This window comes from Homo sapiens, chromosome 4, assembly GCF_000001405.40.
Source record: "Homo sapiens chromosome 4, GRCh38.p14 Primary Assembly".
Taxonomy (NCBI): Eukaryota; Metazoa; Chordata; class Mammalia; order Primates; family Hominidae; genus Homo; species Homo sapiens.
The window spans coordinates 178,924,151-179,500,866 of NC_000004.12; the positions used below are offsets into that span (position 1 = coordinate 178,924,151).

The window sequence follows — 576,716 nt, forward strand, 5'->3', positions numbered from 1 at the left end:
ATGCCCCAGGCCACCTTAAGCTGGGAGCAAGATGGCAACAAAAGTAGCCAACTGTAGAGGCAGCAATGCCATAGGAGTTGAAATTTCTTCTGTTAGATGGAGCCGTGGCTCTCAGAGTGGGGTCAAACCCATTGATTCTTTTTCTTCCTTTGTTTTTGTCTTCAAAAATTACAGGACAATCAGAGAACTGATGGTTTTAGCCAGGCTGGCCAACATGGTGAAACCCCGTCTCTACTAAGAATACAAAAATTAGCTGGGGATGGTGGTAGACGCCTATAATCCCAGCTACTTGAGAGGCTGAGGCAGGAGAATTGCTTGAACCTGGGAGGTGAAGGTTGCAGTGAGCTGACATCATGCCATTGCACTCCAGCCTGGGCAACAGAGCAAGACTCTGTCTCAAAAAAAGAAAAAAAAAAAAAGCAGTGGTGGTTTTAGCATATTTAACTTTTTCATTAGCCTCCAGCCAACTAGACAGTGCTAGGAGGCAGCAGAGAGAAGAGCTTGGGAAAGCGAGGCTGTTTATGAATTCTTAGGCTCAACACAAGCTGCCCATGTGTGACTATGTCAATAATTAGAATACAATAGACACTGAAAACTGTGGTAGCAGATAGACCTCCACACAGAGGTAAGGCTGACCACTGGGTAGCATGCATGGTGGAAGAGAGATAACAGCACAGCCTAAAAACTGAATTGCCGTTGGAATCACAGCCACAGAATAGAACCATGACAATCTCCACTTGCATGGGAAAAGATAATGGATACCCACAAATAGACAGAGATGTTGGCAATACCTTACACAAACTTTAATTTTTTACAAAAATGTTTGACCAAGCAATCCTGAAAACAAATGTCAAAATAGAAAAAGTAATTAAAATAGGTATAAAGAGGAAAAAAATTTAGAACTGAAAAAATACAACTAAATTAAAAAATAACTCATTAAATAAACTCAGTAACAGAAAGTAGGAGGAATGAGTCAGTCAAATTGAAGAGAAGTCAACAGAAAGTATTCAATTTAACAACAGAGACAAAACATATTGAATAAAAATGAGCTATGGAACCATAGCAAATGCTGTGAAATTTGTGTCTCAGAGTCCCAGAAGGAGAGGAAAACAATGTAGGACTGAAAAAAAGTTAAGTATGAGGAAATATTTCTAAGTTTGGCAAAAGGCATAATCTCACATACTCCAGAAGCTGAAGGGGCCCAAAACTGTACATGCAGACACATCACAATCAAACTGGCGAAAATTTAACAATAAGACAGTTTTAAAGACAGCCAAAGGAAAATGACATATTCGCTGTAGGATTCCAATTATTTGAATTTCTGTGGACTCATCATTTAAAAGTATGTAGGCCAGAAGGAATTAGCATAGTATTTTAAAGTACTCAAAGAAAAACAAAATAGAACTCTCAACCCATAACTCTATATCCAGCACAAAATATTTTTCAGGAGTAAAGGTAATTTAAACATTCTCTGCTGGAAGAAAACTCAGAGAATCTTTAGTGAGCAGACTTGTTTTAAAGAATTATTACCCAGCAATCCCATTACTGGGTATATACACAAATGATTATAAATCATTCTTCTATAAAGACACATGCACACATATGTTTATTGCAGCACTATTGCAAAGACTTGGAATCAACCCAAATGCCCATCATTGATAGACTGGATAAAGAAAATATGGCACATATACACCAAGGAATACAATACAGCCTTAAAAAAGAATGAGTTCATGTCCTTTGCAGGGACATGGATGAAGCTGGAAACCATCATTCTCAGCAAACTAACACAGGAACAGAAAACCAAACACCACATGTTCTCACTAATAAGTGGGAGCTGAACAATGAGAACACATGGACACAGGGAGGGGAACGTCACACACTGGGCCTGTCGTGGGTGAGGTCAAGGGGATGGAAAGCATTAGGACAAATGCCTAATGCATGTGGGGCTTAAAGCCTAGATGATGGGTTGATAGGTGCAGCAAACCACCATGGCACGTGTAAACCTATATAACAAACCACCACATTCAGCACATGTATCCCAGAACTTAAAGTAAAATTTAAAAAAAATAAAAATTTTAAAAAATTAACAGAAGTTCTTCATACAGAATAGACATGATACCAGCAGGAAACTTGAATATTAAGAATAAAGAAAGAGAAAAAAATATGCATACAGTGGACTTTTGAATAAGACAGAGGCTAAAGAAACTGACCCCACACAAAGTTAAAAATCTGCTTATGATTTTTGACTATACCAAAACATAACTACTGAGTAACCTACTATTGACTGGAAGTTTTACCAATAACATAAAGAGTTGATTAACTATTTTTGTGTTAAATGTATCATATACTGTATTCTTACAATAAAGTAAGCTAGAAAAAAGAAAATGTTATTAAGAAAATCACAGGGAAGATGAAACATTTACTATTCATTAAGTGGAAGTGGATCATCAAAAGGTCTTCATCCTCACAGTCTTCACACTGACTAGGCAGAGGAGGAGGAAGAGGAGGGGTTGGTCTCGTTGACTCAGGGGTGGCAGAAGTGGAATAGGTGGAGAAGGTGGAAGGGGAGGCAGGAGAGGCAGGCACACTTGGTGTAACTTTACAAAAATACATTGCAATTTCTGTCTGATTTTTTTGCCTTTTCATTTATCTAAATACGTTTCTATGGAGTACTAAATTTTTTACCGTTTGCTTTAATTTTGGTGCCCATATCATAGAAGAATCCATATTGTAAAATAAATCAAAAGCAGTCTTGAAAATCAAAAGCCTTCTGCCAGATTGTCTAATGTCAACTTGTTTTCTGGCCCTGGTTCCTCTATGTCTTCTTCAACTTCTGGCACTGTTTTGGAAGTACTTGTCTCCATCAAGTCATCTTTTGTTAATTCCTCTGCTGTGGTGTCTAATAGCTTTCAAATTTCTCCATGATTCATATCTTGAAACTTATAACCCAGTCGTTTTTTGCCACATTTACAATCTCTTTCATTATTTCCTCAATTGACTCTGTCATAAATCCTGTGAATTCACGCACAATATCTGGACACAGCTTTCTCCAGCAGGAATTTATTGTTTGGGGCTTCATGTCTTTCGTAGACTTTCTATAACAATGATGACATCTTCAGTGTTGCAATCCTTCCAGATTTTCATAATATTCTCTCTATTAGGATTCTCTTCCATATGATTGACAAGCCTTCACTGTAAAGTATCATGTGTAATGAACCTTAAAGTTCTATATTACCTTCTGATCTAGAGGCTGAATTAGAAACATTGTGTTTGAGGTCAAGTAGACCACTTTGTTGACTTTGGTGTTGAACTCATGGGGTTCTAGGTGGCCAGGGGCATTGTCCAATATCAAAAGAGCTTCAGAAGGCAGTCCTTTACTGGCAGGGTACATTCTGACTTCAGGAACAAAGCATCGGTGGAACCAATCCAGAAAACGTGTTCTGGTTGTTGAGGACTTCTTGTTGTACAACCAAAAGACTGGCAGCTGGTATTTAACTTTTTCTTTCAGCGCTCAGAAATTTGCAGCTTTATAGATAAGGGTAGTCCTAATCATAATCCTCACTGCATTTGAACAAAGCAGTAGAGTTAGCGTATCCCGTTCTGCCTTAAATCCTGGTGCTCACTTCTCTTCCTTACTAATACATACCCTTTGTAGAATTTTTTTTTCCCCCATAATAGGTCACTTACGTCTGCATTAATAACCTATGCAGGCAGATATTCATTCTTCTCAGAGATTTTCTTAATGGCATCTGAGAATTCTGTGCCTCTTGGTTGGCAGAAACTTTTCTTGAAAAGTTTTCTTGAAAAAAATTTTAAGCCAAACCTCTTTCCAAAATTATCAAACTATCCTTTGCTGACATTAAATACTCCAGCTTTAGATCTGTCACTGAAAATTCTAACCAGTGCAGTCAGGTAATAAAAATGAATTGCAGATTGCAAAACAAAAAATAAAACAGACTCTATTTATACATCATGCCTGTATATGTAGAAAACCCAAAAGAATCTACAGAATACCTCCAGAACTAATAAGTGAGTTTTGCAAGACTGGAAGATACACAGTCAACACATGGGCAAAACAAACCATCAGAATAATTCCAAGTACAGTAATAATTCAAGAATAAATGGTTTCAGATAATCTTATTTATTTATTTATTTGTTTATTTTTAGAGACAGGGTCTTGCTCTGTCACCCAGGCTGGAGTGCAGTAGCACAATCGAAGCCCACTACAGCTCCTGGGCTCAAGTGATCCTCAGCACCCCCAAGTAGCTGGAACTACAAGTGTGTGGCACTATGCTGGGCTAATATTTTAATTTTTATTTTGTAGAGATGGGGGTCTTAATATTTTGCCCATGCTGGTCTCAAAGTCATGGGCTCCAGGGATCCATCCACCTTGGTGTTCCAAAGTGCTGAGATTATAGGTGTGAGCCACCACACCTGGCCTATAATCTTATTTAGTATGTCTTGAGACATCTGAAAATTTTCTAAAATTAAACTATACAAGACACATTAAAAAACATACCCGAATCTCCAAATAAATTTATATAGCTTATTTATCAGTTATGAAAATATTTCCTTCTCAGTTTTCTTGGTGATAATCCTACAATATAGACAAGATTTAGCACCAGCTCACTTTTTAGATATATATAATTTCTTTTGCTAGAAATTAGGAAATCATTTTCTTTTATTTACCTCCTGTTTTATTCTTTTACTGAAATCTTTGTCCTTCCTTTATTCTAAAACTATTGGTTATTTTAATGCGTATGCTGAGAGGAGAGATTGATTGTTTTCCCATATTTTCACAAATGGGAATATCAAGAATAGCCTGAAAAATTCCACATTTGAGAAATGTTTCTATGGCCAATATGAAAATTCTCTAAAACTTAGGAAAACTCATATCTTTACCCATTTAACATTTTAAAGAGATAAAGCAAAACAGTAGAAAGTCATGACAGGCAATCTGATCAAAATTCGAAAATTTTTACTTTTATCTTTTTTTGTTTGGGTAGATGACTATGCTATGCAGAATTTTCCTCTATTTTTAAGTTATCAAAATTAATTTAATAATATATTTTACTCTCTTCTTGTTGTTTTTTCTAGCCATTTTTTTTTGTTCAAAAATATGTTTCCATTAAGAATTGCTATTGAAATTTTAAACTTTTATTTACTACTACTTGAAATGGCGTCTGGATCCAATAGATATTTGGGAAAAAATGCTATTTTTTCCAACATTTTCATAAAGTGTTACTCCATTTCATGACATTTGCTTTTTATATATGTACTAATTCTCACTCTTCTTAAAAGTAAAACATCTATACTTACCTCCTAGCTACATGTGAACATTGATTTAGTGTTTTGTAGATAATATATAACCAGTGGTAGATAAGGTTGTATGATGACTAATGATATAGCTATAACATTATCTTGTTTTCACTGCCAAAAAATTTTTACTTCACACACTCAGGGACAGATATCCAATGCTTCCTTGTTGTTTCTTATGTAATCTTGAGAGTTAAAAATATTGATAGTTAAAAATATTGACAGCATTGTTGCATTTAGTCATCTTCACTGCTTTTCAGAAGTAAGTTTCATGTAAACTGATCAGTAGGTTGAGACCCTAGTGATATGTTTCAAAGCAGCATATAAAACATGATGCTACACTGTTATTTTTTAAAATACCTTTTCCAGAGACTTGTCATAGTTGCACTGCTTTTTTCTAAAGAGGATGTTACAATTTCAGTGTGCATGTCTATGAAATAAATGTTTTTAAATATAAACATTAAGTATTGTAGTTATGCAGTATTTCTAAGGCAATTCCAAAACTAAAACATACTGTCAATATAACATTTGTCAATCAGCATTTTTACCTTTAGGAAGTAATTCTTTTTTAGAACACTGTAAATATATTTGGACTTCAGACATTCATAAGAAAAGAAGAAAGTGTTTGGTAGATCATAACATAGTTTGTTTTCTTACTGTAAAGCCTTTTTCTGTTTATGGAGGCTCAAACAGCAGTTGAGAAAATAACTGACTCTGCTGTCTATTAGATTAATTTCAAGTAGTCAATATCGCTTTTCATTTGTAGTCTTCATTTTTACTCCAGTTTAGGTTATGTGGGGTTTAGTTTATTTTTGTTTTTTATTCTTCCTAGCTTTATTATGGTATAATTGACAAGTAAAAATTATATCTATTTAGTACGTAAAATGTGATGTTTGGATATGTGTACACATTGTGAAATAATTAAATCAAGATAATTAACATATACATCCCCTCACATCTTTACAAATTTTTGGAGGTGAGAACATTGAACATCTACTCTGTTAACAATTTTCATGTATACAATACATTATTAGCTATTGTCTTTATGCTGTACAATAGATACCCAGAGTTTATTCATCTTGTCTCGCTTGTCTCACTTGTTCGTCTTTGACTAACATTTCACCATTTTCCCCCATCCAGTCTTAGTATTTAGAATTCCACGGGACTGAGATATTTCTGAACTCAGTTTCCCAAGTTGATTTTGTGGCAGAAACCTGGTTAGAGAAAAAACATCAACACTTTGAGAGTCACTAAAGTTGCATAAAACATAATAAGAAAAATATTTTGTATAGTAATGCTAAAACAAAACAAAACAAAAGCTAATTTACTAATAACTTTTGCTTATGTTTTTATTTCTCCTAAAAAAATGCTGACTAGAGCAGTCTTGTTCGCTACAAATCTTAATTCTAACTTTTAAGAAGCATAATTACACCCACATACATACACACACAGATACACCCACACACACACACACACACATAAGCAAATTTAAATATGAACTTTATTTAAATATGAACTTTCTAAACCTCTTTTACCGCATCTGTAAAGGAATTAATTTCTATCTCCCTGTGTCCCAGAGTTGTTTGAGAATCAGATGAGATAACTAATACGCAAACTATAAATCCAAGTACTAAATTCTGACCTTTTTTCTCTCTTGCCCAAATTCCCATCTAAGGGGCTTGGGGAGTCATGCCCTAAAAATCAGAAAATCTCATCAGATGGTTCTGTCTAACCTTATATAAAGTGGCTTACTTTCCAGGCTGACTCTGGCATCACATCACATGACAGATAAAGAAGGAAATCAAAATATTTAGCCCCAAAATATGTTTCTTTGCCATATTTTGAAGTGGCCCTGAAAAGCCATTTTTATTTTTATTGGGAGAAGATTTGCATTTGTAAAGAATCTCTTAACATAACTAGGTCTTTTCTCTTCCAGATCCTCGCAGTCCTGAAGAGACTGACTGATAGTCTAACACCTGAAAAAGTGAGAATAGAAAACATTTGCCATCTATTATTTCTAAGGGTGGCCACCTATGATATTTCATCTACATAATAAGAACTTTGATCTTCAAGACCCCTTATCTTAACCCAGAAATTCCTTTCTATTGATTGAAGTTTTAAATAATAACTTGTTCAACCAATTGCCAATAAGAAAATCTTTGAATCCACTGATGATCTCTAAGCCTCCTCAACCCACCCTGACTTCGAGTTGTCCCACCTTCCCAGACCAAACCAATGTATACCTCCCATGTATTGATTGATGTCTTAGGTTTCCCTAAAACATATACAACCAAACTGCCACCCAACCACCTTGCGCACATGTTCTCAGAGACTCTGCCTCATGCCATGGTCACTTATGTTTGGCTCAGAATAAATCTCTTCAAATATTTTACAGATTTTGCTCTTTTCATCAACAAAACACAAGTCAAATGCAAAATAGACTATAATCATTTAGAAAGAAGTATAGACATTGTCTCTCAAATGGTGGGAGGGCTTATTATTAATTTTCATATGTTAAATTGCTTTATAATTTTGTTGATAGCTATCTTACAGTCTTCCAAATAGAAGCACAAACTTCGGTACTAGTAAGTGATAAGTACATTTGATACATTCAGGTGTAATTAAAAGTCATCAAGAGTCTATTTTGGACCAATAAATTTGCTGATTTATATTGGGTAGGCACCCACAAATACAGTACATGATGTTTTCAGTAAGAAGAGGCTATAGAATACAACACAAAATGGTGCCATTTAGAAATGCACCAATGAAATTTGTGAGATGGTTTGCACTGGACCATTTTATAATAAATCAGTGATTCATGAAATATAAACTCAATAAAGATAGATGCCAACTTTCATAACTATTTAAGAAACAGCCTAAAGATTACATTAAAATGCCTTCCAAAATCACACTCTACAACTCAGATAAAATGTAAATAAGCAGTTTTTGCAGTATTGAGATGAAAAAACAAATCCATTCCGTGAAATAGTTTTTTAAATACAAGTTACTAAAAATGGTAGTGTAACCATGATTTAAATTATAATAATGTTTAAAATTATTTCCCTTTGAAGATTTTAAAGATTATATCTGAAGCACATTTCCTCTTTCTTTCAGTACTACTCTTCTATAAGTATAAAGAGAAAGCTTTAGATTGCTACATTTGTATAATCTATGTACCTTTAAAAAATCAAAGTTATTATGAAAAGATAGTGTCTAAACTTAAGCAGCATCTGTCAAATGGGATTTTATAAAGGATTGAGAATTTAAGAAATACATATTTCTAGACTGGTCATCAGAAATGATTTCATGCTTCTACTGCCACCTTTAATACATAATCACAAAAATGTCAGTGATAAAGTCATAATCCCTGCTCAATAAGTCAAGCCATGGAACCTCAGGCTAAGTGAAATTTAAGTCCTTTAAAACTTTGATTTTACCACCCTTGCTCATAACTGCTTGGAGGGTTTCTGCTATTTTTCTTATTAGTAAATATTTTTATCTGTAAGTTATTTTCTATGTGATGCATGGCCTATTGCATACTCTCTATTCCTAAGTATATGATATGAATTTCATTATTCTTTAATTCTTAAGACGGCATTGAAGATTGGGGCTGTAATTAACATGCACACACACACACACACACAAAAGAAATGGAAGGAGACATATAACAAAAATGTGTGAGTTATTCTGCTTAAGAATATCAACTTCTGCTACTACAGCAATGTTTCAGAACTTCATTTAATTAACAGAGAGGTCAAAAGGCATATTGAAGGCAGACTATTTAAAACCAGATAGATCTGTATTTAAATTCTAGCTTTGTAAGTAGCTAAAACCAAAAAGAAATTCAGGAAATTTAATTAATTTATCTCAACTTCAGATTTCTCATCTGTAGTATCAAAATATGTATATTTTCCTACCTGTTATCTATGATTTTGGAATGTGACACATGACACAAGCTGATAATATTAGTGACAATATGTCTACTTGTTCTTCCATTTCATTAGACATATTAGTAATAAAACATTGGTGTTAGTGGGAATGAAATCCTCAAACATTTATTTTTAACCGATTTTGTCTGAGTTTCACTGCTTTCATTTCAACATGCAACCCTGCTAAGGTGAACCACGACCTCCATGTCATTTAATGCAATGGGTCATCACGCTGTTGGAGCTACCATAGCATCCAATATTGTGGCCTCTTTCAAAATATTTTTTTTGTTTTTGAGATGGAGTTTTGCTCTTGTCGCCCAAGCTGGAATGCAGTGGTATGATCTCGGCTCACTGCAACCCTCCTGGGTTCAAACGATTCTCGTGCCTCAGCCTCCCGAGTAGCTAGGACTACAGGCACACTAAACCACACCTGGCTAATTTTATATTTTTTGTAGACACAGGGTTTCACCATGTTGGCCAGGCTGGTCTCAAACTCCTGACCTCAAGTGATCCACCTGCCTCAGCCTCCCAAAGTGCGGGAATTACAGGCATGAGCCACCGCGCCCAGCCTGCCTCTTTCAAAATATTATTTCTGTGTTTCTGTGGTTTTCATGGTACAATATCTTTACTTTCTATGTTGTTTACAAATTCCTTTTATATCATTTTATACCCACTCTTAAATATCCCATAGATGCCTCAGAGTAAATAAAAAATCAAACTCATTAGCTTTTTAATCAAATGTGATTCTCTTGCAGATTACTTTTTGTGAATTCACCACTGTCCCTAGGCCTCATTCTTAAATCCTCCATTCTCGTCACTCTATTTTTCTACTCAATCACCAATTTTGTCTTTCGTATCTCCTGAATATTTATTAAAATCTTCCACTTCATTTCTATCACTCCCACTTAGTCCAAGTACTTTTTTTCTGTTGTTAACTGGTGCAGTAATACTTTAGCTGAATTGCCTCCATTCTCTCTGATTTTCTTCCACTCTTCACAGGCAGCCAGAATAATCTATTCGTTAAAAATCATAAAGATTCTTCCTGCCTCTTTTGAAAAACATTTAATAGCTTCCTGTTTTTCTTAACGTAGTCATAAAATTTTTTATCAAGGCCTATAAGGCAATATGCACTCTTCACTCCACTACTACACTAGAACTTTTGGGTTTTGTTCTTATATCACATTATGCTACCTGCACTTTGTAAGTTCATTTCACACTCACCTTCTCACTTCTGTACAAGACATGTTTCTACCATCATAGAGTTCTACTACAGGTTAATCCTTTCTCCTTCTCATTTCCCTTCTCCTTCTTCCCCTTCTATCCTTCCCTGAATCTCCATGATTTGGCGAAATTTGCTAATTGCATTATCTGATAGCACCATATACTTATCTTTTGTGGAATTTATTGCAGTTGAAATTTCTACTTTTATTTGCTTTTATCTAGAATTTATCTAGGATATTTATTATTTTATAAGTTTCCCAAAGGCTGGTATATCTGTCTTCACTTGTCAGTTTTTTAAAAGTGCCTAAGAACATGCCTGAGACATTTAGATATTCAATTAATTTGTAACAAATAAGTGAATAAATTAATCAATGAAATATTATGACATGAAAGAAGGAGCAAATCCTGGATGCTATGATGGGAAATTCAATATAGTATAATGGTGTATAACCAACAGTAGAATTCTACTTTACAATTTATTTACATCAGTCCAGGAAATTCTGCAAACCCACCCAGCACAACTACAAAGAGCATACGTGGGCTTGTTACATATGTCATACATTTGTAGACCTTAACAGAGTATAGGCAATTTGTAAAAAATATGAGCTTCCTGTGCTGGAGCAAAGATGACACAGAACTAGCCCAATGAAAGAAGGAAGGCATTGTTCGTAAAACCTATGAGAAGATCCTGTTAAGTTCCTAGAGAGAAACAATTACCAAAAGGCATTTGTGAGAAATGAAGACAGTTATTATTTATTTTATTTTGTGAAGAGATGCTTAATGAAACTCTGGAAAAGCTATAAATAGATTCAAAGTGATGTTACAAATGCGATATACATATACCCCATGTATGTGTTACCTTTCCAAAAGCAGCCATTATTTCCTATCACCATACAACACAGAACTGATTGACAGTGTGGAGCAAACCATATATATGTAATGGTTATAACTCATTTGTTAGAGATCTACATGACCATAAATTCCCCATTTTTGTTCATTTTTATTATTTATCATTTATCAAATTCTATTATATCCCGTTAATGTCATAGAAACTCATTTACACAACAGGATTTTGACGTAGTCAACACTAGCATCCAATACATTAACCAATATTTTTACCATAAAGGAACTGATATCAAAATTAATTCAATTTATTTTTTCTTTAAATTTAGCTAGTAATAACTTATTCATATTCATAATAACTTCTTCAGAGTTTATAAACCTAAAATTTCTATCCTTAACATCTTTTCAGAGCAGAAATCAAGTAGATATTGAAGAATAAAATGCAATTATATTTGCAGTTTCTTATGTAATTCAGGTTAATATTATCCTAAATTATACTTTTATGAGACAAGTAATTGTACCTTGAACTATAAAAATGAAGAATATGTAGTGATAAAAGTGATAATCCATGTTGAATACTTTGTAATATCCAAGTCCTGTTTATCTTTCAGCTCACTTGAGCATATTCTAGCATATTTCCATTAAATGTCCATACAAAATTCTTGTTCTACTTTTGTCTCTCTTTCAGTCAACATTTTGTATAACTGACTAATTTCTCCCATATATGTAAAGAGGAGATTTTATTTACATATAGTTTTGGTTAAGTATTCTTTTTTATTTATATATATATATTTTTTTGAGACAGTCTTGCTCTGTTGCCCAGGCTGGAGTGCAATGGCATGATCTCAGCTCACTGCAACCTCTGCCTCCTGGGTTCAAGTGATTCTCCTGACTCAGCCTCCCGAGTAGTTGAGATTACAGGCATCCGCCACCACGCCTGGCTAATTTTTGTATTTTTAGTAGAGACAAGGTTTCACCATGTTGGTCAGGCTGGTCTCGAACTCCTGACCTCATGATCTGCCCACCTTGGCCTCCCAAAGTGCTGGGATTACAGGCGTCAGCCACCATGCCCGGCCTGGTTAAGCGTTTTTATGTAGGTCATCCTGTTATCATTGTCACCATCAATAAGAAGAAAACAAAGGTGTTCAATCTGTGATTTTATGAACTATTGCTCCTACTACATTTTAAAAATGTCATTGAATTCTCAGTCTCTTAACCTGTATATTTCCTCAGAATTTCTCAGTGTTCTTCTGGCTTTTCTTTCCTTCCCTACTCAAGCTTCATCCAGCTCTATTTTTGTCAGTAAGTCAACTACTGTAGCTCATTATTGGACCTTCTCATGTGTTTTGTCAAATCTCATCCTGAGTCAATCCAATCATTTGATTCTATGCTTGTATAACAACATTAACCAAAGTTATTTAAGATACAAAAAAAATCACAGGGCCGAATGTGGTGGCTCATGCCTGTAATCCTAGCACTTTGGGAGGCCAAGGAGGGCAGATCACCTGAGGTCGGGAGTTCGAGACCAGCCTGACCAATGTGGAGAAACCCTGACTCTACTAAAAATACAAATTAGCTGGGTGTGGTGGTGGATGCCTGTAATCCCAGCTACTCAGGAGGCTGAGGCAGGAGAATCGCTTGCACCCAGGAGGCGGAGGTTGCGGTAAGCCAAGATTGAGCCATTGCACTCTAGCCTGGGCAACAAAGTGAGACTCCATTTAAAAAAAAAAAAAATCACAGCAGCAGCACACGTTTTATGCCATGGCACACACTGATCTTCAAAATCAACTGTACTCTAAAAGCAAATTGCAAACCAATTCTTTGCATCACCTCCTTTTTCCAAGAGTGACTCATAGGGTTCCAAGAGTGACTCATTGTCACTACCACACTCCTCTCAAAAGATACTGATAGTTTCAGCTTCTCTGAGCTATTCACAGCCAGTCCCTACACATCTAATCTCATCCATTCTTACAATTAAAAATAGATTTAGAAATTCATTAATTCTATCCACTATTTTTTACTATTTTTGAAAAATATGTATTTATCCTATTTTATATTAACAATTCATTAAAGAAGTGTCTATATTTGATCTAGCCACTCTGCAGTTTTTGTTTTCTCATTTTGAAATGGACCTGCCCCGTAGATAACCCATCCAATCTGCAGTGGGTGCTGTAGTGCGCTGCCCCCATTTCCCTTCTGAAACCAAAGAGCCCATTATTCCTGCTTCCAGGATTATTGCCTGCTGCCTCCTCGCAGCTAACCACCTTTTTGGGAAATAGCTTTCTGACTATTCAAAGGAACTGCCTCTCCCAATATTAAGCCCCTTTGCTGGAAGCAGCCTATGTCTACTTGAATAGTTGATGCATCTATTTGTCCTTCTGACCTCCTTGCCTCATTTTGAGACAAGAGTGAAGATCCATGCCAGCTCTAGCACTCCTTGTGGTTTTAACTGAGACCTTTGTTGTTATGTTAAGTGACTCTGACCATGTACTGGGAGTGAATATGAGGTTGTTGTGTAAACTGTTTCACAAATTGCCACCCAGATCTCCTCTTTCCACACTCCACTGACAATGAAAGAGGTGATCATTTCCCAGCTTCTAGAAGTGTTGCTTGCTCATAGCAGGAAACCGAGTCCCTCTCCAGGATGGCCTCCAGCTGAACATTATGCCTTCTCTCTGGCATCATCAGTCCACCTCCAACTGGATAGGTACAAAGGCCAAATCCTCCCATTCAGAAAATGCTGAAGGGTCATCTTATCTCTAAAGCTTTAATAGGCTCTGAAATTTTATTCTCCTTGATTTGCTTTCTTCACGACTTCACATAATCCACAACTTTCTAAGACATCTCTCCATCTCAGAGCCTATTTTTTGGAAAAACCAGCTAATAAAAACCCATATTCAGTCAGCCGCTACTCACCTACTAAAGTCTTTCTTGTTCAGTGGCTCTGCATTGATACTGTAGTTGACAATCACACTCTTTAACACGGCTTACAAGGCTGTAAACTATATGAACTCCAAGTAAATCTCCACAGTGCCCATAGTGCACTCCATTCTCTGGCCATACTAAAATGCCTACATTTCTTTGAGCATAACACTAAAAGACCTGATCTGCTGGGGGTGGTGGCTCTTGCCTATAATCCCAGCACTTTGGAAGGCCGAGTTGAGGGGGTCATGAGGCCAAGAGATCAAGACCATCCTGGTGATCAAGGTGATCCTGTAATCCCAGCACTTTGGAAGGCCGAGTTGAGGGGATCATGAGGCCAAGAGATCAAGACCATCCTGGTGATCAAGGATGATCAAGGATGTTCACCAGGATCAAGACCACCAAGATCAAGACCAACATGGAGAAACCTCATCTCTACTAAAATACAAAAATTAGCTGGGCATGGTGGCGCATGCCTGTAGTCCCAGCTACTCGGGAGGCTAAGGCAGGAAAATCTCTTGAACCTGGAAGGAGGTGGTTGCAGTGAGCTGAGATCGCACCACTGCACTCCAACCTGGTGACAGAGCGGGACTCTGTCTCAAAGAAACCCAAAAAAGACCTGATTAGTTACTCTTCTGATATTCTCCCTTAGCACTCTCTGCAGTTCAAATCATAGACCTCCTCACACTCTATTCAAGTTATGAATTTTTGTTTAATCTCTCTCACTGGGTGCATGGTGTACATCAAATGTCATTCACTGTTGTCAATACTACGTTATTAACACACTGCTTTAAATATCAAAGAAGATCAACAAATATTAATTGAATGAATTTTATAGGGATGAATAATTAAGGTATGCATATGTATATTTATAACTGGTGGATTTTCTTCCATGTTAATTTATGTCAGAAGCACATACAAAGCAGGTATCATGTCTTGTCATTGTGCTAAGACTTGGGATTACAAAGATAAATAAATTTTTTTTATGCCTCAAGTAGGTTTTAATTTAAGGTGTAACAGTGTATTAATGCTTTGGATTCTGTTCAATGCATTAAGTAATATAAAGATGCAGGCATGCACATGGTAAATAGTAGTAATTGAGAGACAAGTGGCATGAAAATTATTTAGAAGAGTAATTCTATGTCAGCATGGACGTTATGGTACTAGGAAGGAAAAAAGCCTAGTTTAAAGGCTCATTGCTGTAATCCAGACCAGAAAAGACAATAGTTGCAATAAAGCAATAATTATGGAGATGAAGAGAATTGGGTGGATAAGACAGAAAAAAAAATATCCACATAGATCAGAGAGGTAATACTTGGAAAGTGAATGGGCACATGTTGTAAAGAAAGATGGGGAGCAAAGTTGAGTTACAGTCCTCAGCTTTAGAAAAGTAACTGTAATTTGTGCTATTACTTCCCACAAGGAAGATTTTTTAGAAGAAATAGGTCTTTGAGTGAAGTATGAATTCTGTTTTAAGTTAATTTTGAGGTGCCTACATGTTATTCAATTGATGATAAATTATAGCTAGATTTCATATTGCCCTCCATTCATGAAGCACTTATTGATCTGTTGTATGGTAGTCACTATTCTAGAAAATGGGAAAAAGCGATAAATCTGCACACTTCCTGCTTTCAAAATATATTCAGTGGAGACAGAAACATAAAAACACTAACATTACACATTGGGTTAAATGAACTGTTAGAGATATATTTTACAATAAAAGATCTCTGTGCCAAGTCGGCCTGCACATGGGGAAGAAGGAAGTAAAAGTCCAGGAAGATGGTAAAGAAGAATTAGCATCCAAACAGAAACCTGAGGGATGAATGATAGGCAAAATAATAATGTCTAAAGCAACTTGAATCGATGTTAAAGAAACTATTTCTCAATAAATATTATTTGATCATTTCTAAGATTAGGCATTTCCAAGATAGAGAAAAATATATATATATTTATTATTTGAAAATATAACTTTTGGGGTAAAAATAATATTTTTAATACAGAGTTTACATAAAATACTTTTTGAATTCACTGAATTATTACATCTAAGAAGAGTAAACTATAAATAATTCAAGAAATAATATGGAGTATTCATATTGTATCTAGATAAGAATAGATTTTTTCATTATATAACTAATTCACCAAACCACAGAAAAAGGACAATGAACATATTTGACTATTTAAAAAATAAAAATAAACTTCTGCACATAAAATAATAAGTAAATAAAGGTAATAATATTATAGTCTATATTTTAAGCTTCATAATGTGAAAATATTCATGACAAAATATCAAGTGTCCTATCATATTTTACATGTGTGCTCCAAGAAAAGACAATCTAAAAATTAATAAATAAAAGATGAATCATAGGCATACAAAATATTCAGCCTCACTAACATTTATTAGAATAAAAATACATTTATGGAGAAACTTATAAAGAGTCTGCTACATTTTAGTTATTTGGGTAAATATTCAAATGTCAATAGCAAACAAGATCAACATTCTCTGTTTAGATATTATTCCAATCTATTGGGAAACCAACAAAAAAGTAAATAGACGTAAAGAACCTGTATAGCACAGATCCATATATTGATACAATTATACTTAGCCCCACTGTGATATCATTATACTTAGACTCACTGTTTGTTCATGCTAGAAGATATTTTCTACCAACACTGTGATATTTCTCTAAAGATATTATGGGGAATAACTAAAGGATCATAGAAATGGCAAATCTTGAAATTTACATTGTATAAGAAAGTGAACCAGAAGGAGAAGAGAAAGGAAATTGAACCATCAGGAATGGGTTTACTATACTGGTTTGGATGTTTTGGTGACTAGTGCTTAGGTTGAAATTAAGAAATAGAATTGGAGGTGTGAAAACAGAAGGTTTTATTCAGAGTGTAAAAATATTAGAATTGAAAATATTTCTTATGTAGTAGTTCTCTGCAATGTGATAGTACCTTGTTTGGCCACAGGTCTGAAAGAAACACAAAGTCAGATGGAAATGAAGGTGGTGAAAAATAATTTATTTTATTTTAATTAAATGTGAACAAAAACAACAAATATTCCTTGTTAAATATATCTTATCTTAGCTTAGCTGATTTAAAATCTTTCTTCTCAAGCTGTTTCTAAATTTAACTTTATCCAGAGTTAAATCGGAAGATCCGATTCTTGTTTTTTTCTCTTCTTTTAGTAAGTTTAATAGATACGTTACTTTGAAAAATAAGTTGTAAAACAAATTACAAACTGTAGATTAGAAAACTAAAAAAAATTTAAGTGAAAATAGAATCCATTCGCTAGTTGAGCAGTCATGCCTCATTAACTAAATCTAAATTGTATTCTTGCATTTATCGACTATGAAGTGATCTTATCTCTACAAAAGATAATACTTCTATTTAATTGATTGTAGGAAAAGAAGGAAAAGTGATAGCATTTTAAAAAAGACATTACCTTGTCTAAAACTATTGCTTTGCTACTTTAATTATAATTAAAGAATGACTTATTTAAGGGTCTTAAAGTCTTTTTTAAAGTAGGAAATATATAATTTTTTAAAATGAAAATTCTTCCTTTACAGTGGTTTAAAAGTTGTCCTCACAAAATAACTTCATTAAGTATTTTAAAATTTGAATTGCACCAGAAATTATTTTTACGAAAATGTTTGAATAAATAAACACATTTTTTTTCAAGGGCATGGTTATCAGATGAAGGAAACTGTAAGCAGGGGTACACAACCCCCTGGCCACGGACTGGTACCGGTTGGTGGCCTGTGAGGAACCTGGCCACACAGCAGGAGGTGAGCTTCAGGCAAGCTAGCATTACGGCCTGGGCTCTGTCTCCTGTCAGATCAGCTGGGGCATTAGATTTTCCTAGAAGCGCAAACCCTACTGTGAACTGCACGTGCCAGGGTCCTAGGTTGCACATTCCTTATAAGAATCGAATGTCTGATAATCTGAGGTGAAACAGTTTCATCCCAAAATGATCACCCCTTCCTCCATCCATAGAAAAATTATCTTCCACAAAACCGGTCCCTGGTGCCAAAAAGGTTGCGGACTGCTGCTGTGAAGGACCTCTAGTTGTTTTCATATAATTGAAAGTAATATAATTAAAATGCTATTAATTTTTTTAAAATAAATGTTCTTATTGTTTATAACAAAAATATCCTTGAATGGCAGTACTTCTAAATTCAGCAAGCATCATATTCAATTTGAAATTTCATTGTGTAATATTTTAAAAATAGAAACATATATGTGAGAAAGGATGGATAGGAAAGCAATATAATGCAAGAAGTACCCCTAATCCAACTGTCCAACTTAGAATTGTGCAAAAACCATTTATTTTCAAAAAATGAGTTTAAAAAATATACAAGACATATTTTTGTGTTATTCCCCAATTTTTATCCTCTTGTTTTCCTTCACCTAATGTACACACACTGTTGGATTTGTTGACACATATTTGTTTTATTTTACATTATTAACAAAGTTCTTACCCGTATATGTATTACTTGATTTATTTGTTTGGGAGAATTACAAATGTGGTTGCATGTTCCACGCATTTTTCTTTGACTTTCTTTTGTTAAAATTGACATTACTTTTTGTTGTCTTATTTTATTTTATTGAGACTACGAGTTTTGAAATCTATTCTGGTCATTTAAGTTGTTTCAGAAAGATATTTTAAAGAACAATACTGCAAAAAAAACCTTTTTTTTTGATAAATGTTCCCTGGAGATAATATGACAGAATTTCACCAGGATATTTACAGTAATTATTGTATATTTCATGTAGTATTTTACAAATATAGGACCTTTATGAAATAATGCAAATTGCTTTCCAAAGTGGTTATACCAAATCCCCATTTCTTTCAGCATTAACTAAGAGTTATAATGGCTTCTCATCATCAATAGAACTTGTTTTTTCCAGATTACTAATTTTTGCTAGTCTGGTGTACAGTAAAAGGAGTAATTCAGTGTTAGTTTTATATTTGCCTAATTATTAACTATATTGAGCACCTGTTATATGTTTCTTGCCATTTGCATTTCTCATCAATTTTGTATTTATATATTATATACAATGAGATATATTACCCATTGTAGTTATTTTATATTACATATTATATATTACATCAATTGTGTGTATAAATATATACACATTATAATATACTATGTTAACCTTGATAATCTTGCTGAGGCAGTACTTATAAAGTTTCTCCACCATAAAGTTAATCTTTTCCCTCCTTCCCATACTGGACTCTTTGGAAAGAGAACACTGTATGCAGCCCATGCCTAAGAAAGGGGAAGTTATTTTCTATCTCCTTGAGGATGAAGGATATATATATATATGGATATATATATATATATATATGGATATATATATATATGGATATATATATATATGGATATATATGGATATATATATATATGGATATATATATATACACTCACACAATAATGGATGTACTTACATCCATTATTTGAAGTTTTTCTGCATGGGACATTAGTTACCCATCCATACTTAATTATTTTTCCTCCTTTTATATCAGTATAGACTCATATATATTTCTTTATTATTAGAATATTATCCACTACTATTTCATTTCTTTGCTTGCTTAATCTGTTCCAGCTCAGGTCATTGGGGGGCCTTTGATTGATTCCTGTGTTCTTTTGACATACCTCTTTATTGTACATGGTGTGTGTCTCTTAATGTGTTACTTATCATATAAAATATCTTATTCAAAACACCTTCTTCAGCTTTTCCACTTAAACTTTTTAAAAAAAAATGTAAAATTACATTGTAATTTCAAAGATTATCTTTTCGAGTGCTACAAATATTGAGATTGGAATTGCATTGAAATCTGAAGATCAATTTGGGGAGATTTGACATGTATATTATAATGTACCAATTATCTATAAATACATGTGTTTATTTAGGACTTTGTGTTGTCTTACAATAAAATTTTATATCTTCACAAATGGCACATTCATTTTTTTGCTAGTTGCATTCCTAGGTGGCTAATATTTTTATAGAAATTACAAGCACTTTATATTTTAAATCTTATTTTATGTCTGTTGCTGATGTATGTCAAGGAACACTGGTAAAGGAGATTAACTGCAGGCACAATGGTGTTAGGAGCTCTGTTGACTGCTCCGTAGTGAAACTGGCAAAAATTATAAATAAATAAATATAAACAGCTATTTAAAGTCTCTAGAAATCATGCTAAGAGAAAACAGCGAATGAAGAAACATATATAAGACAAAGAAAATGACTGAGGCAAGTCTCAATCAATTTAGAGGTTTATTCTGCCAAAGTTGAGGACACGTCCAGGAAAAAGGAACAACAAATCACAGGAACATTTGTGATTCATCCTTTCTCCAAAGAGGATTTTAGGACTTCAACACTGAAAGGGAAAAGAGTGGGAAATAGGGAAAGAGGAAAGTAAAGAAAGAAGGACAAAAAAGGCAAAGAGTTCCATTCTTTTGGGACTTTGATGAGTGCTTAGTGAATTCACAGCTTCCATGTGAAAGGAGGGCAGTACAACAGTCAATTATGCATTTGTCTCACACTCAGTGAATCTAAATTTTTATATAAGATGAAGTATACACAGAGTAGAGGAAGCAGTCAAATAGGCATCTGTCTTAGGTGAGTGGAGGATTGACATCTAGTCCCATCTTTGTCCTGTACCTGGAAAAATAAGCTGTTAATTTACAGTCAGGGTGAAAGTCAACAGAACTCTGTTTTGTGGTAAAAATCTTAGGGCCCACAAGGAATTTCCTTTTTAGCAGGTTGTGAGGGAGGCTATCTGGGGAGATACGTGGCCTTTTTATTTTTGTATCTATCTATTTAGGAACAAAATAGAAGGCAGTTTTTTTATATTTCTGTTCCCAAGCTTAACTTTTCCCATTGGCCTAGTGAGTTTGGGGTCCTGAGATTTTTTATATTCCTTTTACACATCTAATCAAGGAAATCTATAAAGATTCAGTAAAAAGTAGAGTCTGTGGTATTTGACCCGAGTCTTCTCCCTGTCTCCTGTCTCCTAGCTCATTGATTTGCATACTCTACTTAACAGAGCTGCAGTCAGGAATACAGGGCTTCCTTTCCCACCAGAAATCAGTTAGAGGGATTTCTTCTCCGAGGACCAAAACATCAGAATTTCTCATCCTGCCACACCTACTTTTTGCTGGGGCTAAGTTCTGGGCAAGCATAGTTGACAGGTAGGGGAGGTCTCTTACGCCACCTCGTTCTACTAGTGGATCAGAGGTTTCACCTTGAGTACAGTCAGCTAAGAAAACTGGGCCCTCATCACCCTTTCCCTGGCTCAAAGGCAGTGATTCCACATCAAGAGAGGCAAACTGAGAGGTCCTCAGGATGTTGCCCCACTCTCCACCCAGTGCTTAGCTTCTAGAGCAGGAGTTTCTCTCTGTCCTCAAAGAAAACCTTGATATTGTGCACAGCCACACGTCCAGAGTGCTTGTTCAGAGATTTTTGTCTGGGGAGAGAAGCAGATCATAAAGCACATACCTCCTAATCTCTTTCCAAAAGTCTGAATTCATTTGAAGCAGAGGGTAGAGAAACTCAAGCCTAAGGGTTGTCTGAAGAACAGTGGAAGTTGTAGTGAGGGAGAGTTGAGAGCAGGTTCAAGATACAAGCTAATCTGTAAGTAATATACTCTGCAGGACAGAACTGGGGAACAAGGCTGCTCCGATAACCCCTACTGGGGTCAAAACAAGTATCTAACACTGACCTTGGAAACCATTTTCAAAAGAATTCTAATTTGACTGGATTGGTTGTAGAAGAATGTATGCTCTAAGGCATTGTTGAAAACACTTGTTGAATTAATGGGCAATTAGTAGAGTGTGACAGCTTTGTATAGTCAAGGAAAGAGAGGAAGAGAATTAACCCAAACAATTGCCATCCCAGGATGACTGTAGGCAGATGCAAAGCTGCACCTCCCTTAGATTTAATATCACGAGTTTTAACCTGTGGAAGAAAAGGTCAAGTTTATGCAAATAATCTAGCCCATCACAGAACAAATAAAAAAGTGAAAACATTCAAAGATCCTGGGGGGGTGGGGGCAAAATAAATAATACCCAGACATTCTACAATATACTGTTTAAAATGTCCAGTTTTCAACAAAAAATTCTGATAAAAAACAAGAAAATATAACCCCAAAACTAAGAAAAAAGGCAACAGAAATTGTCTTTGAGGTTGACCACGTATCAGATATATCAGAAAAATTATTCAAGAGAATCATTATAAACATGTTCACAGAACCAAAGGAAACCATTATTAAGGAAGTAAGGCAAGGTATAATGACACTCTTGTATCAAATACAGATTGTTAATAAGTAGACAAATTATAAAAGAAGAACCTGATGAAAATCCTGGATTTAAAAAATATAGTAGACCAGGTGCTCAGGCCTATAATCCCAGCACTTTGAGAGGCTGAGACAGGTGTATTGCTTGAGCCCAGGAGTTCAAGACCAGCCTCAGCAACACAGCGAGATCCTATTTCTACAAAAACTGACAAAATTACCAGGTGAGGAGGTACATGCCTGTAGTCCCAGATACTTTGGAGGCTGAGGTGGAAAGATCTCTTGAGCCCAAGAGGTCAAGGCTGCAGTGAGCTGTGATTGTATTACTGCACTCTAGCCTGTGTGACAGAGCAAGACTCTGACTCAAAAAAAAAAAAAAAAAATTCGATAACTAAAAAGTTTAAACTTCATTAGATGGCCTCAAGAATATATTTACACTGGCAGGAGAAAGTCTATGCAGACTTGAAGACTGACCAACAGAGATTTGTAAGCCAAAAAGCAGAAAGAAAAAGGAATAAAGAAAAATAATGTGAGCCTTGGAGAAATGAGGGTCACTATTAAGCACACTAATGCATACATGCATAACGAAAACAACAAAATGAGAGAAGAAAGTCAAAGGAGTGGAAAAGATATTCAAATAAATAATGTGTGAAAACTTCCCTCATTTATCGACAAACAAATTGCACATCCAGTGTGGGCACCAAGGCCTTTGTCCCTGTAAAGCTTCGCTGAGAAATCACTGACATGAGGCAGAGAAACTAGCAGGAGAAAAAGCACATCGATTTGTTTAACGTGTTTACACAGGAGCCTTACGAATGAAGAAGCAACTTCTCGATGAGTTATATAAACTTACATACAATCTTGAGGTTATAGAAAGATTGAAGCCTTGGATCCTGGTAAGACAAGTCATGGAAGCTGGAGAAAAGGAATTCTACTGTGGAACAATAAATGATCACTAGGAACAATTATTAGACTGGGAAACAGAAGTTAATTGTAAATTGCTCTCTGGAATTTAAACGAAGCTTGGAAACAATCAATCTCTTGAAGAAAGACTTGAACAGTTGTGGTTACATTCTTGGTCTTCTTTCCTATAACAGATAATAAGATTACAGGGAATGGAAGGAAAATTGTTCTCTTTGGTGGGTTAGTACTATTTTTATGTACACAAAGGAAAAATTTCTTCTGGTGCTTGTTGTTGTCCAAGGATTTTTAATTCAAAATATTTACTATATAAATGAGCCATATTTTGGGGTGTAATATTTTGATTTCCTTCACTAGGAAGCCGAACAAACCCCAGGCAGGAGAAACACAAAGAGATTTACAAATAAACACATCATAGTAATAGTGCTGAATATCAAAGACATGGACAATTATGAAAGGAGCAAGACAAAAATGATGCATTGCTTAGAGAAGAAGCTCACTAAGATTAACTGTTGTGTCCTGAGTGTAAACATTAAAGGACAGAAGGCAGTGGGGTAATATATTCTAAGTGCTCTAAGGAAAAAACAGCCAACAATTCTAAGTCCAGCGAATCTTTAAAAAATGGAGGTAAAAAAGACTTTCCTACATAAACGTAAAAGGAAATAATTTTCTGTTAGTATATTTGCCAAAGAATACTAAAAGTTTTTCTGGCTGAAAGCAAGTGATTCCACTGGTAATAAAAATTCACAGGAAAAAACAAAGTGCAACAATTCATCTAGCTGTAATCCCAGCACTTTGGGAGGCCGAGGCGGGTGGATCATGAGGTCAGGAGATCGAGACCATCCTGGCTAACAAGGTGAAACCCCGTCTCTACTAAAAATACAAAAAATTAGCCGGGGGCGGTGGCGGGCGCCTGTAGTCCCAGCTACTCGGGAGGCTGAGGCAGGAGAATGGCGTGAACCCGGGAAGCGGAGCTTGCAGTGAGCCGAGATTGCGCCACTGCAGTACGCAGTCCGGCCTGGGCGACAGAGCGAGACTCCGTCTCAAAAAACAAAAACAAAACAAAAAAAAAACAATTCATCTAGCTATGTTATTATACAAGAGAGTTTACAGGCATGCTTTTTCCTCTTTTCGTCCCTTTACAGATTTATAAAAAGCAAATATATTATATATATATTTATTTATATAATATATATAAAAAGCAAATATATAATAAAATATATGTATTAAATAATATGTATATAATGTATTGTTGATACTATAACATATAGAAAAGTTACATGTGTAATATATTTAGCAATAATAACACAGAGAAGATAGATGAGGAAATGCTATATTAGGCAAAGGAAATGGCTGCATGTGGTAAAATAATATAACAACCTATTACTGGAATTGTAACATTAATAGATGTAATATGTATAAAATGATGCAACACAATAGGGGAAAATGAATAAAGCTCTATAGGAGTAACATCTCTATATATCACTGGATCTAGGTTAGTATACATCCAAAGTTGATTCTGATCAGTTACAATATATGTTGTAAATTCTAGAGGAATGACCAAAACAAAACAAAAAAATTAACACAAAAATGTTTAATGACAAAATCACTGAAGAAATTAAAATGCTATATCAAAAACTATTCACTGCGAAAAAAGCAGAAGAGGAATATAGAAACAAAAAATACGTGAGACATATAGAAACAGAATTAAAATTTTTTAGTTAATATAGTTGAAGATGTTGTCAACTATGTCAATAGTAACATAAAATGTGAATGGGTTAAGCAATCTTATCATGAGGCAGAGATTGTCAGCCTAGATTTAAAAATATGATATAATTATATATTCTTTACATGGAATACAATTTGGATTCAAAAATACAAATAGATTGAAAATCAAGGGACGGAAACGTATATATCATGCAAATAGTAAACACAAGAAAGCTAGAGTGACTATAGTAATATTAGACAAAATAGACCTTAAAAAACGTTACCAGAGACAATGAGAGAAGATAGATATTTTATAATAATAAAAAGGTCAATTCATCAAGAATGTATACTTATAGTCACCTGTACATCTAATAACCTAGCACTAAAATACATTACACAAAACTTACAGAAAATAAAGGAGAAATAGAAAATTCAATAGTAATACTAGAAACCTGCAATACTAAACATTTAATAATGGATACAACCACTAGACAGGAGATTAAAAAATAGAAGACTTCAAAAATTACATAGAACTAACAAATATCTAAAGTACTCTCAATCCAACAACAACAGAATATACATTCATTTCAGGTGCTCATGGAACTTTCTCTAGGATATCTTCTAGGCTGTAAGACAAACTTCAACACATTTAAAAGGATAGAGATAAATGTATACTTTCTGACCATATGGAATGACATTAGAATCAGTAGCAGGAAAAATTTAGGGAACTCACAACTATTTAAAATTAAATAACATACTACTTAATAACCAATTGGTCAAATAAAAAAATCAAAGGGAAATTAGAAAATACTTTGAAATTAATGAAAATGTAGACATAACATTTTAAAACTTTTGAATGAAGCTACAACAGTAGTTAGAGAAAAAAATTATAGCTCCAAAATATCTATATTAAGAAAAAGAAATACCTCAAATGAATAACTTAAACTTCTACCTTACAATTCTGGAAAAAGAAGAGCAAACTTAACTTACAGTGAGCTGAAAAAATAATAAAGATTAGAACAGAAACTAATGAAGAAAATAGAAAAACAATAGGGAAAATTAATAAAACTGAAAGCTGATTCATTGGAGAAGCTAACAAAATTGAAAAACCTTTAGATAGTCGGATCAAAGGAGAAAAATAAATGAAGATTCAATTTTTGGAATCTTAAAGGAAAGAGAGGACATTTACTACTGATCTTATTGAATAAAAAAGATAAAGGAATATTATAAACAACTATACACAGACAAATTAGATAACTTAGATGAAATTGGCAAACTCTTAGAAAGATACAAACTAGTAAAACCAACTAAGAAGAGCTACAGAATCTGAGTAAATCTGTAAGTGAAAAGATTAACAAGGTAACAAAAAACCTACCCATAAAATAAGCCCAGGTACAAATGGCTTTACTGTTTAATTCTATCAAATATTTAAAGAATTAATGCCAATTATTCACAAACTATTCCAAAAACTGAAAAAGGAAGAGACACTTTCCAACTTAAGAAGCCAGTATTACTCTGATATTCAAACTTATGAGGCCAGTATTACTGTGATACCCAAACTTAGGAGGCCAGTATTACTGTGATACCCAAACTTATGAAGCCAGTATTACCCTGCTATGAAAACTAGACAAAGACATCATAAAGAAGTAAAACCTCGAAACAGTATCTGTTATGAGTGTGGACGCAAAAATCTTCAACAAAATACTAGCAAATCAAACTCAGCAACATATAGAGAGATTCATATGCCATGGTCAATGAGATATGAAAAGAATTCTAGGCTGGCTTATTCAAACATCAATCAATGTAGTACACTATATCAACAGAATAAAAAACAAAAATTTCATAATAATCTCAACAGTTTCAGAAAAAGCATTTGACAAAACTCAATGCATTTTTATTATAAAAAGCACACAGCAACCTATGAATAGAGGAGAACATTTTCAACCTAACAAAGATCACTTATGAAAAACCTATGGCTAACATTATACTTAGTGATGAACACCTGGATGCCTACTCACTAAGACTGGGAACACAAAAAGGATGTCACTAACACCGATCCCATTTAACATTATGCTAGAGGGTCTATCCAGAGGAATTAGACAAGAGAAAGAATAATAAAAGTCACCTATAATAGAGAGGAAGGAGTAATTCTATCTCTATTCACAGTTTATACAATCTTGTTGATCCTAAGGATTCCACTAAAAAACTATTGGAACAAATAAGTGAGTTCAGCAAAGTTGTAGAATAAAAAATTAATATAAAACATCAATTGTATTTCTATATACTTTCAACTCAACTGAAAAAAGTCTTAAAGAAAACAAAATTGTTAGGAATAAATTTAATTAAAAATGCAAAATTTATTCTCTGAAAACTATAAAACATTGCTGAAAAAACCTAAGTATTTAGGAAAAATTTCCATGTTAATGTATCAGATACTTAATGCTGTTAACAAGGCAATATTCCTCAAACTGATCTATAGATTCAACAAAATCCCCCTCAAATCCCAGATGACTTTTGTACAGAAAACTACAAGCTGATTTTAAAATTTATATACAACTGCAAGGGAACTAACATAACCAAAATTATCTTAAAAAGAAGAGCAAAATAGAAGACTCACTCTTCCTGATTTCAAAACTTACTACAGTGCTGTGGTGCTCACGACATTTTGGTACCGGCACAAAGATAGACATATAAATCAATAAAATAGAGTTGACGGTGCAGAAATAAACCCACACATTTATCATCAACATACTTAGTAAGAGCGGCAAGACCATTCAACAGGGGAATAAAAAAGAATAGTCTTCTTCAACAAATGGTGCTGGGACCATTAGAAATCCACAGGCGAAAGAATGCGTTTAGATCCTTACTTTGAACTCTATCACACTGCATTCTGCCTGTTACTTAAGGTTTTCATTTTTTTATTCTTTTTTTAAAATGTTATGACTGCTTTTATTATTGACTTTTTTTAAAAAAAAGTATGATATGTATGTAAAAAATGTGTTTCCTGTAATTGCTGAATGTAGGAATCCTTATATTAATATTTCCATCAAACACATCTTGTCAATTACGCTCTTTGAATCTATGTGGTATTTGTCACTGTTTTCGTGTATGTGCTCACGTGTATGACCAATGGATTAATTATGTGTGAAAGTCATTTTCAAATATCTCACTATATTGATGTATTTCTTAATGTCTCCATGTATTTCTGTCAATTTATATATGCTGAACATATATTGTTAAGTGCATAAAAGAACGGCTACCCAAACTTTCATTTGATTGGCATTTGCTTGATATATTTTGTTTATACTTTAACCCATTTATGCCCGAGGTTGCAATTTTTTGAATTTTTGCCATCAGACCTTGGCGATGACTTTAAGCAGTAGGATATAAATAACTCCTACATACTTAGCGTTCCATTAATGGAACACTAGCCTCACCCCTTTTTATCTATTTTGAGTTATTTTTCTGTGAAGAGCATATAGCTGATTGTCTTTGAACTGTCAGTGTTAACCTAGTAAATTTAGAAGTCTGTCTATATTCCTTTATTTTATTAGTATTATATTTAAACTTTTTTGCATACTCTAATTGTTTACTTTTCTTTTGTCATGTATTTCTCATAGTTCTTTTCTCTTTGCACACTTTCTTTTAAATTGAGTCGGTTTTCTCTTTTTATTCTTTTATATTCACTGCCTTAAAACTATGTATTCTGTTTTCATTCTATAGTTCTTACATTTTTTATATCACTGTGCCTCCTTCCAGTCAGGGATTCAGGGCCTGAAACAGAAACCATTCAAAGTATATTAAGGAGAGAAGATATTTAGTAGAAGAACTTGGTGCTTATAAAATTATTGGAAGAATATTCTTTAGAGTCTGCCACTCGAACTATTGTTAAAATCATTCATGCCATAGTGTGGTTTCTCTCCAAGTATCAGGAAGGCATTGCAGAACACTGTCACCACCAGAGCCACCACCACCATCACTGCAACAACCACCACCACGCCACCACCCCCATCACCACCACCACCATTACCATGACCACCATTACCACCACCACCAACAGCACCACTGCCACCACCACTGCCACCACCACCACCCCCATCACCACCAACACCACCACCGTCACCACCACTGCCACCACCACCACCACCATCACCACCACCGCCATCACCACCATCACTACCACTACCACCACCATCACCATCACCACCATCACCACCACCACCACTACCACCACCACCATCACCATCACCACCATCACCACTACCACCACCACCATCACCACCATCACTACCACCACCACCATCACCGTCACCACCGCCACCACCACCCCATCACCGCCACCGCCACCACCACTGCCACCACCACCATCACCATCACCACCATCACCACCACCACCATCACTGCCACCGCCACCACCGCCAACACCATCACCATCACCACCACCACCGCCACCATCACCACTGCCACAACCATCACCACCACCACCGTGCCGCCACCACACCACCACCATCACCACCACCACAACCACCATTGCCACTATCACCGCCACTGCCACCACCACTACCGCTGCCACCACCTTCACCGTGCCGCCACCGCCACCACCACCATCGCCACCATCACCACCACCACTACAACCATCACCACCACCACCATCACCGCCGCTGCCACCGCCACCACCACCACCACCATCGCCACCATCCTCACCACCGCTACCACCACTGCCATTGCCACCAACACAATCACTGCCACCACCACCACCATTGCCACCATCGCCACCATCACCACCACTGCTGCCACCATTGCTACCACCACCACCATTGCCACCATCACCACCATCACCCACACCACCATCACCACCACCACCGTCACCACCACCACCGCCGTCGCCACCACCACCACCACAAGCACCACTACAATTGTCTCCACGCATAAATATATGTATGTATATGGAATAGTAAATCTAACCACTTGCCAGCAAATATAGAAAAAAAAGCAGCAGGAATTTGGCATTTCTGTCATCCCATGCTCTAGTTTGGGCATGTTAGTGATAAAACCCAATTTGTATCAATATCTCTATTTGCAAAGAATACATCCATTTTTAGATTTTTAGCCTTTATCCAATGGGCTATTCACTAGAAACAAATTGGAAAGGAGGTAGAGTGCAAAATAATCATGTCCATTGTAGCCCTCAGTATCCACATCATCCTGTAACTCAATCTAAAAACAAGTACAGCAACATCATCCTTAACAGGTTGTAAATCTTGCTCACACAAAAGAAAACATGCTCACTCTTTTTCCAAAAAGCGAGGCTAAAGCCTCATCAGTTGCTCTGCTTGTCCTATTCTACCTCTGTCACATTACATTCTAAACTTCAAATACTGATGGGCTGTCTGTCTCATGGGGACTCGGTATTCCATGATCAGGGGTTAACTTTCTGCCCGTAACCAATAACATGCCAAAAGTAGATTCTCAATTTTCTGCCTTTGCCAAAGAGATCAGAGTTTTATTTGCACATTGCTTGTTTCATTAAGATTCTCCTGAAGAAGAAACTGCCATTTTTCCATCAGTGTGATAATTGCTTTTGGTTTACTAATTCTAGGGGATTGGCTGTTCTCGGGATTTAACTTAGCTCTTTCTACAGCATTATCTCTCACTCCATAGGTCACATAACTAAAAGAAGAATGTTTCCTGTGTCTGTATGTGTTGATGCCAACAGTTAATTCAAAATGGAAAAATAATCACAGTATGCATTTAGGGACACTCTGAGCTCATGAGAATGGATTCAAGTCAAAATTCCTGTTTATCATCTGAGTCCCCCATTATGATAGTAAACCAGAAAGTCATTTTAATTCTGTAGTAATTATTACTATTTCAGAGCCAGTATTCAGTAATCCCCCAAAGTCTCGGTATTTCTCTTTCCTCACTGCATGGGTACATGGTTAAATTGTTTTCAGTCCCTTTGGGAAAGACTAGCAGCTGTATATAAAGCCCATAAATGTGGCCGTTCACAGATTCACAGCTTCCCCCTCATTGAGGAAGGAGTGGGGGTGTGAACTAGTTCCACTAAGGGAATGGGGTATAGGCTAAAACTCTCCAGTCTAAAATTTTAAATATTATGTTTAAAAATTAAATTTAAATCTTAAATTTCCTTAAGTCAAATATCCTTTTATGTCAGACAATTTAAAATTTGTGGTTTAATAGCAAGGATAAATTTATGTTGGCTTCTACAGATTCAAACTTTGAAACTCTACATTAAAATTAACACCACCATATAATTTTGGCCTTCCTGCCTATTACTATTAAACAAGTCTGTTCAATTATCTATCATTTAATTACTGCCACTTGTGACTCCAATATCCAGTCATCCTTGTTAATATTAGGAAACCCATTTATATAGCTGTTTCTTCACTTTTATTCTTGGCTTCAGAGAAAAGCCACTAATTACTTCACCTTTCAAGAATGTGGATATTACCTTAACCAATCAGTCCCCAATGGCTTGTTGAATGTTGTGTACTCTGAACCATGACTAACAATACAAATACAAATATAGGTCATGTGTGTTAAATATATTTTAATTTTTTATATGTCTAAGCCCTGCATTTTTTTCTCTGCATTCTATATAGGTAGCCTAGTATCTCAAGTTCATTTAGAGATAACCACCATTATATCCACATTTTATTCAACCAGTTTCTTAAACAGATAAAATACTTCTTTCCTTTTGGATGAGAATTCAGAATTTCTGGTAATTGATATTGATTATTTGATCCTGATATAAAAGTATTGCCTCTTCTTTATACCAGCACACTTACAATTTATTTTCACATATATTTCCAATAGTTTGCTCTATAAATGAAAAAACTTTTGCCTCTTTTGTTTTGTAACCTTCCCCTTTCCAATTCAAAAATTGTAATTGCCTCCGTGGATCATGCTGTGGTCTGATTATGAATATAGAAGGTATAAAGGGTGATATGGTTTGGCTGTGCCCCCACCCGAATCTCATCTTGAATTGTAGTTCCCATAACCCCCACATGTCATGGAAGGGATCTTCTGGAAGGTAATTAGATTATGGGGGCATTTCTCCCAGGCTGTTCTTGTGAAAATGAATTCTCATGAGATCTGATGGCTTCATAAGGGGCCTTTCCTGACTTTGCTCTGCACTTCTTCATCCTGCCGCCATTTGAAGAAGTATGTGTTTGCTTCCCCTTCTGCCATGACTGTAAGTTTCCTGAGGTCTCCCTAGTCCTGTGCAAATGTAAGTTAATTAAACCTCTTTCTTTTATAAATTACCCAGTCTCGGGTACGTACTAAGAGCAGTGCAAGAACAGACTAATGCAAAGGGCAATGCGAATTATTGTGTGTATGGAGGCAAAAAGCAAAATTAATGGGGAGGAAGGACAATAATTGTTTTTTTAGTACTACAATACCAAAGATTGGGGAAGAAGTCAAAGAAATTATATCTTTTTTATTTTTGAATATTAAGATAAAAATCATACAGCCGAATTCACTCTTTGTTTTTTGTTTGTTTGTTTGTTTTAGACGAAGTTTCACTCTTCTTGCCCAGGATGGAGTGCAGTGGCAGGATCTCGGCTCAATGTGACCTCTGCCTCCTAGATTCAAGCAATTCCCTGACTCAGCCTCCCAAGTAGCTGGGATTACAGGCATCCGCCATCATGCCCAGCTAATTTTTCATATTTTTAGTAGATAGGATTTCATCATGTTGGCCAGGCTGGTCTCGAACTCCTGACCTCAGGTGATCCACCGACCTCGGCCTCCCAAAGTGTTGGAATTACAGGTGTGAGCCACCGCACCCAGCCAGAATTCACTTTTTTTGACATAGAATTCTGTGACTCTTGACAAACATATACATTATGTAAACACCACCAAAATAAAGATATTTAGGCTGGGTGTGGTGGCTCATGCCTGTAATCCCAGCACTTTGGGATGCCGAGGTGGGTGGATCACCTGAGGTCAGGAGTTCGAGACTAGCCTGGCCAACATGGTGAAACCTTGTCTCTACTGAAAATACAAAAATTAGACAGGCGTGTTGGTGGGCGCCTGTAATCCCAGCTACTTGGGAGGTTGAGGCAGGGGAATCACTTGAACCCAGGAGAAGGAGGTTGCAGTGAGCTGAGATGGCGCCATTGCATTCCAGCCTGGGTGACAACACAACAACAACAACAACAACAACAACAAAAGATATTTAATATTTCCATTATATAATTCCCTCATGCCTGTTTAGAATCTTCTTGTTCCCTACAACCAGCCCCTGATAACAACTGATATAATTTTTGTTTCTATTGTTTTTCCTTTTCCAAAATATTATATGAATGAAATTATATGATATGTAGTCTTTGAGTCTGGCTTTCATTTAGCATGATGCATTTGTGATGCATTGCAATAATTCATATTATTGTATGTGTCTTTAGTTTGTTCTTCATTGCCAAGGACTTGTCCAGTGCATAATTATTCCACAGTTTGTTTATACAGTCCACAGATGAATGAAGGGCATTGGAATTGTTTTCAGTTTTTTTTTTTTTTTAATTGAGACTTAGTTTCGCTCTGTCGCTCAGGCTGGAGTGCAGTGGTGTAATCTCGGATCACTGCAACCTCCACCTCCCAGGTTTAAGTGATTCTCCTGCCTCAGCCTCCTGAGTAGCTGGGATTACAGGCACCCATCACTGTGCTTGGCTAATTTTTGTATTTTTAGTAGAGACAGGGTTTCACCATCTTGGCCAGGCTGGTCTCAAACTCCTGACCTCATGATCCACCTGCCTCGGCCTCGCAAAGTGCTGGGATTACAGGCGTGAGCCACCACACCAGGCCTGTTTTCAGTTTTGGGTAATCAGAAATAAAGTCTTTGTAAACATTCATGTACAAATTTTGTGTGAACCCAGGTTTTCATTTTTCTCAGATCAATACACAGGAGTGAGATTTTTGTGTAGTGTGGTAACTGTATATATGTCATATTTTATGAGAATTTGACAACTGATCAGTACAATAGCTACATCAATATAGCCACCACACCCAGCTAATTTTTTGTATTTTTAGTAGAGATGGGGTTTCACCATGTTGCCCAGGCTGGTCTCGAACTCCTGGCCTCAGGTGATCCACCCTCCTCGGCCTCCCAAAGTGCTGGGATTACAGGCATGAGCCACCACACCCGGCCAGAATTCACTCTTTTTGATATGTGTATTTCTAACAGAAATGTATGAGAGCACCAGTTGCTCTACATATTTGCCAGCAATTGATATTAACATTTTCTGGCCAATTCTAATAAGAATACAACAGTATCTCATGTGGTTTTAATTTGGATTTTCTTACTGACTTATGATGTTCAGCATCTTCCATTCATTTAAATTATTTACCATTTGCAATCTTCTTTGATAAAGTACTCAAAATATTTTGCCCATTTTTAATTGATTTGATTTTGTATTGTTGAGCTTTTAGTGTCCTTTATATTTTATGAATATAAGTCCCTTGTTACACACATGGTTTGCAAATATTTATCTCCGACTGTGTGTTGTCTTTCTATTCTGAATAATCCAGAAACCCTTAATCTACTGAGTACCAACTGTAAGAATCTATAACTACCCTACGTACAAAAAGCTAGAACTAGGCATTGGTATGAATAGAAGCTGATGAGAGAATTGAAAAGCAAAAGTGAAAGAGAATTGAGGTGGGAAGAATAATATGGAAAGAAACAAAAGAGGCACTTTTTTTTTTCACTTAAATGACCATCTGATATCAATTCTGTATGTATCCAAAGCAAATAAATGAGAAAAATGGAGACATTTGAACCATCTTCTGCAATCCATGTCTGTTTATGAGTGACTTACCATAATAATTGTCATTTTGTCGACAAACTGCCACTACATCTCTTTTAGATGCTATGATTAACATTGAGGCATTATAATTTAGACAGCTATTCTAATGGTTGTACAGTGCTGTGGCATTGGCTGACTCAAAGCAAACATTAGAGAGAAAGTGATCCAAGACACATAAAAATGTACAGAATAATTAAAAGTAGCAAGTATAAACTAACGAAAATATAAGAAATAATCTCAACAAAAACAGAGTCACATAGAGACAAATCTGGTTGCAACATTTGATATGCAGGAAATATGTGTAAGGCTTGGGAATATTTCGACCAGAAAGCTAGCACAAAGTTCTACTCTTTAAAATTACCAGATTTTTTTTTTTCTTTTTGAGACAAAGTCTCACTGTGTCACCCAGACTGGAGGGCAGTAGTACGATCAAGTGATTCTCCTGCCTCAGCCTCCCGAATAGCTGGGATAACAGTTGCCTGTCACCATGCCCAGCTAATTTTTGTATTTTCAGTAAAGACAGGGTTTCACCATGTTGGCCAGGCTGGTCTTGAACTCCTGACCTCAGGTGATCCACCCACCTCGGCCTCTCAAATTGCAGAGATTACAGGCGTGAGCCACAGTGCCCGGCCCAGATCTTTCTTTCTCTTTCTTCCTTCCTTTCTTTCTCTTTCTTTCTTTCTTTCTTTCTTTCTTTCTTTCTTTCTTTCTTTCTTTCTTTCTTTCTTTCTTTTTCTTTCTTTCCTTCCTTCCTTCCTTCCTTCTCTCTCTCTCTCTCTCTCTCTCTCTCTCTCTCTCTTTCCTTCTTTCTTTCTTTTTGAGTCAGAGTCTCACACTGTTGCCCAGGCTGGAGTGTAATGGCTTAATCTTGGCTCACTGCAACCTCTGCCTCCCGGGCTCAATTGATTCTCCTGCTTCAGCCCCCTGGCTAATTTTTTTAGTTTTTAGTAGAGACAGGGTTTCACTATATTGGCCAGGCTGGTCTCAAAGTTCTGACCTCGTGACCCACCTGCCTCAGCTTCCCAAAACGCTGGGATTACAGGCATGAGCTACTGCACCCAGCCCAGAATTTCTTATAGAAATTGTCTATGCAAGATATTGGTTCTAGAAATAATGATGACTTCTCTCTATTATTCAAACTTAACCACTAGTGATATTTGCATATTAGTCAAAAAGTTATTTTCTTTAATTAGAGCTCCCTTTTTGTTGTTTTATGTTCACTGAGTTTTGCACAGAAATAAATTTGTCTTCGATATTTAAAAAAAGAGGTAGTGAAATCAACTTGCATTAAATATTGAGCTCCACTGTGATGATTATGGCCACTTGCCACTTCAGAATTCACAAGTGCAGTGGCTGTGTGACTCAACGTCTGGCCATTGACACGTGCATAGATTTTTTTTTTAGTGAGAGTTTTGTTTTGTAGAAAGTGTTTTCTTTTGTTGTTGTTGTTGTTTTTTTATAAATGGGGAAAGAGTAGATAGCATTGCGCCCTTTTCTTTGTCATCCTGTCTTTCAAATAAATGCATTTTTTTAGAGCAGAAGCAGTTGTCTGTGAACAAAAAGTAACAAGCATGGGGAATAAAGCCATTACACTTTGAGAGAATACTGTGAGAGATAAAGGCTGGCATCTTTGATCTGTTGAATTGATGCAGGTTACATTTACTTCTAGACTTTGTGTTATGTGAGAAAAATAATACATGTGTTTTAAGCCACTGCAAGTTGGATTTTTTTGTTACTTGAATGAGAACACGGTTATAGCTGAACCGAAGTTGGCTTAGTAGGCCGGCATATGTAAATGTTTACTTATGTTTAAATGTTTAAAATAAAAGCCAAGTGTGAATTTGCCTGTTTGAATCAATATTCACTTTCTCTCAATAAGCAATAAACATGTATATGTTTGGCTGGGCATGGTGGCTCACGCCTATAATCCCAGTGCTTTGGGAGGCCGAGGTGGGCAGATCACAGGTCAGGAGATGGAGAACATCCTGGCCAAGATGATGAAAACCCACCTCTACTAAAAATACAAAAAAAAAAAAAAAAAAAAAAATTAGCTGGGTGTGGTGGCACACTCCTGCAGTCCTAGCTACTCAGGAGGCTGAGGCAGGGGAATCTCTTGAACCTGGGAGGCGGAGATTGCAGTGAGCCGAGATCACACCACTGCACTCCAGCCTGGCTACAGAGCGAGACCCTGTCTCAAAAAAAAAAAAAAAAAAAAGTACATGTTCAGTATTCCTATCTTTTATTATGGATACCCAGATACTAACACAGGATGCATCTATATGTAAGTTTCAAGAACTCTTCTGCAACATCTTTGGTGTTGTTTGGAGTTGCATTACTGCTTTGTATGTCAGTTATATATTTGTTACAGAGTTATCTATTTTCCTGTTTAATTTAGAAAAAAACATATAATAGAAAGAGGAAAATTTTAAAAAATAATAAAACTATATTTTTCATAAGATAAAAAACTTTATAGATTTTTGATACATGAATAAAAGACACACTGTGGAAAAATGTTTACATATGTCATTGACAGAGCATCATTTTAATAGAATGAGGCATTTGGGGATTGATATGGGTTGAATGTGTCCCCTAAAAGGATATGCTGAGGTCCTAAACCCCAGAACCCGTATAATGTGACCTTATTTGGAAAAGGGTGATTGCAGATATAATTAGTTAAGATGAAGTCACATTGGAGTACGGTGTACCCTCAATCCAATGTGACTGGTACCCTTATAAGAAGAGGAGAGGAGATACAGAGGTGAGAATGCCATGTGAAGACAAAGAGACACATAAAGGGAAGAAAGCCATGTGAATATAGGAGCACAGATTAAAGTTAAGCTGTTATAAGCCAAGAAATATCTGGGGCTATCGGAAGATGAACAAGGCAAAGAAGGATTTAACTCTAGAAGCACTGGAGGAAACATGGCACTGCCAACACCTTAATTTCAGACTCATAGACCCCAGAAGAACTTTCTATTGTTTTAAATTATCCCTTTGTACTATTTTGTTATAGCAGCTCTGGGAAACTAATCACAGAGACCTTGGGAGGGAGGGAGAATATTTTGCCTGTGAAAGGGATGCTAATCACTGGGAGTCCAGGGAGCTGACTTTGGTGAGCTGAGACTTTGAGATGACGCAATTACCTTCACCTCCTAATAGTCACACCTTTGTATCGTTCTCACCACTTGAATGGGACCTGAATATAGTGACTTGCCTCTAACAAATAAAATACTATGGGAGGTCACTTCTGAGGTTAGATTATAGAAGACTCCAGCTTCCATCTTGGGTTTTTATCTCTCTTATTCTTTTGCTCTCTCTTGGATTTCTCAGCCCAGGAGAAACCAGCTGACATACTGAGAGACAACCCTGTGGAAAGACATGACATGGGACTAAGGCTGCCAATGATCATTTACATGAATTTGGTATAGAACCTGCCCCTGACTCAAGCCCTCAGATGAGTCCACAGCCCTGAGAAACACTTGACTGCAAACTTTTGAAAAACCTTAACCCAGAGGTGCACAGGTAATCCACATCTAAGTTCTGGACCCACATTAATGCAGAGATAACAAATGGCTGTTGTCTTATACTACTAAATTTGGGGCTAATTTGTTACCTAGCAATAGATAACTAACACAGTCAATAACTAGAAACTAAGCTAAAAGATGATTTCTTTAATATAACAAAGGTACAGTTGGTGTATTTGGCTTCTCTTCCCCCATTGGTGAGAGAGGGATACCTGCCCTAAGATCATGGGGATGGCTGAACCTGTGCTCCTCAACACAGGAGAAATGTGATCAGCAGCAGTTTCTTAGGATATACACATACAGCCAAGGAGAGGAAGACATTACATGCCATGCAGGGTCACACAGAGATTGTTTTGGAAACAGAGTGGACAAGAAGCGGCAGGAGAAGGCAGATTTTGTAATGCTAAGAGGATGGGGTGCCCCCTGGTTCCTGCAGGAGGATGTGCTTGGCTTGTTTGAATAATTCCACAGTCTGAAAGAGAACTACATCCTGCCACTCAGGGATAGGAGGAGTGTTACCTGGTCCCCCTTGATAAAGAGGGTTGTTTGGCTAGGGAGACCTTATCCACAGGGCTAGAACGGTGAGGAGAACTTGTCAAGCCATTCATTTGAGTCTACTTGGTTTTACCAAACGTCAAGGCAACACACCATTCAGGGCTTACACCATAAGGTTCAGCTACATAATTTTCAGAGCCTACAGCAAAAGGAAAGTCTGGAGTTCCTTGTATAAAAAAACAGGAAAACAATGCCATTAAAGCACAGATTATCCTTTTCTCTGCAGCCTCTTTCTTGATTTATTGTAAGTTTTCTTGTTTGCTATTTAATGTTGTTTTAAGTAAAGAAAAATTTATACTTTAAATTATTAGAACACATTTTGCTGTTCATCTTTATATCATACAATGACAGTTTTAAGTGGAAATATGAGAGCATTTAACTTGTGTGCAGAGTAAGCAATGTTAAGCAATTTGTTTCTTGGGGCTTATCCAGGAAGATGCCTCTAGCAGGCCAGAAACAGAAAAATCACAGACCAGACTCAAAAAGGGTTGAAGAAGGAAGAAAGGCTCCTTCCAGGCAAGAAGCTGGCTGAAAGAGCACTCCAGGCATGGAGGTAATCTTGGAGTGCGGACCTTCCCAAGTACATGGGGCTACCACCCTGTCGTGTGGAATGTTCATTCCTGCCAGCCGCCAAACTCGCATTCCACACTCCAGCCTGGAAGGGGTCTGGGGAATTTGAGACAGAAACTTTCTCACAAGCTCACTGCCCCAACCCATGGCAGATAGATGACTCTCAAGATCTTTAAATCTTTGTGCTGGGTCATACTAGTTATCTGCATGGGGGTGGGAGAGAGGCTTATGCTCATAGAGATGCCACCTGTGGATGAATGCTCACCAGACACCCAATGATATTTGGGTGATGGGCCACCATTCCTTGCACTGAGATGCTATGAGCTGCAGGTACCCAACCCCACTGGACAGCAAGCAAGAAAAAGGGCTAGCAGGACCGCTGCACCAGGCAACAAGAGATGGGCTGCCGAGATCCCATGCTACAGTGACAACAGGAAAAGTGACTTTGGGTAAATAGGGGCTGCACACACCCAGCTCATCCACCATTATCCTACCAGAATTCATTGACAAAATACAAATTTAAATGTCAAGATGACCAGGGCAGAACATTAAACCCTAAGCAGAGGGCCCTGTAAAACTGCCCTGGCAGCTTACCATAAAGTTGGCCCTGACTAAATGTCAATGATGAAGGGTCCAATTAATAGCATTGCACAGCACACTGGAAGGCCCGTGAAAAAAATCTGTTAGCCAATTGAGCAAGGTGAGAGCTTCAGGAAAATCAAATAAGAAAGAAGAAGGTACAGTTAGGTAATAGGCTAAATATTAGTTCTGTAATATTTTTTGACCTTGGAAATTCTGGACTTTACCTATTGAACCAGCAAGGGTCACCAAAGGCCATTTCCACTAGTAGGGAAAATGCTGTCTACTTACCATGAAAATCTACATTGGTTGTTTGGTATGAGTCACAACCAGCTGGCTAGAGATCATTGCAACTGTATATGTGTCAGAAGGTCTTTTTGACTGATGGGAGAGTAGGATTCTGATTGCATAATACTATCTCATGGTAAATTTTTATAATTTTTTAAAATAATTTTCTTTCTTTTTTATTTTTTTCTTTTTTATTTGTTTATTTCATTTATTTATTTTTTTGCATGATTGCAACTCACTGCAGCCTCAACCTCTGGGGCTCAAGTGATCCTCCCACCTCAGCTTCCCAAGTAGCTTGGACTATATAGCTGCACACCAACACACCTAGTTCGTTTTTTTATTTTTTGTAAAGACAGGGTCTGACTATGTTGCTTAGGTTGGTCTTGAACTCCCAGGTTCATGCAATCCTCCCACCTGGGCCTCCCAGTGTGCTGGGATTACAGACATGAGCCACCATGTGCCTGACTTGCAGTAAATTTCAGTAATTTAGCCCTTGTTACAAATCTAAGTAACAGTGTGAGTGCAGGCCTCCAGAACACCTCAGTGTGTGTAAGGGTGCAAATTATATGGTGACATATGGTAGCAAAATTCTAATTCCAACGGCACCAGTTTCCAGATCTTAGTTTTTATAGCACCCTCTATCTCCAATATGACACTAAGACCCACTTTTCCCAAAACACCAGCGAAGCCTTGTCATGAAACGTGATAGGAGCACAATCTGTGCTGTTACACTTACCTCGATTCAGATGTCCATTCCCAGAGATCTCATGTTTCGGTAACCACTTTGTCTCTTGTGAGCTGAAGCAAATAACTATGGGCACTACGTGGTTTTATTTTTAATTTATTTATCTGGGACAGGGTCTTGCTCTGTTGCCCAGACTAGAGCGCAGTGGCACAATCTTGACTCACTGCAGCCTCAAACTCCTTGGCTCAAGTGATCTTCCCGAGAAGCTGAGTCTGCAAGTGCTCACCACCATGCCTGGCTAATTTTTGTATTTTTTTAGAGGCAGGGATTTGGTATGTTGCCCAGGCTGGTCTCAAACTCTTGGACTCAAGTGATCCACCTGCCCCAGCCCCTCAAAGTGCTGGGATTACAGGTGTGAGCCACGGTGCCCGGCCCACTAAATGGTTTTACATTGGTCTGGGTACTTTGGTTATCTTAGCATTGTTAATTTTCAGGAACCAATTTATTTGATATAGAGTATAGAGAGTTGGGATTCATTTAACCAGTGACTTGTTGCCATGGACTGAATATTAGCATCCCTCCAACACTTGCATGTTGAAGCCCTAATCTCCGTTGTGTTGGTATGTGGAGGTGGGGCCTTTGGAAAGTTATTAGCTTATGAGGATGGAGGCTTCATGTAGTGCCCTTATAAGAAGAGAAATGAGAGACACAATCTCTCTTTCTGCCCTATGAGGATACATCGAGAAGGCAGCCATCTGCAAACCAGGAAAAGACTTTCCTAAACAACAGTATTAGCTAGCAATTAATCTTTGATTTCCTAGCCTACAGATAATGAGAAACAAATTTCTATTGTTTAAGACACCAAGTATTTTTGTTATATCAGTCCAAACTGGCTAAGGCACTAGTACATTCCACAGGTAGTTATTGAGTGTATGCTATGCTTAAGGTACTGGTCTAAGGAAATGGGGGTACGACAGTGAACAAAACGAAGCCCCTGCTAGAGTCAGTAAGATTGTTTTCTACAGGTAAACAGATAACAAATTTAAACAGATAAATAAATAAATGTCATGTTAGATGATGGAAGTATTCTGAAAAGAAATAAAGCAAAATTAATCAGGACTGGGCTTGTCAGCAACTGCTTATCCTTACTTTTCTAATGGTGTTCAGGGAATGCCTCACTAATTGGGTGGTTCTTGAGTGATTATCAAGAAGTAGCAAGAGAGCAGTTTGCAGGTGGTGGGGAATGTGCTCTCCAATAGAAAACATTCAAGGGGAAAAGTCTTGAGAGAGGAACAGGACTGAATGTGTGAATAATGGCGAGGAAGCCATATAATAGGTGTAATGCAAGGAAGAAAGGGGAGAGAGTGGAAGGAGATGAAATCAGAGAGGAACGAAGGGTCAGATCATGAAGGGTTTTGTTATAAGGACTTTGATTAGGAGTAATATAGCAAGACATTGTAGAGTTGGGAGCAAAGGAGTGACAATATATGATTCATACTTTTTAAAGGATGATTCAGGCTTTTCTGTTTAGAATACACTATAGAATAGTAAATGCAAAAATAAATAAATAAATAATACAAGAAAAATGCACATTCACCTCTTGCCTGAATGAATGTCTTAGTCTCTGAACTGAAAGTCTACACTAGGAGGCTAGTAGTGGAGGTGTTGAGAATTGATCAAATGCTGGACATATATTAAAAGGAGTATAAACAATATTTATAAAGAAATCAATGCCAGGTGTGAGTAAGAAGGAGGAGAAAAGGGTGATTACAAGGTGTTTGAGTTGAAATATTAGAGAATGGAGTTGTCATTTAAGAAGAGAGAAGAACAAGTTTGTGGTGGGCAAAATTGAAAGTTCGGCTCTGGTTATGAAGTTTGAAATACCTCTTTGTCTTGTAGGATGAGATCCAGAACCCAACTGGACATGAGTCAGCTTCCTTAGAGAGGAAGTATGGGCTGGAGATACACATTTTGGAATCATTGATCTAGAAATAAAACTAGAAGAGATTAACTAAGGACTTGATGTGAATAGAAAAGAGAAGCTGCCTAAGGATTTTGCTCCAGAACGCTGCAACATCCTAGGGTCAGGGTGATAAGGGGAGATCATCAGAGAGGTCTGAACAGAAGCAGCCTTAGTAGAAGTATATGCTAGAAATAAACAATAAAAATGTTTCCAGAAATGCAGAATATTCAACTCGTTCAACTACTGATCCTATAATGAAGAATGAGAACTAAGCACTGGTCTTGGCATCAACATAGGTAACAAAGGCTATTTGCGTACAATATTGGACAGAAAAACCTGAATAAAGTTGTTTCTACGGGAAAAGGGAATTTCTTTGGGATTTGGAGATCTGGAGTCTAACATTTTTTGATATGTTTTACTGCACTGGTGAGAGGAGAAATGGGTAAGCACCTAAAGGCAAATTTTGAGGTTTAGTAGACTGAGAGAGCCCCTCAAAGATGTACACATAATAATCTGCAGAATCTAGAATTATGTTACTTCATGTGGCAACAAGACTCTGCAGCTATGATCAAGCTAAGGTACTCAAGATGTGAAGAGAATCCAAGATTATGTGGGTGGACCCAATGTAATCACAGGGTCCTTGTAAGAGGAAAGCAGGAGGGTGAGACTCAGAGAGGATGTGATGATGAAAACAGAGATGAGACAGAAAAAGAGAAAAAGACGGAGGGAAAGAGGGAAAGAGAGAGATAAACAAAGACAAAGAGAGGCAGAGACAGACAGATTTGAAGATGCTATATTGCTGGCTTTGAAGGTAGAGAACAGGGTCATAAGATAGTGACTGCGGGGAGCTCTGGGAGCCAGAAAAGGTAAGAAAATAGACTCTGCTAGAGACTCCAGAAGAAATGCAACACTGCCAATACTTGAATTTAGTCCAGTGAGATTAACTTTAGGCTTCTGATGTTCAGGAATGTAGATAATGTATAGAAAATACATTTGTATTGTTTTAAATCAATAAATTTGTGACAATTTGTTACTGCAGCAATATGAAACTAATGCAGAGTTCAAAGAAATTTCAAAGCTTTATATGAAATATAAATCTTTCATATTTTTAAAGAAGTTGCATATTTAGTTACATATGTACCACTGAATACTGAATAGTTTAAAGGAAATATTTGTGTAACTTCAAACCATATAGAAGACTCCCAGTAATTTAAAGCTCCTCATATACTCCTTACCAATCAAAATCCCATTAAACTCTTAGAGGTAGCTACAAGTGAAATTTACAATATGGTTGACCTATGAACAATGTTGGGGTTAGGGGAACCACTCCCCATACAGCCAAAAATCAAAGTGTAACTTTTTTTTTTTTTTTTTTTTTTTTTAGAGTCCTGCTCTGTAGCCCAGGCTGGAGTGCAGGGGCACAATCTCGGCTCACTGCAACCTCCACCTCCCACGCTCAAGTGATTCTCCTGTCTCAGCCTCTTGAGTAGCAGGAATTAAAGGCACTTGCCAACATGCCTGGCTAATTTTTATATGTTTAGTAGAAATGGAGTTTCACCATATTGGCCAGACTGGTCTCAAACTCCTGGCTTCAAGTGATCCACCGCCTCAGCTTCCCAAAATTCTGGGGTAACAGGTGTGAGTCACCGCATCTGGCCCCCAAGTGTAACTTTTGACTCCCCCAAAAGGTAACTACTAATAGCCTACTGCTGACTAGAAGCTTTGCAGATAACATAAACAGTGGATTAACACATGCTTTGTATGTTATATGTATTACTTACTGTATTCTTATAATAAAGTCAGCTAGATAAAATAAAACATTACCAAAAAATCCAAAAAAAAGATGATCTATTTGCTATTAATTTAGTGGCAGTGGATCATCATTAAGGTCTTCATCTTCATCATCTTCACATCGGGTAGGCCTAGGGGAAGGAGGAAATGTCGTTGTTGGTGTTGCTGTTTCAGGGGTGGCAGAGGTAGAAGAAAATCTGTTTTTAAGTGGACTCATGAAGTTCAAACCCATGCTCCAGTGTCAACTGAAATTGTTTCAATGTTTTCTACTACAGTTTTGCCATCTAAAAATGCATCCTCTAAAATATAGTTTTGATTGGTTTGTTTGAATGTTACATAAATGGAGACATCAGGATACATATTTTGTGTCTGGTTTATTGCACTAACATAAATTGTAAAATCTACTTATGTTCTTGCATATAAAAATCAAATTTTCATTGATATATGAAACTCCATTGTCTAAATATGCCAGAATTAAATGCTGATAAATGTTTAGTTATTTCCTTGGTTTTGCAGTTATAGACAATGTTGTTATACATCTATTAGTTAAATACCAAGAAACACAATCTATAAGCCATAGGCTACACGGAAGTTTAACTTTATTAGAAAATAAAATACACAAATGCCTTCACAATACAGTATCATCAGCAGGATATTAAAACTTCCTTTGGTCTACATTTTTGCCATCACTTGGAATTATCAAACACATTGATTTGTGTCTATCTGGTAGGTACATAGTCTTTGTTGCTTTTTGAAACTTTATTACTAATAAAGTAAGAACCACCAATGTTTATATTTTTTCTTGACCATTTCAAATTTTCTATTGATTTGCCTTTTTCTTATTGACATAAAGGAGATCTTTAGGTTTTCTAGTTAGAAACAAGGTATTTTTTTTCCTCCTTTTCAATGGCATTTCTTAACCACTGGAGATTTTGAACTTCAAAGACATAACTAGTGTAAAAGAATAAAACTCCAGAGTTAATATACTCCAGGTATATTGGGACATTTTGTGAGGACATATGGATTCTGTTCTGAAAAATTAGGTAGTATCTGGTAACATGGGCTTGAAATTTGGAGTGTTTTAGGGGAAAGAGAGCAATGATCCGTAAGTTACCATGAGGAGCAAAGAATACAACCTCATCTTCCTACCAACTGATTTGAGAGACTTGGAGAGAAATTGCCACAACCTGTGGTACCAGCAGTTCAGAAGCAACATCTTTTGAGAAGAGCCAGGTTACAGTTAGGGCAAAAAAATAAAAGGAATAATAAAAAAAGAGATGAGATATGTGTTCCAGAAAGGGGAGTGGAAAGGTTTTCATGTTTGGAGAGAGGTGGAAGTTTGTGCAGTGTTGTGTGAAAATAGGATTCCGTTAAGGTGTGAGACATTGCAATTTGAGAGAAAACCTGGTTACTTAGGACATTTTGTGGTGATTAACATAAACATGCAAAAAAAGCATGGAGAGATTAATCCTGGTCTCCTGAAATTATTCATTGAGACTTTGAATATTCCAGGGGCAAATGCCTGCTGTGACTTCCCTCTTTTCCTGCTAAGAGCAGGCTGCAAGCCAGGATGGAATTTGTTATCAGGAGAACAAGATCTCAAGCCCTCCTTCTTCATTCCTTTTGGGCTTGAATAAGGGGGTTACAAAGCTACATTTTAAGAGGAACACATTTATGTAAAAATTGTTCATGGGAAAAAATCCTAGTTTTATAGAGTAGTATTTTCTATAAGTGGCCAATCTAAGGTGGAAAAGAAATTGAAAGCACTCTGAGACAAAATTTTGTTTACAAGATAGAGACAGTCAGGGCACCAGTCCAGAGAAATACTGCCTCAGGTTTAGATCATTTTGGTGGTGCAACAGTCCCAGATATCTTTCAGCCAATAACCCCGTGTCATTGTAAATCAAGCTAGTCTAGATGATTACTCTTCTGTTGATTTTTGGCAAGTGAAATAATGAACCACGGGCATGAATCAAGGAATGCTTTCTTTTCTCAGTGTTAATAAAATGTGTAGTAGTGTGTTTTGCTTTATTTCATTGCATATTTGGGGTCTGATATAGAAAAAATATAAGACAATGATATTTATCATATTTTTAAATAATTTTAAAAGGCTTTCTTGTGTATAAATAGAAATGCTGATAGAAATATTTTTTAAAATAGGGTCCAGTGGCTCATGCCTGTAATCCCAGCACTTTGGGAGGCCAAGGCGGGCAGATCACTTGAAGGCAGGAGTTTGAGACCAGCCTGGCCAACATGGTGAAATCCTGACTCCACTAAAACTACAAAAATTAGCTGGGTGTGGTGGGGTACGCCTGTAATCTCAGCTACTCTAGAGGCTGAGGTGGGAGAATTGCTTGAACCCTGGAGGTGGAGGTCGCAGTGAGCTGAGATCGCACCACAGCACTCCAGCCTGGGTGACAGAGTGAGACTCCGTCTCAAAAAAATAAAATAAAATAAAATAGAATAAAACCACTAAGAACATGCATTTAGCAAATCTCATGGAGACAGTACCACCAAGGTTCTCTGACTTTCAGCAAAGGAGAAAAATTCCAATATTATATTGATGCTCCATATCATTTAGGGCAAAGGCAAAGGCAGTATAAGTCAGGTGACTTTCTTTAACCAGTTAGAAAATGCAGGCTGCAGAGGAATGGTCCATGGTCTTGGAGAACCACATGGAGAAAAATTATTTCCAACACAGCTGCTGAAGTGAAAAGTGCAAAATCTCACCTTATTCTGACAACTTTCTTTCTCTTTTTCTTTTTGTAAGTATGTTCATATGCTTGTCTTTCTTGATTACACACACACACATGTACTCACCACCATTTCTGTCATCATTTGGATAACGGATGCTTTATATGTTTAGGTACTAAGTTATGTGAACATAGAGAGGTATGAATGTCTAAGGACTTTTAATGAAGTAAACCTGTAAAATTTTAAGCATAAGTATTCTTGTTTTTCAAAAAAATTGCTTTCATTTATCACTATTTTTAAAGTTTGCATAAAGTTTAAGAGTTTTCTTGTAGGTTGCAGTCTGTTAGTGAATATGAATTCTTAATAAGAACCTATGGTATGCAAAATCAATGGTGAGTTACTGAGACAGCTAATAGAGAAAAATTGGCCACAAGATCTGAACTCTTAGAATCTACTCCAATTCATGCTTTCTCTTAGGAATCAAAGAGAATATTGGCTATAAACCTTAATTTTATGAAAATAGAAAATAAAACTGTAAAACAACCCTCCTATAATTAAGATTATGATCAAGCATAAGTCCGAAGGAAGTTGAATTCTAACTATTCCCCCATGATGGCCATAGAACTCTGTCTTTTAAGAAACCAGAAGCATCAACATTACCTACTCAAAATGTGTTTCGAAGAAACAACAGCATAAGCATTTGGGAGTTTGCTGGAAAGGAAGTCATGGGTTCCAACTCAGACCTACTGAGTCAGATTTGAATTTTAATAAGATCCCCATGTGATTTGTTTTCACATTAAAGTTTGAGAAAAGCTGTCATTGAGGATACAGAAGAATGCTCGAGTAACATTGGAGGAAATGAATGAAATATTTGAATGATATTTTCAAAAAGTATTCAGAGTTCCTTGAATTTTTAATGAAAATAGGCAGTTGCTTTTATTCTGTCAAGATCACATCCCTGAGAGGCTACAATCCCATTGACCTCATAGTACAAAATAATTTACAAAACTGTCTAAGGAAAATGTGTCTCAGTTTGTTCTTGAAACCATTCAGCCATATGCATGTTAATCAAATTGCCTTCCTCCTTATGGATAGAAAATGACAATCAGGATTAATTGTCACCTCCTCAGAATAAACAGTAAAACAATTTCACCTCCTCAGAATAAACAGTAAAACAATTTCTTGCAAGTCTGACACTTGGAAGAAGACTATATTTTCCAGGTCCTCAAAATCTTATTTTGTAGTTATAACTCACCATACTGTATTCAAATGAACAGCAAGATTTAAAACAATTCTTTAAATACTTAATGTATAACACGAGAAGACTCAAGATCCAGATAAAATGTACAGAGCTGCTATGGAGTTGAAGATTTGAAAATAATTTATTTTCATGGTCATATGTAAAAAAATATATATATCCCTATATGACAGATAATTTTTATTTTATTTAGATTATGATCTATTAGATAGAAAGAGCACTGAATTATATGTTCCCCTGATGTGGGGAATAGTGAGTATCTATTTTTAACTGTCCATTTTACTAAATAGATAATGGATATGCAACATAAATATGAATACAGTAAACATGGCCCTCTTTATGATTTCAATGGTCTATCTTTAATTATTGTCTATTTCATAGCTTCCTTATTTATCAATGCAAATCTGTAGTTTGTGAGAATTCCTGTGATGCCAGTGTGACAACTACCTAACATTTTATTATGCCTTCCATAATATATTGTAATACTTCACTCAATATCTCGGCCTAATTTTAAAAGGAATGTACCTAGAAGTTGTCACTTTTTTAAAGATGACATGAGGTTTTATAGTTTTGAAAAAATTTCAGCCTAATAGAGCTTTGTCATGTAGAGAAAAAAAATAGTTACTGTCAAACTTAGGTGGCAGTATAAACCAAGGTTGATCCTGGTAAGCTCATGGCAAGGAAGACTATTGTCTCAATAGTTAATAAAGACAGAGAAAATAGTTGCTCGTTTTATTTAAAATGGCAACAAAAACAATAATAGCAACAACAACAACAAAACTAGCAGTATGTGCAACAATTGTATGGATATCTAATATGTAACCTTTTCTGACACCTTTGCTTCACATTCCCTTAAATAAGGACCTATGTCATCAGTCAACGCAACATTCTTAACATTATATCCTAGGGCTTATATCTGATTATAATTGCCAATTATATCTGACAATTGGTAAGATCTACAAATTGACGTCTCATTTATATCCAAACTATTTTAAATGCAAGTATTTGAAGAAATTGTATAGGTAAGAAAAGAACTTATAGTTGGAGTTTTAACACACATTGTTTGATCAAATGCCCAAAAATCCAATCAGAATTGGCACATTGCCTTACAATCAATAAAACAGTGAATTAGAGTTATGTAATAGATATGATTATATTTTTTCTAGTATCTAAGTTTAGTAAGTTTATTATGGACCTTTCTTTACTGATGTTTAAGCTTACCTTGTTGAAAGATGAAAAACATAGTTGTTTTTTTCTTTAAATATGTAGAATGCAACGTCCTTACAGATTAACTAAGCTTCAGTTTATAAACTCATTTTCATTTCATTGAGCCCCTTTAAAAAGTTAAAATACCATGAAAAGTTAATTTTAAAGATGTTTGTAGGTGGCAGTAGTTTTAAAAACATCACTTCTTAACAGTTTTCTCCAAAAGAATTTTTCTAAACCGTGTTTTCATTTTGGAAGAAAAGATCAATTATGAAATATGTGCTTATATTTGGAAAAGGTAAAGCTTACAGATGGAAAGAAAGTTAATATACATTAAATAATTTATTTTTATTAACTTATGTGAGCTAATCCATATATATGTTTTTTTGTGTATCTACTTAGTTAATTTTGTAATCTAGCTAAAGACTAGCTTGTTTTCTAAAACTCTTGTCTAAATAAAGAGCAAATAATCAGAGACACTTGTCTGATAGCATGTGATTTTTCTTCACACCCAGCATGCACCTACATGGCCTGGAAGCAAGGGTTTTGACAGAGTAAATGGAGTAGTGTCTTTCTGAAAAGAAGAAAAATCAATGAATCCGTATTCAGCAGAAGCACCCTGTTGGTCTCAATTGTCCAATGCTGAGCTATCAGTTTCCCTCATTGAACACAGTGCCTGGTACATTTACTTTTTTAAAGTGCACTCTCTGGATAACAAAAAAAGAAAGATAACAAGCATCAATACTGTAGGAAGTCCCCTGTACAAGCTTTCTGATAAACAAAAGTTAAGAAAAAAATAGATCGAGCTTTTCCTTAGTGTGGTGTTTAGAATGAGTTCAGAATAATATTCTCAATACTGTAACTCTCTCTGCAACATCTGTGTAAATTTCCTGAACAGATCTTTAAATATATTGTTTCCTTTACTTTCTTTATTTCTGGCACTTATAGTTATCATAAAATCTGGATATAGTCTTCAACAGTTTTCATCTTTATTCATATACAGGGTGTTGTAATACATGATATAAGCAAGGCTGTATAATATTAAAATAATTTGTATCACAGTTAAGAGAGAAAATATATATCAAGGAGGAAATTCTTTGGAGAAATTTCTAAAGCTAAATAGCAATATATATATATATATATATATATCAATTTTGATACAGGTTTGCTACAATATCGCTATTCAAAAAATAAATATTTATGTACCCACTATTACAAGATAATGCATAAAGAAGGTATCTCTAACTACCTCTGTACCTCCACTTAAAATCCCCGGCTATTCTATCTTGTCACTATTCTGTTGGGACCATGCACGATAAACTTGCTCTACCCAGCTGTATTTGCAATGCCTCTTATCTCTTGCCAAGCATGGCTCTGATTTCTGTATACCTTTTTATTTGGACAAGACATTAAAGGTTCTTATCATTTCCATTTCAAAGTGATCTTAGAAAAGTAGAAACACTGAATTCAGCTCTTAACAAGACGATGCCCTTTCTAATATTGTCCTTGAAATAACATCTGTAACTTGCCTTCAATATTTTCTTCTCCCAATTCTGCTGTGGTGTTTTCACCTGCTAGATCATACAAAACATAACTAACATTTTAAAATGGAACCTATAAAACTAATGAAAGAATTGTTTTAACGTTGCCTACAGGTTTACATAAATGCTATACAAAACATACCATTGCAATTTGCTAATGTTACTGAAGGAAAACAAGATCAGCAAAGTTGCTGTACAGTCATACATCTTGCTTCATCTGATTTTTTTTATTATTTCAGTAAGATATATGTCACAATTTTGCATTATTTTACTTTTTAATACAAAATTCACAGATATGAATGCATAGAGACTCTATTAGATTATACGTATTGGTAGATTATTATTATATTTAATTGTTTTCAATATTAGATAACATTACATGCTAAAAAATCATGACTTTTTACTTGATAAAAAGTAAGGTTTGGGTAATGAGCATAAGATAACATTATTAAAATTTAAAATTATTAAATTTTAGCAATTTTGTTACAACCCAGAGAAATGCTAATCTTACATTTTTGAATAAATAAATTAAGTCTGGATTCTTCCTTTGATTTTTCACTGGGTTAATAATACATCATGAAGTTTGGGAACCCATTCCTCATTTCCTCATTCAAATTATGAATCTTTGAAGCAGAATTATTAAGAAACACCTATGTACATCTATGTACATTATTAAGAAACATCTATGTACATTTTACTATGTAAAATATGTACAATAATGTACATATTTTAAACTTAAAACATATTTTTAACTTAAAATAAAAAAACATAAAATAAAAATAAATAAAATAAAAATAAAACTTAAAACATATTTTTAACTTAAAACAAATTTTAAGTTAAATTTGTTAACTTAAAAATAAGTCAACAAATAAAAGACAGCAATATGTATGTTAGAGAAAGCAGCTACAGCAAAGCTTCTTGTTATCAGATGCCTGTGCTCCTTTTCTTACTTAGATGACATTGGCTGTGACATCTCACCATGTGTGCAAAAACAGTTCCCAGCCTTCCCTGCAGTGGACATAAAAAGATTTGAAGGGAGGTGTTATCATTAGCACATAATGGAAGTGTCACTGTTTGAAGATAATTATGTCACCAGCTTGGGAGATGAGCAAAAAAAAAAAAAAAAAATAGACAAAAACCCTAGAAATTTAACAAAATCAAAAATCAACGTACAAAATAATTCCTTTTAAACAGCAACAGGCAATTAGTAAAAGTAACTAAAATTGAGATATTCTTAGCAATAACAGCAACTCAAAAGAGGAACTAAACAACCGGAAGACTGGACAAAGTGGCTGCAGTAAAAATTCTTGTCAGTCATGCTTAATGTGATTGATGTGATATGATAGAAACCAACACTCCATAAATTAATCTAAAAAATAAATTGATTATTAATAAAGAGCCAGAAACTTTCGTGAATGATTTGCTAAACATTATAACATTATATGGACTACTAAAAATCTTTACTATAGGTTAACTTTAAAGAAAAAGAGAGAGCATCTTTCCTTAGAAGTTAATGAGACATTTTAATGTGATAGTAATAAAAATGATGTGGCATTTTTACAATAATAAATAAATATACCACTGTAGCAAAATGGCAATCTCAGAGACAGACTCAATATGCATGAAATTAGGCAACATGAATAAGGGGGGAAAAGATGAGATCGTTTAGTAGAAGATAGAAAAAACAGGCAAACCATATGAAAAAAATAAAAATGCTTCCCTAACAAACAAAATTTACAGAAAGCAAATTTTAAAAACATAGTGAACACATGAAGAGATACCCTACATCATTTGTAATCACAAGCACTAAAAGTAAAACAATGATTTTTGTTATTATTCTCCTCTTAGTGTTCCAAAAATTCGTGGTGTCAAGTGTTGGCCTCAACATAAGGATTGCTGCTTAGTGTGTAGATCGGTCATTCTAAAAAGCAATCTCGGCTGGGCACAGTGGCTCACGTCTGTAATCCCAGAACTTTGGGAAGCCAAAGCGGGCAGATCGTTTGAGGCCAGGAGTTCAAGACCAGCCTGGGCAACATGGTGAAACCCTGTCTCTACTAAAAATACAAAAATTAGCCAGGCGTGGTAGCACATGCCTGTAATCCCAGCTACTAGGGAGGCTGAGGCAGGAGAATCACTTGAACCTGGGAGGCGGAGGTTGCAGTGAGCTGAGATTGCATCACTGCACTCCACCCTGGATGACAGAGTGAGACTCCATCTGAAAAGTAAATAAATAAGCCAATCTCTCACAGTTTTAAAAATTAATTACAAACATTTTGTGATAATAATTTTCTACTATGCTTTGCTATGGTAACAAACTTCCCCAAATTTCTTGTGGCTCACAATAAGAAAAGATTATATCTTGCTCCTACTACATGCCAGTTGCTGGTTGGCTGCAGCTGTGCTCAACTCTCTATCCCATGTCTTCAAGTGTCTTCATTCTGGGCCGTGGACTGAAGTGGGATGCCAGATCTGGAATATGTCTTTTCATGGCAGAAAGAAGAAAGCAAGAGAGCTGTCAGGCACACTCAATGGCTCTTAGGGCTTCAACTTTGAATGAAAATAGTCATTTTGCTCACCTTTTATAGATCAGAAAATCAGGTAGATACACTTCCCACTGGAAAGTCCTGCTAGTCATACAGCAGGGGGCAGAGAAAGATGGGAGTAAATTATAATAAACAATATTATAATCTGTCACACATACACTATAAATCAACCACTCTTTTCCTGGGTATACCCAAAAATGTCAAGTAATATACTAAAGTGACATGTACAGTACAAGATGTTCACGCAGCCTTCTTCATGGGTACCAGAGAGCTGGAAGCAAACCTCATGTTTGTTCCTAGAGGACTCAAAAATAGTGGTGAATTTTCATGATGGAGTATTATAACAGCAATTAGAAACAATGAATTAATGTGCAAATAATTATCTGAGCTGATTCTAAAAACACAATTATCTGAATTTATTTTTAAAAAGCAGTGTGAGATATACGATGAATTAAAATTTCTTTTTGCACACAAAACAGAACATTTTATCAAATAAAGTGATTAAGTAAAGAAAGGATTGCCTGTATTAACAGTGATAATTCCATAAATTGATGAATATGGTGAACTCAACTATATATCACAAAGGTATCAGTAATTGAAATTATCTCAAAAATTATTCCATATCTGACCCAATGAGATTAAATTAAAAGACAGTAGCCAAAATAACCAGAAAATTCATATATTTAGATATTTAAAATATAATCTACATCTTAACATGGATATAATAGATATGGTAAAACTACAAAGAAAATCCAGGAAATATTGGGCACCAAATTCTAGATAATGCTATTTGGAAGGAGAAGGAAAAAAGAGGAGTGAAAATTCCTTGTTTCTTATGTAGCTGTTTGTGCATACTGTTTATTTCATTAATTATTGAATACAAATAATTTATCTGGGAAGAATATAAAAATAAAGTGTCATGTAAAAAGTTTAAAAGTATACATTTTTGTTTGTCTTTTTTTTGTTGTTTTTATGTTTTTTGAGACTGAATTTTGCTCTTGTTGCCCAGGCTGGAGTCCAATGGCACGATCTCGGCTCACTACAACCTCTGCCTCCCAGGTTTAAGCGATTCTCCTCCCTTAGCCTCCTGAGTAGCTGGGATTACAGGCGTGCACAACCACGCTTGGCTGATTTTTGTATTTTTAGTAGAGACGGAGTTTCACCAAATTGGTAATGAGGATCTGATTTAAGATAATGAGGACTGATTGATAAGTATAGTTAAAGACTTAGAAAGAGGAAAAAAGCAGGAAAAAGAATGTTTCAGGAATTGGCAACACTAATTAACCTATTAGTCTCTGGCCACTGAAACTTTCAGGGCAAACACATTACAGCTTTCTGAGCCCAAAAGAGAGGGAAAATCTTTCATTCACATCAGAGTTTCTAGGAGAGGTCAGTAACTGCTATCAAACTCCCACACCAAGAAACCCTACAAGGCTACATTTCTGCTCTAAGATTACTGGGGATATTTCTAAAGCTTGAGATGTAGAAATAATTAGGCACAAAATAGCTGTAAAACTCCCAGACATTCAGTACCCAAACCAAGTTGGGATGTTTCTCTTTTTCCAAATATCTTGAGGGCTATATTGTGTCTGCTCACGTATTGAGTTAGGGTCTTACACGTGGCTTCTGACACTAACCTTGTTCAAATTACCCTTGCAGCTTAGACTACATTTGACCCTGCTGCAGCTCAATTATGTTTCCTGCTTCCATTTGTGTGTGTGTGTGTGTGTGTGTGTGTGATAGTACAGCTTGTGGATGATCTATGTAAAATATACATATACACTGGGGAGGATATATGGATATATATTAGGAAGGAACAGAATTAAGTTACACTTACTAATTATTTATTGTGCAAAGAAATTTAGGCCTGAAGTAGATACCGACCATAACCTAATGTAACCTTCAATTTACAGGTGAAGCAAAATAACCTGTGTTAGTTACGATCATACACTTAATAAACAGCAAATCCAGAATCCCTCCAATGTTTTGACAATCCAGTGATCTTTCCTCCATAGTAGAGGGTTTCACTCAAAATTCTCCATGGTATTAAATGCTTCAGGACTTGTCTAAAGGGACAAACAAAGCAGCCCTCTAGCCCCACCTACCAGGATTGATTTGGGGAGATTTACTTACATTTGTTCTATTAAGTTGTAAGAAATCATAAAATTTTTTGTGAAATGGGAAAAAACATTGTTGTACTTAATATTTGTCTCCTTGTACTTGCACAAAATTAAGGCATGAACTTTGCATTTATTTTACATACTGTTATTTTAAAAACATCTATTTTTACTATTTTAAAAATCTATTTAACCCTTAGTATGTGAGTAGCACTGTAAAATTCTGGAGCTACAATGATAATCTAGACATGGTTTGGGATCTCTATTTCCTTCCAGAAGAAACAGTGAGAAATAAACAATTAAGAATGATTTTTAAGTTGATATGATATGTACATAGGAAGGCCACTTCACCTGGCTGATGTATTTAAGGACTGATATAATACGGAAATAAAATGGATGAATAAAAGACAGAAACAAAGTAATTAGAAACATGTTCCAAGTAGAAGAAAAAAATTGTAATATGTTTCATGTCAGAGCGGAGCATATTATAGAACTTAAAATTAAATCTGAAAGGATTTGGGAGACTGTAGGATCAGATTGTGGAGTAAACAGTGTGGCATAGACAGCTGGAATATGGGCTTTGTCATGAGATTGATGGGGTTTGAGTCCTGGCTCCACAAAGAGTACAACCTTGAAAGTGTACTTTAAACCATCTATGTGTCCACTTGTTCTTCTGTAAAATCATGTTAGCAATAGTACCTGCCTCATAAAGTGTGACAGTGCTAAAGCATGCACCATGCTGAGCATGAGCTAATTCAAAGAAATAAAGAACTGGTTTAAGAAAGCTGGCTGTGTACGCAGATGAGTTTACATTTGTATCATGGATTTGTCAATTAATAACAGCATGACCTCAGCTAAGACACTGAACTGTATGCCTCCTCAATGGCTTTACCTGTAAAATGGACGATAGAATAGTACATTCTTTATCGTTGTCTTATGCGAATTAATGACTTTGTATGCTAAAAATATTCATAACATTGTCTCCACATAGTAACTGGGCCAGGGTAGGCAAAAAGGCAGGATCAAGAGGTAGGATTAAAAATAACATGGTCAGGGAAGACCATGCTGAGACCGTAACATTTGAAGAGACCTGAGGGAAAACAAACCGTGTGGATATTTAGAAGATGAAATAAAAAATTGCATGCCTATATATTTCTGCTTATATAGACAGGTATTTCATGATTTTTTAAAAAAATTTCTTTCTTTTACTTGACACGTTTTCTAATTTGTTTTCTGCCTTTTATTCATCCATCTTATTTCTGTATTATATCATTTCTTAAATACTTCAAATATATAGGCATGTGAGGGGGTGGGGGGGTTACCTGGCATATTTGAGAAAGGGCAAGGAAGACAAGAGCAGAGTGAGATGAATTATAGTAGGTAATATATTCTGAGATATGACAGAGTGCATGGAGAGGTGGTACAGATCACGTTTGAAATTAAAGTCACGGTAAAGACTTTAAGTTATTGTTCTGAGTAAAGGTATCAGGGTATTGGAGAGTTTTATGCTGAAAGAGTAGTGATCATAATCACTGGCTGCTTGGTTGGGAACAGATTAATAAGTGGGAGGTGCCAAGGGGATCCGTGAGGAATCATTGCAATAACCCCAGGAACAGGAGATGGGCACTGAGAACAAGGCAGTGGCAGAGGAATAGAAGGAAGTGGTCAGATGTAGGATATGTTTTGAAGACAAAGCTGATAACACTGTTCCATAAGTGGGATCTTGTCAAATGAGAAACAAGACATTATAATATTAAGTAACAGGTGTGATGGATTGTAAAAATGGCCACAGTGGAATATGGCAGAACTGATATTGTACAAGCCCCAAGCCTATGCTTGAAAATGTCTTTCAGATATCTCTCTTGCTGCTGCTGGGATACCTGAAGCACTGCCTTGGGGAGAAACTGGGTCAGCCTGCTCCGTGAAAAGAATCACATGGCACAGTAGCTCTCAAGCCCCTGACAGACAGCCAGTCTCCCAATGCAAAGTGTTTTGCTGACCAGCAGCTGTCCAGAGACTGGCAAGAGAGTTGTTCAATGTAGCTCAGCCTCATTTACCAACCCATAGAATTTGGAACTAAATGAATGGATGTTTTATTAAACCACAAAGTTTCGAGGTGGTTTGACATGCTGCGATATATAATTGTTACAATGGATGATCTATACACTTTTTGCTGAATTTGGACCAGAATATCACTGTCTCCCAAAGATTGTGATATGTAGTAAAATTGCCTATTATTTGTAAATTTAAAAATGTTTACCCTGAATCCCTAAAGACCAGGGCAATGTGGGGTGGCATCTCAAGAACACTAAAGCATGCCCTTGCTGGTTAAACGTTTATGTGTTGTTTATTGTAGGATCTAATTATAAGTAATTCTCAATATAAGTTTCTAAAACTACATATTCTGAGTCAGTTCCTTTCTCACTTGCCTAGAAGGCTTTCCCATCCTTATCTTCTTTCTTCATAAATTTCCAACATCTCCCAATTTTCAGACTCAGTTGGTGACTTCCTTTTAATTTCACTAAGGGAGAAGAGGGGAAGATTCCAAAGGGAGCTTCCTCTGTAACCAACCAACCTGTCTACCCAACATCCTGAATCTTTCCTCATAAACCATCGTTTGCCTTCCTTCCTGTTACTTTAAATGAACTAATCTAATTTGTAAAATCTAAGTCAGATCAGCCAACCTATTTCTACACAGGATCTTACCTAACGCTCACCTTTTCAAGCACAATCTTCCATTGTGCCTTTCCATTTCATCTGCATTGATTTTCCTCTCTTCAATGAATCTTTCTCCCTCTTTCATCCCCAGTTTTTTAAATCTACATTCTCAAATTAAAATAGTAAGCCAATCTACTTTAGAATGAGTATTCATAAGTATATTTTCTAAAGGGAAGATTAACTTCTATAACTATGTAAACAGATGTCAAATTATTTTACCATTTATATATAATTTAATGTGGACAGTTATTCTCTTATATTGACTTACTATCACAATACATACAGTTTAGAGAAACTATTTGCATTTTCACTACAAAATGTTTAATTATTCAGTGTAATTACTTATAACATTTTAAAAATAAAATTATTGGTGACATTTTTGTCCTTCATATTTTGTTTAGATTTTACTTATTAAATTATTTTCTCTCTTGTCCTTCAAAAACACTTTACATTATTTGCAAATGCATCTAATTAGAACACAGGGAATTATGTTATGCATTTGGCAGCAGAGGTATAATGGATGCCAGCTGCAAGATCTTGAACTTCCAAATCTGGAATTTAAAATTTCTGAAATAACAACTCCCAATTTATTGCTGGCAATGCAGAAATACTGTTTATTTTCCATCTTGTCTGTAATAAACACAGTACTACTGCAGATACTACACTCAAAATTTTAGGGAAATACTTTTACAGAATGCACTGGAAATTTTGTAGCTTAGATTCTCATAAAAATATTTTTATTAAACATTTCCTTTGGTTCTTGCATCATCTCTTTATTAAGTTGTTTAACGTTTGGAACACATTAGGAAAATATTTTCCAGATATGAAAGAAAGATGACCTTCCTTGCCCTAATTCCCTGGTGGGATTTTCTCGTGCACTGGAGAATGATGATGTGGTTGCTTGAAACGGTATTTCAGCTGTGCTCAGGAGGCAGGAAAATATCAGTCTGGACACATGTAGCAAGTAGTGTGCATGTAGAGCATCGCAGAAATTGGATGTGTCCTGGAGAAGTCTATGAATGATCAGTGGTTCAGGGATGTGATTATTGTTGGCTTTGCTAGGACAATTCTGAATTAAAATAGGATTTTTTTCTATTTCCATTGGAGTGAAATTCATCTGGGTAGACCATATACTCTAACAATTGGTTATAAAAAAGAAAAATATATATTTCTTGTATACAAGAGGCTCAAGAACATTATTCCTTAGGTAGTAACATCATGCCCGAATTGCAAAAATTAGTAAGGCTGACTGGTAGTGGAGAGATATGCTCCAGGTAAAACTGGAAATTTACATATACTTTTTATGTCTATTTTCTGAGAGGTCTTGTGGAAGTGTGGATTTTTTGAAGACCATGGAAAATAATTAAAACAGCTACTGTAGGTAGTATAACTTGGATACAAGAGACCAATATATGGAATTCAAATTAATAACAAAATCCTAGTTAAAATTTAATGGCAGGGATTTAAAATACAATCACTCAGCATTTTTCATGACCTTATATAAAAGGCTCAGCCCTAGAGGAGAAATAGAATAATCAAAGAATTGTGGAATTGAATTTGACAAAAGTTTACAAGAGAAGAGGATCAAGGAGCCAAATGCACATATTATAAGTATACGAATATGGGATCCAACCATGAGGAAGAAATGGCTGAGGAAGTTAAGTGAAATTTTAACTGTAGTAACGGGGGAGAAATACAATGTATTTCAAAGAACTGGAGTTTATAATGGAGATAAGTAGAATACAGCAGAAAGAGAAAATGGGAGACATTTTAAGAAAACAAGCATTCGTGGTCAAAAGAAGAATAGCAGATTTTGAAATATTCAATGCAGACCAATGTTTAATAGTGGTGAAACACAGAAGGGGGTTCTATTTGTAGATAATTAAACTGGAACAGATTAGATGGAGTGGATGTATGTCATGAATTTAAGAAGCTATAAAATAGGGAAGAGGAGACTACAGAATAAATAGATGTCAATAATTTTCAAAAAGGGAGGATACCATTGAAGATGGGGCATCAACTATCCCTAACAACAAAGGCAATCAAAAGATACTACTTGTGTCACACTACTTGTTTCTTTGAAGTCTCTGACCTGGAGCAACAGTATAATGTCCCTTTCCTATAGTAGTGAAGGATATAGTAGTTTCAGGGAAAAACAGTTTTCCATAATATTTACTCAAGGAAGAAGACCATGTATTCAAGCACACATTGAAAGTTTGAGTGGAGCATTTTATAATAGCTAGGGGGTTCCAATAAAAGAGTACAGTGGGTTAAGCCAGTGACTACTAAGTTTAAGAGCTTACAGTCCTGCACCTACTGTAGCTTCTATGTGGGATGGAAAACATCAATCATTGTTGTTGATTGTTATGTAAAACTCTCTTTTATTTTAATATTGATGTCAATATTTCAACTGCTGTAAAATTATAAACTTTTATACTTGGATAAGTCCACCAGGAGCGAGTATTTCGCTCTCAGATACAGGCATGCTTCTCACCGTGCAGAGCTGCATTTCGCCTGGGCTGGCTGCATGGAAACCCGCCCTTCCTCCCACCCCACCTCTCTAGAGCCTGGGCTGTGTTGCTTTATATATATATATATATATATATATATATTTTTTTTTAAATTATACTTTAGGTTCTAGGGTACATGTGCACAACATGCAGGTTTATTACATACGTATACATGTGCCATGTTGGTGTGCTGCACCCATTAACTCGTCATTTACATTAGGTATATCTCCTAATGCTATCCCTCCCCCCTCCTCCCACCTGACAACATGCCCCGGTGTGTGATGTTCCCCTTCCTGTGTCCAGGTGTTCTCATTGTTCATTTCCCACCTATGAGTGAGAACATGCGGTGTTTGGTTTTTTGTCCTTGTGATAGTTTGCTGAGAATGATGGTTTCCAGCTTCATCCATGTCCCTACAAAGGACATGAACTCATCATTTTTTATGGCTGCACTCCATGGTGTATACGTGCCACATTTTCTTAATCCAGTCTATCATTGATGGACATTTGGGTTCGTTCCAAGTCTTTGCTACTGTGAGTAGTGCCACAATAAACATACGTGTGCATGTGCCTTTATAGCAGCATGATTTACATTCCTTTGGGTATATACCCGGTAATGGGATGGCTGGGTCAAATGGTATTTCTAGTTCTAGATCCCTGAGGAGTCACCACATTGTCTTCCACAATGGTTGAACTAGTTTACAGTCCCACCAACAGTGTAAAAGTGTTCCTAGTTCTCCATATCCTCTCCAGCACCTGTTGTTTCCTGACTTTTTAAAGATCGCCATTCTAACTGGTGTGAGATGGTATCTCATTGTGGTTTTGATTTGCATTTCTCTGATGGCCAGTGATGATGAGCATTTTTTCACGTGTCTGTTGGCTGCACAAATGTCTTCTTTTGAGAAGTGTCTGTTCATATCCTTCACCCAATTTTTGATGGAGTTGTTTGTTTTTATCTTGTAAATTTGTTTGAGTTCTTCGTAGATTCTGGATATTAGCCCTTTGTCAGATGAGTAGATTGCAAAAATTTTCTCCCATTCTGTAGGTTGCCTATTCACTCTAATGGTAGTTTCTTTTGCTGTGCAGAAGCTCTTTGGTTTAATTAGATCCCATTTGTCAATTTTGGCTTTTGTTGCCATTGCTTTTGTTGTTTTAGACATGAAGTCCTTGCCCATGCCTATGTCCTGAATGGTATTGCCTAGGTTTTCTTCTAGGGTTTTTATGGTTTTAGGTCTAACATTTAAGTCTTTAATCCATCTTGAATTAATTTTTGTATAAGGTGTAAGGAAGGGATCCAGTTTCAGCTTTCTACATAGGGCTAGCCAGTTTTCCCAGCACCATTTATTAAATAGGGAATCCTTTCCCCATTTCTTCTTTTTGTCAGGTTTGTCAAAGATCAGATGGTTGTAGATGTGTGGTATTATTTCTGAGGGCTCTGTTCTGTTCCATTGATCTGTATCTCTGTTTTGGTACCAGTACCATGCTGTTTTGTAGTAGAGTTTGAAGTCAGGTAGCATGATACCTCCAGCTTTGTTCTTTTGGCTCAGGATTGACTTGGCAACGTGGGCTCTTTTTTGGTTCCATATGAACTTTAAAGTAGTTTTTTCCAATTCTGTGAAGAAAGTCATTGGTAACTTGATGGAGATGGCATTGAATCTATAAATTCCCTTGGGCAGTATGGCCATTTTCATGGTATTGATTCTTCCTATCAATGAGCATGGAATGTTCTTCCATTTGTTTGTGTCCTCTTTTATTTCCTTGAGCAGTGGTTTGTAGTTCTCCTTGTAGAGAACCTTCACATCCCTTGTAAGGTGGATTCCTAGGTATTTTATTCTCTTTGAAGCAATTGTGAATGGGAGCTCACTCATGATTTGGCTCTCGGTTTGTCTGTTATTGTTGTATAGGAATGCTTGTGATTTTTGTACATTGATTTTGTATCCTGAGACTTTGCTGAAGTTGCTTATCAGCTTAAGGAGATTTTGGGCTGAGACAATGGGGTTTTCTAGATATATAATCATGTCATCTGCAAACAGGGACAATTTGACTTCCTCTTTTCCTAATTGAATACCCTTTATTTCCTTCTCCTGCCTGATTGCCCTGGCCAGAACTTCCACCAACACTATGTTGAATAGGAGTGGTGAGAGAGGGCATCCCTGTCTTGTGCCAGTTTTCAAAGGGAATGCTTCCAGTTTTTGCCCATTCAGTTTGATATTGGCTGTGTGTTTGTCATAAGTAGCTCTTATTATTTTGAGATACGTCCCATCAATGCCTAATTTATTGAGAGTTTTTAGCATGAAGGGCTGTTGAATTTTGTCAAAGGCCTTCTCTGCATCTATTGAGATAATCATGTGGTTTTTGTCTTTGGTTCAGTTTATATGCTGGATTACATTTATTGATTTGCATATGTTGAATCAGCTTTGCATCCCAGGGATGAAGCCCACTTGATCATGGTGGATAAGCTTTTTGATGTGCTGCTGGATTTGGTTTGCCAGTATTTTATTGAGGACTTTTGCGTTGATGTTCATCAGGGATATTGGTCTAAAATGTTGTTGTGTCTCTGCCAGCCTTTGGTATCAGGATGATGCTGGCCTCATAAAGTGAGTTAGGGAGGATTCCCTCTTTTTCTATGGATTGGAATAGTTTCAGAAGGAATGGTACCAGCTCTTCCTGGTACCTCTGGTAGAATTCGGCTGTGAATCGGTCTTGTCCTGGACTTTTTTTGGTTGGTAAGCTATTCATTACTGCCTCAATTTCAGAGCCTGTGATTGGTCTATTCAGAGATTCCACTTCTTCCTGGTTTTGTCTTGGGAGGGTGTATGTGTCCAGGAATTTATCCATTTCTTCTAGATTTTCTAGTTTATTTGCGTAGAGGTGTTTATAGTATTCTCTGATGCTAATTTGTATTTCTGTGGGATCGGTGGTGATATCCCCTTTATCATTTTTTATTGCATCTATTTGATTCTTCTCTCTTTTCTTCTTTATTAGTCTTGCTAGCGGTCTATCAATTTTGTTGATCTTTTCAAAAAACCAGCTCCTGGATTCATTAATTTTTTGAAGGGTTTTTTGTGTCTCTATTGCCTTCAGTTCTGCTCTGTTCTTAGTTATTTCTTGCCTTCTGCTAGCTTTTGAATGTGTTTGCTCTTGCTTCTCTAGTTCTTTTAATTGTGATACTAGGGTGTCAATTTTAGATCTTTCCTTCTTTCTGTTGTGGGCATTTAGTGCTATAAATTTCCCTCTACACACTGCTTTAAATGTGTCCCAGATATTCTGGTATGTTGTGTCTTTGTTCTCATTGGTTTCAAAGAATATCTTTATTTCTGCCTTCATTTCGTTATGTACCCAGTGGTCACTCAGGAGCAGGTTTTTCAGTTTCCATGTAGTTGAGCAGTTTTGAGTGAGTTTCTTAATCCTGAGTTCTAGTTTGATTGCACTGTGGTCTGAGAGACAGTTTGTTACAATTTCTGTTCTTTTACATTTGCTGAGGAGTGCTTTACTTCCAAATATGTGGTCAATTTGGGAACAGGTGTGGTGTGGTGCTGAGAAGAATGTGTATTCTGTTGATTTGTGGTGGAGAGTTCTGTAGATATCTATTAGGTCCGCTTGGTGCAGAGCTGAGTTCAATTACTGGATATCCTTGTTAACTTTCTGTCTCGTTGATCTGTCTAATGTTGATAGTGGGGTGTTATAGTCTCCCATTATTATTGTGTGGGAGTCTAAGTCTCTTTGCAGGTCTCTAAGAACTTGCTTTATGAATCTGGGTGCTCCTGTATTGGGTGCATATATATTTAGGATAGTTAGCTCTTCTTGTTGAATTGATCCCTTTACCATTATGTAATGGTCTTCTTTGTCTCTTTTAATCTTTGTTGGTTTAAAGTCTGTTTTATCCAAGACTAGGACTGCAACTCCTGCCTTTTTTTTGTTTTCCGTTTGCTTGGTAGGTCTTCCTCCATCCCTTTATTTTGAGCCTATGTGTGAAAAAGAATAAAAAGAAATGAACAAAGTCTCCAAGAAATATGGGACTGTGTGAAAAGACCAAATCTATGTCTGACTGGTGTACCTGAAAGTGAAAAGAAGAATGGAACCAAGTTGGAAAACACTCTGCAGGATATTATCCAGGAGAACTTCCCCAACCTAGCAAGGCAGGCCAACATTCAGATTCAGGAAATACAGAGAATGCCACAAAGATACTCCTCGAGAAGAGCAACTCCAAGACACATAATTGTCAGATTCACCAAAGTTGAAATGAAGGAAAAAATGTTAAGGGCAGCCAGAGAGAAAGGTCGGGTTACCCACAAAGGGAAGCCCACCAGACTAACAGCAGATCTCTTGGCAGAAACTCTACAAGCCAGAAGAGAGTGGGGGCCAATATTCAACATTCTTAGAGACAAGAATTTTCAACCCAGAATTTCATATCCAGCCAAACTAAGCTTCATAAATGAAGGAGAAATAAAATCCTTTACAGACAAGCAAATGCTGAGAGATTTTGTCACCACCAGGCCTGTCCTACAAGAGCTCCTGAAGGAAGCACTAAACATGGAAAGGAACAACCGGTACCAGCTACTGCAAAAACATGCCAAATTGTAAAGACCATTGATGCTAGGAAGAAACTGCATCAACTAAAGAGCAAAATAACCAGCTAACATCATAACGACAGGATCAAATTCACACATAACAATATTAACCTTAAATGTAAATGAGCTAAATGCTCCAATTAAAAGACACAGACTGGCAAATTGGATAAAGAATCAAGACCCATCGGTATGCTGTATTCTGTTTTGCTTTTGAGTCTCAGATCCCAGGTCAGCCCGCATCTCGGCTCTGTGTCATTTCCTTTGTGTTTATGTGGCATTTTGTCTGTGTTGCTGTGTAGAGTAAATAAACTGTTTATATAAAGAAAAAAGAAAGAATTGTCACATGAACAAGGTCACAGCCTTAATTTAACTGCAATAAGTGCCAGAAAAATCTGTGTGAGACCACTCCAGTGAAAGAAGAAGTGACCGAAGAAAGGACAATGTAGATAGAGTCCAACTAGAAATTGTAGCGGTGAATTAAAGGGAAGTGTCACATCTTTGAAACGAATGAAAAGCTATATCTCTGAGGAAGACGATCTAGGCTTGAATGAGCCAAGAGAAGAGCTCACAAGTCCATGAGAAACACTTTAATAGATATCAGCATATAGGATCCCATTACAAAAATGATCTAGCCAACTCCAAAACAGCATAAGAACCTTTGTAAATTCAGAGAAACCTTTCTCCAAGCATCATGATGTCACTAAGTCACCTATTTCACCCACACGTCTATAAGCCCTCTTTGGTTGGAAAATGGAGAGGAGGAAGAATTCCAAAGGATTGAATATTTATAAAACTAAGCTGCTAAAAATGAACTAGAATTAATTACTATTAAATGGTCGATATAAATACATTGGCCACATGCAACAACTTGGCTGGTGACAACTGCACGTCTTATTATTTGTTCAAAATTATTCTCTTCCCACCCTGACAGTATTTTATGGTAAGAGGAGTATTGCAATCTGCCACATTGACTTTGCCTTGGCCATGGGTCTTGTTTTGTTCAACGGATATTGAACAGAACTGACATATGTCATGTCTAAGCAGAAGGTTTAAATATGCTCATATGGTTTCCTGGGACCTCTTCCTTTCTCTCCACCATGAGAACATAATGTTTCAAATAAAAGCCAGTCCTTCATCCTGCATTCTGGAAAGACAAGATATATGAAGCAAAGTCCAGCTGAGTCAGACAATCCAGATGGAGAAAAAAGTCATAACTGAATTTCAGCCTTCCTGTGACATGAGGAAGAAATAAATGCTTATTGCTAAATGCACAGAGAGACTGTTTTTGTTTATTTTCATAGCAGCATAAAAGCTGACTTATTAATTGGTTTATAAAAATATTATATGAATTATGGTTATGATTATGCAAATTACCTTTTTCAATAGAGGATCAACTCTGACAGCTAGTATCATTGGATTCTGTTATTCAAAGTGTCTCTCTCTTCTTGACAGTCATTAATCTTTGAGACATATACACTTGGATGGAGGATAGTTCCACATCTTTTCTTTTCCATTAGTCTTTTTCAGTACTTTCTGTTGCAGAAATTATCTACATTGTCATCAGCTTTCAGATATATTTGTTATACCGTTTTCACATAGCTCTATATTTTCTGTCTTTACCAGTTTGCCCAAATATGAGTGTGCCTAGCATATTCTTTTTACATAAAATAAGTCATCAGAAACCTTGAGTCTTTAGGGTATTAACATTGCCATTTGCTGGTGGCAAAATTTTTTATGGAAAATAATTTATAACATTTAAATTTTATTAACTCCAATTAATGGCAGAAAATGAGAAAAGTAAACAAAATAACTGAGTGCCTACAGGTGAAGTGGTTCTCTGCTGATAACTATTGAAATATTGGCATTAAATTTTCACCCTAAAATGGGATAATAGTCAATGTGATCTATTTAAAAACTATATAGGATCATGACTTCATAATTAAATTAAATATAATTCTATTGCATTCAAATTTGTAAATTGACTTATTCAGCCAATTCCTCATTATTTGCTGCTACAGTCATTTGAGTTAATTAGGTAAAAAGTCAACGAGATGCTACCATTGATTTAATAAAATCTTTGAAGACATTTTTTATTGCTAGATTGCTATGGCAGAATATTTACCTCAGAAAAATTCCTTCATGTGACTCTGTGAACGAGGTATACCACGTATGTCTCTTAATGTTTATAATACTGGGAGAGAACATAAATAACTGAATTATTTCTTCAACTACTAGACATCAACCACTGGATTTGGATCCACTGCACTCTAAAGGAGGCCATTTTGCCATCAGACCTTAACATTCTCTTAGGTACCTAATACACCAACATTGACAGAGATATTAGCAATACAGGACTTGTATAGCAAGTTTAACATTGTTTAAAAGATAATGTCATATTTATAAATTGAGCTTAAACTCTTGCTAAACAATCTTAGGCATCCTTAAATTCATCAGAGTGGTTAAAAATAACATCAAGATAACAACAATATTCTATAGCGAACCTATAAATGCCCAACTTCTAATTTTCATGGGAAGTTTTACTCTTCGGATAATGCTACTTGGGCTTCTAAATACTGAAACACAGAAAACTCTGCATAATGAAGGGATAAATATCACAGCAGTGAAACAAATGAGGTCTTGATTTCTCCTTTTATTGCAATGCCCTGAATTTTGTTTATATATAAAAAATAAAAATGGCTCTCTAATTTTTCCCCTTTAAAAAACGTTATGTGGAAACACTTAAGTACAAACTTTTTTTCATGACTACATTTTAATGTGACATCGGCCTACCTCTTCCACACAACAGAGTGTTCATTAAAGTCTGCAAGATGCTGCAGCAAAGGTCTTCTGTCAAGGTTTCTGTGCATTTCCCCTTTGGTTTCACATTTTTAATTGGTTTAACCAAAAAGAACATAATCTCTACCTCGTAACAGGAAGATATCCAAGTTTCATATTAGTTTTCTTATCTCTAGTGGCTATCTCCAGCAATACAGAATACTAACAAACAAAAATCTAAGGACCTCAGTGACTAGCAAAAAGAGAAAGAAAATCATTTTTGGAAAGTTTTACTACCAGACCACATGGTTCCACGCAATTTTCTCTGGTGTGGTCTCAAACATATTGTTAAGAAGACTTCCAATGAGTTGAGGATTTTTTTTGTTAAGGCACTATATTGTCAAGCTGTTAGAGTAATGCAGCTGGGTCTAAAATTTTTGGCTTTTTAGTCAAAGCTGAACAGTGTCCATAGATTTTTCTGAGCCACTTCCAACATACAGTAGCAGCTGCTGTGTTTATGTGCAATACCACTGTGCAAGCGGCAATTAAACTACAAAATTCTAGATACGTAGTTGGGAAGCAGCAGGCAGTCAGCACACAACTGGCACTGAGCTAAAACAGAAAAGATTCTTACTTTTGAAATGTAAGTCAAGCTAACAAACCCACGTTGCTGTGTACAGAAAATGGTGAGTAACAACAAATGCTACTTGATAAAAGAGGACAAGAATCTTCTGCGTAAAATATAAATTTTGTTTTCATATTTTCCACATGTGGCTTCAAAAAATAATTACAAGCAACATGACTTCTTTTGATATGTTATAAAATAATTAATATTTAAGATACACTTCTTATAATAAGGTATTACTTGAGTGTATATCCTCCATGTGCAAAATCCTAATAGTCATTTTATTAGGGAAAATGATTTTTAAATAATTACAGATTTTCCTTTTGACGTTGGGGGCATATGAATAAGGATGCCAAAATATCTCAGATGAAAAAAAGGCAATTATTGTCACAGGAATTTCACTTTCTGCGTACTTCCTATCCTGCAAGTTTTAGATACAGTGTAAAAACTGCCTGAAAAACTAAATTTAGTGGACATCACATTTCAGCATCTGTCATTAACCCCAAATGGGATATTTTCTCTGTGATTGACTGCTTTCTGGGATATTAACTGGAACAACGTCAGGTGAGCCTGGTTACCCTTCATTAATGTAGTGTCCAAAGTTATAATTTTCCATATATGTTTAAATAAATCTTTTCGTGCTTTAAGGAGAGTATGCCATCTTGCCATATTTGGGAAAAATAATTTACTTTTATAATTTATTGGCTTATTAAAGGATATAAAATAAACTGTTGATTTAATTCATACTTATTCCATCGTCTAATGAAAGAAACCTTAAATACAAATATCAGAGATGTTGTGTTTGTGTATTAATGTAACACAAAACAAACAAAAACCACTTGGTCTCTTTCCGATATTTCAAACACTCCTGGAATTTCAGTTATTATTTCTATCTGTATCTCTTTTCACTTCAGACACTCCATAATATCATTGAATTGCCCTGTTTCTAGCATCAACACTAACAGGGAGGTAAAATATAGGATATCTACCTGAAAAGATTCCAAAAGAGCTGAAATTTGATCCTATCTAAATAACTCATTAATTGTAAAACCTTGAGTGGTCATTTAAGCCTGATTAAATTTGGCAATTTTTAAATAATTAAACCTATGACGCTCTAAAGAGTGTGTAAGACAATTTCTCAAAGTGGGGTACAATTACCCTATGGGGCATTGTGGATGTGGCTGGAGCAATACCAGATCAATTGCAAGGCACTCCTCATCGTTAGAGGCCACGCCTTCCTGTTTACTGCTGTCTTCCATTCCCCCACTTCATGTCTGCCATGGAGTAGGTACTCAATACATGTTTGATAAATAGAGATTGAAGCATTTCAAATTTGGAGAGTGCCAATTTAACAAAATGTTATGTAGTTGCAAAAGATTTTTTTTTTTTATAAAATGGCATTGACATATTATTTAGTAAATTGCAATATATGAATATTTATTTTTTGAGACAGAGTCTAACCCTGCTGCCGATGCTGGAGTGCAATGGCTATCTCAGCTCACTGCAACCTCCGCCTCCCGGGTTCAAATGATTCTCCTGCCTCAGCTTCCCGAATAGCTGGGATTACAGGCACCCACCACCACATTCAGCTAATTTTTGTATTTTTAGTAGAGATGGGGTTTCACCACGTTGGCCAAGCTGGTGTCGAACTCCTGACCTCGTGATCCACCCAAATCGGCCTCCCAGAGTGCTGGGATTACAGGTGTGAGCCACCGCACCCGGCCAAATTATTTTATTTTATTTTGTTTATTTTTCATTTATAGTGATTCCAATTGTCATGCCTCGTAAGACATTTAAGAAATGGAAGTTTACACTTGGGATGGGGATTGCTAATTTGGCCCTCAAAATACATTTATCTGTTCTTTTATATTAATCCTTTTAAGTGAGCTGCCCGTTTAGCAACCAAGTGTTTCAATCTTCATGTTATGGAAGGCTGTTTGTGTTGACCAATATGCAGAGCTCCTCTTTTTCGTGGGACACACGTAAACTACATTCACTGAGCCCCCTTACATCCCAGTGCCACCATGTAATGTGTCTGGGACATTGGAATTGACATATACCAATTTCCAGCCTAACCTTGGAAATGGCCCATGAAAATGTCCTCCCACTCCTGCTCATTGCTCAATTAGATACCAGGAATTCATGTAAGACCCCAAGACTCTAAGTGGAAGTAGAAACACTATACAGAGCATCTGTGTCTCTGAATGATTACATGGAGGAGAACCTTTCAGAAGACCTATATAAATGAGAACACATGCCTTTGTTTGAGCAGGGAATAAAACTTCACTCTATTAAACTAACTGGGATATTGAGATTTCTTTATTCCTGCAAAGAAGCTTAGCCTACCCTAAATAAAGCAAATTTGTACCCAGAAATGGGGAGCTGGGATATCAAATTATTATGTGTCATTGGCTTAATGTTAAGGTGTGGAAGATAAGGAATTTTATATTGAAACTTGCAAAGATATAGGTTATGTGTCAGGAAAACTTTTGATAAAATCATCAACTTTGACAGCATAAAAGGGCTAGGTATATGCCATTGTGCTGGAAGCCATAAGCCAAGAAGTTGGAAAATAATGCCACAGTTGTAGGTGTTGGCTAGAATTCACTATTTTTGGAAAAATATGATGAGAAAGATGAGTTTGGAAAATAATTGAATGATTTATAAGTAGGAAAATACATAGATTATAAAGCTTCCATAAATTCTTGAACTTTCAGAGTTAGAATATCATATTGTTCTTACACTTCAAATAGTTGAAATGAAAAATTTAAGTCTTTGAGGCTGGGCACAGCGGCTCACGCCTGTAATCCCAGCACTTCAGGAAGCTGAGGTGGGAAGATCGCTTGAGGCCAGGAATTTGAGACTTGCTTGGGCAACATAGTGAGACACCGTCACTACAAAAAATACAAAAATCAGCTGGGCATGGTGATGTGTGCCTGTAGTTGAAACTACCTGGAAGGGATACCTTGAGCCCAGGAGGTCGAGGCTGCAGTGAGCTATGATAGCACCACCACACACTCTAGCCTGCGTAAAGGAGTGAGAACCAGACTCCAAAAATAGTCTTGGATAGCACAGGACTAGTAACATTTCTCATTGAACAATGTAATCAAGACATACGGTGGTATGATCTGGAGAAAGTGGCACTGGAACAAGAAAGAAATGAAATAAAACATATTTGAAAGTTATGTCTAAGAAAGAAATGTTGGATTGGTTAGTAGCATTGAAAGGATTAGAAGAGACTGTTTTGAGAGGACTGCATTGCCTAAGAAATGAGGAGCCCACGCTAAAATAAAAATGTCTCTTAGGTCAGGCGCGGTGGCTCATGCCTGTAATCCTAGCACTTTGGGAAGCTGAGGTGGGTGGACTGCTTGTGGCCAGGAGTTTGAGACCAGCCTAGCCAACGTGGCGAAACCGTGTCTCTACTAAAAATACAAAAATTAGCCAGGCATGGTGGTGGTGGTACGTGCCTGTAGTCCCAGCTACTTGGGAGGCTGAGACAGGAGAGTCCCTTGAACGCAGGAGAAGGAGGCTGCAGTGAGCAGTGATCATGCCACTGCACTCTAGCCTGGGGGACAAGAGTGAGACGCCATCTCAAAGAAAAAAATGTCTTTCGATTATGACACTCAGAGTCATCAGGCTCCAGCCTTACAAAGGCAGGAGTGGGCTGTGAAAATGAAGAGGCTGCTGACACCCAAGGTGTGAAGCAGCCCCTCACTACTGCTGAGGAGGGATGGATATGCTGGTTTTCTCGCAGGCTTCTGCTGATACCACCCTACTGGGCACCTTATTGCCGATACTATGGAGTCAGCAGTTGCCTTGTTATCTCTAGCTAGAGATGAAAGCCCTGAGCCTCCTTTCCACATGCCTCCTCTGATACGACCCACTTATAATGATAAGCTTCACTATATTCTTGATACCTAGGAAACAGTTCAATGGGAATATTTTCTACTATAATATAAATTTGTCAATTTCTTCCTGTCATTCTGTCAAATAATACGCAATGAGGTGTATTTCAATTTAACATTATATTATTTTTCCTGGTAATTTTTTTTTATCATAATGAAGGTAGTGACCTTCATGAGATACTACCCACTTGGAGTAGGTGGCACCTTGTTCCTGCCGGGTGGAGCGTGGACGTCCAGGTCCTCCGTGTAGTCTCCGACACTGTGGAAAATGATTTCTAGTTGCCCTGGCAGGGCTGAATGTCCCAGTTCCCTATTCAGCCTACCCTGAGACCACCTTAGTGGTGGATGGTGGTATTTGGGTCACCTCATTACAACTTGGGAAGTGTGGAAGTCCAGGATCCCCAGGCAGCCTTTGTGGGTGTGGAAGAGGGGTAAGGGTTGAGGTCACATTTTGTTTTCTGTGTTTTCTGTGGCTAGAGTTGGGCAGTATTGACTGTACATTTTCTGCATGGCTATGCTTCCATTTTCTGGTCAGCTGGCTAGAGACAGCAAGCTTTATCGGAGCCTAAATTGGCATTTCTGGGTCGTCAGCTTCTCCTGCACACAGTCTGGGGCACAGGAGGCAAAATGAAAGCTCAGAGCACTCACCAGCACATCATCTTTGGCTGCCGAGGTCCCTGGCTGGTCTGCCATCTTCCCTCCACTTTTAGAGTCCTCTTAAACACTATAACATATTAAGTATTTTTAGTTGAACTTAAGTAAAGATATAGGGAAAAGTACATCTATCTCATCTTTCTAGAAATAGAAGTTCTATAATTTTAAAAGTATTATCATATATAGTGTTATTAATATCAAAATGTTTGAGGTCAGAAAAATTGTAATATGAGTAAGTTATTTTACAACTGAGACATGTCAACATGACAATCTAGAATTGTCAAGTCGATTGTTAGAAGAAGGTTCTCAAGGCTGGGGATTTATTGCATCCTACATTGCTTCAAGCTTAACATAGAATTTTCCAACCCATGAAGCTTCACTATATTCTTGATACCTAGGAAACAGTTCAATTGGAATATTTTCTACTATAATATAAATTTGTCAATTTCTTCTTGTCATTCTGTCAAATAATATGCAATGAGGTGTATTTCAATTTAACATTATATTCTTTTTCCTGGTAGTTTTTTTTTAAATCATAATGAGGTAATGACCTTCATTAGCCTTATTTTTTTTATTTAACATTCTTCAATCTTCTGTGTTAATACAGCAGCATTAACTCTGTTTCTTAACTTTTAAATTTCAATCTTTTTGTGTTCTTGTAAGTGGTGTATAGCTGGATTTGGAGAAAAAAATCTAAAGGTATTATCTTCTTTGTAACTGGTGAGCTGCTATCATTTTGGATATTTTTTTATTTGTTACTTCCATCCACTTTTCCCACTGTCCTTAACCCTGCTTTTTCTCTTTTTTTTCCATCTTACCTTCCTTGTAATTGATTGGGGTTAGCATCCTCCTTTTTACTGCCTTTATTTTGAACAACTGATACCATATTTCTATTTCATAGTGATTCACTTTAAATTGCTGTTATTTAAATTTAACTTTTATTATTATTATTATTTTTCGAGATGGAATCTCCCTCTTGTTGCCTAGGCTGGAGTGCCATGGCATGATCTTGGCTCACTGCAACCTCCACCTCCCAGGTTCAAGCAATTCTCCTGCCTCAGCCTCCTAAGTAGCTGGGATTACAGGTGCCCACCACCACGCCCAGCTAATTTGTGTGTGTGTGTGTGTGTGTGTGTGTGTGTGTGTGTGTGTGTGTAATTTTAGTTAAGAAGGGGTTTCACCATGTTGGCCAGGCTGGTCTCAAACTCCTGACCTCAGGTGATCCGTCTGCCTCAGTCTTCCAAAGTGCTGGGATTACAGGAGTGAGCCACTGCACCCAGGCTAAATTTAACTTTTAAAAGCAAATATCACCATTATGCTTGTTGAAAATAATTGGGGATCTTAGACTCCTTCAATTCAGACTACCAACTTCTGTGGTACATGCTGCATATTTCAGCATTATAATTCTACCCATTGCATATTCATCATATTAGTCATTTTCTTATTGTTACTTCTGCCTCCCCATGTCAATTTTTCCTCTTGAATCTTTCATTTAGGATCCATGTTTTTTCCCAAATACTTCATCACTATTTTCCAGTTTTATAGTATTAGAAATAATTTCCCTTAGTCTTTTTCGAAAGTGACTTTATTTCATGAACTGTTGTTGAGTCATGGTTTCATTGCACAAAATTATACTATTTTTTTCTACTGTCAGCAATTTGAAAATGTTAGAATAGTTTGTACCATACATAAATTTAAGCATACTCAATATTATGTGGCACATTACACTACCTCACTGTATTTCTGTGTGTTTTTGAGAATGTTGTAATTTAAAAGAAGTTCACTCCACAGCCACCTAATTCCTCTGACTTGAGTTATATTCAAGTGTCTCAAAATGTGACACAGACATTATCTTGCTACTTGCCATGCCCTTACCATTGACATTGAAGAGTGGTACAAATGCAGTCACTCATCCATCTCCTTGCTCTAATTCATCCTAGGTCAACTGAAAAAGTGTTTGATGACAACTTGCAGCATAGAGACAGAGAAGACACACGGGCATATGCTTTGGACTACAAAATCCCTAAAGTGTCCTTCCAAATGTTAAATGAGGATTCTATAAAAGAAGCAACAATGTTGATTATTTAATTATAGTATTGAAAGAAGTGCTATAGTGAGTCAACTTGGCTCACAATACAAGACACTTGAAGACTAGAGCATGCTCTTGGGTTCTTAATAAACTGTGATCTGTTTGTACCTCCAGGTGAACATGGTTGTTTTGACCTTATTGAAGTTTACACCTTTACCTGTTAGTGTCCTTTATCTTCTAACATCTATTGTTGCCTTTGAAAAATCTGTTGGGAATTTTCTAAGTCTGATCATTCGTAAGGTAACTTTTCTTTTTAGGTTATGGGTTGTTTTTCTTATCCCTTATCTTTTTCTTTCTTCTCTGCCTTTTACTGGTATATATCTAGAAATATATTTTAAAATACTTTTCCAGACTTCATAAGTTTTTATAATATGAGATTATATGTTTCATCAACTCTGAAATATCCTCAGTCATTCTTTTCTTTGAATACTGTCTTCCTAATTCTCTTTATTGTATCCTTCTGGAATTCTTTTCCAAAGATTCTCTGGACATTCTCATTTCTTCTCCATGTCTCTCCAATTTTCTTATATTTTCTTTATTTCTCGATCTTTCCTTCTAAGCAAAGCTTGTGAAAATTAATGCTATTCTCTTTCATGGGCTCTTACCCTGGGATGTCAGTTATATAGAAAAAAAAAGCAATATTCAAGAACGAGAATCTATTCTTGGTCTTTGGAGATCAAGTCAGTGTTAATTTAAATATGAGTTTATTGGCCCTATTTTCCTTCAGATTTAGAGGGATCTGTGATTCTTTTCAATGCTGCAGCAATGTGTAACTTTCCTAGCCGGAAAACAGTGCACTTTTCCCTGAAAATGATAACTCAACTCTCCATAATGTCTCTTTCTAGTATCAAAATTACATGGTATATAAGTTCCACAGAAGGGTAAATATGTAAGTAATAGCATACAATCTTAATGATTTTAATCTTATTGAAACACTTATACAAGTTAAAATTTTAGTTTTGCTCTTGCTTGTAATTTTGTGGCAAATTTTCTCCATTTTTTTCTAGATTTGAATGGAATTTAAAAATATCCCTAAACTGTTACTTTATGATTAAGAATATGATCATTGAGGGCAAACAAGAAGAGATGATTTTACACTATTGTCATGAGGCAATTTTTCAAAAGACAATTTTTAATGAATCAGCAATTGCTGTTTTGATACTATAAAAGATGCAATGTTTAAGATATAACTCGCTTTTCAGGAAGTTCATGAGGACCTTCAATTAATACAGTAAGAACAAACTAATAAGACATAAGATGTTTAGGAAAAGAAATATGCCTCTTGAGTTCTCATCAGATATACTTTTAACAGAGTTACAAAAAAAGAAAACCTTAAATTCCTTCATGTGCATAATGAAACACTAACGATGTTATCCTTGAGAAGATATTTTTTCTGTGGAATGTATCCATATGGCCTTCAAATTCTTGAACACCCTACAATGACATTCTAATCGAAGAACAACAGAAGAGAGGTCAAAGAAAATAAAGCTTTAAATAGTCCAAGAAATTTCCCACATTTTAACCTTCATCTGTAGCCTCCATTTTTTTACCCCTTCTCTCAGTTTCCCCATACAAGTTTATCTGAGGGTTTTTCCCCACTGCTTCCCACCTTTTTCCTCTTCTGCTTTATCCTGTTTAAGCTACAATGTCTAATGTCTACAGTTCTGGGTACATATTGTGAGACATATATATGTTGATTTTTCTTTCACAGTGCAAAGTATCTAAATAGAAGAAGCTATTTTTGCAGGAATGATATGGCCTTTTGCTTTCTGTTCCCTGGTCAACTCAAAGTAAAGATAGAGAGCTCCATTAAATCTCTTTTTAATCGTGTAAGTGCCCTGATGCAATTGTCTCACAATACAAAACCATTATGTTAGACATAAATTAAGGCATACACAAGACATTACAATGGTATTTAAAGTGAAATATTTATGAAGTGATTTAAATACTAATGACACAGCATTCCTAAAGGAGTCCTAAAGGATAAGAACATTCCACACCAGCATTTTAGTCCCTCAGTCTGTTGCATGTTGCATATATTGTTTCTCATTACTCAAGTTTGTAGAAATGTAACCAGGAGATAGAAGAGAAAAAGAGCTTGTGGGGAATGAAGAATTATATTTGAAGGACATGCCCTCTCTTTTTACCCTTGAATATTAATACCAAGTCCGACTTTACATGGTTTACATAAGAAGCTCCTTAGCTCCTTGTGCAGTAATTCCAACTATCCCAGACACAGTCTTCACCTTTATATTGGAAAGAATGTTTCCTGCTCTAGATGACTGTAAACAAACCAGCTTAATCCTGCCGTTCTTCAAATCCAACTTATTTGCAGCTCTCTATCCTGCCGTTCTTAGGACGCTGGTAATCAAGTTCCTCATTATTGAGTTCTAGTCGTCACATGCAGAAACTACAATGTCCAGAAAAGACAAACACATTCCTTTCTGTATGTACCTGTTTTATCAATGAGAAAATCTTTCCCAGATGCCCTCCAGCAGACCTCACCTGATTCCCATTGGCTAGGTTTAGGTCACATGTGCATGTGATCTTATCCAGTAATGATCCAACTCCTAGTGGGACGGTTTTCCTGTGCACATGGATCAGTAGATGGCAATTAATCACACAAAACCAGGACTATTGCCAATAAAAAGAAGAGGGCTGGGGAGGCTTCTAATCAGAAACCTGACTATACCTGCCATAACCCCCGAGCATTTTTCTAAAATTAAGTAAAATAATCCAAAAGAGAAAATAGAAATTCATAAAACTTAATTAATACTATTTCCACCATTGGTCACTGTATAGTCTCCTAAGGCATTACTGTTCATTTATTCTTTATTTACTCACAGCTCTAACATGTGGTAAATTGATGTCTTAAAACTTTTAACATTTGAAACAGCAATATGAAGATGAGATGAAACAGACTAAAGCAAACATCTTACTGTACCAAATAAAATTGGATCAAATTTACAAGCCCAGATTAAAATGTTAACAAAGAAATAATATAACAAAAGGGTCATTTTGCACAGGACAGGGATGAATGTTGCTTTGTACTGCAATAGCTCTTTAGCTATCACTGCATAAAAATCAAATGTAATGTTCGATGCTCTAGATAATACTTCTAAAATATATAGAGATATATATTTCAGTCAGTTTTGAACATTGTTTTGAACATTGTGATAAAGAAGGGAGAGCAAATTTCAAGACTAAATATTACAAGAAGATATAATTTAATGTTTAAATTTGAAGGAAAAAACTACATTTTATTGGATAACTCCTCACTGCTTGGTTGATGATCTCATTTAAAATATGTGTATTGTGACTAAAATATAAAGCAGACAAAATCTACCACTGGGACTACTTTAAGAGTATGTGAGTAGACATACTTCATTAATGAATGCTACTACACTTAGTAATTAAAAAATGAAAACAAAAAAGATGTAATATTTTGATGTGATTCTCTTTAAATATTTTCATGTATGCTATTATGCTTAGTAAATCAAAATGAAAATGAAAAGAAAAAATGTAATATTTTGATGTGATTCTTTTTAAATTGGTTGTTTTAGCTTTCATTTAAATGAAATGTTTTCGATACTGAAAAACAAAGATTTTCTCTAAGCAATATAATTAAATTCATAAGATAAATAATTTCAATAATTATCTCTTAAAATATCAACATCTCATATTTCAGAGCTCTCGCATTTTAGAGATTGAATATTGTAAATGTAACTATGCAAATCGACTTAAGTATTAAAAACAGTATCAAAAATAGTAAGATCTTCAAGGTATGATAGGTTACGTTCTCTGGATAACAAAATTATTGTTTTAAATGACTGACTAGAAAAAGGGTTAATATTTGCATTACATAAACAGAAGATGCCATTAAATCATTTTCATATTATTATTTGAATGAAGTCAGAGTATATATAAATTGAAACTCCCTGAAAGAAGGCTGTGTTGGGACACTGAGAATGTGGCCCAACCAAAACTTATGTGAAGAAAGTGATTGAATGCTCCTGTAGAACTATTCAAGTAGTTAATATCCTACATCAGTACATCTGAAGAATATTTTTGTCTATCTAACTTCACTGATCATTGGCAGAACTTAAAACAGTTACTCTGTTAATGTTAAAAAGATAAAAGATCTGAAGTCAATTTTGAGCTAAATAATTCATTGGTGTGGCTGAGTTACTCATGATTTTTGATTCTTTAGTTTTGTTTTTGTTTTTTCTTTTCTCTCTTGACAGCAAAAGGAGTGGGTTGAGCTAACTGGTCTCTCTTCTGCTTTGTCTTACACTGTATTTGAATGTTTTAGTTATTTTGTTAGAGCTCAAACATTCAAAGACAGTGTAAGAAAAACAGAAGGTCTAAACATTAGTCATGTTATACATAGATATTTATGCAATATCTACATGTATTTAGAACTGAATAAGGCTTGTAAGTTTTTATTCCATATCACTTATTTATTGGGATTCATTATGAATATCTGATAAATTAGTTAATAACTAGTTAAGAAAAGAATAAAAGAATTTTAAAATCTAGTCTATCAACTGTGAAGAAGAAAAAGAAAAATATACGGCTGATCTATATCCTTTTGAAGTTAGTATGCAGGAAAAAACTTTAAACTCCAAAATATCCTTACCAGGAGAAATCTATTAAGTCACAATATATTGTATGTATGTCAATCTCTCTATACATTATCGGTCTAAGCAATGCCTTGTAACTTGTTGGAATTATGCATATATGTTTTCAAATATACCATTTCTTCTGCCATTCAAAATGAGACTTTAATGTAGTTAGTAATTCTTCTCCCCATACAGAGAAATACTATTAGGCTGAAATCATGTAAATGCCTTATCCAATGTTAAGTTGCTCCCTCCTTCTATAGTATTTCGAATTAGGAAGTGATAGTATTTGTGCAATTTATGATTAAATCCAATCATTGAATACAAGCCATATACCTCAAGGCAAAGAACAGAGAAAAAATAAGTTATAAATTGTTTTCCATTTGACCTGCAGAATTATAAGGTAATGAAAGAGCAAACTCATTAAGAGATCACTTTATATAAGAGACAGGACTGTGCACTTTACATTAATAATCTAATTCTTATAACAGAATCTAGGAAATAGGCATCATCATTTTCCGCATTTTACAGATAAGATATCTAAGATTCAGAGAGGCTGTGATATTAACTTCCTTAGGGTTATATAGTAAGTCAGGTAGATTTTACCTTTTCAAGAAAGTTCATTGTTTACTCTAACTTTAGATTTAGAAAATTGCAATTTATAATCGGATAGGCCACACAAGTGCATTTTTAAGGGTCTAGAACCCTTACCATATTTCTGAAGGAAATCCATGATGTATATGTAGATATAAATATAGATATGGATATAGATATACTGAGAGTGAGGGAGAAAGGTGGGAGAGAAAGAAGAAGGGAGGAAGAAGGAGCAGGGAGAGAAAGGAGAGAGAGAAATGAGAAAGGCAGAGAAGTAACAGGAAGAAAAGAGAAGGGAAGGCAAGGGGAGGAGAGGAAGGGAGAGAAAGAAAACGGGAAAGGAGAGGAAGGGGAAAAGACAGAAAAAAAAGGAGGGGATGAAAGCAGATGACTAATATGGAATTTTCACGTGCAAAAAGGAAGAAAAAGTCACATGGTGAAGAAAACATAGAGTAGATTTGGAACAGGAAAATTGTAACTCAGTGTCAGGGAAGCCCAGAAAGTACAGCTATTTCTGAAATGAAGACATCTAGACCTTTACATGGTTACATTTGTTTCTTAATTTGTTTCAGTCTAGAGCATTTCTTTTCAGTTTCTTTAATTCTTTTGCATATTTTCAGCATTAAATATTTCCTAACACTTTTCAGCATTAAATATTTCCTAACATTTTGCCTCTATTTTCCCCTGCTACTCTTCTGTTTTGAAAACTTTCAAAGCGCCCTTATAGACTGACAGAATAAACTCCAAATGACTTAGCTTGCATTTGAAGACCTTCAAAATCTGCCTCAAACTATTTTTTAGTTAGATCCCAGGACTGTTTATCACTAGGACCGAATAAATAGAACATTTTTATATATTTCCAAAAACATAGCACATTTTGAAAATTTCAAAAATTATTTATATTTTAAAAATATTCTTAGTTTCATAAATTTTTATTTTAAAAAATACACTTATCACAATGAGAAAATGTTATCTCCGGAAGTAGTGTGTCATATTTTCAGTAAATAGACAGATTTAATTAATCCAGATAAAGGAGAGATAAGGGTACAGCTCCTTTGTAATTTTAGATTCACCACAGAATAGCTCAAAGGTTTATGCTCAATGAATAATGAACTTTGTATTTTGCCTCTTTTGAGATCTCAATACTGGTAGGAAACTATATTCTATGGATCCATTTCTTATGTTTTAAATTCGTATGCACATGATCTTATTTTATCATGGGTTGTTGGCAAAATAAAAGAAATCTACGGCTCTTCATACTCTTCCTGCAAAAATGCTCTTGAAACAGCTGCAGAATACCAATAATTATCTTGGTCAGTTCCAGTGTAGCAAAGTCAGGCAGCTAGCATTTATCTCCTTGGCTAACAAGTAGCCTGCATAATGAAATGTAAAATAGAGTTGCTCTCTCTTACACCCAAGACTGGCTCATCCTCTTTGCCTGGATAAAAAGGAACTTTCAAGTACAAACAGCTGAGGGTTTGTCACAGCTGTAGAACAACAACTCTGGTGGATACTAAACCACGCTCCAACCACAGATTTTCATTTAAATATAGCTGCAAAAATTGACATCTGACGATATGGACAAAAGATTTCAAATAATCTATATTAAACCCTATTGAAATCCATCTGTTACCAGGTGTTATAATGAAAATATTTCTGTAAAATTTCTTAGATAATATGATAATATAATACTTTTTGAAAAATACTTCTTTTCTATAAACATGTTGATGTCAAATAAAATATTCTGAAGTTTTGCTCTTCAGAAGAACTCTTGTCCATGCTAAAACAAGCTGATAAAATATCAGCACAAATTATATTTCTGTGAGGCAGTATAAGCAATTGAAGGGAATCAGGTATTGACTGGCTGCAGAAAGCACAGACACAATTATCTTAGGGAAACCGTACATTGATACAGAGTCCCGAAAAGAATGCAGGCATGGAATGGAGTGAGGGGGATAAAAATATAATAGTTCCTTTTCAGTGGCTTTGGGTAAAAGTTACATAGCATTGTTGAAGAAACCCTTGGCTTTTCTACATTCTGTGGAATACAGTACCCTGCACTTGGGGACAAAGGAAGGAAAAAAAAGCATAGATTTTGTCCTTATGGGATTTACAACTGTATTAAAGAAGCCAAGTTTTTCATTTAAGAATATATTTATCTATATTAAAGAATAAAATAGATAGTAAATGAAAATCAGCTACCATATAACAGGAATTATATATTTTAATTTTATACATATATAATTAGTGAGGAATAACAGATTGTCAAACTGATTCCTTAAAGGAGGCAAACCTTGAACCTAATTATGAACATGAGTAGGCCCTGTTCCTCTGATTGTATCTGCTATGCCTTTCCCCCTTGCTCTCCAGGTTCCAGCCTCATTTGTTCTTGACTCTGTGTGCCATGGGTAACCCAGGAGCTGAGACAAAGGCCCTTGAAGTAATCAGACTTCTCAGGAGAGAGCACTGCTCAGCTATGGCTGGTATCTTTAAAAGGATTTAAAAGGATTTTTAAAAGCTGGCTCTAGGAGTGCAGAAGAAAGCTGGAGTGTTGAAACTTACCTATTGTTGCTCACATCACCCCTCCAATTATCTCTATTGAGAATCAGAAAATCAAAACTCAGATAGGTTAAGCAGCTTGCCCAGGGCCCTAGACTAAGTTCCAAACACCAGCCGTCGAGTTCCCTGGTTTACACTCAATCATGCTAGGCTAGATGTGTGGTTTTTCTAAACACATGCCATATAAGCTTTCTTGTATTGTCACATCTCAGATAGTTATTGATATCTGTGATATTAGATGTTATCTTGGGAATAGAGAGAGGATGAGTGCTATAATTGTCCCTAATACATTTCACCACTACATTTTAGCATTTCTCACAAGACAGTTGTTAGTAACCGTCGGACTTTGGAATAAAGTGCTACCTGAATCAAGAGTTAGTGCAATGCTGAAGGCTTTGACTTAAGACTGTCAGGTCAGAAAGGTATTTTTTGTCAAATTATTATAATAGTGCTCCAAACTTAAAAAGAAGCTAATTTACTTCCAATGAGAAGCTGAAGCCATATTTGTTACAACTGTTAATTGCTTTTTTAACCCTTTAGTAAATCATTAGTATGGATTTAGGCTATTCACAAATCAGGAACTAAATTGCAATTCAGGGAGTTACTGCCAGAAATGTGTCTCAGTTATAAAAATAAATACAATTTTCATTACAGGAAAAAACATGTTTATAATTCTACATTTAAAAAATAAGAGAAGTGAATAAGGTGACCTTAATTTAAATGCTATAAATAATACCAACATGGACTGACATGACATCCCATAATACCTTTATGCAATTTTTTCTTATATTATTAATGTTTTTTGTGTGTATATGTATGGTGTAGATAAGGATAATTTTAGTCTCAACTTTGAAAAGCATTGAAAATGAGATTTATTGACCATACTTTATGTTATGTCTACATTCACAAAAGGTGAAAATTACTTCATAAAATCTAATCTCTACTTATTCTCTCTTGATCCCTATTTATCTCTGTTATGGTAGGATGCTTTCACATTGGATGATTATAAATACTTAATAGCAGCTTTTAGGCAAGTTATTTTGAATTTGTAGCATACATTTTGTAAAATACCTGAGCATTAAGCCAATAAAGCATGCTTCACTTCTAATAAATAATTAACCGATGTTATAGGTAAACTTAGTAATCAACTATTTAAATTATTAATAAATAGTAGATTAATGGATTTACACATTAATACAGTCATCCCACTCTATTACTTACTCCTTCCAATGTTATATGTATTTGTCTCAGCCCATTAAATGCTTGTAAATGAAGAATACATATATATATAATTCCATGTTTTGTACATCAAATTACTTATTAAATATATGTGTAATATATTTAAATTATTGTTTAAGAAACTTTCAACCTATATTTTATAAATGTTTTCTTTTTTTCAATACTTTGCACATTAAAGATTCAATAACGTGTGGGTTAGGGAAACCCTATAATAATAAAGAGAATACAATGAATTTATATAGCATTTTTTATAAGATGCTCACAGTACTTTCAGTATATTATCTCATTTGTCCTCACTGACTTTTATTAAAAAATTGTGGGGGTGACATCTCATTTATTCTCGCAACATGTTTATTGAAAAGCTTTTGTATTTCTCCTGTAAACTAGTAAGTTTTGTTACCCTTGAAAACCAATTTTTGTCAATATTGTTGGATAGATTGACCAGTTTTCAATCAATATTTTTACATAAATATACATACCATGTCAGAAACAGGAAGCAATTAAAAAGTAACTGTTTTGACGCTATGTCTTTCTGTTCTTAAAATTTTTCTTCTCTTTCATTTAGCATCTTCACTCTTTCTCTAAATAGTTGCCAACATAATCTGAAATACAGTGTACTTCTCTATCAGCCCGAATATATTCTTTAACCTACCCCATTTTCCTCTTTTCATCTTTCAAAGCCCTTCCTCCAGAAGATAAATATCTTTTGGTAAGGAGTCTATTCCTGTACGGTATTCTCCTCAGCCCTCTACAAAAGCTTACATCATCTGTTCTTGTTTTGCTGTACATCTTTCTATTCTGATTAATTTCCTTGGTAATGAACTTGAACATTTCTATCAATTTCAGATGCAGAAAAGAAGCCTAAAAATCAGTTATTTCTTTGCCAGTTTTTTAAAAAATAATTTTTAAAAACATTACATTTATCCCCCATGGAACATTTACCTCTACTCATATCCAGGTTTTTGTATCTATTTATCTCTCTCCTGACTTTATTAGTAATTATTTCCAATAATTGAAATTATTTATTATGTACTTTGGATAAATAAATGTGTCCTGAACTCGTAAATTCTTTGAGGAGATAAATTCTCTTCAAAAATGTTTAATTCTTATTCTTGCAAATATTCTCAATATACAAGGTTTTTGTTTTGTTTTATTTTGTTTTGTTTTTGAAAAAGTTTCTCGCTGTCGGCCAGGCTGGAGTGCAATGGCACCATCTCGGCTCACTGCAACCTCCACCTCCCAGGTTCAAGCGATTCTCCGGCCTCAGCCTTCTGAGTAGGTGGGATTACAGCCACTCACCACTACACCCAGCTAATTTTTTGTATTTTTAGTAGGGGTTTCACCATGTTGACCTAGACCAGTCTTGAACTCCTGACCTCAAGTGATCCACCCGCTTTGGCCTCCCAAAGTGCTGGGATTACAGGTGTGAGCCACCTCGCCCAGCTTCAATATACAGTTTTTGATATAAGACTCAGTGTGCCCATTTTAAGCTGCCGGAGTTTCACTGAGGGTGTTCTGACTTAAAGCATTTTGCCAACAGTTTTATTCTTGTTATATCGCTGTCCTAGATTCTAGAGCTCAATTATTACATATTTTCTCTTATAGTCTTTTGTATCTTACATTCTCACATCATATTTCCAAAGGTAGAGTATATGCAGTCAGCTCGAACCACAGCTTCTGCCCCTTTCATTCACCTATTTACCTCTTGCTCTCCATTAAGTCTCAATTTAGCTATCATTTCTTCTACAAAACCCACTCTGGCACTTTCAATGGACTCTGTATTTTCTGGGTCACAACCTTTCTCATGCTGAACTCAAATAAGTAGTGACAGATTTAATCCTAGCATCTAGAATTGTACCTGGCTCACTGTAAGTGCCAGGATATATTTACCGATTGAATAAACGAACGTGCTAAATTCCTTTCAGATGACATATTAAGAAAAGCACTTTGCTCAAGGAGTTTGCAAATTTCTGCTAGTTTTACTACATGTTCAGCATGAAAATGTTAATTTCTGAAAATACAGAGCTGTTTTACTTATCTGTGTATTCCCTGCAGCGTCTATTATGGTATTTTACACACAGTTGATTTTAAAATATTCAATATGTATAAATATATAAACATATGTTTAATTTACCTATAAATATATTTAATAATGTTTAATTTACATATAAATATATAAGCTTATACTTGATTTTAAAATGTTAAATGGAGAAGTGCCAATATCATATGGAAACTTATTACATTAGCTAAGAGTACAAACTCTTGTTTCTGTATGTGTGTGAGAAGCATGTTTTTGTTTTCCCCAGATCTAGTTTTGATATGTTATTTTATTTTTGTTTATGATCTAAACTTTAGACTGATTCTCACGTATCCCTCATGAAGTTTTGAGAAAACCAGTTTATCAATTTGCAGTGAAAAATGCAATCTAGCACAGAATAATTAAATTAGCACAATCTCTTCAGCTTATTTCTGTAAAGAGATTTCAATAAAAGCCACACTATAATCAAAACATACCTTGATAGTATGAATACGAATAGGAATAAGAAGTCAAAAGCAAAAAACTGCTTATTTTCAGTACCAACACGCAGTGTTGTATTCATCTTTCCAGCAAGGATGCTGGCACTGGACCTGAAGTTACCGCGGCAGAATTCAGAGCTCTTTGAAATTAGCTTGAAGAGCGCTATGCTGCTATATCTAACATATTCAACTCATCAAAGTAATCTACAAGCAGATTTTAAGTATTCAGACTCAAAATACAAAAGAAGAAGGCGCCTGTTTGTGTTCCTGACTTGCCTACATGGTAGTATAGAGTTTGTAGATTTAAGAATGTTAGAGTATAAAAGAATATTCAAATTGCTTCAAACAAAGGGTTTCCTCAAGGGGAGTCACATAAAGAATTTAATGGAGAAAAACTTTTAAGTTGAAATAAAATTGGCAGCAATTATTTTTATCAAAGAGAATGCAGGCTGACATCAGCGTCAATTTCTTTACACAGGAAGACCTCTGCGCACACAGTCATTTGGGTGAACCAAACAGGAAGAGAGAAAAATAATGCAAATCAGAGTGAAAGAACAGAGATAAGTAAATCATCTCACCAACAAAGTGAAACGCCATTACTCTATAAAACTTAACTGGTGACAAACACCCGTCTTTGGCAAACAAGTAGAGTTTGAATTCAAATATGAACTTTGAGAATTTGCAGATAAAATCGGTAGCGTGAAAGGAAAATAAATCTCGGGACCCCAAACTCAGTAAGTCAAAGGGAAAAGTTAGGCTGGGAACTGGGTCACACAAACCTACCTCCCCTTTTGGTTCCTAAATAAGAGGGCTGCAAGATGAAAAGCAACATGCTTCCCCTGTGTTTTGTCCCCAAGGAAATTCCTAGTGAGCTCCAAAATCTTTACCCTAAGCTGTTTCTGTTAAAAGTTCACCGTGGCAGTGTAGATTGATAACTTATCTTTACAGGTGCAGTTACCCCCCTACCCACCAGATACAAATGCACATCTGATTGCTCCCCTGCCCCATTTTGTCTATGTTGTCTTATGTAAAAATGCAGATTCCCTGAATATTTCCTCTGCCCCATATGTCTATGTCATCTTACGTAAAAAATACAGATTCAATCATAAACAAAAGGTATCTAGAGCCATGGAGGAAAAGGCAGGAGCCCCCATACAGAATTTCTCCATGATTTTTTTTTCAGGAAGAGAAGCCTTAAAATGCTGGGGAAGGGCAAGAATCACTGTCTTCCTGGAAACACTCTCAAAACCAAAGCCAAAGAGAATATTGAGGACAGCCAGAAAAAAAAAGACACACTATATGAATATAAAACAATTCCTTTTTTTGTCAGAAGTCAGGTGAGCCAGAAAATAACTTAAAATGAACTCACAGCTTTAAAGTGAAGAAAGAAAGAAAGAAAGAAAGAAAGAAAGAAAGAAAGAAAGAAAGAAAGAAAGAAAGAAAAGAAAGAAAGAAAAAGGAAGGAAGGGAGGAAGGAAGGAAGCAAGGGAGGGAGGGAGGGAAAGAAAGAAGAAAGAAAAAGAAAGAAAGAGAAAGAAAGAAACAAAGAAAGAAAGAAAGGAAGAAAGAAAAAGGAAGAAAGAAAGAAAAGAGAAAGAAAGAGAAAGGGAAAGGAAAGGAAAGGAAGAAAAAGAAAGAAGAGGAAGAAGGGAACGAAGGAGGGAAGGAAGGAAGGAAGCGAGGGAGGAAGGAAGGGAGGGAGGATGGAAGGAACATAAACCAAGAACTCTATGCCACAGGGAAATAATTTTCAAAAATGAAAAAGAATCAAAGATTGTCCAGACAAAATGGCATAACTGTCATCAGACATGATACTTCAAGAAATGTTAAAACTTCTCTGGCCAAGGAAATATAATCCAAACAGACACATAAACATACACAAATAAATAAAGAGACCCAGAAGTAAATAAATGAAGATAGAGTAAACTTACTCTTTTGTCGTTGTTGCAGTAAAGTGTAATTGTCTATAAAAAATACTTGTAATACCTTGTATCGTGTTTCAATAGCACATGTAAAGTAAAATGTGTGACAAGAATAGCCTAAGAATAGGAGAGAGAATCTGGGACTCTCTTATTATAAAGTCTTTACATGTGAAACAGTATAATGTTCCTTAAAAGTAGTCACTAATTAATAGTAAATGATGTAAAATCTAGGGTAACTATAGTAAAAATTTTAAAGAGGTATAAATAATAAGCCAATAGATGAAAAAAATGAATTATAAAAAATCCTTAAACCAAAAGAAGGCAAGTGGAAGCCGAAAAACAAAGGAGCTAGGAGAGCAAAACAATTCTGAAAAAGAAGAACAAGGAGAATTCAAACAATCTAACTTTCAAATTTACTATAAAGCTACAATAATCAAGAAAATGCAGTATTAGCAAAAAAAAAAAAAAATGGATATATATGGATTAATGAAACAAAATAGTCCTAAAATAGAGTCATGAAGATCTGGTCAACTGATTTTTTTAATTTGTATTTCAAATGAACTTTGAAATAATTTTAAATTTATAAAAGAGTTGCAAAAAGAGTACAGAGTTCTTGTATACCTCTTACCCAGGTTCCCCTAGGGTTAAAAATGTACATTGCCATGGTACATTTATCAAAATAAAGACATTTATATTAGTACAATAATGTAAACTCAACAGTTTGTTTACTGTTATCTTTTTTCTTATTTTTAAATAATAGTCCATTTTTTAGAGCAGTTTTAGGTTCGAACAAAATTGAGCAGAAGGTACAGAAATCTCCTACAAGACCCTCACCACATGCAAAGCCTCCCCCATTGACAGCATCCCACCAGGGTGGTGCATTTGCTGTGGTTGATGAACTCTGTAGACACATCATTACACGGATCCACTTTCATTTAATATCCCAGAATCCAAACCAGGATGCCGTGTTGCATTTAGTCACGTCTCTGCAGTCTCCTACAATGTATGACAGTTTCTTAGTCTTCTTTTATTTTTCATGAACTTAAGAATTTTAAAGGGTATCCCAGGTATTATTTAGACTTCTTGGGGGTTTTTCTGATATTTCTCATAACTTGAGTTATGAATTTGGGGGGAGAATCACAAAGAGAAGTACCCTTCTCATTGCCTTATATTATGAGGGACACGATATCAACATGTCATTACTGATGTTGTTAAACTCCATCTCTTAATGTCTGCCAGTTTTCAACCCTGTGAAGTTCCTTTCTCTATTCTATTTATTGGAATTGAGTGTTTTATGATTTTAAGATTATTTTGATGGCAGGACACAATATGATAACACTCATAGATGAAAAGGCAGAACCTTTTGTTACAGCTAAAAAGGAGAGAACCTGGCTGGGCATGGTGGCTCACACCTGTAATCCCAGCACTTTGGGAGGCCAAGCCGGGCTGATCACCTGAGGTCAGGAGTTTGAGACCACTGTGGCCAACATGGTGAAACCCTATCTCTACTAAAAATACAAAAAAAAAAAAAAAAATGCCAGGTGGTGCATGCCTGTGATCCTAGCTACTTGGGAGGCTGAGGCAGGACAATCACTTGAACTTGGGGAGTGGAGGCTGCGGTGAGCCGAGATTGTGCCATTGCACTCCAGTCTGGACGACAGAGTGAAACTCAGTCTGAAAAAAAAAAAAAAAAAAGGAAGAAAGAAGGAAAGAAGAAGAAAGGAGAGAATCTTTCCAGGCAGGTCATTCAGGGGGTTACACCCTCAGGGACAAGGTATTAGCAAGCTGTCACTGTAGGGGCAGCTTATATATGGCAAGCAGGATGAGGTTAGCCAGATTTTGCCTGCTTCTTGTGGATTGGCCAATTTGAATAATTTTCCAGGTGTCAAGGCTGAAGATAGGGACTGCTTCTGGTTGTCTGGGACCTGGTACCAGGATGACTGGGGAGGGTGCAGAGTGCCCTGAAGAATGAGAACTGGATAAGGGAAGTGGTTGGAATGTAGACTCAAGAAGAATGAGCCAGCCTCTAAACGAGGCCTGGAAGATGGATCAGACAGTGTTGAAAAATAAACCAAAAAAACCCAGCCAACCAAGTAACCAACCAGATTATCTTGGAAGGATTGGTTCTTTCTGGAAGCTTTGAGGGAGTAACTATAGCATACCTCATTCTTTCTGGGGGTTGTCAGCAAACCTTGGTCTTCCTTGACATCACTCCAGCCTCTCTCTCCATCTTCACATGGCCTTGTGTATTTTTTGTGTGTATCTGAAACCTCTCCTCTTCTTATAAGGACACCAGTCATTGGATTGAGAACCTACTCTAAAAACAGAAGGATTTGGTTTCAAGGCCTTAACTACTCGTAATAACATCTGCAGAAACCCGTTTTCCAAAAAAAGGTAATATTCTGAAGTTCAGAGTAGACACGAATTCTGGGGGGACAATTATTAATCCTTTTCCTGTTTAGAAAAATCAAGTACAGCTCACTGCCAGTGCTCAGTTAATTTTACATAAACATGCTCTTTGAGGCTGAAGCAAATCTGACTAATTTTCAATGTGAAAAAGAATATAAACACTGTTCCTGGTCTTCGTCTAAACAGAACTAATATCAGAATCATCTGAATCATCAGAATTGTCTATTTTGGAAAAATTAAATTCATCAAATGAATCTTTGGCCAACAACTGTTCAAGAATGATGCTAACATCACATGTAGGTGTAGGAATGCTACATTTTCTAGGATTTGACATTTTCAGCGATCGAGAAGTACTGTATTTTGTAAAAGGAAAACCACTACTAAAAACAGCATGCTATAAGTAGAATGATGTCATTTGTTTCCAAAGTTGACATATTAGAATGACGCAAAAATAATAATAAAAGTGAAATAGTTCGTGGCAACATTGTCTCAGGGTAACTGCTGCAGCTGCAAGCACCACTGGCGAGTATCCTCGGGGCAAATGGGAAAAGGGTTAAACACACTACACTTGTTCTATGAATTACTAAGAGGAGAGTATTAAATCTCTAACAATAATTGTGGGTTTTCCTACTTCTTTCAAATCTGCTGGTTTTTGCCTCCTGTATTTTGAGTTTCTAAGTTCATATTTGATATGTCTTCTTGGAGAATTGACTCTTTTTTGTTATGTTACGGCCCCACTTTATCCCTGATAATAATCTTTGTTCTGCCATCTGGTTTGTCTAAAATGATTATGTCTGTCTCAGATTTGTTTTCTTTGTGTTTCCATGGTAGAAATTACTTTATCTTTTTACTTTTAACCCAACTATATATTTAAAGTATGTTTCTTGTAGACAAATAAGTATGTTTGTTTAAAAACCTGTATGTGAACATTTGTATTAGCTTGATTCATAATAGCTTCAAACTAGTAATCACCCAACTGTCTTTCAACTGCTCAACAGATAAACTGTTATCACCATGCAAGGAAATACTACTCAGCAATACAAATAGAAACAACCAATACTCTCAATAATGCAGATATATCTTAGATTTTTTTGCTAGCTGAAAAATGACAGATCAAAAAGGCTATATACGCAAGATTCCATTTATGTAACGTATTTTAAAAGACCCTAAGTACGGACAGAGAACAGATCAGTGGATTCCAGGTGCTCGGCTAGGGCTTAGACAACAAGAGGCAGCTGGAGGGAATTTGAGGAAATGATTCTGATACAGACAGGAGGCCGGGAAATACTGGGTCGAAGAGGGCGGTCCCCGGTAAGGGCCTCAAGCCTAGACCTGTCGCGCAAAGTGACAATATTCACCAAAGCCAGCCTGGCCTGCCCCACCCACCATCCTGTACCCATAAAAACCCGAGGCTCCACTGGCAGAAGAGAGGCAGAGAAGGAGAAAAGAGAAGCAGCAGCCAGACGTTGGTGAGAAGCAGCTTGACTTCAGAGGGATGGCTTGACTATGGGACCTCAGATTAGAGTTCAGCCGGGCATGGCTGAATTCCAGGAGAAAACTACCCTCCCACTCCACCCCTTTTCCAGCTCCCATCCCGCTGAAAGACACTTTCATTGGCAATAAAATCCCCCGTGGTGTTCACTGTCTTGAATTCATTCGCGTGACCTGATTCTTCCTGGACTCTGAACAAGAGCTCAGGATGCAGAGGGCTGTCACATTGAGCTGTTAAACGCTTAAGCTGTCTGTGGACAGCAAAGCTAAAAGAGCACACTGTAACACATGCCCTCTGGGGCTCCAGGGGTCCCGGGTACCCCTCAGACCTTGCGGCAGGGCTGCACAGAGCTCTACTCCACCTGGAGCTCAGAAGCACTCATCCTGGCCCCTGCATCCGCTCACTTGAGTGCTCCCCTTCCCGCAAGCGGTTGAGAGCTGCAGGCTGAGTAAATGAACCACCGCCATCAGACAACAGGGAAAATTTCCTGTTTCAATTCCGTACCAAGACTGTGATGGTGGAAAGATGACTTTATGTATTTGTAACTGCATCGAACCATAGACCACATGGGATGAATTTTGTTGCAAGTAAATTAAGAAATACATTTAAAAAATATTTAAGAGGGAAGAATAGCTCAGCCTTAATCACATAGGGGCAGTTAGAGAACTGGATATGTGCAACAGCGAAAATTGTTTGATTCACTTTCCTAGGAATTTTAACTTCAGAACCTCACTGGAAATCATCTATCGTGCTTTGTGTGCTATTTATGCTCAAGGAAACTCATATTATATTTTATCTAGGTTTCATAAACTTTTCATTTCCTCAATTTGTTCTATATTTTAAAATGGTAGAATCTAGCACATAGCAGATTCTTATTACATATTTACTAAGGAAATAAAAGTTACCTGTAGATTGATTTTTTGGACTGACTCAGTATATACCACCTGAGTATCACGCTAAAGATGGTCTTCCAGGACGGGAGTGGTGGCTCATGTCTGTAATCCCAGCACTTTGGGAGGCCGAGGTGGGAGGATCATGAGGTCAAGAGATTGAGACCATCCTGGCCAACATGGTGAAACCCCAACTCTACTAAAAATACAAAAATTAGCTGGTCGTGGTGGTGGGCACCTATAATCCCAGCTACATGGGAGGCTGAGGTAGGAGAACCACTTGAACCTGGGAGGCGGAGGTTGCAGTGAGCCGAGATTATGCCATTGCACTCCAGCCTGGGCGGCAATAGCGAAACTCTGTCTCAAAAAAAAAAAAAAAAAAAAAAAAATTGGTCTTCCTATAAGGGTCAGAATGCAATAACAGCTTGTACAGGTTTTCTTTACCAGGTTAGTATCTGTTTAGGTGAGTTACATAGTTATACTCACCGGACAGACAAGTTGAAACTTATTTTGATCAATCTTTCCAATAAAACAATCATTGTGTAGTTTAAAGTCAATAACTTTAGAAAGTGGCTTATTCTTACAAAGGCTTTTTTTTTTTTTTTTAAAGGTAGTGGCTCATATAGCATGGACTTCATTTCTCCTCTCTCTTTGTATTATATTAACATGTGTACTCTTATGTGCAACTGTTAAATCCAGTTTAGTGTAAAGCTGACTCCTTACATATTTTAAATTCAGCCTAAAATTTTCTCAGTACATAGAGAACTATAACCTCAATGGGATTGTAAGCAGACTATAACCTACTCGTGGGCCAATCATCAAGTTTTAGCCAATCAAAGGGAACCAACTTTTCAAACCATGTTAAAATAAGGCAAACGCTGAGCTCTAATCAATCTTCTGCTTCTGTACCTCACTTCCATTTTATGTACATCATTTTCCTTTTTCTGTCCATAAATCTTCTTCCACCACATGGCTGCACTGGAGTCTCTGAGCCTATCATGGCTCAGGAGGCTGCCCAATTCATAAATTGTTCTTTGCTCAATTAAGCTCTGTTAAATTTAATTTGGCTAAAGCTTCTATTTTAACACAACTATTTCTCTGTATTGATTTATCTGTAATCATACATGTCATGAATGAACACATAATTTTATGAAACACTTTTTGTGCTGTATTATGCCATCTAGATTCTGATAGTTTATTTTCATCTGCACAAATAACCACATACTCTTTTACACATAGCTTCAACTCATATCCTTGCCTCTCATGTTCCTTTATCTTGAATGAATTTCAGTTGGAGAAATGAAAGCTCTGAAATCTTTACTCTTTCATTTAATTTGACTTTTTAATATTTAGAACTTAAGGATCTTTTCACTTTCTTTTGATTCACCTTTCACAATGAGTTGGCATTAGTTTTAGGATTTGAACAAACCAGTTGCTTTTTGAAATTTTTTGGTTAAACACTATTTGTAATGGCAATTGTTTTGATTAGATTCCTCTACTACGCGTGTACGGCACCATTAGAATATTACCTACATTTCGTATCAACAAGAAGAAAATGACCTCCATGTCAACCAGTAACTATTTTGATTACCCTTCCCTGCCTTGAGGAATTGATGTTTATGGAACTTTCTGGCATTCTTTTATAGCTACCAAAGTTTTGTCTTTCATGGTGCAGTGCCTCTAAACCTAATTATACAATCAACTATCTGTTTTAAAATGTCTTATGTATATTAATAATGGCTATTTTTTCCCTTCCAACATTTTCTTTCCTTCTTGTTTTAATATTTATTAATCTTAAAATATTGAGGCTTTTTCTTATATATGTTTTGGCCCTAATCAATGTCCATTTAATTGACATTGAGTTTCATTTATATTTTCTTTTTCTGCTTGCTTATTGGATTCTTTCTCTTTTTTCCTTTCATTACCTTTCTCCAAGCTTCCTGCTTCTTTTCAGCTTTGCTTTTTCCTCTTCCTCTAGGCTTCTTTTTGAGATGCTAGTCCCCCTATGACTGTCTCCCTTCTTTTCATCCATGAACCCTGACTTTACAATCTGCCAATCAGCCATAGCCAGAGTGCTTGCTCTGAACCAGGTTTGGACACTATTGCTTATTTCACTGAAGAATGATCTTGCTGATTTTCATTAGACTTTTTTATACATTTCTTCCCACACTTTGTTTTCTCATTTTCTCATTTTTCACCAATTTGAACTATATCTTCCTTTGTCCCACTTCCATTTTTTTGTATATTCTTCTTATTTACACTAAGTTGCTTGTTTCTTTTGTGTCCAGATGCCTATAGTTCATCTTCTCCAAGAAAGATTCGAAGCAAGTTTTCCTTTCTATTTCGTGTTACGTCTTCCTTCTCTTGTCCTTTTGTTCTGTCATGCTTAGACTAGGCAGTGAGCTGGAGGGAAGGAACTGACTAGTTTGCATAACTAGAAGTATTCTGGATATTCTATAAAAAAATAAGCCAATGAAAAGTTGTAGGTTTTGACTAAAGGTGTGAATTGGAGAAGAAGAATGTGGACGATATACCAAATAAGGAAATTGTAAATTCAAGGAAAAGAAGAGACAGATGTCGAAAATGGTAGATAAGTTTTATTAACTAGAGTGAAGGTCATAGTAGCAGTATAATGAGGAGTTAGTGAAAGTCTAAAATAATTGCAATTCATGATCTGGAGTGTTAATTTGACACAAGTAGCAGTTGTGGATGAGTAATAGGAACACTTGCCCATATGAAATAGGTTCTGCTTTTCTGTACTTAACAGTGATTGTCATGAAGCCTAATCTGAAAAATAAAAAAATGGAAAGAAAAAGCAAAGTACATTGAAAATATCCTGTGGATGACTCATTAACACTATTGATTTCCTTCTACTAGCCACACCCTAATTAATTTCTCCACACAGTTTCAGCACTTATTCTCATGGTTGAATTGTCTTATCCATAACAGAGGACACAATTTGGCCATTTTAAAATTAAAATTGTATAATAAAATCCCTAATGCACTACTTCACCAATGTCATTCCTAATAACTTTTGTATTCCATTCACTGGGCTATTTGGGAGAGTAATCCATCTTCTTATAATGGTTTCCATTCTGCATTTTTAACTGTTATACGCATGACAAGCTCTTTAGTAAAATGCACCATTGTCCTTCATATTTAAAGATTTTATTTCAAAAGCTAATATTATATTTGTATGTAAGACTGATAAAACTAACAGCTTTATGTTTTGAGAAATATTTTAAGGAAAGTTTAAAATTATAATAATATCTATCTATTATTTTTCATTCTTTGTGTGATATAAGCAGACTTAATTTTAATGTGGCTAAGATGGCAACAACATTTGCCTTTAATAATTATTTTGTGTTATCAATAGCTTTCTTATATACATTCTTAAATTCTATGAAAATTGTTTCGATTATGGACATTATTTACATCAAATGAAGTATCATGTATCTAGACATGGAGGTATAAATAGTGAGATCAACTAATAAGGATGAAATCTCTTATTTAAACAAAAAAAGAGGCAGAATTTTAAAATAAAACTCCACTTAAAATACCAAAAATCTGTGTCACAGCTCTCATCTTTTGAAACATATTACTTCCAAATCAAAGGTGTCCTAAGCTATGGTGCTTTCTTCTCTGCTGTCTTTTCAAAGGTCAAAGTAAACTTAATATTTCACTTCAATACATACAGCATCCACACTCTTCAGCTGCATGTTTAGGCTTCCTCTATGTTCAACAAGAGGGGTGGCATCATAGGCAGAAGCTTGGTTGTTCCTCAGCTTACACCAACAGGACTTCTAAAATTCCATACTCAGGAGCGAGAGCCGCTGATGTTTCAAAGTAAGAACTGAACAGCTGGGAAAGAATAATGCACCTTGCCTGAACTCTGTTTTAAATTCCAGTCTAATATTTGGGTAATTTTTGTCCTTGCAAATAATTTGCTTTCTTGCTAACATTCATATTGTGTTGCTGGAATTAAATTGTTAATCTACAATAGTTAATTAGTTTTACTGTTAAGGAATTTTAGCCTTTATTTTTATGATACAGTTATTCCCACAAAACAAAAATTTCTCTTGTTTATTGTAATTTTATATATTCCATAATAAGTTGCATATATTTGTAGAGAATACAATAGATATGCTATATATAATATGTTTTACATATTGTATATACCATATGTAATGATGTATTATACATTATATATACAATAATTTTATGCTATAGACAAATATGTGTGTACATTTACATATAAAGAGAATTACTAATTGTAAGCATAAAGTTATTACAAATTAATCAAGTTTTCCTAACCCAATGATAAAGTACTTTGAGAACAAACAAAAAATCATAAATGTATGCCTTCACAAACATGCCACATTTCAAATAATTTTTATCTAGGATTATAGTTTAAGGGATTGATAAACTTGGAGTCAAAATATACTGCTTTGTCTTCCAGCTCAAATCTTGTCCAGTTGTATGACCTTGGGAATATGACGGAACTGCACATATCTGGTTATTGACTTATATAATAGGCCTTTCTAGGAAAATCTTGTGAAGGTCAAACAAAGCTCTGATACGTGTATTTCAAAGGACATTTAACCATTGAACGAGTGTAAGGTGTTTTAATTTTTCTGGTTTGCACATCTTATATTTTAGACTACTTTCCATTTTCTATGTATACTCTAGACTCTCCCATAGGGGTTCCTTTATTGAAATTAGTGTAACCTAATACACAACCCTATATTTGAGTTTATAACTAAAGTGGAAAAAACTCCTAAAAGCCCCTAGACTCCTTCTAAAGATGTGAGATGATGGAACACAGATGTAACTCTCACTCTGAAGGTGCAGCCTGTGGGCAGTGTCCTGTTAGGCTTCTCATCTTGGGTGGGCCTCTGGCTGGGCTTTGACTTTTTGTACCTTTCAAACAGAAAGACATCAAAATCGGTGTAACTTTATTTTAATTAATGAATGCCTTTGGAGTTTTATTGCAGTTTACCTTCCTCAGTTCTGACTTAGTTGCTTTACTCAAGCTCTCGTTTCTTTTTCCCAACTTCTACCTTTGTTCTGCTCTTTCTCCTGTTTTTTCATAGTTTCATTCTTTCTTAATATTTATTAGGTGCATCTATGAGTTAATTCTCATGTCGATGGTAAATTTTACTACAACTTTCACTGTGGCCAGTGTTTGGCATTTAAGTTATTTTATTTGCTTACATCCAGTTAACAATGTGGTTTTCTTAAGTCCTCTTTTGAATCTACATCATAAAGTCATGCTTTTCACTTCTTCTCTTCTCCGTTTGATCTTACTGGCACTTTCCTAATTCACACTGGCAATAATTCAAGAATGAAAAAGTTTTACCCACCTTTAGGCTTTCCCTACTTCAGCATACTCTCTGGTTTCGTGTTAAGTTTTTGTTTTTGTTTTTTTTTTTTAATAGAAAGCAGATCTGATTGTTTGATTCAAATATAGATAAACCCATAATACATAGAGTAAAAAAGAAACAATAACAAAAAAGAAGTATCTCATCCTGTAATCAAAGCCATCTATCTCATACTGTGGTCATTTTCACATTTTTCTAACCCACCAGCCATAGGATCTGGGTTTGAATCTCACATGTATAATTCACTAGATGTATAAAGTTGTTAAAAATACTTGATCTCTCAATTCTGTCTCTGTAAAATGAGAATAATAACATAACCTACTTTACACAGTTGCATAAGAACTAAATTAATCAGTATTACTATATATGAGGTGTTAAGAATGTTTAGCACTGAGCAAGTATTCAATTGATTATTTACTACTAACAATAAAGTCAACATCATCATTGTTATTCTATCTTCCTATATGCTCCAGCTTAAAAAAAAATAGATTATCTCCAGAACTTCACCTGAAACATCCTGTACTGTGACTCTGCCCATGGTATTGTTACTAGGTATCATTTTCATTAATGTCTGCTTAACCCTGTTCTGGCCATTACTAAATGAGTACTTCCTTTCAGAAAAATTTCTCAATTTCTTGGATCAGAAATAATCTCTATCCCCTATGTTCTCATTTATAATGACAGTCATTCATTTGCTTTGTTTTGAAGTTATTATGTGTTTGTTTCTCTGAGTAGCATTTAAATTATTTCTTTGGAAAATATGTCAGATTGATCTTTTTAGTTCCCAGTCTTTAGTAAAGTGCTTTGAGGGAAGTAGGTGCTCCAAAAATGCTTGCCAATTTAAATTTAAAAATATAAATAGGATATAACAATTATAATCTTCAAACAAGGTTCAGACTTTCTAATTTACTATGTATTAATAGTATAAAATGGTACTATGTGTGTCTGCAACCTAAATAATCCTCCTGAAAGTAATGAGACTTTTTTCCTATATACAGTTACAGAATTTCAATTTGCTCTATCTTCCATTTTAGCTGATTATGAAACAAATTTGCATGTCAGATGCCAGTTTCATACTCCAATGACTCTCCCTTTAGATTGCCTTTTATATTTTATGCAACTTTCATTCATGTGAACACCACATTAATAGAATGTAGCACTAAAGTGTGGTAATAAGTTTTTGTTCAACATCCAAACTAGTGAGGAAATGATGAACTTATTTCATAACCAGCTAAAATGTAACCAAAAGTAGGTTTCCTAATTGAGCAACATTAGGGAAACTTATTGGAAAAAGAAACAGCATTTTCACAAAGAAGTGTTAGTATGACCACATCTATGGGCAATTCCCTGTCCTTACATATTTAAGTGGGCTCATACAATTAATTTTTGCCAATGAAAAACATTAATTAACATCTTTGCTATTTTTGATCACAGAAATAAGCTGCAAATATGTATTTTTGAATTTATTTTGTCTAAACAGTTATGAAATAGTAAGTTAGATTATGCAAGCAGCCTGAATTAGAGAGCATCATGTCATACAGGAGAATAACTCAGCCTTCATCTATTATCATCTATCAATCAATCAATCTATTTAATCACCTTTCATCTATTCATATCATTATATATAACTCAAATTATTAAACTATGAAATATGTACATGCAGAGAAATAATTTTATTGTGTTAAACACTACAATTTCAGGGTTTATTCATCACTGCCTCAGCCCAGTCTATAACTAATAATACTTACTAAATAAAGAACAAAATCATTTAGTTAATAGGCATTTATTTTCACAAACAAACAACATTGCAAATAAATTCTTCCCTTTGTTAGAGTCATTTTTACTTGGTTGGTTAATAAAATTTATTTTTAAAATAATTTATCAATTTTATTTGTATTTAAGTCCTTTTCTTTATGTTGGATTTCATTTCATTTAGTGAAACCACCCTTCCCCATGTGGGTCACACAGGGCTAGGTCTATAGTATAAAACTAAAGGAATTTCTAAGAGAGGAAATACCCGATAGAATTTGCTAAACTTGTTTTTGGAGCATCTCCTCGGGTTAGGGATTTTATTTTCCAAAATAAAGTTCATTTTAAAAAATAGATCAATAACTTCTAAAACAATAGATTCTTAGTTAACCCTGATGCCAGCTCAAATCTTTTTCCACCAGCATTTCACCTGACATTGCTTTGCATCTACCAGGAGGTAGAAATCAGCACCTTACCTCTTTGAGTTCAATTTACCTTAAAATTGTTCTGAAATAAAGAGCATAGTAAGCAATATGTACTTTACTAAAAACTTGATAAGACTGAAGAAGAGAATGTTTATTTCAGATGTCACCTTGTAAAACTTTTCTTTCCTTATGAATCTTCTTCATCCATGCTATAATGGATGTACTAAAATTAGTACATCCTCACTTTTTCTCACACAGCCTTTGGGTCTTTAAACTTTTCTTACTTTTTTGCTCGGTCCAAAATGAATAAACACATCCCTTATCTTGTGCAGAGAAGCTCAACAAATTTCTCTGAAACCTGGATTCCAATGGTACATGCTGAGTCTGTACCAAATACTCAACAAATTGCTTCTCTTCCTAAATAGCTGTGGTTTCTTCTCTCAGGAATGTTGCTGAACAGGAGGTTCACAGTCTCCTTTCACTTAGATGGCCTGAACTTAGACTAGTTTATCGTACCCTTTCATGTCCCTAAAATGTCAGTGTAACTGTTGCCTCCTCTTTTGAGATTTCTTTGAACCCTTATATCGTCCTCAGTCATATTAAGTTTCAGTGTGCATCCCGCTAGGTAGTACTTATCCCACAGAGTAGCAAAAATTATTCCACTCCATTGGAAACTGTAGGACACTGAGTCATGTCAAGGAGTTTTTCATCCTACCAGATCATAGAAAATGAAAGACAGAAAAACAAAAACCTAAAAAGCAGCTATAGTCAAATAAGATGAAAATCAAGCATTGAGTATTGAATTTAGCAACATGGAAGGCATTCGTGATCTGAAAATCAGTAGTTTGGGTGGTGATGCGGGGGTAAAATTCTCAATGAATTTGATTTTATAAAGAATGAGAGACGAGAAGAGAAATGTCTATCATCATTAAAACCTTTTAGGAGTTTCCTTGCAAATTGAAATTAAAAATGAGTCATTTCATGACAGGAATAGTGGCATTCACTAAGGGCTATTTTTTTTTTATTTTAAAAGACAGGATCTCACTCTGTTGCCCAGGCTGGAGTGCAGTGGCATGATCATAGTGCACTGTAGACTCTACCTCCTTGGCTCAAATGATCCTCCCACCTCAGTCTCCTGAGCAACTTGGACTACAGGCATGTGCTACCATGCCTGAGTAATTTTTTAGAACATGTTTTGTAGTGATTGGGTTCTCCATATGTGGCCCAGGCTGGTCTCAAACTCCTGGCCTCAAGTGATCCTCGGCCTCCCAAAGTGATGAAATTATAGGCATAAGCCACCATGTCTAGCCCTAAGGCTATTTTAATATTTCATATAGTAAAAACAAAATGGATGACAAAGAAGAAAGAGTGGAAATTTGCTGGAGGAATGTCCTTGAGTAGACAGTAGTGCAAGAGCAGAATTGGCTTGAGTTAAAAGCATGCACAGCTTATTCATTCAAGATAACAGGACAGATGGGCATGTGGTTTTAGAGAATGGAAATCTGAACTAGACTAGACAGTTCTAGTTCTCTCTCTTTTTTTTTCTTATTGTGTTTAGTGAAACAAAAACAACCGAAAATGTGGGCGTAAGACATCTAGGGGAGTAAGACACTGTAATTTCTGGGTAACATCACAAATTCACTTGAGTATGCCAATCGAGTGGGTAGTGAAATTAGTCAGTGTGGTTGTTTTCCTCCTGCCACACTCAGATGTAAGAGTGCAGGCATGACATAGCTGAAGAGCTGATTTAACTAAAGCTGTGGCCCTCTCAAGAAAGTACAGCAAAGCGAGAGAAGACATCATTGGCCTGAAGAAAGTGAGAGGTGGTAGTAATAATGCACTGTAAGCCCAGTATATTCAAAAGATGTTTGAGTTGAGATACTTCAGTGATGTAAATACTTAGATGGATTTTGGGAAGTGAGTAGCGTGCACATAAATTGGTGTTATAGAGAGACTTATGCAAATGCCATTATTAGCTATTTGTAATCTCTTTATATAGGGCAAGCATTGTTAAACATTTTGATTTAGTGGTATTCATTCTGTTTCAGTAATTTTCTTCACAGCATTTCAATCCTCCTCCTCCCCAAAAAAGACAAAACAAATTCTAAAAATCTCTAAGAGTTCCCTTTAGTAAGTAGTTATGTCCCAATAAGAAATATTTATGCTCTAATAACTTAGTTGCCTTTTGAAAAAATAAAACATATACATTAATAATACACATACATTGTTTCATTCTTGACTAATCACAGTTGGTGACTAATGCAGTGTGGGTGCCTGTAGGGCACTGCAGAGCTCCTTAGGTTTTGGAATCATATTTGACACTGATATCTCATTGCCTATCCCACATTAATTTCAAACAGCACTCAATTTATGTCACAGAAATCACTGAAGACCCAGCTTTGCAGAGATAAGACATGACCAACAGGAACGCAGTGTGAGCTAATGTTGAGACAGTAAACTATCTGGAGCGAGTAGTCAGCTCTGTGTCTGACAGATTGGAGTTTGCTGAGATTCTGCAGGGTGTGTGAGTGTAGGGATTATAGGTATAAGATATGACCATGTGAATAAATGGCTATGGTGAAATGGAGGTCAAGCTCACTGGAAAGAGAAGAGAGCAAGAAACTGTGCAGCCAGGGTGTGCGGAAGATTACTTAAATGTATTTTAAAATCACTAAGATAAGGCAGAAATAGAGTCTAAGAGTATAACATTGCGCTAGAAAATAAAACCACAAGAAATAAGGAAAGTAACTTAATTACAACGACAACTAAGTGTAGTGGGGGATGTAGTATGATGACACAGGAATAGAAGTGGGGAAATTTTAGAGAAAAGCACAGGGAGAAAGGACAAATAGTGGAAATGGGGAACAAATAAAATTTATATTTCTCATTCCAAGCCCAAATGTATGAAGTTTATAGGAAAACAAACGAAAATGAGCCATCACTTGAGTGGGCTGTAGGAAAAGTGGTGTCTTCAGAGGAAGGCCAATTTCCCAATAGAGCAAAATGTTGAGAGCAGTATTCACAGAAGACATTGAGATTTGGAAGACTTTGCATTCTAAGAGAACGTTGAGAGGGCTTAAGCACTTTTGAAAGAGGAGAGGAAGGGGACAGACAGGAATGTGCAGAGCTGATAAGGATTAGAATCTGGGAGGTATGGCTGACTTGATTCTAGAAATGTGTATTGTAACTGACATGAACAGGAATTAATGTTCTTGGTAGATTCAAGGCAGACAGTTATTGTACAGCTGTAGGTGAAAGGAGAGATAGAAGGGTGAGTATCTGTGTCTCTCTTGACTCTCGTGTATAAAAACAAGTAGGTTCTTATTTCAGTTATACTGATTGCCCTGATGATGAGGGTAAATGGCTCAGTGGAGACAAACATTTACAACCAGAATGAGAGTTGATTCATCTTCTCTGTTGAAAGACAGGTTAGCTTCCACTGAGTTCATGGGCTTCCTTCTTGATGACTGTTGATAGGATTGAGCACATCTGGGAAATCAGTATGTTATTCTAATATTGATATCTCTTTTTTTTTTACCCTTAATAAAGACAAAGCAAAGATTAAGTGAAATGTGGTCTTATTCACCTGCCTAGATCCGCTTCTGGTCATCTCTGATTTGGGTAAACTCCTAAGAGATGTGGTCTTAGCTTGGGGATGGTTTACTCTTGTTTCCATTTGTGGAGTCATGAATTAACTGTTAGTGTGCTGACTCTCTCTGGTCTCCATGGATGGAGGATAAATGAATTGGATAATTAACAAATAATTACTACTATAATATTTAGAATTAAAATAAATAGAATTATTTATTTAGAATAATTATTTAGATTTAAAATAAATAGAAGATAAAATCTATTCATTTTTCCAAGATGGCTGAATAGGAACAGCTCCAGTCTACAGCTCCCAGCATGAGTGACACAGAAGATGGATGATTTCAGCATTTCCAACTGAAGTACCAGGTTCATCTCACTGGGGCTTGTCAGACAGTGGGTGCAGAACAGTGGGTACAGCGCACTGAGTGTGAGCCGAAGCAGAGTGAGGCATTGCCTCACCCGGGAAGTGCAAAGGGTCAGGGAATTTCCTTTCCTAGACAAGCAAAGCTGTGACAGACAGCACCTGGAAAATCGGGTCACTCCCACACTAATACTGCGCTTTTACAATGGTCTTAGCAAACAGCACACGAGGAGATTATATCCCACGCCAGCCACGCCTGGCTCAGAGGGTCCCATGCCCACAGAGCCTCACTCATTGCTAGCACAGCAGTCAGATAGAACTGCAAGGCCGCGGCAAGGCTGGGGGAGGGGTGCCCGCCATTGCTGAGGCTTGAGTAGGTAAACAAAGTGGCCCGGAAGCTCAAACTGGGTGGAACCCACCACAGCTCAAGGAGGCCTGCCTGCCTCTGTAGACTCCACCTCTGGGAGCAGGGCATAGCCAAACAAAAGGCATCAGAAGCCTCTGCAGACTTAAATGTCCCTGTCTGACAGCTTTGAAGACAGTAGTGTTTCTCCCAGCAAGGAGTTGGAGATCTGAGAACGGACAGACTGCCTCCTCAAGTGGGTCCCTGACCCCCGAGTAGCCTAACTGGGAGACACCCCCCAGTAGGGGCAGACTGACACCTCACACGGACGGGTAGCCCTCTGAGATGAAACTTACAGAGGAATGATCAGGCAGCAACATTGCTGTTCAGCAATATTCGCTGTTCTGCAACCTCTGCTGCTGATACCCAGGCAAACAGGGTCTGGAGTGGACTTCCGGCAAACTCCAACAGACCTGCAGCTGTGGGTCCTGACTGTTAGAAGGAAAACTAACAAACAGAAAGGACATCCACATAAAAACCCCATCTGTACATCACCACCATCAAAGACCAAAGGTAGATAAAACCGCAAAGATGGGGAGAAACCAGAGAAGAAAAACTGAAAATTCTAAAAATCAGAGTGCCTCTCCCCCTCCAAAGGAATGCAGCTCCTCACCAACAACAGAACAAAGCTGGATGGAGAATGACTTTGATGAGTTGAAAGAAGAAGGCTTCAGATGACCAAACTTCTCCAAGCTAAAGGAGGAAGTTCAACCTATCGCAAGAAGTTAAAAACCTTGAAAAAAGATTAGACAAATGGCTAAATAGCATAACCAACGTAGAGAAGTCCTTAAATGACCCCAATGGAGCTGAAAACCATAGCACAACAACTACATGACGAATGCACAAGCTTCCGTAGCTAATTTGATCAACTGGAAGAAAGGGTATCAGTGATTGAAGAGCAAATGAATGAAATGAAGAGAGAAGAGAAGTTTAGAGAAAAATGAATAAAAAGAAATGAACAAAGCCTCCAAGAAATATGGGACTATGTGAAAAGACCAAATCTACATCTGATTGGTGTACCTGATAGAGGGGGAGAATGGAACCAAGTTGGAAAACACTCTGCAGGATATTATCCAGGAGAACTTCCCCAACCTAGCAAGGCAGGCCAACATTCAAATTCAGGAAATACAGAGAACACCACAGATATACTCCTCAAGAAGAGCAACTCCAAGACACATAATTGTCAGAATCACCAAAGTCGAAATGAAGGAAAAAATGTTAAGGGCAGCCAGAGAGAAATGTTGGGTTACCCACAAAGGGAAGCCCATCAGACTAACAGCAGATCTCTCCGCAGAAACTCTACAAGCCAGAAGAGAGTGGGGGCCAATATTCAACATTCTTAAAGAAAAGAATTTTCAACCCAGAATTTCATATCCAGCCAAACTAAGCTTCATAAGTGAAGGAGAAATAAAATACTTTACAGACAAGCAAATGCTGAGAGATTTTGTCACCACCAGACTTGCCCTACAAGAGCCCCTGCAGGAAGCACTGAACATGGAAAGGAACAACAAGTACCAGCCACTGCAAAAACATGCCAAATTGTAAAGACCATCAATGCTAGGAAGAAACTGCATCATCTAACGAGCAAAATAACCAGCTAACATCATAAAGACAGTATCAAATTCACACATAACAATATTAACCTTAAATGTAAATGGGCTAAATGCTCCAATTAAAAGACACAGGCTGGCAAATTGGATAAAGAGTCAAGACCCATCAGTGTGCTGTATTCAGGAAACCCATCTCACTTGCAGAGACACACATAGGCTCAAAATAAAGGGATGGAGGAAGATCTACCAAGCAAACGGAAAACAAAAAAAAGCAGGGGTTGCAATCCTAGTCTCAGATAAAACAGACTTTAAACCAACAAAGATCAAAAGAGACAAAGAAGGCCATTACATAATGGTAAAGGGATCAATTCAAAAGAAGAGATGACTATCCTAAATATGCATGCACCCAATACAGGAGCACCTAGATTCATAAAGCAAGTCCTTAGAGACCTATAAAGAGACTTAGACTCCCACACAATAATAATGGGAAACTTTAACACCCCACTGTCAACATTAGACAGATCAACGAGACAGAAAGTTAACAACGATATCCAGGAATTGAACTTAGCTCTGCACCAAGCGGACCTAATAGACATCTACAGAACTCTCCATCCCAAATCAATAGAATATACATTCTTCTCAGCACCACACTGCATCTATTCCAAAATTGACCACATAGTTGGAAGTAAAGCACTCCTCAGCAAATGTAGAAGAACAGAAATTATAACAAACTGTCTCTCAGACCACAGTGCAATCAAACTAGAACTCAGGATTAAGAAACTCACTCAAAACCTGAACAACCTGCTCCTGAATGACTACTGGGTACATAACGAAATGAAGGCAGAAATAAAGATGTTCTTTGAAACCAATGAGAACAAAGACACAACATATCAGAATCTCTGGGACACATTCAAAGCCGTGTGTAGAGGGAAATTTATAGCACTAAATGCCCACAACAGAAAGAAGGAAAGATCTAAAATTCACAGCCTAACATCACAATTAAAAGAACTAGGGAAGCGAGAGCATACACATTCAAAAGCTAGCAGAAGGCAAGAAATAACTAAGATCAGAGCAGAAATGAAGGAGATAGAGACACAAAAAACCCTTCAAAAAATCAATGAATCCAGGAGCTGGTTTTTTGAAAAGATCAACAAAGTTGATAGACCGCTAGCAAGACTAATAAAGAAGAAAAGAGAGAAGAATCAAATAGATGCAATAAAAAATGATAAAAGGGATGTCAGCACTGATCCCGCAGTAATACAAACTACCATCAGAGAATACTATAAACATCTCTATGCAAATAAACTAGAAAATCTAGAAGAAATGGATAAATTCCTGGACACATACACCCTCCCAAGACTAAACAAGGAAGAAGTAGAATCTCTGAATAGACCAATAACAGGCTCTGAAATTGAGGCAATAATTAATAGCTTACCAATCAAAAAAAGTCCAGGACCAGACGGATTCACAGCTGATTTCTACCAGAGGTACAAGCAAGAGCTGGTACCATTCCTTCTAAAACTATTCCAATCCATAGAAAAAGAGGGAATCCTCCCTGGCTCAGTTTATGAGGCCAGCATCATCCTGATACCAAAGCCTGGCAGAGACACAACCAAAAAAGAGAATTTTAGACCAATATCCCTGACCAACATTGATGCAAAAATCCTCAATAAAATACTGGCAAACCGAATCCAGCAGCACATCAAAAAGCTAATCCCCCACGATCAAGTGGGCTTCATCCCTAGGATGCAAAGCTGGTTCAACATATGAAAATCAATAAATGTAATCCAGCATATAAACAGAACCAAAGACAAAAACCACATGATTTTCTCAATACAAGCAGAAGAGGCCTTTGAAAAAATTCAACAGCACTTCATGCTAAAAACTCAATAAATTAGGTATTGATGAGACATATCTCAAAATAATATGAGCTATTTATGACAAACCCACAGCTAATATCATACTGAATGGACAAAAACTGGCAGCATTCCCTTTGAAAACTGGCAGAAGACAGGGATATCCTTTTTCACCACTCCTATTCAACGTAGTGTTGGAAGTTCTGGCCAGGGCAATCAGGCAGGAGAAAGAAATAAAGGGTATCAATTAGGAAAAGAGGAAGTCAAATTGTCCCTGTTTGCAGATGACATGATTATATATCTAGAAAACCCCATCATCTCAGCCCAAAATCTCCTTAAGCTGATAAGCAACTTCAGCAAAGTCTCAGGTTACAAAATCAATGTGCAAAAATCACAAGCATTCTTATACATCAATAACAGACAAAAAGAGAGCCAAATCATGAGTGAACTCCCATTCACAATTGCTTCAAAGAGAATAAAATACCTAGGAATCCAACTTACAAGGCATGTGAAGGAGCACTTCAAGGAGAACTACAAGCCACTGGTCAACAAAATAAAAGAGGATACAAACAAATGGAAGAACATGCCATGCTCATGGGTAGGAAGAATCAATATCGTGAAAATGACCATACTGCCCAAGGTAATTTATAGATTCAATGCCATCCCCATCAAGCTACCAATGACTTTCATCACAGAAGTGGAAAAAACTACTTTAAAGTTCATATGGAACGAAAAAAAGAGCCCACATTGCCAAGTCAATCCTAAGCCAAAAGAACAAAGCTGGAGGCATCATGCTACCTGATTTCAAACTCTACTACATGGCTACAGTAACCAAAACAGCATGGTACTGGTACCAAAACAGAGATATAGACGAATGGAACAGAACAGAGCCCTCAGAAATAATACCACACATCTACAACTATCTGATCTTTGACATACCTGACAAAAACCAGAAATGGGGAAAGGATTCCCTATTTAACAATCGTGCTGGGAAAACTGGGTAGCCATATGTAGAAAGCTGAAACTGGATCCCTTCCTTACACCTTATACAAAAATTAACTCAACATGGATTAAAGACTTAAATGTTAGACCTAAAACCATAAAAATCTTAGAAGAAAACCTAGATTATACCATTCAGGACATAGGCATGGGCAAGGACTTCATGTCTAAAACACCAAAAGCAATGGCAACAAAAGCCAAAATTGACAAACGTATCTAATTAAACTAAAGAGCTTCTGCACAGCAAAAGATACTACCATCAGAGTGAACAGGCAACCTACGGAATGGGAGAAAATGTTTGCAATCTGCTCATCTGACAAAGGGCTAATATCCAGAATCTATGAAGAACTCAAACAAATTTACAAGAAAAAAACAAACAACCCCATCAAAAAGTGGGTGAAGGATATGAACAGACACTTCTCAAAAGAAGACATTTGTGCAGCCAACAGACACATGAAAAAATGCTCACCATCACTGGCCATCAGAGAAATGAAAATCAAAACCACAATGAGATACCATCTCAGACCAGTTAGAATGGTGATCATTAAAAAGTCAGGAAACAACAGGTGCTGGAGAGGATGTGGAGAAATAGGAACAGTTTTGCACTGTTGGTGGGACTGTAAACTAGTTCAACCATTGTGGAAGACAGTGTGCCGATTCCTCAGGTATCTAGAACTAGAAATACCATTTGACCCAGCCATTACTGGGTTTATACCCAAGGGATTATAAGTGATGCTGCTATAAAGATACATGCACACGTATGTTTATTGTGGCAATATTCACAACAGCAAAAACTTGGAACCAACCCAAATGTCCATCAATGATAGACTGGATTAAGAAAATGTGGGCCGGGCGCGGTGGCTCACGCCTGTAGTCCCAGCACTTTGGGAGGCCGAGGCGGGTGGATCATGAGGTCAGGAGATCGAGACCATCCTGGCTAACAAGGTGAAACCCCGTCTCTACTAAAAATACAAAAAATTAGTGGGGCGTGGTGGCGGGCGCCTGTAGTCCCAGCTACTGGGGAGGCTGAGGCAGGAGAATGGCGTGAACCTGGGAAGCGGAGCTTGCAGTGAGCCGAGATTGCGCCACTGCAGTCCGCAGTCCGGCCTGGGCGACAGAGCGAGACTCCGTCTCAAAAAAAAAAAAAAAAAAAAAAGAAAATGTGGCACATATACACCATGGAATACTATGCAGCCATAAAAAATAATGAGTTCATGTCCTTTGTAGGGACATGGATGAAGCTGGAAACCATCATTCTCAGCAAACTATCGCAAGGACAAAAAACCAAACACTGCATGTTCTCACTCCTAGGTGGGAATTGAACAATGAGTACACTTGGACACAGGAAGGGGAACATCACACACTGGGGCCTGTTTTGGGGTGGGGGGAGGTGGGAGGGACGCATTAGGAGATATACCTAATGCTAAATGACGAGTTAATTGGTGCAGCACACCAACATGGCACATGTATACATATGTAACTAACCTGCACGTTGTGTACATGTACCCTAGAACTTAAAGTATAACAAAAAATATATATATATTATAAAATCTATTCATTTTTCTGTTTTTCTGGTCGACAGAGCAAATACAATCTTTTTTCAAAAAAAGTCTTGAAATTCATACTCAGGATAAGAAAAAATTATATTCTCTGCACATTTTTCAAAAACTGCCACTAAAAGAAATTTTATACCTATTGTTTTTATTCCAAAATGTGTACTGCAGAAATGAAATATGTCAGGAGTATTACTGTTAATGCTGGGCAAATAAAATAAGAGTGGCAGTGATATTCATAACAGACATATAGAAGTGTTGTGAAAAATTTTACTGCCAGCTGAGATGAGCAAAATATAAGCATAAGGTGTAACTCACTATTCCTTATTGAGAAGATGAGAGATATGGGTTTAAGGGATTCCAGCTCAGTTTAATTCAAAAGTTCAGGATCACTTTGCATTAAATTCAGGATCCTGCTATGAAAGGTATACTGGGGCTTCCTTAACTATCACTATTTTAACTTTATTTTTACCTTTTCCAAACTTTCGTTTTTCTCACTTTCTGTTGCTTTCTTGTTCTTCTAATTTCTATCAATATTCTTTGCATGTGCATCATTTTATTTGTATCTTATTCATTACTCATATAGAACTTTTTAAATATCTCATTATCATTGTTTTTTTTTTTTTTTTTTTTTTTTTTTTTTTTTTTTTTTTAGAGAGAGAGAGAGATTCTTCCTCTGTCTCCCAGGCTGGTTCACTGCAACCTCCTCCTCCTGGGTTCAAGAGATTCTCCTGCCTCAGCCTCTCGAGTAGCTGGGATTATAGGCAGTCGCCACCACGCCCAGCTATTTTTGTATTTTTTAGTACAGACAGGGTTTCGCCATGTTTCCCAGGCTGTTTTCGAACTCCTGACCTCAGGTTATCCACCTGCCCTGGCCTCCCAAAGTGCTGGGATTACAGGTGTGAGCCACCACACCCGGCCTATCATTTTTATCAATTATATTTCCAATGTAAAGTTGGTAAATACATGATAATGGTGTGTATTTAACTTATGCTTGCCCAGCTCTGATCTTTTGGTTGGTTAGGAACTAAATTGATCTTTAAAGATTATGACCTACAGACTTGTGAACTTCCATAAAACTGGGAATTAAGACAAATAGGTCTGTCTAATAATATAACTAAAATAAAAATACTTGAGAAATAGTATAAAAGTACTTCCACTTTTTTCTCATAATTCACTGAGATTATTTTCTCATCATATTTTTCATACATTAAGAGAAACAATAAAGAATGATAGCCCAGAAAGATGATATGTAACTAGAATATAATAAACAGAAACCTAAGAAAGTTAAATTTTAAGTAAACTTTCATTCTAAGTTTAATATATTTAGTAACCATAAAAAGCAAGTAACAGCAAATGTAATAATATATATTGTTTGCACATCTATGTGTATATACATATACACATATAATACACTAGATATAATGGCAATGTAAATACCTTCAAAAAATATCATCTTGTCTAGTCAAATAATTTCAGAATTATTTATGAAGCCATTAATCACAACAATTTGTATGAAGCCATTAAACACAACAATTATCTAAAATACTTATATTTTAGTTGGTTCTAATATTGATAAAGTTTTAACAGCTTTAAATGGAAGCTTTGTCAAAATGAAAAATAATATTTTAGTGTTCCAAAATTAAGCACTTACAAATAGACTCAGACAGGATACTGGACATCCATTGATAAAATAAGATGTACGTGTTATACACTATCATATAATAAACTAGAGTTGTACTCTACACTGCTTTCATGTGGAATCCCTGGGTTTATAATTCCATATCTGTATATTTGTTCAGAATTGTAATGTTTACTATATACATTATGTGCCCTCGACAATGTCTTCGAAAAATGAATAAAGAAGGAAAGATTAACAGTAACACAGAATGAAACCAATCCAAGCAGCGACTACTGTTACTGCAGTAACAGAAACAGGTTCTGTGTTGCTTAGCACTGTGTCAGTTTTGTAATCCATTGGGATGTGATTTATGAAAGAGTCTCACAGATGAGGCAAATATACAGATTATATTGCAGTATCATAATTAAGCAGTTTTTCAAAGAGCAAACACTTCATATGCATAACAATCTTACCTTATCTGCTCTTGCAGGTTTGTCGTTTTTTGTATTTATGATTATGCTTTCAAAAATACATGCAAATTTATTGTTGAAATTACAGTATTTGGCTATTCTTTCTAATACCTATCACAGCAATTATTGTATGTGACACCTGGAAGCAAAATGTCATTCACACTATTCTATCTAATTGGAATATCATCCATTATTGATTTTGTATTCCATTTAGATGTAGCTATAGTTGACTTGAAATCTAGGAGATATAATGGAATTTATTACTATCAAAAGAGTACAACAACTTAGAAAAAAATCTCAGACAAATAAAAAGAACAGAGTCTGCTGCCTCCCCAGTGATGATCGCTGTGATTGTGTTACAGCATGAACTGGATAATAAGAATTAATCCATGACAATGTTTGCTCCAAAAAACAGATGAAGACTCACCTACTAGTGATTCTCTTCCAATTTGGGTATTCAAACTAATACATGTTAAAATATCTAGAAAATATGATCATGAATTACTTGTATAAGCTCACTACTATCTTTGCATAAATAACACAAAATATGTAATTGTTAGTGGTATATTTTTATGCTAAGTAACTTCAATATAATTCAAGCCCAAAGCGGATTGATTAGACAGACCTAAGCTAACAAAAATATGATAATTTGAAAATAAATTTTACTGTGAAACTTACATTTTATACTCAGATTAAATGTTATCTTTAAAGTGGAAAATGTTCTAAAACTGATTTTCCTTAGTTAATCACTTAAGATTCTTTAGTTTTGCTTTTATTTTTGACCCACAAAATGATATTTAAGTGAGAAAGAAAACTACTCATTTAAAAAATTGTCTTCCGACTGTTACAACCATTGCAAAAGAAATAATGTTTACAATTTCAAATATGTCTATACTTTTAAAATCTGTATTCATATTTATACATCTGGAAAAATAAGCTACCTTCACAGAAAACATTAATTATATGATATTTTTGGTATTTTCTACAGGATTGAGACTCTATGAAGACTCTCCTACAGTTTTTGCCAACTCAGAGAATTAAAAGTGGTTCAGCCATCACACAGCACTTGGAGAAAATTTCCATTTCATTAAAAGGAAACTTCCACGATGAAATAAAAATTTTCAATGGTGTTCATATTGAGAAATACTGCCACACTAATGTCAAATACGTTAATGTTTTCAAGTAGTCACAATGCAGTTATAATTAGCAAGAATGAATACATTCAGCTCTGGAGTCGGGCAAACCCAGAATGGCATTCAACCTCTGCCACAACCCTACTGTCATTTTGAGCAAATAATTTAACTCTGAGCTCAGCTTCATTTCATGTAAAATAGACACAGAATGGCTTTCAGTCACAATAACTGTTTGGAAAGATAAAAGCAATAATACCTATGAAGTACTTAGAATAATGTCTGATATAAAGTAAGAGGTCAATATCTTTATGTGTATTGCAGTTGTCATAATCATCTTAATTGTAGTCATCATCATCTCCATTCTCATCATCACACTGCTGGGTAAGTCTCCAGCCGTTGGCTCACAACTTGCACTAATGCAATGAGATATTGCTAAAACTGTATAATGACATACTGAAAAACTCTACCAATACTCTCTAATTTACAGATTGCTTCAGTGAGTTGTGTACATGTAGTTATAAGAAACGGATAATGCAGCCACAATGGTCTACCAACATAAAGCCTCATTTTTATCATTCAGGTTGACTTCTAATGAATCCCAGGCTGTTGTCACTACTCTGGGTCCCTTTGTCTGCTTGTTTTCTCCTTTAGTGTGTAGTTGTTTTCCTCATGATTGCAATGTGGCTGTAGCCCTTCCCAGCCTCAATCTGTGTCACAGATAGAAAGAATAGGGAAGACCAAAGGTACAGAGACACAAAGAGGAAAATCCTGTAAGCCAACCCATCCTGTCTCTGTCATCAGCTTGGCTGAGAGCATCGCCAGGGATTTCTGCTTACAACTTAACAGAGCAAGGTCATGTGACCAATCCAGCTATAATGAAGTCTTAGAAGCTGACAATAGAGCTTTCAGCCTCTGCAAAGGAATGCCTTTTGACAGGTAATCTAATGTCTGTAGCCACAGAAGAGAGCAAGAGAATAAGAGTAGTGCCATATAAAATAGAAATCTTTCAGTCCATGGGTCTTAATATCTGTACAGAATTATTTCAGCTTCTAAAAGTATTTTTCTGAACTGAAAGTGAACCACCTACTTTGAATGGGCAGGTAGTAAGAACAGACTGAGGCAGGGATAGAGATTTTTGCTTTCAGAAAAAAATGTGAAACAACAAAATATTTAACATTAATCGGAGTTCTACATGCTGCAGCTTGAAAATGTAAGTAGTCAAATAAGTAAGCTAGTTATCTGGAGACAGGGCTTTGCTATGGCCTAACTTTTGCTGAAATGGTTCATTTACCCCAATGTAGAGATGAAACGAAGGCCTCTTTCCAACATCCCTAGTTAAACAGAACATCTAGAATTTTCTGAAGTTCTAGGAGTTCTGGAGTCAGCCCTACCAAGCATACCATACTTTAGAGGGGAAAAAAGAGATAAAGATAATAGTATTTGAGACTGGTGATGGATCAGACATTTCTATGAACACAAATGAAATGGTCCATGTAAAAATTCCCACAACTGGAATAGTAAGTAAAACTACATGCAACTCCTAGATAGCATATTCATCCATTAGAGTGATGATATTGTAGGTTTGGTTAACAGGAAGCAGTTAAGAAGACTTACAAAAATACATCCTACTCCTCAGGGGAATCTGACCTCATTCCCCTCACAAGTTTGGGAGAGAGAATTTTGATGATTTAATTTCCATTACTAGTAGTACTAATTTCCATTACTAGTTCCATTTTGAACACTTAAAAATTGATAATGAGGTATTAAAGGAAGGCAGATAAGACTGGGGTAAAACAAGAGTAGGTGTGAGTGAATTTCTAGGAAAAGTTTGCTCAATGTAAAGAAAGACCTACATGAATATATAATCTGTGATCTCTGTTTCCTCTGGACACATTTGTTTCTGGATATGATATATAATAAAGCTGCGTACCCCTTGTTACCAAGAAGGAAACTAGGTTGACGTAAAATCCTGTCTACCAAATGTGGTTAAGAGAAAAGAAAGTAAATTTTTATGATGCCATTAAGCCCCAAATCTGGTCAATCATGAGGGTTCACTGTCACTGAATTTCCCTTCATATAGGACACACTTCTTTACTATTTAAGCTACCTAAGGTTTCATTTGTTTGTTTTTGTTATTTGCCTCCAAAGATACATAAACTAATGCAACATGTTTGTGAAATATAAAGGAATATGATGAACAATAAAGACGAAACAGGTATTAAGTCAGAATTTAGGATTATTTTACAGGTTAAATTTTTAATAACTAAGTTCCTTTTCTAAAATATTAATGAGGGAAGGTATAAACCACGGTTGTCTAGAACACTAGTTATTTATTTTATAGTTAATTTTTTGAGATAATTATAGACTCACATGAAATTATAACATATAAAACGGAAATCCTATATGCCCTTAACCCAGCTTCTCCTAATGGTTAACATCCAGCAAAACTACAGTATTATACTCACAACCATGATATTCATATTGATACAGTACATTATTATTAAGATTTCCTCAGTTTTACCTGTACTCATTTGTGTTGTGTGTGTATGGATTTCAATTTTATCTCATGTGTAGGTTCACATAGCCACTACCACAGTCAAGATACAGAACAGTTTCATCACGACAAGACTCTCCTGTTGCCTTTTTAATATCCACCTGTCTTCCCTCCACCACACCCTAATTGCTGGCAACTATTAATTAATTTTGGCTTTTCAAAATGTCCTGTACATGAAATCAACCTGTATGTAACCTTTGGAGATTGTTTCTTTCTTTCAGATTTACCCAAGTTGTGGGATGTGTCGCTGTGTTTCTGTTTGTTTTAATTGCTGTGTAGTTATTCTCTAAGATGGATGTACCATCTATAAGATGGTTTGTTTATCACTTATCCTCTACCTATTAAATGACATCTGGATTGTTTCCAGGGTAGACTGTTATGATTAAAGCTACGATGTGTATTTTTGTTTAGGGTTTAGTATAATTTTTATTTCTATGAGACAAATGGCAATAGTACTCCTTTATTATTCTTTTAATGGCCACAAGATATGAATGAAATTCCCCTTTTTCATTCTTGATATTGATGATTTGTGTCTCCTCTATTTTTATGTTTGTCTAGACTCCTAGAGGTTTGTCAATTTTATTGACTTTTTAAAAATAACAAGGTATTTGTTTTATTTTCTTTATTGTTATTTTTAAAATTTCATTGATTCCTGCTGTAGTGTTTACTTTTTTTCCTTCTGCATGGATTTTGTTTTTTGCATTTTTTTCTTTAGGATTTTAAGGGAGAGCATAAATTACTAATTTGAACCTTTTCCTCATTTCTATTGTAAGCATTTAATGCTATGAACCCAATACTGCCATAAATACATTACACATGTTTTAAAATGTGGTCGTTTTAATTTAATTCATATACATACACACACATATAATTTGCTTTTATGCCTTCTCTTAGACCCATGGGTTATTCACAAGTGTATTATTTTGATTTCCTCATATTCATATATTTTACTGTAGTCTTTCTGTTACTTCACGGTCAGAGAATATTATCTGTGTGATTCCAGTTTTTAAAAATTTTCTGAAGTTTCTTTTATGTCCCAGGCTGCAGTCTATACTGATGAATAGTCCATGGATAGTTGTAAAAACAAAACCTTCATTCTTCTGTTGAGAGGAACGCTCTATATATGTCAATTAGATCCTGTTGGTTGATTGTGTTGTTCATATATTCTAAATATTTGCAGATTTTTCTGCCTAGTAGTTTTATCGGTTGCTGAGAGGAGACTGTTGAAGTCTCAAACTATAATTGAGAATTTTTCTATTTCTCCTTTCAGGTCTATCAGTGTTTGTTTCATATATTGGAGTTTTGCTGTTACATATGTACATATCTCAATATTTATGTCTTCCTGATGGGTTCATCCTTGAATCTTTATGTAATGTTCCCCTTTTTCTCCAGTAATTTTTTCTTTTACTATCTTCTACTTAATTAAAGATGTAACAACTCCTGCGTTTTTAACTAATATTTGCATTCACATTTTAAGTTTAAATCTTTCAACCTGTATTTCATTGAACTGGAATTTGATGTGTTTCTTTTTTTTTTTTTTTTTTTTGAAACGGAGTCTCGCTGTCGCCCAGGCTGGAGTGTAGTGGCGCTATCTCTGCTCACTGCAGGCTCCGCCCCCTGGGGTTCACGCCATTCTCCTATTCTCCTGCCTCAGCCTCCCGAGTAGCTGGGACTACAGGCGCCCGCCACCTCGCCCGGCTAATTTTTTGTATTTTTAGTAGAGACGGGGTTTCACTGTGTTAGCCAGGATGGTCTTGATCTCCTGACCTTGTGATCCGCCCGCCTCGGCCTCCCAAAGTGCTGGGATTACAGGCGTGAGCCACCGTGCTCGGCTGATGTGTTTCTTATAAATGGCACGTAGCTGGGTTAGGTTTTTTAATTTCCTTTTTTTTTTTTTTTTTTAGACGGATTCTGGCTCTGTCGCCCAGGCTGGAGTGCAGTGGCACAATCTCGGCTCACTGCAACCTCTGCTTCTCGGGTTCACGCCATTCTCCTGCCTCAGCCTCCCAAGTAGCTGGGACTACAGGAGCCCGCCACCATGCCCGGCTAATTTTTGTATTTTTAGTAGAGATGAAGTTTCACCATGCTAACTGGGCTGGTCTTGAACTCCTGACCTCAGGTGATCTGCCTGCTTCAGCCTCCCAAAATGCTGGGATTACAGGCGTGAGCCACCGTGCCTGGCCCAGTCCCTGTCTTTTGATTGGTACATTTAGAGTTCTGATATTTAAGGTAATTATTGTGATGTTAGAGCTCTGCCATTTTAGTTACTCTTTTGTTTTCTCTCGTTGTGCTTTGTTATTTTTATTTTCTTCCTGTGGGTATTATTTTGAGTTTCATATAGATTTACTTATCATGTTTTTGAATGTGTCTTTTCGTAATTTTTAAAATAAAAATTTGAAAGTTCCAAACCACCTTTCTGAGATCATGCTTACTAATATAGGAAAATATAATTCAGCAACCTCAAGAAATCAAGAATCCAATTTTCAAAATGTTACTCACTCTATCTTGAGGTCATAGGTTGTTCCTGAGCCTAACCCTCACTATTCAAAGATAATGTACACAGGTGACTGTGGGCACATATAGTTTCACAACTCCTGCAAATTCTTCTCTAGACTACTCACTAAACTTAGTAAAAGGGCAAGATATTACCCTTTTAGATATGTAATGGTAACAATTTGTCATTTTTCTTCCATTGGTCAATTTTAATTCGCATTAATGAAACAATATGATGTACCTGTTGCTTCTGTCAATAGGGCATAATATTTATTAAAAATCAAGAGAGCTTTTGTAGCTACCTATACATGTAAAGATTGCTTATTTTTTCACACTGCATTAATCTTATGACTGATAGTAGATTGATGCCCACCTCATACCCTATGTGAAAATACATAATTGTCCCCAATATTAATTCTTCCCTTCTTCCTTAGCACATAGTAGAATTTCCAAATGCTTGCTGAGCAAAAAGTAAAGCCTACATTTTTAGGATCCCTTGAATCTAGTTCTGACAATGTGACTAAATTCTGGCCAATGGGATGCAAACAGAAGCAGCATATGTACCTTTCAGAAAGGTATTCTTAAAGAAAACACCGTATTCTTCTACTGCACTTCTGTCTTTCCAACTGGCTAGGTTGCTGGTTGGAGTCAGAGTTGGCGTGGCCATTTTGGATAATGTCTAATCCACTTGATGCAAAGTGTAGACAGAAACATAAAGGGTTCCTGGATCTGAGAATTGAGGTTCTGAAATTATGCTGCTTATATATATATATATATATATATAGTGCTTATGTAAGAGAGAAATAAATTATATTATTTCAACTTAAATTTGTTGTGCATTTTATATCACTAGTAGCTGAACATACTAATAATACAGTTCTCAATGCTAATTCCATTGTGAATGCCATTTTCACATTGGAACTTATTCAGATAAATCATCTACAGTAATTGTTACTGCAGCAACAACTTAATCTTTTTTTCGTTTGTTTGTTTTTTTTTTTTTTTTTTTTTTTTTGAGACGGAGTCTCGCTCTGTCGCCCAGGCTGGAGTGCAGTGGCGCCATCTTGCAATTTCGGCTCACGGCAAGCTCCGCCTCCTGGCTTCAAGCGCTTCTCCTGCCTCAGACTCCCGAGTAGCTGGGACTACAGGCGCTCGCCACTACTCCCGGCTAATTTTGTTTTTGTATTTTCAGTAGAGACGGGGTTTCACGTGTTAGCCAGGATGGTCTTGATCTCCTGACCTCGTGATCCACCCGCCTCGGCCTCCCAAAGTGCTGGGATTACAGGCGTGAGCCACCAAGCTCGGACAATTTAATCTTTGAAAATTGATATTATCATGTTACTTTCTTGTTTAACACACTTGACTAGCTTGCAAAATTCTATTACTGTTGAAGCCAAATCCTTCATACGACCAGCTTCCTCATCTCTACAAGTTTAGTACATTTTTTTCTTCCTCTTATATTTCAAACAGGACAGCCTTATTTTTTTATGAATTATGTTATATTACATCTTACACATATCCTTTGGTCATAATTTTGTTCCTCCCAAATTTCAAAATCTTGTTTTAATATATATCTTATTAAGTTTTTATCCTTCGTTCTCAGAGAAAGTATTTCTTCCTTTGAAAAATCTCCTGGACTCCTTGATTTATGTCAGATCCTTTCACTTGACACCTTCATTAAAATATGTGTCTTTACCTCTGTACTACAAAATTTTTCAATTCATGTTTGTGGCCCCTGTTAGACTATTAATTCCATGAGTGCATTAAGTTACATGTTTCTTTTTGATTTTTCTGTAATGCTGGCATCTGGCAGTAAAGCACAGCACTTAGCACATAGCAAATGCTCAGTAAAGGCTTTTAAATAAGTGGATTTTTAAAAATTATCAACACTTCTCTTTGAAAATGGTGACTTTAGCACTTGACTCACTGACTTTCTCTATACAACATGTCACGAAACTTAAGATCTCTGTGGCAACTTATTCTCTCTGCTCCTCAAACTATTATCCAAAATTTTTTCCCATTCTACTTCAGTCATATAATATCTTTATATCATGGACATTGATACCACCAAAATGTCAGCCACTAAACACTCTTTAAACATAACCTTCTGGCTGGGCCCGGTGGCTCATGCCTGGAATTCCAGCACTTCGGGAGGCCGAGGTGGGCAAATCACGAGGTCAGTAGATCGAGACAATCCTGGCCAACATGGTGAAACATCATCTCTACTAAAATACAAAAAATTAGCTGGGCATGGTGGTACGCACATGTAATCCCAGCTACTTGGGAGGCTGAGGCAGGAGAATCACTTGAACCTGGGAGGCGGAGGTTGCAGTGAGCCAAGAACATGCCACTGCACTCCAGCCTGGGCGACAGAGCAAGACTCCGTCAAAAAAAAAAAAAAACAACTGCTTATATTTCTTCTTCAATTATTTCTACTGCCCTGTACTTGACATCAATGGTACTACAATCTGATGACTATGTTTTGACTCTCTACTACTCCAACATTACACTAAAGATTATTTCTAAAATACCTCAGAATGTATCTCAGGAAAAAATTAATCTAACTGCCTGTGCCCTCTGTGAGTGCTGCCAGCCGTCTGATTGGAAATGGGGACACCACTCCTCACACGGGGCCTTGACATTGCCCAGACATTGTCCATTCCTAAGGAAATTATTTTTTGATTCTCTGCCTAGTAAAGATTCACCCCAAATCCACATAAATGATTTAGAATGTTTTCCACTGAAATGCTAGAATTATATGTGAGTTAGAGATAATAAGCAAGTAGGAAATAGGAACAATTCAAGGTTGGTTAGTTCAGTTGCTCAGCAACGTCTTCAAGGAACTGGGCCCTTTCTATGCTGCCATCCCCACCTCTTGGTATTACCTTCCCTCATGGTCATGAGATGGCCATAGCAGTACTAACGCTGTGTGAACACAGGACGATATCCAGAGAAGAGAGGTGTTTTCCTCCAGCAACTGTCTGCATTATCAAAGAAAACCTTTCCCAGAAGCTGACCAAGAGGCTCTCTCTCGGGTTCCAGAGGGCATAATTAGGCACCATGTGCATCCTCTTACTAATCACTAGCAAGGAGACTGCGACCAAAGGAATCTGTCACATCAGCACTCCCCAACATTTTTGGCACCGGGGACCAATTTTGTGGAAGACAATTTTTCCAGGGATGGTGGGTGGCGGGATGATTTGTGGTTGAAACTGTTCAGGCAGCCTAGATCCCCTGAATGCGCAGTTCATGATAGGGTTTGTGCTCCTGTGAGAATCTGCTGCTGCTTATGATCTGACGGCAGGCCACGCACAGGCAGTAATGCTTGCCCATCACTCACCTCCTGCTGTGTGGCCGGGTTCCTAACAGGCCACAGACTGGTACCAGCCTGTGACCCGGGGGTCGAGGACCTCTGTGTTAGATACAAGATTATTTATTTTGGCATAAAGTGGTTAAAACCTTTCTGTAAATAAATATAGTGGTGAATATCTCCACAAAATTAAATCTTTGTTAGCAACAAATGAAAAGACATGGCTTTTGATAGTCAACCAATAGCAGGAAAGTAGTGTTACAGAAGTCAAGGAAGCAACAGTTTGAAGAGAGATAACTTAATTACAGTGATTCTGATTCAGTGAGATATAGAAATAAAAAACACACTAGTAATTTGAAGGTCATTTCTAACTCTTGCCAAATAATTTTTGTCTAGTGACAGGAGTACACAGACTTGGAAGGAAATACTTACAATATCTCAAAAACGACCCACCTTGTCAATGGTATTTCCTAAGGTTGACCCTCCTTAACTCTAAGATCCTCTGCTTTAAGTCTTAGAAGAAGGAAAATAAATAGAAAATGGAAATTGGGATGTACAAGGAGTTAAAATGACAGTGATTAAAATGATAGGTAGATTAAAGGTGGGCTGTTTCATTCACTATTCTAGTTGGAGTTCAGGAAAATAATATAAAATTAATCCTTTGAAGGTAAACCTTAGAAATAATCATTGTTTCTGCTTTGGATGGGAATGCAACTTATATGGCATCCTGTGGAATTTATTGATGCCTCTCATTTATCCTAAAAGACAGATTCTTCTTTTACAAGACAACAGATGAATTCCCTTGAGGTTATTCCTCACTTTCTGTGTGGTGATATACAGAGAATAGGTGAAGAGCTGATGACTGGGTAGGAGTTATTTCTAGGAAAGGTCTAGTGTTGATCACTGTATTAGAAAAAGAGTAATTTAAGAAATGTTGTAAATATTCGTAATATCACATTAGCACATACAATAATTGTCAGCTCCATAACCAGGCATGCTGTTATCTCTCTTTCTAGGATAGCTAATACATCCTAAAATGCTCTGATACGCTGCGGGGTTACTAACACTGTCTTTAATGCAGCATTTTTCTTTGAAGGACTGAAACCAAGTGGTCTCTCCAGGGCATCATAAATCTTAGTTTTCATTTAGAATATAGAAACCATAAAGAAAATAAAACAATATTTAAGCCTCAGAGAAGGCCAATTTCCAATACGAAATGGGATTGTTATGAGAGTAAAGGAATGAGCAGAGGAGAATAGGAACACTGCAATGTACACGAGGCTGCCAGAAACAAAATAAAGGAGGCACGGGAGCCCTGGGGACTCTACATGATAGAGCAGTGACCAGAAAACTGAAATGGTCCACATGGACTATTCATTTTTTCAGCCATCTGTACTAAAGACTGTAGAATATCAAGATTTCAATGATATTGCTAAAGACAGATGCTCATATGATTTTAAATTATACATTTGAAACTTTGTGTGAATTAAGAAGTCATCATTTGAGGTAAATATGCAATAGAAATAATATGATTTGACAAAGCTTTGAGGTAAAATGATTTCATGGAATTAAGTCACAATACATTATAATTTTCTAATTATATACAACATCTTTAAACTTTTGAAGCCATTAAAGCATAGCAGGAATTTAATGAGAGATCTAATTTTGTGTACATCTATCGCATGATTCATTTCTTAAAAGTTCTTGTGAGTCAAAATGTGGGCAGGGAACTTTCAGACTGTTTATCTCCCAATAATATGTTATTGTTCTATTTTTATATATTCCTTGGGATTTGCAAAAATAACAAAGGTAAATTTTCTTACAAAAATCGAAGAGCATCTTCATTAATTAAAAGGAGGAAACTTTTCTGTAAATCTTTATTAGAAGAGTTGGCTAGCCCAAATATATCAGCATATTTTATTGTGTGTTATTTATAGTTAAAATAAAAATAATATTAAGTAATAATTGACTTAATCACCAAAATAACAGGTAATCAGAATTAACATTTAACAAGCACATGTGATAAGTGAGACGCTCTTCTAAATGTTTTAGATGTTATCACCCATTTTATCTTCATGATAACTGTATGAAGTGCTGACAATGTTTTCAAGGAATTTTGTAAATCTGTTAACTAGAACACAGTTTATATCACTGAGTACATTAAGGAGCTGGAGCTTGACACTAAGTAGTCTGACTTCAAAATCTGCTTGTAAATTTTTTTCACTCACGGAACAGCAAGTTGTTAATATTTTTATCTAAAATAATTTTGCAGATAATGCTGTCATAGTGTATTGAAATGTTGTAAAAGTATTAATATGATACAATTTAAGGATTTTCCAGGAAAACATAATCTCTTTCATTCTTCTTATTGTGTTTGTTCCCAATCCATTAATAAATGACTAAATCCCTTTGCTTAAAATCATACAGTAAAATAAAAATGCTCATGGATAGGAAAATATTTCATGTTGCAATTAACCACCTCTTCTCTTGTATAGAGTTTCTGAGATGTGGGCAAAAAAGAGCCCTGGTATCAAAATTACCAAATGTACAAATTATTTAAACATTTCTAAACATATTCCATTTCTTCTAGTGGAGATCAAAACTGGTTACTAAAGAAGTTTTCAGGTAATTTGTGTGTACAGTAAAGAGTTAAACATTGACTCTCATAATAATTAATTATATATTCCTAAAAGTAAGATGTGAGTGAGCTTAAATATATTGGATAGCTTAAACTGTTGAGCTGTAATACCACTAAAGATGGAAGACTGAAAATACAAAGAAACGGTCGTAGATTCTTGTAAACATTAAAATGCTACCGAGAGAGGCCACTGACTGAGGATGATTTCAAATCATTATTTATTTGTCAGAAGTAAATGTTTATAAAATATCACAAAAGATTACCAACTATTTAACGTATTGAAAAATGTTGACTATTTGTTTTTAGATTATCCTTTACAAAAAAATAAACTATATTAAAATATTTGGAAATTAATATTAATTGACTGTGACAAACCAAATGTCACTAAAACATATTGTAATATGACATTTTTGTTGCTTTTTCAGAATGATGGTATCTGTTGCTTTAAATATCTACATAATTGACTACCATTTTAAGGTCTTTGAAATATACAATTTCCTATTATAAATTATTTTTGAAAAGGGAATTGCTTTGCATTTTGAGAATTTTCAAAAGCAAAACCAAGACCTATGCATATGTCAATTGCCTAACATTAAAATATTAAAATAAAAAATTACAAAATACTTTTGTTTACAAAAGTATACAACTGTGTGGGAAGGAGGTAAAGAGAAGTTAAAGAAAGACAACAGATTTTAAAATTCCTATCTTACTCAAATGCTCAAATTCGAGCTGGAATACAACCCATGCAATCTGCAGGGTGTCAGTAAGAAACAGAGCAGCAGATGAGTAGGAATTGACATCTGTGGCTTGGGAAAAAAATTGGCAAGGAGAGCAAAACAAGTAGTTAAAGAGCTCTAAATGGCCATAAAAATATAGTCTTCTGAAAAACACAGGACAGCTTAAATTCTTATTTTTATTATCTTCCCCTATAAAGTAATACATGTTTAGGAGGATAGCCATAAATAAGAAACAAAATAGTCATTCTAAAAAGAAATAAGCATGTTGTGGAGGGTGGAAATACAAGGGAGTATTTTGCTATATGGAGTAGATTACTGATAATATTTAATGTACATCAGCTATATTTTGCAAAGTACATTTCAGGTTCCATGACTGATGTTGTTACAAAGCTTGTAGAATTGTATTGTTCAGAAACTTTCTAAGGTTTATATAATTTTTCCCTTCAGAAAACAAAAGCTGGGAAAAGAATGATGCATACTGTTTTCTATTTTCTATGAGTTACAATAACAAATGAATTATCAAGATGAACTAGAGAGTAAAGATATTAAGTCAATACAGGGCCCATGATTCTAATACAATTTTCTATCTTTAATTAAAATAAAATAGACAATGCACAAATCCATTATCAAAAATCAAAAGTCATATTATTATATTAAATACATTTTCACCAAATGCTTGAGAACACATGCATTTGATGGTAAAGACATAAACAAAAAATACTAATTAATAAAACAAAACACTTTCTGTTGTGGTATTAAATTAGACTTTTCATTATTTATGATTTATAGGGACAATTTATAAACATAGCTAACCCCATGATAAAACCACCCATAATAACAGACATTTAGATATAATATGTATTTTTAATTGGATCCCATTTTTATAAATAAGATAATAAAGTTATATTTTTCCTCTTGCATGTGGGGTGGGAGAAATGGAAGGAAATTATTAAAGAGTACTATTGTGTTCTCAGTCCGGTATATGGTCAGTTGTGCACATAATAAATTTTATCAGCTTTGATTTTGTGTTTTTTCTGATGGTAGAGAAAGGCAGGCTAAAAAATTTGCTTTTTGTTATTCTTGCTATAACCTGACTACACGTCTTACTTGTTAATAATTTTGAGCTCATTTATGGTGTTTTGATTGAATATTATGATATTACATATAAAAAAAGCAAACTAAAACATCACAAAATCATACTCAATTCTTCAAATTTCCATAATAAGAACATCTTAATAAGACAAATTGCAACTATCAGAGTACCACAGTTGAAATACCAATATTTCTAAAATATTGTGTTCACAAAACATTTTGCATGCGTAATAGATGTTAAATTTTAGATATATTTGAAATATGGATCTAAACCATTTTAACATATTTACTATTTTTTCATAATAAATGCAATCCATGGCTACAAAGTGAAGTAAAACATTGTAGAAGTCTTCTTTTCTAGCCCATTCTCTACTAAGTCCCTTAGTAACAGTCTGTGCAATGACCTATGCTGATTTATCTGTAATCCCCGCTACAGAAAATGTTTATTAGTTCAGTTAATTTATCATTTGGCTACCTTCTGCATTCTCTAAGATGCAGCTAGAGATCATTTGTGGACCCAGAAAACCTTGGCTGCCCTAATTTGTACTGAGCCACCCAAATGGTTATTACAGCAGTAGGATAACACTTTCACCATGGCCTTTGGCTGTATTTGTATGGCCATTTTAATTCTTCGCAGTTTGCTTCCCAGTGACTCATATTCTTCTCCTCAGTTATTTCTTATTGACATCCAAGTAAAATACTCTTGAAGCAATGGATTGGTTTTTGTAGATTAATGCAAAGTTGTTTCAAGAAACCTGAATTACAGGCTGATTCTTGATATATATAAGGGTTTTGGATTCTACTAAACATCCTACCTAAATACGTTTTACAAATAATAAAGAGGAGGCTAAATATATTTTAAAAATAAGGAGTCCTGGCCGGGCATGGTGGCTCATGCCTATAATCCCAGCATTTTGGGAGGCTGAGGCGGGCGGATCACAAGGTCAAGAGATTGAGACCATCCTGGCCAACATGATGAAACCTCATCCCTACTAAAAATAAAAAAAAATTAGCCAGGCATGGTGGCGCACACCTGTAGTCCCAGCTTCTCGGGAGGCTGAGGCAGAAGAATGACTTGAACCCGGGAGGCGGAAGTTGCACTGAGCCAAGATCATGCCACTGCACTCTAGCCTGGTGACAGAGCAAGACTCCGTCTCAAAAATAAATAAATAAATAAATAATAGTAATAAGGAGTGCTATGTGTGGTATATAGTTGACTATCAACAAATATTTCTTGACTGACTGCATGAACTAATGAATAAATTGACCTCTCTTATTTTAATGGTAATTATTACTGCTGATATCCAAGTTTGAATTGAACTTGTTTCATCCAGTTTTAATTCATATTTTTAATAATCTGATATAACTTGCCTCAAAGCATGTATTTTACCTATTGGGGCTATAGTTTCTGCTTGGTGAGAGGCTCTACAGTATTTCAGGCATTTAGCAAATATTTATTGAGTGCCTACTATGTGACAGTGCGCAAAATCAAGTTATTTGATAGCGGACCTTGAAAAGCTATATGCTTACCTATAGTGCTGACTGGATCTAATACTGATTCTTGACAAAATAAGGATGAGTCAGCTAACTAATAACTTATACTGAGTTGTTTAAAGTTTTAGCCTTCTCTAATGACCTTGTTTGTTGTTGGCTTTTACCTGCTGTAATCTGCTAGACAGGCCTGACTCCCTGACTTGAAAGACATAAAAGACCCCATTGAAAACTTTTGTGGGAGTTCTACAAACAAGATTTCTCATATATATTATATTATCCTACTCCAGACAAAGCATACACTTTAGGATGCCGTTTCTGTAAGTCTCTCAAAGCCCTAATACTTGCTTGTGTTTTCTTTCTCCTGCAGTAACATATTGTTTTCCTTTAATAAAGTCTTATATGGAAATTCTTGGTAGTGTTTTATCAGTGTTTTTAATTAACTAAACTGCATAAAATTTGTAGCCAATTATGGAATGAGTTGATGGAAATTCAATATTCTACAAAGGCAGATATTGCACTCTTTTGGAACAAACAGTGTTCTCTTTCTACCTCATTCTACCCTCTCTGAAGACAATCTTGGTCTTCTCCCACACGTTTATGTACCAAGGATATGTTATTTTCAATGGAGGTAATAAAATAAACCTAGTTTTATTTTCTCTATATTTTGTCACAAGAGTTTCACTCTTGTATAATTAATGGTTTTATAAGAACTTTTAGAAAGTTGAAAATTTTTCCAGCATAGCAAGATAACATGTGAAAAAGAACTTAGAATAGACCAGTAAAGATGGCTCTGACCTTATGTAAATCATACTATAGCATCTTTTGCCTAAAAAAAGAGGTATAATGGTTTCATGTAGGAAGGCACCAGTTTTATGAACAAAACTGGAAAAAATTTAGTGCTAGAATATGGGTACTTAAAGTATTATTTGATGACTGTATTTGGAGATCACAACTGATAGCTGGGAAATTTGTATTTATCTAAAAAAAATAGGACTTTGAGGACCCCAAATCTTCTTTGACTTATTGCAAATTATACTTTCCATAATAAATAAACTGTTCAAATTAAAGAACACAGTTCATAATTTTTAAAATATTATTTTAATTTATATTGAGTAACAGAGGTGTATATTTTAAAAAGCAGTAGTGATGAAGGTTGAAAAAATGGAGAATTCCTTTGGTATAAATGTTTCATTCTAAATAAAAATGGTTATATATATATTTTTGGAATAATCAATTTTAAATATTATTAACTAATTCATTTTTTTGCTAGAAAAAGGTTTAAAATCTTCACTGGGTCCTTTCTGCTACCAATCCAATAAATGTATGGATTTTTAACATTAAATTAGCAGTCAGTAGTTATTCTCATTACGATAATATTCAGTGATGAGTCAAAATATATGATTATTATGATTTATTTTATAAAACTAAACAGGGGGAGGCTGTTATAACATGAAGGCTTGCTCTCTCATGTACCTGTTGGTGGATACAGGCTGTAGTCTGAGACCTCAGCTAGGTCTACTAGTTGGAACGGCTACATAGGACCTCTTCATGTAGGTACATGTCTTCCTCAAAGCATGATGGCTGCATTCCAGAGAAAGCATCCCAAAAATAACAAAGGAGAAGTTCATAACTTTTTTATACTTGGATTTAGAAGACAAATAGTTTTACTCTTGGCATGTGCTACTGAGAGAAGCAGACACAATAATTTAGTGAAGTTCAAGAGGAATGGACTCTTCCAGTCAACAGTAACAGTATCAACATCACATTACAAGCACAACATGTGAGAATGAATATACTCTAATGACCCTATTCAGAAAGAGAAATTAACTGTATATTGCTATGACTACCCTGTGTTAAACTCCTTGACTCTGTATTTTTCTATTCCTTGGTTATATATAAATATATAATTTCCAAGCAATTTCTATGGTTTGAATGTTTTTGTCCCCTGCAAAATTCATGTTGACACTTAATTGCCAATGCAACAGCATTGAGAGATGTGGCATTTTGAAGTGATTGAACCATGAGGGCACTTCCATCATGAATGGGATTAGGTCACCTAATCAGAGGACTTGACAGAGGGAGATTGTCCCTTTTTGCCATTTTACCTTCTGCCATGTGAGAACAGTGTTCCTCTACCTTCATTCTGGATGAAAGTGCCATCTTGGAAGTAGAGATTGGATCCTCATTAGAAAACAAACCTGCTGGCAAGTTGATCCTGAACTTCCCAGCCTCTAAAAATGGTGAGAAATAAATTTTTCTTTATGAATTACCCAGACTGTGGTATTGTGCTATAGCAGCACAAACAAAGACAGCAATGAAGAAACAATCTTAACCACATGTCCAAGACAATAAATGTAAAAGATCTATATTAAAATATGTCATCAATGAATTTCAGGACTATTTAAACATCAGAAAAAGCTGATCATCAAAGTTCCTGTCTAAGGATGGAGGGACAGCAGGAAGGTCACAATCAAATACAAAATAGATGAATGGCCTGAAGTTTTTAATAGAATGGATCAAGGTTTCCAAAATTTTGATGTATAATGGCATCCAACAAACAATTTGGTGTCTAAAAAAATCATTCACATGTGAGAACAGAAAAAAATGCTAATATTGAAGTGTGTTCTGGTTTTAAGTGCTCTATTTTTAAGAGCGATCTCACATTGTAAGTATGCACAGTCATTGCTGAAGATACTTAATTTCTTTAAAAAATGATAAATATCCATTTGCATAGGGTTAGAGGAAGCATACGCACTCCAAAAGTAGGGTGGAATATATGTGATGATTCTCCAATAGTCAAATATATTGATTTTACTTTTATTTCATTTTCTTTTTGGCCTCATCTTTCTGTTGCTCAAAGTTTTTCTTAAATTCTCAAGTTAGAGTTAAGTTATCCAGAATATAAACTTCTCATTAGATAATTTTTTTCTCTCTTTCTGTGCATTTGTGTGTGTGTGCATGTGTGTGTGTGTGTGTGTGTGTGTGTTTGTAGAATTTTTCATGGATCTCAGAATTATAAATACAGCTGTCCATTCAGCATCTCAATTTAGATTTCTGATAGTCATCTATGAGTTTGTAGTAGAAAAAAGTAAAGTTTTTCTCTTGCACTTTTTCATGTCTCAGTTAATGATATTTCTTCTACTCATCAGTTGCAACACAGAACCTTAGAGTCATCTTTGTTCTCTTCCAATAGACCCCATATACAATACATTATCAGTACTGTGGATTCGTTCTCATAAATAGATTCAGAATGTAACTATTAACCAATATGTGCACTGTTACCATCCATCAATGCTAGCTCTCAACTGAATACCTGCAATAGTCTTTTAAATGATGTCCTATGATATGGTTTGGATGTGTCCCACCCAAACCTCAGCTTGAATTGTATCTCCCAGAATTCCCACGTGTTGTGGGAGGGACGCAGCGGGAGGTAATTGAATCATGGGGGTCAGTCTTTCCCGGGCAATTCTCATGATAGTGAATAAGCCTCATGAGATCTGTGGGTTTATCAGGGGTTTCCGCGTTTAGTTCCTCCTCATTTTTCTCTTGCCGCTACCATGTAAAAAGTGCCTTTTGCCTCGCATCATGATTCTGAGGCCTCCCCAGCCATGTGGAACTGTAAGTCCAATTAAACCTCTTTTTGTTTCCACTTTCACATATGTCTTTATCAGCAGCGTGAAAACAAACTAATACATCCTATTTCCACAATTATCAGCACCACTTCCTTCGTCCCAGGAAATCTTTCCTTAATATAAAACTAGAGTGAATAGTTTAGAAGTAATGAAGATCATGCCTTTAATCTAAAATTTCTAATGGATTTTTGTTTCAATAAAATAAAATGAATATTTCTGCCATGACTTATATACTTTTCAAAAGCCAAAAGCTGCTTTTCTTACGTTACTTTTTGGACTCCATTTTCTGTCATTCTTGCATTTTTACCTGATTCAATTACCTAACCCTTTTGCCCTTCTCCAATTAGGCTAAGTACAGTTTTACCTCAGAATCTTTAAACATAATTTTGTCTGAAAATTTTTTCCATTAAACAATCATTGCATACATCCTGGCTAACTGTCCCAGTATTAGGAAAGCCTTCCTTAATTCTCCAGCACACTCTGTCCCCAATGCACTATTTCTTAAAATCTTTTCAGTGTTTTTAAAAATTATCTGACACACTATATATTTATTTTATCATTCATTTATTATATATTTCCACTACAAGAATGTAAGTTACTGAAGTGTAAGACTTTACCTGGTTCAGCTATTGTTCCATTTCCAAAGCTTAGAGTAGTCCCTAGTAAAGAATAGCTGTTTAATAGCTATTTGAAAAATAAATAACTCACTAAAAATGTAATGTGATAAAAATATAAAATAAAATTTGTTAGATTTTCAGTATCCTAACTCTTGATTATGTAATTCTGGCTAACAAAAAACTGAGAAAGTGTTTGAATTTTAGATATTTGTGAATGAGTTTGATGTGCCATATTCAATCAAAGTTTTAAAAGCATCAAAGTCAGGAATCTCTTGTTTCTTGGCTCTATAAGTGCACTCATCCCAGGATCACTCTTTTTGGCTCAAATTACAAAATTTTAGTAAATCTTTTGTGAGAAATATTGTAAGCCCCAGGAAAATTCATTCTCCCTACTTCATGTTTTCTCTTTATAACTTTTGAGTGATTTATTTCATGATTTGGTAATAAAGGTAAAATAAAATTTGCTTCAATTTTGAATATTTGTAAAATGAAGATTTTATTAAAATAATTTGTGAATAATTTTATTGATTCAATAGAACATTTTTTGATTCAATCAATAACATTGATTGATTCAAGAGCCCCAAGGAAATCTTTTCTTTGAGGTTTTGATGGTGTTCAACTGTAAGTCCTCAGGACTTGGTGCTTTCATTGGGATAATAATTTTTTAACAATATCTTTTAATATTTTCTATTTTAATTAATAAATTTACTATGACAAATTTTATTCTCTCTGTCTGTGTGTCTCTGGTTATGTTCCCTAATGTTTGTATTAAGACATCTTTATTTTAAAAGACTAGATCTTTAAACTTGATATCAACATACCCAAATATAGGCTATAATAACTACAATTACTTTAATCCAAAATTTCATATTAAAATAGAAAAACTGCTACTATGCATCTGCATGCAGATTCCAGTGAAAATATTAACATTGTAGGTGAATCTAGATAAGAAGTTGTAGATTGCACAGCAGGCATAAACAGCCAGTTTCCTGATAGCATCTTATTTTCAGCACTAATTTTTTAAATGGATTGAGAATTTTCACTATATTTTTCCTGGAATAGTTAAGGGAAAATGACTTTAATAACAGTGAACATTCCTGTGAAAAAAATAAGTAAGACTAAATAAGAGACCTAGAAAATTTCATGTATTATAGAATATATGTAGATGATAACATACATTGAAAAATGCAAAACTATAAAATATATAATCTAATAATCCACATACCCTAAATAAATAGAAAGACAGTCGAGAACTCCTTCCTTCCTTGCATGGAGGGAAGAGTGTGAAGTGAGCACCCAACTTTGCTGTGAACCCCAGCACCAGGCCACCCCAGTGAAACTCAAGCAGACCAACCCTTACTGCCCCAAGTTCTGGTATCTATGGACTGAACCTCCAGGCCTACCCCGATATCAGGCCAGCCCCACAGCGTCAGGCTCCAGGACAGAATCTGATTATCCAGCTTTTAGTTCTGTCCCAATGTGAAGCCAGCCCTCACAGTTCAGCTTTCATGTCAGCCTCACAGTCTCAGGATTCAGGCCCATTCTGGCACCAGGTTGGTCCCCACAGCCCCAGACTCTAGGCTTTCCCCACTAAACTCAGACTCCAGAACTTTACCTGTACACCCCGGCTTTAGACTTTCCCCCATATCTCAAACTCCAGGTCCATCCTGGTACCAGTCCAGCCCCTATCAACCCATGTTTCTGGCTGCTCCTATAGACATAGGCTCCAGGCCTGCCTCCATGGACCCAATACACAGGTATACCTCAGTAGATAAGAGTGCCAGACTAGACACCTGAGGATCCATGCAGCTGAGAAGATCCTAGCTGCAGTATCACTATGGTGGACCCAAGCTTCAGACCTATAACTGTGGATCCAGGGCCCAGGATCTATGCTGGGCCCTTTGGACCCAGGCACCAGAATCACCCCACCTTCTCACCCAGGTACCAAGCCTGCCCAGTGATTTGGGCAGCAGGCCCATCTGAGGATCCCACTAGACAACCTGCCCAGAATCTCTGGACCAGCTGATTGGTGAAGGGCTTTCCCTACCATAGCCAGTCTGTAAAGACTGTAATAGGTGCCTAATTCTTCAAATGCATAGACACCAATGCATGGTGATGAGGACCAGGAATAATCAGGTAATGTAACACTGCCAAGGGAATAAAATAAACAATCAGAAGCTGAACCGAAAAGAAATGGATATTTATAATCTTTCTGTCAATGAATTCAAAATAATCATCTTAAAGAAGCTCAGTGTGCTACAAGAGAACACAAATAGACCACTAAACAAAATCAGGAAAACAATATGTGAACAAAATTAGAAATTCAACAAGAAAAAAATCATAAAGGAGAATCAAACAGAAATATTTGAGCAAAATGGCACAATGACTGAACTGAAAAATTTCATAGAAATCTTCAACAGCAGGTTTAGTCAATCAGAAGAGAGAATCGGTGAGTTCAGAAACAGATCATTTGAGATTACCTAGTAAGAGGGACAAAAATAACAACTAAAAGAAATGAAATCAAATGAAGGAGGCCTATAGGAAGTATGGGGCACCATCAAGTGACCAAACATATGCATTATGAGAGTCAAAAAATAATCAGAAAAATAAAATAACAGGAAGCTTATTTAAAATGATGGGAAACTTCACAAATCTGGAGAGAAAAATGAATATCAGATCCAGAAAGTCAAAATAACCCTAAATAAGTTAATATAAATAGATCTTTATTGAGATTATAATCTGATATATATCATATATAATATATATCGTATATAATATATAATATCAGATATATACTGATATTATAATCAAATTCTTAAAAGCCAAGGAAAAAGAGAGACTTTTGAAAGCAACAAGAAAAAACAACTCATCACGTACAAAGGAATCTTTATGACACTGTTAGCTGACCTTTCAGCAGAAACATTGAAGGCTGGGAGAGTATGGAATGATCTATTCAAAATGCTGAAGGAAAAAAAACTGCCTGCCAAGAACAGAATGTCAAGCAAGGATGTCCTTCAGAAATGAAAATAATATACTTTCCTCAACAAACAACAGCTGAGGGCAGGAGTTAATTACCACTAGATTTGCCTTAAAAGAAATGCTAAAGAAAGTTCTTTAAGTGGAAATGAAAAAATACTAGTTGCTAACATGAAAACACGTAAATACATAAAACTCACTGTAAAGATAAAAATACGTTTAAACTCAGAATACTCTAGTACTATAAAAATGGTTCTTAGATCACTTTTAACTCTAACATAAAACTTAAAAGATGAAAATACTAAGAATAACTATAGCTATAATAATTTAATAGATGCACGAGAAGAATTTATATTGAGATAACAACATTAAATGTTGGGAGAGAAGTTAAAATGTAAATCTTTTATATACGGTCAAAATTAACTTATCCTCAGCTTAAAATAAAGTATTATAACTATAATATGTTTTTTCTAAGCCTCATGGTAACAACAACAACAAAAAAAAACCTATAGTAGGTACGCTAAAGGCAAGGAGAAATAAATCAAATCTTACCACTACAAAAACTCATCAAATCAAAAAAGAGAGAAGAAAGAAAGAAAAAAGAAAATACAAAATAATCAGAAACTAACAAAATGGCAATAATAAGTCCCTATCTCTTCATCAGTTCTTCAAATATATTAGATTAAATTATTCAACCAAAAGACATACAGTGAATGAATTGATTTTTAAAGATTCATCTATAATCTACCTATAAGTCGCTCACTTTAGATTCAAGAACAGACATAAGCAGAAAGTGAAGGGATTAAAAAATTTCATGAAAATGAAAGGAGGTGTGGCTATATTTATATCAGACAAAATACACTTCACGTCAAAATTATCACAAGACGCAAAGATGGTCATTATATAATAAAGGAGTCAATCCTCAAGAAGATGTAACAATTGTAAGTATACGTGCACCCAATGTTAGAGCACTTAAACGTATAATGCAAATATTGACAGAACTGAGGGAAGAAACAACCAGTACTACAATAATAGAAAGAGACTTCAGTACCAAACTTTCAATACACAGGTAATCCAGACAGAATACTAATAATGAAACAATGGATATAAGCAATACTATAGATGAAATGGACCTAACAGGTACATACAAAACATTTTATCCAAGAATACTAGAATATGCCTTCTTTCCCAATACGCAGGGAACATCCTCTAGGATAGACAATATGTTAGGCAACAAAACAAATCTTAACAAATTCAAGAAGATTGCAATTATAACAAGTATTTTTTTTCTGACCATGATGGTATAAAACTAGGAATTAATAACAAGAGGAAAATTGGAAAATTCACAAATATGTGTAAATTAAACAAACACTCCTGAACTATCAAAAGGTTAAAGAAGAAATCAAAAAAAGTAAAAGAATTTACAGTGATAAACTCAAATATTAAGAAGAAAGATCTTCAATAAACAACCTAACATTACACCAGAAGAAATTAGGAAAAGAATCACAAACTGAGACCAAATTCAGAAGAAGGAAGGGAATTATAAATGTCAGAGCAGAAATAAAATTAAGAAGAGTCTCAAAAATTAATAGAAATTATCCACAAAACAGTTTTTTTAAAATAAAATTGACAAACCTTTAGGTAGACCAACTAAGAAAAGAAGAGAAGACAAAAATCATCAATGAAAGAGGAGATGTTACAGCTGCCAGCAAAGAAACAAAAAGGGTATAAAAGAGCACTATGAATAATTATATTTCAACAAATAGAATAATTTAGAAGAAATGAACAAATGTCTGAAGACATACAACATATCAAGATTACCATGAAGAAATAGAAAATATGAACAAATTAAAGAGATGAGTACACTTCTAAATACATTTTATGAGGCCAGCACTACCCTTATGCCAAAGCCAGACAAAGACACTACAAGCAAATGAAATTACAGGCCAATATCTTTAGTAAACTTATATGCAAAACATTAACAACAGAAATTAAACAAGACACAAACAGATAAAGGTATATCCCATGTTCATGGATTGGAAGGCTACATAATGTTAAACTGCCTGTACTACCCAATTTTATATACAAATTTGATGCAATCTATATCAAAACACCAATGACATTTTTCACATAAATAGAAAAAACGTCTAAAATTAATTGGAACAACAAAAGATCCAAATAGCCAAAGAAATATTGAACAAAAGAACAAAGCTAGAGGCATCACATTACCTGATTTCAAAATATACTGCAAAGCCGTAGTAATCAAAACATCATAATACTGGCATAAAAACAGTTATATAGACCAATGGCAGGGAAACTAACAGATACCAAAACTAAATTCACATATTTACAGTAAATCAAATTTTGACAAAGGTGCTGGAAACATTATGGGAACAGGACAATCTATTTTATACATGATGTTGGAGAAAACTGGGTATTCACATGCAAAAGAATATAATTGGGCCCATATCACATGTCATATACAAAAATCAGTTTGAAATGAATTAAAGACATATACGTAAGACTGAGCTATAAAACTGCTAGAAAGAACCATGAAAGAAGTTTCTTGACATTGGTATGGGTAATAATTTTTTTATTATTACCCAAAAAGCACAACAACGAAGGTGACACCAAACATAAGATGGCATCAAACTAGGAAGCTTTGCATTACAAAGGAAACAATAAACAAAGAGATAACTTACAGAATGGGAGACAGTATTTGTGAACCATACATTTGATAAAGAGTCAATATCTAAAATATATAATAAACTCAATTCAATAGCAAAATAATGATAATAATCCAATTAGAAAGGGGCAAAAGACCTAAACAGGCAGTTCTTAAGAAAAGACTTCAAATGGCCAATGGATATGTGAAAATATATGCAACATCATTAATCAAAAGGGAAATGCAAAATCAAACCACAATGAACCATTAAAAATCAAACCTCATGACTATTAAAATGGCTGTTATCAAAAAAGTAAACAATAACTGCTGCTGAGGATGTGGATATAAGGAAATCCTAGTATGCACTTAGTAGAAATTTAAATTGGAGCCATCATTTTGGAAAACAATATAGTGGCTCCTCAAATTTTTACAATATAGAAAGATAATTTGGCAATCCTATTTCTGGGTGTATAATCAAAGGTAAAAAATAAAATGAATGTAGTACCATTCAGACTTAAAAAAAAATCCTGTCATCTGCAAAAATATGAATAAATATGCAATATGGCATGCTAAGTGAAATAAGCCAATCACAGAAAGACAAACAGCACGATCTCACAGGTGGTCTCTAAAATAGTCACTCATAGAAGCAGAAAGTAGAATGGCGGTTGACAGGAGCTGTGGTGGTAAGGTCCAGGGGAATGAGGAGATGTTGCTCAAAGGGTGCAAAGTTTCAGTTAAACAAGATAAATACGTTCTGAAGATCTACTGTAGAGCATGGTGACTACAGTTAATAATGTACTGTATTCTTGAAAAATGCCAACAAATATCTTAAATGTTCACAAACAAATGAAAAGTATTTCAAGTAACAGATGGTAGTAGCTTGATTTAATTATTCACATGTATACATATAACAAAACACTGTAAATATATTTAATTTTGAAATGTTAATTTAAAAATGCATATAAGTAAATATAAGAAAACAAAGTAAAAAATGTGAAATAATTGGAGAGGTAAAAACAAACTGCAAGTGTTTACAAAAGCGAGATGATATATGAAAAACATCTGAAAAGTAATCTCCAGATAAATATTACAATCATTCAGATTTTTTTGATATAGCTGCTATATATGAAAATTATGTAAAAATAGATATTTTATTTATGCAGATAATCTACTAATTAGAAAATGAACTTTTAAAAACTACCAGTTATAATTACATCAAAATATATGACATCTTTAAAGCACATGCAACCAGATATGGGAAAGATAATCACGAAACATTTTAAAAGCTATTAGAAGTTATTAAAGAATGATGAAAATATAGTTTTTAATTAATTGTGCCATTATCTGTGTAAAAAAATGTAAAATCAGGAAAGCTTTTGTACATAAAAGCAATTACAAGAAAGATACAGAGACATGGGAACCCTAATTCATTGCTAATTGAGATATCAATTGGTAAATTCAGTTTAGAAAACCTTTGACATCATCTAATAACATTTAAAATAACACATGTCCTATTATGCCACAATTTTTATTTCTGCTGTTTATAAAACTTCCCCTATGAACACCATAATGTACATACTAGAATGTTCATAAGCTGTAGATTATTATTGCCAAAACTAGAACTAACTTCAATATCCCTCACAAATATTATAGCTGATGAAATAAGTGCATATTCAATTAGACTTTATACTGCAATAAAAGGCAAATGGTAGCAGTGTGCAGGAACATGGATGCATCTTAAACTGTAATGCTGCAGGAAATAAGCTAGCCAAAATGAACTTGAAAAGTATGATTACATTAATATAAATTCAAAAGATGCAAAACGAAATTATAGTTTAGAGATGAAAACTTAGGTGATAAAATCTATGAAGAAAATCAGAACAGAAGAAAATCAGAACAAAAGGGAATCAGTCAGGAAAGTATTTATCTGAAGGCAGTGGGCAGGCCTTATAATTAAAAAAATAATAATTTAGAGATCTACCGGCTTCTAATTTCTGATCACAGGAATTAGAATATTGTTTACACAATTGCTCACTTTATTTCTACATTGCACTTAAATACTTTATATACATGTTATTCTGTATGTTACATTTAATTATTGAAAAAACATTAGTACTGAGTACATAGAAATGTAAATGATAAAATAATGGAGATCTTTGAATGTGGGAAATGGGAAACTGCAGACAACTTTTGACAAACAAGCTATTAAAACTAAGTACAGAATCTGGTCATAATTAACTGTGAGGGCAATGACTAGTTGGTGCTAGGATACAGATTTAGCAAGAGAGATAAAGGTGGAATAATCTTGGATATGTATGAGGAAAACAAGGAGCTTTAAAGAAGACAAGAACACAGATTTCAAAAAGAAAGAGATACTTAATAACAGTTAAAATATTGTATTTCAGTATTTTGAAATACAAGAGAAAGGTAGAATACTGAGGATTGGGAAGAAGAAAACACTCATATTGTTGATCAGTAGATGAATTCATTATGTTTTGTCCTTTGATATATGGTACGTTGTAACTGGTTCTTGCTCCAACTAGAGTCAAAGGGTTTAAGGAGTGTGTTGTATAAAACAGACACACAGGGGGCCGGGCACGGTGGCTCATGCCTGCAATGCCAGAACTTTGGGAGGCCGAGGCAGGCGGATCACCTGAGGTCGGGAGTTTGAGACCAGCCTGACCAACATGGAGAAACCCCGTCTCTACTAAAAATACAAAATTAGCCGAGCGTGGTCGCACATGCCTGTAATTTCAGCTATTTGGGAGGCTGAGGCAGGAGAATCGCTTGAACCCTGGAGGCAGAGGTTGCGGTGAGCCAAGATTGTGCCATTGTACTCCAGCCTGGGGAAAAAGAGTGAAACTCCCGTCTCTAAATAAATAAATAAATAACAGACACACAAGGAAAGCAATTTTTCTCAGGACAATGGAAGTTTATCTGAAGTGTTGTGTTCTCCCATCTCTAGAAGCACTGACGATATTTATTCTCTTACTGCAAGACCTGCCCAGTCCAAGCCCCCAAACCGACTTTGGATTGAGATAGGAGACTCTTAGTCTACTCCATTTACCTTTCAGCAGAACTTGGCATTATGTCACTGTTGTCATTTTAGCCAGATCCAGGAAACACCAGGAATTGATATTGTCTGAATCCAAACAGTTTGAAGAGGCCCCTCCAGAGCTAAGATCCAGAGCTCCAGGAGGATTTTCAAAGCCTGCTGCAGGTATCTCTGGAACTGGGAGGAAAGGTCTCTAAGGAGAGAAAACTTCCAAGAAGTTACTAGTAGCCTGCACCCCTGAAGAGGCATGATTGAGCAGTTGTAGAAGTATAAAAAGAAGGTGGCATTGGTGGAAGCAATATATAATAATTACAGGTATATTCTATTAAAGAAGAAAGAAAAATAGGAAAAGTTCTATGTAATTATTCACTTTTTTTTTTGACCACGTGCCAGTTAAAGTCCAGGCACTTTTGGAAGGCATCTGCAAGCTTGTTTCCTGAATCCATATTGCTATTTCTTAGAATTTAGGTGAGAATACACTTCTATCATGTAAATTCAGAGATTTGGAGATTTCTCTCTTAAAATACCTATTGCTACTCTAACATAGAATTCTGAAATCTATTGATATTTCAATATAGGAACCTGAATTATTTTTCCTATAAGGGCCAAATAGTAAATATTTTAGGTTTTGTGGGCAATATTGTGTCTGTGTCCACTACTCAACACTGCCATTGTAATACGACTAACTACAGACAATATATAAGTGAATAAGTGTGACTTGTTCCCAAAAATGTTAATTACAAAGTAGATGTTGGGCCATATTTGGCCCACAGGCTATATTTTGCTCACCCTTTCTCGAATGCAATAGACAATCCTAGTGCCTTAGCTGTATTTCATCTCCCTCATTCAGAATAAGTGCTGTTAAGATTTAAAGAAAGAAGGGTAGATGTTTTCATATGGAATGAAGGTAAAGGAAGTTACCAATATTAAATCAATCAAGTTAAATGTGTAGATCCAGAAGAAAGGACAAAATATGGATGGCAGGTATACAGAAAAGAGGAAGAGTAGGTTTAATTGATGAAGCAGGACCTGGAAGGGGTTACGAAGCCAACATATGTAAAAACTGTAACTTTGGAAAAGAATGAGACATTTCTTGCTGGAAACAGAGAAATGGTATGAAAGGTGGCTAAATAAATGAAAGTCTTACATACGATGAAAAAGATATCATCAGTGAAGAGTGGAAGCACAAGCAGATCTCACTGGATACCCAAAGATAGTACTGTAGTTAGAAGGAAAGAATTTTAAGACATTTTACAAAATTTTATAATATTTAAATTTTAAATTGAGATAAAATTCATATAACATCAATTTAACCATTAACCTTTTTAAAGTGTACAATTCAGTGGTATTAAGTCCATTTACAATGTTGTGCAACCATCTCCCCTATTTAGTTCTAAGGTGTTTACATCATTCTAAAAGAAATCCCATACTCATTAGGCAATCAATCCCATCCCCCTTCTCCAAGCCCCAATAACCACTAGTCTGCTTTCAGTCTCCATGTATTTATCTATTCTAGAAGCTGCATATGAATGGAATTATATAATACATGATTGTTGTATCTGGCTTTTTTCACTTAGATAATGCTTTTGAGGTTCCCCTAGTTACAGCATATATAACTACTTTATTCATTTTTAATGACTGAATAATATTTGTATGAATCCATTCTATTTCATTTATTTATTATCTTCTGATGAACACTTGTTATGTTTCCACCTTTTGGCTACTGTGAATACTGCTGCAATGAACATTCATGCACAAGTATTTGTTTGCATGGTCGTTTTTAATTCTTTTGAGAATATACCTAAGAGTGAAATCACTGGCTCATATAATAATTTTATGTTCAGCTTTTTGAGACACCAACAAACTACTTTCCATAGCAGCTGTATTTTGCATTTTCACCAGCAATGTTTGAGGATTCCAATTTCAGCACATTTTCATCAACTGCAGAAAAGAAGAAAATATTTGCGAATCAAAGATCTCATAAAAATCTACTATCCAGAATATATAAGAACTCTTAAAACTTGACAACCAAAGACAAAGAACCAAATTTTTTAAACGGGAATAAAATCTTGGATAGCTGTTTCTCCAAAGAGATGTACAAATGGCTAAAAGTTGCTCAACATCATTAGTCACTGGGGAAATACAAATCAAAATCTCAGTAAGATACCACTTCACACACACTAATATGGCAACAATAATAATGACAACAATAAAAAGAGAATATAATGTATTTTTTAAATGATCCACCGTAGAGTCAATGGAAGGACAGAACATTCATTTTGCTGCTTAAGTTCTGAAAAAATCTGAGATGGTTTAAATGCTGAAGTTAAGATTGAAGGAATGGGAGTATTTTATACAAATATTGGATATAGATATTGCAATAATTAGGCTGTTGGGGATGACTATGGGTGTTAGAATTTAAAATCTTTGAATCAAAGAATAGTTCAGGGTGATGTGATCAAAGTGTTATTTGCCCATGTAAGTGAGTGAAACCTAATATACATAAAATTCATTGAAATTTGGGAATTAAAAATGATAATTTTAACATCCCCTATCATAGAAGAGCTAATCGCCTTCCATGATCACGCCCTTATAATCATTTTTCTAATCAGCTTCCTGGTTCTATATGTTCTCTTTCTAACACTTACAACAAAACTGGCTAACACTAGCATCACAGACGCCCAAGAAATGGAAACTGTTAGAAGAAAAATAAAAAATCAATAGGAAATCAGTAGTCATTGACATATATGGCAATACACATCTAATTACAAAGAAAATGAACAAGATATTGATGTAATCCTGGGCATAAATAGAGGTAATGAAAATAGAAAGTCATGCTAAAGTGCCATTACATCTCATGAAGTAATTTAATCGGTAGTGTCAGATCAATAATTTGCAAATGAAAGTGAATTAATAACATGCTGATCCATAACACCATGTTTATGAATTAGGGGAGTGGGAAGCACACTGTCCATGACTGAAAGAGAAGCTATCACCAGAGAAGAACACAGGATCAAAGAAATAATCGCAAATGTTCAAGACCAAAAATTTTGTTCAGTATGAGAATGCAGACTTCCTAGGGCAAAATAGAAAGGGTAGAAGAGTGACTACCAAGAATTGATTGGTTAGACAGGAGAATCAACAAATAAATTCTGAGGTTTTTGGTTTTGTTAAAAGATAGACAGAAGTAAATGTGCTGCAAAAGGTGTTTTCAGACATCATTTAAAAATGTAGGTAAAATTAAGTTGGATTTTCTAGCACCATTGTAACAGGTGATGTCTCTGTACTTCCTGCAGTGTGACACTTCCAATACCTCAAATTCCTTTTACACCTGTTACTTTGTGTTACTTTTACAACTTCCTAGTGATATAGGCAGTTTAGTGTTTTAGCCTCATGTTATCTAATATATAACATAAAGTAAACTCAAAGTGGCAAAGTAATTTGAAACCTAGGAATCAAAACTGAATGCCCCAATTTGGACTTCATATTTTCTACATCAACAATATTTTCTCAGGTATTAATTTTGCTGGAAATTATGAAATATGTTTTCTGCAAAGTTTATTTGATTTCATTGCAGTAATCCTCTATGAATAGGTCTTACCTAAAAGTTTATAAAGCTTATTTGAGTTAATAATACAAACTTAATTGGAATTGATAGCTTATACAAATGGAAATCTCTGTGGTTGAAAAAATAAATAATTTATCTCCTGAAATACAAACGCTTATGTATTGATTTCGAAATAAAATGAAACAAAAACCCAAGGACAGAAGGGCAGTAGATGTTTTCCTCTAGGAAAAAAATGCAGCTGATTTTACATTGTGGGTCCCATGAAAAAGATTGTGTCACAGTTAGTGACATATCAGTACAAGTAACATCCTAGAATCACAGGACTGTTATGAAATGCCAAGTATGGTAACTGGCTAAAATGAGAAAAACCCTTTTTATTCAGATGTGTGTTTCACAAGTATTATTTTACTTTGAGCATGATCTTTATTGAATAACATTTAGTGTTTTACAGTTTTCTAACAGGAACAGGAACAGGACATCACAAAAATTTGTTTGCATTTTGGTAATCACATATAACCAGAACTAGAGTACCACTGAATCAAACACATTTGCAACTGAGAAAAATGGCTTTTAATTGAAGTGAATCAGAGTGAATCAGAAATACTAACGAAACAGGAAAAAATAGAAATCTAAATAGATATTTGCATTAAAATATCTTAATTATTACTGAAATTTGTGCAGAGATAATACTGTATTTGCTTTAAAACAGTATGAAAAAATATGGCTTTGCGAGTCATTTGGTTTGTGATATAATGAACCAAATTGCTTGCTGAAAATTTGGATAAATTCCAGCGCAACAGCCACTATTCAAATTGATAGTGACAGCTCATTCTGAGGGAAAAATGTTATTTTCAAATGATTGATATGAACTCAAAAGGGTGTGAAGAACTATAGTGTACTTTGTACATAGGAGTTGTGACAGGTTGGCACATGTCTAATTCTGATTTAAAACAAGCCAAGGCCCTGCAGTTTCCAATGCCATTAAGCTTATATACCACATGAAATTATTTGATTCACTGGAATATTCCACAAAGCAAAATGTGCCAAAATTTCAAAATTAAAAGTCTGATTTTTATATTAGACTGGCATGTCATCTACTGAAATAAATTCGAAAAATTTCTTCCAGTAATAGGAGGAAAATATTCATACATATTAATCAAACTTAATTAACACTTAATAAATGCTGCTCTCTAATTGTGAAATTTAAAAGTGTACCAGGTGAAAGAAAATAGAGCCCCTGCCATAAAAGGAAGGCATTAAAACTTGACATTGATAAAATGAGGTCATTACTCTTTGGATGAAAAATAGGGCTAAATGCAGATTAATGGCAAAATTCTTCAATTCCGCTCTTTTAGATTTTACTGATTTGGCATGTATACATTTTAATTTCTTAATTGTATTCCCAAAAAGACCAATTAGTGTTTTTCTGATACACAAGCAATCAAAGGATAATATCTGTAGAAAAATTTGGGTTTTTTTTTTTTAATTCTATTTTTTCAAGGATTCCATTGTCACAAAGCAAAATCACCTTACTGAAACCCATGCTAGAAGTGACTTTTCTCATAGTTGTGACTTCCTAAAAAGCTTAAGGTTGTTGTGTATTTAGCAAGATGTTTTAAGCATTGTCGGTCCCTTTTTCCTAATTTATATGTGGTATTTATCATGGACTGCTGTTTTAGTTCAGGCTAGCCTGCTATAGTATAACCCCACAGACTGAGTGGCTTACAAAAAAACAGAAGTTTATTTCTCACAGTTCTGGAGGCTGGAAAGTGTAAGGTCACGGCTCAGGCAGATTCGGTGTAAGGTCACGGCTCAGGCAGATTGGGTCTGGTGAGGACCCAATTCCTCACAGATGGCCTTCTTCTCACTCTGTTCTCACATGGACGAAGGGGCACAGGATCTCTCTGGGGTCTCTGTAATCAGGGCAATAATGTCATTTATTAGAACTCCACCTTCAGGACCTAATCACCTCTCAGAGGCCCCACCTCTTAAAAACCTTGAGGGTTAGGATTTCAACATATAAATTTTGAGGACATATAAACATTCAGTCCATTGCAACTGCTATAAACAATGTTGGCCAGAAATCAAAAGGGAACATAGATCAAGGAAATAGCTATGTATGTATGCTTTTGCATATTATTCTCTTATGTTTCAATGAAAGGGACAGGAATCAAATGCAAAGTGTTCAGAGTCTAACTGAGAAGGTCAAGCTATAAGTAGCTTTAGGTAAGGCTTGAGAAAAGCAGTCAGAAATATTTTCAGGAATATACCTGTCTGTATTTTGGCTCCATGCTCTTATGGGCAGACTCCGTTCTCTTGAAGGATGTTTCTATATGGTGGAACAAATAAACACCAGAAGGTTTAGGCTAAAATGTATCTTTACTCTTAACAATCTTTAAAAGAAAATGTCATCTTTCTGTGTCCTTTCAATTCAGTAAAACAAATCTGACTGTCCCAGTTTGTGTCATATGCCCTTTTCTCAACCAAAAACCATGCCCACAGGGCTGGCAGATACTGGTTGACCTGGCTCATAATTCTACCGCTGTGTTTCTTATGCTGAAGGCCTCACTTGACCACATCAAGTGAGGGAGGAACTATCCCCAAAATAAACATAGATTCTGTTACTAGAATTAAAAAAAAGTGATGTTAGACATTTTGAAAGAAACCATGAAATAGACAAATTATTTCCCTGATGAATCTCTTTAATATTATTGTCTTCAATACTGTGAAATTCCCATTTTAAAAATTTTACATTTATGTTTATACAAATATCATCATCTCCAAATGTTGCCAGGTGGCAAGTTGCTTATCATGTAACTTAAGAAGGAAAAGCCTATTGTGGTACAAAAACAGATACACAGACCAATGGAAGAGAAGAGAGCCCAGACACAAGCCTGCACACCTACAACTGTCTGATTTTCAACAAACTGACAAAAACAAGCAATGGGAAAAGGACACTCTATTCAACAAATAGCGCTGGGATAACTGGCTAGCCATATGAAGAAGATTGAAACTGGATCCTTTCCTTACACCAGATACAAAAATTAACTCAAGATGGAAGAAAGACTTAAATGTAAAATCCACAATTATAAAAACACTGGAAGACAACCTAGGCAATACCATTCTGGACTTAGGAATAGCAAAGATTTCATGACAAAGACACAAAAAGCAACTGCAGCAAAAGCAAAAATTGAGAAACGGGATTTAATTAAAGAGTTTCTGCCCTCTTTGTGCAGAAACAAACAGAATGTTCAAAAGAACTTAAACAAAGTTACAAGAAAAAACAAATTACCCCATTAAAAAGTGAACAAAGAACATGAACAGACATTTTACAAAGGAAGACATACATGCCACCAACAAGCATATATAAAAAGCTCAACATCACTGATTATTAGAGAAATGCAAATCAAAACCACAATCAGATACCATCTCACAGCAGTTAGAATGACTATTACTAAAAAGTCAAAAAATAACAGATGCCGGTGAGGTTGTGGAGAAAAAAGAACGGTTATACACTGTTGGTGGGATTATAAATTAGTTTAACCATTATGAGAAACAGTGTGGCGATTACTTCAAAGACCTAACCTAAAACAGAAACACCATTTGACTCAGAATTCCCATTACTGGGTACATCCCCAAAGGAATGTAAATCATTCTATCATAAAGAAATGCAGGCATACGTTCATTGCAGCACCATTTACAATAGCAAAGACATGGAATCAACCTAAATGCTTATCAAAGGAAAACTGGAAAAAGAAAATGTGGTACATATACACCATGGAATACTATGCAGCCATAAAAAACAACAAGTTCATGTCCTTTGCAGGAACATGGATGGAGCTGGAGGTCGTTATCCTTAACAAACTAATGCAGGAACAGAAAACCAAATACTGCATCTTCTCACTTATAAGTGGGAGCTAAACGATGAGAACTTATGGACAAATAAAAGAAAAAAAAAGACACTGAGGCCTCCCACTGGAGGGTGGGAGGAGGGAGAGGATTAGAAAAAGGGGGGGGGGTACTAGGCTTAATATCTGGCTGTCAAAATAGTCTGTACAACAGAACCCCATGACACAAGTTTAACTACGTAACAAAAATGCATATGTACCCATGAACTTAAAATAAAAGTTAAACTAAAAAAAGAAATTCACTCATTAAACAAGAGGTGAGTTTTTCACTAAAAGTAAAATCATATTTATGCCTTAGTATACCCGAGCAGGTGTGCTTGGTTGTGTTTTACTTTTTGAAATATACAGCAGAACTTTCATTTGTCAAAGTGCAGGGTTGTTTACTTTAACTGGGAGTATTAGAACTGGGAAATTGAGAGGAACAGCTTCGATGGAGTTCTTCATTAAGAAAAATGATAAATTGCTAAAACTTAAAAGGTGTTTCAAATGGATCAAATCTGTAAGGATAAATGTCTAGAGTTGACAGATTTAGTTTAAAACCAAATGATTTAAGATGCATAAATTCATTATTTTTATTTTTTATCTGTGTACATTATTCTACTTTGTGGATTGCTTGAAGTCATTCATTTCAAAATGTGCCTGGAACAATCACATAAGTCACATAGTCTAAAAAGGCCATCAAATTACCCATTCTTCCACATATATACACATAACACTGAATTTTCTCATCACCGCATAATTCTAATTACAATAAACATCAACCCTAGTTTATGCTTGCAAGCTCAGTGGTCAGGAGTAATTATCACTTTAAATCCAATAATCTTTTTTTCCTTTTTCTTTTTTTATTTTTGGTGTTCACTAAGAAACCTTAATCAATATAATCTGAGGTCTTAGGTACATAAAAGAAGCCAAGGAATATGGCACAGAGAAAAAACCAGCAGAGCATGTAAAGGCTGAGCCAGAAATAGAAATACTCAACTTGAACTTTAAAAAGCAAACTTGATAGATGGTGAGTTATATTTGCTCTACGAAGGCTTAAGCTGTGTAACCAGTACAAATGCACCAGCAAGTTAAAATTCCATTGACCTTGGCAATGTCAGAAGGGAAATATATTCATGGAGATCAGCTCTACTGAAATTAATCTCATGTGTTGATAAAATCAAAGTGATGCTTCCTTCTCAAAATGACATATTTGGCTTCTTTTACCTACTGCATGCTTGGGGCAGAAAAACTAGTCACTGTGGCATTGTGGTCTTTAAAAAAAAATCTAATTTACTATTTGTCACAGTAAGTCAATCATGGGGTATCAGTGCTGTGAGGCGGTTTAGAAATCTATGTTCCTTTCAGTCTCTCGTTCAGAGTCTACAAAAGTCACCTTTAAGAATTTAGTGACCTTTTACACTGAATTTTGAAAAAAAAATTCATTCTTTTAAACATGTATAGATATGAAACTTCAATTTCTACTCTAAGATTGACCAATATCTTTATTAGTATTTTAATGTTGTTTATTAAGATTTAAGAGCATGATTCTGGACAGTCAAAAGAGATGCAAAAACATACATTCTAGGTGTATATGTTTAAAGTTTTCATTTTAGGACAGTTGTAGATTGAGAGAGAATTTGTGATGATAGTACAGAGAATTTCCATATAACCTACACTAAGATTCTTGTATTATTGACATATTACATTAATATGGTGTATTCACTACAACTAATGAACTGATGGGATACATTATTTGTAACTAAAGTCTATGTCTTATTCAGAATGTCTTCATGTTTACTTGCTGTACTTTTTCTGTCAAAGTTCCCGTTCAGCAAACCACATTACGTTTAGTGGTCGTGTAGCTTAAGCTTCCCTTGACAGTGACAGATTCTCAGACTTTTCATGATTTTCATTTCTTTCAAAGTGTGAAAAGTACTGGTCAGCTTTTTTCTAGAATGCCACTCAATTGGATTTTTCTGATACATTGGGTTATGCGTGTTTGGGAGGAAGATCATATTGGTGAACTGCCATTCTCACAATGTATGAAAAGATGTTCCCTTTCTTGAGTAATAAGAAAAATGGAAGTAAAAATCACAATTGCTATATTGAATATCTACCAAAATGTAAAATTGAGAGACAGACAATATAGTTAAGGTGAATGTGGAGTAACTAGATGGAGCACACATACCTTGCTGTTAAGAGGATAATTTGGTGCAACCAATTTGAAAAATTATTTGACAGAATCTGTTAAAGTTCAAAGTTGCAATATGACGGCTACATAAGTACTTAATGGAAATATATACATATTTTCCCCAAAAGAAATATAAAAATAGGCCGGGTGCAGTGGCTCACGCCTGTAATCCCAACACATTGGGAGGCCAAGGAGGGAGGATCACCTGAGGTCAGGAGTTCGAGATCAGCCTGGTCAACATGGTCAACATGGTGAATCTAATAAAAATTATTAGATTCTATAATTTTTATTATAGAATCTCTATAATAAAATACAAAATTTTATTATGTTTTATTATTTATGCCTGTCTCTAATAAAAATACAAAATTAGCTTGGCGTGGTGGTGCACACCTGCAATCCCAGCTACTCGGGAGGCTGAGACAGGAAAATCACTTGAATCTGGGAGGCAGAGGTTGCAGTAAGCCTGCAAGTTTCTTGTATCAATTCGAACCCCGAGAGTGCGCCAACAAACAACACGAGGCAATGTGGAGCAACACGCTGTTTTCATGAGCGCCTGGGTGCAGGCGCGCTGGGGTCTAAAAGGGCATCAGCCCCAAGTGAGGACGGGACATGGGTTTCATAGTCCACTGTAAACAGGAAGTGTCCCAGTCTGACGTGACTGCTACGTAGTACCCGGACAGCCTCCCTCTGGATCTTCAGGGGGTATGTATCTTCCTGCTTCTGCTATCCAGCTCTTCCTGCTTCTGCTATCTTGCTGACTCACTCTGCTGGCACAAGTGGTCTTGCGCCTTGGGACTGGTCCTGAGGAGGGGGCAGTTATCCATTCCCTTAAGCTTTCAGGCCCCGGGGAGAATCTTTCAGAGCCGAGATCGCGTCCAGCACTCCAGCCTGAATGACAGAATGAGACCGTCTCAAAACAAAAAGACATATAAATATAATGCAGAACAATAGCATTCCAAACAGTATAAACATGAAACTACCCAAATAGTATTCTACATAAGAATGAATGGTATATTGTTTGGAATGCCTAGCTGCTCATTTGCACTAATCATATTTTAAGTACTAAGTACCCGTATGTGAATAATGGCTACTGTTATATTACAGCATCAATATAGCAGGTCAGATATAGAAGTACTCCAATTCTGCAGAAAGTTCCATTGTGAACATTGAGAATGAATTATTTGAAACTATATATAAGATAATATGGATGAAACTGAAAATCACCATGTTGAATAAGAGAAGTAGAAATAAGAGTATATGCTGTATAAGTTTATTTATATAAAATCCAGAACCTGGTAAAATGTGTCTATGGTGCTAGAAGTCAGTCGGATTCTCCTTAGAGGGTTTAGTGTCCTAAAAAGGCAAAGCAGTTAACTGTGGTCCTGTTTATGTTTTCTTTTTAAAAATCTAAATGCTAGTTACATGGAAACATTCAGTTGGTGAAAATTCATTGAAGACAACACCTATGATTTGTGTGCCTCTCTGCATGGTTTATGATACTTCAATATCACGTTTACAAATAGAAAAAAATATGTCACACTAGCAAGGATTACTACTTATGCCTCAAAGCAGTTGGATATGGAAGTATTTCAGCATGCACAACAAAAAGACAAACAATAACAGCAACAACTAAATCAGAGCTCTGAGTCAGTGATTCACAGTAGTTGCTCAATAATCAGCAATCCACAGCACTTGAGATGGTATACATTTTAATTTTATGGAGAGAGGTTGCCAGTGCCTTCCACATCAGGTTCCATTCACATACCTGCTTCCATCATTCCTCTCTGCTGTGGTCCTGTAACGTAGTATCCTGTATGTGTTAGAGTCAGTCATTATGCTTTTCAGACTTTATTCACAGCTTTTATTCCTGCCTGCCATAAGAAAAGCATTCAAATCATGCAAATATATCTTTAATAAGGTTACAAATACTCTTCTAAATAGTAAGTATTTCAAATTCAGAAATTTCATTCATCTTTTATTATAAATATACTGTGCCGATAAGTATGCATAGTTAAGTATTTAGTAAGTATTACTAAATATATCACCATTGATGGTCTTAGGATATGCCAATTTTTATTATATCTGTTTTAGTTAAACTTCCTTTGGCCCTGACTCTGAAACTTAAATACCCTAAAATGTATCCTCTGATTTGCTTTGCTTTGTTTCCTTATTTGCAATACACATGTAAATACCAGTCTTTATTTATACAAATTAAAAAACTCATTCATTACCATGATCGAAAATAGATATCAAAGATATTGATTAAGTAGACATTAAAGCCAAAGGAAGAGGATGTAAGAAATAAGATTAAGTCAGATATAAGAAAAGTACAAAAAGGCATTTTGAAATTCTAGAATAATTGTTATAGGGAAGCAATACAGATATTTTACTATAAAGTTTTCATCTCTCAATTTGTGAAGCATAAGCAAGTCCATGATTCAAAGCAACTGTAGGAAACTAAAACAAACAAGTAAACAAAAACATGTGTTAAGATTTACTAAACAACCATAGAGAACCTACAGGCTGGACATGTATTCCATGGCTGGCTGGCCACAGAAATATTCATTTACACGTATAAGTAATAAATACACATAAGAGTTTTGACAAATGATCCGGGAGGGAGAGCTACATCAGTGCAATGAACCCCAAACCCCCACTTATTAACTCCAATAAAAGAAGGTTAAAAATGCAAGGTTACATATTTTTAAACAACTATTAGGTAAACTCTAAGAATAATAATGACAATGACTATCTAGAATGACATGATATTTTCTAGTACATGGGGCCTAAGTGAACTCTGCATTTAATGTATAGTCAGCTAAGAGTCCAAAACATATTTTGGTGATATCTTTAGGTAAAGAAATGAAATTTATAATTATCAATTCAGATTATATTCTCTTAAAAGTTAGATACTGTAATCTTCTTTTAGTGACTCCAATAAGACTGCTAGATCATCCTAAGATATTTTTTCTTCTACAGCAATACATTTATAACAGAATTCTTAATAGAATAAATATCCTTGGCATCTGTGGAGAATTAACTAGTTTGATAACATGAGTTTAATAGTTACTGGTTGGTAAACTTAGGCATGTTTCTTCACCACTGAATGTGTTAGTTTTCTCATCTATAAAATGGGGAGAATAATAAGCAGCTCTTTAAAAGTTTATATTGTACAATTAAATAGATATTTGTAATGAAAAGAGAATTAACCAACACCCTAATGTGTAGGGTTCCTGTTTCTTTTGTAGCTAGATTAACACAATCTGCATTTAATATTACAACTATGGTGAATACTAATGATTGAAATTCTAGCAGTTAAGCTCCAGAATCTAAACTTTGCAAATAAGCTCTTCTTCTGAGAGTTTAATATGTTATCTTTAATAAGTATGGATTTATTCTATATACATCAAGTATCTTACTGTAAAAAATACGATTATTAATATAGTATTTATACTGACTGTAATCTCTAAGTTGCTTTTGTGAATATAGTCGTGCTATCAGTCTGTTTATTATCATTTGTTTCACATAAAATTATAAAGCATGAAATAAATTCCAGTTGTTTGGCTTCTCAATATAAGTTATTTCTCAGTAGACGCTATTAACAAACAGAAGACTAAACACCATATTTTAAATTACATTTCAGAATACTCACTGGAGGTAAAGTAATTTCTGTTGCTTGCCAAATGTAAATTTACAATTCATGCAGTGAGTTGATAGAACTAGAGCTAGTTTCGTGAATGTCAAACTGTCAGTGGAACAGTTTTAAAATTTACAGCCTATAAAAGAACTCACAGACCTATTAACAAATTGAGTGCAGTTATTTCAGACAGAATCCTAACCAGTTCAATGAATTTCTGTCTAACTCAGTGGAATGATGGCTTTCATTTTAGTGCTTTTGTTATTCTTTTTAGTTCATGTCACGAAAGTGTTTTTTTTTTTTGACATTACAAACTATTTGTGTAAAGAGTAATATTAAAGATTTGAGTTGAGTATACTGATGTATTTGCCATCACATTCCATTTCTGGTAAGACTGTTAGTTAATCGAAATGAATGAAAAAAAATTTTCTCAATGTAGCCCATTCAGAAAAGATGGATATTATAATAATTTCAATATTTATTTCACGTCTTGTCCCAGCTAAAACAGAATCCAAATCCTGATGTTTAGTTTCCTCGAAATCATATAAATATCTACATTAGTTTTAATATAATGGAAGGAATGCAAACTTTCTTTTTGCAAATAAATAAGTGTTCGTAAGTCTACCTGCTGCCAAGGACTAAAAAGAAGAGTGGTTCTAGTTTTCCCTTGAGTTTACCTTTAATATTATAACTGGGGAATCATAAATATCTCACTCAAATAGATTAATAGGTGTGTAAGCATTCAGTGCAAATATAAAACTTTAAGTTTTCCCAAGTTCTACAAAACAGAAAGTATAGGAATGTCACAAAGATTTATCAGACAGCTTGAGTTCATCCTCACTTATTTCTTTGATTAAGAAAGAAATCATGGCCGGGTGCGGTGGCTCACGCCTATAATCACAGCACTTTGGGAAGCCAAGGCGGGCAGATCACGAGGTCAAGAGATTGAGACCATCCTGCCCAACATGGTGAAACTCCGTCTCTACTAAAAATACAAAAATTAGCTGGGCGTGGTGGTGCACACTTGTAGTCCCAGCTACTCGGGAAGCTGAGGCAGGAGAATCGCTTGAAGCCAGTAGGCAGAGGTTGCAGTGAGCTGAGATCGTGCCACTGCACTCCAGTCTGGCAAAAGAGTGAGACACCATCTAAAAAAAAAAAAAAAAAAAAAGATAAAAAGAAATCATGAGAACCTACTACTTCCTACTACTTATAACGTGACATTTCAGTCATTTAGTGTTTCAAAGATTAATGAAATATTAATCTTCCTCAGACAGCTTAGAAGCACAAGAGGATGGTAGATAGGTAAGTCACTGACCAGCACATTCAAATCTCTATTTTTGAGTTTCTGAAGAGAATATTTGTTTTAAGACATTTCCTCTTTGATGTGCTAGTGAAAATGAATTCAACTCAAAAACTGAGCTCATCATTTCCTCTTTTTGATCCCTGACTCAAACCCACTTCACCCCTGCTTTCTCTAACTTTAAACATGGCACCAGTGCTCACCCAATTATAAATATATATATTTAAGGATGAGTCCAGCTCTTCACTTTTTCCCTCAGTAACCTTGGCCAACCATTTACTGAATACTATCAATTTCACTCTCAAGTATTTTTCAAATTTCTTTTCACCTATGGATTCCTGCCATTAACAATTTACTTTCAGCAGATCTTCATCTTGAATCTCCAGGATTACTACAAATATTTCATAAGTAATCTCTCTGCTCAATGTATCTTCCACCTTTACATGAATTTTTCATACTGCTAAGAGAGCGATCAAGCAAAAACACATATCAAATCATAGAAAAAAACATTTTAGTAGACAATCCATGACCTAATTCTTTCTATTTCTCAAGTCCAATCTTTCATCATCCTTTTATTTGCACTTCAAACTTATGTGATTCTAAAACCTCTTGTTTCTCCCAAACCTCTAGAATATATAATGATACAGTGACATTGGACATCCTGGTTACTTTGTATAATGTTCCCCCTAGTTAGTGGCATCTAATGAATGTTCATTCAATAATATTATTCAAGTGGTTTGTGTGTGTGTGTGCGTGTGTGTGTGTGCGCGTATAAAATTTACCTCGATCTTTCCATAGAGATAATTTATATCTCTTTAGTATAGTTTTTTCTATCTTATACACACTTTACATTGTTTATGTGTGGTCTCAAATTTACTGATACTATATTCAGATATAAAGTTAACTCATTTTATTCCTTCCTTGTTTTATTTCCTTTTAAGTCATTCTTCTCCATTAAAAATCCTCACTGTGATGAGAGAGATGGGGATTTGTTAAAATCCAGAAAAGTCATTCTAATTTAATAATTTTTATATACCCATAAGTAATGCAGTTTCTATTAGATAAAATGTTCTTTTAAAAGAGAATTTTCCATACGTACTTTATTGCTGATCTCCAAGATATGAAGTGGATTCACAGCGGACTCATGTGAATTATTTGACCTTATGGGGGTCAAGTAAAAGTGATATCCTCAGTAGCCTCTGATTAGAAATCACTCGTCCAGATTTTGTTCTTAGTTGATACCTGCTTATATCACCCCATGCTGTCATTGGTGGCTTATCTCATGCCAATGCCCAAACTTTTTTTATATTAGTCTTATTTTTGTATTAATTGTGCATATTTATGGCATCTCCTGGAATGTGACAGCTCTACATCAGCTCTTGTTACTGCAGATGCCCTCGGGTCTATCTACATAGTCTTCACCTGCCATTTTTTGGTCTGCTGTGATTCCCATATAACCATGAACCAGGAAGTTCACTTTGTACCTTTGGCCAACAGAGATCCCATATTAAGACTCCCATATTATATTATGGGGGACTGTATTATCCACTCCTATATTAACGCTATTCATATACAATAAAAACAGAGAAAAACTTTGAATATTTAAAGTGAGGACTTCCTTCTGTATAGCCACACTCAATAAGGTCATACTGTGGTTTCAACAATGAGGTGCTGTGAGATGGAGAGTACTAAACAATAAGAAAGATGGGATCTTTCTTCCTTACGCATTTTTCTTAAATATTCCAATATTATCTCACACCTCAAATATTACCCAGCCCTCCAATATTATTCCACTCTTGCATCGACAGAGGGGTATTCTGGCCATAGGTTTTATTATATGCAATGTTATTTATCACTTTTTATTTTTACAATGTTATATGTGACAGAAAGGAAAATTTCTTTCACAGCCTTTCTTGCTTAATTGAGACCTCCACTACGTAAACACTAAAATGACCAAGAAGACCAATCAGGCGCTAATGCAATTAATAAACTGTGCTTCCTTTTAAAAAATGCTTAGATTGCAAGTCCATAATCCCGTGGCTAACAATTACATTCAATCAATAAATTGCTAATTCTACAGGATGAACACACCTTCATTGAAGCTCGGAAGCTTCAATGGCATCAGTTGGATGCCCCAGGGCAACAACATTTACATGCCATAAAATATCTGAAAATGATTTAACACCATCACTAGTCAACAAAATCAAACATTTGCCTGAACATGTGACCAAATTTTTTTCTGATATGATATACATATACATACATACACACACACATACATATAAAACAAACACACACACACACATATATATATAACATTCATATATATTAAAAGGTCTTTTTTTATATAATCTGTTATAGGATGTTCTTTCAATTTATTTATTTTGAACAACAAAATACCGTTCAGAGAAGACATGAATAGAATTAAAACTCTTGATGAGAATATAACCTTATTATTTGTCATTAGATACCACCAGAAATGCATGCAATACATAAGATACACTTTTAAAATATCACTTTATTTATGTTGTATTTAAGCCCTTATTCCAAATAGAAATATATTTTAAATATTCATGCTTTTGCACTAGATATTTAATATCTTAAAATTTCCCACCAAATTCTGATTTTGAAAATATTTAAACTGGGAAAAGATAAATGAAGATTGAAATGGGCTTTTATATACACATCACCCAAATATTTACCATTTGCTGACAAGTTTTCATATTGTAGACATCATGACACTTAATGTCTCATTAGACATTAATGTTTATTTTGTCTCATTTAATCTGGAAAGTTAGCCACACTTTATTTTTTATAATGACCCTATTGCTTTTTTTTAAGAATGCACACCAATGATTTCACAGAATAAGCCACATTTTAATTTTTATATTTTATTTATGAAACTATTTAGAATATTTTTACTAAGAATATATAGAGATTATGGTGTGTTTTCTTTATTGCATCAGATCAGAGTCATATAATGTCATTTGTTTAAAAAGTTTTTATTTTGTCTTCATTTTTTCCCCAAGTTCTTATTGTGTAAGAATACACATAACATAAAATTTACTGTCTTTACCATTATTAAATATACAGTTCAGTGGTATTAAGTATCTTAATATTGTGCAACTATCACCATGATTAATCTCCATAACTCTTTCCATCTTGCAAAACTGAAACTCTCTGCACATTAAATAATAATTCCTCATTAACCCATTACCCCATTACCCCAGTGCCTAGGCCCTGGCAACCACAGTTCTACCTTATGTCTTTATAATGTTGACTACACTAAATACTTCATATGAGTGAAATCATCCAGTATATATCTTTTCTGTGACTTGCTTATTTCACTTAGCATAATGTACTCAAGTTTCATTAATGTGGTAGCATATGTCAGAATTTCTTTCGTTTTTAAGCCTAAATGATATACCATTGTATGTATATTCCATTTTTCAATTCAATCATTCATTAGAGTTTTCTCCACATTTTAGTAACTGTGAATGATGCTATGAACATGGTATACAAATGTCACTATGAAATATTACTTTCAAATATTTTCAGTATATAACCAGGAGAGGAATTGTTGGATTATATGGCTAGTATGTTTTAATTTTTTTGAGGAACTGTCATACTGCTTTCTGCAGTGGCTGTACCATTTTACATTCTCAATGTACACAAAACTTCTAATTTCTCCACATACTTACCAACACTTGTTGTTTTCCATTTTTTGATAGTAGTCCATAGTGTAATATGGACTATGGTGTTAATTTAGTGTTGAACTTCATTCTTTTGCATGTATGACAGTTTTCCCAGAACTTGGCACTCTTGTTAAAAATAATTTGACTACATATGTGAAGGTTTATTTCTGGAATCTCTGTTCTATTTTATTAGTCTATGTGCCTGTATTTATGAAAGCACCATGCTGTTTTGATTACCATAGCTTTGTAGCAAATTTTGAGTCAGGAAGTTGTGTCCTCCAGGTCTGTTCTCCTTTTTCAGTAAAGTTTTGCTATTTGTGGTTCCTTGAGGCTTTAACTTCCCTGATGGTGTTCTTTGAAGCACAAAAGGTTCTAATTTTGATGAAGTTCAATTTGTCAATATTTTCTTATTTACTTATTTATTGTCCTTCTGCTGTTACAGCTAAGAAACCACTGCCTAATTCCAGGTCATAAAAGTTTATCTCTGTTTTCTCATAAGATTTATATAGTTTTAACACTCAGATTTAGGTCTTTGAATCATATTGAGTTAATTTTTTATAGATTGTGAAGCAGAGGTTCAAATTTGTTCTTTTGATAATGAATTATTAAGCTGCCCTAGCACCATTTGTTGGAAAGACAATTATTTTCCCATTAAATCATTTGACACTCATGTCAAAAATAAATTGATCATAGATGTTGAATTTATATTCCACTTTATCTATCTATCTATCTATCTATCTATCTATCTATCTATCTATCTATCTATCTACATATGCCATCACCACACTCTTTTGATAATTGTTGCTTTGTGGTGAGTTTTAAAATTGGGAACTATGAGACCTTTAAGTTTGTTCTTTTTTTTCAGTATTGTTTTGTCTATTCTGGGTCCTTTGAATTTTCATATACATTTTAGAATACATATGTTCTTTTTTGCAAAAAGAAAAATCAGTTGAAAATTTCTAATGGTCACATTGAATTTGTAGAGCAATTTGAGGGTATTGCCATCTTAACAACATTGAAACATACATTTCAAGAACAAGAAGTATCTTTCTATTTATTTAGGTCCTCTTTAATTTTTTTCTGAGACTATATTATCATATTTGGTGAACAAATCTTGCACTTCTTTGGTTAAACTATTTCCTAGTATTGATTGTTTTTGATGCTATTGTAATGAAATTAAATTTCATTTAAATAATTTTAATTTTCAGTGAAGTTTTATTTTCATTGCTTATGTATAGAAATACAACTGATTTTTATATTGATTTTTTATCTTGAAGTTTTGCTCAACTTATTAGTTCAAATGCCTTTTAAAAATTCTTTAGAGATTTTTACATCTAAAAGCATATCAGCTGAGAATAGGTGTGCTTTCTTCCTTTCCAATCTGGACGTTTTTCTCCCTTTGCTTTTTTCTGTTAAACCTTTTTGCAAATTAAAATTTCTATTTTGAGGTAATTTAAGATTTACATACATGTGGAAGAATAATGGAGATCTTGTGGATTCTTATTTATTTATTTATTTATTTATTTTGAGACGGAGTCTCGCTCTGTCGCCCGGCTGGAGTGCTGTGGCGCGATCTTGGCTCACTTCAAGCTCCACCTCCCGGGTTCAAGCCATTCTCCTTCCTCAGCCTCCCGAGAAGCTGGGAAAACAGGCTCCCGCCACCACGCAGGGCTAATTTTTTGTATTTTTAGTAGAGATGGGGTTTCACCGTGTTAGCCAGGATGATCTCTATCTCCTGACCTCGTGATCCGCCTGCCTCGGCCTCCCAAAGTGCTGGGATTACAGGCGTGAGCCACCACGCCCAGCAGATCTTGTGGATTCATTACTGAGTTCCCTCCAATGGCAATGTCTTGCAAAACTATAGTATGATATCATAGCCATGATATTGATATTGGTGATGTCAACACACAGAATATGGTTCTCACCATGAGAATCCCTCATTTTGCCCTTTTATAGACCTGCCCACTGCCTTCCCAAACCTATACCCTTCATAGCCCTTAGTAATCAATAATCTGTCTTTGATTTGTATAATTCGTTGATTCAAAAATATTATGTGAGTGGAATCATACAGTTTGTTTTCTTTTGCAATTGGCTTTTTTTCTCTCAGCATACATCTCTGGATTTTAATCCACATGGTTGCATGTATCAGTAGTTCATTTTTTCTTTTCAATGGTAGAGTTGTAAACCTTGCTGGAGGTGTACCGCAGTTTGTTTAACCATTCATTCATGGAAAGACATCTAAGCTCTTTCCAGCTTTTGGCTATTACAAATAAAAATTGGGTGAATATTCACGCATAGGATTTTGTGTCAACATATGTTGTCCTTTCTCTAGTATAAATGATGAGTAGTCCATTTGCTGGATCATAGTATAGTTGCACGTTTAATTTTTTAAGAAACTGCTAAGTATTTTGCATAATGGGTTTACCATTTTACATTCCTACCACCGATATATTAGTTATACAATTGCTCCACATCCTTGTGGGCATTTACTGGTATCGCTGTTTTTGTTTTCTTATTTTAGTTATTTTGATAGATGTGTACAATCTCTCCTTATGTTTTCACTTATTTATTTATTTATTTGTTTATTTATTTTGAGGCAGGGTTTCACTCTGTCACCCAGGCTGGAGTGCAGTGGTGCAATCACAGATCACTGCAGCCTCAACCGCCCAGGCTCAAGTGATCCTCCCACTTCAGCCTCCCAAGTAGTTGAGACTAGGTACAGGCCACCATGCTCAGCTAATTTTTGTATTTTTGTATTTTTTTTAGGTAGACAAGGTTTTGCCATGTTGTCTAGGTTTGTCTCCAACTCCTGAGCTCAAGCAATCTGTCCGACTCTGCCTCCCAAAGTGCTGCGATTACCGATGTTACTCCTTGTGCTTTTAATATCAAATTTCCTAAAGGCTAGTGATGTTGAACTTCTTTTTGCATACTTATTTGCCTTCTGTATAACTTATTTGATAAAATGTCTTTTCAGGTCTTTTACCCATTTAAGAAACACTGAATTATTTATTTTTTCACTGTTGAGTTTTTTGAGTTCTAAATGTATTCTAAATACTAGTTTATTAATTAATATATTGCTTAAAAATATTTTCTTCTGCCTTTAACTTGAATTTTTATTCTCTTTACATGGTGTGGAGTAGAAAGTTTCAATTTTGATGAGGTTCAATTTATCAATTCTTCTTTTTATGGGTTATAAAAATGCTTTTGGTATCAAGTCAAGGAATTCTTTGCCTAGCTCTAGATCCTGAAAATTTTCTCATTTTTTTGAAAAGAAAATTATAGCTCCTCGTTTTGCATTTAAATCAAAGACCATTTTGAGTTAACTTTATATAAAATATTAAGCATAAGCTAAGCTTATTTTTTCTCTCTTTTTGGCCTATGGGTGACCAATTTCTCCAGCACCATTTATTGCAAAGGCTAGCTTTCTTCCATTAAATTGCATCTGATTGTGTATAAAATCAGTTGTGACATATATATATATCTCCATCTGTTTCTGGTTTCTCTATTCTACTTGATAAATCTATGTATCTATCTCTATGTCAACACCACAGTCCTGATCACTGTTATTATACAGTTAGTCCTGAAACTGAGTAGAGATGTCCCTTCACCCCATTTTTCCCTTCCAAAATTGTTTTAGCAATTCTACTTCCTTTGCCTTTACAGAAAAAGTTTAGAATTATATTGCTTATATCTACTAAAAATCTTGCTGAGATTTTGATAGGAATTGTGATCAACTTCTTTTCAATTTGGAGAAAATTGGCAAATTTACCACATTGAATCTTCCATACCATGAATTAAGATATGTTTCTTCAGTTATTTAAATCTGCTTTGATTAATCTTATAATTTTAAAATATTTTACTATATCAATCTTGTACATGTTTTGAGAGACTTACACCTCAGATTTCATTGTTTTCAGTAATTGTAAATAGTACCGTACTTTCTATTTTTGTGAACATGTGTTCCTGGCAAATATATAGAAAAAGAATTGATTTCGTATGTTTATACTACTTCTTTGACCTTGCTGAACCCACTGTTATTTATAGAAGTTTATTTGTAGACTCCTAATGATTTTATACATAGATCATTAGGTCATCAGCAAAAATAAATCAATTTCATTTTTCCTTTGTGATCTGAATGTTTTTATTTTCTTTTGTAGCCTTATTGTACCGGCTAGAAACCTCAGTACGATGTGGCATAATAGTGGTAAGAGTGAATATCCTTTTCTCATTACAAATTTTAGAGAGAAAGCACTTAGCAGTTTACCATTAAGTATAATATTAGCTAAGTAGAAGATACTTATGACTTGAGATAATGGCCTTTGCTGTTTTCCTCAGAGTTTTTACATGTAATGATTGTTGAACTTTGTCAAATAATTTGTTGGCATTCATTGACATAATCATATGGCTTTTCTTCTTTAACATCTTAATATGGTGTATCATTTTGAATGATTTCCAATATCAAATCAGCTTTGCATCTCTGGAATCAACTTATTTGGACATGGTGTGTAATTATTTTTTAAGTTAGTAAATTCTGTTTGCTAATATTTTGTTACAAACTTTGCACTTTATATTCATGACAGATATTAGCTTTCTTCCTTTTCCCCCTTTTCTATCTCTTTCTAGTTTTGATATCTAGGTAATTCTAGATTCATTAAAAAAACTGGGAAATGTTTTCTCCTCTTTGATTTCTTGGAAGAGATCATGAGGAATTGGTTTTTCCTTGAACAATCAGCAGAATTATTTAGGAAAATCATTTGGGTTTAGAGGGCTTTTCATTGTTGTTTTTAACCACGAAGTCAATTTTCTTAATAATTAATAGGACTATTCAGTTTCCTTTATACTGGATGAAGTGTAGGAATTTGTACTTTTCTAGGGATTGGCCCATTTTGTGTAACTTGTCAAATTTTGTATGCAGAGCCTTTTGTAGTATTGTTTTATTATCATTTTAGTGTCTGTGTAGTCTGTTGTGATTTTCCTCCTTCATTATTGCTATTAGTAACTTGTGTCTTTCCCTCTTTGTCAGTCTTGAAAGAAATTTGCAAAATACATTGATCTTTGCAAAGAACCAGCCATTTTTTATTGATTTTCTCCATCATTTTTTCTATTTTCAATTTCATTTCTTCCTGTTCTTATCTTTATTACTTCCATCATTCTGCTTGTCTTGGGTTTATTTTGCTCCTGTTTTTCAAGGTTTTTTAGATGTGTGACAAAATGAATATTTGTTCTACCCTGACCAAATTCGTATGTTGAATCCCTAACTTCTAGTGTGTGTGATTGTATTTGGAGATGGGACTTTTAAAAATGTAATTAAAGTTGAATGATATCATAAGGGTGGGGTCCCGATCTGACAGAACTAGTATTCTTATAAGAAGAGAGACAAATGAGCTCGTTCTCTCTCTACACACATGCACCAAAGAAGGCCATGTTAGGTCATAGTGGCAGAGCTCCTATCTGCAAACCAAGAAGAGAGCCATTACCAGATTCTAAATTGCTGAAAACTTGGCCTTGAACTTCTAGCGCCTAAAATTGTGAAAAAATACATTTCTGTTGTTTAAGTCAACCAGTCTATGATATTTTGTTATGGCAGCCAAAGCAGACTAATAAAACCTGTCTACAGTGTTGTTGAGTGTGTCTTTGTATGACATGTTTCTTTTTTTAGTGGTTGCTCTATCTTATTGCAGTCTACTGGCATCAACTTTTTACCAGTTCGTAAGTAGTTTAGAAGCCTTGTTTCCCTTTATGCCCCTTTACCCTTTAACATGTATCATATAATTATCATAATTATTTTCTATACCTACGTTGAGAACCACATAGGACAGTGTTATAACTTTGCTTCAACTTTCAAACATAATTCTCTCAAGACAAGAAAAGTCTATTGTATTTACCTATATTTTTGTGAAATGTGATTTTTTCTCATGTTTCAATATACTTTATTATTATTTTTATCTGTTTAGAGAACTTTCTGTAGTCATTATTTTTAGGTAAATCTCCTGTAATTGAATTTTATTCTTTATTCTTTTTTTTTTTTTTTTTTTTTGAGACGGAGTCTCCTCTGTCGCCCAGGCTGGAGTGCAGTGGCTCGATTTCGGCTCACTGCAAGCTCCTCCTCCTGGGTTCACGCCATTCTCCTGCCTCAGCCTCCCGAGTAGCTGGGACTACAGGTGTCCGCCACCACGCCTGACCAATTATTTTTGTATTTTTAGTAGAGACGGGGTTTCACCGTGTTAGCCAGGATGGTCTCGATTAACTGACCTCGTGATCCACCCACCTTGGTCTCTCAAAGTGCTGGGATTACAGGTGTGAGCCACAGCGCCCGGTCTTGTTCTTTATTCTTTATCTGAGAATGTCTTTCTCCTCCACTTTGAGGGATATTTTCTCTCAATATAAAATTCTGGCGTGACAGTGCTTTTTATCTGTGTGTGTGTGTTTGTATGTGTATGTGTGTGTGCATGTGCACATGTGCTTTCTTTCAATACATGAAAAATATTGAGACACTTCTTTCTGGCTTCCTTGGTCTCTGATGAAACATCCATTGTCATTCGAACTGTTTTTCCCCTACAGATAATATGTCATTTTACTCTTTCCCTTCTTTCAATATTTTTTCTTAGTGTTTAGTTTTCAGAAGTTTGATTATCATGTGCTTTGGTGTAAATGTCTTTGACTTCATCCTGTTTGCAGCTTGTTAAACTTTCTGAATTTCTAGACATCTTTTTCCACAAATTTGGGAGACTTTCTGTCATCTATTTTTTTGAATAATGTTTTCAGCCTTGTTCATTTTTTTTTCTTCCTGAAAATCCAGGGACAAAAATTTTAGTTTTATTGTTTAATACTATAGCTTTTGATGCCCTGTTAATCTGTGTGTATTTTCCCTGTAGCTATCGTTGTTCCTCTTGTCTCATTTTATCTCTTTTGTTCTGTTTGGATAATTTTAATATTCCTATTTTCAAATTAACTCTTTCTTTTCCTCCATTCAGCAGTTCTGTCTATCAACTGTGTACTTTATTTTGCTTATTGTAATTTTCTGTTCTACAATTTCATGTTCCTCTTTTTCTTCTATTTCTTTTTTGAGACTCCATATTTGCTGAATCTTTCTACTTTTTCAGTGTTTAAACATGTTTGTAATTGCTCACTGTAGCACTTTTATAATAAATGTTTTAAAATTTTTACAAAAAATTTTAACATCTGTGCTATCTTGGTGGGAATTTATTGATTTTGTTTTTCGTTAGTTTGAGTTTTCCTGGTTCTCGGTATGATAAGTAATTTTATAGAAACTTGAGCATTTTGAACATGACTCTATGTTTTAGCCCTTCTGTTTTATTCTCCTGACTCCTGATGATCCATTATTACTGCCCTATCAGGGCCCCTCACTTGGCATGTATTGACACCCACAAAACATCTCATAAATGCTGAGTAATGGTGGGTGTTCTGGCTCTCTTCTAAGCCTCCTGTGATATATCTGGTTGGGATTATCTTAGTACTCTTCCTTATTTTTAATCCACAGACTGAATGGAAGTGTGAGTGATCAATACTACTGGGCTGTGGTGAAAGTCCTGATACTCTACAATGTTTCCTCTGACACCATCCAAAAGAGGAAGACATGAGAAGGGAACCTGAGAACACTGCTTAGGTAGCAATCTGTATTCCTCGCTGTGGTCACTGCTTTTCCAGAGGGGTATGGGTTTGCCTGGCTATTGCCTGGTAGGGATGTAAGGTCTGGACTTATAACTATATTTCTTTGATACCACCTTAGTAAGAGTTCTGGGGTGTCTAATTTTGGCCTGAAGAGCATGAAATCTTAAATTTCCTACTAGGTCTGTTGTGGTATGGGTACAAATAGGGGGACTTATATTTTTTCTGAAATATTTGTCTGTATAGTGCAATTATTGTCTAAAGGTTTTGTCTGTACCCTTTGGTATTTCCAGTTGTCAGTTTCTTTGGCTCTAAATTCATGATATAGAAAGAAAAACAAACAAAAAGAAAAACAAGGATCTCACTATCCTGTAGTTCCTTGGGTCCAGAGGTCTCTATTTAGTCCTGTTTTTTCTCTGCCTTTCAGAGTCTTCTTATAATTTTCATATGTATTGCCTAAGGTTTTTATTTGTACTTAGCAGAAAGAGTAGGGAAAATACAACTACTGCAACTTTCTAGAAGTCTTATAAAATCTTTTTAAGCATAAAAACCGTAAAGTCATATATACTTGTGTGTCCATTAATCTATATTATCTGTATTTTGTACATGTATAGAGAGGTTTCTAACAATATTTGAAAAATTTAACTATATCTGCTGTTTTAAGTACCAACTCGTTATTTCATCCACTCAAAGTTAAACTTTTAATCATGTATGTGTTATTCTGTTCTCTGTCATCTGCAAATTTGGTATTTTCCATAGATTGATTAAAATTATTGATAAAATGTTGATAAAACAGAAGATAGGACTCCAGATAAAGCTATGACATACTGTATTTTATCAATTACTTATTTATATGTACATCCAGCAACTGCTTTTTCAATGTTTTTTCATGACCAGTGATTGTATTAATTAATGGCCATAAAAATCTAAAAAGCAAACAAAAACACAAAAACAAAAATACAAACAAACAAAAAATGAAAACCACCTTCTATTCCCCGAAGTTTATACATCTGGTAAGTGAAGTAGAGAGATGCTCATGCATGCACACTCATATTCACAAACACATTTTAGAAAATCCAGAGTCTATAAAATAAATTATATATATTATATATATGATTATATATAATGTATAATATATACATATATCATATATAAATATGATATATATATATATATAGTGGTGGCATATGTGTAAAAGGTACTAAGTATTCCTAAGGCAGAGAAGATGGCAGTACACACATTTTACTGACTGATAAACAGATACTAGGCCTTGTGGTAACAGGATAAACTTCTAAGTGTAAATGTATAAAAGAAGCTTCTGATTTCTGAGAACTTTAATACTAGTGATACTATTAGGAAAACTGTTAGTCTCAGCTGGATGAGAAGGTATAATGAATATTACTAGTGTGATTTTTTACTAGGATTGAAAGCTGACTTATACAGGTGGGTGTTATTGTCATTCCATTTACGTTTAGTGAGATGAAATAGCATTTTACATGATTGCCCAGTTAAGAATTTGTTGAACTGGATTCAAACCCAGGGCTGTCTCACTCCAAAGTACAAGTTTTTGATTACTATATTATATTGTCTTCTCAATATATAACAGGTATTTATGGGTCAACATAATGTGATATACATGCACAGATCTCTTTTGTTTGGGAGGAGTTAGTGTGTTGGTGTCTGGGCATATCAAAAAGAGGGGATAGATTGCATATATTTTCATCAATATTTCCTCAATATTGTTCCTCCAAACTGAGATTTTGATAAATATTTAGAGATTAAAATAAATGCAAAATTATACTCCCTGACAATACTCTGCTTGAAAATTATTAAAAGGCACTCATCAGACACATGTTGAGCTGACAAGGTATTAATACCCTTCCATGAAAGCTGAACAGCGTAAAAGGCATCTGAATTGTAGAACATTCAACCTATATTCAGACATAAGCCTTGGGAGGGGCCTCAGGCAGAGCAGCCAAAATTAACTTCAGATAATGGTTTTCAATTCACTTTACTGCACAGTTGACTTGAGAATTAAGCTCACAATGTTCTGTTTCACATATTATGGCTGAATTTGTTTTACCTTGAGCATTTCTGAATGCAGGTATAAATTGATGCCTGCCTAAACCAATGTAAAGATCTTAGTAAATCCCATAGATAAATTCAAGGGAAAAAAAGTTACTACGAGTGTCAAATGCCAGAAAAAAATTTAAATAAAATCAGGATTGAAGAGTGCTGAATGAACTTGGTGGTAGAATCATCAAAAGCATTATTCAGTAAACTTTCAGTGAAGAGTTAGATACAAGAGTAAGACTGGAATGGGTAAATAAGTGAATGCAAGGTAAACATATGGACTGAGACATATTGCCATAACTCTACAGCTCTTTTTCTTTTCATAGTCAAACTTTTTAAAGCTTTTAAAGTCTTTTTAAGTTGATAAAAAATGTAAAGACGTTTATGTGCTCAAAGAAAGGTGAAGATGCACAGTAGTGAGGCTAGAAGGTTCAGGCACATCTTTTACTAAAACAATGGTGACAGTCAAACTCCACAGCACAGAAACATTAATTTGCTTTGCATAGGAAAAAGTTTATTTCTTTGGAGAAGAAGTCAGGTGGATACATAATTCTCAACTTCAGGCATCCCACTTTCCCATTGTCATGCTCTTGTGTAATCTCTTCCTTTCAAGGGAAAGTTTAACCAAGTGAATATCTGATAATGTATAAAATATGCAACACAGAGGATATGTCAATTATATCAGCATTCTATTGCTCTCTCTCTGCTTCTGAGAGAAGTAAGTTGCCTTGATGTAGCTACCCCATGGAGAAGTTCATGTGACAATCAACTGTTATCTCAGATCAAAAGTCAGCAAAGACCTGAGTCCTCTAACATTCAGGAAGGAGCCTGGAAGCAGGTCCTTTCCCAGTCAAACTTCGTGATGACTGCCGCCACAGCTGACAACTCAATGGCATCCTTATAACAGACCTTGAGCTAGAGTCTCCCTGTCAAGCTGCACCAGATTTCTGATCCACAGTGAGAGAGGTGGAGATAAAGTATACAGGTTGTTAGAAATGTCACATATTTTAGTTGACTATGTCTGAATTTCATTGTAATAGTTTATCATAAAGATAAAAAACATTTTATAAAATATAAACTGGGGAAGATATTTTCAGACTGTACTCCTCTAAGGCCTTTTGAGTGGTTCCGGGGAGCAAGTGAATCAGCACCATGGAGAGCTCCATGAACATGCAGCTGTAACATTCACTTAGTGTCACTATTTATGTCTCCTTGTTTTTAGCTCTGTTATAAAATGTCCATCTTATTGATACATATTCTCCACCCTTTTCACTAAAGTCTTTAACGTATTTTTAATAGTTAAAATAAATTTTCTGTCTGATAGTTCCAGTAGCTAGGGCATAATTGAGTCTGGTTTTGTTGATTACTTTCTTTATTGAGAGTGCTTGCTGTCCTTGTTTCTTTGTGTGTGTGTGGTTTTTTTTAATGATTTTGGATTGAAAGCTGGTATCTCATGTTAGCCAACAGAGACTAAATTAAATAATATCAATGCCTGCACATGGACACATTTCTTTTGCTTCTAGGCCTTCAGTGTGGGATGTTGATACAAAATTTACATGGAGTAGAGAGGGTCCTTATTCCTCTTGGATCCAATACTTTGAAGGGTTATGTAATACTGCATCTCTGGGTCTTCTTTACCCACATACAGAAACTAACTGAGAATGAAATCACAAGAGGAAAGTAGCACCAAAGAGAAGAGGCTGAAAAAGACACCTCTTTATATTTTGAACAAGAAAACCTTTTAACCTGTAAGAAAATAACTTTTGCTGGCTTCTCAGAAAATTGAGGTAAAAGAACAACTCACTAGTCTGAAGCCTAAGGAAAGACACACAATTCTAAAGAGGTTCAGGTCTTAAGCACTTGAAACTTGCAGTGGATGTCATTTGATGTACAAACTCTTAAGAAGAACTACAGTAATATTTTCAATAAATTATTAAAATGCGTGTAGGCCATTGTGGGGATACATAAACATTGGAGGCTACAGACCCAAGAGCCATTAGCACTTATAGGCTCTTCTTCATGAATCCAATTGAATGCTTATGAGAAGGACTGAAGTCAGGATGAGAGACCAGAGAAAGAATTCTTTGTGCAAATTTGGAAAAGAAGAGCTCTATGCTCCTCCCCCTTTCATATTATGTGGGAAAGTGACACCACCTCAGAATGATCCTTGATCATTTCCTCCCTATGAGAAAAGACATGAAGACATTGGGACAAGAGGAGTAAACCCTGTTGCGTTTGGAGCACAGGTAAAGATCCATTGCAGCTAGGGGAAGGGAAGAGAAGGCATCTTACTCTACACCTGAGTGATGGGTAGGAACAGTACACAGATATGCCCTATAACTAGCATGGAGACAGCATCACTGAGAAGATACCTAAGTCTGATGCTAAACCAAGACAACTGAAAATTACCCCACCCTCCCCATCCAAAAGCTGGCATGCACTGAGTAACAAACAACAGCAATCCATTGTTGGGGAGGCTCAAGAGCACGAGAGACACATTTTCTGAGGCACAAGCACAGATAAAACACCTAAAACTGAGGGTGGAGCAAAATTCAGTAAAACCATGAGAAGAATTAACTCCCACATTAAGAACAAGATAATTATGGAGGAATCTGAAGCCCATGGTATGTGAGCATAGCCATAACAACAACACAACCAACCCAGATAACTCCTAAATAGGTTGACTCAACATCCCACAACAAAGGCTTAGAAGAAAAAGAAATGTGCCTATTGGCAGACATTGATATGATTTAACACAGTCTCTGTTGGCTTACGTGAGATATCTAGCTTTTAATCCTAAGTCATTAAAAAAAACCACAAAGAAACAAGAATAGTAAGCACTCTCAATAAAGAAAGTAACCAACGAAACCAGACAAATATGCCCTAGTTGTTGGAACTATCAGAGAGAAAATGTTTTACAACTATGAAAAATACATTAAGAACTCTAGTGAAAAAGGTGAAGAATATGCACAAATAAGATGGGAATTTTTTTAAAGAGATGAAAACAAGGAGACAGAAATGGTAGCACTAAGGGAATGCTGTCTCTGCTTTGTCACGGAGCTCTCCATGGTGCTGATGCACTTGCTCCACTAGAACCACAAAAAAGGCCTTTGAGAAGTATAGTCTGAAAATATCTTCCCCCATTTATATTTGATCAAGGGTCATTTTTTATCTTTATAATAAAATGTTACTATAAAATTTAAACATAGTCAACTAAAATATGAGACATTTCTAACAAGCTGTCTGCTTTATCTACACCTCTGACTGCATATAGTGAACTTTGGGCAGTGGAGCTTTTATTGAGTTTCCCTCAATTAACACATGTCTCAGAGTGAATATATTTTTTAAGCTGCCTATAAAATTTTCTGTCCTTTTAGTTTTGGTACTAAAGTCTGAGAGGGTTTTGGAAAACAAAGCAGAATTGTGAAAGTTTTACTGAGATTTGATACAAAATTTATATGGAGTAGAGAGGGTCCTCATTCTTCTGGGATCACTAGTTAGATGGGTTGTGTAATGCTGCATCTCTGAGCCTTCTTTATCCACACATGGGAAGTAACCGAGAGTGAGATCCCCAGAGTAAACTAGCACCAAGTAGAAGAAGAGGTTAAAAAGGAGAACCCTTTATATTTTGTTGCAAGTCTTTATTTTTTGGCTCACCAGAAACCTGCTAAAAGCCTGGATTAGAATATAGTTTTTAAGTAATCATGAAACTTCAAATAAGATTACAGAAAATGTAGGGAATATTTTAAAATCTTGAGAAATTTTTAGCCAAACAGAAAATCCAGAATCCATAGAACAGGAAGACTAACACATTTTACTAATTAAAAATATATTAATTTAAAAATACAACAGAAAACAATGAAGAAAAATACAATATGGGTAAAAGTATGGACCACAAATGCAACAAGTATTTCATTTTCAAAATAAGTAAAATTCCTAACAGATCACTAATAATGAAAAAGACAACCCTAAAACTGGTAAAATAAACAAAAATGTATTTCATTAAAAATATAAAACAATTAGCAAGTGAAAATGTATTGTGAAATTTACTACCTCAGTAATATAGAAAGTGAAAACTAAAATTAATAATTTTTCCTTGTAGTGCAAATTGGCCAACATAAAATGTATAGCATTTATTATGCACATACTTTAATCCCAAATTCTCTTTTTGGCATTTATTTTTAATAATTTTTACACATTTACACAAAACATACATGACCAAGAAATTTATGAAATGTTTATAATAGAAGATATCAGGAACATTTAAATATTTTTTAATTGGTGAACATTAAATTAAATATATTGTTTTTATATTAAGAATTCTATGCAAGAGTTGAAAGAATTAAGCATACTTGCATGAACTATTCTGCAAAGTTTCAAGTTTCCAACTTAAATGAAAAACAAGATGCAAAACAACACATTGTTCTCTATGATTTTGTGTTAAACACACATCTAAGAAACCTTATATTTCTACATATACATATATTGCAGGGCAATGAAAAAGTGCAAGGAATATAAACACTCTATTGATCATAGGAGCTACACCTAGAGTAAAAATTTAAGATTTGTATTCAGCCTTTAATTTTTTTCACGGTGCATAATGTGCTTTTGTAACTACATAAATGTACTAATCTGTATTCATACTGCAATAAAGAACTGCTCGAGACCAGGTAATTTAGAAAGAAAATAGGTTTAGTTGACTCACAGTTCAGCATGGCTGGGGAGGCCTCAGGAAACTTACAATCATGGTGGAAGGCAAAAGGGAAGCAAGGCACCTTCCTCACAAGGCAGCAGGAGGGAGAAGTCCTGAGCAAAGATGGAAGAGCCCCTCATTAAACCATCAGATCTCATGTGAACTCACTCACTATTATGAGAACAGCATGTGGAAAGCACCCCATGATTCAATTACCGACATCTGATCTCTCCCTTGACATGTGAGGATTACAATTTAAGATGAGATTTGGGAGGGGACAGAAAGCCTAATCATATCAATAAAGATATTTTATTATTTATTAAAAAGGAAGCCAAGTTTTGTCACACCCAAACCTCTTGGAAAATAGTAAGTTTACTTTTGAATAGGTTTTTATGTTATTTTCCTTGAAAATGCTTGAAGAATCACAAATGGTTTGTTCACAAAGCAACTTTATAATAGTCACAATGTAAATTCATTAACGAAAGCAAATAAATAAAAGAATGGGAGAAGGAAAGGGAGGAAGGGAAGCATGAAGAATGTAGTAAATAGATGTCTCCTGAAATAAAAAATTTTCTCAATTTCTACTTCAGGTATTTTACTTGCAAATGGGTGCCCTTGGACAATTTATCTAAATTCTTCACTTATTAGAAAACTTCCCTATATTATGGGAATGTTATAAATATTTAAATATGGTTGATGTAAAATTACCAATGTAAAATTACAAAATTATAGTAGATACATGTAACCATTAATAACAAGATGCATCAAAAACTTATTTTTCTATTCTATAATTGTCTTTTTTTTTTTGAGACAGGGTCTCAGTCTGTCACCCAGGCTAGAGTGCAGTGGTGCAATCATAGCTCACTGCACTCTAGCAGCTCACATAGCTCACATAGCCTCAAACTCCTGGGCTCAAGTGATCCCCCCACCTCAGCTTCCCAAGTAGCTGGGACCAGAGGCATGCACCACCACGTCTTGCTAATTTTTTTTTTTTTTTATTTGAGACAGGTTTTTCCTGTGTTGCCCAGGCTCCTGAGCTCAAATGATCCTCCTATCTCTTTCTCCCAATAAACTCCCAAGTTGATATTATTTCTGCAATTATTTTAAAAGATCAAAAATAAAGAGGAAAAGTTAATTTTCCCCTTTCAGTCTCACTCATCTATAATTTTTTGAAAGATAATTGTCATTTACACCTTTCTTATGAATATAATATAAGGGCCAAAGGAAAACTTCCTCGTTGCCCTCTGAAGGGTCACTGAACCACTGACAAAAGGCAGATTAATAATAGAACATGCATAGAAATACATTAAGATGCATGGCAGAGACTCACAGAGTGATTACCCGAAGCACCCGTGAAGTTCAGAAGCTTATAGACCATCTTCTGGTTACATGATCAGTGGTGGCTCAGAGCATGGCCCAAAACAGGTTATGGCAATAAGTTGGGTTATGGGAGGGAGAGAAGAGCAGTCCTGACTAGCCAAGGTGGTCTTGTTAAGCAGATGAAGGCTCGCAGGCAGAAGCCCTCTGAGAGAATAAGATGGGAAATGTTTCTTCCAGACTTTAAATATGTCAGATTTTCAGTTAATATTTCCTAGGTCAGATAAAGGTGGGCCTCAGAGAAAACCTGACGGCATCAATGCAGATTTCCCCTGCAGATGCAAATCTCATCCTGCAAGACAGCTTTTTGGCTATCTTTTTATTCCAAGCCCTTGTAAGTAGTCACCTTGAACTATGCCAGGAAAATATATTTTGGGGTGAAATAATTTGGCTTCCTTCAACAGGCTACCTTGTATGTTTTTTAAACTAATAGTTGAGCCTCCAAAATAACACTTTTAAGGCCTTCAGAATTACAAGACAACAATAACAAAAAAACTTTTTTTTTTTTTGGCCTAACCCTGTATAATAAATATTTCTATATTCCCAGTGTCATTTTTTTTTTCTTTTTTGAGTCAGTGTATCACTCTGACACCGAGGCTGGAGTGCAGTGATGCAATCATGGCTTATTGCAGCCTCAATCTCCTGACCTCAAGCAATCCTCCCTTTTTGGCCTCTCAAAGTACTGGGATTACAGTGATCCTCCAAGTTTGTTTCAAATATTTGACTACAGATTTTTTAATCTTACATGATAAGTAGACAATTTAGTGATTTACAAAAAGAGACTAGAAAAAAAGGAGCTGTAGACTGAATTGCCAACTATTTCAAAAATATAATCTTTGAAGACCTAAGCCAGTGATTCTCAAACTGTAGTTAAGTAATCAACTACTTAAAATGCATATATCCCTGAACCCTCAAGGACCACTTAACAATGTGTATATCCCTTAACTCACCTCATGGATTTGAATTCAGTAGATCTTGATTATTTTTAGGAATATGTATTCTTACATATAACCGAAAGAAATTTGAGCTGATCACTCTCAGTTTGCACTTTAAAACATTGCATTAAATTCCCCCTCCCTCCCTCCATTTTTAGCCCCATGAAGTAAGCTTCACCTCATGAGTCAATGGAGTCATTATATCTTCATAAGTTTGTAAGTCAGTCATTCACCGACTTATGTTTTGAGAAGATGGAGACCCATGATATACAACTTAACTGTGGCAGTTACATAAAAATTCAACATATACATGTATAAAGAATTATAACACATAGCAATTATTTACTCAAGCAAGATGCAGAGACATTTGTTTTGATAGATGAGCTTTCTCAGTAGCTTTTTCTACTTGGCAAGCCAGGTGTATTTTTAGTAGAGCCAAAGCACCTGGTTTAGCAGAACATCCATTATTAATCTGATAGTAGAATGTATAATTTACTGCCCATAATGCTAATTATAATAGCTCCTTACATAAGCAAAGCTGAAGGACTGCCACTTAAATTGTTGACAGTAGCTAGTAGATTACAGACTTAAAAAAATTCCACAGAAACATAAAAATATCTGGTAAACACAAAAATGAAATTAGAATGGGGTTATATAATTTAAATTTTTAATTTAGAGGACTCTCTTTAAAGGCAAATAATATATGCATTATTTTATGAAGATGCATAATAAATATGCCACATTCAGAGAATGGTTTAATCAAATATTTTTATGCTAATAGAAAATTAAAGGATAAAGCCCTACATACTGTCAAATTATGCCCCCAGTTGACAGGCAAGATGGACTCCCTGTGGCTCAAAAGTAAGAGCAGAGCCAAGAGGCCATGGCGGGCCGAGGAATGGTCAAGTTCTGTGTGTCCTACAAAGTGTTGTAAAACTTGTTTTTCTGCCACCAAGTCAAATAACCATTTCTGGAAACAACTGCAGCTGGAAATTTCCCTAGTGATCACCAGCAGACCACCTGGTGCCAACTGACAGACCACCTGGAACCAGCCAACTAAGAAAGAGACTGGCGATTTGGGGCTTAATGGTCGTCCAGTCACAACTCTGTCCCTCACTCCCCTGAATCCCCTCCCTTGCCTTCCGGTTTTTGCTTTAATCATCTCTCACTCTCCATCCTGCTCCTTGGAGTACACTCACTTTTGTAAAACAGAGGCTATGTCTCCCTAATCTGCAGCTTTTTTTTTAATAGAAAATAGAGGTCTCCCTTTATGCTCTGCAGATCACATGGTCTGTTGTTAACAAAACCAAAGATTACCTTGTGTAGAACAGAGTATACATTTTACCTATTATAGAATAAAATTTTGAACAATATTGAGTTATAAGTGTATAATATCAGTACATTGGGATATTCGTGACATAGAACAATATTGAATGAAAGTACTAAGAAAACAAGAAAGAAATAAAAAGCTTCAGTGGTGATATAAGACATGTTGATACAGAATGAGGGCATAGTGTGTATTAAAGTAATGTCACAGAGGCCTTGCGTAGAAAAAAAGGTCTGCTTCTGTATACAAAATGGGATTAAGATGCATGGCAGATATATTTTACTTCATAGTTCTGCTTAGTGTCACACATAGAGATACATGCCCTTATGTTAACTCAAACACTCACCGAAATGGTAACATGAAAAATCATAGTTAAAGCATTTTCAACAAAAAATTAAAGTGTTTGGTCTAATTCATCTCAAAGGATTTATTCAGCTTTAAAAGGTTTAACATTCCCTATAATATTAACGGCAAATTAATCAATTTTGGCTTTGTAAACACAATACAAAATTATTTGAATATATGTTTTATTGATATAATGGCCAAGTTTTTAAAATTTATCTTAATACCATATTAAACTCCATGAAGTGAAAGATATTCAATTGATTGTTTCTGAAATATTGACTCACTTGAGTATTCTAAATCAACTATATTTCATAATACACCTTCATATTAAACAATACGTTCTCAAAGGAAATGCATTTATTAGAAGCAAACTGTTGAAATATAATATAGATGGTATAAATTATCATCCAAAGTTAACAATAATTGTGTCAAGGCTAAACTGATATGTACATTTGATCTTCTGACAAATAAAAAGATCTTGCCAAAAATATTATCACTGAAGTATGATATACCATTTTTAAGACATACTAATTTAACTTTAATAAGTCTATCAGAAAAACGGGTACAGATATTATCACAACTGCTAACATCACAAAAAAGAGAAAATCAGAAACGATATGCCATCTGATGGAGGAACATAATATGCTTTGTGAATAACTGCCAATCCAAATGTTAAGCCTGAATCTGATAAAAACTTTCAGATTCAACTACCCATTTACAGAAATTCAGATATCAGAGAAATGTGCTAACCAATAGTATGAAGATTTAATCAACAAAATCCAGAATATAAAAGAATTTGCTTTGTCAACAAATAAATTGCAAGATAAAAAGCAAGAGATGGAAAAACTTGCCGATGAGATACTGTGTGTGCATGTTCCTGTTTATGTGTATGTTTGTGTGCACATGTGTGTGCAACAACCAATTACAATAGATTTTATTTATGTGGATTTTAACTCAAACAAACAGATGAAAATAATGGAACCTTCCATAGAACTAGAAATGTATGAACAATAACTACATATTTAATGATATATGTTAGTTTTTAATGTGAATGTGATAATGGCATTGTAGATTTTTTAAGAAATCTATTTTTGTAAGATAGGAATTCTATTCATATCACTTAGAAATACATATCAAAATTTTTACAGAAAAACTATATATTTTCTGGAAGTACGTAAGGTTTAGATAATACATCTTTAGACATGAATTGATGCTTACCAATGCATAGGATAATTACGCAGCAATTATATTTGTTTTCTTTTGCATGTGTTTGAATTTTCCACAATAAAAAGTTAAAGTTATTTTAAAGCATGTATTTATAAACAAATCATCATGGAGAACTTTTTGAATGTTTTATAATTTTACAAAGTAGTTTCATTGTTTTTATTATTCAAAGTAGATTAACTTGTGTTGTTACTTTTCATAGGTAAAACTTTTTATTCTTTCACATGTGTAATTAAATATTTCCACTGGTTAGAGTGACTGAAGTTGTTACAAATGATTGCATTTTATTATCTACTAACTACTTTCACTATTAGCATTACTATTCTGATTAAAGGATTTATACATATTAACATGATAAAGAGATAAGATAAATGTGGATTCTGTAAGAATAATTTATTTCTTCAGTCTTCTTATCTCAAATTTCCATATCCAAAATTATGAGTTTTTTGTTCTCACAAAATAAAATGCATTACATATTTGAAGTGACAGCAGTGTCAACTTATCAATTCCAATGGTGTTCATAATAAGAAAGGAGTATATCAGTGAAACATCTATTTGAAGATATAAGGAAAGTGAATTCCAGGCAGATAAGAGAGTAAATATAAAAGTTAAAATCCTGAGTTCAAAACAAGATTAAACTGCTTAATGAAGTGAAATAAATTCAGTTGTTCTGAAACGGAGTAAGCTGAGGGAAGAGTGGGTTGAAATAAGTTTTGTTTGAGCAAGCCAGAAATTATAATTCATGGTAAGGAATAACCAAATGGTGAGAGCTTGTTGAGGAATAGAGAGACATGATCTGGCTGCTGGTGAGAAACGAACTTCAGAAAGTGAAGTTTAGGAAGTCTTCAGGAAGTGAAGTGAATGTTTGAGGAAAGTGAAACAAGGCAAACCGCAGTCAATCAATATAAAGATCCTTGAAATTGTCCAGGAAAAGACTGTATTGGCATAGGGAGGAAAAATGATCAGATATGTACTTAGAAAATATAGTAGAAATGCTTTGAGATTAGAGGAAAGGGAAGAGGAGACAGCTACAGGTTTTCTTCTCACCGCCTCTCACCCAAGCAGTTGTAAGAATAGTTTTGCCATTTATCAAGATGGAGAAGCAGGGAGGAGACCAGATGTAGGGTCTAAGTTGTTTGTTTTTTTCCTTTTCTTTTTTTCTCCCTCTTTTTCTTCCTTTCTTTTTTCTATTCTTTCTCTTTTTATTTTAAATGAATTTTGAAATCTGTATTTTATATTCAGTTGAAGATGTTAAGTACACAGTTGTGCATATGAGTCTGAAAAGCTCATGAGAAAGAATGTTCTAGAGCTATACATTTGATACCATTATAAAGCTGAATTTTTAAAGCTGTCAAACTAGATAGAGTTATTGATGCAGTGTACATAGGACAGAAAAGAAGGTCAAAAAGTAATTCATGGAACAACTTGCCATTTAAATGTTGAGAAGACAGTGAAAATTTTGAAAAATGAGTGTATATTTTCATGTCACCACTTTACCATGAGATTAAGTATTAATTAGTTTTTGCACTGTAAAGTTGGCTAAAATGCATTACGTTTGAGAAGAATGCATTAATGAACTATTTTTATACATGCTGTCATTCCTGAGAAGAACCTTTTAGAGTAAACCTTTTTGAATGTTTAGGAGCCCTACTATTTCTGACTGTGATGCTTTAGTTACCTCTTAAAATACAATATGTAAAGAAACTTACACAGCATATACATTGATAGCTTTCAGACAGTAGGTATCTGGCAATGCTGGATAGTGATACCTAAAAGACAGAAAGTAAAGAATATAAGACGGATTAATGTCTCCACTTACTCTCTGGAGAGAGTGTCTAGGACACAGCCAATAGAGTTGGCAGGTTGAAGGCAGAGGGGCAGAGAAAAAAAACTGAAGAAATAATAACATAATTTTTCTAAATGTTATGAAAATTATAAGCCCCTAGAACTAAGAATCTCAACAAACTCCAAGCACAAGAAACATGAAGAAAATTAATAAAAGTATATCATCATGAAATTGTTCAAAGGGGAAAAAAGACATGTTATGGATAGAAGAATAAATATAAGGATGACAACAGGTAAAACAAAATACAATAGAGCAGCATTTCGTTGAATTTAAGAAATTGCCAACAATCTTTCAAAAACAAAAGTGAAAATAAAGATTATCCCAGACACAGAGAAACCACAAGTATTTATCATCAATAGGTCTACACTAAAAATATGTTAGGAAAAGTCTTTCCGGAAGAATAAAATGATATGAGATTGAAATCTGTATGTCTAAAAGGAAGTAAAGTACATTTGAAATGTTGTATAAGTGAATAAATATAATTTTTCTATAATTTTAAATTTATTTAAAACATAACACCAATATGTTGTGGTGCTTATACCATATGTAAAAACAAATGTATAAAAATAATAACACAATGTCTAGAAAAGTAGGTGTAAAAATTTTTATTTTAAAGGTTTTTTAAGATTTAAGCATTACAACAGTATCTGAAGGTATGCTGTGATAAGTAAAGGCCGATACTAGAAAATCTAAAGCAATTTCTCTCTCATATTTCTCTCTCTCCCCCACTTCTCTTTCTCTCTCTCTCTCTCATGCATGCACCACACACACACACACACACGAGAGAGAGAGAAAGATATATCTAATAAGCCAACAGAGCAGATAATACAGAATCATTTTAAAAGGCAGAAAAAAAGTAAAAAGAAGAAAAAACTAAGAAAAAATGGATAAGAAGAAAATACAGCAACATGGTAGACACAAACTCTAAATTATCAATAATCAAATTAACAGCAAACAGGATAAGCATTCCAATTAAAAACCAAAACTAGTTAATGGAATGGCTATATTGATATAAAACGCTGGAGATTCCAGAGGAAAAAGGAATCGCAAATTGCGCGAAGAGTTATTTAGTAATGACAAGTGAGTAATTCATCAGAGATAACAATTATAAATGTCTATGAACCTAAAAACAGAACTTCAGTTACATGAAGAAAACACTGATAGAACTGAAAAGAGAAAGAGAAAAAACCACAAGTAAATTATTTTTCAAAAAACTGACAGTTCTAAGCAGAGCAATAACAAGAAAACGAAATAAATACAAAATGAAATAAAACATATATGGGTTGGAAAATAAGAAATAAAGGTTCCTTGTTGCAGATAATACGATTGTCTAGTCAGAAAACTCCAAGGACATAGAAACAACGAGAACCAATCAGGGAGTTTATCAGGGTTTTGTAGGACACAAAGTCAAAATACAAATCAATCTTACTTTGTATACTAGCAATAAACAGTTAGAAATTAAATAAGAAACCACTTAGAAATTAAATAAGAAACCACTAAATAATACCACTTAGAACGCCACAAATAAATAAGTTGATGTTACTTCAACAAAATATTTACATAACTTATATGCCAAAAATTTTTTAATTATGCTGATAAAAAATCATAGACCTAAACCATTGAAGACAAATATCGTGTCTGTGGAACAGAAGACAACGTAATAAAGATGTCAATTTTCCTCCAATGCAATTTGTATCAAATTCAGGTTGATATTGGTAAATATTTATATTGTATTTCTAAAATATATAAGAAAATACACAAAAAAAATAGCCAGGCGCGGTGGCTCACGCCTGTGATCCCAGCACTTTGGAAGGCTGAGGTGGGCAGATCACCTGAGGTCAGGAGTTCAAGACTAGCCTGGCCAATATGGTGAAACCCCACCTCTACTAAAAATACCAAAATTATCCAGAAGTAGTGACACATGCCTGTATTCTCAGCTACTCGGGAGGCTGAGGCAGGAGAATCACTTGAACCCGGGAGGCGGAAGTTGCAGTGAGCCAAGATCGCGCTATTGCACTCCAGCCTGGGCGACAGAGGGAGACTCCATCTCAAAAAAAAAAAAAAAGTTGAATTATTAAAATCATGTAAAAAATAAGAGAAGGTTGGGGGATTCATGCAGCCCAATTATAACTCATTATATAGCTACAGTAACCAAAACTGTATGGAAGGATAGACATATAACTCAGAGAACACGATCCAGATACAGACTCACAAAAATATGCCCAAATGATTCTTATAAAGGTGCAAAAGCAATTTAATGGAGAAAGAGGAGTCTTTTCAACCAATGGCATTGACAATATGAAATTTTTTTTAAAAAAAGAACCATAACTTAAACCTCACACTTTATTTAAAAAAAATTTACTCCAAATAGATCTAAATGTAAACCATAAGCTATACAACATAAGATAAAAGTTTTGTGAATTTGGGCTAGAAAAAATGTTCCTAGACATGACCCCGAAGGCACAATCTATAACAGACAATATCAAACTGCAAGTAAGGACATGAAAAGATGTTCAATATTATTAGCCGTTAGGACATGGAAATTAAAATCAAGATGAGATACCATCACTGCTATGTTTTGAATGTGTCCCCCAAAGTTCATGTGTTGGAAATTTAACACCCAATGCAACAATATTGAGAGGAGAGGCCTTTAACAGGTGATTAGGTTATGAGGGCTCTGCTTTCATTAATGGAGTAAGGGTGTTCTCACTGGAGTTGATTAGTTTTCTTGAGAGTGAATTTGTTATAAAAGCAACTCTGGCTCCTCCTGCACGTGCTCACTCCCTTGCCCTTTTGTCTACTGCCTTCTGCCATGGGATGATGCAGCGAGGAGGCCCGCACCAGGTGTGGGCCCTTTGATCTTGGGCTTCCCAGCCTCTAAAACCAAAAAAACATAAATCTCTGTTCTTTCTAAATTACCCTGTAGCAGGATTTCTGGTATAGAAGGACACAACAGGTTAAGACAATCTTAGGTATCTTAAAATTACTAAAATAAAAAAAAAAATATATTGACAACACTGGTGGTGAGGCTGGGGAACAACTGGGGGTTTTATAAATTGATTGTGAAAATATAAAAGGGGATAGTCACTTTATTAGTTTTCTATTGTTACTGTTTACCACAAACTTAGCAGTTTAAAACAAAACAGTCCATTTTCTCCATTTCCTTGTGTCAGGAGTCTGGTAGTAGATGCAGCCTGCCTGACTGCTGTTACCAATGACCAGAGTTGGGGCAAACTTCACAGGTTAATAGCACAGTCCTTCATAAGATTGTTCTCACTTCAGACAACAGTTTCTCTTTTGGAAATTCCAAGACTACCCTCACTTTTGTCCAGTTGGCTACAATTTCTGAGATTGTTACTACACTACCCCCCTTCAGGTTCAATAATTTTGTAGAGGGACTCATAGAACTCAGGAATATCCTATAAATATGATTACTCTTTTATAATAGCAAAAGGATGCAAATCAGAACTGACCAAATGGAAAGACACTTGGGGTGGGGTCTGGGAGGGTTTCTTTCTTTCTTCTTTTTTTTTTTTTCTTTTTTTGCTATACATAGATTCAAGTTTATTAATTTTAAATTCTTAAAATTAAATTTTTGATTGATTTATTTTTTAATTTTTATTTTAAGTTCTGGAGTACAAGTACAGGTTAGTTACATAGGTAAGCTGTGTCATTGGAGTTTGTTGTACAGATTATTTCATCACCCAAGTATTAAGCCTAGTACCATCAGTTGCTTTTCTTAATCCTCTCTGAGAGGGTTTCAAATGTGAAACTTTCATTATCCTCTCCCATGTAATCAGGGTGCATTACCCTCCAGGCATACTGATGTGTTACCATAATCAGATTACAGCCAATCAGGGAAGCTCGCCCAGTGCTGGTGTCCAGAATTTTAAGTATGACTTCATTACCTATGCATGATTGAGTCATTGGCCATATGACTCAGTCTTCAGCCCTTCTCCCATCCCAAGCAGTCAGGCTCAAAGCCCCAACCCTCTTATCACATGGTTGTTCTTTCTAGCTTGACCAGATCCCATCCTGAGTCATCTCCTTAACACAAACTAATCTAGGAGCCCACCATGAGTCACCTTGTCAGTATAAACTTTCAAGTGTGAGCCGAAGGGTCACCATGAATAACGAAGACCCTTCTATCACTTGGCAAAACCCAAAGATTTAGAGGCTACCTACCTCTCAGAATCTGATAATAAAAGCCAGACAAATACTGTTTATTGTACAAGTCCTCTTCTCAGAGTCTCACATGGTTAAAATTAAGGTGTTGGGTAGCTGTGTCTTCATTGGGTGGCTGGATTAATAGAGCTTATTTTAAGAAGACTCAGGTTGTTGGAAGAACTCATTTCTTTGTGGTTATGTAATTGAGGTCCTAATTTTCTTGCTAGTTATTGGCTAAAGGCCACTCTCAGCATCTAGTGGTTACTCTTGGGTCCTTTCCACATGACCCATGCCATTTAATATGCTCCGTCAAGTCCAGAAAGAAAGTCTATGTGTATTTGAGTCTGTTTTAATGGGCTCAAGGGACTACGTAAGGTTCACTTATGGTAACCTCCCTTTTGATTCATTCATAGTCAACTGACTAGGAACATTAATTACATCTTAAAAGTTTCTTTGGCCGTATCACAGGAGTGGTTTTTATATTCACAAATTCTACTGGCATTCAAGGAGAAGATTTTATAGGGGGCAGGTACACTAGTGGGTGGGAATCATGGAATCCATCTTAGAATTCTGCCTATTATTTCCACTCTGGTAAACAAATTGTCAGTTTTTTATAAAATTAGATACAGCAAGTGCACTCCTGAACATTTATCCTGGAGGAATTAAAACTTATGTTCATAGAAAATCCTGTACATGATTGTTTATACCAGCTTTGTTTGTAGTAACTGGAAAGAAAACTCGAAACAACCAAAATGTTAATCTTTAATTAACTTACCAAAGAGAAAAAAATCCATAGAGACTAGGGATAGCAAAGAAGGGTTTCTAAAAGAGTAAACTTCACAAGAAAAGACTCTTAAATGAAACAGGACAGTGGAGAGAGAGGTGCTGTGGTTAATAGGAATTCAAAAAAGATCAATGGGGTCAACTTCCGAAAACAATGATTATATAGTGTAGCATGAAATGAAAGGCAGGGATATAGGCGAAATTATGGAATGTCATAGAGACCACATTAAATAATTAGGAGAAATCTATGAGGTTAATTATGTATAAGGTCTGTGTTAGTCTGAACTTGCCTCACTTTAAAGACATACTTGAGCCTGGGTAATTTATAAAGAAAAGAGGTTTAATTAGCTCATGGCTCTGCAGGCTGTACGAGAAGCAGGCACTAGCATCTGCTTCTGGTGAGGGCCTTAGGAAGCTTACAATCATGGTGGAAGGTAAAGGAAGAGCAGACATGTCACATGGGGAGTGTGGGAGCAAGAGTGAGGAGGACACTGCTCTAAACAAAGAGTTCTTGAGTGAGCTCAGAGTGAAAGCTCACTCATTATGTGAGGATATTACCATGCCATTCATCATGAGGGATCCACCCCCATTACCCAAACACTTCCCACCAGGCTGCAACCTCCAACACTGGGGATCATATGTCAACATGAGATTTGAGGGGACAAATATCCAAACCATATCAAGGTTCCAGAAAGAAAAGAGTAAACAAGTTTAAATTACTAGCTTTGGTTAATAACTTAGTGAAAATACACCTTCTTTCAACACCACAAAACCCATACTTGACATATAATGAGACAAATAACAGTATAATTTTACAAAATGAAAGTTCAAGTTCTTGCAACACATACTTGTATTTATTTAATAAAGTCTATCAAAAGTATCTACAAAGTAAACAAAGTGCCCTAAGATCAAATGTAGCTAATTATTTGTAGTTACTATGTAGTAACTAAATGTAGTAACTAAGCTATTATTTATTCATTATTATCTAATTTGCTCCCAGTTGAATTTTCAACATCACTTGGTAACTTAAACCTTGGCACTTCTAGTAATCTTGAAATATCTCAGAGTTAATGAGTCATGCATATGTGTGTCATGTGCATTACAATAAAATAAATACCCCCACAGATCGTTACAATTTATAAAGAAAATGAGAAGGAAGAAGGACAGGAACGAAGAGAGGAAGGTAAAGAAGGATATTAAAGTGAGCAAGACTTGAAACAGGAACCTGCTAACAAGAGTGCCAGGTGGGTTTTTCAGGCTTAACATTGTTAGAACATTATATATGAATGACTTTATTTCATCAATTATGCACATACCATACATGGACACACTCTCACATTTCCAAAATTAGAACCCATTTTGCAATCACACTTAGCTAGGGCAGTGCCATGAGGATGTCATTTCCTTTACATGTACTAGCTTAGTTTGAAATTTTTCTGTTGATGGTAATAGCATGCAGAAAATCAGATATTACGAAATGAATGTCAGTAGCCTGAAGAATTTCTAGAGAAAATGATGGAATACTCTTTCAGAAATGATGCATTGCCACAGCTCTTCGAAGCACAGGGAAAAATAACGTATGGAAAAACACAGATATAGACAGGCCAGAATCAATATCTGATTCCGAATCTGCAGGGTGTGACTATGGAGACCGTTAGGCATAACTTAACTAATATTTTTCTCTTGTACTTTTTAAAATAAGCACAGAGTCACATATGATCATACTTTTAAGTTTAAAAACCTTTTTCAAAAAGTATGAACATAAAAGTTATAAAACATGTTGTGTAGTCATTGAGTTGTCAATGTTTCTGAATTGTTTTTGTGGCACATTGGATTCATATGGTGCACATTATATTTTATGGCATTTCTGGTTGAATGAAAATAGCATTGAGCATGTCTTTACCATTTGCAGTCTCTGAAAGGAGCAAAATGGAAAACTATCACATACTGAATGTCTAAATCTTTGTTAGATATCAAGCTATTAAGTAAAACATCTTCTATCCTCCCATTAATAAATATGTCTTCATTTTTATCTAGAAGGCTTGCTGCCCATCCCACTTTTCTTTCCATCTGCAGGAACCTCCAGCACGGTGAAGGAATTTCCATGCATGCACTCTAGCCCACTTACTCAAACTCTGCCTGCTGTGTAGACCCTACACAACTATGAACAGCTCCCCTTTTAATGGCCCTCTAAAATAGTGTTGGGTCTGCAGGGATGATCTGACTTCTAGAGGACTGACTGGCAAAGAACCTGGCACAGGCCCTGGATCAACTGTCAGGCTTATTTTGGGCAGAGAGTATCTGGAGTATGTCTCCAATGGGGAGAGTGGTTGCACCCTGGATTGGACACTCTTCAGCAGCTAGAATGAGCCCCTCAAATATGCTAGGCCCCTGTCAGAAACTCTCAGCTCTCCTTGCTAGTGTCAAAGGGTGGTGCTGTAAGTTATAATGCTTTAAAACCAAATTGGCTCCTAAGAAATATGTCATTAGATTATCAAGTTGTTGATAAAATACTGGTGGTAACATTTATTAAGCTCGGAACATAAACTTATGAATCTTATTTTTACAGCTTTTTCCTTCCTTCCATTTATTGTGTAGGCAGTCTCTTCTTGCCATCATATTTTAAGTAACAAATTGGAATACACTATTTATTGACTCAGATGTTCTCAGTGAGTGCTACAGCTATTCCCACAAAAGCACGTTTTCCAGAGAATCTATGTTAATTCTTTATACACCTCAGATATTTAGATAGTCCAGCAAAATAACCACATCAAACGATCCCATGACTGATGGATGAATTTAAATTATAAGATTGCTTTCATAACTACTGAATTCTTCTATCTGGATATGAAAATAGATATTTTCTATAAATCAGAGTTAGTATACATTTCTTAGCCAAATGGCTTTCCATTTGTTCTGTGTCATCTACAAATAACATGTTATCAAAAATCTCACTCTACTGAAATGAAAGTTTTATGTCTTTAGAGAGAATTTTTTAAAAAATATCAGTCAAAGTACAAACTCCATGTTAAAATAAAATGTTGTTGAACAACAAATATTTCTTATTATAATAGTAATTTGAATGCCTTTTATTTTCTTCATTGTGTGCGTTCTAAGAAAAGATAACACTCAGCTGCACATAGATGGCTCTTTCATTTTATCAAGCTTAGAGATTCCATCTTCTAAAATGCCTCCCTAGTTCCATTACTTTAATTAAAATGTTTTGATATGTTGCTGTACCTTGGACAGTGCTCTTTACTTGCCTTAAATCCTTACATTGATATCTTGGTGTTTTCTCTAATGAGTCACCTTCAATGTTAAATTGAAGTAATGAAGAAAAATAGAATGAATTAGAGATCAAGGAAAATGCTTCAGAAGGTGAGTTCACTCAGGAGATCTTGTCATTAACATTACTTTTATTGAGTTGAAGGAAAAATAATTTAATACTGGAATACACAAATAGCTTGTTTGTGATGCTATATTTCTATGTCCCACAGTGCTAATTGGCTGCCCATTGAGCCAAAGAAAGTGCCATAAGAAGATCTAATATGTCTACTAATATTCCACTAACAGCATTTTAAAGCCAGTATGTATTTATGTACTCATACTGCTTAGCAGTAACTGTAGTTATGTGATAGAAGATCGGTGAGAGAAAAAATGGGCAAAGCGGGGGTCAATATAATGATCTGATTTTCACATGGTCTTACTCTCTGGTCACCAACTAGGCAACTTTAAATAATATCACTTTTATATTGCCAGGGTATTATTTAGTGCAGTTAAGAGCAACTTAATTACAACACTGAGTCCACCCCAGGAATGGGAATGTGTTTAATGTCAAAGCCCCATTAGAAGTTCACACTATTTTCTATTCCTTAGTTCTCATAGAGTAAAGCCCTAAATTTAATGTAACCCCATTTAGCTGAAAGAGTTAAGAAAGCATCATGCTGCCCTGAAAATCACCATTTAGGAACAAAATGAAGAAAGAATTGAGTTTCACATGGAAACACCTATTGTAGAAATGATAAACAGATCAAAGGACTGTTATGATTTAATCACGAATCTTCCATCCTAGTTTATTTTCACAGAAGAGGTTTTATACATCTGGCTGATAAAATTTCCATATATAAGGCATAGGTTTTTCAGGAAGACATGAGAATGTTGAAACAACTACCAGGGAAAGTGTGTGAAACAGAGTCTGTAATTAATATGTCTACAACCAAATGGCTGAGCAACAAGCAAGAGACTCTCAGAGTTAATGGTGGAGAAATCAGTCAATAATTATTTCTAGTTTGACTCCAGGCCAATACACAGAAATAGTTTTACTAAAAAAAAAAAAAAAATGTAATGGGAGCATTACATGTAAAAGGAGCACTTGAGCAAGCTCCAGGAAAATAAAAACTTTGCTGCTAGATGTGAAATTACTGATGCAGACAGAGAGAAACTCTTTAATGTTACTCTCTTTTCATGATAAATAGTTCGAAATGCAGGCAGAGTAGCTTGCAGAACAATGGAACGAAGCATCTCCTTGTGTGCTTGCAAGCAACTAAAGAAATGAGTTATGTGAAACTAATGTAAAGATACAATCCACAATACTTGAGAAGGTTTTGGCACATGTAGAATCATTAAACAAACCACTGTGGGCTGGCTTCCCAGGGACCAAAAACCAGCTTTCAGGAAGTCTGACAAGGCTTTATAACTTATCTAGTGGCCAAAGCAGAGAACATACAAAAAAGTGAGACAGATTTAATACAGATTTGCTTTAGTAAAACTAATTCAGCAACACATGCAGAAAGCCAGCAGAAAGTAGGCACTGGAGATTTTTTCATTTGAAAAATAAAAATCTTACAAATTAAACCAAAAGGGTGAGTCATGATGTGGTCCCTTTGTTATTGAGAGAAGGGGGGAAAATTAAAAAAATGCTTTAAAATGTTCATTTATGCATGGAAAATATTTTCTTTCAGTGTGCCTAGTGCTGTGTCAATCACTTACCTTTTATAGTTTAATTCTCACAGTACTTTAATAAGCCACATTATTTTATTGTCTGTCTTATAGGAAACCTGAGGTTTAGAGAGTCTGTCTTCATGAGAAAAACATGTCAAACTAGACTCCAGTGGTTTTCATCTCCACCTACTCTCACAGCTGCTCCTAACAAAATTGTTCTTGGCTATTCAATGTCATATTCCTGGTCTCCACTTTTTGTTAAGTACTTTTTATCACACCATTTCGTTCAAGCCCTTCCTTCAACCACTAGTGCTTATCAGCCCTATTGTTATACCCAGGACCATTTTCTCCTAATTTCTCCAAACCACTTATTGCTTGACTTCTTTCCAGACAATAAAGTTCATCATTCCAGCCATATTCTCGATTACTGATAAAATTCCCTTTCTCCCAGGATAATTTTTCCCTCATACCCATATCTTGCATGAATCCTACAGTCATCAATCCCTTTTCTTTTATCTGGGATGCTAAACACTATTCTGACAAATCGCACAGCTCTGCCAAAGGGTGTAACTGGGAGGATTCAGTAATCTTTTGACAATTTCCTAGTTTCCAAGTCAGCTTTGTGAAATGTTTGATGGCTTCATTTTTCATGTCTCTCATAGTTCCTCAAGTTACCAGAGATACTCAGCTGTCTACAATCTTTAACTGTATCTAAAATAACTTTTCTTATTTCTCTGTTACTTCAGGGGAAGTGGTGTTTTGTTTTGCTTTGTTTTTATTTATAAATCTAAGGCTAATCTTATTTTTTTGCTGGCTTGGGCCACACTGAAGTCTATTTTATTTCAAAGATGAGATGCATTCAATAGTCCCAGCCTCAATTATACGGTGTATATAAACATATGCAATTCTGCAAGAAAAGAGACATGATGTTACATAATTCATGTCATTGAAAATTTGTAATGTGTGTCTAGACATAATAAAACACTGTATAAGTTTATTTAATGAATACATAAATAGAAACAGTAATTTAAAAGAAGCATTTCAGAAAGAAGAAAAGAGTCACAGTCCAAGTTCATGCACTCTTATACTGTTTGATATAAATGGAAATACTTTGTATTGATTGAATTAAGGAGTATCAATTATAACTATCACACCTTTTCTAAAACACACCAAAGGCGAACATACTCATGTTTCCAAATTATAAAACCCATGATCCTTTTTAATTTTTGGAAAGTAACAATATTATCATATGTTGCACTAAATTTTTTCTTACTTTTTTTTCTTTTCTTTCTGTTTTTTGTTTTTTGTTTTTTTTTTTTGAGACAAAGTCTCACTCTGTCACCCAGGCTGGAGTGCAGTGGCATGATTTTGGCTCACTGAAACCTCTGCCTCCTGGGTTGGAGCAATTCTCCTGCCTCAGCCTCCCGAGTAGCTGGGATTCCATGCCTGGCTGATTTTTGTATTTTCAGTAAGATGGGGTTTAGCCATGTTGGCCAGGCTGGTCTTTAACTCCTAACCTCAGGTCATCCACCCACCCCGGCCTCCCAGAGTGCTGGAATTACAGGCGTGAGCCACCACGTCCGGCCCTAAATTTTTTATACAAATTATTAAGTCATCAGAATTGGCTGACATATTTTAAATATTCAGTTTAGAAGGGGGTAAGTCTTATCACTATCAAATTAAATCAGCATTTTCTGGCCCTCAGTGATATAAAAAAAAGTTAAATTGTACTATTCAAAACTTACTGAAAAAAAACAGATTTTTAAAAGTTCTGATTTACTGTTCCATAAAATCAATTATAATTAATTCTCGGATTTGCATGTGATTTAAAATTGAGTAAACTTCAACAATTTTTCATACAGTGATTTGAAATATTTGACATAATATTAAATGCTTTTAAACCATGCACAATTATATTTTTCTTAGCAAGAGTTAATATGAATATGTTTAATATGTAGCTTATTTGAGTTTTGACATACTCTACTTGATAAGTGCAGAGTATAGCTATTAACTTGGCAAAGACTTTAAAAGAGTTTACTTAATAAATATAGATTCTATCTTTGCTTCATTTCAGTAATATTTTATTATCAAATGTTAGATATGAATTTATGAGTTTGCTTTTGAATTATAATTTAAAAATAAAAAATGGAAAATTTCAGTATATATTTCCAGTGAATGATTAAATAACAGCATATTATAATGAAAAGAAATTAAAAAATAGGAAAACTGAAAAACAAGAAAGGTATAGCAAACATTTGATCTTATGTTATACGATAATAATTAGGCCAGTGACTATTATCACTTAAATAAGATGTATACAGAAGTTGGATGAGAATAATATAGCAATGACAGATAAATTGTCTCAATCTCTTTAAGCAACCTCAACTCTACAAAGTAATTTTAGACTTATATTGTTTAATTTAATATATATTTCATTGAAGTATTAATTATTGATTTATTAGTTTCTTTTTAAAAATGCATCTTCTAGCATCACTGCTACTTTAAATAGATTTGAAACAGATTTCTAATCAAATTTACTCAGGTAACCTTTAATAGTTTAAACAGGTTAATTTTTAATGTCATTTATATTTAAAAGGTGCTGAAAATATTATAGCATTAAATATTTAATAACATTGTTACAAAATTTTAAGTAAGTCAAGCCCAAACCCTAGAATCATAGAGATCACTACTGCTGGCTCTCGAAACATCAAACAAGTCCATTGAGATTTTTACATTTTTTTCATAATTTAATAATGTGGTTTAAGTTGTTGCTAGCTTTGCAAAAATATAGTGTAATAGCACAGATGTGACTGTTAATTAAAAAGTCTCTTGTGGGAGCAAATGGGTTTCTGGGTGATGTTTTGAGCAAGATTATGTCATTTAGAAAAAATTCTGAGTACACAAAATCCTGAACTGTATGTTCCTAAGAGACTACTGCTTAAAAAAAAAAAAAATCCCAACCACCCTGCAGAGTGAAGAGAAGTAAAGGTAATTTGCAGATCAGCCAGTGTTTTTATATTTCCTGTAAATGAGCCATCTCGCTGCCAATGTAAAGATTTGTGTTTAGTTTTTGTACAACATATCATTCTTAAGGGCACTTTCTTCATTTTCCAGTTTTTGACAACGTAGTGTTGTAATATTTAAAATGTTTTGTTAATCATGTAGGTGCATTTGCACCTTCATATTAATTTTCAACTCAGTGATATTTAAAATGGCTGAAATTTGCCAAAATAAGATTTCATACATAATTGATTGCATTTTACATTAGTTTAAATGTAAAAAAATTAGTTAAGAAAAAGTTAACATGCTGTTCTAAATCATTACAAAATATGTAGATTTAAATATAATAAATTCAACTACTGTTTGGTATTAAGGTATTTTATGCATCATGTGTCATAAATTATTTTCCTAAGAGTATCAAATTTTCCAGATATGTTATTTAAATAATATTCACTATTATTTAAAGTAGATAGTGAATATTATTTAAATAACCTACATTAAAGAAAATATATCAATATAAGCACAAGAAAATAGATGATTGTTGATATTAAGTAATTTAATGTTATATGCTAGAGCATCATGGATGTTGTATTATAATTTCCCTGTTAAGATACACCTTTCCAGCACATAAAAGTTTCCTAAGGAATAAATCAAGCAATTTACCAAACCACTTGACTCTCATAAGTGTATATACTAATGGTGACTCCATTCTCTTAGACATATACAAACTCATTCACATACACATATGTGTGTATACCTGCACAACATAGACATAAGTATACAAAAACTCAAATATGTGGAGTGTGTATGCTTGCACATATGGGTGTGAGTATATTTAAGTACACTTTTGCCAGAATAAAGAAGAAATTTGAGGAGCAGTATAAATTTATAAACTTTCATTATCAACATTCACTTAATTAAGTACACTTCATTAATGAGATTTTTTTAATTCCTCTCTCCTAGAATTTCTTTCCCCAAATTTCAGTAAATATGCCATTAACACTAGCATTTAGTATTTTTCCGTTTCTTATTTTTTTCGTTTATGTCCTTAAGGTTTCCTATGTCCATGAAAGTACAAGCCATATTTTGAAATAAACAACCTTTCTCTCCCAAACAATGTTAGTTTCACTTTGCCTTAAATATTCTGAATTTTTATTAGTAAATATAATACTTAACATTCATTAAAATGTTTGAATAGAGACTTATGTGGCTTTCTTTAATTTTGGAAAATCTAAGCTTAATATCATCTATCCCCATCATATTACAGAAATCCTCTTAGGTACATATTTAAATAGGACCACTAAGAGAAGTCTAAAGAAAACCCATGTTAAGAAGCAGAGAGTTATGCTCTGCCTCCAGAATAAGGCATATCTACATAAGCTATTTGGAAGTCTTTTGCATGAGTGATTTGTATTTATCTCCCCTGTGTATTTATTCATCAGATATTGTACTTACATCAATATGGACTAATGGATATTTATTTTGTACTTTATGTTATCATCCAATACTACTACTTTTAAAAATGTTGTTGCACTGCTTAATGAATTTCTTCCAAAGAGTTCAGTATACAAACAGGTAAACTTAGTAACTGTATAGTGGAGAAATCCAACAAACAGTACTATTGCCAGGTAATCAAGGTCCACATCAACAGTGATAAGTCATGCTCATAACATGTGCCCTTGATACGTGATGAAAGTGATACTTTACCTCTGTGGCCTTCCTTCCATCTCCCATAACCCCAGTTTAATCATGAGAAAACATCAAATCCCAATAGGGAGATATTCTACAAAATACCTGACCAGTAATTCTCAAAGCTGGTAAAGTCATTAAAGGCAAGGATAGTCTGAGAAACTGTCACAGTCAACAGGTGTCTAGAGATGTGTAACTAAATGTAATCCATTAGGGGAACCTGCAATGGGAAAATTAAGAAAAATGAAAGAGCTCTAAATTGGTAATAATGTGTCAATATTGGTTCATTAATCATAGCAAACATATCCTATAACATATAAGGTGCTAACCGTAGAGAAAACTAGGTCTGGATTGTATGGGGCTAGTACTATCTGTAAATTCCTTTTATAATTCTACAACTGTTCTAACAAATAAAGTTTATTTTTTAAAAAGGCATACAGATATTAAGAAACAACTGTATACTACCTAATATTTATTTCCACCTCATTACTCAAACATGAAAACAGAAGAAGACTGAAATGAATATGTGCATTTGGGCAAGACACGCATACTGTGGTAAGTCAAGATTTGGGTTTGTTCTGCCTCCTGAATAAATTCATGTTGGGCTGAAAAACTCTGATGCAATTAGGAATCAGTCACAGTTTAATTCTCAAACTTTGTTTTGGAGCTAGGAAGTTAATGAAGTGGCTTCCAGAGTTGATAGAAAATAGCTAGACAATTGGAAGACCCAGTATTTTTTGACCTAAAGAATCTCCAAGCACATCAACCCAGATCGAGACTTCTTGAGGGATAAAAAGGAAGGCATTGAGAACACATTATTTTCATCCTTAGTCCAAACTAACTGAATTTTATCTTTTTCAAAGTCAAGTAAGATTGCTGGTGTCCTAAGTGTCTGAATGCTTTAATTCTGCTAAGCAGCAATCCTGTTGGGATATTAAGTTCATCTCTGTTCATATTTAATTATGAAATATTCATGAAGAATGAAGAAACTCTTGCTAGTCAGGAATTGATAAACCATGAACTTGATATCTCAAATTTGCGTAACATATAGTTCAGAATCTCAATTTTCTTTTTTCTTCTTTTTCTTTCTTCTTTCTTTCTTATTTTTTCCTTTAGCTCAATACATTTACTAGAAATAAAAGTGTAGAGAAAGTTTAGCTGCTCGGCTATAATGGATCAATATAAATATCTTTAAAATTTTCAATATACACTTAGATTTTATATTTATTTAAATTATTCTAATAATCTATTGTTTTAATAATTTAAAGTAATAAAATATTTCTTTTTGACACCCTGTGTGGCAAATACCTCAAGGTATAAGTGTAAAGAAATTTTTGAATATTTAATTATTTTTGTGGCCTCCAGCTCATTTTCTTTCATTTTTGTGTCTCTTGTTCATTGTTTATGTTTGTTTATAGTCACTGTGGATTCATCTGGATTCATCATATGTTATAAAGAGAGATATAATCAGTCATTGTAACTAGATGACTTTATTCACATATTCTTTTGAGAAACCAGTAAAATATAAAAAGACAAAAATGGAATATATTTTTGGAAGCATATTTTTTAGTTTAGAGTGCTTTAATAACTTTAGTTTCTACATATACATTGAAAGTAATCCTCCAGTAATACCAGCTATACGACTGTGAAAGGAAGGGTGAATGGCTTATCTATGCAATTTTGTTTAAAATGAATAAGATCTCAGGACTAACATATATGTACGACGCTTTGGCTATTTGTAAAATGACTGGTTATAAAATATAAGAGGAACCAGTTGTTGAAGATGGTGAGTTTATATCTATATGCAGTTTGAGAATAGTTGTGTATGAATCATCTCTTTGATAGTCAAAAGTAGACATATAACAGGAAATTTGTATAAAATATAGTGTTTAAGGTTTGGAGATAATATTTTCAATAGTTATGAATATTCAGGGGGTTTGAAATGATGAGAAAGAATAAGATTATCTGTGAAATAAATGTATAAAAAATATTAATAGCCCAAAGGAATGACTAATCATAAAGGATGCGTATTATTTTTCTACTGCTGTGTAATGAATTGCCACAGACTGAGTGACTTAAAACAATATTTGCTTATTAGCTCACAGTTCAATCTCTCAGAAGAAGAGCATGATGTGGCTGGATTTTCTGCTCAGGAAATTGAGTTCTTTGAAGTTGTAGGATGGGAGTCCCCATTTCTTCAGTGACCATTAACTGGTCCTCTTCTGTAAACCACCTACATTCTACCCTAAATAGTCCGATCCATCTTCAAGCCAGTGACAGTGCATTAAATGCTCTGCTTGCTTCAAATCTTTCCCTCTGTTAAAGCCAGAGAAAAAAGTCTGCTTTTGAAAGGGCTCTTGTGATTAGGTTCGACAGATATTCTCTTTACCGTAAGGTCAACGGTGCCACATTACATGACATAATTTTAAGAGCGATATCTCCTCATATTCACAGGTTTAGGGTGGTGGTACCAGAAAGGGATCCTGATCCAGACCTCAAGAGAGGGTTCTTGAATCTTGTGAAAAAAAAATTCTGGGTGGCCGGGCGCGGTGGCTCACGCCTGTAATCCCAGCACTTTGGGAGGCCGAGGCGGGCGGATCACGAGGTCAGGAGATCGAGACCATCCCGGCTAAAACGGTGAAACCCCGTCTCTACTAAAAATACAAAAAATTAGCCGGGCGTAGTGGCGGGCGCCTGTAGTTCCAGCTACTTGGGAGGCTGAGGCAGGAGAATGGCATGAACCCGGGAGGCGGAGCTTGCAGTGAGCCGAGATCGCACCGCTGCACTCCAGCCTGGGCGACAGACAGAGCGAGACTCCGCCTCAAAAAAAAAAAAAAAAAAAAAAAAAAAAAAAAAATTCTGGGTAAGCCCATAAAGGGAAAGCAAGTTTATTAGAGAAGTACTGAAACAAAAGAATGGCTACTCCATAGACAGAGAAGTGGTATGGGCTGCTTGATTGAGTTTACCTACAGGTATTTCTTGCTAAACGAAGAGTGGATTATTCTTGAATTTTACAGGAAAGGGGTGGAGATTCTGGAAGTTACCCTATATAGTCTAAAAGGGGCAACACCCTTTTAGACTATATAGGGTAACTTCTGAACATTGTCATGGCATTTGTAAACTGTCATAGCACTAGCAGGAGTGTCTTTTAGCATGCTAATGCATTATAATTAGCAATAATGGGCAGTGAGGACAATCAGAGGTCACTTTCATTGCCATCTTGGTTTCGGTGGACTTCTTTCCTGCATCCTGTTTTATTAGCAGGGTCTTTTTTACCTGTATCTTGTGCCAACCCCCTATCTCATCCTGGGAGTAAGAATACCTAACCTCTTGGGAATGCAGTCCAGCATTTCACAGCCTTATTTTACCCAGCCCCTATTCAAGATGGAGTCACTCTGGTTCAAATGCCTCTGACAATGGCACAGCTTTGGGAGGCCATCTTGGAATTCTGCTTATCATGGGGTGCAGGAGTCCTAAGATACTGAGACAAGGGAGATATAGAGGTGCAAGGAGGAAACGAGAACAAATACGTATGATAAAACAATTGGCGATCAATATAGGAACTTAATAAATGCTCATTTGTTTTGAACAAATAGCTTTAGAGAGAAGCTTCAGATAAATAATAGAGTTGAAAATGTAAAGACAGTAGACTGAAGTATGAATTGGGATAGCACAGCCGATTACTCTTTCAAGAAACTTAAAAGAGATGAGAAGGAAACCAGGCAGAAACTAAGAAGGTCAAGGATGAGAGGGACGCATATGTTTTTGTTTTGAGGAGATCCAGAGGAGAGGAAGAGCTAAAGAATGCCAGGAAAAAAAGCAAGTAAATTAGAAATTCCATCTACAAAGTTTTAAAAATTAACAAACCACATGTGCTGAGGGTTCACAAAAGCCAACATAGATTTTTTTTTCTTTTTTTTTTTTTTTACACAAAGCAAGTCCTTGCTTGTTTAACAATACAAAAGGAAGTAGCTCTGGCATTTTCTGAGTGTGTTAACATCTCTCTTGGTATGTGTCTTGCAGTTCCTCAAAGTATGTCTTAATTGCATTCTGAGTGTATTTTCCAAAACAAAATGATCTGAAAAGGTGATCAAATATTTGAAATTACAGCACTCCAAAAATAACTAGATACATGTTTGGCATACTTGATTAAGTGAGAAATTTCTTTGAGTTTAGTATTTAAACTGTCAAATTTAGAGGAATTAATAGTTTCGCTTTTAATATGTTGCATATTTTCTGACATCTTAGCAGCTGAATTTATACAAATCTCTAATTGTTAACTGTGTTTTTAACCAAATAACTACATGTTCCATTTATTTGTAATTGATTGGCAAAAGACTCAGAAAATCAGCTGAATACACGATAACAGACTATTTAATATAAAGTGTACACTTTAGCATTGGAATTGATTATTCATCTATAAAATACTTTAAGACAAAGAATCTATAAATAGTATATTTGGTATTGTGTCCTGAAAGAAGTACTAGATTTCTCCAAGAGTTGTTATTTCTATTACATACATACATTTTTAAATACCTTTGTGAATGACTATTGTATATAGCAGAAATAAAACCGAGTGTAGTGTAATATAATCAGTCACACCGAGGGCAGTAGTTTCAAATTAATGTTTTTCTCCCCCAAAATTATGGCTGTATCATAAAATTGTATAATTTTAAATACAGGTAATTTTTTTAAAAAGCAAGTTATTTAAAGTATTTTAAACAAATTGAGGAAAGTCTCATAATTTATTGTCAGTCTATTGAATAATTAGCAATTTCAGATAATTATACTTCTAGAAAAAATAGAAAGTAAAACCATAATAGGAAAATATTGGTAACTCCAAAAAAAAAAGTATCACTAGTCCCATGACGTAATTAGGAGTGAGACCTTTGGCAAGAATAACAATAAACAGCACTTAATCAAATATCTGTGTGTCTAGATGGCATCTTGTTTAACAGCTTTAACAAGGCACAGAGCATGTCCATGCCTTACGAGCACTCCCCTTCCCCCAGGTGGCCTACAAATTGGAGAATGGCTTATTTTATTTGACCATCTTGGTCACTACTCATGTCCTCATTGATGAAGTCTTTTGGCCTCCCTGCTTTGTTTGGTTTGAAAGATTCTTGCTGAGTTTGAGAGCTCAGGTACCCAGGATCCAGCCTCTGAAAGTACCACATAGAGATGTCATCTTGACCGTGTGCCCACTCCCTGGAAAGCAGACAATGATCAGGATATGGATTCTTTTTGGAAACCACACATGTCTATCCTTTCTCTTTTTATTTATAGGGGCTATTATTTTTTACTACCCTTATTTTTTACTACTAAACTTAGGAAACTTTCACTTATGCATGCAGCATTGATTACATATTTTTATCTGTTTCCTCCTCAACTCTCACTAATATAACAGTAAAAAAAATCAAAATAAAAAATAAAACTATATTTCAACAAGGGGAGAAAGAATGGAAAACTTACAGCTGCTGATAAGAAATGTCAACACATTTTGAGACAAGGAAAATGGTGAGTGATTGGCAACTGACAGAGCAGAGAGAAAAAGATAATCCTCAAGGTCATGGAGTCAGTAACAAGCTAGCTAATTTAACCCCCTGAAAACCAGAAGGCTTAGGGCTTTGGGAGCAACAGTTATTTCTGAAGGCTGAAATATGGGGGAATAATACTGGAAACAGTATGACTGAGGTAACCAGATTTCTTCACTAAGCCTTTGTTGCCAGGCAAATGTGTCCATCCCACTCCAGCCACATAGAGAAAGTTTACTCTCTAAATCAGCAAGCTCCAGACTCTAAGAACTAAATGCTGCAGAGGACAGATGAGGAACTAAGAATTAATGCAGATCTGCATAATGAATAGTAGCACCTGTGTCCTCTCTTTCTCAACATATTTTCCAGGATTCTTTTTGAGGAGTGGAGAGACCAATGGTAGGCTTACAGCTAATGACATTTCAGGATGTCCTCAATGGAATAACAGGCTCTCACACTAATGGCAAAACCCTTTACTCAATAAGTGAAACTCATCCACAAATTTTCTCCAATTATTCCTTTAGTGTTTCACTTTTAGTTATATGTAGTCAAATATGTGTCCAAAGCAACAGCAAAAAATGACCCACAAAAAAACGTTTTAAAAAATCAAGTAAATCAGGCAACATAAAAAAGAAAAAAAATTTTTGAAAAAAAAATGTGATCTTATACAAAATAGGTAATTAGAACATAAAAAGAATCCTATTATTTTATTTTGACATATGAGCTATGAAGAAATTGATATGTTGGCACAGCTGCTAACAGGAAGGAATCTTCCACTTCCCTTTCTCCTCTTCCTGCTGATTGGCATGCTGGATCCGCCATCACAAATAATAAAATGGAAGCCACGTGTTGAAAATGGCAGAGAAATTAGACAGGTTAAACTGGATCCCTAATACTGTGGAGTTACCATGTCAGCTCCCAACTGCCAATATAAAATCACCTAGCTTTCTAAGAGAGAAATATTCCTATGTGACTTAAGCTACTGTTATTCAGAGTCCTTCTACAGCAACCAAATCTGATGTTACACAGTTGGTGTCTTCTTTATAAGCACACAGAGACTACAAAGGAAAAAACTGGGAAAATGACGCAAATGGATATTGAGAGCAAGTAGTAGTAAATTCACAAGGCTAATAGCAAAATATGTGCAGCTAAGGAATAAATTGGGCTAAAAAAGGACATACATTGTAGCTTAGAATGTCATATCTAACCAAAATATCGATTAATTTTGAGACTATAAACAAGACCATTTAAGCAAGTTCTAAAAATGTGTACGTTTTTTCGTTGTTCCTCATGAAGCCACTGGAGAGTATATTTAATAAAAACGATAAAGTTTAACCATGAAAGGAAAAAATATTAATACTGGAATTGGGAAGCAAGTACTTAACACAGGAAAAAGCAACAAGACTTCCCAGGAATACAATCAAAAGAAGTTCCATGACAATATCTGTGTAGCAGGTCTAGAACAGAGTACATTGAAATTGGAAGGTTAAGACAGAGTGTTTCAGAAAGAAAGAACACAAGTGGAATTGATAGTTCACCTGATAAAAGTATTTAAACATGTTGAGAAGAGTTTCATAGTTCTCTCAGAAAGTCTGGGTTAATCAATCAGTGATAGGCAGAAAGAAAAGACACACAGATGAAATAATCATTGATGCCAAGAAAAGCAAGATGCTGTCAAAATCAGTAAACATAATCATCATAGGTCATAGGGGTCTGTTCTCAATGCTATTTATAGTCATAAAAATGTAACCGCTGATTATTGAGCCGGAAATTGAGATCTGAGAGTACTGAGATAAGTGTCTCACAAGGAAACTGACAAAGAGGGCATTGAATAGAACGGTTACGTTCTTATCTTTCTTAGTAGGCAGCTAATTGTTTTCTAAAATGAAAAGGTCTCTAAATGGTAATATGCATTATACCAGTATTTAGAAATATGGAGAAATATGCCAGAAGAAACAGTGGAATGGGTGATATGAATTTGTCTTTGGGGAGTAGAAATCAGAGGTGTGGAGGAGATGAGACAAAAATTGCTATTCTTAATTGTACATCTTGTAGCACTACTATTTTTATAAACAAAGCTTATGTATTTAAGAAAAGTAAAATTGAAAAAGACTTGTCTTCTTACAGTTCTTTATTTCAGTCCTATTAATGTTCCCAAGGCAAAGAAATGCAGACTCTCATCTTGCTTGGAAGTGAAAGAGTATTTCTGTCAAGACATTTTTAGTTTTATCAGTTATAATGTTGTCCCAGCACCTCAGTTTGTATCAATGTCAGTTGGATAGAACAAAGAAAGAAGCTCTATTTTCTGCTTTCCTGAGCACTGACCACCTCATCACTAGCTATACATCAGTATTTCAGTAAGCAGAGCGTATTGAAGTGAGGCAGGATCTTACATTTCCTAACCCAATATATTCATTAGACTTAATCTATTGTTAATTGCTTAACTGACATCCAAATAATAGATACCCTTTTTTTTGTTTTTGTTTTTTTTTTTGAGATGGAGTCTCGCTCCGCGCCCGGGCTGGATTGCAGTGCTGCGATCTCGGCTAGCTGGGACTACAGGTGCCCGCCACCACGCCTGGCTAATTTTTTTTTTGTATTTTTAGTAGAGACGGGTTTCACCATGTTAGCCAGGATGGTCTTGATCTCCTGCCCTCGTGATCCACCCGTCTCAGCCTCCCAAACTGCTGGGATTACAGGCATGAGCCATCACGCCCAGCCAATAGACACACATTTAGTACTAATTATCTTAAAGGTATCAGACTACCTTTGATGGAAATGACAAGAATATGTATTTATATTTTTCTGTTGTCAAATAATTTAATAGCATTGAATCATAATCAATAGCTCTATGGGGTTAAGCAAAGCATGCACAAAAGTTTCTATAACTTTTAATTAACATTTTTATTGTGCAATGTGATTAAGAAACAAAATTTTCACTTTTCAAGCCTTTCATTGCTAGTTTCTTTCTTCCCTTTTGTCTTTCCTTCCTTTCTTTTTCTCTTCTCTTTTTAAACCTCTTCTTTTTGGCCTTTCCAGAAATACTCCATAATAACTATATTGCTTTCAAACAATAGCCAGAGCAAACCTCATCAATTTAAGAATGGAGAGTGCATCACATAATGAGTTTATGTCTGTATCTCTCTTACCAAATGGATATAAAGTGACATCTCAGGGGTCTGTTAATGAGATTGTCTCATGTAAGGGAATCTGGTAATGGGATGCTACCAAATCTGATTATTTAGAGATAATGTTAACAAAATTAAATTAATTAATGTTCAATTTGCCCTTCACAAGCAAAAAAATTTAAAAGAGTTAATCAGAAAGATCATGGGATACTGGTGATTAAATATATTTTAAGATCAAAGTCTAGAATTTGCAAATTGGGAAGTTGACAGAAGAAAAGTAGCTGTGCATTTGAAAAAGGCATTTGAAAGAAAACTGTTTTCAAGCCTAACAAGAACTGATTCCCCTTGATCATCTGAGGCTACATTAGGCGGGTCATTCTTACTTCCAGAATTACACATACAATTCTATTTTCTGAAGTGCTCTTCTATTTATAAATTGTTTCTCCTTCAAAACTACTAAAAAGTCACACATTATATGTAGCATTCTTAACATGAGTTTCAGTTCCCACAATTGAATTGAAGCCATCAATTCCCATATATAACTATACACTTACAGATGTAATTGCATTTGTTTACCACAATAGCTGTGCTATTGGTAATGAAAATGCACACTCACAAGGATCAAGTAACCTTTCTGGGAGAAATATTTTGGGTAGAAATACCTTAGATAATTAGTCACACTGTACAGAAATGAGTTGAGGTATAAAGTTAAGAAAATACATTACTGTGGGTCTTTACTAAAGAACTGATTGTTGTACATACATCAAAACGAAAATGTCTTAAAAATAATGATCTTAATTGCTTCCAATGTAACACTTCTTATATGTAATATAATATGTATTATTATATTGCATATGTAATATAATATGTATTATATTGCATATGTAATATAATACGTATTATTATATTGCATATGTAATATAATACGTATTATTATATTGCCAGTGTGCATAATACACAGATTGAAGAAAGGTCACAGAAACTCATTTCTGAGAAGCAGGCAGTCATCCACTCATGGGTAGTGTGACGGTTAATACTGACTGTCATCTTGATTGGGTTGAAGGATACAAAGTATTGTTCCTAGGCGTGTCTGTGAGGGTGTTGCCAAACGAGATTAACATTTGAGTCAGTGGACTGGGAAAGGCTGACCCACCCTCAATCTGGGTGGGCACCATCTAATCAGCTGGCAGTGTGGCCAGAATCAAAAGCAGGCAGAAGAACGTGAAAAGACTAGACTGGCTTGGCCTCCCCGTCTGTATCCTTCTCCCACGCTGGATGCCCTTGAACATCGGATTCCAAGTTCTTCAGCTTTGGGACTTGGACTGGCTTCCTTGCTCCTCAGCTTGCAGACAGCTTATTGTGGGACCTTGCGATCATGTGAGTTAATACTTACTAAACCCTGTTAGTTCTATCCCTCTAGAGAACCCTGACTAATACAGATGGACTGGTGGGCCTTGTAAATCATTTTATTTTAATCATGTTCAGTGAAAAGTTTTCAGAAGAGAGCGATTTAATTTAGCTTCATTTTTTTAACAAAGATACCTTGTTGAAAACAAAATGGATTCTACTGAATAAAATGTAAGCAGAAGCACAGTAATGAACTATCTTATCCAGTTAAGAGATTAAGAAGAATAGTATGAATGGAGAATCTTAAAAACACTTAGTTAAATTTCAACCTATGTCATTGCAGTTTGTAATATTCAGCTATTCATTCAACAAGTAATCATTAAAGACCTTCTATATGCCCACTGCTATGTTAAAATTAGGATATATAATGATGAATAAGACATGGTCACTAACTTTATTAAAGGCTGAAAATAACATGAATACATAATTTGAAACTGGAATAGTGCTACAACTTTATTGAATAGAGTTTTTGAAAGGGAAAACAGAATTTATTTAAATTTAATTATGCCCATCTAAGAGAATATTTAACCTAAGTGGTGATTACCATAGCAAAGAATAGGGGTAATTCTGTATAGGGGCATGAATAAAGGGTGTAAAGTGGGGATGGGTTTGACTGAATGCATGACATGTGTTAGAAAAAATTGCTTTTATCAAGGGTAAAGTGTAAAGACATAAAATTACAAAAAGTAACAATAAATAACAATTTCAATGTATGCACAATACCTTGACAATTTTTATTTAACTTAATGTACAAAATATTACCCACAGACTATGCCTATAGAATATGCTTCTGGCTAGGACCGTTTCAGAATTCATGGAGAAAACATTTTAAAAATACATCATTAGCAAACGCATCTTTCCTTTTTCTCCTCAGAATGATCATTATAGCCCAGCTCAAATAAATTTTGACATTTTTCAAAATTCATTATATTTCACATTAGTGTAATATGGCATTAAATATGTTATTACAAATGTTAGGTGAATCCGTTGCAAAGAGGGTAGCTCACAGTCCACTCTCCAATGACATTCTACCTGGGCATAGTCAGAAATTGGCTAAAGGTATAAAAGACCAACTCACTGAACAAATAAAGTCAGCAAAGTCTTTTTTATTGCAACTTGAAAAATGCAGATATTGTTAACATCTTTTTTATATAGTTACTATTTGAACATAATGGTGATATGAAATATTAAATCTTTCTGTTTTTCATAGCCATTGCCAACAAACACACTAGTTGTGAGCAATATAAAACTATGAGGGATAAGCTCTGAGGTGGACTTATTTTTCGTAGAATATATTTTAATGGCAAAAGTGCACCAAATTAAGGTTATCACACCGAAATATACATCAACAATTATTTTATATGTTGAGAGCGAGTTGGTATGAAAAAGAAGTCACACAAACTAAGCAGTGTATTTAGTGATTAGCATTTAGTGATATGTATTGTAATCATGGTATATAAAGACACATGTATTAAAATCAAATTACACTTTATTAAGTAATAATATAAAAATAAAAGAATTATCTTAAAACAATTGTAAACAAATGGAATTTCATGCCAAAATATTATGTTTTCAAGTGCAAAACTTCAGTTGGGAAAATTTGAACTATAGAAGAAACTCTCAGTGTTTCTGTAAGACAATGGTTCAGTTTGGTCCCAACTTTTTAAAGATATGAGTTGGACAAACTTGCTTATATGTCTCATATATTTGGTATTTTAATGATTTTAATTTCTGCACACAAGGAAGAAACACAACATTGTAACTGGCTGTTTTAAATAACAGATAAGATCAAAGGGCACAAAGGAAAGTCAGAAGTTTGGAAAAAAAGTGTTTCTAAGAATTGTTATGACATGTTTCATAGTTAACAACAACTATCAGTGAAGTAGGTCATGATCTCACTATTGTACACCGTTGAAAGTTATCACCAATCTCCTTATGAATTTAATACAATGTTTTGTATTTTATTTTTTCTCAAAGTAGATACAACCATAGGAGATTCATGGATTTGAATCTGTTTTTTTATTTGTTTGTTTCATTTTTTATCAAAAAGCTTATTGAAATTTAACAGCTTTAAACTGTACAATTTTAGGCAAATTAATTTCAAAAATAGAACATAACTTCCTTATTTAGATAAAAATTGTAAATGTATATGCTGAACTTGCTTTATAATCCTCTCCCCCATTCTTGTCAAAATGCATCTCTGAGACTGACTAATTTACCATAAGTATTTTTTAAACAAATAATAGAAGGGTTTAAATACACATTATGTCCTGTGGGTGATGAGGTTATAATCTACTTTAGATGTGATAAATTAATAGGGAAATAGCTTGGACATTCGTCACATTAAACATTTTAAAAATTCATGTATCTGATTAAAATAGACCTGAAGATTTTTGATACAGGGAATTGCTACTTCATTCATAAATTTCTGTTTAATTATAATGTATGATGACACAAAGTTACAAGTACAAGAGTGGTTGTCTTATCTGCAAAATGGTCACTTTCAATGATCAACAAGTACATGTTTTTGTATTTTTTGATGCTATAATTGTCTTGCATATTTTATTGAAATAAACATTTCCTTGTTAAATTTAATACTTAAAAATTGTGATTTATTTTTGTATGTCTTAAAATTTCATTTTTATAGAGTTTCAATTTTTGTTGGGTTTTTCAAAAGTATTGGTCTATGACAATTTGTAGGAGAAATGGTCCTATACCACATATGGTATTAGAAGCATTAGTATAATTTACATTCCTACAACTCGTTCTTCTTGTGGCCTATCATTCTCCACACACTTCTTTTTAAAGCTCTTATTAATTAATTTCTTCTTTTTCTCAGATATAAAGCGTTTTAGTTGCAAGAAATTATCTACAACAGTTTCTGCATTATTTTATATGCCTCAGACATAGTAGTTTAAAAATCAATGAGTAAATAATTATGGTAATTCAACACACTTATACAGTTTTAATTCTTTACAGGTACAATATTCCTATATTTAACTAGGCAATAATAAAATTTTCTAATACTTGACATCATGAAACTGAATTGACAGGAACGTCACTGGAACATAATCGTTCAAATGCCTATGCAAAGTTATTCTACAAAATGCCAATGGTTTCTATCTGGCTATGATCTGGCTATTCCAATGTTGGGTGACTGTTATATTCTTCTTAAAGCTCTGCTATATTACATTATTTCATTCTATAAGGTATAGACAACATTTTAGAAATATTACTGAAGTTCAAATACAGCTTCCAAGTATTATGATAGCTGTGTCCACTTACACTTGATACCTTTTGGTTTGTTTGTTTTTTGAGATGGAGTTTCGCTCTTGTTGGCCAGGCTGGAGTGCAATGGCACGACCTCAGTTCACTGAAACCTCCGCCTCCCTGGTTGAAGCGATTCTCCTGCCTCAGCCTCCCGAGTAGCTGGGATTAGAGGCATGCACCACCACACCCAGCTAATTTTTGTATTTTTAGTAGTGATGGGATTTCTCCATTTTGGTCAGTCTGGTCTCGAACTCTTGTCCTTGGGTGATCCACCCACCTTGGCCTCCCAAAGTGCTGGGATTACAGGTGTAGCCACCGCGCCCGGCCACTTGATACCTTTTTATGTTGCACGTGTTTCATTTCATTCAATATTATTTAAGACTGTAGGAAATTACACATATAGGTTCGCCAAATGGCTTGTGCTTGTACCCCAATTAAATCAAAGACAAAATTATACTTTTGATGCAATGCTCATTTAATGAATGTTTACTGAGCACCTATGTTAGGAATGTTATAGGCATTATGTGTATAGGAAAATGAATAAAACAGACAGAAATCTCTGCCCATATAAGGCTTATTTTCTAGGTGGGAGAATGAGCCCAACATTCATACTAACTCCTTTCAGGATGATCAGAAAGAAGATAATATGTGCAGGTGGAAGTAACATATTTATATAATCACAGTGCTATATAATTTCATTACCTTTCCATTATTAACTTTCTCAGCCTCTTTTATTATACAAATATAGTAAACATCCTCTGAAGGATGTATTTCCTCTCATTACAATGGTTACTATGCTTTTTAGTCAAAATTATCTACAGTTGATTTCTCAAAATAGCAAACATTATATTGAGCTTACTTAGCATTCCATCTATTATACTATGGAGAGTTTAACAGAGAATATATATACACACACACACACATATTTGTACACATATATATATATCCATGTATACACACACATACACACATTGTCCACATAAGACAGAAGACTACCTTTCAGCTATTTGTGAAATAGGTTTATTAGAAACTTAGTAAAGTATTCTGTGGTGTAATATAGTCCAACTAGTTTAAATTATTCATTTCATATCCTAGTGCTTTTTTCCCACATGTGCTACTTTATTGTTTTAAACTAGTTGATTTATAAAAATGTCATCTGAATAGTGCAAATTAATGATTCCAGCAAAACACATTTGCGATACCTTAGGTATGTGACAGGCAATTAAAAAAAGTTGTATTGATTTGTCTAAAATGTTAAATGACATAATAGCCATACAGTAAAGTATTGAATAATTTAAGTAAATCAATGTTTTCTGTTTTCTGAATTTTCTAGGTGTACAAACTATCTTGGGTGCTAAGGTAAATCAATATAATAAAATAAAAATGAAGCGGTTTATAATGATGAATGTATGGGTTGATAATAACCAGAGGTAGAATCTCATTTAGCCATTGTAACAAACAACTTCCAGGCATTTTTGTGCACTATTCCCATCAGAAAACATGGTATTATAGAGTCAATTGATTTTAGCACTTAAACAGCTTTTCATTTGCAAGACACCTAGCCTCAGTATAAACTAAACCTTTCCCAGAGTGTCATTAGTTATGGCTTGATTTAGAATGATAATACATATTTACTACCATTAGAGCCATTTTGTGTGTTTTATGTGGTTTGTAAATAATGCTATATTTTATGAGGAAATGAGAGGTGTTCATTTGTTATGCTCGTATATAGTTGCAAGATTTAGAATTTAGCATTTTGTGCTTCTTCTGATCTCTTTTTACTCGCATTTCCAATAGCAAAATTCTTAAGTAAATAATCCACTTGGAAATTGTATTTTTCATTCAATATAGCTATGTCTTTATGCATTTTTTGGTTTCATCATTTTGTTTAGAAAATAAAAGTATGGTAAAAATGAGCATGCAGGGACAACTTTTTCCTATATAATGTCTTTTGTGGTTTACAACAATTTCAAGATCTAATAAAATCTATGGATCTTTCCCACAGGAAAAAAAAATACAGATGTAGACATGAACACAATGTTGTATATAATTTAAGAGAATTCAGATGTACCCTGGATTCTCTTCACATTCATACACAAAGAATAAAAATTAAAACAATGGAAACAGCCACAATTAGCAGCTCTGAAAACTTCAAATGCTTCAGTGTTATAACTACACTTAAAATGATGAAAGTAGATAGATTAATACACAAAAATACGTAACTCATAATACTTTTGCATTTTCTACAAATTCAGAAGAAGATCCCATAATAAAAGAGGCCAAAGACACTAGAACATTATAAAGAAAAGAGCGGTGGAGAAAAAAGGAGTCACTCCTGGAGAAGAGACCTAAAGTAGTCAAAGGACTAACACCCAGATTTCAGAAAAGGAAAAATATAAAATATTATTGAGTGTTGGTAGTAAATCTTGGTGCCTCAGGCATGGACCCCGTAGGATTGACCCATGGTGGCTCAGCCATGGATCCAGGATTGGATCCCAGATCGCTACTTAATATTGTAACCTTGGTAAAATTACATCATCTCTCTTTGAGAGTATCCTCATCTGTACATTGGGGACAATAATAGGATTTATTTTATATGTCTGATGTGGACATGAAATGGTTCCATCTATATAAAGAGCTTAGCAGAATGCCTTGCACACACTAAGCAGGAAGATGGGTACAAAACTTCCTACCTGCTCTCATTTTTGTAGCAGCCTGCTTTACTGTGAGAGTTGCTCTGAACTAAAATGTGGCAAATCTTGGGACTGAGGAGGAGACATGAGATGTTTGTTTGGAGGAACAGCCAGGCTAATTAGGCTCCCTGCTCTTCACTTACTCATACCAAACAGTAGACAACACTATCTTCTTGAGAAAGGGGCAGAAGGGGTAGGCCTTTTGGACAGAAAGCAGGGAAGAATCCTGCATAGAGACATTGGGATACCCAAAAAGTTTCCATTTCTGAAGCATAAGCATGCCTGTCCTCTCCCGCATCATCACCGCAGGCAGAGCATGGTAAGCATATATTGTACTTGTAAAACAGGCCATGGACAATCTTAGATTCAAAACATGAGGATCAAACAAGAATCAATTAAATTTTCAGAAAAGATAACCTCATAAATGTGAGAGATCAACTCAACAAACAGAAAATAAAAAATAACAAAATGTACACCAACATATAAAGCAACAGATAAAAGAATCAACACAAATATAAATTATAACTTCAGAGTAATATGGGAGGCAGCATTTCCATGAAGTAGCATACAAAGATTTTCAAAATTAAAATTTTTGTTGTGAAGAAAATAGAAAGCTAATAATGAGCTGAAGAGCAGAATGAGAACAGGAGGAGAGAGAAACCTGAGGAACAGGTAAATGAAATAAGACAGCTCTCTCAGGGGAAAGGGCCAATATTTACAGAAAGAGAAACTGTGAAAAAATATATAATGGGTATAAAAGAAGATGTATAACTTTGGCAGGGAGAAGTGGCTCACGCCTGTAATCCCAGCACTTTGGGAGGCCGAGGCAGGCAGATCACGAGGTCAGGAGTTCAAGACCAGCCTGACCAATATGGTGAAACCACACCTCTACTAAAAATACAAAAAGTTAGCCAGGTGTGGGGGCACAGACCTGTAATCCCAGCTAGTGGGGAGGCTGAGGCAGGAGAATCTCTTGAACCTGGGAGGTGGAGGTTGCAGTGAGCTGAAATCATGCCACTGCACTCTAGCCTGGGTGACACAGCAAGATTCCATCCGCCCCCCCCCCAAAAAAAAAAAAAAAAAAAAAGAGGTATAACTTCTAGATGGTATGAAATAGAAGGCAGGGGTGAGAACATTAAAAAGTAGGAAAGTATTACATTTGTAAAACAGAGGGAGAAAGTTAACATGTTGTCTAAACAGAACTAGTAGTATAATTATAGTGTTTTAAAATAAAGCATGTAAACAAAAGAATAAAGCAGAAATTAATGTAATTTAAATCTACTCTGACTTTATCCCTCAACTCCAGACTCATGAAATCAACTTCCCATTTAGCATCTCCATTACTTGTCTAAAACATATCTCAATTACCGTACGTTGAAACAGAACTCTTGACTTTCTCCCCAAATGGACAAGACTTCTCCATTGGCCTTCTCATCTCAGTAAGTGGAAATTACCAGTTGGCAAGAACAGAGGATTTTAAGTTATCTCTGACTCTTATTCTGTTCTTCAAATGTATAAACATTCCAACAACAAATCTATTTTGCTCTCATTTCAAAATATATGCAAAATCCTCTGAATTCTCAACACCTCCACCACTTGTAACTTTTTCTAAGCTTCCAGTTTTGCTTTCCTGCATATTTATTTGACTAATCTTTCTACACAAAATCCAATTTAGCCTTTCACAACCTAAATTAGATAAAATCACTCCTCTGCTCAAAACTCTGCAAAGACTCTTCATCTTATTCTAAATGGAATCCAACTCTTTCCAGGGTCTCCTAGTTTCTCTATGATTTAGCCTTTGGCTACCTTTCAGACCTAATCTCAGTTATCTCCATTCTACCTGGACTTTTTGTTGTTTCTTAAGGATATCAAAGGCTTTTTGCATTTGTTTTAGAGTCTTTGCATTTGCTTTTCTCTCTGTTCAAAATTCACTTTGCTGAGGTCTTGGTTTCTTCTCACGGGAGTTGTTAGTGATCCCCAGACATCCATCACCCCTCTATTCCAACATCCACACCCTTGCCACCATTGTGTCACAAATATGCTGGAATAGATTTCATCACACCCTCTCATGCTGTGTAAATGGTCATCACAAAACACCTCTTGTTCTACCAGCTATCTCCCATACTCTACTCAACAAAATAATCCAAATCTTTCTTATCCTCATCACTTTGTCATCCTTCCTAAAATCTTTCTATCATGCCTTTTGAAAATCCACTTTATGGTCTATATTTTCTATGAACAGTCCATTAATCTGCTTATTCCAATGAACCTTGCCTCCGCTGGAGAGGTCAATGTTTTTGCCAACTCTCCCTGACAAAAGATTTGTAAACACCAGGTTTGGATGCAGGACACCTGTCTCTCCTGCTCTTTATATATCCTTGAGACCATTTTCTCTCCCATGTCCCTAAAACTGCCCAACTTTAAAATGTTTATCATCACTTCATATTACCATTTATGAAGCTTTATTGCTGTCACTTCTCAATACCTGGACCATTTACCCTTATTTCCGGATGACTTCAGTTTCTAGTTCACTGACATTTTCTTTACAAGAAACCCTGTCTTAATTCTTCATGATTCTAGTATACACATAGATCATCCAGCACACTAACTTCTCAAATCCTTGAGTCCTCTCCTTTGATGCTCTTATTCTTTTCTCCACCTAGGAAATTTACTGGTTTTGTCATTACAAACAACTGCAAAATTTTTGTAATTTCAGTTTCATTCATCCCATTTTCTGACCACTACTTAACTAGGATTTGAAGGCTCTAACAGTTCTTCTACCCCAAAGGGGCTTCAAGTCTTACTACATTTTCACTGCCTGTAGCTCATTTGATGTTCTCTTTTTCTGAACCAGCTTAAATACCATGATCAATGAAAATAATTCTCTTTTATACAATTCCTTGACTCCTCTGTATTTTTCTCACTGTTTAAACTCACATGGCAAAAACATCATTTTTGGTTAAATCCAACTTCCTACCTCTGTTTCTGCAGCCACGCATCAGATTGACCTCACTTAATGATACAAAAGAAGAGTGACCTAGTGGGCTGTCTGACAATCACACTTCCCTACATCATTAATCTCTCACTCTCCTTGATGACTGATCTATTTCTCTCCTCAAACCTCCAGCTCTCTCCTCTCCCTAATTACAGCGGATACCTTTGATTTATCTTTGCTAATGTATTGGAAACATTGGGAATGATGTTCTGCAGATTCCCACTATCACGTGTACCCAACCATCAACATCTGCACACCACACCCTGCCTTTCCCACTGATAACTTCATTGACTGACAGTTATTATGCCAAGCCAATCCCTCCACTTACTTTCTAGACTCCATCCTCTTTCTATTTAAGTATATTGTTTAGCAATTTTCCACTCTCTCTTGCTGATTTTACAATTTCTGCTGCTGTCTCCCCAGCAGCAAACAAATATATGACTTCTCTTTACATCCTAAGCAACAAAATGAAATAAACAAAAACAACAAAAACCTGCTTGCTTCTATATCTCCAAACAGCTACCATCCAGGTTATTTTCTCTCTTTTGCAAAATACCTCCTCTCGTCATTTTTCTTAAATCCATTCAAATTTGACTATGATCCCTACAAATCTACTAAATATTGTATTCAGATACAAAGTTAACCAATAATAATATTTCACAACATCTCCTTTTCAAAACAAATTTCTTAACAGCTTATTATGAAATAAGTCAGTTGAAAGTCTGAAGGAGTAATAGATGCAAGGAAGAAGTGTTGTCATTGGAATAATCTACTTCATTCAAGATCTAACAGTATCTAATTTTAGAAGAGGAAATATATTATTATTAAATATTTGAAAGATAGCAACAAATTAAAATGAAAAATAAGTCATTTTATTGATAACAAAGCTATTTTTATGTTTATTATATATGAAAAGCAACTTAAATTTATGTTATTAAAGTTTCTGCTTCTCTAAATAGTTTGGTAGCTGGATATATACCTGGTAAATATTCTCATTCATGAAACTCTGATCATTAATTACATTGGTTAATGTTTTTGAGGCTTTAAATAAGTGTGAATTGAGAACATATTGCCAAAGTTGATTTCTCCCTCACAATCCCATCAAAATTACATTAAATATGCACCAAAAATACAACATTTCTAATAACATTGGTTATAGAAATACAGATACATTGACAGAGACCAGGAAGACAGAAAATATCTTTGGCAACTAATTAAATGGTTGCCAAATAAACCATCCTCCTCCAACCATTACACATTTTCCATTTAGAATGATTGTTATAGTTGCATAAAGGGATTAAATCTTTAAGTTGAAAAGCACACAGTTCCCTGACCTAGACACATAGAACTATGTTTTCAATATTTCAGTGAAAAATAGATAAATCCAAAGGTTTATGTTATGAAAAAATAGGCTATCCACAATGAAATAAGAATTAAAAAACCATCACACTTGTCACAAAAAAACACAGATTTCTAAACTTAATGTTGACTGATAAATATTTTTAAAAACTGCTTCAATTATTATCCTTTCCTGTGGTCCAAGAGAGATTTTGAAGGAAAAAATACAAAAACTAGTACATAGAATATAAGACTGTTTATGTTTAATCTGTACATCTAGCTGGGCTCTATGTATGGGTTATTTGCAGAAGAAATTGCCAAAAAGCAAGCAGATTGGAAACCCATTTCATGTTTCACTGAAAATATATTGTTAGACTTCATGTTAGTCTACAGAAGCCTGAGACTGTTCTACTCCAATGTGCACTAACAAACATTTAGCTGCAAATGATCTGTAAATTTCAAAATGATTACAGAGGATAAAAGAAAGAAAGGACCACTTAGAGCGCAAAACCAACATCATCCGACAGCAGACAAAGAATTCCTCCCAGAGAGCAAAACGGGGCTGAAAAATAGGTTTACCAGAAAATTTACCTCCTTGCCTTAACCAAAAGTCTTAATAATTCTGACCTAGCAAAATATGATAATAGCTATAAGCCAGCGTACTTCATTCATTTTGATGGTGGCAGTGTTTGTCTTTTTTTCTTCTTCATATGGTATGTTATATTGTAATTACCTATTTCAACCAAACTGTTTTATTTTGGTGTTTACTGAGTGTTGGGGTGAGCAGAGTGTGCAAATAACCTGCCTTTGTTCTTATTTTTTTTTTTTAAGTTTAGTTAATATGTAGCCAGATCCCAAGGAAGACAACACAGCAGCCAGAAATCCAGAGGTGAATGACATAATGGGATAGAATTTCATGGCTGCTAGCCGGGCTCAGTGGCTCATGCCTGTTATCATAGCACGTTGGGCAGCCGAGGCAAGTGGGTCACCTGAGGGCAGGAGTTTGAGACCAGCTTGACCAACATGGTGAAACCCCATCTCTACTAAAGAGAGAAAAAAAAAAACAGCCAGGCGTGATGATGCATGCCTGTAATCCCAGCCACCTGGGAGGCTGAGGCAGGAGAATCATCACTTGAACCCGGGAGGCGGAGGTTGCAGTGAGCCGAGATCACGCCATTGCACTCCAGCCTGGGCAACAAGAGTGAAACTCCATCTCAATAAATAAATAAGTAAAATAACTTCATGGCTGCTATATGAAAATACAAAGACAAGCAGGCATATTTTTGGCTTTTCAAGAGAGTGAATTGTGGCAGTAGGAGGTAAATGTCCTCTACTATCTCTTCTTACAATGAACAATGGTCATGCTGTTAAAGATAAGATCCCACAACCTCTCTTACAGCTATGTGTGGCTCTCTGACTAGATTAGGTTCTAACCAATGCAATGTAAACTTGAGAGCTATCTGGGTTATTTCCTTCACAGAAAGAGAACCCTTCCTTATACCACTGCCTTTCCTATTTCTTCCTCCCTTTTGCCAAAATAGTGATATGATGGAGAAAATTGGAGTTGACATATTGGACCATGAGAATAAAACCATGTGTTGAAGATGACAGAAATATGACACAGAAGCCCAACAATTATGGAACTGATTTGCAGCAAGGACCACCTTGAACTTATTTGAGGAATAAACTATCTTTTTATTAATGTCTCTATTATTTGTAGTCATCCTCACTCAGCCAACTCCATTATCTATTCTAGGCAACTGAAAACAAGATTCCAAAAAGAAGGAGGTTCTATGAAGAATGTTGTATTAGCAAGGTTAATTTAATTAAATTTAAAGATTTGGAAGTTGGAAGATAAAGATATCTCTTTGGTCAACAAAAATGTAGTTTTCAATCAGTAAAATTCATGTTGTGGGAAATTGAAATACTTTTATGTGACATATCTATGTACAAAAACATTAACTAGAGACTCCAGAAAATCCACAATACTTTAAAAGTAGTTATGGTGTGATCATAAAGCAATCTAATAGGTGGTATAGTTTTGAGCAACTGATAGAGAGTAAAAAAGAATGCATTTAACCTGATAGTCTTAAACATTCTTCAAGCTCTTTAAAAGCAAAGGTTTTCATTCCTTACTTAAGAGTCCATCATGGTACTTAAATATGTCAGTAATAGTATTTACACAGCCATAATACTGATTTGTAAATATACTTGAGTGGCATCATAACACATAATAATTTAAAAATGCAGTCCCTGATGACAGATTTCCTTCATTTATTATGTGTTAACCGTTCAGAGTTTTCTAAAATCTTTCTATATATTAGTGTTTCCATGTACAAAACTGGGTTTTAAAAATAGAACCTCTTTCAACATTAACAGATCAAAGAAAATATTAATACCGTATGATCATCTCAATAGATACAGAAAAATAATGAGAAAATTCAATATGCTTTCATGATAAAAATTGTCAACAAATTAGGTGTAGAAAACGTGTACAATAAAGGCCACATATGAAAAAACCCACAGCTTTAATCATACTTAATAGTAAAATACTTAAAGCTTTTCCTCTGAGATCAGGAATAAGAAAAAGATGGTCATTCTCACTACTTTATTAAACATAGTCCTACAATTGCTAACCAGAGAATTTGGTCAGGAGAAAGAAGAAGATGGTATTCAAGTTGGAAATGAAAAAGCTAAATTGTCCATATTTGCAAATGATATGATTTTATCTATAGAAAACCTTAAAGACTCTACCAACAATCTTCTGGAATGAATAAATTCAGTAAATTTTCAGGATACAAAATTAACATACAAAAATCAGTAGTGTTTCTATACATTAACAATAAACTCTCCAAAAAGGAAATCAAGAAAACAATCCCATTCACAATAGCTGCAAAAAACACTTAAGAATAAATTTAAGAAAGGACGAGAAAAACCTTCTCACTGAAAACTATAAGACATTGCTGAAAGAAACTGAAGAAGATACAAATAAGTGGAAAGACATCTCCTGTCATAGCCTGGAAGAATCAAATTGTTAAAATGCCCATTCTACCCAAAGTGATCTACAGATTTAATACAATCCCTATCAAAATTCCATTTTCGTATAAATAGAAACAAATTCTAAAATTCAGATAGAACCACAAAGGATCTTGAATAGCCAAAGCAATTTTGAGCAAGAAGAACAAAACTGGAAGCATTACACTACCTGACTTCAAAATATACTACATACTATAGTAACCAAAACAGCATAACACCGCCATAAAAAAAAAACAGACACATAGACTAGTGGAACAAAAGAGAAAGCCCAGAAATAAATTTATGCATTTACAGTCAATTGGTTTTTGACAAAGTTGTCACACTAGGTGTGGACAATCTCATCAATAGATTGCGGTGGGAAAACTGGATATCCACATGCAGAAGTATGGAATGATAACTTTATCTTATACCATGCAAAAACAACTCAAAATGGACTAAAGCCTTAAATTTAAGAACCGAAACTGCAAAACCACTCGATAAAAAAATAGGGGAAAGGCTCCATAACATTTGTCTGAGCCATGATTTTTTTGGATATGACCCAAAAGCACAGACAAGAAAAGCAAAAAGACACAAATAGGATTGCATCTAACTAAAAAGTTTTTGCACAGCAAAGGGAATGATCAACTAAGTGAAGAGACAACTGATGGAATGAGAGAAATTATTTGTGAATCACATATCTGATAAGGGATCAATATCCAGAATACACAAAGAACTCAAACTACTGAATTATAAGAAAACAAATAATTCTATTTAAAAATGGCAAAAAACTTGAATAGACATTTCTCAAGAGGACAAATGCCCAACAATATATATTTACATATATATACACACACATATTTAGTATGTATATACACAGTATATATACATACATATGTATGTATTATATATACATCATATACATGATGTATGTATTCATGTGTATATATGATGTATATATGAATGTATATATACACACATATATAGTATATATAAATGCCCAACAGATAAATATAAATATACTGTATATATACTATCTATAAATAAATATATATGCTATATATAAATATATATGCCCAATAGATAAATATAAAAATGTCTATCATTAATCATAAAGGAAATGAAAATTAAGCCCACAGTGAGACATTACATCATATATTTTAGAATGACTATTGTAAAAATAAAAAAATATAACAAGTTTTGGTGAGAATATGGAGATAAGGAAATCCTTGCACATTGCTGGTGGGAATACAAATCAGTACAGCCTTCATAGAAAACAGCATGGAAGTTCATCCAAACATTAAAAATAGAACTACATGTGATCTGGCAATCTCACTACTGGGCATATACTGAAAGGAAATGAAATCACTATGTCAATAAGATATCTGCACTCCTGAGTTGCTATAAATATTATTCACAATAGCCAAGATCTCCATCAATCCATGAACAGAAAAAGAAAATGTGGTAATTATAAGCAATGGAATGCTATGCACCCTCAAAAAAAAGAAGAAATCCTGTAATTTGTGACAACATGATTAAACCTGAAAGACATTATACTAAGTGAAGACAGGAGAAATAATAAAAGTTCAAGAGACTCAGTGTACAACATAGTGACTAAATCAAGTGAATTAACATATGTATTACCTCACATACTTATCATTGTTTTGTGGTGAGAACACTTAAAATCGACTCTCTTAGCAATTTTCAAGAACACAATGCATTTTTTAATTCATAGTCACCATGGTGTACACTGGGTCTCTTGAACTTATTTCTCCTGTCTAACTGAAATTTTGTATCCTTTGAACATCTCTCCAACCTCAAGTTTACCTCCAACCTTTGGTAACCACTATTCCACTCTCTGCTTCTACGAGTCAACGTTTTAAGGTTCCACTTATAAGCGACATGCAGTATTTATCTTACTGTGCTTGGCATGCTTCACTTAGCACAATGTCTTCCAGGTTTATCCATCCTGTCACAAATTACAGAGAGTAGATTTTAACTGTTCTCACCACAAAACAATTATAAGTATGTGAGGTAATACATATGCTAATTCACTTGACTTAGCCATTTCGCAGTGTGTACATATTTCAAAACATCATGTTGTACCCAATAAATATACAAAATTTGTATTTGCCAATTAAAAAAATTAATTAATTAGAAAATAAAATAGAATCTCATTTACAAAACACATTTCTAAAAATACAACCTTACTTATAGGATTGTCGTAATCATAAACCAAGATTATTTATCTCATATACTTAGTACCTAGCACAGTGACTGGCACAAAATAAACACCTGATAATTATTTGCTACAATGGAATAGTGTTCAATGTGTTCCAATACATAGCATAGATCTTTAAACAAAATGTCTTTAGATTATTATAGATATAGTACATATTACCAATGTTATAAGCCTTGACTTTGGCAAAGAAAAATAAATCAGAGAGTGGCAGAAAGTACAGCTATGTTACTTATATTTAAAAGTGAGAAAGCAATATATATCATCAATTAATATATCAATTTTATATATATCAATTAATAAATCTATCGAAATGTGATGGATCCAACAATAGATTTATATTCTATTTTAAACTGTAAAAGTAATTGATAGAGAAACTATGAGTTATATAATTAACAAAATTTTGAAGAGGAAGTGGAAGATGAAAGAGATAGAAGTTAACAGGGTTTGTAATTTAGGTCCGTCAACTGTCTCCTATTACTAGTAACATTGCGTGCATCTTTATTATGCATCATACACAGTTCTGAACACTTTATGCATATTAACTCAATGAATCCTCACAACAAACTTATAAGGTAAATACTATTATTATTCTATTTTTAAATTAAGCACAGAAAATTGAAGTATTTTTCTCAAGACCCAAGTCGGTCTTAGGAGTCTGAATCCCTATATTTATTGCCCCTAAGAATAGAGAAGAAGCATACATAATCTAAAATTTTATCTTGCATTTTAATTGTATTCATTAGAGTTATTGAGGTAATAATCAAATTAAATAAAACCAGATATTTTAAGAATGGAGACTTATGGAGAGTAGGTTATAATTTGGAGATTATAAAGGGAGAATTTTACAATCTATAAAATTTGTTTTCTTATTAAATGTTTTCTTTTTACCATGTGAGTGTATTACTTGTATTGAAACAAAACAATATTGAAGCTCTGTGGACACTTTTTCATTGTGGAAGTCACAAAAGTTAGTTTGTTATTTTTATAATTATTGTATTGCCAGTCATATTTATAATAATTTCTGTTAACTGTTATTTTTATAATTATTGTTTTGCCAGTCATATTCGTAATAATTTCTGAGTCTTTTGTTCTAACTTTTATATCTACAACAAATATTTAAACATGATAAATTTTAATTTAATTTTAAAATTATGAATATTAACTTATAATCAAGTTATAATTGTAAATACATTACAAATTTGATGATTATAATATATTCTTTGCTTTTTAGTAAATCTACATTTAATTTGTTAATGGATTTTTTTTTTTAATCAGAGCTGGGTAAAAGTTAGTGAAAGACTTCTCACTGTAGGCTGATCTCCCCAGAAAGATACTGGTCTCTAATGAAGCTCCCTGAAAATGGCCAAGGTCAAGATTAATAACAGTGCTTCAATCCCAAACATGAGTTGGTCACGTAAGTGGGCAAGGTGTTGTTCTCCCCATGAGGAATGTTGAAACGGCAAATCATGCAACCAACTCACTGCAGCAAACGTACAGATGCAGATGTCATACTTGCACCCCAGGCCCTGATCATAGCGGAAGAGGAAATGGCATTACTTCAACCTTGAACCCTGTGTTGGTAAATCAGTGATAGAGCCAAGCCTCCACCAGATCATATTGTGCTGGTCACAGCTCCTGGTATCACAGCGGAAGGGCCTGGGATTCCTGAAACATGTTGCTTAAAGACCTCATAGACAACTCTTTGAGGCACACATAGCGGTGGCCAACTGGGAACCGGCGCACTCACCTACAACTTTTCAGTCTGTGAGATTTTCAAATACATACTCCTCGGGTAGGTCTAGTGTATGTGCTGTCCAGTGACTTGCTCTTGAGTGTAATGATATACTCATACATGAACAAAGTATTTATAACTAGAAAACCTAATTATAAAGGAAATAAAAAGTATATGTGAATCTATTTATACTTGGAATCAAGCGAGAGTAAAGGTAGCTCTGTCAGCCCAGCTGTATAAGGGCACCAGCCCATAGACCTAGAAAAGAAACTGGGAATGTGTCACTCTGGAACCAGAATGGACTCAGATATTAAAATAGAAGAAAAAGATGTAATCATTCATGATTTATAACCTAAATTAGTCACTGAGGTGAATATATACATTGCATATTGATAATAAGTATGGCAATGATACAAATTTTATTTTAGATAAAATTGTATTTTGTTAATAGTACCTCCCCCTGGTAAGGTTGACGGTTTTAAATATTTTCTTTTTTTTTTTTTTCTTTTCTTTTCTTGAGACGGAGGCTTGCACTGTCACCCGCGCTCGGCAGGAGTGCAGTGGCACAATCTTGACTCACTGAAACTTCCACCTCCCGAGTTCATGCAATTCTCCTGCCTCAACTTCCCGCATAGCTGTGATTACAAGTGCCCACCGCCACTCCTGGCTAAACTTTTTTTTTTTTTTGTATTTTTCATAGAGACGGGGTTTCACTATGTTGGCCAGGCTGGTTTCAAACTCCTGACCTTGTGATCCACCCTCTTCGGCCTCCTAAAGTGCTACAATTACAGGCGTGAGCCACTGTGCCTAGCCTACAGTTTTAAACCTTTACATATTTTTCTAAGCTGTATCTTTCTATGTTTTGGTTTGAAGTGGAACGTCTTTCTTTAAAAATAGAGGTGTAGCATCTGCTTAATTCATCTAAATACTATTCAGACAGCATTAGCCATCAATAAAGTTAATTTTTGAGACAAAATAATTTATCATTCTTTTGTTCACCTTGTTTTTGTTCTGTACATATGACGATATATCGATCAATATCATTACCCTTTCATGGAAATTTTAATAAAGTTTAGACAAATGAGCAGCTTCAAAAACATTTTAATCCCCCATTTATTCCCTTTAAGGCTGTGTCTAATTTTGTAACTGGCATTTGACAAGGCAATGAGTCTTCTTTCCAGCCTGCTGTTACAATATTACTTTTGCATGAAATTCCCATTGGAATGATATGCCAAGAAATATGTTTCTAAATTCCTTTTTCTATGATGAAAAAATTACACAGTTTCAAAATATTTAGCTACAGTGAAGATGAGAAATTAATTTTTAAAGAATCTACATTATTTTAAAAATCAGAATATTTTTATAATGTTTTGATGCAAGATGCTTACAAGTCTTGGCCATCATTGTAGTTCTTCATATTTCTCATGCAAACTCACATGATAAACTATAAGGTGTGTGTGTGTGTTTGTGTGTGTGTGTGTGTGTGTTTCTGTTTTGCTTCTTAGACATGCTCTTGGAAAACAGAAAATGTGGTTCTTCATGACTGATTGATAACAGTCATCTCTTGCGTGTAGTGTGGCAGTGACATTCTTATGACAGGGAATGAAGCTATACAGGCAGGTGGAAAAAATAGGACTTTCAAATGATAATCAAAGCTATGTCAATAAGAAATGTTTTTAAAACACAGGCTAGCTTGGGAGTAGAAAACTAATGAGTAAACTTTTTTTTTAAGAGAGAGAAAAGAAGGTATTTTTCTGGAAAGAAAGGGCATTAGTTTTTTTCCATTCTACTTCTGTGTGGTGTATAGTTAATTTGTGTGCTATCTGTTGGTTTCAGAAATCTTATCAGACCTGACAGAGGTAACAAAGAAGCCTGTAGGTTTAAAAAAAAATGCAAAAAGTTGAGCCATTAAAATCAGTGCTCCGCCAGGCATGGTGGCTCAAGCCCGTAATCCCAACACTTCCGGAGGCTGAGGCAGGCGAATCACTTGAGGTCAGGAGTTCGAGACCATCCTGGTCAACAGGATGAAACCCTTTCTCTACTAAAAATATGAAAATTAGCTGGGTGTGGTGGTGCATGCCTGTAATCCCAGCTACTCGAGAGGCTGAGGAGAGAAAATCGCTTGAGTGCAGGGGTGCGGAGGTTGCAGTGAGCTGAGATTGCACCACCGCACTCCAGCCTGGGCGATAGAGCGATAGAGTGAGACTCTATCTGAAAAAAAAAAAAAAAAAAAAAAAAAAGCAGTGCTCTTCATAGTGGTCCATGGATCACCGGAATAATTCATACTTTACTAGATCCTCCACTAGAAATGCAAAATCTTGGTCTCAATGCAGATCTACAGAATCAAGATGTATTTAGTTTGGGATCCATCAAATATGCATTTTTGGTGACTTTTGTGCATTTTCTCTTTTTTGTGTTATTTTATGATCAGTGCCACCTCTTCTTATCTGAGGGGGACTTCTTAGTTTCATAAGTTACTGAGTTAATAATATTACATAATGTGATGCTAATATAATCTTTCAATATAATTCTATGGCTGAAATGATTGAAGATATGGTGCTGCATAGAGAAAGAAAATGCTGGTTCAAAGGAAGAAGAATATAATGACAGCGACGAGAGCTTATTGTAGGTTCCAGGCACTGCCCTAATAACTTTATCTGTATTAATACTTAAAATGGTCAAAATCGACTCCCCATTTTTCAGATGAAGAAACTGAGGCACGACAAGATCAAGAAACTTGCTCAAGGTCATAACAATCAGGTGGTGGGGCTGTACTTTAAGGCAATCTGTCTGCAGACTCTGCCATCTTAATCACCATGCCATGGTATGTGAGAATAAGTAAGTACGGCACCATGTTAAGGGTCTGGGATGTAGTCTACATGCTGTGTTTTGCTACAAACCCCTCTGAGACTATTGCACATGCTGGGGACCCTCTCTCCAGAAACCTGCACAGATGCAAGGACTGGCCTAAGTTTGCCTATAATTTTAAGTAGCTCAGACCCCTTAGAGCTTGAACCAAGCTCATAGATCACAGATTATAAAATGGGTGTCCGTGGGAACAGAGCGCTTATTTTGGCATAGGCTTTGTAATTCATGAAAGTTTTCTCGTTTTAAAAATTTCTGTCTGAATTTCAGATTTGGGTCTGTATTTACCTAATTATTCCATATTGACATAATGACATATATTGGGAAATTTAGAAATGTCCTAGAATCGTCTCTCTACAGAATAGAAAAAATCAATTAAAAGTAAACAGAGGCAAGGGGATAGAACAATGAAGTAATCCTAGACTATCGTGAACTCACCTCCCTCTACGTTCTGTTGCCTCATTATCTCTCACCTTTCACTGTCTCTCGGTTGCATGCTGCTGTCTCAGCTTAGTTCTTGATTTCTTCCTGCCCAGATACCTTTTATCAGCTCTCCTTTCAGTTAGCAATAAACCCACCCACTCATCCTCCTCCAGCTGCCTGCTGTGCTTAGTAAAATGATGGAAGCACATTCCCTGCTTCGTATCTTAGGAGGGGACTACGTTACAGTTCAGGGCAGTGGAAACAGTTGTGTCCACTATATCCAGAATGCCTTGAGGTCAAGTTTCAGCTCTGCTCCTTCGTAACTGTGGGGCCTTGGACAGGTTCCTTAGGGTCTCTAGACATAGCTCTCCTGTGCTTTAAAATGCATATTACTACAATACTTTCCATTTACAGTTGTTGAGAGAATCAACTAATGTTTTTAAGTGCTCAAAATGGTACCTGCGGCCTACAAAGCGTGTGATTATGTTAGCTCCTCTGTAGAGCACGCCTGGTCTCTACCTACGTGGCCCACATGGCAAGCAATACAAGTGCTGCTCTTCACACAAGTAGGGTGGGAGAGAGTTGGGAAGCACAATGCTTACACAAACAATCTGCAAGAAACATGCCATTAGCTTATCTACTTCCACTTAAGGGACAATTTAGAAAGATATGCGTATCCTGGTAGTTGGAACCGAACTCAGTCTTGTTGCAAGAACAGTTTGAATTCAGCACTTTGAATATCAGGTACAATTTAATAAAATAAAAGTAGCAACTTCCTAAAAAATGATGACTTTCATCCCCATGACAGGGCCTATTCCAGGCAAGAAATTGCAGTGATGGAAGGCAGGCAAGATACTTTTTCTGCTTTTTGTTTTTTTTGTATTTTTCTCCTCTTCTCCGTAAGATATTACTTTGGAAGCTTTCACTGAGGCACTGAGATACAACAGGAAAAAATTTAAAAGCCTGTACAAAGATGCAAATTTCCAAAGGACATTTCTGAACAGAAAACTTCATGACTCTTAAAAACATCTCTTCATTGAGTTCAAAGATTTAGTTGTTTTTAAATTTTATTCCCAAAAGGGAGATAATATTTGGTGTTACAAATCAAATTTATTTGACTTGGTAATGTATTTAAGGGAAGAACTTAGCAATTAATAGATCTAAAATAGCATATTTTAAAGTTTCTATTTATTTATTTTACAGATTCTGGAAATAGCTCACACACACATCTTACCTATTCTTGTTAGTTTGGGCCACATCTGTTTCTGCTTTCAGGTACATTCTAATACAGGTTGAATATCCTTTATCCAAAATGTTTGGGACCACAAGTGTTTCAGATTTGCAATTTTTTTCAGATTATAAAATATTTGCATTCCTCTACAGGCATTTTGCAGGCCTCTTTAACATTTTCAACAATATGTTTACACCACATATCAGAGAATGAGCAAGAAACACAGTGAGTATTGCCCATAGGTCTTGACCCTATGTGGGACATCTTGGAGAAACTGTCAGTGGCACATCTGGCCTGCACACGTGCCACTTTATTATCCTTCATGGGTGCTTTGGTGGGAGAATCTGGACATGCACCAAAAAGATATATTGTAGCTGACAGGGTCTAGGGGGATATTTTTTCCTTTGGGGACTCAGAATAGACTGTGTTGTGTATTTGTGTTTTGACTGTGTTTTTAGGTCAGGTATGGAATTTTCCCCTGACAGTGTTATAGCTCAGAAAATTTCAAATTTTGGAGCGTTTCAAATACCAGGTGTTTGAATTAAAGATGCTCAGCCCATAGTGTGAATGTTTTCAGTGGGGCTTCTCTTGTAGAGGGATACATTCTGAGACTCATGTTTAGACTTTCAAGGGTGTCATTGATTACAAGAGCTCGGAAGTCTGTGTTAGTTTGAAGCTATTTGGTCCTGACTATTTTTAAAATGCAGTATATTTACTAAGATTGTTTCTTCAAATATCTGTTGAAATCAAAGTAAAAAAATAACAATAAGGTGTTACTTGGCTTTTCTCTATTTGTTGCATGTACCTCTCATAGGTCTGGCTCAATGGTATGATTAGTAAGGGCAGAATCTGAGTAATCTTGGATTTTTCTGATTATGGATTCAGGATCAGAAGAGGAAACAATGATATGTCATGTCATTATCTTCCTAATGCCAGTTAATGCCATTTCAACATCATAGTTTATAAAATGTTTACCTGAACTTATTTATTTCCAGGATATTCAGTATGCATATTATTATAATAGCTTACATCTAATTCCAAGCATCATTTCAAGTTTTAATCTTTGTAATTATCACCCATTTTTAAGGAAAAAACCTAGATACTATCTAAAAAAGAACAATCTCTTTATTGAACTATTAATATTAAAATGGGATACCCCAGTTACATTAATTACCTACATTTAATTTTTATTTTAAATTTAAGTTTAAATTTAAATATTGTTTTAATTTCATTGTTATTTGCTTATTTTTTTCTCTAATTGGAAAAATGAGTAGACTTCCATATACACATATAAAGCAAAGCCCAATAAGCAAAATATCATATTTAGTTGATATTTATATGCATAATTTTACATTTACCACGAATAAAGAAAAATCTTGCCAATTATGTTTTTATGTTAACCATTGTAAGACTCAAGCTAATTTCACAGTTGTTAAAAATGTGAAAGCATATGCAGTTGATAAATTAAGAGACTACTGCCTGTTATAAGCAGGGACAATTATGAACAAATTTTAGTCTCCAGATCGCTTTCATAAAATGTCTTAATCTAAACCTAGAGTCTCTAAAGTAAGTAAAATACAATTTAACACTTTGAAAATAAACACACATACATGTTATTAAATCCTATTAAATTATTTGATAAATGAAGTGTTCATAAATAAGGATACTCAAATTTTAAATATGACATAATATTTTATAAATTATTGAACTTCCATTATTTAGTTTAGCAAATGTTGCAAACTAGGTAATGTTACAGAAAGTCACTATCATAAATTAAGTCAAAATGTAACTGAGTTTAAATCAACCATGCTCTCTTAAGACCTCTAAACCAATCATATTTAGGCTGAATGTCGAAAGAACTGCAAATGTCTCCTCAGCTTTTATAATTCAGGGAGATATGTCTGGGCTTACATCCTAACAATTCCTTTCCTTCTTCCCGTGGGAATGAGACATTTAAGAACATTTAGAGTAAGGAGTCATCATTTATTTTAAATTATCCCCTTCCATTAATCACAGTAATTTCTTCTTTTATCTCCTATACTTGTTCCCAATACATCCTATGTAGCAACAACTTAGAGTTATATAAAACATCTAGACCATGGTAAGTAACATTAGTAAGGACTTCTAAGTTTAATAATTAATTTTGTTCCTTCAAGTAATAAGAAAATGTTGAAAATTTGGTCCTTCCTCAGGACATGCTTGAAAAACAAAGCAATACTAGACTCCTACATATCAATTAAAAATGTCAAATACCACAATAAAATACTAGAAGATAAACAAACAAGTGAAACTGTATTGTAATGCCATTTAAGAAAATTGTTGCTAGAGATAGATCAAGTAAGAAAACACACAAACAGCCCACCCACAAAAGCTTACATTTTTGTGAATGGCAAGAGAAGAAAACAGAAAATCAACGAACAAGTAAATATACAATATGTCAAGTGAAAGATCCCACGTGGAAAGGTAAAGCAGTTTAAGAAGACAGCAAGAACAGCGACAGTGAGTCGTCACATAAAATGAGCAGGTGAGGCCTGTCTGATGCAGAGACAAATGAGCAAATATTTGAAGGAACTAAAATAGTAGGATCTATCTATCTATCTATCTATCTATCTATCTATCTATCTATCTATCTATCATCTTTTATATATATAAAATAATATGTATAAAATAACATATTATATATAATTTATACATAAAATAACATATATGGGATATATATATGGGATAAAAATGTTTTTGAAAAAGGAAGTACTTTGCAGACAGAAAAATAGCAGGTGCAAGTCCCTAATGTAAGAATGTGGTTGTTACAAGGGAGAAGTGGCAAAGCCAGTTTGTGTGCAGCAGCAAGAGGAGGGAGTGGGAATGGGTCAGTGATGGGGAGTGGAAGGGCGAGAGGATACTATGGAGCCCTGGAGGTTATATTCAGGATATTGGATTTGACTTGGAGTCATGTAAGATGCCTTGAAATATTTTTGGTGGATGAGTGCAAAGTCTGATGAAATGTTAAAGAATGATTTTGGTTGTTCTGAAAACAATCTAAAAATTAACCCTTTAAACCCTTTAAACTAATGCAAAATTATACAACGAGAGGAGTTTTTTGTCCATCAACGTGGCAGAATAATTTAAAATATTGAAAGCATGTGATTGTTAAAAAGAGTGAAGAAGACAAACATATTGGCATGGGAATACATTAAATATATTTTGAGTACAAAATCAACACAAAAATATGTAAATTATTTTATATGCCTTTAAACATACAGAACATTGTCGGTAAGGCTACCCACTACAGTGGACCATCACAACATCTTGAAAAAAGAGTAGGAATGAAGACTGGGTTTAGAATTGTTCTTCTGAAACATATTGCCTGAATAGCAATTAAGAATTTTAACACCATGAATTTTGTATATCACCCAGGATTTATTATGAGGAATTTTTAAATAAATTATAATGTATGAGTAAAACAAAAAAGTTATATTTTAATTTTTTAGGTTCATATTATATAAAGTTTCTATAATAGTATAAATATATTGACTATATAATTGGAAAATATATTCAAAATAAAGTATTATTTAGATGACATGTATATATATCAGACTCCAAATAAAAATTTACCATTTTTAAGAATGACAATAATAGGAAAATATGAAAAGTTTACCTTGTAGTATCCCCCTCTCCCCCACCCTTCCTTACATACATGTGAACACTTCCACACCTCCAACAGCAGTACAAATGCATCGTCCTTTTGAATGGGATGTGAATACCGACACTGCAGAAAGTATCATTAAGTCAAAGAAGGTTTATCTTACTTTCTGAATTAACTAATTTTTTTGTCCTACATATAAAACATTATTTTATGTATATTAATATATTCATTAAAATTTTAACAAAAATATTTATAATTATTATAATAACACTTGAATCTATCTCAGTTCATATCAACAAGATAAACAATAGTTTGTTTTTTGTTTTGCTTTGTTTGTGACGGAGTCTCTCTCTGTCTCCCAGGCTGGAGTGCAGTGGCGTGATCTCAGCTCACTGCAACCTCCACCTCCTGGGTTCAAGCCATTCTCCTGCCTCAGCCTCCTTAGTAGCTAGGATTACAGATGCATGTCACCATGCCCGGCTAATTTTTGTATTTCTAGTAGAGATGGGTTTTACCATGTTGGTCAGGCTGGTCTTGAACTCCTGACCTCATGATGCACCCGCCTCGGCCTCCCAAAGTGCTGGGATTACAGGCGTGAGCCACCGTACCCGGCCAACAATAATATTTTTAAAGTCCTTTTTCATGTGTTCTTTCCTCTGCCTGAAATGTTCTCCCCCAAGATTATCTGCATGACTTGCTTCTTATTCTTTCAAATTTCTGCTCAAATGTAACCTCCTCAGATTACAATTCTATCTGAAATGGTACCATTCTTCACATTCTATCCCTTCTGTGTTTATTTATTCTTCGTAGCATTTACCACCAAAAAGTCTATCTGTTTATTTGTTGCCTTATAGTCTTACCCTCTCACATTGGAAAGAAGCTCCGTTATTTCCAGGGATTTATCTTACTTACTCTTATATCTACAGTTTTAAAAGGCAGGCTGACATGTAGTAGGTATTCAATAAATGTATTAGGACTGATTGAAAGAATGAATGAATTTTTAAAGATTTTCACCAAGATAACTGGTTGCTTTTTGTTTGTTTATTTGTTTCTTTATCTTTGATATCTTTATTTAAGAAAGTGGATAACCCTTATACTTCACTTCCTATAAAACAGAGAATTTATAACTCAGAGTTGAGTCTATTAGTTGCTAATTAAACAGAAATACGATGTCAAGAACTTATAAATTTGAACATTTCAACTTGAGAAAGAATGAGGATAGAATTCTTAATAAATAATTGGTTGGATTCTCAGGCCAGGTCTTTCCTTGATACGTCCCATGTCTAGTAGTAGCTATTGGCTTGTATCTCCCTGTTTTTAAATCTAAAAGAAAAAGGAATGTTCTATCTTATTATTACTAAAAAATCTGAAATTATTGCTTGCAAGGCCTCATTTGTCTGTATAAATCAATAACTCAAGGGAAGGGGATACGCTACTGTAAAAGGACCTAGATCATGCGCACACTGCTAGTGAGAATAAACTCCATCCAAGACATAGACATGGAGTTAGAGTTGGGTGATAAATCAAGATTCGGTTATCATAACAAGGGGAATATGGATGGTCAACTGAAGAAACAAAAAGAAGTATAACAATTTTCCACAATACTTAAGAAAATCATTGGCTACAATAAATGCATAAAACTGTTGGCAATGTATCTCCTTCCATTACCAATCAGTCTTGCTATGAAATCTTGATATATTATTGCTAGTAATAAAAGTTTTGATATATTGGTTCTGAAGTGATAAGCCTAGGCAATTTCAAATACTGAATACATTTATATGAGAAGATACTTGAGCAAGGCTATTTGAATTAATAGATATGGCCATTACTCATATGAACATTATCATAAAGATTATTTTTTAAAATCACCAATCTCATTACAAAACTTATTTTACACGTTAATCCCTTGTTAAGAGCTGTGCACTTCAGTGTGCAAAGCTAGTTTTGTATTGCTGACGATTAAGTCCAGAGAATATTAAAAGGATGAATACCCAGTGGTGACTTTTACGGATTTTGCAACGCTAAATAAAAATTAGCAGGTCTTGCTCCTTTGCAATGAGTAAAATATGTGTTATTAGGTATTCAAAGTAAAAGTTATTTATTTGCTAAAATGCACGGTTTTTTTCTACTTAACATTGTACTAAAAGTTCTAGCCAGGACAATTCAGCAAGAAAAAGAAATAAAAGACTTCTGAATTGGAAAGGAGGAAGTAAAAATATCTTTATTTAAAAATGACATGATCTGTATACGGAAAATCATAAAGAATACACATATGCATACACACACATAACTATTAGCACTAATAATCAATTTCAGCAATGTTGCAGAATAAAAGATCAATCTACAAAATTCACTTGTCTTTCTGAACAATAGCAATAAATAATTCCAAGATCAAAGTCAGAGAATAATTTCATTCACAATAGCATCAAAAAGAATAAAACATTCAGGAATAATTTTAACAAAAATTTGAAGAGGAAGTCTGAAAATCACAAATATCATTGAAAAAATTAAAGAAAATAGAGAGATATCCCCACATTCGTATCTCAAAAAATTTATAGTAGAAATATATCCCCACATTCACACTCCTGCATTTAATGTAAGGCTTGATATTATTCAGCTGTAAATATTCTTCATATTGATCTACACATTCAATGAAATCCCTATAAATTCCAGCCTTTTTTTTTTTGCAGAAATTGACAAGCTGATTGTAAAATTCATATGAAAATTTAAGGAACTCAAAATAGCATTAAAAAAAATCTTGAAGTACAAAAACAAACTTTGAGGAATCACACTTCTTGGTTTCAAAACTTACTAGAAAGCTACAATATTCAAGATGATATGATACTGATTTAAGGCTAGAAAGGTAGATTAAAGAAATAGAATTGAGACTCCAGAATCAGTCTTTACATTATGGTTAACAATTTTTGAAAAGGACGCCAATCTAATTCAGTGGCAAAAGAATAGACTATGCAAAAAATAATGGTAGGAAAACTAGATAGTCACATGCAAAAGAAGTTGGAACCTTAAATAATTTACCAAAATTTATTTAAAATGGATCAGATATCTAAATGTAAGCATTAAAACTACAAAATTTTTAGAAGAAAACATAGGAGTAAACCTTCATAACCTTGAATTAGGAAATGGTTCTTAGCCACAACACTGAAAGCACAAACAATAAAAGAAATAATAGGTAAATTGGATTTCATCAGAATCCAATATCTATGGATTTCAAAGGATACCATTAACAAGGACAGCCCACAGAATGAAAGAAAATACTTGAAAATCATATATCTGATAAATGACTTGTATTCAGAATATATAAAGAACACTTACAACAATAAAAAGACAAATGACCATAACTCAATTAAAATAAACAAATAATTTGAATAGACATTTCACCAAACACACACAAACACACACACACACACACACACGATCAATTAGAACACAGAAAGATGTATGGTGTAATTAGTCATTAGGGAGATACAAATCAAAATCACAATGAGGTTTTACTTCATAAGCATTAAGATAGCTAAAATCAAAAAGAAAAATTCACATACATTTGAAAGAGTAAGGAGAAATTACATGCAGCCATTTTGCAAAATAGTTTGTCATTTTCCCAAAATATCAAAAATAAAGTTGTACTATTTATTACCCAGCAATTTCACTCCTAAGTATTTATATCTAAGAGAATTTGCAATTTTCTAATTAAAATGCTGAACATCTTTTATATGACTGTTTTTTAATTTGTAGGTCTTTTTAAGGGTGGTGTTGATTCAGAACTCTTGTTTTTTGTTTTTAATTTGGCTATTCACTTCCTTCTTGTTAAGTTTTAAGAATTTTTAGTTTATTTTGGATCCAAATTCTTTACCAGATATGTCTTTTGCAAATATTTTCTCCAAGTTCATGGCTTTTTTTTTTTTTTTTTTTTTTTGAGACGGAGTCTCGCTCTGTCGCCCAGGCTGGACTGCAGTGGCGCGATCTCGGCTCACTGCAAGCTCCGCCTCCCGGGTTCACGCCATTCTCCTGGCTCAGCCTCCCGAGTAGCTGGGATTACAGGCGCCCGCCACCTCGTCTGGCTAATTTTTTTGTATTTTTAGTAGAGACGGGGTTTCACAGTGTTAGCCAGGCTGGTCTCGATCTCCTGACCTCGTGATCCGCCCGCCTCGGCCGCCCAAAGTGCTGGGATTACAGGCGTGAGCCACCATGCCCGGCCGTCCATGGCTTGTTTTTTATCCTCCTGCTAGTGTTTTTTTACAAGGCCATGTTTTTAAAATTTTAGTAAAGTCCAATATTGTAATTTTTGCCCATGAATTATGCTATTTTTATATTTGAAAACTCACCTGCAAAGCCAAGGCCAGGTAGATTTTCTTCTCTGTTTATTTCATGATGTTTTATATTTTTTCATTTTAGGATGTATTTTAAACTGATTTTTGTGTAAGTTCGATTTCATTGGTGCATTTTCTCTCTCTCTCTCTCTCTATATATATATCCAATTATTCCAGTACTGTGTGTTAAAAATCCTTCTATTTCTCTATTGAATTGCCCTTGCTCTTTTGTGAAAGACCAGTTGACTACATTTATGTTGGTCTGTTTCAATTTCTGTATTCTCTTCAATGATCTTTTTCTTTTCCAGTATCACACTGTCTTGATAACTGTAGCCTTATAGTAATTCTTGAAATTGGCTACCTTAAATCTTCCAAATTAGCTCTTTTTTAGTATTGTGCTGGCTACACTAGGTCTTTCTACCTTGAGATTGAGTCGAATCTACGTATCAAGTTAAGAGAATTGGCATCTTAATAATATGGAGTCTTTCAATATATGGATATGAACTCTCTATTTATAGAAATCTCTGCTTCTTTTTTAAATCAGAGTTTTAAGTTTTCACATATAGCTCTTGTATATATTTTGCTAGACTTATTATACCTAAGTGTTTCATTTGGGGGTATTAATATAAATGGTATTTCTTATTTTAAATACCAATTGTCAATTGCTGACAGAAAGCAATGGGCATTTGTATGTTTTACCTTGTGTTCTACAACCTTGTTATACTTGTTTATGAGTTCCATGAGTTACCCTGTTAATTCTTAGGGCTTTTGTAAAGTAGATAAATCTCATCTTTGAAAGGAAACATATTAATATCTTCCTTCTCAATTGGTATGCCATTTATTTCAGTGGGTGGGGTGGGGTGCTCAGAATGTCCAGTATATTGTTGAGTAGACGTAGTGAGAGAAATCATCCTCCTTTTTTCCTAATCTATACTGGGAAAGTGTTCATTGTCTAACCATAAAAATGAAGTTAGTTCATTTTTGTAGATTTTTAAGAATCAAGTTGAAGAACTTTTTTTATTTTCCTTTAACTAAGAAATTTTAACATACATGGGCATTAGATGTTGTCAATTTCTTTTGCATCAATTACTATAATCATATGACCTTTTTTTAATCCTTGATGTGAATTACATTGATTGATTTTAATATATTGAAACATTTCTGTATACCTAGAATAAATCCCTCTTGGCCATGGTGTATACTTATTTTTATACATTGTTGGATTTGATTTCTAATATTTCCTTGAGTATTTTTGCTTTCATGTTCACGAGAGATATTAGCCTGTAGTTTTCCTTTCTTGTGAAGTCTTCATCTGTTTTGATGTTAGGATAACACTGGACTAACAGAATACGTTATAGAGTATTTTCTCTGCTCCTAGTTACTGGGAGTGATTTCTTAAAATTAAGCTCATTTTCTCCTTAAATGGTTGGTTGAATTCAGCTGTGTTTCTCTAATAGCTACATGACTATTCAGGTTGTCTATGTCTCCTTGTCAAAGTTCTGGTTGTTTGCGTATTTTAAGAAATTAGTTCATTTCTTCTATCAGATTTGTGGACATAAAAATATTGTTCATTATATTTCTATTTTATCCTACTCAATGCTCATACTATATGTAGTGATGATCCCCCTTTTACTTGTGATCTTGGTAATTTATATATATATATTTTTTCTTATTTAGCCTACATAGAGGATTGTCAATATCCTTAGATTAAAAAAAAAAACAAGTATTGTTTTTGTTAATTTTCTCTATTGTCTTGTTTTTTGTCTCATTAATTTCTGCTAATTGTGAATTATTTCTTTTCTTTTGCTTGCTTTAAGCTTAAATTAGACTTCTTTCTTTGTTTACCAAACTGGAAGCTTCAGTTACTAATTTTTGAGCTTTTCTATTTTCTAACATAGGCATTTAATGTGATACATTTCCTTTTAAGCACTGCTTTTTGTTGCATGCAATATTTTTATGGGTTAGATTTTTATTTAGTTCAAAAATATTTAAACATTTTTCTTAGTACTTCTTTGACTTTTGTTTTACTGAGAAGTGTATCTTTAAAATATCTGAAGATTTTCCAGGTATCTTTCAGTTTTTGATTTTAACTTTGAGTGCTTTGTATTCTAAGAATGTTTATTGTTCGATTTCTCATACTTTAATTTTTTTACATGTAGTTCATGGCACTGAATGTTGTCTGTCCTGGTAAATGTTTCTTGTAAACTTGAGAAGAATAGGTATTCTTTTGTTTATGGATTAAGTATTTCTAGAATACTTAATTAGATCAAGTTGATTGATAATGTTGCTCAGGACAATTACTTCTTTCCAGATTTTCTGGCTTTTTGATTTGTAAATTACAAGCTGTTGTTGAAGTCTCTATGTTCTGTATTGAATTTGTCTCTTTCTCCTGCTACTGTTGTCAGTGTTTACCCCTGGTTGTTTGATGATTTTTTGTTAGAACCGTATCTGTTTGTGTTAGGTATTCTTAAAGAATAGACTCCTTTACTCTTTATCACTGATAATTTCCCTTCTGATGTCTGCTTTTTCTGAAATTAATATAGTTACTGTTACTTTCTTTTGATTAGTGCTATCATATCTTTATCAAACACTTTATTTTTCATTGTACCAGAATATTTATATTTAAAGTGGGTTTTGTAGATAACATATAGCTGTGTGATGTGGAATGTTTTTGTATCATTCTGACAATTTTTCTGTAATTGATGAATTACAATCTTTCACATTTAAAATGATTATTGATATATTTAGATTAATGTTAATCATTTTTGTAATTGTTTCTATTCATTGTTCTGAATTTCTTTTTTCTTTTTTTTAGACAGAGTTTCACTCTTGCTGGCCAGGCTAGAGTGCAATGGCGCGATCTCGGCTCACTGCAACCTCTGCCTCACAGGTACAAGCAGTTCTCCTGCCTCAGCCTCCCGAGTAGCTGGGATTACAGGGATGCACCACCACACCCAGCTAATTTTGTATTTTTGTAGAGATGGGGTTTTTCCATGTTGGTCAGGCTGGTCTCAAACTCTGGACCTCAGGTGATCCGCCTGCCTCAGCCTCCCAAAGTGCTGGTGAGTCACTGTGCCAGTTACGACTTCCTTTTCTATCTTCTTTTTTTAATTGAGCATTTTATAATTCCATCTTATCTCCCCTCTAAGTGTTTCCATTATATCTCCTTCAAAAAAGTTGTCACTGTTTGCCTAGAGTTTATCCATACAATCTACATTTTTTAAGTAAAATTTTTCCCATCTATTGAGCGTATACTCTGTGACACTTATTGGATGATTATGTGCGACATCTCTAAGTTGAGCAATGGGCTTTCACTAACATGCCAACTTTCCAGGATTCCAAGGAAACATCCTTGTATAAAAAAAAAATTGTTTCTTAGAGAAGCTCAGCGATATGCCCAAGACCTACAGTTCTCAAGTTGTAGAACTGCAATTCTAACCCACTGAGCTCTTTTCACCACTCAGGATTATAGTAGTTTGGAATTGCTCTGTATCACATACTTATCATTACTAAAATATATGTTTGATGCTATAAATGTCCACTTAATTTCAAAATCTGAAATCCGTATTGCTGAGCTCTCTTCTCAGAGAACAGCAGTGCACAGTGATTAGCACAATGAACTCCAAAGCTGGGGAGTCTCTTTTCCAATCTCAGCTCTGCCACTTAAAGCTGGGGAGTCTCTTTTCCAATCTCAGCTCTGCCACTTACTTTGGGTATAGCCTGGGGTAGTGTCTTAAATTTTCTTTGGTTCTGTTTCTTTATCTCTAGGATGGCGCAGATAATAGTAACACTTATATTAAGGGGCCTCTGTGAGCCTGCATGATGCCCTTAGGACAACTCCTGGTGAACAGTTAAGCACTCAGAAAATGAGACCATTTAGCAATTCTCAGGGGATTGAGCATTCTCTGTATTTGAGCATTCTCCTGGGCCTTGGTTTATCTCAATATATTCTCATGTTTTTTATTTATACATTGAACAAAGGCTTACTCAGACCTTCCAGGTGGTTGCTGCAGTGCATTCATTGGTGATATGCACACCAATAAACACATAACATAGCGCACGGAAGAACGGCATGACCAACATTTGCTCAGCTCTTTACAGTTTACAAGGACATGTAGTATTTACAGTGCTAACTGTCACATGCTATTTTAGACTCACATACGTAAGCTTGAAATGCTTCAGTGGCCAAATCCAAGTTGAGAATGTTGGAAATAGTGTAACAAGAGGCAAACCAAATGGGTTGTTTGCCTCCTTTCTTTTCCTAATGTTTTTATTGATGTAAAATACACATAGCATAAAATTTTCCATCTTAACCATTTTTAAGTAAAGAATGTAGTGGTATTAAATACATTCATAATATACAGCCATCACTGCAATCCCTCTCCATAACTTTTTTCATGTTATAAACTGAAACTCTCTACCCATTAAACAATAATTCCTCATTATCCCCTTCTCCAAGTCATTGGCAACCACTGTTCTGCCTTCTGTCTCTATGATTTTGACTACCTCATACAAGTGGATTCAGACAGTATTTGTCTTTTTCTGACTGACTTATTTCATATAACAATGTCTTCAAGGTTTATCCTTCTTATAGCTTATATCAAAACTTCCTACTGCTTGAGGACTAAGCTCAGATTTTTTTATCTTACCAAATTCCTGCCTAAGGGGTTTAGGGAGTCATGCCCTACAAACCATAAATTCTCATCAGATGGGTTTTATTTGACCCTATATATTGTGACTTACTTTTCAGTCTGACACTGGCATAACATTATGAGACAAGGGAAAAATATTTTACCCCAAAATATATTTCCTTGCCATACTTTGAAATTGCTCTGCAAAGTCTCTTGTGGGAAAAATTCACATTCTATAGAAAATCCGCTTCCCCTTTTGTTTTCCTTCCTTTCTTTCCAAATCCAGGAGATAATCAAGTAAGAGCCAGGCACCCTTTTAAGTCTGAGTAAGAAACAATTTAAAAACTGCTCTCTCTGAAGTCAGCTGAGAGCTTCCTCTGCACGATAAAACTTGGTCTCCACAATCCTTTATCTTTAACCTGAACATTCCTTTCTATCCCTATGGATCCCATGTCTTTAGACAAACTCAACCAATCGTCAACCAGAAAATGTTTAAATTTACCTATAGCCTGGAACCCCCACCCCTGCCCCCCTGTAGCTTTGAATTGTCCCACCTTTCTGAACCAAATCAATGTATTTCTTAAATCTATTTGATTGACATCTCATGCCTCCCTAAAATATATAAAGCCAAATTGCACCCCAACCACCTTGGACACATGTTCTCAGGACCTACTAAGGGCTGTGTCATGGGCCATGGTCCTTCATATTTGACTCAGAATAAATCTCTTAAAATATTTTACCAAGTTTCACTCTTTTTGTCAACAGCTTTAAGGCTGAAAAATATTCTGTTGTTTGTATGTTTCATGCGCGTCCGTGTAAAGAGACCACCAAACAGGCTTTGTGTGAGCAACATGGCTGTTTATTTCACCTGGGTGCAGGTAGGCTGAGTCCGAAAACAGAGTCAGCAAAGGGAGATAAGGGTGGGGCCGTTTTATAGGATTTGGGTAGGTAAAGGAAAATTACAGTCAAAGGGGGTTTGTTCTCTGGAGGGCAGGAGTGGAGGTTGCAAGGTGCTCAGTGGGGGTGATTTTTGAGCCAGGATGAGCCAGGAAAAGGACTTTCACAAGGTAATGTCATCACTTAAGGCAAGGACCGGCCATTTACACTTCTTTTGTGGTGGAATGTCATCAGTTAAGGTGGGGCAGGGCATATTCACTTCTTTTGTGATTCTTCAGTTACTTCAGGCCATCTGGGCATATATGTGCAAGTCACAGGGGATGCGATGGCTTGGCTTGGGCTCAGAGGCCTGACATTCCTGCCTTCTTATATTAATAAGAAAAACAAAACAAAATAGTGTTGAAGTGTTGGGGCGGCGAAAATTTTTGGGGGGTGGTATCGAGAGAGAGAATGGTCGATGTTTCTCAGGGCTGCTTCAAGCGGGATTAGGGGCGGCGTGGGACCCTAGAGTGGGAGAGATTAAGCTGAAGGGAGGTCTTGCGGTAAGGGGTGATATTGTGGGGATGTTAGAAGAAACATTTGTTGTATAGAATGATTGGTGATGGCCTGGATACGGTTTTGTATGAATTGAAAAACTAAATGGAATAACAGAAGGAGAAAAACAGGTATAAAAGGTCTAAGAATTGGGACCACTTAGGATATCTGATTAGAGAGTGCTTAAGGAGATTCGGCATAGTCCTGCCAGCAAAGATCAAAGAGAGGCTGGGACGAGGGGTGCAGGGGAATAGTGGAAAAAGGCATCTTTAAGATCAAGCACGGAATAGTGAGTTGTGGAGGAGGGTATTGAGGACAAAAGAGTGTACGGGTTGGGCACCACAGGGTGGATAGGCAAAACAATTTGGTTGATAAGGCGCAGATCCTGAACTAACTTGTAAGGCTTGTCTGGTTTTAAGACAGGTGAAATGGGGGAATTGTAAGGAGAGTTTATAGGCTTTAAAAGGCAATTTTGTAGCAGGCGAGTGATAACAGGCTTTAATCTTTTTAAAGCGTGCTGCTGGATGGGATATTGGCGTTGAGTGGGGTAAGGGTGATTAGGTTTTAATGAGATGGTAAGGGGTGCATGATCGGTCGCCAAGGAGGGAGTAGAGGTATCTTATACTTGTGGGTTAAGGTGGGGGGATACAAGAGGAGGATGCAAAGGAGGCTTTGGATTGGGAAGAAGGGTGGCAATGAGATATAGCTGTAGTCCAGGAATAGTCAGGGAAGCAGATGATTTAAAGTGTCTCAGCCTAATAAGGGAACTGGGCAGCTGGGGATAACTAAAAGGAGTGCTTAAAAGAGTACTGTCTAAGTTGGCACCAGAGTTGGGGAGTTTTAAGAGGTTTAGAAGCCTGGCCGTCAATACCCACAACAGTTATGGAGGCAAGGGAAACGGGCCCTTGAAAAGAAGGTAATGTGGAGTGGGTAGCCTCCGTATTGATTAAGAAGGGGATGGGCTTACCTTCCACTGTGAGAGTTACCTGAAGCTTGGCGTCCGTGATGGTCTAGGGGGCTTCCGAGGCGATCAGGCAGCATCAGTCTTCAGCCACTAAGCCAAGAAGATCTGGGAAGGAGTCAGTCAGAGAGCCTCGGGCCAGAGTTCCAGGGGCTCTGGCAGTGGCTGTCAGGTGAGCTGAACAGTCCGATTTCCAGTGGGGTCCCGCACAGATGGGACACGGCTTAGGAGGAATCCTGGGCTGCAGGCATTCCTTGGCCTGGTGGTCAGATTTCTGGCACTTGTAGCAAGCTCCTGGGGGAGGAGGTTCTGAAGGAACACCTGGCCTCTGCGGTTCAGGCGTTTGGAAGTTCTTGTATGCTAGAGATGTGGCTAGGGTTTGTCTCACAGTGGAGGCGAGGAATTGCAACTTTTTTTTTTATTATTGTACACCTTGAAGGAGAGGTTAATTAAGTCCTGTTGTGGGGTTTGAAGGCCAGATTCTAATTTTTGGAGTTTTATTTAATGTCCGGGGCAGATTGGGTAATAAAATGTATATTGAGAATAAGACGGCCTTTTGACATTTTACCGTCTAGGGCTGTAAAGCATCTCAGGGTTGCTGCCGAACGAGCCATGAACTGGGCTGGGTTTTTATATTTGATAAAAAAGAGCCTAAATGCTTCTGATTTGGGATAAAGAAAAAGGAGCATTAACCTTGACTATGCCTTTGGCTCCAGCCACCTTTTTAAGAGTAAATTGTGGGCAGGTGGGGGAGGGCTAGTCAGAGAATGAAACTGTAAGCCGGACCAGGTGTGAGGAGGGGAGGCGATAAAAAGATTACAGGGTGGAGGAGCAGAGGCTGAGGAAGAATTGGGACCTAGCTTGGCCTGGCAAGGAGGGGAGAGGTCAGATGGGTCTGTAGAAAAGGAAGATTAGAAAGACTCAGCTACGCTTGGGGTTGGGACTGAGGGGACAGGTGGGAGGGAAAGAAGGAAGATTTGGGACGAGTTGCACTGGGCACAGAGACTAGGAAGGGACTGATGTGTAAAAGAATGCCTGGACATCAGGCACCTCAGACCATTTGTCAATTTTAGGACAAGAATTATTTAGATCTTGTAGGATGGAAAAATTGAAAGTGCCATTTTCCGGCTATTTGGAACTACTGTCGAGTTTGTATTGGGGTCAAGCGGCATTGCAGAAGAAAATAAGATGCTTAGATTTTAGGTCAGATGAGAGTTGAAGAGGTTTTAAGTTCTTAAGAATATAGGCTAAGGGAGAAGAAGGAGGAATGGAAGGTGGAAGCTTGCCCATAGTAAAGGAGGCAAGCCCAGAGAAAAGAGCAGAGACACGGAGAAGGGGTGGGGGGTTCTTGCCCTCCAGAAAAGCAGAGAAAGGGTTGGGGCATGGAAATAAGGAATTGGGGCACAGAGATAAGAGGGTGGGGCACAGAAATAAGGGATTGGGTGTTCTTGCCCCCTAGAAAAGCGGGACTTGCCGCTAAGGGTGAAGGAGAAGGGGTTGAGGGGTACTTGCCCCTCCCCCAGAAAAGCAGAGAAGGGGTAGAGACAAGGAGAGAAGGGGTTGGGGTACTTGCCCCTTCCTCAGAAAAGCGGGACTTGCCACTAAGGGTGAAGGACCAAGGCAGGTGTCCCTGCTTGGTCTGACACCTTTGAAATGTGTGTGAATAATCAGAGAGGTGTCCCTGCAAGGATTAAATACCAAGGGAAGGCTGCCTTCCCAGTCCGTGACCGCCGCCGGAGTTTTGGGTCCACGGATAAAACGTGTCTCCTTTGTCTCTACCAGAAAATGAAAGGAATTGAAATTAAGAGAAGGGAGTGATTGAAGTGTGGCGCCAAGATTGAAAGGAGAAAGAGGTTGAAGGATAGTGAGGGAAGCTGGAGAAGAGAGTAAAAAGAGGCCGCTTACCGGATTTGAAATTGGTGAGATGTTTCTTGGGCTGGTCGGTCTGAGGACCTGAGGTCGTAGGTGGATCTTTCTCACAGAGCAAAGAGCAGGAGGACAGGGGATTGATCTCCTAAGGGAGGTCCCCCGATCTGAGTCACGACACCAAATTTCATGCGCGTCCCTGTGAAGAGACCACCAAACAGGCTTTGTGTGAGCAACAAGGCTGTTTATTTCACCTGGGTGCAGGCGGGCTGAGTCCAAAGAGAGTCAGCAAAGGGAGATAGGGGTGGGGCCGTTTTATAGGATTTGGGTAGGTAAAGGAAAATTACAGTCAAAGGGGGTTTGTTCTTTGGCGGGCAGGAGTGGGGGTCGCAAGGTACTCAGTGGGGGAGCTTTTTGAGCCAGGATGAGCCAGGAAAAGGACTTTCACAAGGTAATGTCATCACTTAAGGCAAGGACCGGCCATTTACACTTCTTTTGTGGTGGAATATCATCAGTTAAGGTGGGGCAGGGCATATTCACTTCTTTTGTGATTCTTCAGTTACTTTGGGCCATCTGGGCGTATACATGCAAGTCACAGGGGATGCGATGGCTTGGCTTGGGCTCAGAGGCCTGACAGTATGCACCATATTTTGTTTATCCATTCATTTACCAACTGATATTTGGCTTGCTCCTACATTTTAGCTATGGTGAATAATGCTTCTATCAAACATGGTTGTACGAATATATCTTAAATACCTTCTGTTCAATTATTTTAGATATATACCGAGAAGCAGTATTGCTGGAACATATGGTAACGAAATTTTTAAATGCTTACTTTTTGAGGAACTGCCATACTGTTTTCCACAGTGGCATAACCACTTGACATTCTCTCTGCTACAGGAAAGAGGTCCTGATCCAGACACCAAGTGAAGGTTCTTGGACCTGGCTTAAGAAAGAATTCAGGGTGAGTCCATAAAGTGAAAGCAAGTTTAGTAAAGGAAGGCCGGGCGCTGTGGCTCATGCCTGTAATCCTAGCACTTTGAGAGGCCAAGGAGGGTGGTTCATGAGGTCAGGAGATCGAGACCATCCTGGCTAACAGGGTGAAACGCCATCTCTACTAAAAATACAAAAAATTAGCCGTGCGTGGTGGCGGGCGCCTGTAGTCCCAGCTGCTCGGGAGGCTGAGGCAAGAGAATAGTGTGAACCCAGGAGGCGGGGCTTGCAGTGAGCCAAGATCGCGCCACTGCACTCCAGCCTGGGCAACAGGGCAAGGCTCTGTCTCAAAACAAAACCACAAAAACAAACAAACAATAAAAAAAGAAAAAAGAAAAAAAAGAATAAAAGAATGGCTCTTCCATAGACAGAGCAGCCCCGGGGGCTGCTGGTTGCCATTTTTATGGTTATTTCTTGATGATATGCTAAACAAGGGTTGGATTATTCATGCCTTCTCTTTTTAGACCATAAAGCAACTTCCTATCATTTCAATGGCGTTTGTAAACTGTGTGGATGACCAGAGATCACTCTTGTCACCATCTTGATTTTGGTGGGTTTTAGCCAGCTTCTTTGCTGCAACCTGTTTTATCAGCAAGATCTTTATGACCTGTATCTTGTGCCAACCTCCTATCTCATCCTGTGACTTAGATGCCTTAACCCTCTGGGAATGCAGCCCAGTAGATCACAGTCTTATTCAAGATAGAGTTGCTCTGGTTCACACACCTCTGACATCAACAACAGAGTATAAGGGTTCCAATTTTTCCACATCTTTGCCACCACTTGTTATTTTCTGTTTCTGTTTGTTTGTTTGTTTTGTGAGACTGGGTCTCTCTCTGTCACCCTGTCTGGAGTGCAATGGCATGATCTCGGCTCTCTGCAAACTTTGCCTCATGGGTTCAAGGAATTCTCCTGCCTCAGCCTCCTGAGTAGGTGGGATTACAAGTGCCCACCACCACGTTCAGCTAATTTTTGTATTTTTAGTAGAGATAGGGTTTCACCCTGTTGACCAGGCTGGTCTTGAACTCCTGACTTCAGGTGATCAGCCTGCTTTGGCCTCCCAAAGTGCTGGGTATTTTTTTTTTTTAAATAGTAGCCATCCTAATGGGTGCAAAGTGGCATCTCATTATAATTTTGATTTGCATTTCCCTAATGATTAGTGAGTTTGAGCTTTTCATGTGCTTATTGGCGATTTGAATATCTCCTTTGGAGATGTGTTTATGCAAGTCCTTCACCAGTTTTTGAATTGGGTTTGCTTTTTGTTTTTGTTGAGATTTATGAATTCTCTACATATTGTGGATATTAATCACTTATTAGACACAAAACTTGAAAATGTTTTCTCCCGCTCTGTGGGTTGCTTTTTTACTTTGATGATACAGGTTTTTAATGCACATTTTAAAAAAAACTTAATGACATACCATTTGTCTACTTTTTTTGTTGTCTATGCCTTTGTTGTCACATGTAAAAAAAAAAAAAAAAAAAAAAAAAAAAAAAAAAAACTTGGCCAAATCAGTTGTCCTGAAGAGTTGCTCTATTTTCTCCTAAGTGATTTCTAGTGTTAGGTTTTAGATTTAAGTCTTTAATCCATTGTACATTAATTTTTGTTTACAGTATTAAGTGAGAATCCAACTTCATTCTTTTGCATATGAACATCCTGTTTCCTAACAGCATGTGTTTAAAAGACTGTCCTTTCCCAAAAGAATTGTACTGACACACTTGTCAAAAATGATTTGACCATATATGTGAGGGTTTATGTCTGTAATCTCTATTTTATTAAATTGATCTATATATTTCTCTTTATGCCAGTGCCACATGGTTTGTTAATATTGCTTTGTAGTAAGTTTGTGGCAAGTATGAGTCCTCCACTTTTATTTTCTTTTTCAAGATTATTTGGTATTTTGGGATCCCTTTAGATTCCATATAAATTTTACGACTTTAAAAAAATATTTTCAAAAAGCGTTATTGGGATTTTGATAGGGATCGCATTAAATCTGTAGATTGCTTTGCATAGTATTGGCATCTTAACAGTTGTATCTCTTCTGATCCATGAGCATTGAATGTGTTTTCATATATTTATCTCTTATTCAATTTCTTCCATAAATGTTTTCTAGTTTTCATTGAAGAAGTCTTTCACTTCGTTGGTTAATTTTTGAGTATTTTATTCTTTGATGCTATTGTATATAAATCTATTTTCATAATTTATTTTTCAAGTTACTCATTGTTAGTGTATAGATATGTCAATTATTGTTGTGTTAACTTTGTATCCTGCTCTGCTGAATTCATTTATTAGTTCAAACGGTTTTTGTGTGAAATCTTTAGGAATTTCTAAATATAAGATTATATCATCTGCAAACAAACTTAATTTTATTTTTTCCAATTTAGATGCCTTTTATTTTTTTTCCTTGCTGAGTTGCCCTGACTAGAACTTCCAATACTATCTTGAATGTCAGTGGCAAAATCAGGAATTCATGAGTATAGAGGAAAAGCTTTCAGTCTTGCACCATTTAGTATGATGTTTGCTATGAGTTTTTCACGTGCAGCATTTATTACATTGAGGTAGTTTCCATTTATTCCTAGCTTGTTGAGTGCTTTTGTCATGAAGTGGTGTTAAATTTTGTCAAATGCTTTTTCTGCATCGATTGAGATAATTATGTGGGTTTTTCCATCATTCTAGTAATGTAGTGTATTGCATTGATGAATTTGTATGCTGAAACATCTTTGCATTACAGAAATAAACCCCACTTGGTCATAGTGTAAAATCCTTTAATATGCTGGTGAATTCAGTTTGCTAGTATTTTGTTAAGGACTTTTTTTTTTTTTTTTTGCATCACTGTTTGTAAGGAATATTGGTCTGTGGCTTTCTTTCTTGCTGTGTCTTTGTCTGCCTTCAATATCAAGATAATGCAGACCTCATCAAATCAGTTTGGATGTCTTCCTTCTTCAAGTTTGAGAATTATTGATGCTAGTTTTTTAAATGTTTGGCAGAATTACTCTGTAAAGCCATCATGTCCAGGGCTTTTCTTTGTGATGAGGTTTTGAATACCGACTCATTTTTTTCTTCTTTTTATAGATTTATTGGGGCTTTCTATTCATCTTAATAGGTTTTGTGTTTCTAGAAATTTGTCCTCTTCATCCAGGTTATTCAATTTGTTGGTATAAGTTATTCATAGCATATTATCATAATTCTTTTTATTTCTGTATGATAGATAGTAATATTCCAATTTTCATTTCTAATTTTAGTAATTTCACTCATCTCACTCTGTGTCTCTTTTTTAAAAAAATGTAATTAATTAATTAATTAATTTTAGTCCATCTGGCTAAATGTTCGCCCAATAGTTGCTATTTTCAAGGAACCAACTGTGGTTTCAGTGATATTCTCAATTTTTTTTAATTTTCTATTTTGCTTTGTCAGCTGTAATATATATTATTTCCTTTCTTCCAAGAGCCTTGGGATTAGATTGTTCTTTTTCTAGTCTCTTAAGTTGTAAAGCTAAATTGTTAATTTGACGTCTTTGTTGTTTTTTAATGTAACCATTTACATCTCCATTTTTTTCCCTTAACACTGTCTTTGCAGCAGCCTTTAAATTTTGATATAATGTGTTTTTTGTTTTCATTCATCTCTAAGTATTTTTTAATTTCCCTTGTTATTTCTTCTTTGATAGTTTAAGAATATGTTGTGTGATTTCTGTTAATACAAATTGGTGAATTCTCCAGTTTTACTTTGACTAATGATTTTTAACATAGTTTTGAGGTCAAAGATGAAGCCGTGTATGTTACCTCTCTTTTAAAATGTGTTGAGACTTAATATGTGGCTCTCCATATGGTTTGTCCTGGAAAATGTCTCATGAGCATTCAGGAAAGCGAAACGTGTATGTTCAGTCTGTGTCCTTCAGATCTTGACAGTTCATTGTGTTAAGTCCTCTATTTTCTTACTTCTCTCTGGTTGTTCTATCTATTATCGACAGTGGGGTATCAAGTTGCCAACTACTGCTGTAGAACTGTCTATTTCTTCCTTTAGTTCTATCATTTTTCATTTTGTATATTTAGATGCTCTCTCATTAAGTGCCTAAGGTTTTATTATTGTTGTTACTTGTTGTATTGAACCCTTTATTAACATATAATATACTTCTTTGTCTTTTGTAACCATTTTTTGCTTTTGACAAAGTCAGTGTGTTTTATTTGATATTGGTATAGTTACCCTGCTCTCTTTTGGTTAGTAATAATATAACACACTGAAACCTCCACCTCCTGGGCTCAAAAAATTCTCATGCCTCAGCTATCCAAGTAGCTGGCATTACAGGTGTGCGCCACCACCCCAAGTTAATGTAATGTAATACCTTTTTCTATCCTTTTGCATTGAATCATTGTGTCTTTAGATCTAAAGTGAGTCTTATAGACAGCATATAGTTGCATCATATTATGTTATCCATTCTGCTAGTCTCACTTTGTCACCCAGGCTGGACAGGTGTGTAGTGGCACAATCTCAGCTCATTGCAATCTCTGCCCCGCAGGTTCAAGAAATTCTTTTGCCTCAGCTTCCCGAGTAGCTGGGATTATAGTCATGCACCACTACACCTGGTTAATTTTTGCATTTTTAGTAGAGACGGGGTTTCACCATGTTGGCCAGGCTGGTTTCAAACTCCTGACCTCAAGTGATAAACCTGCCTCGGCCTCCCAAAGTGCTGGGATTACAGGTGTGAGCCACTGCACCCAAACTCTTTCTCATTTCCTTTTCCTGAATATACTGTATAACTATTTTATTTGTGCTTACGATTTACAAATTTGTGAATATATTTAACATTCTAGAGTTATCACTCTATCTCAAATGTATACAAGCTTAACTTCAATGACATACAACAACTTTGGTCTTTTGTCTGGTCTGCTCTGTCCCCCACCTTTTCAGTTGTTGATGTCACCCAAAACATAAACTAAGAATAGTTTTAAATGCATAAGTCACTTAAATTATGTAGAAAACAAAATATGGAGTTAAAATTTATAATCCTACTAGAATTTAAAGTACTTATTTTTTTAAAGTATTCATTTTTTTTTTAAATCTTTTATTTTGAGACAGAGTCTCACTATGTTGCCCAGGCTGGAGTGAAGTGGCATGATATCGGCTCACTGCAACCTCTGCCTCCTAGGTCAAGCAATTATCGTGCCATGGCCTCCTAAGTAGCTGGGATTACAGGCACCCGCCACCACGCCCAGCTAATTTTTGCATTTTTAGTAGAAATGGGGTTTTGCCATGTTGCCCAGGCTCGTCACTAACCCCCTTCTCAAGTGACCTGCCTGCCCCAGCCTCCCAAAATGCTGGGATTATGGGTGTGAGCCACTGCACCCATCTGTATCAGTCTTTTAAATCATGTAGAAAACAAGAAGTGATGTTACAAACTATTGTTAAAATAATGTTGCTTTTATATTTGCCCATGTATTTACCTCTATTGAAATTTTTTACTTCTTTTTATGGCTTCTAGTCACTTTCTAGTGTCCTTTAATTTTATCCTGCAGGACTCTCTTAAGCATTCCTCTCGGGGAAGGCCTGGTAGTAACAAATGGCCTCAGCTTTTGCTTATCTGGAAATGTCTTAATATCTTTTTTACCTATGAAGGGCACAGTTTTTCATTCATACATCATAATTGTACATTTTTTATGGGATACATGTGATATTTTGATACATGCATTCAAAGTATTGTGATAAAACCTGGGTATTTAGGATATCTATCATCTCAAACATTTATTATTTCTTTGTGTTTACAGCATTCCAAATCTTCTCTTCCAGCTATTTTAAAATACACAAGAAATTATTGTTAACTTTTGTCACCCTACTGTGCTGTTGAACACTTTTCTAACTGTATTTTTGGACCCATTAAACAATTCTCTTTATTACTCCTCCTTCCTATTCTTTGCAACTGCTGGTAACCATCATTATACTCTCTACCTTCGTGAGATAATTTTTTTTTAATTCCCACATATGAATGAGAACATGCGATATTCATCTTTCAATGCCTGGCTTATTTCATTTACATAATGCCCACCAGTTCTATGTTGCTACAAATAACAGCATTTCTGTCTTTTCTACGGCTGAATAATATTTCATTTTATATATATAAAAAAAAAATTTCTTTATTCATTCAACTGTTGATGAACACAAGCGGCTTCCACATCTTGGCTATTATAAATAGTGCTGTAATAAACATGGAAGTACAGATGTCTCTCTAATATACTGATTTCCTTTCTTTTGGATATATACCCAGCAGTTAGACTGTTGAATTTTATGGTGATTAATTTTTTTTAATTTTTGAGGAAGCTTCATGCTATTTTCCATTGTGGTGTACTAATTTACAATCCCACCAATGACATATGAGCATTCTTTTTTCTCTTCATTCTTGCCAACATTTCTTATTTTCTGTTGTTTTGATAATAGCTATTCTAACTGGGATTACATGATATGTCATTAAGGTTTTGATTTGCATGTCCCTAATGATTAGTAATGTTGAATATTGTTTAATATATCTTTTGTCCATTTGCATGTCTTCTTTTGTAAAATGTATTTTCAGGTAATTTGTGCATTTTAAAGTTTTTTTAAATTTTTATTTATTTATTTAATTTTTTGCTGTTGAGTTGTTTGAGTTCCTTGTATATTCTGGTTATGAAGCCTTTGTCAGATAGATAATTTGCAAACTTTTTGTCCCACTCTGTAGATTGTCTCTTCATCCTGTTGATTGCTTCCTTTGTTGTGTAGAAACTTTTTAGCTTGAAGTAATCCCATTTGCCTATTTTTGCTATTGTTGCTTATGCTTTTCAGGTGTTATAAAAAATATTTGCCCATACTAATGTTTTGAAATGTTTCCCCAAAGTTTCCCTCTAGTAGTTTCCCATTTGCAAGACTTACACTTAGGTCTTTAATCCATTTTCTATTTGGTTTTTGTATATAGCAAGAACTAGGAGTCTAGTTTCTTTTGCATATGCTAGCACTATTTATTGAAGAGACTGTTCTTTCCCCAATATATGTTCTGGGAACCTTTGTCACAAATGAGTTGGCAGTAAGTGTGTGTATTTATTTCTGAATTAACTGTTCTGTTCCATTGGTCTGTATGTCTACTTTTATGCCAATAACATGCTGTTTTAGTTACTATAGCTTTGTAGTATACTTTGAAGTCTGATAAGCTGATGCCTCTAACTTTGTTCTTCCTCAGGATTGATTTGGCCATTTGATGACTTTTGTAATTCCATACAAATTTTAGAGTTACTTATTTTATTTATGTGAAAAATGCCATTGGCATTTTAATAGGGTCTTCACTCAATCTGTAAATCACTTTGGGTTGTGTGGACATTTCAACAATATTAATTCTTTCACTCCATGAGCATAAGATATTTTTCTATTTTTTAATTTCCCTTTTAATTTCTTTCATCAGTGCTTAATAGTTTTTCTTGCACAGATCTTTCACTTCTTTTATTAATTTTTTTCTTAGGTATTTTATTATTTTCAATAGCTATTGTAAACGAGATTGCTTTCTTGATTTATTTTTCAGATTCTTTACTGTTGGTGTATAGAAATGTGATTGATGTTTGTATTTCTTTACTATCTGCAACTTTACTAAATTCGTTTATCAGTCTTTAGGTTTTTCTAAATGTAGGATCATGTTGCCTGTGAACAAGGCTAATATGACTTCTTTCTTTCCAATTTTGATGTTCTTTTTCTTCCCCCTAGCCCAAGTGCTCTGGCTAGAACATCCAATAATATGTTGAATAAAAGTAGTGAAAGTGGGCATCCTTGTCTTCTTTCAGATCCCAGCAGAAAGGCTTTCAATTTTTCCCTGTCTAGTATGATGTTAGCTGTGGGTTTGTCATATGTGGTTTTATTGTTTTAAGGTATGTTCCTACTATACTTAGTATACTGGGAGTTTTTATCATAAATAGATATTGAATTTTATTAAATGTACATGATTGTGTTCATGTTATCCATCACATTTATTGGTTTTGGGTATGTTGAACTATTCTTCCATCATTGGAATGAATCCCACTTTATCCTGATGAATAAACTTTTAATGTATTGGTGCATTCTGTTTGTTAATATTTTATTGATAATTTTTGCTTTTATGTTCATCAGTGATATTGGGTTGTTTTTCTGTTGTGTTCTTGTCTGGTTTTGGTATCATGGCAAATCTGGCCTCATAGAATGAGTTTAGAAATATTCTCTCCCCTGAAATTTTCTGAAATAGTTTCAGTATAATTAACACCAGATATTCTCTAAATATTTGGTAGAGTTTAGCAGTCACCTCTGGTCTTTTTATATAAGACTTTTTATTACTGCTTCAATGTTGTTACTCTTTATTAGTCCGCTCAGATTTTCTGTTTCCTCATGATTCAATCTTGATAGGTCATATGTGTTCAGGAATTTATTTTTTCTAGGCTTTCAAATTTGTTGGCATATAGTCGTTCATAATAGACTCTAATAGTCCTTTGCATTTCTATAGTATCAGTTGTAATGTCTCTTTTTTCTTATTTAGTTCCAGCTAAAGGTTTGTTTATTTTGTTTATTTTTTTTCAAATACCAACTTTTTGATTTGATGGGGTTTTTTTTTTTATTTTTTAGCCTCAATTTTATTTATTTCTTCTATAATATTTGTTTCTTTCAGTCTTATTCATTTTGAGTTTAGTTGGTTTTTGCTGTTCTGGTTCCTTTGGGTGTATCATTAGGTTGTTTATGTGAAGTCTTTCTACTTTTTTGATGTGCGTATTTATTTCTATAAACTTTCCTTTTAGAACTGCTTTTGCTGTATCCTATATGTTTGGATACGCTGTGTTTCGATTTTTATTTTTCTCAACAAGTTTCTAATTTCTTCATTGACCTAATTATTGTTCAGTAACATATTATTTAATTTAATTTCTATGGATTTGTACCGTTTCCAATGTTCCTTCTGTTACTGGTTTCCAGTTTTATTTTGTTGTGGTCAGAAAAGATGTTTGATATTATTTTAATTTAAAAAAATTGTTAAGACTTATCTTGTGACCTAACATATGGTTTATTCTGGAAAATGTCCTATGTGCTATTGAGAAAAACATGTATTCTGTAGTTGTTGGATGGAATATTTATAAAAGTCTATTAGGTCCATTTGATCTACAGAGAAGTTTAACTCCAATGTTTCTTCATTGATTTGCTGTCTGAATTATCTGTCTATGACTGACAGTGGGATGTTGAGTTTTATACTCTTGCTATATTGACCCCTTTATTATTCTATTATGCCCTTCTTTTACTTTTAACTGTTCTTCACTTAAAGTCTATTTTGTCTGATATAAATATAGCTGGTTCTACTCTTTTTTCCCTCCTTTCATATTCAGTCTGTGCATGTCTTTAGAGGTGAAGTGAGTACTTTAGGCAGCGTATAGATGGGTCTTGTCTTTTTATCTATTCAATCACTCTATGTCTTTTAATAGGATAATTTAATTCATTTACATTCAAGGTTATTATGGGTAGATTAAGTGTTACTACTGCCATTTTCCTCCCTGTTTTCTGGTTGCTTTATAATTCTTTCTTTCTTCCTTTCTTATTGTCTTCCTTTGTGATTAAGTGATTTTTTTTCTAGTGGTACTTTTTGATTCTGTGCTATTTATTTTAGGTCTATCTATTGTAGGTTTCTGTTTTGTGGTTACCATGAAGTTTACAAAAAAAACCTTACAGTTATAACACATTATATTAAACTGATAACTTCTTAACTTTTATGGCAAAGAAAAGTTACATAAAGTCTACCTTAATTTTCTGTAGTCTGAATATTGTTTGTCTAGGTATAGTTATTTGTTTGTGTGTTTGTGTTTTAATTGTAGTTGTTTCTTAGCTTTCTGTAACTGTGATTTGGTCTGTTATTACCTTTGAATTGTTCTCTGACATTGTTACTTCAAATATTTCTTCCTTTTCATTTCCTCTTTCTTATTTTTCTGGCATCCTAACTAGGTGCATGTTATGTCTTTTGGAAATTTTTTACAGGTCTTGGATGATCTCTTCTGCATTTTTTTACCTCTGCGTTTTAAAATGAGAAGTTTTTATTGATTTATCTTAAGCTCGGTGATGCTTTCCTCAGCAGTGTCACATGTACTTGTGAGTCCATCCAGTCATTCTTCACTATTATTATAATGTTTTTCATTTCCAATATTTATTTGTGATTCTTTTTTAGAACTTTCATCTCTCTTCTTATATTACCTATCTGTTCTTACATGTTGCCTACTTTAATCACTAGAGTCCTTAACATATCATCACAGTTATTGCAAATTCCCTACTTGGTAATTTCAACATTGGTGTCATATCTGAGTCTGGTTCTGATGCTTGCTTTGCATCTTCATACTTTTTTGCCCTTGATTTTCTGTATTTATTGTAATTTTTTGTTGAAAGTTGAACATGTGGTATTGGATAAGAGTAACCGAAAAAAAATCCTCTACTGTGAGAAATTGCATGTATTTGAATAGGAGCCTGAATTTTTTTAATGATTACCATAGCTACAGATGCCTGATACTTCAAATCCCTACAGTGTCCTTGTTTAATCTCCCCTCTTGACTTTGGGTTTCTCTATGGACATCTTCTCAGACAGAGTATACATCTTGCAGGTCCTTTGCCTACAATCCAATATCATTACAGTGAAACTCTATTGGTGTTGTGGTAGAGTATGGAATGAAGGAGGAACATTCTATAATCTTATGATTAAGTCTCATTTAGTGAGTTTGTGTCTTTGGCCTCTGAACTTTGCAGCTGTTCTTCTTATGTTGTTTTGCTTCCCTCCCAGTTAGGTAAGACAAGAAGCCTGTAGAGGCCTGGAGTGGGAAAAATGCTTTTTATGCAGCTGTGTAAGGCTCTGGTAAAGAACTGGAGAGGAGGCTTTTGTTAATGGAGAAGGCTCTGGGCATATTCCAGAAGAATCGCTCCCCCCACACCCACCCACTTGTCAAAGCCATGAGAAGATCTTTCTTAGATCCTCACAAGAAGTAACTGGTGGGGCTCCTGGAAGTAAAACCCATGCTAGTTGGTAGTTGAGCATGAGATTATTCGTTCTCATGCTAGATCACACTCAACCACCAGCAGTTAACCAAATTACTAGGTAAGTGTTCCTACTAGAATGGCTGTAGCAGCTACTACCTTCAGGCAGCAGACCTTGCATGTAACTATCTGGATTTTCCTTTCCAGGTTTACTGGGAATGTACATATGTGCTTTTTGAGTGTTATTTTCTGAGTGTTATGATTAACTTCCCTTTTTGAGTTAGTGACAAGAACATATTCTTTGATAGTTTATTTTTTCCTTTGTAATGACAAACACATAAGGAAAACTTGATGCTTAACTAGGGATTATCTGAAATAAGTGCACTTTGCTTTGAGTAACACTAATTAATTAATGTTTTATACTAATGTTAAACATTAAATATGTTTTTATACGAATCATGTAATTAAGATTAAAATCCCAATGAGTATATTAAACAATTATGTTGGAAAAATTTGAACTTCTTTCTCTAGGATAGCAGAGTGCAGTAATTTTAATAAATCATATGCTTGTGTGTTTATATGCTCATGTATACACAGCCCTACATAGTACAAATGTAAATTTGTCTTCAAACTAAAATCTCTATTTACCACACTTTAGGGAAATATTTTTATCAAATTTAATTATTTAATTTTTTAGATCTTTACTCTGGAAAAGACATATAAAAGAAACACTGAGAAGTAGCCTCATTTTCTTTTTAGTAACTACCTGATTAATTTTATAAATTTATGAAAATTAGCATTAGTACACATTTTAGTAACAGGAAATAAGTATACTATTTGACTCAAATAGGATTTGCAGGTAAAAATACAGACTTATTAATGAAAACCTGTTCTTATCTAATTTTAAGTAATCTGTTGGTTGGATAAATTTGATTTTCAGAAACCTTGACCTTGTTGATAATGGGTAGTGAGCAGATTTTAGATCATGTAGTTAGTTTTGCATGTATTACACACCCATCTGCTTCTCCATCTGGCAGCAGACACAGAAGTGTTATGTACATTCTTCTCACCAACACCCCAATTGTTAGCTTCCTGCTGATAGCCCCAGTATAAGCTTCATTGGGTAATTATTTCAGGCAGAAAACAACCAACCCACATGTTCAAGAATAATTACTAGTTCAATTAACTAACCAAAAACAGGTGATATTTTAGTGTCCAGGAGTAGAAACAATTTCAATTTCTGCAGCACTTCAATAAAAATATTTAGATAGCAGATGTGCTTTTTAGTACCTTGAGAGTATGAAAAAATAACAATAAACATGACGTATATACCAACATAAGTTGACAGTAAATTATGAATCATTTTTTAAAACTTATTATTCCACATTAGCCATTTAACTTTAAAATAATATAAACACACAAAAAATCTACCAACATGATATGCTATCCAACACATTTTTAAAGTCTGTATTTGAAAACCTTTTTGTAGCACTGACAGACATGATCAATATCAATGTTGTATATAATCATATTTGTATATGATTGTATTATAAAATTGTATGCTATTTACTTTATTGTCTGAATTTCAATATAAGAAATCTATAAACATCATGCATATTTATTAGCATATTTTAATACGATTTTAAAAGACACGCTCTAATATACATACATGAGTATTCATTTATAATATATTTTATACACCAGCATTATTCTCAGTTTTAATTGAAAATATACATTTTTGAATATAATACTGATAGTGTTGCTAATTTTTTCATTTAAAAACTGTATGATCTTTTTAACCTGTATAATCTTTTCAGGAACTCAAATAATAGGTCTAATATAATTTGTTTTAAATGTAAGATTTAATTGAAAATTTAAAGAAACAATTCTACTAAATAGAAAATATGATATAATGAAGCACAAAATGTTGAGTCTTGGGAGTGCGAGGCGGGCGGATGGCCTGAGGGCAGGAGTTCAAATACAAAATTTAGCTGGGAGAGATGGCAGGCACCTGTAATCCCAGCTACTGGGGAGGCTGAGACAGGAGAATCACTTGAACTGGGGAGGCAGAGGTTGCAGTGAGCTGAGATCGTGCCATTGCACTCCAGCCTGTGCGACAAGAGCAAGACTTCGTCTCAAAAAAAAAAAGTTGAGTCATATTTATGTCTCCAGGAAATATAGTCAAATACACACACAGACACACATAGACACAGACACACATACACACACACACACACACACACAGAGGCAACTAATGAATATGCACATCTTCAATTGTCCCTATTGGTAACTATATAAAAATATTTAATATAATTAATTTTACTTAATTTATCTTATATTGTGAAACCATAATACACAAAGAAACTGGTCACTGCTGTGATATTGAAGTAAGGTTTTATCATAGCATCAATATAGGAAGAGGTGAAGACCAATAAAGTCCATAGTTAACAATGTATCGGACCAGTATATTGAATTTTACATTCTCTTCAATATGTGCTCCTAACAAATTAAGAAAAAAGTTATAAGTAAAATTAGAAAACCACTTAGCCCCAACAAATTATTGCAGTAATTTTATCATAATTTTTATTTGATGAATGTAATCTATACTTATTATAGAAAATATAGAAAACACCTCAAAATATATAGAGAAAATATCACTATCTCAAAATATAATCTATCTTCTATCTTTTATATTATTATCAGTTCTTTGTTTTAATATTTTAACCTAATCTCATTTCATTTAACTTTACTTTTGAATATTTTGGCATGCTAATGAATCTCATTTATAACAAGATTTTCAAGAAATATTTATAAACCCATAAATGTAATTATTTCATTTTATCCCATAATTATTTTTGAATGTCTTTGTTTTAAATATTTAAATTCAATCTAAAATCTTACTGATATATATAATACTAAATATATGCATAGTTTAAAGCTTTCTGAATATCTCTAATCATTCCTTTGTAGCAATAAGTGTAATTTTATCAGTTCAAATAGCTTCCAATATTTTGTATCACTTTTGTTACGTTCTGCCCAACATCCTTCTAGAAATACTATGACAACCAACAAAATCTCCAGCACTCTATCAATATGACCTTTTCATCAAATATTCTGCAAGTATATATCATGTTATATTTTTGATCAATTTAATTTTTTTGTTTCTAAAAATAAGGAAGTAGAACTAGATAAATAAATTAATGGCTTATTATGGGATATGCAATTTAAAACCAATAAAATTCCTGAAGTAGGAATGGAGAAAGAGGCAATCTCTAGCACTATTCCATCCAAGTGGTTTTGCATCCACCACACAGGAATAATAGAGAATCTATAATATGGACTGAAAGGAAGATGCTACTTCTCCTATAGAAGAAAGATAATTTGTATAATCTCATTAGTAACTGGAAGTTGAAATAAATTTCCCTGCCTAGCAGTAGGTCTGAAAAGAGGATTTGTTGACTGCACAACTAGACAAAGTATATAACCAAATTTAATCTTCAATACATCTGCTGGTTTTCACATGATAACTGATGTTGCCGTTTATAATTCAAAAATAAAATGGGAAAATGGGACCTCACATGCCATAAATGAAACAGCACATAATTTTTGAGACTCAAGTAAATCATATTATTGAAAATAACTTACTGCAGAAATCAGAAGAAAGTTTAGAAAAGGTTCACATTTCCAATAATAGAAGATCTCCGTAAAACTGGAGCTTGTGGCCAGGCAGTGTGGCTCATGTCTGTAATCCCAGCACTTTGGAAGGCCGAGGTGGGTGGATCAGCTGAGGTTAGGAGTTTGAGGCCAGCCTGGCCAACATGGTGAAACCCCATCTCTACTAAAAATACGAAAATTAGCTGGGCGTTGTGGCGAATGACTGTAATCCCAGCTGCTTGGAAGGTTGAGGCAGGAGAATTGTTTGAACTCAGGAGGCAGAGGTTGCAGTGAGCCAAGATCACACCAATGCCCTCCAGCCTGGATGACAAGAGCAAAACTCCATCTCAAAACAAACAAAGAAACAAAAACAAAAAACAAACAAACAAAAAAACTGGAGCTTGTGATTTTAAGATATGCAACTGAAATGGAGATCATTACAAGCCGACGAAATAAATTGTCACATGCTGTCAGTTTTCAGTATTCGGGTATCTAAAACAAAAGAGGTTTAAATTATGCTTGGAGAATACAGCAGTCCAAAAGTAGGAAATCATGTTTGTATAATAGAAGATACTATGGTATTCTCAGAATATGGATAATTAATAAACACAGAGATAAAACAATAAATGATTGCAATTATTAAGATTGAGGAAGGGAGTAGAAAGTAAACATGGAGATAATTGGTTTCTGTGAAATAGACCCTCAAATAGATGAAACAGATGGGCGTTGACACAGACAATGAGAAATAAAATGTCATAACATTCATCTGAACTAAATAACAATTCTTGTATAGTGCTTGAGTTTACCAAATTTTTTTGGCGTGCAATTTCATCGGCTCAAATAGCCTCTAACATTCTGTATCGCTTTTGTTCAAACATTCTGCCAAACATCTTTCCAGAAATACTGTGACAACCAAAAAATTATCCAGCACTATCAACATGCCCTTTTCATCAAATATTCTAAGTATTTATTTATTCTAACATTTTCATCTAATATTCTAAGTAATATTGAAATATTTTAAGTAAATAAAACTAGAAATCCTCACAAAAAATAGTTTAAGCGATGCATGGTGGCTCACACCTGTAAACTCAGCAATTTTGGAGGCTGAGGTGAGCAGACTGCTTGAGCCCAGGAGTTCGAGACCAGCCTGGGCAATATGGTGAAACCCTGTCTATACAAAAAATACAAAAATTAGTGAAATATGGTGCTGCATGCCTGCAATTCTAACTACTCAGGAGGCTGAGGTAGTAGGCTCACTTGAGCTTGGGAGGTGGAGGTTGTAGTGAGCCGAGATTGTGCTGCTGCATTCCAGCCTCAATGACTGAGTGACACATTGTCTCTAAAAGAATAAATAAACAAAAATAAAGTTTTAAAAATTATTAAAAATTATGTTGTTATTTAATATGTTTACTGAAATACTAAATACTACAATACTAAAGCTTTACATGGATAAGACTGTTCAAATATAAGTTTTGAATTATAAAATTTTATACCCAGCAAAATTAACTTTTTTTGTGAAGACAAATGGAAGATATGAGATCTAAAGTATTTCAAGTATTCCTACTATTGAATGAAGGCTTCCTAAGCATTTTGAAATCTTTATCAAAGAAATTCTTGGAAATATTAAAACCAATTGATGATTATGCTTAAATTATATGTAAAATTTAATGTATGAGAATTATTAGAAAATATAATATAATACAACATAATACATTTTAAAATTTCTTAATAATTTATTGACAAAGACTGAGAATTGAGTAGAGAAAGTGGATAGAGAAAAGAAAAATATTTTCATATTCCCTTGTCTCAAGTGGTTGGTTTTAGGGTGATATGGATTAAAAATACAGCATTCTACTGAATTATAAAAATTAATAACCCCATAAAAATGGAAGAAATGGAAAATAGATATGATAATAATATTAGTAATAATATAAAGATGACAAAAGCAAAACTACATGTCCTATAGCAATAATCATGAATGGGCTATACATCCTAAATTTAAAAGAGTTACAAGCAATTTTAAATACTATAGGGTTGTAATAAAACATTAAAAGTCCAAGGCAGGCAGATCACCTGAGGTTGGGAGTTCGAGACCAGCCTAACCAACATGGAGAAACCCCGTCTCTACTAAAAACACAAAATTAGCCGGGCGTGGTGGCAGATGCCTGTAATCCCAGCTACTCGGGAGGCTGAGGCAGGAGAATCACTTGAACCTGGGTGGCGGAGGTTGCAGTGAGCCAAGATTGTGCCATTGCACTCCAGCCTGGGCAACAAGAGTGAAACTCCATCCCCCCCAAACAAACAAACAAACAAAAACAAACAAGAAACATTAAAAAGCATCATATAGAATTATAAAAGAATAACTAAGTATACATCATTAATACATAAAGGAAGTAGGTTTATCATATTAATATAAAAGTGTGAGGTGCTATGATACAAAATAATAGTAAATATTTAAAGCTTTTTTTAGTAATAATGTATTGCAAAACACAAGTGTCATGAAATCACTTTGCAGTTATGCATGCTTTTTTGAAGAACCTAAATAACAACTTCACAGATTGACCAGCATCAAAGCATATAACCAGTATGTCATCTTGGAGTTTGATTTGTTGCCTCAATGACATCAGAAATAACTTTGTAGTTTTGATAAGTTTTTCTTTCTATTTCTGACATTTATTGCATCAACAAAGCACCCAAATTTAAGACCCAGAACACTAAGTGAGTTTTGTTGTTGTTGTTATTTTTTTTTTCCTCTCTGTAAAATTCAGCTACTCCTGGGACATGATATAAATACTCTCATTGGAAGGTACACGTCCCAATTTTTGCAGGTATTGAAAGTATCAGTTGACCAATGAGAACTCAGGCAAGCCAAAAGGCAAAAAAAAAACCCAATTTTTAAAAAAATTTTGAAATTTCTTTTAAATATCTTTTTTTATTAGAGACACAGTCTCACTCTGTCACCCAGGCCACAGTGCAGTGGTGTGATCATAACTCACTACAGCCTCAAACTCCTGAGCTCACGCAATTCTCCCAACTCAGCCTCTGTAGTTGATGGAACTATGGGTGGGCACCACCACACCTGGCTAATTTATTAACATTTTTGTAGAGACAGGGCCTCAATTTTTTGCCCCGGCTGGTCTCAAATTCCTGGCTTCAAGTGATCCTCCCACCTCGACCTCCGAAAGTGCTGGAATTACAGGTGTGAGCCACTGTGCCTGGGCAGAAAGATTCTTGATTTACATTGAAGGGGCCTGATTAAAATATTATCAATATTCCAACTATTCAATTAGAATGGCTGTGCCTCTTTTTTTTTTTTTTTTTTTTTTGAGACGGAGTCTCGCTCTGTCGCCCAGGCTGGACTGCAGACTGCAGTGGCGCAATCTCGGCTCACTGCAAGCTCTGCTTCCCGGGTTCACGCCATTCTCCTGCCTCAGCCTCCCGAGTAGCTGGGACTACAGGCGCCCGCCACCGTGCCTGGCTAATATGGCTGTGCCTCTTGCTTCACCTTAATTACAGATATCTATCTGATTAGACTATGATAACCACATGCCTGTGTATACAGTGCTTGTACGTGTGTGATTTTGAACACGAATATATTGAACAACAGAATTCAATTCTAACAGCACCTTTTTTCTTAATCTTTTTTGTTATATACTTTCTTTACCTGACACAGGCAAAAATCTATTTTAAAGTGAAAAATTAGGTAAGTTTATAATGATGAAGTATACAGTGAATAATGAAGGTATAACTGTCACAAATCTCTGTATTCTAAGTAACAGTTTTGGAAAATATATGATATCCAACATGTGAACAAATTATAGAAAACATAATAAGCTAAATAGGAACAATTATTTTCTGACTACATCCAAATAAATAGGCAAAGTAAACACACAGAGGCATGCCACTGAACCTGATTGAATTTATGGTTATTTATTTATGGGTAATTAAAGTTAATTTTAGAGTTGTAGATTTAGCTAGGGTTGGGAACAAATCCCAGTTCTATGACCTGCTCATGGCGAGACATTGATCGCGTGACTTTGTCTTTCTGAGCCTCAGTTTTCTTATTTATAAAATGGAGATCATATTTATCTTCAAGAATTGCTCTGAGCATGAATTGCATATATAAAAATCATGACACTTTATAAAGTGACATAATATTATAGTATGTGCAATAGACCGAATGTCTGCATTCCCTCAAAATTTGTATGTTCAAATCCTAATACTCTAGGTGTTGGTTTTGGGTTGTAGAGCCTTTGGAAGGTGATTAGGTTATGAGGGTGGAGTGCTCATGAATGAAATTCATCCCCTTATAATAGAGATTCAAGAGAGATCTCCTGACCTTTCTGTCATGTGAGGCTGCAATGAGAAGATGGCCATCTATGAGGAAGTGATTGCTCACCAAACACCAAATCTGCTGACACCTTGATCTTGGACTTCCCAGTCACCAGACTATGAGAAATAGATTTTTGTAATTTATAAGCTACCCAATTTATGGTGTAGCAGTCTGAATGGACTAAGACAGTGTGATATCTATGTGTGCCTATTTTAAAGTGTGCTTAGATACCTTGGTAAATAGTAAAATACAAATTTATTAAAAATTATGAATAAAAACATGTAATTTTTATTTAGTATATGCAAAATAATTCAAACAAATTGAACACATTCAAAAATTTATTGTTCAGTGCCTAGTAAACATGTATTAGGCATCAAATTTGAACTACTCTTACATTTCACATGGCTGAAAAGCCACGAATCATCTTTGCATCACCATTTAGCCGAGTTCATCCACAGGGAGGGCTGGCTGAGAGTTTCATGTTCCTCTTTGATTGGTGAAAGGTGAAACCCTTTTGTTCACCCAGTAAACCCTGTTGGAGGCAGATAAGGGAAAATAAAATTTCAGCTGTCATTTCCAGGCTCCCATAGAAGACAAAGTTGACTCTGCAAGTTGTTTTCAATTCAGTGATAAGGCTATAAGTCTTTGAGTCTGCGTGTGTGTGTGTGTGTGTGTGTGTAAAGAACATAGTGATGGGTTATAAATTGCCACACACTGAAGGGTTTTCCCGCAGCTTTAGAAAGTCTTTATGAGTACCATTTTGCAGGAAAATGAGGTTTCCCTCTCACATACATAGTGCAGGCTAGAAGTTATTAATTTTATGGATATATTCAAAGGAACTGGGGAGGGCTTTTTCTTGAAATACCAGCTTACCTTGGAATAGTAGTTCCCCCGGACCCCCAGAATATCATATCATTGACATCTTTATGAGGATGAGTCAAGAACTTCACAGTCCTGAGGAAATGAAGGTATGAGCCATGACTGCCATCTCCAGCATCAACAGGATGTCTTACAAAAATGCTGGGATAAATTGGCATATGCTGCTTGACACAGGGCTCTATTTGTAGCTTGGGTTGTATATCGAGCACTTGTAAGATTGTAGAAATTATTGTGATTGTTCCTTTATGACTGCGGTTTTGACTACATATTCATGTATAATCCAGTTGTCAAAGAATATTTTTTAAAGCAGCTTTATTGAAATGTAGTTCACAGGACACATAATTTACACATTTAAGATACAGAATTTAATGGTTTTTAGTATATTCACAGATACAGACATTTCCCAACTTTCAATGAACTTACAACTTTTCAACTTCACTATGGTGTGAAAGCGATATGTATTCAGTGGAAACCATACTTTACATAGCCATACAACCGTTCTTTGTTTTATTCTCACTACAGCACTCAATAAATTATATGAAATATTCAACACTTCATTATAAAATAGGATTTGTGTTAGATAACTTTGCCCAACTTTAGGCTAATGTAAGTTTTCTGAGCACATTTAAAGTAGGAGAGGCTAAGTTATAATATTCTGGTAGTTTAGGCATACTAAATGCATTTTTGACATGCAGTATTTTAAACATATGATGAGTTTATTAAAGCATAACCTCATTGCAAGTTGAAGAGTATGTATATTTGCAAGCAATTTTAGAACATTTTTATCACTACAAAAAGAAACTTGGTACACATTAGCTATCACCACTCTGTGATCCTTCTCTTCCCTTCAACCCTAGGCAACCACTCACCTACTTTTTGTTTCTATGGGCTTCCTTGTTTTGGACATTTTATATTAATGGAATTATCTGTGTAGTCACATGTGACTGACTTCTTTCACTTAGCATGATGTTTTCAGGGTTCACCCTGTTACAGTATACATCCAACACTTCATTCCCATTACATGGTTCAGGCTGGTCTGCAACTCTTGGCCTCAAGTGATTCTTGGACCTTATCCTCCCTCATTTCATTTTATAATTGGATAATGTTACTTTATATGTATATACCACATTTTGTTTATTCATTCATCAGTTGATGGGCATTTGAATTGTTTACACCTTTTAACTATTATGAATAATGTTGCTGCAAATGATTTTGTGCAAGTTTCTTTGTAAGTGTAGTTTTCATTTCTCCAAGTGTATATACCTAGGAGTGGGATTGCTGGGCCATATGGAAAATCTTTATGTAATCACATAAGGAACCGTCAGATTAGTTTTCAAAGAGGCTATACCATTTTACGTTTCCACCAGCACTATATGAGGGTTCTGATTTCTCCACTTCCTTCACAGCATTTATTATCTGATTTTTTAATTCTAGCTTTCGTAGTGGGTATAAGGTGGTATTTCATTATAGTTTTGACTTAATTTACCTGATAACGAATTAAATTTAGTATCTTTTCATTTGCCTGTTGGATATTTGTAATCTTACTGAAAGAAATGTTAGTTAACATCATCTACCCATTTAAAAAAATTGAGTTATTTGTATCTATGTTATTGAGTTGTAAGTTGTCTTTATATATTCTGGAAACAAGCCTTTTATCAGATATGTAACTTGTAGATATTTTATCCCATTACATAGGTTGTCTTTTCACTTTCTTGATGGTGTCCTTTGAAACATAAAAGTTTTTAATATTGATGAAGTCTAGTTTATCTCTTTGTTGTTGTTGTTGCTAATGCTTGTTGTGTTGTATCTAATAATCACTTACCAAGTATAAGGTCAAAAAATTGACCCTTATAGTTTCTTCTAAGCATTGTGTAGTTTTCACTCCTACATTTAAATTTATTTTGAGTTAATTTTTTATATAGTGTGAGATAAGGGTTTACCTTTATTCTTTTGCATGTGATGATCCAGATGTCCCAGGACAGTTTGTTAAAATTATCATTCTTTCACCATTACACAGTTTTGGTAAAGTTCTAGAAAATCAATAACTGTAGATCTATGGGTTTATTTTTGGACTCTTAATTTTATCTCATGGCTTATACATTTATCATTTTGCTAATATCACACTATCTTGATTATTGTTGCTTTGTAGTGAGTTTCAAAATTGGGAAATATGAGTCCGCCTACTTTACTTTTCTTTTTCAAGATGTTTTTGGCTATTCTGGGTTCCATTTAATATTTAATTTTATATAAATTTTAGATTAATCTTACCAACTCTACAAGTAGTCTGAAAATCTGATATGGACTGCATAGAATCTGTAGGGAAATTTGGTAACTATTTCCATCTTAACAATGTTAAATCTTATAGAACATGAAGATGTAATTTTTAAAAATTCTTTATTTAATTTATTTCAACATTGTTTTGTAGTTTTCAGAGTACATTTTACAGTAATTTTATTAAATTTATTCAAGTATTTTATTATTTTTGGTGCAACTGTAAATGAAATTGTTTTTTAATTTCATTTTTAAATTGCTTTTGAAAGTATATATAAATGCAATTAATTTTACATATTTATCGTGTGTCCTGCAAACTTGCTGAATTTGTTTATTAGTTCCAATAATTTTACTCAGTTCTTTAGATTTTTCTATATGTAGGATCATGTCATCTGGGAATAGAGATAGTCTTTCTAGTTTCTTTCCAATATCAATGCTTTTAGTTTATTTTTCTGGCTTAATTGCTCTCAGTAGTACTTCTAGTTCAACACTGAATAGAAATGGTGAGAACAGATATCCCTCTTTTAATCCTTATCTTAGGGAAAAAGCATACAGTTCCTCACCATTATTTGTAAATTAGCTGTGTGTTTTTCATAAATGCCCTTTATCAACTAGAGAAAGATTCCTTCTATTCCTGGTTTTTGGAGTGTTTTTTATCAAAACATTAAATTTTGATAAAAATTGTTGTTGAATTTTTTCAAATTTTTTGCAGCTATTGAAATAATCATTTGTTTTTTATTTTATTGTTATGATATATGACATTAACATATTTTCAGATTTTAATCAACCTTGCATTTCTGAGATAAATCTCACTTGGTCATAGAAGAAGTTATTTTTATCTTTATTTTTCTTATTTTTTATTTTTTATTTTATTTTTTTTTTTTGAGACGGAGTCTCGCTCTGTCGCCCAGGCTGGAGTGCAGTAGCGCGATCTCGGCTCACTGCAAGCTCCGCCTCCCAGGTTCACGCCATTCTCCTGCCTCAGCCTCCCGAGTAGCTGGGACTACAGGCGCCCGCTACCACGCCCGGCTAATTTTTTGTATTTTTAGTAGAGACGGGGTTTCACCGTGTTAGCCAGGATGGTCTCGATCTCCTGACCTCGTGATCCGCCCGCCTCGGCCTCCCAGAGTGCTGGGATTACAGGCGTGAGCCACCGCGCCCGGCCTATTTTTCTTATTTTTTTGAGGTGGAATCTCACTTTGTCATCCAAACTGGAGTGCAGTGGCGAGATCTTGGCTCACTGCAACCTCTGCCTCCTGGGTTCAAGCAATTCTCCTGCCTCAGTCTCCCTAGTAGCTGGGATTGCAGGCATGTGCCACCACATCCAGCTAATTTTTGTATTTTTAGAAGAGATGGGGTCTCACCATGTTGGCCAGACTAGTCTCGAACTCCTGACCTGAAGTGATCTGCCCGCCTCAGTCTGCCAAATGTTGGGATTACAGACATGAGCCACCACACCTGACCAGAATAAATTATTTTTGTATTGCTGGATTTGTCTGGCTGATACTTCATTGAGGACTTTTGCATCCATGTTCACAATAGATATTGATCTATTATTTCTTGTGATTTTAACAGTAGGTTCCCATTTAAATGTCTAAGTGAAAAACAAAAAATGTTTTCTCATTTAGTTCTACTCTTAAAATTGTCACTTATTGCTTCTTTAAAAAGTAGTTTAATAAATGGTAAAAAAAAAAAAAAAAAAAAAACAGGGTAAATACTGAAAGTGTTAATTTGCTTTATGGAGAAAGGATATTGTATATGTAAGAGGTGTGGGCATTACTACTAGTTTTGTTTATTAATACATGTTTTAACTTTCATTAATCCCCCAGTTTCTCTCCCATATTTTAAATTCATACAATTATATTCTGAAATAATTCAGATAAAGATAATTCACATTAGATTTTGCCCCAGAATGAAATCACTTCTTCAACTTCCTTGACATTTGCATAGCATTCCAACATAAAAAATAAATATTAACAAATAAATATTAAAACTTCTCTATTATTTTATATGGAATTCCATAGAAAATATTAAGCAACATATAGGTATTATTAAAAATAAATTAGAAACAAAATTTCTGAAGTATTGTTAGAAAAAATTGTTGAATCAGATATTGGCTTTGCTTAATTTTTAAATTCATTGGTATACTTCTATTATTCTCATACTTTCATAATTTCTATTCAGTCCAAGGAATGGCAGAAAACAACTGAAATAATAATGAGGAAAACATCTCAACTGTATGACAATGAATAGATGTTGTGCAAGACATTTTATAATTCAGGTAAAGTAGTGCTCATAAAGAAACTTAAAGCATTAAGTGCACATATTAGAAAAAGAAACAATGGCTGATACCAAATGACCTAAACATCTGGGGAAAAGTACAAAATAAACCTAAAGAAATAGAAGAGAGCAAATAATAATGATGAAATAAAACTTAGGTACATAGAAAGAAATATACCATCAAAATATCACCAAAGGTAATGCTGTGTCATTTAAAAGATTACATTTATAAAAGAAGCAGGATTCATACAGCAGGATTAACCAAGAAAGAAATGAAAGAGAGAAAACACAAGCTTCCAATATCGAGGTTAAAAAAAGGGAATATTACTTTAAGTTCCGCAGACATTTCAAAAATATAAAAGCAACTTTAGGAAAATAAGCTTAAGATTAAATGGTGTGAGTTGTTTAAAAAACACAATTTAAAAAACTATCTTTATGTATTGGTAGGCACGATAATCCAAATAAAGAAGATGTAGACATGTAGACAAATTATGCATTATGCTGAGTATCTAAGTTTGTTAGCACAGAGGACACCACGTTGCTTTATAATGAACATTCTGCCATGTTACGTATTATTTCTTAGAAGGACCTGGCATAGTTGCTGATGCAAACAACACTACATCATGTTCTACACAAAGGTTGGTGAAGCAGTTCCCACAATCCACACCCGTCCTCCTCCAACATTTGGCATAAACCCAATCAGGAGAGTCTTTGCTCCAAAAAACACAATCTTCAACTGGAAAATAATAGAAAGTATAAAGAATGTGTTCTATTTTAAAAAAATATTTATTTATTTTAAACTTATTTATTTTATTTATTTTAAATTTATTTATTATTAATAAAATAAATCAATATATATTCTTATATTAAATAAAGAATTTCTATTCCCAGATTGCTTATTCAGTTAATTATTTAATATTTAGGGAAGACGTTATACCAATCTTATAAAAACTTTCCCAGAGAATAGAAAAAGAGGAAACACTGAAAATCTTATAATAAGCAAATGTAATTTAGCTCTTAAAATCTGACGGGAATATGTTCAGGCTAGAGTATCTTGTGAAAAAGATGCAAAAATACTAAATAATAGCAATCCACATCCAGTGATGTATTACAATAACATGACCTAGGTATAAAAGGAGGGTTTGCTATCATTGATTTAATTCATTACATTACATTAAAAAAGGAGAAAAAATATAGTATGAATCTTTCAATAGAGTCAGGAAAAGCAAACAATGCAATTGAGTACTTACCTTGAAAAATTCCTTAGCAAACAATAATGTAAGAAAACTGAAAAAAAAACCGAAGAAAGATTACTGTGGCTGAGATATTCCCTAGTTATCACATAGCCATGTGCTTGGTCTCACGTATTCCCCAGCCTCCTGTGGTTTGGTTGAGTGAGCGATTCGATGACTTCTGGCCAGAAGCCTGTGAGCAAAGCATTTATCAGCTGGAACATGATCCTTCAGTTGTCTTTCTTTCACAGAAGCAAACACAGAAGTTTTGCAGTAAGATGCAAAAACCACAAGATGGGAAAGGACCACAGTGAACTTTGGTATTCAGCCTGTTAGATTTTCATAAATGTTTATTACTGTAGAATAGAATAACATAAAATTACTTGCGTTTCTTCAGTCATTCTAATTTTAATAAGTGTTAAATTTTGTTTGCTTAAGTTAAAATGTTACATATTTGTACAAAACTTGAATCATTAGTTAGCATACATGAAGTAAAATGACATAATTATTAAAAATATATGCTAAAAAAAAGGAAGCAACAACCAGGCATTCGCCTCTAAATGACATTTCTCTGCATCAGCTATAGAATCATTTGTCACAAAGTGATCTTTGAGGATCCATGGAGAGAGCACAGAACAGCCTGTGAGTCCTGACCCCTTGCTATGTACGACGCAATTAAAACATTGCTAGCATGATACAATTGACACTTGCTTTCCAGTCATAATATTCAGGAAAACTTCTCCATCTATAGTAAATTCTCAAAACCAATACAGAAAATATTTAGAAAATATATAATGCAATTTAATGTAAAATTTTGTAAAAAAGCAAAAAAATTACCCTGTTGCTAAAAATAGAAAAGCCAGAGTGATGAGAAATGTAAGAAAAAAAGATGAAGTGAATAATGAATAAATTAACAGCAGAAGGGAATAAACTAAGAAGTAGGTAAAATAAAAGAAAAAGCAACCCTCAAACATGTTCTAATATGTTGTTGTTATTAAGAAAACAAGGTTCAAAAATTCCATATTTATTGATGTAAGAGATAGTTTTGAAAAATGTAAACTTCTGAATGCAAATGATTTGTGATTAGATGAAGAAACATTACACACATACACTTTTAAAAAGAAAAAAACTATTAATATCAGTAACAAGAAAGATTAACAAATGCTTGTGATTTGTCATGTATCATGGTTAATTTTTCTATGTCATTAATTCATAAAATAGACCCGGTAACCCAATTAGATGTATACTGTTACGGCATTTATTGACAAATAAATAGTTTCCGGGACTCGCTAAGAATTATTAAACTCACATATAGTAAATGAGAACTCCGGGGTTGAATTTTAGTCTTGTCTGACTCCAAGACCTTCACTCTTAAATGCCACACTAAAATGCCTCCAATTATAAAGCAACATACTCATCAATATGACTTTTTAAAGGAAGATTTCAGACTTTAGGAAGCAGATACGGAGAGATATAAATCTATTGTCTGAATCTTTTGCAATAATGAGTCCTTATGCTCTAATTGTAAATGATCCTGATGAGAAAATAAGTTATTCAAAAGGGAGATGTACAGTACATACCCTTGACCAACTCAGCATTTTAGGTCCCTTGAGAAGAGCAAGAAAGGCAAAAATATCAGAGCACAATAAAAGATAAACAGAACATAGCATGCCTATATTAATAATACTGTGAAAGAAGGACAGAGACCCAAAGAAAGTCAGAGATTTTAAATATGTCAAAAATAATTTTTTAAATATCCATGAAAACTCTGCTTGGGATATAACTTACACTATGCAGAGAAATGAGCAACCAACACTTACTTTGCTTTCCATCTTTAATAAAACTGATTTGTGAAGAAGAAAGATTGGAACAAACATGCGTAGGATACAGATGAAGACTAAAATAAACAAAGAGATCAGGAGAAAACAGCCAGATACTCTAAATGAGTTTAAATTCCCTCATTAAATGAGTATCACAGGATAATCAGTGACTTGTAAATGCCATTAATGAGCTCTACCAGGTAATGTTGATGAATACTGTAGAACAGACCTAGCTCCAGAATATTATACATAAGCAAATATAGCTTGTCTTTCTAGAAAAATAGAAGTTAAAGTAAAATATAGATTTGGATGCTTGCCACATATGCTGGGTAAGAATCTAAGATGTCATGATTTCAAATATATTATAAAATGTATATGTTTATAGGCCATCATTGAAGTTTTTTTTATATGTTAACTAGCTAACTTAACTGCACAGGAAGGTATTCAGTTAACTTGAATAATTCCCTCTTAATTTATTTTTCTCTTGTCATGTTACCCACTAACTGTCACACCTAAGTTTTTAGGAACCAATTATCCTTTATAAACACATTACCATACACAATCAATCTCTTTCAGAACCTATAATCCAAACACTTGATTTGGTGAAACCTAGCTCTTCCCAAGAATTTTGCTACCTCTGCAACCTTCTTAAATGAAACCTTCACACATTCTATCATGTCCCATATACCACCAACAGTTGCTTTTCCCTAAATCTCCATTGCCAGGATCAAAAGATTAGTCATCAGTTTACATAGTCTATTAACTAAAAACTCACCACACACTTGTGAATCTGATACCTTTTTCACTCCATCCCAATTTCAGCTTTGAAACCGAGGGATTTCAACATTCACATCACTGCCCCTTAGCCTTATGATTTCCTGACCTGATAAATTCTAGTAGCTTTGGTATCACTTTCATTTCAGCCATGTACACCACTGGCCACACCACACACACTGTCAAAATCCAGCACTGAAAATATCTAATACACATACACCAAATATAATACACCATTTTCTCACTATAACATCCTGTCCTTCTACGTATCTTATGTCCTTACTGACATGATTTATTCTTCCTAATCTCATGCTAATTTACTCATAATTTACTCATAAATTAGCATAAGATTAGGAAAATATGGATCTTATATTTTCTTTTTTATTCACTATGTTCTGAGGTGCATCATTTTAATGACGCTCTTGCATGGATGGAGTTAAAATGAGAATTTAATGTATTTGGTAATATGCCTATATATTGAGGGTGCCTGATTAATGCCTGGCCAGTATTTTCCTTCTTGAAGGGTTCTACAAGTGGAAAATAAATAATATATTTTAATAATTATATGAATGCTAAGTTCACCAATGAGATAGTGGTAATAAAGCCGTGAAGAGAAATCCATTTAATACTTAAGACATAAATGACACTTCCTTCTTTCCCCACATAGAAATGCTAGCATCTTACCACTTTCTACTCTATTCAAGAATCTAATACAGTAACCAGGAATTTTCAAGCATGATTAAGCAAAGACGGGGAGAGAAATAGGATTTAACTTGTTTTAAGAAGTCAGATACTAGGCCAGGCACAGTGGCTCATGCCTATAGTCCCAGGACTGGGAGGCTGAGAAGTGTATATCACCTGAGGTCAGGAGTTTGAGACCAGCCTGGCTAACATGGTGAGACCCCATCTCTAAGAAAAATACAAAAAATTAGCTAGGCGTGGTGGTGCATGCCTGTAATCCCAGCTACTCCTGAGCCTGAGGCAGGAGAATCGCTTGAACTCGGGAGGTAGATGTTGCAGTCAGCCTAGATCACACCACTGCACTCCTGCCTGGGTGACAGTGCAAGACTCCATCTGAAAAAACAAAACAAAAAACCAACAGGAAAAAAAGAAAACTAACAAACGAAAACAAGTCAGATACTAGGTCAATTTTCTCAAAAACTTAATAGAAAAGGAAAGAAAAAAAAAGAGTATACCATGGGCTTATGTCTTTTAAAACCACAATCTCCCCTACAAGCAAATCAGTGTGTTTGATTATGGCAAATCAGATTAGCTATTTCTCTTGTCTTGGGTATTGGATGAGACAGCCAGGAAATGGGTGGCCAGAAAGACAAGTAAGGGAAGCTTTCTGGAAATTAATCTTTTCTTTCCTTATTCCGTATATTGAAAACACTCTCAATTATTTTTTTACATTATTTTTTCAACCTATCTTGTATACAAACACAGATAGCTACATGGATAGCTATAACCAAGAACCTTTCCAAGCCCTCACCAAGCTACTGGGATACTTGGAATTAACTTGGACTTGACAGATGTCAATAAACCCAGTGCCTTTTCTAAAATGCTGGAGGCTAGTGTTTTTAGTATTGACAATAGAATCAGTTTTTAGAAACATAATATGTTATATATTACCCTATAGTAGCCTGTTTATCCATGATAATGAAGAACCCGAAGAACATAGAAATTTTCAACAACGTTTATTTCTCACTTACATGAAAACGGTAGCTCAGCTATGAGTCAGCGGGGACGGTGGGGGTCGGGGGGGTAACCCTGCAGCTCTTTTCATTGCAGGAGAAAACAGCCCCTGTCTAGTCCCTAAGCAAGATAACCGTTCTGTTGCCAAAAATGGAATACAAGAGAAAAAAAAAAAAGACCCATCTGATCTTGTATTTGGATTTAAGACTTATTTTCAGAGATGGAATGTATTTTACCTGCTCACATCTCATTAGACAGACAAATCACATGACCAGGCCCTGCCTCAATGGGTCAGGGAAGTATACTGCTTCGAGAGAGTAGAATATTTGTAAGTGATTTTACAAGATACTACATTAGTATATAATGAAATCTTTCCTTTAGGGAAGGGCAGCGCTTTGTAAACAAACACTGTAGTCCCTCCTTGTCCCTGGGGAATACCTTCCAAGATCATTAATGGATGTTTGAGACCATGGATGGTATCCAACTCTATATATGTTTTGTTCTATGCATATATCATACGGGTAACGCTTAATTTATAAATTAGGCATAGCGCTCTTGGACTTTCAGGACATTATTAAGTAAAGTGAGGGTTATTTGAACACAAACACTGTCATATCATGATAATGGATTTGAACCAAGATTGCAATTAGCCAGGTGTGGTGGGAATCACCTGTAGTCCCAGCTACTTGGAAGGCTGAGGCAGGAGGATCGCTTGAGGCCAGACATTTAAGGCTGCAGTGAGCTATAATGGTTCCACTGCACTCCAGCCTGGGCAATAGAGCAAGACCTTGTTTCTAAAAAAAGTAAAAAATAAAAAGACTTCTACTAAGTGACTAAGGGGATGATAGCATCCACTATAGTGTCCAGGGAGGATTCACCTCCTGGGCTGAATAGATGGAGAATGTGCAAGATTTCACCATACTACACAGAATGGCATACAGTTTGAAACTTATGAATTGTCTATTTCTAGAATTTTTCATTTAACATTTTTGGACCATGGTGGACTGAGGTAACTGAAACAATGGAAAATGAAACTGGGATGGGGGAACTACAGGACTTTAATATCACTGGAGTACAATATTAATGTTCGACTTAAGAAGCATAAAGAAAGATGACTGATAGCCTTAGGACAAATAAGCCCAGGTCTTGCTTCCAAAAGTGTTTGTGTCAAATATTTGAATTGAAAGTGATGATTAAATTTTTGGTATACTATGAATTTTAGATTTCAGAATTTCAACTGAGGAATTGTGAAACATTTTAACATGCTTATGACACACAAACTTATACGGGCATATGTCTATATTTTAATATTCAGACTTTGTATAGCCTTATATTCAAGGTGTCTTTTTTTGGAAGCGACTTATGTTTCCTGTTTAATGCTCAGTCTGCTTGTCATTGTCTTGTAATTGAAAATTTTACTCCATGATAGGTAATATAATTAATGATAACCTTTAGTTCAATCTACTGTCTTACTATCTCCTCCCTGTATGACCCACTTGTTATAGTGTCTTTCTCTTTGTTCTTGTTTTCCAACAGATGTGCCTTATTAGGGGTTGGAGTATTATCCTGCTTGTTATTTGTAGCACATTTTGACTTCATGCATTAAGTCTTTCACCAGTGTTGAAAATTCTCAGCCATTATTAACTCTTGAAATATGGCTTCTTCTCCATTTTTTCTTTTCTCTTCTGGAATCACAGACCCTATTATCATGCCAGATATGTTTTGTATGTATGCGCCTGCAACCCTTTTTTTTTTTTTTAATTCTTCCTTCTATGTTTCTGTATTTCTATCTGGGCAACTTATTCTGACATGTCTTCCATATCACTAATTCTTTTTTACCAGTAACGTATATCAAAATCCTATATCTTGATGGAATTCTTTCTCCAAGTAAATTGAGTTACTCAATTTTTGCCTAATATTTATTTTTGATTAGTTATAACATCTATGACTGCTGCATTGGATCCAATAATTCATTTTCACCCCAATTCATTGATTCCTACCTTCCCCTGGGGCCTAGTTCTTTCATTAAAGGAGATTTCTGCCTCTAGTTCTACCACCTACTCACTACTTGCATACGAATTTGGGATATCACCTATCATGTCATCCTCAAGTGGTGGCAGAGGGCCGCTAACTCCACCACTACCTCCTCAACAAAAATCCCACATTCTGGTGAATGAACACTTGTGGACACTTGTGCCAGGCCTCTGATGGAGTGAGACCACCAATGCAGGCCCTGTGCAGCACAGCAATATCCAGAAGTTGAGTTCTGAGGGCAGCATATTGCCTAAGTCAAAATGTAACTTCAGCGATTTATTTCATAAAGCTTTGGGGCAGAATAAACTAATGCATATAAAAGCAGGAGAAAAGTGTCTAGATGACAGGAAATTCTCAATAAATGCTACTTGTTAGAACTACTCCTTAACAATGCTACTTACTGGACAAGATATTTTGCAAGATCACATATGAGTTCAATGCTCAAAACTGAAAGTAAACTTAAGAAATATTGAGTGCTGTGCTATTGTGCTATGTGAGTATTATATATATCAAAAACCATGTATAATAAATGAGAATATTTTGGAACCAGGTAGACTTGAGTTAGCACTAATTAACTACATGAACTTGCATGAATTAACTTTTGTAATTGCTTTCTTTTTGAAACATGGTATACTACTGCCATCTTAGTAAATACAATCTTAATGAGATTACATTAAGTATTACATATAAACATATAATACAGGGCTGGTTTATACTAGGTACTCAATAAATGGATTTCCTTGTCTAGGGTGATACTAGTTCTTCAACTTTCTTCTTGCAAACAGTAAATTGCCAAAATATTTAAGAATTCCAACATCCCTGTTAATATAAATATATGTGAAAGATGATAGATGGAGAGATAAACAGAGTGATTCTAAATCTGATGGAGTAGGGATCTTTAAAGACCACAACCATTGACGTCAAATTCATGTTTGGTCTTTTGCCTGCCATAGCTACTCCATCTTCTCTCAAATGTGTCCTTGATGATCACTGACCTAAAAAGCACACTCATTTTAGTGTTTTGTTTGCTTAAGAGCTGATTTAAATATTACTTGGTTTTATTATTAAAATCTAAAAACCTTTAGTAGAGATATTTTAATTGGCAGATTTTTCAGCATTATTTTCAAAGCTCATTGTGTTGTATATCAGTCTCTAAAATAAATCTGTTTTAACATATGGGCTCCTCAAGTCTCTTATTCGGAGCAGCTGAAAACACTCATGTTAAGGGACACCTGTGTCTGTTCTTATGCAGGTAGTTAGAGAAATAGATAATAGTGAAACATATGTTAAATCATATGACATATGGTAGTAACACTGAATTAGCCTGCCTAAAACTGTGATCTCTGATCTTCTATGACTTTTTTTTGTGAAGCCTTACAGCTAGTTTACGTAGAGGTTCCTCTTTTTTGTATTCACTTTTCTCATATTTTCTATAATGATATAAAAAGAATGTGTTTTTTGGGGTAGAAATTTTACTGCATTGTGGCACTTTTAAGTTTTTTAAGGTTATGATACTTAAAATTATTATAAAAACTATGTGTATATATATATATACACATATACTTAAGAAAAATAAGGAAACTTCTTTTTAATCACATTCAATATTCATAGACATAATTCTTCACTTTAATTATATATCTAAACAAAATACCAAATATAGCTGTCACCACTGGCTTTGATCAAAATAACTAGTTAGATGACAGGACAGCTACTGGAATTATCATTAGGGAAAATAAATATTCAATTTACCTTTAATTTTGTTTTGAGTTTGCCTTCAAATCAGCACGTTTTCTAATTTCTCCAATGTAAATTGCATTATAAAACCTGGTTTTACTTTATTATTTTTATGGAATTAATATTACCCTATCTTTATTATCATATATATTTAAAAGGTATATCAGATTAATCAGAAATGTTGAAAAGGTCAGATGATTTAAGAGGGGTGTGTGCGTGTGTGTGTGTGTGTGTGTGTAGTATAGATATGTAGATGAAGTATAAAGACTAAAATTCAAAGCAAGAGACTTAATGAGGAAAATTATTTAATAACTCAATTGTGCCAGAGCACAGCAGTTATTTTATAAATTATTCATCATTATTAAAGTAGTTGATAATTAAAAATGTGGTCAAGACATATCTCCCTACCCAGACTGGGGAAAATCACCATAAAAATCAGTGAAAAGATATATGCTTTATTGAAAAATCCCTTACATTGGAAAGATAAATACAAAATAAATGTAGCTAGCAATTGTGTTCTGGTTACTTCCCTACTTCACACACACACACACACACACACACACACACACATAAGTATCATATATAAATATCAGAAGTACAAAAACATATATTTAAAAACCAAGATTCATTTAAAAATTTATTTTATGATGGAACATTATACATTAATACTGGTATTTTTAGAAAATAATGCTATTAACACTAAAAAATTCTGTGAATGGAGGAGGTAGAGGCAGGATGAGTATTTCGTAGCATTTTTGATGTGATAATGCACGTTTTATAATGTTCTGACGTGTTTATCAACTATTTGAGCCATCGTAAGGGAGAAGGTTGTTCTATTAACTCCCAGAAGTGATCAGAGTCTGTTTTGGTTAATATTCCAGGGTCAGTTTCCCACATTCAGTTGAAGGACTACACTGCACTATGTCTGTTTACCCCCCATGCTAGCTAGATGATTTTATTTGGATGAGAAGCTGAAATACCTAGTATATATACTTGCTACAAAAAAATCTGGGCCTATGTTTTTTACAAAAATATAGTTATTATTTAGACATATTGGAAGTTGCATATTTATATAGCAGAGTAGAATTTGAATCAGTCAAGGTAAGATTTTAAAGTGAGTGGATTTTTATATTATGGATTGTTGCACTGCAAAACATTGCATGACTGATCCATTGACATATTCTGATGTAATAGGTGAAAATAACATGTTCATCAAATTACCATGGTAACACTTCAAAGACAGAGAGAGCTGCTCCTTCTTATCAATAGGAATATACTCAGAATGAAGTGAGTTTACAAAGCTCAGCTTCTGGAAACTATCTTCCTTCTTTGCCATGGGGCAAAAGGACATTTTCTACCCACATGCTTCTGAAGTCATGGAATTCTGTCAGTTATTCACTATGTGTAGAAAAGATAACACCTATATGTTTCAGAATTGTAGAAAATAAATAGTTTCCTTAAAGCAAACATTGTAAATATTATGGACTAAGATTTTTTTCATATGGACCTAGAAAATATACCTGTGAAGATATCTTAGAATTCTGAAAGATACAAGAACCTAACTGTTCCTTTTTAAGGAAAAATATTCAAGGTCTTAATTGAGCTTCTTTATTTGATAGTCAAGAAAAACAAAATAAAATGACCTAAAATTGACTAACATTATGAGATTATAATACTCTAAATTTTAACTGAGAGTGAAAAGAAAACAAACAAACAATAGAATAAGCTATGTGGAAGGAAATGTTCCCTCATCATAAATTAAATTTTTTCCAGGACTTAAGGTATCTCTCATCTACAAATAATTCACTTATGGGTACAGCACTCATTGATCAGCCATCACAGAGCTATCTTCCAGCCTGAAGATACACTAACATAAGATTTTAAAATGTTAGCAGGTATTCTGACTTTAGTGAAGTGTATTTTCTTAAGAAAGAGAAAAAAGGAAGGTTTTATTTGGTAGGTATTATAAATCATTATATAAACTTAGAATTGTGCAGGCTTCTTCTTGTACATTAGCAAAGTTAAAGCATCATTATGCTTTCTTTATATGTGCCTACTGTATTCTTCCTGTTTTTAAGCGAAGGTATTAGTTAATTTTTAATTTATTGAACCATTTTCTTATATGAGCCAGTATGATCCTCAGTGGGGGGCTAAATCAAAGAGCTTATTGCTTAGGAGATTATCATGAACAGTCAAGACAGTTTTAGCCTCAAGTACATTTTTGCAGGTCATTGCTTCCTATCTAAGGCAATCTCTCTGAAGTTCAATTCTGGACAGCAAAAATATAGAGAGATGAAAGTATCTCTCATCCATTTATAATCAGGCCTTAATTGATCTCAGCAGATTTCCTAATTGCAGAAGTTACCTCAGGTAGGTCACGTATTTCCTCATCTGTGGAATCTTGCTGCCATAATCAGCACTTTAGGTGTTACATGGAGGCTTCAGAAATCCCCTTTTCTAGATATAATAAAGGGAAGAATTATTATAGCTTGTCCCTAAAATAATGTCTTTGGCTTCAGGTGCAAAGCCACAAAGGAAAATACTATGAATTTTAAGAAATGAATGAAATAATTTTGTGAACAGAATGAAAACAATATTTTAACAATTAAATAGTATTTACATTTCTGTACACACTTAAAACTTGTTTATGATTTTTTTGGAGTGAGTGCTTTATATTATTCATATATTTATGTATGAATATATATATTTATATTATATTATATATTTATATATGAATATGTATAGTATATTTATATTATATTATTCAGTAGAATAGATTTACCATGAATCTAAATATGTTTTAGGTGCTTTAACTAGACCAGTAAGAGATCGGATGAAATCAATGCAAAAAATATTATTGTGATGAAAGTTTCTCTTTGTATGTTATTTATATTTTTCTCTATCAAATAGTTATTTTTTCTCTGACTGTTATTGTAGGTTCAAGGGATGCATGTGCAGATTTGTTACAAGGGTAAATTGCATGTTGCAGCAGTTTGGTGTACAGATTTTTTTGTCACCCAGGTAGTAAGCATAATATCAGAAAGGTAGTTTTTCAATCCTTACCCTCCTCCCATCATCCACCCTCAGGTAGGATGTGATGTCTATTGTTCTCTTCTTTGTCCTTGTGTACTAAATGTTTAGTTCCCATGTATAAGTGAGGACATGAGGTGTTTGGTTTTCTGTTCCGACATTAATTGGCTTAGGATAATAACCTCCAGCTAGATGCATGTTGCTGCAAAGGATATGATTTTGTTCATTATTATGGCTGCATAGTATTCCATGGTGTATACGTGCCATATTTTCTTTATCTAGTCCACCATTGATGAGCATCTGGGTTGATTCCATGTCTTTGCTACCGTGAACAATGCTGTGATGAACATACCTGTGCGTGTGTCTTCAGGGTAGAACAATTTATATTCTATCGGGTAGATAGCTAGTAATGGAATTGCTGGGGCAAGTGGTAGTTCTATTTCAAGATACTTGAGACATCTCCAGATTGCCTTCCACAGTGACTGAACTAATTTACATTCCCAGAAGCAGTGTATAAGGGTTCCCCTTTTTCCTCAACCTCACCGTCAAGGAGTTAGCTTATGATAGTTACATTACATCAAAAATAAAATGAAATCTGATTCATTCATCCTAGTTAGACTATTTAATAATTATTATGATTGCTATTGAACTGTAGCTAATTTTTTTCAGCATTTATCAAATACCTGAAAAGAATCTCACCCTTCCACATTTTTTTCTAATGTAGTTGTATACTTTTAATTGTTTCTAAGTTAAAGAACTATTATGTATTTGAAGGTTTTGACATTTTATCTATTTGCTTGCAAATTATATTTATATTCTAATTGCTTTAGAAGAACATATCTAGTCCAAAATAAAATTGGACTTTATTTCTCCATATTTCAGTAATTTTCATGATTGTTAAATGCAAGCATTTCAGATTAAGTTTTATAGAATCTGTAGAAGCCCTAATAACTGGGTGAAAATTTTGTTATGAAAATATATAAGCATATTCTATTTCAGGTACACCACTGGTCATATACTGACTTATCCTGAAACTTATGTTTAATTATAGAAAATAATTAGCTACTGCAGTTATATAATGATTTCTCTGGATGATGAGTAAGCATTACAGTCCAGCTTATCAACATGTAGGCCTACACTTTTCATCTTGTAATTCAATATGTAAAATGTCAATAACTAATATCATTCATCCATTCAAAAAACTGAAAGTGATCATGTCCTTAATGCAAAATCTCATCTCGTTTCTCGGTCCTGGTCCAAGCCAAGAATCTCTAAATGAATTTCCTAAGTTGATGTCTAACTCAGCGGAAGCTCCTTAAGACTCAGAAATCCATAGCTAAATCACAACCCAAGCACATTTGGATTCAGGATAAATATGGTAATAAAGTACATTTGAAAAAGTTAAGTAAGTAGAAACAGGCTAGAATGGTCATTTTTTAGCAAACATCAGTGACATCTTTTGTGAAAGGAAGAATGAGCAAAGACTCTGAGTTCTGCAGGTGGAGTGATTTATTTTGAGACCACCTAAGTAGCATTTCTTAATTCTTCTTTCTTGGAGGCCTTTTCTGTGTCCATTGTTCTCTATGGTTTGTCCAGACAGACATTAGTGAGCCTTCTTCTGCTGGAGAATATACTGCTATAGAAGATAACTTCATTTTAGTATTAGTGTGGACGCCTGAAGATTTTCATTTGTGACTGAGAAAATAAAAGTCTCTGTTTTCTAAGCTTAAGGTTTATTCAACAATAAAACTCTCTTTAAAAAGTTTTAGTAATTCTTTGTATGAATAGTTTTGCAATTGTATGGGCTACTGACCAATGCCAGAGAGACGACAACCAGCAAGAGGGGTGGGGAAGTTCTGTCATTTAAGCAACACATCAGCGACCCGATCATTTCCCTAGCTCTCAGTTCAATGGCTTCCATTTTGGAGTCTCACTCGGGGTCAATTCAAAGCATTCACTGGAGAGGTGAAGACACATGTAATCTTTCACTCATTTTTGGAGGCATGCAAATAATCGTTCTTTAATGAACACAGCAGAAAGAGTTCTCTAATCCTAACCTTGTACCACTTTCCCCCTAAATCCTGATTCTTTCAAATCTTCCAGATTAACACAGCACTCTTTCGCTTTGGGTTTTATGCGGAAATAGCTCCTTCATAAAGCCTGTATTTTCTTTCATTGAACGTTCAAATGGAATAGTTTTCAAAACATTCTTTCTTACAAGACATTACTGTAGACTGCAAAAAATAACAAAGTTACTTGCATATGTTGAGATATTTCTACCAAGTCTCCTAATGAGCCAGCTATTTAAATATATAATCTAATTTCAAGACGTAAAAGTTAAGCTGCTAGTTTGCTACCACACAAGAAGTATTGTAACCTTCCCAGTTAAGGATGGAGAGATTCACTCTGCCCCATACTCAAACTTTACCTCAGTCAACTCCACATTTCGGGTTCTTGTATTAGGAACAAAATTTTAAGGAACACGTCCTTATTAGTAATATTTTAATGTGAATTAATAAAATTGTGAATCAAACAGATTTAAACAAAAAGGGAACGAACACGTTTACTTAGAATGAGAAGGCCAAGGCAGGGGATAACTGTAGGCAAAATGGAACAAAATCTAAACACATTGTTCTCTTTTTGTCTCATAGCTATGATTTTTTTTTGGATTTGGCTTCATGGTCCAATAGTTCCCCTTAAATCCCAAGACTGGCTTTCAGATTAATGCATTCATTATTATATTTAGAAAAATAGAACATCTTAATTAGGCAAATCCTGTACCCACATCCCTAGAGACAGAAGGAAAATAAATAAACATCACCCAAATCATTATCGATGGCAAATAGGGGAAGTGTGTTGGGTTTGGATGATTAATGCACAGCACCCATTTTTTCCCTCTTTTAAATGTATTTCCTCCTGCAGAGGTTGTAAACCTAAATTCCATATTTTACAAACTCTCTTATTAAGTTTTTGGAAGCAAATAATATGTTGCCAATTATATATATTTGAAGGAAGCTTGAAAGAAGGAAGTCACACAGAGGTGATCTCCCTGCTGCTTTAAAAAACATTTTTCTCCTTCTGAGAATCCAAAGCAGGGGCACATAAATTGCAAGAGCATTGAACACAGTGTTTCATTGTCTACTCATTAGCTGTCAAAAAGCAGGCAGTATGCTCGGTGCTGTGCAGGCTTCCTGATAGGTGTGATATTACTACAGCTAGTCCAAATGCTTGTCACCTGACTTCAGTATGTCCAAACTCTTCCACAAATTTGTATTTCTATTTAAATACATTTTATTTTCCCAAATAATTTGAGATTTATGAAAAGATTGCAAGGAGAGTTTCCATATGCCTCCCCACATACACCCAATTATTTCTATCATTAACATCTTTAATTTGTATGGTACAAGTGTTACAATATATTGATCAATATCAGTGCCTTATTATTAACTAAAGTCCATTCTTCTTTTAGATTATCTTAGTTCTGACAGGACGCAGTGGCTCACGCCTGAAATCCCAGCTCTTTAGGAGGCCGAGGCAGGTGGATCTTTTTTATTTTCAGATTGTTTGCTGTTGACATATAGAAATGCTTCTGATTTTTGTAAGTTGATTGTGTATCCTGCAACTTTACAAGAATAATTTGACTTTTTCCTTTCCAATTTGGATGCCCTTTATATCTTTCTCTTGTCTGATCTTCTTCCAAATAAAGCTGTTCTGAGCTGCCTAGAGATGGGAATGGGTTGAAACAAGCACCCCTGTGGCCACCAACACTGGGACTGTGCTGGGTCAAACCTGAAGCCAACATAGCACTGGGTCTCACCCAAGGCCTGCTGTAACCACTGCCTGACCACCACCTGTGTTTGCTCAAAGTCCTGGAGCTCTATGATCAGCAGGTAATACAGCCAGCTAGGCTTCTGCTCTTTCTTTCAGTTTGATGAGCTCCCCCAGGCCCTGGCTGGATCCAAAGGTGCAGTCCAGGAGACAAGGACTTGATTAAAAAACCTTAGAAATCTTTCTGATGATCTATTGTGGTCTATGGCTGAGCGGGGTCCTCTGCCTGGTTAGGTGCTTTGAGAAGGAAGATCAAAGACTTAAAGTCCCATTTTCATTGCATCGTATCAAGAGTACATATAATCAACAGACTTATCACTGCCAACGTCGGCCTTGGTCATTTGGCTGAGATAGTGCTTGTTAGGTTTCTCCGTGGACCATACTCCATTCCTTCCAAACTGTATGTACCCTTTGGAAGAAAGTCCCTATGCATATCTAATACATAAGGAGTGAAGAGTCATGTTCCGCCTCATTAAGGGTGTTTTATATCTACATAAATTTTTTGAAATGCTTTTACATGGGAGATTTTTCTCTTTTCTCTTTTTAAATTATTTATTAATTTCTTTATATCAATATGAGTTTATATATTTTGTTCCATACTTTGGGTTATAATCCCAAAACTACTCATTAATTTTGTTGCTCAAATTGTCCAACTTTGGCCTTTCAAAGCTCTTTCTTTTGGCCCTTGTGCCCTTGCACGTACCCCACTAATGCGTATTTTTGGTTGTATTTTGCAATTTTTACTTCTGGTCACTTCCTTATTTTCTGATCTTACGCATGCTCCAGGCTTATTTGCACATTTTCTGCCAAATTCTATAACCAGTTATTTCTCTGTGGAGTCCTTTAGGATCCTCTTATCAGAGAATGGGTTTAGAAACCATATCTGAGCAGTAGGTGTGCTTACTGCTACTGGGGTGTTGATGCTTCTAGATCATATTTGCTAAAAGATAAAAGATTTATATGTGTGTATGTGAACTCTTGCATATATCGTTATTTATAAACATTTCCATCTGTAACCATCTGTATCTATATTAAGCTAAACATGAGTTCAAACTGACGTCTCCAACTCTATTACTACATGGATGGTTCTAGTAAACTCCAAAGTGGTAAAAGACACATGTTTGTGTTGAACTACCGAATATGATTTGGACTAGTGCTCTAACCCTCATGTTCTGATCCACAGAGGCTTGGACAATTTGATGAGCATCCTCAAAAGCAATAATACTTGTAAAATAGAAATAAAGAAAATACAGTTTTTTAAAAACCACTCTAGGTCTGAAGAAGAGAAACTTACTGTCAGTCTATTTTACAGAGAGCTAGAGAGTTACTTCTGTACCCAGTTAAACTAGAAAATGTACTACCCAGGACACATCAATAGCGTATACAGGCAAATTATGGAGGTCCATAGATGCTACACATGTAAAATTACTACACATATTCCTCCTGGATTTCAGTAACTGGATCTGAAGCAATGTAGAAGGGTAACTAGGTGCTGAGGAATAATAAGATGAGATTTCAGAGATTACTGGACATCATCTTAGAGCTAATATTAATCAGAGGGACCCAAAACATGACTGTGTTTCAATGGTGAGAATATGACATTATGGGTTAAGCAATAAGTTTTGTTCTGAACTAATTCTGTATCCTGGAGCTTGTAAAAAGAATACACCCTGTGGATATTTCCCCAGTTTTTGGATATATATTAACATGAGACATATGTGGCAACTGAAAGAATCCTATATTTGTTCTCTTAATGTTGGAGCGGGATTTTGTATTATATCAATATCCAAGAGTAAATGTCTGTGAATGAAACTCTTACCAAAATACCATAAACAACAGTGGACTCCTGAAAGAATTGTGGAGGGAAAACCATAAAACTATTGAAAAATTCAGGGGTGGCAATTTCTATCATATTCCTTCTTGTTTACACAACTGACTGTGCTCTAGAAAAATCATTTAGGGCCTAACAGATGATAGAGCATCAAACAATCTTAATAAAATTATGTAAAATTGTGACTTCAAATGCAATAGGGTTTTCAGATGCTAGATCAAATTAATACAAATCCTAGATTGTTATATGCAGCAATTATTTTGGAGGGAAGAGAGAGAGAGAAAGAGAGAGAACAATAAAAATGGTTTAAACAGCTTTCACTTTGCAAGGAAAGCAAGACAGCAGGACAGTTTTGGTGCCTTATTTCTAAGCTATATCAACTCCTGAAATAATTTCTTCTGTTGGAGTCCTACCTCTTATTAGACTACTTCATAGATTCTAGCATGGTGATAAATTTTGCAAACAGCAATAGGATGTTACAGACAGGAAACAAAATAGATTTCAGATTCTTGTTAAGACAGGTATATTCTAGAGTGTGGGAGATACATCTTACAAAATTTCAGATCATGCAAAGGTGGTGAAATTTGGGGGGTTCAAGTGGTCTGTATGATTTCTCTTTCAAATTGAACATCAAAATGATGCCCTTTTCCCATTCTATCACTAAGGGAGAAGTAAGATCTCAACATGTTCCACTCCAGAAAGTGCAAAGCCACGCTTCAGAAGCAAAATCTTGTTGGATTTTAGTGAACATATCCTGCATATGATTATTTTCTTCAAACCCACTACCAAGTGAAAAATACATCTGCTGGTGTTTTTGTTGGGCTCAAAAAGAGAGAATTTATCTGGCATTTTTGTCTTGCAGCTCTGATATCTTGACCTTATTTCCTAACAGATGCACTAGAAAGAGAATTTGTGCTGCAAATGTGTTAAACTCCTTGAAGTAATCAGAACATTGGTCCCTAGTGATTTAGAGCAAAGCCATATCCTCTGTCTCAGTCAGTTCGAATTGCTATAAGAAACATATTAATACCATAGACAGGGTGGCTTAAACAACAGACAGTTATTTCACACAACTCTGAAGGCTGAGAAGTCCAAGGTTAAAGTGCCAACTAATTTGATTTCTAATGAGGGCTCTCTTCCTGATTTGCAGAGGGATATTGTTTTTCTATATCTGCATATAGCACAAAAAGAAAGGAGTAGCAAACTCTCTTATGTTTCTTATTATAAAGGCACTAATCCCATTATGAAGGCAGAGCCCTCACCACCTTCTTCACTGACAAAGGCCCCATCTCCAGGGGCATGTCAATAGTGATTATCTTCATAATTGATTCTTTAGATTACAGCAAATTCAGATGAGATTATGACTTAAAGAGAAGAATAAATGTAACTCCAAGATTAATAAGGTGACTTATTGGGGTTCTTCCTTTGAGGATAGGTTTTATAAGTGAAAAGCATATTCACATTGGGGATTAGGATTTCAACCTATGAATTTTATGGGGAGAGACATTCAGTCTGTAACACTCTTAGGCAAATAAGTATGTTTTTTCATCAAGAAACATTTTTCTTACATTTTCTTCTTTCTTACTAGACCCTGGGAGGTTGAGACACTAAGTGATTATGACCACATTGACTTGCTGACCATTGAGACACAAAGCCATAAAAGTGTTGTTCACAGAAGCACCGCATGATGAAGTAGAAGTGGTACCTATGACCCGCAGTGTGAGATATCCCTGAAGGAGTAAGTTACGTAGTCACGTGGCTCACACATTCAATGTATCTTCCCCTGACACACTCACTTGTCTCTATAAGCCCCATAAGCCTACACAATAACTTCATGGGGAACTCCTCAGGAAACCTGATTTATAAGTGGTTTCAAGCAATATACAAGTACCAGAGGAAATAGGATGACCAACGTTACAGCCCCACATAGGAAAGATTCTGTATGAAAGAAAAATCTTCGCAATGTCAAAATATCTTGTAGTTCACTTTATCTGAAAATAAAACCTTCAGAAATATGGAAGAACATTCATCTGCTGGCCATAATTAACAGTTTGACTAGATGGCCAAAAATTTTGAAAGGATAGAGTTAGAAGCATGATGACAAGAAGCATTGATAAGCCATGTGTGGAAAGACTTTTCAACATAGACCAGAATCTCAGAATATTTGTTACACAGAAATTCTTACAAAATAGCGCCGGCTATAGAGACCTCATACGGTGAATAGAAATGATCCATTCTCTGGATGTCATTCCTCCTTCAGTCACCCTGCTTCTTGTCAACATATCTATAAAATAAGTAGTTGCTATGACAGGGATGAAAGTTGGACATGGTGCAAAAATTTGGACTTTTCAATCCAAAGCTTATGTAGTCTGTCTTACTGCTAAGCACAGTCCTACATAACAGAACTGGAGGTGAACCCCACCATAGCACTATCTTTTAGGAATATTAGTAAATGATCTAGTGCTAGTTTGCTTACATTAAACCACTTTCATTATGTCAGGACGAGCAACTTGTCCTCATTAAAACAGTCACTTATTCTGCATGTAGGTTTGCCCATCATGCTGATATGCTTTTGCCAGAAGAACAATCTGAGAACTAATAAAAGTCCATATGCACCTCTACAGTGTCCCACACAACATTGTTTCTGAGCATGGATTTTGTGTTACAGTAAAAGAACTGAGGCAGTGGCAAACTGAGGCCGTGTTTCCTTATAACCCATCGATCTGAAATAATTAGAATAATTATTACAATGGAATAAAGTACTGAAGATACAATTACAGTACAATAGAATAAAGTAATGAAGATACAATTATGGAATAAACTACAGCACAATGGAATAAAGTACTGAAGATACAATTATGACTCCTGTTGGAGGACGCTACCTTGCAGTCTTTGGGTCTTGTTTCACAGAAGGCAGAATATACCCAGAGTTATGTATACAATTCAGAGTTCTGTGTTTTCGTGGCTCCATTTGGCTGGTAACCAAAGTTTGAAAGTGTAAGTGCCACATCTCTCTATTACAGCCAATTACATTCTCATAAATATTATTGTCTTTCATTCCTGATGGCTTTGGATTTTTTTAGTTTGCATTCCTAGTATCCAAGGAATAAATGCTTTGCATCAGGAGATTAATAATGGGTCAGTTGAGGTGGAAGTTAAAATGTCACTTTACTATTTTGCATATTTTATGCCAGTGAGGTAACACTCCAAGTTATAGCTACTTTATAGTTACTGACCTTTATTATCAAGGCAAGTGGGATTACTACTACAAAATGGAAACATGGAGGAGTAAAATAGACCAAAAGGAAATTCTATTGCTATGGACAGAGTTGTGTGCCTTAAATTTGTTGAAACCCTGATCCCCTATGTGACTCTGTTTCGAGAGGGGGCCATTAAGAAGGGAACTAGGGTTAAATGAGGTCATAAGGTCTAATCCTATAGAACTTGTTTCCTTATAAGAAGAGGAGAAACCAGAGATCTCTCTCTCTCTTTCTCTAAATGTGAACAGAGAAACGACCATGTTAGGACACAGCAAGATGACTACAAGCCAGGAAAAGAGGCCTCCTTAGAAACCGTCCTGATGGAGCTTGATCTTGGACATCTAGTTTTTAAAACGGTGAAAAAAATTAATTTCTGTTGTTTAAGACACTCAGTCTGTGGAATTTTTCTAAGGCAGCCCTACCAGACTGATACACCAATGTGGGAAAGTTTACAATGCTTTAGAGCAAGTAGAAATGAAAGTTTGGGTAACCCCATCCAGTATAGCTTATTAGACAATTCAAGTACCGGCTAAGAGCAAAATAAAAATGTAATAAATGGTGTAGAAGGCCTGGTGTGGTGGCTCATGCCTGTAATCCCAGCGCTTTGGGAGGCAGACGTGGGCAGATCACGAGGTCAGCAGATCGAGACCAGCCTGGCCAACATGGTAAAACCCATCTCTACTAAAATAACAACAACAACAAAAAAAAATTAGCTGGGCGTGGTGGGGCAGGCCTGCAGTCCCAGCTACTCAGGAGGCTGAGGCAGGAGAATCACTTGAACCCAGGAGGCGGAGGTTGCAATGAGCTGAGATTGCACCACTGAACTCCAGCCTGGTGATGGTGAGACTCCGTCTAAAAAAATAAAAATAAATAAACAAACAAAATAATAAAATAAAAAATAAATTTAAAAAAAATGTTGGAGAAAGAAACCCATTACTGCTAACCATAGTCTGGTGTCTAGTTAAAGAAAAAGATATCATGGCTATCCATATATTAGTTCCAGCTCTGTGATGCATGCATTCGTTTTTTCTTTTCATTCTCCCTTATATTTTATAAAAGGCATGTCAATAGTGATTATCTTCATAATCGATTCCTTAGATTACAGCAAATTCAGATGAGATTGTGACTTAAAGAGAAGAATAAATGTAACTCCAAAATTAATAAGGTGACTTATTGGGTTTCTTCCTTTGAGGATAGGTTTTATAAGTTAAAAGCATATTATTCTTTTGGGGAGGGCTTACATGAGGTATAGGAATATTTCATTTTGTTCTCATTTTATTTCCATTTTTTTTTAAATGTAGGTGAATGAATGTATGTGTAGATGATGAATTAGCAAAAGAAGAGTTCTAAAGGATGAGGGAAATGCATTTAGGAAAAGTTAGCCTTCATTCCATACCCTTAATTGGTGAACTTTTGTGTTAAGAAGAGACAGAAATGCCAACAGTTACATTTCTAGACTCTCCTTCAGCTGGCTTTCCAAATGCAAGTCAGCTTCTGCCACTTGTATATACTAGAGTGAGACTCCTAGGAGGAATATGAAGTGGAATATCACTTTTCGGATTATTTTATTTCTATTCTTAAAGAAAAGACATAAAATCCTGAATGGCAAAAGCCAGCTATGGTGGTAGTTTTATTAAGCATTCATTGTTTAGCCACTAGCTTTGTTTGAGTTGAGGGGATTTGTGATTATATGGTATTCTGATCCCTGGATCAGAGTGAGAGTGTATCAGCTTGGACAAGGTTGTATTACTGGAATCCTCCTGACTCCAACTCCTCTAGTGCTTCCAGTGATTTTATAAGCAGTTATTTTCTACTATTAAACATACTTCTGCTTAAAATATTATTGATTGTTTCATTTTCCTGCACAGAACTCTAAATGACACAAATCTTCCCCCACAGAAAAATTGAATTGTCATAACCCCCTGCCCCCTGAAAAATAAATAGATATGGGCAAAAAGTACAATTCAAATCAGAAATAAAATATTTTTATTATTGTAGTACTTAAATGACTCACATTTAAATTTGTCAGCACCTTCTCTGAGCAGGTGAAAGAGAAAGTCTCTTAAGAATGCCTTCTATATATTCTGGAAAAAAAAAATACCTGGGGTAACTAGGAGGCAGTCACTTGTTGAGTAAATGGTGTGACAAGAGAGTTTATGCCTTATGAAGAAATGTGGTTCTTTACATTGCTTGGAATAATAGTCTTTTCCTGGGGGATAAGTGGATAATTCACATATAGAACAAGAGGTCTCCTGGAAGGAAAAGAGAGTATACTCTGACCCTTCCATTGGAAGTTTAACTGCATTAGGCTGTACCAGGAGTAAAACATCCCAGCTCAAGAGAAAGGATGCTAATTCGTTTTGAAACAGAATTCAAATTGAGAGTTGAGGAAGGCCCACTGGTGACCTCGACCCAAGACATGCACCTCCATGGTCCATGATAGGGGCAGGGCTGTCTCTAGCTGGAGAAGAATGCTAGTTATCCTGTGAGTCTAGAAAGTTGATTTTTGATCCATTTTAAATTTTAGTATTAAAACAGATGTGCTGCTCTTTGCTCTCCAGTTAGAAGTAAGCAGGTCTTGTGAAGTCATAGTATCTTCAAGATGCTTTAGAGCCCAGTTATGTATGATTAGGGAATGATTTCAGCACTGAGACTAACATTGATAAAAGTGATATCAACATGTGTAATACAGTCTTAACTTTTTCTATGACTCTTGGGACTCATTCAATCCTGGCTAGAAGGTAGGATAGATGAATAAATGGAGGCAAGAGTTAATAACTAGCTTGTCTGAGGTTGTAGATAAGTAGGGAGAAAATTAGGCAGAGCAACCAGGTTTCCTGATTACCATCTCTGTGATCTCTCTACTGTCCCATTTAGTTAAGAGGTAAGAATCTTTTGTCTGACAGCTCTGACAATCCTTATGTTGCCTTGTATTCACTGTGTGACCTGGGGAAAAAATGTTTAGTTTCCCTAAACCTCAAAGTCTTCCCAAATTAAATGAATAAATGAAGCTAACTACCTATTTTTCCTTTAATAGAATCTATTAGTTTCTTACCAGGATAGTCTCTTTGTCATCTCGATACATATCTCAAGCAACTTACTTCAAGCAAGACTTCCTCCTGAAAATCTTCCCCTTCCTTACATTACCCTGTATTTGTCTGTTCTTGCACTGCTGTAAGGAAATACCTGAGACTGGGCTTTTATAAAGAAAGGTTTAGTTGGCTCATGGTTCTGCAGGCTGTAAAGGAAGCATAGTGGCTTCTGCTTCTGGGGAGGCCTCAGAAAACTTACAATCATGGTGGAAGGCAAATCATGGGAACCAGGCACATTTTACACGGCTAGAGAAGAAACAAGGGGGGCAGGAGGTGCCGCACACTTCAAAACAACCAGACGTGAGAACAGTACCAAGGGGACACTGCTAAATCATGATCCAATCACCTCCCACCAGGCCCCACCTCCAACATTGGGGATAAAATTCAACAAGAGATTTGGGCGGGGACACAGATTCAAATCATATCACACCCCCAATAGCGTAACTTTCTGTTCGTTTATTATTTCATTCAAAACCTATAAGACATCTACTATGTGTCATATGCATTAATAGGTGTGAGAGATACATTACAAAGCATAATCATATACTCATCCAGCTCTCATAGAAACTATAATCTGGTCGGGGAAATAAGTTAAAATGTATGCCAGTGTTATTCAAAGCACTGGTAGTAGCTCTTAGAAGACAGTTTGGTAATTTCAGAATACCAGCTTAGCCTTGTTAGGAATTGCCTCAGCACAAGAGAGACTTCTTACTCAAAGGTTACAACCTTTCTGCACTGTATCATATTGATGAAGGCACAGTCATTGTGGCCCAAAGTATGATAACCTTTAAGGGTCATTTTAGCTCCAGAGTTCCATGTAGGGTTGGTCTGGGCTCTGACAGATCTCATATCACAGCTCCACTTCTCCCTTCTCCAGAACTACTGATCCCTAATAAATTAGGGTATTTCCTAATAAATGTCCTGCATGCTACATTCTGTCTCTTTCAGGTCTGTTTCCCAGAGACTCTGAATTATGAGGGTTGGTAACAGGTGCAGCCTGAGATTAGACAATAATGTGGGTGTTGGAGTTGGATCCCTTATTACACAACTGGCAATGTAAGAGAACATAGGTAACTCTTCTTCCAGGTAACTATCTAATTGTTAAAAATCTCACTGGTGTTGAACTGGAATGGTATATAAAAGGGAATGAACAAGCTGATGGAGAAATCAGAACTATAAAAATGATGGTATTTGGTTGATTTTGCTAATTTCTATTGAAGATCTAGGAAACTATAAATAAAGGCTGAAAATATAGAAAATTCAAAGCTACATGTAAAAAACAGAAGGTCGCCTTAGTAGCATACAAGGAAAGTCTCATCTGCACTGAGAGGATTAAAAAACTGAGCACTTGTCCAGGATCTACCTTCAGCGAAATCTATATCTAAAAAAGGCTATACTCAGTAATGCAGGTGTGTTTTTGCTGTTTTTGTGGGGTTTTTTTTCATTTTTTTGTTTGTTTGTTTTGCTACAGGAATTGCTCCCAGAAACATAAAGAAAATTATGGCCGATGTTAAGTGTGGTTGACCTGATGGAATTGACAAAGCAGACAGTGCGGGAGGGAATTGACTCAAGGAAGGGGTCATGTTGGAGCAAATGAACTAAGTAAAGCTGAGTACCTACCAAGTGGTGAATCTAATTCAAGGGGAAGTTGTGCAGTTTAGAACAGTTACCAAGCCCATAGACAATACCCTGGTGATAGGGCCACCAGCATCATTGAAATGTTTTCTGGTGCCTCTCATCTGTGAACCAGGACTGATGGTAAAATTTTGCTGTAGTGCTTGGCTCTTTGATACCAATGGGACAGTATTATCTTGAGAAAACAGGGACTATGTGGCAATGCTTGACTGCCAAGAGCCAGGTGTTTTCAATTATTGTAATGACCAGTAAGGTTAGAGTAGCAGCTACAGTGTCCTAACCCATAGATAATACAGCACAGCTTTATTAGTGTAAAAATATATCATCAGATAGCAAAGGTGGTTCTCAGCTTGCACCATGAGAAGAATAAAAGACAGGCTATTAAAGAATTAAAGGCAGTCATCAATTATATTACTTTCCAAGAGCTGCCACAATTTTCCACCAACTGAGTGGCTTAAAACGACAGAAATTTATTCTCTCCTAGTTTCAGAGGCCAGAAGTTCAAAAAAACTAAGGTTCTGAGAGCGAATCTGTTCCAGGCCTCTCTCCTGGCTTCCACTTTTACAGGCAATCCTTTGCATTCCTTGGCTTGTAGACACATTCATCTCTGCCTCCATCTTCAGGTGACTTCTTCTCTGTGTGTATTTACATAGTCTTATCTTCTTAAAAAGACATCAGTCATTGGATTTAGGCCCACCCTAATTAATTATGACCTCATCTTAACTAAAAACTTCTTCAAAGACTGTTTTCTAAGGATACATTCTGAGGTTTTAGATGGGCATTAACTGTGGAGCAAGCACTACTCAACTTAGTACACCAATAACACATTAAACCCCTTGCTGCTTTCAGAACTAAGCCAGTTCTCAGTCCAGAGTCTATTGTTTGAAGAGGAGGTCATTTTTCACAAAGTAAGCCCTGAAAGACCAATGGTAAGTGTACATGTTAGTAACTCTCTCCATCCTCTCCACAATGGATGTATAGCATATATTCAGATAACTGTACACTGTGTTAAGGGGAATTCCCAAACATTTTCAAGAATGACATGAATAGGGTCTGGGGAGACACTGATATGTGAGAACTGAAAAGCTACCATGAGCCCTCGAGGGTGTTATGGGGATCAGGTAATTAATGCTGGCTAAGGTCTGACTCTCAATGGGTCCACTAGATCTGGAGAGTCATGCAGGAATATTTTCTTGGTCCTCAGATGTATAATTGGAATAGACATATTCGGTAGTTGGTTTAACCTCACATGGACTCCTTGACCTCCAGGTTAGGGCATATAATAGTGCAGATGGCTAAGTGGAAGCATCTGAAACCACACCTCTGCGACGGTTTAAATGTTCCTGCCAAAACTCATGTTAAAATTTAATTTCCAATATAATGGAATTGGGGGCAGTGTCTATAAGAGGTGATTAGGTCAGGGGCCAAGCTCTCATGAATGATTCAAGGCCATTGTCATGGGAATGGGCTCCTGACAAATGATGAGTTTGGCCTGATTTTTTCTCTCTCTCTCTCTCTCATACCTGTACTCACACATATGCTTCCTTGCCATGTGATGTCTTCCCCATGGGATGACTCTCACCCAGTGTTGGCATGAGGCTCTTGGACTTCCCAGTCTCCAGAGCCACCAGCCAAAAAAATTTATGTGTATTATAAATTACCCCATCTGTGATGCTCTGTTATAGTAGCAGAAAACTGATTAGAACAACTTTCCTCTACCAGACAAGGGCCTAAATAAAATTTAAAAAAATTCTGGGAATGGGGACAGAATTAGTGTCACACTTAAAGTTCTATAGGTTGCAAGGAATGTAGCCCCTGTCAGATCTCTATTTAATTCCTTGCATGGCACCTGTAGAAATGAGATAGTTTCTCAAGAATGAAAGTAGACTACTGCAGCTGCTGTGTCAGATGTGATATCTTTGCAAGGGCTCATTACCTCAGACTCAGGTACATGGTAAATGATTATAGCTTCGGATGATGTGTGTGTGTGTGTGTGTGTGTGTGTGTGTGTGTGCACGCACTTAATTCTTGCCAAGATATGGAATCAAGAATGGTTCACAATCACCAAGCGGGGATGTTCTTGGCCAGGGCTATGTGAACTCTCATGTTCTCTGTCATAAGAAGTCCAAAGAGAAATGGACCATCTGGGTATTATACATACCACATTCATGCATTATGGCAGAGATATTATGCTAATTGCACCAGATGATCAAGAAGCATTTATTCTATTAAATGAATTGCTAGGAATGTGCATTCCAGAGGGTAAATGATAAGCTTCAAGAAATTTCAGAGGCCTCTCATATTAAGAAATATTCGACAACTCAGTGATATTTTTCTCAAGGACCTGAAAAGCCACTCCTTTAAAATACAGTCTCCAGGAAGGTTAGGCCTCTGTCTCCCAGTCTGTATGAAAGAATAGAATCCTAACTTTTATAATTGCCAGCTAGCAGACACAGCTGGCCCAATCACATTTACACTGACAAATGCGCCATAATTTTTCACTTGAGTCTCCTCGTTCTCTCTTCCTACTTTCCCATTCTCCCTCTAAAACACCCAGTCACCTCTGTTCAAATCAGAATGGAGCTCTTTCCCCTACTGTCAGTAGTTACTTTCCAGTGTCTTATTTTTATTTTTATTTATTTATGTATTTTGAGATGGTGTCTTGCTCTGTCACCCAGGCTAGTGCAGTGGCATGATCTCAGCTCAGTGCAACCTCTGCCTCCCAGGTTCAAGACATTCCCCTGCCTCAGCCTTCCGAATAGCTGGGAGTACGGGCACCCACCACCATGCCCGGCTAATTCTTGTATTTTTAGTAGAAACAGGGTTTCACTATGTTGGCCAGGCTGCTCTTGAACTCCTGAACTTAAGTGATCCTCCCGCCTCGGCCTCCCAAAGTGCTGGGTTTACAGGTGTGAGCCACCACGTCTGGACATTTGCAGTGCTTTAAATAATGTTGGATTTGTTTATCTTTAACATGAGCTAGATTCTGCCAGATCCACCAGTCTGTAAAGTAGAGTGAAACCAGACCAGTGTTTTATAAATGTAAGAATTATGTGAAGAATCAAGCACAAGCATGACCAGAGACACTAGCAAGCTGCATGAGCAGGTAGCTTCTACCCTCATAGCCGCCTCCATAGTTGAGCCAGTGTTTCTCTCACAGCCTGCACCTGTGGTCATCTATGGGTGATCCCTACAACCAGCTGACAGAAGAGGAGCTTGGTCTATGGATGTGTCATTTCAGTACATGGCTTTAAGCAGAAAATGGACTGCAGCTGCATTACAGACTAACACTAGGATGGTGAGGGAAAATCTTCCCAATAGTTAGAGATGCGTGCCAAGAACCTGATCATCCATGTTGTGTAGACAGAAAAGCTGCATTACATTTGGATATTTATAGCCTCCTCTGTAGTTGCTAATGAGCAGGCTTTCTTCTCAGGGGCCTCCTGGAAGGAAGAAGATCAGAAGATTGGGAACAAGGCAGTTTGGGTCTAGAGACACAACTATAAATGGAATGGGAGTGGGTAACTAGCATAAAAAAACTTTGTATCATCTTTGAGTGTCCACTGAATAACAGTCATTATGTAAGAGGCAATAAACAACAAATTCAATAAAATGAATCAGCTTGCTGATATCAGTCAGCCTTTATCTTTGGCTGCCCAGTGCTGTGCTGGCACCATGATACATAAACAAAGCATCCATGATAGCAGACATAGAAACTATGCATGTATCTTGTAGTATGTGCTTGCATTTTCAGATTGAATTTTCAGCCTATTAGCAGCAGAGACCAAGGCTGAGCCCTGATTTTGTTTAATTCCTCTAAGAGACCATTCAGTCACCTGGCGACCAGTTGACCACACTGCATTCCTTCCACCCTAGAAGGATCAGTAATTAATTCTGATAGGAGTAAATACATATTTGGAGTAAAGATTTTCTTTCCTGCCTTGAAGACCTAGCCAGCACAATTATCTGATGGTTTTTCCAAGTATTTAATAAACTGGCAAAAGTTACCACCTAACATTGCATCAGGCCAGAGGAATACCTTGCTGCAAAGAATGTGTGGGAATGGGCCATGATCTAGAAGTGGCCAGACTGATAGAATTTTGGAAACACCTGGTAATGGCGCAGCTAAACTATGAACTTGGAAGAGATATTTTATGAGGATGTGTGAAATAACAAATGATTCAATATGTACTTAGAATCGATAAATTTCAAACGGTTTATTTTCTCCAGTAGGAAGATGACTCAAGTTCAGGAAACAAGAGGGAACACAGCAATAGCCCTGTTAACCGTCACTCTCAATCATCCACTGGAACTCTTTCGCTTTAACCATCTCCACAACTCTGGGTTTTGCATGATTAGATGTCTAGGTCCCCAAGGACCTAGATACTTCCCACGGGGAACATATTAGGAGTCTTAATTAACTATAAACTATGACTGCCTCCTTGCACTTGCGGTAAATGATCTGGAGTCAAGAAAATGAGTCATCATCTCTATGCAGATAGGACTGCTGTTGCACACTTAAAGAAGAGACGAATGTAGGGCACTCAAATTGTCTACTGGGGCAGCTCCTGGTACTCTCTCGTTCAGCTTTGACCACAAATGGATATGTGTACTGCCCAGGCCTAAAAAGGGCACAATAAGCAGAGTATCAGATGTCTGAGGATCCGAGTCACATCATCAACTAAGCCACCAGATTGGTTGAGCTACCAGCTAAAGCTAGAAGACTCTGTCATGAGTAATCAATGAGATAAATATCAGCTGTGATCTCAAAATAAGCTGAATGGCTACAGATTGCCCCACTTACTTTCTTTTTAAAAGGTTTCTCCAAGGCAAAGAGGCCCACCAGAAACCTGGAGGGCTTGCTCCCTAAGAAGTAGATTCAAACAATGCTAAAGGTGAACTCTGACGACAAATTATGAGCCTCACAGCTCCCCAACCAGGAGCACTTACTTTCCGACTCCTGGAAGTGCTGTTGACAACCCTTCAGGGATTGCCTCAACTGCAGAGAAGGAACATTTCCAAAATCACCCTCTTCCTGAGACAACCTGCAACTAATGACTCATCAAGGCAAGGGTATAAAATAACAGCCATTTAAGCCATGTAATGGGCTATTTCGGCTGCAGGGCTTCCCGTGGATTTGGTCAGAGTTGTAGTCAGCACTGCATCGTAATTCCACTTCTTCTCTGCTCAAATACTCTCCCTCATCCTTTCTTTCCACAGGTGTTCTACCAAGGACACTCTCTAATAAATGTCCCAATGAGCTCCTCCTCCTCAAAGCCTGCTTATAGAGAACCCCACCTGTAACACACGCCATAGTCAAACTATGGACGCTGTTTGTTTTTGTCTTCTCTCCTTACCCAGATCAAATTTACTCTGTAAAACTTCCTGCAATGTGACTTCCACATCTGCCACATTAAAAACTCCTGTCAGGAGAATTACCCATGACTCATTTATGAGTAATACCCAGGACATTTCAGACCTTATTGATACTTTCTAAAAGTGTCTACAACAGTTGACTCCTTCCTCTTTTTTTTTTACTTGAGACGGAGTCTCGCTCTGTTGCCCAGGCTGGAGTGCAGTGGCGCAATCTCGGATCATTGCAATCTCCATCTCCCAGGTTCAAGATGATTCTCCTGCCTCAGCCTCCTGAGTAGCTGAGATTACAGGCATGTTCCACCATACCCAGCTGATTTTTGTATTCTTAGTAGAGACGGGGTTTCACCATGTTGGCCAGGCTGGTCTCAAACTCCTGACCTCAGGTGACCCACCCCCAACTTGACCTCCCAAAGTGCTGGGATTAAAGGCGTTAGCCACCATGCCCCACCCCTTCCTCTGTTTTAAAATGCACTAATAGCAATCATAACAGCCCATTGCCTTGGTTTTCCTTCTTTGATTTTTCTCTCTCAGTATTGTTTTCTTAGGAAGACTTCTTGTGTTCTTCTTGTCTTATAAGTCTTAGAATACATTTGCCATGATTTTCTTCTCAATTACACTTTCGCTCTGAAGGATCTATTCATTTCTATGTACTCAAGTACATAGAAGTCTATAGCTCCTTTCTTAAACAGCTAGCTGTCTGTGTCTGCACTTGGGTATTTCAAAAGCATGTTAACTCATCATGAGCACATCTTCTTCTCCACCCATACACACTGCTGCTTTATTTCCGGTCTTTACCAATCACATAGAAGACATTTCTTTGCCCACAGGTTTTCAGGTCAGAAAAATGGGGTGGACACTGTCTTTCCCTCTCTGTTATTGCAACCATGCCCATTCATTTAGTCACCAGTGCTGTCCTTCACACCTCTTAAATATATCTTATTGAGAATAAAACATTCTGTCCTTTCCCATTTTTTCTTTCTCATTTAACAACCATCCCTCACTAACTGGTCTCTTTGCTAATGAGCATTCATTATCTTCCTCATAAGAGTCCACAAATGGCCACCAGGTTGGTTCTTCTAAGACACAAAGGAGGAAATACCACACCTATGCTTAAAGCTGGACAATGACTTTCTATTATGATGACATAAACATCTCCTGACTGGCTCAGGAGATGTTCAAAGTCTAGCCCCTACCTTCTTGTCTAGCTTCTTATGCCACTCTCTATTTACATTTCCTGCCTCAGCCACGCTGAAAGATTTTTGGTTTTAGTTCTTTGAATATTACATTTTATCTCATCACTAGGCCCTGCCAAATGCAGTGTGTTCTGCCAGAAACTCTAAATCCATTCCTGTCCTATCTGACTTCTATTCATTCACACATTCAGTATTCCTGTGGTTCTCTCTGCTTCCAAGAAGCTTTTACTAACCAAATGCAGGTTTTCTTGATGAGGCAGGTTTTCCTGATGAGTGCTCCCATCATTATCCATGATCATAACAATCATAGCATTCTTCACACTTCCTTGAGAATTATTCTTCATCTTTCTTCTCTGTTTGGTGAAGAGGGCCATGTCTAACTGGATATTCATAGTATACACTATACCTACCAAACTCTTTTTGTTGGGTGAATGAATTAATTATATCTGTGTTATTCCATTTCTCATGTTGGTACTTTTACCCCTCAATTAAAGTTCCCCTAGCTTCTCTATAACATGTCTTCTTCCTTTAAATTAGAAATTTAAAGACCACAGTGAAAGCTGAAAAATACTAGGATTTATTTTCCTGGCAAGAAACAAATAACTCCAGGAGAACATAAGTTTTGATAATAGAAGTTTTAATACTTGGGTCAAGTAAGGAGGACCTGGAGTATTCTCCAAAGCAGTGCCTGCCTCCTCGAAGGAAAGTGACAGGAAGGTTTTATGGGGTGATGGAGGGGGGAAAGGGTGCATCATCGCATGTAGAGGAGGGGTCCCAGTGGCAAAACCCTAGTGGGTCCTTATGCCAGCACACAGGTCACATGTTATGATAATGAAGCTATAGCTCCTCCTAAGGTGGAGACTTTAGCATGGTCCTGAGGAAAGTTCACTGAGGTTCATCTATAAATTGTTGGGAGTCTGAAAGAGCTGGTTTAAAACAACAAGGAGACTGCATTCCACCCAGGGTTTTGGTGAGTACAGGCTGTAGGCCAGGAGGCTATAAAACAGGAGGATTGCTCAGGTGGATTAAATTTCTATAATACCTGGAGCCTCTCTCCATCTGCTTACAATAAAATCTTTAAAACAGCAGTTGTTCATCCTTTGTGACATTATCTTTCCAATAGTACATACTCAGTATTTAAGGTTATTTAAAGCAATGCCCAAAAAACTTAAAGGACTAACACTCCAGGGTTATGACTTCTCATATCAGGACCACAGTTGTAAACCTAGGCATGTGCTAATTAAATATGGGAACCTAAAAGTACTTTATAAGGAAATTATTAATTTCTTCTCCACATATTTTTATTTAGTAGATTCAGATTCAATCTATTATTTCTGACACTCCGAGAGAGAGAGAGAGAGAGAGAGAGAGAGAGAGAGAGAGAGAGAGTGTGTGTGTGTGTGTGTGTGTGTGTGTGAATTTCCCTGTGTGTGTGAATTTCCCTTGCAAATATGAATGCCTCAAACTTCAGACATAAAGTAAATGTTAGGGGAATTAGGATGTTCATCTTTATAAAATAAGACAAGGCCCTAGAGTTACAGTGACTTTGAATTTTACTCTTTTGTAAGAAAATGCCCTGTATCTTAGTGTTTCCATAGAGAACTACAGATGCTACTGCCTGACAACAAGCCTAGCTCAGTGGTGGCCACAAGTGTCTCTGTAAGTCACCCCTCCCAACTGACCTAGTTTATCACATCTTCTGAGAAGATAAGCTATTCTTAGGGCACCCAGGTGCATGGATTGAGCAGACTTTGAAGAGGCTTTTCTGTCACAGGTTAACTTGTGATTAATATTAAATATTGGGTTATTTCATCAAATTTGCTTCATAGAGATTTCTAAAAGGTCTGCTAGGAGTTCTTTTTTTATCCACTTATATCTAGGTCATGCAACCTTATGAATACAAAATTTCATAATATAAACTGAAAAGTGTAATTTACTGTTCTATATTAAGAATTTTTAACATGATTATTGACAAGAAAACATTTTATGACTTGACTGGGACAGTTAGAAGTAGATTGGGACAAAGTGTACTCATGATACTAAAATAAAGTGAATTTGGGTCGGGTGCGGTGGCTCACGCCTGTAATCCCAGCACTTTGGGAGGCAGAGGCGGGCAGATCATGAGGTCAGGAGACCGAGACCATCCTGGCTAACACAGTGAAACCCCGCCTCTACTGAAAATACAAAAAAAAATTAGCCGGGCGTGGTAGCGGGCGCCTGTAATCCCAGCTACTCTGGAGGCTGAGGCAGGAGAATGGCGTGAACCCGGGAGGCGGAGCTTGCAGTGAGCCGAGATCGCACCACTGCACTCTAGCCTGGGCGACAGAGCGAAACTCCGTCTCAAATAAATAAATAAATAAATAAATAAATAAATAAATAAATAAAGTGAATTTGATCAACTCTTCTTTAACAAAGTGCAAGAGGCTCTAAAGCTGGCCAGAGAGAATTTGGCAAAGCTATTTAGAAGACTTGATGTTACTGTGAATTATTAGGAAATCTGTACTTAGTGGGCTGCACAGGTGATTGTGTGTGTGTGTGTGTGTGTGTTTGACTTATATCTGACATTGAATGGGGCTCTCTATTGGGTGGCACAGTACCCCATGGGCAATTGCCTATGTGTACAACCCATAGGGCAAAAAATAATTAAAAGTCCTAAAATTGCCTTCATTGAGCAATGTCACTTCTCTTTTCTCCCTGTATTTTCTATTGCTAAACTTCTATTATAAAACAAACCAAGAAGAAAAGAAGCATCATTCCCCTGCTTGGGCCCCAGTTTTCTGATCCTGAGAGTTAAAATGGTTAATTGTTAGGCCATATTTCTGGCCATCTTTCTCTTATTAAAGAAGATACCAAGGCATAAAAAAAGTGTCAGAAAAGAATTTTCAAAAGCACTATTAGAGAGGAAACATTCTTTGGTTTTGCCCTACTTCTCCTTCACGTCTTCCCTTTTTGGTCTTAAACTTAAGTTTGAATTTTGATAATGAAGATTGTTAATACATAGGAAAGAGAACACATTACTCTCATAAATTGTATATAATGAGGGACTGAAAACTCAGATTGATGAGATGCCTACCTTGTAGCAGGCATTCGAGTTTATTGTTTCGTGTGAAAATATTTCATTAACTTCCCACAAAACCTTGCAATGAAGACAGGATTATGCTCATCTTACAAATGAGCTAAAAAAGATTCTAAGAATTTGAAAGACTTGCCCAAGGTCTCTCATCTCCTAAGTGGCAAATCATAGATTAACAGCAGGACTGTCTGATTGCATTGCATGTAATTTTAATTTTTTCATGCAATGTTTTCCTCCTTCTCTCTTGAATATATCAATAGAAAGTACTCAGAAATAAAATGTTTTGCATTTGTGCAATAACGGTAACTAAAAAGATACTTTCACAAAATAAGCTCACAGAAATAATGGCAGGTGGTCCTTCACTATTGACTTTAGTGATGAGGAAATGGAGAGCAGAAAAGCAACTTTCTCCAGGTCTCAAAGAAGGTAGGGTCTGCAGTTGACTCCCTGTCATTCCCTTTCATTCCAAATCCAGCTATTTTTTTTCTACACCATGCTGCTTTCAAGCTTGTATTTAAATGTGTTTTTAATGAAGAAATATTCAGTTTTTCTTTGGCATCAAATATCATCTTATATGTGTTAGACTTATCCCAAACTGGAATGTGAACATTTCGGGTAGGAGAGAATTGCAGAGGAGGGCATATTTATTTATACATTAACAGATTTTGAAATGCATTGTCACTTCTGGACAGCAGGTATTTTAGTTGCATCTGGAATGTATTCTTGTGTTACTCATGTTTCTAACTTGTCTAAAGCATGCCTTGCCCACTCATAGATGTTGTCAGACAATTCAGATTAGCTATGGTGCCAATGACTTTTCAAAAGAAAATTATAGTTTAAAATTATATACCTTAAAAAATAGACCTTTAAAAAATTGTTAGGTTTAATGGGCTGTTTTAATTATTTTAATCTTGCACTTCAGGATGGAAATCTTCTCCACTGCCAAGTTAAATCTTCGGAAGAAAATGAAAGATAATTATCATTTTATATTACATGAAAATTAATGATATCATCAACACTTACAAGTTCTTTCACAAGAAGTTAACCCCTTGCAGTGCTTTAATTTGAAGTAAAAGTCTATTTTAAGCATTTGCCTGTGAGTATATCGTTAGAATTAAAATGGGGTTTTTCTTTATGTTAAATGTTTTTACATGGCATCCCAAAGGAAAATAAATAATATTAATTAATATACAAGATTCATGAACTAAGAGGGTTTTACCCCTACCTCAATTCAAGTTTCCCACCTTAAATAGAATAAATTAAATTTTAATATTTAGGTGAATAAATAAAAGACATACACAGGATGAATGCATTTCCTCAACCAAATATCAAGACTAGGTTCAAGTGTACTATGAAGACTCTGGAAGTCTAATACGTTTATGATGGTTATTTTTGCTTACTCTCTTTGCATGCCTGCTATGCAGCAGACACTGTCATGTGTTTTCATTAATTTTCTCTAATTTTTCATCAATTTGGGGACTACTATATCTACTTATATGTGAGCAATAGACTTATGTATAGAGTCTAACTATGTGGAGGCCAAAATGTAGCAAATGTCTTGACTGGGATGACAGCACAACAAAATGTGATCGGAGATTCATTTCTGGATCTGTTTGGCTCAGATATTGATCTTTATCCTCTAGATCGTGATTCCAGGACAAATCATGAAATTTGTCAAAATTAAACTTTATTCCCCACATTGTAGCATTTTTCACCTTTTTAATTACCTTTCTTTGTGATCCTTTCAGGCAGAATCTAATTCAAGAAAGAAATGTGCCAGTAATCTTAAAGAACCTAATGTGTTTACTTTTCCAGTAACATTTCCTAAAAAAAAAAAAAAAACAAAAAACAACAAAAACTTAATAACCAAAAAAGAACTGTGAGAAGAATAGCAAATGGCTAATACATTGTATGGTTAATACATATAATACATTGCGTGGTTAATACATATAATATGGTTAATACATATAATACATTGTATGGTTAATACATATATTCCTAAAGTATAATTAAAGAAAGTTATTTAGGGGATTTGGTTTCCCAGCATTTAACTCTACCTATTTATCATGTTCATTCTTGAAAGAGCAATTCTTCTCTTTCCATCAAATGCTGCCTATGCATACATTCTTCAGTACTGAAATTTGCTTTTTGAGCTAGTTGGTGTTTGAGGACACCAATACTCAAGAGTCTCTAGTCCATTTAATTCCAGAAGGCTGTGCCTCTTCCCCCAGCCACAGCTGCACTTCTAACACAGGATTTGAACTGGAGTCCCCACAGATATTGAATAGCAGGGCAGCAGTAGCTGGTAAGATTCTCAAACTTTAGAGAAGATTTAAAAATGTTGCTTAATGTTTAACTTTACTTGTAATATCACGTTTTGTTTTTCCCCCATTGTGATGGGCTTTGGTTTTTAACTTGTCCTGATGCACCTTGGCAGAGTTTACTTTGGGAGAATGCTCTTCTCGTCCTCTCTTCCCTAAGCTCATGATCCCTGATTTCACTCACACATCCTGACTCCTATGCTTAACTAAATCTTCTTCATGTTTGAAAGCAATTGTACATGGATTAATATATCTCTAAAAGACAGAAAAGTAGCAGAAACATTCTAATATTTAACTTCTCTGCAACATTCGATACTATTGTCCGTAATACTTCCCACTCTTAAACTTGAACTTCTGAACTCACTTCCTGAAACTTGTAATAGGCAGAATAATGACCTCCCAAAGACATCCTATTCCCCAGAACCCGTGAAGATACTAACTTTTCAATCTACCAAAATTATTGGATGTCTATGCACAAGCATAAAAGATTACCCCAATAGCATTTCTGCCTGCGTTCAGGGGATCCCATCTATGGGAAATTCTCATAAACATATTGAACTTAGTTTGTCCTAAATAAATTTTTTTATCTCTTACAAAGACCATACTTCTGCTCCCAAATGACTTATTTCTTGGGTTCCCTAAATTGTTTGGTCGTGTTATAATCTACCTAATCCAAAAAGGCAGACATCTCCTGAATGTTAATATGCCTCTCTTGCAGAAAATTCAGTCATTTCTAGCACTCAAATACAGCAACTCTTCAACACTTTCACTTAATTACTGCCCTACTTCAAAGTCTCATTATTTCTATGCTAAACCACTGAAAATAGTATATCTTGATATTATAAGAGGAATAAAGTCATTCACTTTTAAAAATAGAATGCCTACAATATGCTAAAGACAAGGAGGTATGTGTTTTGTGTGTATGGCAACTGGGATAGAATTTTTTTGTGGAGTCTCTGTATTCTCCAAGGAGAAAAAATATAGATTGATGGTGGAGAACCTCACAAGGGCTTAAGTTCAGATTTCAAGATATCTGGTTGATTATAATTGGTAAATTTAAATAATCAGACCCACGTTGACATTTGCAGAATCATCAATAATTTTTCTTATTAGTATTTCTTATTTGTTTTTATTTTCACAGTATCACTTTGAGACTTGTAAGAATTCATCCAAACTCATCCAATGCTTAAGTATGGAACTATGGCTCTCATTTCAGTGTTCCATTTCATTTCCACAATATTACTTGTAGACTTCTATAAACACTCATCCAATGCTTGAGTATGGAACTATGGCTCTAATTGCAGTGTTCCATTCTATATTTAAGCAAAGCTATGCAAAATGTCACATTGAACTTTGAAAAATTAAAATGTTAATAATTTTTATGAATAATTGCCTAATTTGCACAATCTTTGGTTTAATTTGAATACTGTACTGATTATACAAGCCTTTGAATAATTCATATGTAGACCTTCTCCATTATCCTGACAATCAGAGTTCTACACTGGTTCCAAAAACCTGCCTTATGACAATATTTTCTAGTATGATTGGGGATAAAGTATGATATTAATTATTTTTGAGGAAGAAAAGTAAGTGAAGAAGAGTACCTGCAGAAAATTAATTCACAAATTTCTGTTTCAGGTGAGCTTTTTAAAAACATACATAAAGATATCTTTGACATTTTATTTTTTACTGATTTTTCTGTCTAGTTACCTTATGAGCACTGTAAATGTATATGTAAATTTCTTTGTCTAACAGATAATCAAGATTAAAAACCTGACAACACAGTTGACTATAATCATAGTCTTTATTCTCTGATAGGAGAGGTCTTACATGCTACTTGGGTTTTTGCAAATTGGATATATTGTAAAGCTTTGTTTGTAAAATTCTCAATGTCAGGCCAATAAATGCACATATAGTTCAAAAAACCCAGCTGTCTGCTCTCCAAAAATACCCTCAAGCTTATTGTTAGAAGTATTCAGCTTTACCTTTAATCTTCCCATCACCTGGACACAATCCTTTTAGCATAGCGAGACATCCTTGCGCCAGTATAGTATAGATCTCCATCCTAGAGAAGTATGATCCACATGAAAATGTAACTCAGTTCCACATTGTACTGAAATATTTTACTGATATCAGATTATCTGGGGTGAAATCACTCTCTGCCCCTCAGTTACTCTGAGATCTTGAACAAGTTACTTAACCTCTCTAAACTTTAGTTTTGTCATACATAACAGTTGGGGAATGACGGCAATAATAATACCTGTTGTATACGTTTTGTTTAAGTGAGAAATTTATAAAATAAACTATATTAAGATTTAGCATACTACACAGCAGGAGTAAAAGCCAAATAAATGTGGTTTATTGTTTCCTTTATTAATGTTTCACACACATTCCTTTTATCTCATAATTTTTATCTTTTGGATTATGTCTCATCTATTTTGCAGATGGAAAATGGTCTGAGGAATGGCAGCCATTTCTTCTTTAGTAGTTCTGGATTCTGACAGACCATGAAATTCACCAGTAGATACCCTAAACATTTAAACTCTCAGCCTCTTTATTCAACTCTCCCCTTCTCCCCCACTCCCTCCAATTCTGATTCAATATGTTCTGGGAGACAGATAAGAAATCTGTATTTTTTTAAGTCCTCCCAGTAGATTTTCATAATCAGCCTCATTGAGAACCTCCTGCTCTTAATCATGAGTATTCAACCTAGGCTTCAGGGAAACCATAAGCATCCTAAATGCATTTGTAAAGCCTTGTGTGGCTGGCATTTGGTCATTTTCCTGGAAAAATTGTTTGTCAAATTTTAGCTATCAAAATGTGAAACAATATTCTAAATTCACCTATCTCTACACCTGGAGAGTAAGACAAAGAGAGAGCCACAAACTTGTAATGTATGGATTTGATGTCCTGTATAAATTGTGTCTACCACAAGGTGATTTTCTTTACATCTGTATCAAAAGATAGTATAATGAATAACACCATAAAATTGACCTCCTTAATAAGTTAAAGGTGTTTTATAGAAGTATGTCACTATAATAATTTTTGGCCTTAGGACCAGGAATACATGATTTTCTTTTAAATGTTAGTTATATTTTCCATACAGGCATGGTGAAACATTTTTTTTTCCTTTGGCAAAATCCACAACTAGCAAATAAATATGTTGGAAAGAGTTTACCTAGTCCTAACCTCATTTGTCTTTCTTATTGACTTCATCATCTATTCACTGTCTATTTTATTTTATCTTACAGTAATAAATCTTAAAGCTTCTCTTAAATAAGATGTGGTGTAAATATGTTAATATGTAATACACTTAGGTTTTTTTTAATGTTATACATCTGATGAGTGTAAACATTCTTAATGAAATAATTATTCTAAGTGAATTACTTATCAATGACAAAGATTATAATCAATAGAAGTAATTGATTTTAATTTTGTAAAATAGAAACATAATTTTATAGTAGGAGTGAATTTAAAGGTTGATATAAACTTGTTTTTCTTTCTATTTTATTACACCCTTACAAATACATGCTTTATTATTCAATATAGGTCCTGAAAATACTATAAATAAGTTAATTAAAATGGCAAATACTATAGGTATATATATTATTTAAAGTGCACTATGTTAACATTTTAGATAGACAACTGATAACACTAAGTTTTCAATATTTTCAATATTTGAGACTTGTAAGAATTCATCCAAAATCATCCAATGCTTAAGCATGGAACTATGGCTCTGATTTCAGTGTTCCATTTCATTTCCACAATATTACTTGTAGACTTCTATAAACACTCATCCAATGCTTGAGTATGGAACTATGGCTCTAATTGCAGTGTTCCATGCTATGTTTAAGCAAAGCTATGCAAAATGTCACATCCAACTCTGAAAAATTAAAATGTTAATAATTTTTATGAATAATTGCCTAATATACACATTCTTGGGTTTAATTTGAATACTGTACTGATTATACAAGCCTTTGAATAATTCATATGTAGACCATTTGTTTTTCTCATTTCAAAGTTTTCCTGATGGATCCCTATAACAAGAGAAAAATTGTTCTATTGGGGCCCCAGGTCCAAGAACAAAGGACAAATTTAAATTAATAGTAAATGATGGTTGGGTGCAATGTCTCATGCCTGTAATCCCAGCACATTGGGAGGCTAAGGAGAAAGGCTTTCTTGAGCCCAACGTCTGAGGCTGCATTGAGCTGAGATGGTGCCAATGTATTCTGCCTTGGCAAAAGAGCAAGACCTTGTCTCTAAAATAATAATAATAAAGAATGGTCATGTCATTTTTATAGAAACCTAGAATCATGTCATTTTTATAGAAACCCAGAACCTAGCTGAAAAATTGACCTTTTTTGCCCATATATATCTGTTACTATATAGTAGACAGGATTATTTCACCAGTGGAGAAAGTGTGATGTTGGCTAATTAGGATGGTATCTTTACTTGGGAAAGAATAGAACGAAAGAGAGGATAGCGGATTAATTCCTGAATCAAGAGATAGTGACAGGTCCGGTTATAAACACTCATAACATTGACTGACCCATGCCGAAAGGTATATTGGTCTTTGTGATAGCTAACTCTGTGTTTCAACTTGAGTGAGCTAAGGGATGCCCAGATAGCTGGTAAACAAATTATTTTTGGATGTGCCTGTGAAGGTGTTTCCAGAAGAGAATAGTATTTGAATCGGTAGACTGAGTAAAGATGATCTACCTTTGCCAATGTGGCTGGAATCATCCAAGCCACTGAGGGATGGAATAGAAAAAAGAGGTAAAGAAAGGACACATTCTCTCTCTCCTTGGGCTGGGACGTTCATTTTTTCCCTGCCCTTGGACATGAGAGCTCCTGGTTCTCTGGCCTTTGAATCCCATGGCACAGTTCTCAGGCTTTTGGCCTCAAATGGAATTATACCCCTGGCTCTTTCCCGAGTCTCCAGAAGTTAGTATATCATGGGACTTCGCCTTCATAATTGCATGAGCAAATTCTCATAATAAATCTCCTCTTATGTACAGTTGGTCTTCTGTACATATGAGTTCCATATTTATGAACCCAACCAACCATAGATCAAAACTATTCAGAAAAAAATGTAAGAATGAAATCGTAAAATATAATACAAATTTTTAAAATATGGTATGGCATCTATTTACCTACCACTTAGATTGTATTGGGTATTATTAGTAATCTAAAGATCATTCAAAGTATATAGCAGGATTTACATAGGTCATATGAAAATACAACACCGTTTTATATAAGAGACTTGAGCATCCACAAATTTTGGTATCCATGGGGGGGTGTCCTGGTACCAATCCCTGTGGATACTAAGATATGACTGTATGTCTATTGTGAACCCAACAGTATCTGAGACAGATTTCAATCAATTTAGAAAGCTTATTTTGCCAAGGTTAAGGATGTGTCGGTGACACAGCTTCAGAGGTCCTGACATGTGCCCAAGGTGGTCGGGGCACAGCTTGGTTTTATGCATTTTAGGGAGACATGAGGCATCAATCAATAGATGTAAGATGTACATTAGTTAGGACAAGAAAGGCAGGATAACTTGAAGCAGGGAAGGGGGCTTCCAGGTTACAGGTAGATAAGAGGGAATTGGTTGCACTCTTTTGAGTCTCTGATTAGCCTTTCAGTGAATACACAATTTACATAGAGGAGGGCAGAGGAATAGTCACTTATGCCTTAGTCTGGCTTAGTGAAGCAATAGGGCAGAGGAAGCCGTCAGATATGCATTTGTCTCAGATGAGCAGAGGGATGATTTTGAGTTCTGTCTGTCCTTTGCCTACGAGCAATTTCCTTGTGCGCAAACTGTGAGGAAGGTATGTAGCTTTTTTTTTTCTTTTTTTGTCTTTGTATAATAGCTATCTTATTTAGGAATAAAATGGAGGCAGGCACTTCCCAGCTTGACTTTTCCCTTTGATTTAGTGATTTGGGGGTCCCGAGATTTATTTTCCTTTCAGACTATATATATATCCTATTGGTCTGTTTCTCAGGCAAACCCTGACCAATACAGTATTGAAATATTAAAAACGAAAGCTCACAGTATCTCTCGCCCATCTGGCTTTAGCCTTATAAACTGCACATCCACCAATCTTGTCTTGCACTGAATCCTGTATGGACATTGACTCAATAAACATCTACTGAATCTACCGAGGATGTTGTATTTGTAAGTTATTTTGTTAGGCTCTCTTCTGTTTTGGCACAAATAAGCCAATGTCAATGAGAGAAATAAAGACAGGTAGAGACAAAGAAGAAGATACAAAAACAGAGAAAAAAAGGCACAAAGGCACAAAGCCAGCTGAGACATAGATAGAGAAATAGAAAGATCAGTAAGGAATTAAGAGGCATAAAAGAAGGTAGAAAAGAATGTGAGAAAATTAAAGAGGAAAAGAAAAAAGTTCATACAGTACCTGTTTTACATATGAACTACCACCACCAACAAAAAACTAATAGAATTTAACTGGTAGTCAAGCTCTGATTACAAACATATTTTTTGGGAAAAGAATAGTAGAGTACTGGTGGCATGATTATAATCACACAAATGCCATTATTTCATATGCATCTATTGCTGAGAGCAAGTCTCTTCTTCATTTTATTTGAAAATTTGGTTTATAATATGCAGTGATCCATCATCTGTAAGAGAAATGTGCGGAAAGATAAATTGTACAGTGGTCTGACAAATCTTATTAAAGTAACATATAGAAGAGGAAAAATTAACAGCTATTCCATTATAAATGTCAAATCCACAGTGCCACTTTCTTCGTAACTATTGTATTTCCATTCCTTTCTCATTAATTCTTAGTCCTTATGAAATAGTTTTCATTGGTTGATCAGTCATGTATATCCATAAACTTCTAATCAAATATGTCACTATTGCCTTTAATTTATAAACATTATTGCAAAAAGTCAGTGAAAATTTTGTTTCTTTCTGAAAAAAGTGGACAAGTGTATACCTAAAATTAATCATACTGGTCTTTTAAAGTATTGAAACATTTTCCTTTTTTTTTTTTCAAATTTGGTCCACCTAATTAAGTACATTGTCAAAAGAACAGAAAAAAAATCACTATATTAATATTTTCAGAAAGTTTACAACAAAATAACTTACTTTATATTGTCTAAATTTTTTAGCGAGAAGATTGATATTTAGATGATAGTCTGATTAGCCTGTTGGTGGATGATGTTTATTGATATGGTTTTGCTAGGTCCCCACCCAAATCTCATCTTGAATTGTAGCTCCCATAATCCCCACATGAGGGACCCAGTAGGAGTTAATTGAATCATGAGAGGGGAGGTTTCCTACGCTGTTCTTATGATAGTGAATAAGTCTCACGAGATCTGTTGGTTTGATAGAGGGTAGTTTCCCTGCATTCACACACTTTCTTGACTGCCACCATGTAAGATGTGCCTTTGCTCCTCCTTCACCTTCCACCATGATTGTGAGGCCTCCCCAGCCATGTGAAACTATGAGTCCGTTAAACCTCTTTTTCTTTATAAATTACCCAGTCCTGGGTATTTCTTCGTAGCAGTGTGAACATGGGCTAATATACATTAGTACTGTAACTTTTTTACACAGCACTTTTTTTCACTCTCCTTTCTTTTGGATCTGTTGGTGAATAACCTGTTTTCATCCATGTGAGGATATGACAGAGGCAGAAACTGTCAGTCAGGATTTTTTCTAAATAGAGTGGATTGAAAATAGTCACAAATACTTTGCTACTCTGCCCACTGAGAAGTGGAATTTAATTTCCATTCTCTTGACTCCAGGCTGGCCTTAGTGACTTGCTTGACCAATAAAATACAATAGAGGTGATGCTTTGCCAATCTGGGGCCTAGGCTTCAGGAGAAATGACAGTTTCCCCATTGTTTACCTGGAACCATGAGTGACCATGTAAGAAAGCCAACTAGCCTGAATAGTATGTTAAGAATAATATGTTAAGACATTGTAATGGAAGGAGGAGCCCCCACCACATAGATATTCCACATGGAAGCACCCAAATGCCAGTCCTATTCTAACATTAAGCCTCCTAGCCATCTTCACAAAAACAGCAGATATGTGCATGAACTCATCTTGCATTCTCCAGTCGAGGGGACCAGTCAGCTGAACACTACCAAATAACCTGTGTTAACACAACTTTCTATAACTTTCTTGTTAATAGAAAATTCTTGCCTAAATGTATGACCTAGAAAATTGTAAGATATAATAAATTCCATATTGTTTTAAGCTACAATATTTTGGGGTATGGTTATATTAGGTTTGATAAATGAATAATAAAAGCAAGATATTGTCTTTCTGCTGGAGTTGTGAAATGGAGATTACCTGAACATACAGAAAGCAAGCTGGCTAGAGGCATGCCCACTCATTAATTAAGTGAAACCCAATAAATTCATTTGGGTTTTAATACTTACAAAATCAGATAGCTTGACTTTTAGTATTTGTAAACTTAAATAACATGATTGGCAAATCATCTTTATAATAAGTTAAAACCCCAACTTTGCTAATATTAGTAATAGTTCTCTAGTAGCTGTAACTTCCAATATCCATAGTCTACAAACACATGATACAAAATAACACATTTAGGGACATTTTGATGTCAATAATGATGTGGAAAATTCCATAGAATTTGCACATCCCTTCATTAGATATGAGGTAACTCTTACTAGTTCAGCCTTTATATTATTTTACTATCCTGGGTGAGGGCATTTCTTCCTTCATTTTTTGCTTCCATTACAATGTCTTAATATACAATTCTTGCTCATTTTCTCTTTTCCAGATATGAAACTGCAGTGATTATTTCCCTATAATTTCTCTATTTCTCTCCTATATAAACTTATACCTCCAATCACTAACAATTTTTCTATCTCCACTTACCCATTTTCAACTACTTTCTTCTATTTTTAATAATTCTTATAACTTGCAACACAAATTGCCTAAAAAAAAAGATGTTTTAACTTAATTTCTTTTTCTGGCCTCTCTCTCTCTCTCTCTGTGTGTGTGTGTGTGGGGGGGGGCAATGTGGGGGGGTTCTCATATTTCACTAATTAGTGTTTGCAAACACTGTTCATGCTTTATCGTCATCATCACCATCATCACCTCTTATATGTATTTGCACTTAAACCATTCTATATGCATTCATTTAATATTAATAAATCTATGAAGTCAATGTCACTATTATATATTTTTACAGATGAGAAAAATAACATATAGAAAGGTTAAATAACTTCCCAAAGGTTACATGTTGGTAAATTACCAAGATTAATGAAGATATGTCAAATGAATGGAAATGGCTCTCATGCCAATCTTCCTGATCATTCTCCTCAATTACAACTGTTATTCTAGTTCAAATTGTTGTTACCTCCATCCAAGAATTTTACAACCAGCTCCTACTGGAAGTCTGACTCTCAGATTTACCTTCTGCTAATCATTATTCAACAGAAACTCCAGACCAATATTCTTACGTCGCAAATGTTATTTTTGCTACTCCTAACTACTCATTTTGATGGCTCTTCACTGCTCACATTGTTTATTTGAAGTGTGGTGCCCTGGTATTACAGGCCTACATGCATATTTTCCCTGTAGTTTCCACAGTCTATTCTTTTGGGGACAAATACTTAGTTTATGTTTGACCCAACGAGGTTAATGTTTCCACAGATATAAAGCAAGAAGAATACGTTATAGTAAATATAAATTGTACAAAACAAATTTCACATTGTTTTTCTAAATATTAAATGTTATTAGTTTTATGACATTCCATGTACATAAGGATAAATGAGAGATAAGTATTTTAAATTTTAATTGTAAGACATATTAATAAAAAAGGCATTTATGAAGTATTTATTAATTAAGTAGCACACTTCTGCTCATCTGTGTTGAACATCAGGAACAGGAGATGGGAAGAGTGAGTTAAGTGAGTGTTAGTTTGTTACTATTATGCTGATTTCCAGAAGTACAGACATTGACTGAATGTAGGAACTCAATTAATAGCAATATCTGTAGGTTTTCTTCTATTTCATATGTTTTTCAAGAATAAAAAATACATTTATGTCAGTGATTTTTTCCTTTATTGGGATATTAAAGAATCTTCAAGGATTATTACAGTTGGATTAAAACAATATTTTTAAAAATCACCTATCTTCATAAAAATGTGAAAATATGTAAGATCTCAATAGTTACAGCATGTCTTAGTACATTTTGGTGGCTATATAAAAAAACCTTACACTAGGCAATTTTCCTTTTTTTTTTTTTCTTGAGACAGTCTCACTCTGTCACCCAGGCTGGAGTGTAGTGGTGCCATCTTAGTTCACTGCAACCTCCGCCACCCAGCCTCAGGTGATCCTCCCACCTCAGCTTCCCAAGTAGCTGGGATCACAGGTGCCTACCACCACACCCAGCTAATTTTTTGTATTTTTAGTAGAGACAGGGTTTTGCCATGTTACCCAGGTTGGTCTCAAACCTCCTGGCCTCAAGTGATCAGCCCACCTTGGCCTATTAAAGTGCTAGGATTACAGGAGGGAGCCACCGCACCCAGCCCCTAGGTAATTGTTAAACAACAGACATGTATTGCTTATAATTCTGGAGATTGGGAAGTCCAAAATCAAGGCATCAGCAGATTCGGTGTCTGGTGAGGGCTCCTTTCTCATAGATGTCACCTTCTTACTGTGTCCTCACATGGTAGGAGGGAAGAGGGCAAACAAACAGCCCCAGGACGTTGCTTTGTAAGAGCACTAATTCCATTTTTTTTTTTTTTTTTTTTTTTTTTTGAGACGGAGTCTTGCTCTGTCGCCCAGGCCGGACTGCGGACTGCAGTGGCGCAATCTCGGCTCACTGCAAGCTCCGCTTCCCGGGTTCACGCCATTCTCCTGCCTCAGCCTCCCGAGTAGCTGGGACTACACGCGCCCGCCACCGCGCCCGGCTAATTTTTTGTATTTTTAGTAGAGACGGGGTTTCACCTTGTTAGCCAGGATGGTCTCGATCTCTTGACCTCATGATCCACCCGCCTCGGCCTCCCAAAGTGCTGGGATTACAGGCGTGAGCCACCGCGCCCGGCCCTAATTCCATTTTTGAAGGCTCTGCCCTCATGACCTAATCACCTCCCAAAGACCCCACTTTCTAATATTATCACCCTGGTAATTAGGTATCAACATATGAATTCTGAGGTGGGGTAATACATTCAGACCATACCACAGTGTTATTTCTATGAGAAGCATGCATCTTTAATTCCCTGCCATCTTGAAGAGTATTCTGAATCTTAGTGTAAATAGTGGGCTGTGTATAAAACCACTACCAATATCATATCACCACTCACCCCAATCCTAGAATGTGAGATCTAATGAGAGCTATTGTTTTTATAGTCTTATTTGCTCTCATAATACTAAGTTGAATTTTAAACAGTGTATATCAATAAGTATATTTCTATGAAGATAGAAAAGTACATCAAGAATGATTGTTGCAATGAACTACTTGTACAAATGGCATTTAAAACACACTTGGAAGGGTGAAGAGAGTGGCTGTGGCTCAGTTGCTTCTTGAGATGACTGTTGCCTGGACTCAACCTTGACGGACAGGAGAAAGTGAGGAGGAGTTGTCAGAGTTATGAGTGAGGTTGGAGGAAGTCAAGGTGGATTCCTCATAAAGAAGAGCACTGTGCCCCTAAAGAGACAGACACCATGAGAAACACTGTGACGTTGGACATCTACATTTCATTATTTTAAAATGAAAAAAATAGCATGAGACAATGGGAAAATGATAAGCCAAGTTTAATTTTTAAAAAAAGCTTTTCATGTCATGCTAAATAGCTTAGATTTTAAAACAGAGTGATAAAAACTTCGATGATTTTAACTTGATAATCAATACTATACTTTAAAAAATCACTTTGGTGACAGAGGAGCCATTCATCACCTAAGATTGGGTATATAGCAGCCAAATATGTCTAAGTGAGACAGAAGAAAAAAAAAACGAGAGAGAGAGAGATTCTAAACTTGGCAGAGGACAGCTAAGATGGTGAGAAGGATTTGAAAGACAGGAAAAATATAGCATTGACAGAATATGGGAACCTCATAAATGTTACTCAGGGGAGGCTGAGGAGTCAAAATGCCATCAGGGAGTTCTGACTTAGGTTGGGTCAATGGTGGTGTAATATTTTGAAAATGGGAATATGGAAGTAGAATTAGGCTTCAGGAGAAAAACATTAATGTATGGGCACATTATTATCCTAATGTTGAGGTCTAAGGGTAGGAAATTTTTTTGGGAATGACTTGAAGGAGAGAAAAGGATTAAAAAGAAATTAACTTTTCTTGCTCACAGATACTTCCCAGGTAATCTTACAGTTTTTCCCAATTGTTAAAACTTTTATGTTAACACCTGTACTTTTACTCATAAGTAAACTGAGGCTTAAAAGGAATACATAATTCAGCCCTAATCACACAAATCGAAGGTCAAAACTTAGGAGTCAAACACAGTTCATTGTGGCAAAACAAAACAAAACAAGCCAAAAACCTTTCAACTATACCTGGAGGCAGAAATTGAAACATTACCTAGGTAGCTTAATGTGATTTACAAATCTGGAATCTTGGTTATTCATCCATTTAGAATAAATCTTGGTGTAAAATCATGCAGAAATCTCTCAGGGACCCTTAATCATGTCTCTCACACTAATTTTCTTTTCTTTTCCTAGTTTCTGTTAAATTATTATGCAAACAAATTTATTCAAATGCATTTTTCGAGAGCAGAAGAGGGGTCTGGGATTGCATGTACTTCAGTTTGAAAGATAATTGTATCTCATAGTGAAAATGTCTTCACTTGTAAATCAGAATGATTAGAAAAAATTAAAGATACTTAAACTGTCATGTAAGAATGTACAAATAAAAGAAAAGAAAATTCACCTAAAATTATTCGTTTTAACCTGGACATTGTGTTTAAGTGATGGCTAGAATAACAACATTTAAATTACAAAATGTGTTTAATATCCGAAAATGCCCATGTTACACTGCAAAGTGGAATGTTATAATTTAAAAAGAGCATGATAGACATAATCTAAATGAGTTTCATTCGGTCAAATACAAATGAATTTAGACTAGCTAAGCCTTTGTCATGAATTTTTGGGGAGAGTTTATAATGTACTATTAAGAAAGAATTGTTTGTTTCAATTTGTCTTGGGTTAAACATAATACAGGAAGATAAACATTGAGTTATAGCAGGAGATTTCCATTTCTGAGAAGTTTTATTTTTGTTTCAATTTATATGTAAATTTACACTTAAAGAAACATACATTTATAAACAACAACATGAAAAGTTTAATATGAACTTCAAATGCAAGTTTATGCAGAAAGATATTCATATACCAAATAAAAACAAAATACTTAAATAAGACTTTAAATTCTTCGAAGAATGTATTATGGATAACTGAACGTGTGGAAATGGCTAAGCATAAAAGCTTTGCAATCACCTTTTACATAATTTATTAATTAGAGTTCACATTACAATGTGCATGCATGTTACACTCCAGGCGTGTAAAGGTATGAATGCTGAAAACCTTAATAAATATCAGTTTTTGACACTAGTTACCACATTAATGTATTTTACAGGCATCATTTCATTTTATTGCAGTCTAAAATTTGATGTTCTCTGGGTTGAAAGCAAACTATCTTGACCAACATGGCAGCCTTTGTTTATCCCACGGTCAAACTAGTTACTATAATTCTCTCCATCTTTCTTCATCCACTGCTATTGTTCTTTTAGCTTGATTTGATATTTTCTTAAAGCTTTTCAGATTTATTTTAATTAACATCATTCTTTTTTCAAAATGATAGACTGGACCTAGATTACCAGCAGGACACTGAGAATTTTAGGAAAACCAACTGTCATGTTTAGAGTTCATAGTCCTTTTTGTCAAGACAATGTACAAAATGAGAAATAAGTGTTTTAAGAGAGAATAAAAAGCTATAGAAACTATATCACATTCAGATTATAAAACATTTTATTTATTGCATTCTGCTTTATAGAAGATTTTGTTTAATTTAACTAGACAGTAATTGGGACTGAAATATTTATATTACTCATTATTTTAGAGGTCAGATAAGTTGTCCTATTGAGCACAAGATTCTCTAAGCCCTGCAGTAGTTTTGGCCTGCTCAGAATTTAGTCAAGAAAAAGATGAAGATAAGGTAGTCAAGAAAAAGACCAGTCCTGAAGACATCTTGTGTCTCAATGTCCAACTTAATGAGTGTGGCAGCTCTATCTATCTATCTATCTATCTATCTATCTATCTATCTATCTATCCAAATATCTATCTATCATTTTTGTACCTACCTGTCTCCTAATCTTCTCTCCTCATTGCATCATCTTTTGGAATTCTGTCAATCAAGACCTGTGCAGCCTACTCTAACTTGTGATATTTGACCCTACCATTTATCTATTTATTTTGGTTTGGTTTTAGGTATTTTATTCTGTGATCTCAAGGGCACAGATATATCAGAAATTAAATGTAAGGGTTCCCTCTGGGTCAGGGTCTCTAGTAATCTTTGTCTAAGATGTTACTTAATCAGCCAATTTACTATGATGAAGAGGCTATAAAGATTAGCAAAATCGTAAGAATCCCAACTGTTTCTGCACAATCATAGACCTATAGAAAGAAGAAATCAAACTCTCTAGACTTGAACATAAAAAATATTTGATACCATAATGTTCTCCATGATCTGGACCTTACCTCTCCACCCCAACAATTCCCTATCACTTTCACTTGTGACCGCCAAACTCACCACACACTAGACACATCTGCTTTCCCTTTGTTGGCCGATATGCATGAACTCACTCTCCCTTAGTGTCCTCTGTCTTGAAAGCATCTCCTAGATCTTCAGAAGACTGGCTTATCCTTGTCATTCAGGTTTTGCCATACATATAACACCTCCCTCCACTAGCAGAATGTTTTTTTTTCTGACATGACCTCCAAATCTAGTGTAGTATTCAATAATTCTCAATTCCATCATCTTGTTTTATTTTCATGCTAGCATATTTTCCTATGTTTTATTTTATTTTCTCTATCCCCTGCCATCCAAATAGAATTCAGTACCTAATCAGTACTTGGCCTGTTTTAGTTGCTCAGAAAATTGATTGAATGCATAGACTTAGTTAGCAAATATAAAATAAAGGGATAGTATTTAAACTCAAACTTGACAATTGGCATTTTCCAACGTTTTATGCATTTTAAAACATTTTATAAGAACAAAGAAAATGTATAATACCACCTAGCCACACATAATCCTTACAAGGCATTAGCAAATGGAAAGAAATATAGAAAAAAATAATGACAAAATCTAATTGAATAGCAGCTCACTACAGCTGTTGCTCAGCACAACTTCAATTTTATTAGATTATCCTCTTTTTGGTGTTCCCGACACATTACAATGACTCACCATCAGACCCCAAAGCTGGGATCCCATGTGTCCTGTTTCTAATTATATTTTGGTAATGCTGTTATCTCCACTTAATTTCACTACTTCACCTACCAGAAGCTAAATCAAATGAAAGGATTCCAATTTAGAAACAACTTTCCAAAAAGAAAAGGAAGAGTTTCTAGCTATTTGTACATGTAGACTGTTTCCACATGATAATATCAGAATTATTTACAAATTCACTGTTGCTTGTCAGTGAAAAAGTAGGGGATTGAGACAATAAAGCAATGGTTCACAGAGCAAGAGGGAAAGTGGGAGACGGTTGACAGAGCTAGAAATGATGTTCTCACCACCTCATTTCTTGCAAGAATGAATCAATAGAAGAAACATATGGGATTTGTCTCTGTGTTGAGTATTTCCACATGGTAATGTCAAGTCCTGTAAACACACAAGCAACATGCCTTTGAAGATCAAAAGAAGCCAAGCAAAAAAGCAACTTAGTAGGAATTGGCATTCTAGTCATAAGGAGTCTGTCCATCCTTTCTGAATTCCTTTTCTTCATTTATTCCCTACAATCCACACTTCACCAACGTCATTTCCTGTCGTGTGATTCTGTGGTGTCTGGATAAACTATATTACAGTTTCTGGAGAAAGAGTCTCCTGTTTACACATCTTCGTATCACAAACAACAGCTGATGGTTTTACACAATTAAATACTGATGGACCTAATTACCACATAGTATTAGTTGATTAGAGTCATGGCATTTCTTACATTATCTTGGTAGAAAGAAAAACACATATGAAGCATTTTGTTTATTCCTACGTTCAATAAATTGATATTAAACTTCTCTTGTGTGCCAGGAACAGATATAAGCACTAGAGATATAGTATCAAACAAAACAAACAAAAACCCTTGCATTCCTCGAGCTCATACTCTAGTTTAAAAGGAGAGACAATAAATAAAATAAATAAATAAACCGTATAATACAGTACGTGGTCATAGAGTCACTGAAACAAAATAAAGCAGAGAAGGGGATGGGATTGCACTTGGGTTGTAATTCTACTTCAGGGTCTTTCTGTTTGCTTGCTTGTTTCACCTATGCAGACTTCTTTTATTAACCTCCAAAAGACTACATGTACTTTCCTAAAGTACTAAAAGAGGTTAATGAAGCTGCAAACCCAATTAATTATTGATTCCTTCAAGGCAAAGACAAATGTCACTAACAATTTTTTGTGCTGCGAGTCCGTTTGTGTGCGTTTGATGCTTGAGGAAATGGTATACCACTTATACCTCAACTACGTATTGATCTTTGGCTGGAAAAATTCACATATAATTTTATCAGTGCAAGTAATCATTTTTTATTTTTAATTTATTATTCAAAGCCATGGCATGCGTTGATCATCCATGATACCAGCATTAATACGTGACAAATAAGAGTTAATTCCTCAAAGCATCATTTTTCTGTCTTCCCACCAAAAATAGCACTGTCAACTCCAGCTCTTCTAACAGAGAAAGTAGATTTTTTTCTATAAAATATGCAAATCTGTGCCATGGAAATCTATTCACACATATTATAAACTTAAGAAGCATTAATAGTCAACAAAAAATGAAAAAAAAATAGAATTTTTAATATCAGGTCAAGGGCATACAAGTATATTATCCTCGTTGTCTAGAGTGGAGGGACTTCAAGGCCTGTGATGATCTGAGCCATCTCTCTCTCTTTCTTTCTCTCTCAATCAAGCAAGCAATAAAACAACTGCATTGCAAAACTGTGTTAGTACTTATATATGTGAATTAATTTGGCATCAATAAAAATATGAAATCTCAGAAGCACTGAACCTTAACATTGGATAAGAATATAGCAGTAGATATAGAGTCAGTAGCAATGAATCTCTGTCCTAAAAATATACGAGAAGAATAAATACAGATAGGATAGTAATTACCAAATGAACAAAGAAAATTACTATGAATTTTTCATTTTTGGCCAGCTCTGTGATTTTGAACTGTTACTTTATCCTTGCTAATTTCTCTATTTTTGATCCAAATTTTTGTTAATATCTTTATGAGCCTAGGTCTAATTTAGTGAGTAGGCTTAGTTTGAGATTTGTAACAGATTTAATCTATATATACTTTTTGTACTCACTTTAAGAGCATTCTTTAAGAACCATACTAAAAAAAAATGCTCAGTTTATCCTGATTTTTTTTTCTGTTTGTAACAATTATTTTAGCTTTATTTTTCTTTTTTAAAAAATATGTACAGTAATGTTTTTATACTTACTTTTAAATAGTTGTGTACATATTATTCTATACCTCTTGAATGTAGGTATTTCCATTGAACTTAGAGCAATAGTTTATTTTTACAAACAGCAGTAAATCAGAGTTCTATATAAACAGGTAAAAACAAAGTGAATGAAATAACAATAAAAACGGAATATTTTCAGGGAGAGAGCTACTGAGCAAAGGATTGAAATTGTACTACATTTAAAAATAATTCTTAATATGAAATGAAAATTTCACAATAAATATTGGAAAACATATTTCTTCATCCCATAACTTGCACCATTATTTTGCTCGAATTGACAGACCCTTTTTCCAGTGGATATAAGCATAGGGGTCTGCCCATTACTGAGTTTTCCAGTAATCCAACTCTTCAGCATCACAGCCAGTCAGCATTTTTCCTCTGCTTTTTCCAGATGGTAATGTCCCTGGCATTTCTGAGTCTTCCCAATGCAATTGCTCAGTGTTCCACATAATGAAGAAGAAACTCTGCAGATACCTGAGCAGCACATTAGTTGCTTTGACAGATTAGCAAATCCAGCATCTCAAAAAGGGAGCGTGCTTTAGAATCTCACACCCAACACCATTTTGGCTAAAAAGAAATATATAAATATATCTATATCTATATCTATATCTATAGATATATAGATATAGATATATAGATATATATTGAATCCTATTTCTGTTAAAAGAGAAAGGCATGGTTTATATTTTATAAAATTATTGTTTAATAAAACAAAGTAGGTCTGTCACTCACCTGTGGTTCTCAATTCTTAGGAAAATTGAACATGATGAGTCTGTCACGTCCCAGCAATACTTTGCACCATGTAGTGAGTGTCTTGTCAGCAAAATAGGAAACAGTGTTGAGAAAGTCACTGAAATCATTCAGCTGTACTGGAAAGTTTGCTCTTTGTTAGCAATGCCACACAGGTTTCTCCCTCACCATGCTTTTGGGGATGGACAAAAAATACCTATCAGGCCAGTAGAAACTGCTTGGGCAACCTGTGAGGGAACAGCTGGCATGTTGAAGCAGTTCTGCAGCGCAGCCAGCTAAGGGGCTGTTCTCAAAAGCAATTCCCTTCTGGCCGGCTGGCCCAGCCCAGGAAGTTTATGACAACCACAGGGCCCTAGTCTGCTTCAAAAAAACAATCTTGTAACAGGAGTTTGTGGATCATGATTTGTGTGAATTAATGAGTACCACATCTCTTTGCAAACCACTTGGCCTCACAGAGTTGAGCCCGTTCAGTTGCTTGGACATGCAAAAGAAAACAGGTAAACAAAATGCATCAAATAATCTATACTCCTTTTGAGGTTTTAAGAGTCTGTGTGTTGGCATGGAAATGTTTATATATACAGAGATATATATGTAAACATAGACACAGACACAGGTAGCCATCGAGTTAGAGACAGAGATATATCCATGTGACTGTGTGTGTGTGTGTGTGTGTGTGTGTGTTTATGTGTGTTGGGGTAGTGGAGGGACATAATTGTGTTCGCATGGTTGTGGAAAGACCAGCATGGAAACATTGGTAGACTTCCATGTTTAATCTTTTTAAAGATGACTCAGCCTGAAGTTAACATGAAAACAAAGACTACTGATACTCAAAAGGAAAATCCATATCGAAGTTAGAAAGTGACACATCTTGGCTCAGGATAGCATCTTTCATGTCATTATATCCAGTACTTGCCTCAAAGGTATCCTTTTTCTAGATGTTGATTGAATATATGGCTTGCTTACTGGCTTGCACCCCATTACAGCCTTAATGAACGTAAAGATCCAACATAAAAAAGAAAATAATTGGGCAGACATTAAAATGCTGGAATGATGTTACTAACTATGCAAGGGTGTTGTCACTGCCTTTAGTTTGTCAATTTGCAAAATATTTTTCTTGCAACACGCTCCATTTTTTGTCATTTTCATATTTGGGGAACTACATTATAGGAAATTACTTTTGTCCAAATGTCTACAATTAGTGAAAATGTAAACGTTGGCCCTCAAATATTTTAACTACAAAATCTAGAGATATCTTAATAATAACGAATTTTGATGAAAAATGCTGTCGTGTTCTATAAAATAACTTGTCAGTGCCTTTTTATCATTCAATAGTGATCAGATAAGGAATCAGTTTTCTTTATAGTTTCAATGAAGGCATATTTTAGATTAGTATATTATTTAAATGTGCAAACTACAAATTGACAACATCTGGTACTTTAATGAAAGAGGATATGGCACTGGTTGTAAGATCAAGCTTTTAGGATTTGACACAGGATCTTTATGCATTAAAAATAGCAATGATTAATTCAAGGCTGAAACTGACTGCAGTTTGATGCCCTTTGAACTTTGAAATGAGAAGATCTGTAGTATCCTCTTAACTGGTACACAAAAGTAACAGAAATGAATAATGGAAATATGACATACTTTAAAAATGAGAATAGCTGCATGATTAATAAATTTTGCATTCAGGACCATTAAACAAAATATTTTTTCTAAGTGGTCATTGAGATCTAATATATTACTGACTATCTCACTATAAATCAATGATATTTCATTATTAAGATTATTTTGAGGTAAGTTATTTGTTCATATAACGAGATTCAAAAATAACATGTTATTTGAAAGAAAAATTATATGACATTGGGCAATTAAACAACACAAATATGTTTTACATATACAAGTGAAAATTAATATAAAATAATATTATCTATAGGTATCTAATAATTTCTTCAAAAGTATTTAAAGGAAGACAAAATTATTTTTAAAGATTAACTCAAAAGAAAGCCATAATAAATAACAAATTTTACTCACTAATTAGGGCTCTGTCAGTTGGTGAGAAATGCCTCAATATACATTTTTCTTTTACTAAGCACGTTATAAATATAATTACATTTCATTACCAAGAAAAAAATATATTTAACCTTTTTATCTACTTCAAGTGAGTGTAAAAAATTATATAAAGCTGAAACCTTTATTTGTTGAAAGCAACAAATAAAGAAAGTCATTAAGATAATGGAAAGAAATCAAGTTTTTTGTCCTTACCACCAATTTATTAATTTATTCAACAACACCTTGAAACAATCTATATTTATTTCTACATCTGAAATGTCATTAAAAATCACTTCTAAGAGCTTTACAAACAGCAGGGAAAAAATTTTGTAAAGAAGAATCAATAAGACAATAAATATGGAATTTTATAAAATTTTGATTTTCTTTACAATTTCAAAAGGTATTGAAATATTTTTATTGATATTAGCTGTGTAATCTGAAAAATGCAACATAGTTTAGTACTTAAAAGAGGGCATCATAAGTCATTAATTTTATTCCCAATTTCTATATCTCTGAAATGCTTTCAGAATAGCTTCTTGTTTTTTTTTTTTTTTTTTTTGAGAAGAAATCTCACTCTGGCACCCAGACAGGAGTGCAATGGCGCACAATCTTGGCTCACTGCAACCTCCACCTCCTGGGTTCAAGCGATTCTTCTACCTCAGCCTCCCAAGTACCTAGGATTACAGGTGTGTGCCACCACACCTGGCTAATTTTTGTATTTTTAGTGGTGATAGGGTTTCCCCATGTTGGCCAGTCTAGTCTGGAACTCCTGACCTCAGGTGATCTGCCCATCCTGGTCTCACCTGCCCATCCCAAAGTGTTGGGATTACATGTGTGAGCCACTGCGCCTGGCAGCTTCATATATATTTTTTACACAGGGAGAAAATACGGATAATAACATTTGCTTCTTGTCAGAAAAAAATGTTCTAAGGATTCACAGGCTACTCTTAAAAAGTGCTTTGAAGTCTGTAAGGGAAGAGAACTGTGTCATTTATAGCTATCAAATATTACTTCAAAACTGAACTATGAATCTTTGCTTATCCAGAATTTCAAAATTAATCTCAAAAGAAAAGAACTCTACATAGCATTTTTTTCTTGGTTAAAATGTCATGAACTTGGAAAAAGCTTTAGTGTTTTTGGAAAGGATCCATATCTGAACAAATTTTCAGAGTTGAAACTTTTGGAATTGTCTCTAGGTATTTTAAATAATATATAAATATTAGTATACAAGTGTTGAAATTTTTGCTCAGCAAAAAGGTGGGCTGTGTCTTAGAGGACAACATTAGCACTAAGGAGAGATAGGTCATCTTCCATGAGCTCCCAAAGCTCTCTCATTTTATCCCACTTTACTGTGAAATAGTGACCGTATTTCCAACAAGATCCTCAATCAAATCTGAAAGAATGGATGACAGATAGATATTGAATGTTTGAGTATGTAAGAATGTAGAAAGCAAAAGAATGGTGTATATTAGTGTCTTGCACTTATGCTTCAACACATTCAACCCAATTACAAACCTCTTAGAATGAATTATTAACTTTTTCATTGAAGAAAGTGAAGTAAATCATGATTAAATAAATTACGGAGGGTTACAGAGTTAAACAGTTATTCACTAATAGGTCACCTGACTCTAAATCATTTTTACTTATGAAGTACCAACTAGGAACTAGATAATGTTGCTTAAGATCAGAATGCTTTATTTGTAGTACAAATGATTGAGCTAATTTGATTACCAGAGATAAAATATTTCACTTAACACAATGAATATATATATATGTGTGTCTGTACGTATACACACACACATATATATGTGTGTACATATATACACTGTGTATAATTTATATATATACACACACATAACCTACACACACACACACACACACACATACACACACACACACACACATATATATATATATATATAACTTCACTCTTTTCCCTGATAACACTTTCTCTATCTTCCTGAAACATTTAGAATCAAACTGGATACCTGGCCAAACAGAAAATTACACAGAGGCATGAGCTAAGCTCTGCCACATGGTTTCAAATGCATAAGTGTTCAAATATAGAGAATCACAAACATCTGGGGAATATATATGTGATCTGTCTGTTTAGTATGTGTTGAAAAAATTGAGTAAGATTACTTCTCTGTTTGTTAGTAAAAGAACTATGTAGTTATTTTATTTTAAAACTATTGGTAAGATCATCACGTCCTAAGTTTATGCTAACACAATCACAGCCTTATTGCCTCTTGGGACTGTTGTAAAATATTAAAAGGGCACATATATTGTACATGTTTGTGGACTAGTTACCTAGACATTTACATGTGAGCTTTTCAGTTAAGCATTCCATGCTTTCCGGCTTCCAACATTGGTGCAGTAAAACATCTGAGGAAAAAAAATTTCCAGGTAAAAGAACTTTACAATATGTATCAATATTATATCTGCATTTTCCACTCATTTCCCTGGGGTATAAATTGAATAGAGAAAAGTTTCTTATATTCAGCTAAAGATCCAGTTAAGCACACTAAAGTACATTGTCAGGCATTGGTTAAACTTAACTTCCTGTATGAAGAGAATATCTTTTTCAAAGTGGAGGTATTTTCCCCTGTGCGGTCATAGTTATATAATCAAATTCTCTTTTCCCTTGTATGTAATATGTCTCCACACTTTAATAGTCATACCTATTTAAGTAAAATAATAGATGCTTTTGATCAAACAATTGGGATACTGTATAAAGCTTGAGTAAGGAAAGAGTCCAGAAATCATTGAGCTAAATACATAGTTTCACCTTCTGGAAAAATCATGCCCAGGGAGACTGAGTGGACTGTTCTAAGTCACATGGTAGTGATCTAGTCAATAGCCATAGGAATTGTAACAAAGTATCCTGATCCCTAGACTAGTATCTTTCCTCATGTTATAAATAATTTTAGGTAATAAGTACTGTCATTAGACACAAATTTAAATAGTTTTCAGATTTCAGGGAAATAAAAAAAATACATCCTTACTTGCATTGACTTTATTATGATAACATGAAAGAGAACTTTAAAAAAATTGGAATACTTGAGGTTAATTATTTTTTAATTTTTAATTTTTTGAGATGGATTTTCACTATGTTGGTGATACAGGATGTTTCTCAGTCCTGCTTTGCCAGCAGGAAACTTGTGGCCAGTAGGGCCTCAGCTCATTTTTCCTAATTGCCCCACTCCAGCCTGCAGCTCCCAGACTGGCCTGGCCTTACCTCTGTTTCCCATCTCATGGGGACGCCACCTGGCACTGGCAAAGGATGGCAGGGCTACAGCTTACAGCTCCTTTTGCCCCAGCTGTTCAGCGGGTCCCAGGTTCTTGTCCTGCATCCAAGAAGAATGAGGTTATGCTGACAATTGAAGGGTGAGGAAGACAGGGAAAAATTTTACTGAGTGACAGAACAGCTCTCAGTGGAGAGGGGATGAGAGGGTGATCCCCCACCTGACGTCAGATGGTTTCTCCCCCAGTATGGCTGGGTCCAGGGCTTTTATGGGCTGAGAATTGGGGAGTGCATGCTGATTGGTTTGTGAGTATGCAAAAAAGCTAAAACAAAGACACTACTCAAAGGTGGGCATGACAGCGTAAAAAAAATCAGTTAGGGAAAGTTAGGTATATGTAAAATAGGTGAAGGGTGAGGATCAATCAGAGGAAAGTGTGCCAAATGGGAAGTGACATTCCTAATCTGGTCCATGGATTTGACTTCTGGCTTGGCTTTCAGGCTTTAAACTGTCTTTGGCTTGAAGGTGGGGTTTCACCAGGGACCTTCCCCTATCTGCCTAGGCATTTGACTGTTTCCTGCCACTATCAATTTTCCCCTCTGAAGAGGTACATCTAACTGCCATTAGGACGGGGACGATGACTGATCTTCACTGCTTTCTGCTGACAGGGGGCACTGTTTTAGGAAGACAGCAGTCAGATCTCCCTCAGAGGCCTGTCTAAGGGTCCCTGTTAAAAGAGAGGCATCATGTGGGGCTCCCATTTGCATGACCATTTAGAGTCTGATGGCCTAAATGCGAGAAAAGACAAACTAGGTTATTAGAAGACATGGATCAAAATGAAACAAGGGGGGAAGGACAGCTTAAAAATCCCAAGGCTGCCAACATGCCCAGATAACTGGAGGCTATTGTTATACCTGCTAAGACTTGGGTGCATGGGTCATGGCTTGGTTAGCTCCATTGGTCTTATTTTCCATTATCCATCCATTTTGTTTCATCTGAGCTACAGCCAGAGATCACTGGTTGGTTCACAGGAATAAGCAGGGTTAGTCTAAAATGCAGACAAGAACTTAAAGACAATTAATGATACTAGAATTTAATGACAAGTGTATGACAAGTTTTGAAACATAATTTTCCATCTCCAATTCTTATTTTTGTTAAAAATAAATCATAATAGAATTGATTTGTTTGCAAAATAAACTTTAGTCTTACATTTGGCCTGATTATTTGCATAAAGTGCAGCAAGAATAAATATTTTCACATAGGCTTTTTAAATTGGCTCGGATGGAAGTCTGTTCCATAAGGAACATCAGGTAAGAATTTTTAAAGCCGAGCCCAGCCGTGGGTTTTAGTCTCAAATACCTATGAATTGGGTAAATTTCTCTCTTCTTGAGGTCACAAGATAACTTGGGGCTCCTGGACCTGTAAAACATTACATTCTTTACTTACCACCAGTTAGGAACCCCGTACAGGAACTGTGTAAACAAGGTATGAGGCCAGTTTTCCCAAGGGGCTTTTACTGACTCTGCAAGTCAAGCTTGATTCCTTACAGGGAAGCACATTATTCCAGTCAAAGCCTTGTCAGTTTCTCCAATTGTGTGCTGTTGCGAAAGAAAATGGATTCTTATTGCTCTTATGCAAATAACTACATTGTCATAAGTTGAGAATATTCACCAATAGTTTCTACGTTTTGAGGAAACCAGACAGAGAGAAACAAATATGCTCCAAATTTTGTTCACAAGAGTATACCTTATTCAATTCTTAATAGCTGTAAATAGCTCAAAATAAAAGTTTCCATGACTCTGAAAAACAGTGTTTCAAGCAAAATGTTAAAAAGATTTATTTAGTCTTCTGCTAATTTAGTCCATTTAGTTAACTCTTGTTCTGCTTGTTATTAATGAACATTTCAGTTCTCCATCAGTCCTAAATGTTTTTCCTCTCTTCAAATGTCATAATCTCCAATAAGAAACGTGCATTTGAGAGCACCTGTCAAGGTCCTATAGCTGATTATACACCACCTTTTGAAGAGGATTAAAACAAGATAACCATTGTCTGTGAATGACAAAATTGTCTTCAGGTAGTCATAGTCAAAAACATGACTGACAAGGAAATTTGGTTATTTATGTGGTTTACAATAACTTAACCTAATAACCTTAATTATGAATGATAGGATACACTCAGACATTACAGTTTTAGAAATCTCATGTAACTAAACATGTCAAATAATCCTGTTTACCTCTCTTTTGGATGCTTCAGGAACCCTCTGTAGTGTCCACAAGTTAGGGGTTAGAAAAGACAAATTTGAAGCTGAAATTTGATTTTTGGAATCCCATCAAATATGTTAAAGGTTTAAAACTTTATATTATCCTTAACCAGTTTGACCATGAGGGGAGATTCTTATAAACCTTTTATAACCCTTCAAAAATTTTTGTTAAAGTGTAGATCTGTGTCTTAAGAAAACCTTGTTGTGCTTTGATTTCAATGTTCAGTTTACAGAAAAAACAAATAATACCATTTTGAGTTTAGTCAATATGTTCATACAAAGAATTGCTTTTACAAGATTAATTTTTACAAACCGTCCACAACTTATTCAAACCTTTAGCTTTATTTAATTTGAAACAATCCTTTAACCCTCTAAATGAGGCAAAAATTTACATTCCCATGCCTTCTTATAATCTTTTACTAAAAACACATTCTACTTTCCTTACACAACTTGCATGTAAATCTATCTTCAGTAGTCTCAATAACATGTTATAATGGTAACTCTTAGTAATTTTTAATTTTGGTGTAAAACTTGGCAAGTCATTTTAATTATGTACTAGGTGCAGATAAGGTCTGACTCTTTTCAGCATAGTTAGGGGCATGGTTAACTCCAAATGACTCTATGCCTTATCAAACTGTAAAACAGGCAAGTCCAACAATTTTCAAAAGCCAAAGAAGCAGCTTATAACCTTAAAGCATTTAGGAGACCCAATATCTGACCATGTAATTTAGACCACATATTTACATTTTGAAGACATTTTTACTTTGCCAATAACCTTGAAAGCTGCTTTTATTTCTCGAAGATTAAAGTCACATGAACTAAAAGGCATTACAGCTTTTATTTTTCCTTTAAAAATATTTGATCTAAGTGCTTATGTTTTCTTTAAGCAAATTAATTAGAGCTTTTTAACAATATAAACATGATACAAACTACACATATATAATTACACAGACAGACAGAAAAAGAAACAGTAGCTGTAAGATTTTTCATTTGCCAATTTCCTAATTGATTTCTGGCCTCAGGGTGGAGCCCTTCAAGAAGCATGGCTAGGAAAAAAATGCAGTTTCTACAGTTTAGTAAGAAGGCACAGCTGGAAGACAAAAACAGATTTTGAGAGAGATCTATTCACTTTTAACTCTTGGAGTTCCGTGATGCTTAATATTGAGTGTCAACTTGATTGGATTGAAGGATGCAAAATACTGATCCTGGGTGTGTCTGTAAGGGTGTTGCCAAAGGAGATTAACATTTGAGTCAGTGCACTGGGAGAGGCAGACCCACTCTCAATCTGGTTGGGCACCATCTAATCAGATGCCAGCATGGCAGGAAGGTAGAAGAGCAGACTTGCTGAGTCTTCTGGCCTTCATCTTTCTCCTGTGCTGGATGCTTCTTCCTACCCTTGAACACCAGACTCCAAGTTCTTCTGTTTCTAGACTCTCAGACTTAACACCAGTGATTTGCCAGGGGCTTTTGGGCCATCAGCCACAGACTGAAGGCTGTACTTTTGGCTTCCCTACTTTTGAGATTTTGGGACTTGGAATGACTTCTTTGCTCTTCAGCATGAAGACAGCCTATTGTGGAACTTTACCTTATGATCATGTGAGTGAAGACTTCTTAATAAACTCCCTTTTATATATACATCTATTCTATTAGTCCTGTCCCTCTAGAGGACCTTGACTAATGCAGATTTTGGTACTAGTAGTGGTTCTAGAAGAATAGAATTTTAAGGATGGATTTCTTTAGTGGGTTGTAGGTTTTCTGGAGTTTGGTGTTTAACATGATTAGATTGAAAAATGCTAAGGGCTCTAGTATGGAGAACATTAATAGTCCATGGCATGAACTATTTAGAGAATTATGCAAAATAAATGCATTTGACACTCCTGATTCACTGCTAATGAAAGGCAAGGAGTTTAGTGACTCTATACATATTACTTTTGACCATATGTGGAGTACCAAGGAATATAATGAAGTTGTTTAGTTGCTCCTAAGTTTGCTGGACAAAGTGACAAAAGAAAAAGGATGAGCTCAAGTATTCTAACTCCTGGCTCCAGAAGCACATACTGAGCCTCAAGTCTTCTAAGATTGCCAAGCGAGAATCTTATTTCCTGTAGACAAAGGGCTGAAATCGCAGAAAATCAGGCACAAGCTCTTCTCATGCAAGTGGCTGACCTGCAAAGAAAGGTACACACTCAGTCTCACCAAGTGTCTACTGTTAAAGTAGGGGTATTAATTGGAAAAGAATAGGAGGCTGCAATTTGGAATAAGGAAACTGGAGATACTGAGCTTGTAAACTCTTATGAGCCTTTTTTTGCCAGAAGAAACAACCTCCCCACCTCCAGTGGTAGGAACATCCACTCCCCGACCCACGCTGCCTTCAGCCTTTCCACCTTTGTCTGAGGAGATTAACCATGTACTACCTGAGGCAACAGTGATGGCTTCCCCTGAGGCAGTTGTCAGTCAAGACAATGCTGATTCTCCTCAGGACCTACCCCCAACACCCCGGTTTGCTTCTAGACCTGTAACGAAATCCCGGCAGGCCCCCAGAGGTGAGATTCTGAATGTGACCCATGAGGAGGTGCACTACACTCCAAAAGAACTGCTTGAGTTTTCTCATTTATATAAGCAGAAATCTGGAGAACAGGCATGGGAATGGATATTAAGGGTGTGGGATAATGGTGGAAGGAACATAAAGTTGGACCAGGCTGAATTTATTGATATGTGCCCACTAAGAAGGAATCCTGCATTTAGTGTTGCAGCTCGGGGAGTTAAAAAAGGTTCTTGTCATTCATTTATTTGCTTAGTTAGCTGAAATATGGATCAAAAGATGGCCCACTGTGAGCGAGCTGGAAATGCCTGATCATTTAATGAAGAAGAAGGGATTCAAAGGCTTAGGGAGATTGGAATGCTGGAGTGGATTAATCACTTTAGACCTTACAACTTTAGAGCTTACAGTTCCTTTGGCCCATGCTGCTCAGCAGGTCCTAGATTCTTGTCTCACATCCAAGAAGAATGAGGTAGCACTGACAATTGTAGTGGGAGGAGAGTGGAGAAGAATTTTATTAAGTGACAGAACAGTTCTCAGTGGAGAGGGGATGTGAGGGTGGTTCCCCACCCAAAGTTGGGTGGTTTCTCCTCCAGTGTGGCAAGGCTTGGGGCTTTTATGGGCTCAGAATGGGGGAGTGCATAGTGACTGGTTTGTGAGTATGCAGAAAGGCTAAAACAAAGACGCCAGTCAAAGGTGGGCAGGGTAGTGTAAAAAACCAGTTAGAGAAAAGTAGGTATATGTAAAACAGGTGAAGGGTAAGGATTAATCAGAAGAAAGGGTGCTGAACAGGAAGAGAGGTTCTCAATCTGGTCCATGGATTTCACTTGTAGATTGGCTTTCAGGGTTGAAAATGGGGTTTCACCAGGCATCTGCACCTAACTGCCAGAGTGCTTACTGCTGCTATCATTGGTCTTGAATTCTTGAGCTCAAGGGATCTTCCTGCCCCTGCCTCCCAAGTAGTTGAGATCACAGGCACACACCACCATGCCTGGCTTAAGGTTAATTTCTAAATAAATACATATATAGATCCAAATATAGAATATGTGAGCAAACCTGGGTGTGTGTATAATATTCCTTTAAAATGGAGGGAGGTAAGTAAGAAACTACAAAAGGGAAATCAACAATCGATTTTTGACTGTTGAAGGAATTGAATTCATAGTTGCAAACTTCATCGCAAAGAAAACCCTAGTGGTAGATGGAATCCAAGGGATATTTCGCCAAATATTTAAGAAAAAAATAAACTTATTCTACTCAAACTTTCCAGTAAATTGAGGAGGAGGAAATATTCCTTAATTCATCTTTGAGGCCAGAATTATCATGTATTGATAGCTTACTTTTTTAACAAAAATATAAAAGCACATCAGTTAAGAAAAGATAGTTTTTAATGGATGTTTCTGAAACTATTGAATTTCTATTGGCAAAAATAAAAGCACTTTCATACATATCTCACACCATAGACAAAATTCACTCAAAATGTATAATGCACCAAAAGTTAAAAACTGAAATTTTAAAATTCTACATAAAACACATGAGAATTCTTTGCAAACTTGGTTAGACAAATATTTCTTAGATATAACATCACAAGCAGGATTCAGAAATAAACAAATTTATTCATTAAACTTAATCAAAATTTAAAAATGTTGTCCTTTGAAAGATATTATTGAGAAAAGGAAAAGACCAGCCACACATGTAGATAAAATATTTGAAAAATATACACTTAATAAAGGTATTGAAAAACAGAATCTATAAGCAGAAATACAATAATAGCAGAAGACTGCTGTATTTCACTTTCATCAATGGATAAAACATCCAAATAGAAAATTAGTAAGGAAACATCAAACTTAAACAACTCTATAGACCAAATGGACCTGACTGACCTATACAGAACATTCCACCCAACAGCAGCAAGACAAGCATTCTTCTCAAGAACATACAGAACATTATTCATGATACCTTACATGTTATGCCACAAAACAAGTCTACATTTAAGAAGACTGAAATCATATCAGTTATGTTTTCCAGCCACAATGGTATGAAACTATAAATCAATAGCAGGAGGAAAATTGGAAAACTCAAAAATACATGAAAATTAAACAAACAATCCTAAACTCCCAATGAGTCAAAGAAGAAATCAAAAGGGAACTGAAAAAGAAAATTAGAGAAATGAAAATGAAAACTAACATACCAAAATTTATAAATGTAGCAAAAGCACTCAGAAGGAAGTTTATAGCAATACACACCTACATAAAGAGAGATCTTTAATAAATAATCTAACCTTATGCCTCAAGTAACTAGAAAAGTAAAAACAAACTAATCCGAAAGTTAGCTGAATGAAAGAAACAAAAAAGTAGAGAATAAATCAAAGAAATAGACTAGAAAAACAATAGATCCAAGAAACTAAGATTCTTTTTTTAAAAAAAAAGCATAAACAAAATAGATAAAACTTTAGCTAGTCAAAGAAAATGAGAGAATACTCAAATAATAAAATAAATGAAAGATAATAAATTATAACTGATGCTACAGAAATAGTATTTTCAATTATATGGTAACAAAGTGCATAACCTAGAGAAATGGATAACTTCCTAGAAAAATACAACTTACCAAAACTGACTTATGAAGATATAGAAAATCTCAACAGACAAATAATAAGTTAGGAGATTGAATCAAATAGAATATCTCCCAACAATGAAAGGACCAGATGGCTTCACTGGTGAATTCTACAAAATATTAAAAAAGTAATTAAGGCCAATTATTCTCAAACTTTTTCAAAAAATATTGAACTGGAGAGAACATTTCCAAATTTATTTTATGAGACCAGCAATACCCTGATACCAATGCCTGACAAAGATGCTCTAAGAAAAGAAAATTTAAAGACAATATCCTGCTGAACATAGATGTAGAAAATTTCAACAAAATATACAACCAAACTGAATTTAAGAGCACATTAGAAGGAACTTACTCCGTGATCAAATGGGATTTATTCCTGGAATGCAAGGATGGTTCAACATATGCAGGATAAAAAGCATATGATCATTTTAATAGACACAGACTAAAAATTGACACAATTTAACACCCTTTCTCAATAAAAATGCTCAACAAACTAGGTTTATAGAAGGAATGTATCACAACATAATAAAGGCCATATATCACAAGCCCAGGGCTAACATCATACTTCAATGTGATAGGTTTGAAGTCAGGAGAATTGGGGAGGAAATGATAGATATACACATTACCATGAATGTGGTGATGGTTTATGAGTATATAAATTTGTCAAAAGATATAAAATTTGTCACTTTAAACATGTGCAGTTTGTTGCACATAGATTCCTTCTCAATATACTGTTTTAAAAACTTTCTATATTCATCCAAAGTTGTTGTATTATTTATCCAAAACAATTTTATTAAGAATATTTTGAAATTCCTATACTGAGCTAGTTTACTACAATGTTAGCAGACAGAATAAGAAAACTGTATTTTACACTGAATTTTAGAAAAGACAAATTTAAAGAAAGTAAACTCTTTTCAGTGTAAAACCTTAACCATTACTAAGACAAAGTCAGGTTCAATATAGTACTGCAGAAAGAGAAAGACTTTGTGTTTCAGATTTTCATTTTGATCTGTAGCCAGCAGTGCTTGTTTTAATATGGTGATTATCTTTCTATTATAAGATGGTGGTTAAGGGGAATAAAAACCAAAATTCTAGACCATCTGGATACAAATCTGAACCCTATCACTAAATCTAAATATCTCTTTCCTCATCTGTAAATGGGGCAATAACAATACTTACATAATGTTCTGTGAAGATTGAGTTGGCAAACAAGTGGAGAGTAGAATGTTAGATACCAGAGGCTGGTAAGGGTATGTGAGTGGGATGAAGAAAGGTTGGCTAATGGATACAAACAGAGTTACACAGAAGAAAAAAGTCTAATATTCAATAGCAGAGTAGGATGACTATAGTTAGCAACAATGTATTGTATATTTCAAAGTAGGTACAAGAGAAAAGTTAAAATGGTCCCAACATATAGTGATGCTAAATACTCAAGGTGATGGATACCCCGTATAGCTTGACTCGATCATTACAAATTCTATGCACGTAACAGACACTCACATGTACACCATAAATATGTAAAATATTATGTATCAATAAAATAAACTGAGTTGATACACATAAAACACTTTGAGTTTCTAGCACAAAGTAGATATTCAAAAAAAGTCAACCAATATTACTAATATCAGAAAACTTTATTTTCTGATTATTCTGTTTACCAAAATTTTACTGGTTATCAAGAGTTTAATCAATATTCATATTCTGCTAATCATTTCATAGCCTCTTATTTTACTTATTTTGAAAAACAAGTACAAACCTTCAGAAAAGTGATTGAAAATATTAGAAATTAATTTACTATAGATTTTCAATGAATTAAATATAAGATCTAACATTCAACATTCTTTACATTAAGGCAAAAAAATCACTTGGGGCCAAACAACATACTGTGAGAGACAAATGTTACATACATTGTCATGATGCAACTAACATATGGGAGATGCTTTAAAATGAAAATACAGTAACTATAATTTAATAAAAATATTTTTGATTTATTTTTTCTAATTACAGTAAATGCAATATTTACTTCTATTGCTTTGGTATTTTATATGTGGTACCTTTGATTTTTTAATAATAATTAAACACTAACAATAAAACAATAATGGTAATTGCTAATGCTTATACAGCAGTTACTAGTTAATAGACACAAATTTACATCCTTTACATATATTTACTAATATAATCTTTGTAATATTCCTAAAATTTAAGTATATTATTGTTCCCATGATGATAATAAAAATGAGGTAATTGAGATACAGGTAACTTGAATAATTTGTCCAAGATCACACACCTAGAAAAGGCACAGGATTAGGACTTGACAAAACACTCTCACACAAATCTACCTACCGCCATTTCTTTATTTACTTTACCATGCAAAATAGAATATATTCCACCACAGTCTATTTATCTACACCTCGATTTCTCTAGTCATCTGTATATCTCAATGTCTTCTGTGACACTCATTTATTATTTCAAATCTTTAAAATTCAGTAACTTTCAACAATATTCTTGCTAGTATGTGAACATATCTGTATTCATCCATGCTCTCCCTCTCTAGTGCTTTGTAACACTTGGTCATAGTGATGAATATGTGCAGTAGCTACAGACATAAACATTAGCATTGCTTTGGCAATGATGGCATTAGAATATGGCACAACCTACCTGCTTTCATTGTGTCTTATGATGTTGACAGACATTGACATAGATCACAGTTAAGTTTGAATTATTATAATTTTTTTCTTTTTTTGAGAAGGAGTGTCACTTTGCCTTCCAGGCTGGAGCACAGTGGGGCAATCTCGGCTCACTGCAACCTCCACCTGCTGGGTTCAAGCAATTCTACCTCAGCCTCCTGAGTAGCTGGGATTACAGGTGTGTGCCACCACACTCAGCTAATTTTTGTATTTTTAGTAGAGATGGAGTTTCACCATATTGGCTGGTCTCGAACTCTTGACCTAAGGTGATGCAACTGATCACCTGAGGCCTCAGCCTCCCAAAGTGGTGGGACTACAGGTGTGAGCCACTGTGCAAATTTTTAAATGAATAAAATATTGTCACTGGGTTTGTACCTAGGTTGAAGATTACATATATTTAGAGCAAATGCTTTGCAATTCCAACTGCACAATATGTATTTCATTTCCCATTACCTATATCACCAACATTTAGTTGTTATTCCGAAGTAAAAATAATTGTTTTTCATGCTGTGGATTTCTTACATGTCCCCTTTCTTTGTTAAAGCTCAAATTGAAGAAAGTTCATTTGAGTTCTACATGACCAGGCAGGAAGGATATGGAAAAACATGCCTATGGGATAGGAATATTATTATTACATGAAGTATATATAAATTACTTGATAATGCATATTTGAATAAATGATAATACCTTTAAAAAGTAAAGGGAAGTGAAAATTACCTTCAGCTCTTTGCCCTGCTTCTGCTTGTAGTAGTTTTTTTTTAATGCAACTTTTACACCTACTGTACAAATATAATTAAAATAAAAGTTGATTTAACATATTTCTAAGCCTGATTTATTTATAAACCAATTGTAATGAAGATTCACAAGCAAAATAACTTTAGTCCTGTGGCTTCCAAACTGCCATCCTGGTGTGCAGCAATGTATTCAAAAGGCACAATGGGATACTTTTAATTTTCTAGGGAAACACAACAGTACCTTTGGATATCCACGACTTCTACTATTAACTTTTTGTACTTAACTACTTAATAAAAAGAACTGCTGGAAATTTATTTTGGCTTAGGAATAATTTTGAAAAATTACGTGCACCATAAACCAAGGAATTATGGGAACCTCTGTTTTAGATACTTCCTTATATTACTATATTGGAATTTTTGTTATAATGGATACTACAGGGCTAATTTATATGTGTCAATTGCTAAACCAGAATCTGGCACATGTACAGTGAGAATTCATCTGAAGGTAACAACAATTGCAACATGCTGTACCAATCCTCATGCCCTATTTCCCAAGCAGGTCTGTATCATTAGAGAAAAGGAAATTAATTGGTTCTCTCTACAGACTCTCTGTTTATGTTCTGTCAACAAAGTGTAGAGATCAGAAACCACCTTTTAATATTTTTCTCTTGCATGGTAATTATTAAAAATCCACCCCCCAATAGCTTCCATTATTCTGCTAGGCTACTCTTTCCTTTTCTCATATTTGTTTGTTTTCCCATTATTTTTCTACTATGCATTTATCCAGAAGTTTCAGTGTGAATTAATAGCTTTTCTTTCAAAGAAAAAATATTTCTTACAGGATATATTTCCATATTCAGCACTAGAGAAATAAACCCAACAAATTCTGTGACAGAACATGCAAGCCAGAATAATACACTCTGTCAATGAAATTAAAAAATCATCATAATATCAGATCCACCTCTAATTATAAAGACTTCTTCTCAGGGCCTAATGTTTCTTAGAGACCTATCATCTCCTCTTGTACTTTCAATAAATCTCAGATGTGTCTTAAGCTGTATATAATTATATGACTTCAAATTGTGTATTTGAAAGAAATTCCAGTTGAGTGAAGACTCTTAACGCCTAATGATGTAGGAGCAAAGCGCCAAGAGGGTCCCCTATTGTAAGTACCTTGACAACCCCATGTTTTAGTGCTAAAATTCAGCTTTTTGGAAGTAGCTACTTTGCAGTTCCATGGAATGAAACTCAATTTGTATCACTGGCTGCTGTGCTGTAAAGGAGAATTTCAATGCCCTATTGAGTACTAAGTCTTTTTGTTAGTTTATTTGCATGTTTGCAGAATAATCTTTACACTGACATAATGACACAGTCATAAAATTTCCTGAATTGAACTTTTGCTTCCCTCTGGAAATGATGAGATTGGAAGAAAAAAAATTGGTATAAAACAAATGAATACAAAATAGAGGTTTCTCTGCAATTAAGGATACACGGGGCTCATTATTGTAATGTAGGAAGGGTATACCCAAGAAAAGATTTAAACGTCCCTCAGTAAAACTGTGGAAGAAAATTTTGCTGGTTGGTGAGAATATAAATAACAAAAGAGAACCGAGAGTGAACAGTTCTAGGAAGGATAAACACTTCCTGAATGTTAAGCTAATTTTTAAAAATTATGATCTGGTTATTTTAAAAATGTTAATCTATTATATTAGACCATTTTGTGTGGCTAGAAAGGAATACTTGAGACTGAGTAATTTGTAAAGAAAAGAGATTTATTTAGCTCACAGTTCTGCAGGTTGTACAAGAAGTATGGCACCAGCATCTGCTCCTGGTCAGTACTGCAGGAAGCTTTCACTCATGCTAGAAAATGAAAGAGAGCAGCCATGTCACATGGCAAGAGAGGGAGCAAGAGCAAAGGAAGCAAGAGAGATGCCAGCCTCTTTTAAACCAGCAGCTCTCCCATTAACTAAGAGTGTGAAGACTCACTCATTGCCATGGGGAGGGCACCAAGTCATTCACCAGAGATCTTTCTCCATGACCCAAGCACCTCCCACCAGGCCTCACCTCCAACACTGGGGATCAGATTTCAACATGAGATTTGGATGGGACAAACATCCAAATTATATCATCTATTAAAATGAATTTTAATTACAGAATACTCAAAAGGAACATATTTCAATAAAAATCTACTCCAAGAGATCTACTTTTAAAAATGGTTAAAGTAAATAAATAAATGCAGGCATTTTATGGATTTTTAATACAGAGATCTTATTTCATGATCCTCATTGCATGTTTCCTTTTATAAACGTAAAATACTACATTCACTCTATTAAATGCTTTCTAATTCAATTCTATTTAGTCTAAAAATATGTTTACATCTGCTTTCTTTATTATTTTGTTTATTGGCTATCTTACAACTCGAGTTCTATTTTTTTACTGATAGATTTTCTAAACCACATTTTAGAATTTGTATCTTCTAATTGGGGAACTTAGCCCATTTAAACTCACAGTCATACTTGATATTGTATACTTCATTGCTAGTATTTGCTATTGTCTAGTTCTCTAATGGCTTATATATTTATTTACTTTTCTCTATTGTGGTTATTTGTTCTTCTTGAATCCTGTTCATTCTTTTTGATTGTTTCAGTTTAATAAAAATTTTACTGAAGTCTAAATTGTCTACAAGTGCCAAGAAATAAAAAAGCTAATTATTTTTATTTTTCTATTTTTGGAGGAAGAAAAAATTCAATTTTAGTTCAAAAATAACCTTCAGTCTTTCCAACCCCACTCTTTGAAATGTAAAATGTGTATACCCACTCTAAATAAAATGTGTTTAAAATTATACATTTATTTTTTATTTATATATTTATTTTTGAGACAGGATCTTGTTTTGTTGCTCACGCTGGAGTGTGATGGCATGATCTTGGCTCACTGCAGCATCAACTTTCCAAGCTCAAGCAATCCTCTCATCTCAGCTTCCCAAGTAGCTGGGATTATAGGCATGCACCACCATGCCCAACTAATTTTGCTTATTTTTAGTAGAGAAAAGGTCTCGCTATGTTGCCCAGACTGGTCTCAAATTCCTGGGCCCAAATGATCCTCCTGCCTTTGCCTCCCAAAGTGTTAGGATTACAGGCATGAGCCACAGCACTCAGCCAATAGTACACAATTTAAACCTACACTTACATTCCGAAAATTATTTTTTACTTCTGTATTTTATTTTTAAATCATAATCTTAACAGGCATTATAGTTTACTTCTTTACTACTGTGAAATTTCCTACTTGAGTTCTGGATTTTGATTAATTTCTTAAAGAGTAGTTTTCATCCCAGTGGAAAATCCTGTCTCATTGATAATATGTCCCTGCAGAAACTGACATTTCCCAGAGAGCTAACTCTACCTTTAACTCTTTTCCACTCCAGAAAGCACAACGGAGGTGTAAACTATTTTCATCTTTTCAGAATTATAGGCTACTATCTTGTTATTTTTTACCTTGCAGTTATATGTACACTGCTATTTCTAATTATGGGTACTTTTCATTAATTTTACCTAAAACTTGGTGAACAATTCTGATTTATTGCATCACTGTTCTCTACTTCCACCTTTCTCTGTCCCCCTGCCTCCCTCTCTTTTCCCTTTTTTCTCATCTCTTTCTCCCCTTATTTCTTTCTTCTCTGTCTCTTCTACCTTCTTCATCCCTTCGTCTCTTGATTTACCTATATGTTTTCTTCATATTCTGAATTTTTGAAATTTCTTCTTTATACCAAACCAAAAAACATTTATTCTTTTTTCCTAGTTGATAACAGTTCTCTACTATCCTTATACGGATATTTGTTATTTTTCTCCTTCACTTTCTTCCTTATTTCTGTCATCTCTGTGTTCATATTTGCCTCTATGTCACCCTTTTGTCTCTCTGCTATTATTTTCTAGGACCATTCCCATTGTATTATTTTCTTAAGAAATTAGGCTGATGTTAATGTTTTATATATTGGAAGACGCTTGCAAAGGTTGTGCTCTTCTGACTCTAGCCAGCCCTGGAATTTTGCTACATATGGAAGGTAGCTGAAAGCCCATAATATTGCTCTCTGTATCAGTGATGCTAGCTACTTTTGCCTTCTTAGGGAAAAACAAAACAAAACAAAAACAACTCCAAGGCATTTCTATGAGACTATGAATTACTGTTGCAGTCTGCTTAGTTCCTAGTTCAGCTAGGTCTGAGTTCTTGTCCCCTGACCAAAATGAATAAGGCATACGGACACTGAACAGTGAGTAGAGTAGGATTTATTAGGCAAAAGGAGAGCTCTCAGCAAAGAGAGAGGACGAGAAAGCAGGTTGCCAGAAATGGGGCTGAGTTCTAGTTCTTTCACGTGGCAAGAGCAAGGAAGTCTTCCGTGGGTTCTGCCCAAAACGGAAGAAGGATGTTGCACCTGCACATGCTTGGGGTTGGCCAGAGTAACTCTATCTTGCTTATTGCCCATGAGTGCTTTGGCAAACCCATGGTGGGGAGGCAGGGAGGCAGGGAGTTGGGGGACTACAAACCACAATACTAATGTCATATTAATGACATTATAATTAGTTGCATCAAGTTAAGGACATTTAGGTTGATTTATTGTGCCTGGGCCTAAGTTGGGACAGTCCTCTCTGAGCAACAACCTGCCACAAGGGAAAATTCTTAAGCACATTTCTTCCTGTGAGCTGCAGAGGCAGTGTAGGTGCTCTCCTGCAGGTGTTCCTGTGAACATTTACCTTCTCCTGAGACCTTCCTTCTCTATCTGCCTAACCAGCCTCTAACTGCCTCCTCTCTCATTACTTTAAATCTGACACTTTACAGACTTCTATGTAGCACAAATGTTCCATGGGAATATTTTGCATTCTCCTGTTCAGTCAGGTTATCTGACTTAAATAAGATTTCTTTTTAAAAAAAATAGGTTAGATACTAGTGTTAAAAGCCACAGTTCACCCAAATATACCTTTCCCCCACTGTGTTTCCTGTCTGCTCTCTTCCTTGCTTGAAGTTTAGGGATTGGGAATAAAATACAAATATTTCATTCTATGTTTCTTACCCACAATCTAGACTGCACGTACAGAACGTTATGTTTGAGTCATAGATACCAATTTTTCTTGTTGACAAAGTGTTTTTTTTTCTCAGAAATAAGTTTAGAAAATGAGAGTTACTAAATGCTATTTCTTCATTATTTGAAAAGCAGAAAAGCTAAGAATATAAATAGATAATCTAGAAATGTGCTCCTCACTCCTTCCTATAAATTAAAAAGAAGTATAATCTAGAGGCTTGCTGAAATCTTTTGCAAGATACTGTGGTGTAGTAAAGACCACAAAATTTAGAATCAAAGAGGTCAGGGTACTAGACTCTATTCTGAATATATGACTTTTGTTCAATGAACACCCTGATGACATTCGATTTACCCTTTGTCTCTCTCATAGAATTGTTGTGAATTCAATGCCAAGTACTCATTTCCTTCAAGTCACACATAATAACTTAAGGATTTTTTAGTAATGTTTTACTTTTGCTTAAAAGGTATTAAAATCAAAGAGTTGTATCTTTGTGTCTCCTAATTAATAGCCAAACTTTTCTACAAGTGAGTATAAAAGTCACTGTGATGATATAAATTGTAGAGGAGAATAGTTTCAGATTAGAGGAATAATCATTTCTCATGACTTCAGAGAAAGACAAGGCAAAAATAAAATCCTAGAAGGAAAAGCCACAGACACAGGGGGTGGGGGGGCCCTATGGGCAGTGAGAGAGCCAGATTTGTGTGGCTCTTAAAGGTGTTTCTCTGAGGATTATTGATGACAACAACTATCTATTACATATTGATTTCTGGTATGTCATTGCCTTGAGTCTTGCAGACATGAAAGAAAATAGCTTACATTATAATTGTCATGATGACAAACATAAATAAAACAGGTTCTGAACAGCTTTCAGGGGAAAAATTACATTTTTACATGGTGATCATGAGTGTGCATTTTTTTTCTATAACTTCAGCTCTCACTCATAGTCAAGGAAGGATATAAACAAATTCAATATAGTACTTTATGTTAACAGGGGTCAATGAGGCTGCCTCTCATCCGGCAATTTTGTCAGTATCCTATCTGAGAAACACTGATCTGTTTTCAAAATGCTAATTCCACAGTCCAGCACTTGGGCAAGAAATCCAACATAACATGATCCAAGAAAAATATCTGGAGAGTATAGGTACCACTCATCAATTCTTGGTATCCTTCTGTTGTTCACTAAAAAGATTTTGTCACAAATATGCATTCTCTAGGAAATCCCTTAATAAAATATACAAAAATTTAGTTACATAGTCACCAAGCTGACATTAATACTAACAATGTTAATATTAAACATATTAAATGAAGCCAATCATTCAACTCCATAAACAAATTGTGAATCTACATCATTTTATTGGTGGATAAGAATGGTTCAGAAAATGATAAGGTGGTCTCCAACAATGGATGGATAAGTTTGTTTTTCTGATGTGTTTTTTATTTTTATTATTATAGAAAAAGAGGAATAAATTTTTAATTTCTCATGTTGCTTCTCAAAGTCTGACTTAAAGCATAAGCTATTGAGGTGACACAATCCCTTTCCTTTCATGAGACACACAATTAAATGAGTAAATAAGAGGAGGTGATCTGTATTCTATCCCTGCCATATTGACTTTTACTTGGCAAGAATGTTATGGGATAAAACTCAAGAAAATCTATAACTGCATTCCCTTACTTATTCTCATTTTGTATTTGGAGAAGATGCGGGGCAGATATGTGTGATTATAATGAAAATGACACAAATTTTAGGAATACTATCCAGTGGAATGAGGGAACTGGTTATAAAGCAGGCTGTTCCGTGATTAAGTTTTGCCTTATTCTTAGTAGTTCCTTTAAGGGTTATTAAAATATTAGGTTAGTGGTAGGGCTTAGCCTCACTATTACCCCTAGTTGGAGTTTGCTAGGTTGAAGTTCAGATATTAACTGAGAAATAACTGGGTATGGGCACATTAAGTATTTGATATAGAGTGTGCCCCTAGGAAATGAGGGAGTTTCTTACGGTTGTGATTGTGGTTGGTTTAAATTTGTTATTGCTAAGAAATCTTTGTAAGTTCCAGATCTGCTTTTTCTAGATGAGTGAAATCGTACATGTCAGTAAATCCAATTTTCACTTTCCTCTTGGGTAAAATAATATTAATATCACTGTATTATCCAAGAATCTTAATGCAAATTTTATTTTAATTGTAAAATCTATGAAAACAAATACATTTACTTTTAGCTTTGTTATATATTAGTTAACTATATTTAAGGTTGTAATTCTGAAGTCTAACATCAGCTCACTGACTCATTCATTCATTCACTCACTCATTCATTAGAGTTTGGAGCACCTGTCCTATACTGGTAGGTGAATTGATCACATAGATCATACAGTCCTAATGAAAGAAGCAGTTACTAAAGAGTGAATAAACTCATAATTAAATAATGTCAAACAATCTTAACTTATGTGAAAGTAAAATAGGATGATGTAATATTGAAATAGCAGGATACATTACCCGGAGAAGAAGATATTTGAGCTGCAAAACAAATGTCCAGATGGAGAAAGCCATGCAAACATGAGATAAATATTTTCCCAAACAGAAGGATCAGTAAATACACAGGCCCAAATAAAATTATGTCTCGTCATTCACAGAGATGGAAAGAAGGTGGAAGGATTGTAGTCAGCCCGGAGAATAGCTGATGGGGATGGATTATGAAGAAGCAGGGATCTGGTCACGTGGCCCCTTGAATATTTTGCTATGGGGTTTGGATTTTTTTCTACATGGCATGTGAAGCTCTTAGGGAATACAATGAGGGGTGGGAGATATTTGCTAATTTATAATTTTCAAAGGCGACTATCATTTTACGATGGATAATGTGTAATGTGGAGAATAGAGAATGAATGTAAAGGAACCCAGAGTAGAAGCTGAGAGATTCAATTAATTTTATTCACATAGACAGAATAAGAAAATACTTAGACCTAGTAGTGAAGTAGTTAGTGAAGATGTTAGAAAAAAAAGAGGCCAAGTACCTACATTGGCAAGGTAATGTTGATCCCTGCATTATTTTAAGATAGATAACAAAAAAATATAGCATAGTATTAGGAAGATAATTTTTTCCATTTAAGTCTAGATATATCATTTTTAAACCAAAATTATAAAGATTTATAATATCTATTAATAATTAGTTATTTGAGTCTAATTTTCTTAAAAAAAAAAAAATATATATATATATATATATATATATATACATTCTGATATTTGAGGCTTTCTGACCAGAGGAACTTTTACTTTTCTAATAGAACAGCTCTTGCCCCTATCACCCATCCTCATTCAAGTATGGGTTCTATTCTAGTAGAAGTCAGAATCGATGGCTTCTAATGCTAATCCTTGATAGTCAGCCATAGCGTGGCCCTCCAGACAAGTGATAGAATGACTATGAAAGTTGGAGGATACCTTAGAAATCACATTTTTAGATTATTTAACAGATTGAAGAAGCTAACATGACCAGACCAAGATCACATGATAATTGCTCTCCAAAGAAATAGTTTTCGTCTATGTCATCTGTTTTCCAGATCAAAGTATGTACTAAAAACTGAGGTTCACATTCACCAGGGTTCAGACACTGCTCTCATCAGCATAGCGACCTTACCACTGTGATTTTCTGCTTTCACTTAAATGAAAGTAAGTATAACTTACTGTCTTGCCAGCTGTGTTTGTTTGGTCCTTCCCCTGCCCCTCCCAAGAAGAGTGAGGCAAAGATTTGATTTCACGTAGTTTATTTGGATCCCAGGAAAACAGCAGGAAAGTGAGTCAAGGCACAGAAGGAACTCTATAAAAGGTGATGTGCTTTGCCCTGGTGAGCGAGCTTTCACTGTGGGCCACGGAGATTCCATCTCCCTGGTGAAGTCTGGGAAACACTGAAGAGCACGCCTCTGAGTTGCCTTGCCTTCCCTTGGGGCGAGGAAGCTGAGGCATTGATCTCTAATTATTAGCCATCAGCTGTCATTGGCTGAGGGCTGCTCCTTGGAAAGGGCCTGCCTCCTGGGAAGAGGAAGCAAAGGGCGAAAGTCGCATATTATGCTATAATACAGCAAAGCATGGCTGGAATGGTGAGAGCCTAGGGGATATGGGTGGGGCATCAACAATTAGCTATTGCAGCTAAAAATATTTAAAATATTTAAAAATATTAGTTATTAAATATATTTAAAATACTTTTTAAAACTTTATCATTTTTCATTGTTTTCATCAGGAATCTCAATCAGGGATTTTAATTTCCTCTAGTGCCAGAAATAGAAATGTAAACAATTATATTCTGTAGTTTCATACACAAACTTAAATAAAAAGTAAAGTTTTGTATACTTAAATACCAAAGTAAATGATAATACATGGCATGTTTGATTCGTTTGGAGTTAACAACACAAAAACTCTATAACTAGAGAAGTAGTGCGTGTTCTTAAAATAAAGTCAGAGCTGACATTCATTTGTTACATTTGTTTTACATAAAAACCTCCCTCTTGACTCAGGTCCAGAGTTATCACTAGGAAAACCCAGGCACTTTTTCAGCACCTGGCTCTTTTTCCGTTGTCATCTGTATGATCTTCATATTTATTTCCTCCCCTTTATATTCCTATGAAGGATCTAGCACCATCACTGTCTATCTCATGCTCCCCTTTCTTAAAAACTCTACTTTCTAAAGGGTATTAAAACCTATTTATATTATGTTTTGTGTACATAACAACCCCGGGCAAATGATTAGTAATTAGAAAGTGGTGGTTAATCGACAAATATCTAAAATGGTATGTTTCTTAGAGTTATCTACAGTAACTAATACAAAATTTCTGAAACCAAACAAGTTGAAACAAGAACTGGCGTGTCCTCATTTTCCTGTTCCACTTTTCCTCTACTGCTTTATGATTTTTGGGCTTCACTGGATTTGATTCTAGAGGCTTTCATAACGTTTTCATGGTCACTATGTCACATATTGTTGGTAGAATTTTCTGTAAATTCCCTCTTATGTAAACATTTTATCTAATTTTAAAAATTTTTTTTCTAATTGCCTTTCCCCCAGAAGCAAATTTGTATTTTTAATTAAACAGAGAATTCTTAGAGAAATAAAGAGAAATTAAAAAGCTAGTAGAAGGAAGACATTTCTTTAATAAATCTCATAGTTTCTGCTTTGAAACTAAGTGCCATATTGAATTAAATGGGTATTTTTGCACACACATACATAAAGATATACACACACCTATTTTAAACTTAAGAAAGGATTATATATTATAAATGACAGATACCTATATGACATAGTGTTTGGCTATACAGAGTTCACACTTGGGCTTTAGTTACATTCATTTTCTGAATAGTCATGTTCTATATCCAAAAAACTCGAAGCAAATATTACAAACCATCAAGGCCATAAGCATTTTATTCTTTGCCTACATGCCTTCATGACTTCTGACTATGCTAATAAAAGACATGAAGTTTCAATAAGTATTTAAGTACTTATGAGCACAAAAGTTGAAAAAACAGAGAATTAAAACACAGTTCTTTAAATCCCCTCAGCAATGTATGAAAAAATTGACTTTCATTTACATTTGATATGTAATATCAAATATTCCATAAATGCAGATATATAGATACAGATAGATGATAGATGATATAATATTAATAGATGCAGAGATAGTTGAAACACGATCTGAAACAGGATCCACAATCTACGATCTGTAGACCAAGTTCAGTCACCACATTTTTCTGTAAATCTAGCTTTATAGAAACACAATCATGCCCATGTGTTGTGTTTCGTTAATGGCTGCTTTCACAGAGTGACAGAGATGACAAGGTTTGCAAAGCCTAAAATAGTTACTATATGACTCTTCAGAAAACTTTCAGAAAACCTTTTTGAACACTTGTTCTGGAGCAAATCGTTTTTGCAATGACATAAGAAGCTTGCACTAAAACAATGACCATTTATCTGCTCATTATCTGTGGTCCAGGACTGAAAGCAAGCTACTCTCACTGGTTGTTCTAGTCCACATGGGCTTGGCTTAGATTATCTACTGGAGTACATTTAGCTGGATTTGGAAGATCCAAGAAACAACTTCACTCATGCAGTTGGTGCTTCACTGCTTCTCTACAAAGTCTCCTTTTACCTTTCCCTTCCCTTGCCTCCTCTCCTCTTTCTCACTGCCCCCAGCCTACATTGGCCTCAAGTTTCACAGTGTGGTAGTCTAGGGCATTCAGACTTTTTAAATGCCAGCTGCTTCAGTAAAGGGCCTTTTCAAAACGAGAAGTTGAAAGTTTCAGATTTTTTTCCTGGACTTAGTTGTCACACAAAATAGATTCTACTACTTTCTTTTCTTTTCTTTTTTTTTTTTTTTTTTTGATTTTTGAGATGGAGTTTCACTCTTGTTGCCCAGGCTGGAGTACAATGGCGCGATCTCGACTCACCACAACCTCTGCCTCCCAGGTTCAAGCGATTCTCCTGCCTCAGCCTCCCGAGTAGCTGGGATTACAGGCATGCGCCACAATGCCCAGATAACTTTTTGTATTTTTAGTAGAGACAGGGTTTCTCCATGTTGGTCAGGCTGGTCTCGAACTGGGTCTAAACAGACCATAAGGCCAGTGCAGATACAAGGGGAGGGGAAAAAAAGACTACCTTTTCATAGGGAAGTGGCAAAGTCACATTAGGAAGCACCACTTGTGATGAGAAGTATTTTTGCCTCAATCTTTAGAATCACATTCTACCAGAAGGATGTTTAATGACAAATGAATTTATATTCTGGCAGAGTTCTTCATCTTATCACAGAATGTTAACTAAAAGTGTGTAGAAAGCTAGCCAGTCCGAGGAACACATTGAGAAGTTCTGACCTTGATCCTAGAACACTACAAAGAATTCAAAATTTTTTGATGATCTTAATGAGATAATTTAACATACTCATTTTATGTTGGATTTTGTATGTATATGTAGAAAACATTTTAGGAAAGATGTATTAGTAAATTTCTAGTAAATGTATACTCAAAATTGCATTTCTGAAATATATCTTTCCCAAATGAAATATTATTGAAAACTTGTCTTTGTTTAAACAAATTCTTAATACTTAAAAGGCTGGATATGGATTTGTGAAAGCAACCCTCATTCTTCTTATAAAAGTATTCTTATCTTTCCATTTAATTTGAGCTTATGCTTACTAGATGTTATTAAACTCGACTGAAATAGACAATTTTTATACAAAGATGTCTTAGGTGTAGTCATAATGACCAAAACTATAGATCATAATCTTTCATGTAATTTCAAATGATTTCACTCATGTGTTTGGTGTCTCAACACCAAAACGATAAGCTATGAAAGAAAGTGGGCTGTCAATATTTGACAAATAATATTCCATAAAGTGAAAGATTTTTACTTATAATAACCTGAAAAAATGAAAAAAATCCATTTGGTTCTTAAAGTGATCAATTGTATATTTTCTATATTTCTATGCCACATGGGATGTTAGGAATTTTTAATTATACTGTGGATTGCTTTGAGATTTTTTTTAATAAGTTGATTCATGAATAAATTTAAAAGAATAAAAAGTTTCAAAAACCTATAATTAAAATTATTCTTTTGGTAAACATGGAATAAGTTATTAAAATAAAATAATATTACATAAAGAATAATTTGAAATTTACATAATATGTGATATACATATATAACTTTCCAAATGGTCTGATGTGTCTGATTTCATTATATAATTTCAGATGAAGATTATAGATTCATTATGAGAGTAAAAACTATAAAAGATTTTTGTTCAGAAAAAGACTAAGAAAACTGCCTCAGGAATAATTTGTACAATCATGTATTTCAGGGGCTCTCCATTAAGTAACAATTTAGCAATGCTTTCTCAAAATGGTGATTGACCAAAGCCATCATAGGATACAGAGGGAAAAATGTGTCCTACGAAAAGTGCTTTTTGAAAACATGTTTTAGAGGTCTATACCCTTGAATAAGATTTTTAGTGTGAAGGCCGGGCGCGGTAGCTCACACCTGTAATCCCAGCACTTTGGGAGGCCAAGGCGGGTGGATCACGAGGTCAGGAGATCGAGACCATCTTGGCTAACACGGTGAAACCCCGTCTCTACTAAAAATGCAAAAAATTAGCCGGGAGTGGTTGCGGGCGCCTGTAGTCCCAGCTACTCGGGAGGCTGAGGCAGGAGAATGGCGTGAACCCGGGAGGCGGAGCTTGCAGTGAGCCGAGATCGCAGCACTGCACTCTAGTCTGGGCGACAGAGCAAGACTCCGTCTCAGAAAAAAAAAAAAAAAAAAAAAAAAAAAAAAGATTTTAATGCAAAATACAGTAACCTCTTATTTATCGTATATTTGCATACCTGTGAATGTAGACCTAGTGATGGTGTTTTGTACTCTGGAAGAAGCATGTGGCTGCCACATCTTTATATTTGCTTTAGTATTTGCCCTCTGGCTATATTAATGGACATCGCTATCCAAGATGCTCCCACACACATGCCATTATTGACTAAGTGGGTTTAAATATACTTGTAAATGCCATAAAGGGTTGACTTTGTCTTCTGCAAAAATAAATGAGTAAAAGGGTTCCTCAAATTTATTTTTTTACTAATCATCTCCCATGGGCTTAATAGAAAAACAATAAGCTCTGAAAGAAAGTGGGCAAGTAAACTGCAAAATAAAAAAAAAAAAACAACTTGGAAAAGCATAATATGTTCAAAAAATTCAAATTGTGTAATATATGGGAACATGTCACTTTCTGCAGCAGAAAGTTTGAAAGTTGTGATATCCATGCAAATCCTAGCATAAATGCTAAGATGAGATGTAAGATAATCAGAAATTTAACTAGAACGTTTTTTAAGAGCCTCTCAAGCATTTGTGGTCTGTTAATGAGATTCCAGTGTTTATTTATAGCAGTTTTGTGTCCCCAGAGCTCAAAAAGAATGTTTGGTAAGAGAGAATGAGAAGGTGAAACATATATCCACACACCAACCTGGCCAAGTCTAAGCAGCACTCCTGTCAGTATTAAATGTAATAGGGGTAACACAAAAATTCATGTGTAGGTATGATTACATTTAGAGGGCACTACTGTTGCCAATATGATGTGATACCTGGCATGAAGGCTCACCAAAGAGGTCAATGTCCTGTGAAAATGTTATTTTACATGACAAAAAAGGGATTAAGGTTGCAGAAGGGATTAAGCTTGCTAATCACCTGACTTTCTGAGATGAAAATTATTCTCATAATGATTTGATGCTGGGCCCAACGTGATCATTTTTTAAAAAGTGGAAGACAGAGAAGAAAGTGTTTGAGTCAGAGCAGCATGATGTGAGAAAATATGGCTCGCTGTTGCTGGCTTTGAAGATGGAAGGGAGTCACAAGCCAAGGAATCATGGAAGCCTCTAGAATCAGGAAAAGGAAGGGTTCGAACTTTCCCTGAGAGCCCCCAGGAAGGGATGCAGCCCGGTTGACACCTTGATTTTAGCCCCGTGAAACCCATTCAGCGCTTCTGATCTCCCTAAGTGTGATATAATAAAGTAGTGTGTGCTAAGCCCCTAAGTTTGTGGTCATGTTACATCAGTGACAGAAATCTAATAAATAGGTTTTGACTTCTCCAGATAGACTAAGCGCAGGCTGCATCCTTCCTGCTCAGGCTGTGAATGACCCAACAAAAACTTAACAGGAGATCTTCTCCCCTTACGTATTCCCCCTACTTCTTTAAAAATTGTTTTGCCCTCATTTCTGCCATGACTTACCCTCTACTGACTTCCCCACAAACATATGAAAAGTCTGTTCGAATGGCTTTCTTTGTACTGTGGCTACTGGACAGTTATCATCTTTGAATGTTTACAGTGTTGACTAAGAAAAAATCTAAAGAGCAAATGAAGAAGGAATAACAGGTATGAAAGTAAACTGCTACGATGAGTCTGTCAGGATTTTACTTCTAATTACAACAATAAAAATTGAAAGACTATGTTCATTCTGAAGAAAAAATAAGTTTTTTCACCACTACTACCAGAACCCAGCTGATTCTGGAAGCTATAGAAGTGTGGAAAAAGAAATACAGAGGAAATATTTTTCTTTCCACTTGAGAGAATGTACAGAAATACAGCACACACACACACTGAATTGAACAGAAATATTCTGGTGCCTACAAGCTTCCTGCAGGTTAATTCCCGCTGTGGTGGGAACTGGCCTGATTTGCACTGACATGCAATGCTCGTCATAGACAAATGCCTCCTATAGAGAAGTGCCTTCAGGTTGCTCCGGTTTGGGACAGAACATTCCATTGCACTTACATGGTTACATCTTATTTATTGTTAGACACATTTTTAGACAGAAAACATTCTCCATTTCTATCATTATAACTTTTGTTGAGATTCCAAAATAAATTATCCATGCTATCATACTCAGTCACAGTGAAACAATAAATATGGTAGCATATTAAAAAAAAATGGAATACATGATGAATGACAATAAAGGACGAGAGCACTATTCTCATTAAATTCAGAGAGCCAGCTCTGGGACGTGTCAGATGTGATATTTGATGACAATAACTGCAATTAATCTTGCATAAGAATTTGCCTAATCCTGTAATGTAGAAGCTTTATTTTTTTTTAATCATCTAATAGCTTATCCTGAAGTGAAAAGAAAGCATTTGTCAACTAGGTCAAGGGGAGTAAGAAAATTGGAAATTTTAAAAAACATAGACAAAGAACGTACACAGAATAAAGCCAGTAACTTTCAGCACATCATGACCCATTTGAAGACAACTATTAAATAAGTTTAATTTCATTTAACTTTTAACTGATGTCAGCCTAATAATATATTGATGTTAAAGTAACAGGTAACTTGCTGTTCTTACATACACACATGGATACACATAGAAGCACATATATGCAATTTTTCAATATTCTATAAGAACTGTTATTTATGTAGTTATCAGCTGATGTTAAATTATAAATGGAGAATGGTGTTAACATATGTCATAATTTAAGACTATTTCTAAGAGCAGCATTATTGGCTAACCCATTTTAAAAATAATGTATCAGAGGCTTTCACATATGATTTAAGACTCACAAATGTATTTTAGATTTGCAACTTTATCAGCAAAGCAGCACCTTTTAAATAAATAATTAAAAATTCCTCATTTGAAACATTCATTATTAATGAGACACTTTGATTAATATTAAGAGTAGGCATTTAATTTGTGAAGTACACCATATATACACAACAGTGCACTAGTCATAAGTATACAACTTGATGAGTTTTCACAGTTTACATACAGACATAACACTACATAGATATAATGGACTAGGCAATGTTTTATATCATGCTTTTAAAGCAACAATAAAGTTTTGATTTTCCAAAGAGGAAAGAAGATAAAATGTATAATATGTTAAATAAAATATCATTGCAACCTTATATAAATTAGAGAAAAAAGAAGAAGAAACGATGTTCTTTTGAAAACAGTGATCTGAAATTAAAGCAGAGAGCCAGCCAAAGAAACCAGTACAGATATGATCTGAGCAAGGTCTCACCCACAAATCTTATTTATTTTGTTGACAGTTGTTAGACTAGACACCAGAGAACCGTGGATGAGGAATGTAGTGGATCTACTATGTTGAATATGAAGGAGTCAACATGTATTTATGAAATGTGATATTTGTACTAAATTAGTCGAGAAAGAGGACTCAAGAACGGGTTCTACATGAATGGAATTATTTGTGTTAGAGATCAGATTTTAAGGTTGGCTTGCCTGATGTTGTTTAGAAGGCAGAATTCTAATATTGTGAGAATTATTTTTGTTCTTTCTAGAGTATCTGAAAATTAAATATCAAGGAAAAAGAGAGCTTACGTTTAGAAATTGGAAGGAAATCTGTGAATCACAATAATACTTTTTGATTTTAAACAGCTTCACATGAATTAACATCAAGTGAATTTGAAAAGCAGCCAAATAAAACCCAGGAATATTATCTTGTTTTTTATTTTTCTTTTCTTCTAAAAATAATGATTGGATACAAGTATAAATTCAGACTTCTCAAAACTTAGCTCTCAAATCATGATCCCCAAACAGTAACACACTCAAGCCAAGAATTTTGAATTGTTTTTATTTCTCTCGAAAAGATGGATTCTCTCAGAATATTCTTAGTCCATTCTCTTACAGTACAGTGACTAATGTATTACCACAGGAGCTTGTTTACCATCCAGTTTCCTTGACTCTACATTCAGAGACTCTGACTTGATAAACCTGTGTTGGAACGTGGAATTCTGAATTTGTAACATATACCCCCCAGGTAATTCTATGGAGAGTAATTCAATTAATAGTAACTAGTATCAATAATTCAGAAATACAAGTACTTCAATTTTTGGCATTGATGATAGATATTGTTTCACAGCATTTAATGATTTGGCCAAAAGTTTTAATTGCATTGCTACTCTACAATATATGTAAATATGTAGCCCAAGTGTATGCTATTTGAAGCTGCATTAATTCTTCCAACATACTATAGTGCTTTTAAATTAATTTTTAATTTAGCTAATGCTCTGTATCTCTGCTCTAAAGAGTCAAACATCGAGAAAATCTGAAGTTACTGAATTATCAACAAATACTATAAACAAATTGAGTTTCCTCATAGACAGATGAGGCATTAATAAATGTTAACATTAATTTACTCATGGCCTATTTTGTGCAAGTTATGGTTCTAGGGAGAATAATGATTAAAAATGTATGTTCTACTGTTGGGATGCACTCAGGATGGTGGCAGAAATATTAAGGGAAATATTAGGAAAATTATAGAAAATAGTCACAAATCTTTTGGAAGGCTGAAAGGTTACATAGCTTGTAATAATTGAACAGGCTGAAGGCAGCCGGTTCTTACCTCAGAGCATTAGGTCATAAGGTAAATATTAGGGACAATAGAGGCTTCCCCAGTTAAGTCTGTTTCCCCTACTTCCATTAACTAACCTTTGAGCCAGATGGCCCTCTTGGAGGGAGGTCAACTAGGGATATTGCCCCCAATGGTATTTACTTTAGACCTTGGTACCTGAACTTTAATCATTCGTAGAACTACTCTCTTAACCATGTTAATTATCCATAAGTGTGTTTACTCAAAACTTCTGTTGTTGATTGTACACTAAATAAATGCCTGGAGTGTGAGCTGCTCAGGGCCGGCCATAGTGACAAACCTCTCTTGGTGTGCAGGCAGTTGGACACTCAGCTGGACTGGCAAAACAGAATATCTGTGTGTCAGTCTATGCTTTATTCATACGTCGTTTGGGTCAGGGTCTGAGGGCAGACCCCCGCAGCTAATGCCCACGTGTGAGGAGCCTTACCTCATTCTACAATCCTCTACAATCCTATGAAGAGGGTAGTGTAATGTTAAGTGTAGAGTACATGTGTGCGTCTATGCCTGTGACTGTATTACTCTAGTAAGGCCACAAAGTGCATCTCTTGAAGAGACGATATTGAATTATAACAAAGTGACCTGAAGTTTGCATTCAGTGAAATAATCAGAAGTATAATGTTATATAACATTATACTTATAAGCTCTTTGCCAGGAAACAGGAAGATGAAAGAAATAATCTGTATTGGGTATCAACTCTGGATCAAGAAGTCTTTTATCTGCTTCTCACATATTATCTTGTTACACATTACCACCCAACATCACAATTTGTACTGGATAAATATTCTGAAAGAATGTGACTTAAGTGAGTCCCAAAGCCCCCAAATCAGAAGACCACTTTTCAAGGCAACTAGGATAGACACATCAAGGTGCAGAAACACCAAGTCCTTCTCTCTGTCTTAAGGTACTTATATTTTTCATGAGGGGAGACCAATAATAAGCAATAAAAATAGGTTGACCAGGTGCAGTAGCTCATGCCTGTCATCCCAGCACTTAGGGAGGCTGAGGCGGGCGGATCACCTGAGGTCGAGAGTGCAAGACCAGCCTGACCAACATGGAGAAACCCCATCTCTATTAAAAATACAAAATCAGCCAGGCATAATGGTGCATGCCTGTAATCCTAGCTACTAGGGAGGCTGAGGCAGGAGAATCGCTTGAACCTGGGAGGCGGAGGTTGTGGTGAGCCGAGATTGTGCCATTGCACTCTGGCCCGGGCAACAAGAGTAAAACTGTGTCTCAAAAATTAAAAAATAGGTGGAGACTGTATCATGTTAAGAGGTGATACATGCAATGAAAAAATAAATAAAGAGAAAAATAAAGGGGAAATTAGAGGCTGGGGGCCACTGGAAGGGAGACACCTTGCCATATTAAACAAAGAGGCCAGGGCAGACCTTTTTCAGAAAGTGACTGGAGCAAAGACTTAAAAGAGGTAGAAACAGCCCATCATATGTTTAGGAGGAGAACTTTTCAGTAAGAAGAAGAAAAAGCTGGAAAAGAAGCACCAGTATCAAATGTGACAAGTATGTTGAAGGAACATCCAGGAAGTCAAGGTGAGAGCAGGTCAGAGGGTGGAATCAGGCCATGATGGTTGAGCAGACCATCACCTGCATTCTGCTTTCACTCTGGGCAAGGGGCTAATGGTGAAAGTGTGGGAGCACAGAAGAGCTGTGATCTGGGCTATTATGTATAAGAATCCCTCTGATCATGCTGGGCACAGACAATAAGAGTCAAGTGCAGAAGCACGGAGATCTGTTAATCATCTACTTTGCCTACCTTTCAGATTCTTTTGCTCGTTTCTTTTCTTCCTCCTGATTTCTTAATATTGAAGTCTCCAGGCTCAGACTTTGCTCTTCTCTTCTCCTGGTGCACTCACACTCTTGGTAACTTCATCCTGTTTCATAGAATAAACCATCATCTGATTGTTCTCAAATTCTTATTTCTATTGAGATCTCTCTTCCACATTCTAATCACATATGAACGATTTCTAGATTTCCTCCTAGAAGCCTCCACTTGGATTCTTAATAAGAGGTCCAAAAGTGACTTTCTCATCTTTCTCTTAAAACTTGTTTTATTGGCTGCCTTTTATGTTTTTGGCCCCGTTTCCTGTTGCCAGGCCATGAGGGGTAATCTAACAGTCTGGATTTTTTGTGGTGGTTGACAGAAACAGGAAAACATTATACCTAGAGAATTGAAGGAGAGTGGCCATCCATGAGTGTTGGGATGTGGGGATGCTGGCATTCTGTGACTCCCTTTTCCTCCTGATTATGCAGTAAAAGGCCAGGTAGGGGTTTCATGGCTTTGCATGCTCCTTTTTAAACTTCTTCACCTCCACCTGGAGAAGCAGGAAACTTTTCAGCTGTTTATTCCTCAGGATGCCAAGTCCAGGAATGCAGCATCTCTTTTGTTCTTAAGAGAGCAGCCAGAAAACTTGACACTTATTTCATTCTTTAGTTGGTTGCTTTATTAATCATACATGTGGCTGGTGTGGTGGTACATGGTTCTGCATTGTTTCTACACTACTTCTAGGTAGGGTCTAAGTCAGAGGGAGAATGACATGCTTTTCTGCCCACCATACTCTCTGACAAGTGTATGTTGCATGATAGAATGGTCTCACCGTAACCAGGAAAGCAAGATTATTATTCCTGTCCCCTAACAGTAGTGTAATGGTGGAAAATCTGTTACAAAATTTCTACAGCATGTACTTTAACTACTCTGTTGAAATGTATTTGGAAGTGGTACAATCCTTTTTGTTTTGTAATGGAACTGTAATGGTCCTAATCAGTTGATTCAGGCTTGACCTCCATAAAGACAAACAGTTTCTTCTAATGGTCCTAATCAGTTGATTCAGGCTTGACCTCCATAAAGACAAACAGTTTCTTCTAATCTTAGTCAGACATAGGCAGATGAATGGAACTGGAACTCTGCTCTCACCATATACAGAAACCAACTCAAGATAGATTAAAGACTTAAATTTAAGACTAAAACTATAAAAACACTAGAAGAAAATCTAGAAAAAACTCTTCTAACCATTGGTGTAGACAAAGAATTTATGACTAAGACCTCAAAAGAACAGGCACAAAAAAACACCAAAAATAGACAAATGGGATTTAATTAAACTAAAAAGCTCACCACAGCAAAATATATAATCAACTGTGAACAGACAACCTGTGGAATGGAAGAAAATATTTACAAACTATATATCTGACAGGGAACTAATTCCCAGAATTTACAAGAAACTCAAACAACTCAACAAAAACCTCCAAATAATCTCATTAAAAGGCAGGCTAAGGACATTAATAGACATTTTTCAAATGACCAACAAGTATATTAAAAAATGTTCAATATCACACATCATCAGAAAAATTCAAATGAAAATCACAAAAGACATCACCTTATACCAGTAAGAATGGCTATTAATAAGAGACAAAAAATAACAGATACTGGAGAGGATGCAGAGAAAAGAAAACTGTTATATACGGTTTGTGGGAATGTAAATTAGTACAAACTCTATAAAAAAATGGGATTTCTCAAAGAAATAGAAATAGAACCATCATATGATCCACCAATGCCACTACTGAGTATATCTCCAAAGGAAAATAAATTATTGTAGCAAAAAGATACCTGTGCTTGTATGTTTAACACAGCACTATGCACAACAGCAAATATATTGAATCAATAACATAAGTGCCCATCAACGTGAAACTGGATAAACAATATGTGATGCATATATATACAATGAAATAGTATTATTCAGCCATAAAAAGGAGTAAAACTGTGTCTTTTGCAGCAACATGGGTAGAACTGAGGCCATTACCTTAGGTGAAACAACTCAGACACACACAAAAAACACTGCATGTACTCACATGTATACATGGGAGCTAAATAATGTGTACACATAGAAGCAGTGTGTGGAATGATGGACAATGGAGACTCAGAGTGCGGGAGCTTGGCAGGGTGATGGATGATGGAAGGCTGCTTGGTGGGTACAATGTGCATTGCTCAGTGATGAATGCACTGAAGGCCCTGAGTTTACCGCAATGTAATTTGTAATTGTAGCACAATTGCATTTGTATCCCAAATATAAACGAAGACAACACACACACACACACACACACACACACACACACACACCCACACAAATCTAGGCAGAGAGACTGGGGAAATAGAAGATCCACATGACCCCAGGAAGACTTGGATTTGACTTTCTATACTCCTTGTCACTCATTGCATGACCTTGAGCAAGGCATTTTGCCTCTGATTCTCAGCTATGTGTCTACACCTGGTAAAATGATGCCTGACCTTTACAATTTTTTCCACAAGAGAATTTCAAATAGGAGTGTACAGGACATTGCTTTTTGATAAGAATTGTGAATATAAGCATTGTCCTTCTCCCTCCTCACTCCAAACCTGATTTGTTACCTAACTTTAGGTGTTTCAGGCACCACGAATGAGGTTGGACTGACCATCAAGAGCAAATGGAGATGCTTAGCCAATGAAAACCAAATTTGAAGACGCAGCCATGGTGAGGACAGCTTTACTGTCCACTTGGTTGACTTTCCTGTCAACCAGGTCTTCCTTGTTGTAAGACCAACAACCAATCAGGACAACAGGTCCTTCCTGTTGTAAGATAAACAACTAATCAGAACAACAGGTCTTTCCTGTTGTAAGAACAAACAATCAGGACAACAGGTCTTTCCTGCTGTAAGATAAACAACCAATCAGGACAACAGGTCTTTCCTGCTGTAAGATAAACAACCAATCAGGACAACAGGTCTTTCCTGTTGTTAGACCAACAACCAATCAGGACAACAGGTCTTTCCTGTTGTAAGACCGATAACCAATCAGGGAAAAGACAATGGAGTAAAATGTCAGTGCAGACTCACTGCAGTGTTGTGTTTGGCTTATTCATACAGGCAATAGTCATTGCTCACAGAAGACTTACAGCCCTCCAACCAATCCCATTGCCCTGAACCCCAAATTTATACAGCCAAGGTAAATACCTTCCTTAAACTCACCTTGAATTAAGCTATATAGTCACTTTATTTTCAAGCCAGATTTAACCCATATAGTGACTGTCCCTCTACAAAATTGTTGTAGCATTTTGTAAAAAAGATTTTTTTTTGCTTTCTGCTTATCTTCTAATATCTTATCATTGAAATGGAGAGCTGAGGAGTCTTGCAGAATTATAGCATTTGAGATTTTGAGGGTGCAAGTCCATAAGATTTTATGGTTCTTGGCATTTTTATATGTACTTCCAAAACAGAGTGAAAACAATTATGTCCAAGCTGTGCTATCAACATAGATGCCAATCTTGAATATAAATTAAGGAGATAATGTTACTGCATGGGTGAAAATCTCTGAGAAGATCTCAATCATATCATGAATCCCCAGTGACTGTCACATATGTGAACTCCTAGTAGATGTTACATATATTTTGTCATTTTTCTTTTGAGCAAGTTATTTGTATCATGATTTTACAAACCCAAAAAACAGGATGAGGCTAATATAGCAAACAGGCAACCCATTCTATTTTACTTCAATCCCTGAATGCCAGTAAAGTTTACTTCTCCTTTGACAGCTAGAAAATTGCAATTTGGAACGGAAAGCTTATCCCTGCAATAAAGATTGGCTAGCAAAGTTTTACAAAGAAATGAGAAATTTGGCTGCTGGTTGTATTTGAACCTTGTTGGAAAGGAGGCTCTCACCAGAAAAGATTGTGCCCTTGATGTGTTAAGCAGCCTGTCCACTTAACCCAAAGGTCTATTCAAACAGTTCAATCAAATTGTAAGCTGTCACAACAGCATCCAAATACATTAGGGCAATCCTGTTAACAGCAGAAAGACCTTGTCTAAGCACCGAGTTATGTTTATTCAGAAAAAAGCTTCAGTCCCAGCTGAGAAGCTGAAAATAGACCTCAGGTTAAAAAAGATAAGTTTTTAAGTTGGTTTTTGATTGTACTGATTCCAAATCTATGAACAGTGGCCTTCTAAGGCAGTGGTCTTCAAGATAGGGTCTTGAAAACTTGTTAGAAATGCAAATTTTTGGCCCTGCTCAGGCCTTAGTGAATCAAACTCTAGAGGACATGCCCAGTAATTTGCTTTTCAACAAAGCCACCAGGTGGTTCTGATTCAAACTGAAGCATAAGAAACACCTCTCTAGGAGTTCATGCTTTTGGTGAAGCAATAAGAATGCTGTGTTAGTTTTCACAGTGAAAACACATTTTGCAAATTGGATTTATCATGATCATTGAATAGGTTACAGTTTTTTAGAAAGACCTTTTTTTTTTGTATAATTACTGAAATGCAAAGCTGAATACTACTGAATTAAGTGTGATATTCATATCGATTGTTGGGATTATTTATATCATCATGGAAAGGAAAACCAGGTAAAGTATAAACTGATCATTGTAATGTTGTTATTAATAACAACAAGAAAAGAAATATGGGACATAAATATCACCTTCAAAAATGTGGGTGGTTTTTCTTCACCAGAGAAAATGAAAATATATTACAAATCTATTTATACAGTAATTATGCCATCTTAATTTAGGTTGGTTAACTCCAAGTAGTTGAATAAAATCTGATACTATTTTCTAAAATTGGTATTATTGGTTCAGCATAGAATAACCACTTCCACACTTCACTACGGAAAGGACCTCATTGCTGGTGCCAGAGAGATCTGGGATGAGTCTCTGGCCTCCCATTACTGTGTGGGTGACTTTGGAAAACACCTTAACCTTTTTGAGCTTCTGAGGTTCAGGATTTTGAAGCTGTTTTGCTTTGTTTTGTTTGGATATTGAGTTGATAAAACCAAACTTGCACAGCTGGTGTGAGCAGTCCTGACAAAGGCAGTAAAGCATGCATCAGAGTAGCTGCCACACCCTGGCTGTGTCATTCACGTTGCCTCTTCCTTTCTCTTCACCAGTGTTCTTTATTCCTGCTGTACACTTGCCATCTGTGATGCAAATCTTTCCAGGCATCTCTGTCCTTTGGCTCAGGCATGGCTCACCTCCCTCAGTTTTCCTCTGCTCCTTCCTCTGCTGTACCTAGCTCACCTCCCTCAGTTTTCCTCTGCTCCTTCCTCTGCTGTAATACACATTTCATCATGTGCAAACAATCATGTATCCTCAAACTTGTTCCTTATAATGATCATTTAATTTCCTCACCTTAATGAAATATGATAGCTCCACTTTTCTAGCAATTCTCTTCTCACTCCACAGAAAATTCTTGGCGTAGTTCTAACGTATTCTCTTATTTAGGTCATCAATCATGCTCACTCTAAAGCCTTCCTATTTAAAAATGAATACAGTGCAAGCATGCAACCTACTTAGATCCTCCTCTTCTTTTTTTAACCATTCACTTTACAGTGTCATGGGGTACTTTTATTTTTAATCTAGTCTTCATCTCCTGTGGGTCTCCACACTCCATAGGCAGACAAAGTTCTCTAGTCATCAGCTCCAATCTACTTTTGCCATATGTGACAGTCAAACTAGCTTTCATTTTGTTCCTTAACACATCCCTCAAAGTTTTCTACTTTTGTGTATATTTTCATGCAATATATTGAATATAAGTGTCTTCATTTCTACAATATCCTCTAAAAATACTGTCCATTAAAGCCCAACTCAAATGTCATAATCTTCCATCCCATATCATCTGTCCATTCTCTTGATTTAAACTATAACTGCCTTGTAATGTATACTACTTAAGATAATGGGTTTTGCTATCATATCACAATTGAAAGTATGTATTTACTCCAAAATGCAGGCGTCTGCCTCTTTCCGTCTGTGTCTATACTTATATCTAAACATCTCTATTCTGTATATTTTATAGAGAATTCAAATTTTAATATAGCTGTAGAGATGTAGACAGCATACCATATGTATATATTCTAGCTATGTATTTATGAAATTTATTGTATTTAAATGCATATGTGAATTTTTAATGTTCTGTAGAAGACCATTGGCAACCATTTATCAGCCTTATAAGAGCTCATTTGAATATGTTATAATCACAGAAAATGAAAAATAAAAGAAGTACTCCAAAAAGCATCTTTGTCACAAAAAGAGCTGATGACTTCTTACCAACTCACTTCCCTATGTGCTTCAAAAATTATTCAAAAGACTAAAAATCCCTGAGTCAATCCCTAAGCATCTATTTTCCTAGTTGGATCTTGATTTGTGATACCAGACTGGTATCTATAGGCTACTGCTAAGTGCCAGTGACCCTACCTGTCAGCCTTGTACTAAATCTCCCATCTCGTTTATACCTGGGCTAGTGGCTTAGTCTTTATGTTTACTTTGCTGAGCCAATGTATTTACATCAGTCAGACTGGGATTTCAACTGGTGACCCTGGGTCTGGCATTCATTACAGTTGTCTTTCTAAAAGGTAATAAAAATTTTAATTTTCACTAAAATTAATATGATACAAATAAAAATATGTTGAAAAAAATAAAACAAAAACAGGGGGACTTGTCATAATAGCTAACAAAATTTGTAATAATATGTAAAAACTGATTTGCAAATACTAAATTTAAATTAATGTCAGATTATGGCAAACAATTTTTAATGTTTCTTATATTTTGGCTCACATCTATCCTCTTGAATAGTTTTTCTTTTTATCAAAAAGCATACTGACTAAATTTAGAGATGAAATACTTGCTATTAATATAAAAATGCAATTGTCCTTACAGAATATATTATTTTCTGTATATTCAAAATATAACCCAGGAGATTTAGGGGAATACTCTTCTTTCCTATGTTCAACCCCCTGAAAAACAAAAACAAACTAACAAAATCAACTTTAAACAAATAAGGCAGATGGGTATATTTGACTTTTACAGCTTTTGAGTATGTATTCATTTAAAAATTCATTTAGGTACAATTTTAGGAACTGATTTGATAATAAAATTGATTAAATTTTTTTAACCTTTAGGTTCAAGGGTCCACGTGCAGGATTGTTAGATAGGTAAACCTGTGTCACAGGGGTTTGTTGTACCAATTATTTTGTCACCCAGGTACTAAGACTAGTAGCCAACAGATATTTTTTTGGATCCTCTCCCTCCTCCCACCCTTTACTCTCACGTAGGCCCCCATGTCTATTGTTCCCCTCTTTGTGTCCATGTGTTCTCATCATTTAGCTCCCACTTGTAAGTGAGAACATGTGGTATTGATGTAGGATTTTTCTCTTGGTCAGTTTGCAAGCTGGGGACCCCCAGCCAACGATGTCCCACCTGGGCCTCACTTGTCACGCTACCTGCTGCAGGAGATGGCCACCCGTTTAACCAAGTCTGGCTTTTGCACCGGTTCCCAAGTTCCTGTCCAGCATCTAAAAAGAATGAGGTTGCTGACCATCAAAGAGTGAGCAAGACGGGAAGTTTTTTGAGTGATGAAACAGCTTTCAGTGGGGAGGAAATGTGAGGTAGTCCCCCTACCTGAAGTCGGTAAAAGTCCTTTAACATGGCTGAGACTGGGGCTTTTATGGGCTCAGAATAGGGAATGTGCGCTGACTGCTTTGTGAGTATGCAAAAAAGTTTAAAGGAAAGACACAACTCAAAGGTGGGCACAACAGTGTGGAAAACCAATTAGGAAAGAGCAGGTATATGTAAAATAGGGGAAGGGTAGGGATCTATCAGAGAAAAGCACACCAAATAGGAAGACGGGTTCACTATCCTGTCTGAGGGCTTACCTAGGACTGTCTCCGGCTTGGAGGTTGGGTTTCACTGGGGACCCGTCCTTATAGACCTAGGAATTTGGCTGCCTCTGGCCTCTATCAGTATTTGGTTTTCTGTTACTCCATTAGTTTGCTAAGGATAATGGCCTCCAGCTCCACCCATGTTCTTGCAAAGGACATGATCGCGTTCTTTTTTATGGCTGTGTAGTACTCAATGGTGTATATGTACGACATTTTCTTTATCCAATCTGGCATTGGTGGGCATTTAGGTTGATTGAATGTGGTTGACTTAATGTTCTTGCTATTATGCATAGTGATGCAATGAAGAAATGCATGCATATGTCTTTATGGTAGAATGATTTATATTCCTTTGGGTATATACCCAGTAATGAGATTGGTAGGTTGAATGGCAGCTCTGTTTTTAGCTCTTTGGGGAATCTCCATACTGTTTTCCACAATGGTTGAACTAATTTACACTCCCACCAACATTGTGTAAGCCTTCCCTTTTCCCTGCAACCTCACCAACGTCTGTTATTTCTTTACTTTTTAAATAATAACCATTCTGACTGGTATGACACGGTATCTCATTGTGGTTTTGATTTGCATTTCTCTCATGATCCAGTGATATTGAGGTATTTTTTAAATGCTTGTGGCCACGTGTATGTTTTCTTTTGAAGTGTCTGTTCCTGTTGTTTGCCCACTTTTTAATGAAGTTGTTTGTTTGTTTTTTTCTTGAAAATTTGTTTATGTTTCTTATACATAAAGATGCTGGATATTAGACCTTTATCAGATGCATAATTGACAAAATTTTTCAAACTTTGAATGTATATTTTTATCACATTAATTCATTTACTGTATACTATTGAGTGTCTATTATGTTATCATCTGTGACATACGCTAACAAGATCGAGGAAAACAAAATGAATGTGAAGAACTCTACGCCTCAGAGAGCTCACAGTCATATGCAGAAACACAAAGCATATCTAGGTTTACTAAATAGACTGGTTGTCTACTACTACATATTGTAGTAGGGATTAGGATTGAGATTTATTTGCATATTTTGTACTTCACTTTCCCCAAGATTAAGATTAATTTAGAATGCTATTGTCTCTTTTGAGATATAGGATTTGATCTATATATGTCTGCCAAGTACAACTTATTTATTGAGTTTTTCAATAAATAAGTATAATTTTAAGTTATAGTTATTATTTGTGATATATTTACTGTTTTTAAATCTCCCCCTACATGGATTTGTCAATTTTTAAAATTCTGTCAATATTTCCTTTCTATAATTTTAGGGTATGATTCTTCAGGGCTTAAAATTAAGGTTGATTATGTCTCCCAATAAGATGCCCCATTTATCATCTATATAGTGACTGACTATTCATAATATGTTCTGTATTAATTTCTCTTTTGTCTGATATTAATACAACATTATGACTTTTTTCAGAACAGTATATTCATGGAATAATTTAACCATCCTTTTAAGTTCAGCTTTTCTGAATTACTGTGATATATGTGGATCTCTCGTAAAGACTATGTGGTGAAATTTTAATTCTTTACTTCTGGAATTTCAGTATTTCAAATAAGTTAAATCAGTTTTTATCTATTGTGATTACTGATGAGTTTTTGTTTTCTTATCTTTCAAGTTTGCTTTGCTTTCTCTCCTTTTTGTTATCTGGTATATAATTTAAAAAATTATTTCTTCTTAAATATCTTGTTAATATTTTAGTAGTCATTTTTAAATTTTAAAATCCACACTTGAGTCAATAAATGTTAAGTTTAATTTAACAATGTATTTTCCTCAAGAATTAGACAAAAAACTTAGGCATCATTGCTAGGTATATACCCACCAGTATATAAATTGTTCTATCACAAAGACACATGAACATGTATGTTCATTGCAGCACTATTCACAATAGCAAAGACGTGAAATCAACCTAAATGCCCATCAATGCCAGATTGGATAAAGAAAATATGGTACATATACACCATGGACTAGTATGCAGCTGTAGAAAAGAACAAAATCATTTTTGTTGCAGGAACATAGATGGAGCTAGAGGTCATTATGCTTAGCAAAATAACAAAGGAACAGAAAATCAAATACCACATATTCTCACTTATATGCAGGAGGTAAATGATGAGATCACACAGACACACAGAGGGGAACAAGAGAAACTTGGACCTACCTGAGGATGAAGGATGGGAGGAGGGAAAAATAACCAATGGGTACTAGTTTTAATACCTGAGTGACAAGATAATCTGTACAACAAACCCCTGTGATGTGAGTTTCTCTAGATATCAAACCTGCACATGTACCAGTTAACTTAAAATAAAACATTTTAATAAAATTAGGCATTACATCTGTGTATCCTTGTAGCCACTACTGTGATTTTATCACCCAATGTTTTAGTTTTACTTTATTCTTAATCCTCTCCTCTAATCTAGACCTTATTTTAGTCATTAATTTCCAATCAATGATTATTTAGTTTAACCCAACATGCATACGAACATTTGCTCACAATTGCTTCTTTTAGGTTTTCTTTCTTTTTATTTTAAGAGACTGAGATCTTGCTATATTGCCCAAGCTGGTCTTGAACTTTTGGGCTCAAGCGATCCTCTCACCTCACCCTCGTGAATCTCTGTGATTACAGTTGTAAGCCACCATGGCAGGCCACAGTTGCTTCTTAAATTTCAAGTTTTTTTCTTCTGAATTAAAGTTTCTAGTGTTCTTCTTATGTAGAATATATTATGGAAAAAAAAAAAAAAAACAGAAACAAAGACTGATAGTATATCATTTTGTTGTTGGTTTCCTTCATACTGGCTTTAGTGAAGGTAGGTTCTCAATCTTTGTCCCACAACTACCACACACACAATAAGTTTTTACCATCCTCTCCCTTGAATGAGGCTTTAGCTGGGTATAGAATTTTTGAGGAACAATTATGTTTCCTTAGCATTTTGAAAATACAATTTCATAGTCTTCTCCCTGTTGAGTTTTTCTATGCAGAGGAGCCAAAATTTTATTTTTTCCTGAAGAATTATCAACTACATCTTTTGAATATTTCATCTTCATACTCTTTTATCCTCTCATTTGAAAATTTGAAACCATTCTAAGCTTATTATATTTTCTTTTTTCTTTTATATGTTGACTACCTTATCATTTTGAAATACATTCTAGTTAATGTCTCAGTAATTATTTCCTTATGAAAGCTTTGCCTATTGAGTCGTAGACACAACATTGGAAAGCAAGGGTGTGTTTCTTTCCTCCTATAGCTATTTTCCTATTTGAGGACAAATTTTACATTAATTTCTGGGCTTGATGACTCATGGCTTTCTTGAAAAGTATAAATTGAGCTCCATATCCATGTGAAGTAGAGGACGGGGTTTTTGTTTCTCACAAATTATATTTTATTTTCTCAAGGAAGCATCCCAGGCATAGACAAGACTGTTTGAACTCCATAGGTCACCAGATACTTACTGCTAATAAATATTTTCCTAAGAATTTATCTCTTTTAGAGTCCTGGAATTATAAAAGTGGGAGTTTTCAGTTGATAAACCAAGAACCTATTTTTACTCCTTTTGAGTCTGGCTTTAAATTCTATTACTATATTGTATTATATTGCCATGTTTTGTGGTTTCGTTATATTTTATTTTATATTTTGTAAATTTCATCTTGCTTTTCTATTTGTTTTGGAGAGAGAAAGATTCATGCTGTTTTAGTATCACATGTGTAAAGAGACAAAACCCAGTTTTTTGTCCCAAACCTGTCATTAATGTTTTCCTTACAGTACTATAAAAAAAATTAAATTAACATATTTCCAACACTCTACCTTGTTTTCTACTTGTGCAGTTTTTACTCCTAGATTTCAATATTGAGATGTGACCAACCAGAATATTCATAAGTTATTTTTCACTTAGTGGAAAATATTATATATTTTTAATAAGGGACCATTCAGAAAAATAAGTATAACTATCTTTTTAATCAAGCCTTTATATGACTTTACAGCATAAATTATTTTTCCTTGGTGTATTAGTCAGGGTTCTCTAGAGGGATACAATTAATGGAATATATATATATATATATATATATATATATATATATATATATATGAGTTTATTAAGTATTAACTCACATGATCACAAGGTCCCACAATAGGCCGTCTGCAGGCTGAGGAGCAAGGAAAGCCAGTCTGAGTTCCAAAAACTGAACAACTTGGAGTCTGATGTTCGAGGGCAGGAATCCAGCACAGGAGAGAGATGTAGGATGGGAGGCTAGGCCAGTCTCCCTATTCACATTTTTTCTGTCTGCTTGTAGTCTATCTGTGCAGCTGCAGCTGACTAGATTGTGCCCACCCAGATTAAGGGTGGGTCTGCCTTTTCCAGCCCATTGACTCAAATGCTAATCTCCTTTGGCACCACCCTCACAGACACTCCCAGCATCAATACTTCAATCCAATCAAGTTGACACTCAGTATTAACCATCACAAGTCCACTCCTTGTTAACTTGAGCCCATACACATCTCCTGAGATCATACATAATCTTCAAATAAAGACAATAATAAGGTCATAATTATGCCTAACTTAATGCAACTATCCCTTCTACAACCAGAAGGGCACCAATCCCCAACCCAAATACTATTACATAAAGTTAACAGTACTTAAATGCTGATGTGAAGTCAATAAATCTTATGTTACTTGATAAAGGAGAAAAGAAATAAAATGAAGATATTTTCTTAGCACAAGTGTGTACATGCACAAACATGTTTTTAAGAAAAGAAGGAGGAATTACTCATGACAATTACAGTTCTTGTTTCTTCAGCTGGTCACATGGTTGTAACTGGTATTGATGACTACCTTCTTCTATTACCAATTCTGTATTCCCTTTGCCTTCAGCAAGCACTTCAGCAGGTCATGGTTTTATTGCTGGTGGAGTGACCCAAACCTTCATTCCTGTGGGGTCTGGTCATTTGTAGTCCTGCCTGGATTGGGCTGTTGCAGTTTCCCATTACCTTAATCACAGGGCATGGTAATACTAAGAGACGCCCTAATGGATCTCCTGTATTCCATGCATACTCTTCCTTGCCTCCATTGTGGGGTAGTAGACTCATTTCCTCTTGATAGTCCAGGTCGCTTGAGAAAAATTTAACAGATGTAAATATTAAAAATTAACTTTCACAACAGAAAATTTACTTTTCCTGCACAAGAATCGAGAGATTGTGACACCACATACCAGCCTGGTCAACAGAGCGAGACTCTGTCTCGGAAAACAAAACAAAACCAGTAAAATCTTCCAAAAATATTTATTTTAACTGGGTTTTCCCCCCCTAGATATGTTCGAAATGAAAGACAATAGCAAGTAAATATTGCACTGTCAAGCCACTATATTATTTCTTTCAAATGACCCACAACAACTCACCGTTCAGCCCTGTTACTTTACATGTTTAAGTGTTTGATACTTCCTATTTTTGTGGCACCATATTATACATTAATACTGTGAAACATTAGGAATGTTTGTGCCTCATTAAAATGTGTTCCCCTCCAAATTCTAGCAAAAGGGTCCCAGTATTGTCCCTTAGAAAGATAGTTTTTAACATTTTAAACCCATATTCTCCTAATTCAAAAGCTAGCAGAAGACAAGAAATAACTAATATCAGAGCAGAACTGAAGGAGATAGAGACACGAAACCTTTCAAAAAATCAAGGAATCCAGGAGCTGTTTTTTTTTTTATATAGATTAACAAAGTAGATAGACTGCTAGCCAGACTAATAAGGAAGAAAAGAGAGAAGAATCAAATAGACACAATAAAAAATGATAAGGATGATCTCACCACTGATTCCACAGAAATAGAAACTATCACCAGAGAATATTATAAACACCTCTATGCCAATAAACTAGAAAATGTAGAAGGAATGGATAAATTCCTGGACACATACACCCTCCCAAGACTAAACCAGGAAGATGTCAAATCTCTGAACAGACCAATAACAAGTTATGAAATTAAGGCAGTAATTAATAGCCTACCAACCAAAAAAAAGCCCAGGACTAGAGGGATTCAAAGCCGACTTCTATCAGAGGTACAAAGAGGAGCTGGTACCATTCCTTCTGAAACTATTCCAAACAGTAGAAAAAGATAGGCTCCTCCCTAATTTTATAAGGCCAGCATCACTCATTTTATAAGGCCAGCATCATCCAAGTACCAAAACCTGGCAGAGACACAACAAAAAAAGAAAATTTCAGGCCAATATCAATGATGAATATCGATGCAGAAATCCACAATAAAATAAAATCCACTGGCAAACCAAACTCAGCAACATATCAAAATGCTTATCCACCACGATCAAGTTGGCTTCATCCCTGGGATGCAAGACTGGTTCAACATATGCAAATCAATAAACGTAATCCATCACATAAACAGAACCAATGACAAAAACCACATGATTATCTCAACAGATGCAGAAAAGGTCTTAGATAAAATTCAACAGCCATTCATACTAAAAACTCTCAATAAACTAGGTATTGATGGAACGTATCTCAAAATAATAAGAGCTGTTTATGACAAACCTACAGCCAATATCATACTGAATGGGCAAAAGCCGGAAGCATTCCCTTTGAAAACAGGCACAAGACAAGGATGCCCTCTCTCACCACTCCTATTCAACATAGCATTGGATGTTCTGGCCAGGGCAATCAGGCAAGAGATAGAAATAAAGGCTATTCAAATAGGAAGAGAGGAAGTCAAATTGTCTCTGTTTGCAGATGACATGATTGTATATTTAGAAAACCTCATTGTCTCAGCTCCAAAACTCCTTAAGCTGATAAGCAGCTTCAGCAAAGTCTCAGTATACAAAATAAATGTGCAAAAATCAAAAGCATTCCTATACACCAATAATAGACAGCTAAATTATGAGTAAACTCCCATTCACAATTGCTATAAACAGAATGAAATACCTAGAAATACAACTTACAGGGGATGTGAAGGACCTCTTCAAGGAGAACTACAAACCACTGCTCAAGGAAATAAGAAAGGACACAAACAAATGTAAAGACATTCCATGCTTATGGATAGGTAGGATAAATATCATGAAAATGGCCATACTGGCCAAAGTAATTTATAGATTCAATGCTATCCCCATCAAGCTGTCATTGACTTTCTTCACAGAATTAGAAAAAAACTACTTTAAATTTCACATGGAACCAAAAAAGAGCCCATATAGCCAAGACAATCCTAAGCAAAAGGAACAAAGCTGGAGGCATCATGCTACCTGGATTCAAACTATACTGCAAGGCTACAGTAACCAAAACAGCATGGTACTGGCACCAAAACAGATATATAGACCAATGGAACAGAAAAGAGGCCTCAGAAATAATGCCACACATTTACAGCCATCTTATCTTTGACAAACCTGACACAAACAAGCAATGAGGAAAGGATTCCCTATTTATTAAATGTTGTTGGGAAAACTGGCTAGCCATATGCAGAAAACTGAAACTGGACCCCTTCCTTACACCATATACAAAAATTAACTCAAGATGGATTAAAGACTGCAACGTAAGACCTAAAACCATAAAAACCCTAGTAGAAAACCTAGGCAATACCATTCAGGACATAGGCATGGGAAAAGACTTTATGACTAAAACACCAAAAGCAATGGCAACAAAAGCCAACATTGACCAATGGGATCTAATTAAACTAAAAAGCTTCTGCACAGCAAAGGAAACTTCATCAGAGTGAACAGGCAACCTACAGAATGGGAGAAAATTTTTGCAATCTATCCATCTGATAAAGGGCTAGTATCCAGAATCTACAAGGAACTTAAACAAATTTACAAGAAAAAAACAAACAACCCCATCAAAAAGTAGGCATAAGATATGAACAGATACTTCTCAAAAGAAGACATTTATGTGGCCAACAAACATATGAAAAAAAGCTTATCATCACTGGTCCTAAGAGAAATGCAAATCAAAACCACAATAAGGTACCACTCACTCCAGTTAGAATGACGATCATTAAAAAGTCAGGAAACAACAGATGCTGGAGAGGATGTACAGAAATAGGAGTGCTTTTATACTACTAGTGGGAGTGTAAATTAGTTCAACCATTGTGGAAGACATGTGACAATTCCTTAAGGATCTAGAACCAGAAATACCATTTGACTCAGCAATCCCGTTATTTAGAAGGATTATAAATCCCATAGAACGATTATAAATCATTCTATTATAAAGACATGCACACGTATGTTTATTGCAGCACTATTCACAATAGCAAAGACTTGGAACCAACACAAATGCCCATCAGTGATAGACTGGATAAAGAAAATGTGGCACATCCATATACACCATGTAATACTATACAACCATATAAAAGGATGAGTTCATGTCTTTTGCAGGGTGAAGCTGGAAACCATCATTCTCAGCAAACTAACACAGGAACAGAAAACCAAACACCGAATGTTCTCAGTCATAAGTGGGAGTTGAACAATGAGAACACATGGACACAAGGAGGGGAACATCACACACTGGGGCCTGTCAGTGGGTGGGGGTCCAGGGGATGGATAGCATTAGGAGAAATACCTAATATAGATGACGGGTTGATGGGTGCAGCAAACCATCATGGCACGTGTATACCTATGTAACAAACTTGCACATTCTGCACATGTATCCCAGAACTTAATATATAATTTTAAAAAAATTACAAATAGAAATCAAGTTACTCTGTCAAACTACACTTCTTCCTCACTATATGATACCTTGCTAGTTAAGAATTATTATTTCCTAAGCCCATATATATATTTAATCTTTGCCTTCTACAGATAAATAGAAGAAAACAAGGTTTTTTTTCTGTTTATTTTTTATATATCTTTTTTCTTTCAGAGATGGGGGTGTCTCACTATTTTGCCCAGATTATTCTCGATCTCCTGGGCTCAAACAATCCTCTCACCACAGCCTCCCAAATGCTGAGGTTACAGGCATAAGCCACCATGCCTGGCTGACAAGAAGTTTTCATCAAGCGCCTACTCCATGCTAGACAATGTACTATGTATGCATTCTTCTCACCCTATGATTTATCAAAGGAGGTTATTGAGATAGTGTCTTTTGCAATACAATATTGTAACAATTATTATTTAATTCATTTTCCTTTGCTTATGCAAGTTATAGTAGAACTACATTATACTGTCAAATCATACTGAGGATCTAATAAACTAAACATTCCTGCTATTCTTAACGTAACTGCTATTCTTAATGTAACTTTTACTGTTCTTTTATAGCGTAATCAATTCTTTTTGTTTGTTTGTTTTTTGGAGATGGAGTTTTGCTCTTGCTGCCCAGGCAATGGTGCAATCTCGGCTCACCGCAACCTCCACCTCCCGGGTACAAGCAATTCTCCTGCCTCAGCCTCCCAAGTAGCTGGGATTACAGGCATGTGCCATTACAGCTGGCTAATTTTGTACTTTCAGTAGAAATGGGTTTTCTCCATGTTGGTCAGGCTGGTCTCGAACTCCTGACCTCAGGTGATCCACCCACCTCGGCCTCCCGAAGTTTTGGGATTACAGGCGTGAGCCACCTCACCCAGGCAGCATAATCAGTTCTTTTAATCAAATACAGAGATTCATACTTACAGGTAAACAATTTGTGTTTTCCCTTGCCTATTTTTTTTGAGATTGCTTAAATTACTAATTTTTAAAAGTCATATTAACCATGGTTTCTAACATTTCATCATTTAATGTTTTGATTAGCATGCCATTTCTAAGTTCAAGTATTTGATTAAAATGTTACAGTAGATAGAACATAATCTAAGCACTTTTTTCTTCAACATACTACCAGAAAAATCTATCTGTGCTAACTTTGGCCATTACTGCTAGTGAAAACTTAATTTTGTCATCTATAATATTATTATTTACAAAATCATGTTCTGAGTGCTAATTTTATTCTGAGAAACATACTGGTGTTAGTTTTAAAAAATGTTTTAAACAACTCATTAAGTAGAAACTATTATACACACTTTGCATATGAGGTAAACAAAGTTTAGAAAGCAGAGTTAATTTTCATAATGGCACAGAACTGTTAAATTGCAAAGCCAGAAATCAAACTCACATGTGTCTAAATGGAGAGTCCCACTGTTTAGCTCTAGGCTACAAATATTTCTATGGTTTTCCTTGGAATCAACATCAAACTTGTTAGTCTGTAGTTTCTGAAATCTACTATGATTTACATCAAAATACCATGGCCACGAATCAATTTATCGATATTTCACAAAGTTTATTAACAATGAAACTTTGATTCTGACTATAGAAATCCTCTGGAATCTAGGATGTGATTCATCTGCTTACAGCAATTTGAACATACTGAAAGTAGCTACATTATTTTTACTCTATCTTGGCTTATCTAGGGTTTCAAAAATCTTTTAATATTATAAATGTTAATGATAGGCATTTTTACAGTTAAAAATGACTATAAAAAAGAGAGATTGAGACATTGAAAAGTTCTACATTTTCTCCATCATTTGTTAATATAAAAATATTACCCACATCCAAGAAATATTTTACATTTCCTTTTTCTGCTTCTTTTTTTTTTCCTCGTTAGAATTTTTCTAGCTACCTTCTACTGCTTCTTATTATATACTTGTGAAAGCATCTTCCTTGTCTTTAGTGTTTTCCATTAAGTGTAGCACATCCAGAAATTTGTTCTTCTTTATACAATTATATATATTCATGCAACTTTAAAACAGTTTTTAATTTTTTTGGAGACAGGGTCTCATTCTGTCACCCTGGCTGGAATGCAACAGCACTATCATAGCAGCTCACTGCAGGCTTGAACTTCTGGGCTCAACCAATCCTCCTGCCTCAGCCTCCCAAGTAGCTACAACTACACGTGTGCACCACCACACCTGGCTAATTTAATTTTTTTTTGTCTTGCTATGCTACTCAGGCTGGTCTCAAGCTTCTGGCCCCTATTGACTCTCTTATCTTTAACTCCTAAACTGTTGAGATTACAGGACTGAGACACTGCACTTAGCCTCATGCAACTTTTTAATAATCTTTTTTGTACAATTCAATCTTTTTATTATGAGAAGGATATTTATGCATATAGATTAAGACATATTTTAGATACTGCTGTATCAAGTATTAACAGTGCTTTTGTATTATTTAAAACAGAAGAATGTGCCCTCTGAGCAGACAAAACACAAGAGCTACCCCTTCTTCGGAGCCGATGCTGCTTCTCTTAGGGTGAGTAACTTGCCTAGAGAGCATTATCTGGATGCCTGTCCCAACTCCACCCCTGGCTAGATAGCAGCCTGCACATTCTCATGCTTTCTATAGTTTCTATTTTTTCAGAGAGTTGATCTTCTTATGGGCTTACATAGTAGTTCAGACATTTCCTATCATAGGATTTTTCATAACAATTACCTAGATTGTAACTTTATGATGTGAGGGAGTAGTCATATCTTGTTTACCATTGTATACCTGCAAATAAGATACTCTGTGGAACATATATTGTTATTTACAACATGCATTAATATTTTAAATAAGGACAAAAATTAGTACTGAAATATCTGAGAAACTCAAATTACTTATTATGTCCAAATTATTTTCTAACTCAAATTAAAATTCAACTCATGACTCCTTTGATATATATACCAATAAACTATATGATGTATTATATGTTATCATTTATCAAGAAAGAGAGACATTGCCGAAATGGTGGAATAAAAGCAATATGGCTTCACTGTCCCCAATGGAAAACCAACAACAATTATCCAGTGCCAAAATTAACACCAACAATATCCCAGAACTCCCAATTTAGTCTGAAATGAATCCTGGAGCCACAGAGAAGTGAAAAACCATGAGCAGAAGATAGAAGAAATGGACGTCTCTATTTGCAATGCCTCTCCCACCAACAGTAAGGCACCATGCAGAGAAGTCTCCCGGATTCACAATTTCCATACTGGATGAAGAGAGATTGATGCAGACAGCCCATTTCCCACTCATTTTGGTCCCTACACAGGAAAACCATTCCTGCCTCAATCTGTGGGAAGACTTGCGAGTGCCTGAGGGAGAGGGCAGCTGGAGACAGACAGTGGAGGTAGGGCTAGTAGCCCCAGGAAATGAAACTCAGACAAATAAAATGTCAAATCAGAGAGGTGGTTCAGCAGCATTATTCTGTGAGAGGCACACTCCATGGGCCATGTGGACAAGACCCCTTAGCCAGTCTCCTCACACAGCTGGGACATTCCCTTTGGGACCCCACTCCTTTGGGACAGGCAGGCCTTCAAATTTTTGCTAGAGCTGTGATAATACTGAGTTAAGGTGCCACCTAGTGGCAAAAAGAGGGAGTGACCTAGAGCTAAAGGTGTCAATATGCAGACTGCACAGAACCTTTCAACACACATATGTTAGAGAAACCAAACCAGCCCGACAAGCAAATACTGGAATAAATAACTAATCATTCAATGCAAATCAATAGACTTACATCCATAAGAAATGATGACAGCAAACTGGGAACCTCCCCAAACGGACAAAGTAGGGAACCAGTGTCTGATTCCAGCAAGATGGTGATGTGAGCTTTCAGATCAAGAATTCAAAATAAGAGTATTGAGGAAACTCAACAAAATCCAAGATAATGCAAACAAGCAATTTGGAAGTTTATTAGAGATTAACACAATAAAAAGCAAACAGAGATCCTGGAACTAAGAAATACATTGGCTGAAATAACAAATGTATCAGAGGGTCTCTACAACAGAACCAATCAAACAGAAGAAAGATATTGTGAGTTCAAAGGCAGAACATTTGAAAATATGTAGTCAAAGGAGAAAAAGAAAAATAATAATGAAAAGGAATTAAAAATGTCTACAACATCTAGAAAGTCACCTTAAAAGAACAAATCTAAGAGTCACTGAACATAGGGATTTGAAAAAAAGAAAGTGGTAGAAAGTATATTTAAAAAAAAACAAAACAGAAAACTTTAACACCTGGAGAAAGATATAAATATCCAAGTACAGGAAGGTCAAAGATTACCAAACAAATTCAGCCCATGTAACACTACCCCAAGGCATATAATAATCAAACTCTCAAATATCAGGACAACAAATATTCATAGGCATCAATGGAAAAGAAGCTAATTACATATAAAGGAGCTCTGACTTGTCTGGCAACAGAATTCTCAGCAGAAACCATACAGGTAAGGAGGGAGTGGATGATACCTTCAAACTGCTGAAGAAAAAAATGCTAACTGAGAATAAATTATCCAACAAAGCTATTCTTCAAACATGAAGAAGAGATACTTTTCTAGACAAATGGAAGCTAAGGTAATTCATCACCACTGGATCTGTCTTATAATAAATGCTACAGAGAGTTCTTTAATCAGAAAGAAAAGGATGTTAACATGCAACACAGAAAATCATCTGAAGGTATAAAGCCTACTGGTAAAATTAAGTACACAGACAAATTCTGAATGCTTTATTACTGTAATTGTGGTGTGTAAACCACTCATACCTCTAGTATTAACACAAAATGCAAATGTATCAAAAATTACTGCAATGATTTTTTAAGAGATAGGTGAATATAAAAACACACAAATTGAGATTTAAGAACATCAAAAAGTTGGAGGATGGAGTTAAAGTGTAGAGTATTTTTAGTTCATTCTTTGCTTTTCATTTAAAGATAGTAATTTCAACTTTTATTTTAGATTCAGAGAATAGAAGTGCAGGTTTGTTACATCGGTGTGTTGCATGATGAAGACTGGGGTATAATTAATCCAGTCACTCAGATAGTGAGCATAGTACCCGAGTTAATTTTTCAACACTTGTCCTGTTCCCTCTCTTTCCCTATTTGTCCCCAGTCTCTATTTTTGCCATCTTTATGTCCACGTTTACCCAATGTTTAGGTCCTACTTATAAGTGAGAACATGTGGTATTTGGTTTTCTGTTCCTGTGTTATTTCACTTAGGATAATGGCCTTCAGTTCCATCCATGTTGCTGCAAGGGACATGATTTTTTCCTATTTTATGGTTGCTTATTATTCTGTGCTGTGTATGTAACACATTTTCTTTATAAAATCCACCTTTGATGGATCCTAAATTGATTTCATGTCTTTGCTACTGTGAACAGTGCTGCAATGAACATATGAGTGCATGTGACTTTTTGGTAGAATGATTCATTTTCCTTTGGATATATAGCCAGTAATGGGATTGCTGGGTCAAATGGTATTTCTCTTTTAAGTGCTTTGAAAAATCTCTAACATGCTTTCCACAGTGGCTGAAGTAATTTACACTCCCACCAAGAGTTTACAAATGTTCTCTTTTCTCTACAGCCTCGCCAACATCTGTTGTTTTTGATTTCTTAATAATAGCCATTCGGACTTGCGGGAGGTAATTTCTTATTGTGGTTTTGATTTGCATTTCTCTGAAGATTAGTGATGTTGAACATATTTTTATGTTTATTGGTCACTTGTATGTCTTCTTATTAAAAGTGTCTGTTCATGTTGTTGGCCCACTTCTTAATGGGATTATTTCTTTTTTCCTTGTTGAATTGTTTAAGTTCTTTATAGATTCTGAATATTAGATCTTTAATGGATGCATGCTTTGTGAATGTTTATCCCATTCTGCATGTTGTCTGTTTATTTTATTGGTAGTTTCTTTTTCTGCGCAGAATCTCTTTAGTTTAATTAGGTCCCACATGTCAATTGTCGTTTGTGTTGCAATTGCTTTTGAGCACTTAGTTATAAATTTTTTCCCAAGGCCAATGTCCAGAGGTTTTCTGGTAGGTTTTCTCTTAGGATTCTTATAGTTTGAGGGCTCACATTTAAATCTTTAATCCATCTTGAGTTAATATTTGTATATGGTAAAAGGGAGGGATTCAGTTACATTTTTCTGCATATAAGCAGTCAGCTATCCCAGCACCATTTATTTAGTAGATGGTCCTTTCTTCATTGCTTATTTTTATTGACTTCATTGAAAATCATATGGCTGTAAGTGTATGGCTTTGTTTCTGGGTTGCCTATTCTGCTGGTCTATGGTCTATTTGCCTGTTTTTGTGCCAGAGTACCATTTTGTTTTAATTCTTGTAGCCTTATAGTTTGAAGTCAGGCAATGTGATGCCTCTGGCTTTGTTCCTTTTGCTTAGCATTGCTTTGGCTGAATTCAGCCTTTGTTTCTTTTCATTCATTGTGATAAAAGTTAAGTTATTTTCCATTTAAAATAACTTTTTATAAATCTGAGATTTTTTTGTAAGCCTCCTGGTAACTACAAAGGAAAAACACACAATGGATATGCTAAAAAAAAAAAAAAAGTAATTGAAACATACTACAGGAGAAAATCACTTAACCAAAAACAAAGATGTTAATAAAGAGTAACAAAACAACCAAAAAATAACAAAATGGCAGTAGTAAATGCTTGCCTATCAATAATAACATTGAATATAAATGGACTAAATTTTCCAATTAAAAGACAGACTGACTGAATGGATTTTAAGAAACAGATCCAACTATATGCTGCCTACAAGAAACTAACTTCACTGTAAAGATACACAGAATGAGAGCGAAGGTATGGAGAAAGATATTTTACACAAACGAAAGTCAAAAAATAGTACGAGTAGCTATATGTGTATCAGATAAAATAGACTTCGAGTCATATTATTATTATTAACCAGAATGAGATATTTTGTATTTTCCTAGACAGAAACATTTCACCTTCACTATATGATGCACATACTTTATAATCAAAGTTAGAGTAGAAAACTGTTTTTCTTTTTATATGAACGGTCTAAGATGTTGTTTCTTACAGCATTACATTTTTAAAAAATTTAACTAAAGTCACTAATTGCTACTTGATCCCAACCCCTTGTTTAATAATGAACACATACAAATTGCTATTCTTTAAATTTTTCTACAAAATTATTTTGAATTATTTCCTCCCATTGGTTTACTTCAATTCTCGGACCCATACCTAAAAATTGTATTCACTTCTTTTTATTAGAATGCATAACATTTCTTATTTTAGATAGACTTTATTTTTAGAGCAGTTTTAGGTTCACAGCAAAATTGAGCAGAACATAAAGAGGTCCCTCATATGTTTCCTACCCCTACACATACATAGCTTTCCCTATTATTGACATCCCGCACCACAGTGGTACATTTGTTACAACCAATGAACTTACATTAGCACATCATTATCACCCAAAGTCCATACTTTACGTTAGGGTTCAGTCTTAGTGTTGTACATTCTATGGTTTTAGATAAATGTATAATAACATATATTCATATTTATAGTAGCATACAGTGAAGAAAATATGTCCAGGTTTATTAATCAGCACTGTATACCTTTATCAGCTGTTAAATAACAACAACAAACAATGGCAGGTTTTCAGTCTCCACCTATTGAGAGGTGAAGCCAGCTGGGCTTCTGGGTCGGGTGGGGACATGGAAAACTTTTCTCTCTAGCTAGAGGATTATAAACACACCAATCAGCACTCTGTGTTTAGCTAAAGGATTGTAAATGCACCAATCAGCACTCTGTAAAAAGGCACCAATCGGCACTCTGTGTCTAGCTAAAGAATTGTAAATGCAGCAATCAGCACTCTGTAAAAATGCACCAATCAGTGCTCTGTGTCTAGCCGAAGGATTGTAAATGCACCAATCAGCCTCTTAAAAACGCACCAATCAGCGCTCTGTGTCTAGCTAAAGGATTGTAAATGCACCAATCAGCACTCCATAAAATGGACCAATCGCACTCTGTAAAATGGAAAAAACAGCACTTTGTAAAATGGACCAGTCAGCAGGGTGTGAGCGGGGCCAAATAAGGGAATAAAAGCTGGCCACCAGAGCCAGCAGCGGCAACCCGCTTGGGTCACCATCCTTGCTGTGGAAGCTTTGTTCTTTCACTCTTCACAATAAATCTTGCTGCTGCTCACTCTTTGGATCTGCACCACCTTTAAGAGCTATAACACTCCCCACGAAGGTCTCCGGCTTCACTCCTGAAGTCAGCAAGACCAAGAACCCACTGGAATGAAGAAACTCCAGACACATCAGAAGGAACAAACTCTGAAACACCATCTTTAAGAGCTGTAACACTCACCGTGAAGGTCCGCAGATTCATTCTTGAAGTCAGCAAGACCAAGAACCCACCGGAAGGAATAAATTCCGGACACACTATGATGCTCTGTTTTTATTAAGTTTGCTGTACACTGTATTTTTTCATTAGGTGAGGAGAAGAAATATCAGAAGCAGCGGAGGAAAGAGAAATTGGGTCCTCTACAGAAGAGGAGGCATTCAGCTGGATGGCTTTTGAAAAGTGTTTCCTGTAGAGTCATCTGCAATGACTTTTGTCTGAGAAGTCTTTGATTTTATGCACTGACATGGTTTCTTGTTCTGTTATAAATATATGCTGTTCTAGTCCTTCAATAAGCCTGTCACATTTTTATCATATCTAAAGGCACTTTTTCTGCAGTGTTAACAATGTCATCTTCATTGTCACTAATGTCATGATCATTTTAATTCAGAACAATTTTTGGCTATATTTCAATAAATGGACAACTGGAGCCTCATTATCAATGTTAAAACATTTTCAGTATTTACTTATTCCAGCTTACTGACAGACTCTGAAGGTATATTTTTGCATATGTAGGGTCATATTTTTTTCTTTTGACATACAGAATTCTTCAAAATCACCACTTTGTTTATCATCAACATTGAACATAATTGCAGGCCAGAGATTGTGTCAGGCATACACTACTCTCTTCAGTCACTGTGTTCCAAGTGTTGGCAACAATATATACAGAATTTTTTATGCTAAATTTCTTTGGAAAACTTTCCACAAATACACCCCTGTCCAATGTAGCTAGCATTTTATTCAGAAAGTATATATATTATATATATATAATTACTCCTCATTGATGTAAGAATACCCTGATCACATGGCTAAATTGATGAAATCACAGTTGAGGGAAAGTATTGGCAAAAACTGCAATTACTTTTGCACCAACCTAATACATGCCATAAATATTATATTTGATAAAAATGTCAGCTAGAGAAGGAGCAGAAGAGTAGTTAAGAAGTAACAAAATCTCACAGTTGCCATACAGTTCATTTTATTTGAAGTGAGCATAAACCACTGGTAGAAAATGTTTGGGCAGGCCGGGCGCGGTGGCTCACGCCTGTAATCCCAGCACTTTGGGAGGCCGAGGCGGGCGGATCACGAGGTCAGGAGATCGAGACCATCCTGGCTAACACGGTGAAACCCCGTCTCTACTAAAAATACAAAAAATTAGCCGGGCGTGGTGGTGGGCGCCTGTAATCCCAGCTACTCGGGAGGCTGAGGCAGGAGAATGGCATGAACCCAAGAGGCGGAGCTTGCAGTGAGCCGGGATAGCGCCACTGCAGTCCAGCTTGGGCGAAAGAGTGAGACTCCGTCTCAAAAAAAAAAAAAAAATAAATAAAAAAAAAGAAAATGTTTGGGCAACCAATCAGAAAAGATGTTTCTGGTGATCCATGCCTTTTTGTTAACATAATAATGACCTGGTATGAAATTCACTCCTTGAAAATAGTAAGAAGGCAAGCTTTTGTGGATCACAGCAAGTTTACATTCAGGCATGCCTACTACATTAGCACATCCAAAGACAGTCATTATGCACTTGGCACCCTTAATTCCTGTAAGGGCCATCTTATAAACTGTAATCAATGTCTTTCTGGGGCAATAACTCCAAAATGGTGATGATTTATCAGCACTACAGACTTATTCTGATGTCAGATTTTCATCAGTGATGATTTTGGCAAACTCATAAATTTCTCCACTGCTTCATGTTTAGCAGATGCTTTATCACCACAAATCTTCAAAAAATTGATGCCATGTCTTTTCTTAAATTTCTACAATCACCCTGTTAAATATTAATAATTCTCTTCGGTTCTCAGTCCATTATGATAGATGACTGTTGCATGATCAGCATACCATCAGCTGGCCTGTGTTCACTGGAGTGCTGATGGTTGCACACTTTCAATACACAATCAAGATCTTCATTTTTATCTTTATGCAGTGTTTTTCTATTTTAACGAACTTCTGTTCATCATTTTCAGCATAGAACTTCAACAGTTTTTCCTTCTGATTCTTCAGGTCATATATGGTGGCCATTCAAATATCAAACTCTTCTGTAAGACATTTTACACTTACAACGCTGTCCAGTTTTCTCCAATAGTTTGACATTTTGTGGTATAGATAAAAATAAATGCTTCCTTTGTTTTCTTATCACTGTTACCCATTGGGGTATCTGCAGGTCTATTTAACATTTTCAACAATATCTTTACATAATATGATAAGAAAAAAAAACATAATGAGTAATGTATGTAGGCTTTGGCCCCATGTGGGGTATTGTGTGGAACATGCCTTTGACATGTTTGGGCCTGAACAAACATGAGTTATTACTTTTTGTGGGTGTCCTTTTGCGTGCTTTTTGTCAGGAAATCTAAGCATGCACACAAAGACATGAGAAGCTAAATAGAGCTGGTAGGGTCCTTTTTCCCTTGGGAATGCCAAGTAAACTGTATGTTGCACACCAGTGTTTTGACTGCAATCTGTTACATAAGGTCAGGTGTGACTTTTTCCAGTTTTGGTGTCATGTGAGCACTCAAAAATTTTGAATTTTGCAGGATTTTAGATTTTGGATTTTTGGATTAAAGACTTTCAACCTGTATCTTCTTTGGTGAGGTGTCTGTTAGGGTCTTTAGCTCACATTTTCATTGAATTGTTTGTTTTGTTGTTGTTGAGCTTTAGGACTTATTTGTATAATTTGGATAACAGTCCTTTGTTAGATATTTTGTTTGTTTTTTTTCCAAATATTTACCCCTAGTCTGTGGCTTTTTTCTTCATTTTTTGACAGTATCTTTCACAGAGCAGAAATTTCTAATTTTAATTAAATCCAGCTTATCAATTACTTTTTAATGAATGATGCTTTTGATGATATATCTAGAAATTCATCACCAATTCAAAGTCATCTAGATTTTCTCATATGCTGTCTTTTAGTTTTATAGTTTTGCATTCTACATTTAGGTCTAAGATTCATTTTGATCTAATTTTTGTCACATGGAGCGTATGTCTTTAAATTCTTTTTTTTTTTCCTGCATGAGGATGTTCATTTGTTCCAGCATCAATTGTTTAAAAGACTACCTTTGCTCCATTACATTGCTTTTGTTCCTTTGTTAAAGATCAGTTGACTATATTTATTAGGTCTGTTTCTGGGCTCTTTATTCTGTTCTACTGATCTGTTTGTCTACTCTTGAGACAATGCCATAGTCTTGATTACTGCAGTTTGTAATAAGTTTTGAAGTCAGATAGTGTCAATCCTTCAACTTTTTTCTTCTCTTTCAATAATGTGTTGTTTCTTCTGTCTGAGTATCTTACCTGTCCCTATAAACATTAGAATCAGTGTGTTTATATGTACAAAATAACTTGCCTGGGTTTTGACTGGGGCTGCGTGGAATCTATTGATATATTTGAAAAAAAAAACTGACGTTTTGAATATATTGAGTCTTCCTATCCATAAACATGGAATTCTCTCCATTTATTTGGTTCTACTTTGATTTCTTTCATCAGATTTTGTAGTTCTGCTCATACACATTTTGTACGTGTATATTGTTAGATTTATGTCTTAAGTATTTCATTTTTTGATTGCTAGTGTAAATAGTGTTCTGTTTTTAATTTCAAATTTGAGTTGTTCATTGCAGCTATATAGGAAGGTGGTTGACTTCTGCATATTAACCTTGTGTCCTACCACTTTGCTATAATTGCTTATTAGTTCCAGAAAGAATTCTGTCAATTCTTTTCAACTTTCTACATAGACGATTATGTCATCTGCAAACAAAGACAGTTATATTTCCTTCTCCATAATATGTATACCTTTTATTTTCTTTTCTTGTCATTGGATTCGTAGAACTTCCAATAAGATGTTGAAAAGCAGTGGTAAGAGGGTATATTATTGCTTTCTTCTTGATCTTACTGGGAAAGCTTTAAGTTTCTCAACATTAAGTACTATGTCAGTGGTAGGTTTTTTGTAGATGTCTTTTATCAAGCTGAGGAAGTTTTCCCCCATTCTGAGTTTACTGAGAGTTTTTATCATTAAATGGGGTTGGATTTTTTCAAATGCTTTTTCTGCATCTATTGATTTGTTCATCTGATTTTCTTTACATTTAGGTTATTAATATGATGGATTAATTGATTTTCACATGTTAAATCCTCCTTTCATCAGTGAGATAAATCGTCCTTGGTTATGATGTATAATTCTTTTTATACACTGCTGGACTCAGTTTGCTAATATTTTTGTTGAGGATTTGTGCATTTATGTTTATAAAATATATTGGTTTTTAGTTTGCTTGTATTGTCTTTGTCTGTTTTGTGTATTAGGGTAATGCTGGCCTCATATAATGAGTTAGAAACTATTTCTTTTGCCTCTGTCTTCTGAAAGAGATTGTAAATATCTGATAAACTCTCTTCCTTAAATGCTTGATAGATTTCACCAGTGAATTCATCTGGGCCTTGTGCTCTCTTTGGGAATGTAACTAATTATTGATTCAATTCTTCAATAAAAATAGTCCTACTCAGATAGTCTATTTCTTCTTGTGTGACTTTTAATAAATTGTGACTGTCCAGGAGTTGACCCATTACATGTAGGTTATCAGATTTGTGGGCATAGAGTTATTAACAAATTTTTTTTATGTCCATGGTATTTGTATTGCTATTTCATTTTTATTTTTGATATTAGTGGATTTGTGTCTTTTCTCTTATTTCGTTAGTTAGCCTGGTTATGGGCTTATACTTTTTTCATTTTCTCTATTGATTTTGTGTTATTAATTTCATTTGTTTCTTCTCTCTCTCTCTCTTTTTATGAAACAGGGTCTTGCTGTATTGCCCATGCTAGACTCTAAGCTAAAGCGATCTTCCCACCTCAGCCTCCTGAGTAGATAAGACTACAACTGCATGCCACTACAGCTGGCTTTCTTATTTTTATTATTTCTTTTATTCTGCTTACTTTGGATTTAATTTGCTCTGCTTTTCGGTTCTTAAGGAGGAACCTTAAGATTATTGATTGTAGGATTTCCTCTTTTCTAATATATGCAATTTCATATATTTCCTTCTAAACCCTGCTTTTTCTGCATCCCACACATTTTGACAGTTTGTATTTTTATTTTCATTTAGTTCAAAATATTTTAAAATTTATCTTAAGACAGTTTACTCCATGTGTTTTTTATTAGTGTGTGTGTAATCTTCAAATATTTCGGGCTTTCTCAGCTATCTTTCCGTTATTGGTTTCTAGTTTAATTACATTGTCACCTGAGAGCAGACATCGACTGAGTTTTATTTTATTCTAATTTGTTAAGGTGTGTTTTCTCATCCAGAAAGTGGTCTATCTTGATGAAGATTCCATGTGAGCTTGAGATGTGAAATCTGCTATTATTGGAAGAAACAGTGTATAGATGTCCATGATATCCAGTTAATTTATAGTGTTGCTGAATTCAACTGCATCCTTACTAATTTTCTGCCTGCTGAATCTGTCCATTTCTGATAGAGGGTTATTGAAGTCTAAAACTATAATAGTATAATAGTAGATGCATCTATTACTTCTTGCTGTTCTGTCAGTTTTTGCTTCTTGTATTTTGATGTTCTGCTATTAGAAACATACACATTAGAAACTGTTATGTACTCTTGATGTTTCTTTAATTTTCTACAGTTGAAATTATGTGCCTAGATGTGTTGTTTTGTTTTCTTTGTTTTTTTGGCGTTATGCTGCTTGATGTTCTCTGAGCTTCCTGAATCTGTGGTTTAGTGTTCAACATTAAAGGACACGCTGTAATTATTGCTTCAAAGATTTCTTTTTCTTTCTTCTTCTTCTGGTTTTTGCATTAAATAAAGTTTCGTTTTGTGGTTGTCTCACAGTTCTTGGATAATCTATGTTTTTGTTGTCGTTGTTTTTCAGTTTTGGAGATTTCCATAGAGATATTTTCAAGCTCAGCAATTTTTTTTTCCTGAACCATATCAACTAATAAGCCCATCAAGTGGCATTCTTCATTTCTGTTACAGCGTTTTAAATCTCCAGCGTTTCTTTTTGGTTCTTTAGGAATTTCCATCTCTCTGCTTACATTTCCGATATGTTATTTTATGCTGTCCACTTTTATTATTAGAGCCCTTAGCATATTTTTTATGTCATAAGTTTCTTCATGAACACATCTAGTGTGCCACATGAATTCGATCCATTTTTCAAAGAAAGTACATCTCTTAAAATGTTCTTCCTATCTAAGAATGAACTAAAACATCTTTATTTCTTAAGTAGTTGGTGTCTTACCATGACGAAAGGTAGCAAATTCAGATCCAAAGTACATTATCATAATTAACAAATAGCACTTGTTTTCACAATCTCTGCATCATTAGGAGCCATTATGAGGAAGGACCAGGGAAGAATTTGCCTCCAGCATATTAATTAGAGTTGCTTTAAATTCTTAGTCTAATTACCACACCCTTGCCATATCTGAGCCAGGTTCTGATTTTGCTCTATTTGTTCAAACAGTGATTTTTCCTGTTAGTATGCCTTGTAATTTATTCTTGATAGCCAGGTATGATATACTGTGTAAAAGGAGCTTCTGTAAATGGGATTTTTGTGATGTAGCAGTTAGGTGTGGCGGGAGGGGAAGCATTCTATGATCCTACAATTTGGTCTTAGTCTTTTAATAAGCCTGTGCCTCTGGACTGTGAGTATCACACGTGCTTTTCTGCCCCCTTTTAAGTGAGACAGATAGGTAAAATGGGCTGTGGTTGAGTATTTCTCTTCTCCACATTGGAACCTAGAGTAAAGAAGAGTTGTATATTTCCCTTTCTCCATGTAGATTAGGCTCTGGTAAAACTCCAGCAGGTTAGGCTCTGGTTAAATAGTTTTTTCTTAGTGAAGACATTGTTAAGAAGAAAAGAATGTCTAGCATATTTCAAAATGGTTATTTTGCCCTTTCCCTGTAAGAAGAATGAAATAATTTTTTCTGATATTTACCATGAGTACAAAGTCAAGGTTCTGGAAATTACACTCACCAAAGGTGGGGACATCCTTATGACTGCCTCAGACTTGAGCACACTGAGCCTCTAGCAATTCATTGATTACATTTCAGGTTTCCTAACCTGGTACCAATTTCTGTGGTGATTTCTGCACATGGGTTTCTGCTGCAGTAAGTTGTGATTCTCTGCATTTGCTTGAGGGTATCTCTAATTTTGAGGGCAGTGTTTTGTGCTGTGATCTCACTTGTCTTATGGATCTAAGAAGAGTTTTTGATTTCTTAGTTTGTTCAGCTTTTTACTTCTTGTTAGGATGAAGTGGGAACTTCTAAGCTCTTTACATGCTGGGCTGCAAATTGGAAGTTTCTATATTTTCTGTTGAAGTTAATATGTGCATTAATTTATATACAAACTATGGGTAAGGTCACAAGTACTATCGTTAGCACTTATTCCTATTATTCCCTATTAACAATCCTGTACATTAGGCTGTTCTTGCACTACTATAATGAACTACCTGAGACTGGGTAATTTATAAGAAAAGAGGTGTAATTGGCTCATGGTTCTGCAGGCTATACAGGAAGTATAGCAGCATCTGCTTGTGGGGAGGCCTCAGGATACTTCCAGTCATGAAAGAAGGCAAAGGGGGAATAGGCACATCGCATGGTGAAAGCTGGAGTAAGAGAGAGCGAGTTGGGGAGATGAGAGGTGCCGCACACTTTTAAATCACCAGGTCTCTCAAGAACTCCCTATCATGAAGACAGCACTAAGCCTTGGGGGATCCATCCTCATGATCCAAATACCTCCCACCAGGCCCTAATGCCACCACTGGGGATTACAGTTCAACATGATTTGTGGGAAGAGATAAATACCCAAACTGTATCATTGTGTAGCACCAGAATCTCTTTTATTTCACTTGAAATACCTGATTTCTTCTAAAATATCTAATTTGAGTAATTTACCTATATTTCTTCCTCCTTTATAATTTATCTTAATATGGTTTATCAGTTGATTATTTCTCCCACCTCATTATTTTCTGTCACTTTTTTTTCTTTTTCTTTTTTTTTTTTTGAGACAGAGTCTTGCTCTTGTTGCCCAGGCTGGAGTGCAATGGTGCGGTCTCAGCTCACGGCAACCTCCACCTCCTAGGTTCAAGTGATTCTCCTACCTCAGCCTCCTCAGCTGGGATTACAGGCACCTGCCATCATGTCCGGCTAATTTTGTATTTTTAGTAGAGATAGAGTTTCTCCATGTTGGTCAGGCTGGTCTCGAACTCCTGTCCTCAGGCGATCCACCTTCCTTGGCCTCCCAAAGTGCTGGGATTACAGGCAAGAGCCACCGCACCCGGGCTAAAATAAATAGATATTTGGAAGTCCTGTTTTGGTCATTTGTGATTACGATAGTAATTACAACTTACCCCATATGCTAAGAAAAGCAAAAGGACTATAACATAGGGATTATTACATTCTGTCTGTAAACAGGGAATGTAAAATATAATGAGTATATTTACTGCAGATCACACACCTAAAGTTGAGGAAGCAGAGAAGCCTTCTGCCACTTTTTATATAGAGTAAGTTTTTCTACTATTAAAATTTATTGTCCTACTATATTTAACATAACAAATATTCAATTCCTCTTTCCTATTTCCGCTCCCCAGATCTATACCTTCCAATAAAAATAAGAGAGCCAAGCACTTGTCATGCATAATATACAGCATTGTTCTGCACAGAATTATAAAAATCACTAGAGAAAGGCTTTAGATCAGCAGACTCTATTAAAAGTCTAAAGTTAAATGGGTTGGCTGTCTCCCCCACGTTGCACATATTCTTTCCAGGTAAAGCTCATGCCATTCGTTGTGTCATATGTACAAGTCAAAACTCCATATTCCTGAGCTGGGAAGTACCGCATACTACAACATTTAGTGATACTTGAATTACTAGAATAAATGAGTGAATGACTGTGTGAATATTAGTTAGCAAAAGGGCCCTGTACGTCCTTGTCTTTGTTAGTATTTTTATTAGTAGATGAAACATCAAATTCTGTTGCTTCTATTTTTCTCAATTCACTCTTCATTAGATATGATTTGTAATTGTTTACAAATCATAGTTTTCCTTCCTTTTTCTTTTTTCTCTGTTAATTTTTCTTTCTCTCACATATTATTTTCATTGATATTGTCTCTTTCCCTTGGCAGCTATTTTTCTTTCTGGTTTTATTCTTGCATTATTTCTCATATTCTTTCTTGACAAAATTTTAGCCTTTTAGCCTTTTAAAAGCCTCAGCACATAGAGAAATATTTCTGCGGCCCTTTAACCTTATCCTTTAGCAGAGAGACTAGCTTGCATTTATAGCATAGATAATTGGTGACTACCTCAGGCAAAAGACAAACTTAGCATGTACCCTGCAGGTTCCTGAAATAGTTCCCTTGGTGTCCATACTTCTTCAGGTTAAACTCAAGTACTGTGTGACTCTTTCTGGAATCTCTTTCTGCTCTGTCAAACCACACTGACAGCTGGTTGTGCCCATTTGCTGGGGACTCACGATCTCTAGGGTACTGCTGCCTTTAAGATAGGCTGACCACTATAATCTCCTGATGTAAATCTCTAATAATATGTTCACTCCTACTATTTATCAATAATTTGTGCCCAAGAGATGTCAAGCCTGACCCCTTTTACAAAGCCTGTATTATTTAGTTTACATCTTCAAAAGCATTGCTGCAAAACATTCCATTAAAAAACTATCATCTCTTTTGCAATGCGTATATGCACAAAGCTTCAAGGTGATTTTTGTGTGTGTTTGTGCATATTAGATTTTGTTACCATGTAACTGAGCACATTGGAACATACATGCCTGCCAAAATAAGAAGGAATTTAAAGCAGCTTGCTATTTATTTGAAGAAAGGAAAATTGGAAAGAACTATATGCTGTCTCCACCCCATTAGTAACTTATAAATTACTATTATCTCTATTTAACCATACAAAGGATAAAATCTAGAGTCATAGAAGGTAAACGAAGAATTCAGAAATAATCCTAAATGAGAAATAAAATCGATATATTCAATTTGAAATTCTAGCTTGCTAGTGATACTTCTAATTCTTAAATAGTATAGTGATTCTTTCTTGCGCACACACATCAACTGATTGTTTAATGATGATAGTTTAGAAACTGGCTAAAATATATTATTATAGAATATTTGAAAATTGATAACTTTTTTTATTATAAAACTATAATTTTATTTTAAGAATCACTACGTTTTTATAGTATAAATTGTGAAAAAGTAAAACAAAGTATAGCAACTTTCAAGGAAAGATGTTCATATAACCTGTATGTCTTCATAATTCAATGCCACATATCATGGGGTCAAAGCACATTCCAAAGGATAAAACCACACCTTTAAAGTTTTCTATATCAAATGCATGAGAAAGAAAATCATTCCTTCTGCCATAAAATTTCAACTTAGTTATTCACAGTATAGCATCTTCACAGAACAACCTGGAAAAGAAATTTTGGTGAATAATTTATAAGTCAAAAGTAAAGCCAAGGGAGCAATCCAATATATATATATATATATATATATATATATATATATAAATGTTATCATAGAGCACATAGAACTCAGACAACATATCAAAGTGTAAAGAAAAGCAAACAAAACAAAACAAAGTTTACATTTACATGAGAAGTAAAGATTGCCTTTAAGAAAATAGGTAGGTCATAAATATACCAAAATGATGATACTTGGAAGAACTATAATAGGTTTAAATGTTTTGAAAGATATATGTGTAATTAAAAAAAAACTAAACACGTCTATGAACATTTAATTCTTAATATTTTCACATAGAACAATTTGTGCTGCTGAAACAGAAAAAAAAATAATAAAGAGAACCAATTTTCTTCTTCAAAATGATAAATCAAAGCCAATAGAATTTTTTTTTCTTTTTCATTCCAACATTCTTGAGCCTTCTATGGTTCATACAGTTCAATCACTTATTTACTGTCAACACCCAACCCATAGTTATTTTTGTTTGTTTCTCATTATGCTTTTATACACAAGGCGTCAATATTAAGATCAGCCTTCATCAGAACAAACATGGATAGTGGTTGCTATACATTTGAGGATTCTGGACATGCTATAGCAATATGTAGACTCAAGTGTTCCATAATCACTTACACAATAAAATGGGGAAAATATATTGACTTAAATTTATCGCTCAAGATACTTACTAGTATCTTTAATACTAGCTTATAATAGTCTGTAAGATTAGTTAATATAAGAAAACTATTTGTGGTAAAATAGACTTTTATTCAGATGCAAATGGATTTTAATCCTGGTTGTGCCATTTATAAGTTATGTAATTTTGGAAAGCTATGTGGAATCTCAGTGTTCACATCTAGTAAAGGGACATAAAATGTATACTTGTTGTGATGGTTAATGTTATGTGTCAACTTGGCACATGGTGTCCATCCAGAGTTTGCTCAAATGCCGGTCTAGATGTCACTGTTAAAATATATTTTAGAGTCGTTAACATTTAAATCAGTAGATTTTAGTGAAGATTAACCCTCATAGTGTGAGTGGGCCTCACACAATCAGTTGAACAAAGCCTGAGATTTTCCAAAATGGAAGGAATTCTACCTCCTGACTGCCTTCAGATTCAAAACTACAACACTGACTCCTGCTGAGATTTCCAGCCTGCTCTCCCGCCCCAGAGACTTCAGACTTGCCAGTCTCCACAGTTGCCTAGGCCAGTTCCTTAAAAATCTCTCTCTGATTGCGTGTGTGTGTGCATTTACATCCATCCATCCTATTGGCTCTGTTTCTCTGGGGAACCCTAATACAATTTTACTATCTGATGTTGAAGATGCAAGTAAAAAAATATGCATCAGATGGCATTCTGGTCTTCAATTTGTTACTTTATCTATGAAGACAGCCCCTGTATACGGAGAATCAACAAAATAAATTTGTCTCCCTCCCAGTCTCACTAGCAAGCACAGCTGCACCACTCACCTGAGAGTCCATCTGCCTATTTCCTATTGGAACTAAGATGTCTAGTTCAGCAGAGCACAGGGGCATGCAGACAGGAGGCAAAAATTTAGCTATTGGATCACTAGGAGTAATGGAGGCTGATGCAACTCCCATTTTCACCCCTTGATTCCTGGACCTGTGAATCCTAGCTATATTAGACATTAATTTAGAGCATATATAGCTTCCTGGAGAACCTTGCCCCAGCCTTACAAGCATTGTCACCTAGCTGGCACTGTAACTGAGTCTTCTAATGGCCCTTCCACCTTTTTTTTAAGCCAGCTGCTTCAGGATGGTAAACAATAAGACTAGTCAATTTCAGAAGCATGGCCTCACTGTTGCACTTCATTTCACGTGAAGTGAGTTCTTTGATCAGAAGCAATGTTGTTTGGAATACTATGATATGATGACAGATAATGCCCATTCTTCAATACCACAGACGATAGCCTTGGTAGAAGCATTGAGTATAGATAGAGTCGTCAAATCTATACCCAAAGTGTCTATTTCAGTAAGAACAAAATGTTACCGCTTCTGTGATGGAAACAGTTCAATGTAATCAACAGGCCACCAGGTGCTAGCTGATCAATCCTGGGAATGTTGCCATATTGGAGGCTCAGTGTTCTTCTCTGCTGCTGGTAGAGTGGGCACTCAGCAGTGGCTGTAGTCAGGTCAACCTTGGTGAACAGAAGTCCACATTGCTGAGCCCATGCATAACCTCAATTCCTGCCACCATGACTACTTTGTTCATGACCCCATTAGGTAATAACCAGGGTGTCTAGGGATGGAGGCTGAGTGGCATCAAGAAATTGCATCATCCTATCCACTTGAGTATTAAAATCTTCCTCTGCTGAGGTCACTGTTTAGTGAGCATGCTTATGGGGCACAAATATTTTCATGCATTTTGTGTATTCAGAGAACTCTAGCCACATACCTATTTCCCAGGCTTCTTTGTCATCATTTTACCAGTCACGTTCCTTTCAAGTCCCAGACCTTACAGGCCACATCCTATGAATCATTATATAATTGCATATCTGGCCATTTCTCCTTCCAAGCAAAATGAATAACTAGGCGCACCTCTAAAATTTCTGCCTAATGAGAGAAATTCTCTTCACCATTGTCTTTCAGTGACTTCCCAGAAAGAGGCTGTTGTGCTGTGACGGTTCACTTTTGAATAGCACCCACATATTGCATAGTGTATTTGGTTGATTCTTATAATTCAAGTACTCTCTTCACAGATAAACTAACAAAATGAAGATCAATACAGCACATATTTGTTTTGGATCTTCAACCACAGATAATAAAATTGTATTAGAGTTCTCCAGAGAAAGAGAACCAACAACGGGTGTATGTGTGCATTTACGTACCCACACATGCACACAAATTTGCAGAGAGAGAGAGAGAGAGAGAGAGAGAGAGTTTAAGGAATTACCAGACTGTGGGAGCTGGAGGGTCTGAAATCCATGAGGCAGATTTGCAGGCTGGAAATTTCAGCAGGATCCAGTGTTCAGTATTGAGTTTAAAGGCTGTCGGGAGGCAGAATTCCTTCTTCTTCAGTAAACCTCAGTCTTTCTTCTTAAGGTCTTCAAATGATTGGAAACAGCCCATGTGCATTGTGAAGGATCATTTGCTCTATACAAACCCTACTGATTTAAATGACAGTCTTTATTCAAGACTGTCTACTACTGATTTAAATATTAATGACATCTTTTACAAAGAAATACTTTCATAGCAATATCTACATTGATGCTTGGTCAAACCACTGGGTATCATTGCCTAGCCAAGCAACACATAAAATTAACAATCACACTTGTCTGCTTTTAAAGGTGATCATTAAGCCCAAATTAAATAACAAAGGTTTAGTCAGACACTTAGCACAGTCTCGTACACAGCAGCCTTTTTACTATTGCTGTATGATACTACCAGTACTAACAACATCACAACTAAAACCACTCCTCATACTACCCCTGTTGCTATTACTGGTACAAATGCAGGCATATTTGCATACTCTCCTACTTGTTTTCTAAGGTTTACTGAAACATAATTATTTGTTAGCCAAGTAGCTCCCACACCAATCCATTCAAATTCCTTAAATCTTGATCAACTCAGTTGCATGTTACACTAAACAATCTCCTTTTATCTACCACCTAAGGTGTTGGTATCACTAGTTTTCTCAAAGAATTTGCTTATTACTTTTTGTGTATCATCGAGTCACATATTCTATGGAAAGAAGCACAGGAGTCTTGGAAGTTAATAATCTTACATTCAAAATTCTAGAGATAGCTACATAAATCTTCAGCAAACTACTTTTTTTCCAAACCTCCATTTCTGCTTTGTAAATTGCAGACAATATGATCAATATGATCTATGTCCAAATTTTACTGTGTATACTTTTGAAGCTCAATTTATTAGCTTACATAGACTCAAATTTGTATTTATTCATGTTTTGACTAGTCTTATACTCCATATTGGAGACAAGCATTTTTTTTTTTCTTTTGAGATGGAGTTTCACTCTGTAGCCCAGACTGGAATACAGTGGCTGGACCTTAGCTCACTGCAGCCTCCAGCTCCCAGGTTCAAGTGATTCTCCTGCCTCAGCCTCCTGAGTAGCTGAGATTACAAGCACCTGCCAGCATACTCGGCTAAATTTTGTATTTTTAGTAGAGACAGTTTTCACCATGTTAGCCAGGCTGATCTCGAACTCCTGACCTCAAGTGATGCACCTGCACAGGCTGCCCAAAGTGCTGGGATTACAGGCGTGAGCCACCGTGCCCAGCTGAGACAAGCATCTTGTGAGTAGCATTCACCTATGTGTATTTCAGTCCTTTCTCCCCTACCTTCATGACTTGCACACTATAATAAAGTACCAAACTATGTAACAATTATTTAAATTAATACGTCTTTATTTAACCTAATACATTCTAAAATAAATGATTAATGCATGTTATCCTTCCAAGATTCATGGTAGAGAATGCAGTAGATGGAAAAATAGTACACTGGGAATGCAAATAGAGGAATGGAGATGGGCCCTGTCCGTGAAGCAAGCAAAAAGATTCTGAGGACAGAAACTGATGGTAACTGGAGAAGAGGGTACCCAAAGCGAAATCTTGAAATTGTTCATTTTGACCTGGAACACTGCTCAACCTTATTTTGAGCCTAATTGTCCAACAGTTTTATTTAGTAATACATTAGTTTTTAAAATAAAATGTCCTGTAGCAACAGAGCCTGAGGCGCATTTTAACTGCTAATACAGTTTTGGAAAATGCAGTTTCAAGACCCAGAATAGGGATGCATGAAAGAATCCAGGGAAGAGGGATAACAGATATGAGGGAGTGCCCCACTGTGTTTCAGAGAAGCACACAAATGTTGCAGTTTTACATCATCTCTAAGGACACACCTTCAGGGTTTACTCCTCATCCCACCATTTAGGATAGGGAAAAATATTGGTTGTGAATTAAAACTGAAAATAATAATTCCACCTATAATTAGTACATCTTTACTTATACTTGTCTATTCAATAAAGGAAGATATTTTTATATATTTGTAACTATTTCAATGAATAGCTTTAACATGATTAAATTAATACACAAGTTTGGGGTTTCTTAAAATAATCTTTAAACCAAATTTTAACCCAACAAATAGAAAGTAGATTCCCCCTCAACTTCTTTTTGAATTTAAGATTAATAATCAGTCCTCCTAGACATTTCTTTTATCCCTAAGCTGCCCCTATAATAAGTAAGCAGGTCAAAATTATAGACAATTACTCCTTTAAAAAATTATGTCCTGGCCCAGCATTTTCTTATTAAACTCAATACAGTTACTGAAGCTTTTGTAAACAACCTGTGTTTCTTATTTATTTAACAAATATTTGCTTATTCATTTAACAAATGTTTACTGAGTACCCACTATGTGCCAAAAACTCTATTAACACTTAATATACAGAAGTCAATAAGGTTGATCAGTCTCTATGTTCTGAAACTTATGTTCTACTAGAGAAAAGCAGCAATAATAACACAATTAATAAATAAAACTGGACATTTTCTCATTTCCCTAAATGTTGTGAAGAAAACAAAAAGGTTAATTCAAAAGATAGAAATGTAGAAGGACGGGGAGAAATTTGGCACTACAGAATATAGGCTGTTTAAAGAAGAAATACTTCTCTCAGAAGCAACATTTGAAAGGTGTCCTGAAGGATGAGATGAAATCTCCAGGTCTGAGAAGCAGCAAGGTAGACAGAGTACAGTAAGCAGAAAGGTTCTGAGGATGAACAGAAGTCAGCACTGAAGGGATAGCAGGAGAAACCGGTGGAGGAATAAGGTGAAGTTGGAAACACAGGCTGAAGCCCTAGACCATAGAGGAACACGGGCGGTGCTAGAGCTGCTCCTGCAGGCTCCTGCTAGCTCAGGACAGCCAACCGGGCACGCCCCTTTTTAACTCCACGTTCAGTGAGGTCACGTTGGTTGCCTGAAATTGAACACGAAGGACATATTTACACTGTGAGATTTACCAAAGCTGCAAATCACTAACCCAACCCCACATCCCAACACACACACACACACACTCCAGGTTTCCCAATGTATCACTAGACAAATAGAAAAAGCAGGCTACCAGTCCCTACCTTGCCAGTAACAGTTTTAAGTATAAATGAACACTGTCCAAAACAAAGGCCTGCACACTTATTTCAGGCTGAATATTTTAGAATTAGGGAAACTGTTTCTTCCACTTCCCTTGCTTGAGGATCATCATGAAGTTTTTGTGTGTTTATATCTGCTCCTCTGAGAGTCTGTGTTGGGCCAATAAGTGTCACTGTGCTCCCCTGGAACAGGGATAGGACCATGGCAATCATACGGCTACGACACAGGTAGAGACAAGATTTTCAGATGCAAGATACGAGTCAACCAGTCACGGCTGAATGTGGGCAGAATAAATCACATCTGCTTTCTCCTCAGAAAGATACACGAGTAGGTCATCCAGAGAAATGAAAAAAGAAAAAGGAGCCACCAACTAGATATCATATTATTGTTCCACTCAAATTTACCATGTCTAGAAAACTTCCAAGAATGCACTATTTCAGTTAGTTTGTTAATATTTATTTCTGAGGGAATGCATACTATATTACAGTGAATATGAACTTTGGAATATCACTAATTTATGTTGCAGTACAAACTATGTTGTTAACTAGTTGAGTGCTTTGGCACTTTGCAAAACATCTTTTTACCTTGGTTTCAGCATCTGAGATAAATTTGTATCTACCTCATAGACTTTATTAAGCACTCAAAGCAATTTCATATGTAACAAATATTAAGAACATTCTGTGGCACAAGGTAGGATAGATAGGCTGGTATAAAAAGTCTTGACTTCACAATTTGGCAGACTTTGATTGGAATGCTGTCCTTGCCAGCAGCTTAAGACTTCAAAATTTCGGTGAATCTCAGTTTTTTCTAATGATAAATGGGGATAATAATATCTTGCAGTATTTTTGTGAAGATTAGAAAGATGTGATTCTATATTTTGTATGATGTGTGCATAGTTGGCAAACAATAAATAATGGACTTGAATTTCATTAGGGCTATCATTCAAAATACATATGGAAATGCATTTTTTGAGCAAAATCAAATATCAGGTATACCAGACCAGTGTTAAACCAAACAAACAAAAAGCTGGCAATAACTTTAGATACTAGGATTTGTTTTGATGCACTTCTTTTACATGTTTGTTTTCTGTACCATTCAAATTTAGGTTTAAAAGCTCTTGGCGAAAATTGAATCTTAAGGAAAGAATGGCGTATTTCCAGATTAAGGTCTTTACTAAAGACAGGGCTCATAAATTCCTCCTCAGTGTAAGCTTTCAATCCCTTCTGCTTCCATGTCAATTTATTTATTTATTTTTTTTTAGGTAAAATAGTTTTTTTTTCCAAAGGAAATTTAAGGAATTTTATTATTTCCTAGAAAAGCTAAAGTGAACCTGTGGAATTTCAAGAGGGCATACTTATAACAATATTAGACAGCTTTATAGGTTGGCCATAAAAATCTGGAAACACAGCAAATATACCTAATAAAAGGTTTGTCCATGTGAATTTATTATGATGATGTTTACAACTGTACATGTCCTGAGACTGGACCGCCTGAAGGAATAGAACTCCTTAAAATCTGGGGAGAAGATTTGATTGACTCCCCTCTTGGCTCTCTCAAAAATTTCTAAAACCTTCCCCTTGGAGACCACTTCCATAGAAAATAAACTCCTTCGAAAAATTTGCCAAAGCTCATTTTAGCAGCATTCAGAAAATGTGTTTGTCCTAATTAATCAAGTCTATTTTTAAAAGGTGATAAGCAGCAGGGCTGTTTTGTATTTACTTATTAAATAAATAATTTGAGTTTTTCTTCTTTGAGACTCTTTGTGTCCTTTCTCTCTGCCAGAAAATTGTCAAGGTTTTTTCCGCAGGGGTTCATTTGTGGCTCTGAAAGTTATAGTTATTGCACATCATGAAATGTGTCTACTCTGAATTTATCATTAACACGTTATATGGCCATGTAATTTATGTATTTCCTACTCTGAACTGAAGAGAGTTCTCAGCTTAGTGTTTGCATCACTGTTTTCCTTTGTTGATGTCTTTAGGCTGAGCTATCTAAAACCTTCTCCCAGCTGCATCCAGGACCTTTAAATGTTTTGCTCTCTACTGGGACCAGCTAAAAGAATTGCTTTATTGCATGAGAAACATTGATGATGCAACAAGCTCCTTTCTTTAGATAGACCCTGGCTGGTGCTCTACCTGCTTTAATATCACCTTTGCACAGCCCACAGACTGATGAGCCACTAGCTGCACACTGATCTAATAAAGACCCTAATATAGCTGCTATGAAAGGTCACCGCTCTTTTCCACACAGGCAAGAAATCCGATTGCACTGTGTAAACAGCTATGCCACTAGATGCGCGGCAAGATTTTGTAATCCTTGCTCCTTCAAGAATAAATGTTTCTATGTGAGCTTTACATGAGAACAAGAGACCTGAGCCAAAGTAACTAAAGTGGATTTCCCTGCATTTCTGATACGTCTTTGCAGGCTTCCTGCCCTCAGGATAGCCATATAATGTATCCTTTCACTGGATGTTTACCTCCTAGCCAGTTCCGAACCATAGTCTGCGCCCATGAGGTCTTCACATTCCTCTTCCCTATCAACACTGCTTTAAACTGTGTCCACAGATGATCCGTTAATCTACTTTCAACTGGGTTGTTATGAGTTGACAAAAGTTTAGTATGTCACCCTTACCAGAGGCTCTTTGGTGTTTTCAAAAGGGAGCTTTAATATCAAAAAGGAATGAAATCAGATGGCTTTTTCCTCAATTGCTGCACTATAATGACCTAACATCAATTACATTAACACAACCACTGATTTATTTTCTTTATTCCACACTAGGCTGGTGAGTTCCTGGTGTAGGTATGATGTTCTATTTGACTTTGTATCTTTAGTACTCAGAGCAGTGCCTGACACACACCAAATGCTTAAGAATGTTTGCCAAATGAATGGATGAATGGTTAAGCGATGTTCAGGAATTGTAGGCCAACAGGATGAAATTATGTATTTGGGAAATAAAACTTTGTCAGAACAATTTGCATTTTTTTAATTTGCAGCCATCTAAGTGAGGCTAGCTCAGGCCTCTAACATCTGAAACAAACAAAACATATACTCCTGGACATTGTTGGAACAGAGTCCGGAGACAGGTAACATACATGTGTGTTCTGCAGGCAAACTGGAAACATGCAAATATAATTCCCTTAAATGAGAAAGAAAAGGAAATCAGCAAACCGGAACAAACCCTTTCTTCTCTCAAAGTCACAAGGAGAGAAGTGTTGTACAGAGAAGATGAGCATGTCATTTTGCTTTAAATCTGTGCCAAAATGACATAGTAAGAATAATAGCACTCTAGGAATTTTGTCATTAATATACACTATCTGTAAAAAATGAATCCATGCATTTATTTAGAAATTTGTTCATTAATTTTTCCCCTTTAAAAGTAATGTATGCTTGTTTTTGAATCAGTGGATTTCTAAATGAAGTACAGATGTTAAAAGAATAAAAAATCTTAAATAGCTACATTGTCTTTCACATGGTAGCTATAAACATATTATAATTTATAATTAAGATTTATTTGTCCTCTAAGAATGGCTTTTAAATGTCATTTGAAAAAAAAATCAAGAGTGCTATGTGGAGAATAAAACAATGCCATCTATTTCACAATTTCAGATACTATTTTTCTTACTCTATGGCCTTTAATACCATGCCAGTATATGGGGAACAAGGGTATGTGTGAATGTGTATTATTACTGCTCTAGGATACTGTAGCTTCTGTGTTTTGTTCATATTTTATCTAAAGGCAAATCACAACAAAGTGCAAATAAAAAAATGTTACCTTCATTCTATAAATATTCATCAAGATATGTTTTGGACAAGTGTTAAAATTGGGAAATGATAAGAATTCATAGACTACAGTACTGGAAAAGTTAAATTTCCCTCTCACTTTAGATAAAAGAGGGAGCAAGAAAAGAGAATTTTTTTCTAGCACTATAGGCTATGCTGAACTAATAGCAAGAAGTAGTGAACTGATAGCAAGAAGTAGAATAAAATTGAAAACACAGAAATAAAACGTTCATTAAACTGGTATCCATTTTTGGAGAGCTACTATGTAGCATATATCAACCACGTGAAAGCGACTACTGTACGGTTTCTGGGAATATGTGGTGGGAGTCATTTATTCACTGAGTCAGGACTTGTTTTTGGATTTGTAAAAGATCTTTGCAATGGATAATAACACAGTGTCAGCCCTGTATGAGAAGACTAAATGAATGATGAAGTCTAAATTGTGCTGAATGATTGCAAATGGATCAAATGGCATTCAAAATAATACCTCAATTTTTTATCAGGACTGTGACTGTACTTCCAACCTTTCAGATATGCATTCTTTATGGTACAAAATTATGCTACATAAAATTAGTAAAATCTGTTGTCATAGAAAAGAAAAAAATTATAGAAAAGTAAAAGTAGTGAAATGAACTGCTGTAAAAAGAGAACCACAGAGAAAACAGCAGCTCAATAATGTGTAGTCAAAAAATATGCTAGTAAATGGAACCAAAACTCTCCCCACCTCATATTCTATTATTTATTTATACTTTAAAAGCCTCAATGGATCAGAGCTAAGTTTTATCATTTCATTTTCTAAAGACAACACACTTGTTTTTATTCTTCTCTCAATGATTCTACCTAAAAATAACTGGCTTATTAAAACATACATAGAATAAATATCCTGAGAAACTTCACTGGGAAAAATAAGACTATAGGGAAATTTAATTTAATTATAGATCAAAATTATTGTGAAATTTGTATCCATGTAAATCCTATGAAATGGAAGTATTTACTCCATATTATTTTGATATCTCTATGGAATTAAAAGCCAAAAAGTCTTTTGCCAATGCATTAAATGCTATTGGAACTTGGTGAAAAGCTTTCACACTTCAGCAACATTGATTTAACCTTGAAAATTGTACTGAAAAAGTAAGAGCTGTTGAATGTATGATATACAAGGAAGTTAGCAAAGAAATCTAAGGAACACCGGGAAAACAAAAGGATATTTTGTGTCTCTCTCCCAACTCTAACATTAGCCCTAACTCTGAGACAATGAGGTTTCTGAAGCCTACCATGTATATAATGGCTTCAGGAGTAGCTTTCACTACAACTTAATTAAGCTTGAGTGAGGCTATGAGATCAATGTTCCCTTGGTAGTGGCATGAGCAATAGGTAATTCCTATCATGGTCAGTTTCACTGCTGTATCTTCAAACACACTCTAAGAGTATTTTGAGGTTAGAATGACATTTACTTTGCAAGTTCACTTTTTCTTTTCTTTTTTTTTTTTTTCTTTTTACAGCTACTCTCATCTTGTAAAGAAAGCGAAGGCTAACATTGAATTTCCAAGGTTTTGGAATGACCTGTGTCAGAACTCTTCTGGCATGAAATATTATGCATTATTCGTAATGCCCAAAACCTTCAAAATTCAACAAGCATGATTTAATTTCAGGTCAGTAGATAAAATTAGTATGACATTTTTGGCATTGCTATTAATTTCAATAATAAAAGAAACACAATTAATTATATGAATATTGTCAGAAAAATCCATTTAAGTAATATATTTAAGAAATCCAAGCATATATGCTTAAACTGTCATTTGTGAAAAGCAAGTAAAAAGCTTTGTGTGTTTATGATCTAGTAATACTTAATTCTACAAACTTTTTTCTTTTTTATGTATTTAATAATCTGACTAGAAACTTATTTTGTCAGAGTTAGAGTGGATGAACTGACATTTCAGAATCCAATCTCTTATGCTCTATCTTAAGGTTCAAAACCTTTGATCAATTATACAATAGCAGCCTCGAAGATCAAAGAATCCTTAATTGCTAGTGAGCAAATATGGGGAAGCTGAATAATGCTGGACCGAGGCATTCATAACACGAAGTTACAGGAGAAAGAGAATAATGATGGAATAATGGTGGAATATATTTATTTTTCCTTTTTTGTGTGTGTACAAAATAATGATGGTGTGAACTGATATAATTCTACCGAAGGTTATCAGGTTCAAATTTTAAATCAAACATAATTCTAATTCTCCTTGTCTTTAAAATTATTTTAGAGCAAAAAATCAATACGCCATAATGTCAGGAAATTTTTTAAATTAAAATGATATCCACTAAATTCCCTCTTGGAGAAGTTCTGCATTAGTCTAAAAATGCACCCACTATAGGCCACCAGATGGCCCATGCTCAGAGATATCAAATTAATAAGTAAAATGTATTTAAGAAGAAATATTTCCATAACTCAATAAATCAAAGTTTAAAAGAAACAGAGTAGTTAGGCTGTGAAATACATTAGTCACGCATGGACTATATTTTGTGAGTATTTTCAAATATGTTAATTGCAGGGGTATGGGAAAATAAACTCGTTTTTCAAAGATAAACTATGTAGGTAAAGTTGTTTTGTGTATCATGAAGAATAGGCTTTAAGTGTGCTTTGCAGCCAATTTTCTTAATTAATATAGACAACTTAAACAGATTACAGGTATTTCTTGCTTATTAAAAATTCCCTTCATAAGCTGCTAAATTTAGAAGAATAAATTCACTCTAGGAAGCATTTGTTGAATTTAGAAAATTTGAGAATAGCATGCTGACATCTGGTACATACAGCTCATGTGTCTAATCCTCTTTCTATAAATTATTACTTGTATTTGTTTCTTGAGAACAGTTTTAACAAGTCTGTGATTAATATTGGTCAGCTAGTTCCATTGACCTCTTCTGCCTTTTACTCCATTAAATCAAATTTCTTATTGCCTAAATGTCTCCAGAATGTGTCCAGGTATATGCGTTGCATGTTAGAGTCTATTTATTGCATTCAAAAGTGGCCTGGTGTTTCCAATGCTGTCAAGTAGTGCCAGAAAATATTTTTGAGAGTTTACCCTGTAGTGGGAATCTTTATGTGGATTTTGATTGCATTGTCTGCACTGCAGAGGAATTTCTACAGCCTTTGGTGAACTTTACAAGGTTTTTATGCAGTGAAGAAAATATGTATAAGTAGAAGTCCAGCAATGTAAGTGAGAAGAAAGAACTTGGGAAATTTTCTAATACTGCAGAATTATTGTGTCCATCTTTTAATAAGTAGAAAGTAGTACAAATAAATTAATTGTTCATTAATCCATATAGACTATTCTGTTCCACAGTGGGGGATGTCACCTTACACAAGAAAGATTCAGGAACTGCATTTTCATTTCACTTACGTGGTATAGTGGCTTATGTGGTTGAACTTGGTTTGCAGGAAGTTTGCTAAATTCATTTTCTCCTGAGCTCTTGCTGCACACAAACTAGATTATATTCACTCAAAGAGGATAGAACATGTGGAAGAGAAAGTCTGTCCATCAACAAACCATGGAGATTACATATAGTATTTCTCATACATACTTAAAATATAAGGTTGGCATTACTATATTTTTCAGCAATTAAATGGTCCTAGGTCCCAGAAATATGTTTTTCAGTGATGATCCGCCTAGTACACCTTACAACTTGGTCTCTGGAGAGTATATTAGCTGACCTTCCCAGCCAAAGGAGAAGTTATTCTGCCTTTCTAAAACTGTTATTAAGATTTTACGCATCTCTCTTTAAACACTTTCTGTATTTTTGGAGTGGGTGCAGAGTTTCTAGCAAAACTGCTTAAAACCGGTATTCACAATTTTTATCCCACCTATTTTTATAAAGATAGAAAACAATTTCCTATACATTAATCTATGGATCTATTTCTTTCTATCTATACATTTATCTATGATCTATTCCTACTAATATATAAAACTATATATATACACACAATTATAAACTACATATATAACTATGCATGTAACTATAAAACTACATAATATCATATCAATAATGAAATCGGACTTGAGTTGAGATCTGATTCAGTGGTAGTTCATTAAGCATAGAAGAAAAAATATTCCAGACAGAACTAGAATAATGTGTAAATTTCCATGGCAGGAGCAAAGCAATTTTGAGACACTGAGTATAGGTCGTGTGGCTTCAGCACACAATCCAAGGATGTGTACGGTCCAACAGCACACTTCGGATTTAAGGGCAGATAGTTACGTGACATTTTTGCTGTGTGAAGTATTCTGGTGTTTATTCTGTGAGCAACAGCAAAGCTTTAAGATGTTACAAAAGATTCCATCACAGTAAGATTTACTTTTCAAAATATCTACTCACCCTATTAAAGGCAGAGAAAAAAAATTAGGGTGGTGGTTCATGAATATTAAGATAACTGAAGCTTAGACTTGAGAAGTAAAAATAGATATAGAAAGATGTAGACAGTGTTAGGATATATATAGGAAAAATATGGCTAGAACTTGTTAATGGATTGGATACGAAAGGATAAGGGTAGAGAGGCATCACAATGACACTGGATTTCCGGCTTACATAGATTTCATAGGTTGGGTTTTTGGATGGGACTAATTACAATTTAGAAACAAAAAAGGCTTATTTGATGAGAAGTTTAAGGATCAGGAGTTCCATTTGAGTTTTGTAAGTGTCAAGCAGGCAAGTGCAACATGGTGAAGAGTTTTTTCCAGGAGACGTGAATATGGAGCCATTCATATTTGGGGATAACTACAGTTATGAGAATGTGTGTAGAGATACAGAATCATACAAGGAAAGGGGACCTGATTCAGAGGCGCCTGCAACTCTAAAATTCAGTGGCTGGTTAGCGGATGAGAAGCCTACAAAAATGTCTAAGTAGGAGGAAAATCAGGACATTGTGGTGTTATAAGAAGCAAAGAATGAAATGATTTTTAAAATCAGAGAGTGAATTAACACAACGCTATGGCAGAGTGAAAAAAAGATAAGTCTGAAAAAATTTCTTCTGAATTTAGAAAGACTAATACTATGAATGACCTTGATAGAGTTCTGTTAATAGAATAAAAAGTACTGGAGCCATGTTTGAGGGCATCTGATTGAGGTGAGGACGTGAAGCCATGCTCTGAAGGGAAGGGAATGTACAGGGTGAAATTATCCTACCTATGTACCCAGTTGCACATTCCAACACAAGACTACTTTTAGAAACAACAAAAATCGGCTGGGCGCGGTGGCTCACACCTGTAATCCCAGCACTTTGGGAGGCCGAGGCGGGCGGATCACGAGGTGAAGAGATTGAGACCATCCTGGCCAAGATGGTGAAACTCCGTCTCTACTAAAATACAAAAAAATTAGCCGGGCATGGTGGCAGATGCCTGTAATCCCAGCTACGCAGGAGGCAGGAGTATCGCTTGAACCTGGGAGGCGGAGGTTGCAGTGAGCCGAGATCGTGCCACTGCACTCCAGCCTGGTGACAGAGCTAGATTCTGTCTGAAATAAATAAATAAATAAATAAATAAATAAATAAATAACAAAAATCTTCTTTAGGGTTATTTTTCATTATCTATTTTATTTTTATCCCACATCTTACTGCCAAATCACTTTCAATAATATTCTACCTCTTTCTCAAATTCCTTTGTCAAGTTACTACAACACAGCTTCAACTCTCTCACTGTCCTCACAAATGTTCCCCGCTTTCTATTATAATCTGTAGTGTATAATGTCGTTCCCAAAGGCCACTTTGATTTCTTCTCCTATTTGATTTCTCAAAAGTTGTTTGAAACTATTAAACTCACGAATTTCTCAATATTTTTACCCTCTATTATTTTCCCGACCCCACTCTAGTAGATCTCCTTTCCAGATTTTTTCTTTCATATTCTAGCCATTCTTTTGATATGGTTCCAATTGTATTAGTCTGATAGGACTACTAAAATTCTACATGAATGACTGGGCAAAGAATAACCCCATGCATGAGCAAAGGAAAGAGCAGAAAGCTAATCAATTGGAGTACACACAGGTTTTTGAGACCTGAAGCTTACAAAACTCAGAGGTCTTTAAGTAAAACAACTCAAGCTATATATGAAAAAAGTAACTGTGAAGAGGAATAAAGTTTCTAATGAAGTTCTAATTTTTTAGAATGAGGAAAGAAATCAAAACAAATAAAAAAATTTCACAAAACTGTCAAACTGCACAAACACCACATCTAGAGTAATGCAATTCTGCGACACCTTTTTCCTATTATTTTTCGCTGCATATTTTTCTACCAGCTCTTTCATATGACAATATCATAAAATATTTTTGATAGGGAAAAACAAAAATAATGTAGTTTCTCTTTAGTATTGTTCATAAAAATTTATTTTTGGTTTTCGTTAGTTTACTTAAATCTTCAGAACATGTTTTAGATTTTTTTTATTTTTGTCAAATTAGAGAAAATAAATTTTCATATATATATATACATTAAGATTTCAGGATATTTCAAGTTTTTTTGTGCAGAGTCAAAACTTTACTACTGTTTGAATTTGCAATCTTCATTGATCAGTTTGTCAAAAAAGGAGTGTAATACGCTGAGTTTATGTTGCTTTGTATGGTAGGAATCATCCTCCATTTTTGTTAGGACTTAATGAGAATGAATTCTCTGCCGACAACCCTATACATCTGATGATTGGAACAATTTTCCATAAACTAGCTTTGAGCTCAACAGGTTTCAAATCTTGTTTCTCATTTACCCTAGATACTCTTGTTTCTATCAGTCACAGTTTGGACACTTAGTTTCCTAGATTACATGATGAAATTTGTTTCTTACTTTACTAAAGTTGTTCACCAATACATTGTGGTGATTTGTCACAATATTTACATTCCTTGTGTGAAAGAATATCTGGGATAGCCATTTACATCTTTATAATTTGCAACTTTAGTTATTCAATGTGTCTCAATTCGAGAGTTGACTTTTTTCTTGAGAGCTGAGTTCTAAAATAAGTGACAGAATTTAAATTTCCCTTTGTGGAAATACTAATGACTTTAAATGTAACATTCTCTATGAACACATGTACTAACCTAGGTTAGAAATACCATAGTATATTAGATAATTGATATTCTTCATTCATTCACTCATTGAACTAACAACTATTCATTGAGGAACTTGTGTTAGTCTCTACTCCATTGCTGGGAATAAAGTAAGAGCACATGCAAATGTACACACACACACACACACACACACACACAACGCTTCTAAGGTGTTGAAGAATTTGGGGGAGATGGCATTAAGAAAACAATGATCTAGGTAAATATTAAATTCAGTTTTTAATAAATGCCATGAAAGAAAGTATAAGTTTTGCCTGTTAACACAAGAGGTTAAGAAAAATATCTTTTCACACAAAAAATTGATTAAAATGTAATTCACATGCAACATAATTCATTTTTTGATTTTTTAAAAATTGAAATATACTTTATGAACTGTAAATTTCACCTTTTTAAAATGTACAGTTTAGTGGTTTTTAGCATGTTTACAACCATCATTTCCATCTAATTCTAGAACATTTTATTATCCCAAAAAGAATCCCCTACTCATTAGCAGTCATTTCCTGTATGCCTCTGCCCTCAAGCCTCTGACAACCACTAACATACTTCCTGTCTCTATGGATCTGCCTATACTGGATATTTTATAGAAATGGAATTATACAATATGTGACTTTTTGTGTCTGCTTTCTTTCACTTAGCCTCATAGTTTTAAGGTCCATCCATGTATCAATATCAAGATTTGTGTCCCTTTTTATGACGAATTAATATATTATTGTATGGATAAACCGCTTTTTAAAATTAACTTTTTGTGGTAAAATACAACATAACATGTATCCTTTTAACAAGTTTCTGAGAGTACAATACAGCACAGTCGAGTCGATGTATAATGTTGTACAGGAGATCTCTAGAACTTCATCTTGCTTAACTGAAACGTTGTGGCCATTGATTAGTAACTCCCCATTTCCAACCCTGCCCTCATCTCTTGGCAACCACCAACCACCATTCAATTTTTTGATTCTATGAAGTTGACTATTTTAAATATCATCTATAAGTAGAATTAGGCCATATTTTCTTTTGTGAATGGCTATTTCAGTTAGCATACATGAACTAAAAAGCTTCCGCACAGCAAAGGAAACAAGCAACAGAGTAAAAAGGCAACCTAGAGAATGGAAGAAAATATTTGCAAGCAATATATCTGACAAAGATTTCATCTACTATATATATATATATACACACACATTGAAGCACTGCTACAACTCAGCAAAAATACTAATAACTCAACTAAAAAATTGGGTTAAGAACTTGAACAGTTATTTCTCCAAAGATTACGTAAAATAACCAACAAGTATATGAAAACTTGTTCAATAACACCAATTATCTGGGAAATTTAAATCAAAACCAGAATGAGAAAAAAAATAGATGTTGCCAAGAATGTGTAGAAATCAGAGCTCTTGTATACTATTGATGGGAATGCAAAATGTTGCAATCACATGGAAAACTGTATGAAGCTTCCTCAAAAAATTAAATATAGATGTACTATATGATCCAGCAATTCCACTTCTGGGTATTTATCCAAAAGATTTAAAATCAAAATTTCAAGAAGACATTACCACTCCGGTATTCACTGCAGCAATATTCACAGCTGCCAAAATTTGGTAACACCCTAAATACCCATCAGTAAATGAATGGATATAAATGAAATATATCCATACAATGAAATACTATTCAGCCTTTTAAAAGAAGGATATACTTCAATGTGCGACAACATAGAAGAACCTTGAGGACTTTATCATGTTACGAAATGTCCATTTACTACCACCCATACGGTGAATATAATATGTAGTGAAAGAGAATACACACACACACACACACACAAACACACACACACACACACACGTGTATGGAGAGAAAGAGTAGAAATTATTTTTGCTCATCTAACTTTGAGCATTTTTTCCAGAATTTATTGTATTCAGGAATAAGATAGGAGTAAAATTGAATGGCAGACCTCAGAATTTTGCTACCTGAAGATTTTTTTTTTTTTTTTTGAGACAAAGTCTTACTCTCTTGCCCAAGCTGGAGCGCAGTGGTGCGATCTCTGCTCACGCAATCTCCACCTCCCGGGTTCAAGTGATTCGCCTGTCTCAGCCTCCCGAGTAGCTGGGACTACAGGCACGAGTCACCATACCCGGCTAACTTTTGTATTTTTAGTAGAGACAGGGTTTCCTATGTTGGCCAGGCTGGTCTTGAACTCCTGACCTCGTGATCCTCCTGCTTCGGCCTCCCAAAGTGCTGGGATTACAGGCATGAGTCACCTGGCCCGGCCTTAACATTTTTATCTCAAGCACCTTTAAAAAGGAGTTTTCACTTCTCAAATCCTACCAACAATGTGCTGAGGACAAATAAAATAAGGCTTATCTAAGCTGAAAGAGTTTTCACTAATTTAAAATATGATAAATGAAGACTAGACAAGTTAAAGATTGAATGAGAAAGAGAAAAGAAGAAAAAGAGATGAAAAGGAGAAAAAGGAGAAGGAACCTGTGTGGACTGCAGATCAAAAATTCTCTCCTGACCTTATGGCTGGATTGGCATACCATACCACGTTTCTTGGGATAAAACCACCTTCCAGGCAATTCTGAGCCAGCTCCCTAGGTCTGAGTACATATACTGTGCCCTCTGCTGATTCAGGACGCCAGATTCCCTGTGCTATACCACTTGGTCATATTCCTACCCATACTCTATGCTGTTTTATTGCCACTGGCTCGACTCTAGCTCTCTTTCTCACTGACTGTTATCCTCTGGCCTGTGTTCTGTTTTCTCAGAGTCTTCTATCCCTTTCATGATGAAAATTAGATCATATTCATATTCTGTAACTCCCAAAAAAGAGAACGGAAGTACCATTTCCCTTTTTTCCCCAGATAAGATGAGAACATGGTTAAATAATGGGATATCTTTTAAAAAAATAATAAAATCTGAACTTATTCATTTATTTATTGGTAGTGCCTTATTGTTACATCAGTAACTGCAACAACATGATTTTATAGGTAATGAAATTTGATGCCAACCTTTTAGCTTGATGCCTCTGGCCATATTTGTATACCATACAATTTTATTCACGAACAAAGTGATTCCTTTTTAAATTTTATTTTATTAGTTCTGAGAAAGGCTTATAAATCTTAAAAAAATTCCTTTCATTAGGATGACCCATATTTAAAATAAAAACAGCTTTTGTTAAGTTTTAAGGTCATAATCTATTTATTCTATCTATCTCTATTAAGATAAGCATTGTCTACTTTTTCCTTGATTAATTTTTTCTTTAATTTTTGATAAGACACTTTACATGAGATCTATCCTCTTAAGAGATCTAAAGTGCACAAATCTGTATTTTAACCTATGGACATAAGACTTTACATGAGATCTCTGGGACTAATTCACTTTGAACAATTACAATTTTATAGATATTGAGTAGTAACTCACTGTTTTCCTCTCCTCCCAGCTCCTAGTAATCACCATTGCATTCTTTGAATCTAGATGTCCGACAATTTTAGATACCTCATATGAGTAGAATTATGCAGTATTTGTCCTTCTGTGACTGGCTTATTTCACTCATAATAAGATCCTTTTCAAAATATCTCGCTGTAGGAAACCATCTACTTTACCTGTACACGAACAGGGAAAACTTTAAACATTTAAACTTTCCTGAAGTAGGGAAGGTATGCCTGTCTACTTTAACCCAGAACAGTCCTGTGACCACAGCAGATTTTATTTTTACACCCGCAAAATGATTTAAGTACCAAATCTGAATCCTACATGGCTCCTAAACTTCAAATGATGGAAACCAGTTGCTTAGGAATGCCAGCCAGAATGTGATATTCAAGGACCTTCTCTGGCTGTTGCAATTTACAGCCATTTTCACTACCATTAAAGTTGTATGCAAATCTTAGCTCTACAAACGTTGACATCAGTTAGAAAAGCAGACAGCAGAAAAGTGACAAAGAAAGGTTTAGGGCTAATTTTGAAATAGTTCCGTGACATTGGCTCATGAATAAAATGTAAATCAAATTATATGGTGAGCACATACAGATTTAAAAGCAAGAAACCAGAGAGTTCAGGAAGAAAAATACCTTGTAAGACTCCAGAAAACAAAATGTAATGCAATTTGCATCACTGGAAAAAGACAGTGGGATAACTCATGTTGCCTCCATCAGAGAAACCTGGTGAGCTATTTAAACTGCACATGACTGCACCCCATTACAGAACTTCAAAAACAAAATCTCTGGGGGCTGGCCTTAAGATAACTTTTTTAGGGAGGCCTAGACGGGCGGATCACGAGGTCAGGAGATCGAGACCATCCTGGCTAACATGGTGAAACCCCGTCTCTACTAAAAATACAAAAAAAAAATTAGCTGGGCGTGGTGGCGGGCGCCTGTAGTCCCAGCTACTCGGGAGGCTGAGGCAGGAGAATGGCATGAGCCCAGGAGGCAGAGCTTGCAGTGAGCCGAGGTCGCGCCACTGCACTCCAGGCTGGGGACAGAGTGAGACTCAGTCTCCAAAAAGAAAAAAAAAAAAAAAAAAAAAAAAAGATAACTTTTTCAAAAAATTATCCAGGTAAAATTTATGTAACTTAAACTTTGGAGAGCCTTTTGAAAGTCCATGATATTCTTTTGTTTCTAACTATTTTCAGGAAACTTCTAGAGAAAAGGTCTGTGAAATTGTGCAATTTGGGGAACATGAGTCAAAGCATTGTATGATTTTGAGGATATTTGTTTAAAATACTGACTGTGGCCTGAAAACTAGAATGTCATGCACATGTAAACAAAACAATGATAAGAGTTGGCTTACAATAAATCATAGTAGGAAAGAATGAATTCAATAAATTTTAAAATAAGACGGGGAAATATTCAGTATCTTGAGTTAGTGATACTGAACAAAATAGTTTATCTCTCAGACTATTAAAGCTGCAGTGGGAGAATATAGAAAAAATACACAGTAAATTTTGGAAGCTCCAACAATGTTCTTTCTGTAAAATAAGGATAACAGGATGTTATTGAAGACATTTAAATAGATGCCAGAATTGTTTATCATGAAAAAATATGGGTAGCCCATGTACCACAATGTCATTACAGTATGCCAATACCCCTGGGATGTTAGCCAAAATGGAGGTAATTTTCTGAAAACAGCTCTGTCCTGAACTTAATCCAAAAGGCATCTATTCATAACAAAGTGCTCCCTTCATGAAGGGAAAAGGCTATGCCAGATAGAGGAGTTTTGTTGATACATTTTCATTATAAAAATAAACAGCACATATCATGAAAGAAATTCATTCATTTGAAACAAATTGTAAATATAGCCACACAAAATTATTTAGAATATCTGTAATTATAGAAATCATGTTTTTTTTGTTTTAATAAAGGGAATTTTTTAAATAACAGAGAAATAAAATAGTAAAACAAGGAAGAGCCTGAGACACCGACTTCTCCTGAATTTATGGGTGAGCTTAGTTAAAATTCAATCCAGCTTCTCTGCTTTCATAATCCTATGGCAATGTTATAACCTGAATACTGGGCCCAACAAGAAAACGAGATTGATTATTCACATCCAGTTTAAATCTTTCTAGTCCTGAGAGAAATCACTGTGAAGAACAAAAATCACAGAGAGTGGGAAGGAAATAACCAGGTCATGAATTTTTACTTTGGTGAATTTCATTTGGCAGCAACATTGAACATGAGTTAATATTAGTGCTCTGTTTCAAAGAATTGAAGACTTAATCTGTACTACTAGAACATTAAAGCATTTAAACATTCACTGATGATATTGTATTATTAATCCATTCATCCAAGATATTAATGAATGCCTTCTAAGGTCCATAGACTATACTAGGTAATAAAGATAGAGTGGAACATGTAGTCTAGGGAAAGAGTCAATTATAGAACAGTATCACAAGATATATCCTTATGTATATATGTAATATTGCATGTGTGTAGGTTTGTATGTGTGCTTTTATATACAACTATGTGTTTTTACATGTAATTCATTATAAATATATGTATGCATATATATTTCATATATATGCATTTTTCCTCCTCCATCTCATACAAAACCTATTTCTAAAAGGTGGAGATTAAGAAATATAGAATACAATAAAAATGAATCTGAGCACAGGTTGTTAAGTGAAGGTATTTCACACAATGAGCAAAACATACACAAAGGAGTAAATGTTGAGAGGTTGTCACATGTTCAGGAAACTGCAAGCAATTTGTTATCATGGTAAAAATTAAGGCTTAGGAGATGAAGTTGGGACGTTGGGAAGATCTCATTAAACCTATGAAATTTGATGTTTATCTCAGATATTTGTATACATTATGTCTTAGAAAAGTATAATAATCGATATTTAGGATGGGTTTCCAGGTGATTCTAATGAGCAGCTAGATTTCAAAAACACTTGAGAGTAAGAAAAACTCAGGCTTAGTCATGATTGAGAGAGAGCTGGATCTATAATTTTCTAAATGTGACTCTGGATCGGTTGGTTGTTCCCCCTGAATCTCATTTTCTTCATTCTGAACATCGAGATCTTCATACTATTTGCCTGGCAGAGTTGATTTAAGAAACTGCTACCATGTTTGAAAAGTAACTGATACTGTGCCTGATGGCAGATGGCACTTAGTAAATGACAATGTTATTATTATAAGTACTACTCTTACTATTCATTATAATTAAGAGCTGTCCTCCTAGCAGGAGAGAAAAGAACAAGTAGCCTTCAGGATAGTAAGTATAAGAGAAGGAAACCCAAAGCTAGAGGAGAAAGTGAAGGAGCCTCTTATTCTTTTATTGGGTAAAGACTTTCTGGAAAAAGTAACACCTAAATTTAATGGAAAGCCAGTTAATTCAATTCCGTGGAAGTTGCTCTACCCTCAGGACATTGCTATACACATAACTATCTGCTGGTTGCTATCAAGCAGTCAGAGCTGCATAATTCCATGACTTTAGTCGGATCAAAAAAGAACCTGGCCAGGAATTTAAAAGTAAATCTTGAGGATCTACAAGGCCATAGAGAACTCTGAAAAGCTCTAACAGAGTTCTGGTGATATAAATGGCTGCAAACATTTGTGAAGCCATTCCTTGGAAAGACCTGAAAAAGGAAAAGGCACCTATCACTCACCTCTGGGGGACACTGAGATCCTGTACAAGCAGAATGTAAAAACGAAGGCTGTCTTGTAAACTGTCTGAAGTTTAAAGTCATGACTTCTTTCATAATCCCCATGGCAAAGTGTGGAAGACATACAGGCAAAACAATTAAGAAAATCTGACTAATCAGTGGCTGACTACCATATTATAATGATCCAGAAGTTATGCATAGGAAGTCAGGATTCAAAATGAAACCTAAAAAACAAACAAACAAACAAACAAAACAAAACAAAACAAAAAAAACTAGCAGAAAGTGAAGTGACCACATGCTGCAGAGAATACAGAATTTACAGGAATAATCCAGAAAAGTCACTAAAATAATAAGTAACAACAACAACGACAACAAAAAACACAGTAATCACAACCACACACCTTGGGATAGAGGGAGAATGTGCTACCAGAGTTGTTAGAATACATTATGTCAAATCTTTAGTTTTCAACAACAACAAAATTATAAGAAACACAAAGAAAAATGAAAGTATGCCACAGGAAAAAAAAAGTAACTATATGCTTTCTACAAGAGACACGTTTAGTTGAAGACTCATATAAGTTGAAACTAGAAGGATGGAAATGTGAACAATAACCAAAGAAGAGTAAGAGTAGCTGTACTAATATCAGACAAAATAGACTCCAAGCAAAATTATTATTAGAGTCAAAAAAACATTTTATATTAATAAAAGAATTAATTCATTAGGAAGATAAAATAGTTACAATCATCTTTTCAAGGGATCATGAGACATTTCCCAGAACAGACGTAGAGAAGGTTCTAACACAGGCCTCAATCAATGTAACATGATTGTCACAATACAAAGCATATACTCTGCCCACAGGTGAGTGAAAGTAGAAAGCAACAAAAAGGAATTTCAGAAATACACAAATACGTGGACACCAAACAATACACACCTAAATAGCCAATGAGGAAAGAAGAAATCAGAAGAGAAATAGAAAATGCTTTGAGACACATGTAAACAAAAGGAAAATATACCAAACTTATGAAATGTAGCTCAGGCAGTGATTAGAGGGAAATTTATAGCTTTTCATTAAAAAAGAAGAAAGATCTCAAGTTGGTAACCTAAGCTTCCATCTAAAGGAGTTAGAAGAAGAAGAGCAAATTAACTTAAAGCAGACAGAAGAAAAGAAATAATGAGGTATTAGGAAGTAAATTTAAAAAATAGAGAAAATCAACAAAAACAAAAGTTGTTTCTTTAAAAGGATTAGAAAAATTGCAAAAACCTTTAGGCTGACCAAGAAAAAAAGAGAGAGGTCTATATTACTAAAATCAGGATGGAAAGAGGAGGCATCATTTATTTTTATTTTTATTTTAATTTTTGAGACAGGGTCTTGCTCTGTCAGGCAGGCTGGCACGATCTCAGCTCACTGCAACCTCTACCTCCCAGGCTCAATAGATCTCCTACCTCAGCCTCCTGAGTAGCTGTGACTACAAGTGATAGCCACCACTCATGACTAATTTTTTGTATTTCTGATAGAGAGGGGGCTTCACAATGTTGGCCAGGCTGGTCTTGAACTCCTGAGCTCAAACAATTCACCCACCTTGCCTCCCAGAGAGCTCAGATTATAGGTGTGAACCACCATGCCCAGCTAAGGCAACATCATTATTGACTTTACAGAAATAAAAAGCATCATAAGAGAATACTATGAATAATTGTATGCAAATATATCAGATCAGTTAGAAAAACACAAACCCTGAAACTGACAAAAAATAGAAAATCTGAATAAACATTTAAAAATTAAAAATTAATAATTAATAATCAAAAATATCTACCATAAAGAAAAGCTGAGGCCCAGATGGCTTCACTGATACATTCTATCAAATAAAGCATTAATATAATTATTTCCAAACACTACCAAAAATTAGAAGAGAGTAAGCACTTCCCAACTCATACTATGAGGCCATCATTACCTTGATTCTGAAACCAGACAAGCACATCACAGGAAATACACAAATGAGTATCCCTTAGAGTGTATAAACAAAATCTTCTAAAGTATTATCCAACAATCTGCAGCAACATTTAAAAAGAATTATACACATGACCAAATGGGATTTAGCCAAGAAATAAAAGATTGGTTTATCATATAAAAATCAGACACTATAGGCCGGGTGCGGTGGTTCACACCTGTAATCCCAGCACTTTGGGAGGCCGAGGTGGGCAGATCACGAGGTCAGGAGATTGAAACCATCCTGGCTAACATTGTGAAACCCCGTCTCCACTAAAAATACAAAAAATTAGCCGGGTGTGGTGGCAGGTGCCTGTAGTCCCAGCTACTCGGGAGGCTGAAGCAGGAGAATGGCGTGAACCCGGGAGATGGAGCTTGCAGTGAGCTGAGATCGCGCCAATGCACTCCAGCCTGGGTGACAGAGCGAGACTGCGTCTCAAAAACAAAAACAAAAACAAACAAACCCTATAATACATCTTATACTAGTAGAAAGAACGACAAAATCCACATTATCAACTCAAAAAATTGTCATAATTTATTGAATGTTAATAATGTCAGGCACTGCTAGACACTTTCAAAAACCCACGACCACAGTTAAGCCTGCCATATGTCTTAAGTGTCCACGGTTCCCATGAAATTGCCTTTACTGAAAACAGACACAGCTTTGGTTTACATTCTCAAAACTGAGAAGAGCAAGAGTAGATCTCGATCTAGGGAAAACTACAGCTAGATTCTCTAAAAATAGTAATAATAATCTGCCTCTGATCTTGACCTCTATGTGTTGACTCTGTCGTCTCTATTGAGGGGACATTATGCATGTAGGGATGGCAGAGAGCATAACCCACACACAGCCCAGACTCCAGTCCTGACAGCTTCCATTCTTTAAATGAAGTCCTTTATACTTAAGCATTCTAATACAAAAAGACCTGGATAGAAATAAGAAAAGCTAGGAGACACTGTGTAATTCAGAGAAAGTTGCTTATTTTCTTTAACCTCAGCTTACCCATCTCTAAACAGAAAACCCATGAAAAACAGAAGACCACAGGCATGCTTTGCCTATATCATTCGGTTGCCATAAATTTTAGTTTTGAATGTAAATAAATAGATGTTTGTGAAACAATTGATGTTTATGAAAACTTTCTGTCAGTGTGAAATTCTTCATGTATTTTGGGTATCCCTTTGTAAAAAATCATCAGGTAGGGCCGGGCACGGTGGCTCACGCCTGTAATACCAGCAGTTTGGGAGGCCGAGGCAGGCGGATCACGAGATCAGGAGCTCCAGACCATCCTGGCTAACATAGTGAAACCCCTTCTCTACTAAATATACGAAAAATTAGCCGGGCGTTGTGGCGCCTGTAGTCCCAGCTACTCGGGAGGCTGAGGCAGGAGAATGGCGTGAACCCGGGAGGCGGAGCTTGGAGGGAGCCAATCTCATGCCACTGCACTCCAGCCTAGTGGCGACAGCGCGAGACCCTGTCCCCCCAAAAAAATCATCAGGTAACTAGAAGGAGAGTTGCTATTTCATGTCATAATTTGGAAATGTTAGGACTTCTCTCCAGGGAAAATTTACTGAAAAAATTTTTATTGACCTTTTTGTTTATAAAAATTATAACTTTCCAATATAGAATGAGTGGAAAAATTGAGACAAAATTTAACAAAATTGCTTTGCCTGATGAAGTAATAAGAATTTTTAGAGAAGGAAATTTGGCATCTGGGCTGAAGGAAAATGAGTACAGAGAAAATCCTGAAAGTAGAGTGTATCAACACAGTAGCAGGCTGGATTCTAGGGGGACAGATGGCCATTTGAAATTCTCTATGGTAGGTAAATTGTAATGATCTTAGGAGCAGTGATAGCTGACACTAGAGTTTAAATTTCTTTGTGTCCTGGGCTATAATTATATCCATTAGTCTCAAATATTCGGGAAACATCTGTGAGGCAAAACAGCTTTGCATTGTTGGTTCTTTGTTCAATGATTTGGTGAAAGGATTGTGTTCATGTTTTGGGACAGGATAATCATAAGCAATTTGAATATCAAGAATTATTGAAAATAGGATTCCATAATAATTTAAATAATCATTAGGGTTGGAGTTCAGAGCAAGACTTCATAGGTGACTACCAGAAAAAAATGTAAGGATTCTCATATCCAGAGACTATTTGCAGGAATATTTGAGATGATACGTTTATGTGAAAATGGAAACCAAGAAATCAAGGAAGAGACGACACCAAAAGTTTGGATGCATTAGAGACTTTCAAATTACATTACCAAAAAATAATTGCATAAGACCAGAACCAAATATTGTCTACAAAATGGAAATTAACACAAAGGTAAGCGTTAAAATTTAAACTGAAATTCAAATGGAGTGGCTTGCTTTTATTGCCATGATAACTAAAATTTTTTAGAAAGTCAGGGAAACTATGAAGCCAATATAAGTTGTTTATTAATATAGAAAATATTTTCAAATTAGTAACCATTTAATCTGACATTTTTATTGACAAAGGCAGGTATCTACTTACTGTGAGTCAAATGCTGCAATTGCATTTATGGTATATGTTATTCAGCCATTTATATCTAAGTTTCTCTTTCTTTCTTTCTTTCTTCCTTTCTTTCTTTTTTGCACATCTGGTAGGTAAATGGCAACCAATTTTGCTTTGTGGAAGTTTAAATTGTGGCCATCTTCTCTCATGGCCATTATTCCTCTGCTACCCTCAGGGGGTATGATTTGTCAAGTTTTGTTGGTAGAAGTAGAGCCCTTCCCTGGGTGTATTCACTCACTGTCACAAGCATATGAATGTTTCCATAGTATTCAGGTCAGCAATAAGGAGATAAGTGAATTGGGGAATAATTAAGACGTGAAAATGAAAGATGAAGGAAATCAAGTGTGATTCAGAATGATTAATTTTGGTGTTTTTTATTTTTTTTAAATCTGCAATATCTGCTGGGAAAATGAAGAAACTGGCATTGACATACCAAGTTTGAGTCAGGAGGTTTGTATTCATTTAGTCTTCAGGAAATGTATGAGTGATACCATAAATAGCCCCATTTTAGGGAGAAATCTACTGAGTTTCAGAGAGATTTGGTTCCCTGTGGGAGTTATGTAACAAATTAAAGAAAAACATAGTGTTCAGACTTCTATCTGTGAACCCAGAAAATCCGAGACACGTCTCGGTTAACTTAGAAAGTTCATTTTGCTGAGGTTGAGGATGTGCCTGTGACACAACCTCAGGGAGTTCTGATGACACGTACCCAAGTGGTCAGGGCACAGCTTGGTTTTACACATTTTAGGGAGACATGAAACATCAATCAATCAGTGTGGGTAAGAAGTACATTGGTTCAGTCTGGAAAGGCAGGACAACTTGAAGCAAAGGCAGAAAGACTGAAAGCACGTGGGGAGGAGCTTCCAGGTCACACATAGTTGAGTCACAAAGGGTTGCATTGTTTTGAGTTTCTGATTAGTCTTTCCAAAGGAGGCAATCAGATAGACAACTGTCTCAGTAAGCAGAGGGATAACTTTAAATAGAATGGGAGCCAGGTTTCCTCTGAGCAATTTCCAGCTTGAGTTTTCCTTAGTGATTTTGGGGGCCCAAGATAGTTTTCTTCCAATCGAATCTTAAAATCTGTATCAATTCTTAAAGAGCTTAAAATCAGCCCCCAACTCTTGCCCTTCTGAGAAGACAAACATAAGACAGCTATACTGCATGCAATCAATTTAATGTAATGATTGCAAACATATTTTGAAAGAGTAGAAAATAAACCAATGTAATTTGAAAGACACTTTGAGAAGCAAAATTATTTTTGTTGTATTTTATGTGTTATATGAGGGGGCAGGCAAAAAGGAATTCTATCTTCTTTTAAAAGAATCAAGCACTCATCTAATGTATATATGTATTTGATTATTGGTGACAAAGTACAGCAACACAATTCCAAAAAACATTTAAAATTTGATAATAGAGCGTTCTAAAAGCTAAAATGCATAGACAACTTTTATATATATCATGTCATTATTTTTATGTATAAGTCATAAACAGAATACTCTCCTTTCCAAAAAATTTAATATAGGGAGAAAAACCTGTGTTCTTTACTATTATAAGGAATCATCTTTATGTCTACAGTGTTTCTTCCAGGCCATTGTGAAATTTCATTGAGCAATTATTCTGAGACAGACATATTTCCAAGAATATTATATTATTTAACCTTAAATAATTTTGCCATTGTTTGTACCTTGCCTTCATATGGGGAAAAAGGAGTTTTACTCCATTAGGTACACTTCTAAATGATGTTCCAGAAATACACCAAACAAGCAAATTATTTGCATGGATTGGTCCAGTTGAGAAAATATGCTGCTCCTGCAGCCTCCTTGTCTTCTCTTAGCTCCCACACTGGAAGATGGTGAAAGATCCCAGTGCTGCTTATAGACTCCTCAGAGGAAGTCTTTGCAAATGTAGAGGGCACTTTTCCCAACTCTCTCTAGCATCTAGAAATGTCATGCTTACCTCTGATAATTATGACATATGAACCAGTAAAGATTTTTTTTTGCACTTAAATATACCCCAGACTTTCTCTTGTTGGTTTTATTGATTAATTAATTTAGAAAACCTCAACATAAAATATTTTACCTATGATTCCTGGATTTTATTAACAAAATCACTAGAAAAATTTTAAAAAATGTATCAAGATTTCCATAGTTCAAATAATTTTTAGGTATTAAGTACCTAATGGCCATTTTTTTTTCCAAGTTAGTGCATTTGAGTAATGGGTGTGTGTGCATGTGTGTGTACATATCCATGCACATTCTAATGTCTCTAGCATGAATTTCTATGTCATACTATTTATAACTGGAACTTGGCTGGCATTTAGGAAACCGTTGATTTACTTTTGCATGTCAAGTATGGAAATACAGCTTTTCCCTCACACAATGACTAATGAGCCTGTCAGCAGAATGGTGTTTTACAGGATTTTATGTAACAAAGGACTAGTGGCTACTTTTTATTTTGTACTCAGAGCAACCGAAAGCAGCAAACAGAACCAAAATGTCAAGTGTAATCTGTCATGACTCAATTACATCTGACCGGAAACAGAAAAGGAAAGAAATGTATTATTAGATAAATCTAAAAGAGCCATTAGATAATGAAAAGATTTTATTTCTCATATGCATTATTTGTCATCAATAAACAAATATATCTAGTCAATTTCCCTAAACCGTAATTATGATACATATAAATACTATAATATTCTCCATCTGCTCGTCTTTGATTGTGGTAAGCAGGTAGAATATCTTTAAATCTGTCACTAATTCCTTCCAATCAGATAGCAACAGGAAAGATTAGTCAACACTCATTACAGGAAACATCTAAGATGTGTAGCTTCAACATCATTTGTCAATAAAATGTGAAGAATCAAAATCATTACAATTTCCTAGAGTCAGTAGTAGCAATTTCAGATAAAAAAAAAATCATCTATGCAGACATCTGAGAAGAAATTGAACGTACAAATCTCAGTGGATATTTTCATGTTGAGTTGGAATCCAAGCATCATAAAATATCCCACTAGGACATGTTGGACTGTAATATTTCCAAAGCTGAAACAGAATCCAATCAAGCAAGAGTGTGCTTATGGAAGGTTTTGACAAGATTTCTTCCAAGGGCAACCCCCAGCATGAAATAGAAGTTTTCTCACAGCAAGATTCATCTGTGATGCACTTTTAACATTGAGGCAGTCACTTGTCAAGTACTGCAGAATTGGTGGAGGCTTCTGAGGACTAGATCTGTATTCTGCAATAGCCACACATGGCTATTTAAGTGTAATTTTAAATTAACTAAAATGAAATAAAAATATAAAATGTAGTTCCTCAGTCATACTAACCACTTCAGTTCATTTTTCTCTCTAAGGATCCAAAACGGTGAATACCTGAAGGTAAAAACTACACAGAGGCTGGGCGTGGTGGCTCACGCCTGTAATCCCAGCACTTTCGGGGGCCGAGAGCGGCGGATCATGAGGTCAGCAGATGGAGAACATCTTCGCCAACATGGCGAAACTCCTTCTCTACTAGAAACACAAAAATTAGCTAGGCGTGGTGGTGCATGCCTGTAGAGCCAGCTACTCAGGAGGCTGAGGCAGGAGAATCGCTTGAACCCGGGAGATGGAGGTTGGAGTGAGCCGAGATCATGCCACTGCACTCTAGTCTTGGTGACAGAGTGAGACCCATCTCAAAACAAAAAACAAAAAACAAACAAAAAAAACTACACAGAATGTTGGAATTATTTAATGTAATGTATATGTTTTTATAAACTTTCCTTCTTCTTGATAAAGCATGGTATGAATCTGACCTCAAATATAGATCCTAAACCCTTGTATTCCATTACTTTTACTTTTTTTTTTCTTTTTTGAGACTAAGTCTCGCTCTTGTCCCCAGGCTGGAGTGCAGTGGCGTGATTTCGGCTCACTGCAAACATGCTTCCCGGGTTCAAGTGATTCTCCTGCCTCACCTCCCCGAGTAGCTGGGATTACAGGCACGCACCACCACACCCAGCTAATTTTTGTATTTTTAGTAGAGACGGGGTTTCATCATGTTGGCCAGGCTGGTCTCAAACTCCTAACCTCAGGTGATCTGCTTACCTTGGCCTCCCAAAGTGTTGGGATTACAGGCGTGAGCCACCGTGCCCAGCCTAATTTTACTTATTAATCATTTTATAAGCTAAACTTATTTTCCTCAACTGGCCAGCCTTCTGGCTGGTTCATAGAGCTTCTTTCCTACTTCATTTTTCTTCTCTTGCTCCACATTGGTCACACTAGTCTTCCTATTCTCTTCAAATACTCAAAGTACATTCTAAGTACTAGCTAATTTCTCTCTTAGTGCCTAGAAATGCTATTTCCACAGAAACGTGACCCACACCTTGAAACATTCCAACTTCTGTATAATTATTATTTTCTGATAACTTTGCTGACTTTAGAATCTTAAGATATCCTTGTAGTGCTTTGAATTTTTTCTTCAAAGCTGAAATAATATTATACATTTATGTAATCACCATCATCACCATTATCACCACCATCATATCACTAACACATATTGGGTATTTATTATGTCTCAAAGATGGATTCAAGAACTTTACCTATATTAAAACATCCTTATATAGGCTTATTATGTTATGTCTTTTTTCCATATTGTACAGATAACTAAAACATGGATGAGAAAGGATAGATATCTGTCCTTCACTCAACTATAGTGGTGCCTGGGTTTGAATGCTGGCAGTCTGGCAGGTCCATGATACCAGTTACTATTTTTGTTTAATTGGCTATCTCCACTTTCACGAGAAAAGGATATCTATTTTAAGCAATACTGTTATCTCTGACACCTAGATCACCATTTATCACATAGAGTCCACTTAATAAACACTTGCTAAATTAGTGAAAGAACAAAATAATCAATCGATTGATTTTTAAAAATATTATAAATATAAAAATTAAACAATAAAGTTCCCTGGTTTTCAATGTGCCCATATCTTTCTTACTTTTAATTTTTTTCCTTTTAATTAACAGAAGGACTCCACTGAGATCAAAATGTGAGACAAAGTTCAATAACTGTCAGTGTTTTATCCAAACTTCCAGCTCTTTTGTCTAGAGAAGTTTCACAACTCCTTTCTGGCAAAAGGTTGTGAGTAAGCTGTATCTGTTGTGCTCTCTAAGGTTAATGTCCATAGGAAGATTCTATCATGCAAAGGCACAAAAAGATTTCACATCAGGAGAACATTATAGAACAGAGAGCTTAGTGAGTATCAGGTTTCGTGGCACGTAATTTAAGAATTTATGAGAAAGATAGTGTTGCACTCAGATGGGCTAAGTAACAAATAACCCCAAAGCTTAGTAATTGGAAATGACAGAGTTTATATGTTGCTCTTGCTATTAGTCCATCAAGGACTCTGGAGGATGTTATGTGTCCATAATGTTCCTGTTACACTCTTCATCAAGGGCTCACCTCAGCACTCAGGGACTGCGCCAGGGTACCGGAGCGGCCCCCGTGTCTCATGTTATCAGTTGACATGACAGAGAGAAAACTGAGAGTTCTACAAGGTTTACCACCAACAACTGGAGACATGACCTAGAAGGGACACACATGACTAACACTCATGACTTATCCAAAGCTAGTCACTTGGCCCTACACACCCACAAGAGTGCTAGAAGCTGTGATTCTGTAAGTGTCCAGAGGGCAGACCTTCAGAAATATTTCTGAAGTTCACTACTGCCTATCACAGAGAGAAAGAAAACGCAAAGATTGAATATGTAGGCTGGGCATTCTAAGAAAAGTACAAGCCCAGTATTCCACAAGGGAGGTGTAGTTACAGGGGATCCTGGGGAGAAACATTACTAACAAGCCATCAAAAAAGACACATCTGATATTTGTTTCATTTGGAAAGTTCTGTGTTTACAACCATAAAGAAAAGTTCATGTTCGATAGCATGATTCAATAGACACATTTGATAAAAAGACACCCTCACCGTATCTCTCTTACAGAATCATAAAAGGGGGCTTGAGGTTTCATTTATTCAGACTGAGTGTTGTCGTGTGTGTCATAATTTCAGAGACTGTATTCAGTCCATGATTTCCAGTGATGGAAATGTTCTAACTACGATTCCTAGTTTCTTCTGTGTTCCTAACACCTAACCTAAATCACATGGGTTAATTCAATTTCCTCCTGTTCCACAGCCAAAAGAAATGCAGAACTGCTAGTTCCCATAATCACTCTTCATATGCTTTAAGAATAATTCTACCTATAATCCCAGCTACTCAGGAGTCTGAGGCAGGAGAATTGCTTAAACCCGGGACATGCAGGTTGCAGTGAGCCAAGATCGCGCCACTGCACTTCAGCCTGGGCAACAGAGCAAGACTCCATCAGAAAAAAAAAAAAAGGAATAATTTTAAAAAATACCTCCATCTACTCACCCCCATCCTCAGCCAGCAACTAAATCATTTTTTTGTACTACATGTTCAAATCTTGTTTACCAGATGATTAGCCATTTTAATATATCTTCTCTGGATTTTTTCCAGGTTCTTTTCATCTTTCAGGAAATATGAATTCTGCACCTGCATTTGAGGCACGATGACTCAATAATTTCATGGTGGCAAAAACTAAATAACAGTGTCCTCGTTAATATCACCTCGACTCATAATAGTTCTAGCAATATCTTTTAGCACTCATGTTTGTATCAGACAGTCTTCTGAATACCAACATCTTTTTTTGCCATGTTTTAATTTTTTTTTAAACCTCTCTTGTTCTTATTATCCTCTACAATTACAGGCTGAAAGAGAATTTTCTGGGTCTAAGGAAACTTCTGTTCTCCCTCCCTTAACACTCTATAAAACCACCATCATTCTTTCCTTAATCTTCCTTGCACAGTATTCGCCATTCAGTTCAACCTTCACTAACATCTCAGTGAGGGTAAAGGTGAACTTAGTAAAAGACTGGGATGTCTAAATAAACATGAGGGGCAAAAAAAAAAAAAAAAAAAAAAAAAAAAAAAACAGAACAGAAGTAGCATTCGTTGGTTAAAGCAAATACATGCTAATCTGCTGAGGCAATTTTTGTCCTTGCTTTTTTTTTTTCTTCTGAGACGGAGTCTCAATCTGTCACCCAGGCTGGAGGGCAGTGGCGTGATCTCTGTTCACTGCAACCTCCACTTCCAAGGTTCAAGCAATTCTCCTGCCTCAGCCTCCTGAGTAGCTGGGATTACAGGCACAGGCCACTACGCCTGGCTAATTTTTGTATTTTTAGTAGAGACTGGGTTTCACCATGTTGGTCAGGCTGGTCTCAAACTCCTGACCTCGTGATCCACCGGCCTCGGCCTTCCAAAGTACTGGGATTACAGGCGTGAACCACCGCACCCAGCCCGCCCTTGCTTTTTAATCATTAAACCCTTGCTCTAATTCTGTTTGCATTACTGACTTTTAAAAATTACCAAAGCAATTATATTCTATAATTCCTTCATTTAAGTGTTTTACATATTTTGATCACACTGTTTTAGATTCCTGGAAAGGAAACCCACTCGAACCAGTAACTTTGAAAGAGGCATATTGCAGAATCCAGGCCTCACAAGAATCCAGGCAAAACTCTCCAAGCACAAGGAATTGGCAGTTCCAGGGCACTCTTTCATCCATCTCTTTCTTTCTTCTCTCCATTGGTGACTCATCCCTCATGCTTATTGCTGTAACTTTTCTATCCTTACAAAGTATATGGGTTTTATGTTGCTGCCATTGCTATTGTGTTTGTTTCTTGGTAAGTTATCTCGCAGATTATTTAGAATAACCATCCCAACCTCAAAATTTAAGTATCCCAGGCCTATCTCTTAATGTTACTGCAAAAGTTTTGCAACTCGTTTGTCAGATTATGTTGATCAGGCTTATTTTTTAATAAGCCCAGCCACATAGCATACATATTTCCTGATTTGGTATAACACGTGTAGACCTGATCCAATTATCTATTGCTATTGTGTAGAGAAAAATAGAATATGTGAATCATAAAATGTTCATTTTATGGATTTGCCTTGATGGGTAAATGCAAATAGATCTTAGACAAATAAATTGTATTAACATGCAAGTGTATAAGATGTCTGGTGATATGAAAAGAGAAACAATAAAATATAGACAATGATTGCCTAAAATAATATTAGTCTTACTTTTATCTTAATCAAGATAATTGTAATTTCCTGGATCTCTGTGTATAAAAACAATAAAACTGGTGGGTGATAATAATAATTTTATACCTGGAAAGCAAGACATATCTAGGAGGAACTGAGAAGTTTAAAAGTCTTAGCCAGTATTCACACTGGCATGCTCATATGACCTGAAAGAAAGTGCTTTGCAGCAGGTAATTCAAAGGCAATGCTACAGATTGTGTATAATGTCCTAGAATTTAGAGTCGCAATAAAAAAATCAGCCTAACTAACCTCAAACTCAACTATCAATTCTGAGTGAAACACTGTCAAATGCCTAGTGACCTAATGTGATTAGTAGTCCTTCCGGACGGCTTGGTTTTAGGGTTTCTGATTAGCACAAAATATCACAAGAGGCAGCTTGTGATAAAAGACTCATTGGTCTTTTAAAACTTTTATTTATATGATATTAAACACAATTTTTTAAATCAAAATCCAATAGTCTGTAAACAAACAACAGAGGAGCTATTCTTGCATATTTATGTAATGCCTTCTATGACACATACATGGTGGTTGTTTGATTGTATAAAAACAGAAATCACTCTAATATTTTATATTATAGTATTTGAAAGACCATCTTAGTGATGAATGAAACTGCATGTAACAGGCAGTCAGTAAAAATATGTAGTGAAAATAAACATTGATAATATAATTTTGACTTACCTTCTCCATAAACATTAAAGACTCAATTATGATTCTGCAGTAACTACTATCTCAACAATGTACAAAGTCTGTCACAAAGCCACAATTATGCCATGAACATTTATGCCTTAATGTTGAATTCAAAACAGTTACACTAACCTTATTAAAACAAAAAAGCATGCTAATATTTCTCTTACTATAATAATAAAAAAGGTGACTTGTCATAACAAGATTAATATTGTACCAAGGATAATAATAATGTGTGTGAACTCTTCTAACACATATATAAAATTCACACCTAGTCTATGTAATTATTAAGTGCTATTTGCTCTAATTATTATTGTTTTTCATTCATATTCCTGAGTTTCTCTTTAGTATTTTGTTTACATTTGAATTTTCAAATTAAATTGTGTTTATAATAAATGGATACCAATCTAACACTATAAAGTTAAAGACTTTGACACATTATATTCCATTATCTGGTTTTGGAAAAAAAGGTTATATATATGTATATTTCAAGTATGTATATATGTATATTATATATGTTTATATATGTGTGTGTGTATGTATGTGTGTATTTCTAAAGAAACTATTTGGAAAACCTACATCATATTTGTTTTTCCATTTTAAAAATATTTTACTTTGAAAGGTTGACTTCTTTTGATGATCCTTTATGACAGCCTTTTATTACTTTCCAGAATTTACAGCTTGTCTCACACTGCTCACTAGAAGCTGAACTTTCAGTAATGCCAGTTCACTCTTATTTGAAATGTTGGTAGTTGTGATCCTTGTTTGTCAAAATACTGTTTTAAAATATGACAGTCATTATATCATCCACATTTCTTAAGTCTGTTGGTGGCTTTGATTTAAAGACTAGATTATTTGTTTGACCAGTGATTTGTGAGCAAATTGAATTCAAGTTCATATACACAGAAAGCCTTGTGGCACTAAATCATTATCAGGAGACTTTTCCATTTGATGTATGTACTCAAAATTAGATGAAGATAATTTTCTGCAACTTAAACGTGGAACTCAAAAATTCCTGTCAAGATAAAATGGAAACTTATCATCCATTTGCTTGTATATTTTTAAGAAGAACAAGGCAATTAATTTAGACATTTTCTTCCTCAAATTACAATGAAGGTCTGATGCAAGACTAAACTGCATCCTAGAATCAGCAATGTTATTACCTTTAGAGACGATATCTTTGAACATAGAGCTTTATGGACGTCAACAATTCTGGGAAAACGTACATTTAAACACATGTCTTTGATTTTAAAAAGTATTATGCAGTAGCTACAAAATAATATTTCCTAAACGCACAGTATTAAAGTATCATGCTATGGCAGTAGTTTGACAACTCTATATGTCAATTGATGTCCCCAAATATGTGCATGGCCATGTATCTTGTTTGTCTTTGTTCAAAAAATTTCCATAAAATTGCTCTTATTTCTCGTTCTCTAGAACGTGTGTTGAAATATGAATGTACTGTACTTGCACATGTTGCTTGATGCATTTTCAAAATATTATCTCTCAGAGAATTGAGTGAAATATTCTAACACAACAAGATTTGTTGGTATTTTTATTCACTGAGACAAGAAATACAAACCGTCTGAGGAAGACTCATTTTAGCCTTTACTAAATCACCGCCACAGTGTTGAACATCGGTGAAAATGGTTTAACCTGCCTCTCATGTGCTGGTTTCCTGTGATGTTCAGCTCCCATCACCTGTGACCTGATAAGATCTCATCGGCAGTCCATAATCTCCGGCTTGGGCAAGACTTTTAATCTGTGCAGCGCATAGTAACTTCTCCACCTACAGGCCTGACATGTTTCACTACGGCAGCATGAAAATCAGTTTATTTATGTTGAATGCATGACATCTGACAGCACTTCCCCACTATATAAGTGCCTAACAGTTTATCAAATGTCACGTTTGAAGTTATGTCAATAATCCCTGTCTGTGCCTGATGCTTCTGCAACTGTGAATGACCTGATCTTTTAAAATATCATCTTGCATACTGCTATTAGACAGTAGTACTTTTAGCTTTTTACTTTTAAATAAAAATCTATGCCTCTTGACTACAGCTGCCTATCCTTTGGAAATGATATTTTTTCAATTACTGTAGTAATTCTCAGTATAAAATATACATCTAGAGAATACACAGAGTTTGTTGGATTAAATATGAGTTTTAATTCTTCACATTTTAAAAAATCCCTCAGACATCTGGTTTAGCAAGATCTAAGAAAAAAAAACATTTTGCTGTCTATCATTTGCCATCTTTGTGATTCTGCAGAGTTTAAAATTTAGTTTGATTGCATTGGACTTTTTTATCACTGAACTTCTTATTCAAAAAGAAAAAAGAAAAATAAAGAATTAGAGAAGGGACATGTAGCAAAGAACGAAATGAAAGGAAAGGCTTATTTATTATTGTCTTTATGTGATATTACTCAAATTGGCTAGATTTGTCTTTGACACAGAGCAATAAAACTGTGATGGTAGTTCAGCACAGCTACAAACGCCAGCTTCAATTCCTGAGTGACAATTCTCCAACCCAAAAGGAAAATGGAGAATACAAGAGTGATTCCAGTAGGTTATGCGACATGTCAACTGTAATAGGACATAAGAGAGCAATAACTCAGTGATGCTCTGAATGACTCACTTACTCTTCTTGGTACTGATACCTAGCTCTGATCAAATGGTATTTATTACGGATGTTATGATTAGATGGAATTGCTTAAATGGGAACACTCTCACCAGAAATGAATACGAATAGAGAAACCAGCCATGAAATACTTGTTACATATTTTTACATCATTTATTTGGATTCCAAGTACAAGAGTTCCTCTTTGAAGCAGCATTACCTTAAGCCAAAGCAGATTTCTAGAGGGGTCTCCTCCCTTTCCAGGAAATTTGGCTTACTGTGGTTGAGAGAGCCCGTGGGCCCAAGGTTCTGCTTGTGGTAACAGGCAAGGGTAGTTGTGCATTCTGGCTGATGGTAATGACTGAAATGTCACCATGCATAAAGTAAAGACCTTGTACTGCCAAGAAGATCTGATGTAAAGAATGATACCAAAGAGAGTGATGCCTTAGTGTCATCTGTTACTCAGAATAACACATGAAGATATCTGTGCCATAAAACAAACTTGTGTAAATATGCACTTCAGCCACAGTGAAAGAAAACCATAGTCCCATATATTAAGCTTGCTCACTCTGACATGATAGCTCTGGATTGGCTTTGTTGCCTCAGCAATTCCTGGCTAGTAGAGAGGTATCTGACTGACCAGGAAAATTGATCCAGGGAGGGCTATACTGTTGCTCCCTTGTCTCTGGAGGCAGCCATGGTCATCCTATGGTGACATGAAGGTTTGGCATGCTATTAGTCTCCTCTTTGTTCTCTTTCAGTTTCTCAAGGGCCTATGACTCTTTAAAGTGGTAGACAATGTTCGATTATAACAGCCAGTTGAGATTTGAGAACAATCGCACGTTCTTTAGTATAATTATGTGTACTCATATTGCCATTTAGTACCGCAGTGATGTTCACCAGCTCTAGCTGTGCTTAACTCTGAGAGGTTTACCTGGCCATCACTTTCCCTACATACCCTACACACCTCTGTTCCAACCCCGTGAAGTTTGTCCAAAAAAGTAGATATATTTCCCTGATTTATCTGGATGTGTCAACTGGGATAGTCATTTCACCTTGCCTTTTCCCCAGAGCTTTTTTCTAAAGCAAAATAGTGAAAAAGGTAGAACTAACCTGGAGTGAGGGCTGTTGAAACAACTCGACTCATGCCTACCAGTTTTCGACTTAGCCATATACTTGCTTAGTGGACCTATACCATTCCCGCCATGGTAGAATATTTCAGACCCCGACGAATTCCAGGTGTGAAATAAGAGAAAACTTGTTAGTATACATGTCCAAGGATTATTTTGTCATATAAATGTATTATTTATCTTCTCACCATAAACTTCCCTTAAAAATAGAGAGGAACAGTATTAAGTGTTGAAGACAGCATGTATTTTGTTGTAAAGCTTTTCTCTTCTCTACTTTTTTTTTTTCCAATTCTGTTTCTACAGGGATTTTATCATATATTTTTACTCACCTTTTAAAACAAATGCAGTGAATCTCTGTTATTCATGAACAACCTAATAGATGATTTAATCTAACATTTGATACCACTGGATCCTGGTCCTTAAGAAACATTCCAGCTTTCTCTACCCAAACTCCGTCTTTCTTGCAGTCGCTCCCAGAAGTCTGAAGAAGCTGTTAAACTCAGAACATCAGGGAATGGGGCCAATTTGGTATTCTAAGCAAATTAAGTTATATCTGTCACACATTTATTTTGTAACGACTTCTCCACTGCACTGCCTTTCCTCTCAATCTGTACTATACTCTATGCTCTCCTCTACTTTATAACTTGTATTTTCCCCCCAAGCAAAAAGCTCATTTCCTACCTTCTCTTTCTATTTAAGATTCTTGAAAGGATCATGTTATGTTCAGTATCTCCACTTCCCATTTTCACATTTCCTATTTTCTCAACCCAGGGTAACCTGGTTGTCAACCCCACCATATTAATTACATTAAAGTCACTAACATTATCCTAAATTCTTATTTTTTTTAGTCTCGCCACCACAAACTACTTCTTAAAATGTACTTAGTGGACATCCATTTTTTTCTCAATCCTCTTACCCTGATCTTTCATCCCATCAATTAAATCCTGAAGAGCCCTGTTATTACATTTTACCTATTTCTCCTTTTTTATGTTATTCTTTGGTTATCTAATTTTCCCTAAAATATGCATTTTTTTCATTATTTTCCTACCAAATTTGAAAATGAAGAGGACTTTCTGTGCCACAAACCAGGCTTGAAACCTGGGAACCATTCTTGATAATTTTCCCTCTGTTATTCAAAATTAATCAATCCTGTGTTCATATTTATCTTACTTTCTAAATATCACATGTATACTTCTTCTTGCCGCACAATAGTAACTCCTTTAGTACAGAGATTTATTATTTCTCACTCTCTATTCTATTGTTATAGCCTCCTAATTAGTATTCCAAGTTCCTATAGTGTTTTTCCTCAAACCATTGTCTACATAAAAACTATGTTTTTGTGACCTCAACAGCACTGTAGCAATACTCAAATTGTGCTTTAAAAATATCTTGCTTTGCATCAGAATGACATAAAGTGTATTTTAATAAAGCAGACAGTTCGGCCCCAGTTAAAAATCTCTGGAGGAGGGGCATACTGAGAATTTGGATTTTAAAAAATGCACACTACAGATTGATACCTAAGTAATGTTATTACTTTCTCCACTTTAAGGCAATTGTCCTATAGAGTGATACATCCTCCATGATCTGTACACTCTGTTCATTGAACTGTAGAGAAAGTAAAATATTAGAATATTAATTCATATTGATATTTTATGTATAAGAATGACAATATAGGCTGGGCGTGGTGGCTCATGTCTGTAATACCAGCACGTTGGGAGGCTGAAGCAGGTGGATCATGAGATCAGGAGTTCGAGAACAGCCTGACCAACATGGTGAAACCCCATCTTTACTAAAAATACAAAAATTAGCCTAGCTTGGTGGTGCACACCTGTAATCCCAACTACTCAGGAGGCTGAGGCAGGAGAATCACTTGAACCTGGGAGGCGGAGGTTGCAGTGAGCTGAGATGGCACCACTGCACTCCAGCCTGGACAACAGAGTGAGACTCTGTCTCAAAATAAATAAATAAATAAATAAATAAATAAATAAATAAATAATGACCATATAAATATGTATTGATATTTAACCCAATAATCAAAACAAACATCTACACTTGGCTTATTTCAGATGGGGACATATCATAGATAACACGGGTAGTGGTACTCTCACTCTAAATTTCCTTAGCAGATTTCAATAGATCAATAAAGAAGATAAGTGGGCCGGGTGTGGTGGCTCATGCCTGTAATCCCAGCGCTTTGGAAAGCTGAGGAGAGTGGATCACCTGAAGCCAGGAGGTGGAGACTAGCCTGAGCAACATGGTGAAATCCTGTCTCTACTAAAAATACAAAAATTAGCCAGACATGGTGGTGGGCACCTGTAATCCTAGCTATGCGGGAGGTTGAGACAGGAGAATCGCTTGAGCCAGGGAGGTGGTGGGAGGTTATAGTGAGCCTAGATCATGCCATTGCACTCCAGCCTGGGCAATAAGAGCAAAACTCCATCCCCCCGCTGCCCCCCCCCCAAAAAAGATATATGAATTGCATTTTCAAATTTAGCCCAACTATTTCATCATAAAATAGTAAAATAGTCAAATGACCTAATAATCTTGATTACACAAGAATGACAAATTAAAGATCAATAATGTGAGTGCAATTGGATGTAAATTGTTTTAAAATTAGTTATTTCTCAACATATTATAACATAAAGATAATACCAATATAAGAAGACCTGAAAGAAAGCCTGCCAAAATATTAAATATTACAAAAAAAATTTCTCTTTAAATGTAGATTTAAATATTTTTCATTGTTGGCCAGGCGCGGTGGCTCACGCCTGTAATCCCAGCACTTTGGGAGGCCGAGGTGGGTGGATCACGAGGTCAGGAGATCGAGACCATCCTGGCTAACACGGTGAAACCCCGTTTCTACTAAAAATACAGAAAAAAAATTAGCTGGGCACGGTGGTGGGCACCTGTGGTCCCAGCTACTCGGGAGGCTGAGGCAGGAGAATGGCGTGACCCCGGGAGACGGAGCTTGCAGTGAGCAGAGATATATCGCCATTGCACTCCAGCCTGGGGACAGAGCGAGACTCCGTCTCAAAAAAAAATTTCTTTTCATTGTTAAGGGTGAACATTGTTAAGTGCACACATACCATTCCTTAAGGTCTAAGTTAATGTTGATATGAAGGGATCATGCTGTGCATGCCCATTATAAACCAAATGTCTAAAACACAAAAACATTTTAGAATACAAAATGTTTTGTAAAGAAATATATTACATAATAGATTTATCTAAATATCCCATTTGTCTTTATATTTTTATTCTAAGTTGTTAATCCCTTTTGAAATAAACACCATCTTCACCTTGTATTAGCAGAGCCATACATGCAGTTATTAATAAATAATAGAGCGGTACTGGGTGTGTGTGTTCAAAGTTTTATTGATATTAACATGTATTGAAAATATTTGCAGACCATTGCTTTAGTTTTGTGACATTAAAAACCCTCTTAGTTTGATTTCTTAAATTGAACTAACCTCAATTTACTTTTGATGACAAAGTTAACTTATTATAAATACTTTTTGATCCACTTTCTTATAGAGATTGAGTCAGGCATGAGTTCTTTTGAATTTTAATTTAAAGATGTCAACAATATCATCACTTTCTAAATCAAGGTGCTCCATTTTTAATTAACAATATTAAAAAACTTTATTTTTTTTTCTGGTTACCATAAATTCTCAAATGAGAGGAATAATGTTAAAAACTTTATAAAGGCCTACACCTCCAGTTCATTGAGATTCAGGACAATTCACTCTTTGATTAAGTATAGATAAGCCTGACACCTATGTAGGATCACATTAATTATCATCTAACAGGAGAAGTCACTTTTACTAAACTGAAGTTTGCGTGATACCATCAGCCTATGTTAAATGACATTAAAAGAAACATGTGATTCTGGTGACTCCAGGGATATTTTTGAGAATATTTTCCACTGCTATTCACAGTCTATTCTGCTAAGGTCCACAGGCAACATTTCTCTCCGGTATCAGTATTAGGAATAGTGGTGTTTGTTTTGAAACACCTTCCTTACACTTCCTTACAGTTTGTTTTGAAACACTACTATTTGTTTCGAAACATCATCAGTTGAATTAATTTCATTCAATTCAGATATACTTTTTATTACATATGGTTCCCAACTTACAATGGTTCTATCTAAACAATTTTTTGACTTTCTGCTGATGTGAAAGTGATTCATATTCAGTAGAAGCAGACATCAAGTTTTCATACAACCTTTCTGTTTTTCACCTTTAGAACAGTAGTCAATGAATTACATGAGACCCTCAACACTTTATTATAAAATAGGCTTTGTGTTACATGATTTTACCCAACTATGTGCGAATATAAGTTTTCTGAGCACATTTGAGGTACACTAGGCTAAGCTGTGATGGTGAGTAGGTTAGACGTATTAATTGCATTTTCAATTTCTGATTGATTTATCAAGACAACCCTATCTTAAGTTGAGGAGCAACTGAATATAGTTGCGAATATAAAAAGACAAGACAAATAGTTACAATGTCATCCAGAGAAAAACAATAAAATGAAATTAGTAATAACAAATAGTTGTATGTGATTAAAAAAAAAGGAATAGAATACAGGAGAAGATTTTTGTTTCTTGCTTTTAATTGTTGAGGTAGGTCTAGTTACAAATGGATACAGGAAAAGGCTTTCTGAAAGTTGACAATAAGTATACAAACGACCCAAGTTTCCGCAGGGGAAAAAAGTTGACAATAAGCAGAGAAACAGAACTAACGATTTTATTTTTTTAAAAAAATCTTAAATTATGAAGAAATGTATTTCTGACAGAGAGAATAACATAAGAGAAGGCCCTTCTCTGGAATTAAGATGATTGAAGGGATGTAATTTGTATTTTAAGCATTAAAAGAGAAAGAGAGTAGTTGAATCTAAATTTGAGTAAATTAGCAGAAACTAGAATGCAATGGATTTGTAGTTTTTTCCTCATAGGTAATATTTATTTGCAGTTCAGTGTAAAGCTATTGAAGACTTCTAAGCAGAAACTACCATAATATTTAATTTATTGTTATAGCAATATGTTCCATTATAGGGAAAATAATGGAAGAAAATATATACTTGCCATAGAAAAAACAGTAAACAAGTTACTATAGTAATCTGATATTTATTTCTGCATAAAAAATCACTACAAACTTATATGATTAAACTATTATTTTGCAGTTTTCATGAGTCCAGTCCTGCTATGCCTTACAGGTGATATCTGCACAGGGTCTCACAAGTGAAAACTAAAGTGAGAACTGAAAGTAAAATCCTATGCCCTCCAACAGACCAAATGTAGCCCTTCATGGACAAGGGTATACCAGAGAAAGTTTAAAAACTGAGCTCCCAGCCACGACTAGATGGAAGGTCTATGATGCCTTGTTATACCCTCGTCCTTTTGCAGTTGAGGCACAAGTGAGCATCATTAATGTTAGAATAGAGATCATAAGACTGACAGAACAGACGCTTTATGAAAGTAAAATTCCAAATTATGAATAAGAGCTAAAGCCATGCCAGGCAAGGGTTAAGTCACGCACCCCTACACTCCAAGAATAAACCATATTCTGACTGCCACAAGGTTTCTCTTTTTCTCTAGCATCTAAACAAGTACTGGCCCGGAGAGAAGCTATCTTAAAACAATTGCAGCTCACCCACGGCCAGGCCTGTTGACTAACTGACCACTTCTCTTGGCCCTGCCTGAGTTCAAAATGTCATAACTACAACTTTGATTTAACAAGAGGCTGATTTCAGTAACTGTCTCCTGAGAAGAGACTTCCAGCCACGGAATGATTCTGGCTGAAGAATCATGCATGTTACATACAACCCATGTTCATTTTGGGGTGAACACTTAACATTTAAATGTATTACCGTTTATTTACAGTTCCCTATACTTTATGAAGCAGTTACACACGTGAAGGCATGGAAGGCACATGGAGGCACTGAATGCTTTCATGGTAATGGGAACTGTAAGGAAACTGTAATACATTTAATGTTAAGTCTCCAACCCAAAGCGGACATGGCTTGTATGTAACATGCACATTTATTCAGTACACATGTGTTAGGACCCCCTTCACAAATATTCACAGCTCCTCCTATAACCTGTTAAATATGTATACTTGGCCAACCCATTCAGCATAAATCCCTGTTCCACCCTCCCTACCTTCCACATGCCTGCCTTTGTGTTTCAGCCAGAGGCTGTGCTTCCCAACCTGTCAGAATGGCCCCCTTGGCCGGATGAGGTGGCTCATGCTTGTAATCCCAGCAATTTGGGAGGCTGAGGGAGGCGAATCACCTGAGGTGAGGAGTTTAAGACCAGCCTGGCCAACATGGTGAAACCCCGTCTCTACTAAAAATATAAAAATTAGCTGGGCGTGGTGGCAGGCACCTGTAGTCCCAGCTACTCAGGAGGCTGAGGCACGAGAATGGCTTGAACCCGGGAGGCAGAGGTTGCAGTGAGCCAAGATGGCACCACTGCACTCCAGCCTGGCGGGGATAGAGTAAGACTCCATCTCAAAAAAAAAAAAAAAGAATGGCCCCCTGGTAGGCTGTCATCTTTTATAAGGAATAATTCTCTTCTTAAAATTTATGAAGATATCCAAGTTTTTTGTTAACACAGATAGAAATAAAGCTGGCAGCCATGGCTGAGGTCTTATCTGAGGCTTGGGGTATTCTCCCAATCTCATATATTTTTTAGCATAATTAGTTGTTTTATTTTTGAAGCTGTAGAAGTTAGGGCAGTTTTAATTTTCAAAGACATCATGTATTGTAGGAGTTAGGGCAGTTTCCTTTTTCAAAGACAACATGAAAGAGAGGCACTGACTTCTAGAACCTCTTTTATGAGCCCAACTGATTTGTCCAAGCCTACCCAAAATAATCATCTTTAGATAAACTCAAAGTAAACTGAAAAGGGCCTTAATTCCATCTGCAAAATCCCTTCACCTTTTCCATATAATAGAACCTAACTTTGGAAATGATTTCCCATCATAGTCAACGGTTCGACCCACATTCAGGAGGAAGTGATTATACAAGGCATGTACATCAGGGAGCTCAACTCTGGGGGAAGTCTGAGAATTCTACCTATTACTATCCACCTGCAATTTACTTCTTTCCCACATGCAAACTATGTTTACTCTCTCCCAAGACTCTCAAAAGTTGCATATCATTATAGCAATGGCTCAATTTCCAGAATCTCATCATCTAAATCTACATCTCATCAACTCAAAGTTTAAAATGCCATCATCTAAATGAGATGTGAATGAGTCCCCTAGGAGTAATCATACTGTATCATCTGTATTTATACAGATCCTGGGGCAGGGCATTTCTCTCTCTCTCTCCCCACCAGCCCCCCATTAAGGAGACAAATTATTGGCTTTTAACACTCCAAACAATGAAGAGAAAGGCAAGGGATAGCAGGTGTAGATTGTAGATATTTGTGTTAGTCTGTTTGCATTGCTATGAAAGAATACCTGAGGCTCAATAGTTTATAAGGAAAAGAGATTTATTTAGCCCATGGTTCTGCACACTGCATATGAAGCATGGCTCCAGTATCTGCTTCTGGTGAGGGCTTCAGAAAGCTTCCAATCATGGGGGAAGGACAGAGGGGGTTGGTATGTTACATTGTGAGAGAGGAAATGAGAGAGGGAGGGGTGACGCCATGCTCTTTTAAACAAGCATCTCTCACAGGGACTCATAGGCTGAGAACTCACTCATTACTGTGGGGAGGGCACCACACCATTCATGAGGAGTCTGCCCTCATGACATAAACACCTCTCCCTAGGCCCCACCTTCTACACTGGGGATCACATCTCAACATGAGATATGGAGGGGACAAATATCTGAACTATATCAATATTCCATTTCAGAAGGAGAGTAAATAAAAAGTAAAAAGGAGTCACTGGCCATCATAGTCTGAAACACAGTAGACAAGCGCAGCATTTCCCTTAATTAGGTTTCAAAGCCTGGGAATAACTCTCACTGACTCTTGGCCAAGTTGTGTGGGCTCTTGTTTCTGTCTTCTGAGTTGTCCTTCCTTTTTCATGGAGGGTAGTATACGTTTGCCACTGAGTAGTTTTAATAGCCTTCTTCCTGCCAGTAGAATTTCTGAGGGCCCATAACCTCCTACCATTTTGTACTCTCTCAGTCCATTTCAATCACAGCTGGCAGTGTTTCTGCTGAAATGAATTTTTCAAAATATTTGTGGGTCTTGTGGGGATTTCATAGAATTTTCCTCCATTAGACAAAAGCCACATTCACAGATCTTTCTTGAGATAATCCTGTCTCTATCTTAGGCTTCTGCTGAAGTGGCTGAGGGGACAATACCCTCAAGCTTTCTAAAGGCCTTCTGGTTTAAGTAAAAAGAAATATGAGGCATGTTCCCACTCTCTTGAAAAGGTCCTTTCTGTGGCTGACTACTTTGATCTTTTGATCAATCTGAAATTTTAACGAAAGGTTGTAGTCATACATTCAGTCTTTCTCTATACTAGTTTTGGCAGATATTTCTGATACTTAACATTTTTGTCATCTGGAGAGGCAGAGAACTTACAAAATTATCTAGCCTGATTCCTTTTTGTTTAACAGTTCTTCCTTTAATTTATCTCTTTCCTCTCCTATTTTGCTATAAACAGCAAGAAGACAGGGGTACATACTTTAACATTTTACTCAGAAATCTCCCTAGCTATGGCCAGGTTCTTTCTTTACAAATTCTGCTTTCTGTATAACTGCAGGTCACAATTTCACTAAGCTTTCTGCCACTACTTAACAAGTAACTTCCTTCCTCTGGTTTCCAATAACATGTTCCTCACTTCCTTCTGAGCCTGCACTGGGGTAACATCTTTAGAGTGCAGATTATCACTAGCAGTCTGATGAAGATTTAGGCCTTATCTCAGTGATTTAGACTTTCTCTACTATGCTCCTCAGAATTTTTCTCCACTCACTTCTCAGTTCCAAAACTTCCCCACCCTTTTATATCTCCATTGTACCTGCAGCCCACTTTCCAGTACCAAAACCTGATTAACATAATGCCATAAATTCAACAGCTTAAAACAGTATACAGTTGACCCTTGAACAATGCCAACTTGAACTGTGTTGATTGACTGATGTAGATTTTTTCGATAAATATATTGGAAAACTTTGTGCAGACTTGCGACAAGATGAAAAACTCACAGATGAACCTTGTAGCCTAAAACTATTGAAATAATTAAGAAAAAGTTAGTTATGTTATAAATACATGAAATATGTAGATCCTTGTCTATCCTAGTCTATTTTATCACTTACCACTGTAGAATATGCAAAAATCTATTGTACAAGGTTAAACTTCATCAAAACTTACACCCAAAAATACTTACAGACTATACACAGTGCCATTCCCAGCCAAGAGAAATGTAAACAAATATAAGGAGGCAGAATTAAATTATCACTGCACATAATTAACTCTACTATATACTACCATAATAATTTCAAAGCCACCTCCTGTTGCTGTTGTGGTGAACTTAAGTGTTGCAAGCATCCGCTAAAAATGCTGTGTGACGTTCATCATCTCTGCAAGAGCAGTTCGTCTCTCCAGTAAATTGCATATGGCAGTAAAAAGTGATTTCTTAAGGTTCCTATGTATTTTTCATTGTGTTCAGAGCACTACTGTAAACCTTGAATAACACCATGAGATGCATATGAAGGGCCACTTGTGATGTTGGAAGTGCTCCTAAAAAGCAGATGAGAGGCATAACCTTAGAAGAAAAAGTTAAATTGCTTGATATCTACCATAGATTGAGGTCTGCAGCTGCGGGTGCCGCCATTTCATATGGACCATTCATTGTGTAAACAGGCAGTCTAAACTTAAATCATTCACAAGTACAGTCGAGTGCTATAAATGTATTTTCTCTTTCTTATGATTTTCTTAAAAACATTTTCTTTTTTAGCTTACTAAATTGTGAAAATATAGTATATAATACATATAAAACAAAAAATACTTGTTAATTGACTATGTTATCTTAAGGCATCTGGACAATGATAGGCTATTAATTGTTAAGTTTCCAGAGAGTCAAAAATTATTCCTAAATGTTCAGCTGCACAGGTGGTTAGCATCCTAACCCCTGTGTTGCTCAAGAGTCAACTGTATGTTTATTATCTCCCAATATTCATGGATTAGGACACTGAACACAGCTTAATTGTGTTGTCTGTTCAAGATCATATGTGTACAGCCAAGGTGTTGATCTCATCTGAAACTTAAGGTCCTTTTCCTAGCTCACTGGTTGCAGGCAAAATTGAGTTCTTCATGTTTGTAGGACTGAGGACTTCAGCTCCTAGAAGTTGTCCATCAATCTCTGTCACATCGCCGACTTCATACCATGGTGGTTTACATCTTCAAGACTGAGGAGAGCTTCTTTCCTACTTCTAGAGACTCTTTTAAAGGGCCCATATGATTAAATCAGATCCACCGAGGAAACTCTGCCTTTTGATTAACTTAAAATCAGTTAATCAGGGTCTTTAATTATATCTACAAAATTCTTTTAGCATTGAATTATGATGTAATCTAATAGTGGTAATGATAACCCATCACACATAGATATAGATTTAGATATTGATTAGATATAGATATATACACACATATGTGTGTATATGTGTGTACATATATAATGCATATATGTGTATATATATACAATATATTACATATATATACGTTTGTGTGTGTGAATGTCATGGCCACATCAAAGAGAAGGCTGTTATAAGCTGTGAATACTCCATGCTTTTACTTCAGTTGTGATATCATTATACATATCAAAATCTGGGGCTTGTATAAGTGGTGAGACTCTTGGGGATGATCTTAAAATTCTGCCTACCACACAAGTTATAGAGTTGGTACCATTAACTAAAATAATGGCAAAAATAGGAAGATAAGTATATTTTCAAATGATATATTTTGGAGATAGACATGACAGAATTCACTGTATGGATGGGACATGAGATGTGAAAGAGAAAGAAAAATCAAAGATAATGACTGGGTAACACTACCACACACATCACTTGGATTATAACATGGTAACTAAAATTAAAAAGTCTAAATTTCTTTATAGCTTATAGATGCAATTAAATTATTTTAAATAGATGAGTGTACATTTTTACACAAAGTGACAGAACACTTGAAACAAATGTTTTATTTGCTATCTGGAAAGCAGGTATGCCATCCTAACATGCATTGTTTTCTTTTTTGTGGTTGAAATACCACCACTCCATTGCATTTTCACGCCCTTATTTTTTGCTGTTATTCTGGATTTCTCTAAATTTTAATATTATTTTAATAGTACCTATCTCTTTTCATGTAATTCATCCATGTAGGATAACTTTACGTTTAGATCAAAGCAGTATATAAATGAATATATATACACATGCCCATATAAACATTTAAGCATGTCTTTGAATGTTTTTATAGTCTGCACTTCCTCGCCTCACCCCTTCATTTTCCAAAATCATTTATTACACTATAATAATTCTGAGCTCCAGTCATATAAAAACACAAACAGCTCACAAGCCCACCATGAAATTTTGGTTCTTGTGCTTTATTACATAATATTTCTTCTGCCTGTAAAATGTTTGCTCCCTTCTCCCATCTTGAAAATTTCTCTTCATTATTCAGGACATAGGTCAATTACTACGTTTTAGCAGAGATTAGCTTGGTCACAACCAACTGGGAGAATTAATTCTGTTCTAACACAGTATTTTATTCAAACCTTTGAACATGGACAAACTTCATTATATTTTATTTCTATTTGCAACAGTTTTTTCCTTAGCTAGATTATAAACCCTTAAAGTCCACGTCACTTCTTATTCTTTATGTTTTCAGAATTTAACACTTAATCTAAATAGTAGCAACTCTTAAATACTACCAGCAATGTAAATGTTTGTGTTTTATCTATGTTCAGAAGAAACATAACAGCCAATATGAATTGGATAATAGATCTTCAATAACATTTATTTTAAATGAATGCATGGAAACAGAAATCATTTTTAGTCTCCTCATTTATGAAAATAACCTGAAAATATCAGGAAAATGTAGTAATTATTGATTTAACACCATAGTTACTCTTAATGCAGCAGATGTCTAAACATATAAGCTAATGATAAACTGAATATTCAGATTTCCCTAAAATTTTTATTTTATTTTTATAGCTGAGTAAAGGAAAGTAAGATTAGTTAAACCAGTACTTCTGAAACCCATTTGAATATTAGAATTATTTAGAGAATTAAAAAATATAATTCTATTAAAATATATTATAATAATATATATACATATCAATCATATATAAATTTTAAAATACGTTAAAAATTCTGTCTCTTGAAAAATTTTTTTAAGTTTGGGTAGGACGCAGGTAGCTATAGTTTTTTTTTTCTTGTCTTGTATAGTTTACATTTATCAATATTATTTTAATTTGACAGGCTATAATTTTATTTATCTGTGGGGTACTATGTGATGTTTTGATGATGTATACAATGTGAAATGATTAAATCAAGCTAATTAAGAAATCTACCACTTAAATTTTTGTGGTAAGACATTTGAAACTTTCTGAGAAATTTTGAAATGTACAATACATTATTATTAACTATCATCACCCTTTCAAAAACATATTCCTCCTGTCTATGGGGTAATGTGGAGTGAATAAGGAGATGTTGGTCATTGGCTCTTCAAAGTTTTGTAGATTAGTACTACTCATCAACTCCCATTCTTTGCAATGTTCATTACCAGGTGTATAAAAGAATACAGAGATTCTGCTAGAAGTTAAATCACAATCAACAACGTCTGTGAAGAGACTGTTTAGTTCAGTGAACAATGTTTTTCATTGCAAACTTTCTCACTGAAATAACATTTCAACTACTTGTAAAGTAGGTGATTGTCATGATGTGATCTATTGATGTAAACTATTATTTTTATTGTTGTTTTGACATAGGCATGAAAAAGAAAAACCAAAAGTTTATCACTAAAACCGGGATAAGCAATCTCTTCCAGGAACAATACTCTTTTCAAAATAATCTTTATTTAGGTCACTTAGTTCATTAATTTTGAAAATTAATATAGTTCTTTTTCTTCCTACAATAGGATTGCTTTATTTGTCTACACTTTTTTCCATTATGTTTCATAATGTTTCCACCATAATAGTTCTCTTACATTCTTTATATCTTTAAAAATATCAATTTGCTGGAGAGGATGTGGAGAAATAGGAACACTTTTACGCTGTTGGGGGGACTGTAAACTAGTTTAACCATTGTGGAAGTCAGTGTGGCGATTCCTCAGGGATCTAGAACTAGAAATACCATTTGACCCAGCCATCCCATTACTGGGTATATACCCAAAGGACTATAAATCATGCTGCTATAAAGACACATGTACACGTATGTTTATTGCAGCACTATTCACAATAGCAAAGACTTGGAACCAACCCAAATGTCCAACAATGATAGACTGGATTAAGAAAATGTGGCACATATACACCATGGAATACTATGCAGCCATAAAAAATGATGAGTTCATGTCCTTTGTAGGGACATGGATGAAATTGGAAATCATCATTCTCAGTAAACTATCGCAAGGACAAAAAACCAAACACCGCATGTTCTCACTCATAGGTGGGAATTTAACAATGAGAACACATGGACACAGGAAGGGGAACATCACACTCTGGGGACTGTTGTGGGGTGGGGGGAGGGGGGAGGGCTAGCATTAGGAGATATACCTAATGCTAAATGACGAGTTAATGGGTGCAGCACACCAGCATGGCACATGTATACGTATGTAACTAACCTGCACATTGTGCACATGTACCCTAAAACTTAAAGTATAATAATAATAAAATAAAATAAAACTGTAAAAAAAATCAATTTGTATATAATTTTACTGAGTAATTCATTCTCTTTCAGAAGGAAATGACATGGCATATTGCAAAACAGAAAAGTTACTGTCATAGTTTATATGACAATTAGACCATAGATATAAAAACCATCGATAATAAAGATACTTTTCTTCACCTTAAATAGATGTTTGTAAAAATTAAAATGGTTATAAAAGGAATATTTATAATTATTTGTACGTAATAAATAAAAAATCACACTTTAGTGTCATGAAGACTTAAATGTAGCCACATTTTTCAATACTGAATAGAGTTTATTGCTTCTCTTTCTCTTATGTCATCCAAATTATTTAATTCATATACATTAAGTAATGTTCTTCTATTCTTTTGTTAACTTTTTTCTTACACTTTTCTAAAAGAATCCCATTTTCTGCTGCCTGAACCTTTTAAATACTAAATATTTAGAAGAGCTACTGTGTCCGGAATTTATTTTTTCCGGTGGGTTCTTGGTCTCACTGACTTCAATGAAGCCACGCACCCTCGCAGTGAGTGTTACAGTTCTTAAAGATGGTGTGTCCGGAGTTTGTTCCTTCAGATGTTCAGACATGTCTGGAGTTTCTTCCTTCTGGCGGGTTCGTAGTCTCGCTGACTTCAGGTGTGAAGCCGCAGACCTTCTCAGTGAGTGTTACAGCTCTTGATGGTGGCGTGTCCAGAGTTGTTTGTTCCTCCTGGTGGGTTTGTGATCTCTCTGACTTTAGGAATGAAGCTGCAGACCCTCGAAGTGAGTGTCACAGCTTATAAAGGCAGTGCAGAACCAAAGAGTGAGCAGCAGCAAGATTTATTGTAAAGAGCGAAAGAACAAAGCTACCACAGCGTGGAAGGCAACCCAAGTGCATTGCGCTTCTGGCTTGGGTGGCCAGCTTTTATTCCCTTATTTGGCCCTGCCCACATCCTGCTGATTGGTCCATTTTACAGAGCTCTGATTGGTCCATTTTACAGAGTGCTGGTTGGTGCATTTACAATCCTTTAGCTAGACACAGAGTGCTGACTGGTGCATTTTTACAGAGTGCTGATTGGTGCACTTTTACAGAGTGCTGATTGGTGCATTTACAATCCTTTAGCTAGACACATAGTGCTGATTTGGTGCATTTACAATCCTCTAGCTAGACAGAAAAGTTCTCCAAGTGTCCACCCAACCCAGACGTCCAGCTGGCTTCACCTCTCATTACAAATTGTTAATTAGTCCAGAAAGCAATTTTTAAAAAATGCATATCCAGCTTTCCTCCCAAAATTGTACCACTATATGCCAAAAAACTAATTAGGAAATAATCAGAACACAGTTTTAATTTTCTTATAGCTTCTTTTGGAAAATGATTGGTAGACATCATTTCCATAAAATTAGCTCTTACTAAGGTTACTGTAGCCATTCATGTTGTCCATCCCTCAAATTTTCCAGCCTTTTTTTCTTTTCATGCTGTTGGGGTTTTTTTCTTTATTTTTTTATCTTATTATTTGTATTAATTTACGGGTTACAAGTGCAATTTTTTTATATGTGTAGATTGCATAGTGGTGAAGTCAGGGCTTTCGAGGTGGTCATAACCTGAATGACATACATTGTACCCATTAAGTGATTTGATCTTCCAGTAACATTCACCATTGTTAAACAGTCCCATTTCCTTCCAACCCTTTAGTCCCTTGCCTATAATGTCTTAACACTGATTTTATTTAATTTCTACATTTTCCGCTACTACTTCTATATCTGTTTTGCCATCTTGTCTTCTTCCATCCAGCAGCTACATGTGGGATTTTTTTGCAATTGGGTCTCATCAATCTTTTCTTATTTAATAATCACGTGCATTCATTTACTCCTGTGGTTTCAAATATCACCTGTATATGGATGGTCACTATATCTGTAGCCTCACAACTGCTCCAAATGCCAAGCCTGGATAGCCAAACATCTATGTAGCGAGTCAAATTACATATGTGAAAGGCTCCTCAAACAGAACTTGTTCAAAAAATAAAATTCTGATTTTCTTCTTTGGCCCACAGAATTACATCCTTTTTCTGATATTTCATCTTTCAGGGAATGTCAGTCCCATTTGTCTAGCAGTAGAAATCTGAAACTTAAGAATCATCTTGACACCATCTGTCTTATATCAAATTAAATATAATCCAAATCCTGTCATTTTTTTTAGGTTTATTACAAATCTTGTGGTTCTCTCAACTCTAATACCAAAGTTCTTATCCTAACCATCATCATCTCTCACTTTACCAAGTGCACTATTGTGCTAGAGGGTTTCTCTACAACCATTTTTAGCCTTTTCCAATCTTCTCGCTACATTTCAAGCAGTAACAAGTTTAAAAGAAAAGCAAGCTTAGTCATGTTTAAAAAGGCTTGGCTTCCATCACTTAAGGAGATAAATCTCCTAAGTTGCTATGTAAGGCTTTGCATAGTCTGTGCATCTATCTCTCCATCTGCAACTTTGACCACTCTATCCTTTCTCTCTATGCTCCAGGCATTTTCTTTCCTTTTTATATAGTATATCTATTTCTATGACACTTTCTCTCCTAAGCCCACTCCTTTAATCTGGTTATATTCAACACTTCTTTCAGATCTCAGCTCAATCAAGGAGAGCCTTTTATGATCTATCTGACTAGACTACTGTCCTCACTACAGGGGAGAGTTAATTTTTGGTTCACTCCTGCAGCCACAGAGTATAGAGGTGCCTGACACGTGGGAGACAGGTGATAAGCATGCGCTGTGTGAGTTATCATCAGCTACGCACCTCTCCTTTGTCACATTTATCTTAATTTTAATTGTAGTTATTTATATGATTCTTTAATAAATACCTCCCTTCCCATGTTAGACAATGAGCGCCATGTAAGTTGGAAATGCTTTGATATTTTCCACATGCACGTGATGCCCCAGCAACTCAGTGACTTGCTCAAAATAAATAATTTACAAATAATATTAAATGAAAAGTATTGGTTAAAAGATGAAAGCATGAAATATTTTCCTAAAATTACTTATGTAGTTTCCTATATTTAGACAAGAAGCTTAAGGATCTAAGTTGACTGGAAGATTTTTATAAGGTTTTCTAATGGTTTAAAGAACGATGTTAAGTTGACTTTTACCTCAGTTGTGCAGACGCATCCATGTCTCAGCGCTCTCAAATGAAAAAGACTTTGGAGGCTTTAAAAAGGTCTAAACTACTGCTTTTATAATTTGATGAAAGAAGAAAGGTAATATTCAATGACTCCTGAGATCGTCTGTATGATCAAGAATTCAGAAGCATGCACTATTTTTACGTATTTACGTATTTTAAGAAACAGGATCTTGTTCTGTTGCCCAGGCCAGAGTGCAGTGATGGGATCACAGCTCACTGTACCCTTAAATTCCTGAGCTCACATGATCCTCCCACTTCAATCTCCTGAGTAGCTGGATCTAGAGGTGTGCACAACCATGCCAGCTATTTTTTTTTGTTTTTTGTAGAGACAGAATATTGCTATATTGTGCAAGCTGGTCTCAAACTCTTGGTCTCAAGTGATCTCCCACCTCAGGCTCCCAAAGTGCTGGGATTACAGGCATGAGTCACTATGCCTGAAGGGAAGCATGTATTAGAATAAGAAATAAAAAAATATAAGCTTAATGAATTTGTGAGAGGGATTTCCCAGCAAATATCAAGGATTTTAATAAGCTCTCTTTTTTCATATGATGCATGGATGGATTTTTTCAGGAAAGAATGAGAAAGGAAAGGGCGGGGCGTGAGAAAGAGAAGGAAGAGATCACTCCCTGAGTATATTTGTGTAGAATTCAAACAAATGATACCTTGAATAAGTAAAAATTAATCCTAACAACCTATTGTATTATCAGGTGAGTGTAGACACTGAGAAATATCTGATTCAATATATGTTAAAGGAAAACTGGCAGAAATCATTAAACAAATAAACCACATAGTTGCACAAGATGCTTAAAAGATGCATGGGCAAAGACAGTAAGTATTTTGGCAAAAATGTCTAGTGACTGATTTTAACCAATCTCCATGCCATTGCCAATCAATTGAAGGTAAAAATGATAAACTAAGGGTAAATAAACTTTTATTTTTCTATATTCAAGTCAGTAATTTCTTCCTATTACTTCAAGAAGAAAATTTAATTGTTTTGCGTTTACATGTAAGATCAGTTTTAATTTCTTTTCTCTCAAACAGAACTGGAAATGATATGTTTACTAATACATTCAGTAGCATGTTCTTAAAAATGCATCTGTCTGCAATAAAATAGATAATGGGTTTCTTCCACCCTCCTGCTCCAAATTAGTGTACTTGCAGTATTGAGAGTTTAAGGCAATATCTTAGTGTCCTTACTTGACTTTGCTGCAAATCATTAGGTGAAAGATTCAAACTTTGCTTTGCAAAATAACACCATTATTTCACATAAATTCAAAGAAATATTACTTAATCATGTATTATTTATTCATTTAATTATTTATTTTCAAATAAATATGTATTAAGCAACTATCTTGTGTTAGAGTTAGTCACTAACTCTAGTGAAGTGAAGCTGAAAATAAGAGTACCAAAACAAGTGGTGTTAAAGGTATGATGAACTGATCTTTGGGTTAGAAGTGGTTATCGAATGTTGGAGACAAGTGGGACTTAAAGATTTTTAAGTTGAGCATCTGCATGGGCAGGCAATGTGTCTAACAGTATGGAGAGTATAGATGAATAATGATGAGACTGGACATGGCATAAATTCTAAGGCCATCTAGGACAAGATGCTCAGGATGCCATAGGTTGCACACATCTGGAAACCACAGATACTGACTTATGAGACAGCAAGAGGTATTTAAGAAATCTATGTAGGATAGTGTTTAAAGAAAATGAGATCAAGTACTGCTACAAAAATATCAACTAAGCCAAAGACTTAAAATAATCACTGGGTTTAACAATTTTGAGGTAATGACTTTTGCCAGTAACTTTGACCCAATGATGCACATTTTTTGAGTCATAAAGTGTGGAGGCAATGAGGTGATGTAAGAGTGAGATAATTATGGATACAACACATTTGGTCAGATTTCCCAAAGTCATTGACCATTTGAAGGGGCTAAGATATGCAAGTAGGGAAAAATGAGATATGCAAACCAATGACGGAAGTCTAAAATACAATAGGAGTAAAACAATTGAAAATATAGGTAGAAGGAGGAAAAGGAAGCATTTTATTCTCTAGTGTAAGCAAAGTTCCAGCAGTTCATAAGGGGTGTGTGTGTGTGTGTGTGTGTGTGTGTGTGTGTGTGTGTGTGTGTCTTTGGAAATGAATGGAATAAAACAGTGCTCTTAGCTAACACAGTTTCCACTGAGGATAAATATGAACTGAACATTCAGTTAGGCAATTCTGTTCCTTTGAGTATATATTTTTAGCTAATTCTTCATATTACTGTTCGTACAGTGTAGCATACTCATTATATTCACAGATTCTGGAACCTGGCTTGTCTTAACTATTTATCCGCTGTGTGAATGTCAGGAGGATATTTAACCTCTCTGAGAGGCTGTTTTCTTATCTGAGAAACAGCTATAGTTGCAGTACATTTTCTGTAATGTTTTTAGAGATAAATTGAGATAGTTTAAGTGTTTGGCACACAGCAAATATTAATAATTTAAAAATTAGTGTTTTAAACTCTATTAAACCTACTTGTGGGTTTTGTTGTTTTTTATTTGGTCACTATTTTCTCAAGAGCAGTTTTTGGGTGTCTGAGGTAACATCTAAACACTTGATTTTTTTTGAAAATTCTTTAAATAATTTGGATGCATATGCAAGGCTGTAAATGACTATACCAGTTATACTCATCCTGGTTGGATATGTGGCTAGTTGGTTAGTTTAGCACAGGTCCTCTCCCTTGCCTTGTGTGTTAAGGAACAATGGGCAGGCAGCCCCTGTCTATCTACCAGTCGTAACGTGCCAAGCACATATGAGATGTTTTTCAGACTGTATCTCACTTAATTCTAAGAACAAATCTATCATAAATTCTGTTATTTCTATTTTACACGCGAGGAAGCTAAGGCTTTGAGAAATGAAATAATTTCATAAGCTTAAATTTTACCTTAGCATCTTATTAGGATACTAATTTAAGTGAGACTAAATTATTTCATAAGTAACAGATAAATTTCAAGTTGCCACAACTTCCATTGCAATATGCTGCCTCCTTTAACAATTCTTTTAGTTTTATGTGAATGGATAAGAGGAAAATAAGAAAAGAATATTGCAAGACTTCTCTGGCAATTCATATTTTACTTGGCATGAGGATAAAGAGACAACTGACTTGCGAGATTTGTCAAAGGTAGGCAAGGTCTTCTTAATGAGGTGTCAATCTTTCTAAAGGACTATAACACACTAATATGTAAAGGTGTTTTGCCACTATGATATGCCTTTGACGAAATTATGACATTTATTATGGAGAAACAATGCTCTCTGGTGTCTACCGTCAAGGGTTTCCTTCAGTTGTTTAATTTGGAACTGCCACATCACAAGCAAGTTATACAAACAACTCTTTGTGTGGAGGTCATTATATTGTCTCAGATATGCTAGGATTTAAGTAGACTGGCAGGACAATTCACAGAGACAAATTCACAAAATGTAGTCTTTTTCTTTCTTAAGGTATTCTGAAAAATTATCATGAAATTATGCAATCAAAAGCCAACTTACTTTAAACTCCAAAAAAGTGTCATCCTTGCAGTTACCTACATGGAACATGTTTCAGCTAACTTAAGCCCCCTCATAAACATTCTGTAACTAAATAAATATAATGACTTTTATAGGCACAATTTACACTCAGTGTCCTCATTATTCCTGACATTCTAACAAATTTAGTTGTTTTAATGTAGTAAGTATAAGCAGTATTTAGAAGCATTTAGAAGTATTAAACTCACATAATACATTTATCAAAAGTATAAAGCGATGCTTTAAGGTGCTAAGATTAGCAACTTAAAAACAACATGCCAACCTAAACATTCAGTAGGCATTGCCTTTCAAAGTAGTTACTTTTAGAAAATGCATTATTTTTATTATCTTGCAAACATTTATTTAGTACTTAACATGGGTAAAGCTACATATTGTGGCACTTATCCAAGTATTTCCTTGCATTTGTATTATCTGGATTTTGGCTTTAATCCCCACTAAGTTTCACACTTTTCATAGAAAGAAGTGAAGGAATAATAACTGGAAGTTTTTAAATATTCATATTGATGTATAATATTGCCATATATAAATAATCCAGAATTAAACATATATTTCATAATCATACAGGAAATTAAGAAATAGATGATCAGGTTTTATATTCTTGTAATGTCCAAGAAAAATAAATTAAACCTACATATCATGATTTCTCTGGCAATTCATATTTTACTTGGCACAAGGAGCTAAGTACATCCTATATCAAATGCCATGGATCAATGTTTCCCAAAATTTAAATACGTTCTACTCACAATGTGTATAAAAGATGATCTATGGGACCAAAACACAGTGAACTACACAAAGAAAAAGTTCCCCCCAATTACATTATTTTCTAGTTTATAAATTACTGTAATCAACAAATTGAGGATCTGCTGACTGTTGGGCATTAGTGTAGGTTCTGAGTCTGCATCTTGAAGAAAAATGAAGTCTTTTAGCATATTTTGGGAAGGGGCAAAAATGAACAAGGAAACAATAAATACTCTAGTAAGGGCTATGAAAAAGGAGAGAGACAACCTCAGGCTAAGAACATTTCGTGGGCACCAGCATCTGAAGTTAAATGTGATAACATTTGTTTCCACAAGTAACTTATAATTTATAGCATAATATATTGTTTTTCTATTTATGGTAGTAATTTATAGTTTCCTTTTAAAAATATTGTATTAAATTTCATATTACTTTAAAATAAAATATTAAATTACATATAAGTGGTGAGTGAATGTAGCAAAACTGAGGAGATGACATGTTCTCTACTGTGAAAATGAATTAAATATCAGCCATTAATACTATTTCTTTTCGAGGAAAAAGAGGTAATGATGAAAAAACAATCTAATATCATGTGAACATAAAGAGAAGAGAAAAATAATCCAAGGAAAGAATACACTTTATTAAACATATCTGGCATTTGTTTCGGCCATTCAATATTTGGATCTATTTCTTATGACATGTTTGAGTTTATTTGGAGGAAGGTAACTCTCCCTCTTCCTTGAAGATGCTCAGACTTTCCTGCACTCACATTCTCAGACTCCCTTACAGCTTGGATGCAGGCTTTGCCAATGAGATATACTCATGGTATGTGTATTAGTCCATTTTCATGCTGCTAATAAAGACATATCTGAGACTGGGTAATTTATAAGGAAAAAGAGGTTTAATAGACTCACTGTTCAACGTGGCTGGGGAGGCCTCATAATCATGGTGGAAGGCAAAAGGCACATATTACATGGCAGCAGGCAAGAGAGAAAATGAGAGCCAAATGAAAGGGGTTCCCCCTTATAAAACCACCCGATCTCATAGGACTTATTCACTACCAAGAGAACAGTATGGGACAAATTGCCCCCATGATTCAGATATCTCCCACCAGGTCCCACCCACAACACATGGAAATTACGGGAACTACAATTCAAGATGAGATTTGGGTGGAACACAGCCAAACCATATCAATCGGTAAAAGTCACACACACACAAAATGTAGAGTTGATGGAGAATCGTCTCTGGCAGAAGTCAGCATTGCTGCAATATGCAGTGGGATTCACGCACAGGGCCAGAGGTGTGGATATGTGAAAATGCAGTTCTACTGCTGGTGATAGATCTCTGGCATAATTTTAGATCTTGTTTCTGGCTCAGCAGTACCCAAGCCTCAAGAAAATTAGTAATTTCATATAATTTTGATAAATTCCTTTGTGTTTAAGGCAACCACAATAGTTTCTTTCATTTACAACTAAAAACTTGAACTCATGCCAACAAATAAGACGGGAAGGAGTATACATTTATTACCCCATGGTCACCAGCCCTTGGCACAAAAATATCAATAAATATTGAATGATGAAAAAATATAAAAAGTAAATTAGTCAACCTCTATGGAAAACAATATAGAGATTTATCAAAAACCTGCAAGTAGATCTACCATTTGATCCAGAAATGCAACTACTGTGCACCTACCGAAAAGGAAAAGAAGTCATTATATCAAAAAGCCATCTGCACACATATCTTTATCACAGCACAATTGACAATTGCAAATATTTGTAATCAACCTCAGTGTCCATCAACTCATGGGTGAATAAAGAAGATGATGTGATATATCTATATATCTCTATCTCTATCTATACACCATGAAGTACTACTTGGCCATAAAAAAGAATGAAATAAAGTATTTTGCAGCAACTTGGATGGAACTGGAGGCCATTATTCTAACGGAAGCCATTCAGAAATGGAAAACCAAATAATGCATGTTCTCATTTACAAGTGGGAGCTAAGCTATGTGTACACAAAGGTATACGGAGTGCTATGATAAACATTGTAGACTCAGAAAGAGGCAAGGTCGCAGAGGGGCTAGGAATAAAAAAAAATCCCTATTGGGTACACTGTCCGTTATTCGGATGACAGGTGCACTAAAAGCCCAGACTTCACTACTCTGCAGTTAATCCATGTAACCAAAAACCACTTGTACCATTAGCTATTGGAATAAAAATAAAAGGGTTTTTCTTAAAAGAAAATAACATAGTTTTCCTCTCTTTCAAAGTAGCAGAAATATACCCCCCCACAAAAAAAAAGTAGAGTTGATGGAGAATCGTCTCTGGCAGCAGTGAGCATTGCTGCAATACGCAGTGGGATCCACGCACAGGGCCAGAGGTGTGAATGATGATGCTTTTACTTTTCATTTTATTTCTCTATTTTCTTTAACTTGGATTCAGAAAGATTAACTTTTGTACAGCACTGATAAAGTGGTCTGCTCCAAAACTCTTTAGTAGCAACACTGATTGACAAAATAAATCTGACATGCATGTCAGCTATTTTAAAGTAGAAATATGTTAGAAATTGTCATGGCACTTGAATTGCCATGAAATTCCAAATGATCACATTAAGTGATAATTTGGGATCCATATATAAAAAGCTGTAAAATCAGTAAAGAAAATCATGTTTATCATAAAAATTTTAGTTTAATAAAGACAACACTTAAACTAAGGGCACTGGAACAGTAAAAATCTTTCCCATTTCTCACTGTGTAAAGAGATTACTTTTATCCTGCAATGAGATTTGCAGAGTACTGTGCCACAAGAAAATAAAGGATTTGAGTGATATATTAAGAAATAAGGAGAAAGGCAATATATTTGAAATTCACACAAGAACAGAAACTGGAAAATCACACATATACCCTTAATATCTACTGTAAGTACATATACTGATCATAAGTTTTGTAGATATGCATATATTTCATTCAAAATACTCATGCCAATAACAGAGAGTATCTATCTGAGGCTTTCAAATCCCCAAGAAATTATGAAGAGTTTTCTCACCATGCTGTGATCTTTTCTAGCAGAAGCTCCTTCACTTTCATACCCCATATATCTCAGGGTCTGAATGTCGTCAGTGTCTTCCCTGGTTTTGGTCCTTAAAGCCAATTGCAAACGTATCTTTACCTTCCTCCTTCAAACACCCAGCTACATTGAAACACAGGCCATCGGCCTGTCCCAGTGGCAATTTAAGCCTGTGAGTATCAAGAATCTCCTGGTGATCAGATCTCCTGGTCACCACCCTTCTTTTATGCATGGGTTTGACCACTGACTCACTCTCTCCATGATGTGATTTCCATAGTCATTATTGAATTTGATATTCAATATCCAAATTCTCATTTCATTGGTATTCTTACTCCTAACAGAAACATACTTTTCTCAGCCACAGTTCTGCCAATCACAATCTTAACAGCGAGTTTGCTCCTCACTTTCTCATCCCCTCTCACCCTCTGATTCTGGCTCTCTCTCTCTCTCCACCAACCTCATTCCTTAATCTGCCCCTCTCTCTTATGTCATCATATGTATTTGTCAAAACCATATCCCAGTTAACTATTTGCTTCTCATCTACTCCTTTTCTACAACATTGTATCTGAATATATTGTTTAAAAAAAACACAACCATGCCGAACATGCTGAATATTCTGTTTAAGTGTTTAAATTCATCAAAACAGATCTGATGTGGGCGATTAATAGTATTGTTACTATGATGCCATGATTAATAACATAATGATATTATAACACTTATCTACTTCATGCATTCTTTTGATTTTGGAGATTACAATTTCATACAATTTCTTCTCTCCAAACTTTCTCCACATCCTCTCCCATGCTCACTGTTAACAGATGATCTTGCGTCCTACTACACTGAAAAAAAATTGGACAATTAAGAGAATTAAGAGGAAGATATCCATAACTCCCCAACCTCTATATCACCCAGCAACCAGCTCTTGGTCCAATATGCTCTTCATTTCATCCTGATAATACAGATGAGCTGTTCTTGCATCTGAAATTAATACAAGAATTTGTGAAATGTCTCCCAATCCATTTATTTCATTGTTTCCAGGCTCATGATCTAGGAATTTCCAAGCCCTTTCTTTCCAGCAGCATAATTTTTCCCAAGCTACTATTTATTACCATACAAGTATGATAGGTCTATTTTTAACTTTTTGTTGTTCTCAAAATACAAGCTGTCTCTTGATTCTACTTCCTATTGTGGATTTTTTTCTTAAAGAGTTTGAGCCTCCTCCTCTTCCTTCTCCTCCTCCTCCTTCTTGTTTATTTAATCCGTTCTAGTTTGTTTCCCAAACTCCTCAAGACTGTTTTTCTTCAAGATCACTTGTACAAAATTGAATATTCAATGCATAATTCCCACTTTACTCTGTACTCCTGGAAATATATGTCTCAATGAATTTATAGGATTATATCATGTATCAATCAAGGTTCAACCAGATAAGTAGAATAAGGACAATAACCAAGTAATACTTCTGCCTTGCATGACAACTATTTTACTTACAACTAAAAATATACTAACCTTCTCCTGAGAGGAGGATGTAATTTCCTCAGATAATATTCTCTCTTCTCTCTTGGTATCCTGTAATGTAAATATTGTGATATAAAGTTAATTATTATCAATGTATCTTGTGTTAGATGATAAGGGTATAAAAGAATAGAATAAAAATATCTAGCCAATATATACATAAGCATATTTATAAAAAAGTGAGAAATAAATAATTATACCTATTTGGGTCTTTATTTCTGCAAGTGGTTATGTGGTCATAGATGGTATTTAAACCCATTTCTTACATGATCAATTCTAGATCCTCTTTGTCCTCAGCAAGCATCTCAGCTAGTGATGGTCCTTCACCTGATGGGTGACTCAAATGCTCATTTCTGAATGAACTGCACCATTAACAGTCCTGCCTAAATTGGTTTTTGTAATTTTCTATGGACTATAATCACAGACTATTATAGTGCTAAGAGATGGCCTAAGGTACCTGTATTCCATACGTATTGTTCTTCACCTCCAATCTGCAGTAGCAACTCAATTTCCCACTTGGTCATCAGGATCAATGACTCCAGCCAGTTCAGTAATCCTGCACTTTGCCTGTTCATTCAGAGACATGAGGAATCCAAAGCTGCTGGGTGGTTGGCCTCAACATCCAGTTCAATGCAATCATTGTTGCTTTTCCTGATGGAGGCATTTCTCCCTTTGGAATTAAGACATCTAGACTAACAGAGCCTAAGGTCATTGGGATGGGAAGGAAAAACCTTGTTAGTGAATCACTAGGGGTAATTGTTTGTGGAACCAATCCACTTCCATTTGCACTCCTTGTTTCCTGGACCTGTGAATCCTGGCTATGGGAGAAACAGTAGTATATATTGGGTGCTAATTTAGAGCATTCTAGAGAATTTCCTGGAGAAATTACCCCAGAACCATCTCTAAACCAGGTCCATGTCTTTCCTTCTTCTGTCAACTGGTTATAGAGAACTCCGGATGAGACCATAGATCCAGGCTGGGAGTGAGAAGGTCATGTAGCACAACTTGCCTTCAGGGCCTGGCTTAAGCCCGGTCTCCTGTCTACTGCTTCCTCTGACAATGGAGTGCTGCTGTGCATGCCCAGTGTTATGGCTTGGGAGGAGCCACAGCCAGTAACATGTCATATCTCAAAAGCAGAGTTGTTATCCAGAGAAGAAGGCAGGGTTTTGCTACAAAATCCTTAGAGTCTGCGCTACAATTCGCTGATAGAGCCTCCAAAGGATGCAAACAGCACATCTCTCATTGACACTTCAACCAAAATTGGATCTACTGGATCACATGACCCAAGTAGCAGGGAATGTTGCACAACAGCCCTGACTTGTTTCAAAATACTCTGTTGTTCTGGGTCTACCTCAAAGCTATCAGCTTGTGGGGTCACTGGCTAACTAAACCAGGGTAGCATACAAAAATGAGAAATGTGTTGCCTCCATAATCCAAAGGTGCTGTGCTTCTTTTGGTAGTAAGAAGGAGTAGATGCAACAATTTATTTTAACTTTAGAAGGGATGTCAACATACCTCGTATCACTGGACCCCTGGAAATTTCACAGAGATAAAGGGTGCCTGAATTTTTTGAGTTTTATTTATTTTCTCTGACACATCTAGAATAATTGCTATCTGTCTCAAACTAGGTCCAATCAGCACGATATCATCAACGTAATTGAGCAGCATGGCATCTTCTGGAGGTGAAGATAAATCAAGATCCCATGGATTAAATGGTGACAAAGGTCTAGAGAGCTGATATAACCCTGAACTAGGTTAGCAAAAGATTTCAGCTGGCCTTGTCATCTGAAAACAAAACTACTTCTCGTGGTCTTTAGTAAAAGGTCTAGAGAGGAAAAAAAAAAAAAAAAAAGCATTTTCCAAATCAATAGCTGCATGCTGGTTACCAGGGGATGTATTAATCTGCTCAGGAAACAAAAGCACATCTGGAACTTGAGCTGCAATTGGAGACACCACCTGATTAAGTTTATAATAGTCTGCTGTTATTCTCCAGCATTTATCTGTTTCTCTGTACAGACCAATTAGACGAGTTGAATGAGGATGTGTTGAAAATCACTACCCCTGAATCCTTCAATTGCTTAATGGTGGCAGTAATCTTTTCAATCCCTGCAGGAATATGGCATTGCTTTTAATTTACCATTTTTTCAGGTAAAAGAGTTTCATTAGCTTCCATTGGCCTCCTTACCATAGTAAGCTCTTAAGCCATAGGTCATGGAAACAGTATGGGGACTCTGCCTACTGCTTGTTTGTGTACTTCAATTATTCATTCTGAAACCTGAGAAATAATCACAGGATGAGTTTGGAAGCCACCTAGACCCATCGTGACACTGATCTGAGCTAAAACTCCATTGAACGACAGATCCACAGAAGTCTCTACTGTGATCGGTGGACAATCATGATGTTTCGGGTCTCCAGGAATTACTATGCCAGTGTTCACACAAAATGTAGAAGTGAGTAAATTTGTTGTTTAAATTTAAGCTGGTTAACTTTTATTGAAATTATTTGAAATTAAAAAATATTCCCATTTAAATAAAATTCCTGACCCAGATAGCCTCAACAGTATATTCTTCCCAATCTTTAAGGAAGAAATAAAATCAATCTTATATAAACTCTTTTGCAGAGCAGATATAAATGCATACTTCCCAACGTTTTTTATGAGGGAAGGTTATGTATGACATGAAAACTTGAAAAGAATAAGAAAAAATTATACAGTAGTTACTTTCATAAACATAAAGGCAACATATCACTCCAAATAGTAGAAAATTAATTTCAGCAATGCATAAGATTGATAATATATCATGATCATGTAGAAGTTTTATCACGTTATGCAAGACCTGTTAAATATCCATAAATTAATTAGTATAACTATTTGTTTTAATGGGATGTATACTGTGGTGAGTCACCTAAATTTATCCATGCCCGGAACGGAAGGATTCATTTAGCCAGTTGCTGGGAGTGTTCATGAACGACAGATCTTAAATTATGGCAGGCAATTGAAACTGGTTAGAGAGCTACTCTATCTATGTTCCCTTTGGGGAGCATTCTAAATCCTATGTCACTTTTGCCTGAATTCAGGAAAATACTGTAAGGCCACCACAGCTCCACAGCTTCCCATGAGATGTCTAAAACCTTTGTTTTGACTATATTATTGCATGCTCAACTTCTCCCACTGCCCAATCCTATTGTCTTTACTTCCCCACAAGTTTTGATCCTGAGACATTCCCTTACTAGTACTCCACATGCAAATCTTTATCTCAAAATATATATCCTAAGGGATCTGTCCTATGACATTACATTAACAAATACAAGGGGAAACACCATATGTTATTCTCAACAGATCCTAAAGTGCAATCGAAACAAAGTCAACAAACATTCTTTGATATATTCTCCCAGGAAACAAGTAATTGAAGAGTACGTCTAAAGTTAAGTGTGTGTAGAGAAAACCAAGGGAAAATAATATAAGAAATAATTTTAAAAGCTTTACATCTGAAATCTAAATATAGTTGCCCATTAATACAAATTCTATTCAACAATATACTACAGCAGAGGTTGGCAAACTTTTTTCATAAAAGGACAAAAAGAAAACATTTAGGCATTCCCTGTCAGAGTCATTGTCACAGCTGTTCAACTTTGACATTGTAGAATGAAACCAGGGACAATAAAATAATGAAGAGTTCTATGTTCTAATAAAACTTTATTTACAAAAAGAGATGTTGGGCTGTGTTTGACCTGTAGGAGTTTGTCAACTCCTGTTCTAGAATTTATAGTGAATACAATAAAATAAGAGAAATAATTAAAATAGAAAGATTAAAGAAGTTATGATTGTAAATTAATGATAGTATACTTAGAAAATTCTAAGGAATCTACCTATCATATATTAGATTTAATAAGTATAGTTATTAAAATGTCAAAATACAAAATTAAGTGTATTTCTATGTCCAATACTCATAGAATAACTCATATCAGATAGACCCTTTCACTGGAAACACATAAACTCTAGAAAGAAAAAATAATAGCCACAACAAAAATAGTTGAAGACAATTTATAGCAATTAAAAACAGGCAGAAATTAGATATTTTAGGGAAGGTAAAGGCACTGAATGATTTTCCTATACCCATAGCTTTTTGCCACAAGCAGATTTCAGTCAGTTATAGTGCAGGCAATTAATATTTACATAGAATATCACAGTTTTCCTGTCCTTAAAAAGCAGAAGTTAGAGTTAGGGGCTACCAGAGTAAGTAAAAGAAATGTGAATTCCAGAATGTGAAAACCGCACAAAGGAAATTAAACATTCTTTCCAAATATCAAGCTGCCCCTAGAACTACACAGGCCCAAACCAGGCTCCAATCAACACGGCTAAAAAGTAAAAAACAGATTCTGGATATTAGCCCTTTGTCAGATGAGTAGATTGCAAAAATTTTCTCCCATTCTGTAGGTTGCCTCTTCACTCTGATGGTAGTTTCTTTTGCTGTGCAGAAGTTCTTTAGTTTAATTAGATCCCATTTGTCAATTTTGGTTTTTGTTGCCATTGCTTTTGGGTATGTTTATTGCAGCACTATTCACAATAGCAAAGACTTGGAACCAACCTAAATGTCCAATAATGATAGACTGGATTAAGAAAATGTGGCACATATACACCATGGAATACTATGCAGCCATAAAAAATGATGAGTTCATGTCCTTTGTAGGGATGTGGATGAAGCTGGAAACCATCATTCTCCGCAAACTATCACAAGGACAAAAAAACCAAACACCGCATGTTCTCACTCATAGGTGGGAATTGAACAATGAGAACACATGGACACAGGAAGGGGAACATCACACACCGGGGCCTGTTGTGGGGTGGGGGGAGGGGGGAGGGATAGCATTAGGAGGTATACCTAATGCTAAATGACGAGTTAATGGGTGCAGCACACCAACATGGCACGTGTATACATATGTAACTAACCTGCACGTTGTGCACATGTACCCTAAAACTTAAAGTATAATAAAAAAAAGAAAAAAAAAGAGTAAAAAACAGAAAATATATTTAATCTACTGTCCATCAGATAGGAGATAATCTTTGTAGTCTGAACTAAACTAAACTGCTAAAAAACAAAGAAACAATCAAATTAATCTTCAACATTCTTCAGATAAATAAAGCGAGCGAGTGCCTCTGAAAAAATATTATTCACAATGCTTCAAAGACCAAGATAAACTCCCAAATTATAAAACAGGAAATATAACGCAGATCTTTACCTGAGAAAAATGATAGTCAGTGTAAACAGACACCACAATTGCCCAAATATTGGGATTAGTGGGTAAGTGTTATAAAGCAACATTTTTAACTATACTCAAGAATGTGAAATTACATATGTTCATAATAAATGAAAAAATAGAGAATCTCAGAAACATCATACAAAATAATAGAAAATCTATAAAAACATATTTATCCAGTTAACTTGAAAATTAAGAAATAGAAATTACCTAAAATGAAGAAAAGTAAGAAACAACATATAGGAAGAAAGTGAATGAGACCTGTGTAGGCTGTGAGATAATATTCCAAGTTCCAAAAAAAATGTGTAATTAGAGGCTCAGAAGGGGAGAGAAATGAAAGATAAGGTAACAAAACATTCGGATAAATAATGGCAAATAATTCCCCAATTTTGCTGAAAGACATACGTTTACAAATTCAAGAAGCTAATCAAAACGCAAGAAGGATAAATATTTTTAAAACAAACACATTATTAGACACAGTATAATTAGAATGTTACAACACAACAACAAAGGGAAATCTTAAAAGCAACTAGAGAAAAATGTCATTACATACAGAGGAGTAACAAGAATGGCTGCTGACTTCTCCTCTGAAGGGATGAACAGCAGCAGACAGAGAAACAACGTTGTCAAAGTGAAAAAAGGGGAAAAATGTCTTTTTTTTTTTTACTTTTTTTTTTTTTTTTGAGAGAGAGTCTCACTCTGTCGCCCAGGCTGGAGTGCAGTGGCGTGATCTCGGCTCACTGCAAGCTCCGCCTCCTGGGTTCACGCCATTCTCCTGCCTCAGCCTCCCGAGTAGCTGGGACTACAGGCGCCCACCACCTCGCCCAGCTAATTTTTTGTATTTTTAGTAGAGACGGGGTTTCACCGTGTTAGCCAGGATGGTCTTGATCTCCTGACCTTGTGATCCGCCCGCCTTGGCCTCTCAAAGTACTAGGATTACAGGCGTGAGCCACCGCGCCCGGCCTTTTTTTTTTAGTTTTTTTTACTTTTTTTTTTTTTTTTTTTTTTTTTTTTGAGACAGAGTCTCACTCTGTCACCCAGGCTGGAGTGCAGTGGCATGATCTTGGCTTACTGCAGAAAAAAGGGGAAAAATGTCAACTCAGATTTCTATATGAAAGAAAAATATAATTTAAGAATGATGGCAAAGTAAACTCATTTTGAGATAAGTAAAAGCAAACAATTTGTGAGCAGAGTCCCTGCAATTCAAGAGACAACAAAGAGAGATCTTCAAGCTGATGGGAAAGACATTACTAGATGGTATCTAGTAATAGGAGATAGAGAGTTGGGTTTTCACAAAGGAATAGGTATGAGTGTTTATAGCTGTTCTAAAGATATAATCTTTAATAGTCATTTAAATGTTGAAAACAAAAATTATAAGACTTTTATGAATTTATATCTTATTTAGCTTATATAAAATATTTATTATACATAAATATAGAGAGGCTATAAACAGTATAAACAATAGGGCAGGGCAATTGTAAGGTAATTATTGCAAGGTAATTACACTTAGTGTAGTGTCACAATATTAAATTATACAGACTGAAAAGGATTTAAGGATGAATATCTTAGTAATTACAGTGACCAAGACAAAATATAATGCAAAGAGGTTTAACTAATATGTCAATATGCCCTGAAACAATGACTATTATAACAAAACAGTTATGGTAAATAAACCTCCAAAAAAAAGGAGATCTAAAGAAATCGTAGGCTGAACGTGGTGGCTCACGCCTGTAATCCCAGCACTTTGGGAGGCCAAGGCGGGTGGATCAGGAGTTCAGGAGATTGAGACCATCCTGGCTAACATGGTGAAATCCCATCTCTACTAAATATACAAAAAAATTAGCCGGGCGTGGTGGCGGGCACCTGTAGTCGCAGCTACCTGGGAGGCTGAGGCAGGAGAATGGCGTGAACCTGGGAGACGGAGCTTGCGGTGAGCCGAGATCGCGCCACTACACTCCAGCCTGGGTGCAAGAGCTAGACTCCGTCTCAAAACAAAACAAAAACAGAAACAAGAAGAAATCATAAAAATAATCAATTAATCCAAAACAGGAAGAAAAAGAGAGATATGATGTATATTACAGTTTTATCTCCAAAAATTTAATTTTAAGTTTTTTAATATAATTTCAGTGTATCTAACTTTTAAACTTTTTGAATATATGAAATATAATTGCAATAACTTTTAATGTCCATCTGCTAATTCAAATATGTGTGTCAGTTCTTGGTTGGTTTTCACTGATTTATTTTTTATCAGCCTTTTCGTCAGGGGTCATATTTTCTTGCTTCTTTGCATCCCTGGAAAGTCTTTTTACTGGATGCCAAACCTTTGAATTTACTCCGTTGAGTGCTGGATAATTTTGTGTTCCCATAAGAATTATTGAGTTTTATTATAGGATGCTGTTAAATTACTTTAACGTGGTTTGACCCTTTTAGAATTTGTTAGGTGGGACCTGAGCAGTGTTCAGTGTGCAGTTATTCTCCACTACGGAGGCAAGACCTTTCTGTGTACTTTCCCAATGCTCCATGAATCTTAAGGTTTTCCAGTATGACTTCTGGGAATAGACATTAGTCCTGGCCCTTTTAGAGCACCGTATATTGCTAACATTTGGGAAGTTTCCTTCTTCAATCTCTTTTGTTTCCTGACACACGCTCTGATTAGTACCCATTGAAACCCTGGGGGAGATCCTTTGCAGATCTGGGAGTTCTCACTCTGCAGCTGGTTTCTCTCTGATGCGCTGTCCTGCACACTAAGTTACTTTGCTCTCCCCAAAGTCTCAGCTCTGTGTCAACTCAGGGAGGCTGCTGGCGTCCATTCTTACTCCGTACACTGTGACCAGGAATCTCTCTCAATGTAAAAAACTGGTGTAATCGTGGGACTCACTTTTATTTATCGTAACTTAGGGGTTACTTTCTTCTACTTTTTGAGGTTCAGCGTTGTTTTCATTTATCCTATTTTGGCTGTTGACGTTGAGTGGATATATCTGGTCCCTATCACTCCATCTTGGTTGTAAGCAGTTGTAAATGATTTATTTTCTCAGCTTTTAACATAATATATTCCTTTTAACATAACATGCTATTTACTAATTTATATTAGTACTGTATTTATTATGAGGGCTGTATTTCCTACCTTCATAGTGAAAGCTCTATTAGGGCAATGGTTTTTTCTCTTTTGTTTAGCAGTGTATCCAGTGACGAGAATAGTGCCAGACAAATAGCAGAAAGTAAATAAACACTTGTATTCTTTACCTCACGCTCCTCAATGACAGCAAACATTACGAAACCTGATGTCGCCACCACTTCTCATTCTTACAGATTCAACTTCCATATTCTTACTCCATTTCTCCAACCTCACAGTAACATCCCTGCCAGATGTGCTACTTCCTCCTCACTTTCTGTCACCCTCCACTTCCTTCTCCACGACTCAGCCTCCAGTTCATATTCATATATTATAATCAGTCTTTTATTGTCCCTAGACTTTCTCATCCCCATTTTTCTTGTTGCATTTGGCTAGACAAAACTGCAATTCTACTAAAACTAAATATCAATCTATTCCATTGTAATACCGAAATCATTCAATTTTGCTAAAGAAAATGGCAAGACCTGTTTGACCAATCTCATCATACTAAACAAATGACTGTATATCTTAAGTAGAGTCTATACACTCTCAATATAATCCTTCTTTTACATTTTTGCCCCACATAAAACAAATAATGTGTAACTCTACCCCTCTTCCCTTCTCAAGACCCTATCCCAAGTCTCACCTGATAATTTTCTCCCAAGCCTTTATTTAACATTAGGTTAAGTCAGAAGAGAAATTTCTGCCACTAAAGCAACCAGCCTGTCTGCATCTCTTGCCACATAATCTGCCTTGCTTCACAACAATACAATAGAAGAGGTATCTTTGCTCCTATCTAAGTCTTCCCCACCATTTGTGGTTTGGGTTTTGTCTGTTTTTACTCATCAGGCAACCTTCACCATACATTTACCCCTCATAGTCCTTTCACCATCAGGTTACTTCTTGCTCATAGATCATTGCCCTTAGCATTCAAGCATGTCATAGAAGTTCACATTTTTAAATTCAATTGAATACAATACAAAAGGAAATAGTTCCCTTTCATCACTCTCCATCTCCCTCCAAATACCATTATTCATCTCTCCTCAAAATAACCCCCAGAATTGTGCACACTCATTGGTTCTGCTTTGTAAAATTCCCACTCTTTTCCTCACCTCACTCTATTCCTGCTTTTGTTCCCACCATCCAATTAGATTGTCTAGTACTGAAGTTTCCAATTACCTACATACTGCCAGCCACACTAATTAGTCATCTCATTTCACCCTACTTGACCATGCTTTGACATAATTAATACCCTCTCCTTCTCAAAACACTTTTATTTTCTTCTAAAAGAATCAGATTTTTTTCTCTTCTGATTTGTCTCTTAGTCAGTTTTTATTCTCAGTATCCATTACTAACCTTTTCTTTGTTTTTACCACTAATGAAATCAGTGAGCCAGGACTCTGTTCTAGGACCTGCTCTCCTCTGTCAATCTTCTCTCCAGAGGATCTCAGGCAACACCATTCTTTTAATATCTAGTGTTTGTTGAAAATAACACCAGGATATCAGATGGTTCATAAAATTTGTATTTATTTCAAATGATGGAAGAACAAAGAAAGCAATGATAATGATAACATTAACATTTTTATATATGAATTTCCACAACATTAATTTCTGGGGAAAATATTGACCTTTAGAAATTTTCATAAAACAATATACTAAGAGTCTAACAAATTAACCAAAATGACTTTTCTTATATAAACATTTTTATACGTATAAGAATATGATATGCTTATTGTAGAATTCATAGAAAATACAAACTCTGTATCAGAATATAAACAACCCATAATCTTAATATTGTAAGATAAACGCTATTAATTTCCGTTTTGCATATAGTTTTATAGTGTTACTTGCTTCTTTTACTTATATAATATAAACATTTCTGATATGAATGAAATGCTTCATCAATATGTTTGTCATTTTCTTTAACAGTCCATTCAAAATATGTATTGTAAACTGGTGTTGGTGGCTTACACTTGTAATCTCCACACTTTGAAAGGCCGAGTTGGGAGGATCACTTGAGGCTAGGAGTTCAAAACCAGCCTGGTCTATATAATGAGACCCTGTCTCTACAAAAACAATAAAAAATAAAACATTAGCCAGGCATAGTTAATCCCTATAGTCCCAGCTACTTGGGAGGCTGAGGCAGAAGGATTTTGAGCTTAGGAGTTTGAGGTTACAGTGAGCCATGACCACACCATTGCATTGAAACGTGGGTGGCAGAGCCAGATCCTGTTTCAAACAAAACAAAACAAAAATATATTATTAAAACAAAAAATATTTCCTTTTTTCCTATTATTACATAGTATGGCTGTATTTTTCTAACTTCTAATAAAAATTATTCTCAGTTAAATAATTTTCTTCACAATATCTCTTTTAACTTTAATTTTTCTGATTTTAGGACAAATTTTTATAAGCAGAATAACCCACACACAAAAGTATAAAACTATTTAAGTCTTTTGATGAAAAGTATAAAAACAAATTTTTCCAAATTATAACAATTTTATTTCTATCCACTCATGACAATATTCCTTTTACCTATTAAAATATTTTTTTCATTGTATCTCATTTATTACATGTGAGGATATATTGATAAAATCTCTCAAGACAGGAATTTAGCAACACAGAGGAAAAGCCTCAGATATGATTGAGAATCTTCAATCCACAATTCTACAAACGGATCCTAAGGACATACTAAAAAAAATGAATTTGTTTTTTTTTTTTTTTTTGAGACAGAATCTCAATCTTTCACTCAGGCTGGAGTGTGATGGCATGATCCCAGCTCACTGCAACCTCTGCCTCCCAAGTTAAAGCAATTCTCATGCCTCAGCCTTTCGAGTAGCTGGGATTACAGGCGTGCACCACTATGCCCAATTAATTTTTGTGTTTTTTTAATATAGAGATGTGGTTTCACCATGTTGACCAGGCTAGCCACAAACTACTAACGTCAGGTGATCCCCCGGCCCCGGCCTCCCAAAGTGCTGGGATTACAGGTGTGAGCCACCATGCCTGGCCTGCAATTTGTTTTTCTTTTCTTTTCTTTTCTTTCTTTTCTTTTTTTTTTTTTTTTTTGACAGAGTCTGGCTTTGTAGCCCAGGCTGGAGTGCAGTGGCACGATCTCACCTCACTACCACCTCCGCCTCCCAGGTTCAAGTGATTCACCTGCCTCAGCCTCCTGAGTAGCTGGGATTACAGGCGCGTGCCACCATGCCCAGCTAATTTTTTGTATTTTTGGTAAAGACAGGGTTTCACCACGTTAGCCAGGATGGTCTCTATCTCCTGACCTCGTGATCTGCTAGCCTGGGCCACCCGAAGTGCTGGGATCACAGGCGTGAGCCACTGCGCCCCGCCTGCAATTTGCTTTTCTATAAGGAAAGCCAGTCCTTCAGTGTTCAGTTTAGCATGACACCTTATGGAAAACTTCTCTTTTCCTCTGCTCAACTTCTCTGCCATCCCTCGTGCTGATATAGCACTTGGGCACATGTATGATCTTACTTACTAGATAATCAAAATTGTTGAAACTATTAGTTGAAATGTATTAAATGCTTAGAAAGCATAGTTGATAATATTCGAAGCAGGTTTTTTACTCATTTTATTATTTATTCATGAAAACAAATTTCTGATGTAGGAATGACGTTCCGTATTTTATCACTGATTTAACTACTGCTTTAGAAAGGATGAATAAATGGCTCAAGTTCATGCAGGGAAGAAACGAGAGCACCAAGATTCAAACACAGGCAGACTGAGTTGAAATATTTCTTCAGTCAGCGATGTATATAATTTTTTTCTGATTCTAATATTAAAGTTATATTATGCTTTCCAAATACTTATGGATAAAAGAAATTAGAAAGATCTTAAAAATTAACAAATTTCACAATTGCAGTATTCACATTATTAGTTGTGGATACCTACCTTCCATGAGCTATTGCTAACCTAATAAAACATTTTTTAATATATTACTGGCAATGTTAAATCTCTACCTTCACCACTATTTGTACATTAAATTAGAAGAAGAAAGCCTTATTGAAATGAGAAAAGAGATATTGCATGAAAATAACAGACTCCAAATATGAATATTAGATAATAAATATACTTCAGTCAGACAGTTTGGTCAAAAGTGAAGATGAATTACAGAATATAGCAGTTCTTTGCAAACATTTGTGAAAATAACATGTGAATCTTATTGATAAAATATTCAGGTAAGTATATTTTTCATTACTATTTGACCTTATCAACTATATCAGGGAAATTTGCATGAGCCAATTTTTCAATAAATATTGCATTATATATTACACAAATAGAAAATGAAGAAAAAAGAATCCTGTGTTTTTATAAAACATCAGAAGCACTTTTGACAGGAAACAGGATTATCTGAACAACTGAATATTTATGGGGAAATTGTATACTTAGTATAGAGAGATTTGAACTATTAATCAAAAAATCATTCGGATGCAGAGAACTCTAAGGAAGGTGAAAATTGTAAATCAAAATGCATATGTATATAAATCATTATTTTTAAGGAGGCTATTTTGGTAGAGCAAATAGTAGAAATGAAATATTTTACCTAAGACTCAGATTCTGATAATACCAGGTTATAGCTAAATAAGAAATGAGAAGAATTTGTCTTCATTTAATGCTTAAAGATCATCACTGCAGAGACAGGGATGATCAGTGAGCCCCGGGCCATGGTTCTGCAAAGAAAATGATGAACTCCACTTACTGTGTATGTACTATTGCCTAGAGTGAACTTACTTTTCCAAGCTAGGAATAAACAATAATATTCTTCAGTATCATACTTAACACCTTGCAATGCCCTCACACACATGTTTCTTAAATGATAGGCTTTTCTTTTCACATTCTCATGTAGAAATCTGGTACATGTTCATTCCTTGGCAGCTGTGTAATAGTTTAAAAGTCTGAGCTCTCAGCAAAAGAAGACAAAAAAGTGAGAAAAAGCCTCATTCTGATTGCCAGCCAAATAAATATATCTTTAGAAAGAGGAGGACAATTTTTACTTTGCTTAGTACCTCTTGAAACAATAGAGTCCTGTAGGACACAGTTGATACTAATGGGACAAATCTCCCTATCCAATCCCAGCTTCCACTGTACTTGCTGAGTGTGAGGCCTCTGAGCCCTAGCCTGCACATATACATGCAGATGGCCTGAAGCAAGCGAAGAATCAGAAAAGAAGTGAAAATGGTCAGTTCCTGCCTTAACTGATGACATTACCTTGTGAAATTCCTTCTCCTGGCTCAGAAGCTCCCCCACTGAGCACCTTGTGACCTCCGCCCCTGCCGGCCAGAGAACAACCCCCTTTGACTGTAATTTTCCACTATTACCCAAATCCTATAAAACGGCCCCATCCCTATCTCTCTTCGCTGACTCTCTTTTTGGACTCAGCCTGCCTGCACCCAGGTGAAATAAACAGCCTTGTTGCTCGCACAAAGCCTGTTTGGTGGTCTCTTCACGTGGACACAAGTGACGTTTGGTGCCAAAGACCTGAGATGGGAGGACTCCTTTGGGAGACCAGCCCCTGTCCTCACCATCACTCCGTGAGGAGATACACCTACAACCTCGGGTCCTCAGAGCAACCATCCCAAGGAACATCTCACCAATTTCAAATCGGGTAAGCAGTCTTTTCACTCTCTTCTCCAGCCTCTTTTGCTATCCTTCATTCTCCCTCTCTCGCTACCCTTCAATCTCCCCGTCCTTCCAATTCCAGTTCTTTTTCCTCTGTAGTAGAGACAAAGGAGACACATTTTATCCGTGGACCCAAAACTCCGGCACCCGTCATGGACTCGGGAAGATAGTCTTCCCTTGGTGATTAATCACTGTGGGGACGCCTGCCTGATTATTCGCCCACACTCCATTGGTGTCTGATCACCACGAGGATGCCTGCCTTGGTCATTCACCCACATTCCCTTGGTGGCAAGTCAATTGTGGGGACGCCTGCTTTGGCTGCTCACCCACACTGCAGCCTAGGGCTGCTCACCACCCCCTTCTCTGTGTCTCCACCTTTCTCTTTGAACTTACCTACTTCACTGTGGGCAAACTTCCGCCCTCCATTCCCCCTTCTTCTCCCTTAACCTGTGTTCTCAAAAACTTAAAACCTCTTCAACGCTCGCCTGACCTAAAACCTAAGCATCTTATTTTCTTCTGCAACACCGCTTGGCCCCAATACAAACTCAATAAAGGTTCTAAATAGCCAGAAAATGACACTTTTGATTTCTCCATTTTACAAGACCTGGATGATTTTTGTCGAAAAATAGGCAAATGGTCTGAGGTGCCTGATGTCCAGGCATTCTTTTACACATTGGTCCCTCCCTAGTCTCTGCTCCCAATGTGGCTCATCCCAAATCTTTCTTCTTTCTCTCCTGTCTGTTCCTTCAGTCTCCACCCCAAGCTGAGTCCTTTGAATCCTCCTTTTCTATGGACTCATCTGACCTCTCCTCCCCAGGCTGCTCCTCACCAGGCCGAACCAGGTCCCAATTCTTCCTCAGCCTCTGCTCCCCCACCCTATAACCTTTCTATTACTTCCCCTCCTCATGCCCAGTCCTGCTTACAGTTTCATTCTGGGACTAGCCCTCCCCCACCTGCCCAACAATTTCCTCTTAAAGAGGTGGCTGGAGCTGAAGGCATAGTCAAGGTTAATGCTCCTTTTTCTTCATCTGACCTCTCCCAAATCAGTTAGTGTTTAAGCTCTTTTTCATCAAATATAAAAACCTAGCTCAGTTCATGGCCCGTTTGGCAACAACCATTAGATGCTTTACCACCCTAGACCCAGAGGGCCAGAAGGCCATCTTATTCTCAATATGCATTTTATTACCCAAGCCCCTCCCAACATTAGAAAAAGCTCCAAAAATTAGATTCCAGCCCTCAAACCCCACAACAGGACTTAATTAACCTCACCTTCAAGGTGTACAATAATACAGTAGAGGCAGCCAAGTAGCAACGTATTTCTGAGTTGCAATTCCTTGCCTCAACTGTGAGAGAAACCCCAGTCACATCTCCAGCACACAAGAACTTCAAAACGTCTAAACCATAGGGGCCAGGCATTCCTCCGGGACTGCCTCCCCCAGGATCTTGCTTCCAGTGCCAGAAATCTGGCCACTGGGCCAAGGAATGCCCGCAGCCTAGGATTCCTCCTAAGCTGTGTCCCATCTGTGTGGGACCCCACTGGAAATCAGACTGTCCAACTCACCTGGCAGCCACTCCCAGAGCCCCTGGAACTCTGGCCCAAGGCTCTCTGACTGACTCCTTCCCAGATCTTCTCGGCTTCAGCGGCTGAAGACTGACACTGCCCTATTGCCTCGGAAGCCTACAGGACCATCACAGACACTTTGGGTAACTCTTAGAGAGCAGGGTAAGTCCATCTCCTTCTTAATCAATACAGACGCTACCCACTCCACAGTACCTTCTTTTCAAGGGCCTGTTTCCCTTGCCTCCATAACTGTTGTGGGTATTGACGGCCAGGTTTCTAAACCTCTTAAAACTCCCCAACTCTGGTGCCAACTTAGCCAATATTCTTTTAAGCACCCCTTTTTAGTTATCCCCACCTGCCCAGCTCCCTTATTAGGCTGAGACATTTTAACTAAATTGTCTGCTTCCCTGACTACTCCTAGGCTACAGCCACACCTCAGTGATAGATGTGGAAGATACTATAGCATAGCCTGTCTTGGCTGGTGAATGGTGATTAGGCCTTTGGAACTGGGAGCCCTTTTCTCCAGTTCAAAGCCTCCTTCACATCCTCCCCTTGTATCTCCCCACCTTAATCCACAAGAATAGGATGCCTCTACTCCCTCCTTGGTGACGAATCATGCACCCCTTACCATCCCATTAAAACCTAATCACCCTTACCCCACTCAATGCCAATATCCCATCCCACAGTACACTTTAAACGGGTTAAAGCCTGTTATCACTTGCCTGTTACAGCATGGCCCTTTAAAGCCTATAAACTCTCCTTACAATTCCCCCATTTTACCTGTCCAAAAAAAACTGGACAAGCCTTACAGGTTAGTTCAGGATCTGCACCTTATCAACCAAAGTGTCTTGTGTATCCACCCCATGGTGCCAAAGTCATATACTCTCCTAACCTCAATACCTCCCTCCACAACCCCTCCATAACCCATTACTCTGTTCTGGATCTCAAACATGCTTTCTTTACTATTCCCTTGCCCCCTTCATCCCAGCCTCTCTTCACTTTCACTTGGATTGACCCTGACACCCATCAGGCTCAGAAAATTACCTGGGCTGTACTGCCTCAAGGCTTCACAGACAGCCCCATTACTTCAGTCAAGCCCAAATTTCTTCCTCATCCTTTACTTATCTCGGCATAATTCTTCATGAAAACACACGTGCTCTCCCTTCTGATCATATCTGGCTAATCTCCCAAACCCCAACCCCTTCTACAAAGCAACAACTCCTTTCCTACCTAGGCATGGTTAGATACTCCACCTTTAGAGACCTAGTTTTACCATCCTGACCAAACCATTACATAAACTCAGAAAAGCAAACCTAGCTGACCCCACAGATCTAAATCCTTTTGCCACTTCTCTTTCCATTCCTTAAAAACAGCCCTAGAAGCTGCTCCCACACTAGCTCTCCCTAACTCATCCCAACCCTTTTTCATTACACACAGCCGAAGTGCAGGACTCTGCGGTCAGAATTCTTACACAAGAGCCAGGACTGTGCCCTGTAGCCTTTCTGTCCAAACAACTTGACCTTACTGTTGTAGGCTAGCTCCCACATTATTCCTGATACGACACCTGACCCCCATGCCTGTATCTCTCTGATACACCTGGCATTCACTCCATTTCTCCATATTTCCTTCTTTCCTGTTCCTCCCCTGATCACATCTGGTTTATTTTTATTTTTATTTATTTATTTTTTTTGAGACAGAGTCTCGCTGTCGCCCAGGCTGGAGTGCAGTGGTGCGACATCTGGTTTATTGATGGCAGTTCCAACAGGCCTAATCACCATTCACCACCAAAGACAGGCTATGCTATAGTATTTTCCACATCTATCACTGAGGCTACCGCTCTGCCCCCTCCACTACCTCTCAGCAAGCTGAACTCATTGACTTAACTCGGGCTCTCACTCTTGCAAAGGGATTACTTGTCAATATTTATACTGATTCTAAATATGCCTTCCATATCCTGCACCACCATGCTGTTATATGGGCAGAAAGAGGTTTCCTCACTATGCAAGGGTCCTCCATCATTAATGCCTCTTTAATAAAAACTCTTTTCAAGGTCGCTTTACTTCCAAAGGAAGCTGGAGTCATTCACCGCAAGGGCCATCAAAAGGCATCAGATCCCATAGCTCCGGGCAATGCTTATGCTGATAAGGTAGCTAAAAAAGCAGCTAGGGTTCCAACTTCTATCCCTCACGGCAATTTTTCTCCTCATCTGGTCACTCCCACCTACTCCCCCACTGAAACTTCCACCTATCAATCTCTTCCCAAACAAGGCAAATGGTTCTTGGACCAAGGAAAATATCTCCTTCCAGCCTCACAGGCCCATTCTATTCTGTCATCATTTCATAACCTCTTCCATGTAAGTTACAAGCTGCTAACCCGCCTCTTAAAACCTCTCTTTTCCTTTCCATCGTAAAAATCTATCCTCAAAAAATCACTTCTCAGTGTTCCATCTGCTATTCTACTACTCCTCAGGAATTTCTCAGGTCCCCTCCCTTCCCTACACATCAAGCTTGAGAATTTGCCCCTGCCCAAGACTGGCAAATTGACTTTACTCCCATGCCCCGAGTCAGGAAACTAAAATAACTCTTGGTCTGGGTATACACTTTCACTGGATGGGTAGAGGCCTTTCCCACAGGGTCTGAGAAGGCCACCATGGTCATTTCTTCCCTTGTGTCAGACATAATTCCTCAGTTTGGCCTTCCCAACTCTATACAGTCCAATAATGGACTGGCCTTTGCTAGTCAAATCACCCAAGCAGTTTCTCAGTCTTTTGGTATTCAGTGAAACCTTCATACCCCTTACCATCCTCAATCTTCAGGAAAGGTAGAACGGACTAATGGTCTTTTAAAAACACACCTCACCAAGCTCAGCCTCCAACTTAAAAAGGAGGACTCTGTCAAGGATAGAGCCCAAAAACTCACCAACCAAGCAAGTAATTACGCTGAACCCCCTTGGGTACTCTCTAATTGGATGTCCTGGGTCCTCCCAATTCTTAGTCCTTTAATACCTGTTTTTCTCCTTCTCTTATTCAGACCTTGTGTCTTCCATTTAGTTTCTCATTTCATACAAAACCACATCCAGGCTATTACCAATCATTCTATATGACAAATCCTCCTTTTAACAACCCCACAATATCGCCTCTTACCACAAAATCTTCCTTCTGCTTAATCGCTCCCACTCTAAGTTCCCACGCCACCCCTAATCCCACTCGAAGCAGCCCTGAGAAACATTGCCCATTATCTCTCCATACAACCCCCAAAATTTTCACCACCCCAACACTTCACCACTATTTTGTTTTATTTTTCTTATTAATATAAGAAGACAGGAATGTCAGGCCTCTGAGCCCAAGCTTGCACATGTACATCCAGATGGCCTGAAGCAAGTGAAGAATCACAAAAGAAGTGAAAATGGTCAGTTCCTGCCTTAACTGATGACATTACCTTGTGAAATTCCTTCTCCTGGCTCACGAGCTCCCCCCACTGAGCACCTTGTGACCCCTGCCCCTGCCTGCCAGAGAACACCCCCCTTTGACTGTAATTTTCCACTACCTACCCACATCCTATATAACAGCCCCACCCTATCTCCCTTCACTGACTCTCTTTTTGGGCTCAGCCCGCCTGCACCCAGGTGAAATAAACAGCCTTGTTGCTCACACAAAGCCTGTTTGGTGGTCTCTTCACACAGATGCGTGTGACACTGAGAAAGGAGGTTAAAGATGTCTATCTATTTCATAATAGGAGGTAACACACTGTGTGTGTCCCATGTGGCGAGAGCTCAAACAAGGCATGTCACTGCAAGTTTCCCAGAATGCTAAATAAGAACAATGGAAAATTTATACCATTTGGCACTAACTCATGGGCTCTTGTTCCTCTGATTATTGGGAAAAATTATTTCAGGTTCCAGATATCTAGAGGTTTGGTGTTAGAGAGTTGGAGATCAGCAAGGAGCAAGAACCCTCTCCCACAACCCCCCCAGAAAAATGTACAAATAAATCATGAAAAAAGAAGGAAGAGAGGAAAGAAAAGAAGAGAAAAGCAAAGCAAAGAGAAGAACAAATGAAAAATAGCAGGTTAAAAATGAAAGATCAAGTTTTGAGACAGAATAAATGTTAGAAATACGCAGGCAGAGGACAGCTACTTCCCCATTACAGGCCTCGTGTTTGCTTCTAGCTTTTTGTTGCTTGGGCAAATCAGCGCAATTTAAATGGCCAAAGGATATATTGAATTAAATGATTGCAATTTTGAAAAAGAAAAGGTATTGTTTCCACTTAAAAAAAATAAACAAATAAGATGATACACTTCATCCTCTTGGATTAATCAGATTTGGAGAAGCACTTACAATGGAATGGAAGCAAGCATAGTTAAATCACAAAAAATTGGTATAATTAAAGAAGCAGCAAGAAGCACACACAGATGTATGGATATACAGTCTCACACAGGTTGCCACCCCCTTAGGGACTATTACTTTGTACTAAATGTTAGTATATAGAAGAAAAAGAAAAGACTCTCAATTGTTTTCTAAGTGCAACCATTTTTTTATCCATTTTCAGTAACCAGTATGGCTTCAGTAATTCAGAAGGCAAAGGGAAACTGAGTCTCTCAGAAGAAACTCAAGCTGTTCTAATCATGGCTAATATTCAAATATTAAGAAAGCATAACTATATTGCAATGCGATAAAGTCAATACATTCCAACTTATATGGTGCTGTAACTATTTGATTCATTTTTTTTTTAAAGCAGAATGTACTCAACTCCTTGAAAGTCATGATCTCTGAGATAATCTGGTTGCATAGTTGCCTAGCATTAGCAAATGCTTTCGGCAGGGAAAACCATTTAGAGGTTAACGAATTAGATTTCTCAGATTTATCCATGGCTATTATGTGAGTAAACGGCATTAGTTACAATTCTTTTTTATCACAAACTATAGAAAAAGAGAGGATATATTGGCTTGAGTAGCTGGAAAGTCCAGAGAATGTCATTAATTCCTGGCATAGTTGGATCCAGAAGCTCAAACAACATCAGAATCAAACTGCTCTCCCTTGATCTCTCAGTTCTGCTTTCATCTTTCATCTTTTACAGGAATGCTCTCCTTTCATGGTGGCCCTACCAGGTATTAGATTGCACTCCTTTAACCCTATGTTTTAATAAAAATATTAGGATAAGCTCTGATTGGCTCGTATAATCTTTTTTCTACCAATCACTGTAGTTTGCAGCAAGTGTCCAATCACGGACAAGACTGACTTTCATGCCTGTGAACCAGAGACAAAATTGGCATGGGCTGAGAACAGGTAGAAAAACTGGGATGTTGGCCGGGGGCAGTGGCTCATGTCTGCAATCCCAGCACTTTGGGAGGATGAGGTGGGAGGATCGCTTGAGGCCAGGAGTTCAAGACCAGCCTGAGCAACATAGTGAAACCTTTATCTCCACAAAGAAAGAAAAGGAAAGGAAAATCAGGAAATCAGGATGTTGTTTTCAGGTACTGTTGGAGAAGAATGCTGCATAAATAAAAGGAAAACTTCACCAACCAGTCCTGTAAAGAACCTTGCATCTTCAGAGTCACAAATCATATTCAATTTGGCAAGCACACATTTTTAGTGAATTGTTTAGATTATTAAAACAATGACCAACAAAAGCCAAAAGAATGTAAAATATATCTTATGTTTTAAGAACAAAAGTCTTGTTTGAGCTCTCACCTCATATAACATTCTCGTATATATACTGACCTTGTAATCACTACAGAAGGTATTTTGCCTCTTCTAACACATGTTCATTATTTGTGAGTAGGTATAAAAAAATAAGAATTATGGGCTAATCATTTTGGTCTTTTCTATGATGCTGATATTTGATTTTGGTTAATTATATTTATTAAATAATGTGATTTAATATGTAACTGCCAGATGAACACAAATAATCTAGATTTCTTTGCTTCAAGTAAAGGCCTAATTTTACTCACCTTGTAAAAACATACTACTTATGCCAAAAAATATAAGAAATATTGTTTTTAGGATTGTTAGTATTAAATTAATCCATTGTGGATGGTGAAGTAGATAAGGAGAAAATACAAGTGAGTGAAGCTGGTTTTGCCTATTTATATAAAAGCATCATGAAATAGTTGCAGTATCACTTAAGGTCACTGGTGACAATCAAGCCGCAGGAGCATAGTTCTCCCTTAAACAGCATTTATTTGTATTATTCATACTTGTCTTACTATTACTTAGCACTGACATCCCAGTGCTTTTTAACGGATTTAAGATCCTTCTGTGTATTTAATAAATCAATAGAAATACTTTACAGGGAAAACACTTTATACACTTAACCATTCTGAATGATGACACATTATTCCTTAAGCAACTCATTTACCTTTTTGTTTGTTTGTTTGTTGCCTTTGGTTAAGAACTAAAACATCACTTTTATAAGGAAAGTTGTCTTTCTAAAATATGTCATTTTTGACATTTCTGTTTTCAATGTTCAGTAAATCAAAGTTGTTTTCATATGAAATACCAAAATAATAATAAATCTCTCTCAGCACTCCATTTCTCAGCAGGAAAACTCTTAGCTGGTTGTCTGCAAAAACCCAGTGAATGAAACAGAAGAGAAATGCAAGCCTTGAAATTCCATTACCTCCTTATGGAAACCACTGAATCACAATTCAATATTTTCTAGATCTAGAAACCCAAGGTTTTCTGATTCGTTTTCCTGGTGGTGGTATAACTTATTGCAAATCAGACAAGACAGTCCAGCCCAAAAAAGAAATCATGGAATGAGTTATGTACTGGCTGCAATGGGGAAGTCAGAAATGTGGAGTTAAGAGACAAAAAAAAAAAAAAAAAGAAAGAAACTACCTAATTTACTGGTTACCAAGAAAAGTATAGAAGAAGAAAACACAGAAGTTTTGTAAAAATAACAATGTGCTTTGCGAGAGATGCGTTCTAAATTTAAAAGTGTAATTGAAAATTTAAGTATAATTTTACAATGACAATGAATAGCAAGACTGTCATAATGTATTTACAGACCAGATAATCAAAATATATAAGTGTAATTTTACCAACAATACCAACTGTATGCATACATCAATTTTTTCTATTTTCAAAACTGAAACAATGTTAATGAACTAGTTTTACTCAGAGCAGTCTGACATCAAATACATGGTCTCTTTTCCAACACTACATTTCCAATTCTCTGACACTGCCTGGGTGACCTACAATTCAATTCAATTCTGACATTATCTATTTGAAATTAGCATCAGATCTCACAAGTTAAGGGCAATGGCTGAACTTAAAACTGCTGAGTGAAAAATAGAAGAAACAGACTGAGATTCACAACCTATGGAATGCATGCAAATTAAAACGATGTGAGAAGAGATAGAGAGATAGATATCAAATACAGTAGAGTAGTTGCATAATGAATCTGGGGAGGAAGAAGATTGGAGAATAGAGATAAAAAGAAATCCATCTATCAATCAATCAAAGGAGGCATGTCACATGAACCATTGTTAATGGTGCACCATAATTAGGCATATGATTAATATAATCTTACGTACCTGAGATCTAAAAACTAAATAAATATAATTTAAAAATGAAGTAACCCTATATTTAAAAAAGAAAAACTTTTTTAAAGTTCATTTTGAAAGCAAAGCAAACGGCAACACATTTTTAAAAAGTAGGAAAAATGAGTGTAACACATATAGGAGAGTTTATGCCACAATATTTAAAGAGTTCTTGCAAATTAATAAAGGTGTCAATGGTGTAACCAAATAATTCACTATCAAAAATGCAAATGTTCACCACCATAGGTAAATGTATTCAATATCATTAATAGACTATTTTCCAGTCTTCCTTGAGAATAGGTCAAAAATAAATTTCAAAGTTATGCTTTGCTACCCTTTCTTGGTTCCAGAGAAAGAGAAACTTATCTGAAGCTGATTGAAAATGGTTAGGATGGAAAATAAACCACAGTCATGGAGCTGGGAGGGACATAAAAGTTCATGTAACATGTGATAGAACAGAGGCACTGAAAAGCCGAATAATTTATCCAATAAAACACAGAATCACAATGTGAGAAACAGGATTAGAACCCAGTCTTCAAATGTCCCACAGTGAAACATCGACCACTGGAATCACACAGCAGAAGCAGCCCTCACAAGCTGGACTTAGGAGGCCAGGAGAATCGCGGGTTGTGACTGCTTCCTGAGCATCTTCCAGTCAGGTCTGCTTCCAGAACGAGTCATGTTCCCTCTCCTTCCCACCTTGTCTCTCTCACATTCAGAGGATCACCCTCCTTGACATTTGCCTAGTTACCCTCAAATAATGCTCACTTTGGCATGGGAATTCTTTCTTGGATACTGTTGGCAATTCCAGTATTGTTATAATCAATTATTTGTGGCCTCCATATGAACATTTTTTCCAACCCTTGTATCTGTCCATGCTCCTGTTCGCTTCCCATTCCTCTTGTTATTTAAGCATTATTTGACTCAAGGCTTGGCGCATCACAAACTTAGGTGGAAAAAGACACTGTTAGTGGGTGTCAGGCATTTATTACAGGAAATACATTAACATCACAAGGAGGTGTCATTGAAAATATTCTCAATCTATGATTTAGATTTAAGACTAGCTAATAATGTGCTCTCCTTTCTATTTTTAAGAAAATAGACTGATACAGACTTTAACATGAAGCCCAACCCCAACACCAGCCCTAATTTTTCAAGGAAATGAAAAACGAAAGAAGCAAAATCCCAAATAACGTCTATAGAAGATAAAACAGTAAATATTGTAGTAAACAGCAAAATTGACCTAAAGAGTACATTTAAAAAAATTTTTATCATAGTATAAATCTGCAGATTTTCAAACCAATTTATAAGTACTGCATACTGATGGCCATCAAAAGGTATTAAATGTCAAGGAGGAATAGAGCGCTACTTCAAGAATCGAACTTAACTAAAGGTCAAAAAGTTTTCAATGTGTGCACCTTTAAAAGGTTCTCCACCTGCATGTGCATATAAAAACAGCAGAATTATTCATTTTATGTTTTATATAAAACAGAAAATTTCAAAGGAACTTTGTGTTTTCAGGGCTGCTTCAGGCTCTCTGCCCAGATCCCGGGGATGTGCACATACATACATTGTCCTCTTCTTTAAGAAGCACTTCAGAGGAAAAGTTTGAGAAGCAGTGGTTTATTTGAAAGAATGATAAACTTAGTGCTGGGAGAACTGAGAACCAATTCTAGCTTTGATACTTACTAGCTATGTCACCTAAACTCTCAAAACTTCAGTTTCCCCTTCTGTAAAATGGGATTCCTGCTGCAAGATTTAGAGGTGGGTAGGAGGATTCAATAATTAGTGCATCTGAAAAAAACTTGGAAAGCTGATAAACAATATTTATGTAAAAAGTTTGATTTGAGCAAGATTAAGAAACATATAATAACTATGGCTTATATTACCCCCAAAAAGCTATATTTAAAAAAATTTGGAGATGGGGTTTCACAATGATAGGTCATTGTGATGTTAATGTATTTCCTGTAATAAATGCCTGACACTCACTTATAGTGTTTTTTCCCAGCTAAGTTTGGGAAACATGTTGCCCAGGCTGAACTCAAACTTCTGGGCTCCAGGGATCCTCCTACCTCAGCCCACTCAGTAGCTGGGACTACAGGCATGCTCCACTGCACCAGGCCAAAGACTGCTATCTAAATATTGTACTTGCACATTGATTTTTTTCATACATCCCTTGATAGTCCCAGAAATTTTTATTCTATTTTCCTGCCTCATGAGTCACTCTCCCAGAAATTCCCTGACAGTTTTGATATTCAATCTTGCTTGAGCTACTGGCATTTGTAGGTGTTATGTCATTTAAATGACTAATACCTCTGCACTATTCACAAAGCAGTTTCTTTTTTCTTTTTTCCTAGTACCTTCTACATATAGGTATTTAATGAAAGCTTCCTGAATAAAATAATTGTAATGTAATGAAATTGAGATGTAATGTAAACATTGGCTGAAGTCTCTGGTTTCAGCAATCAGGCTATCTGATCATAAACCTTGTCTCTGTCACTTACTAGCTCTGTATTCTTAGACAAATTAGCTATGGCTCAGATTGCCTATCTAGAATATGGGCATCACAGCCATGCCGTAGTGTTTAAAAATAATAAATATGATTGTGTGTGGAAAGTGCTAGCATACCTTTGTCATGTGCTAAATATGCAATAAATAGTAATTTTTATCAAAATAGTTGTATAAGTGGGAAAGAGGAAATGGCACAATGCTGCCAACTGTTCTTGGCTATAAAATATCACATATTTCTCCCATCTTCTAGAACTCACAGCTTTGTGATTTATACTTGTTCCAATTTGAATGGAAATTATTTCCTGGCAACTTGCTGCTGTGAGAATCCCAGCCTTTGACCACATGCCTGCTATGTTTACTTTAGTAGCTCTTTGTTGACCTAGTCATTTAATGGCCCTGGATCCTGTTTCTTCCCCATCAGCTGTTTCACTCTCTTCCTTCCACTTTCACATGTCTTAGCGCAATGCAACTTCATAAGTAACTCTACCTTGTTATGAAGGTTCTTATGTTTAGTTAATAGTCTTCAAAGATATGTTTATAAATTAGTGTTTTCACTTTTTAAAATTATTTCTATTTTAAGTCAACTGCTAGCCAAAAAGTTTTTCGATGAGTTTAGTTTGAATAATTCTGTAAAGTAGCTACTCGATATTTATTATTGATTGCTTTAAAAATGTTTCCCATCACCTATATACATTACAATAGACAGGCATTTATTCAACATAAAAAAGAAACTTTCTGACTTCAAGATCATTAGATTATAAAATGTTGACCCACTCAGGCAGATTATCTTCTTTCCTTGATGACCTTAAAAGTCAGAGAGGCATTGAAATGATTTCAACAATTTAAATGCTATTCTGATACACTTACAATAAATATGTGCAAGTTTCAGCCCAGGATATAGCTATAATTTTTAATGCAACGTTATAAATTAAGACGAAATAGGAAGATTTTATATCCAGAAAAAATGATAGGATATTAATAGGATTTTAAACTTCCTTTCTTATTATTTTAAAGCCATATATTTAACTCAATTAAAATCAATAGAAAATAAAATACTTTGACTCTTATTCTGTTTCAGTTACCAGACTAGGACTGGAAATGGACAAATGACAAGTCAGGAACCTTTTTCTCAAGACGTTCACAGTCTATTTGAGAAGACAGATATCTATGTGTGTGTATACACACACACACACACACACACACACAGAAACATATACACCCCTAAACAATAAGCATATGCACAAGAGAGAAAGTCATCATGGAGAAATGATTGATTCTCTGAGACAGGTGCAGAAGTCAACCCTAATGATAACTATAATATTGGGTCTGAGTTTTGAAGAACTAATAGAAATATGTCAGACTGGGCTAGAAGGAGCTTTCTAAACAAATGGAATATGTGATTTGATAGAGTGTAAACTGCAAGAGAGGAAAGGTGCAAGAGATAGTCAAGGTCGGATCATGAGATACAGTATGGCCCCACCGCAGAGATATCAGAGAAACAAAGCAGTAAATAAATAACAATCTCTGGAAATAGGAGGTTAGATACAACTACTGTTCTGAGAAACATTGCTAAATCTGTTGCTCTAAATGTAGTGCCCGACAAAGCATCCAAGCATAGGTGATTTTTTTCCTCCATTTACAAAACTACAGTGCGGGAGCCTAACTACTTGATACTTCACTGATGCCAACCCCGAATATCATAGATTTTATTTGAGAGTTAGTTTCTTCCTATCTGAAGAAACAAAAAGGCTTCTTTTAATTCCTGCAGATGTGCTTGTTTCTGGGATGTCTGTAAGAATCTGCCATCAGAAACCACAATCCAGAATTTACAGTTCAAAGTATCAGATGGTAAGAGTTTCCATAAATTTGTTCTAATCAAAAGAAAACCACCTGGAATTAATCACGTGACAGGGTAGCAGGAAGCTGATTAAGGATGATTTGCTTCGGTAGAAAAGCTTTCAGAACAATTGCAGAAGTTGTAGTAGGCAAGGACAGAAGGGATTCTGTTAAAATTTTTCTTTTGCTTTTTCTGTCTTGCAAAATATCCATCTTTATAACATAACTAGGAATCTTAATTATTGCAATGAGCCATAACTCAATAAATGAACACTTTTCACCTTAAAAAATTAACAAAGTTACAAACTAACAAGCAGAAGAGAAATATTCAGTATCGTCTGTATCTTTTTCAATTTCTAATACCACCTTACCCTTTTTCAGGCTTGCCTCCATCCTTCCCAAAATATTGAAACTGCCAACCTTGCACTGCTCTATTCCTAATGTGTGTGTGAACTCAGTGGTTTTTCTATGCCTTCTTTCAATTTGTCCTCCCCAAGACTGAGCACTGTGGCCCTCTATCTTGAAACTCTTCTCACCCCTTTTTCTCATAAGCACGGCTCTTTCTGGACATCTTCTTATGTTTTTACCCTTTCTGAACAGATTCTTTCACTGGATTCCATTTATCTTCTGGTTCCTTAAATAGAATTGTTTCTTTAGCTTCTGTACTTCAGCTACTTCCCTGCTGCTCTGAGCCTTCCATGCCTGACCCACTTCCTAAATTTACTCCCAGAAGATTAATCCCTGGTTTTTTATTTTAAGCTCTCTTTCTCTCTCTCTCTTTCTCATGAGACAGAAATTACCTACCATTCATTTTTAGCAGCCACAAGGACATCAAATCTCAAAAATGACTGCTTCTGGTTTCTCAAAATGAATATAGCCAGAATTTATCTTCTTATCGTGTATCTGAACAGGCTTTGTTTTCTTGGAAATCCTTCTGCCCACTAATAGGAGTTCACCCACACAAGCTTGAAATCTCAGAGAGCAATTTGTGTGTTTTCCATACAATTTCCTTGAAAGTCTAGTTTTCTATTTTTATTAAATCACCTTCAAAAGCATTACCTCTTCCAAATTGTTCTTGCTCAAAGTCACTGTGGTAACTTTCCCAGATATGATGGTCTACATAAGAAAAATACTCTTAAAACTGGTTTTCCTGCCCTAATCCTTTCTCCTTTATACCATCATGCACAATAATGATATATTGATATTTTAAAGAGTAACACTAATCATATGTCCGAAGGCTCAAAATGTCACCATTTTCTACAATGTCTTAGATTAGCATTGAAGTCCTCTCTTCGACCTAGGCAATGTTTTCACCATAAGTGTCCAGTGCTTCTCACTCTATACTTAATGCCAATCATCGGAGTTACTTGCTGTTTTGAATTGCTGTTTTGAATTTAGTATCTACCTTTACCTACGTTTTTGCTTTTTGCTTCCACATTTCTGCGCTTTACAACACATCTCCATACACATCTGCCATACATCCAGTAAGAGTCTGTTCAAATGGAGATCTGGAATAAAGCTGTCCATGATGACTCTAATTAGATGGTAGCATTTCTTCTTCTGAGCACTCAGAAGCCATTCTCTGTTCCCCTGTAGTAGCATATATGGCTTTTCTCTTAGGCAGACAGGGTCATGATGACAGGGTAATTTTCATATATGCCTTAGCAATTACAGGATGAAAGAACTGACCAATATGTTTGACCAATACGTTTTTCTGTTCTCTTTTTCTATGGAGTCTGAAAAATCTGTAAAGACAATATAAAGTTGCCCTTGAGAATTAGTATTTACCTTCTAGAGACATATTAAATATTTGTTCTCAATAAATTAGAAAAAGGTTGTTTAGGCATTAATTTATTTTTGATGTATTGAATATCTAAAATGTTTATAATTTGTTAAAGTTATATTTTCCTTGAATATAGATTAATTATTGGTCTTAGGTCTAACAGAGTCAGGAGCAGAAGAAAGGCATTCTGGTGTATATAATTTTTTCCTTGACCTCCATATCTGCTATTATTCCATATCAATTTACATAGATGAAAAGAAGAAATAAGGTAAAGAAATACATACTGACATCTACATGTGTGCATGGAATAGTGCTAAACCTTTTCACAAACTCTTAGTAAATCATTATATGTGGGTTAAGAACATTTAGACACATTTTTGCAGATGAGAAAACTCATAAAATTAACTGCTATCAGATCTTGAATTCAGGTGTTCTGATTCCCAATACAAAGCTCATACCCCTAAACCATTCCATCTGTAGTGAGCTAATTTCCTTTATTCCCTGATTGCAACAAACTACAACTACTTAGGGTTTTATCTGATATAAAATTATCTCAAAATTTTCTTACACATCTAAGATTTTATGACATTTATTGTAAGTCTTTTTTTGTGTGTAGTGTTACCAAAATCAGTTGCAGGGATAAGTTTCCTAACTGCACCTCCCCATGAGGGGAGGGCGAAACTTATTAGAAAATAAATTTCTAAAAGAAACTTATCAGAATCTTAAAAAGGCAGGCATGAAAGATGTATCTGGAAGCTACTGAGTTCCTATATGACTCTGGATATTTTCCTCTGGTTGAATAGCTGGTATAATAAGAATTTCATCCATATAAAAGGATGAAATAACAGTAAAGCTATGTCTGAAGAATATCAGACATTTAGCAAAAATAGAAAAATTTTATTTAATATTTAAGTTTAATAATAATCTGAATGTATGCTTTACATAGCACACCACATCTGAGAATGTATTAAATTCTTCAATTACATCTTGATATTGAGGATATATATACATTCTTACAAATATGTCATATAGATATAGGCAAAGTGGTAAAAACATAGTATATAGCTATGTAGCTGTGCACTTATATAGATACATTGTATAAATTTAATTTTTGAGGGATGTATGTTCTCATATTACACCTTTTATGATTCTTTGAAAGTTCACTTTTATTTATCAATACAATTTTTATAAACTAACACAATTATATTCACTCAATAAATTATGTCTAGATGAGCACCAATAATGCCTTATGATTTAAACAAAGTAACTGTTTCAAATGAGCAACATTCTTTACCAATAAAAAACATCCAGGAAGTAAAGCAATTTACTTATTTTGCATAATTCACACATGTTAACTCACACAGGTTTATATTGAACTCCAAGTACAGAAGACATTTTTACGTAAAATGATGACTTGAGCAAATGGCATATATTTATCTATTCTTTATACTATATTTTTATAAAGCAGTGAAGGCATTTCTTAGCAGTCAAAATTCTATATGCAATAACCTTAAGCTGAATGAGTGAATTTCTGGACTCTAATTTTAAAGGAAATAAACTCTGCTGATTCTAGTTTGATGATAGTTTTACTAATGTCAGTGTACTGAGAACATTTTCTTTAATCACCTCAAAAATGCCTTCAAAATATCACTTGGTGGACAAAATGATCAAATGTTGCAAATAAAAATATGCTCAAGTCATCAAATTGTTTGACTCTCAATTATGAAATTATATTAATCTTCAAATGAAATGCATAATGGTTAAAGTAACTTTTCTTATTATTAATATAGAAATCTTTGGAAACTGTGGACTAGGGTCAAATCTATTAAAAAGAAAAAATAATAGTACTTATCTTTGCTGAAGCCACATTTTTTTCAACTTAAAATGCGTAACTATTTGGGTTTACATATGCTTACTCTTAGGTAGACCAAAAAACATTTCTATCCTTGAAACAAGGTAGATAGGACAGGGAAAGAAATGGATACATGGATTTCTCTCTGTGTGTTTGTGTATGTGAGGTCAATGGTTTCACTTTTTTAAAAAAGAAAGTAAAGTCCTCTTGGCCTCATTTCATTATTAGTGATGTATGCAGTCTACAGAACACACACAAATACAAAAATAATATACAGTGTCTTCAACCAAATGATGTTCATCTTTGGTAACCATATATGATAGAGATATAGAAAAATAGAAATAGTAAGTGTTTTTTGTCTTTAAAACATACAGATATTGTATGCATTATGTAAAGCATTATTCTAGAATATGTTTCATTCTTAAGAAATTTTTCTTTTGCTTACAAAAATGATTTATGTAGTGTAGAAGATAAATAAAATTAGGGCAATATTACTATCTTTCCTAAAGTTTTTAAAGTCTGCCTCCTTAAACTTAATTTCGTTTTTACTTTTTGGTTCATTTTCCTGCTTATGAATCAAAAATCTTCCCTATACATTTTACCATGGCATTTTACTTAAATTCCTTAGATGCTTGGGACTGAGACACTTAGTTCTTATCACAACCATGCCCCCCAAAAGTGTTTAATTGCTAAATGCTAAAATTTAAGAGTGAATATTATTCTTCAACATTATATACATGAGTGTAATTACTATGCTGAAATATAATGAAACTCTCATTATGCCCAAATCAGCTACCAAAAATAAAATCATTTTGCAGGATGATGCAGGTGCTTGTAGTGAATTATAGAAATAAGCTTGAAGTTTCACAGACTCTTCCTCTATAAAAAATAATTCATCTTTTCAATTGTCAGCACTATTCAGAAGAAGCCCAAATGTTATTTATTCCAAAAGCCTCTCTCTCTCTCTCTTCTTTCTCTTCTCCCTTTCTCCTCTCTCTCTCTCTCCTTCATGAATGGGGGTAGAGAGCAGAAAGAAAATCAACTGCTAAAGTAAAGCATAGATTATTATGACCCAACTTCAGAATTATTGAACCTGAGTTCAAATGTCTTTCAACTCTATTTGATAGATATGACAGTCTTCTTTAAAATTTTATATACTGTACTGTTTTAAAGCTCAAATTTTAAAGTTTGAAAATAGTCTTATCTGATCCTTGCAAATAGTCTTGATCTGATCCTTGGAAATAGTCTTATCTGATCCCTTTCTCTCTCAACTCTCAAAATTCTAAAATAATTTCACTTAAGGTTTCTGAAATATAGCATAAGCAATATGTCTGAGGAACAGAATTTATTAGCAATATTAGATAATGTTGCTATATAATTAATTAGGAAATATTACCAAAGAAATCTACCAAAATATTATTTACTTTATTTAATATCTAAACTTTCAAGTAAAACGTACAAATGGTGAACTTCTGATATGCTGTACCTTTTCTTTACTACATTTAAACTAACATATTTGTCACTAAAGATTCAGGTAAAAAAGGCACAGTTCAAAGGAAAATGTCTTTTTTATTTTACACAATGTTAAGAATTGAATTTTGCTCTTGCAGCTTCTTGCTGTACAATTTTTTATGCTCTGAAACTTATGGACAATACTTCCGTAGATCTTGTAGCACCAACAACTGTCAAACATGTCATCTCAACAGAATGAAGAATGTCCTCGGTTAGTTTACAGACGATTGCCGTATTTTTACATTCTTTGTTGCCATACGGGGCTGCCTGAAAATGGACAACTGCATCATAGATCATTCAGTTGTGAATCCCTTTTTCTTATTTCAGTGAATCAATGACTGTCTTATATATATATTGTATAAAATATATTTTAGAAACTTTTACACTGTCCTACAAAATTAAATTCCTCTACTGTTCTCAAATCCCTAGAGAAAATAAGAGACTGCATGCCAAACAAATCCTGTTTGCTCTCAGAAGTGTCAAATATACATCTGTCTGGCTATTCACACACCTTTGTTTTATTCTGAATTACTCAATAGTGACAGAAAACACACAGTGATGGGAGCCACAGCACATCACTCTTGAAACTGCAAGAAAATTTCATAAGGGATTTTATCTTGTTTTGTACTTTAAGGAAGAGAAAGAACTAAATTTACTACTACTTAAAGAAGAAATACACAACTCTGGTATGATTGCACATCTGTTAGCTGGAAGGGAAACTAGAAATGTACTGATTCTGTCCCTTAAATTGTTGCTGTAAACTTCCCAAAGCATTAAACAAGTTTATTTATCCCAGCTAGTTTAATTATAGTGGCTTATTAAATGGGAAATGACAGAGGAGCAAAGTGACTTTTTTTTTTGGTACTATGAAGTCTGATTTATTTTCATCCACATGTGGACAGCAGCCAAAATTTAGAAAACAGTCTTATTAACTACCTTCTACCATATGTTAATCGAGTATAAGGGCATTACTACTGTGTATTATTGGTTCAATTTTGTTTTTCTAAATGTGTCTATTTTTAATTTTTTAGCTTAAACAAAATAAAAACATGTATTCCAGGCTTGCACTAATGACTAAATGCATTAAAATTCCTCTTTCTTTCAATGGTGGAAACAAACATAGAGGCTTACACTAATGACTAAATGAGTTAAAATCCCTCCTTCTTTTAAAGATGAAAATATACACAGAATCATGAAAAAAAAAAAAACAAAACAACAAAGAAAACTTAGTCCAGGAAACCCAGGACAAGTCTGAGAGCTAATCTCAAGGGCACTTCCATTAGCTGAATGGCTTGTACATTCAAAGAACTGGAGGAAACATAGGGAATTTTGAAAATGGTCAATTTCCACTGCAATTTTTTTTTTTTTACCTCTAAAACTCCTTAGCTCAATGGTAAAATTAAAAGATATATTTTTTGGAGTTTGTTTATGTAAACTTCCTTGAATTTCTAAAATGTCTCTTTCCAATATTCCGTGAGTATAGATCTAAGGTCTTTTTTTATTCTTTTTCTCTCACTCTCTTTTCCTACTTTCTTCTCTCTGTTACTTCCATTTTTTTCTTTTAGTTTGTTCCTGAACTTAAAATGTATTGACATATCACCCACTATTTACATGGTAGAAAACAGTAGTAATCAGATTTGGATCATCAAAACATGCTGATATTTTTGCTTTAAAGTATTTGCTGGCTACACACAGCCTCCCTACCAGAATCTCATTATTGAAGAAAAATACATTTTAAAATATCAGGAGCAATCACTGACCCATCCATGAACCAGGTGCTGCTTTTACCTTTCAAGCCAATGTCATGGGAGATCCAGAGTGGTGCATGTGCTTATTACTCTCTAGTCATACAATTCTTTCACTTCCAAATATTTTCTTTCAATGTCCCCAATCGTTTGATAGTACTTTGTGCCTGAGTATTGAAACCCTTTATGATTAAGACCCCTCTCTTTAATGAATACTTCAGAAGACAAAGTATGAAACATTGTAAATACAGAAGTCACACATGTATGCAAAATAGGATTTGATACTTTCAAATGACAGTTGTCAGTTAGATAAATCCCCATATCTTTTTTTCATTTTTAAGTATTCATTGCACAAATCGAACACCAATTATTTGCCCAGAACTGAGGATATAGCAGTTAAGAAAAAAAAAAAATCCTCCTTCATGAAAACTGCATCGTGATGGTGGGAGAGACAAAAAATATGAGAAATACTCAAAACAATTATGTGTTAGAAAGTGCCCAGGAAAAATTATATAAGTGAAGCAAGACAGTGAGTTGAGGGTGGGAAATTTTAGACAAATGGATAAAAGAAAGCTTCATTGAGAAGGGGATAAAATCAGCCCTCCTTATCTGCAAGTTCTGCAGCTGCAGATTCAACCAACTGGGGAAATACAAAAATACAAATAAAAACAATATTGTATTAGATAAGTACTCTAGAAATGACTTAGAGTATATGGAAATATGTGTGTAGGTTATACGCAAATACTACATGTTTTATATCAGGGACTTGAGCATCCTTAAATTTTGGTATGCACGGGGTCCTGGAATCAATCCCCCTGAGATGACTGTATTCAAATATAGACCTGATAAAAGTGAATGAACAGACCGTGTAGACATTTGGGAAAAAGAATTCCAGGCAGAGAGAGCAGCCTCTGGAGTTGAGTGTGAATTGGCTGTGAGACCAAAGGTGACCAAAGCCTAGCTCATACAAGGCCTTTTAAACTATGCTCAGGGAATTCATTTGAGGGTTTAGATCCAATGACTGGCATGATCTAATATTTGTTGGAATAAGTATTGTAGTTTAGTATAGCGGTTCAGAGAATGGACTCTGGTACCAGAGAGCCCAGGCTTGAATCCCACCTTTGACATTATTTAACTATAGAGTCCCAGTTGATTAACTTAGCCTTACTGTGGCTAACCCATCTCATGGGAGACCATACTTGTATCTACTTCATGGAAATACGATAAATATTAAATGCGCTGATATATACAAAGCACATGATAAGGAGTATATAAGTGTGTGTTAAAAAATAAAGACTGAGTATATCAGTTGTGTTTGAAATGGGCTCCAAGGGTCAAGGTAAAGCAGAGAGACAGCAATCAGGAAGCTATAAAATAATCTTTTTTAGAACTATTGTTGGCTTGCATTAGAACAGTGGAACTGTGGGTGGTGGAAAGAAGTGGCCAGTTTCGGCATATATTTTGATGGTAGACCCAGCAGGGTTTGTTCAGCTTAGATGTGAGTATGAAAGATAAAGAAGAGTGAGGTTACAGCTCAGGCTTTAGGCTATGTAATTGGAAATACGAGTTGACATTTATTAAAGTGGGGAAGGCAATGAGCAGAAGGGACAGATTTGGGTTTGAGCAAGAAATGCTTTTTTAAACATTGCATTTAAATACTTATTTTTTGCAAAATATTTTGAGTAGCTTTGTAAATTTGACAAGCCTGTTAAACATTCAAGTGGATTCAAAGATTGGGTAGATATATGAGTCTGGAATTCAGGGAAAAATTCTAGGCTGAAGGTATAGATTTGGGACTTGTCAGCCTATTTAAAACTAAGTGAATTGATGAGGTTACAGAGTGAGTACAGAGCGAGGAACAGTCCAAGGACTAAATTCTGGGGCATCCTAGAATTTAGATGATGAGGAGACAAAGATGGTACACGCAGGAAAAGGGAAAGCAGGAGGAATGCCGTGGCTTATAAGCCACATGAAGAAAGTGGTTCAGTGAGAAGGTTTGATCAAGGGTATATGTGATGCTGATGGCTCAAGTAAGACTGGGCTAAATAACAGAGAGGTCATGGTTGACTTGACACAGCAATTTCTATATTGATCTGAAGACGAATTCCTGAAATCAGTGAGTTCGATGGCAGATGTAAGGAAAGGCGTTAGAAACAAGAATTTCAGGAAATTATTTTGAGGAATATTTCTACAAATATAAAAAAGAAATATTAACTAAAGGGGGAATTAAATTGTATTTTATTTACATAAATATCGCCATGATTTTAAAATATCAGAAAACATCTGGTAAAAGATTTTGTTTTAATTGTGACAGTCTAGAAGTAAAAATGGAATTATTTCTGTAGGTGAAAGTTGCTATAATTTGTTTAACTGACCAGTGGATGACTAAGTGAATCTAGGCTATCTAATTAATCTAACCAAGTATACAGAGCTTTAAATATATAATTATCATTTAGGCACAAATATTTTGAGATATCTTCGTGGCTAATTATTTCCCTCTCTAGGAACAATTTCCAACTGCAACATTATACAGGTGGGTTCTGGCAACCATTTTTTAAAATACATACAAAAGGTGCCTTTGCTGCAGTGGATTTTATCAGAATGGACACCTAACACAATAGAGGGTAGTGAGAGTCTCTCTTCTGTTATTTGGAATTTGAATTCAGGGTTTGCAGTGAGTTTTTCTCTACACCAAGTGTATTAGTCAGGGTGAGTTAGGAATACAGAAACCATTTGATGCATTTTTAAAACAAGGGATTTAATACAATAGATTGAATATTCAAATATTAGAGGACTGAAAGAACAAAAAACAAAACCCATATTATCAACTTCACAAACCAGATACCACCTACAGAGCTGAGCTAACTCTTGTATTAGTAACTAAGAAGGAACTACCACCCATAAGACTTGAGTTCACCCTGAAGTTAACACCCATAGACAGAAGTGAAGAGATGGTGTTACTGGAATTTAGGAGCTCAGACAACCTTATACATCTTAAGATGATGCCATGTGGCTTCCTCTGATAAGAGAAGGATGGGATCTAGCTGGAAATAACACCTATTAGGGGCATACGTGCAAATAAGGGTGCTAAAACAGTACAGAAAATGGAGCCATAGTCATTTGCTGTTGCCAAAGTGAAAGTGACAGGGAACAAAAATAAAAATCACTTCTCCTATCTTCCTGCCTTTATCTCTTCCTCCACAGTCTAGGCAAAAACCTGGTGCCACCTAGGAAGTAAGTCTGATAACACAATTTGCAGACCCCAGCTTTAACATCACAGAGAAGAGAAAAAGGCTGGGCTTAGCTCTGAAGGACAATATGTCAATAACCAGTAACCTGAGGATTTTGGGGATAAACGTCCTTCACACTCCATGTGGATGAAGAGAGGAGACAGATGTTTTCCTGCAGGGAGTAAGAAGAAGAAATATGTTCTTTCTAAGTGGGGCCTGAAAAAAATGAAAATACATTTCCTATTGGTTTTACATTTTGTGAAATCCAATCACTGACACCCAGCTGAATTCCTGCTCTTGGATTTCATAAGTTATGTTTATAGCCTTAAAATTAAGTTTCTCTTCATTTAGTTTATCTAACTGAGGCACTCAGCAAAATATCTGGCACATATTAGAGGTTCAAATAGTATTCACTGAAAGAGAAATTGGATCTTGTTTTCTGAAACTGACCATAAACTATCCTGTTCCAATATTCTGTATCTCTGTGCCATCTAACAGAGCAGGCACTAGCCACATATGACAACTGAGCATTTCAAATGTGGTAACTTAGGTACCAAATTTAGTAAGTTTAAATTTAATTTTAAAAACTGATATTGAAATCAGTTATTAGAAACCCTTAAATATGTTTGGAACAGCTGGAGATGTGAACCCACTTTTCAACCGTAAATTTCATGAAACCTACATAGATCAGATGCTTCTGACGAAGATGCAACATTCAAATAGAGATATATGATAAATAATACAAAATATTTCAGTAAAATGTTTATGTTGATTCCATGTTGAAATAATAATATTTTGGATATTAGGTTAAAGAAAATATATTGTCAATATTAATTTTACCTATTGATTTTTATTTTTTAATGGAACTACTGAAAATGGCATATGTGCTTCATATTATATTCCTACTGGAGACTGCTGCTTTGAACTCTTGCTACTCAAAGTATGCTCTTGGACCAAGAGTATATGCATCACCTAGGAGCTTATTAGAAATGCAAAACCTCAGGCACCCCCCAGACAAACTGAATCTGACTCTGAATTTGCTTTTTAACAAGATCTCCAGGTGATTTGTATGAATATTACAATTTGAAAAGCACCACTTCAAACTACTTTTATATTCATTAGTTCCTCTAGAGCAAAGATTAGATATAGTCTGTCCTGTCTGTCTCAAAACATAGTTTGGTAATGAAAATTAGGACATGAGAGTTTGGTAAATAGGAGGATAATATCTATTAAGCTTGGAAGTTGCATTAAGTAATACACAATTTTTCCCAGCAAGTTAACATTATGTATCAGATAGTTATCACAGGTAACTATCAAACTATCGAGTAGTAACAGCAGGTAGTTACAGCAGATTAGAACCATGTACCCTAACAGAGCTAAACTCAGCAAGTTGCCTGGGGATGTAGTACTTATTGTACGATGCCATTTCACTCTAGATTCTTTGCTTTGTCTCAGTGCACCCCAGTGATTTCTCTTGAAAAGATTTACTGGAAAGTTCTCCCTGAATTTGTAAATGTCATGGTTTGTCTTCATAATCAGCATCCTTAGCCCCTCTTTATTGCCTCTCTAACTGCCTGGTGAGTTCTTCCTGTCCACTACACAGACAAAAATCCATCCACTGAGAACATGGCATTGCAGTAAAGAAAGAGTTTAATTGACAGGAGGCCGGCCACACCATTGCAGGAGAGAAAATTATTACTCAAGTCAATCTCACTGAAGGTTACCAGGTTAGGAGTTTTTCAAAGACAGTTTGGTGAGTAGCAGGCTAGGTAGTGGAGAGTGCTGATCGGTTGAGTTAGAGATGAAATTACAGGGAGTTAAAGCTGTCCTCTTGCTTTGAGTTGGTTCCTGGGTAAAGGCCACAAGACAGTTGGTGAGTCAGGGTGAGGCCATCAGGTTGACAGAAAGGCAAAAGCCTGAAAAGACATCTCAAAAGGCCAATCTTGGGTTCTACAATTGTGATGTTATCTGCAGAGGTAATTGGGGAAGCTACAAATTTCATGACCTCCAGAATAATGGCTGGTAATTATTTACGCCTATGTCTTAGTAGAATTCAGACCCCTCTCATCCTCCTAAATTGGTTGTCTTTTATTAGTTTTACGAGAGCAGTGTAGTTTTGGAGAAGGGCCATTATCATCTAAGCAATAAATCAAATTGCCTCCAAAGTTAGTTTGGCCCATGCGCAGGAATACGCAAAGACAGTCAGCCTGTGAGGTTAGAAGCAAGATAGAACCAGCCAAGTCAGATCTCCATTACTGCAATAATTTTGCAAAGGCAGTTTCACCTCTTCCATCAAGGTACTTTCACATTGTTTCTAAAGTCAAATCATATATTGATTTTTGAATTCCTTTATTTATCAGGACTTTATGGTGTCATTTAAATGTCACTAGCATTAGAACTGTTATTGTTTCTGTTTGTTCTCTGTTGCACAGGTCCTGAATGGTCTACTTTCAGCCTTATTTTTTTCATTAAGCCTTACAGTTATTAGTATATGACTTTGTAGTATGTACTATTTTACAGAAATATTATATTGGGTAAGCAGAAATAGCTGCATTTACTATTTTTGTAAATTGTGACTATTGAAAAGCCTGAGAAATTCTCTTATGCCTTCTGTTTCAATTTTTAGGTTAAAGGATAGCTTCCAAAGAAGATTGTAAATTATTGGAGAGACTTCGTTATAAGAGTAAGTTATATGAGAAATGGTGCTGGAGGAATTGTTTAACACTGAAATCGGTTTTCAACTGTTCTTAATTTATCATTTATATTGTGCTTAATTCCAAAAAGGATCAGAGGTTGAATACAATAAAGAACACCGATTTAAAAGACCCATTAAAACAACTGAGTAGTAATTGAAGGGGTAAAGGGGAGGAAAAAGAGAAAGTGTAATTGTGCTAGAAAATCTTGAGTAAGAGCAAGAATCGTTCAGAAAAAATTCTGAACAGCAAGCATATCTAAGCTTTCTGGCAATGAGAGCAAAACAGACTAGCTATCAAAATAATTAATGTAATATTTAAAAATGTAAACTTCTTTATATGAAAGACAGAAAAGCTCATTTGGTATGTTATTCAAAATCAGACTTTCAAAGTAACAAAAAGGTATTCTTCAAAAGACTACTTCTTACATTAATTTTCATCAAAAGCTGAGTGTTCATTATATTATAGTTCTGTGATACAGCTCTGAGAGGAATTGATGAAAACTTTGTTGATTAAAAAAGAAATTTAATACCTACTACATGTAATGCATTGAGCTGAGAGCAAGAGGTGTGCATAGTGCTCTGGCATTCACTCAGGAAGGAAGACAGGCATCAAGCAAGCACCCAGAAAGGTAAGTTTAACATTTTCAAGATGCTACCAGAGAATATATCAAGAAATTTTATCCCAGACTGAAGGGCAGGAAAACTTGCTGGAGGAAATGACATTTATGCTAAGACTTGAAAAACAAGTTTGAGTTCTCCAGACTAAGGGAATTATTTATGTAAAGACTCTATAGTGAGAAACAAGTCCAGTATGGCTTCAGGGTGATGAGCGAAGTGGACTCTTGCTGGAAAGGTTAAAGTAGACTAAATGGAAACGATGTCTTAGACTTAGTAAGACTTCACTCTTAATTGTAGGGATACTAGGAGGGAAATACAGAGTTTCTGAAGTGGGAGTTACTCACAGTTTTTGAATATATATTCTACTAGAGTAGAAAGTAGATTATACGGAACTTTTAGTGAATAGGAAGTATAAGTTATGAAGCTATTGAAATGGTTCAAAAAAGGAAAAATGGTGAGTGAGATCAGATAAAGACAATGGAACAAAGATGAGAAAACAGAAGAAAAGGGAGAGAATGAATCGGACTTGAGTGTATTTGCATATGGAAGGTGAGGGAGTGAATCATGAAATCTCCCTGAATCTTTACTTGAGAAAAATCATTTAGTATCATTCATATCAAAACCCTAATTGTGGTTATTGAGGTGGGGAATTAGATGTACACATGAGTCCTCAAAGTTGTTTATAAAATAGTTTTTTTTTGCATATATTGTTATTGCTGGACTGTAAGATGGAGGTGGGAGTATTGAATGTTGGCATTAGAAATCATTTCATAGAGTCCTATACTTTTGATCTCTGGAAGGAGAGATATTGTTAGTGCGTAGAAGTACAAACAATATAGGGTCATTTTGCTCTCCTGGATTGCTGTCTTATGCTGACTGATAAACCATCAGTGTGTCTGTGCCTAGACTATGCTATAAGATCAGATGAGTTCCAGTCAGAGGCCCTCCTGCCATAAAGACATAGTAAAGAAAAAACAACATACATACATACATAAATGGAAAGAAGACAGACTATGTTATTTGCTTTTGGTATTTAAAAATATGAGCTGAACGGTGTACAGATATAGAAATAAAGTAATAGAAAGATGATAAGGCATCTCTCAGCCAGGGGTCCACATACACATGAACTTACCCTAGAAAGTTTAAAAGAAACTCAAATGAAGAGAATACTTGTAGACTTCTGGACAAGGTTGAACAGGGAAAAGTGAGATGCCTACGCTACACAAAGCAGAAAGCAGTATTGATTCCGTGGGTGGAAGGAATTAGAGAAGAAAATAGTGTTTTTAAATCTCACTAAGGAAATGTACATATATATATATACACACAAATATATATTAGCCAGGGTTCTTCAGAGACTGTATTAGCCAGTGTTCTTCAGAGAAACAGAAGCAATAGGAAGTGTGTGTTTGTGTGTGGGTATATGTATAAACAGATTTATTTAAATAACTGGCCTATGTGATTGTACAGAATTAGTGAGTCTAATATCAGATGGGCTAGTCTGGCTGGCTGGAGACTCAAGAAAGAGATGTAACTCAAGTCCAAAGGCAGTCTGTTGGAAACCAGGATGACCCAACATTGAAGATGAGGTCTGAAGGTATTCTGCTAGCAGAATTCCCTTGTGCTTGGGGAGAGCTGTCTTTTCATCTATACAGGCCTTCAGCTGATTGGATGAGGCCCACCCACATTATGGAGGGCAATCTGCTTTCCTCAAAGTCATCCAATTTAAATGTAAATTTCATCCAAGAACAATGTTACAGAAACATCTGAAATAGCGGTTAGCCTCAGATATCTGGGCACTGTGGTCCAGCTACGTTGACACATAAGGTGAGCCACCACAAGTAGGAACTGCCCTACGGGAACTGTAGTCTTGGAGAGGCACAGCTTGCAAGATCCCTGACAGTGAAGTGAGGAAGCAATGATCCAGCCTCAGTTACCACTGAATAGTTAGGGCAAGACTACAAAGCATAGGGGCTAGGCCTGCTGCAGAGCTCTGTTTCACTCTGGGTTCTACTCAATACTTTGAGCCATACAAGTAACTTGTAGATGGGGTAGTGGTGAGTTCAGCACATGGAAAGGACCTGGCAGAAAGGTCTGCTCCTTGAGGTGCAGTTATTTGTCTTTAATTTCAGACAAGATTATACATCATGATGCAGAACACCAGCCCTTGTGTGACAGAAACTACATGGCAGGCTCTGAATCATCGTGAGTCTATCACCCACTCTCTCATGTGTCTAAGCAACTTGATATTCAGAAACTTGGCATTTCTTGCGCATTAGATTCATTCAGCATGAGGCCATCGACATTGATCCTGGGGTATATTCTGTGGAATATCAAGGTGAGCCAGACCTGTCGAGACCACATTACTAGGGTGAGGAGAGTTGACATAGTCCAAATCAAAGCAATGCAGCTCTACCGATTTTCCTTCCAAGCTAAGGTAAACTCCTTCTTTATGTTTTCAGAAATTGGATTTGAGAAGGATATATTTGCCTCAGTAATAGTTGCATACCAGATACTATGGACTGTGTTGCTTTCTTCCCATACAGTTACATCTGAAATGGCAGCCACTTTGGTTTCCCCATCTGACTCAACGTAAAATAGTTCAATGTATTTCTCCAAAAACCATCTGGCTTTTACACAGGACAAACTACCAGGTAGAACAGATAAGCAACTGGAATCATTATTCCTTCATCTTTCAAGATTTCATGATGGCATCAATCTTTGCAAACCCTCCAGAGATGCAATACCACTATGGTTCACTATTTGCGCATGCTCACTTGTGTATGTGTGAGTGGGTGTGTGGGTGTGTGTGTGTGTGTATGTTGGAGGGCCAGTCCCATAGGATTTCACTCAGCATTTGCTACTATAGTAGTACTCACACAGTAAGCCAAGAATCCAATGTGTATATTCTATAAGTTAATCTTATATCTATATATATCTATATGTATCTTATACCTATATAATATATCTATAGCAACTACACATTCAGAAACTAGGAACAAGGTATAAGTTGTGTATAAAAGCCTATTGGAGTCCCTGGGTATTTCAGATTAGCTTTTCTTTTATCATTGCTCCCCCAAAGAACCCCCATTTTGGGCAGTGAAACATGGTAGCAATATCTAACAGTCCCTAAAATATGTCAGTATTACCCCTTCCACAGTGCACAGTCACTGAAGAAAATGGTCACAGGTTCCTCAGACGAAGACTTAGAGAAATGTTTACACTATACTTCTGTATCCACATTGCAGAAACTTTATCCAGGTGACCCAGCATGGCCTCATTAATGGGACTCAGGTCTAAGAACTGGCTTAAGTTTATAAAATGGATAAGCTTCTACAAATTTCCTCTATACCAACCTGAATCAGGATTCTACCCAGCAGAATCATACAGAAAAAAGAGTACCCTAATAGGCTGCTTACTCCTTTCATTTTTTGAGAACCCATGCTCAAGCTGCCACCTTCAAAGCTCCATGTGGGTCAAAACATTCTCACTGCTACATAATCCATGTTCTCTGTGGCAGTAATTGCACCCATCTTATCTCTGATAATTAAACCTTTGAAATCAGAGATTTCAAGTCTATTGATGAAACATTTGAACATTCAGTTGTACTCTTGAACATTTTGGCTTGTATAATGTGTGAGCAAGTTGTGCTTACAAAATTTATCCTAACATGACAATTTCTTTAAATTTACTCCTTGCTTTGTATTATTCCAAGGGAATTCTGGTATGTGAATTGTATTAAAAATAGGCTATAAGCTCTAACCTTCAAAGAGATCTCAAAACAAACTGTTAGAGGTCCCTCATTTGAGCTGAAAAATTAAATTCAAAATCCAACATTAATACAACTCTATCAAAAAATTTGAACCAACCCAACCTTAAATAGTAACTTTTTCGGTTTATTTGCCTTGGAATCCATTCCTACAGTTGCTCCCCTGGCTTGTTCTGATACAAAGTAGCGTGTGCTTCCAATTCCTTTGACATCTGTTTCTCCCAGAAAACACGTTGATGTTCCCTTCTGGGGGACTCTCATTGGATCAAAAACCAAGGGTTCACACTTGGGGGTTCCAAGAGAAAATTAAGCTCCAGTGCCCTAAGGAATTTGTTGTATGTGATGAAGTAACTTACTTCCTATCCATCTATAATGGGACTAGCTATATACAATCCTTGGGGAATTTGAGAAAATAGTCACTCACATAATTTTCCATAAGGTTTAATTCTCTTGCTGGACCCTGGCTGAGAAAGCCTGCACATGGACACTTTGAAAGGAGGGGATATCTGTCCCAGGTGAAGTCATTAAACATCTCTTTGCAATCATCAGATAGGAGAGAATAGGTAGCTATCTCTGGCAACGAAGCTTCAGGGATAGTAGGTTGTTCACAATCCTGTTTTATCTGTCTGTTCAAATATGCTTATTCCAAGCCTCAAGGTTCCATTCTTTCCCAATCAGTGCTTTAACTAACATAAAACTTGTGAAGTCCTGTATTTAACTGGTTTTGCGGTATTATATTTGAGATCTGATCTTTAATCACACATGTCCTACAAATACAAGAAACAATAAAGGTTGTTTTAAAGATCATCATGGAAGTTTTCTTCTAGGAATCTCCACTTAGCAGTTCAGTGCTAGGAATTCAAGGCCCACTTTGTTGTTTTGTTGTTGTTTGGTAAACCATCCAGTGTATTCAGAGGCAACTTGTTTATATAAATGCTATTACTCACAGCATTTATTATCTCAGCTGCCATCAGGTACAATGGGCACTTCATCTCCAAAAACTTTCCCTTCCACGTCACGATGATGCAGGATTTTTTGCTCCTTAGCTCAGCGAGGTCTGGGTTCTTGTCTCACAACAAGGAAGAAGGAGGCACATAGACACTCAAATAGTGAGTGCAGTAGAATTTACTAAGTGAAAAGGAAAGCTCTCAGCTAAAGGAGGGGTCCTGAAAGCAGGTTGTTGGTTGCCCCCTCACAACTGAATACAAGGGCTTTTATATATCCAACCTGAAGGGGCTGAGTTCCTTATTTGTATAGGGTGTGAATTCCTGGTAGCTCCACCCGCCCTTCCAGGGTGCACATGGACCCTTAGTCTGAGCCACTCCATATTGATTTATTTCCCTTACTGTGTATGTGTTAAGAAATGGAATTTTCCATTGCAGGCATGTTCAGGTGAGCCCCCTCCCCCCACTCTGCAACTCCCCTTATCTGCACAAAACATCTGGTGTAAGCACTTGTGGAACAGGTAGCAGGTTCTCTGGGGGACCCTTCCCTTACTGTCTGCTTAAAGCAAGCTGGCTAGCTCCTTCTGATAAGATTAATTTGAATAATTAGGATAATACCGCCTGCTTGGGATATCAGTGTGAAGCATATATTTCCCAATCCAGTCCCAAATCCTATATTGAAGGATTGAAGGCCACTTCTAGATCAGAATACTGGCCATTAGAGTCACACAGAATACAGAGGGACTGCATACAGAATTGTGGGAAGAAGTAAGGGATGAAATCAGATCAGAGTTGGTAAAATGTAGCCCTAACAGATTGTCAACAGTGTGAATCTGTTAGCACCTCCAAGAATAAGGAGGTAAGGAAGGAAATAGTTTTGTCAGAACCCATGAGACATGAACATCTGAGTTGGTTTTGCCTACAGTTGGCTGTTTTCCTAGATGTACACAGCTAAGTATAAAATAAATGCAAAATTCCATTTCCAAGATTCTCTTCCTTGATTGTCTGGGCATGTCTCCCTTTAACCAGAAGCCAACTGAGGGCAGAGAAAGGAAGGGAAAGGTGGACATGAGATCTGGATGATCAGGTGAAGGATAACTAGCACAGTATCATATCAACTGTAGTTACTCCAATATTCTAGCAATATCTTTACCATTTATGTTAGTAGTAATAAAATATTCTTATATACTAATTAATATGAAATACAAATAAATATAAGTGAAACCATAAAATGTAAGCATTTAGAATATAAATAAGAAGTATTTATAATGTAAGTAATAAAAATATTTAATGTAGTTGAATACATAGAGTGTTCCAGGTACTTTATAAATATATGGGTGCCTAAGTAAGATTTTGTCTGTCACAGTCCTCACTAAATCTTATTTGGTATCAATTCATAACATTTTCAGAAAATAGAGTCCCCTCCGCTTTAAGGTCACACATTTGATAAGTGATGGAACAAGGACTGAAAACCACTGGATATCCAAGTCAGTGCAGGGATATAGAAACCACCTTTGAGCTGTTTTAATTCTAATATAGACAAAATGAACTTGATTATTCTTATTTTATAGATTGTGCTATCATATAAACAAAGGTAAAACTAAAATTCTCTATTCAAGGAAGAACACAGCTAATGAGCACCACAGTTAGGGAGAGAACCTGAGTCTTTGGCACCAGAGGGAGCCTCCCTTGTGTGCCCATTTCAGATCCTTCAAACAAGCTGTCTCTTTGCTGCTTCCCAGATAATTAAACTATAATTGCATGCTTTAAATTAAGTTTAAATGTATGCTTCCAGTATTTCTACTGACCAGTTTGTGTACGATCAGCCTTAAAGAATTATGCAAATATCTTGTTTAGGTTCCCTCGGTTGCAAATTACTTTTTAATTTACTTAATTATAAAGGGCATTTGTCTCTTCTAATATGCAATAATTAGGTTTAAGTGTACAGGCAAATGAATTGATTCTTGGCAATGCTTCTATAGCATATATAATTTTACATTTTAAGTTTAATTTATTTGCATATTTGATGTTTATCTGGTTTAATACATGTACATACATTGAAACATATGTGTATATATATTTATATGTATACATATGTGTCCATAGGTGCATGTGTATGTGTGCATAGGTCTGTGTATATACTCAACCCATATCTGTTACTAAATGTATTAAACATTTTCTTAAAAGGGAAATACCTTGGGCCACCATCAGAAGTCTATGTCTACCTTATCTTTTTCAGGAAGCAACAGATCTATGCTGCTTCCTCAATCTCTGCTGATGGCCTGTCTTTGATTCCCTTTGAGCTAGACATCACAACTGACTGCCTCTGCCACTGTATTGAGACATATCATCCTCTAAATCAAATAATTACTAATTTGGTCTGCACAAATCTCTGCACATGTGTAGAGCACATAAACACTACTTCCTAGGTTGATTTGTAAGAGAGAACTCAGGTGTGAAAATAGCAATCCCGAGGCAATGGATGATGAGCCTGAGGGTGGAAGCGGCGCTCCCTGCTCACACCCTGTCTCTGTGCTTACCTGCACTCTCTGAAGTGAGGGGCCCTTCAGGCAGCCACTAGCAAATCTGTTATGCTCATTTCCTGATTGATAGAGCAAAATGACGACCTTTTTCTTCATTTAAGATTAAATCTCACCTTTCCTTTTTTTAATATTTCAAATATATAAGAAAAATTGTTTACAATTTATCTCACTTTTATAAGCTCCTGATGATGATTATTAATTCAAACATCTAAAACACAATTAAGGTGGTTCTGAGAATGAATGTTTGACTCATTCAGTCTGTCTGTCCACATTTCTTCACTGAGCATGTATGAAGTTACTGGGATAAATTGGTGAAGAAAGAGATGAAATTGTTCCCCTCGTGGAGCTCATAATACAGTTGGGGAAAAACAACTATTGAGAAAATGAGAGGTATAACACACAAATGCTAAAAATTAACATGTGCTACAGAGATAAAGCAGAGATGGAGATAAGAGGCAGGTGTTGCAGCAATAAATAAGGTGGTCAGGTAAGAACTTAACCAGGAGGTGTCATTTTAGTAGAAATTGAAGGAGATGAGCGAGTGAGACATTTGCATATATGTAGGAAGAGTATTTTAGGCAGAGGAAGCAGCTAGAGCCGCATCCCTGCAAGAGAAGCACACCAGTGTATTTAGGGACAGCAGGAAATCTCCAGAAACTGAGGGCCATAAAACAGCAAGGAACTCACAGGACATGGGGTTAGAGAGCAAAAGGGTGTTAGATAGGGATGGGGCATGTCTCGCTGGGCAGATGGAAGCTGAAAGAGAAACTGAGCAGAAGCAATAAGTGACATGAAAACCAGCACTGGCTCAAAAGTTCTTCATCCTTGATTCTGCGTAACCCGTGAAAGCAATGTCTGTCCCTGTTTTGTGAAAACATATGTGGTGGAGAGATTAGCGTGCCTGGCTCAGGGTACATCTTCAATAAATAGTCATTGACTGACTGACTTTGCTTTATTTTCATTAAGTAAAACTAAAGTTGAACATAAGCAGAAAGATATTTAAAAAATGAAATATGTTGTCATATTCAAAATATGCCAAGGTTTAAGATTTCAGTAGAAATATTTGCATCCCACTGTGAAAATTGGGCATATGTTGGTAAAAGATCAAACTTCTATTGTTATCTTATGAAATTCCAATTCTTCTGCATCCCCAAGACAGTTTAAATCAAAGCTGAAGCAAATCACCAGTGCTTCCAGGTTTGTAGTTATAACTTGGTTTTTTATTACAATTTAATAGTAAATTAAATTTACTATTATACAATGTGATAATAGTTCCTTGTTTTATAATATTTGAATTCCCACAATTATGAAGTTTATGTAGGGAAGAAAAATTGTCTTAACCAGATCATTTCCACTAACAAATTAATAAAATTAGTCACTAATCACACCTCACACACCACTTAACACTAACATCTTTGCTATGCTGTCATGGTAATGGGAATTGTAATTAGTATATTGAAAATACAAATTTTGAATTTCAATGTTTCTATCTTGGTCTGTGAAGACAAAGGAAGTGTTGAAAAGAAAAAAAAGAATTACATTTAAAGCTATTGACAATCAGTATCTTCCAATGTGAGACCAACTGACAATTGAAGAAAAAAAGAAAATGAAGCCTTAAAAGAAAATGACAAATAACATGGCTGGCATTGTGGCTTATGCCTGTAATCCTAGCACGTGGGAGACAGGAGGATTGCCTGAGGCCAGAAGTATGAGACCAGACTGGACAACAGAGTAAGACCCCAGTCCCTACACAAAATTTAAACATTAGCCGAGAGTGGTGGTGCACACCCATGTAGTCCTAGCTACTTTGGATGCTAAGGTGGGAGGATCCCTTGAGCCCAGAGGTTTGAGGCTGCGGTGAGCTAGGATTGTGCCACCGCACTCCAGTCTGGGTAACACAGTGAGACCCTGTCTCCGAAAATAATAAAATTAAAAGACAATGATGTATACATCAGAGATTAATTTAGAAACTTGAGAAAATTGATAAAGCCTTCCAATATTCTTTTTCAAAAATGGCAACCTTTATGATGATACTAAAAGTCAAATATGAATTAAAACATGCCATATTATATCATCATACATTTTACCTTTATGTAAAACATCACTTGAGTGACTTTTTGATTGGTTTGGCATTTGGTTGAAACAAATCATTGGTAAAAATGATTTAAAATGTTCTTTACAATTTTTAGTTTTATTTCTAGGGAAAAACATACAAGCCATTTGTATATTATCTTCTCTAAAATGTTAGTCTTCGTTTTAAGTTAAATTACTTAAGAAGCCGTTTTTTTCCTGTTCTGATTATTCTTACTTTCAGCTATTAATAATTTCCTGTACATTATTTAGATAAAATAAATCATTTAATAATATTTTATTCTCAAATATAATTGTACTTTTGTCAATCATTTTCTTTCACAATGAGTGAACTATTGTTTATAAAACTATTGCATATAGACCTCTGATTATCCCAAGGAAGGGAAAAAAACCCTTATTGAGTCCCAAAGTATATTTTGCCAATTATTATTATATCATTAAATTACCAAAAAAAGAAAACAATAAGGGGCATGGATGAGGCTTAGAGACTTTTAAGTAACTTATAGCAATTTGTAAAGCTGGTAAGAAACAAAGTCATTATTTAGACTCATGGTTGTCTCTCACAAATTTTCTTATTTTCATCATATTAATACATGTTCAACTGGCAACTGTTTTCCCTTGAAATCTATGTCGTTTTGTGTGTGGAAAAAGAAGTCAAATATTTAAATCTGGTTTTACAGGAATATTAAGTTAAGTTTTTATACTTAGGATAATGGATTAACATGAAGGAATACAAGTTTACTCATATATTTCATAGCCACTATGACCAACCTCAAAATTAATCATAGATTCATAATTTGTAATTAGTTTTCCTTTTTGTAATATGGAAATGTAATGGTTTTGTGTCTCAAAAGACTTGTTAAAGCTCAACTAACCAACTAAGTGACAAATATGTTTTGAGTGTTATGTGGCCACATTGTGTCTAGTACTTTATAATATTTTTTTAAAGAAATGCTTGTTCTCAAGGAACTTACAAGAAAATTGAGAACATACATACATATAAAAAGTTAGTAAATATAAAATAGCGTTATTCAAGGCTAACTGAATTGTTAAATTATCTTTCTTTTACTCAAAGAAACATTGAAATTCCTTTAATAAAAGTTTTTGTTATAAATTTAAATGTTGTGGTAATTTATTTCTTACTATCATCTTGAAATCTTTTTTTTTTGCCAAAGAATACTAACTAAAAAGTAGGTTTGCTTCAAAGTTTGAACTTTGACAAATGATAGTCTTTCACAGTAAGTTAAAAAAAAAATAGCAGCTAGGTTTTGTTTTGATTCTAAAACAAATATGTCTAGTCATAAGAGAAGAAATGATTATACCCCATGGAACTATCCATATGTCCTTCTGGCACTTGCAGGTTTAGAAAAACGAATGAAACAACCAATAAGCTAATGAATAAAATGTGTAGGAAATAGCATTGCACAATGTTGACAAATGTAAATTTCTACAGTCCTGACTAGAAATTGGCACATGACAGAGCCATCAAAATTAAGTGCCAGGAGCTCAGTACAAAAAGGCTTCAAGATGTTTAACTATAGGCATATTTAGTTTTCTAATTCAGCCAAATTTCTACACATGCTGGAGACTTTTGTAGTAGAGGAACATTCAGCTGTATGTTTTGACATCCAACTTGGCATCTCTGAAAGTCAAGCTCTGAAAGCTACAGTACAGAAAGAAAAGCTAGAGATCAGATTTTCATGATTTTTTATGAAAGATGTTTAATGGTCTTGATGTGACTCCAGCTCTAAAATGTTACTGGCAGAAAATATCACAAATTATCCAGCTTTCCTTTGAAAAGCCACATGGAAACTGAAGCTATTTTCCATATTTTTCTTTAATTTTGTAAATGGAAAGCTTAATGACCCCATGCTCTGCATGACTTTGGCAAACAGATGTTGATACAAAACAATAATGCAAAAATAACATAAATATTAAACCATAGGTTCTTGCTGTCTTGATCTGCATCTGCATTTATAAAATGTGTTTTTAGGTGAAAACAAATATTAAACACATTACAAAGAAAAATTGGTTGATTTTCAGTGGCTGGCTCAATCGAAATTGAACTGTTTATTTCTCAAACTTATTATAGACTCAATAATACTTCTCTATATCACTTACTATATGGTATTTAAACTTATGAATAAGTTTAATATCATAGATAAATGTATTCATAAGTTTAAATCCTTATGAATAATATGGATACACTTATAAGGTATTTAAACTTAGGTATCACAAACATAAAATATTTAAACTTATGGATAGGCACAGGCATTCTTTGAAAGTATGAAAACCATCATTTCCTTCCCTTCATATCAATAAAAATATAGCACACAAAATCAGTTTCTGTTTGTGATTTTTGTTGTTGTTTCTTTTGTAGACATGATGTCTTACTATGTTGCCCAGACTGGTCTCAAACTCCTAGTTCCAAGTGACCTCCCACCTCAGCTTCCCAAAGTTCTGGGATGATAGGCATGAGCCATCATGCCCAGCCACTGCTGTATTTTTAAACATTCAGATGTAATCTCTGCTTTCTTAATTACAAATACTCTTGTCATTGATAGAATATGACAGATAAAATATACTTGTGATTAGATGTTTGTTGCCAAAATTACAAAGTTTGTGTGAACATCAACTTTTTCTTTTTTTTTTCCATATCCTATTGGTTCTCCAATACTTGTCCATATTATCACTAGAGAGAGGTCACATCTAAACTCTTGTTATTATAAGCCAGTGAAGGAAACTGGTAAGAAAATATGCCTTTTCAACAGTGAGATGCAACAGTTGATGATTACATTTCCATAAGCTCCTATAAATCCTAGAGAAAACCAGTTGTTTTAAAAGCATGTTTATGAATATCCATCAGAATATTTTTTAACACTATTTAGGGTACTATGATGAATATAACTGATTTAAAACCAAAATCTATAGTTGTTTTGATTTCTACAGTTCAATTTTTATTTGCTCTTTATTCAGAATAGTAATGGTTACAATTAAAAATCCTTATGCATAGCTTGTTAACCATAAATTCAGCCTTCCTTTAGAGATTTGTATATACTAAAAGTACAGGATAAATGATCTGCTATGAAATGCTTTTCCTTGAGAGCACGCACTGTGTGTGAATCATGATAAAGAATTCAGCACCAGTGGCACCAGTGATAACAAATGACATGGGTTGATAATATTTTGGAGCATTTGAAAATTTATCTTTATACATTAAATGTTAAAAACAGAAAGCATCCATTATGTATAACAAACACATATGGGGTATTTATTCAGCTTCTGATTCAGTTCAATGGTTTGCTTTTTGGGCTTTGAAATTATAGAAAGAATTCCGGAAGACCAGCACAATTACACGCATAACTCACGTGGCTTTACATTATTGTGTTATATACATGGTGTGTGTATGGATTTCTCCACAATGAGTTTTGAAAGAGCATTGAAGCATGTGCTTAGACTACTTCTAAGTTCTAATGTATGAGAATTGTGAACCTAGAAAACTTTCCCAGTATGAACCTCTTTATCTTAATATTTATAATATAAGAATTATTCCAGATCTGCCTACCATAATCTTTGGAAGCAAATTCTGTTTTTAAAACATCTATTTATCTTTCTCCTCCACCAATATTTCACCTTTCTTACTCACTCTATACTGTTTTCTGCCCTTCTATTTCCTTCAAAATCTCTAATTCTCTTGGAGCTTCAGGTTTTGTTTCTGAGAAAATTACAAGAGTTGAAATTCCCAGAAAGGGGTTTTTTGCTGTTGTTGTTGTCATTTGTTTTTTCGAATGATATCTCACTATGTTGTCCAGGGTGGTCTTGGACTTCTGGGCTCAAGGAATCCTCCTGACTCAGTCTCTTGAGTAGCTGGGATTACAGGCGTGAACCATCACACCTGACTAGAATGTATTTTTATATAGCATTCATGAATTTTCCCTTTTTAATAAGATAGTTTATTTGAACAAGATGACTGGGTTCTCCAGCTGTGCTGTGTGTTTTTTTGTTCATTATTCATTACCATCGAAAAAAGGTGTACAGCGAGATCCTAAGTACAGGGCACACCAACTGTTTTCTAGATGTATTAGATGATGTAAAAGTGAGATCCTGCCAGGAATGTATGTTATTGCATGACACTAATATAGTTAGCTAAATTTTTTAACTATATTGGAAAGAGTCATTTAGGATAGCACTGCTCATCCTATATTCAAATTAACATTGCAGACCTTGAGAAGATATTTTTAAAAGAAAGGAAGTTATCCTTCAGACTGAGTAAACCTGAAGTAAAATAGGAAATATGTGTGACTGCCAGTTTTGAGAGACATGCGAAATACATAGTTGTTTCTAGTATTTTCCCCACTAAAAGGCAAATGCTGATTTTTGACGAATCTACTTTTCTGATTGGCAACTACATGCATCATTCTTCCGGTCATGAAATCATGTACCTGTTCATTGTGAGGTGTTTAGAATTCTGTGAACAATGCTAGTAGGACCACTCGTTTCTAACATGAGAGAATGTGCCTGGCTGCTTTGGACACCATCTTGCTTGGACATGCACATGTGAGCAGAGGTTACCTAAATTCCGTTGCTGGTTTCAATATGGACTCCTCTCTAGCACTTTTCTATTTAAGTAACTGAAATTTAATGACCTAGAGGAAACAGAGGCAGTTGAATTAAAAGATTTGTAACTATGCACAGTCAATTATGACCTCTGCTGTTAGCTATGGCTCACTAAAGGCTGATTATTTTCATTTATATGTTCTGCAAACACTTTAACTTCAGAGTAATTAAAACCTAAACTTCAAATTTTTCCGGAAAACCAGGACTCTTTCCAACTGTCCCATTTTTTAAAACTAATGGTGGCAAAATTAAACCACCTGTCCAAAGCTAAAAGACAGTTATAACTTATCAAGCCCTACAAATATGTGTTAATGCCAGCCATTTTTTTCCATAAGTTACCAGCATTCTCCAGAATTTCATCAGCAAGAATGGAGTGAGAAGTTTATAAGTGGTTTTTCTTCACTAATCTTTATCACTCCCATACATTTAATCTGCAAATTAAAGTGTATTTGTGTACAGTTTCCATGCATAATTTTTTCAGTACTTATAAAATAATGTTTAAATGGTGTGACTAAGCTTTATGAGATCTTGAGCCTTTCTAGTCTATAATACCTACAAACTGCATGTTTATTTTCTTCAATTCCCCAATATAATCCATTTTTAAAATAGTTGATTTGGCTCAAGCATTTTTCCACAAACAAGTCTTCATCTGAGCTCCTGGACTTTTGTTTCTACCATCTCTTCTACTCTTCTCCATTTTTCAGGATCTCTTTATTCTTTAAGATACAGGCACACGAGCATATTTCTCACATGAAGACTTGTAACATACCCAGTCAATTCTTCCTTCCCTAAATAATGGCAAAATACATGGCCCTCATTATTTACTACCAACACTACAAGATAGCACATATTTTTAATTTTCTGAATAGTACTGATATGGTTTGGTTTTGTTCCCACCCAAAATCTCATCTTGAATTGTAATCTCCATAATCCCCGCTTATCAAGGGTGGGACCAAGGATGGAGGTAATTGGATCATGGGGGCAGTTTACCCACTGCTGCTCTTGTGATGGTGAGCGAATCTCAGGAGATCTGATGGTTTCATAAGTATCTGGCATTTCCCCTGCTTATGTTGCAGAATTTTCTCATTAGTTCAGCTGAAAATGGGGTCCTTGTCACACGACCATGAAATATTAGGCATGCAGACACTTCAAAGGGTGAGAGAAATAGAACTTATTGGGCAAAAGGGGGAAAAAAGGGAAACAGGGACCCTCAGCAGAGCGAGAGTCCTGCTAGTATAGGCTTCCCACCTTGCAGATTGAATTCCAGGTTCCACCCCAGAACAGGAGAGGCTATCCCTGCTGCAAACAATGCAAACTTTCCGAGGCTCCGCTCCAGTGTGCATTCCTCCCAGTGCTCAGATTGGTTGGAGGTTCTCTGGTCACCCTTTATACTTGGTTGTCTCACTTGCACTCACTCTTCCCTGCCGCCCTGCGAAGAAGGTCCTGCTTCTCCTTGGCCTTCCACCATGATTGTAAGTTTCCTGAAGCCTCCCCAGCAATGCAGAACCATGAATCAATTAAACCTCCTTCCTTTATACATTACCCAGTCTCGGGCAGTTCTTTATAGCAGCGTGAGAACGAGCTAATACAAATATGTATATTTAGATGTATTTCAAAATACATTTAAACACCTTGAGGGTGAAGGTTGTGTTGTGTATTTCCTTTAGATGAGTATGTGGCTGAATTAGCCTTTCTTGCATCACTATATTAGTTTGCTAGGGACATCACAACAAAGAAGCACAAACTGGATGGCTTAAAAACCATAAAATCATGGTCTCCCAGTTCCAGAGGCTACAAGCCCAAGAACAAGGTGTTGTCAGGTTTGGTTCCTGTGAGAGGGAATCAATTTCATGCCTTTCTCCTAGCTTCTGCTGGTCTGCTGCCAACCTACAGCATTCCTTGCCCTATGGAAGCATCACCCTGAATCTACACATGGTGTTCTCCTTGTGTGCATGTTTGTATTGAATTCTCAATTTTAAAAATATATATTATTATTATTTTATTTTGAGACAGAGTTTCGCTCCTGTTGTCCAGGCTGGAGTGCAGTGGCGCAATCTCGGCTCACTGCGACCTCCGCCTCCTGGGTTCAAGCAGTTCTCCTGCCTCAGCCTCCCAAGTATCTGGGATTACAAGCACCCATCACCACGCCCAGCTAATTTTTATATTTTTAGTAGAGATGAGGTTTTGCCATGTTGGCCAGGCTGGTCTCGAACTCCTGCCCTCAGGTGATCCACTCTCCTTGGCCTCCCAAAGAGCTGAGATTATAGGCATGAGCCACTACGCCTAGCCAATTCTCTTTCTTTATAAGAACGCAAGTCAGATTAAATTAAGAGCCCATCCTAGCACTGTGTGACCTCCTCTAACCTTACCTAATTATATCTGCAATTACTCTATCACCAGTTAATGTAATTCTGAGATACCAGAAGTTAGGATTTCAACATATGAATGAGTAGCAGACACAATTCAGCTCATGACAGTAGCAAACCATACAAAATTTCGGGGCTTAAAACAACAACCATTTACTTAACTAGAGATTCTGTGAGTCAGCAGTTTTGGCTAGGTTCAGCTGGATGGTTCTCTTGGCCTCAGCTGAGCTCATTCATTCATCTGTTCAGCAGTCAGCAACACAGCTCTGTTTTGGGAGCTGGCTGGCTGTCAGCTGGTGAAATGAGGGCAACTGAGCCACAGGTCTTCAGTCATCCAACGAGTTCACCCACAATTTTTCTAATGGCAACTGAGCAAATTTTTAAAAGTAAGAGCAAAACTGTGAAAGGCCTTTTGAGGTCTGGCTTGGAACTTCCACAGTGTCATTTCTGCCAAAGCAAGCCACAAAGCCAGACCAAATCCAAGGGTAGGGAAAATAGATTACACCTATTTCGGAAGGAGCTGCAGAGTCACACTATGAAAGGGCATAGAGAGAAAAAAAAAAATCTCAGTTAATTCTTGCAAACCTTTTATCAAATAACTAAAGCCTCCCACAGTCCTGTCTCTGAAAAAATGTCATGCATGATGTAATATGATGTTATTTCTCTCTTTTCAATCCAGAGGTAACATGTAAAACTATGATAAACTTAGGCATAATATCCCTAAGCCATCTGAATTCCAAATATGGCCTCATTTCTCTGGTATAATTTATACTTGTCCAGTAGAAAAAAATGGAAATGGAAATGAAAAAGACCTCAGGATATAGAACTAGGATGCATCAAAGCATGATGGTGTAGGTATAAATGTGTGGCAGAGGAAATCAAGAAAAGTGAGGGAAATTGCAAAAGAGAATAAAATTTTAGGACTCTTTAAATGTATTATGTCAAGGGATAAGTTAAGCCCTTTAGATTGAATCATGTAACATTTTTACAACTTCTGCTTCTAAAGTTATAGATTAACTCTCTTCCTCATTGTTTTTATTCTATAAATGACCAGGAGAGACCAGAGATCAGACCTGCGCCATTTCCAGTCACTGAAATTTATTGTAAATTAACTTCCTCTTTATTGCCATTTACCAAGCTCAGATGTGAGGATGCCCAAGACCCATGACTATTACATCTTCAACATAAAAAACTAAATATGGATTTCCCCCAAAAAAAGACCACCTCCTAACCAGACCATTATAACTATGCATTGAGCCTGATAGTAAAAAATTAAAATTCTATTAAATTTTCCTAAGCTTTGTCTATATAAACAATCTCAAACAACTATACTTAGAAAATGCTGACTTCCATTCTTTAAAATCTATACTTCCCAGGTGGCTGTCCTCAATCTTTACACTTAAATAAACTCTTTAAGGGCTGGGTACAGTGGCTTACACCTGTAATGCCAGCACTTTGAGAGGCTGAGGCTGGAGGAACACTTGAGCTCAGGAGTTTAAGACCAGCCTGGGCAACAAAGTGAGACCTCATCTCTGTTAAAATGTTTAAAAAAATCTAGCTGGACGTGGTGGCTTGCACCTGTAGCCCCAGATACTCAGGTAGTCTGAAGTGGGAGGATCACTTGAGCCCAGGAGGTCAAGGCTGTAGTAAGCTTTGATCAAGCCACTGCACCCCAACCTGGGCAACAGAGAGAGATCCTGCCCAAATAAATAAATAAATATAAATAACAGGTCATGCCACTGCACTCCAGCCTGGGTGACAGAGTGAGACCCTATCTCAATAAATAAATGAATAAATAAATACACTCTTTAAGCTAGATTCTGGCCCTTTTAATGATTTTTAAGTTAACAGAATAAACATCCCATGGAGGCATATCTGACAGCCGATTCATGTAAAAGAAAAAAAGACCTATAACTGATTCATTAATAACAAAATGCCTGCAGAAAATAATGCATTTATACAGAATAATTTCTTTGTAAAATCTAGAAGTGGAGCCTATTGCCAAAATTTCATTGTGTTTATATAGCATGATACAGGGGAGATATGATAATTCTGAAAAACAGAAGGAAATTTCATACTCAGCAGACAGGGTGATTTATTAAGCTTCTCCATGGCCTAAATTAAGTGTTTATCAAATCCATAGTACTCCTATTACTGTTTCTATACCTACTAAATGATCTTCTGATTATGATGTGGCCACTCAGGCTCTTTGCTACCTGGTAGGAGGATCACTTATATGTTGGCATGGGTATCTATGGGTATACATAAAATTTATATATCTCTTGTGATGTGAAATGTGATGTTATGATATATACATAAAGATCAAGATAGAGAGGACATACACATAGACATAGATATATGTATAGATATTTGTTTGTGCAAGTCAGTGCCTAAGCAGTTTATTCACTCTGAGGTCACAAATGAAGCTGAATTTCTGATCTTGGGAAGCAGTTGCTGAGGCTCTGGTCCCCATCAAATGAAATAATCAAGTAACAGATACCTGTTAGTTCCAACTCAGGGAACCAACTTCTCTAAGTAATGGCTGGCTCATCTCTTTTTAATAAAAAAAAAAGTATAAAACTGGCATATTATTTATCTTATGTTCTTTTTGAAAAATATTAATTGAACATTTACATATTCTCTTAATGAACATTCCCCAAATTAACACCCCACATTATTTTAATAAAAAATGATGAGATAACTTATATATTATATAATTTGTATGACCATGTACATTTATTGATAAAATGAGCCCCATAAATTATGGTAGCGTATATTTGCTCTATGTCAATGTTAGTCTATGATTCTTTTTTTTTTTTTTTTTGAGACAAGACGGAGTCTCACTCTATTGCCCAGGCTGGAGTGCAGTGGCGCGATCTCAGCTCACTGCAATCTCTGCCTCCCAGGTTCACGCCATTCTCCTGCCTCAGCCTCCTGAGTAGCTGGGACTACAGGCGCCCACCGCCACGCCCAGCTAATTTTCTGTAATTTCAGTAGAGATGGGGTTTCACCGTGTTAGCCAGGATGGTCTCAATCTCCTGACCTTGTGATCCGCCCCCCTCAGCCTCCCAAAGTGCTGGAATTATAGGTGTGAGCCACTGTGCCCAGCCCTAGTCTATGATTCTTTTAATTTACTTTTGCCACATGCTTTTAAATTTCACAAAAGTTGGAAATATAGAAAGGTTCAAATTTTATTTTGCTATTCTTCAGTTAATTTCAACAACATAATGTTCTGTCAAGAGACCTCAAAGATTTTTCTGGAGGTTGAATTTAGAGATAATGGTTACAAGGAAATATAACCCAAAGCAATAAAATATGGCCATTGATTGCTGCAAAGTGACAGCTGCTGGACAAGCCATGCTGACTCTCAACAGAGATATATTAGCTTTAAAAAAAAAAAAAAAAAGCATGAGAGACTGAAGTAAAGTGACAGAGTTTCCCATGGAGAAAAGACCTAAAAGCACTGGTGACAGCAGTCTTGGTTATCTGCAAAAAGTTCCAATTCTTCAGGGAGAGATTTACAGTCCTGTATGTTTACAAATCCACAGAGAGAGCTGAAACTGTGACTCTGGGAATACCAAAGACGCTTGCATACTGCATGGTTATTTGCAGCCAAAGAAGATGGTGGTGGTTATTCGTTCCAGAGTTGTAGCCAAAGGTGCTGACTTCTAACTTTAGCCCTTTATCTCACAGTCAATACTAAATGTTAATAGTATCATTGGTTCCTTACAATTGTATGTTTTTGTCTTCATGCCGTAAGTGCTAATTTGTAATTTTATTGAAGACAAGAACCACATTTTGTTTATATATTTAGGCTGGTGGTGTCAATAATCCAGGACTTGAAATCAAATAGATGTAGCTGGAAATCTGGGATCTGTTTCTCTCTCGCTCTGACCTTGAGAAAGTCGACAAGTTGTCAAGTGATCAGTTTCCTCATATGTAAAATAATAATCACATCAAAATATTATTTAGATAAATATATGAAATTATATTTGCCAAAATTATTTTGCAAAACAGTATAATGCTATAGAATCTTATTACACAGCACCAAACATTTAGTTTCCTGTAAATAATAAGCAGTAAAGCTAGACAAATCACTGAAAATGTCTTTTTCCCAAAAGAAGTAACTATCTTGTGTGAAACCACTGCTCATCAAGTAAATAGAAGTTGGTGGTGTTTTCAGATAGTTTATATAGTATTTTAGATTGTACTATGGTAGTTTTTTCACATTAATTTTCTCTAGTGTTGCTCATATTATTTCATGTCTTTATAAATCACTTATTTGACTATGCTTTTTTGTTTCTGTGTTACATATATACTTAGCACTGAGCCACCTGAGTTCCACACTGCAATAAGTATACTTTCTGTACTGGTATCGATAGAAAGTATTCTGTTTGTCTTCTTTGTGCAAAAATAATAATAATAATAACAAAAGCATGACAGATTTTTGACAAATTTAATGGATATGTTTGGGATTAACTAATTTAAAATATGAGCTATATGGTATTCAAAAATTTGCTTTGGAAGATCCGAAGGGACACCCTGTTTTGAATAGGTGCAGGTGTCTATTCACAATTTTGTGCAATTATAATCTACAATTCTGTATAAGGTGTCCTGGGACGTATGGCAGCATGAATTTATTTTTTAACAATAGTTATCTATCTGAAACAATGCAGGAGAACCCACCTGGTTTATAATATAGAATAGCATTAGGGAATGCAAACATTCTCACCCACAGCATATTATTTGGAACTATCAATGACAATAGTGTGCTAGATTAATGCTATATAATAATTTAACTGCTCAAAAATGTACAAATGACCCATTTACTACGAAGCATTAACTACCCACACTATTCTTTCAAAATCATGACATTTTGTAAGGTTTTATAATATAAAGAATGTATATTACATACAAATGCTAGTTAACATTTTGCATTGTATTTAAAGATGACTTTGGATAGAGAATTCTGGACGATGTATGAGTAGAAAGCACCAGTAATCTGTTTCTCCACCTAGACAACAATTGCATAGGCACAATCCGTCCAATGCAACTATTTTGGAACTCTGGAGTCTCTTGAAGGCTTTCAACATCCAAGACAAGTCTTGGACAGAAAATTTTGGTTAGTATCAGGCAATTTTAGCTCTGAACGCAGTGGTCACCCATCCCTCACTCATCAGCCCCAGGACAGGCAGTCGTGTATGTGTTCCTGGAGTAGGTTGCACAAACATGTGGGAGCCAGGATGGGAAAAAAGAAATCTGTTCTCCAAATATCAGGAATATGTGCTGTAAGTAACTGCTTCTGATCACAGAGGTTCAGACACAGAGATAGCAACCACTGTTGTCTCAACCCTAGCCTCCTGTGTTGTATGGCTGAAGTGACTTCCCAACAATTTAAAAGGTCGGCATCCTTTCTATTCTCCCTTCATTTCTCTCTCTTTCTGTTTTGGAAGGCAGCCAAACATTGAATACTAGGACATCAACATACAGGGGAAACTAGTAGTCATGTCGCATGCCCAGGGAAAGCCTTGGCAAACATCTGAGAAGACCTCAAGTTTATACCTCAGGCTGATGCTCAGCATGGAGACTGACTACAACAAAAACAAAACAAAGAAATCATCAAACTCTGAGGAGGAGGAAGAATCTAGTTTTCAGAGTTACCATATTATTTGATTCAAATATACAGTTTTCAACAACAAAAGAAAATCACAAAGCAAAAAAAAAAAAAAAAAAAGAAAAAGAAAAACATGGCCCATCTAAAGGGAAAAAAAATCAACAGAAACTATATCAAAAAAAGACCTTTTGATGGATCTACTGGGCAAAGACTTTAAAACAAGTGCCTTAAAGATACTCAAAGAACTAAAAGAAGATGTGAAGAAGAAAATGATGAACACAATGGAATATAATAGAGGGATAGAAAACTAATAAAAAATTCACTAGAGAAATTCAAAGGCTGAATTGAGCAGGTGAAAGAAATAATCAGCAACTTAAAGATAGGACAATGGAAATTATTAAATCTGAGAAATGGAAAGTAATAAGATTAAAGAAAAAAATGAACAGAAATTTACAGACCTGTGGGACACCATCAAACAAACTAATTACACAATGTGTTAGAAGAGTAAAAAACAGAAGAGGAGAAAATATTCAAGAAATAATGGCCAAAATTGATGGAAAAAAATGCATATAGACATTCAGGAAACTGAATAAACATCAACTAGGGTAAACCTAAAGAGACCCATACCAAGAGATATTATAATCAAACTATTAAAAGACAAAGAGATAAATGTAAAAGTAGCAGAGGAGAAGCTACTCATCACAATACGATTGGGATCCTTAATAAGATTATCAGCAGGTTTTTCATTAGAAACTTTGGAGGCCAGAAGGCAATGAACCAGTACATTTAAATTTCTAAAAGAAAAAAAATACTGTCAACTAAGAATTCTATATCTAGCAAAACTGTTTTTTTAAAGTGAAGGAGAAATGAAGACATCCTCAGATAAACAAAACCTAAGAGAGATGGTTATCACAATACCCTGTTTTTCAAAAATTGCTAAAAACAGGCCTACAATTTGAAATACAGGGACACTATTCAGTAAGTCAAGGCAGTATGAAGAAATAAAGATCTCAGTAATGGTAAATATAGATATGTGGGCAATTATTAAAAGGTAGTATTATTATAACAATAATGCATAACTCTACTTTTTGTTTTCTGCATAATTTAAGGGACTAAGTCATTAAAATTATTAGTCATATTTGAACACATGGTGTATAAGGATGTAACTCTGTGACCTTAATGACAAAGGGATGGGACAAAACTGCTTAAGGAACAGAGTTTTTGTCAAAATGTGGAATATACATACAATAGAATATTATTCAGCTTTTCAAAGGAAACAAAATTCGGACATCTTTTACACCACAGCTGAAATTTGAGGACATAAGGCTAAGTGACATAAGGTAGTCACAAAAAGACAAATACTGTATGATTCTACTTATGTGAGACACTTAGAGTAGTCAAAATCATAGATACAGAATGTAGAATGGCAGCTTCCAGGGGCTAAAGGGAGGATAAAATGGAAATTATTGTTTAATGAGTATAGAGTTTCAGTTTTGCAAGAAGAAAAGAGTTATGGAGATACAGTGTATTGATGATTTCACAACAATGCTGATGTATGCTATACTATTGAAATATAAGCTTAAACATGACCAAAATGATAAAGTTGCATTGTATGTATCTTACCGCAATGAAAACACTGGAAAAAAAAAACTTTGAATAGACTTCTGCGGAGCAGCATGAATTAAAAGCACAGATATAATTCTCAATCTTTTCCTAAAGCCTAAAGTAGTCTTGAAGTTCATCTATATTCTTTGTTCCATGATTACCACAGCTTTTTAATTTAATTTTTCTAAGAATGACATGTAGGATTTCCAAAATACTGGAAAAAATATATAGTTTTGTGTACATTATAAATGAAATAAGCAAATCTTTTAGAACTTAGCCTTTTTTAGCATGAGTCAATCTTTCAGAATCATATTATCAAAAAAATGAGTTTCTATTCTCTGTCTGGCTCTTCATGAGGCCCCACCTGATATAGGAAGACATTGCTGGTATTTATACTCATAAAATGGTTTGCATATTGATTTTCTATATGCAATGTGCATGAGAATGGATGTTGTGCTATTAGCAATGGGTGTATTTATAAACTTGTTTTTGTTTCGTTGTTGTTGCTATTGAGTTGTTTTGGTTTTTTTTTTTTTGAGATGTTTTTGAATTATATACTCAGAACATAGTTTCAAAAGAGTGTTGGAAGTGGTAGCAGTTTCTTGTTTCTAACAAATAATGCCACCATTCATGTCCAAAGATAACTGATTATCTTGAGTAGCTTATTTGGAAAAGTGTTTAAGATAACATTACAATATAATGTAAATCATAGTGATATATATAGCATACATCATGAACAAATTCTACCTTTACTCCTCTAAAAAAGAGAGAGGGATAGCACAAGCTACTATAATTTGAATCTCTCCACATACTCACCTGCAACCTTACAGTTTAACAAGAAAACTACTTTAAAATTTCCCATAATTAACAACTTTAGCATATCTAGGAGATAGAGAAGACTGCAGACTTCCATTTCTATGTGAGTGGATAAATATTTTCAGGAGACCTGATGGCAGAGAAGAAAATTGACAAGTGCTTCATGAAGTAAAGGAAAGTATGTTAGTTTCTAATGCTAACAAAAAACAGATTGCATTTTCTAGTTTTTAATTCACACTGATTATGCTTTAATCTGAGAGAATCTATGAAGAATTGGAATGAGACCAGCTGGACCAGAATATTAGCTACTGGTAGTAGATGCTATGATATGGAAAGATTAACATTAAAACAGTATTAATTACTAATAAAAGAAGGTTGTGAAAGGAGGAAGAAGAGGAGAAGAAAACATACCACTTAATTATTACTAATAAAGCAAAAGAGAGTATCCAGAAACCTGTGCCTACTCATAAATTATAAAGGTATTGGTTTAAAAATAATCTCTTGAACAACAATACTTTTTAAAAGTAAAAGAAACAAAAAGAAACAAGGAATGTTACCTGGTAAATGAAATATAAAAGAATATGGCAGAACTGGATGAAATGAATTGGTCTTAAGAATAAATATAAATGTGCTTAAGGCATATATTTTAAAAGTGTAATTAAAAGGTGAGCTTATCCAATTTAATCAAAAGCTAAAAAAAAAAAACAGAAAAGGAGAAGAAACATGAAGACAGATACATACAATAAAATATGAGAAATAGAAAGAGAAGAATAACTATCAAATTATAAAAAATGATAATGAAAGAAAGCAAAGATTATAACTTTACTTTGTAGGATTTAAGGCAAATAAATTTGAAAGGCCAGATGTTGTGAATAATAGTATCAAAAATAATTCACAAAATATGACCTTATGAAGGACTGGAAGTCTAAATAATCCAGTGACAATAACCAATATAGAAAAAAAATTCAAAGCACCTCCCCAAAAATGACCCAGCTTCAGAAATTGAAAGGAACATGTTTTTTAGAAATATGTACCAAAATAGAGATATAGGTCAATGGAACAGAACAGAGCCCTCAGAAATAACGCCACATATCTACAACTATCTGATCTTTGACAAACCTGAGAAAAACAAGCAATGGGGAAAGGATTCCCTATTTAATAAATGGTGCTGGGAAAACTGGCTAGCCATATGTAGAAAGCTGAAACTGGATCCCTTCCTTACACCTTACACAAAAATTAATTCAAGATGGATTAAAGACTTAAATGTGAGACCTAAAACCATAAAAACCCTAGAAGAAAACCTAGGCATTACCATTCAGGACATAGGCATGGGCAAGGAGTTCATGTCTAAAACATCAAAAGCATTGACAGCAAAAGCCAAAATTGACAAATGGGATCTAATTAAACTCAAGAGCTTCTGCACAGCAAAGGAAACTACCATCAGAGTGAACAGGCAACCTACAAAATGGGAGAAAATTTTCGCAACCTACTCATCTGACAAAGGGCTAATATCCAGAATCTACAAGGAACTCAAACAAATTTACAAGAAAAAAACAAACAACCCCATCAAAAAGTGGGCGAAGGACACGAACAGACACTTCTCAAAAGAAGACATTTATGAAGCCAAAAAACACATGAAAAAATGGTCACGATCTCTGGCCATCAGAGAAATGCAAATCAAAACCACAATGAGATACCATCTCACACCAGTTAGAATGGCAATCATTAAAAAGTCAGGAAACAACAGGTGCTGGAGAGGATGTGGAGAAATAGGAACACTTTTACACTGTTGGTGGGACTGTAAACTAGTTTAACCTCTGTGGAAGTCAGTGTGGTGATTCCTCAGGGATCTAGAACTAGAAATACCATTTGACCCAGCCATCCCATTACTGGGTATATACCCAAAGGACTATAAATCATGCTGCTATAAAGACACATGCACACGTATGTTTATTGCGGCACTATTCACAATAGCAAAGACTTGGAACCAACCCAAATGTCCAACAATGATAGAGTGGATTAAGAAAAGGTGGCACATATACACCATGGAATACTATGCAGCCATAGAAAAGGATGAGTTCCTGTCCTTTGTAGGGACATGGATGAAATTGGAAATCATCATTCTCAGTAAACTATCGCAAGAACAAAAAACCAAACACCGCATATTCTCACTCATAGGTGGGAATTGAACAATGAGAACACATGGACACAGGAAGGGGAACATCACACTCTGGGGACTGTTGTGGGGTGGGGGGAGTGGGGAGGGATAGCTTTAGGAGATATACCTAATGCTAAATGATGAGTTAATGGGTGCAGCACACCAGCATGGCACATGTATACATATGTAACTAACCTGCACATTGTACACATGTACCCTAAAACTTAAAGTATAATAATAAAATAAAATAAAATAAAGAAAATAAAAAAGATAAAAAAAGAAGAAAAAAGAAATATCAAAATAAAAATTTGAAATAAATATCAGCAAAAACAAATAAATTAGCATGTGAAAAAATAATACCTCATAACCAAATGTTATAATTCCCTGGAATGCAAGGATGGTTGATATCATACTACAATTTACTATTACTCACTTCATGAAGATATCTAAGGACAAAAGCTATTTGATCACATTAATTGCTAAAAAGGCCCTTAACAAATTTATCACTGATATGTTTTGGCTGTGTCCCCACCCAAATCTCATCTTGAATTTGTACATGTTGTGGGAGGGACCCAGTGGGAGGTAATGGAATCGTGGAGGAGGGTCTTTCCCATGCTGTCCTCATGATAGTGAATAAGTCTCACAGGATCTGATGGTTTTAAAAAAGGGAGTTCCCCTGCACAAGCTCTCTTCTCTTGTCTGCTGCCATGTGAGACATGCCTTTCAATTTTCACCATGATCGTGAGGCCTTACTAGCCACATGAAGCTGTAAGTCCAGTAAACCTCTTTCTTTTGTAAATTGCCCAGTCGCGGGTATGTTTTTATCAGCAGCATGAAAACGGACTAATACGGTAAATTGGTACCAGTAGAGTAAGATTCTGCTGAAAAGATACCTGAAAATGTGGAACCAGCTTTGGAACTGGGTAACAGGCAGAGGTTGGAACAGTTTGGAGGGCTCAGAAGAAGACAGGAAAATGTAGTAAAATCTGGAACTCCCCCAGAGACTTGTTGAATTGCTTTGCCCAAAATGCTGATAGTGATACGTACAATAAAGTCCAGGCTGAGGTGGTCTCAGATGGAAATGAGAAACCTGTTGGGAACTGGAGCAAAGGTGACTCTTGTTATGTTTTAGCAAAGAGACTGGCAGCATTTTGCCCCTGCCCTAGAGATTTGTAGAACTTTGAACTTGAGAGAGATGATTTAGGGTATCCAGGAGAAGTAATTTCTAAGCATCAAAGCATTCAAGAGGTGACTTGGGTGCTGTTAAAGGCATTCACTTTTATAAGGGAAGCAGAGCTTAGAAGTTTGGAAAATTTGCAGCCTGACAATGCAATAGAAAAGAAAATCCCATTTTCTGAAGAGAAATTCAAGCTGGCTGCAGAAATTTGCATTAGTAACAAGAAGCTGAATATTAATACCCAAGACAATGGGGAACATGCCTCCAGGGCATGTCAGAGGTCTTTATGGCAGCCCCTCCCATCACAGGCCCAGAGGCCTAGAAGAAAAAAGTGATTTCATGAGCCTGGCTCAGGGTCCCCATGCTGTATGCAGCCTAAGGACTTGGTGCTCTGTGTCCCAGCTGCTCCAGCCATGGCTGAAAGAGGCCAACATAGAGCTTGGACTGTGGCTTCAGAGGGTGGAAGCCCCAAGCCTTGGCAGCTTCCATGTGGTGTTGAGCCTATGGGGGCACAGAAGTCAAGAACTGAGGTTTGGGAACCTCCACCTAGGTTTCAGAAAATGTATGGAAATGCCTATCCAGGCAGAAGTTTGCTGCAGGGATGGGGCCCTCATGGACAACTTCTGCTATGTCAGTGCAAAAGGGAAATGTGGAGTCAGAGCCCCCACACACAGTCCCTACTGGGGCACCAACTAGAGGAGCTGTGAGAAGGCAGCCACTGTTCTCCAGACCCCAGAATGGTAGATCCACTGACAGCTTGCACCATGCACCTGGAAAAGCCACAGACACTCAATGCCAGCCCATGAAAGCAGCTGGGAAGAAGGCTATACCCTGCAAAGCCACAGGGGCAGAGCTTCCCAAGACCATGGGAACCCACCTCTTGCATCAATGTGACCCAGATGTGAGACATGGAGTCAAAGGAGATCATTTGGGAGCGTTAAGATTTGACTGGCCTGCTGGATTTTGGACTTGCATGGGGGCTGTGGACCCTTTGTTTTGGCCAATTTCTCCCATTTGGAACAGCTATATTTACCCAATAACTGAGCCCCCATTGTATCTAGGAAGTAACTAACTTGCTTTTAATTTTACAGGCTCATGGGCAGAAGGGACTTGCCTTGTCTCAAATGAGACTTTGGATTGTGGGTTAATGCTGAAATAAGTAAAGACTTTGGGGGACTATTGCGAAGGCATGATTGGTTCTGAAATATGAGGACATGATGTTTGGGAGGGGCTGGGTGGAATGATATGATTTGGCTGTGTCCTCACCCAAATCTCATCTTGAATTTCCATGTGTTGTGGGAGGGACCCAATGGGAGCTAATTGAATTATGGGGTGGGCCTTTCCCATGCTGTTCTCGTGATAGTGAATAAGTCTTACGAGATCTGATGGTTTTAAAAAGAGGAGTTTCCCTGCACAAGCTCCCTTCTCTTGTCTGCTGCCATATGAGACGTGCCTTTCACCTTCCACCATGATTGTGAGGCCTCCCCAGCCATGTGGAGCTGTAAGTCCAATAAACCACTTTCTTTTGTAAATTGCCCAGACCCAGGTATGTCTTTATCAGCAGCATGAAAATAGATTAATACAATCACTCATTTCTGATAAAGCAATAATAATATGTAAATTGATGTATTTTTCCTTAGCAAATGTTATGCCAACCTGTTTTTAAATGGGGAAACACTGTTTGCATCCTTGTTAAATTAGGGATGAACAAGGTACTATCTTTACCACTGTTTTGTATTCTGTTGAAGGAATTAACCAGCATAATCAGAAAATAGAAAATATTGAAATGTTTAAAATCGATGCTGTTGTTATCTGCAGATAATATAATAGTTTAAAACCAATGCTCACAAGTGTCTAGGAGAAAACTCACCAATAATTAAATGAATAATAAAGTAACAGGATATGATACTGACATATCAAATGAGTAGCTTTCACATATTAAAACAATAACTACAGATGGTATTGGCTTTAGATGGTTTGAGTGTGCATGAATTTCAGTTGCAATGGTCTAGTAAGATAACACTGGTCTCTTTACCAACATTGTTCAAATTAGAGTTGCCATGGTATTATTGACTCTCAGAATTTTACTGCTAGCTCTTCAGTCTTCACATCACTGCATAGATAACAGATATGCATCACGATAAATGAACAATCACATCTTTTAAAGCGATTGGTCAGTGAGCATATGTTATTCAAGTGATACATAAACAGTGGAGTTTGCAGTTGTATTACCTCCTTTTCTCCCACATGATATTTTACAAAAACGAATAATCAAAAGAATGAATTGACCAACAAAAATGAAAAAAAAAAGGAACAAAATGACAATGCTCGAAGTAAAATTCGAATTGAACTTAAGTGGAGTTATAGAAGAAAATCCTGACCCTGGAATATTAGCCCTGCTGCCATTCAAGAGACACTGAATATGGGGCCAGAGAAACTTAGTGAGGCAGAGGTCAACATAAATGAAGAAAGTGGTTGTAACTAGAAGGATGAAGGCATACCAGAGGAAGTGACACTGGCAAAACCTTCCCATTAAAGGAATGATCTGGAATATTTCATGATGTTGAAAGTGCAAAGGATAGTTTGAAGCTGATCCATACTTTGAAAGCGATATGACAATTCATCAAGCATAGAAATGATTCACTCTGTTTATAATCTTTATGATGAAAAGAAAAAAGCAAGCATTGTTCAAATTATTTTTAAGTTTCTATGCAAAAAGTAAAAAAAGAAAAATACAAAAGAACAACTTCAGTCCCCTATAATTTTTTTTTTTTTTTTTTTTTTTTTTTTTTATGAAGCCTCACTTATCTTGCCTGGGCTAAGACGACAGGCACATGACAATATGCTCTACTTAGTTTTCTACGCTTCTAATGTCTTAAATCACAGTGCATTCTGTAATATTACTTTCATGATTTTCCCATTTTCCTATACCTTTATAACCTAGAGGAAGGGAAGTTTTTATGATCTGACAAAAATGTTTAAAGTCAAGAATAATCATGAATTTTTCCATTGATAATTAGGATCACTCTCTGTGGTTTCTGCCTGTACAGTTTTAAGTACTACCATATCTGTGCAAAGCATGAACTGCCTGTATTCACTACAAGTTCTATGTTTACATCTACTCATATTAATGAAAAAAAGTCTGTTTTGTTTATGATTGTTAGCTACTAAGAAGATTTCTCCCTTGTTAGCTTGGTTGGTGCCAGTCTAGAAACAATGCTCTAGTAAAATAACACTGGTCTCTTCACCAACATTGTTCGTTAGAGTTGTCATGGTATTATTGATTATCAGAATTTTACTGCTAGCTCTTCAGTCTTCACATCACTACATAAATAACAGATATGCATCATGATAAATGAACAATCACATCTTCTAAAGTTCGTAGGTGGTCAGTGAGCATATGTTATTCAAGTGATACGTAAACAGTAGAGTTTGCAGTTGTATTGCAGTTGTTACTATACCCTAAACACTGACCTAACAAAATGTTGTAATACATCACTTCAGCTATATTGTGATGATAGACTTTTGGGAATGTCCGAGGAACCAATAAAAATTTATTAAGTGGAATATTATTATGTGTAATAAATAAATATCTTAACTCAATATTTATTCTGATTTTTTAACTACTTTACAAATAGCCTTTTGGACAATGAAATCTTCACCTGCCCAGCATCCCTTTATATCTCATAGGAAAATTGTATACAGTAAATAACTGATTCTATCCCATGATTAGTGCTTCCAGGAATGACAAAAGCAAGTTCTTTTCTTTCTTCCAAGTAAAATACTTTAGTTCAATATTCTTCCAAAATCAGTAACCCATGAACTAAAATAATGCTTTATTTAAAGTAGTTTGTGTTTTCATATACTTATTTATATTATGCATTGCCAATGTTTTAAAATCTGTTTCACTTACAGGATATATTATGTATTGCCAATGTTATAGGAGACATGCATTCGTTTCAATTACTAAGCATTTATGGTACATCAACAGATGACCAGTCAGTATTATAGATATTTTACAAATCATAAGAAAAAATTCCTGCAGGTGATTTTTTATCTAGTGGAGTATGCAGAACTGTAGACGACAGTTACAGTAGTGTGGTTTTGAGGTGTAGGATTAAATGGCTTACTCCATACCAGTCAAGTGTTAATTTATGCATACAAATCTTCCATTCTACCTTATGGCATTTCAGATGGAAAAGTACATCACAAAGCATACATGCTTCAAGATACAATTTAATAGACAGGTTGTAAATAATGTTTGATCTTAATTATTGTACTAATTATGATAGTGAATGAATAAAGAGAAAATATTCAAAATAAAAGAGTTAAAGAATGTATTTATTAAATTTTTAATTTTGACCTGCCTAAAATTCACTCTAAATAGGTAGAGTTATAAAAACTCACAGATATGTTTAAAAGAGTTTGGTGATGATGACCCTTATGTACTGAAGTGCAGGAAATGATTGATTGATATATAGTAATGTATTGATTTTTAAAATGGCACTCAATACTAATTTGATTCTATAATATTTAAGGAAGTTTCCACTTACCCTTTACAAACAACAAAATATATATAACATGGAACATTATTTCATTCATGGTAATAAAGTTTATTTTATCACCAAGTCAATATAGTGTGAGATTTTAATATATTTAATGAATCTACTCCCATACCTTCAATATCTTCTAGAACTTACTAATATTATAACAGAGTTTCTTTAAAAACATCTGGTTTGTAAAGCAATAAAAAGAATACCTGTATTGATTAAATATACAGACTCCAGAGCCACAGTGAATTGAGTTTAAATTTCAGCTTTCCAAGGTGTTTATTTCTATTACTTTGGCAAATTACTTAATCTTGCTGAAAGTTAATTTTTCTATCCATGATACTGGGAAAATAATACTCTATCATGAACGTAAGGCAAGAATGAAATTAATAATTTATTTTAAAAGTCAGTGAAAACTGTGGTATCTACTCTATATTGTTTATGTCGTGGCTGATGATAACAATCAGACTGCTATTACAAATCTAATGTTCCTAAAAGGATTAGGTTCTCAGGATTTCTATGCCACATAATTTCAGATACTTCCCACTTCCCACCAAAGTAGCAAAAACACAAATAATGGTTTACACCGGAGATTAGCAATACCTTGTAGCTTGACAATTATTCCTTTATTTTCTCGTGTAACATATTGCTAACATTTTATTAAAAATAAGCTATGATTAGATACATTCACCAGACATTTATTAATGAATGTAAACTTGCTTTGCTAAATTTGAAAAATAAGCATTTTATAAATAGTATAAAAATAAGTGCTTTCTTAAACTCATGATCTGATTAATATGCTTTTGAATATCGAAACTCTTAGTTTGATATACTGGAAAGAATTTTCTCATATAAATAATATTACTTGTTTCTTTAAGCATACCAAAATTTACTCTCCAGCTAGAATCCATAAATGATAGAAGTTGGGGGATCTGCTTATCTTTTATGTAGCAAATGACTAATTCCACTCTGTAATTTGAACTTCCAGTAACAAGAAAAGCAAGTTATGCTATTTCTTCCTGGTAAGTTCTTCGGGTCAACATTCTTTTAAAAATCAGTTTTTCCTCAATGAAGAAAATTGCTTCTTTACTATGTACTTTTCTTTAAAATAATCATCTCATATAAGTAATTTTGTTGCCAGAGTTAGTGTTGTTTCTCAGAACTCTCTTTTTCTAGACTCTGTTCGACTGACAGATATTACAACTCTCCCTAACATTAAAAAAGACAGATTTTTTAAAATTTAAACTTACAAAACTGTTAAATTGGTGAGAGAATACTTGTGAAATGTTTATTTAAAAAATGTTGTTATAAATAGAAAATAGATTTTTTCAAACCTGATTTAAATTATCAAATTACTTACATAAATAAATAGGTAATTTACATAAAACGTTTAGTATTGTTGACAATTTGCAACATTTCACATGTTTGTTAAGGGAAAATAAAGTGAGAAATAAAAGTGAATTCCTGTACAGATATGCACACGGTTGTTTATAGCTAAAAGGCAAACAGCAATGACAAATACACAAATCATAGAAGGCTAAGTGAGCTTCACTCCAAATCTACTTTCAAAGAAAAATGTCATTAAAACAAACCAAAACTCCATATATTGAGATTGCAAACTTTAGCTGAAAATCAATAAGCAACCCATATTTGCGTTACTAATACTGCAATTATTTTGAGTACTCATTTTACATAAATGGTACGTTCAAGTTGAGAGGATTAATCAGTGGAATTCTAGTAAATCCAGTGTAGTCAGCCAAACAGTACATAGTGAGTATCTAATTCCATGATTTGCATAAATGCCCTTATAAATCAAATATTTATAATTCATTGTTTAAAAACAAAATAGTATCCTTATAGAAACTTGATTAGGAATACTGAAAGTGTTCCCCCCAGACTTCCTGAAAACCTGCTGTCTCTCAGAAGAGTGAGAACAAATCCACCATCATGCCTTTAAAGATGGGGTACAACTCTAGACTCCTTAATAATTATAGCAGTAGCAATAAAGATGACAACCACTTACGTTTAGTGACTGGTTTCTATATTCTAGGTACATTATATGGGATTTCTCCTGTTAGTCCTGACAGCAGCTCTGTGATGAGGTACTACTATTCTTCATCGTCCAGAGAGAAATCTGAGGCCCAGAATGGTGAAATAACTTGAGCAAGATCATAGAGCTAGGATGCCGGAGAGTAAGGGTCAAGACAAATTCAGCAAAAATAAGATGTGGATTAAGGTAAAAGTACAATAACTCATTTTTCCTCTAAGGCCGGTTTTCATAGCAGTGGTCCCGACGGTACAAAGAAATCACTGTTTTACAGGCTATATTGTTTGCCACATTCCTAGGCCTTTTAGATATTTCTTTCTCTTACCTACTCAGGGAGTGATCAGACCCAGGAAGGGAAAATGCTGACTCACCGTACCACAGAGGAAGTGAAGCTAATTTAAATCACAATACTTTGTCTTTAAATGCTTAGACTTTAAATAGAGTCTCCTTCCAGACAGTAGAAAAGGCCACTCAGGCCACTAAAGAAATCTGATATTCATACATTTACTTATGAAATCGGATAAGATGCATTTGTTTACCTTGTTACACTGTGTTATACCTTAAAGCTAGCTTAAAGTAAAAATAATGGAGAAAAGTAAGTTGAAGAACTTGCTGAAATGGAGACTGAATATTCAGATGAAATGAAAATAAATAGGAATTCTGAAATAATAGGTACACTGTTTCAGTGTTGGCTCCACTCATTTTAACAACTATGCAACAAACACTGAACCTCTCACACAAATAGCTAATCATTAAAAACATACCGATTCCTAAGACAAATATACCTATTGCTGGTACTATGGCCATGGAAGAATTTCTCACAAGTTTGCCAATAAAGAAAATTGTGTGGTAAAATAAACAACTCTAAATGTCAGTTTTTGTGAGATTCCACGTAAAATTGGGATAAAAAATTCCATCTCATAGATTTATTAAAGGATTCAAGATGGTGAGGCATGAAAAGCACTGAGCACAAGGCTTGGAGCATACTACAAGCCCAAGAAATAGGAGCCCCAGGAACAGAAATCAAAATAAAACAGCTCCAGCATTCTTCACTGTTTTTTATATTATATTGTTATTTAAACTGATGGTGACATTCAGCAAAAGTGATTCTATGCATCCGTTATGATTGAATTCAGGCACATGAAAAACGTGATTTAACATTTTTCAATCCAAATGTTGACTGCAATAAGGCAAGATATCCATAAACATAGTCCTTTTTATAACTCTTTCACAATGAATCAATATGCTATAATCATTGCCAAAATCTTATTTCATAATATCCATTATATATGCTAAGATGTCACTTCTCTGACTCTAATTTTATCAAAATTTTTATCTAAAAAGTCAGTATTTAAAAAAATAAGAGCACTAGCCATTACTTTTTCTTGTAAATTATGTTCTTTTTTGTTGTTGTTGTTTGTTTGCTTATTTGTTTACTGTGCCTAGTCAAGCACAATATGGCTCAATTGACCTCTTAAGTATTACTCTTCTGAACCGGTTAGACTTTTCTTAAAATTCTGTGTGAGAGTCATGATGCTGTCTGCCATAGGAGGTGAATTAGAATAGATTTGAATCTGCCTTAAATAAAGCATTTGTATTTTTCTGTGTGTGATATTTACTCTCAATTCTCACCATCAAAGCTACTCACAGATTATGTGCTTCTGTTCCAAAAAAGAAAAATCTAAATAAAAAGAAACAAAAATAAATGTTGCTTATTACTACTTATCATGCAGTTAGCCACCAGTTGTGTATAACTTGAAATACATTTTCTCACTTATTGGACATATTTTTGATATCAGTGGTGAGCTTTTATGACCATATCGGAGTTGTCTGCCGTGTGTATGTGTATTTCTCTTTTAAGGGATTGCAAATATGTTTGGATCTGCGTAGTAATCTCAGATGTCCACAGTAAATACAGAGGTGACATAGAGTTACAAAGCTTCTCAAACCATTGTATTATTAGGATAATTACCCTGTGCACAGTGCCTGACTCACTGGGGTTCTGAAGAGGTAGTTAATAAATTCATGTAAGAAAGATGAAAGAAAAGAAAGGAAAGAAAGAAGGAAGGGAGGGAGGGAGGAAACATTTTAGTACCTACCATAGCATTTGCAAAGCATAAGGGGCATAAATAATATGCTTGTTTATTTCCCCCAAAGAGATTAGATGAGCTTGTAAATATATATGAAAGAATAAATAGTAAAACAAGATAGTAGAAGTCAATCATCAAGGGCTCTGAATGCTATTGGACTTCAGAGAAAAGAGCCAGAATGCTAAATATTTCATATATATTTGTTATTTCATTATGGAGTCCAGTGACTCAAGCACTATCATATTCTTCACTAACATGGGTTTTAAGAATTGTCTGGTTATCTACGCTTCCAATATTTGTTACAGAATTTCAATCACTTAACTAAATATATACTACTTGGTTTTGATTAGCAAATCAGAAAGTATACCAAAGACTACAGTTAAATCAAGGTGAAGCTGTCTCTATGATTGAAAATACAGATTTCACTGGAAAGAAGCAGCTGTGTTCCTGAGGTTAGAGCACTTTGTTGCAGAAAGAATATCAATGGAGTGTTTATGAAATAACAAGGGAACATCACATCGCAAAGAGCAATGAAAGCCTCTTTTAAAAAAATCTGTATAATAAACATGTCTAGATGGTTATGGTTCTGGCAGATCACTACAGAGGAAATATTAGAAAAAAATCTCTACTCATACATTTTTCATGAAATATTCTGTATTATACATCACAGCTGCAAATCTGCCATCTGAAGTTTGCAGCTTCTTAATGACACCAGCGATTTAGGGCACAGGGTGGAGTTAGGCTGACATGTGACTGATGAGGTGGAAGTGTGAGTCTGAGGGCCATTGAACACAGAGAATTTCCCAATGTATCATAATTACAGAAACACCTGTGCTGAGGAATTTGTGCTGAATCAGAGAAAAGACATGAAACTTAATGGTCTGCAAGATCCTTTATCTCAGACCCATGGCTGTTGGGGGTAAAGGATACAGCTGCATTTAAAAGTGATTTTAAGGCATTGGTTTTTATCCTTCTAGTAGATGATATTTCCATCATCTGAAAATGTTTGTCTCATTTGAGAACGGGATATTGGACATCGAAACACTGTTGAAATGTACTAGGAACATTTTCTGGAAAATGAGGCAGAAATGTAAGGTCACAAACTGCTGAGCTTGATGAAGCACTCAAAACTGGATTATTCCGAGTTTTGTTATCTTTACAAACTCCATTATTGATTGAAAAAAATTAAGTACACATACATATTTTAAGCTAAGTAACACAGCATTTAACAGTGGGGTCACTCTTCAAGTTAGAATTCTTTCCCCAATGTGCTCTCAACCATCTGTTAACTCTCTGGGCAGGGGTAGGGGGAGAAGTTATAACAGTGGTATGCCTTTTACAAAAGAGTTCAGAAAAGATTAATTTAGATGTAGACTGTGATTTGAGAAGGGTAAGAAAGGAAGATGAAATAACAAAATATGATCATTAGGAGGGAAATGAAATTTACTATTTATAAGAAACAATATTTTTTAATCAGTGAAAATAAAGCAAGTTCAGTGGATAATAGTAAATATAAAATAATTCAATATATTAGAACAAGGTATTTTTAGTTATATTATTTATTTCTCTCTAAATATTTAATCTGTGATAAAAGACGATATTCTTTGGATAAATACTACATCTGAAGTTATTTATAAAAATGTTTCAGCAAATAATACATATTTTGGGCAATGTCTTTCTTTACATGAGTTATTTGACAGTCAGTCCTTTTTTAGAATATTCTAGTGTAAGAATAATGAATTCAAAATTTAAATACAGTATATCATTTATTATATTATTATAGAAGTAGCATGTTTACCAGTTAAAAATCAAAATGATAGAAAAAGAAAATGTGAAAAGCAACAAAAGTTGCCCATTATATCATCAGTCAGATATATCTGCAATTAACTGGTATAAATCCTTTCAGAAAATGTATCATATAATATTCTCAAAAGAGATACAAAATTTAAACAACAGTCTGCTTTGTATATAAATTTAAGATCAAATATTGATTACTCTTTTTTATTTTTTAGACTGAGTTTCGCTCTTGTTGCCCAGGCTGGAGTGCAATGGTGCAATTTTGGCTCACTGCAACCTCCACCTCCCAGGTTCAAGCGATTCTCCTGCCTCAGTCTCCCGAGTAGCTGGGATTACAGGCATGCGCCACAATGCCCAGCTAATTTTGTATTTTTAGTAGAGACAGGGTTTCTCCGTGTTGGTCAAGCTGGTCTCCAACTCCCGACCTCAGGTGATTCACCCGCCTCGGCCTCCCAAAGTGCTGGGATTACAGGCATGAGCCACCTTGCCTGGCCGATGACTCTTTTTCATCTTATGTATTTATTGAATAACATGTGTCACAGAGAGTATTTGAATAAATAAGAGATATAAATTTATTCTTAAATTTAAATATGAATAATATTAATTACATTTACCTGTGAACAATTAAATAGGAAGATTGCATTTAAATGAGTAGGTTATCTGATCAGTAGAGAGGTGAAGTAATACTGCAAATAAAATACAGTAGCCTAAATACTATTTGTAGGAGAACTAAAGAAGGTAATAAGAGGACAGAACTTTGGTACATGCCCTCGTCTGATCACCATAGATCCATGAGAAGCAGTTCTGTGTGCCTGTTCAGGCCTTGCATATTGGAACCTGATTTCTTAGGTTCACATTCTAGCTCTGGCATTATCTAGCTGAGAGAATTTGGATGGGGAATATGTTATCAATTTTAAGTAAATTGGAACTTTAGAGACATTTTTTTTTTTCCAAGACAGGTTCTCACTCTCTTGCTCAGGCTAGAGTGTGCAGTGGCAGGATCGTGGCTCACTACAGCCTCAGCTTCCCTGGCTCAGTGGAACTTCCCACTCAGCCTTCTGAGTACCTAGGACTACAGGTGGGCACCACCATACCCAGCTAAATTTTTGCATTTTTTATAAGCAACAGGATTCCATCATGCTGCCCAGGTTGGTTTCAAAATCCTGGGCTGAAGCGATCCACTTGCCTCGGCCTCCCAAAATACTGAGATTACAAGCGTTAGACACTGCACCTGGCCTAGAGAATGCATTGACCTCTCTAAACCTCGGTTTTTCTATCTGTAAAATGAAGTCATTGAGGATAAAGCAAGTTATTGATTGCAAAGGAGTTAAAACATTTGCAGACACATAGTAAGCATTATGCAAACATTATTTCAAAATCAATGGTTTATGTTATAGTTTATTTTAGAGATGAGAAATTTGAAGCTTAGAGAACTTGATATTTTCTGTCACTTACCACAGAGGACTATGAAATAAAGTCAATTTTTCTGTCAAATATTATTTTCTTTCCTCAAGTTTAAAATAATATATATATTCTGTATTTCTCAAGTAACTAAGTTATTAATTACCTTACTTGTATCTCTAGCATCACAATAGGAAAGACACCTAAATAAATCACAGAATGTGAATTTCCATGAAATCGATATGCATTTTTAAATTCTATATTTTTCGCAAATAATCTACCACTTTGCCCTAATCCTGACCTGGTTGGATTTTGCCATTTTTTAAAATTTGATATTTGTTCATTAGGGATTATTTGGGCATTGCTTTTTAATTTCCAAACCTTTGCATTAACATCTGCTTTATCTTGATTGCTAAGTGTTTTGTGATCCCTTAAGTTTTGCACCAGAAGACAGCACTTCACTTATCTCACCCTAGTTCCAGCCACTGGAAATGGTGAACATAAAGCTGGAAGGACAAACGGGTTGACTTAAATGGGCCATATTAACTGCATGAAAATGTCCAGGTTTTATCTTAAAAGCAATATAACGAATAAGAGGTAAATTTAATAAGCTTCAGTGTTCAAGTGAACCAAGGGGCTAGAGGAGAGCCAAACGTGTTGCCAATGTTTCTGTTGGGTCAATTGGATGGAGAATAGTACCATTCTCTAAGAGAGGGAAAACAAGAGGAAGGGTAAGTTAAGAGGGGAAGGCTCGATTATGAGTTAGATGTTAGACTTTGAGGTGTCTTTGGGAAATTCAAATAGAGATGTACAGAAAGCAGTTGGAAAGCCCAAATATATTTCAGGTTCAAATGTGAACTCTTTAAGTTGGCATCATTTTTATGTAGAAAAAAATCACCCAGCAAAGTAAAAACAGACAAACAAAAAAAGACAAGATAGATAAAGGCCTCAGCAAAATACTGAGAAAAATAGTAGATGGATCTGAAAGTTTGTCAGAAAGAAATCTGAACAGATAAAGAAGAAGAATGGTGTTTAGGCCAAGTTGGCAACTTCATTATATCAAATTCCTTAAAAGGAGAGTCAAATAGTTTTGGATTTTCATCTGAGCTCTGCAACCGACAGTCTGTGTTACCCTTATTAGATGATTTCCTTTGTGTAAGGTTTGGTCTCCTCACCTTGAAACTGGAAATAAAAACAGTACATATTTGTGGCATAGCTGCAAGAATTTTATGAAATAGAAGGATGCTTAAAACAATATTTGGCACAAAGTAAGTTCTCAAGTATAAGCCATTAATAATAACAATAATTAGAAGGATCATAGGCTCTGAAGCTAGACTGTTTGGTTTAAAACCCGATTCTGTCGATAGCAGAAGTGCTACCTTGAATAAATTGCCTCAATTTTGCTCTGTGCCTCAGTTTGCTCATCAATGAAACAAACGTAATGATATCTAACATATACGCTTGTTGCAATGATCAAATGGAGTTAATGCTCGTAATCTACTTACTACAGTGTATGCAATAATAATTGTTTATAAAACAATTTTATAGGCAGAACAATTTTAACTTCAATCACTGAACGTACTTTGAGTTTTTTTATTCTTTACTGTTTTCCTCTTTTAAAATTACATTTTAAACAGATTTTTTGCTTATTTTTTGAAAATATTTCTTTTTAAGGGAAGCTCTACATATGAATAAATTCATTGAAGATATGAAAAGTTAAAACAAGTATAAAACATATAAGCAATGCCTTCAAATGCAAGCCATTTTTGGTAGGATTATATTAACAGGCTTATCCTGAACAATTCACAGTCTTATTTATCCTTAGACAAGTCAGTGCCTGCCTGCCATAGGAGGAATGTCAGGATAACCAGGTGTATAAGGTTACTTAAGAGAGTATTATGGAAACACTGTGCTATTTAGGATCAGGCAAAGAGAAACTCAAATCCTCATTTCTTAAATGCTTGATTTGGTGACATGGGTTAAGTTACTCATTGTCATTGAGCTTCTGTTTTTTGTTGTTGCTGTTGTTGTTGTTTGTTTGTTTTTCATCTATAACAAGTACTAGGAGTGTCTGTCTCTGCAAGTCACATTAATAATGAAATGATATAACAAAATACCTCGCACGTAGTAGGCTTTTCAACAATTGTTAGTTTCTGGTTGTCTGCCAGTTGACAGCTATTCCCCCAGAGAAATAGACCCAGTAATACTTTACTTTAAATTACTGCAGAAAGTAGAAGGAAGACATAGCAAAAATAAAACCAGCTACAAATAGCACAGTTAAATTCCTTAGTGAGAACTACTCACAAACCAAATTTTTATTACATTCAGAAGCCACAGTTTAAAATAAGGCTGGATTCTGTCATACCTAATGATACGGTATAATCATAAAAATGTAATAAATACTTTCTAACACAATAATATTTCTTCTATACAATGAATACCTTCATAAGTTTTATATTTTGCTAACCATTTTTATATATACCAATCAAATGTAATTGAATTTAAATGTTAGGATAATAATCCAGATCATAGAAGTTGAACAAAAGACCATCAGTTATAGCCTGTAGAGGCCAAGGAATATCTCAGATGGATATGGGACCAGACCAGGAGAAACAAACTCAACTCAAAACCGATCCTCATGGAGCAGGGGAATATCCTACTTGGGGATACAGTGTCATCCCAGATAAGAGACTTTGAAGTCAGAATTAGTTTTTTTTAGCACCAAGCACATTGTGAATTCTCAAAACTGCTAAAGAAGCTTGGAATATTTTTGACCTAACTAATGTGTGTAATCAAATAAAACACCTGTTCACAAATGTGTCAATCTTGCCTTTGCTACTAAGAATTATTTATGAGTGCCTTTGTGAATCTTGATTATACTTTAATTAAACATGGACACTTCCTTTCAAATTTTACAGTAGTGTTGAAATCTTCTGAAAATACAGAACATTAACCATGGCACTTTTATTGTAATATGAGGTTAGGAATGAACTGTTTTTCTTGATCTAGTTTTGCCAAATAATACATGAAATTATATGAAAAAACATTTTTTTAAATGAAAGTTATGTAAAAATAAATGTGCAATATAATTATGAATATTTGGAAAATGGTAGTAAAGTTTCCTATTGCTATGGTACCTAGTTTTGCTAAACTTTTAAGTATTATATCCCTACATTTAATAATGTATTGACTAAATAAATTCAATATAAATTGAATATTATATTGCAAATATAAATTAAAGCACTAGAATTTTAAATTGGTAAGCACAGGGTTTGGTTTACAGAGAACAACCAAAAATGTATTGACTATTTGAATTCAGCATTTCCTTTAAACAATTTAACGTATGTGTTCTTTAAAAAAGTGAGCTAAATTTTAAAAATAGCATCTGGACCTATTACCAGCATTAAGAAAATATTTCCTTAGACAAATGTCTTATTATCCAACAAAAACCCAATTTTTATACCATTAGATTACAATCTAAAAAATTAACACTCTAACTGACTAAAATAGTTAATCATGCTTTAAGAAATCTTTGGGCACTGGGAATCTGTGGCTCACTGATTAAGTGGCTAAGACTAATGATTCTAGAAAGCGAACCTTGGTGAATTTAAGAAAAGAACAATGTAAAAAATGAAAATAAAATTATAAGAGATTATTCGAGTATCATTTTTCCTTTAAATGAATGAACCAGAATGAATTCTGGTTTTATCCTTAAATAAATGAATAGCACCCAACAGTAAATAGATTGTATATAAGCATTTCCAAATTTCCAACCCTCTAGAACTCACATTAATATCAGAAAATATTTTTCCAGTCTCAGGACTACATTACCTAGCTAAGCAAACTAAAAAAATAAATAAGTAAATTTTTTTAAATCTCAGGGCATTGAGGAGATACTACAAGTGATGATGGAGGTGATCTAGTACATTACTTATATTTTATCTTAAAGGTAGGAACCCTATTTAAAAAGTAACAAGATTGAGAATTAAACAATTTGGTGGTTGCCAAGGGAGCCCTGTTGCTTATTTTAGTTTTTTTTTTTTTTTTTTTAAATTATCTGACTCTTATAACTAGAAGATTTTGGTCACACTTATTGTAAAATCAAATCCACATTTCCGTCATCATACCTGTATTAGTTTTTAGATAAAATTGATATTTAGGGAAAAGTGGAAAGCTAATATTTGTCAGTTGGATAGTAACACTCTTGAACTTGCTTTGGAAATTTACCACTAAATTATTAATTTATTGTGATACGTTGAGTATTAATCTCACCAGGATGTGTAGAAAGTCGCACTACCTGAGGGAAAAGTTTTCACCACCACACTACGCTTTAAAGTTATATTTTTAAACTTAAGATATTAGCTTTCAGAAATACAAAACATGATAATATTTTTGATCACCAATTTGTGACTTCAGGATCATTTGTTTTTAAAGCATGGGGCACACAAGTGAGGCAATGGCAGACAAATATTATTTTTGTTTCACAGACTTCTATATAACTAGATAGGATTCCGGCTCTGGTGTCTTAATTGGGCTGATGGAGTTACTCTCTCCATTGAAAAGATCTAGATATTTATCTTTTAGATAGATACAGTTAAACTTTTTTTAGGCTGGGCACGGTGGCTCACACCTGTAATCTCAACACTTTGGGAGGCCGAGGCGGTCAGATCACAAGGTCAGGAGTTCGAGACCAGCCTGACCAACATGGTGAAACCCCACCTCTACTAAAAATACAAAAATTGTCTGGGCATGGTGGCATGTGCCTGTCATCTCAGCTACTCAGGAGGCTGAGTCAGGAGAATCACTTGAACCCTGGGAGGCAGAGGTTGCAATGAGCTGGGATTCCAACACTCCACTCCAGCCAGAGTGACAGAGCGAGACTTTGGCTCAAAAAAAAAAAAAAAATTTAAAAACAGTTTTTGCGATCATTTTAAAATCTACTTCCAATTCTATATAAATCTCAAGAGTCTGTGTCTTTCTTGCTTTTTTTCCATGCATCAAACAAGTTTATATTTTCCAAATAAGAAAATGATGTACCTAAGCTTTATAAATGACATCTCCCATGTCATCAATAAAAATGATGTACATCTTATTGTGGATTTATTTAGCAAACAATTCCCAGAAATCACCTTTATTACAGGGAATAAAACAGATGTGTAACTCCCTCTTTTGGATGTCATATTTACACAAAGAGGCAACAATGTACTCCCAAGCATAATATTAAAAAAGCATTAGTTTGGTGATGTTTCACTCAATAGATATGGTATCTAGTCTAAATATATTTTAAAATCCTTCCTATAAATTTTTTTTGTCAAAAATACAAAAGGATCTTTGCATAGATACATGGAAGAAATTCCCAATTCAGCCTAAATCACATTTAAGAAGTTATAACTAACATCCCCAAACAACAAAATAAGAATAATGATCAAATTTAATCTCTCTGTCTTGTACCTACTTTTTGTAAACTAGTCCAGTGTCTGAAATTAGCCAGGACATAAATACTATATGTCCTGATCAAACAAAGCCTGATATTCCTTTTCTACTTCAATTAAACACAGTATATTTCTTTCTGGAGCTTGAAGAGGGACAAGGCTCAAATTACTGTGAATTCCTCCAGTCCTGTTTCTTCAGAGTGCTACTTTGAAGGTCAATGCCAGTTGTTTGTTCTAATCTGAGTATTAAAAAAAAAAATTGTTTACTTCAACATAGCTAAGAGATGTATCTATGAATGAATGATGTATTATCAAGACTGGAAAGTATTATTAAATTTACTCCAAGGCTGATCTCTTTGATTCCTTGAAGTCTTCTCACCAGTCCAAGTGTAATTCTATAATTCATGTAATTATTTCTAATTTCTTAATGGAAAGATAACGGTGTTTAGTGTGTTCTCAGATGAAACAAATAAATAAATGTAAATATGTGTAATACATATCAGTGGGAGAATATATATGAAATACACGTACACACACACACACACACACACACACACATATATATATGACTATGCTTCTTCTATTGTTCAGCATTTAGCTGCCTTCATTATGCTCCTATTACATGTGTCCCATCATGTAAAACATAAGAATTTGCAACTGGCAAAGACATGGAAGAAGGAAGTTAATAGCAGCATGCTATAAAATAAAAGTCATCAAAAATAATAGAGAATAAAGTATGAAAAAAATATGATTTATTTAAAGAGAAAGTGGCAGTATCCTTTCATTTTATGCATTTCATGAAAAGATAAAACTAATATATGTAGTTTAGGAGGAGAATATTTACTTCTAGTTATTATGTAGCAGATCTAAATAGACTAGATACACACATGTGTGTGTATTAAAAATGGTATTGACATGGACAGGAGACAGGGAAATATTGGGTAGAAGAGGGCTATCCCTGGCAAGGGCCACACCCTCAAACCTGGACCTGTGACCTAAAGTGAAAACATGCATTCCTGTTTTCCTGCCCAAATGTTGCCTTTTTCAAAATCACCCTCACCTGCCCCACCCCCCATCCTGTACCCAAAAAAACCCCAGGCTCCACTGGAAGAGTGGCAGAGTGGCACAGCAGCAGAGAAGGAGAGAAGAACAGCCAGAAGTCAAAGAGAATCACCTTTACTACAGAGAAATGGCTTGATGGTGGGACCTCAGGAAGAGTTTGGCCAGGGAGAGCTGAACTCCAAGGGAAGACCACTTTTCCACTCCATCCCATTTCCAGCTCCCCACCCCACTGAGAGCCACTTCCACCACTCAATAAAATCCTCCACATCCACCACCCTTCAATTCATGCACGTAACCTGATTCTTCCTGGACACCAGACAAGGACCCAGGTGCAGGTGCAAGAAATTGTCACACTGACCCTCCACAGAGCTGTTTAGCACTTAAGCCAACTATGGATGGCAAAGCTAAAAGAACACAGTGTAACACATGCCCTCTGAGACTCTGAGGGTCATGGGAAACCCCTAGATGCTTCCATGGGCCCACACAGAGTTCTGCTTCTGCTGGTTGCGCAGAAGCTCTTGTCCCGGCCTCTACACCCAATCACCTGAGTGGTCCCCTTCCCACAGGGGTTGAGAGCTGCAAGCTGAGTAAATGAGACAAACCCCTTCACGAGTCCCACAAAAGGGTCAAGGGAACTATCCCATTTCAGTATTTTACTTTTAAAATAAATTCAACTTCTTGTTACATTATTACAGTAACTTAGCACTTATTTGCTAAGCGCATTACAACGTTAGTGTGTTAAGAATAAAAACTAATTGGCCGGGCGCAGTGGCTCACACCTGTAATCCCAGCACTTTGGGAGGCCAAGGGCAGATCACCTGAGGTCAGGAGTTTGAGACCAGCCTGGCCAACATGGCGAAACCTCTTCTGTACTAAAAACACAAAACTTAGCCAGGCACAGTGGCAGGTGCCTGTAATCCCAGCTACTTGGGAGGCTAAGGCAGGAGAATCACTTGAACCCAGGAGGCGGAGGTTTCAGTGAGCTGAGATCCCACCATTGCTCTTCAGCCTGGGCAACAGAGTGAGACTTCATCTCAAAAAAAAAAAAAAAAAAAAAAGAAAACTAATTGTGGGTTTTACCCTCTCAAATGGTTCCAAAGCTGCACAGATTATAAACCTATAGATTTGAACTGCATAGATTATCTATGCAGCTGATATATAAAAATCAATCATGTCCTCTAGTAGAATAGTAGAACAGACATTTCCTTTTATGGAGGAATTTCTATTGTATTATTTTAAAAATAATTCAAGTATGATTAATTTTAATTCATAAATATGGAACAATCACTTAAATAGTCAACAGGGAATTTCTGGTCCTCAGCTTGATTATTTTCACAATTATGTAAACAAAACATTAAGGGCAGTGGGAAGCAGGAATAAAGTGGGGATGGTTAATGGGTACAAAAAACAGTACGAAGGAATTAGATCTAGTGTTCTGTAGCACAAACATAATTTATTGTAGATTTCAAAATAACTAAAACAGTGGAGTTGGAATGTTCCTAACACAAGGAAATTATAAATGCTTGAGGTGATGAATGCCCTCAGTTATCTCAATTTGATCATTACAAAATGTTATCTCATTTTCCACCAACTCAAGCTTCCTCGGTGTGCTCCCTCCACTTCTGTACATCCTTTCCTGTATCCAAATGATTTACACAGACTTCCCCCCATGCTCTCACTGTTTCCTGGAAATAACTTTATTATTAAATAGATCTCACCATTGTCATCCTTTATTTGTGTTCCTCCACACTTTGAGATGACTTATGGTCATTATCATATCCTCTGGTGTCCAGCACACTCTGACACACAGCTAGTAAGCCACCAATAAATAAATGGTTGCAGCTTTTTAAAAATCAGTGAAATACAGACAGAAATACAGCAAGAGCTTCAGAGGGGGCAGCCACCTGACATAACACTGGGTGAGTTTCCTGCAATGAGTGGATGATATTAAGCAGTAGTAAATCAATAACTGCATGAAAACAACCAGCCTTCAATAGGCTCTTCTGTAATAATATTGTCTACCAGGTGTGTACACAGATTTTGTGACTGCTGAAGCTTATATAATGGGGGAGTGGACTCTTTAAGAATAATCATCCACAATTATGAATAGGAGAACCCCAAGGCCTTCCCAGGAAGGGTTCCTGCAAGGGTCCCTAAAGCCTAAGCTTTGTAATTTCATATAATCTGCTCCAGGTATGGGTCAGGTTTCCAAAGAGGGTGGGTGTTTTGCTATAGTTGTACTAGAAACAGTTTACTTCCAGTGGAATGTATGATCCTAACTGGAGAGATTTGAAGGCAAATATGAATAAGCAAGACAAACAGAAAGGAAATAATCTGAAGAAAGCTTCAATTCTTAAATATAGTAGTGAATGGAAAGAAAAGGATCTGAAAGGAAGCTTAATGTAGCTTGAGAAAAAAATTTCCTACTCATTATCTGTGTAACCTGAGGCAATTTAATTAACCTCTCCCGGCCTTTATTAACACAATTACGATGTCAAATAACACATAGCATTTTCTGTGCCAAGTACTATTCTAATCACATTCTAACATACAGTAATACATGTAACTTCCACAGAATAATTACACTATTTTACCCCCATTTTACAACCGAAGAAACTGAGGCATGTGGACTTAAGTCATTTGCTGATATGTACACCCAGTAAGTGTCAGAATCCAGATTCAAACCCAGGTTTCTTCTCCAGAGCCCGCTTCCCCACACACACAACCACCTTCATCCGTAAAAGCGGGGGAGAGCTAAGATGAGTTACAGTCATGGGCAATGTTAACTTTGTGCATTCTAGTTTCTCCCTCAGGTGTGGATCCCTAGGAACAGAGTCAGAAACAATGATTCAGGAGCACATGGTTTATTAAGTGCACTTTCTTCAGGGAAAATCTGTGAGACGGTGAGGAAGGTCAGCTGGATGAAGGGATAGAGCAAAGGTGCGGGCTCAGGTCCCAGGCTAAGTGTAGCCTTCCCCTGAACCATAGGCAGCTCTGGACCACAGATTATCCTCACAGAATTAACTGCCCCTCCCAACCCACCTCTGCGCCTCTGGGCAAGGGAGAAAGGCTTGCTTTCCTGTATTTTTTTTTTTTTAAACAGCCTCATCAGAACATCATAGGCTTAGGTTGGCTACCTGGTCCAGGAGCAATAGAAGAGCAGAGTCTGCAATCTCCCAGCACAAGTCTCTTGAGAATGTGGGCAGTGAATTTTTACTACCCAACGCTCATGGCACCTGGAAGAAGGGGATCTGGGTGGATTCTCATGGCCTCTAAAACAGTTCTTAATGCATGATGGTTACTCAATAAACAGTCATGTGCCGCAGAGCAACATCTTGATAAACAGACCTCATGTATGTTGGTGTTTCAAAAGACTATAAAGAAGCTGCCCTATACAGGTCTACTATTTTTATCTTTTATATAGTACCTTTACTGTATCTTTTCTATATTTAGATACACCAATACTTATCATCTTGTTCAAATTTTCTGCAGTATTCAGCTCAGTAACATGCTATAGAGGATTGTAGCCTAGCAGAAACAGGCTGTACCATATAGTCCAGGTGTGTGGCAGGCTGTACTGTCTAGGTTTGTCTAAGTACACACTATGAAGTTCCCACAACAAAACTGCCAAATGACGCATTTCTCATAACTCATCCCCATTGTTAAGTGACATGTGACCGTATTGGTATCATTTATTGGTCATATTTGTTAGAGAGTAAAAGGAGAAGCAAAATCCTATGTTTTCAGTTTTGGCTGAATATGTTACAATGTCGAATAAACACAAAGATTAATCAAATTGAAGATTTTAGCCAATATTGAGTGGAGAGGGCTATGCATGATATGTTCCCAAAGATATTAAGATGTACAAATTACAGTGGGTATTCTGGTTGCCTAAACATAGGATGGATACTAATGATCTTAATGCATAGATTTTGGAGTTTGTTAGTTTATTCTCTACCAGTTCACTGCATTTAAATAAGGTGATAAAAGCACTATGGCTTTCATATAAAACATCCTAGATATGCTTTAGTTACAACACAAAAAAATCAGTAGGTGATTTAGGTTCGTAAACTAGGAAAGAAGGAAGAGATAATAGTTTACCAAATATCTGTCCACCAATCAGTCAAAAAAGTAAATTGGACAGAGCTTTGAGTCTCCTAAAGAATAGATGGTCATAGGCATTTTTTTAGAGTGACATAAATACTTCTGACTAAAGAGTAAGACTCCTCCAAGCTCTGTTGAAGCTGATATATTCTCTAGTGCATCCACGAGATGTAGCTATTATACATAAAAGAGTAGGTACAGGGTAAGACGTATTTTTATGTCTCTACCTAGGACAAAGAGTCAAGGGAAATCAAACTGATGAATAGTTAGTGGATATAGAAAAGACTCAAAGGCAATGCTTAGATGTGGTAGCTCCATCTAACAGAGTGCTGGTATTTGCGGCTTGCCATTTGAGAGGCCAGTGGGTGGCCCTGGACAGCAGTTGATAGGAAAGGTAGAGAGAATATTGCCCACTGCTCTCATGATAACAGCCCAGGTTTTCTGATGCACAAGACCATAATCCAATAACTACAGTACTTGAAACCACAGGAAAATTGCAAGCTATCAGCTCTAATGACCAAAAGAGTATAAAAACAAATTAATCAGATCTTTCTAGTTGAAATTCAGGTCAGGGGTAAACTTTTTTTTTATGTGCTGAATTCATAAAATATCCATTTTTATGTTATTTCACTTCTTAAAAGCATACTAATTGATAACTCACTGATTGCAATTTTTATAACTTAAACACCTCATGCATTCAAAATGGGCACAGACTCAGTGAAATTACTCACTCCCACTCAATAAAAAATTCTGTCAAAGTTTCTGAATATTTTACAACAGAATTAAAATAAAAATCCAGAACACAACTCACCCTTCACATTTTAGAATTAACCTAATTAGTACCAGGGGGAGCACCTTACTTTTTTGACTGATTGGCGAACAGATATTTGGTGAACTATTATCTCTTCCTTCCTAGGACCAGGGGGAACACCCTAGAAGTCAAACCACTTTCAATGTTTTGTTTTTAGAAATTGATTTATGTCTGTATGAGACCAGAATATTAGTTAATTGAAAAAGAATAAATAAATTACATTTAATAGGGAATCTTCCTTTTTAATATTTTTTTAACCTACTGGAATAAAGATTATGTCCAGACATTTTCAGGAGATTCCACAATAAATTCAAAATATTCGGTTTTTTATGTATCACAAAATCCATCTCCCTGTTGAATATTATCAATAATTAAAGATTCAATTGAATTCTGAGAAGTTAAAAAAATAACAAATGCCGACGTATACATAATAGTTGATCTTAGGTGAATGCATTGTTAAGAGGAAATTAGCAAATTTATTGGACAAATTAAAGTTAACAGTTTAATTGAGCAAAGAATGATTTGCTAATCAGGCAGCCCCTGAACCAGAATAGGGTCAGAGGCTCTAGTGCTACCATATAGCAGAAGAAAATTTAGGACAGAAAAACGGAAGTGACATACAGAAAATAGAAGTGAAGTTCAGAAAGAGCCAGACTGACTACAGCCTGGCATTTGCCGTATTTAAAGATGGCTTTAACACTTGGCCACCTTTGGCTAAAACTCGATGATTGGCACAAGGCTATGTACAGCCTGTTTACACATCCGGTTACATTAGAGTTCACTATATACAGAGAAACCTTTAAAATATGCAAAGAGGCAGCTTTAGACCAAACTTAATGTAGCACATCTGAATAAATACATGTGGTTTGGTAAACCACTAGAGCTCTCATTTTATATCCTTGCAACTCAAGAGACCATGTAGCTTTCAAATGTTAATATTCCTCAGTGTTGACTAAGGGAATCTTAACTCTGTGCATTCAGAACCTGTAATACTCTTTGAACATTTGCTATGTGTTTCGCCTTTTGGCAGGTGTGGGATATTAAAAAAAAAAATCCAGGCACTTGAAATAAGAAATCTATAAATGTATTGGAGAGAGAAACACATAGCGTTAACAAAAGACCATGAGATCTGCAGAAGAAAAAGGGAAAGATTTCTTTTCTTTTTTGGGGGGTGGGGTGGGGTAGGGGAGAGAGTCTCACTTTGTCACCAGGCTAGAATGCAGTGGCGCAATCTCCGTTCACTGCAACCTCTGCCTCCCTGGTTCAAGCAATTCTCCTGCCTCAGCCCCCCAGTAGCTGGGATTACAGGCACACGCCACCACACCAAGCTAATTTTTGTATTTTTAGTAGAGACAGGGTTTCACCATGTTGGCCAGGATAGTCTCGATCTCCTGACCTCGTGATCCACCTGCCTAGGACTCCCAAAGTGCTGGGATTACAGGCGTGAGCCACCGCGCCCAGCCAGAGAGCTTTATTTTCTATAAGCAATCTTCAGACTAGGGAGACAAAGCCTTCTGCACAAGCCAAAAATGTGCTCCAAGGAGGGGTTAGGGAGAGTTAGGGATTAGAAAGGCAAAAACTGTAGGGCAGGGCGGGGAATCAGAGGAGAGAGGAAGAGAGTTTTTTGGTGGGTTTTCTTGTTGTTGTTGTTTGTTTGTTTGTTTTTGAGGCAGGGTCTTGCTCTGTCACCCAGGCTGGAGTGCAGTGGCACAATCACAGCTCACTGTAGCCTCGACCTCTTGGGCTCAAGCGATCCTCCCTCTTCATTTTTTTTTTTTTTTTTTTTTTGGAGAGATGAGATTTCACTATGTTACCCAGGCTGGTCTCCAGCCCCTGGGCTCAAGCAATTCTCCCACCTTGAACTCCCAAAGTGCTTGATAATAAGCATGAGCCACTGTGCCTCTGGTCCACAGTCTTGATTAGATTATCTTTAAGCCTTTAAGCCCCAAATCGCCAGTCTCTTTTAATTGGCTGGTTTCAGGTAGTTGGTGGGTTGGCACAAGGCTGCCCATTGATGGTCAGTAGGGGCATTTCCCGCTGCAGTCTATTTCAGCACTGACAACAGGAACTGATTTGGCTTGGTTGTATAAAGGGAGGTGCTGTGACACTTTTAGAACATCTTTTTGAGAATGTAGAGTACTTGACTGCTCCCTCATCCAGTCATGGCTGCCTGATCCAGTTTAACTTCGAGCACCTCAGCTAGCCACGGGGAGTCCATTTTTTTCTGTTGGCTGGGGTCACACTTTAACAATGAAATTATGCAGCAGCTTAAAACAAACGATAAAGTGTGTCACAAAAAGAAATACCCTGTAAATTAAGATGATGTGGGGAAAAACGAAGGAATGGTCAAGATGATTTCTTGAAATAAGTAAAATTTAAGGTAGGACTGAAGGATTAATTCTTAGTAAGAGTAACTGTTGACTGTTGATGTAATCATTTAAGGGAGATGGGACCAACAAGGTCAAAATTCCCACTGATTAATTTCAGAACAAAATGAGTTTCAGTAACAAAAATTTCAAAAGCAAGATTAAAAAAAAAAAGCCAAAAGAGCAATTATATTTGTAATGAAGTAGTGTTCAATACAAATTGAGAATTTATAAAAACTTAGATTAATTTTTCGTAAAACAAAAACCCTATTTATTGACAAATAATGTTAAATAATTTCCTTTTTAAGAAATGCTTTCTATGATATTACACATTATATGTATCAGAGATCATGCCTCACTCTCCTACAATTAAATCAATAAGTCCTAGGATTTCTCTACATTCCACACTATGTGGCAGATGGTTATTGCTTGACATATATCTGTTAAGTAGATAACTTAATGAACAATACAGTACAATTTTGGTTTACAGATCAAAGTCTCCTTTTTCTAAGACTACCCACCGAGTAAATCCTGCATTGATGTTCTGTTACTTGAATCATACGGCAATTATATGGGAAGCGTACTAACATATTTTCTTTGCCTAATTTGAAGAATAAATGACTTTTCAAAAGTGCATAAATAAAAATGTGATACATTTGTGTGCAAATGCATATATACACATATAAGTATATATAAAACTATCAAGTCTCCATGATCACTGCACTACGATCAAGTTCTTCAGAGAAGCGGAACCAACAGGATGCCTGCCAAAAAACACACAGACACACCATATATATAAACTGAGGAATTGGCTCGTGTGATAAGGGAGGCTGAGAAATATCATGGTCTATGATACGCTGCCTGCAAGCTAAAGACCCAGGAAAGCCAGTGCTGCATTCCAGCTCAAATCAGAAGGCCTGAGGACCAGGGGAACCAATAGTGCAAATCCCAATTCAAGGGAAAGAGAAGACCAATTTTGTAGGTTAAGCAACAGGCGGGAAGAAAATGTCATGAATTCATCCTTCATCCTTTCTCTGCCTTTTCTTCTATCCAGGCCCTCAGTGAATTGGATGAGGCCACCCGCAATGGAGACCGCGATATGCTTTACTGAGTCCACCAATTGAAATGCTAGTCTCATCCAGAAACACCCTCACAGACATGGCAAGAAATAATGTTTAACGTGGGCACCCTCTGGCACAGTGAAATTGACAGATAAACGTCACAAATCCAGCCCTTGTCAACTTGGCAACAATAAATATCTCCTTAAATTATACTTAATCTTCACATGAAGACAATAAACAGGTCATAATTTCTCCTAATACTTTGTTCCATGTACAACAGAAAATGCACTGTCTTCTCCAGAAGATGTTATGAAGCACTTGAGTGATGTTTACTGCTCTCCTTTATATTCTGTACTTAATTTCTGTGATGTAAAATCAACAGTATTTAAATACTGATGTAAAGCCAATATACCTAATACTGGATGATAACGTAAGTAAAGGAATAAGAGAGAAAACACACACACACACACAAACACCCACACACACACACACAAAACCATTTCCAGAAAATAAGGAAGTACTCATGACAATTACAGATCATTCACCCCATCCATCACAGTAACTCCCTTGTTTGATGCAGAGGTTGCAGTGAGCCAAGATCACGCCACGGCACTCCAGCCTGGATGACAGAGCGAGACTCCATCTCACAAACAAACAAACAAACAAAAACAACACCTCCCTTGTTTGCCTGTTGATTCAGAGGCATGAGGAGCCCATATGGTTGGGAGATAATCTTAACTTCTAGTTTAATAGAATCACTGCTCTGTCTCTTGATGGAAATATTTCTTTCTCTAGAAACAAGACCTCTAGGCCAGCAGACCATAATAGCATGGGAACAGGAAGCAAAAATTTTGTTCATGGGTACTAGAGATAATTCTGGGTAGAACCACTCCCATTTGCACTCCCTGGTTTCTGGACAAATGAATCTTGGCTATGGGAGAAATAGTAACATATAACGGATACTAATTCAGAGCGTATGAAGCCTTCTGGAGAACTTCCACCAGCCCTGCAAAGTATTGTCACCTAGCTGGCACTGTAACTGAATCTTCAAAAGGCCATTGCACTGTTCTATCAGGTTGGTAAAGAATATGGTAAGGCCAGTGAACTCTGTGAGCATGGCTTCATTGATACTCTTTTGCTGTGTTGTGAGTTCTCTGGCAGAAGCAATATTGGATGGAGTACTCTGATTTTGCAGGAGGCATTCTGTAAGTCCACAGATAGTAGTTTCAACAGAAGCAATGCATTCAGGGAAGGCAAATCTGCATCCAGAGTAAGTGTTTATGTGTTTATGCCAGTAAGGACAAAGCATTGCACATTCCATGATGGAAGAAGCTCATTGTATCCAACCTGCCTCCAGGGAGCTGGCTGATTGCCCCTGGGAGTAATGCCTTTTCAGGGGCTCAGTGTTTGTCTCTGCTGCTGGAAGACTGGACACTCAGTAGCAGCTTTAGCCAGGTCAGCTTTGGAGAGTGGAAGACCGTGTTGCTGAGCCCATGTAAAAACCTTAATCCCTGCCACAGTGGCCACACTGTTCATCAGCTCACCGTGCAATGCCTGGGTGGCTATGGAAGGAGGCTGGCTGGTATCCCCAGAACTGGGCATCCTAGTCACTTTATTGTTAAAAATCCACCTCTGCTAAGGTCACTGCATGGGACACAAATATCTATGTGTTTTCCGTCTAGTCAGTTTTTTTGTCCATCCACATGTCTCTCCCCCAAATTTCCTTGTCAACAATTTTCTGATCATGTTCCTTCCAAGTCTCTGACTATCCAGCCAAATGATTGGCCTCAGGCCACCAATTGGTAATTATCCACATTTGGCCATTTCTCCTTCCAAGTAAAGTGAACACTCAGCTGCGCTCCTTGTATTTTTGCATACAGGGAGTATTTCCCTTTATCCATGTTATTTAGGGATGTCCCAGCAAGGGGCTGTGGTGTTGCAGCTGTCCACTTTCGGCTGGGGAACTGCATATAACGCAGTGCCATCTGGAAGCCAGTCCCAAGTCTTTTCTTTCTCTGTAAACTGATCATAGGGAGGTCCCCAGGAGGCCGTGGGTGCAGGCTGGGAGAGAGAAAGCAGTGAAGCAGGGGAAAAGGAGCTATGGGCATTTGGACCACTTCTTTATGTAATTTCTTTGAGTTTCTAAGGCCTGCTTGGACCCAATCACATACATACCACTTTCACTTAATAGCGGAGTGCTGCTGTGCATACCTAACTTTATGGCTCAATGTGCCAGATAATATCCAGTTGATAATGAATAATTTTGTGGTCCATGGTTAAGTACCAATCTCTACTAAGACTCAGAAGCGGGTCAAGAGACATTTCTCAATAGGAGAGTAGTTATCAGCATGGCTTTACTAAAATATCCTAATCTTAAAATCTGTTTTGTGGTATGATCACAGCTCACTGCAACCTCGAAACTTCTGGGCTTTAGTCATCCTCTCACCTCAGCCTCCCAAGTAACAAGGGCTACAGGTGCACGCCACCATGCCCAGCTAATTTTGTAAATCTTTTGTAGATATGAGGTCTTCCTATTTTGCTCAGGCTAGTCTCACACTCGTGGCTTCCAATGATCTTCCACTCCTGGCCTCCCAAGTCTCTGGGATTAGCAGTATAAGCCACCACACCCAGCCTCTGTGTCAGCACTTTTTCTAATTCCACAATCTGTAACATTAAATGCAGAATCTCTACTTACTGAGCCTCCTTTCAATAAATCAGCCTGATTCAACTCTGTTCTCCTTCCACCATGATCCTACACCCTTCGTGTTGGTTCCCAAACATGTTTCCTGGATTTCTGTCTGTATAAACTAGAAAACTCAAGCAATTCTTTTGTAGTGTAACACACCTCTTTATGTGTCACACATTGTATCTCATCTTAAGAGGCCTGCTGAGACTTGAGTCTAGTTATAGATCGACATGCAAAAAGGAGTGGTTGGAGTGGGACCTGAAGAGAATCAGTGTTGTCTTGCACGGCAACTTCCTTAGGCAATGCAGGGTTAATCCCTCAGATGAAAACAGAATGTCTGATACCACTCTGGATGTAAAAGCTGGTATCACTGGAGGTAGGGAGGCCTGGCAAAGAAGACTCATTAGAATTTAAGGGTTCAACAGTTCCCAACTTTATCAAGGTCTTCCCACATTTCCTTAGTCCAATTGTCAAGGTCGTGTGTGTGTGTGTGTGTGTGTGTGTGTGTGTGTGTGTGTGTTTTCCTAATCAACATAAAGGATGCTCACTTTAACAGTAGGCACCCTCCAAAGCTAGAAATTCAACTTGCATTTTAATTCAGCCAATCACAGATGAAATTTGGTGTTTAATTTTCAGCAATTTGAGTCTTGTGCTACAGAAAATAAAGGTCTCTTTCAGGACACACATAGAAGAGCTTAGGTTATTTATATGGTGGGAAATCACACCGGTTATTTAAGCTGGGAAATCAAATCCCTGAGTTGATCCTTTTCTTGCACTATTCTGTCCAGGGACATTAATAGCAACCAGCCAATGTTATTACATTCATTAATTTTCCAGAAATGTTAAAGATGTCATATACAGAGGCAGTCAACTCCTTATTTCATATAAGCGTTTGAGTAGGAGTAACATATGTAGATATTTTGTGTGTCTCTATCATGAAATCTAATCAGATTAAAGAACCCATTTCAGAAACCCAGGAACAAATTCAGAAAACTCATCTTTGAACTTCTATTCTTCTAAAACCACTCTCAGTGCCAAAATCTGCATTAGTCAGTATTCTCCAGAAAAACAGAGCCAATAGGATATCTATAAATCCATATATCTAGATATATTTTTATATGTGTAATATTTACACAGAGGGAGACAGAGAGAGTGAGATTGAGAGAGAGATGATGAGAAATTGACCCACGTGATTATGGAGGCTGAGACGTCCCACCATTTACTGTCTTCAAACTGGAGAATCAGGAAAGCCAATGGCATAATTCCAGTCTGAGTCTGAGCACTTGAAAACTAGGGGAGATGACAGTGTAAATCCCAGTCCAGGGGAAAGGCTATCATTTCATCTTAAGCAGGAAGGCAGAAGAAAAAGGGGCAAGTTTGCCCTTCCTATGTCTTTTGATCTATTCAGGCTTTCAACATGCCCGCTGACACCCACCCATATTGAGGAGGGCTATCTACTTTAGTGAGTTCACCAATTCAAACGATGAATTCATTTGAAAACACTCTCACAGACACTGGAAAATAATGTTTAATCTGGGCACCCTGGCATGCAGTCAAGTTGACACATAAAATCAGCTATCACTCACACCTGTAATCCCAGCGCTTTGGGAGGCTGAGGCGGGCGGATCACGAGGTCAGGAGATCGAGACCATCCTGGCTAACACGGTGAAACCCCAACTCTACTAAAATAAATAAATAAATAAATAAATACAAAAAAATTAGCTGGGCGTGGTGGCAGGTGCCTGTAGTCCCAGCTTCTCTGGAGGCTGAGGCAGGAGAATGGCATGAACCTGGAAGGTGGAGCTTGCAGTGAGCCAAGATCATGCCACTGCACTCCAGCCTGGGCGACAGAGTGAGACTCTGTCTCAAAAAAAAAAAAAAAGTCAGCTATCATTCACCTGTGTAAGTCAAATAAGAATGCGGGCACAAGTCAGTCTAGTGAGTCCCCACAGCCAGGAGATCAACAACCTTGGGAGATCAGTAACCTCCTCTGGCCGACAAGGCGGCACAGGCTTCCCATTTTCCCAAATCCTCACTCGAGGATTACATAGATTCAGATGACAGAGTCTGAATGAGTGAGACTCGCATCAGACCCCAAGAATGAATGTGGGTTCCTCATCCTCATCTGAACCAGGAAGTACTTTATAAATTCAGCCTTATAAACTTAGTATATGACTATGGAGGGCCAAACAATACAGAACATGTAGCCACAAATGCGGCCCTCCCTTATCACTCTCCACCTCTCCAGATTAACACAGTCTGGTCTGAGTGCTTTCCTGAACCCAGAGCTGCTGAACGGAACAAAGGCCAGTTACCCAGAGGTCCCGGAACATCATGCTAACCAGCCTTAGCACAGCTGTAAGATTTAACCTGCACTATTGAAACAAATCAAATAGCACAAGGGAGAATTTGAGGGCATTGTTGGAGCAACAATGATGGCATAAACATTCTTAAACTCGCTTCTTTAGAGATAAACTGTAAATTAGAGCTAATTCCAAGAACTGTGACATAATTCCACATTGGGAATTAGAGCAAATGACGTATAGCTCCCTTCTAATAAAATATTTCTGAAAAATAAATAACAAAGTCAGCAGACATTCTAAGTACATATAGGAACCACAAAATACAATACTTGCTTATATCACATCAGCTATGAAAGAGATTAAAAAATACAAATCTTTGGACTCATGTATATTTGTTCATATTAAAATCTGCATTTCTAAAGAAAAATATAAATGTATTGGGCAAAACAAAAATAAAACAAAATTTGAAAACAACAACAAATTTCCGAAACTATGGCAGAAATTTAAAAAGAGTTTAATTCCCAATCACATAGTTATCATTGTGAATGTGAGACTCACACTACGTCAGTGCCTCTGAAAATGTAGTCAGTAGACTGTTGCTGTAGTGCGACAGAACATGGACAGAAATTGAGAATGATCATGTGGAAACTTCCAATGCAATTTGACCTTTTGATGATCTCTGAGCATGTGATTTCATACATTACCAAAATATTAGACTGTAAAGAATTGGGAAAAAAAATGCCTTATCACAGATATTTTGAGAAACACTGCTCAAGATTATTTCTTCCAAAGACATTTGTTCTCATGTACTTAGAAAAATCTTTCTTTTGTTGGAAACACACTCAATGATCATGAGTATCTACACATTACCTCTCTGAAGATTTTGTACATCTGAAGATATGGATATGGGACTCATCAAAAGGATGATCTTTGTCAGCTTATCATCCTTCTAGGCACAAATAATAAAATTTAAACAGGAAAGAAAATTGTCTCCCATAACAAGACTTTCGAAAGTGGGGAGGTATGAGCAGTTAAATCAGGGGCACCATGGAGGTTCTTTTTTCCATTTACTATGACATCCACAAGAATCCAGTTCTTGAGATGGTTGTAGCTCTGGTCACCGCTTGCTCACACAGAAGTAGGGAAGTCTCCTTCCATGTGACTTTTTTAAAGAAAAAAAGAAACCTAATTAGGAAATTTTTAAGCAAACTTCCCTCATTTTGCATTGCCAGAATTGGGTTATGTGTCCGTAACCAAGGCAATTGGTGCCAAGAAGACTGGAATTATCATGTTTCTTTTATGCTAATAAAAATTCACCCACCTTTTGGTTTGGAAAAAGGCCATCCATTCATGAAAGAAGCTAAAATCTATTTTTTTAAAAGAAAAGTGCTTAAGGTAAAAGGAAGAATGGCAGTGAGGCAGACAATATATCTCCCAGAAAGGCATTTAAATATTGACCATAGACAATATTTCTTCAGAGAGTATGTGATAACAACTAAAAAGGGTCCAAGAACAAGTCCTGAGAATATTGAATATGTTGATATTGGGAGAAGAGAAAGATCCAGCAATAGAAAAGGAAAAGCCACCTCCCCGGGGGCAGTCGTGTTATGGAAATAGCAGAAGAATTTGTTTAAATAGTTAACTGTGATGATATCTTTTAGATAATAAGGAATCAAATAGAATGATTGTTGACCTTCTAAAAATTATATTTAGTGAGAGAAAGTCCCTAGGGATTTTAGGATAACAAGTCAGTGGAATGGTGGGCACAAACCCAAAATGGAGTGATAAGATTTGTGAATATAAAGGGAAAAAAAAGAAACCAAAAGGTGTTCAATACACAGAGAAAACCTGCTGGGAATTTGTGGTAGGCAGAATATGGGCCCCTTAAAGATGACCATGTCTCAATTGTTACAATCTGTAAATATGTTACCTTACATGGTAAAAGGGTGTTTGCAGTTAATAATTTAGTATCTTGAGATAGAAAGATAATCCTAGATTATTTCAGTGGGCTCAATATAATTGTAAGAGTTCTTTAAAAAAAATTTGTTTTGATGAGTTTGGGTATATACATACACCCAGGAAACCATCATCACAATCAAGGTAATAAAATATGCATCACTTCCAAAAGTTTATTCCTCTTTTTCCTTCTTTCCTTCCTTCCTCTTTCTTTTCCTTCCTTCCTTCCTTTCCCCTTCCCTTCCCCTTCCTTTCCTTCCCTTTCCCTTCCTTTCCCTTTATCCTTTTTTTCCTTTCCCCTTCCCTTCCCTTCCCTTCCCTTCCTTCCCCTTCCCCTTCCCTTCTCTTTCCCTTTCCCTTTGACTTCCTTTTCCCTTTTTCCTTCCCTCTGCTTTCCCTTCCTCTTCTCTCTTTTCCCTTCCTTTCCTTTCTCTTTCTCTCTCTACCTCCTTTCCTTCCTTCCTTTCTTTTAATAGGAACAACATAAGAAAAGTCACGACGGTTCTCAAAAGAGTGAGGCAGGAGTGAAAATCAGAGAGTTTTGCCAATGGCACACTGCTAACTTGAAGATGAAGGGATGGGCACCTAGCCGAGCAATGCTTGGCAGCTTCTAGAAGCTGAAAAGGCAAGGAAGCAGATTCTCCCCTAAAGCTTCTAGAAGGAATCAGCCTTGTAGAAACTTAATTTCAGCTCAGTGAAGCTGATTTCAGACTCCTGACTTCAGAGGTGCAGCAAAAAGAAAATCTGTTGTTGTAAACCATGAAGTGTGTCATAACTTGTTACAGTAGCAATAGGAGACTAATCCAAAATGCTTTAATTGTAAAGAGAGATTTTTCTGATGAAGACCTGATTTCAAAGAATATGGTCTATTTCTCCAAAGGCACCTGCCAAAACTCTTCAAGCAACAACAACAACAGAGTAGACCATTATGCCAATATGGAATAACATCTGATATATTTGTATGGATCATTTAAATATTTATAAAATAAAATATGTACATTATGAATTTAAATAGATGCATACTTATGACAGAAAATATATTTATAAACATATATTTTACTTTTATAAATATACCCTGACATGAAAATGAGTCAAGTACAAAATTCGTATATACATAAAAGACTCTGAGACATACCCACTTTGAATGTTTAATTGTGTCTCAAAATTAGTATGTTAAATTGAAATTGCAATCCTTCCCCTTACATAGTCTGACCTATCTTCTCTATCTTAAATATCACTGATATTGTCCCCCAGTAAGCTTGACCAAAACCCTCGAAAATTATCTTTGATTTCCTCTTATTCTTTCCCACTTCACAGTCAAATGTCACCAAATCCTACCAGACAGGTTTCTAAATATATGCCAGATATGACCGCTCCTTCTACCTCCAAACTACCACCATAGTATAAGTTAAGATAATTTACTACCTGCACTATTATTATTCTCTCACCATTATTGTTTCTCTCCTTGGCCTATACATTTTAGTTATACAGTAGTTGGAATATAGACTGCTGTTTTTAAATTTAAATATTACTATTCTGGTTAAAGCCCTCTGATGCCTTATGTTAGAATAAAAGATAAATTTACCACCATGGCTTTCACTCAAAATTGTAATGTTTGAATAATGAATCTTTTTATCTCTCCCACTAGAATTGAGCTCTCTGAGGGAAGAAATATTGTATCTTGAATTTTTTTTCATTATTTTCTCAATAGCACTTAGTATAAGACAAGTAGAGATTTCAATAAATAATAGTAATTAATAAATATTTGTTGAATGTTGAATATACTGTTAAGAGGTGAAATGAAAGTGCAGAAAATGTGTATAACTTGGGTTCAATAAACTGCTTATCTGTATATGCACACACACATATATAGATTTCGAGTTATTAAAATAAATACATGCTTAAAATTTATTTACTGATACCTTTGCTAAAATTTTAATCCTGTGAAAGTAGGGATATATTTCTGTTTTGTGTGATATATCTCAAATTCTAAAAATAAATCTAGAACCTAGTGAATGCTCAATAATAATTTTGGCAAATGAATAAATGAATGAATGAATATATGTGTACACACCCACATTTTTTGTACATAGACATTGTATGAGTTACATCTTGCTGCTGTAACTAATTACCAAAACCTTAGTGGCTTAAAACAACACAAATTTACGTTGTTATCATGGAGGAGATCAAAAGTCAATAATTGGTTCCACTGGGATAAAATCAAGGAGTTGGTCAGGCTCCATCATTTCTGGAAGCTCCAGGGAAGAACAATTGCCTTTTCCAGCTTCTAGATGCCACTTACATTCCTTGGCTGGTGGCCATTGCCTTTGCCATCAAAGCAGCATCATAACATCTTACAGTTCTCTTGTTTTTTTTTTTTCCCGAGATGGAGTCTCACTCTGTCACCAGGCTGGAGTGCAGTGGTGCGATCTCGGCTCACCGCCACCTCTTCCTCCCGAGTTCAAGCAATTCTCCTGCCTCAGCCTCCCGAGTATCTGAGACTACAGGCGCAGGCCACCAGGCCCAGCTAATTTTTGTATTTTTGGTAGAGATAGGGTGTCACCATATTGTCGGGATGGTCTGGATCTCTTGACCTCGCAAAACGCCCACCTGGGCCTCCCAAAGTGCGGGGATTATAGGCATGAGCCACCGCGCCCGGCCCTTACAGTTCTCTTGACTTTGACCACTGCGCCTCCCTTTTCTCCATGTAATGTAATTGTCTCTTCAAATAAAATACGCCCACCTGGAAAGTCCAAGATAATCTCTTTATTTTAAAGTCAACTGATTAGCAATCTGAATTTCATCTCTAATCTTAATTGCCCTTTTCCAGGTAACATAATGTATTCACAGGTTCTGGACACTAGCGCATGCACATTTTGGGAAGAATGTTAACCTGTGCACCGTACACATTTTCTAAAAACGTAAACTGAAAGTTACCTACAGAGTTTGACTATGGAAAAAGTGGTGAATATCCACACTGGAAGGGAATTTAATTAATGGTACAGACCACTGACTTCAAAACATGGTGCCTAGAGCAGCAGTAGCATTATCAGCGGAGAACTTAGGAAAAGTGCAAATTCTTAGGCCCTACCCATACCTACTGAATTAAAAACTCTTGAGTTTGGGCTCAGCAATCTGTTTTTTAAAAGCTCTCCAGATGATATGGATTCTTGCTAAAGTTTAAGAATCACTGGATCATACTACTCCATACTTGGTTTTTATACTAATGTTGTATCTACTTACATTTAAATGAATAAAGTGTTTTAGTAGGATGGCATTCATTCAACTTAGACAAAATATGCTTTTTAAAGAAGTATTACACTTTCGTAGAGCCAAGTAACATTAATAGTATAAACAGGTATAAAAGAATAGGCATGCCCAATATTAGTAATTACAAAAGTTATTTCAAATAGATATAAATTAAGGTAATTTAAAATCACTGATCTTTAGCCTTGGTAAAATTTGATTATTTATTTATAGTTGCAATTGAAAATATATTAAAGTTCATTTCTTTAGGCCTAAATTAATTACACAATCTTAATTTCTGTATTTGAAAATCTATGAAAAAATTTTAAGCATATTTTAAAAAATAATATAAGAAACATTGAAATATTAATTATTCTTACCAAATGTAGCCTTCTTATTTTATATATTTATCTTAATTCTCATAAATTTACTAAAGAACATAACTACAAGGTTTTAATGCCTTAAATACCTTAAAACTGAACATAAAATCCATAAATCCATTGCCTCTTTAGCTATGACTCTGGATCACAGCCAGATTAACCATGGTAAGGCAGAAAGAAATGCTGCGGGTTCAGGAAAAAGAGGAAATAGTTCAATGATTAGCTGTCGTCTCTTCCACCATCTACCAAATATCTGCTTCAGTAATCTTATCACCTATTCAATTCAGTGACTTCTCCCAAGAGGACATAACTTTAGGTCCAATACAAAAATGTCATCCAATCCTAGATTGAGAATCCATCACCAATGCCCACTTCTCTCCACTATGCCTGTTTATGTCTCTGTAGCATCTGAAGACCTAAGGAGAAAAATGTATCTACCCCACTGTCCGTTCTCACACGGCTATGAAGAAATACTGAAGACTGTTTAATTTATAAAGAAAAGAGGTTTGATTGAGTCACAGTTCTGCATGGCTGGAAAGGCCTCACGAAACTTACAATCATGGCAGAAGGCAAAGGGGAAGAAGGGCACTTTCTTCACAGAGTGGCAGGAAGAAGTGTTGAGCAAAGGGGGAAAAGCCCCTTATAAAGCCATCAGATCTCATGAGAACAGCATGGGGGTAACCGGCCCCATGATTCAATTACCTCCCACTGGGTCCCTCCCATGACACATGAGGATTATGGGAACTACAATTCAAGATGAGATTTGGGTGGGGACACAGCCAAACCATGTCACCCACCTCCACAGCTGAACACAAACACAGACACACACATTCTCTGTCTCTCTCTTTCTCACTTTTCCATTATGAACAGAAACCAAATAGAAGAAGAAGAGGAAGGCAAAGGAAGAGGAGGAGGAAGAGAAAAGGAGGAAAGGGAAAGGAGAAAGAGGAGGAGGTGGGGAGCAGGAGGAGAATTGGAATCACACAGTGCTCATCATAAATAGCAATGATGAAATCCTGCTGAGTTAGGATTGAGAGATCCTTCCACCAAGCAGGCATGGAGAGTTGTAGGGAGGGGATTGAGGGGATATGCTTCATGATTAGATCCTAATGCTCATTTCTGGGAAGAAAACTCTTGTTCATTGATTTCCAGGAATCCTGATTCAGCAACCTATAGTATATTCTTATCTGATATTCCTCATGGCTATGCCTGAAGGAAGCTGCACAGCTTACACTCTTTTCCTCCTTCTGCAAAAGTGAGGACACAAAAAATCTCTTGAACAGCAAAAGTCTTTTGGAAGTGATGTTTTCTAGACAATAGAATTGCCTCAACTAAACAGCACTAATGTCTCACTTATATAATTCTTTCTTGCAATAATCATACCCAAAATCTCTCCCCTGACCCTGACTTATATATAATGCCTCAGTCTGCTTGATTTTATTCTTCCATGACCTAGGCTTATCTCTCAACTTAATGGTGTAAAACTTAGCGTCATATGAAATAATAAGCTTATGTGTAATCCCATCTTTGTTGCAGGGCTGAATACTGTGATAGATTTAATAAAGAAAAAAAATGGTGGGGAGCAGTGACTCACACCTGTAATCCTAGCACTTTGGAAGGCCGAGGCAGGCAGATCACCTGAGGTCAGGAGTTCGAGACCAGCCTGGCCAACATGGAGAAACCCTGTTTCCACTAAACATACAAAAATTAGCCAGGCGCCTGTAATCCCAGCTACTCAGGAAGCTGAGGTCAGAGAATCACTTGATTCCGGAAGGCGGAAGTTGCAGTGAGCCGAGATCACACCACTTCACTCCAGCCTGGGCGAAACAGCAAAACTCTGTCTCAAAAATAAATAAATAAATAAATAAATAACAAGATCACAATTCTTTACCTAAATCTTATCCACACACTTGGCAATATAACTTAGAATTTCCTCCCATTAAGAGATGTGCATTCCCTGGGATCTGAACTGACCTTGTGAATTGCTTTGGCTGGTGGAATGCAGTGGAAGAGTAAACATATCACTTCTGAGCTTAAGCCTTCAGAGGCTTTGTCTGTCTCTCTCTCTTCTGTTTTTCTCCTTCTCTATCTCTATCCATCTCTCCCTTTCTCTCTCCTTCAAAACCCTGTTGCCATCATGTGTGAACAAGCTTGGGTTAATCTGCTAGATATTTTAAAATACAAGTTCCAGACTTGACTTTTGTCCCAACTGTTGGCAGGTCAACCACCAAAATACGGGGCCATTCTAGACTAGCCAAGCCCTGGCCAATGTGTCAGTCAACTTCAAATTCATAAGATAACGCTGCTGAGATAACCTACACCTTACCCAGATCAACAGGCTCACATAGTTGACCTACAGATTTATCAGCCATAAAAAGGGTATATTGTTTTAAGTCACTACATTTTGCAGTGGCTGGTTATGTAATCAATAAGTAATTGATACAGTTCTTTAGTAATGGGTGTATACCTTCAGGTTTCATACCAGATTTATTTCTTGTGCTTTGGACTCAAATTTTGGACTTTGGAATCTGCTTCACCAGAGTGGACCAGAAAAATAAAAAACCACTCCAGCTCTAGAATTTTTGAGCAGGAGGGGTTTTCCATATTAATGAAAAGGTACTTACAAAAGCATGAATTTTCTGAAAGAAGTAAGTCAGAAAAGGATGTTTCAGTTTTACCAGTGGCCTTCTCTAGGAACCAGAGAAAACAACTTGTATTAACGACCATATTCTGAATATATGAATGTATACATGTACATACTACATATATTTTTTTACAAGCAATAACATGTCAAGCAAATGCATGTCATAATAATGCTAAGGCAATAATATTACTAGAAAATATATCTACTAGGAAATTCAGGCAAAGAAACAAATGTAATATCTTTAGTAAGACAAACATTTTTGTTTCAATATGAATAAAATAAAAAAATCACAAATTTGTAAATATTTGATTACAATAAGTCTACTTGCAGTCGTAAAGGACTTAAAGGACACAGATACTAAATTCATGTATCTAGTGTCAAATTTGTGTAAGTTACATCCTCTGAGTACTATCTTGCCTTGTGTTTTGTTAAAAAGTGGAAATAAAAGCAACTAACTTTCAATAGTGACACAGTAAAATAGTAATGTCTATCATTTTTATTGAATTGACAGGTGTTTTATTGCAATGACTAAATCAGTTGGCTATTTCAGCATCAGTTATAAACAGACTGAAACGACGTTTACATTCAATCAGAGGAAACTTTTCAGTGCAATTCTGTGAGTAAAAGTTATTACAATTTTATTAAAGATGACATTATGATAAGAGTTTAGGCAATTTAGCCAAGGTCAAGATATGAGACAAAAAAATACATAGACAGATAAACAACTTTGGTATTCGCAGACTATTATTATTAAAATAGTGCTATAATTTTCACAAATGCGATCAGATGATATATCATTTTAGCTTGTATCTTAATATAGAAATTATGGAAATATTTACAATCTCTCTCTTCCTCTCCTTAATGTCACTCTTCATGGATGTAGCTACATCCTTCTTATTTATATTCCTTAAAGTACACCAACATGACTATTATCACAGTTATTTGTTACAAAATGACATTTTTCCCATTGTGGTCTTTTTAATGTGCTCTCATCTCAAATTTCCTTCAAAATTGAAATTTTGTAGTTAAATTTCAGTAACAAAATAAAAGTAAACGATGAACTAAAAGTAATCAAAAAGATTCACAAAATAATAATAGGTACATGCAACATATTATAATTTATAAATAAGTTGTACAGAAACCTATCTTTATTTTAAACTGCATGAAACATTCATCTCTGATTACTAAACACTATCACGGATATTTCTTATTTAGCATATTTGATATTGAACAGATTATAATAGGATTGTTTCAGTTTTGCTCATGTCAGGTATTAAACCTGAACCTGATCTCCTGATTCAGCTGGGGCATCCATAAATAATACTGATGAAGGCGTCACATTGCTAGAGGAAACCACATACATGCAAATACTTGTTGATGAAATATGAGGTTAGAAAAAACCTCATTGGTTTAATTAGCCAAGAACACAAATGCACATGTGAATAAAAGTAGAAACAAGGGCCATAACCAGTGCAGTGCATAAGGCCCTCCCTTGAACCTCAGTATCCCTAATATGAACATGTGTCTGCAAAAAGGAGGGTCTTGTTGGATACCTAATCTTCTTTTTGACCATAAGCAGTATTTTCTGTCTCTCTCTCAATCTCTTCACTTATATATGTTTATATGTATTATTATATATAATTATATATAAATAGATGTAGTTATATAATTATATAATATATAACAGTCACATATAGTTTAAATATATAAATATATATTATTAAATTTTAAGTATAAATATGTATTCTATATGATTATAATTATGTATAAGTACAGATTTATATATTTATACTATATATCAATTCATAAATAATTTATATGTGTAAATTTTATATATACATTTTATTTATATAAATATATATATAAATATGTACATAAATACTATAAATATAATGTATAAATTTTTATATAAGTAAAAAATATATATATTTTTTGAGATGGAGTCTCTCTCCATCGCCCAGGCTGGAGTGCAGTGGCACGATCTCAGCTCACTGCAACCTCTGCCTCCCGGGTTCAAGCGATTCTCCTGCCTCAGCCTCCCAAAAAAATATATAATTTTTTTTTAGAGCTAGTGTCTCAATACGTTGGCCAGGCTGGAGTACATTGTTTATTCACAAGGTGTGACCATAGCTCACTATAGTCTTAAACACCTGGCTTCCAGCAATCCTTCCACCTCACACTTCTGAGTAGCTAGGACTACAGGCATGCACCACTGCCCACAGTGTTTAATTTTATTTTATACACTTTTTTGTGACAGGGTTCTACTCTGTCACCTAGGCTGCAGTGCACCTAGGTGACATCATGGCTCA

At 35.6% G+C, this 576,716-nt stretch overlaps 8 annotated features.

Moving 5' to 3' along the window:
• Positions 171,792–171,992: a silencer, noted in NCBI's record as "peak5156 fragment used in MPRA reporter construct". NCBI's record gives its function as "represses an SCP1 promoter by STARR-seq MPRAs in K562 erythroleukemia cells {active_cell/tissue: K562}" and the evidence as "EXISTENCE:reporter gene assay evidence [ECO:0000049][PMID:32103011]".
• Positions 173,692–173,892: a silencer, noted in NCBI's record as "peak5157 fragment used in MPRA reporter construct". NCBI's record gives its function as "represses an SCP1 promoter by STARR-seq MPRAs in K562 erythroleukemia cells {active_cell/tissue: K562}" and the evidence as "EXISTENCE:reporter gene assay evidence [ECO:0000049][PMID:32103011]".
• Positions 241,694–242,405: an enhancer, noted in NCBI's record as "NANOG-H3K27ac hESC enhancer chr4:180086998-180087709 (GRCh37/hg19 assembly coordinates)". NCBI's record gives its function as "activates a minimal SCP1, AML or CMV promoter by ChIP-STARR-seq in naive and primed H9 embryonic stem cells {active_cell/tissue: H9 hESC(naive and primed)}" and the evidence as "EXISTENCE:reporter gene assay evidence [ECO:0000049][PMID:30033119]".
• Positions 242,406–243,116: an enhancer, noted in NCBI's record as "OCT4-NANOG-H3K27ac hESC enhancer chr4:180087710-180088420 (GRCh37/hg19 assembly coordinates)". NCBI's record gives its function as "activates a minimal SCP1, AML or CMV promoter by ChIP-STARR-seq in naive and primed H9 embryonic stem cells {active_cell/tissue: H9 hESC(naive and primed)}" and the evidence as "EXISTENCE:reporter gene assay evidence [ECO:0000049][PMID:30033119]".
• Positions 245,961–246,671: an enhancer, noted in NCBI's record as "OCT4-NANOG-H3K27ac-H3K4me1 hESC enhancer chr4:180091265-180091975 (GRCh37/hg19 assembly coordinates)". NCBI's record gives its function as "activates a minimal SCP1, AML or CMV promoter by ChIP-STARR-seq in naive and primed H9 embryonic stem cells {active_cell/tissue: H9 hESC(naive and primed)}" and the evidence as "EXISTENCE:reporter gene assay evidence [ECO:0000049][PMID:30033119]".
• Positions 540,644–541,843: an enhancer, noted in NCBI's record as "MED14-independent group 3 enhancer chr4:180385948-180387147 (GRCh37/hg19 assembly coordinates)". NCBI's record gives its function as "activates an origin of replication core promoter dependent on BRD2, BRD4, P300/CBP and CDK7 cofactors, and independent of MED14, by STARR-seq in HCT116 cells {active_cell/tissue: HCT116}" and the evidence as "EXISTENCE:reporter gene assay evidence [ECO:0000049][PMID:35650434]".
• Positions 540,644–541,899: a biological region, named in NCBI's record as "MED14-independent group 3 enhancer GRCh37_chr4:180385948-180387147".
• Positions 541,311–541,899: an enhancer, noted in NCBI's record as "OCT4-NANOG-H3K27ac hESC enhancer chr4:180386615-180387203 (GRCh37/hg19 assembly coordinates)". NCBI's record gives its function as "activates a minimal SCP1, AML or CMV promoter by ChIP-STARR-seq in primed H9 embryonic stem cells {active_cell/tissue: H9 hESC(primed)}" and the evidence as "EXISTENCE:reporter gene assay evidence [ECO:0000049][PMID:30033119]".